General features: G+C 40.9%; 1 protein-coding gene across 3 annotated transcripts; it reads left to right on the top strand.

The window, feature by feature from the left end:
- The first annotated feature begins 184,010 nt into the window (after positions 1–184,010).
- Positions 184,011–468,333, top strand: Cntn6 (contactin 6). 3 transcript variants are annotated; one of them, XM_005330954.5, is made up of 23 exons: positions 184,012–184,671; positions 242,599–242,735; positions 311,468–311,594; positions 317,650–317,825; positions 358,740–358,835; positions 372,035–372,238; positions 374,175–374,277; positions 398,095–398,279; positions 402,050–402,186; positions 402,902–403,031; positions 404,513–404,663; positions 426,014–426,141; positions 443,393–443,568; positions 443,942–444,059; positions 444,661–444,819; positions 444,994–445,143; positions 448,618–448,688; positions 453,338–453,572; positions 453,696–453,811; positions 455,245–455,431; positions 465,452–465,564; positions 466,792–466,960; positions 468,047–468,333. In XM_005330954.5, exons 2-23 carry the CDS (start codon positions 242,681–242,683, stop codon positions 468,148–468,150), a joined length of 3,090 nt encoding a protein of 1,029 aa, XP_005331011.4. In that variant the 5' UTR covers positions 184,012–184,671; positions 242,599–242,680; the 3' UTR covers positions 468,151–468,333. The 3 variants fall into 3 exon arrangements, with proteins under 3 accessions (XP_077889695.1, XP_077889696.1, XP_005331011.4); XM_078033569.1 differs by lacking the exon at positions 374,175–374,277 and having other exon boundaries at positions 184,011–184,671; positions 398,100–398,279; XM_078033570.1 differs by lacking the exons at positions 444,661–444,819; positions 444,994–445,143 and having other exon boundaries at positions 184,011–184,671.
- Positions 468,334–576,716: the final 108,383 nt, after the last annotated feature.

The following is a 576,716-nucleotide window of genomic DNA, read 5'->3' as shown; positions in this document are numbered from 1 at the left end:
AGGAAATTGGAGGGACATATAGATAGATACTGGTTAAATATTCTGCAGTTTTATGCAGCCATACATGTAATTTTTTTTTCCTCAGGACATATGGTAATGTTGGTAATAATTATTGTAACTTTGGCAGAAAATGGTTAGTTGGAACTCACAGTTGCATTCTTTATTTATTTATTTATTTATTTTGGCCGGAGAGACATACCAGGGGTTGACCTCAGGGGCACTCAACCATTGAGCCCCATCCCCAGCCCTATTTTGTATTTTATTTAGAGACAGGGTCTCACTGAGTTGCTTAGGACCTTGCTTTTGCTGAGGCTGGCTTTGAACTCGTGATCCTCCTGCCTCAGCCTCCTGAGCTGCTGGGATAACAGGTATGTGCCACTGTACCTGGCTTAAAGTTGCATTGCTAAATAACAGTACACTCCCGTGAAGGATAACTCTGAAAGAGACATCAGAGCGATAGACGTGTTTTCTTTACCCCATCTGCCTTCCCCCTTTAAGCGTTTTTTTTTTTTTTTTTTTTTTTTTTTTTTGCTTTTTGGTACTAGGATCAACCTTCAATGAAGTGATGTGGTTTGTCCTCACAATGAGAGCAGCTGCACCAAGCAGACCTTCCCACTTACTGAAAGCCTCCCAAATATCTTGGATTCTCATTGCTCACTTTTTTTTTGAAATTCGTCATTAAATCTCTGGTCATAAGTGTATGCAATTTAGAAGGCAATTCAGCTTACATGGAGTTATACAGATGTCACAAAGAAAATCATCTTTGGTGAATAGATTCAGAAACAGTGGTGGCATGATTAGCTAGGGTTTCTTGGAGTAGCGCAACTGGGAGTCACTGTTATTTTGACAGTATTTGAGTTAAACGGGGGTTACCCAGAAAACCTGAGCATCACCTCATCCGTATCCAAATCGAGGCGTTCTTAGAGAGCTTCAGTGTTTGCTTTTGTTTTGCTGAGATGATTAACAAAAATCTGTCATCTGCCTGACTCCATGAACATAAAGCTCTGGCATTTCAAAAAAAAAAAAAAAGACACTTGGGTTAAAGGAAGACAAAATTCCTTTGTATGCTCACGTGTTTTCAACAGGATCTGGTGAATAGTCGATATGGCTCTTCCCGATACTTTCCTTTTTAGGTGAGATCCATAATTTTCATGAATAAGTGGAATGTTCAAAAGAACCCTCTCAAAGGCACCAGCACAAAAGTTTGTTGCAAAATGTAAAAATCTGAGTATGTAATAAAGCATGTATTTCATCCAGAGAGGGAGACAAACAGAATAGAGATAGCAATCAGCATTGATTCAATCCAGGTCTAAAGCAGGTCTTCCGTTAATTTAACGTAAAAGAAAACCATCGGTCAAAGATACAAAGGATTTTATTTCAAAATCCAAATGTTGTTAGAATTGACTCTAATAAAAAAATATTTTGTCAGGGGCCTCTTGGTGGTATGGTAAAAGTGAAGGAAAATATCGTCCTGCGTACTAAGGCAAGTTTCTTACTTTCAGTGATGATAGTTCTTTTTTTTTTTTTTCTGAAAAATGGAGAGAAGAAATAGAGAGGAAAATGCGCTATTATTACTGAGATAGTTTTTTTAGTAAAGTTTTGTGACAGTGGTTGTTTTCTTTTACACAGATCTAGTTCAGTGAAGTTTGCACCCGGTGAAATTTAGACCACTAGGGAAAAAAACAAAATTAGTAATGTGGAGTCTTGAATTTTTGTTAAGACAGGAGAATTAAAGGACACCCCCTCAAATACCGGGATTTAAACTCAGGGGTGCTTCACAAAGCTCTTTTTATTTTTAAGACAGGGTTTCACTAAGTTGCTTAGGGCCTTGCTAATATACTGAGGCTGACTTGGAACTTGGGATCCTCCTGCCTCAGCCTCCCAAGTTGCTGGGATCACAGGTGTGTACCGCCAGGCCTGGCAAACCCACTCACTTTTAAGAATTTTATCTGGCCATATAATTCGCATTTTAAAATGCCTAAAACCTAAGTATTCACCGTAGTGAGTTCTGATGCTTGTACACACTAAACCAACACCCTAAAAGAAATACAGAACATCTTCATCCCCTTTCGAGATGCCCTTCCTGCATTCTATTGAGTTTCCACCTAGAAGTGGTTTCCACCGAAATCAACCAGCGTCCTGCTCTCGGATTCGTACACATTGAATCCTGCAGTGGGAATTCTCCTGTGTCTGAATTCCTTCACTCAGCAACACGTTTTCAAAAATCGATGAATTCTGTTGCACGCATGGGTGATTTTGTTCCTTTTCATTGCCCAATAGTGGACTATGGTAGAAAGATGCTAAAATTGCGTTTATCCATTCTTTGGTTGACATATATGTTATGTTTTCCTCTACTATAAGGCTGCCCTGAGCATTCTCATGTAAGCCTGTTGCTGAGCATGTGCTTTGATTTTATTTGGGTACATATCCCAGACCAAAATTGATGGGCCATAAAGTTTAGCTGTATGTATATTGAGCTATGGTTCAACTGCATCAGAAATTCCAAAGATGGTCTTCAAGGAGGTTGTATTGTTTTATGCTCCTACCATCAATTTTTGACAGTTCAAGTCATTCTGTCACGAGATTACAGAACCCCCTCCAAAAAAAAAAAAAATAATGTCCTAATCCTTAAAAACCTTTGAATTTGTCAGCTTACAGGGCTACAAGGACTGAGCACACGTAGTTAAGCTGAGAGTCTCACGATGGAAAATTTATACTGGATTGAATGATAGACAAAAAAATGTCATCACAGGGTCCTTACAAGAGAGAAGCCAGAGAGATTAGGAAATTTTAATTTTTGGCTCAGAAGTTAACCCATAGTCAGCGGAGCTCATTGCTCTGGGACCTGGCTGAGGTGGCCCATCATGACGGAGGGAAACTGACATGGCGGCTGGGAATCAGTGAGGGCTGGATGGGGGGACATGCCCCGTGATTGAAGTCCTCCGATCATGCCCACCTTGGCTGCAGTCACCACCCAGCTAGTCCATTCACACTAGCATGGACTGATTAGGTCCTGGCTCTCACAGTCCAATTATTTTCACCTCCAAATGCTACTGCATTAACTCAAGCCTTTGGAGAAAACCTCGTACCCAAACCCTAAGATAGGACTTCTGATCCCCAGAGCCATAAGATTAAAAAGTTGAGGCGCTCAGTTTGTGATGATTTGTTAGAGCAGCAGTAAGAGACTGATTTGGCATGAATCCTTGCCGACTTTGTGTGGCTGATTTTTAATTTGTATTTCATCCTATGCATAAAAGGTGGAGCCTGTCATTTGAATTTGCATTTCACTGATGGCTAATCATGAAGGACACATTCTTATATACTTCTTGCACATGTGTATACTCTTTTCCTGTAAGGAATTTTTCCCCAAGTATTTTGTTGGTCATCCTAATAATTAACAAGAGCTTTCATATAATCTTATGGTAAATTATGTCAGAGAGATGTGCTATTTTTTTCCAGTCTGTCTTACATACCCATTTTCTCAATATTATCTTTTGATTGAGCTATGATTTTTAATTTTTATAAATTCCAACCATACTCATATTTTTTCTTGGTCACTGTTTTTTTGATCTATGTGACTGGTTTGCTTACTTCCTTGTTACTATGTTATTGTCTTGCATTTTGTTCTAGTGGGTTTATGATTGAGATTTGGACAGTTCAGTGATTCCTCCTAACTCCATTTTGTGTCTGGAGTGAGTTATCTACTGGTTATCACCCAACAGAGTTATCTACTGGTTTTAAATCCATTTCTTGAAGGCTTTCTAGAGTCAGTTTTGTAGTACTATAACAAAATACCTGAGATAATCAACTTAAAAAAGAAGAAGGAATTATTTTGGCTCACAATTTCACGGGTCTCAGTCCATAGTTGATTGGCTCCATTGATTTCGGATCCCTAGTGCAGTAGCACGTCATAGTGTGCCAGGGGCTCATGATGGAGCAAATTGTTCACCTCAAGGTTGGAACGTAAAAGAGAGAAGGAAGAGTAGGGGCCAGAGTCCCAATAATCTATTGAAGGGCATTTCCCTGGGGACCTAACTCCATTCCAGTAAGCCCCACTCCTAATAGAACCATTAGTGCATCTCCCAATAGAACCATTGGTGAAGATCAAGCCTTCAACACCTGAATCTTTGTGGGGGGACATTCAAGATTCAAACTATAGCACTTTCCTTCATTCACCGAAGTTATTTACACCAAAAAAATATCAGCTCTCAATGGAAATAACTAATTTATAAGTCGCACATTTTGTTTTATGAGGATATAAATAATGCAGCGCTCGACACAGACATTAGATGCTAACAACAATAGTCACATCTTCAAACAGTGGATTTATTATAACCATTTGTATTAGTCGGCTTTTGCACTTCTGCCACCAAAAGATCTGAAAAGAACAATTTTAGAGAAGGAAAAGTTTATTTGGGGGGGTTCATGTTTCAGAGGTCTCAGTTTGTAGACAGCTCCGTGGCTCTGGGTCCAAGGTGTGGGAAAACATCATGGCGGAAGTGTGTGGTGGAGGGAAGCAGCTCAGTACACGGACAGTCAAGAAGTAGAGAGAGAGAGACTTCTCACCAAGGACACATACATACCCCATTGGCACACCCCCAACGACCCACTTCCTCCAGCCACACCCTGCCTGCCTACAGTTCCAACCCACTTAACCCCTATCGGGGAAATGAATGCACTGTGACCCAATCACTTCACCTCCAAACTTTCTTAAAGAGTCTCACACAACAGTTTTGGGGGGATACTTGATTCTAAAACCATAACACCTGTTTTTAAAATAGAAAATTTTCAGAGCTTGCCATCCAGGTTAGGGCATAAAAATCCTATGGTAGGATGAACCATCTCCCTTTGACCAGGTGGAAATTTTTCCCAGTGATCTTGGTAAACGTGAGATGCAAACATGGAAGTTAATGAAAAAACTATTCATGATGATGAAAATCTTAGCTCTTGGGAAATATTTTAATAATGGAAGGAGACCCCTAAAATCATTCTTTACCAAAAGTCATAGCTTTACTAAAATTCCACTTAGCATGGGTGAAGTGTTTCTTTTAAGTTTGTGCTTCGGTGACTTAAGATGTGACTGTCCTTTTTTTCAATTTATTCCAATTAGTTATACATGAGAGCAGAATGCATTTCAACTCATTGTACACAAATGGAGCACAACTTTTCATTTCTCTGCTTGTACCCAGAGCAGAGTCACACCATTCATGCAATCATACATGTACATAGGGTAATAATTATTGCCTCATTCCACTATCCTTCCCATCCCCCAAATCTCTTCCTCCTCCCTCCCCTCTTCCCAATCCAAAGTTCCTCCATTCTTCCCTTGCCCCTCCCACCCCATTATAGATCAGCATCCAGATATCAGAGAGAACATTTGGTCTTTTTTTTTTTTTGGATTGGCTTATTTTGCTTATGATATTCTCCAGCTCCATCCATTTACTTGCCAACACCATAATTTTATTCTTCTTTAAGGCTGAGTGATATTCTATAGTGTTTATATACCATCATTTCTTTATCCATTCATCTGTTGAAGAGCAGGTAAACTGTTGGATCTACAGTTTAGATCTACAGTTGGATCTACAGTTTAGTTATTATAACTTGAGTTACTATAAATATCGATGTGGTTGTATCCCTGTAGTATGCTGAATTTAAGTCCTTTGAGTATAGACCAAGGAGGGGGATAGCTGGGTCCAATGGTGGTTCCATTCCCAGTTTTCGGAGGAATCTCCATACTGCTTTCCAAAGTGGTCGCACCAATTTGCATTCCCACCAGCAGCGTATGAGCACACCATTCCCCTTACATTTATTGGGGGAAATAATCCCCTCAACCAACACTTATTGTTGGTTTTTTTTTTTTATATTCCTAATAGCTGCCACTCTGACTGGAGTGAGATAAAATCTTGGACTAGTTTTGATCTGCATCTCTCTAATCTCTAGAGAGGTTGAACAATTTCTCATGTATTTGTGGATCGATTGTATTTCTTCTTCTTGTCCAGTGTCTGTCCAGCTCCTTAGTCTCAATGCAGGTTTTGGGAGAACAAAACTTAATGGACATTTTCCCACCTGCAAAGCCCCCGATCCCCCTCTCTGGGCCCACATGTCACACCCTGCTCCCATTACGGTATGCACTATTGACCTCAGCAGAGGGAGTCTGAAAGGTGGAAGGGTAACCTACATTTTGTGTCATGGACAGGGAGGCCCTGAGCCTTCGTTCCTGGGGAGTCTCCAAATCGCCTGAGCCTCCAGCCCTTGACAGTGTCTATTTCTCATTGCAGAAAACTCTTGTGTTTTAGATTTCTCTAGTGATTTTTAATAACTTTATTGCTTTGGGCACCTTAGTCTTCTGCTCTTTTGTGTCCAAGGGTAGCTAGTCCCCTCTGTCAGGGTGGGAATCAAAAAAACTAAAAAATATGGCTCAGAAAACCCAGTGTTGGAGCATCCTATTAAAGAAATCCAGCTAATTCACACAGAAGCCCTAATGATTTTTGCCTGAGTTACCTGAATAGTGGCCTCAATTTCAATAACTCCCTTTAATTTTCTATGTGATGATAAGACCTCAAACAAAAACATCCAAGAAAAAAATAAAATAAAATGAGTATTGTCTCCATCACCGAGGGTATATATGAAGCTATGGCAAACTTGCCAAACCATATGCGATCTTGTATTTTTTAACTGAAAGGGACTAAGTTTTATTGACCTCCCCAAGAAGCCATTGGGTAGAATCCAAAAATCCAGCAAATACACTTATTGGGGGCTCAAAGTCTGAGAGACGGACGTGTTCCCCGTGAAAGGCAGACAGTGTCGGGCTTGTGGATTTTCCTGGGGCTAAAGTCAGAAGCCATCGCCTTGTATTTTCAAAGAACTCATTCATCACTCGGGTTGAAGCATCCTGGGCTTGGCCAAAATATTCACGATTCACATCTGTGCCATCCAAACCCAAAGGAAGACAAAAATCCAACCAAATGAATATATTTTTTTTCTGCAATTTGTAAAAGAATACTTACTATTATTCTTCAGCAATTATTATTATCTTCATTACAGGAAAAGTAATCAATGTTTGCATGCCCTCCCTGTTCTAAACAATTTTGCATGAATCATGTATGTTGAGTGAGATTAACTATGTGTGTGTGTGTGTGTGTGTATAATAGAGTTTATAAATAGTTTACATATATGAATTACATATTACATGTATAAATAGATATACGTGTTTTACACACACACACACACACACACACACACACACACACACACACACAGAGAGACACACACACCGGAACTAAATTCCTTTATATAGTATCTATGCAGACCAAAGTGAAATAATTACTGGGGTGAATCAGTGAAAAAAAAGTAAAAACTACCATGGTTAAAATGAGAATCAGAGAGAGGTATCCCAGGTGTCACAAATAAATTGAAGCTCCAATTTCTATTCTAGAATTTACCAGACAACCTTAGGAACAATGATGTAACTTTTAGTGCTTTGATTCCAATAACTCAATAAGTTATTGTATGAACGTGTTAAAAAAAATGTGGGTCATTGACACTACTGGATAACATTGCTGTCCATCTTATCAGTATTTATAACAAAATTGGTACTAGTGTAACCCCTCCTTCTGTTTGAATATATGATGTATTCCACTGAATCCACTCTGAAGCTCCGTTAGGTACTTTGGATAATCAGGTACGTTAGCGAAAATCTGAGGAAAATTAGCTAAAATCGGAGAAAACATAGACAGATGGTCCTCATAAATCCATCATAAATTGAAAATGCCTTCAAGTCAGAAAAATGCATTTAATACACCCATCCTCTGGAAGTTCCTAGCTCAGCCTTGCCTACCTTAAACACTCAAAAATTGTGCTAAACCTACGTTGGGTAAAATCAGTGAACCCAGAACAGATCCTACAGTGAGGTGTTGAACATCTGCTATTCCCACCCAGATGGGGGTTTTGCAGACACTATGGGATGTGAAAACCTATCAATGAGTATCAGCAATGCTGACAGCGCAGTGCACAGTAGGGTATCTGTGGTTTATCCCCATAATCCCACACTGACTGGGAACTCATTGCTACGATGCAGCCTTACAAAGAATACTGTTACCCTAGGTGTAACTAGTCTGAGAAAATATAAAAATTCAAACTTTTATGTTTCCACTGAAAGTGTATCACTTTCACTTTCACATCATTGTAAATTGGGGACACTGTAATTTGAATCAGTAAATTATTGATTGACTTTTTTTTTTTCCTGTATTTGTAGTGCCTGGGATTGAACCTAGGACCTCGAGTAGGCAAGTGATCTATATACTAGGCCACATTTCCAGTTTTTTTTTTTTCTCAATAGAATAAAATGTTTTATTTTTGAGACAGAGTCTCACTAAGTGCCCCACACTGGCCTGAAATTTGTGATCCTCCTGTCTTAGCCTCCCCCAAAACTTTGATTACTGGCTTTTACCACCGTGCCTGGCTGGATTTTTCTGTTTATGAGAAGTAAGTTAATAGTTCCAAGTTGTCTTGACAACAAACTCTTAATTCTTTTGATAGCACACTGTCTTACTGTGTCCTTGGTCCTACAATTGGGGTCAATTTTTTAAAACCGTACTGGGCATTGAACCAAGGGTGCTCTACCATTGTGCTAAATCCCCCGCTCTTTTTTTTTTTTTTAAAAAAAAAGGGGGATTGAACCCAGGGACACTTAACCACTGAGCCACATCCCCAGCCCTTTTTAATATATTGTTGAGAGACAGGGTCTTGCTGAGTTACTTACGGCCTTGCTAAAATGCCGAGGCTGGCTTTGAATTCGAGATCCTCCTGCCTCAGCCTCCTGAGCTGCTGGGATGACAGGCGTGTGCCACCACACCTGGCTATCCCCAGCTCTTTTTATTTTTTTTCTTTTCAGACAGGTTCTTGCTAAATTGCTCAATCTAGCGATCCTCCTGCCTCACCCTCCCGAGTCACTGGAATTACAGGCCTGCCCCTGGGATCATTCAGTTTTATCCCTAGTCAGGATCATGGCATTAAGAATTAAAAGATCCAACCATTCTAAAGTTCCCCTGCCAATTGTTATCGTTCCATATATATCTTTTTTTAATACTACAACCTTAAAAAAAAAAAAAAAGAAACTCACAAACGTTTTAGGGAAGAGCATATTATCACCATGTAGAGCTCATATTTTTTTTTTGCATGGAGTTGAGAACTCCTTCCGGAACTTTCCATCATTAGGTCCAATTATATTCTTGGGTGTTACACAATGCTGGCATAGACCGCCCGTGTCACCTGTATGCCAGGAGCCAACCCAGGTCCTGAGGCAGTCGGTGACGTCCTCATTTTTCATTCCCTCTCATCCTACTTCCTAGCACTCAAATATTTCCTATTTTGTCTTTTCCCCTTTCAAATTGTCAAGCTTAAAATTGATGTGAATCATCCAGGTACTTTGCGATTCTATTCTTTCCACGTGCATTATTCTGTTTTTTTTTTCCTTATAATTTTTTTTTTGTTTTAATTCGTTAGGCATGACAGTAGAATGCATTGATGCACTTGGATATATCCTACATAAATGGGGTATAATTTCTCCTTTCTCTGATTGTACATTATTCTGTTTTTTATTTTTTTTTTGAAGAGACTTGAATCCCAATAGATTAGTTCTCTTCAGTTACAATGCCAAAAAATAAATAAATAAATAGAAACAAAACAGGAAAAACCTTCAATGCGCTCACTCATCAGTGATTACTCCACTTAAACTGAATCCAAGGAGACACCACAGTATTGTTAAACAACTCAGGTCTCGTCACCAGCAAAACTGTGTATAAATACCTATTGTAATAGGTGTAATGCATCCCAGTGTAATTGTATCATCGAGTACAATCCGTGTTCACGTTTTCCTAGAGAGAGAAAATCTTCAGGGTTTTCTGAGATTCATAGATCTGTCAAAGTCCTTGAACTACATGATACGATTAATTTTAAAATCAATTTGGGAATGAATTCGGACCTCAGCGGCAAAACATAACCCGTGTATGAATGAATGGCAGCAATTAACGCTAATTCTTTTATGATCCGGGAGTTTTTTGAATGGGGAAAATGACAGATAATAAAGGAAAATTCGATGCATTTAAAATTATTTTCTACTTCTTTTCTGAAGGTGGATGGTTATCATTTGACTCATTTTCTGGGTCAGCTCTAGGCTATCTTAATTGCAAAATGAACATAGAAAATTTGCAGAAAATTTGGGGTGTTTGGGTACAAGTATGGATTAATTTGGAAGAAATAGTAATGTCGACCTCTTAGGCAGAACTGAAGGAGGGAGGTGGGGAGGGAAAGGGGAAATACTCAGAACTGAATTAGAATAAATTATATTCCATGCTTTTATAATTATGTCAAAAGGAATCCTAATGTTACATGTAACTAAAAAGAGCCAATTAAAAGGAAAAAAAAGAAAGCTGATATATTTGAGATCTTAGGGCTATGAGGCCTTCAGTACTGGTGTTGAATGAAACCCAGGTGCCCCCGTGGCTTCTTGAAAGAGCTGCTAAGGTGTTGTCAGTCAAGATTTTCAGGCTCCTCCTAGAAGCATTTTAGTGATCACGAGCAATGCTGATGAACTACAAGCTCTTTAGTAAAAGACATTTTCCTCCACGTAACTTTGCTTGTGATCAATCAGAGGTTCTTAAGATTCAGAGCACGTGCAAAACCCGCAGAACGTGAAGCACTTGGGGAGAAAGTTCTGCTGTGGCCAGAAAGTCGCCCAGACTGGAGGGAACCGTCTCCGTTTTGAAATCCAACTTCTGGAGTGGGCTTCTCTTGAACTGCGGTGCCTGGATCCAACTTCTCTTCTTGAGAGGATACCCAAGTTTTCTCTGTCTTTTATTGGAACAAGGCTCTAACATTTCACAAAATATTCCCCTTACTCCCACCTCACTGTGATCTCTCTCTCTCTCTCTCTTGGTTCCATCTTAAACTGTGATATTTCAAGCACACAAAACACTGCTACGAAATTCAGTCAGCATGAGCCCCGCACGGTGGCTCACACCTGTCGTTCCCAGCGAATGAGGAGCCGGAGGCAGGAGGATCTAGAGTTCAAAGGCAGCCTCAGTAATTTAATGAGGCCCTGAGCAACTTAGTGAGACCCTGTCTCTAAATAAGAAGGACTGGAGATGTGGCTCAGTGACAAAGCACTTCTGAATTCAATACCTGGTTAAAAAAAATTTTAAAAAAGATATATGTGTATGTACACACACACACACACACACACACACACACACACAAACACACACCCCATGATATGCATTAGATTCCCAAAGTTTACCTTCCATAAGTGAAGCTTGGTAGCCTTTGACCAACATTGCACCCTGTCCCCCACCCCAACCTCACCTTGCTAGTCTGAGCTGCTTTTAGATTATCTTAGATTCAATGTATAAGTGAGATCACTCAGTATTGGTCTATTTCTGTCTATATTATTTTTAATTGGTACAATAATTTTCAGGATCATCCATGTTTCCGTAAATGGCAGAATATAAAATTTCATATATATTTTCATACATATAGGAAAACATTATGTATATGACATTTATATGCATATATATATACATATATATATATATATATATATATATATATATATATATATATATTTGCAAACAGTGTGTATGTGTAATTTTCTTTAGCCATTCACTCATTGATAGACATTGAGTTGGTTTCCATATCTTGGCCGTTATTCAGCAATGGACGTGGAAGTACAAATATTACTTAGAGATAATTTTATTTCATATGGATATGTACCCAGAAGGACAATTGCTAGATTGTATGGCAGTTACATTTTTAAATTGTTGAGGAAGCTACCGAGTGTTCTCCATAATGGCTGTCTTGTATTTCATTGTCACCAACAATGTAGAAAGGTTTTTTTTTCCTCCAAATCTCTGCTAACACTTGTTATCTTTTGTCTTTTTAAGACAATACTCCTACTAACAGGTGTGAAGGGAAAATCTCCCCGTGGTTTTCATTTGCATTTCTCTGATGATTCTTGGCAGTGAGCACCTGATCATTTACTTGTTACCATTTGCATATCTCCTTTGAAAGTTATCATTCCACACTTCAGTAGGCTTATTTTTAATTTGTTTTGCTTTTTTCCTAAAGTCTATAGGTTCTTTACACATTCTAAGATGCGTCCCTCTTATTATATGTACAGTTTGTATTTCTCCCATTTTCTAGATTACTTTTTTAAAAATTCTTTTGATTTATTCTTTTGATTGGAGCAGGGTTTAGTTTGCATGAAGTTCCACATACCTGGTATGGCTTCTGTTGCCCTTGGTTTTGATGTCATATTGAAAAAAAAAATTATTGCTAAGACCAACATCATAGAAATTTCCCCCCGTGTTTCCATCTTGAAATGTATTGTTTTGGGGCCCTGGAGTGTTTTGGTTTGGATGTAACATGTCCCCCAAAAGTTCATGTGTGAGACAATGGAAGAAGACTTAGAGGTGAAACCATTGGGTTGTGAGAGACTGAACACAATCAGTGAATTAATCCATTGACAGGGATTAACTGAGCACTAACTCTAGTCTGGTAGGGTGTGGCTGGGAGACATGGGCACTGGAGTCCGGTCATGTCCCTGGGATATATATTTTGTATGTGGTCAGTGGAGTCTCTCTCTGCTTCCTGGTGTGATATTCCGACCTGACCCCCTCTACCACCCTCTTCCACCATGATGTTCAGCCTCACCTTGAGCCCCAAGGAATGAAGTCATCCGTCTGTGGACTTCGATCTCTGAAACTGTGTGAGCCTCAAATAAATGTTTCCTCCTTAAAATTGTTCTGGTCAGGTCTTTTAGTCACAGCAGTGAAAGAGTGACTAAATCATACTGTGATGGCTTTAATCAAGTTTTGTGGTAATTGTTGTGGATGCCCATAGACCAGGGTCCTATTTCATTTTTCGAATGTGTCAGGTTTCCCAACACCATTGATTGACGGATGTCCTTTCTCACTGTGTATTCTTGGCAACCTTGTCAAAGATTAGTGACGACACCAGTGTGGATTTACTTATGAACTCCTCCTATGTTCCATTGGCCGGAGTGTCTCCTTGTACTTGAGTACCATGCAATCTCCTTTACCACAGCTTTGCGATGTTGTCTCAAACCAGAAAATAGTGGCGCTGCCCAGTGTGATTTTCTTGATCAAGACAGACTTGCCTGTTCAAGGTCTCCTGTGGCTCTATACAAATATGAATATCTTTTTTTCTATTTTTTTTGTGAAAAATGTCTTGGGAATTTTGATAGAAATTACATTTGATCTGCAAATCATTTTGGGTAGTATGAATGTAACTCTAATATTAATTCTTCCAAAAATGTCTTTTCATATCTGCTTCGTGATTAATTTCTTTAATCAAGTTTAAAAAAATGATTTTCAAAGTATCAACTTTAACATCCTTGGTTAAATATACTCCTAAGTATTTTAGTCTTTAGTTGTTTTAAATAGGATTGCATTTTAATTTTTTTCAGTGCTCTGTTAGGGTTGAGGAAAGCCAATTTTATTTTTGTAAGTTGGTTTTGTAATTTTCTACTTTACTACATTGGCGTATTCTATCAGATTTTGGGGAGTGTATCTATATGGTTTTATACAGATTCATGTAAATTACAGAGATGACCGAGCTTCTTATTTCCCAATTTAGTTGCAATTTATTTATTTTCTTGAGTAATTGCTCCGGTCAGGAATTCCATACCATTTAAATAGACTCACTTTATTTAACTTTAAAGAAAAAATTTTCCCTCTATTTAAGGTGATGGTACCTGTGGGCCTATCATATGATCTTCATTGTTGGAGATATATTCCTTCTATGTCTAAGTATTTCAGAGTTTCATCACAAAAAATATTATATTTTGTCATGCTTTTTAGCACTTATTGATATTATATAATTTATATATAATATATAATTTATAATATTCATTCTTTTACTGGAGTATATTATATTTGATAATTTGCATATGTTGAACCATTCTGACATATTAGATTTAATATGATCCCTTGAACATGCTGTTGAACTCATTTTCTGTGTGTGTGTGTGTGTGTGTGTGTGTGTGTGTGTGTGTATTTGGATCAGGATCTCACTAAGTTGCTCAGAGCCTTGCTGAGGTCGACCTCCAACTTGTGATCCTCCTGTCTCAGACTCCTAAGTCCCTGGGCTTATGAGTATGCACCATCACATCTTGCCACTTTCCCGGTCTTTTATTAAATATGTTGCATCTTTGTTCAACAGAGATAATGGCTTGAAATTTTTTTTTCTTTCTGGAATAAATGTATCTGGCTTTGGTAACAGCAAAATGCTCACCACTTAAAGTAAGTTGGGAAGTCTTCCTTCTGATAATGCTTGGTAGATTCCAATGCTTGGTGGATTCACCTGGGAAGCCATCTAATGCTGGAAATTGGTTCTGGGGTGTTGTTGTTTTTTTTAAGTTTAATTTTTAATTTTTTTTTAGTTGTCAACGGACCTTTATTTTATTTATTTATATGTGGTGTAGAGAATCGAACCCAGTGCCTCACACATGCTAGACAAGTGCTCTGCCACAGAGCCCCAGCCCCAGCCCAGTTATCTTTATTTCTTCTAAGTTGTCCAACTGATTGGTATGTAATTGTTCCCATTAATCTCTATCAGTGGCAATATCCTTGGTTACAATGTTCTCTCTCTCTCTCCACCCCCCCCTTTCTCTTGATGTGGGGGTGATACCATTGCTCAAGTTTTATCAGTTTTGTTTACCTTTTCATAAAACCATCCCAGAGCTTCACTGATCTTTGCATTTGCTTTTGAATTTTATCTACTGCCTTTGAGAGATTCTGGCCTCATCTTCACCAGCTAGTACTCAACTAAGAATGAACTCACTTATAGGCCATTTCAATTTCTGGATAATCAATTTAGATATCATATAAACTTGCTTGTGGTTTATGAATTACAATTTTCTTCTAAATTGTGCAACAATTCTTTTTTTTTTTTAATTGTAGTCACACACAATATCTTTATTTTATTTATTTATTTCTATGTGGTGCTGAGGATCAGACCCAGGGCCTCGCACATGCAAGGTGAGTGCTCTCCTGCAGAGTAGGAGACTGCTTAGTACTCAGCAGTGCAAATTCCTGAACAGTTACTTACAATGTTCAGATTCTTCATTTAAAAACACATACTCCCGGTTTTCCACATATTTCATTGACTTTAGGAAATTCTCGTAAATAATTTTAGCCAGAATTTGCATTTTGAATATTGCTATATCTACGAGTCTGAAATAATTGGCTTAATTTTTTTGTGTTAGTACTTTATTAAAAACTTATTACCACTAGGACTTTAATTAGATAACAACTGAGGAATAAAATCTTAAATATCATTAGTAAATTTAAATAGTAAGACAGTTTAAAATTTACACTGGATACAAATTCTCTTAGAAAAGGTGTTGATGAATTCCCAAAAGCAAAACTTGTTTAATATGGTATTTTTTGTCCAGAAACTGTCCTATGCATATATATTCATGCATGGGTGGTACCACTCAGATACATTACTTAAATTTTAAATTTACTTTTTAAGAAAAGACAATGAGGGCTGGGGTTGTGGCTCAGCGGTAGAGTACTCACCTAGCATGTGTGAGGCACTGGGTTCCATCCTCAGCACCACATGAAAATAAAGATACTGTGTCCACGTATAACTAAAAAATATTTTATTTAATTTTTTTTAAAAGACAATGATGTCCACCAACCTCCATGTACTCCATAGGTTAGTAAAACTACCTTTGGAAAATAACAAGAAATGAGGAACAGTAAAAGAAAATAAAGGCAGTTGATAAACTAAAAGAGGAAACAAAGAAGAATTTTTTTCCATGGGGCGATTAGGTAAGAGAACTCTCTCTCAACTTGGATTTGTGTTCCTCGCCGATCACCTGCTCTGTGACATAATCTGTTAGCTATTCTCACATTCATTGTCATTCCAGCAACATGTCAATGTCTTTCATTGGGTTTATTGTTTCTATCTTGATTTTCTGCTCACTGAGCTTTTCAGTGGATGCCTGAATGGGATCTGGTTTGCCTTTCAAATGCCAGGAATGGATCCTTCCTGTTTCCTTCCTTTCCTACCATCATTAGCATCTGCAGGAAGGGTCCATTTTTTTTTCTCACTTCCTGTGCTAAGGGAAGGTGGTGGAGGTGAGCAGTTTTCTCTATGGGAAGTACTTTACACTCTTGGATCACAATACATTGCTCTTCCAGCATTTTTAATTCTGTATCCTGTAGTTTTTCCTCTGCATGCTCTTCCTATGGGGCCATTCCCTTAGGCTAACATCACCCTAACAACATAACCACCCATTTAATTTCTATATAGTCCAGAAAGAAGTTCAGCTCAGCTCCACCTAAACATGACTTGGGATGAAGATGTCTGGCTATCCGAGCATATTTCTGGTGTCCACTACATGTACCCTTTGTCCTGAGATATCTCTGAAGGAAACTATATATGGATTTCACCTTCAAAGCTTTCCTCTAAGCTCATCTAGATTTGTCTCCATAGATTTTGCCCAAATGTGTTGGCTTGTTCCATAATGAAAGACCATGTGTAGATTCTCACGTTCATACGTCTTTTTATCCTTCAAACCCAGTTAGTTTCTTTTGTTAAGTAGAACCTTTTCCTTGCATCAAACTTTAGTTAGGTGCTAATGTGACTGGAAGTGTCACAAGGTTAATATTCAATCTTTGCCAATATCTCCCTGTAGAACAGGAACTTTAAAAAAAAAAGTTGAATTTATTTTTACATAATATCTAGAAGAAAAATGTGATCATAGAGTAAAGTTTCAGTTATCTGTTTTATTACCTTGCATCGGGAAAGAATTTAGAAGATACCTTGGTTGGCATTTTTCTTGAGATCACGGTATAATCAAAAACATGGACAAGAAATAATATAGAAAGTTCCTCTACGCGCTTCAGGCAGTTTCCCCTAATGGTAATATATTTTAAAAAATACATATATATTTTAGTTGTAGATGGACACAATCCCTTTATTTTCTTTACATGTGGCGCTGAGGATCGAACCCAGCACCTCACCCATGCTAGGCAAGACCTCTACCACTGAGCTACAGCCCCAGCCCGCTAATGGTAATATTTTTGTAAGTGTAATATCACAAGCAGGATGTTGACATTGGTGCAGTCCATGCCTCTTACGAAGATCACCCTAGTTTGACTTGTTTGTGTGTATGGGTGGAGTGGGGTGTGTGTGTGTGTGTGTATGTGTGTGTGTGCATATGTGTGTGTGTGTGTGTGTAGGTTCTGTGGATTGCTGTTGCCCCATGTAGATCACGTATCCACCATAACAGTTAAGACTCTGAGAAGTTCCATCCCAAGGACCTGTCATGTCGCCCTTTGAGAGCCACGGGAAAGCATTTTTAATAAATCTATTTTTTTTACATTGGGAAAAGGGTCAAAAGCCTTTTTTTTTGTCAGCCCAGTTTCTGTCTAGATAATTTAAATTAATTGTTTCCCTGTTCGTCTGCGGATGGCATCGCTGCCTGAGTTATAGATCTCCAGGGTGCTCCTCCACGGGCTCCTTCAGAGCCGTGATCTATTGCACGTCGGTACATCACCAGAGCAAATTGCTTCTTCAATGATGTGTAAGTGTAATGCATCATGAAAATGCGACGTGGTGATAATGCATTAGCCAGGAGGAAAAAAAAAATGCTTTCCAATTTGACAGACAAGGTCAAGGGGCAAATTCATGGCAGCTCCTGTACATTTCATCAACGGCCTTCCAGGTCTGGAGGCAAGATTGTTTGCTTAGCGTGATCCCCTCAAAGTGTGGACAAGGCTAAAGGCATACACGTGTTCTGGTTGATTCCTCTGGTAAATTTAAAACAAGGTGGTTTGAGCTTTCATTAAAATGACACTTGGAGGATGCGTAGATGGGTTTTCTGTCCACGGGGTGTGGTTTGAGTCATATGCATTTCTTTCTCCTTTGGCAGCAGGTTGTTTGCCAGAGAAAGGGCATCGGTCAGCCAGATTGCAAGCTACTTCAGTGTGGTGACTGTCTCCTCTTCTTTTCCTCTTCCTAGGTGTCTACAACACTGCTGAGCACGTGCAAGGTGCTCTGTGAGGACCTGGTTAATGGAATTGAATTTGCAAGAGACTCTGTCTCTTCTTACAGCTTGACACTTGGCTGTACAGAAGTGTTGCATGCTATGGTTAGATTGCACTTGGAGAAATTGGTTGGCTTGCTGTCTCTCTCTCTCTCTCTCTTTTCTGTTTATCTTCCTTTTCACTTTAACGAAAATCTTTTGGCCATGAGCTATTTTTATAAAGCGTTTCATTCCCAGCTCATGTGGGATTTAAATTTTTCAGTTGGCTGCAGGATGTGAGAAAAGTACAACTGGTGGAGGTTCAGCAGAGAGGCCAGGGTCTGAGGAGGACACTGGCAGAGCAGTTATCTTCTGGCTCAGTCCCCCAAATGCTGCTAAATTAGCCTTGCTTTAAAAACATGGCGTATTTATTTCTCTCGTCCTGGGCTCACAGCGATTTTGTTTCCGTGTCACCAGTGAAGGAGAAAGGAGCAATATTTTGGCCAAGACAGGAATTTGAAAGTGAGTCCTCCGAGAGGCAGCTTTAGAAGGGATCTCAGTGCCTGTGTCCTGCGGAAATGGATAACTTCCCAGTGTCTTGGTGGCATAGAGCTCCATTGCAGAAATGCACCTACGACAGTCCAGTTAATATATCATGCATTTTAGCCAGCTCTGAAAATAATCCAACCACATTTCTTACAACTGCTCCGAACAGTGGGTATTCAGGATGAAACAAAGGGATTTATTTCATGGGCAGATTCTGGTGTCAACATTGTGTGGATGCAAATTGTTGGTCAGTGATCAATTAGCACGGTCTGCAAGGGTCCAAGTACACACCTGTGAGGTTCAAATCAGGTATGCCACAGCCCCTGTGGAAGGAGGAGAAGAAGAAACATGAGGCTTATGCCAACAAGGACATTGTACCTGATCAAGTTGGGGCTGTGTTAAAGCAACTTAAATGGATTGTTTTGAAATCATATTTGGAGTCACATGAATTATAAAAGGTTTTGATTATGCTAATTGTATATCTATCACCAGCAAAAAAAAAACATCACTAAATATTTTAAACAAAAGGAACAAAGAACTTAAGTAAAAATTATAATTCCATCTACCCAGAGACAGCAACTCATCCATATTTTATAGATACATATAAATGTCATTTTACTTAGATTTCACATTATAAATTATCTTATTTTTTTTCCTGGTAGTATAACAGGGCTATCTTAAAAGATAATTTCTGTAAAACTTTTAAAACATTTTCATGATAGTCAATGCCATGGGCATTGCATAATTTATTGAATCAAAATGTCTGTATTTATATACGGAAGTAGGGTCTAATTTGTGTGTATTTGAGTTGTACTCGTATTTACTGTTTTTGAGATAAAACATTTCTGACTTCCTTAAATAAGTCCCAAAGGTTGATATAGTGTTTCAAATGTTATACAGATTTTATGGAGTTTATTTGATATTGAAAGGAAATATATTAAAACTATGCCAACTTACGAAGCTGTAAACCAAGTTATCTGATTAGAAGTTGGTACAATCAACTCTACGGTGTGTTTTTAAAAAATGAAGTAGTTCCAAACCTATTCATAAATGACGGGGAGTTTGAGCTCCCTCGGTTTAGCACACGTCTTGTAAGTCCCTCCGTCCATCCCTCTCTGGTGTTTCTCAAAGGAAAATGTTCAATTTTTTAAAATTACAGGTCTCAAATATATTAGCTACCTCAGTTTAGCCCAAGAAAGGACTTCCATCCATCTGTCTCTGGTGTTTCTCAAAGGAAAATGTGTAATTTTAAAAAAAGAAATACAGCTCTCTAGAATCATTTTTTTTTTCATTTTGGCCCTACACTTACATTTATTAATGACATTTACGTTCTGTGGGTGTGTAGCCAATGTATATGCAGGGTCCCATATTAAGAAGGTTTTCATGCTAAGTTTGATGTTCTGAGATTCCTATCTTGAGAGTCTTAATATTATTTGATCAGGATGCCCTAAATTTTTATTTTCCAATGGGCTTCATGAATTACACAGCTTATCCTTCTAACAGACAATAGGAAATTTCACGGGTAGTCAATATTTTTTTTTTCTATTGAGTGTTCATTGTATTTCATTAGTAGATACACCTAGTTCAAAATAATATATGCATTTGTGTACAAAAACTTACATAAGCAAACAAATATACACACCCGTATTTGGATACACAAAATTGAAATGAGTTAACCATATTTAAAAAGCCAGAGAGAAATCAGAGGCAACTCTGAATCTATTTTTTTTTTAAGAAATTAACTCTTAACATATACCAATAAACCTACTTGATTTTTAAGTTAGGAGGCTATTCATTCACCAGATTTGCTGCATTTTATGTGATACATCGCAATAAATAGTGATTTATTTTTTAGAAATTCTTTCTCTCCTAGTTGACTTACATATATTCTAAGGAGTTAGGGGTGAGGAAGTTACTGTTCCATTGTGGGTTTTTGCAAAATACAACATGCTATATGTAGGGTTCCATGAAGACTCACCATAAATCATAAATTTGCAGTTGGTAGGCAAATGACCAAGAACTGCACTTTAAAAAAAAAAAAAAGTTTAAAAAAAGTAGACTATGTTTTCATAGCTTTAAAGGTCACCGGAATACAAAATGAACCTTGAACTTTAAAATTTTGGCCAAAGTGTGCAGGTACTGAACTTTATTAATTCAACAGTTTCTTTGTGCTTTCTTTATTCTTCTGTCTCCCCTTCTCTGGCTCCTGTGCCCCCCCTTCCCCCCTCTCTCTCTCTCTCTCTCTCTCTCTCTCTCTCTCTCTTTCTCTCTCTGTATGTTTTTCAATTTTGTTGAATAATCAGTATCAGAAATGTTTTTAAAAACCTGTAGGAGATTCATGGTTTTCCACACTCTGCTTAGAGGAGTAAAATATACATGCTACATTTCAGCTTGTATTCACATGCATTTTACTAAAACACACCTTCATTTCTTGTACAGTTGAATAATAATCACAGTCTTTTTAATCTTAGGAGATTTCTGAATGCACCTTTCCAGAAATTACTTACAAATCCTCCTCCCGCCCGGCCCCGGGAGAATCAGAGTTATTTGGGGTTGTTGGATGGATGTAGAAAGATGTAATCCTCTTGTGTTCCTTTCATGTTATTTGGTGATTTTTATTCCATTCATTCGGTGGTTTATGAGGCTGCTTTCCTCTTAAGGATCCTGTAGGTTCCAGATGATAGCCACACTCCTTCAGGGACCTCCGTGATCCTTAAATCTGATTGTATTTTTTTTAATGACAAAGGGGAGCTTTTGAAAAGTATGGATTTCCAAGTTACAACATTTAAAAAAGAAACCCTAGAAGAAGATCACCGCAGGTGATTCTGATGTACAAATAAATATTATTATGCTTAAGAAATTGAATTGGCTTTTTATAACTGAAATGTACACTGGAGATGTTTGGTTTCAGATCTAACTAGATTCCAGACTCTGATCACATTAGAAAATTCCATCCTTCATTACAAGTATTTCTTTCTGTAACTTGGCTCCTTTCTATCTCAGGTAATTCCCTCCATGTGGCTGGAGAAGGTGATGGTGTTGGACTCCGTATTTTTATTTATTTTCTTTTCGGTACCAGGGATTGAACTCAGGAGGCATTCAACCATTGAGCTACCTCTCCGGCCCTATTCTGTATTTTATTCAAGGACAGGTTCTCACTGAGTTGCTTAGTGCCTCACTGTTGCTGAGGCTGGCTTTGAACTCACAATCCTCCTGCCTTAGCCTCCCAAGCCACTGGGATGACAGGCATATACCACCATGCTCAGCACTGAACTCCATCTCATACTGACCCTTATCCTGACCACATCCATGGCTTGTGGGATGAGTTAGAATAACATGACTCTCCATGGGGTAGAGTCCCATCACATAAACTACAGGAAATGGGAAACAGGATTTTTCCAAAGATGAGAACACCGAGCAAACTCCTCATGTACTTGTATATTGTATTGGTTATTGAACATTCAAAATAAGTTCCCTTTAGAGAAAACGAATAACCCAGACTTGACTATGCAGAAAGTTAAGTTTCTTTTTTTTTAAAATTTTAATTATTATTTTGCATTCTGTCCTACATTGAATTTTGGACCCAAAGTTCTACTTCTCTTAAAAAGACCTTTTTACTACCCAAAGAATGTGATCTTTTCAAGGCTTCAGAAATCTCCCTGGTTAACTGTTTCACATGCAAACATGAAAACAGCTATTATTTAACAGCCTCGACACCTGAGAGTCCGTGTCAGGGTCTCCCCAGAACACTGACAGCAGGATGTCACCGTGTAGCTGTGTGCGCTGGTTTCCTGGGATGGCCGTAACAAAATGCCATAACCTGAATGGCTTGAAGCAGCAGAACTTGACTGTACCACAGTTCCAGAGGCTAGAAGTCCAAGTTCAGGGAGCGAACACAGCTTCTGCTCCCTTGTAACTGCAGGGTCCCATTCTCTTGGTGCTCCCCAGTGAGCATCTGTCTTCATTCCCCATCTTTTAATAAGGGCTCCAGCCACCACACTCTAGGAGAAACCTTCTCCTGACCTCCAACATCCTCAACAACTCTGGTTTCAAGTCATGTCCCATGGTGATGGATGGAGCCTGAGGATCTCCACCTGAGCTCCCTGGGAGGACGCAATTCAGCTTCCAACAGGGTGAGGTCCCGGTCACTCCCATTTTGTAGGTAAAGACATGCACTTAGGTGGACTCATTGGCTCACAGGGTGAATCACTCACTGCACTTCCTGAAGCAGATCACCATTTTCCATTTGTCTGCACAGGAAGTAACTGCCGAGACTGAGTGTAAGAAAGACCAAACAAATGCTGAAGGAGGTGGTCACTGTCTAGAACCCAGCACTCTAGGATTTACAAAGTCAAATGAATGCATCAGCCAACTTTCAAGTAAAATCTAGTGCAAATATCTCTACCTTATAGATCATCCAGTGGCACTCATAATAACTGTCTATACAGGCATTTGGCCATATAAACTATGTTGGAGATCTGGAATGATTATCCTAAAAGCCTAGAACAGCCTTGAGAAATCTTTATTCATCTTACTTTAATATATGTCAATTATTAAGATCAGTTTACTGCAGGTTCCTTATATATATATAGATATATATATATAAAATATATTAAATAATAAATATATATATAATACATATTAGTTCTCATTTGAAAGAGCATAGATCAGATAGCTCATTTATTGCTCTTCTGTGACTAATTGTCAAACTCAAACTGAGTAGGCCTAAATTTGTCTTGGTTCATTCATATAGTTGAAGACGAAAAACACGATGAGCTAAACAAATCCTAGCGACAAATTTTAGAATATTCCAGCACACCACCACCCCAAGCTCCATCTTAGGTCTATAAAGAGGATCTTACACGTGATAAAAACTAAAATCTCTAGTGCCTGTTTCAAAAAGCTGAAATTCATGGGGTAGCCTGTCTGAACATTTATATGGATTCAGATGGAGCCAAAGAAAAATAATCAAATATTTTTTAAAATAAATAAATAAATAAAAGTGAGGGGCTTAGCTGCTGTGGATATGTGAAGAGAAGGAAGCAATCAGGAGAAAGCATTTTTTTTTTTTTAGAATTAGTGGATTGGGCTGGGCACAGTGGTGCGCACCTGTGATCCCAGGGGCTTGGGAGGATTGCAAATTTAAGACCAGCAACAGTGATTTAGCGAGGCCATGAAAATAAAAATAAGTAAATAAAAAGAGCTGGGGATATTGCTTAGTGGTAAATTGCCCCTGGGTTAAATCCATGGTACCTTCCCCACCACGGACGCCACTGGTTATAGGTGACCAGTCCTGCTCCCCCACCTGTTGAAGTTTGAACGTTAGAGAAGCAGGCCCCCGAGGCACGCATATAAAGCAGGGTCTATTTAAAAAGGGGGTAACACAGACTTCTCCCAGGAGGGAGGAGGGGGCCACAGCTGGTATCCTGGTATCCACAGAAGTGAGGAGTCCTGCCTTTTGATAGGTCCTAGGCTTCCTTTGTTCTCCTGTCCTCTTCCCCTTATCTCTCTCCTTCCTGTGTATGTGACTAGGCCCAGGAGATGCTCTGGCCAAAAGGTAGGAACCAGGTGGGCTGAAGGGGGAAGGGCAAGATGGAGCAGCTCAGGACACATTAATTAACATCCTTAGAGCTCCCTGTGGGGAGGGGCAAGTCCTGGGACAGGTGACCTTAGCCACAGGTTGGAGCAGGGGCAGGTTATCTTGATAGGGTGGAGGAAGGGCTGTGAAGGTATTTTCCTTTCATTCCCTCTCCAACTTTCTGGACTCACTCAAATTGGCCTCCTTGATCTGACCTGCCTCAATTTACCTATCTATACTGACTGTCTAATTCTGGCTTTTCCACTACCACCACCTCCCCACCTCCCCGGGGGTGGGGGGGGAATAGTGGATTGGGTGAGGAAAGGGACCAGTTGATCCTCAGATGAGGTCCTCCGGAGACCTGGTGATTCACTCTGAAACTTTTGCATAGTGCAGTGGAATGAGTAAGCCACAGGTCTGACACTCAGAGTGATCCTGGTAAACCGGCTGCATCCGCAGCACCTAGGGAGCTGCTTAGAAATGCAGACTCTAACCCGGGACATTTCCATCACAGCCTGCGTTTTTCACTAGATCCCAGGGGATTCCTCTGCCCCTTCGACTTGGAGATGCAGGAGCTGCCCTGCCGAGAGCAAAGGAAGTTGCAGGCGTGCCCAGATTCCTCCTCCTTCTGCCCCTGGAGGTATGGAAGGAAGCCTGGGTGGGAACAGGTTTGCCTCCCCAGCACACTGAGCTTCTCGGCAGCTACAAAGGAGAAGGGAACTGGCAGCTCTCGACCTTTCACCTCTTCTCAAAATCCTTAAAAAGCCCCAAAGCTCTTCTTTGACAACACATTTTTTTTTTTTAAATTTCCTCCCCCGGCAGTGGAAGCTTTAGAGTCTGACTTGCCAGAGGATTTCAAAGGCTCCCTCCTGCAGGATTGAGCGGCACTGTGACCGGCTTGAGGGTGACTTCCCTGCCATTCCAGCCCACCTCCTTGTCCCGCCTTCTCCCCAACGTCCTTTGTCACCAAGGTCTCCAAACTGCAGAGTACCCTCAGTCACTTGGCACTGAAGACTCTTGACAGAATGTCCATTTATCGGCTGTTTTTTACAGTGAGGTTTGCTTTTCTTAGGAAATGGCTTAGGAAGTCCCTTCCCAGAAGCAAAACTCACTTCTAAAAGCCCCGAAAGTAAAGAGGGGGCTATTGGTTTCACAGAATCGTGATATTCAGATCCGAGCGGCCATGGGCACGGTGAAGGTCATTTCCAAATGCCCAGGCTTGCCTCTTTCTGCATACCCGGATTTGGCTCTCGAAAGCAACAGGTATCTTCCGACCCATTTCCTCTCCCCTTTGTAAGAGTTAATTTTATAGTCCAAGGGAGTGGCTTGGATGGGCCAGTATCTCTTTTAATCATTGGAGAATCAAGACGAGTCTCACCCACCGGCAATGCTAATCTTCTAAAAGCAGTTTTTCAGCTTGGAATTGTTTAGACAGTTAAGGGATTAAGCCCTTTGTGCTGATGCTCTGCATCTGGGGCAGTTAGAAGGCAGGGGATTTGAGTTACCGCTTTTGTAAGTAAATCTTTAAAGTGGATTTGTTATTTCTGTGGGGAGCCGCCCTCCAGAGGTTTCTGTTGGCAAGATTTGAGATTTTCTTCTTCTTCTTCTTCTTCTTCTTGGAAAGAGAGGAAGATGGGCCTCAGGTGTAAGTCCTCTTCCCCCCCAGATTATCAGCACCTTTCAAAACATGAACAGACTCTTTGGTTTTGGTGCAAGAGTTAAAACTCTTGGCTACTGACCAAGTAGGGAACCAAGTGAAAAATGAAATTCAGTAGATGGTGTTTAGCATATAAGGGTAGCCATCGGAGTGGATAGAGGATGGAGAGATGGTTGTATAGAAAGAAGGATGTGCCATTTTGAGGGTGGTTTGTTTGGATTTTTTGTTTGTTGTCATTCTTGTTTTCAGGACAGGGGATTGAACCCAGGGGTGAATTACTATTGAGGTACCCAGCCTTTCTTTTTTATTTTATTTTATTTTTTTTTTTAATTTTGAGATGGAGACTTGTCAGCCTTCTTGAATTGGCAATCCTCCTGCCTCAGCCTCCTAAGTAGCAGGAATTACAAACCTATACCACTATACCAGGATCATTTTCAGACATTATTTTTTTAAAAGTTGTTAACATCCTATATTAGTTTTGTAAATATTTGTCACTATTAATAAACTATATTGAGTCATCAGTATTAACTTACTTGCTTACATTTCCTTAGTTTCTCCTGCCTCAGCCTCCCTGGTTGCTTGGGGCCACTAAGTCTAACACTCAGTCTCTTTTTTCCTGTGACTTTTCCTCCTACTGGAATGACCTTCACAGATTTGAAAACTAATCAGATTGAGCTTCCTCTGGTGTTTTCCTAGTGATTCAACTGGGATAAGGGTTCAGGAGAGGAAATCCCCCAGCGTGAAGTGCCCTTCTGCTGGGGTCATCTCCAGGTACATGTTAGCAACCTGACTTTCACTGTGGATGCTGACCTTGGCCCATCAGGCTGAGAGTGTTTGATTTCTCAATGGGAAGTTATGTGTCATCCTTCACACACTACATGCTTAGGAAAGAAGTTTAGCACAGCCCGTCCTTAAGGAGTGGAAAATTATAACTTAATACCTAAAAGGGATGCAGCAGTATTGACATGAATCATTTCATATTCTTCCTTGAGGAATTATTTATTCCATTTATTTAACTATAGACTAATATAAATGAAGCAGTTAACATGTGGATTCACAAGTGCTTGTTACACTTTGGGTTCTTTTTTTTTTTTTTTTTCACATTGTTCTTACTTGGGTCATTTGAAGATTTCTCAGTTGGCTCCTGGGGTGCAACATTCTTAGAAGAAAAATGCAGCAGAAACCAGAGACCAGAAGGCTACTAGGCAATAATTTATAAGCAACACCGTGTAGGGAGAAAAAGCCTAGTATTTCCAAACAAAAGTCTAATTTGGAGTTCCTAGGCGGCTGGGTTTTGTCAACCACTCGCTGTGGATCAGGCCCCATTGGACTGCCTGTGTATTCTGAATAATATGAATGTCTGTCCTCACTGGAAGCAGATTAAAAATACCTCCTCCTTTTGTGAAAAATAGAAAATGAAGCATTGTGGGAAACACAGAGAAAAAAAAAATGGGAATTCACTATGCAAATGTGATATTTTATAATTGCATCCAAAGACGAGTAAGCATGATTTATGGGCGAGTGGCTGTCTCCACGTGGCCCTGCTCATAGAAAAAGCAACAAAAAGAATAAGAATCGAGTGAGTCAACACAAAGGGAATCTTCCAAATGCCTCAGAGTCCTGTTAATCGTGGAGGGAAACTGTTCAGATTGGCAGGATTCATCGGATCCCACTTTCAGATCAGTGTGATAAAACGGCACCCTCCACAGAACCAGAGTGGCTATGAGCCCTTTGAGGTAAGAAGACTACAAGTTAGTGGACCTGAAAAATGAAATTCAGGACACCTACAGAGACAGGGTCATGAGTTCACAGAATTCTTGGTAGATTTTTAGGTCCCGGTTTTATATTTAATATAACTTTGCAGAATGCAACCAGAGAGTTTCCTATTTTTGCTTGATAGGAGTAGTAATTTACTGGAGTGGGTGCTTCTTCGTGGTATGCAGTGTTTATCTGGAGCTAGGTCGTCAGGAATGGGGTCGTGTCACATTGTACAGCAGGGGTCTTCCATGCATCAAGTCCGGTGTTAATGTAACACAGAGCGTGGAAGGGTAGGTGGAAGGGTGGCTTCTTTGCCTCGTGAATTGGAAGGATGAACTCCCTGGACAGGAGGTGACAGCAAAGTAACAGGATTTGTGATCCAAAGAAAGCAGAGCTCTCGGCCAAATAGAGGTCCTAAGAGATGGTTGCCAATGGGTGGCTGTTGTCTAGGAGTTTTTAAAGGCGGATGGCTCAGCACAGGTGATTGGTGGGGTGAGGGATGCTAACATGGACCAATCAAGCTCTTCAAGCCCACAGCCTAATCAGCCAATCACAGGTGCATAAGTTGAATCCCTTATTTACATAATTAAAGGGACAGGTCTGACCTTGGGGTTTGGCCTGTCTGCTAGGGAGGGGAGCCTTGCAGGCAGGAGTCTGTTTTGTGGCCAGGTGTTGCTAGGGGTGAGGGTAAGAGTAGCTAAGGAAGGACTACTTGGGTTCAAGCTGTCAGAACAATTACAGGTGTTCTAGCTTAATAAAAAAAGTTTTGGGGGGACAAAAGCCAGCATCTCATTGAGGGGGTTCTTGTTCTGTCCAGGACCATCCTAGCTACGCTGAAACTTACAATCTCGGAGAATTAGCAACGTGGAGTTCACTTGACTTCCTGTGTTCTCTATTGTTGTTCTCCTTTGGTAATAACCAAAATGACTAGAATAGAAGCTCCATGAGGGAAGGTGTTTTATCTACTCGGTTCACTTCTTGGGCCAAACAAGTTCTTCACACACAGGCCAAGAAATAATTCAGCTTAGCTGTTTTTAGCTCCGTCCGCTTTATATGTTAAGCTTTTTTTTTGCAAAAGTCTAAATCTGGTTTTATAATCAATTGTTCAGACAAAGATTGCTTCTATGAACTGAATTAGCTAATCCCATTAGCATATCTGATATTAAATAATTTTTAAATATTGTGCCTGTGCCATACGATAGGTACTTCTGTGTAATAACAGAGTCTTGACCCATTTGTTTGGATTATGATTTATTCAGTTTCTGTAACTCAGCTGAATGTGGAGGCAAAACATGGTGTTTGATGGCTGTACAAGACCTTTATTGTTGCAAATACACTCTGGCACCAGCCACATCATTCAGATTTTATGACAAGATGCAATAACCAGCCATCTGTGATGATAAAATATATATATATATATATTTCAAATTAAATTTCTTTCTAGCAAGCTTTATTATACATGTTTCCTTTTCGGTCTCATGAAAGTAGCCAAGGATGTCACGTGCCAGCTCTGATTCAAACAGATTCTTGAAGGCAGGGTTGCAAGATTAGAGATTGTCTCTCCCAAAGAAAGGATGGATGCTTCTGGGTATGGTGGTACACGTGTGTAATCCCAGCAACTTGGAGGTTGGGGCAGGAGGATCCAAGTTGGAGGTCAGCCTCAGCAATTTAGCAAGACTGTAAGCAACGTAATGAGAACCTGTCTCAAAATAATAAAAAGGCTGGAGATGGGCTCAGCAGTAAAGGGTCCCTGGGTTCAATCCCAATTACCAGAGAAAGAAAGAATTGGTGCTGGTAAAGAGATAGGTGCCAGATTAATCTTAGTCATTTATATTATGGTTTGGGTTAGAGAAGATGAGGAGAGAATCCTACTGTTCAGTGACCACTCAGAACAGTCTAGTTGCATGTGCAGTAAACAAAATAAGTAGTTTCTATTTATACTGAAAATGCTCAGATAAAATCAATGTTTTATGAAATTAACTGAGTATTAAGACTAATTACATTAAATCTGTTTATGAGAAGACAAATACTATTTATCAATACAAACGTTGGTAGAGAGATTTCTCATAAAAAAACAGTCACATCAGTCTCTCCACAATTTCTTTTCTTCCTCAGAACCAGAACCTTCTTTTGGTGATTTGCAGTTTTTTACAAAGGTATGCAAATAGGGGATTACCTTAGCCCATCAGCTTCTGGGTCCTTGAGTTGGACACAGGCCAGTAGGAACTCCCAGAGAGGGAGAGTTTCCAGTCAAATGGGAAGAAATTAATACAGACTCATGCAAAACAGGAGCCTGAACTGTCACCTGACCCCAAGATCCCCAAGATCTCAGAGGACACAGGACTCTAGGCTGATGGTGTGTTATGCAACCAAGAGGAGGGGAGTCTTGAAGGAGACACTCAGGGGTAGACAGTGGGGTGGAGCTTACCATAGGTTCTCCATAGGTTCTCTGGATGGGTATTTTAGCATTATGATCAGAGTGGGCTGTGCACCTGAGCTCCGGATGGAGCTGGTTTTTGCCCTACTGCACCTATTTGCTATTCTGATTTCAGCTGGGGGCAGGATTGTGGTCAACTAGGTCCCTTTGAGTTTCCTGTTGAGCCTACGTTTCTTAAGTGAAGCAACCTAAAGACACCCCAAAAGGTTAGTGAGGAGCAAATTCTAAGTTTAGAATGCAGAGATATTAGGTAGGCCCTAATGTCTCAGCCCCTTGCGGTAGATCCGCCATGTTTCATTTCTCTTCTTTCCACTTTCCTGTCTGGAATATTTTTTTTCTTTCCTTCCTCCCTCCCTGGCTCATGTCTTCTCTTCCTCCCTTCATAGCCATCCCAAATTTTCAGGTGATCCATCCTTTTCCTTTTAACTTTCAATAGCAATAATAAACCCCATGCTCTTTCCATTAGTAATGGACCCGTTTATCTCTCTTTGGGAATTTCTTTTTATCTTTGGGTTTTTGAAGTTTACTGGTGTTTACTATTGCCTGTTATTTTCTGTTCACTTCTATTTTAATTCCATTCATTGAATACTTACGGTTCACATCTGAAGTTCTGTGTCTTTCTTCCTTCCTGCCCAATTATTTCCTATTATTCATTTTATTGTCTTTTTCATCTCCTCTATTCTTCCTGGGAATATTGAACATCATCAGTTTTTCCTGTTGTTTATGTTGCTTTGCATCCTCCATAGATTGTCATCATTTCTAAAGACTATTAGAAATTAACTATTAAGTTAATTAAGTTAATAGTCAATTTCTAATAAATTAACTATTATTATAAATTTTGGGCCATTGTATTTTGATCCTCTAAGGGACCTTCCTTGGTTTGGAAATTTTTATATCATATCACTCCTTTTGAGGGGTTGTAACAGGTTCTTGAATGATTCTGTACATTATAGCTTTTAAAATAATCTCCTTTCCATAAGTTGGTTCTTTTTTTCTTTTGAAACAAACTTTTCCATGTATTTCTTCTTGGACTCCCTCTTTCAAGTAGCTGTGATTCCTCTAGTGCTTCTAGGTTGTCAATTTGTGTTTGAGAATCAAGTTGACGGCTCCCCAATTGCTGAGTTAAGACGAGACCAGAACTATGTTTTCCTCACAGTCCGCCATTTTCCCTAAAGCAAGAATCCAAGACTTTGAGGGAAGAGGAGTTCACATTTGGGGATATTATTTTCCTGGTGGTAAGCCACAATGCCTTTTACTCTATTCTGCCTCAAGGAAGATATTATTGTGTTGTGGAATCAGTCCATGGAGATCTCCTTTAGATAACTTTTCTTTTCTGCCACACTTTCCTTCTGAAAACTTTTTAGTACCTCCTGGCTTTGGTCACAGTCAGGCAGGGACTACTTTGGGAAGACTTTCCTACTTTGATGATAGGATTTTTTTTTCTGCCTGTTTTATTTATTTTACAACTCCTAAAAATTGTTGAAAATCTTTCATACATCTTCTTTTCTTTGCACTAGTACACGAATACATTTTATGTTAATCCACTCTCGACAACAAAAGCAATGATGTATACCTACTCTACCTTTTTGAACTTTAAATTAGGGTTATGATTCTTGGAATAATTTCAGTAAGAGTACCCTCTATGAATCTAAAGATTCTCTTGTAATATCCTTCCCTATTTCCTTATAAATTTTGATTATCTTGTATTTCCTAAGCAGGGCATTTTTTTTTCTTTTTTTGCCACTATTATATTTGAAGTGTCAAGAATGGTCTTTAGAAAGGGTGACATACCTACAGTGGATTTATTGGGATTGATTCTATTTTTCGAGTTTGGACTAATCAATTGTATTTGACATCTGGTTGGGTTTTGGTCATGGTAGGCTGTTTCCTACAGAATAATGCTTACAACAAAAATCTCTTAAAAAATAATAAAGTTGTTATATTATTGTATCTGGGATCAGTAATTGGTTCTCTGGGCTGTCTGTTCCAGGACTTCAGTAGAATCTTAGTGGTCAGTGGGGCTGCCATCTTCTCTGAGGCCTGGGGTCCTTTCCTAAGCATGTTCAAGATGTTCTTCCTGTGGCCACACACCAGCCCAGTTGCTGTTTTCTTACAGGGTGTTGGCTGGGCTGTGTGCCCTGAGATCATTGAAAAAAAGGCTCATAGTTGCTTGTAATGTGTTCCTGGCCAAAAGAAAATTGGGACTGTCAAGAGAAAGTAGATTGAAAGTCAATGTCATGTGTCATTTGTCACCATTCAAGAGCCCTTTTACAACATCCGCACTTATTTTGTCTTAAAACTGTAATAAGGCATGCCTTTTTAGCACTTTAAATCTCTCAGACAGCTTTAATTCTTTTTTTTTAAATATTTATTTCTTAGTTTTTCAGTGGACACAACATCTTTATTTTATTTTTATGTGGTGCTGAGGATGGAACCCAGCGCTCTGCAGATGCAAGGCATTGCACGTTACCGCTTAAGCCACATCCCCAGCCCTTAACTGCACCTTTTTTTTTAAAAAAAAAAAAAGAGAGAGGGAGAGAGAGAATTTTTTAAATATTTATTTTTTTAGTTTTTGGCGGACACAACATCTTTATTTGTATGTGGTGCTAAGGATCGAACCCGGGCCGCATGCATGCCAGGCGAGCGCGCTACCGCTTGAGCCACATCCCCAGCCCCATTTTTAATTCTTTACCTCTAAACAGGCTTATGATAAGAGCAGGTAGTATTAGATCATACCTACCCTGATCTAATCGCATGATTAATAAGGACGCACAGGATAAGCTGCTTTTTCATTAAGGTTAACCCATTATGGACCTTAATCACATCTGTGCAATCCCTTTGCTCTATAAAGGAACTACCTTGAGAAAATAAAATTCTATCATATTTGTAGTCCACTCTTCAAGAGAGAAAATTATACAAGGCATATTCACAAGGAACCAGGAATCTTGGGAGTCAACTTAGAATTCAAGTCTGCATGACCCAAACCACAAGAAAGAACAATAAAACAGTCCCCAAAGAAATATGTATTGCAGTTATCTTAGACAGATTTTTAATGTCTTATGCATTAAAAATTAGACAACTATGGAAATTTTTAGTAGAGCACTAAAAATAGGACTACCAGATTTAGCAAATTAAAAATATACATTTCTAGGTTTGAGTTTCAAATAAGCACTTTAATGAAATATTTGGAATACATTTATACCAAAAATTATTTCTTATGGTTGAAACTCAGATTTAACATAGCACCTTTTATTTTATTTGGTGACACTAATTGCCAGCCATAAAATATAAATAAACTATTTGAACTGTAAAGTGTAGTAAATATAATCAAGGATTCAAGAGATTCAAAGAACAACAGATTATATACAATTGAGGATGGGATCTTTTGGAGCCCTGGAGGATATAAAAGATGAAAATTTCACATGAGAACATAATAATCATGGTACATAACAAATGTCTGAAATGTTCCCTATTGTGTTTTCAGATGGAGAACAGAGAGAAAATCAGGGAGATGATGGCTGAGGAATTTCTAAACCTAACAAAAACATTAAGTCACAGATTCATGCAACATGGGAATTTCCAAGCAACATAAATTTACATAAGTCTTACCTATCACATTATGGAAAAATACTAAAATACAAAGTGAGAACTCTTAAGCGAGATTAAGAACAGTTATACTACATTTAAGAAGTTATCATGATAGTATTATAATGTTTTTCATTGATTGCTTATAATGAAAGCCAACTTCAGAAAATGTCATCTCCAATTTGCTCTCTAGAGGCAGGGATAGAATTGCCAACCTAGAATTTTACTCCCAACAAAAATATCCTTCAAAATGAAGAGACAAACAAATAGAAAATAATCTTTAAATTCAAAAAGTCTGGTATCATAAATCTGTTTTTCCTATTTGCAGAATTTGGAGCACAAGAGTCAATTCTGTCTTCTCAATGTAAAACAAATCAGTTTATGTCCACTTCAAAAAGTAAAGGCAGAATTAAAGTGTTTTCATTTAAACAACAAAAAAAAAACTCATCACTAGGAAAAACTACACTAAGAAGCTCATTAGGAGTAGTAAAAATATTTTGAGATGTAAACAAAAAGGAATAAAAATCAACAAAAAGGACAATAGGTAGGGACATTGAAAACAAACTTTATCATGTAAAATAATAACAATATGTTATAAGGTTTAAAATACACTGAGAATAAAAATGCATAGCAAAGGAGCATCACAGATGAAGGGATTTGGAGTTAAAATAGTCTGAGTTCCTTGTGTGTCTGGGGAAGAACAAAAGTACTAATTGATATTAGAGTTAATAATGCATCTTTTAATTTTGGAGAAAAATCACCAAAAGTAAAAGAATGTATAATGAGAAGTTAGTAGATTAGGAGAAGGTAATTATGAGCTACTCCCAACTTGAAAGGAAGAAAATTAGCAATGTAACACAGATAGGAAAAATTTTAAAAAAGAAATACTAGGAGGAGAACCAATTTCCATCCAAATGTTTCAGGTATTGCATTAAATGAAAGTGGAAAACATTCTTATAGACAAAAGTTTTAAAACTGAATAGTAAAAGAAAATCTATACATTTTTTATGAGGTATACGTTTAATATAAGAATGAGAAAATTTGATTATAGAATTATGGAACATGATATAGTAAGAAAAAGAAAACTGGCAGTAGTAGATAAAGTAGACTAAAAGGCAAAGAATATTACTACAGATCAAGGTAGATAAGGCATAATTGTGAAAAGATGAAACAACAAAAAGAGATCACAAAAATAACTTTGTAAATATCTAATAGGACCTTAAAATACCTGAAGTCAAAAATTGAAGGAAAATCAATAAATTTAGAATTCCACTGGGAGGAATTAACATCATTGTTCTTAAAACTATAAGAATAAACAATGAAAGGGCATATAAAATGTTTCCTGTGCATGTAATAGAATCTTCTTTGGCAATAAATGGATTAGATACTAATACAAGCTGCAAGCAGAATGGATGCAACCAAAAAGAATTTATAGTGAATGGCAAAATCCAGTCCTTCTCCCTAAAATGTTAATGCATCCTTCCATTTGCATGCAATTTTCTGAATAGAGACAGAAATTAGATGAGGGTTGCCTATGGCCGGAAGGTGGAGAGGAAATAATGAGAATCACTGATAAGAGACACAAGGCTTTCTTTGGGGAGTACTGGGAATTGAACTCAGGGGCACTCGACCACTGAGCCACCTCCCAGCCCTATTTTGTATTTTATTTAGAGACAGGGTCTCACTGAGTTGCTCAGCACCTCACAGTTGCTGAGGCTGGCTTTGAACTCGTGATCCTCCTGCCTCAGCCCCGTGAGCCTCTGGGGTGATAGTCTTGCACCACCGTGCCCTGTGCTTTTTGTTTGTGTGTTTTAATGGCAATAAAATCATCTAGGGTTTTTTTGATGTTTGCACAGTGTGTTATACACTTTTGTGGATTAAACTGGCATGTTAACTATGTGTCTGTAAAGCTGTTTAAATGCACTATAAAAGGAGAATAAGAAAAATTCAAGTTTGGTTCATCCACTCGAATATAGGACAATAATAATAATAATAATTAATAATTCATCATCATCATCATTATCATTTATTATAATTTTGTTGCTGTTCAGTATATTCTAGAGCAGTTGTTTTCAACCAGGTATAACTTTGCTATAAAAAAAAAATGTGTAATGTCTGTGGCCATATCAGTTGTAGCAAACAGAGTGGGGTTGCCATTCACAGTGAGTAGGTCAGTCCCAGAGACATAGATAACAGTGCACAGAACAGCCCCCGCACCAGACCAAATTTAACAGGCCCAACTGCCTGTTATGACAAGGTTGAGATGCCTTGTTCGATGGACAGTGACCCTTGTTCCTTTTCAATTCTTAAGCTCCACGTTGATCGGACCTATCTTGGAACGCAAGCAAAGTATAACATGGATATTGGAAGCAGAAACATTATACATTGTTAGAAACCACATGGTTCCTAATATCATCTGACGTTAAAAGAACAATTTTGCACACTTTGCAAAACAACTAAGCTTAATTTGTTTGATTCTTTTCTGGTAGGCCAAAAAAAAAAAAAAGGTATAAAACTAAAGAAATAGCAGTTTTTTTTTTCCCCTGTTTATATTCTACTAAAAACTGTATGAACATATAGTAATTACTACTTGCTATGTATATAGTTTTTAACTCTGTTACTTGATTAAACAATTGTTTTAATTTGCTTAAATTAATGCCTAGCAATAAGCAACACCATTTTGTCTGCTAGCAAAATCAATGATTAGGTGTTTTTTTTTTCTTCTTTTCAAATCACAGGAAGTAGAAGTTTAACCAGTAATGATCTTTTTTTTTTTTCAGTAATTGTTTTTGATAAAAAGTGAAACCATTACATGATACAAAATTAATTAACATTCAGTTGGTCTAATAAGGATAGCACAAGATAATTAGCAACCACTACAGGAAAAAAAAATGTACAAAAGATTTTAAAAAATCATTTAATACATTCAAAAACTGATGAGTTCTTTGCTGAATCCATAAATGATATTTTTATTGATTTCGAAAATAGGATTAACATAGAAATAGAGAAACTTATAATTGAATAATCACTTGCTCTATATTCATTTTACATATTTTAAAGGGAACAAGAAAGAAGAAGGATACAGAAATATTATGCAAAGCTCTAAAGACCATTGATTTTAAAGTTAGGACCATAATCACAATTCAAACCCACATCTCCTAAGGTACAGCCTATTGTACATTACACATTTGTATGGGTGATATGTCCCCAGCTAATGATGACTGTGTGAAGCTACATTTCAAACTAGAGTTAGGGGGTGTGTTGCTCCATTTTGCATTGCTATAAGAAAATGCCTGAGGTTAAGTAGTTTATAAAGAAAAGGATTGTATTTAGCTCACTTCTAAAGATTCAGGAGCATCATGGTAACATTTGCTCAGCCCTGGAGAGGACCTCATGGCAGATATGGCATCCCATGGCAGGAGTGTCAGTGTGGGAGAGATGTCACATGGTAACCCGGATGCAGGGTGAGTACCAGGCTCACTTGCCCTGCCACTTCATGATGTGAGTTTGTAGCAGAAAACTGAAGTGAGTCCGAATATCAGAGAATTCCTCGAAACCTCATCATCCTACTCATAGGTCATCAGTAAAAGATCATAAGGCTTAATGAGAAGAAAGTAGCTGCCTATAGACATTTTATGGAAGAGACTCATGGGAGGCCAGAAAAGCTTATACTGTATGTACACATAGCTGTACCTAACAAGGATTTCATTCTCCCTTCCCTCTTTGATCCTTAAATACACACAAACTTTTTCGGGGTGACACTTTGATCGGCTGGTGAGGTCCATTGGGGTCACATCAAATGTTCACCTTCCTTGAAAAAAAGCCTGAAGAGATAGATGCTCTCATCCCTGGATGTCTAGTGACATCTTTTTTGTTCAGGAGGGTAGAGGCACTCTGCAGGAGGCTTGAGCCGCACTCAAAGGCACTATGATGACTCTGGGGCGTCTCCAAAAGCAGCCTTCCATGTCTCTGGAGGAAATGTCATCTGTCATCCCTACTTAAAAGAAAAAAAAAAAAACACAATTGCCACAAATTTAACTTCAACGTTTTCACTTTTCCTTGCAGTTCCTAATCTGGGGCCATGTCCCATTTCATAACTTGGAAAAAGTGGCTGTCTGTTCCTGAGCAGAACAAGTTGGAAGAGCGCTGAAGCAATCAGAAATAAGAACAGACAGCAAATGGGACTTTTCAAAGTTGTCTTCCTTTTAGGCTTAAAGGGGCGGAGTCTTCTTTCGGACCTCCCTTCTGACTGGTTGCTGTAAATCTCCTGTTTTTTTTTTTTTTTTTTTTTTTTTTATCAGGTGGTGCTTAGTACAGGTGGTTGCATTCGGGTTGGGTCTGGTTCAGTCTGTAGGAACTGAATCCAAATTATGGGTCTCCCATGAATTCCCCTAACACCCCCCCTACACACTCAATGCCAGTATGTGCTGGTTCAGGTCCATCCACACATTTGCACAGAACAAACGGAATGTTCCTGTCCTCATCTGACTCTAATGATTATGGATATAGATTACTATAATTGAGACTTCCTTTTCTCCTTGGGTTGTTAAGAGATTTCTTATTGGCAGAATTGTGAACATTCAGAGACTTAAGGTTTTTTTTTCCCCCCCCTTTTATCTTCTTCTCTTTCTTTCCACTTTAACATCTCCAAATTGCTGAACAGTAAGCTGCCCTTTGCTATATATAAGAAGAATTTGGATAAATTGTGCTGTGTGTGTGTGTGTGTGTGTGTGTGTGTGTGTGTGTGTGTTCAGGTGCACACTTACGTGTGTATTCACTTGATTGATGGAGAATAAATGACTGAATTGGTTTTAGTGAAACAAATTCATGGTAACAGAGACTTAATTCCAAACCAATATAATGGGGTTTCTTAAATCTGTCCCCGGTATTTGCATCTAGAACGGATTTCATTGGAGGCCTTGGGCTCTTCCAACATTTGCCTGCTAGAAATGGAAGGGTCTGTGGAACTCGGGACCTAGCAGCATTTATCACTCATGAATTAGAAACTCCGTTGGAGCCCTGTGAAGTATGAATGTTTAAATCGGACCTTTATTTAACATTCTGTATGTCAACATTTTTCCAACTTGACCTGCCAAGTGGATTTTTACAGCAGATGACTCTTGGAACCACCAGCAAATGTTTGCTCTCATGTTTCAACCATTAGTGTTGAATTAAAGACTACGGGGTTTGGATCACATGGAAGCCTGCTCTGGTGCCGTCTGCTGCTGATACTGGCCAAGAAGAGAAGCATCTGAGTATTTATCTGTTTATGCCTGTGGAATACCGAGAAATCCTTGGACACTGGACAAATATGTGCCTATACCACCAAGCCTCAGGGTGCATCCAAGTGGCTTGCAAATAACTTTCCCTAAATGCGAGAAAACTACATCGATGCTCAAAAAAATGTCATAGGAACTGTTTAAAAATAACACTCCGGGAAACTCACACACACACACACAAAAAAATTCTTTCTCAGTTCTCTCAGTAATTATGCAAAATAGAAGATTCTTCTGCGGAGTTACAAAGCCAGTATAAAGAATGAGTTGCGTATCTGAACCTAAGGCATTCATTAATTCATTGATTGGTGGTAATTTCTCCAAATGTTTACCGTGTGTTTTGAACCTCGCCACACAAAGAAGGCTCTAGAAGCAAAGCAGGAACTGAGAATTCCATATTTCGAGTCCTCATGAAGATGATATACTCCATGGAAGCAGACAGGTTATTAAGTAGGAAATACCAAATAGGCAGATAAATAATTCAGTTATAACTCAATGTCATGGCCATGAAGGATACAAATTGTGTGGAAAGTGAGGACAGTGTCATCTGGACACACTTTCCAGGCTGCTGTTGTTTTGCAATATGGAGAATAAATCCCCTGCACCCCTCACCCCCCATTAGAGTCAGTTAGTCTTTGCTACTTCACATGGCACAGAAGAGGGCAAATGACATAATCCCTGACATAAAAAGCAATTAAACTCTAAATCATGAGCATCTTAATAATGTCCCCTTTCAAGGGGTTTTTTTTTTACAACCATGTTTTAATTTGTTTCATGCAATACAAATTGATGGAACACTTACAACCTGCCAAGCGTTGTGGCTGACGTGTGGAGGATACAATGTCAAACAAAAGTGGGAAATGTCACATTTTAACTTTAGGGAAGAAAAGCTTTCTAAGCAATTTCCAGTCTTAGACATCTGATGCCGGAGCAGTAGGAACGAACGCGGTGCATTCCGTGGCTGAGCTGTCTGTATCTTCAGTGTATTTGCATAGCTTTAACTAATTAATCCTCATGACACCAAGCTGTGGGTAAAAGCTGATGCATTCAACATGTCATGTTCTTTTCAAAGAAAGGACGGTCCTCAGAAACAACGTGGCAACTGCCAAAAATCCTCACCAGCATTTTGGTTGTAAACTCTGTCTCTCTCTCTCTCTCTCAAGCCAGGAGCATTGCAATCAGGCTGAAAGCTGACCCGTGGTTGCTTGGCTCCTGTGCCCCTTGACAATATAGTTCTGCAGGTCTTGGAGAGCTCTTTTTGAATGCAGAGCAGCTCATTCAAAGTTAACTTTGGCTCCTTCTGCCACACTCTGCGGGAGTCAATCTACTTGATTGGCATGTTTAGGATGAATAAATGACTGTTGCTTGGGCCGGCTACCTAAAGCTCTGTGTGATGGGGCCTTAAATCCACCAGGTGTAGTAACTCTTTTCAGCCTTTTTAAGAGGATGACCTAAAATAATTACAGTGCATTGACTTCCCCCTGGAGCCTAAAACAGAATTCAGACTCCTTCCCAAAATGCAATCTCCTCAAACCCTTCCCTTGTCCTGCCATACTGAACCTTCTTGGAGCTCCAAGCGCCTTTCCTGCTTCTCAAATCATTCCCATCACTTCTCTGGACCATGCTCAGTTTTCAATCACAGCACACGACACTTTTCTTTTCTTTTTTTCTTTTTTTTTTAATTTTTAATTTTATTTTTATTTAGGTCTGACAGCAGAATGCATGACGATTCTTATGACCCATATAGAGCACACTTTCGGCACCCATGAATCAAAGGCATTTCTGTATATCAGTGACAAATCCACAGAAAGGGAAATGAGGAAAACCACCCCATTTTCAATAGCCTCAAAAAAATAAAATACTTGGGAATCAACTTAATAAAAGAGGTGAAAGTTCTATAGAGTGAAGATTACAGAACCCTAAAGAAAGAAATCAAAGAAGACCTTAGAAGATGGAAAGATCTACCTTGCTCTTGGATAGGCAGAATTAATATTATCAAAATGACCATATGACCAAAAGCACTATACAGATTTAATGCAATCCCAATCAAAATTCTGATGACATTCCTCATAGAAATAGAAAAAGCAATCATGAAATTCATCTGGAAAAAAAATAAGAGACCCAGAATAGCTAAAGCAACCCTTAGCAGGAAGAGTGAAGCAGGTGGCATCACTATACCAGACCTTAAACTATACTACAGAGTAATAGTAACAAAAACAGCACTGTTCACAATAGCTTATCTTAAACCTTGAGCTGCTTTTAACATGTGTGGCTGGACCCTCTGTCTGAAAACCTATTCTTCCTTAGGTTTCAGGGACACTAAACTACGTTGATTTTTCTCTCTGACCTCTCCTTCCTGATTCCAAAATCCCAAATGTTCAAAGTATTTCAGGACATTGTCCTCGAATTTCCTTTTCTTTGTGGTCTGAAAACACAGAATGGTGATTCTCTTTGCTACAGTTGAATTTCTGGTGAGTGTCAAATCTTAACCTCAGGTCTTCTCTTTAGAGCTCCAGAATTATCCAGTTGGGTGTCTGATACACATTTAAAACTTAACATGAACTAAAAATATTTTGGTTTTTAAATGCTATAGGTCAAGTTGTTACTGCATCGAGCGAGATCTGACCCTTGGCATGATTTTGTTGGATACAATTTTACTGGGACGCAATCATACCACTTGCTTACATTTGTTTATAGCTTATTTTACATTGAAACAGAGACTCATTCAGTCTGCAAATATTAAAATATTTACTATCTGGCCTTTTACAGAAAGTTTGTCAATAACTGCTGTCTGCACCTGAGCAAGTCCTTATCTGAGTGTAAAACACCAGCTTCTATCTCATTTCCCAAGCATAAATTCTCTTAATAATCTTAATTTTTTCCTTAGTTACTATATCCACATGCATTACTGTCTCCTAAGAATGTTATCTTTAAAATAAACCCTAAATTTGCTCATTTTTTAAAATCTGCACTTAAACCACCCTGGTTTATTGTGTGAAGCACTGATAATCATTACTCGTGGTTTCCTTGCTACGAGATTTTGCTTTATCAATGCATACAGTCCTTTTTAAATTGTAACTGGGGTTTTCCTAATTATAAGTTAGGTAGTACTTCTCCTGCTTCAAATCCTGCCAGTTTTTAGTTTTCTGAAAGGCACTTCTATCTGTAAAGTTATTCTTTGACTTGTTTCTACATTCACTTATTTGCCAGTTATTAGTCTGTCTCTCCAAAAGAGAATACAGATTTACCAAGAATAGGGAACTTCTTTGCCTTGTTCATTGACAACATTCCTCAGATTTACAATAGTGCTCAACAGTTACCTGTTGAATAGGTGAACAATCAGCTTTTGTACCCTAGGGAAGTTTCCCAGGGCCATTTTGAACAACATGGGCTGGGCCTGGTTGGCTTGCTGAGGCCGAATATAAAGACAGATAAATGCACTGTATTGATTTCAGTAGTGCAGCTCTGCTTATTTACGTTTGTTGTGATTTTTCTTAAATATGCATAAGCAAAACATTGGCTGTCGTCTCCTATATCTGCTGCTCACATGGATGAAAAACCAAAGCAAGGGAAGTAAATTAAGTAAATTAGGAGATTTGCTTGTGGGATTGTTTTGTTATTCTTGCGCCCCTCAAGGTCTCTGGGGAATGGATCCATGTATGAATTTGCTCACTAAATGCTTCTTCTGCATTGAACATCAGTGTCTGGGATACAGTGGGAACTCAACAAGGGTTTGTGGCGCGTTAGTGCTGAAGAGTAATAAAGGCCTGACCCTGGGATCCCTGGGCCCGTTTCTATGGCACAGGCTTAAAGACACAAACTGTTCTTCTCTCTGCTGGGAAACTTCTGAGACCCACACTGAGACTCAGTGTTGGCCTTTATTCCCTCTAACTCTGCCACACTTGTAAAAAAAAAAAAAATCACAATAACTCACCCTTAAAACCAACTGGGAAAGTCTATGCAATTATTAATCCATGATTACACCACAAAAGTTGGGAGGAGCTGGAGATTGGCCACGGGTCATAAGTAGCAGAGCCAGGAATTTAAAACCAGTGAGACTGTATCCGGAGCCCAAGAGTTCCACCACCACCCAGCCACACAAGGAGTGAGTGATTCTTTGTCACTGAGCAGTGGGCAGGGCCTCAGCATTACACCTTAGTTCTCACTGGTGTAGACTAGATCAGGATCTCAGAAGGAGGAGTTATATCCCACTAGAGAAGAACAGATTTGCATTTTCAATGAGAAGAACCCATTGCAGCCCTTGATGCAAATGTGTAGACAGTTACTTTTATCTAATCTATTCACCAAAATTTGCAGATGAAAGGAATGGTGGCAATACTCTGGTTTTTCCTCTCCATTTGTGGGAAATCAGTCACCCAGCTAAGGAAACCAGGAGGAGAAACGGAGAAACCTTTTTCCCTGTACCATCTGGCCTCCCAAGTTCTGCTTGTACTTATTGCCAGGAGGGAACAAAATATTTGCTTTCTCTTAGCAGAAAAGTAAAAACAGATAAACTAAGTGTATATATATATATGTGCATAGACATATATATGTATACATGTATATATATTTTTTTCTTTTCTTTAATTGTCCTAATTTTCTTTACCTTTAGCATCCTTGCCAGAGTGTGGCAATCTGCTGAAGTCAGGTGTTGAAAATTGAGTCCTTCTGCTTCTGTCATATGATTCAATGTGCTTTTTCTTAGGCACAGACTCAGTCACCTGGCCACCCCTTTCTTTATCCACCAAGCAACTACCTGTATTTCCATTATGTTGCAGATTAGTGCACTAGGTAACCAGGACAGGAGGGTGAAGAATAGTCAAGTGTCATTTCATTTATATTGATTCTGTCTTTTCTTTTGCTTTTACTTTCTCATTTATCCCAAGTTCCTTCAGAGGTAAACTGGTTGTCTTTTTTTCTAAATGAAATACATAAAAAAAAAAAAAAACAACACCAAAAGCAACTTACAGCATGGATGTGGCAGTCTGTTCTTTCCCACAACATCAAACTCTGAGGTTCAAGTTGCTTTGATTCTTTTCCCATCCACAGGACCAGCTAACATCATTGAGCAATTAATATGCATCCAGCACTGTATTAAACATTTCATGGACATTAACTCCTTTACTCCCCTCTGCGGCGCCGCCAAGAAATGTAGTTATTATCTGTATTTACAGTTTAAGGTCACAGGAGTAAGTAGTGGAAGGTCTAAAGTGACTTTCTCCAGAGAGTATATGCTCAATTACTTCATCAAATTGTTAGCTTAGATAGAAAACATCCTGGAACTTTGGTGGAAGAATGTTCGGGAATCTGTGCATTATTCTGCATGGACGCTGAGAGCGCACCTACCCTCTTCATTTCCTCCAATAAATATACCTCCCTTTCCATGTGCCTGATTCTCCACAGGACTCTTCCCTATTAATAATAGAGTCCTGATTTTATCTCACAAACCATGGTGGCAACTTGGGATATCTTTGCATTGCAACATATATGCTTTTTTCTTTAAATGCGGTTTTCTTTTTTTAGAAATAGTGCTGCAAATGTGAGCTCATTGGAGTTCAGGGTCATTTTTCATAGTCCTGCTTGGGAAAAGGCATTAACAGTTGGAAAAATGGTATGAGTGAAAATGGTTGTTCCTCTGAGCCTGGCAGAAGATTGGAGGAGGCATAAATAGCAATCTAGCCCCCTGATTTATATTGAGCACTCACACCACGGGAGGTCCACATAAATTATCCAGTGGTCGGGTCCAGTGGTGTTATTAAGTTCCTTGTAGGCTGCAAGCATTGATCACTGGCTACCCTTAGGTTTATGTTTCATTCAAAGGTGGAAGGATATATATATATATATATATATAAAATATAATATATCATTTCAACATCATGAGTGAGACTTGGAACAAGTAACTTTCATTACAGCTAATAGGCAAAGCCTGTGAAGTGAATCGGAACTGCTCTGTGTTGGTCGGTGAGTCTCCTCGGTTCTGTTCACCCAAATGTGAACTCCATTTTGTTTTAGGAGACCTGCCATATTACTTACTTACACATTCCTCAGCGGTAAGGAGTTGTGTTATAAAAGATGAATGACTATGTATTCATGAAAGAATTGCCGGCGATGTCAGGCACGGTGCTACATGACTGCAATCCCAGGGACTTGGGAGGCTGAGGAATGAGGATCACAAGCTTGAGGCCAGCCTCAGCAACATAATAAGACCCTCAGCAACTTAGCAAGGTCCTCTCTCAAAACAAAGAATAAAATGGGCTGGGAATGTAGCTTTAGTGGTAAAGCACCCCTGGGTTCGATCCCCAGCGCCACAAAAAGAATCACAGACAATGTAGGCTCCGGAATCCTCTGGAAGTCAAACATGCATTGGATTGAGTGGTAGAAATTGTGGATTTCTTTTTTAACATTTATTTTCTTTTAGTTGGCTGAAGACAAGGATGTCTTCCCATACCACCATTTTTTTTTTCAAATGCTTTCTGTACTTACGTGAAGTCTTCATATACTAGGTGAGAATGCGATAGCATCTTAGTTACTGTCTACATTTGGCATGAACTCCAAGATGAAACACAGCACCACTCCATAATTTCCCACTTAGTGGTTCAAGAGTCAGCCTTGAGGAGACCCATGTGGGATTCTTGACCTCATTGACCTTGTGTCTCCTGACTTCTGGCCCCCAGTTCCTTATTTGCATAGATGTGTGGTGTACAGAGATTCATCAGCATGTGCTATATTCTTTAATGACCATGTAATTAGCATCTCCTTTACATCATTCCTGATCCCCTGCAGAGCTCACAGATACATTGTTCACCGCGTGAACTTGAGACTCATGACTTTGAGAGCACCGTAGAACAGACTGAAAAATAACTTCATTCTGAGGCCTACCTTTATCGTTCCTGTTTCCGGAAGAGGATCTTGATTTCTCATCAGTTCTTGCGGGCATTCACTTATTTTTTTTTTCAAAGCCTTTTGAAATTAGAAAGCTAGTTAGCTGTTCGTTAAATCTTTCCTGATTTTGTTTTCTCCTGGAGGAGTAAATAGTATATGTTTGGAATTCATTGGACTAATACTTATCCTTTTATCTCTGCTTAGAATTAGATGTCACCATTAGCTTTATCCATATTGATTGTATTTTTAGAGCAATATTTTCTCAAATATTTCAGGTACTTCTGGATAAATAACTTTCTGAGGAATGCACATCAAAATCAGGGATAGCATCAGGCAATTGCCTTAAGGGCACCTTTGAAGCATCAGATGTTTGCCAAGATTGATTTAGGTGACGCACGAATACTCCTATCAACTACTAACATGGACTAATTATTCTTTGCTCAGGACTTGTATATCTGCATGCCGAACCTTTGCTCTCTTCATTGCTAGAGGTATTGCGATAGATAACAAAATAAGTGCAATCAGAATTCATTTCTACTTGCAAATTCTACCATCCATCATCTGAAGTGCACTTGCTTCCTGTCATATTTGGCTATGAAATTATTAATGCTGGTGTGACTGAATAAAATATGTCGTTTGTATCTGAAACAGCAATATGAAATCCCAGAGGAATGATGAGTTGCTGGAGAGATAATTGGAATGAGTAGAATATCTTAATTTATCATATTATGAAATTTATTTCTGGGCGTTCAATCTCTATCCACACACACTGGCTCCAAATATAATGACATGTCTACCTCTAGCATTGGAAATTATGATTTCTTTCAAGAGAATGCCTTTTTATGGGACTCTTGCTTCATGACTCAAGGAAGAAGAAAATATATTTCTATGTGCTGGTATACATATCTGCGTTCATGTGTGTTTATTTATACATTTATATACATATAAAATTTCTATGAAATGCATGCATTTATTTATTATGCATTCATAAGTGTTTACAGCAACTGAAGTTCAGTAAAATCTCAAGTTCCGGAGCACACAGCATGCTACATCATGAATTCTAAATGATGGGTGCATTGAACATGGAGACCATATAGGGCAGGCAGAATGCTAAAAATCTCCTCCAGAAGATTTCTGTCTGTGTTCCTTCAAACTAACACCCAGCCAGGTATTGCTGAGAAGAAACATTGTAGATGCAATGAGGATGACTCCACAGACCTTAATGTAGGGAGATTATTTTGCATGATCCAGGTAGGTCCAGTGAAATCCCATGGCCCCTTTCCAGGAGGAAGAGCGAGGCAGGAAACTCAGGTGGGAAGACTATCGGGAGGAGGTGAAGCAGAGGAACAGCACAGCGTGGCTGGGTTTGCAGGAGGTGGGTATCAGCCAGGAGCCAACAGGGAAATGGGATCTTTGGGAGCTGACCGGCAGGCACTCCTGGACCCTCTCACACACTGAAGAACTGCGTGATAATGAATCTGGGTTGTTTTTAACTCACTAACCTTAGGTTGCCTTGCTGTCACAATAAAAGAAAAATAATGCCACCATCCATATTTGCCAGCAAAAGAGTGGTGTAAGGCAACACTCACTTTTTCACTTTTCTCAACTTTCTTTTTCTTTTTTCTTTTTTTGTAAAAGTCATACCCGATTGCTTCAAGGACACATGTTACCAGGCAGGGATGGGTCTCACGAGAAACACAAGAACTTTTTAGGAGATTCCAAATGATCGTTTCCTGGTGGAGGTTGATCGAGTCCTCGTAATATATTTTAGCACACATGACTGTAGCCTGAGTGGCCTTTCCGGAATCTATATGTCATTAATTTTACAGCTCCATCATTTCCTCCTGCTTGAACCCTTTCCGTGGCTTCCTGCTACTAGGAGAAAAATAAGGCATATTTCAAGGTCCCTGCCTGGTGTGGCCTTTACCGGCTCTGCCTGTCTCATCCATCATTCTCCCAGGATTTCGGTGCTTCTGTTCCCCTGCTGGACGCCCGGAAGCCCCCTGGAGTGTTGGATAATAGGGTCGATCCTGGATTTGCTCTGTCTTCATTTCAAATCCTGGCCTGGCCACTTCCTCACTGCGGCCTCAGGCGAGGTACCCAACTTCTCTGGGCCTCAATTTCTTCCTCGGTATGATGGGCAGAGGGACAGTACCTACTTTACAGGGTTGTCACACACCCAGGATGGACGGACCTGTTTCCCTTCTGTTTTCTACACACTGTACGTTTTTTTTTTTTTCTTCTCTGACATGTTTTAACGAGCAATCATGTCTATAAATAAACATCTGTGCAGTGTTATGATCCCAGACATAATCAATAGGCGCAGACAGGATTTCTATATTTTTTCCTCATAAGGCGGAGTCGCTGCGTTAACTAGAGCTGCAGAACTAAACTAGTTACAGCTGCCTTTTTACCCATTCAGCAAACATTTATAAGGCACTTACTCAGTTTCAGAAGCCAAGGATACATACATAAATGGCGTTTCGTGTGTATTCTATCGATAATCTTCTATTTGGACATAGTGAAAAAACCTGATACATTTGACCATACAGCTGCTTATTGATTGATGAGTCACTGGGACTATGTCAATCAATAAAGGTCGGTGAATTCAAGTGGAATGTAAGCAAATCTATATTAAAAGAGTTTTATTTGAACAAAATCATTTTTTTTACAGGGAATATTTTTATAGGTGAAGTATTCTAAATAATTCTCATAGAAATGTACGTAAAGCAATTAGGACTTTTAAAAAATTATGGATAACAAACATAAACTATCCTGCCTCTGAGACCTCAGGCCAAAGACTTGTCCATGTGCTTTTAAAATTTCCTTTCTCTTCTGCACTTCATCCTAAGTCTTGCAGCTCAGTTGAAGCCCAGTCTGACAATTGTACTTCACAATTGGATTTGCTATTAAGGGTACCAAAGTCATCAGTTTCTACTAAAGTGCTTATGTTTCATTAACATGTCTATTACAAAGGACCATTGTAAAAGTTTCCCCTGGTTATGATAATATCTCCCCCCACTCTCTCTCACACACACACTGCCACCACCAAAACTATAGTATGTATTTTTCTTCTTCCTTTTTTTTGCATTAATTGCCTATTTACTGTAAAACTCCAGCTAATTTTCACAGTACAAAATTTTGCAAGTGTTGCTTTTATGTGTTTAATTACATCAATTAATAATTTGCATGGCTTAACAGCCCACAGGCTACCAGAGAAACAATCATTTTAAAAGCTTCAAGTTTCTCTAACTACTTCTGAGGCAAAACTGGAAAAGATTCAACGTAGAGGATGGTGTGTTTTTGAGCAAGGTCTTTCTGTCACAAAAGGGAGATGTTTGAGAAAGACATTATACAGTTTGTCCACAGTGTTGCCAAACACGGGCATTTTAAAAGCTACACAGGATATGAAAGTAGATCAGTGTTTTAACAGGAATTAGTGTTTTTAACATTCACCAATGTCCTATGCTTTGCATCTTAAATGCAAATAACTTTGAAATGTCCCCTGAGGTCAATGGGAATCCAAAGACTCTGTTTATGTGGAAAGGTTCTTGGGGAAGTTTTAACACAGTGAGCATTCTCAGGAAGACTGTGCAAATATTAAGCAGCCGCTACAATTATGTTTCTGTTGTCTTTTCGATATTGAATGTTTACATTCTTAAAGCATCCCCAATCGATAGCTTTTATTGACTCTGTTTTCTCCTTTCTCAGCGATCTCCTTCCTGGTTTTGCTTTTTTCCCCTTTCTTCACAGGGAGCTTTATTTATTTATTTCAGGGTGGATGTGGGGGAAGAGGTTGCCCTCTTTTTTATTAACAGCTTGAGGCACCAGCAGGCATGGAGGATGTGCGCCAAGCAAGGATCATACAGACGAGCTTGTATTTTTTTTTTTTCCCCAGTCCCAGATTTCAACCTTGAATACAGACCTCGGGGTAACGTCACACTAGATTCTTGCTTTTTATTTGCTCAGGATTCCTTTGATGCTTGTTCCAAAGAGGATCAGGACCCAGAAGAGCCCCAGATGCCTTGGCAAAGTTCTGTCTTCAGTCTGTCCTTTCCTCTCTAGGACTCTCCTGATAACTCTAACCCTAACCCTAACCCTACCCCTAACCCCTAACCCCTAACCCCTAACCCTAACCCTAACCTTAACCCCTAAACCCTAAACCCTAACCCTAACCCTAACCCTAACCCTAACCCTAACCCTAACCCTAACCCTAACCCTAACCCTAACCCTAACTTTCAGGAATACTGATCTGTCACTTACACCCTAGACCTTATGGGTATAAAGACAGGGTGATTCAACATTCATTTTTTAAGTTTTTAAAATGCAAAATTCAGCCATGACCCCATCCAAACCCATATTCTCTTATGCATAGATCTTTAGACCTGGTATCATCTTCTCATTGAAAGAAACCATCACTGTCCACACCCTTTGCAAAGCTAGAAACTCAGAGGTCAGCCTGGATATCTCCTTCTCTCTCTCTGACGTTCAACAAAAAATCCTTTTGCTATTCATTCCTAAGTATGCTACCCAATTGCCCACTTCTCCCTGCCTCTATGGTTCTCTGCATTGCCCAAGGCTGTGTTCTCTGTTGGAAAGGGGAGCTCCAAACTGGGTAATCCATGGCCAGTCGTTATGTCTCTGTAAATGGCTCTTGCACTGCACCTCTGTGAATCAATTTATAACAACACCTCTTGCTCCATCTTATACATGAAACACTTAATAGAGAGTTCAATCAATACAGCCAATAAAGTCCAAAATATTTTAGCTGCTCAGCGCATGCCACAGGCACCTTGAACCTTTGTGCCTCCGTGTTTTAGTCCGGCTTTTTCATGAGTAAAAGACTCAACAAGAACAAATTTAGAGGAGGAAAAGTTTATTTGGGGGCTTGGAGTTTCAGAGGTCTCAGTCCATGGACACCCAGCTCCATTCCTCGGGGCTCCAGGTGAGGCAGGACATCATGGTGGAAGAGGGTGGTGGAGGGAAGCAGCTCACATGGTGGTCAGACAGCAGAGAGTGAGACTCCACTCTCCAGATGCAAAACATATATACCCCAAAGCCATACCCCTTGTGATCCACCTCCTCCAGCCACACCCCACCTGCCTTCAGCTACCACTCAGTTAATCCCAAAAGAGGATTAATTGACTGTTTGGGTTAAAGCTCTCATAACCCTACCCTCTAACCCTTCTTGCACTGTCTCACACATGAGCTTTAGGGGGACACCTTTCTTGCAATATCTCACATATAAACTTTTGGGGGACACCTAATTTCTAAACTATAACACTCAGATACCTGTTTAGTTTCTCAATCAAAACATGTTTCTAGTGTTCCAGGACCTTAGCACACGCTATTCCTTTTGCCTAGAACACCTTTCCATTCATTTATTCACTCAGATTGCAAACACACACACACACACACACACACACACACACACACAATCACTTTTTTTTTTTTGCAAAATTAATTTCTTCTCTTGCTTTGATTTTTTTGTTTTTAGGTTCCAGTTCAGTGATTTCTTCCCTAAGAAATTCTTCCCCACCTCACTTACTAGACCAACTTCTCGTCTTCAAAGCACTTGATAGATTTATAATTTTACATTTTATTCCCAAGATTTATTAGATTCTGAGCTGAAATTTGCATCCCAGAAAATGCCATCTACATATTGACTTGCTTGCTGAGAATCTGATCCGTGGCATCTAGCTTATTGATAGACGCTTGGTGTGTGCTCCGCAAATTCCTAAGGATTGAATGACTCCTTTTCAACCTGACTTTTCTACCTGACTTTTCTTCTGACTTTTCTTCTGATATTTCTGGAGACATTTCGTGCTTTCTGCTCTGACCTGGACCTCTTCATTTCACTTCTTCAAACAATTCTTCGTCTTAAGTGTTGTAGGAACCCGTTGGGGCCCTGTCCAAACCTCTCTGGACAAAATTTTCATTTTCTAGGTAAAATAGATGACTCTAAAGATCATGTGCCCAGAAAGGAACCAAATATTCTAACTAACCAGTCCCTTTATTCCCATTCCTCTACAGAGGTCCCTTCATGTCCAAGTTCATTAAGTATGTAGAAGGTAGAAGGTTAGCTACTAAAATAGCCATTGCTGAAGCCCTGCCATCCATTATCAGGCTGGCCACAGGGAATTGGTTCCTTTTTTTTCTAACGTGCTACCCAACATGTTTTAGGGTACCAGTATGGTAGTTCTATGCTACCCACGTGGCTCAGTTATAACTACCATGAACTTGTAAACCCAACCATAGCTTATGGGAACATAGAGATATTTTACGCCAATTTCTTTGCTTTGGAAATGAGGAAAGGGAGACCTAAGAAATCAAAATGATTTGCCTTAAAGCTCTGAAAAAGGTCATGGTTAGAACCGAAACCTACCTTTCCTCCTTCGTAAGCTAGGAATTTTAAAACTATCAAAGAGGGCCAATAATCAACATAAAAATGCTAAAAAAAAAAAAAAAAAAAAAAAAACCCGGGGCTGGGGATGTGGCTCAAGAGGTAGCGCGCTCGCCTGGCATGTGTGGGGCCTGGGTTCGATCCTCAGCACCACATACCAACAAAGATGTTGTGTCTGCCGAAAACTAAAAAAAATAAATATTAAGAAATTCTCTCTCTCTCTCTCTCTCTCACTCTCGCTCTCTTTAAAAAAAAAAACCCTACCTAATACATTTTCCACGATAATTTCTCTCTATTTCATATCCATTATCCACAATTCTCCAATTTATGTGAAGTAGAACTTCAGTATATCTGGAAAGAATTAAAAAAAACAAAAAAATCCCCAGGGTAATAACTCTTTTAACCTGATAATGCATGGAAGTGGTATACTAAACAGTGTTCATTAAGCAATCAAAATAATAACAAAACACATTGAGATGAATGTCATTCGATAATGAGATAAAAGTGGAGATATTTACAAATTTAAGAAAAAAAAGAAAACCTCTGAATTATAGCCAACTCGATACATTTAAGAAAAGCTCTGCTTATGCATTAGGCTGGGATCTTTCTGTATTCATACCTGCTGCAAATTTTTTCTTTTTTCTTTTATTAAGTAAGAGTAGAAATCAAACCTCTCCTTTCTATTTCTGAGCCTCCCAGCCGCCGATCCTGCGAATGTGTGCCACGCCACCCATATGCTCCCCTCCAGATGGCTGGCCTGCTTCTCTCAGTGGTCTACCTGCCGGGCCAGAGGCATGCTGGGCTCCTAACCCGAGCAGAACACAGAATGGCTGTTGCCTCCTGTCATCCACAGACTCTCCCGTCTACAGTGTCACTGGAGGACGAGTGGAGGAAGCTGGAGAGGCAGGGGAAGGAGAGTTAAAGGAGAGAGGAGGAAGAGGTGATTCAAAAACGCAAGCAGAGATGTCTTCTGACGCTCAATCAGTATTGGGGTGATTTTAAGAAAATGAATAGGGTGCAAATTGAAAATAAAATAAATGTGCCTTATGTTTAGTCCCAGGAAAGCAGACAGACATTCTTCCTTGGTCTGACATTAGAACTGATGCTTGAATAGTCAGAGAGACCCACAATCTAAATAATTAGCAATTACGCTCCTAGGGAGGACACCCCATAGGTCTGGGTGAGTGTGTCATGTCTTATCTTTACTAAGCAGTGACATCTAGGGTACATGCTTCTGCTGCGGATGTGCATCAAAATCACGTGTCCGTGCTGCGACACACCCACAGGCCTTTACCAAGAAGAAAGATGTCCAAAGAATCTGCCTAGAGAGTTCTCGTCATTTTCACATTTTCTCCCTGTCCTAGGTCTAGTGGTGTCACAGTGTATCGTCCTCTGATGACTCACATGGCAATCAGCTTGGGTAGTCAGAGAGACCCACAGTCTAAACCTGTTGAGCAATCCGTCAATCTGAAGCAGTCAATTCATTCACTAAATATTTATTGAGAATCAATTATGGGGCATATACTAAGTTTGCTAGTTGGATAGATTATTGTGAAAAAACATAATTCTGTTGTCTCTTTATATATATATATTATATATATATATATATTATATATATATATATATATATATATATAAGCACACACACACACACACACACACACACACCAGATATTTGGTAATTTGCAGGCCATTAATTATATATATAATTAAGCTGGTATTTATTGAAAACCTAATGTCAACACAGCACTGTTTAAAGCTGTAAAAGTGAAACATTGAAAGTCTAAAATAATTTTTTTCCTTGTATAAGTTACATTTTAGTCACTGGAAACCATCAAAAAAACGAGTGAATAACTAAACTGTACATAACACGGACAGAATGTGCTAGAGAGAAAGAGTATCGGGAGCAGGAGGTATTCAGTCTCCGATTGAAGACTGGATGAAGGGAAGCCCTTGGGAGGGTGGGACCTGACAGGGTGGTGACCAGGATGGAAGTGATGGAACTGGGAAGGTGTGGGAACATTCTAGATATATTTCAAAGATAGGATTCACAGAATTTCCTCATCATTCAGAGCAGGAATGAGAGACCAAGAGATAAGTCAAGATTAACTTGAATATGTTTAGCCTGAAAAACTGGTAGGACAGGTTTTCTATTATTTGATATTGGAAACAGTGAGGGTTGAAAAGACTTTGTGTGTGTGTGTGTGTGTGTTGTTGTTGTTGTTGTTGTTGTTGTAGTAGTAGTATGTATCAGGTTGGAGGTGTTAATCAGCAGTTTTGTCTGAACGTATTGGTCTTGAGATCCTAATGGGGATTTCCATTAGTCTGGAGCTGATATTCTCGATTGGATCTCCACAGATTTATACCCAAAGAAATGAGACCGGGTGAGATTTGACAGGTACTGACATTCGTATCAAGAAATGAAGACATACGAAGACAGTGATGGGACAAGGAGTTGACATGGACTCATCAGAGGAGTCTGAGAAAGACAAATTTCATTCAGTGAGGAAAAAAAGCAAGATGGCGGGCGTCCTGGTGCCCAAGTGAAAAGCTATTTCAGGGAAGCGGAAGTCAAGAGTTAGGTCAGAGACCAGTGAAAGAAGAGCATGCTGTTAGATCTTTTAACAAAAGATTAATAAGGACCAGTTAAGTCAGAATCATTAACTGTTCATAATAGAACAAGTGAATGTAAAATGTAAAACTGAGGTAATGCTACTGAAGAAAGGGTACCATTTTAATAGCAATATATACTAAATAGGAAGAGGATGCGGGAAGACATGGGGTCAGGAGGTGCTTGCCCAAGGAAGTGGACATGAAATGAAAGATTGTTGTTACTTCACTTATCAGGCAGAATGAGGAGGGTTGGTCCTGTTAAAGTATATCTCATTTTCTTTGCCCCTCTTCTGAAAGCAGAATCATTCACTCCAACAAAAAGAAAGACAAACCTGACTTTAGCATTAGGATAGGAATGTAGCCATGTAGATAAAAGTGTGTGAATGTTTGGGAAAAGGAACCTTGAAAATCAGGGGCTACATGAACCAAGATGTGAATTTCATCTTATGTGGATTTCATCACAGTTACAAAACAGTAGCGGTAGTAATAATAAAAAGAAAGGGGTCCCTGAAAATAATTAAAAAGAAATTGGAGGAGAAAGAGGAAGACCAACAGAGCTCATTCCAGGGATGTTTTTTATGACTTACGATAATAGGATTCCAGATCCTTCTATATGTGTCTCTTCACATTAACCTCATAGTTCCAAAACAGCTGCTGCACCTCATGGCATGGCATAAGTCCATAAAAATGTCCAAGGATGCAAAGAAGAATCAGGGAATTTCTTCTCAAATAATTCTTCCTTTTTTTCAATTCATTAAAATATTTCTTGAGGCTCTACCAAAATCACTTACTGTGATTGACCAGAAGTATAATAAATTGCCATAATAAATGTGCAAGAGGAATTGTGAAAGCAAGTATCTCATGATTTTAAATTCAATTCTGAAGAAAAAAAATCAGTGATGTGCTGATAGATGTATAACAAGTTGTTATCCAGAGTGCGGGAGAAGATGTGTTACAGATGCTAGTGTTTCACACATTTATTCATGTAGGGCACCACTTATAAATAATAGTAACATATGCAAGGCTCTTCATTATAAATTCCATATTGCCAACAGATTTACATAGAATATTCCTACTGTTTTTTTTTTTAACAGACTCTTTTTACCCAGAACCAAACGATGGTTGCAATTCACAAGTGGCGTTCCAACATGAAAATGGGTTTGATGATTTCATTGGAATTCATGAGTGATACATGCAACTGAGACAAAGCAGATATAGAATCACCATTGAGTGACTTCTCGGCTGAATCTTCCGAATACTAGGAGGACATTGCCTCCGCTTTGAGGCCTTTTGATGATGGAATAGATAAGCACAGGACACCCATAAATTTGATCTCCATTATTCACGTTTTCTCCATCACCGTCTTCTGTCTAAACCGGCAACCAAACAGTACATGGAGCCTCCGTTTATAGAACTTGCATTTTTCCACCATCTCAGCCTAGACAGTTTCCAGGGTACTGTTCCAACTTGGCATCAGTGAATGTGGATTTGGGATGGGAAAGGCAGTACCAAGTCATTCGTCATGTAGGATTGCCTCTGCAAAGCAGCTCAGGAGCTGTAAGATCACAGTAAGAAATAGCGTTACCAGCAGGGGAGCTGGGTTCTTTGTCTTGGTTCAGCAAAGAATTGAAGAACAGGACACAGAGGTAGCAAGCAATCAAGCAGCAGTAATCTACTGCAAAAGTAACAGACAGGCTTCTCCAAAGATGCACCAGAGCTGGGAATCCAGAGGGGGAGTGTTGGCCCGTTCTTTTTTAGGGTCTCCCTCAATAATCCAGTGCTTGACAGTAGTGAGTTTTGCAGTTTTTGTTTTTATTTTTTTTTACCTTACCTTTCATGTAATTAATTTCATTGTGAGTTTATGTAATTTGATGCTGAAGAATGTCTGTGTCGCAAACCGGCTTTGAAAATTCCTAGAACTTGAGTGGGCCCCTTTGGATCTTTGGGTGACCAGCAAGACCTGACGGAGGAGGCCGGTATGTGCAAGTGGATGAGTGCTGCTTTGCAAGATTAAATATCATCTTTCACCCAAGGGCAGTCAGGAACATTGAAAATCCCAATTTCATTCCATAAAGAGAGATCTGTTCCTTAGATGCCCCTCCCCCACCCAATGATATTGACAGATTCATCTAAGGGACACAGGTATCTCTGAATCTTTTTCCTCACCAACTTCTGCTACGTACTACACTTTCTAGCTTTTAATATCCCTAGATGAAGAACAAAAATGACGTTGACTTCCACGGTAGACAGAAGGCCCACTGAAAGTAAAAAAAAAAAAATTGAAGTTGGTTTTGGATATTCTGTGTTTCATGCTAGCTGGATTTTAAGGTTCCAGATAAGGAAAAAACAGAATACAATTTAAAAAATTCTCCTGAGGGTGGATAACACACTCCAAGCCCCTTCCTTTTAGAAAAGATCCCTACAGAGATACCCTTCCGAGTGGCCTAAAATCACCAGACGTGTTCATGGCAGAGACGAGATGAAAATTCAAGGCTCCTGAATTGGGAAAATCCAGGCTTTTTCTATCATTTCCTCTGTCTTTCATGTTCATTCTTGGGCCATCTTTATCAGGAGCATCTCTGGCGTGTTCTTTTGAGTGGAGAAGGCAGGTTTCATGCCTGGTTTGTTCAATCTACCACTGGCCCACTCTTGGTGAAGCTGAGCTCTTTCTCTTTGTTCTAGAAATAAACTGGGGTCTCACAGCAGCCATTGTAGTCTAATTATATTTGACAGCCAACCTGACAGGTTTTGTTTATTTGTTTGTTTATGCTTTTGGTGCTCATGACTCGGAAGAAATGAATCACACTGTCAAAACGCTCTCGCCTTTTAGGAGTGCTTTCTGGCTTCAGTGAAGAGCTTAGGCAAGCAACTGTTTATAACACACCCGGTGAAGATGGTAAGGATTATAGATTTTATGGAAAAAAATGCATATAAATAGGTAAGCTTGTTTGGCACCTAGTGGAGCCATGGGCATCAAATGGATAAAAAAAAAAAAAAATCGGTAGAGTATCAGAAAAGGACCGGGGGCAAGGAGGAGAGAGAAAGGGGAAATACTAGGGACTGATATTGGCCAGGTTATATTTTTCTATTGCGTGCACATACAGATAGGTAGCAGCAAATCCCACCACTATGTGCAACTAAAATGCACCGATAAAAATATGAAAAAAAAGGGAATAAAATGGAGGTTTCTTTTATTTTTTTTGGATACCGTTTCAGAACTGTTAAAAAAAATACAAGAAAATCAAATCTGAAGTCTTTTAGGGGCAAATGCAAAGTAGGGGATTATTTCTATTGCTCTGAGGATGAAGCAATAGACATATCTAGAAAAGCTGAGCAAAATAAGACACATTTTTGTACAAAGTTAATAATGAAACCATCTTTAGTGGATGATGGGCACATTATATTTAGTCCTACCTTAAAGCATCCTCCCAGATCACATCCCTTTGGGTGCTGTTCATAGTACATCCTTACACAGTTGATATGATTTATTTATCAATAAATCTTGATTACTCTAGGGTTTATTTGCAAGCTAAGGATCGTTGTTTTGTTTTTCTTGTTAGACTGTGGTTTCATCAACAGTTTGGCTAAGGACATTGACATAGTCTAGAGTTGATGACAGCAAAGTAATAAAAGCTTTGAACGGAAGTATTGAGGTCAATTCCATATTAATATGTTGAAACAAATATTCGAAACCTGTAGAGGTCGTAAGGATCAACATATTTGAATTAAGGGGTGAAGAACATTGCAGAAGAAACGCAGCCGGGAGAGGGGCCTCAGACTCAAAGAGGAATCCCCGTGAGCAACGGTTTAGCTGGCTGCAACTCTTCCTGTATCCCCAAGACTGCAAAGACCAAGAACGTGAACATATTGAATCTTGCCTTCCCGTGAGAAGTGCAAATGAGAGCCTGTACCAGCCACACTCCATTCCAAGAGGAGAGAGCCTACCTGCCGTGCAATCAGATTGAGCAGTAAATGTTTTCGTTTTTCCACGGCTTTGCGTAGGCTGGGTTTCACCTGAGTCTCGCTGAAACTAGGCTTTCAGAGTGTGCATTTGCACAAATGCAGAGCTTTCTAAGTTATGCTTCTTGCTTTCTGTTCTAACTGGGTTACTGCTATTTTGTGAACATTGCTATGTTTGCCGATGGGGAAAGAAGAAAAATATGTTGTACATATGTTCCATTTTATACGGTCTTATATACATGGTGACTTCCAGGGCTACAATTCTCTAGCTTCATGAGAGTAGAGCATACTCTGTTTGGTTTTAGGCAGAACATAAGTGGAATATTTTAAAAATTGAGAAGGATCATATGAAAATACCCAGGAAGGTAAAGACGAGTTAAAAAACTGGAGCATATGATTTATGTATAAGAGAGAGAGAGAGAGAGAGAGAGAGAGAGAGAGAGAAATGGGTAGTCACTAACTAAAATAATGTCTTTAAAAAAACTCATCGTGGTTGAGTGGAATTCAATATGTTTTTGTTATTCTGTCAATGGAGAGAATTAGCAAGATCACAGATCACAGATCCAGGAGAGTTTGGAAATAACACTTCAAAGCAATTGAGGTATTCAAAGATTCTGCTTTAGATCCAATTTCCCACTCATCAAGGTGTTCAAAAGGGATTGACAAGCCTGCAAGACAAATATATTAGCAATGATGTAAATGGGACTCACTTGTTAGATAGATGCTTCTAATCAATAAGTTCTAAGTTTCCTTTAAGCTCAAAGAATCTGTGCTTCGATGTGCCTTTTTTTAAAAATCTAAGAACATTTGTAGGTAGTGCTCTTCCTGATGATGAAGAGGGAACTCTGGAACCTTGGTTTTGATTTCTATGCAGTTGTTACGTCTCATCTACAACACAGCACTGACTGAGAAGTATTTTCAAGTTCTGAGTTGCCCCTTCCACTTGCCAATAGAGATCCCTCCACTTGCAGGAACCAGTGGTATCTATGTCCAGACTTGTCATCTTAATTCTTCCTATCTGGATTACCACATATTAATGAGCTTGCAGACAACAGCTCATCTATTCAATCATAAAAGTTATGTATGGATTTTAATATAGCCTACCCTTTACCTAGGAAAGTTTAATAATGAGGAATGGTGTTTAATCAAGATATTGAATGGAAAGCCAGTTCAAAATCTGAAAGGCCAGCAAGAAAGGGGTATCATCAATCATGATGCAATCAGTCCCAATTTTATTAAGAGCTACTCTGAAACAGGTGAGAATTAGGATCCAGCAATTAGTCCCAAATATTTAAGCCAGCACTTTTAAGTATCTCAAACCACCGTTTTCATGATATTAATCATACATGATGATACTGTTTCCTAAGGGAGAAGGACAACTTAAAAATGAACAAAACTAAGGATACCCTTTAGAAATGTAAAACCAAATCCAAACATCTCTGGAATTCAAATCTCTTTATGAGGATGTCAGGATGCTAAGAGGAAAAACTGCTAAAAGATACTGTTATCCATTTCCAAGGGATGCTTCCCAGACCTTGAGATGATGCCACACTATGTTATCCTGGGATGGAAGCATTTAAATGTTCTTTTAGTTTTTGCAAATGCTGTCGATTGCCAAACGAAACTAACAAAGAAGACACCCTTTAAGCCAAACTTTCTTGTCATCCTACGTTCATTCATTCAAATACCATTTATCAAGCACCACGTTGGAGCAGTTACCCTCGACACTGCCATTATACCTGTTGCTGTCATTCACATGAGCTCACATGGGATGGGTCCCTTCAGAATGATGTCTGTGTGATACAAAGTTTCATTGATTCACATGTGATCATTTTTTTTCTAGCCAAAGAAGCCAGACAAATGCAAATATAAGTGCAGATACAAGATAAGCTACAATAGAGGAAGAGACCATGATCTCAGCCATGGTCCAGGCAGTGGGACCCTTCCAGAACCTTCTAATTGAGTGTGAACAGATCAGGCATCCCCATCAGCTCCTTCAGCGAGGGAAGGTGGTACTTTCTTCCAGATCCACATTCTCAGCATTCCCCCTGTCTGAGAACTGCTTTTCTATCTCTTTGGTCTTGGTATCTGTCAGCTCATCTCAACTCTCTCTCTCTCTCTCTCTCTCTATATATATATATATATATATATATATATATATATGTGTGTGTGTGTGTGTGTGTGTGTGTGTGTGTGTGTGTGTGTGTGATTATTACAGTATTCTGTGGTCACCTTTGGTTATACAAACTACGTGTTTGGGCAGCCAACTTAGTTCTGTGGATGTTTATTACTGGTTTGGTTTGTGCTTTCTTTCAATTATTTTTTTTTTTGGTTGAAATCTAGGTCACATTTTCCTTGTCATTGCTATTATTATGCAAAATAGGAGGTCACTAGATAAGCATGGCACTCTGTCGAAATGACTCCACATGATGGCAGAAGAATGTGTATCCCACACAGGAACGCCTTCCTCCTGCCCAGAGTTTAATGAGAAGGATTCACAAGCTCTACCATCTTCACACCCTGGGAGAGCATCCGTGCTGCCCTGATAAGCCCTCAGAGAGCTCAGAGGTTACGAAGGCCCAGGGAGCAAAAAGTCTTGGTTCCTTTCCTCCCGTTTCATTTTGTGGTAAAGGAAGTTCGGAGTGTCAGAAAGAAGCCCCTTCCATCCCACTAGGATTCTCATCCATTTATTCCATCAACAGGCCTTTGTTTAGCAGCTTCTATGAGTCAGGAATTTTTCTAGACAGATACCTGGACATAAAGTCTTGAACAAAATTGGGCCTGACCTAGGCTTATATGTCAGAGGCAAAGATAGGAAAATCAACAAGTGCCCAAAAAATCAGTGAACCAACAAGTAATTTTTTTTTTCAGATAACAAGGAGTTCTCTGAAATAAAGCAGGATATGGGACAGAGGGTGTCTGTCCAGGTTGGAGGTGTCAGTCCTTCGTAGGATAGTGAAGGAAATCTCCCTTGTGAAGGGGCATGGGGTTGAGCCATGGGACGGTAAGACAGAGATGTTTGCAAGCTGAAGACGTTAAATACGCGGGGATGGTATGTTTGAGGGACAGACATGGGGACAGGTTGGAAGATCAGCAGAGGCCAGGCAATGCATCAGTCCTTGGGAATCGGGCTTGCTTCTGCCCCTGTGAGGGAAAAACATTTTGTATCAAGCGCCATGCTTCTCATAATCTAGAGGGTCAAGTCTACAGCTTTCCCTCATAGCTGAAGACGTTCCTGCTCCAAGTTCACGTCCCCTCCCGCCTCCTCCCACATCTCGCCACGCTGGCACCCCGTGCACTCTTCAACCTTCCACCTCCCTCCCTCCAGCCAAACAAAATGACCAGGATGCCCTCCGATCCAAAAGTAATCGGCGATGAAACAAATATTGATTTATGTTAAATCACCAAATGCAAATGTGGCGTGAGCGGATAAGAATGTCTGGCAAGAGCCACAGTGTCATAAAATAAATGAGATGCTAGTCATGGAAGGCTCTTGTCCACCTAAGTGAGTAGAAATATATAGTATTTGCTTATTATCTCGAGCCCCAGCAGTAAATTATCGCTGAAATGGCAAAGACTGAAGTGGACATAAATTTGGGGTTTGCTGCGGCGGGGAGGTTGGAGCCTGGTGTGTATTTCTAAAGCCTTGGGAGGCTACTCATCATGCTGATATGCAGCCCAGGGTTGCAGATAAAGTATACGGTGATTTCCTCCCGGAGACTTCACCAGGCCTCTCCTGCCTTCCAGGTAGGAAATGCTTTTTCTCTGGTAGAAAGTTTACAGGTGAACTTTTGTTTCTTTGTAGCTTCAGATCTATTGCTAAAAGAGCCAGTTGTGTGGACTTTGCTCTCCTCTGTTGGACAATGAAACCTTCCCGGTGTATTTTGATCTTGTTTACAGAATGATTGACATATTCAGCAGCAATCCACATCTTCTCCCCCAGGGAAGACCCGGTTTTAGGTATGAGAGGTTGACTGACAAAAGGGTCATTGTTCTATCTATCTTTAGAGTTCGTCACCCAGTGAGGGTTGGAAAGACAAGAAAGCACGTAAGGGCATAGATAATACATAGAAAAAAAGTTGGAAGTGGTGATAGAGAAATAAAAACGTGGCCCGTTTTATATGAAAGTGAGTTTGCTTAGAGTAGCCACTTCCTGGTTTAATGAATTGGATGATTTTTTTAAGGAAGACACAGTGGTTATAAGTCATGGGATACCCCAGGTAGCATTTTTTGCTAACAAATAGCTCTTGTTGAGTACGAGGAAGAATGGGTCTCGGCTTGCCAGGGGTGATTCCCAAACCTTCACCAGTTCTGGTAAAGAACTCTCAAGCACCTGGCTTGCTCTCTCTGGCTGACTGGGGTGATCTTAGCCCTTTTTATTCTACCATAGATTCAGCTCAGTGTGTTTGCAGGCTCTTGATCAAGGTGCTGTATTTTTATTCCACGGGAAAGGAGTCTGTTTTCTTTTAATGGTGGTGAATGGCCTCTTCCATTGGGCAACACCGTAAAGTGCTTTCTGAGCCTCCTCCTGCCCCATGCCAAGTGACTGGAGAAGCAGTCTGACTTGATTGCTGCAGGAAGCCAGCCCATGTGTAATGTCACAGAGGCAAGATATTGTCGTCACCAAGGTACTGTGAGGCATGTGGGAGGGAGAGAGGATCCGAAACCCGCCGTATTCCCTGGCTGCTCCTAAGAACCTCACTTAGTTTTTAATGTCTTGCTGGGAACATTACAGAGTTCTTTTGATAAAATATATATATTTTTTCTCCTTTTATAGTACAATTCCTGATTAAGAGAGGGATGGCACATGTTGATTCTTTTGCAAACATTGAAATAAACACTCATTTGGCGGACATAGAGTATACTCTGTATATGCTGATGAGGGATTAAGCTTTTAGAGCTCTTGGACCGTTTTCCAATGTTCTTGGACCACTTTCCAATGTGTAGTGTTATTCACTTACGGGAGGGGAGGGGGGCTGCACCTTCTCTTTAGCATTCTGACTCCCATTCCAGGGAACAAATTGCAGATTCTTTGTGTTTTAATCATCAATTATCCTACTCAATTGTTTTCAGTACTCTGCAAACAAAACCTGGCGGACGTGCGCCTTGCCCAGTTTAATTATTGAAGAGTTTTTGAAAGCACCAGGATTTCATTAGTGATCCATATAGATCGGGCCAGTTGTCACCCACTTTGAGTTTATTACAAACCTCTGAGGTTCCGACGGATGGAGCCGGTTGAAGGAATGCCTAATGAGGCAAGCAAGGTAACTTCCTCTGATCTGAACCTGCCTCCCGGCTCCGAAGAAACTCAAATGGACCCCATCAAAGAGCATCACACTAGGAACCAGCCATTGCCCACCTAACTCACTACTTCCAGGAGAGCCCGGAGCCATAAAACAACACAGATGGTGAATTGCGTGAGACATAGAATTTCAGCATTAGAGGGAACTGGGGTCCTCCTATTTGGAAGCATCTCATAAAACAAAAGGTCAGAGGCAGAAGCAACCTTTCATACCTAGTGGAATTTGTGGGACTCCATTTATAATGGGTCGACGATTTCTGCAAAAGGGGTTGAGATTGTAAGAACACTAAGACAATTATAGTGGCTCAGGGGACACAGATTTCCCAGCAGAAGGTACCCATGAACCTTGTCATCAACACAGATAGAAGATGTAGGGGACATGGACCACCGGAGTAAGGCTGGGTCAGCTTGGTTTTGCAGCATACAGAGCTCTGAGGAGGCTGATGACCATTTTGAGTTAATATGGGTGAGTGATACAGAAGTCAACATGGAGGAGTAGATACTTGGTCAGGGAGAAAGGCAGATTAATCCCATCTTTGTTGAAGGAGACGACTTGATTTGGACCCTTAACTCAGGGCAGAATTTCTGTCTTTATAGATTCTCATCACCTTCATAAATTTGTATTTGTGCCAAATAGATCCATGAACATTGGTTATGTATGTAGACAGTCTTAGAATCTTTCCAAACACCAGTTTCATGACAGCAAAAACAAGCTGAGAGAGAAGATCTGATAAGAATTGTTGTGTTGGCAAGTCCAGGATTCCACGGCAAAATGGTGAGAGAAGAGTTTTTAATGGTATACTGAGATTCCTCTTCAGCACAGAGCTTACTTTAAAATCAGGTTCGGGCTTGTTACAAATACCATTTCCAGAGCCCGTTTGGACATTTCGGTGGGAGACTCCTTTAGCTAATTTGCATCAAGGTCTTTCTTGCCTAAACACTCCGATTAAGACTACAGACCCGGCTAAGAAAAAGACAAAACATTTTATCGATCCGAAGTCATGAGTTTGTATGAGGATCCTAAAATCAGATAATTTGTAAGAAGGGATTTGATTATTCAGGAACAAACTTAGTGAGTTAAACTCAATACGTCCTTTATTTAGAAAAAAAAAAATCAATAAAATTCAAGCTTATTCACTTATTGAATACCTGCCGGCACATCGATTATGCTAGATTCGGTGAGAACTGCTACTCTGGATATAAGCCTTTGCCCTCAAGGGTCTTTTAACTGGTAGAATGAACAGAAAAGTACTAGAAGATAATGTAGACTATGGGGGAAACCGTGTTATGTTGGAAGAAATTAATTGCAATGAGAGGGTTCGACAGACTTTAGAGGAATATTGAAATGAGTCTGGAAGGGTAGATAGAATTCCAATAGGTGGTTAATTAAAGAACCAAAGGGAACCCTATTTTTCATTGACATATATCTAGAACTCAAGTTACTCGCCTTTGGTAAGAATAAATTGAAGCTCAAACTCGCCCATGTCATTAAAAATCGAATGCAATTAAGACAGTTTTAGTTTTCCATGATGGTTTTGGTTTCTGTGCAAGTTTCAATAAAAAAAAATGATTTTTTTTTTTGGCCTTTGATAAGAAGTGTGGGATGGTTGGAAAACCTAGCCCAGGATTCTGATGGAAATTCAAGCGATGTCAAGTCTCAGCAGAAAGAGGGCTTTGATAGAGCCCTCCGGACCCCAGGAGCGTAGATAGGCCACCTGTTTAATAGACACAGGCCTGCTCCCATGATGTAGAGACATAACTGGATTTTCGAAACCCAGTTTTTAATCAGAAAATACATTGATCGGTGTTGGGGGGAACATAGATCCATGAGAGAAGAGTTTGGACTTTTCCATGTAAGAATTGATGAGCGGAGAGAGAGCTTCTTTCTCAATGAGCTTCTGGCACCACAGCGAGGCAGGTACATCGAGGACAGTAGGGTCAGGTACCATTTGTGCAAATGCAAAGAATTTGCTTAACGTCTCCAGGTATCCGTTACCTTTAGTTATAATTTTGGGTTTAAAAAAAAAATAAAAGCATAGATGTTACTAGAGAGCTTGCTTTTTTGTACACTGAACTTGTGAGTTTGGCCAATGCAAGTCCAGACTTTCCCCCGCCTCTTGCGGACGCAGAAGTAGCCAAGCCCTCAGGAGGTCCTCTGTCGGGACGGTGCCACCGTCAACCAAGTCCAGAGAGTGATGGCGTCTCGGTGCCAGGACCATGTGGGGAAGGCAGAAAGTTTCGGGCCAGAATATGGAAGCAGATGGTGTGTCGGAACTGGGTCGCTGGGACCCAGACACCTGCCATCAGCAATTTAAAGGAGGAAAAAAAATGTTTATTTTTTAGTTCAGGAGTTTCAGAGGTTTGAGACCCTGGTGGGCCAGCTCCATTGCCCTAGACCTGAGCTGGGCAGAACACGGTGGATGTTCGGAAGGTGGCAGAGGGAAGCTGTTCAGCTCATGGTGACAGGATAGCCGAGACGTGGGAGGAGGAAACAAGATGTCCCCTCCCGGGGCATGTCCCTAGTGACCCACTTCCTCCACCTCTTACGGTTTCCAGTGGTCCCAACAATCCATTCCACCGTGACTCCATCAATGGATTAGTCCACGGATGAGGTCAGAGTCCTCCTGATCCCATCACCTCCCAGAGTTCCCACTTCTGGATATTGTAGTCCTGGGGAATGAGCCTTCAGCACATGCATCTTGGGGGGGTGGGGGGGACCCTTCTGTTCAGTTAGCGGTTTAGTTAGCTCTCCTGTTGCTGGGACCAAGGGACCTGATGAGAACAACTTCAGAGGAGGAAAAGTTTATTTTGGCAAATGTTTTCAGAGATTCCGGAGTCCCTGGTGAGCCGACTCCATTGCTGTGTTTCCAAAGTGAGGCAGAACATCATGGCGGAAGGGGGAGGGGGAGGGAAGCAGCTCAGGACACGGCAGGTAGGAAATAGAGCTCTGCTTATCAGGGACAATATGCAAGCCCCCCAAAGACACACCTCCAATGACCCGGGTCCTCCAGCCACACCCTACCGTTTCTAGTCCTCTCCTAATCTAACCATTTGATCTCTGAACATTCCTGCATTGTCTCACACATGAGCTTCTGGGGGACACCTCATATGCAGACCATAACTACATATCTAACCCATAACAGATGGGAGACGGGTGGTGTTATGGAAGTGTTCAGGGTTTCCAGAATCAAAGGTGAAGGTGGAGAATCATACGTAAGACACTGAGCTGAGCAAGAGGCCAAGCTTCATTAGCATTATGAGTTGAACTTTGCTCCCCCCAAAATGCACATGTGGAAGTCGTACACCCCAGCTCCGCAAAGTGAGACCGTTTAATTGAAGAGAGGTTCCTCACAGAGGTCACTGACTTAAAGTAAAGTCACTAGAGTGAGCCCTCATACAGCATGACTGAAGTCCTGGTGAAAAGGGGAGACCCTTCTGATACCCCGGATTTGGGGCTTCTGACCTCCGTGAGTGTTCGTTAATAAATCATCGCATAGTTTGGATGCGGTGGCACAAGCCTGTCATCCCAGAGGCTTGGGAAGCTGAGGCAGCAGGATGGTGAGTTCAAAGCCAGCTTCAGCAACTTAGTGAGGCCCCAAGCAAGGAAGAGAGAGGCTGTATCTAAACAGTTAAATTTTAAAAAGAGCTGGGTTTGCATGCAGCTCAGTGTATAAGCACCTCTGGGTTCAATCCTCAATACCTAAATAAATTAATATATATCTGTTCCATGCATTCTATGGTGCTTTGTTATCACGCTTCAGTTGAGTAGAATAACCAGTGTTTAAACACCACCAGCATGTGTATGCTACGAATGATAAGAGACATTAAGTCTTTGTAAAGGTGGGATGTGAGAAAAGTTGATGATTGTGGGGTATGTGTGTGTGTGTGTGTGTGTGTGTGTGTGTTTGCAGATCAGTCTAATAACTTCAGTGATCATGGATTGGTGAAAACAGAATATTCGAGTCAAGGATACCTGTTAAAAAAGTTTTTAATGTCAGTCCAAGTGGTTGATGGCTATTTGCACTGCCTGAGATATTTTTAATAACAGAAGGACTCCAGAGTTAATTGCTTATTAGGGGAGTGAAATAAAGTGCAAACGGGTGTAGATTCTACCTCCGTTAGAATTCTACCTCTGGCCGGCTGTGTGACCTTGGGCAAGGTAGTGGACCACCCTGAGAACAGTCTCATTTCTCTGAAACAAGTCTGTACGCTCAGTCCAACGAAGTTTCTGAAATGGAAGCCTGATTGCTATTCCCTTTTCTCTGCGGCCAAACCTCGGGCCACTGATATCTGGCCCCAAGGAGCTCTGGGGTTGGAAAGGTCTTGCCTTTCTCCTCCCCTCCTCTCTCCCTCCCCGCTATCGTCCTCCTTTCCTTCAGAAACTCAGCCCCATTTCACTCCCGCCCCTGATAGGAGGTTTCCAATCATTATAGATTCCGCTTTAAGAGCCGCTCACCTGCCTCCGACCTTGACATTGACATGGAGCTGATCTCTCTGTCCTTCGACGCTCCCTGGAGTCGGCTGATTGATTTCCTCTCTACAAAAAACGGGGCGGTGACTTCCCTGTGTCTATTGCATGAAATTCAGAATCTCTTTTATGGGCTTCTTATGGCCATGATGGTTCTCAAATACCTTTTAGGCTCATTTCAAACTCTCCTCCTTTGTATTCCATCGGCCCCAACAAATGGGATTCACCCACCGTGGCCAGCCCCCCTGCCTGCTCCCTCCTAAGTCAGGCCCATTCCTTCCTGTTGAGACCCTCCCCATTCCACAGGGTCCTTTCCTAAGCGTCATTTCTAAAGTAAAAATCTTCCCCTCCGTGGACGTATGCCTTCAGTGGTGGTTTAGAATCCCGCAGGGCTCAGTCAGGGGTGGAAGCAGACCACGGATTTACTCCGACTTCAATGGGGAAAAGGAATTCATTGGCTCACCTAATTGGGAAGTCTGGGGATAACTTGGTTTCCTTTCTTCTGTTCTTCACGCAGAAACTCCAGACTCCATAAGAGGAGGGGATCTTTATCATCATTGTCAAAAAATAAAAGAAGGAAAAAGAGAGAGAAAGGGAGGAAGAAAGGGAGGAAGAGGTCCAGAGAGGAAAGAGACATTCAGTGGATCTCCTGGTGTCAGCTGATCCCACGGGTCAGTCACTTTGGGCAGGGGTTGGGGAAATCGGATTGGCTAGTTTGGCTGCTGGGAGTTGTATGACTTTTTTTTTTTTTCCTTGGATGGACCTCTCCACTAAGAACACAAAATGAAGGGGGCATTCATAAATCAATAACTAGAAAAGACAGAAGAGTAACAGATACCCCCCAAACGACTTCATCTCTGTTGTAACTGGACTCTGATCCTGGTGCTTAAGTTGCCCTACCTCTTGTTAAGAGTGTTTTCAAGCACCTGTCCAACACATTGTCCATTCGCTGAGTTCTCTACTCATCTTTGTGTGTGTGTGTGTGTGTGTAGTGTGTGTGTGTGTGTGTGTGTGTGTGTGGTGTCACGTGTGGATCCCAGGGCCTTGTGCCTGCTGGGCAATCACCCTACCACCGAGCTGCACCCTAAGCCTCATTTTCATATCTTAGTAACTAGCGCAGCAGTAACTGTGATGAGTACTTGAGGTACTACATTTTCTGGGCTCAGTTATATTAATAAAGGACCAGACAATCATCTGAGAGTATTAAAAAGATGAGGGTTGGCCTGATGCTGTAGCCATCGGCGACCTCATCCATGGCTACCTGTTAGTACATCTCCAAACCCAGGGGTGGTTTGGAATCTGGTATGGCTTAGTGGGTGGTAGAAACAGACCCAGGGGTCTGAACACTGTCACAGCAGTGGGTACAAGATTGTTTCTGGCCAAATATGTCTGATGTCTTTGTATATGCACATTTGCCCTTGCTTTTTCCGGTGCATTCTGATGGTGACCTCTTGGCAGTGGGTGGGTGGCCCACAGCAGGCATCCTGTGTGATAGGGTAGGGTGAAAATACTTGACTTTCTCTAGTTGATCCTAGACTGGAAGGAGGAACACAAATTAGGAAAGCTGTCTGTTGCTAAGCTGTGGCCCTGTTGAGATATTGTTCTGGTCTGAGTCTCTGGATATTGTTCTGGTCTGAGTTCTTGGAGGTAGTCATGTGATTTCCTGGGCTGGGTACAGAAAAGATTGGTTGGATTTGGGGGCCATTTCGCTGCAAACTGGGGGGCCATAGTCTTATTTTTTTATAAGACTCTAATTAGTAACAATTTGCATATTTGATTTCTTCAATGATTTGCTCTTTTCAAAGAATGCATCTCCTGAATTGTTCGAACTATGCTGTCCAGGGTGGGTTGAAACAAGATAAAGTAAAAATAGTGAGAAAAAAAGACCTTTGTAAGTGGTTCATAAAGAAGAAAAGATATTGGTCAGCAGAGCTGGGGATTGAGTCCTCCTGGGCACAGGGGTCATGTCATTTTGTGGGCAAAGCCGTGAAGACAAATACTTTAAACTGAGAGGCAGCAAGCAAGCGAGAAAAAAAAAATATATATATATATATATATAAATATATAAAATGCTGCCCATGTAATAACAACTGTCAAAACTCCAAGGCAGAGTCACTAAGAAAGTTGTTTCTAAACGCAGATGCCTGGAGTGAGGATCCAACATTAACTCATTAACCTCCATTATCATAAACCAGGTTATTAATTTCTTAATAGAGAAGGGAGTTCAGGGAGAGACTGGGACTTATGACAAATAAATTTTGATGAGTTGGAGAGAATTGAAAACAATGAAACTCTTCTCTAAAATCCCTTAGCAAGGGCTCCTGCAAGCTAGAAATCACTGCCTGTCAAGGTGAGCGATGCAAAATGGAAGAGATTTGGATTTTTGTTTTCTTTCAGGCTCAGGAGCACGAAAGTATGCTTATTAATCCCGGGGTTATGATGTAAGAAGGGGTAAGTTTGGTAACAGGTGGTAAACCATGGGCATGCAGGAGACCTGAAGATTCTCCTCTCTCCTTTGCAATCATGTCATGGGTTACCTGGTATCGAGAGGAGGCTCAAAACAGGATTGTGTTGAGAACAAGTTCAAAAGCAAAAAAAAAAAAAAAAAAAAAGAGAGGGTCCTCAGAATCTGGAAATCTATTTAGTAAAGTTACAGGATGGGGAGTACTTGGCTAGAGTCTGATAAAATAGCCAAAAAGGAAAAGTAAGGAAGGAGACAGGAAGAAAAGAAGTCAGTGCCATCCAAATTGTAGACTGGGGATCTTGAATGTCTAGATAAGAATTTGGACAATTATTTGAGACAAAATTGTTAAGTTGACAAGCAGTACGTTAGGTTGCCATATTCAGAGCGTGGCTTCAGAACGGACCATCAAACAGTGGTTTCCACAAAGGAGAGGTCTGACTTTGGGTACGAGAGCACACATGTAAATGCACTAGCCAAAAATCTAACTGTGGAATCTGAGAAGGTGCTGGGTGGCCTTGGCCAGACTTCTAAGCTTCTGACCTGATAGGGGCTGGGAGCTGGAAATATAAAATCAGAATATTAAAACATTGTCTGCTGCTTCCTCCACAAAAAGGGCCCAAGGAAACCACCCCCATGCAATTTCAAAATCCTGCTGTACCCTGGGAAATCATAAGAGGGCCTATGGAAATAAATTTTGAAATGACAGGTTGCTCCATGATTCATTGTTATACCTGGAAATTGGCACCAGGATTCTTTTTTTGTTTGTTTGTTTGTTTTCTCCACGTGTTGCTATTTCTTTGAAGAGATTTCTCTCCCTCAAATGTTGTGTCACTTTCTCAATGTATTGATGAAAGGGTGATGATGATTTGGGCTACCCTCAGGTGGATTTAGAGAAGGAGGTTAAAAAAAAAAAAAAGAGAAATCAAATTTATTTCTACCCCCCACATGGAGACTTTCAGAGATTTTTTTTTTTTTTTTTTTTGACTCCAAGAAAAATACAAGCTTCAGAAACACTCCTTAAGAGCTGAGGTTGGGCCACCGAAATTGCCTCCTGCTCTTTGGAGACTGCAGAGTAGGAGCTGCAGGGAAAATAAATGATGCTGAGCATGAAGTTTCATATCAACCACCACCGGGGGCTTGGAAAAAAAAAATCTAGAACATAAATCGTCGTTTTTTTTTCTCGCAGAATATTTATAACAGCTCACTTGTAGTCCTCCTGTCTCTGGCTGTACAGGGCCCGTGGAAAACACTTTTCCATTCAGCCTCTCGTTTGATTCTTTTCCCTCCACGGTGATTGATCATAGCAATTTCTTTCACATAAACAGAATCCTCCAGATAAGCTTGTTGGAGACACCCGGGGCTATGAATACACCGCGGACCCCCCAAACGAATGTTTTTGCTTGCAGTGTTTAAACCCGATGCCAATAGGGCTCCTCCTACTCCTTGTATCATAAAAAAAGCACGGAGTCTCTTAAGCATCCTGATTTAATCAGGTCGCAAGGAAAGGGCATGGAGGGAACAGGTTTCTCCCGGACAGAGGTATCTGTCTTTTCATTAGAGCCCCAACGTTTCCAGCAGCCAAACATATGGCGGAACACCCCGAGCATCTTTAATCATTAGGAAACTATCTCGCCACCACTCAGCTATCTCATTTTGGAGAGCCAGGGCGCTGGGCTGGAAAGTGAGAGAAATGGAGGACATCCCTTGTGGTGATCCTGAACGCTTCCTCATACTGATGACGGCCATTGGCCGCGGCTGGAGGAGCTGGCATCCCTAATTGGAGAAGGGTGTCATTTTCTGCAGGGACAAGCCTGGTGTCATTCTCCCATTTAAATGACATGATCCTGCCGGCGAAGGGCTTCATGTCCTGCCATCAGTCACCTCTCCATGGCTGGGACTCCAAAGGTAGCTAAATGACAATCGATAGCTGGATTTTGTTATGGCCTTGTCCCAACTAATTTTGAGCCGTTAATTATGCTTTAATATACTCTCAAAAGGGGACAAGAGATCATGAGTTTTCGGGAAAAGGAAAGGGATCGTCATAGGACGGAGAGGGTAGTTTAATTAGAAAGCATTACAGGAAATCCATAAAATCTCACCGCCCTCCCCACACCACCACAGCATAGCATCTGTAGGGTAAATATAACCTATTCACATTTTTAAAGTGAGCTAAACTAATAGATTTCTTTACTTAGTATAGTTAAGGGTTGTTTTTCCACCTGAACTGAAATGATTATAATCCCACGTGTTCTAAAGAAGAGATTTTTTTTAAATATTTGACATAGGTGGAAGTTTCTTTTCCCCACCCCACCCCCAGAGACCTTGGGTAAATGCACACCCGTTGTTGATTGAGGCATCCAGTGTTTTTCCTGGTAAGATACCTCTTTTATTTTAGAATTGATAAATAGGTTTAGGAAAACAACATCATCAACCAGGACAACAACAACAAGATTTAGAGTTTAGGGGTTTTAGGGTGCAGACAGATCTTTTAAATATAAAAGACTTTGCCGAGGCTTTGGGACTAAACCTGAGCTAAAGGTCGTTTTCAAGATCCTGAAATTATTGCAAATTATTGTGGGTGACTGGAGGCCCAGTGGTGGAAGACCTGTTCAGAATCCTCCATGGCGCACAGTAAGTAGAGAGCTACCTTGGAGGATGGACCTGCTGTGAAATATCTCTTTGGAACTTTCTTTCTTCTTCTTTTGGTATCTGAAGAAGTTCAATATCTTGAAGGTAAACAAAATATTCTTCATCCAAACTCAGATGGCTTTTGGACTGAAGGAGAGTGCTCTTAATTTACATTGCTAGAAATATTGCCAAACACTGGGGCTCTCCCTGGAACACTGGGATGTATCATCTCTTTATTTATTATTTTTGGTACCGGGGATTGAGCTCAGGGGCACTTAACTGTTGAGCCTCATCCCCAGTCCCCCCCCCCCTTTTTTTGTATTTTATTTAGAGACAGGGTCTCACTGACTCATTGAACACCTTGCTATTGTTGCTGAGGCTGGCTTTGAACTTGCAATCCTCCTACAACAGCCTCCTAAACCGCTAGGATTACAGGATGTGCCAAATACCTGGTGTATGATGTCTTTAACTACCTGTGCTCTGAAGCCTCAGGTGGTTTGATAAGAAAATTCCCAGACAGCCCAGCATAAAAAGAATTGTGAAGGTGATTGGCTAGAATGATTGGGCATGTGGCATCTGGTGGCCAAGGTGTACAGGGAAAACACAGAAAGATGCGTGAAACTTCCTTTGTGTGATAAAGCTGTCTTGGCTTTGATCGCTCAGGAAGGTCACGGGTTCATAACTTCCTGGAAGTGCATAAAATCAATGACCTCCATGGGAGAATGTCCCTGTCCCATTGAACGCCAATTCCGTGCACCATTTTCTCCAGGGACTTATGATGTTCTCTCTAAATTGCCAATGAGGACAGGAGGCACATTTGTGTCCGGCGTGGCGACTTAGTTATGTAGAGCATCGGTGTCGTTTTTGACACGAGGGTGCTTCATGTTCTACCCCTCCAGGGTTCTACCTCATGGGAAATGCCACTTAAATAATTTAGCTGTCTTCCTCTGGTCCTGCAAGAGGGTCAGCCCACCTGTGGAAGGGCTGATGAAGGAGAGGTTGTACTCAGACTGTGCAAACAGAGACCGTCTCCTTTCCAGGCTCCTACTTCTGAGGGCTAAAGGAGGTGATGGCTAGAAATCGTGGACCTCGGTTTACAGGAAATCACATCTGCAAAGTGAAGGACCGCAAAAGCAAAATGAGTCCGAGGAGGAAGTACCCTGGGTCTTATTTGTGCCATCAATTCCAGACTTAATTTCTACATATAATTAAAGCTATTTTTCCTTCTGTTGAAGAAACGTTTACGATTAAAAGCTCTAAATTTGTCGGTACATTTTAAGCTATAAAAGGTTAATGAACCACTAATAGAGAAAGCACATTTTTGCAATGTTACTATTGCCTTTAAAATATTTGTAGCCTGACATAGATGATCTTCCCATCTTGGCTGCTTATATATTCTTGCTTTTCTTTTTCTTCCTGCTTTTATCGCTGGTTTTTAAGGGGTGACAGGGACAGAAGTAGCTTCTTCCATTGTCTCTTCTTTCCTTTCTTTCTTCACTCAATGTTGATATATTGATAGTGCTGCCTACACACACAGGGACTATGGTGAGTTTTTGTATTTATAAGTCATGTATACATACATACGGAGAGACTATTTGGGGCATTTTGAGGTATTATATCGGGGAAGAGTGCTAATATAATTATCTGCTCTTGAGACACTATTATTCTAGGGTGAAGAGACAGTAAATACTGCAGGTTAAGAAATCAGTTTTGTAAATGGAAAACAGAACAGCCTGAGGAATTTGGGAGTATGGGGTCAACGTGAAGAACAGACTTCAATTTTAAATAAAACAATTCTCATCGACAGAGTGACCTTTGAGCAACGTGGTAATATATGAATGAGACCAGGAATTATTCTTGTATTCCAATCAGCCCTCGTCTTTCATGTAGAGAAAACTGGAGACTAAAAAGCCTTCATATTTTGGCGAGGTTGACACGGTAATACGATAAAACAGGAACACACCCTATGGGGTGTCCTGATAATGACCCCATGTGTCATTTCTTTGAAAGTTCATGACAACTCTATGCAATTTGCCCTCGTTACATAGCTCACAAGGGGTGAATCTGCAGCCAGGTTCTTTGATTTGAGCCTCCAGAACCTTTAACCACCAGCTGTGTTCTCTTGAATTCTTTCATCTCAAGGAAATGCTTGAGGTAGCCTCCGTAATGATTTTGCACTATTTGAGGATACGGAGAGGCCCATAGGATACGGGTTGATTTTTCAAGAAAAAATATAGGGGCTCAAATTGGTCCAACAAGAGAGTTTGGTTTCAGGAATAAAGAGGAAATGAGGCTTCCTCTGTTCACCCCAAATGTGCATGGCTAGGTGCTGATTGCTCCCCAATTAAGAGGTGGAATACGCATGGTTAGTATGAAAGGGAGATTTAAATGTGTAGGTGAAAGGGGAGAAATCATCCCCTTGCATGTTAAAGATTGCAAATAAATAGAATTTAATCTTTTATACATAATTTATGTGAGCACCACGGACTTCAAAATTAGCAGTAGGCTAATGTCAAGATTAGGGACGCCATCTCCTAAGCATTGCTTCAGGCTCTTCTCACCGATGTCTGATAATGCCTTCATGCCTCATGTCCTGAGGCTTATTTTTTTGGTCTTCTCTAATGATATATTAAGCTCTTTTTAGAAAGAGATTTATAGGATAAGCAGGAAAAGTAAACCCTTGCGAAACCTGTTATATAGACTTTTTTTTTTTAATAGACCAAAGCATTGCATAAAAATGGGAAAGATTATGGAGGATTGGGGACACCCTGAAGATGGATGGGATTCTTTTTTTCTTCTTCTTCTCCTTCTCTCTCTCTCTTTTTTTTTTTTGGTGGGGTGCTAGGGATTGAACTCAGGGGCACTCTACCACTGAGCCCCATCCCCAGCCCTGTATTATATTTTATTTAGAGACAGGGTCTCACTGAGTTGCTTAACTAGACGCTTTTGCTGAGGCTGGCTTTGAACTCCTGATCCTCCTGCCTCAGCCTCCTGAACCACTGAGATTACAGGTGTGCATCACCATGCCAGGCAGATGGTTTTCTTCTTCTTGGACTTGACTTCTTATTGTCTGACACGCTCCAAGTAAGGGCTGTTATTTCTGTCATCCTCCAAGTGTACTTTTTTTGCTTCCAGTGTTGAGAAGATCCACAGAAGGCAGGGAGATAATTGGAGAAGTGAACATTCGACAACATTCAACTCTTAATTTTGTGACGGACTCCTTCCTGGCATTAGGGATTATTTCAAAATCAAAGAGGAGAAGTTCAAAAAAGGGAGAGAGAAGAGTCTCAAATTCTTTTATCATAAGGAAAATGGTGTCTTCCATTTCCTTTTTCAGTGGGGAGGGTGGTGTTTAATACCAGAACCAAGAGGCGCTCGGCCACTGAGCCCCATCCCCAACCCTATTTTATATTTTATTTAGAGACAGGGTCTCGCTGAGTTGCTTAGGGCCTCGCTAAATTGCTGAGGCTGGCTTGGAACTTGCGACTCTCCTGCCTCAGCCTCCTGAGCTGCTGGGATTATAGGCATGGGCCCCTGTGCCCGGCCATGGTGTCTTCCGTTCTGAACCTGCACTGGTTGCCCCATGAAGAGACATAGTGGAGAGTGGAGGATTTGGTCCAGGATATTTTGAAGTAGATGTTTGCACAGCGTTAGATGATACACCCGACTATGAGTCTGCTTCTGTAAGTCACCTTGACTCCTGATCCAATCTAAGCTGTACAATGAGGCATTCGAACAAGTTCATTGCAAAGACCACCCCCCATTACCCTTCTAATGCTGATGGTCTACAATATTTGCCTACGCAAATATTCTAACTGATAACTCTAACTGGGCTCAAGAAGTCTTAGGCCACCTCTATTACTTCCTCTGAGACTTTGGTTTCCCGTGTAAAATACGATTCAGGAACACGGGAAATACACCATCCATAGTGCCCTTATTACTGGAAGACATAGGAGAGCCCACAGGTGACCTCAGGGTTACCCACTCTTGTCCGCAGCAGCCCAGGAGATGAAACTGCCCTTTGTGAGTTCTAAGGATGAATTCCGTGGATCGTTTTCTGAACATGGTAAAAATCTCTGTGTTTCCCACCTTAAAAACCTGATAATTAGCAGTCTTCACACTTCTTTGGAAAATGTAATAGAAAGTAATGTTCTGAAGCTTCACATCTCTCATCCTTCTTCAATTATCCTTTGCAGGAAAATAAGGGCAGAGTATCATAAGTAATTAAAATTAAACTCTGCCTGAAAACATGTTAATAAAAAGTATGATAGGAGATGATACATATTGCTAAAGACGCTTCTTAGAACCATACAGAAATAAAAAAGGACAGATGAAAGTTAAAAAAAAAAAAGAAGAAAGAAAGAAAGAAAATCACATCCAGTAATACAACTGAACTTAAAGCCTGAGGACATTGGGTTCAGTCGACTGTCAAAGGTTTGCAAAAATGCATCTCATCTTCTAGATGCAACTTATACTATTAGGTGAATCCTCACCAGTGATTCTTTATATTCAAAGTTACTGAATTCAAGATAATGTAAATTCTAAAGAAAGAAAATAGATAATGTTCCCGTCTTCATGATGACTTTTCCTAATACCGCAAGCCCATCTCATCTCCTGGGCACACTGTAGCTACAGAAAGTCAAACACAGAATTAGAGAAATCCCATATAGGCCCAAACTTTAAGGATAAAAGGCAGAAATCCAATTAAAACATCATTAGGATTTTTAGATGTCACGCTATCTGGAAAACTGTCTCAATTAATAAAAGGATGCACACGTGGAAAAGCTAGATATTATGGACTGCAGACATCAACAAATAAAATCAACTACTGTCTACTCATTCATTCATCAGAGAGTTGTATTTCCAAAGACCACATCCAGGCATTCTTTGAAGAACTCTGGTGAAAAAGAGGGGAAAACGTGATCTCAGCTTTAAACCTGAGAAGTCAATGGTTTTCTTTTTAAAAATTTATTTTAATTATACATGGCAGTAGAATGCATTTATATACTTCATATGTCATACATAAATGGAATATGATTTCATTTTTCTGAAGGTACATGTTGCGGAATCCCATTGGTCATGCAGTCACATATATACATACAGTAATCATGTCTGTTTCCTTTTACTATCTTTCCTATTCCCACATTCCCTCCCCTCCCTTCCCATCACTTCCCTCTACCTAATCTAAGGTAATGCTGTTCTTCCCTCTCTCCCCTCCCCCACCTTATTGGGAATCAGCATCTGCATAGTAGAGAAAACATTCAGCCTTTGGTTTTGTGGGATTGGCTTATTTCACTTAGCATGATATTTTCCAACTCCATCCATTTACGGGCAAATGCTATAATTTCATTCTTCTTTAAAGCTGAGTAATGTCCCATTGAGTCTACACACTATATTTTCTTTATCCATTCATCTATTGATGGACACCTAGGTTAGTGCCATAGTCTAGCTATTGTGAATTGAAGCTGCTATAAACATTGATGTGACTTTTCACTGTACTATGCTGATGTTAAGTCCTTTGGGTATAAACCAAGGAGTGGGATAGCTCAAGGATTTTTTAAAAGGAAGCTAAAACACGTTCTATGATCTATATGATAGTAGGTAGAATGTTTGGAATTCTGGGAGACAGAATAAAGTGAGATCCTTGTTTAAGGGAGGGGAGATACTCCAGGTGTAGGGGTGGTGAGGACCCTAAGTGCTTGTGTAAGACCTGGAAGTTGCCTCAGGTTCTGACCCTGCACAGCCTCCTTGATGTACAGTTAGGCATTTAGGCCAGTCACTCAGGAAATATCATGCCCATTTACTCTTCTGACGTTGCTGAGATGGTCACTGTCTTCAAAAGGCATCCTATCCAGATGGGGATAAAAGAAGTTGTATTGAAAATAAAATTAAAGTGTAAAGCTGACTTTGCAAACTATAAAAACACAAATGTCATACAAACAGGATAGCCAGGTACTGGGGAGTTAGAAACCAAATTCCATATGGGTTAATCGTGGGGACTGGGAGTCAAGATTCCTGCCTTGGAATCCTGAATCCATCAGTTCCTGGAGCGGCTGAATGTTCTCATCTGAGAAATAGTGACAATGAAATTAGTAGTTCTTTTTAAAATTTATTCTAATTTGTGATATATGACAGCAGAATGCATTACAATTCATAGTACAGACATAGAGCACAACTTTTTTTATGTCTCTGGTTGTTCACAAAGTAGAGTCACACCATTCCTATCTTCATACATGTACTTAGGGTCACGATTCCGTCCCATTCCACTGTCTTTCCTACCCCCATCCCCCCCATTCCTCTTCCTTTCCTTTGCTCTATCTAGAGTCTGTCTAATCCTCCCATGTCCCCACCAACCCCATTATGAATCACCCTCCTTATATCGGAAAAGACATTTCGGCATTTGGATTTTTGGGATTGGCTAACTTCACTTAGCATGATATTCTCCAACTCCACCCATAAAATTAGTAGTTCTCACCTTACAATTGCTATGAAAATTACATAAGAGATTACCTGATATTCTTTAGTGCCATTATTTTTTCTTTATGGTAGTGAGAATTGAACCCAGGAGCGCTACTACTATGTCGTGTTGGTACATAGTGACCACTCAACTCTTCTTCTTTATCTTCTTACTTTTTTTTTTGTGTGTGTGTGTGTGTGTTAAAAATTCCTTTATTTACTTTTAATTCATCTTTTGTCAGAAAAGTTACAATAAAACAAGCATACCATGAGGATTAAGATCACCCTCCTTTGCCCAACCTAAGCCAACGATTCTTGGCTAACGTGATTCAAATCAGCTAACGCTTTTCACATCTATCCGAGGCTGGAAGAGCTTGCTAGAGCTTCTGAAGAAAGACTGGGGCTAAGCTTAGGGCAATCTGTAGAACCTGACACTGCACGTCAGTGAAGAGTTCTGTTACAAACAAGGACCCACGGAGCTGGTGATCATTGACGTTTAGAAATCACCTACTTAGAACTATTAGGTTCTCGCTGCTCTTCAAATGTAAGTTTCCGCACACCAGCATTATCTCCATCTCCCCCTTGATGGAAAGAAGGCTCAGAGAGTTTCAGAAGCTCACGAAAGTCAGAAAGCAATCCAAACTTTTAGTCTTAGCATTTGATGCCCCATAACCCAGCTAGGGAGATGCATTCTCAGTTTTAGTTTAGAAAGCAGACTCCCGTCTCCATGATCTCATCCATGGACCTCCCTTAACTAGTTCTGTCACTAAGAGATAAAAATAAGTTAAAAAAAAAAAAGGAAAATAAAATCGACGGTGGCATGCGTACCTTAATTTTGCCATAACCTCCGTATGTATTTCTAAGGAACGTTTGATTTAACGTTTAACCATGGCATCTGAAATACAAATCTGAGAGAATAAACGATTTAATGAGTTCTTCGAAGGAAAGAGGTGTGATATAAATTTGATGTATTCCCATTAATCGCCATAAACTGTGAGTCCCCGAGAGGGGGAGGCCTCCCAGCAAGTCTGTCCACCTCCTCTGGATTTTTGAAGGTGTAACTGGCCAATCACGTTTTCCACCATGCAAATAAAACCCTCACCTGCTTTAAAAGTTAAATTAACGATAATGAGAAAAGGTGAGAGCCGAGCTTCATTCAGTGAATCAGTCCTGAGAATACCCTTCTCTTTCTGTTCAGTCCCTTTTCTTACATGTTCTACTTTCTAATGCCTTGTGGTAAATTCATCATGCCACCTTCTCCCCGAAGACATCTACATCCCTATAGATCACATTCAATTAAGTCTGATTAAGTCTGGATTTAATGTTGAATGCATTTTTTAAAACTTTCTTTCTTTTTTTTTTTTTGGTACCAGGGATTGAACCCAGAGAAGTTGAACCACTGAGCCACATACATCCCCAGCCCTTTTTATTTTTTTATTTAGAGACAGGGTCTCCCGAAGTTGCTTAGGGCCTCACTAAGTTGTGGAGGCTGGCCTTGATCTTGGGATCCTCCTGCCTCAGCCTCATGATTCACTGGGATGACAGCACTCCCAGCTCCTCATTTTTTTTTTTAACTTGCTAAGTTAATTTTTTAACCCATGATTTGAACACGTGTGACAGTCACACTCTGAGGAGCAATACATCAATTTATCTACAGCGATCTCCCTCCTTACATCTCTATATATGTGTAATCTGTAAATGGTGCAGAAGAGAAAGTGAGGGAGTTTCCAGGTGTTCAGTCAACTATCTGATTAGCCTCAAATAATACACCTGGAAGGAGCCCAGCTGACGGTGTACTGCAGGGTGGGCTATTTTTTTTTTCTAGAAAAGACAAACAGTAAATATTTTTGGCTTTGGGGAACATATGGTCTCTGTCACCAGGATTCAGCCCTGTCATTTCCCACAAAAGTCGTCCGTGACAATAGAAAATGAATAAGCATGACATATCGCAATAAAACTTCATTTGCAAAAGCGGTTCTCCCGCCACATTTGGCCCTTGGGCTGTAGATTGCCAACCTACTCGGTCTAGCCTGAGTCACCTGTTTAATCTGTAGGACTTTAGGGGGAATGGATTTAAATACTGTGACCGACTATCATTACTTGGATTTTCATGGGAAGAGACAGAACTATCTGCTTACCGTGTTTTATTCTGTTCCGTCCCTGAGCCGACCCTCCACTGGGGTTTCGCCAATGATCTGTTTGAAATGCAGACCCAAGAAATTTTTGTTCTGTTTCAATTCCTTCAGCAGGATCCCCACTGACTTCCATGGGGAATTCCATTTCTCCTCTGCCTTGTGGGGTCTGCATGCCTCAGGGGTCTGCTCACCTGCGTCTACTCCACGTTCACCGGCATTTTTCGGTGGGTACTCTCCTCGTCTCCCATCTGTGATGAGCTACAGGGCAGCGGGAGGTGGACCTGTCTCTCCCATGCCCCAGCACGGTGCTGGATACACAGGGGCCCCTGAAGACACAGCTTTTGAATGTGTGCCGCAAAATGAAGAACCGAGATTCAAAATGAGACTTTGTGCAAACCTGACAGAATGCCACCCTGCTCCGTCCCCTCTGAAATGCCCGAGGTTTCACCAAGTGTACGACGTGGCAAACGAAAAGCCCAGGATCAGAAAACTCTCCCGATGAGATCCTCCTCTGAGCTCCACTTCGTCCTCCTGTGTGCCTGGGAAACCATCTCTTTATAACACATGGCGGCTCACGGGCCCCTGTCTGTACTGCTCACTGTGCAAAACTCGTCTACAAACTCAACTTTCTGCGAGGACGTCACTATTTGATTATGTGGCACGTCTTTCATTGGCTGGCCCCTCTCCCTTCTGCTTCTTGGATTTCTGGTAGGAACGGGATACCTCAGATGGGTAGCTTGTAGGAGTCTGCATAAGTTAGGTTTGCAGTTTGTGTTCCTGAGGGCGTTGTGCTGACTCCCAGTGTGTGTGTGTGTGAGTGCGTATGTGTGTGCACGTGTGTGCATGTTGGGGGGCACTGTGACAGCTAGATCATCGAACCCATGGGAATGCTAAAACAAATTGCAGGATAATGTGTGAAATGACCATCACCGAAAGAGGAGCTCCCCCAAAATACTGCTTTGTTATCATGGTAACTCCACCCCAGGGGCATGGCTTCAGGAAATAGGTCAGCCTCTCACCTTGGAACCCATGCTGTTTTTATTAAGGCAGGCAATGCTTCTACAATGGATCCCCGTATGAAGGATATGCTTCCTTCTGCTTGTAAAAGAAACACGACTTTTGAACTATCTCCACCCTAAGTATCAGATTAACTCGAGCTATTAAGCTAACTAGTGACGGGTATAGAGTGATCAAGTATTTCCTAAATAATGAATTGGATGCAGAGAATGGCAGGGAGATCAAAAACTTTTTTCCTCTTAGGCTTTTAGGTTCAGGGCTGTTCTCATTCAGACCTATGAATTAACAGACAGATGAGCAAGAGAAAAAGTTGAATCCTTGCTCCTACGTAAGAACTCACAGAAAAAAAAATGGAGCTCAAAGCAATGATTGGACTTCAGGACTAATCATGATCTCAAGAAGGGGAGAGAGCTAAGATTTCCAAGAACCACAAATGAGGGGAAATACGTGTTTGTGCAAATGTCTCCTCTCAGCAATGTCTTCTCCTCTCAGATGACAGGGGGTCACCCATTCTTTCCAGGATAGGAAGCCTCTCTTAAAGGGAGTTATATGATAGTCCTGTCCATTTGGAAGCCTCTGCTCTTAGACAAGAGCTGAGTAGAGAAGACGTCTCCCTAAGACTTTGGATCCTCCATCATCAGATATCTTTAACTCAAAATAGCCCTCATGCCACAGTGACATCAACTGGATCCCTTCAGGAACAGCTAGCTATACGTCTAAAAGAGGAAAATCTAGGAATGTGGAGAGGGGAAACTTTGGATTGCAGTTTCCAAAGAATAAGCCAGTGACTGGGGAGGTGGAGGAAGGCGGATAGCAAGTTTGAAACCAGCCTCAGCAACTTAGCAAGACCCTGAGCAAATTAATGAGACCCTGGAGGGCTGGGGATGTGGCTGGGGATGGGTGCATTTGCCTGACCCTGCAAGATGAGATCCAGTGGCTGTAATTAGCCACCACTGTCCTGTTACACCTGTGAATTTGGAATGTCCCCCAAGTCATAGCAGCCTAAAGAAAAGGCTGAGGAAAAGCAAAGAGACTGCAAAGTAAAGTTGAGTCACCAGTAGAACTCTTTTGAACCCGGGATGTGAGTTCCACTCCCAGGCTATCTCTTTTGAGATTTTTAAGACTCTTAAGATTCAGCAATTATGGGCTGGGGATGTGGCTCAAGCGGTAGCGTGCTCGCCTGGCATGCGTGCAGCCCGGGTTCGATCCTCAGCACCACATACCAACAAAGATGTTGTGTCCGCCAAAAACTGAAAAATTAAAAATTAAAAAAAAAATGAGACTCTGGATATGTGACTCAGGGGTACAGTGCCCCTGGATTAAATCCCCAGTACCCAAAACAAAAAACCGAAAAACTGAAAACCCCAAAAATATGGTAGATGTATTTGAAGGACCTCAGTGAGTGTAACCAAGTACCCACTTGATTTTTTCCCTTTCGCAATATTCACCCTGAATACGAAAACCAGGAACTATCATTGATTATCTCCTTCCCGAAGAATAGAGGAATAAGTGCTTTCTATTAGCTTTTTAAAAAGATCTCTAAATGAATCAATTAGCTTCTCAGCACAATCTGACTTTTTTGTTGTTGTTGTTTTTATAAAATTACATAATTGGGTGAAAATATGACCCATTTTAGCAGAGTGGAACTCTTTGAAAAGAAAGGGTCCTGGGTTGGTGTGAGGCAGTATTTTTAATACAATAAGAACCTCAGAATCTTGGGGTTAAAGCATAGCTTGGCCCGCTCCACCCCTGCTGTCTTTCTTTGTAGGTAGAAGAGGCTCAGAGCACTTAAATGGTTTGGCCCAAGGTCACCTTGTGAGCTAATGCCTTTAACAGGGACTGGAGTTCCTGGGCTCAGTCCCGCAGAAATGCTTGAAAAGAAGGGTATCTAATGAGTTGTAGGTTAATGAATAGGAGTACATTCGTCGGGTTAATGCAGCAAAGCCCTGGGTATTGAGAAAACATAAAATGACTGGGAGCTAATTAAAACCGGGAGAAATTAGAAAATGAGGCTTAAGACATGATATTAATAATTTCGGGCAGACCTCTCCCCTCTTGTCTCTGTTCTCAAAGCATTCTCGGGGCTGTTTTTCCACGGCAGCACGTTAGCATCCTCTTTATTCATTATATTCTGGGTTAAAGCCCACCCCACCCACCCACCATTGAAATGTGGAAATCAGGACCCCCCAGGACCTGAGATTGTAACCCTGTTTGGAGTTAGGGTCTTAACAGAGGTTGTCAGGTCACAGTGAGGTCATTGGGCTGGGAACCTCGTCCTGTGTGATTGGAGGAACTTGGTCGCAGAGATATGCATGGAGGGGGATGATAGGTGAGACAGAGAGGAAATGGCCATCTGCAAGAGAGAGACCCAGAACAGATTCCTGTCTCCGAGCCTCAGGGAAACCCAAGCTCTCTGATACCTTGAATCTGGGCTTCTGGCCTCCAGGACCCTGAGACAGTGGATCTCTCTGGTGGAAACCATTGTTGGGGGGGGGGGTGTTGCTATGACACAGATGAGAACATGCCGACTCCCTTCAGTGTACCAGTCTCCTGACCCCAGCCATCTCTACACTGAGCAGCATCCACTGTCTCTACCTCTCGGGGTTCTCAGTTAATGCTTGTAACTGGGTTGTCCTAACATTGACAGGACTCAGATGTCATTCGCTGCCAACTGAGTGCCTTGCGTGAACAGACACGGCTCCTCTCATTTCACCGACGATCCGCAGGGAAGATAACGGCCTTCTCATTTACGGTCACACAATGTCGTCCAGGAGGATCGCATCCCCTGCTCTCCAGGTCTGATAATCCAGGTTTTAACACCCTTCCTGTTGGCTCTTACAGGGTCTGCACTCTGCCACACGAAAAGTCCAAGGGTCTTTTCCACTAAAAACTGTTCCCATCAGAGTTAAAACAAAACAAAACAAAGCAACAACAGAATAAGGTCGTTAAAACTGATCACTTAATCAGCTCAGCTTATCAAAACAACATGAAATCCCTAATTAAAACAGACTCCCAAACAATGAATTCCATTTTAAAAAATAAAACAAACCCCCCCCCCCCCGACACGTTTGATTTTATCTGATGATTGTGTTCACCCACAAGCTCCTTGAAACACGGGGTGGTTTTGAGTTTTCACGGAGAGATCTTAGTTTGTGGAAATCCTAAAAAAAAAAAAAAAAAAATCTTATTTACCAAGTTAGAGTGATTTCTCAAGAGGGGGGATCTGTGGACACTGATTCATCATATCAACAAGTGGATCACCATGTGGTGATTTTAGGTAGTATTTAGTTACACGTGGAGAGCGGATTTTTTTTTCAAATGTTGGCTCCATGGCAGGTATTTGGCTTCCACATCAGTTAGCTCTCTAAATCAAATAACTGGAGATGTGACTCTGTGGTTAAGTGTCCCTGGGTTCAATTTCAGGTATCCCCCCCCCCAAAAAAAAAGAAAGAAAAAAGAAAAAGAAGAAATAGTAACTTAAATGGAGAAGTAAAAATTGTGTACCTTCAAAAATGCACTCCCCCCCACCCCCAAAGGCTTTCCTACCACGAGAGAACAAAGAGAGGTGGAGACAACTCAAGCTGCATTTCTTTAAATAAGCCAGTAGGAGGCAGTAAAACACAGGTGACCTCTGGGAAGATTGTGCACCCCATGGTAATCAGCCACACGGGAACCAGGGTAGGCACCCTTTTCACCAGGGGATAGAATGCCATTTGTAACCACTCGGGGTGTCTGACCACCAGACACCTGTTTTTGCAAGACCATCTGTAATGTCCTGCCTCGGCTGCACCCTCGTCTCCCAGCCCATTCTTTGGGTTTGGCAGGTGAGCGTGTCTCTCTCATGAGGTACCCAAGGCCGAGGGAGAGGGGGAAGCTTTACCGCCCAGACTTGAGGATGCAGGTTGTATCACGGGGACCCCGAGGAGGGTTTCATGAGAGATGGCACCTGACAGGGACTTCAGCCGTCCAGGGTTGTGGCCACTGCCAGGATCTTGCTAAGGCGAGGGCTGCTCTCTGCTCAGATTTCCTGACTTTCTTTTGCCAAACCCACCTGGAGCACAAGGGCCCGGGAGCCCAGCGGATTCCCTCTGTCCTCTCTAATCTGCCAAGAACAGTGAGACAAAACATGGGAACCCGAGGAGGTGACAAATAGAGAAAAACGGCCACATGGTTGGCCTTCCGTAGCCAGGGGATCCTGGCTTAGGGAAGTAAAATACTCAGAGAGAAATTGACCATGTACCAAACAAGCACAGACTCTCATCTCTTGTCCCGATTCCCTGAACCATACGCAAAACAAGTATTCTCACTAATTTCACATTTGCATTTTACTGAATGCTCCAAGTCACCTAAAGATGGTTTAAAGTACACAGGAGGATTCTGTGTGTCAAGTGCAAATACGATAGCCTTTTCCATAAGCGACTGGGGGGGATTGGGGCATCCCCAGAGAGTCCTGGAACTAATTCTCCATGGGACCCCCGAGGGATGACTGCATTGTGTATGCACCATCTAACTGAATCATCCCCAGACCCCACAGCACATTAACCAACTTGGAAGTAGAAGCACAGAGGATTGGAAATATGTCCATTTTTTTTTTTTCATGAGCAGGTCAAGTAGGGAGCAAGAAAAAATTCAAGCCTTCCTTCTTGACCAAATGGATATGGGGAAAGGAAAAAATACAGTTTTGTTCTCAAATACAATATTTCTCTCAAATAAGGAAAAGAAAAGGCATTATACGGAGATCCCAAGTAAGTTGTAGATAAGGGATATATCTGTTTTTTTAAATATTTATTTTTTTAGTTATAGGTGGACACAATATCTTTGCTTTATTTTTATGTGGTGCTGAGGATCGAATCCAGTGCCTCACAAGTGCAAGGCAAGCACTCTCCTTCTGAGCCACAATCCCTGCCCCATAAGTGATATTTTTAAAAGTATCCGTGTTTGGTTGAGAGCCTGGGGCGACTTGATTTTGGATTTCAGAGAGGAGCTGAGCTGGAAGAACATAAGAATGGAGAACATTCTGGACCAGACATGGAAAAGTGGTCTTAGGTTTATGGTAATGTTCAAAGAAGCCCAGCCTGTAATCCCAGTGGTACAGGAGGCTGAGGCAGGAGGATTAGAAGTTCAAAGCCAGCCTCAGCAAAAGGGAGGCACTAGGCAACTCAGTGAGACCCTGTTTCTAAATAAAATACAAAATAAGGCTGAGGATGTGGCTCAGTGGTCGAGTGACCCATGTTTGATACCCGGTACTTGGGAAAAAAAAAAATTAACCAATAAAGGAAGCAAGAGGTGAACATGACAACTTAATTTTGCAGGGCCTTGTAAATTTAGTGAACATTTTAGTAGATATGGATGATGTCCAAAGTATTCTTGATATAATACACAAGCTATTATAGTTTCTTTTCTCTTCCTCATCTTGCAGATGAAGGAAGAATCTCAAAGTAGTTAGATGTCTTATCTAAAACGACACAGAAAGTAGCAGAGATGGAATTTAAATGCTATGTTGAGGTCTCTGTCTGGTGGACCAAGAATGTCACTTATTTGAGAGGTCCATGATGTGACATGGAACCAACTGAATGCATCTCCATTGAGGACCGAAGTATAGTCTTCTGTGCTCAGTGTACTCTCTTGAGTACATTCGGGTATAGTTTTCCACCGTTGTTTCTCAAATCATATCTCTGTTGCTAATTATGGGATGGTGCATAGGCGTGTGTTCATCTTTTATTAGACTCCTTGTATCTACATGCCAAATAAGAACACTTCCAAACTTGAATGTAGCTCAGGGGTCTGATAACTCTCGTCAGTACTTTGGTTTAGCCAAGGCGTTATCTGCTAAGTAAGTCTGTCCTAACACTTTCCTACATAAACATTTTCCAACACAAGCAACTGTTGCCTCTAGAGATTAATTGCCCAACTTTTATATTCAACTAACAGTGGGTTGGCATTTAACATCTTGGATTTATAGATTTCCCAGTATGCTGTTGGACTGTGTGCTTTGGATGGATTCCCCAAGCATTGGAAATCGGATTTCTCCAAGGACTGGTCTGTGTAAGCAGAGGAGTTAATCACATCATTTCACTTCAGCCTCTGCTCAGAGAGCTCTGGGTATTGCAGCCTTGGAAACTCCTGGGATGTTTCTGTGGCTCTGGACGTGTCTGAATATACCAGGTAAAAATCCTGATTCCATTTGCCGAGTCTTATTTTTTATTCCATGTTGTGCATAACAGAATTCAACAAATAGAGCTACAAGAACCTTGGCCACCCATCTACAAGGTCAAAGGCATGGTATTAAACTTCCTATTCCTATCAAATCGTCAATGCCTTGTGGGGACTAGGTTCCTAAATGAAGTTTGATGACATGTTTTTTTTCGACTTTGAACAACAATCAACGCGTCGTTTAATTAATATTTCTGATATCAGGTAAAGTTAAAGACCGGCTTTTAAAAAGAGCAGATTGGTTTTCTGGCCTGCATCGAGTTGGGTTTTCGTTTAAACTGTTTTGGATTCAAAAGATAAAAATCATTCCCACTTAGTTAATCAAGGAAATTGGGTGGAATCAACAGCAAGATGTACAGAGTGGTCTTTGCTTCTTGCAGTGTGAACTCTTACTGTTTTTCTCCATATACGTCTGTGCCTCCATGTCAAAGGACATCACACCACATCAGATTCTACTTGTATCTCATTACAGTCAAGAGCATAGACCAAGGCTCACTTGTTCTGAGTCCCAATTCCAAGGAAAAAGGATCCTCATTGTCCAAACTGGGATACGAATGGATCCTTGCTTCAGTCAAGTGCTACCAAGGGAACTGGGTTTCCACAGTACATCCATGACACTGGCTCTCCAAGAAAGATGGACATACCTGGGCCAACCCCTCAGCATTTCTGCAGTCTATACAAACTTGAATGTCCACTGCCACTAGGGTTCCTCTGGCCTGTCCTCTTTATGTGTTACTGTAAACAACCAAATATCTAATTCTCGTCTTAGGCTGAGACACTCTGAAGCCAGTCAAAATGGCAGCACGTTCCTATGAATGTCTTGGATTCTCTGCCACCGTCCCAAAGATTTTTCTCAGGTCCCCTGGTGGAGAAAAAGGGCGAATCATAACCCATGGATTCCTATGTGCAAGAAGCCTAGAATGTGTTATTATTTAGATGCCAGCATTTCTGAGCTGATCCCACTCACCAGCCTCAATTATATTGCTTCAGTGGGATTCTATTTATTTGTTTATTTTATTTGTTAATTATTGGTACTGGGGATTGAACTCAGAGGCACTCCACCACTAAGCTATATCCCCAGCCCTTTGTATTTCGTTTTTATTCTCATCTGTTTATACATGACAGCAGAATGCATTACAATCCATAGTATACATATGGAGCACAATTTTTCATATCTCTGGTCACAAACAAAGTAGAGTCACACCACTGGTGTCTTCATATATGTACTTAGGGTAATGATGTCCATCTCATTCCACCATCTTTTCTACGCCCCATAACACAGTGGTGGATTTTAGAGTCCAAAGTTTGGGGAGATGGCTTTTTCTCTACAATAAGAGGATGGAGAATGATGTGAGAAATTTCTGTTTACCTTACAAGATATCTTGAGTGAATCTCTCCTCTATTCTTCAACTATAGACACCTGAACTTTTTCGCTCCTGCATGGTCTTCCCCGTGTGACTGTATGGCTCAGTCTATGAACTTTTCCTGGCATATGCGGGAGGGAATACAGTTGCTAGTGTTGGATAAGCCCCAGATTCCATTTAGGGAACAGAAAAATGGATGTCCTCATGAGCAATCCCTGCCGTCCCCACCCGGCCCTTTGTTTCTCAAAATGGAATGAAGCCCTCATACCCAGTGAATACGCATGCCGTTAGGGGAATAACTGCATAAAGTTATGGAGAGGGAATGTCCTATGACAAACTCCCCTTGGTTCACAAGGACTTTGGGTTAAGTAATTTCGCCTTCCATTGTGGTTCTAAAATACTGACTTCACAACTTGTCAAATCAACCCGGCATGATCCTTGTTACAAGTAAATAGGTTTCTTCTGTGAAGGCTCTAGCAAATCAGCTCTCCCGGGGACGAGGCACCGATATCAGAGGGCTGCCTCTCTCCCGACGGCATCTATTTGTCTATCTGTACGCTTAGGCAGACGATGCAACACATCTGTTTATCGCCACCACCCGTGTATCCGTCTAAAGCGATATCCAAAGGCGTGTGTTCTAATAAAGGCACCAAGGCACATTTGTCTGCTCGGATGCTGCAGACACAGGCTTTATCGTGTGAGTTATCTAGAGATAAGGGGCTTGATTGTTGTCAGACACCAGAGAGAGAGAGAGAGAGAGAGAGAGAGAGAGAGAGAGAGAGAGAGAGAGAGAGAGAGAGAGAGAGTCATGACTGTAACTGCAAGGAGGCTGATGTCTCTACTGGGTGAAATTCCCAGCAAGTTACACATCTGAGCACAGAACAAGAAAAGTGACAGAGGTGGTGTGTAGGGTGTTGGGGGGGGGAATGAGGGGGTCTTGGCTCTTTATTAAGTTTAAAATAAAATGTTTGCCACCAGACCAATCTCCTTGAGGTCAATAACTAGAATCCTATTTAATGTTATATCCGTTGTTTTAAAGAGAAGACACTAGGATATATGTATATATATATATAAGTGTTTCTGAGCAACTATAGATAGAAATATGGATGTGTACGTAAATGAATGAGTGCATGGAGAGGTGGCTGGCTGGCTAAGCTAGACTACTTTCTTACAGAGATTTCCTGAATAATACAGCATGTAACATTTTTACAAATGCATGTTTTTTGGGGGGGAGGGCAGGTACTAGGGATTGAACTCAGGGGCACTCAACCTCTGAGCCCCATCCCCAGCCCTATTTTGTATTTTATTTAGAGACAGGGTCTCACTGAGTTGCTTAGCACCTCACTTTTGCTGAGGCTGGCTTTGAACTCACGATCCTCCTGCCTCAGCCTCCAGAGCCGCTGGGATGACAGGCGTGTGCCACCACTCCAGGCTCAAATGCATGCTTTTAGTATAACCTGCATTCCAGTTCCTGCCTCTCGGTCTGCTTTTTATGACCTTGCCTCCTTACCAGAGGTCTCTGCTCCTCTCTGTCCTTCATGTCACCTTAATGTTTTCCGGCCCGGCAGGTTTTATTTCAACATCTCCAGATTTATTTCTTTACTTACGTTCACATATGATCTTACGTGTTATACCATTGGAAATTATTCTTCTCACCATCCAGTGCAACCAACTGTCCTCCATCGTGGTTCAATTCCTTTCTCTCCTTAGTGTTTTTTCTCCTTTATATATTTACTTGATGGGTTGCCTTTATTTATCTATTTAATACATCAATATGCATATCAGCTTATCCAACCCGGCCTCCCATTTCCAGCTTATTTTACCAAATTGCTTTGACCATTCCTCAACCAGGAACTAAAAAAAAGCTCTGATTTTTTTTTTTTTATTGAAAAGAAATGATAAAATGGTGCAAAGTTCTATTAGCTTCTAAATCCCATAGATGGTTCACCCTCGAATCCTAAAGTGATCAATATTTTTTTTTCCTTAAAGAAATCCAATTCTGAGACCTTTTGTACTTTCCAGTTGCACCAACAGATGACACTAGTGAGATAGATATATATATATACATATATATATTTATTTTTTATATATATATACATATATATAATCTCAAGAATATTCTTTAAATTCTTAAATTCTTTAAGCCTTCAGTTTTGAGGATGAAAGCACAAGACAGAAAAATGACTGACACTGCATTTTTTAACATATTACAATTGCTTTTATAGGGTACTGTTGCTTTTGGTTATTATTTTCCATATGATTCAAAAGAGCATCATCCAAGATAGTATTTTCGGGGCAGATGACTGAACCGTTCAATTCTTTCCACCAACCTGCGATTCTAACACTAGTTCTGAAATAAGAAAGGATCTCGGGGGGGGGGGGGTTCATGAGGGGTGTGTATGGATGTATGCTTTGTTTTGTGGAAACGGTGCTGGGTCCTGCCTTTGTAGAGCATCCTCATTAGGATCAGTTGACGTCAACATCTTTCCCCTTCTTATTGAAGGCTGGGATAGAAGAGCCCAGCACAGCAGGGCAGGGCATTTAATAAGTCATTGAAGAAAACTAGTTATGTCATTGCTGAGTTCATAGTGAGTCCGCAGGGGTGTGGGTTTTAGGGTTGCCTCCTTTTGCAGGTGCGAGGGATGTCAGTCACCTCTAAAATAATGCTCACGTGCGCGGTCCTTCTCTTTAATATCTCCAGAAGCGAGTCACACTCTGGAGCTCATTCCGTAACTGGAGGAATTTAATTTTGGACACTTGGACCCTGAGCGTCCCTGTGCAGGTTTTCTATGTGCTGTTTCTCTTGTCCCTGTTTCCTCCCACGCTGGTTATTTTTTAGCTTGACTTAACATGGACAACTAAGCCGATGCTTTATGCTCCTTGCCACCTGAGTCTGACTCCATCGCTCCGTGTCAGACACAGGTGTTCATCGATTCGTGGCAGCGAAATGTACAGAAAGGAGATACCAATAAGCAACAGGTGTGTGGTGCTACTCGCTGTGATGTGCATTAAAAGGAAAAGGCGCTGTGGATCAAAAGAGAGTTGTCAGCACCAGCAGGACACGGTTTTTCAAAGGGCACCCTCAGAAGAATCCCATGTAAAAAGGTTGCTTGTCAAGGAAGTAATTCCATTTTAGCTAGATATTTGAGAATTTTGTCATGGGAGGGCTTTCTGATGGTTCACCCGTAAATAATGTAATTTTTAAGTAAAAGGAAAAAATAAAAGTATAATGCGTGATTATCAGTACCCCGATGTGAAACAAACCAACCCACCACAATTGCACAAACCGTTATCATTCTTGATGAAACAAAAGAATATTGTGCACTGCTCATTATTCCTTCATTCTTCCACAAATAAATGAAAGTAAGTGGTGATGAGATGCTTCTTTGCAATGAAAGACAAAAGAAACGCTCCATTTTTATTGTTCTATATTAAAAACAATTTCTTTTTTGGGGGGATAAGGGTACCTGGGATTGAACTCAGGAGCACTCAATCACTGAGCCACCTCCCCAGCTCTATTTTATATTTTATTTAGAGACAGGGTCTCACTGAGTTGCTTAGCACCTTGCTTTTGCTGAGGCTGGCTTTGAACTCGGGATCCTCCTGCCTCAGCCTCCTGAGCTGCTGGGATGAAAGGCAGGTGCCACTGCACCCAGTTTAAATAAAGATTTCTGTACCTATTTTTTTTTCAGCAGCAGGGTAAGCTCCTTACTAACCTGTGCATCCATACCAAATAATAGTGAATTCACAATCTAGGTGTTGGTTAGCGACTTTCCGTATTGGCAGCCACTGATCTATCTTAGAATATAAAAAGGAGTTGACATCTGAAGACCTGATTGAAAAGTGTCTATGTTTATATATGTGCTTGGGTAGGCATGTGTGTATACATGGAGAGAGCACAAAGTGGATGTTTTAAATAGTTCTATGCTTTTAGGCAAAATTGCCTTTAATAATTAACCTTGTGAGTACATGTTGCATAGCCTTCTTACACATTAGTAGAAGACGACTTTTTTTTTTCTTGAGAGAGTTTGTCACGGTGATGTACATGCTCAAAATATGTGGATTAGAACAACAGGGATGCAAGGTGCTCTGTAATATTGTTGCAGGGAAAAAGATGCTTTAATCATGTGGATCCCAGCTTTGCTCCTGTTTTAAAGGTTTGATTAGATTCGCTACGTATTACTGGTTATGTAGAAAATAACACATGAGAATATAGATGAGGCATATTAGTATACGGAAGTTGTAACACATTAATAAAATATACCCCGACCTGACAATTTTTTAAAAATAAAATTTAACAGAATTAAAGTGTTTAGTAGTAACATTAACAACAGTTTTTTTTTTTTTACAAATAATCAGGAAAAATATATAATCATTTTTTAAGTTTTAGGTGGAAAAAAATTCCCTTTTATAATTCCCCATTAGAAAACTAAATAAATTCAAGTAGCAGTCAATGAGTAATCTACATTCAGTTTAAAGTTCATAAGTACAAAAAGCTGTCCTTAACACCTGTGAAATTTATAGAGTTTGGAGAAATGATTTTAGGCCATATTAAAATGCTCTGAAAAGAAACCGTGTGGCAAATAGGCTATCATTCCCACTTTATAAGTAAAACAATAAACACAATATCAAGGCGACCTCTCTGCATCCATATGGAATCGTGTACTGAGGAGATGATACAATTTAGAATCGCTTAGTAATTGAAGGTTATAACCAAATTACACTGCTAAGTTTTGAAAATTGCTTTCAAGACTTTGTGTACTAGCCATACAGCCTGGAAGCCTCAGTTTCTTTTTGTCATATGGGAATAATAGTAATAACCATCAAATTAGCTTGAAGTCTTAGTGGAAGTCTAGCACAGGGGGCGTTAATAAGCTTTTGCTCACACTATCATCCCCAGAGATTAGCCCTGTTGTAATTGCTTCCTGAACAAAAACTCAAATATCCTTTCTTGGAGTGATATACTTATTGAGGTATAATTTACATAGAAAAGTCACAAATGGCCATAATTTGTGGTAGACTTACATACCTTTGTACCCTACATGAAGATAAGGCACATTTCCATCAAAGCAAAAAGTTTCCTTGGGCTCAGTTGAATTCAATAGTTAGTGCCACCAATATATCCAAATGATATTGACCGATTTCTATCGATATAGCTTAATTCGGTATAAATAGAATCATACACATAGAGTCCTGTGATATTGGGATATAAGAAGAATTACATATTTGGTCTCTGCTCCTGGTTCCTCGCACCTCACAGCTAAAACTCTTGGGATGTCTCAAGTGTCCTTTGCATTGGTAGTGAGATGATTGGCAGCTGTCAGCTACCACGAATATCTGGGTGTAAAAATTTGGACATGTGTCTTAATTTCTTTTGCATAAATATTTAGCCATGCATCAGTGAACTATATGGATGATACATGGTTTAGAGACTAGCACACTGTTAAAATTTTTGTACATTTCACAATTCCAACAGCCATGTGTAAGAGTTCCAGGTCGGTTTCATTTTTCCACCAACAAGCTCCAATTGAGTCCCACTTTTCCATTCCATGGGACGTGAGGACAGATCTCAGTGCAGTTCTACTTTGAATTTCCTTGGAGACTTCTAATACTGAGCCTCTTGGCATTTGTTTGTTTTTGTGTTTATATGAATTGTAAGAATCATTAAATATTCTAGGTAAGAGTATTCTGCCAGACAGATTACAAATATTTTCTTCTAGTTGTATGAGTTGACTCGAATTTTTTATCGGTGTCCTTCAAGGATGAGAAGATTTTTGTTCTCTCAAAGCTCAATTTATCTTTTCTTTTCTTTTATACTTCACACTTTAATGTGTGCCATCTGTGAACACTTTTGCTTATCCAAGGTCATGGAGAATTTTTTTCTACATTATTCACCCCAGAATTTTTATGACGTGAGCCTTGACATTTGCATCTGCAATTAATTTCAAATTATTATGTATTTTTTGTACCTGGTATTGAGTAAGGTTGTAGGGTGTTGAATTATGCAGCAAAAAAGTAGGTCAGAGTCCTAATACCCCATGCCTGTGAAGGTGACCTTATTGGTAATAGAGTCTTTGTGGGATACAATGAAAGATCTAGAGGTGAGATCATCCTGGATTTAGGGTGCAGTCTAAGTCCAATAACTGGGTCCTTAGGGAGAGAAATAAAAGGGAGATTCAAGACACAGACACACAGAGGGGAAGGCCCTGTGAAGGCAGAGAAGAAGGCTTGTCAGCCCATCCCAAGGAATGGGATGAGTGTCCAGGCGATTCTGGTTCCAGGGAGAGAAACAGGGAATGGGCTCTTTCTCTGAGCTGCAGGAGGAATTGCTAAGGCCTTGATATGAGACTTCACGTCCTCACCATTGTGAGAGAGTAAGTTCTGCTTTTGAAACCACCCGTCTATGGAGATTCCTGGCAACTAATTTGGCTAACATGGGGTCCAAGTTTATTTTTGCATGAATATGCAGTTGTTCTAGAACCGTGGGTTGGAAAGATATCGTTTCATTATTAACTTAATCTGGTGCATTTGTCAAAAATTACTTGACCTAGGGGCAGGAGTGGTGGTGCATGCCTCTAATCCCAGTTATTCAGGCTGAGGCAGGAGGATTACAAATGTGAGGCCAGCCTCTGCAATTTAGCACGGCCCTAAGCAATTAAGCAAGACCCTGTCTCAAAAACTAAAGACGCTGAGGATGTGGATTAATGGTAAAGTACCTACCTCTAGGATCAATCCCCAGTACCAAACAAACAAACAAAAAATTAGTTGACCTTAGACTCACATACTATTCCATGGATCTCTTTATTATGTCAATCCTCTACTGTATTGATATCAGCCACTTGATAGGATTTTTTGACATCAGATAAGATAGGCAGAGGCCCTCCAATTTTTTTTTTTCAAATATGATTTTGTTGTTCTAGGTGCTTTTTATTTCTACATAAATTTGGGAATCATCTCACTAAGTTTTCTCAAGATAAACAGCCTGGAGTCTTGATTGGGGTCAGTTTGAGTTTATAAGTCGATTTGTACAGAATGCAATTTTTAAAACATAAATCTTTTTTGAACCATGACTATAGTACAGTTGCCTTCAACTCTAGCTATTTTTTTCCTTGCAAATTCTCAGCTCTATTTTCTAGTTTTTAAAGTTATTACACATCTTTTATTAAACCATTCTCTAATTGTTTTTATATATTATGCCATGGTAAACTGTATTTTAAATATTCATTTTTCAGTTGTTTTGGTTCTGGTATATAGAAATTGAGTTGATATATTTTTTTTTAAAGAGAGAGAGAGAGAGCGAGAGAGAGAGAGAGAAAGAGAGAGAATTTTTTAATATTTATTTTTTAGTTTTTGGCGTACACAACATCTTTATTTGTGTGTTGTGCTGAGGATCGAATCCGGGCCGCACGCATGCCAGGCGAGCTCGCTACCGCTTGAGCCACATCCCCAGCTTGAGATGATATATATTCACCTTATATCTTATGACTTGCAAAATTTTCTTCTGGTAAAGAATTTTTGCATGTTATAAGGATTATGCTGTATATCGTAAAATGTCATAATAAAGGAAGTGGTGTCACTTTGTTATCTAGGTGACTTTTATTCTATATTGTTACCTCATTTTACTGAATATGATAGGCAGTAAGATAGCAGAATTGGTTCTATTTTTATGTAGTTTCCTGGTCTTCAGAGGAAAGAATCCTGTGTTTCATCCGTATGTAACGTCAGCTGTCATCTTTTCAAAGATGTACTTTATCAGCTTTAAAAACTTTGCTGTTTCCATAATTTTAATCATAGATAGGCATCAAGTTTTTATCTACTTTCTCTCCATTTGTTAAGATAGTCAAGACGTTTTTAATCATTAATGCTTAAGATGTAATGAATTCTATGGATTGCTTTTTTTAAAAAAAAAATATCAAGTCAATCAAGCATTCCTGAAATAAATCACCCTTTGGTCAAGATGTATATTCCCTGTGTATTTCAGTGAACTTTATATGGCCTATATAGAATTAGTTGTTAATTGGTTCCTCTTCTATTTTCTAAAATATTTTATTTAATATTGGTACAAATTCTTTATTAAGCATTTGATGAGAATTCATCAGTGGAAGCATTTTCCTCATAAGAAACTTTTTTTTTTCTTTTTAGTAAATTCTCAATTCAGTGTCCAATAAGCATATGCCAATTTGCATTTTCCAATCCTTGGTTAGTCACCTTTGGTAATACTGTGCTTTTATTAAATTTTCCATTTCATCGAATGTTTCCATGTTTGGGCTGGAATGTCTTTATGCTTTCTCTTTATTTTCCTATCAATATTTGTAGGTTCTGTAAAGGTAAATGGAACCACTCCATTTATCGCTACGGATACCCACGTTCATTTCCCATATCAGCAACTTATGTTTTCTCATCTGCCTTGATTGTTCCTGGTTGGATTTTATCAATAGTATTGATGATTTCAAAGAAGTAGCATTTGCCTTGTGGATTTTCTCCACTGTTTGTTTTCTGTTTCATTGATTTTTTTTTCTATTATTATTTTTGTTTATTTCTGCCTATTTTGTTAATTTTGCTCTACTTTTCTGGTTTTTTTTTAGGTAAAACGTTTGACTGTTAGTTTTAAGTCTTCCTTTGTTTTTGTTATTGCCATTTAAAATTCCAAGTTTCACTCTGACCATCTTTTAATCATAAAAGTTCACTTTTTGTCGTTAGTTTCAGGCTACAAATTTTGATACATAGTTTTCATTTTCTTGGCTCAAGATATTTTTCAGTTTCCTTTTTAATCTCTTTATTGACTTATGCATTATTTAGAAAAGAATAATCCAGCTTCCAAATGTGCAGATGATTTTTCCTCTCACTTTTGTTTTTGCTGATCTAGAAGTTAATTATTTTATTCGAAGAATATGCTCTGTGAGATTTCAAACTTTGGTTATTTATCGAGATGCATTTTATGATCTTGCATCTGATTGACCTTGGCAGGGGTTACCTATGTTCTTGAACCTGAGGTGTTCTGTACAGGTTTGGACATGGAGTTCCCTACGTGTCAATTTGATCAATGGATTGGATTTTCTTGTTGCCATCTGTACAGGTACTGATTATTTTGCCTCCTTGTCTAATAACTTACGGAGAGAGAGAGATATTAATAATGTCAACTGTACTTGTGTTTAGATTTCCTCTTTCAGCAATTTGGGATCATACATTTTAATGATCTGTCATTAGATGCATACATATTGGGCTAGAGGAATTGCTCTATCTTCTAGTAGGTTGTTTTGCAGGCAACGCAGGGTCCCTCATGATTTCCTGGAGTACTTTGGCCATGAAATACATGTCCACTATTTAGATACCCATGCCTCTTTTTTTTTTTAATGCCAAGATGCTCTTGGCATGCTGTATTTTTTCTCTTTATTTTGGATCTGCCTGTATTATAAATTTAAAATTCATCTCATGGAGAGCATATATCGGACCTACTTTATTTTTATGGAATCTATCAATTTCTCCTTGTTAACGAGGGCTGCTTAGATTTTACACTGATACTCCGGATTCAACTCCCTCTTTTTTTTTTTTTTATCTTTCTTTTGTATAATCGTTGATTCCTGTTGTCGTTCTCTTTTATTTCCTCTGTGGACTTGTGGCTGTCCCTCCTTTGATGTTCCGTGGGCCCTCTGTGGTGAGCAGTAACCTTTCATCTTTGAGAATCTGTGTCTTTTTTTTTGGTGCCAGAGTCTATTAAGATTGTCCCTTCCTTTTCCCGTACCTGAGAAGCCCAGGGAGACCTCACCCGGTGCCTGTAATCATGCTCAGGGCTCAGCTAGACTCTCTTCATGAGAAACACAGGGAGCTCACAGCCTGCCCGCCTCTCTCCTCTGTGTGGCCTGGCCTGCACACTCCAGCTACTTCACCTGCCTGAACCTTCTTGATGGCCTGCTCAGGGGCATTGCTCACGGTCCAGCTCTCCAAGGTGCATGCTTAAAACTGTCCCCAGGCAGCCACTTGGGTTGTCACGGGGCTTTTCTCACTAGCCTCCTCCTCTCAGTCACCCCCATCTTCTGCTCCCCGATGTCGTCCACTTCCAGAGAGCACCTGCCTTGTATATTTTTTTCCAAATTATAAAGTTTTATGTGTTTAAAGAAACCAATCAGGTATTACTTTTTAAATGACGGCCAGACGTGGTAACCTCACCACAATATATGTTTGAAGAAGAAAGAAGTGAACTGGCAAGATTAGAAAGTGCCACTAAGGGGATTGGAGAAAAGCCACCATACTTTGTCCGCCAGGGAATGGAGCTGAGGGACGTGTGTGAGGGGCCACCACCGACAGTGACATGGTTTTCAAGTAAGCATGTCCTGGGGTTCTTTTTTTCCCCTCTTTTTTTCTTCAACTTAAAACAGGCGTAAAACCAATCTCTTGAGTTAGACAAAGCTTTTTTTGAAGCACAAATTCCCGTCGCCAGGCACCTTGGCGCACACCTGTAATCCCAGTGGCTCTGGAGGCTGAGGCAGGAGGATCACATGTTCCAAGCCAGCCTCAGCGATTTAGTGAGGCGCTAAGGAACTCAGTGAGACCCTGTCTCTAAATAAAATACAAAAGATAGGATTGGGGATATGGCTCAGTGGTCCAGTGCCCCTAAGTCCAATCCCAGGTACCCGCCTCCTCAAATAAAAAAATAAAAATAAGGAAAAAAACCCAGCCTCATACCAGTTACATAAATCTCTCTCTCTTTAAATATTAATTTTATCCATCCATAAGTTTGAAAATAGTAATGAATAATCATGCATATCTCACACCTTGTCTTGAGCGCTAAGTGGGGTACTTTTTACTAAGTCAGTGGCCTAGAATATATCCAGAACTTCATCACTGTGAGCGATCATCGTGACCATTAGCAGGAGCGTTAACATTACAGCTGCTTCATTCTAAGAATGTTCATTGGTCCTTTGCCTGAGTAGATGATTAGTGATTTAAAAATAAATACAGTCCATTGAGCCAACATGTAAATTCACATACAACATAAGTGAGTTTGTATACCTTGACATCCAACTCTTTATTCCCATAACTGGACATTTATAGGTGGAGGATGGTTTGGACCCATAAACCAGTATCCTTTCGGTGTATTTTATGGCAAGAGTCTACAAAGGAATCATTGTTTGTTTCATTTTGTTTTCTTGTTTAGTGAAGGTGTGTTTCAGGAACACATTGAAGGCTGAGTTTGGCTTACACATCAGTGACATGAAGATTATGTTACAGCAAGGTTTTCTGGCCTTTCCCCAGCTGATGGGTCTTTAAAATAGTTCTCTGTGAAAAGCGAGAGCCATCTCAGCTGGATTCATCCATTAAAAGAAAAAGTCCAACATTAGCAGCCCATAATGAAATTCCATTTCAAATTTCAAGGCGAATGATTCACTGTGGTACCCAGCAACTTGCAAAGTGAAAAGTGACATTGTTCCTCAGAGATGACAACAGAGGGGACGGCGCCATCCTTATCTGTCACACTGGTCGAGTGGGGAATGGAAAGAGCTGACATCAGAGGTCTTCGCGGACTCAGAGAGTTATTCCACAGAAGTCCGATCGCTTGCATAGGAGATTAAAACCGAAGGAGTTAGAATGCGGCAGCTTTATCTTGTCAGATTCTTTCAGTGGACTCCAGGTTCACGCTAGAACAACCTAAGCAATATTTGCCAGGAACGGCTAAGTAATGAAAATTTACCCTGCCGTGCCAACCAGAAATGAAAGTATCATCTCAGCACAATTCCCATCAGATGGTCTTTAGATTAAGAATTGGGGCTTTTAACTTCATTTAATAGGAAAGGAAAAAAAAAAAAGAAGAAGAAGACTGGATAATCAGTCTTGTAGTGCAAGAGAACTTTTATCTGCCCGTGTTAAGTAAATTATGGATGGAGTTATTCACTCAGGGGGTGACCTACATAGTACATTCAAGAGGCGAAATTAAAAGTGGTATTCAACCCAGAGCTAAACTTTTCACCTTTGCTAAGAATTCAGGAGGTGGGCCTGGTATCTATATATATATATATTAAAAAATACGTTTAAAGGTATATGTGTCTACGTATATTTACTAACATAATAGTGATATATAACGTACATACATTTATTTTTTATATGTACACATATTTATATATTATGTGTATTTGTAGTCATATCTTAAAATATTCCAGGTATATAAATACATATAAAATATACCATATATATGAATGAGATGAATTCTAAAACTGTTTGAAATGTTCTGATCTTGAAATATCTCAACCTTTGGTTGTGACAGTGATGTTTAGAGTTAGTGAAATAATTTTTCTTTCTTTCTTTTTTTTTTTTTTGTGAGCTGTACTGGGGATTGAACTCAGGGGCACTGGACAACTGAGCCCCATCCCCAGCCCTATTTTGTGTCTTATTTAGAGACAGGGTCTCACTGATTTGCTTAGCACCTCACTAAATTGCTGAGGCTGGCTTTGAACTCACCATCCTCCTGTCTCGGCCTAGCCACTGGAATTACAGACACGCACCAATGTACCTGGCTAGTAAGATATTTTTTTTCAAACATCAGTTTAGATATGTAATTTCTTTGTGATATTGAGTTACACTTTTTTGAGCCTTAATTCTTCTATGTAAGATAAGACTTGAACTTGCCTGACAAGAGTTAATTTGATGAATTAGTAAAATAATGTTTAAAAAACGGTGTCCTTATGCTTACCACATCTTAAGTACTCTAAGGTAGCTATTATTGTCGTTGAGTTTAGATATGGACTTTTAAACAAGTTATTTAATCTCCCTTCTGTTTTTCCCATATTTCACATGAGTATGGTACTGGGGATTGAACCCAGGGACGCTTAACCACTGAGCCACGTGCCCAGCCTTTGTTTTTGTTTTTGAGACAGGCTCTCACTGAGTTGCTTAGGTTCTCACTAAATTGCTGAGGTTGCCCTTGATCTTTCGATCCTCCTGCCTTAGCCTCCATAGTCACTGGGATTGCAGGCATGTGCCACCATGCCCATTGTTACGGTTTGGATGAGGTGTCCCCCAAAAGCTCACATGTGAGACAACGCAAGATGGTATGGAAGAGAAATGACTGGGTTATGACCTTAAACTAATCAGTGAATTGATTCCTGATGGGATTAGCTGGGTAGTAACTGGAAGCAGGCAGGGTGTGGCTGGAGGAGGTGAGCATTGGGGGCACAGCTTTGGGGAATATATTTGTATCTGGAGAGTGGAGTCTGTCCCTGCTTGCTGACCACCATGTGAGCTGCTTCCCTCCACCGTACTCTTCCACCATGATGTTCAGCCTCACCGTGAGCGCCAAGGAATGCAAGCTGGTGTCTATGGACTGAGACCTCTGAAACTGTGAGCCGTTAAACTTTTCCTCCCCTAGAATCGTTCTGGTCAGGTCTTTTAGTCACAGCAGCCAAAAAGCTGCCCAAACCACCCAGCGAGGACGTGGGAATATTTTAACTCTCTCTGTAAAGTCGGGAACATTATCGCATGTGGGTGACTGCATGCAGCCCATGAGGGAAAGATCACTTCTTATCTTGTAATTGTTCCTTAAGTGCTAGTCTTTGTCATCTGAAGTGAGAAAATCAGTACTGAAGAACACCATCTCTGCGACCTGGCTGTCGGGATTTGAGTACTAATGCTACAAGGGGCTCATTCTTCCTGCGCTTCAGTTTGCTTATGTCTGGGATTTGTGTTTTAGTAATAGCATCTGCCCAATAACGGGTTCATGAGGATTAAATGAGGTAATCAATACCATTTGCCCAGAACAACACCTGGGACATGGTAAGATTCACAGTAACTGGCTTGGTGTGTGTGTGTGTGTTTTCAAGATTTTTTTCAACAATTTATGTAACAAACATCCACATATTCACTACTAAAATATAATATGTGCTAAAGTGATGCATCTGATGATATGAAAAAATCCTAATACCATTTTTTATATTGAGTGAAATATTTAGGATATTTTTTCTTTTCCTTCTCTCACTTCATCATACTGAAATTTTAGAACGTGACAATAATGGATATTGGTTAAGAGCATATGCGCTTGGAGTCAGATTTCGTAAACCTGAGTCCTCGGTGCTAGCCAAGTTCCTTTCCCTTCCTTTATTCTGGTTTTCCCCTTAGTGATGATTCTAAAACTCTCCTCGCAGGTTTCTTACAAAGGGGGAGAATCTTGGAAAAGTGCTTAGCCTGGGGCTCCGTTCTATGTGAAATGATCATTTCATTGGAAAGCAAACTCCTGAAATAATATTTTCTTAAAATCACACAGGTAGGACGGGATTTGAAAAGCCAGTGAGTGGGTTCTTTTTCTGAGCCCTTTGAGCATCTCTAAGCACACAGAGATGCTGCCCATGGGTGTAGGTTATTCACTTGAACAATGCCTTTTGCACTATGGATTTTTTATGAGGTGTATAGCATTAGTACTAAATAGCATTAGTACTACAGTACATAGGGTTAGGTGTATGGATTTTTTATGAGGTGTATAGTTACAATAATTGGTCATGAATTAAAAGTCACTCTGTGTGAATTTAATCCCTAGGAGGGTGGGATTCTGCCCACTTTAAGGTTTATATGTATTTGTAAATATGTATTTTCCAGTTCCACTTAGAAAGTGCTCAACAGATATTCATAGAATATGAAATGACTAGGTTCAGGATTGGTTCCATCAGATGGTTAGTTATGCATATATTTTTGGTTCTGGAAATTGAATCCAGGGAAACTTTTTATTTCTATTTTATTTATTTATTTGAGATAGGTCTCACTAAGTTGCTTAGGGCTTTGTTACATTGTTGAGGCTGACGTTGAACTTGCAATCCTCTTGCCTTAGCCGCCTAAGTCACTGGTATTACATGTGTGTGCTACCACCCCTGACAGCAAATAGTTTTGTGAGTTTTTTTAACTATATATATTTGAAATGTTTTACTGTTTGGATGACATTTCATTCTGACCCCGACCCATTCACACTGATTTATATGTATAGATTACAATAGTCCACATTTAGTGTTTACTATGTGTTAAGCATTATCATAGCTCATTGACTACTTCAACACAATCCTATGGGAAAGGCGTTATTCCCATATTTTAAAGATGGAAGCTGAGGCACAAAGAACTAAGTGCATCTGGCCTTCTGTATCCAGGGGTTCAGCCACCCATTGCAGATTAAAGATGTAGTAAAAACTATGGCATCCTTATTGGATGGGCCCATTTTTCTGCCACTGTTCCCAGAAGAGCACAGTGTACCAACTCTCTGCATTGTATTTACATTCTATTAGGCTCTGTTAGTGATCTAGAGGTGATGTAAGTATGGAGAGGAGGAGGACTAGGTATGTTGTATGTGTAGACTATACCATGTTACATCAGGGGCTCGAGCAGCTGTGGATTTGGTATTCATGAGGATGGCTGGAGCTAATGTCCTGTGGATACTGAGGGTGAACTGTAAATTCTCTCAGGATTGTGTACCAAGTGGACTAAGTACTCAAACGTAGTCTTAAACCCAGTGTTCTGGTTTAGATTAAAAAAAAAAGAAAGAAAAAAAAAAAAGGTCATAGGTGAGATAATACAAGAACACGCAGAGGTAAAATGATTAGATTATGAGAGCATTAACCCAATTGGTGGATTAATCCATTAATGTGGATTAAGTGGGTGGTAACTGTAGGCAAGTAGGGTATGGCTGGAGGAGGTACTAGGGACATGACTTTGGGGTTATATTTTCTTTTAGGTGAGTATAGTTCTCTCTGCTTTCAGGTTGCCATATTCTGAGCTGACTTCTTCCTCTGTGCCCTTCCGCCATGATATTCTGCCCCACCTTGGGCCTAGAGCAGTGGAGTTGGCCATCTATGGAGTGAGACCTCTGAAACGGAGCACATCCCCCCAATGCTTTTCTCCTCTGGTTCTCTTCTCCAGGTCTTTTGGTCACAGCAACATAAAGCTGACTAAAATGCCTAGATTCTAAAACTTCTGCTTCTACCTAGAATCTACAGGCATGTATCACCACACTTGGTCTCAAATGGTCATTTTGTAACTTCAGAGATTTGAATGCTTCATTTTTTGAATGACATTTCCTTCTGACCTTAACCCCACCCTGATTTTTTATGTATAGATTGCCTAGTCAACATTTATTTAGTGTAAAAAACCAAGCCCTGCTATTTTCCATTTTATTGGCAAAAAGAAGATACTTTCAAAACGGATCATTCTTATAAGAACGGTGTGTGTGGGGGGGTACCTTTCTGGTGGTAGATTCACTTTTCCTGAAATCTCGCCTTACTGACTCAGTGTTCCCCATCTCAGAATCCTACAGACCCCCAGGAGGAGAAGAGAATGGATGTGCCCTTCCTCAGGCAGGATAAACGGGTGGGAGAGGCACTCTTTATTTGGAACACAATCTAAAAAAGCAACCTGTGTGGTGTAGTGTGATTTTTAACTAATATTGGAGCTGAATCCCACAGGAGAGGCAGAAATAGAATGGAATAAGGGGACTGCTTTTTCCTCAAAGTCTTTTGTTTTATTTTTCCTCTTGCTGAGGATCATCTTCAACCCCTTAAAGTCTTTCCTTAAAGTATAGACCTGTCTCTGCTAAGCCTGTGTGCATTTAACCTCATCCGATGCTGTTTTGTACCCATATGTGCTATGGTGGCTCCCCTTTACCCACAGATTCAGTTTTTGTGACTTCAGTTACTCATGGTCTGCCACCATCTACAAATCTTAACAGAAAATCCCAGAAATAAGCAGTTTACAAATGTAAGCTTACATTCTGAAGAGCAATGATGATGAAACCAGACACTGCCCCACTCTGTCCTGCCTGGGGCTGTCAATCATTCCTTCATCCAACCTGTCCACCCTGTCCACGCCACCTGCTTCTTGGCAGCTGAGAGAGAACATGGTCACGTGGTTTATTTCAGTGTGTCGTTACAGTTTTTCTATTATATCATGGTTAAATTTTACCGTGTCCCACATCTATTAATTAAATTTTGCGTGGTGGGCACTGGGGAGTGAATCCGGGGGTGCTTGATAATCACTGAGAGCCACATCCCCAGTCCTATTTTGTATTTTTTTTTTTTATTGGTTGTTCAAAACCTTACAAAGCTCTTGACATATCATACTTCGAACAATAGTTTCAAGTGAGTTATGAACTCCCGTTTTTACCCCAAATACAGATTGCAGAATCACATAGGTTACACATTCACATTTTTACATAATGCCATACTAGTGACTGATGTATTCTGCTACCTTTCCCTATTTTGTATTTTTTTAAATTAGAGACAGGGTCTCACTGAGTTGCTTAGCGCCTCACCATTGCTGAGGCTGGCTTTGAACTCACGATCCATCTGCCTCAGTCTCTGGAGCCTCTGAGATTACAGGCATGCACCACGGCGCCTGGCTATTCATTTTTGGAATAGGTATGCATATGTAGGAAACAAAGACAGTGTGAGTAGGGTTTGCTACCAGCCTTGTTACGGGCATTCACGACAGGTACGGAACCCATCTCCCTGGCAAAGGGGAGACTAGCGTCGTGGTCTTGTTATTCTATAGATGCATTTCCATCTCCCCGCACTGGGTTCAAGGAATCCTTGAGACTGGGTTGTTTTCTCCATCCCTAGTTCCATTGTCGATGTCTTGGTCTTTCCATAAACATTGGTTTAGCCAGTGAGTGAAGGATGAGGAGGGTGTTGAGGAGCCCAGCCCCTTTCCCCCCACACCACCACCACCCCCAGGAGGCGTGCTGCACCGTTCAACATTGACAGAGGCAGGCCGACCAGCAGAAAAGTGCGTTCACTGCTCACCACGGGTTGAAGCCTTCAAGTGAGTTACAAACGACCTCCACCCGCGCATTCAGGGAAGAGCCCGTTTCATTATTATTATTAAGATGCATGAACACCCCGGTAGAACTTGATCGAGGTATTCTTTCCTGGAGACGCCACTGACAAAGCCTTTAAGCTGGAGAACTGCTAAACGGGAGGAAGAGACACAAAAGATTAAGGGCTGCGTTTCCTTTGATCTGCTCGGGGTGTCTGATTGCCTTTCTCTCTCTCTTCACAACTTGTATCAGATTGAGCCTTAACTCAGGAGAGGGCAATGGGAGGGAGAAACTGCTCATTCTGAGATTTTTCACGTTATTTTATGGAAGGAACGGAATGATAGGACTGTGTATACGAAGTTTATTCCATTTTGGATTTAAGCTACTTGGGCATAAAAATTTCTGTAGCCCCCCCACCCCCACCCCCATCTGTATTACCTCTCTCTCTGACCCTCTCTCTTCCTTCCCATTTTATGTCCCATGTAATTCTTATTGTTTTTTGGTTCTTTTTAGTTATACATGACAATAGAACCCTTTCTGATGTAATTACACAAACATAGACTATATCTTATTCTACTCACATTTTCCTAGTGCGGTGTTGCTTTACCAGAAAAGAACGGGTGATAAGTACAGCCTCTCACGAGAAAGAGTTTATTTTGTGTGGTTCTCTACCGTGCCTGCTCTGGGTACTTCCATTCACTCGGCTTTCTGATAAGCTTCCTGTAGATGAAGAAATGGAAACTCAGTTGGTCATGATGACCCAGGCCTGTCATCCCAGAGACTCAGGAGGCTGAAGCAGGAGGATTGCAAGTTCAAGGCCAGCCTCAGCAACTTAGCAAAGTCCTAAGCAAGTAAGGGAGACCCTGTCTCTAAATTAAAAAAAAAAAAAAAATGGAAAAGGGCTGGGAATGTGGTTCAGTGGTAGACTCCCTTTGGGTTCCATCCCCAGTACAAAAACAAAGCAAGCAAAAGTCTCCAAGACGCATCTATCACTGGCTACCACCTAGAAATGGGCATGTGTTTTTTCTCTCTGCGTGAAATGGAAAGAGTTGACTTTGAGCTTGCTAGCATGCATAGAATGAGTCACTCTCTCTCTCTCTATATATATATATATATTAAACCCATTTCATGGCAAGTTTTAGTTGACTATTGAGAAATCTACACAGTATTGAAATCTGAAGTAGAAGACACATGTAGTATTTGGGGATGGAACGTTTAAAATTTATTTTCCCATCTAGATTGGAAAAAATATGAACAAGGTAATAGGAATGGTGAAAAAAAATTAGCTTGGGGCTACCTTCGAACGAAAAATTACTACAATAATTTTGTTTCTTTATACCTCTAAGACTAAATTACTTCTTCTTAGCCCTCATTTTTTATAACAAAGGGATTTTTTAAGTAGCAAAGTTGTGTATTTTCCCTATCTACTTTCTACACCCCCCTCCCCCGCCAAAAAAAAAAAAAAGTTTCTCCTAAACAACTTGGGCATTAGAATAAAAAATTCCCACTGTTTAAGTCATTGAGGAGGTAGGGAATAAATGGCTTCATTTTTGTACACACAGTAATTAGGGAACTATTATGTGGAAGAACACCATCGATAGATCTACAGAAGCAATCTACTTCCATTCAGACTTATTGACCAGCCCAATAAATCCCACAGAAGGCAATGGTAGACTGCGTCTATTCCAGAAAAGACACTTAGATACAATACTAGCCAGAGTCATTGGTAGGTGGAAGGCAAGGAGCACATTTTCCTTAGTCTTGAGTTAGTCCCAGTTGGGAATCTAACTCACTCCAGGGAGAGGATGCCTGGATACCTCAGTAGCATAGAAGGGAGAGCTTGGCTTCCTTCTCTACAGCTCGTACACATTTTCCACTGACAATTCTGCAAATCCACCTCCGTGAGAAAAAAAAAAAAAAAGATTTGCTCACTTAGTGAATCTTTATGAATTGGCCAAGTGTAAGTACCTCTTAGTGTTCAAACTTTCTTCTGGTGATATAGCAACATTTCCATGAGCCAAAATATAGAAAGACTGCTTTCTGTACTGCTTGTAGGATATTATGCTGGACAATAAGTGATTCTCGGCAATTTGGCTTTGTTGGGAATCATGCACTATTGGGAAATAAGAGCAGAGTTTACATTTTAAGTGCCTTGTGGCCTCTGGACTAATCAGTTAGGAAATTCAATTTATCAGTGGCACCCTTGTTTTACATATTGTAAGGAAAATGTGAATACATAAATATTTCACATAGACCAATTATCTATTACTGAAAAGTTGAAAATTTTGTGATTTTTTTTTTCCCATAGAGTCTTTGAAAAAAAAAATGTGCTTGGTATTGTAGTTCTCGTGATAGCAGTCTATAGAACATATTTAGTAAAATGTGAGAAAAGAACAAGGCTAGAGTCAGAAGTTTAGGAATTCTAACTCAACGCTGCTATATCACAAAAGTTTTGGAAATGAACACCCCTGAGCCTCTGTCTCTTCATCCGTAAGACTGCAGGTACAACAGCCTCGCTTGTTTAAGAGTTAAACATCAAATATGATATCAAACACTTTGCAAAAGTTAAAGTCAGCTTCTGCTTTAGCTTTGTAATTATAGCCACAAGAATTGACTTCGATAGAGACACAAGCTTCAATTCACAATTCAGAATGAAAACAATAATATTTCTAGACAGTTAAGTCTCAGATAATAAACCACAATCTTTTTCTCCAAAGGACTGGCAATCATGAATGGCATACTTAAATTATTCCTAGTGACAGAAAATTTGGACAATTAACTTTAGTGTCTATTTATCCTATGGAGAAACTAATTGAAAAAATGATTGGTATGTTGGTAAATATCACAGATATTATGTTGGTAAACATAACAGATACATTAAGCAAATACATTAAATTCACTTGAACCATTTGGAAGTTTTTTTTGTGTTTTTTTTTAATCTATGAGAGTTTACTAAAATAAAACAATCAAGCTTACATTTTAACAAAAGAATATATCCACTTAGTGGCTGGGAATATAACTCAGTGGTAGAATCCTTGCCTAACTTGTACAAGGCCCTGCTTTCTGCCTGCAATACTATGATAAGTGGATAAATTGATTAATTTAGAATCCAATATTAAACGTGAAAGGATAAATCTAAACTATTTGCTCATTTTTAAGAAATGATTAGTTGCAATACTTTCTTCAGGAAATAAAGCTCTTTTTGATGTAACTCATATTTTTATTCACTGTATTCCAATTATAAGAGGGCTACAAAGGAAGGGTCGACTCATCATTAGGAAAAGAAAAAAAATGGATAGAAGTAGCCACTTAAAAGAAATCAAAGACATTTTTATACCAAAAGAGTATGAAGTTGATATAAGCAGCAAAAAAAAAAAAAAAGTGGAACAAGGCTTACATCTGTGTTAGTATTGATAAATGCAAATTGGACAATAACTCTCACAAGGGCAAGCACTGTTTACTTTAGTACTATAGCCAAGAGCTCAGAAGAACTGTTGGCATAGATGAGTTGCTCTATGGAACATTTATACTGTGTTAGCTACTCTGATCAACTCTAGGTCTGAAAAGCAACCTATTTACTATCAGGAAATGAGTCACATTTCATCCAGGCTCTGCAAGTGGAATCTGATGGTACCAAGAAAGTTTTAACAATTGTCAAAGAGGGACATTGTTCATTGGTTTCCAGGACACCCGTGAGCTCATTTGTGTCTCCGTAGATTCAGATTCCTGAAGAATAAACACGAGAGAGAGGCAGCCCAATGGCGGACCCCCGTGCATTCCAAATGATCACAAACACGTACTCGGTCCATGGAGACTGTGCCAAGCTTGGCTAATGACGCTGATTTTAAACCAAGTTCAGTGTTCCAAATAAGGGCTCCAGAATTGTGAGAGCCAGGCATTTGCTTTTAAAAAAAAAAATTAGCCATGGAAGTATTTTTCTTGCTGAGAGATTTGTAATAGAGTTCCACGGATGGTTCACTGTTCATGAAATGTATCACTTGTATTGACAATCTGCTATTTAAGTCCATCTCTATGTATATGATTATTTGCAATCTCCAGAGAGTTATAATTAAATGTAGCCAAGCGAAAGCATGGTGAGCTTTGTGACACCTGCCTATTTTTCTACACACTGTATAATTGCTACTGATTAGGTAGTTATCGGGTGATTTCTTTTTCTACTTGCTTTATATCGGTAATTTTAATATCATCATATTGCATATTTCGAACATCCACCAACGAGTATATTTCTTTCAGTTAGAGTCCGCTGTAGTTTTTAGCCTTTGGATGCAATCACCAGGTGAAATGTTCCAGGTATGTTAGCACATGTTGAACCTGCCAAGAGGGGCAACATTACGTATGCTGTTATGACCAGGTTTGCAATTCGTGTATTATGATTATTATTATTTATACTCCTGTCCAAAAAATATGAAGTGTAATTTAAATTTCTACCCGGTTCAGCTTACTGGCAAAGACAAGAGCTGTTGGAGAGAATGATGATTTGAAATGCTAATGTGGTGCGAAGGGATAGAGATGTCCAAGAACATTTGGAAAGGAGTAAGGCTTTCAAATATGGGCTGGTGATGGAAACGGAAAATAAAAGTGCGTGTTCTCTGGCTTTGTTACTGAAGTAGGAGGATACTGTCCAGATGCTACTCTCTTCAGTAGCATGGTACGGTGGCAGACACCCTGTGCTTGACATTTAGAAGGTCACCCAGGGTAAGAGAATCCCAAAGTCACCAAAGAAAAAGAGGCAAGACCTGCAATTAGCCTGGTGGATGTTTATTTCAATGTCCTTTCCTTTACCCTGTGCAGTCTGCCAGTAAATAGGTGCTTTGTGGATACTGTAAATATATTTTTAAAGTACTTGGTAAAAAGCCCACACCTAATTCTTCTTGCGTGGTCGTGAATTTACTGGAGGCGTCACAATATGCATGACTGAGAAGATAAGCAGTGTTCTTTGTGATGGAAAAAGAAAAAGCCCTTGACATTGACAAAGGAAGGTCTGCCATCTTTAATTGCATAAAAATCCACCCCCCCCCCCAAACTCCATGGTTTCAACTAGCAGGCATTTATCATTGTGCTTACATCTCTGGGTCAGCTGGGTGCTGTTGATCGGGGCCAGGTCTTGGCTGGGCTCCTGCATGCATCTGTGCTCAGCTGACAGGTGAGCCCCGGAGGTGGGTGTGGGAGGATGGTCCTCGCTAACATCTGGCGCTTGGCCTTCATCAACCTGGAAGGGCTGCCCAGGCCTTGTGTTTTCATTGTCTGGTAGTGTGCCTCCTGAGCTTGATTTCAAGGTGACAGGGAATCAGGAAATCAAGGGCAGCATGCACGGTCTCAGACCTGGCAGGTGCAGATTCATTGCATTCTGTTTCCCAAAGCGGTTCAGGCAACCCACCTAGGTTCAGGGTGGTAAAGAAACCTACTCTAATTACAAGAGGAATTACTGTAAAGTCATGTTGCAAAATACTTGAATAGAGAAACTTCAAGGGACATATATTAAACCACACGATCAGAGCATGAATTAGAGTGTTTGGAAGGTATCCGAGAAAAAAATCTCTTGAAAGACGTCACAGTTGAGCTTAGACTGAAGTAGGTGAATATCACAGTATACAAAACAACAACAACAAATGAGTGATTTAGCCTACATGGGGAGGAAGGGGTTAAGTAGTAATCGCATCAATAATTGAATTTTTGTGATGTTAATTTTGTGAAGAAACTTTCTGATTCTCATGAAGTACTAATTGTTGGAAAATGAGGTAAAGAAGAAATCAATCGTACTTCTTAAATGAAATGATACCTAAAAATGTAATTTTAATGTAGTTTATTTTCTCTTTATGAAAATGTTATATTTGCTATGAGTGAGCCCGAGTCTTTAAACGTGGATTCCACCTGAAAAATTTCAGACAGACACAATTAGGAAAGTCACAGGGATGTATCCTCATGCTATAATTGATTACAATCTAAGAAAAAACAATTGTTGATGTAACCACTGTTGAAGTTTTATTGTCTTGCTAAAAATTTTTAGAAGAAAAAAAGTTTAACCTCCAAGTGCATAAGAAACAATAACAAGAAGACTGATTACACAGATACAAAAATAAAAATAAATGACCATGAACTTTTACTTAGAATTATTCAATAACCTTAGGAAATTTTAAAGATCATTTGGCTGGCTTGAAAGTATATGAAAGGTCATCTGGTTTATCTTTCTGACTTGGGATGGAATATTCTTCTCTTTAAGGGTTCTATATTTAGCATCCATATTTCTTGGACTGTGTACAAAACAGCAAGACATTCCCTTTGGGGGGGTGAAAAAAAGGAATTTAAAAGTCAAAGCTCTGAGTGGATACAATGGATGCCCTTCCTGCTGTTGAATTCATTTGGTACCTGTACACAACCATCTCCATTTTTTTTTTGTGTGTGTGTATCATAGCGTGTGGTTATCATTCCAGGAACAATTCATTTGACTTCACTGGACTCATTTGCTACTTGTATGAGCAGGAAACATACAGTGTGAAAGTTGGGCCGCCATATGCAATGACCGTCAAAACCAGTGTATTGTAAATATCAAGTGAGGAGCTTATCAGCAGACATATTGGCTTTCAAACTCTGTTCTGCACTTCTAGGTTACGAGTTCATTGGCCAATTCTTCCATTTTCTCAACCTCAGTTTTTTTCATATGCAAAAGTAGATAATATCATTACCTACTTTAATTCCTGTGAAGATTAAGTTAGGAAATATGCAGGAAGTGCTTCCTTATTAACCATGCAATGAATGAGCAAATGGTGAGATGTGTCAGTTCTCTCTAAATTATTTGAAACAATTGATAGTCCAAGTATCATGAATAAAGGAGATGAAGAAGAGCGGTACTGAGCTGTGAACTGAATCCAATGTGTCACCTGAGTGCTGTACCTAACTGCAGGTATTACAAGCTTGGGGTCAAAATGGTGCTTGATATTATTGAGTCATTATAAAGGAAAACACACAAAATCCTCTCTGGATGTATTTGCTGGTTAATTAAGTTAGCATTTTGCTAAATCTTACAGTGAATTAATTATTAATGATTTGCCCGACTGACCCAAAAAGCTTCAATTAAAATCTTTCATTCTTTTCTACTAACAGTCTGGAGTTCACTGTTTTGTTTTATTTTTTATGTCTGTACTGGTACATTATAACTAAACATGATTTCATGGTGACCTATTCATACAGGGACACAACATAATTTGCTCATTTTCATACCCCAGTATTTCCCTTTTCTTTCTTCTCCTCTTTCTTCCTAATGTATTTCCTCTATTCTACTGGTCTCCTTTACATTTATTTTTTAATTGGTGCATTATTATTAGACATACAAGTGAGATTCATTGTGATATATACATACACATGTATTTTTATGTCTCCCTTTTTTCCATTTTCTACTTGTATGAGCAGGAGACATACAGTGTGAAAGTTGGGTGCCATATGCAAAGAATTGAATTGTTCAAATGAATTGTTCAATCTCTTAATTTTAGCTTCTCATTAAGCTAGTTTTTTTTTTTTTTTGCTATTTTCACTCTAAACATCTAGACCAAAGTGTGGCATAGTTTATATTTACTTGAAAATAATTAAAAATATGGAAAATTGGTGTTTCCTGTAAGATTGTTTCAACTTTACATGGAGTCAATAACTTGCATTCAATTTTTCCATACTTTTTTTTTTAATGTATAGACTAGAACAGTTAAACTGAATTCTTAAGGCAGAGTTTGTGGTGTTTAGTTTATATCAGAACTAAAGTAAACCATGGAGCATTGAATTGCATAAAAGAAAATGGCAGGTTCTGTGGATTCAATCCCACATGCTTACCTGTGGGAGTGATGACATCATTATTTTCTCTATTCACTTCCCAGGAAGCTGCTAGTAAAAGGCTAGCCAAGGCACAGCTCATTTTTCAGACTTGCAAATAACCTGATAACTTCTCTGGTTTACTCTCTTTATTTGTGATTGAAAAAAAAAAAATCAAGCCATAGAGTGATGGTCCAAGGTCACACTATTATGGAAATCACAGAACATCAGAGTACGGATACTTGGCACCTGTGAGCACTTTCACAGTAGTTCAGAGATTGGAATCAACTAAGGCAGTCAGCAGAAACGAATGGCGTCTTCTTCATCTATACCTTCTGTATTCCATGGAAGTTCTCTTTGGGCCAAACCAAACCCTGTACTATGTAGGGAAGGGGATTCTGAATAATATAGTTTCAAGTTGAATCATGCTTCATAGAAAAATCACTCCAAGTGGCATCATTCCTCATTTCTATTCATTCTTCTCATTATTCTAAATTGTTTTTAGAACAGCAAAGTTCACGGGAGAATAGAGTGAAATATGCTTACCAAATATCTTCAATTGCCACGTTAGGGTATCATTGGGAAGCTCAGTCAATCTCGGTTCCTTTCTTCAACATCTTCCATCAACTAAACCTTTGAAAAGTGTGCCTTAGACCTTACTGTGAAGGTTTTCGTAAAAGAGCCATCCGGAACTTGCTCCCTTTTGCTGACTTTTACGTTCTCTCTGTCTTTTTCAATTTCTCTCTAAATAGTTTGCCAAGGAGCTAGAGAGGGTAGAGAGATGATGAGAGAGAGAGGGGGAGAGAGAGAGAGAATTCTAGGTGTATAGGAGCTGGGATATAGCTCAGTTGGTAGAGTGCTTGCTTTGCATGCACAAGGCCCTGGGTTCAATCCCCAGCACCCCCCTCAAAAAAAAAATAAATCTAGGTGTTTCACTTCATAATAAAAATTTGGGCTTCTGAAAGTAGATGTTCTTTGTAAATGTTAAAAATATTCAGGCACTTATTTGCCTAAACCCCAATCTTTGGTGCATTCTTGGCAACTGCTCCAGCTTCTAGGCAGACAGGATGGTCACAGGTGCCATATTGTTTTTTCCACTTCCATTTTCTCGTGAGTGTTGGATCTTCCCAGGAAGGAAATGATTTTTTTTTTTTTTAAGGCTAGACACTGTGTGTTCCACCACCCAGAGAGAAGTTTCCTTCATGAAACATAATGTCTCTGAAACCAACTCAGTACCTACCTACCTACACACACACACACACAAATGGATGAGGGCATGGAAACAATTCTGCTGGTCATCCATGGAAAGATCCACCGGGTGCTTCCAGGAAAAGTGAGCTTTGGCCTCGATGACACAATCATTCACAATAATTGCCTCCTAGCTCCACAGTGGACCCAGTTGGAATGTCCACTTACGTTAAGGTCTCTCTTGGCTTTTCCCTCTGTCCAGATACAATATGGAGATCATCCCAGCTGATGCTTCATTATACTCTGCTTTGGGTCTTCTAGGGAGTCCACTCCTGGTGGAACCGAGGGGCACCTGTCAGGGCAAAAGAAGCCTCGGCTTCCAATGCTTCCAATTATTTCTGCCCTGCAGGCACTTCTTGTAAAGAGGCTTCCTTTGCCAAGTTCTAGTTATTATGTCTTGAGGCTTTTTTTCTTTCCTCCCCCTTTCCAAGATACCTCTGGAGACCGAAACTTCTGACAGCACTGCAACTTTGTGACACTGGAGTATTACAAGAATCTCTCATTATTTTGGTCTTTTCACTTCCTGACTTTTTTTTTTTTTACACACTCATAATTGCATGTGCTGCAGTCTTTCCATTTCAGATTAAAGCAGTCTCCTTTAAGACGTTTCCCTCCTTAACCTTTATTTCCGTCCGCAGTTACCATTGGAAAGAAAGGCTCCCAGGAACCTTGTTGAAAGAAAGGTATCGAGGTTATTTGGTTCGTTTCCCATGTTGTCTTCAAGTCTGTCTTTCAACTTGTTATGTTCGGAATGGCATCAAGGTCTTTAAAGATAATAGGGCCACACTCGGCTCTTGGCACGATCATAGATGATTGTGTTTTAATGGGTCACTTTTCAGGCACAATAGAGGGGGTGAGGAATCACGCTTGGTCTGATCTTCCTCGTAAGTCTAAACAAAGGAAGAAATAATGCTTAGAAAGAGAATCTTCAAAGGGAGCAAAGTTCCAGAGGTGGTGACATTTTTTTTTGCATGATTATGAAAATACTTTCCAGTTGTGTGTCTCCGACAAATCAGTCCAAAAGTTCATCAGGCTGCTAGACATGCAGTGAATCCCATGCTCCCCTGTAGGTCACAGAGGAATAGATATGGAATCGGTATGCAGGTACTCATCTAGTTAGTTCTGAGACTTTCATTATTGAGAATCTACTCCATCTTAAAACTTAAAAATCTAGCCTGAGAAAATTCAGACCAGTAATACCTTTGTACAACATAAAAAAAAAAAATCACCCCGCTGAAGCTACAGAACTGGGTAATTTGTATTCCCTAATACTACGCAAGTGCATTTGTCTGCATGCATACGTTTGTGCAATTAAAAAACGAAAACCACCCGATTACAAAATAAGCTAAAAATGGACTAAATTAATTATGCATAAATAAATTCTGGGAAATTATACTGATTCAAGTCAATTGAAAAGACCACCAGGACATTAAAAGTAAGAGCATAAATTTAGAAGTTGTATTCACAACTTACGCTACTTGAATATCATTTCCTTTTAACATTAAATAAAGGAGAATTTCTTGACAATTAAAGAACAAAATGAAACTCTTTTTGGGCGGAGGTACTGGAGATTCAACTCAGGGGCACTCAACCATGGAGCCACATCCCCAGCACTAATCTGTATTTTATGTAGAGACAGGGTCTCACGGAGTTGCTTAGCACCTGGCTTTTGCTGAGGCTGGCTTTGAACTCGAGATCCTCCTGCCTCAGCCTCCTGAGCTGCTGGGATTACAGGCGTGCGCCACCACGCCCAGCCAAAATGGAACTCTTGATATGAACTAACACCATCTATTCTGAACCAGATTTTTCTTAACGTATTCTCTTTTGGAAGAGAATTCAAGATGGACATCATAGGGAAAGATAGAAGAAGGTTGTCCCAGTCAGAGAGTTTGAAACCAGAAATCAGAAAAAGATGTTGTTTGCTGGAAGGATTTGCCCATAGAAGCCCTCAGATCCCTAAACATATATGTACTCCTTCTCAATTCAGAGGCAACTCCAATACTAAGTAACATGTATACCCGTCACGCTTACATTAGATTTTAACCTTGCAAAGTCTACGTGCATTTGAATTTCATCCTCCATTTTCACGTGAGGCAGAGTCACCGAGTCAGCTGGCCGATTTTGCCACAGATACCCACAAATTCTACAATATAACCCAAAAGTTTAGTAAATACAAGGCCCTGTTAGTGAGCAGGATGTCAGGGGGTTATACGGTGGTGGTCTCTGGAACACCAAACCATCAGCATGCTTAGGCCCAGCCCTGTCATCACTTAGGTGACAAAGCTACTTGTGTCTTAGTTTGCATGTTTATAAAAATAAAGAGAAGTATATGTAAAGTCTGATAAAACTTAGGTGAGGTCTCCTAGGTTTAAGACTTCAGGAAACATGGCATGTAGAAGTTAATGTTCTGGCCGGTACTATTACATTTCAAACCTCTATGACCCCGGGGTTGATATGTAACTTATGATTGATATGTAACTTACAATCATACTTATTACAGCATAACAGAGTCTAAAAGTGCATTTTCTCAAATCTTTCTTACTGATGATATTGGAGAAAAGAAACCAATTCTGAGAATTATCTTTGTCGCCAATTTACAACCTAAAAGATGTCTAGATTCATGGAGAAGAGAATTCTAGCCAAATAAAACTGTCCCCATCCTTTGGGGGAGGGGAGTGAGTGATTCTGGCTTGGGAATCCCTTAGTCTCATGCATGAATTGTCACGCAAGGTTTCCAGTAGCAACATGGACTTCATTTCAAATCCCTCCAAAGACACCTTCCCCTGACCATAAGATTCAGTGTTTATCTCAAAGAACCAATTTCCAGTTTGGAGCCTCAAAGTAGAAGAGTTCTGTCACACTGACACATCATACCTTGATGGATCCAATTCAATGGCTGCACCAATTTTTGCCATTTGGACCAGAGTTGAATCTCTTAGATACAGACCAGGACTAAGGGCTGGTCTGCGAACCAGTGACTCAGGAATGCTATACCGAGAGATTTTTTCTCTCTAGTAAAATCAATATCCACTAAGCTGCCTGATGAATGATATTGCTGGATGCATTAGAAAAAACCATGATCAAGAAATCCAGGTGGAAAGTCTTCTATCAGGATCACTCACAACCCTTTTCGTAGCTTGAAGCTGAACTGAACAGGGGAATGTGTAAGACAGTGATGTTGAGACATTGCTGCCTAAAGAGTCGGAGTTCACGCTCTTTATAATTTTTTTTTTTTTGTACTGAGAATTGAACTCAGGGGCACTCGACCCCTGAGGCACCTCCTCAGCCCTATTTTTGTATTTTATTTAGAGACAGGGTCTCACTAGGTTGCTTAGCACCTTGCTGTTGCTGAGGCTGGCTTTGAACTCGCCGTCCTCCTGCCTCAGCCTCCCTAGCCGCTGGGCAGGGTTCCCCTTCTTATTCTGTAAACAGAGCAGTCCTGCTTGGCTGTGGGTGAGGAATGAAGTGTAATTATCTTCATCACACCCGGAAGCCATTGGTTACAGTGGGAGAGATAACTCCTGTTCAGCCAGCTGCTTGATCTTTGGTGTATCACACCAGAAATTGGGAACTGCAAATCGAGGGGAGTCAGATGAAATTAGTTTTAAATGTCCTTTCCTCTAGGTGACTGAGATTTTCATTTTCCACCCTCAGGGCAAAGAACTCAGGTATCTCAAATTTCCATGTACAATACAATTATAAAGTTACTCAGTGTTTTATTTTATTTTTTTTTAATGTTTATCTGTTTGTCAAGAAGCTTGTTTTGCGTACCCAATATCTGCCAGGCACAGAGAAAAATTCTGGGGCTAAAACAATAGTCTGTGGTATTGAGAACCTTATATAATAGCTATGACTCAAGCTCTAAATGTCTGATTTCTTTTTTTTAATTTAATTTTTAGTGTGTATCTCATTGAGGTTGCTGCTCTCGGTTTTCTAAGGGAGCCGTGAATTACCCAGGTGACCAATCCATGACAATGCTGGCTGCTTATTCCGGCCCTCGGTTCCTTGTAAAATGATATTCTTGGCAGTCCTCCTGGGTATGGACCGGCTTTCCTGATTTCCAAACCATTTACCTTTAATAAAGAAGTACAAACCGAACCAAATACAAACAAACAAGTTTCTATGCTTTAGGGGAGAATGACATGAATTCTTTAACGTTCCGATACTTATTAAATATGGATCAGAATTTCAGAATGTTAGGTTAAAAAAATGACTTTAGTGTAAAAAAAAATGCAGGAAATACCTTAATATTTAGTTTGAAATGTGTAGTTTATACGGTAGAGAAGATAGAGCAAGGTATGAGATCAAATTCGAGTCATACAGTTAACCAAGGAGCTATTTACGTTTCCTTTGACTTTCAAAAGGACGTGGATGACACTTTTCAATTTCTGATTAACTTGCTAATTCTGGGCCCATATCTGACTTCATTTCATAGAGGATCCCAAGGGCCTATTTTTAGAATTTTCTTTATAATTAAGAAATAATATGCGAAAGAGCCTTTAACTTAAATAATAAAGAAACATCTCAACACCATATAAGGCCATATAAGGTTGAAGTCATTAGTATCACACATTATAAACTGCCATAGCAAAATAATTAATCACTTCCTTTAAAACCACAAGACACTTAAAGACTCCAATTTCAAATGGAGCTCCTTACAAAAAACAGCCAAAAATGCTACCGTAAAACTCCTTAATGTTCAAATTAAACTTGAACCATTTTATAACAGACTGAAAGAACTGTAATTACAAAAAAATAACAAAATAAAAAATTAAAAAAAAAAAAACTTGGGTAAAGAATTACTAATAAGATTCAAATACTGACTTATATTGAATCAGTAATCGGCCAGGTCTTAATTTTAGCTACAAAGAAAATTACGTAAGAAGTGCACTGCTTCCCAGAAGCACATAAACAAAAAGTGTTTTCTGTTCTTTATTATTTTTAAGGAAGTACCACAAATTAATTGGTAGGTTGCAACACCATCTTACAAGTTTACTTAGCCAAACTGAATGACTAAGGCCCTGAGAAAGCTGTTTAAAATATTACTAAACTGCAGCGAAATTGAGTTGTTTATTATATGTGCCTATTTATAATCCAATTATCTAGAGGCTACAAGAGGAATTAATATACCAGTAAAATACCTCCTGAAAGGTGTTATATTTTCTATTTAAATTCTAATTTATAGTTCACTACACCATGGTACTTTTAGCTGTATTGAACAGTGGTCTTTAAATAAATAAACTAGAAAATTGTATGCTGGGAGCTTGCAGCATGGAAATAATTGGGAAATAGAGACCATCAGACTCCTGTCAGCTAGAGGGGAAAAAAAGAGTCAGCTAAAAATGAACAATTTTGTACCTTTCTGAGAAATTCCCACTAGAAGTGAGATTTGTTGGTAAAAATTGAGAGTTTGAATCTTAGCTTACCAAATAAGTAAACGTTCAGTTAATTTATTTTCAAAATGTATTGTCTGTTGCCTAAATCGGTAACGTCCTAAGAGATACTCCAATACGTTGTGTGGTCAGGAAGTATGAAAATCTTGTACCTATCAGATGATTTTTTTTCCTGGAGTGAAAATGCGAAAAGAGAAAAATATGTTATTGTTTAGATTTGAGGTGTCCCCCACCGGAGCTCATGGGTGAGATAATGCGATAACATTCAGAGGCAAGATGATTGGGTTTATGAGAGGCTTAACCCAGTCAGTGGGTTAATCCACTGATATAAAATAACTGGGTGGTAACTGTAGGCTGGTAGGGAGTGGCTGGAGCACATGGGTCACTGGGAGAGGTGCCTCTGGGGTTTATATTTTGTTCCTGGTGAAAGGAACTTTGTGTTTCCTGGATGTCACGTCCTGAGCTGTTTTCCTTCCCTACAATATCTGCCACGCCTTCTTCCCAGGGCTAGGAGTCAGCCATCTCTGGTCTGAGACCTCTGAAACCATGATCTAAAATAAACTTTCCCTCTCCTACACTATCCTTGTGAGGTTCTTTTGATTACACCCAAACAAAACAAAACCAAAACCTCGATGAAACAATCTGAAACCAAGATCCACAGCTATTGTTTTGTTCTGTTTCAGGATTGAGTTGGAAAGTGGAAAGTCCTAAAAATATACTAAATCTCCTTCTGCAATAAGGGAAAGAAAATAATAAGAGAGAGAGAGAGAGAGAGCTGTGTATCCCAAGAAACTCACGTCAAAAAAAAAAAAAAAAAAAAACTCACAGTTTGGATTTTTCTTTTAATTGTAAACTATGACCAAGGGGCATGAATACCAAAGCACCAGCCTCATTTTTATATAAGAGGAAATGGATACCCAAGTAGGGAGGAATAATGAAAAGATGAGATGACATATGTTTGGCGTGGTGAACTCCCATCCTTTCCAACCTTGGAGACAGTCAAAGCTAGATCAGAAATGCCACCCAAGAGCAGTTCCTGTCTCTACACTTAGTCACGTTCATGGGCTCCAAAAAAAAATGCACCTGACAATACCTGACTGTGATGGGTATTTTGATTTCATTAGATGATGTCGTTTTAGTAAAACTGGTAACACAATGTGTCTTGGAATTGTGTGCCCTGATAGTGCCGAACAAGCATTTTTTTTTTTTTTTTTTTGCAGTCATTCATAACTGCATTCGACTTTGAAGTCTTGAACACTTTCCGGTCTAGCAAACCTAAGAGCTGGAGATCCTGAGGGAACCTGGGTAACACCGTTGTCCTCAGAGACTGGAGAAGCCAGTGGACAGATGGATGTTAAACATGCCACCCCTATGAATTATGAAATGCGCTACGCTCATGTATTATGTAAGCAGAGAGCCCAACCCAATTTACATGGTCACAGTTTTCCTGTAAAAGGTGGCGTGGAGGCTAAGTTCTGAAAGACAGTCAGAAAGCAATGATTGAGCCTCGTGGGTGACTCTGAACTCAATGAAATGGGAATGCGGGCTAGTGCCACCCACATTTTGCTGCAGTGTGAAAATACAGTTAGCACTTGACCTGCTCGATGTACGGAATGGTTGAACTCAAGAGTCAATCAGAATCGGCCCCTCTCACATAATTGTTTTCAAAGCTTTAGGGGAATTGCTGCCATTTCCACGTGTCAGTAATTTGGGGGAAAGTGCTCCAAGTTGAAATGAAATTCTACCCAATTACACAGTAAATCACCTTTGACAGGAAAACACGTTGCATAAATAAATGAAGAGAATTACGAACGCTTAATTGAGGCTGTGAATTTCTTACTTGGTAGGCTCTTAAATGTTTAGATTTAAAAAAAAAAAAAAATTACATGCTGACATCTAAGTAAAAGTAGTTAGAGTACCATGATAAATACTTCTATGTATTTTAAAAATCTTGTAGATGAATAGACCCAGATATGATTTTATAGAGAGATCTGGTAATTGAAATCAATGAAAACCGGATTTAGTGGTGACCAAATATGTCCATTTCCTGGTGGACGTGCAACCCCAGTCTCACGTTGTGTTGTATTAATTTGAAAAATCTTAGTGATGTGGATGAGTCGTGTGGAATGACTCCACTCCCCTGCCCCCCCCCAAAGCCCCAACTATCCAATAATGTTAATAAATTATAACAAAAGCAAATCACCATGGACAACATAGGTATAAGGGAGGAAGAGAGAAAGAAAAGATAAACAAGAAAATCAGAAGGTACCAGCAGTAAAGAATTTTTTTTTTACCTCTGATAACAAGTAATACTAATACTCTGGCTGCTTCATGGGGAAGGGGAGTGGGGTGGAACCCAATCAAGATGAGTTTAAATTATAAAGATGAGTGACAATTATAAGGCAAAACGTGGGCTAGCGAGAGACATGGCAGAGTCAAGAAGTGGGAGGTTTAGCACACCAAAATCTACAGGTAGAAAAACTAAAAATGACATTTGAGATCTGATGAAGTTCACAAAAAAGAGACTTGTTTCCTGACTGGCGATGACAGAATCATAAGATATGAGGATGGGAAGGGGCGATAATTTTTAAGAGGGTACGGTAGCTCAGAATGATGAAGTGAAATGGGTACGTTCACAATGGGAATGAATGATCATCCCCAGCTAACCACGCCTTCCGGTTTTAAGACAGTGTCCGGTCCACTGTGTTTCATCTCCTTTTTTTTCTATTTCCATATGTGACCATATGTTGAATAAGTGTTTATTTGTAATCCGACTCCGTCGGTATTTTAAAATCCATTTAAAAAAAAAAAAAGAAACTGTGGATCAGTCCAACAAGAGGAAATCCTAATTGTTTGCTGTAAATAATATGAACATATGCAAGGATAACTAAATAATAGTATTTTAATAATAATTTGGTAAATAAATAAATATCATCAAGTAAACTCCCCAATGGGAAAGGATATAACCACGTGGGGTCCATACCTTTGATATGCTGCCCTCAGTTTAAGAAAATGATGAAACCATAAATCAATGGACGAGGTGATTCCATTTTCTAATTTTGATCTTCACCAAAGCCTCCACATCAATCTCTCTATCTATCTGTCTACCTATCCACATATTATTTTGTGGTGACTGACACTTAGGAATGAATTTCTAACCCAAATAATTTGATTTTATTCCACAGTACTTTCTTACAAAAGCTATCTGAAACAACGAAGAAGCTAAGTTGTCTCTGAAGATGTCAAGTTTTGGAAGAATATTTTGAGAACGATAGGAGAATAGTGGATACATTTGCTGCTGTCGTATTGATTTGTAAAAAGAAGTTCCATGGAGTTCCATAGGACCTTACAAGGCGCACACTCTCAGGAGGTTAATTGAATGAATTAATAATAAAAATCTCAGATGATCCAATGAACCCAGCTCTCCATGATCTAAGCACGAAAAGTGTGGTTCCAGTTTTTTTTTTTTTCCCATTTGCTTTGCCCTCTATGTAGCATTCTGATGGAACCTTGCCTTGCACAGATGATTTTTTTTTTACATGAGCAAATAAATAAGCAGTAGGTAAAAAGGTGAAAATGTAATGCCACAAGTGAATATCAGATTTCTAAAATAAAAACAAGAATTAATGAGACACTTTATATGAGGAAGCCAGTTACCTCCATTATGAAATAGTCATGCTCCATGGTCACACTGGTCCCAAAGCTGAATCCAGTGGTTTGGTCTTATAATATTAATACCTTCTAACTTCACTTAGTACTTGTTTGGTCAGTTTGTTTGTTGGTTGTTTGTTTGTTTGCCAGTCATATCCTACCTGCCTACAGTTACCGCCCAGTTAATCCAGATCAGTGGATTAATGCACTGATAAGGTTGGCTCTCCTAAGCCAATCATTTTACCATTAACTTTCTTGGGGGACATCTGACATCTAAACCATAACAGTACCCTTAAAATTCCATTATTTTTGTGAGTCATTCCCCTGATGCAGAGTGGGGACCTGCTGGAAATATTTATTCCAGGAGTAATTGTGCATAGGTCTGTATGTCTTGAGAAGGAGGATTTTGCATCCATGGGCTCTACTTTGAGCATCCTTGGAAGCAGACCTCGAGATGATAACAGGAGAGCTGATAGTTTATTTGACAGGTACGGAGGAGAACGTTGGTAGAGTTATAGGAAATGGAGGCAGGAAAGAAAAGAAATACAGAGCATGGAATCAAACCAGCAACCACATGAGGCTCTGAGCTCCATTCTCCAGGAAATCTCTTTAACATGGCGCAAGACACCGACCTCAATTATGGCACCAGGTGGCCACGGAGCCAGGAATTTATGCAAGAACCTTTCATGCCTGTTGGTTGAGAATTGGTCTCCGACACTTCCATCCTATAACATAAGCATGGTTGAGCAGCTATTTTTGTGATTTTTACAAAATGCCTCAGGTTCAAGATACATTTACCCGCAGTTGGAAATTGCTGGAAGCCCACCAAAAAGTAAGGCCTGAGGCGTATGGATGGAGTTCCGATAGCATGTGCTGCAACTTACAAGCCATTTAGGTAACAAAGCAATGCAGTTTTTGTAACTGATGTGTGTTTGATTCCAAAGGGGGGAAAATAGCATATAGGTGACATCAATTCAGATCTTTCATGTTACGTATCATTCTGCTGGTGACCGGTTTTGTGATATACAGAGTGGAAAAAACCGTTATGATGTACACAGCCATCCTGCCCGTTAGGATTGATAATGGTAAGCCCTACTGTGTGGCTGAGATGTCCTTCATACAGACAAGATGCTTTTGGACTGCAACCCCAACTAACAGGGTTTAAAACAAGAAGCAGATTCACGACAGCCCCTTGAAAGAATTCCTGGCACAAGGTTGACCCATGGGGGTGTTTGGTTCCTCAGCTAGTATTAGCAAGGTTGGTGAGATTGGTTGCTTCAGCAATAGGTGGACTCTGACCTCGGGACAGGCACACCATGACTGTAATCTGGCTGCAGAAGTTCCAACGCTTGGAACTGAATCATCAGTGCCCAATAAAAGAAGTACTGTGTCCCTTTTTAAGAAAAAAAAAAAAACAGGTTGTCCATAATTGCCCATCAAAACAACCATCTCTACCCTTTGTATTTTTAACTGAAATATAATTCTTATTCCATTATTAAAATATATAACTCTTTTTTTTAATTTTGTTACCAGGGATTGAACTCGGGGCACTCGACCACTAAGCCCCATCCCCAGCCCTATTTTATATTTTATTCAGGGACAGGATCTCAATGAGTTGCTCAGCCCCTCAACATTGCTGAGGCTGGCTTTGGACTTGCAATCCTCCTGTCTCAGCCTCCCGAGTCGCTGGGATTACAGGTGTGCACCACCGCTAATATAACTCTTGTGTTTAGCTTTGTATTCCCCTTGAAGACATTTTGTCATGTTTATAAGGTTGTACATTCATTCCAGAATATTCCATCCTAGAGTAAAACTTCCTATTCATTAGAATTCACTTCCAAACTCTCCACCCTCATCTTCTTATAACTGCAACTGACTTCTGCCTCCACAGGTTTTTTTTTATTTTTATTTTTTATTCTGGACATCTCCTACAGATGGAAGCATATAAGATGTGGCCTTCTGATTCTGCTTTCTTTCACCCAGCAGAATGTTTTCAAGATTGATTTATGTGGCAGCAGGATCAGACACTTCATTCCCGTTCTGGGCTCAAGATGATATATCTTGATCTTAGCAGCAGCAGCAGCGGCAGGAAAAGGAAGAGGAGAAATGTAACAAGAGTAGCCGTCTCAGTATTGGATAGCACGTTTTGCGTGTCCGTTTCTTTGCTGATGAACATCTGGGTCGTTTCCATGTTCTGTCTAGCATGAAAAAAATGCTGCTGTGAACGTTTTTGCAAAAGTTTCTTCGTGGACATATGTCCCCAGTTCTCTGGAAACCTCTTGGTCATAGGTGACTTCGTGTTTGACATCTGTGGAATTGACTAGGTGTCATTCCCTGGCAGAGTCACACCTGCAGTGCATGGCAATTCCACTGGATCCACATCTGTCCAGCCGTGGCTCTGGCTGCTTTCTCTATAGTCATTCTAGAGCAATTATTCAAGAGGTGTGGCATATGGCTTTGATTAGATGTTCCCTCGTGACTGGCACATTGAAGATCTTAGATTTACTGGCCGTCTTCATATAATCTGCTGTTTAACCATCACTTCATTCGCTATGTCTTAACTGCCTTATCTTTTCCTTATTGAGTGGACCGTGGTCTTTCACTTTTTAAAATTGTTTGAATCGTTCTTTTCAGTTAGACACGACTGTAGAGTATATTTTGACATATTTTACGTGCATGGGGGTGCATCTTTTTCCTAACTGGGAACCCATTCTTGTGGTGTAGAGATCCACTTGCTGTATTCAAATGTATACTTAGGAAAGTTACACCCTTTCCCTTCTCTTTGTTTAATACTCTGAACTTCTATCCCCCCTCCTTATTGTGTGTTAACATGACAGAGAGAACATTTGACCTTGTTTTTTTTTTTTTTTTTTTTTTAGAGATTGGCTCATTTCGCTTAGCAAAATAGTCATCAGATCCAGCCATTTGCTTGCAAATGTCATAAAGTCATTCTTCTTCGTGGCTGAGCAATATTCCGTTGTTTATAGATACCACCTTTTCTTTATCCTTTTATCTGTTGAAGATCAGCCAGGTTGGCTGCATAGCTTAGCTGTTGTGAACTGAGTTGCTGTAAACATTGTTGTGGCTGCGTCCCTGTAGTAGGCTGATTTTAAGTCCTTTGGGTAAACACTGAGGAGTGGGATAGCTGGGTAACATGGTGGTTCCATTCCAAGGATTTGGAGGAATCTCCCTACTGCATTCCAGAGTGACTGCAACAATTTTCAATCCCACAAGCAGCGTATGAGAGTACCCTCTTCCCCCACATCCTTGCCAACGTTTATTGCTACTAGTATTCTTGATTCTTGCCATGTTGTTCATGGTGATATTTCCTTTTTCATCACGAATTTTAGAAATTTGAGTTTGTTCAGTCTCTCTCTTGGTGAGCATGGTTAGCAGTTTCCAATTTTTTTTTTTGATGAACCAACATTTTGCTGAGTTTTTAAATTTTTTTTGTTTTAATTTAATTGTTTTCAGGTCTGATTTTAATTATTTCCTGTGTTTTACTGCTTTTAGTGTCAATTTGGGCTCATTTTTCTAGGTCCTTGAAATGTAATATTAGGTTATTATTTTTGGTATCTTTCATTCTTTTAATGAATAAGCTTGGTGCTTTGGACTTTTCTCTTAAAACTGCCTTCATAGTATCACAGAGATTTTGATATGTTGTGTTGCTATTCTAATTTACCCCTAAGTATTTTTCTTATTTCATCCCCGATTTGTCTTAAGTATTTTTTAAAACATTTTCCCCTGATTTCTTCTGTTATTCTTTCATCATTCAGTAGTGTATTATTTAGTACCCAAGTACCCAGGTGTTAAAGTAGCTTTCATTTTTGATTATATCACTGATTTTTAATTTCATTCCATTATAATCTGATATAATGCAAGGCATTATCTCTGTTTTTTTGTTGTTGTTGTTGTTGTTGTGGTTTTTTTTTTTTTTTTGTATTTTCCAAGCATTGCTTTATGGTATAAGATGTGGTGTATTTTAGAATGTCCTGGTAAGAAGAAAGTGTATTGAGTCATTGATGGATGAAATATTCTATATATGTCTGTTGAATCTAAATTATTAATTGTATTTTTTTAGTTCTTTAGTTTCTTTGTTTTGGCATTTACAATGTTAATTGGCCCTATAAAGAAAAATGGCAGGTTAAGCAATCACCAACAGTAGAAATCATTATTTCCAGAAGGGTTTACTGTTTCATAAAGGTAAAGAGAGTGCATACAGAGCAGATGTGTGGTATCATAAATAAGAGTGGGGGGGAGTGAAAGAGTGCAGTAGTAATGTGTTCATGGAAGAGTGAAAGACCAATAAAATTTGGCTCTTCATGAAAGAAAAGGGAGGAAGAAAATCAAGGGAAAATCAAGAGAAAACAACATAAATATATTCTATACCAAAGAATACTATATCAAAAACACTAGTTCTCAAAAGGCAGAGACAAGAAAATAACTACCTTGAAGAAATGCTGGAAATGAGAACACAAAGAAATCTCTGTATGTACAAATGTCCATCGTCCATTCAGTGCAGAAATATTTTTTTTAAAAAAAGGAAAAAGATTATTTTTAAAAAATATATGTTTTGTTGGTGTAGATGGACAACATGCTAAGGATCAAACTGGGTGCCTCACACGTGCTAGGCAAGTGCTGTGCCTCTGAGCTACAACCCCAACCCCAGGGACAAGATTCTTGATGGAAGATTCAGAAAATCGTTTCCATTGTTTCTGTTGCAATGGTCAAAAAATTGTCTATGATATTATGCGTTGGTTGTCAGTTCTGAATTGTCTATTTTTTTCTTGACATATGCCTTGCATGCAAGAGTGGTAGTTGGGGGCTGTGGATTCTTTCTTTTTGTGGAGGTAGTTAAGTTGCTTCCTTTCTCATCAGTAGGAGGTGGGGTGGGTTGGAGGGTGTTGTCTCCTCCACTCACCAGTAGGGGCTGCTGTAGAGTCCTGGGAAAGGGATTCCCAGAGACACAGCTCCTAGAGGTGGGGTCTGGGTCTAGCTAGACACCCCCACCCCTCCCACCCCCCCACCCCTCCCACACCCCCCACCCCTCCACCCCGGTGCTTTGGGGAAGGATGTTTGGTCTGAAGCTTTTATAGCAGCACATCTCCAAAGCCCAGCTGCTTCTGATTGGCACTGGGAGTCTGTGTCACTGGAATCTGCCCTGGGTTCTACTTGAGCTGTAGGGGAGGCAGTCTGCTACCCATGGCTCCCGTCTCATGGCATCCTGGGCTCAGCCCCAAGGCACCCATTCACTGCCCATCATCCTTCTCACTGCAGGTCATGTTCCCAGTCATCTCCATCAAGTCCTGCAAACCATGAGACTCAAAGAGTGAGAGGCACCCACCCATACAGAGGTCTCAGGTCACACTCTAGGTCACATGGTGGGACTCTGCCAGGTCAGGTTTTTTCATACCCAGCCAGAATTCAACAGGTGTGGGCAGTGGACTCACACCTGCTGGCTACCAGAGCCCAGTAGGAAAAGATGGCGGCTGTCTGGCTCGCCACGGGCTTCCAGGAGACGTGCAGTGTCTTTCTCTCAGGAAGGTAAAGTGTAGCCCACCCACTAGATCAGCTCAACAATGACCTTGATCACTGATTTTTTTCCATTTCAAAACACACCACGGTGCCTCCTATAATGTGGGTTTTCTGAGTCCCCTTATACAGTTTGACTGTAATGAATCCAAGTCTCTGGCCGCTAGTGATGGAGGTATTTTTTTTTTCTTTCTTTCTTTTTCAAAAAATTGTATTCTATCCAAACTTCTGAGTCCCTAAGAGGTTCTGAGAGTCCAGTGTTCCATCCCAGCAGGGTTTGTTTTTCAACTACCTCAAAGAGAAGCAGTTTACCCACTTCCCTGGTCTCTTGCTGCAGAACAGCTTGGAATGTAACCTCCTCTTCTCCACCCCCTTGACCCATCACACATCACACACTTTCCTGATAGACGGCTTGCAACCATTTTCTTCCTCCGAGGATGCTGTTTTAACTTCCTTCATGGTTTCCTTGGAATCACAAAAGCTTTTGATTAGAATGAAGTCCTGGTTATTTATTTCTGTTGTTGTTCATGCCTCAGGTGTCCGGTCTCAGTACTCATTACCAAATCCATGGTCAGAAGCTCTAAGTTGACATTTTTGTCCCCCTAACACATCTCATGCTTATATGACAGTGCGATTTTTGTTACTTTTTTTTTTGCATATGGCATACGAGTCAAGTTTAACATCACTCTGACAAATGGATATCCAGATGTCTGGCATGATTTCTGATAAAGTCTGTTCTCCATACAACAAATGATCTTGGCATCCTTATGCAAAGTGAGTTGGTCAAAGAGGTATAACTTGATTTATGGACTCTGAATTGTATGATTGGAATCCACATGGATGTCTAACCTTTTGCTTGGCAAATACTGTGTGGTCTCCATTATACCATTTTTTTGGGGGGTGGGGGAGTAACAAGGAATTGAACTTAGGGACACTCGGCCAGTGAGCCACCTCCCCAGCCCTATTTTGTATTTTATTTAGAGACAGGGTCTCACTGAGTTGCTTAGTGCCTCACTTTTACTGAGGCTGGCTTTGAACTCACAATCCTCCTGCCTCAGCCTCCTGAGCTGCTGGGATTACAGTTGTGCACCTCTGTGCCTGGCTTCATCACACCTTTCTAGTAGGTTTTGAAATCAGAAAGTGTTCACCCACTAAACCTATTGTTTTTTCAAGGTTATTCTGACTATTCTGGGATCATGGATTTTCATGTGAAATTTATAATCTTCTTGCTAATTTTTTCAAAAATCGACAGGGAGTTTTAATGAGAATTGCTTTGAATCTATAGGTCAATTCAGAGTTTATTGCCATCTAATAAGAGTGAATTTTCCAGTTCATGAACAGAGGGTGAGTCTCCACTTATTTAAGGTTTCTTCACTTTCAACCTACAAGACTTTGTAGCTTTCACTGTAAGAGTTGTGGATTATTTATTTTGATAAATTGATTTTTTATTTATCTTTATGCTATTATAAATGGAATTCTTTGCAATTTCTTGTTCAGATGGTTCACTGTTGATTTAGGTTTAGCAGTCCTTTATCTAGCACCTTGCTGAACTTTTCTGGGCTTGGTTCAGGTTATCTATGTTCATGGTTTTATCAACTGCAAATGAAGGTAATTTTAATCATTTTGTGTGTGTGTGTGTGTGTGTGTGTGTGTGTGCTGGAGGATTTTTAAAATTTATTTTCCTGCTAAGTAGTTGTGGATACAATCACTAGTACAATGATACAAAGAAGTCACAGAATAGACTATTTTGTCTCATTCCTTCTTTTAGAGAAAAAAATAATTTATCTTTTACAATTAAGAAAAATGTTAGATGAGGGTTTCAGTAGATAGTATTATCAGGTTGAAAAAGGTCCCTTCAAGTCCAAGTTTAGTGAGTGTTTTCATCTTGAAGTGGCATTGGATTTTTGTGTGTATGTTTGTGTGTGTGTATGTGTTTGTGGTATTTTCTTCAACTGTATAGTGTTCTGTTTTAAAGATATGTTTTCTGCTCTTGTTATTGATGTATTTTGTTAATACAATATTCAAAATTGTTTTTTAAAATCATTTTATTTATTAATTTGTTTGTTTATTTATTTATTTATTATGATGTTGGGGATTGAACCCAGGCTTTGAGCAGGCAAGGCAAGTGCTCTACCACTGAGTTACAGTCAGGCCACATTGTCTTTTTTTTTTTTTTTTTAAATATGGTTGAACCCTTCTTGCATTCCAGAATGAATTTTGCTTTATTATCGTGATAAACTCTTTTCCTATGCTCCTCTCGGATCCGGTGGTTTCTATTCCTTTGCTTGAGTCTATGATTAGTGGGATATTGATCTATATGGGTTTTTAATCTTGTGATATTTTTGTCTGGTTTTAGTATCAGAGTAATTTTAGCTTCTGAGAATTATTTAAAATATGATCTTGTCTCTTAAAAATTTTGGAAAAGTGTGAGAAGGATTGGTTTTAATTATACAAAACTTGGTAAAAATTTCCCCTTAAAGCCCTTTGGCATTCAGCTGTTGTTTGAGAAGAACTTTTGGATCTCTAAGGCTGTCTCTGTATTGTAGGATTCTTCAGAACTACAATTTCTTCGGCAGTCAGTTTTGTGTTTTGGTCTCTCTGGGATTTCTTCTGTGGAGTCTAGCTTCTCTCTTTGGTTGGCATACAGGTTTCCACAGCATCTCCTTGTTCTCACTTTGGTTTATATAACTTAGACCGTAGTCATAGTCCTTCTTTTATTCTTGATTTTGGTAGTGTGAGTTTTCTCCCCATTCTTCAACTTTTAAAAAAATAGTCAGCCTGGGTGGAATTTTATCAATTATATGGATCTTTTAGGATTACCAGCTTTTATGTGGCTTATTATTATCTTTCTACTATTTATCTTATGCCTCTCTGATCTGATCTTTATTGTTGCCTGCCTTCTACTACCTATGAATTTAGTTTCCTCTACTATTTCCAGTTTCTCAGGTTTTTTTTTTTCTTTTTATATTTTTCAAAGGATAAAGTTACGATGTCCTTTTGAAATACTTTCTATTGTTCAATGCAGGTGTTCACAGGTATATATTGTTCCCTTGAGCATAGCTGGTATTGCTACCCCTAAGGGATGGTTCACCTGTATAAGAATAAGAATGTTCTAGTTTCTCCTATAATTTGTTATTTCTTTGTTTCTTTTCTTTTCTTCCTTCTTTCTTTCTTTCTTTCTTTCTTTCTTTCTTTCTTTCTTTCTTTCTTTCTTTCTTTCTTTCTTTCTTTCTTTCTTTTTGTTACTAGGGATTGAAGCCAGGGACACTTAACCACCTCCCATCCCTTTATTTTTATTATTTATTTATTTGTAATTTTGAGACAGGATCTTGTTACGTTGCTGAGGCTGGCTTCAAACTTGCCATCTGCCTTCTTTGGTCTCTAGAGTCAATTTTTTTTCTTCTTAGACTGTTTCGAAGTGTGTTTTTCTAATTTCCACATCTTTGAGAATGTTCTACTTTTCTTCTGTTGCTTGTTCCCTTTTCCAATCTCTTAATGGCTTTGGAGATACTTGGTGAGACTTCAGTCTTTTAAAATCGGGCCTATCATACCGTCTGTTCTGGAGAAGGCTGTGCATGCCTTTGAATAGTTTTTGGGTTCTGCAGGCTTACTGTGTTCCCCGTGTTTCTGAGGTCTTGTTGATTTTGCCTTCTTGGAGTAGAGTTCTACATTCTTGTTGATCTTCTCTACACATATTCTCTACGTTGTGGAACATGGGGTATTTCAGTCTCCAATTATCATTGTCCGACTATATATTTCTTCCTTAGTCCTGGTAGAATTTTAAAGAGAAAGGTAGCTAAGACTATCTGAGTCACATTGCTTTTATGTTTTAGCAAACTTTGTCCAGGAAGAAAAAGAATGTAATATAACTTAGGTTAAAATATCTTAGTTTTGTTTTACAACACACACACACACTCATGCAAAAGAAAAAATGAAGAAGAAGGTGAAAAACACAATTCTCAAGACAGATAAAACTACATACAAGCACTCTTTTCTCCAGGGAATTTTTAAAAATAATTTTGTCTCAGATAAGTGTTTACAATTGATTTATCAAGGATAAAAGACTCTTGTCTCACTAAGTTCTTTCAGCCTAAATTTTTATCTTAAATTAGGTCCTGTCCTGATCATTTTTCTTCCCTCAAAAACCTACTTTAAAATATTTGAAATCAGAGCTCCGTGAACTTTATTTTTGTTTTTTATTTTTTTTCACAAAACTCTTTACTGATAAAGAAGCTATACAGTAATGTAACATGCTACAGTTGAAAAACCAAATTCAGTAGTGAGCTTGCCTGAGAAATATCACATGGCTGTAGTCAATTTGTTTGTCCATTCTGTGTTCCGTTACTATTATGTGAAATCTGGGGGCATCAATCCTTTTTTTATACTCTATAATGTTGTTTTTTTAAAACAATCCTTAATTTTTTTTTCACATCTTTATACATGTATTTTGTACAACGATGAGAGTCTCCTTCCACCATCCATGCAATTCCCCTTCTCTCTCCCCCACCATGAACTTTAAATTTACAACTTCTGACTTTTATCGTCCCCCCCCCAAAAAAAATTGGTCCAACTCATATCAGGTTGTGTGTGTGTGTGTGTGTGTGTGTGTGTGTGTGCTCAAATGTTAATTTTGACTTAAAGATCATCTCACAATGTTTTGGTAAAATTGTTCTCTATCTTTCCCAATTTTTGAAAACTTGATGCCAGATTCTGTTATTAGCAATTGTGTCCAGTTAGTGAAGGTCCTTGTCTGATTTGCCAAAATTGTCAAGAAAAATTCCTGGAGAGTGGGATATAGATTTGAAAAGAGGGAGATCTACCCTGGCCAGTGGAGTCATTTATTCACTGGTGGGAGTCTTGTAAGTGGTGCCACCCCTAGGCTTTGTGAGTTACCAGTTAGATAGAGGTGGCTGAAATGCCTGGGGTACTTAACATTAATAGCTGAGCTCTTGGGTACACTTAAAGTTAAGCACTATCTTTACTTAGTCACCAATTTCCTTTATTTGAAATTTCCCATTGAAGTGTATCACATGTGCTGGTTCCTTTTAGCATCTCGTATAAAATTAGAAAGGAGGAAAGCTTTGTTGCAAAGGAAGACAAGTTTTTTGTTGTACTGTGGTTTTATATCCTGTTCCTAGCACAGGGTTGCAATCGTTACAGCGACCACCCAATCAACAATTCCACTGATCCCTGTAACCATCTCTCCATTGATTGATTGGCTGATAGAAGCTCTTTTATATTTATCAGAGTTTCCGTTTCAAGGTGGTAGAGAACACATATTGTGCTCAGCCACTCTCGATATCGCAAGAAGAACGTTAGACACCACGCAGACCCTGGCCTTAGTGAATCCAAGAGAAATTGATATCTCCAATTCACAGTATGAAAAACTGGAGTTTTGAAGACATGGTAACACCGTAAGCAGAGAGGGAAGAAAAGGGTTGGATCTTCATGGCATATAAGGGAGATCATATCAAGGTCAAAACCGACTTGCTCCACAGGACTCCTGGGAGGCTAGTAGGCTGATTGGAATCATACGTGGCTGATAAGAGTGTTGTTGAGTGTAGTGGTAGATGTGCTCGAAAAGGTTATTGTTTAAAAGTGTGTCTGTGCAGTCAGAACTCAAGATTGTCACAGCCAGATAGTTAGACCTCCTACTTTTGAAGAGATGAGAAAGTTGAAGCAATTGGATTAGCTACTCCAAACACCAAGAATCTAGGAAGGCAGAATCATACTGACTGAATTGTGTAACGGAGACTTTCTCCTTCCTTTCTTTGTGGAAAACTGACAGACAATCTGGTTATCTCCAGGGTAGGACATTGGAGCAATGTTCTCCTGCTAAACCGAACCACCCCAGTGAAGACCCACAAGTACATTTTGGCATGAAGGAGAATCAAATGAAGTACAACCAAGTAGCCCAAGTGGACTGCAGATTTGAGGAAACTCTTCCCTTGGGCGAGATGACCACAGGAACAAACTTAAAAACAATGTAAAAGGAAGGAACATGAAACAGAGCGGCCGAGAACACGGTTTTGCAGAAATTAGAACATTTCCAAACATGTACAATTAGTGCCCTTAGGAAAATGCCAAAATAAGATCAGGGAAAGTTAGAAAAATTACAGCTGAAGAGCAAGCTAAGGATTTTTAAAAACAAAATAAAAGGGTTAGATAAAATTAAAAATTTCTGTACATTTTTTTTAAAAAAAATTTAAGTCAGGAATGCTCTTGACAATTAAGGGGATATAAAAGGAAATTCTATTATGGAACATGTAAGAAAATTGAGTTCATGAGTTACACAGTCATTATGCCCATAAGAGATGTTCCAGAAAGAGGCAAGAGAGAAAAATAATAGAAAAATTAGCTGAGAAACAATATGGGGAAAAAAAAACAACAATCCCTAATTGTAAATAATAAGTCTTTACTGTAGAAGAGTCCACTAAGTATCTGACAAAATAGATGCAAGTAAGTAAATAAACAAAATGCAAAGGCCCACACGGTGGTACGTAGTCACGATTATTTTTCCGTATAAAGTCTGTAAAGAGAAGGCTCCGAAATCTTCCAGGTATTGGCAATAGGAAAGTTTCACAAAAATAATCAGACGTTAGTTTTATCAGCTACATTGAAAGACATCTAGAAAGTCATGGATCCAACACCTTCGATATTCAAAGAAATGTTGTTTTCTTATGCATTTGTTCACTTACTTTTTCTACTAAATGAGTGGGTATAGGTATCATTATAAAGGCGGAAAAGTAAAGTCTATTCAGGAAGACATCAGATCTGCAAATCTGAGCACAGGGCACGGTATAGAGTAACTAGTGACAAAACAGATCTAAAGTTGGTGACAAACACTGGGGTCAAGTTGTTATAGGCACGTATACATATGGAATACTGAAACCCCACTATTACCTAGGATTATCATGCACCAATACAAATTATAAAATGGAAAAAAAAATAGTTGTTCTGATGGTAAGCATGACAGTTTACCCAGAAGAGCATTTATGATACTTTAAGCATCCTTAAAAATTTTTTAAAGTTCCCCACCTATCCAATAGCCTCTTTTATCCCTTTCACCAAATTGCATAATGTGATATCATTTGCTGGTCATCAAAATGGCTGATAAGTTGAGAAAGAAGCAATCTTACAAAGACATGCAATTTGGAAATGGAAGCTGTTTGAGTCTGTTATGTTTTCATCAGTTTTTCTTAACTTTGGCTGCATTTTATGCTGAATTCAGTGTGCGTCTCAGTTTGACATGCAGGGGACTCTGTGCACGGATGAGGTGCAGGAGTGTAAGCAGGGACATAGGAAATGTGGCTCCAGAGGGTGGATTGTTGGGTGAAGAGTGGCTTAGGATCACGCAGGATAATTGTCTATTACTCTCATGTTTTCCTGCAAAACATAAAAGTAAAGAGGAAACACTTTGAACGTAAATAATGGTGCTTCATCGAGTGAGGTCCTACCTTGTCGTTTTGAATGGTTTTCTTTTAAAGACAGTTTCCTTTGAAATCTGTGGATTTACAGGAAAATCGCGGTGGATACGCTAAGTCTTGTTTCTAGTTACTAATTACCTGGAGAGGTATGGGAAACCTTGAGTGTTCTCTTAAATGATCTTTCTAGATTACATTTAAAGGTAAGTATTCATGATTTTTGGAAGTCAAGGTGGTCCATGAGTGCGGGAAGCCAACAGAATAGAAGAGAATATCACGTTCCAGTTATTTTAGTAATTTATTGAGTTTTTCACTGCTGTGACTAAGAGATCTGAGAAGAGCAATTTGAGGGGAGGAAAAGTTTATTTGGGGGTTCGTAGTTTCAGAGGTCTGAGTTTATAGGCAGGGCTCCAAGTCAGGTAGAACATTACCAAGCCACATCCCCAGTGCCCACCTCCTCCTGCCACACCCCACCAGCCTCCGTTTCTACTCAGTTAATTCCATCACACGATTAATTCAGTGATTGGGTTCAGACTCTCATAACCCAACCCCCCTTTTTTTTTTTTTGTCTCTAAACCATCTTGCATACACCTGAGCTCTGGGGGATACCTCACCTCCAAACCATAACACTAGTCCGTGGCTTAAAGCAATTTCGTGTTCTTGAAGTCACTAGCTGTGTCTGCAAGGGAAGGGACACCATGAGTTCCCTACGTGGGAACTTCTTTTCCTGCACATTGCTTATGCAGCACCTGAGAAAATCAAAACCTCTGACTACCCTAAGCCTAATGTCTCATCGGTCTCTACCGTGGGTCCCTCCTGCCTTGACCTCCAGAATGTCTCTCCCTTGTTGACAAGTGTTACCGGCGGCTGGATGAGCCCACTGAATACACGGCAAGCGTCCATGCGGGTACTCCCGCCACACTCCGAGTGACTTTCAATTCACGAGGTCAGTGGTCCCTTCTGCAGCGTCACTCCTAGCTGGTGTCTCCTAGCTCCTGAACATTCTTCTTTTCCTTACATCTCTCTAAAAATGAATAAGGATATAAATTCTCCAAAGGCATCTGATTCTTTGACAGTGTGACTATAATTCACCCTAAATTTTAACCATATAATATTGAAACTGGGGTTTGAGAAGAAACCTAGTAATTCTCTGCTTCTGTTGGCCGGTGGGGTCTGCTGCAGCTGTGGGCCTCTGCAGCCAAGAAAGCCATGCTATAGTGTTAGCAGCTGTCACCACTGCAGAGGGGGCCTGCCGGTAAGGGTTGCAGCCAACGTCTGTGCTACCAAGGAGTGGCATCTTGCACCTTGCAGCTCTCCGTGTGCCATTCTGAATGCCCTAGAGCATCGCTGCAGCCTCAGAAGCCTACCATCTACCTCTTTCCATGTTCTTGACCTTCACGTCCAAAGAATGAAATTCATGGGACCACGGAAGGCAGGAAGGAAAGGAGTAGAATTTATTCAAGTGTGAGGAATAGAGACAGAACTCTTACAGGGGCAAGAGGGGTCCCTTTGGGTGTTTCCCCCTGAGTGTACTAGCCTGGAGATTTATACAGCACTTGGGTCAACACTATTGGTCCAAACTCATGCTGACTGGTGTCTGAAAAATTACCAGCGACATTGGTTGACCCTTGAGTGTGAACTTCCATTCAGGTCTGACCAACTTTCTTTCCTTGGGCCTGCAGTTCCGGCTTCCCAGGAGGCTGAGGTTGGTGGATGGTGGATGATCAGGGGTTCAGGGCTGTGCTACTATGTAGAGTAGGCATCTGCACCATGGCCTGGCCGGGCTGCCCTGGAGAGGCATGTGGGTGCAGGTGCAGCCTGGCCTGCCACAGCCCTGGTTCTACAAGTGCCCTAGGCCACCTGGGCTGCTGCTTCTTGGCAGGGATTCATGGGTTGGCTGTGCGGCTCAGTGGCCAGGGAACCATGTCCATATGATCATATATGCATTGCATTATTATACACCAATGGCTTTTATTGCCCCAAGTGACACTTTTTACACTACTTTATTTTCTGTTAGGTTAAAGTATTGTAGAAATAGCAACATGCAATAAAAGAGAAGCAAATCATGGCATTTGCAGGTAAGTGGATGGAGTTAGAGAAGATAATGCTAAGTGAAGTTAGCCAATCCCAAAAAACCAAATGCCGAATGTTTTCCCTGATATAAGGAGGCTGATTCATAGTGGGGTAGGGAGGGGGAGCATGGGAGGAATAGACCAACTCTGCATAGGACAGAGAGGTGGGAGGGGAAGGGAGGGGGCAGGGAGTAATTAATGAGGGTGAAATGTGATGATCATTATTATCCAAAGTACAGGTATGAAGACAGGAATCGGCATGAAAATACTGTGTATACAAACAGAGATGTGAAAAATTGTGCTCTTTATGTGTAATAAGAGTCATAATGCATTCTGCTGTCATATATAAATAAAAAAATACAAATTAAAAAAAAAGAAATAGCAACATGTGTTAGGAAATTTGAGTTCAATTAAATTTTAATTATTTTATACTCAAGGAGCATATCACAGTCATATTTTAAGGTATGTTGTCACTGTAAGCTCTGATTTTGGTTGCTGGTTGTTTCCTGATGAATCGCCGACCATCAGCCTGGCCGCAAATTGTACTTCAAAGCAGTTCAATATTCTGAACAGGGAATCTTGTGATGATGTGGAAAGGCTTATCGTTCTTGGCTCTGTTGACCGTTGACTTTAGAATTTTAAAGGTGTGTTTCCAGGAAGCAGCAAGAGAATTACGACTGAACTTCAGACAGGATATATAACCATGTCAGCTCCCATGCCTATAAGTATAATAAATAAATGTTTGGGAGGATATCACCTGGTTCACAAGGTCACAAAGAGTTTTCTCTGTTGAAAAATGAAGACTTTAAAAAATAAATAAATAAAATGCTTCATTCAAATACGTCTTTGTAGTGATGCTCAGATTCCTGGCTACGGGACATACAGAGATTATTGACTCAGAATGACTAAGAATGGGAAGATACCGTAGGGAAAAAGGATAGCCATTCCATCTTTTGAAACTGATCCTCTATCAGTTTCCAGAAACTTCAATCCAATTCCAACTGTGCAAAGGAAAAAACCTAAATTAGTCGACTTGCATCATGAAGGATGGCTATGGGGGCAGTTCACAGAATTGAATCAGCAACCAAACAAGGGATAGAGCCAAGGATTCAAAGGCATCAGGATTTTCTTTGCCTTTCTCTTGTTTTTTTTTTCTTTTCTTGTGCACGGGGTCATTTTCCTTCTGCTGAAAATAAGTTAGGAACAGTCATATTTTAGTAAGTTAACAACGACTCTAGGATAGTAACTCCAGTGGGAAAGCATACGTGGTCTCTGAACATCTGTGGATTAATAGCTACAGATCCTCTGATGTGACCATCGTTTGGGCCAATTGTTATGTAATTGTTCTTTGACATTGGCCACGTTCTGTTACTCACTCTTGGGACTAGGTAGCCTCCGTTACTTGGAGAAGGACAGAGAAACTAGCAGAATAGGCGTGGACAGTGGGTAACATGCTCCCTCACCCTCCTTGCTCACAGACCCCCTCCAATGTCTTTCTAGGTACTTCTCTGGCATCAGGGAGGAAAGTCGGGCCATGGTGAAGCGCCCACTGTGTTGGCATCAGGAGACCCGGCATCCGTCTCTTCTCTGCCCCTGACCAGCTTCGTGATGACAGCAAAGCCATCGTGTGTGGCTGCGCGTGCCCTTCCTCGTTTGTGAGGTGACTCTGCGCTTGTTCCTGTATCAAATTCAATCTCCATGAATGGTATGGTGACTGGCAAGTTGATTACACTGTTGGAAATCTCAGAAAAAAAAAAAAAAACCCTGCATTCAGCTGTGCTGGGAATAGACTCAGGTACCCAGAAGCCCTGAGTTTGGATCCTGCTATACAATATTGAGCGATTACTCTTTCTGTTTCTCAGTTTCTTTAGAAAGAAAGGGTAATAATTGTACCTATGTGTTAAGGTTGTTTAGGGAATTTAATTAGAAAAAATATATAAAGCATTTGGCAACGTGCCTCGTACCACGATGCTGAGTAAATATTAGTTATTTCTTTTATTACTGTTACTGTTTTTTTAATTTTTATTTATTTTTCCTCTTTTTAAATTTGTTCTAATTAGTTATACATGACAGTAGGATGCATTTTGACACATCATACTTAAATGGAACATAACGTCTCATTCTTCTGGTTGTAGATGATGTAGAATCACACCAGTCATGTAATCATATATGTGCATAAAGTCATAATGTCCGATTCATTCTACCTCCATATACCTCTCTGCTCTTCTAATCCAAAGTACCTCTATTTTCTCTACCTGCTCCCCACTTATTGTGCATTAGTATCCAGGTATCAGAGAAAGCATTCGACCTTTGGTTTTTGGGGGGGATTGGCTTAGTGTGATATTCTCCAGCTCAATCTATTTACCTGCAAATGCCATAATTCCATTCTTCTTTGAGGCCCAGCAACATTCCATTGTGATTCTATACCACATTTTCTGTATCCATTCGTCTGGATTGAAGGGCATCTGGTTGGTTTCATAGTAAGGCTATTGTAAATCGAGCTACTATAAACATTCACGTGACTGTTTCACTATAATATGCTGATTTTAAGTCCTTTGGGTCTGGACGGAGGAGTGGGATAGCTGGGTCAAATGGTGGTTCCATTCTAAGTTTTCTAATAAATCTGCACACTGCTTTCCACAACGGTTGCACCAATTTGCCACCCCACCAGCAACATCATATGTGGCTTGTGTCTTTGATAATTTCCATTCTGACTGGAAGGAGATGAAATCTTACAGTACTCTTGATTGGCATTTCTCTAATTATTAGAGATGTTTGGCATTTTTTTTCATGTGTTTGTTGTTGAAGGATTGTATCTTCTGTGAAGGTTCTGTTCAGTGCCTTCGCCCATTTATTGATTGGGTTATTTGTTTTTCCAAAAACGAGTGCTAGGCCTGCCTTCAAGACCTGTGCGGAATCGAAAACCTCTTTTTTCATGGAGAAGTTTCACTCTTATTCCTTTCTACTTCACCCTAGGACTTACTCGAAGACCCTTTCACAATTTCTTACAGGGTACAGAAGACCCCTTCTTCTTTTCTGATTGTCCAGGATGACAGACGAGGCTCACATGAGCGGTCCTGTCATTTTGATTGCATTTTGAATAATTTCCAGTCCAGAGATGGAGTAGCAATATAGGGAAATTTTAAGAGTGATGTGAAAAAAAAAAAAAAACCAACCCAACAACTTGGAATGTGATTTAAGGATTATAAGAGCAGGTAACTGAATAGAGATGATTCACTTAAATACTTAGATCATGCAAAAGTATGTCTTAGGAAACTGATCCTGAGTCATTTGATCTCCTTCACTTACATGATGAAAACGCCTTTAGATAATTAGTTTTCTGGCCTGTACTCGTGCCTGGAGAAGGTGAGAAAAGGTGAGAAGATAATTGCTGTTTGAAAAGATGTCTTCGGGATGCTGGACCATCCGATCATTTGATTAAAAAAAAAAATCAGCCAAACCACTTCAAAACCACGGAGATAAAGGGTGTTTATGGGCTGGGAATGTTTTAATGAAGGTATAAAAATAAGTCAGCTTCGTCTCTAATTTTTTTTTTCTTATTTCCTGGGTTGAAATTATATACTTTGATAAACAGCGGCATCTTGAACAAATGTTAGTGTGGGAAATTCAGAGCCTTCTTATTGCACCATCCTCGTAAGACAGGTAGGGTGGGAATTAAGGTATTGCTTTCCTTTTACCCAAAGAATCTGCCAAGGTCACCCAGCCGCTATGGAGCCAACAGAGACTTGCACAAGAATTTTACAACTTCAAGGAGGTGTTCTTACTAGGGCAACGCATTTATGCATTGTCTGAGATTGTCTGAGAACCTTCAGAGGAATTGTCTGAGTTAATGTTGCTAATAAATGCATTGGAAGATCAATGGAATTAAGGAGGGAGGGAACAATTCTAAAAGGAAAAATCAAGTGACAACATCCCCCAGAGTTCAATTAACTGAATTCGTAAGAGTAGATATTGGTGCACAGCTGGTACAATTCTCGGTTGTGTTTTTTCCACTCTCTGTCACCTTTCACTTTCTGCGACAACCCCCTGAGGGGGTATTACTAGTAAATTAATTACTGTAAAGCATATATAGCCTCAAGGTTCATGTACCACTAGGCATTAACTGCAATATGTCTAGAACGGAAGGCCCATCTCCCTGTCCATATGTCAATCAAGTAGAACAGAATGGCCAATGTTCGGAAAAAGAGGGACGGATTCCTGCTTAGTGGAGTCTGTTTATTCCTTAAAGCATTCTTACTTTAAAAAAAAAAAAAAAGAATGGATTTTGCAAAAATGGCACACAGCCAAGTCATCAAAGCCACAACGCGAAGAAATTGGGAATTGGTTTCTACCTGTACATTCCAGGTTAGGAGGCAGCCTCTCTGTGTTACAGCCTCCTCGTGATGACGACGTCTTAGGCACTTGATCCACAGAGGGAAGTAATTAAATTTAATAGACGCAATCCTCATTTGGAGGACGCCCTCAATTTAAAGTAGCAGGGGAGCATAATTAAGTCTAATGGAAACTGTGGCTTCAGAACGAGGAGGACGAGACACTATCGAGAAACAAAGACAGACCCTGTCTACACAGCACCCATTTCCTGGCTAATCAGGGCTACAAGCTGTGTTTATTTCATATTATTCAACCAAAGCAAAGCTCGAGGGCTGAGACTTGTTTATTTACGTAGTTTGAATTACATTTATAATTGGATTGGAGTGACTGTACACCGCAATTTTGGATGTGCCCAAGTTTCCCATCTATGAAGTAAAACGAAGAACTGAAATAATAACTGGGTGCTTCTCACCATAAAAATTTATTATGAAACACATAGATTTTTTTTTTAAAAAGAAACTTTCTTTTTTAAATATTATTCTCAAGTTTTAGGTGGACACAATATCTTTATTTTACATTTATGTGGTGCTGAGGATCGAATCCAGTGCCTCCTGCATGCTAGGCAAGCGCTCTACCACCAAGCCACAACCCCAGCCCCCAACATAGATATTTGAATGAGAAAATATATAGCCTAAACTGTTAAAAAAAAAAAACTGCCAGTGATTCTTGGGATCCATCTCTAGGCTCCTTCTCCTATGCTCAAGATATGAGTGTGTATGTGTGTGTGTGTGTGTGTGTGTGTGTGTGTGTGTGTGTGTGTTTTGATAAGCAAGTGCTGGACAATCTATAAGGAAAATAGTGGGCACTGTTACCTGCCAGTCTTAAACGGTTTATCGTAAATTGATTTCAATTGGAGGAAGTAATGTTGGCTTATGGTGAAACCTTCGAATATCTGTGTCCTGTCTGTCATGGGTAAAGTCAGTGGGTGCGATGCAAAGGCCCTGGTGTAGGAAGGGAGTGAAGAGTTCTTGCTTTTTATCCATTCAATTCACTTATGCTTTTATTGATTGAATACATGAAGAGCTTACGAGGTGCCCGTTAGCTAGGAAGAGGTGGGTCAGAGAAATGGTCGAGTTTTTGTTCTTAACATTGGTGAACGTGTCGAAGGTGGTGAAAGGTTACATAAGTGAAAATAACTGTGGCCAATAAATATATTAAATAGTAGAGATAGTGAAATGGATGTTGGTAGAAAGAGAGACAAAGGAGGGAGATATAACTATGTCTGTGACAACTGAAAAAGGGGGCATGAAAGAGTTAATATTTTTTTCCTGATCCTTTTTATAATACCCTCAGTTTTTATTGGTACATTATTGTACATATTGATAGGATTTGTTGTTTCATATCTGTACCTGGAGGCAGTATAACAATATGCTTTAACCAATATGGCGCCCCAGCCCTTACCCTCTCCCTCCTGGCCTCTCACCCCTTGATCTCTTTCCTCTCCTGATCTCTCTTTGAGTTTTAGGAGATCCACCCCCACCTTTGATTTCCTTCTTCCTTTCTAAGTTCCATATGTAAAAAAAAAAAAAAAAATTAAGACCCTTTCCCTTCTGAGTCTAACTTATTTACCTAACATGATGGTCTCCAGTTCCATCCATTTTCTTGCAAATGACATCATTTCATTCTTCTTTATGCATCAGTAAAACTCCATTGTGTTTGTAGACCACGTTCTCTTTTTCCCATTCATCTGTGGATGGACACCTCGGCTGGTTCCACACCTAGGCTGGTGAATTGTGCTGCTGTCCACATGGCTGTGCATGTATCTCTGTGGTACCATGACTTTAATTCTTTAGAATAAATACCGAGGCGTGATCTAGCTGGGTCATGGGGTGGTTCTATGCCTAGTCTTTTGAGGAACCTCCATACTGATTTCCATAGTAGTTAAACTAATGAAGAGTCCCATCAACAGTGTAAAAGTGTTTCTTTTTCCCTACATCCTCTCCAGCATTTTTTTTTCTGATTCTTTAAGGATGGTACTGAAAAGGCCCAGGGAAAGGTATGACAGGTGAAGCAAGCAGTTTATGCAAGGCTTTGAGTGATGCCCGGTTTCCTTTGAGATTCTGGGTTGTAGAAGGATCTGTTGGAAATGGGTAGGGGTCTGGGGATCCTAGCTGTGCAGGGCCAAAAGGACCTGGGTTTGAAAAGAGAAAAGTGAGGCGGATGGTGGGCTGTCTTGGAGGATATGCTTAAGAGTTTAACTTTATCCTTTGGAAGATCATTTTCCTGCCAAGAAATTATCTCTGTTCTATCAATAGGCCTGCTGATTTCTTTTTTCCCTCAAGGTGCCTAGTACGCTACACGTTGAACAACTATGAATGGGAAAATAATGGGTCACAATCAGTGTTCCATTTTACATCATAAATTTTGATGTATTATTTTATGGATGATGCCCGAGGTCATAAGCGGATAATTCATACATGAGGTACACGGATGGCTCTCCTGGAACACTTTCATGCTGAGACAAGGCAGTTAGGAGTAGAGGGACAGTGAACACGGAGCATATTACAGAAATGGCACATGTGTCAAGAAAGAGCAATGTAAGCCACTGTGCCTTGAGCAAAGCCAGGGCAGGGCACGTATAATTTAAGAAAAAGCTGTGGGTTGCGAAGAAATAATGGGAGGAAGAAACCAAGCAAAGATTAACCTCTAACTCCATCACTCCAGCGGTCTGACCTCGACACTCACATGCACTTCATTTCTCTAAGGTCCCTTCATTAATTATACAAATGTGTTTGGAGCCTTCGCATTGGCTTCAAACAGGAGAGCATGAAGCACTCATGGACACGGTCCCTGTCCCCATTGGGCATGCCTTTCATGGGCTAATGTCAGCAAGGATTCCTAGGGAGCACATAGGAATCTTAACTCAAGTTATCACCAGTCAAGAGGAACTTATTAGAAGGACCCCGGGTGACTTAGAGACTTAAAAAGAAATATAGAAAACCTGGCTAGGGACCGGTGCTTTCCAGAACATTCTGTAGCAAGAACAAATGCAAAATGGATTATGTAAAATAGACGGCGGGACAGAGGATCAATTTGGCAAAGAAGACTGGAATTTTCATGAACAGAAAATAAAGTGGATTCTGGACAGGGCAAAGAAAATATTTGCCCCAAAAGGCTTCTGCTTTTCCTTGGGTGATTATAAGACCTTTTCTAGTTGTAAAAGTTCTCTCTCGAAGTTGGCATAAAATCGCGAGTTGGTATTTCAAATTTTCCGAGGCATATTTTCTTTTTTTCTCTAAAATACAACCTTGCCTTTTGCGAACAGAATTTCATAAATAAAGGAAGACAGCTTTCATCTCAGAGTGGAAAGAAAAAAAAAAGTTTTAGTAAAAACACTTTTTTTTTTTCCCCAAAAAGAAATGCCCATGATTGTACCGAAAGTAGTTCTATAAATAAGCGTTTGCAGTCTGCAACACACTTTAGGCAAAGAGCAAAGTTCAGTTCTATAGCTCACTTAAAAATATCCTTCTTGAGTTGAGATGGCCCCAGAGAGATTTATTTTCATGGATTTATAAGCTCTTCAAAACTGCAGTGAAAACACACGCTGGCTCAAAGAGGTTTAATTACTGACTTTGGTCATTGCAACATTGACTCGAGCCTTCCAGTTAACGAAAATGGCAGTATTATCAAAACTAACCTGCAATGCTTTATGAAAACTATCTTTGAAGATAATCTCCTTTAAAGTGCATTGTTTTTAATTAAGCCTTAGGTTTGAAAGCAAGAAGGGTCAGTGCCAAAAAAAAAAAATAATCATCATCATATCAACACGACAGTGCTGCGTCTTTACAAAATTCAATTATTTCTATCCAGTGTGGCACAAGGAACGTTCAGCAACTGATTAAAACAATTCTTAAAGCAAATTATAGTACTGTCAGGAAACAAGAAATCACAATGTCAAAACACAAGGACATTTCTATGCAAAATGTCTTGCAAGTGTCTTTGACAGACGATTTCTGTCTGCTTGTTATATTACTGGCATTAATTTGGTCCACATCAAGCAAAAGAAAAAAAAAACAGTGCTTTAGTATATTTGCTGTTTGAAATAAAAATATTCAAATGAATAACATTCCCAGAAATAACCAAGGTAAGCCATGTGGGAAAATTTTATGCGTTAGTTTTATCCAAGATTACTCAGCACTTTAACGATCTGTGTACTGTTTTATGACTGTAGAGATTCAAATATAACCTCATTTTTTAAAAAAAAAACAAACAAACTGACACCTATAAAATTTACTACTAATATGTAAGTGCCATGAGACAGAGATTTTATTTATTGCTTTCTAGATACAGCAGAGCATAACAATATATAATTTATAACATACCTGACATATACTTTTTAAAAATGAATATATGAGCTATGCAGGTCTAAGCCATGTATCCTAAAATATATAGAGTTCTTTCAACTTCAGTATGAATACTATATATGCTTTGTTCATAGAAGAGTACAGGTATTTCTTCTCTTTTTAAAGCCTAAAAGAAATTCAAAGATATGCATTACAGAAAGATGGTACTCTTGGTTACTAGTAAAATAGGATTATCCAAAATAAAGATGGCTTCTTAGTAATATATATATATATCCTGTCCTATGTCAGCTCTGGAGCTTTAGCACCTTGTATTCAGGCTTATGAAGTGAGCTGATTCGGTGCTTTGTGTACATGGGATTGCCTGTTTTAGTGAAGCCAAGCCTGGACTCCAATAGTTATGTAGAAAATATGTTGAAGCCTATTGAAACAAAGAGGTATTAAGAGTCCTCCATCAGTATTAGTGGAGTCAATTTGAATTGTTTGGCAAAGAATTCTAGATTCATCACTTTATGGTCTTAAGGGAAGTAGAGAAAGAATTTGAATCACGAGATTTGTAATTATACGTACTAGGTGGACAGGCAGAGCACAATCTATGTCAGGTTCTCTTTCTGGTAACAAAATTCCAGTTGAAACTGATTCAAGAGGTCCATGATAAATACGTAGACAGATATGTAGGTTTTCTTTTTTTTGGCTCAGGAAATAAAGTTTCAGAAGGACTTTATTCAGGAACTCAGATGTTGCAATCTGGATTCATTCTCTTTCGATGTATTTGAAACACGACACTCACACACACACTTCATTCTTGGTGGCTGATTCACTGTATGGAGTAGGCCCCCCCCCAATTTCTAGGCCTGCACACTTCTTTGTCCCCGAGGAAGAGAGATTAGGTTTGTCTCTAGTTACAAAAAGGTCCCGGAACTGAGGCTCCTTCTTTTAACTCCTCTGCTGTAACCGTGGCCTTGGGGAAGAACTGAGATGACCTGTCACAGTGGGTCTATGTCTTCTTCAGGACATATAATAAATCTCTCCTGAAAGGAAAAGAAAATTGAGAGAGAGAGAGAGAGAGAGAGAGAGAGAGAGAGAGAGAGAGAGAGAGCGCTTACCAAAGAACCATCAGGGAGCTGGTTCCAGAAGAATAGGCAAAAGTGTTAAGAATAATCAAGGACAGACACCGTCCAGAACCATTAAGAAATACAGTAGTGAAAAAATTCGTAATTCATATATGGGAAAAATTATGCATGATAACTTCCCGCTTAGCTCGTGGTCTCTCTTCCTAGCTCTTATCTTCGACGGTCACATCTGTGGACCTCAAACAATTCCCGACTTCACTGACATCCATTCATTCCCATCTCCGGTAGCAGGAAAAAATCAGGGCATCGGAGCTAGACGGGCAGGCATCCTCAAAACAGGGCTTGGCCTATGTGCAGGATGGAGGCAGCCTGGCGTCTGGAGCATTGTAAAGCTAAACACTCTCGCAGCGCAGAGCTAAAACAGATACAGCTGCTCTGCCCCAGCACGACAAACTCAATTACTCTGAACCTGAGCCCATCCAGTATTTCCCAGGCTGGACTGCTGATTCTTCATTTTGATGTTATCAGTTATTTCCTAGCTCCCTATTAAAGTCTTTTAGGATTCCTCTCTGGAAGCCTCTTCATAATGATGTCCACAAAAAAAATATTCCTTTTTTTTTAAAAAAATTTAAATTTTGAGTAGGTAATTTATTGGCTTCTGTAACCGTGAAAAGTTTCCATTTCATTTTCATCTGTAGTTCTCTAGATTCTAGTGTAGGTAAACACTACGGGGTGAATGTCTTCTAAGTTATCCTCCTAAAAATACATATGTACTACCAGGGCATGCTAGTGATCGCAGTGACTAGGGAGACTGAGGCAGGAGGATCACAAGTTGGAGGCCAGCCTCAGCAACTTGGCAAGACCCTGTCTCAAAATTTTAAGAAATAATAAAAAAATAGAATTGGGAATGTACCTCAGGAGTAGTGTACCCCTGAGTTCAATCCTCAGTCACACACACACACACACACACACACACACACACACACACACATACACATATGTACTGTACCCAAAATGTGGACTTAGGGGTTAGTGTAAGAAAAATTCTTTCCTAGGTTCTATCTTTTATAACTTTATCTCTTAGAAAATGTTTCTATGATAGTCCAAAAGGAACAATATCATTTTTAATAGTGCACAATATAGTAGAGTATCCATGTTTTAAAATGATACTGTTCTATTTGCCAAAGAAAATGAAATGTAAATGGAGGTGGGCCATAAGGTCGGTGGACTTGGCTCTTGAAGTCATTCTGTCCTTGCTCATGTGTTTTGATCAGTTTGCTTTTATTGGTGCATTATAATTATATGTAATGATTGGATTCATTTTGACACAATCCTGCATGCATGGAATTTAATTTACAGTCTTTGGGGTTTTTTTCATGGGCATAAATTTCCAAATTTTTTTTTTTTGCTATTGTAAATAGTGTCACAATGAGTGACAGTGTACACATATCATATATGTCTTTCCATATTGAGTTTTAAAAACTCTTTATATATAATTGAAAGTAGAGTCTGGTGTATAAGTTCCAAATAAGTTTATTCAAACAAGTAGCTTGCTTTTAACCTTCTCTTGGTCATGCAGAACTTATTTTTAGGTAGCTGAATATATCAATTTTTCTTTGATGGTTCTTGGATTGGATATTAGAAAGTTCATTCCTTCTATATTGTACTTTTATGAAAACCCTCTAGTAATACTTCCAGATTTTTATTAGAGCTCACTTTTCTTCCTTTATCTCTGCTCCCCTGGAGACTGGCGGACCCACCGTCTACGGTGTCTTTCCAAGCAGTTCGCTCACTATATATTTACCGGACAGAAATAAGTTGTAAAAACTGGCCCTTTTCAAAAACTTCTGAAAGTGTGCCTCTTGGAGATATTTAATTAACTGGCTTCCTTTGTAGAATCACTTCTAGGTAGAAATTAATACTTAAGGATAAGGCTCTTTTCTATTAAGGATTATGAAAGAATTTTTTTTTTAAATTATCATATAGGCACATTGACCTACTTCCAAAGGGAAGAAAAGTGTGACATTTTGAAGAGAGAAAGGGGATTCTTAAATAGGGTTCTACATTCAGTCAGTCCTAGTTCTGAGTCTTTCAGATGGAACATATGGAAATGAAGGCCAGCTTCTATGTCACGTGCAGCTTATGAATGTGTCTCTAAGACTCAATTTCTCATCTGCGATGGGGTCCAGAGGACTTATTCAGATGCTGTGAGGATAACATGATGTGTTCAAACTGCTGGGTTTTTTTTTTTTTGCATTGAAATTATTCTAATTTTCATTATCAACAGACTGAACATCCTTGACAACATTGGATACACAGCCTGCTTTACAAGACAACCTTACTGTCCCAGATAATTGCATGCATGATTTTTTTTAAAAAAAATTTTATTTTTTTACTTTTATTTTAATTTATTTTTATGTGGTGCTGAGGATCGAACCCAGGGCCTCTCACATGCTAGGTGAGCGCTCTACTGCTGAGCCACAACCCTAGACCCTGATTTTTAAAAAAAATTTTAATGTATTTTCATTATATATAGCAAATGTCATATTTAAGGAATCAATATATCCCACACTTGTGACCTGAGGATAGAGCCTTTGCAGGATTTGAACTGCTGTGTGAAGCAATACGTTCCAGAAGACAAATGCATTGGGGGGAAATTCCAAGTGAATATTAATAATTTGGGTAGTTCTCAAGAAAAGAAATTGATAGTATGTACCTTCAAAGTATCAGAGATTTAAGGAGATGGCTGGAATACCTCCAAAAGGTTTTCTTGACAATGATTAACCTTTGGAAGAGTTGCAGCAGAATTTTCCCTGCATTCTCTCTCTTCCTGAACATACACATCTCCCAGGTGACTGCAAAGGAACTACGTGCATGTTTTACAGTATCTAATCAAGGCAACCACCAAGCTTGGACAATCAAATTAAAAAAACCCCACCATATGGGGTAACTATCTTTGACTTTTATCAAATTAGTTAAAAAGTACCAGGGATTTATTTCTCGTGGTTTCTGGTTAACGCTTATTGTCTTTTTTTTTTTTTTTTAATGGTTGCTGTTCTTTTTTATATATACATGACAATAGAGTGCATTTTGACATATCATACATACATGGAGTGTAACTCCAAATCTAATTAGGATCCCATTCTTGTGATCGTACATAATGTGGTGTTTCACTGGTCATATAGCCAAAGGTGGTTTTGGGGGAGTGGCTTTATTTCACTTAACATGATATTCTCCAGTTCCATCCCGTTACCTGTAAATGCCATCATTTCATTCGTCCTTATGACTGAGTAATATTCCATTGTGTGTGTGTGTGTGTGTGTGTATGTATCACATTTACTTTATCTATTCATCTGTTGAAGGGTACCTAGGCTGGTTCCATAGCTTGGCTCTTACGAATTGAGCTGGTATACTCGTTGATGTGGCTGCGTCCTTACGCCGCTGTGCTGATTTTAAATCCTTTGGGTATAAACTGAGGATTTGGCATAGCTGGGTCCAAAGGTGGTTTCATTCCACGTTTTTCTGAGGAGTCTCCATTCTGCTTTCCATCATGGTTACGCATGCTTTCTATCTTGTGGATGGTGGCCATATTCAGGGAATGAGATCTGACAACCTACTTGTGAAATCCCTTAGGGGAAAATATGGCCTGTCTGCTTCCAAATAACTTTACAAACAAAACACAGCCCAGCAGCTTTGGAGGTAGGTGGCTGATCCTTTCAAAAATCTTCCCTTTGGGTGGGTAGGGTTGGACACTTCCTTAAAAAAATAAATAGATAGATAGATAAATAAATAAATAAATAAGCAGTTCTTCAAGGAGCGGACAGATGAGCTGAGAATGTCTAATGTGTTTGTCAGCCTTTCTGGAAGAGCATTAAATGGAGGCAATGGTTTTACCAGGAGAAAGTCATTTCTTCCTCTCCCAGTACACCGGGACCAAAGAAAGCAAGTCTATTTAAAACAATCATAGGGAGGGGGGGGGGATTTGAAACATGGGGCAGGGAGACAGGTTGTTTCTTTCCTCTGCTTCTGAATACTATTTCCAGCAGGGTCCACTCAGTAGCCTTTGAAATTAGTTGGAAAAAAAATTTTAAAAAAGCCAGGAACAATGCTGTAGGGGTCAGAATGGCTGAATTCACTTCCTGCTTTCCCGTGGGTACCTAAGCTTGCCGTCATAGACAAGGATTCGGGTGTGCAGGGGAGGTTCTGAGGCTCAAGAAATAAACCTCAGCCTTAGGAAAAAAAAAATCAGATGGGTTTAGCGTGGCTCGCAGGGCATGCCCGTTGATGCCCTCTGCCCCCTTTTCCAGAGTATAATGCATCCCTTGAGTTTTCAACGCCAGGCACAAGCTCCTCAGTTCGGAACGTGCCCCGTGACCCTGAGGTTACTGAATGAAGAAATTTCGTTCTGTGCTGCCCAGCGATATTGGGGAGGACGGCCCTGGGTTTGACGGGGCACAGACTCTATTTGGTTGTCCCGGGTGGCTACACTTGTGGTTCTCAGTCAAGGCCTGAATGTGGCCCCCTCGTCACCAGGGGACATCTGGTGGTGTCTGTAGACCTTGTTCATGACCACATCTAGAGGGGGCAGGCTCCACGAGGGACCCCGGGCCACCATCCTCATGTCAATAGTCATTGACCAGATTGAGACAACCTGGTCTCGGTTTTCAGGTGAGCACAGATTCAGGTAAACGTTTAACCTAGGACCTCAGATAAAAAACGTGACCAAGGAAAAGTCATACCGAAATTGCATTGTAAGGACACTGGGTTTCTGTCACGTCAACACCTGTGTGCCTCGTTTCAGTTGGACCGAATTTTAGGTCTGTTCTGATAAGTGGGTTTTGCGAGTGGAACAAATGAATTGTAATGAGCTTCTCCAGGGAGTCAAAAAATATATATATATATATGGAAAAAGAAAGAAAAATTAGTTGTTTTCATTGTGGTAGCTCAATTATGAATCATCTGTGATTTTCCAGCCCCTGAGAAAGGCCTGTTAGAGATCTTTGTCTCTTCACTTAGAAAATATAAAATTAAAATGGTTTTTTTGTTGTTGTTGTTGTTCCTGAAAGCGTACCTTACCTTAAAAGCAAGTTGTCTGTAGAAACACATGAATTTATTAAAAAAAATTAATTTGGGTCACACGTCTGCTTCAGAAGATTTTTGTGGCTTTGTGAAAGATAGCAAGATTCCTGAGAAAAATCAAGATCGGGGTGCCCTTTATTATGGTTTGATTGTGAGGTGCCCCCCAAAATCTCACAATGCAAGACAGGTTTAGAAGAGAAATGATTGGGTTGTGAGAGCCTTAACTCAATCAGCAAATTAGGGCCCCTGATGGGATTAACTGGGTGATGGCTGAAGGCGGGTGGGGTGTGGCTGGAGGAGGTGGGTCATTGGGGCGTGTCTTTGGGTTTTAATTTTGTATCTGCAAGTGGAGTCTCTCTCTGCTTCCTGATCATCATGTGAGCTGCTTCCCTCCTCCACACTCTTCCACCATGACCATCTGCCTCACCTCGAGCCCCGAGAAATAGAGTGGGTTCTCGGTGGTCTGAGACCTCTGAAGCTGTGAGCCCCCAAATAAACTCTTCCTCCTCTACAATTGCTCTTCGCCGGGTCTTTTAGTCACAGTAGGAAAAAAAGCTGACTGAAACACTTTTACAGGTAGTTTGAACAACTTTCTACTTTGGGAATCACATAAATATTCCTTTGAAATGAAAATAAATAAAATTGATGGGTCGATTCAATGCTTAAGATCTAAAATGAATCTCAGGCATTAGATTTTATAATTGAGGGAGGCTCACCCGCAAAATCAGAAATACAGACTAATACTTAATTAAATAATTAATTTTCTAACACAAATGACTGAGTAGAAGTCACCATTGAATTTCCCACTTTGCATGTACATTGTATCTGTTTTATAGGTCCCAATGATGTCCTTTTTTCCTCTACACTGCCATCATTTTTATGAGTGATGTAAGAATATGTAACCTATGTGAAGGTCATTATTGTCATATGAAATACTGCCCAAATGAAACACTCTGTTGTTCTTATCCATCTAAGTATTTAAGGTTAGTAATCCAACTGAACAGGTTTACATAAAGTGCAATACTGTTTAAGGGGTATGTGGGAAAAACATAATGAAAATCACAAAAAAATAAATAAAAAGATGGTTAAATGTAATGCAACATCAACCCCTAGCAATTACTGTCAAGATTTCTGCAAAACTTACATTTCTTCATTTATTCCTTTTGTTTTTTTCGTCCCATGAGATATTGTGTGAATCGAAGGTCTGGGATTTTAGTCCTTATGCAATCCCTTCTCCCACCCGAGTATCTTGGGCTATGATTGTGCAATTTTTAAGCCAGGTAGACAGGACTGCCCTTGGCTGAGCTTGTATCACAGAGGTGAAGAGCAAGAGGTAATTCAGGCTGCTCATTGGACAGATGATGCAGCGCAGGGCTGAGAAACAGCATAGGAGCCAAGTCATCTAACAGTGCTCAAGTCAGGGACCCACCTCTTCGATAATAGTGTATGGAGACAACTTTGGGAGAGAGAAAGCAAAGGACAGGTGATCCCAGGGACCCGGGGGTGCGTCTCTCAACACTATGCTTCTTTCCACTTGTTATGACCTTACTTTAATAAGCTCATTTGGACACTTAGGGAAAAAAGTGTTCATTTGTGATGGAACCCAGAAGCCGGTATAGAGGACATGCAAGAGTAATTTTTTTTTTAAAATAACTGTTCCCTAAAATTACATCAATAGTAAAAGCTGCAGAAAAAAAAATCCATTATTGTTTCTAATTGACTGAGTTCATCTTTTGATGGATTAGTCTACATTCAAATAGTGAATCCATCCTGCAGTTGTAGAACATTGAAGGGTTCACTGTGAGCCTCCGTTTTTGTCTTAAAATGGGCCAGGTGCAGTGGAGCACCCTATAATCCTAGCAGCTGAGGCCGGAGGATCATGAGTTCAAAGCCAGCCTCAGCAATGGTGAGGCCCTAAGCAACCCAGTGAGACCCTGTCTCTAAATAAAATACAAAATAGGGCTGGGGAGGTGGCTCAGTGGTTGGGTCCCCCTGAGTGCAATCCCTGGTACCAAAAATAAAACAAAACAAAAAATGGAAATACTAGTATCTGCCTTTAGAATTTAGTTCTGAGAATACATGGTCTCTATCCATTAATTGCTAGCCTAGCAGACAGTAGGGACACGTAAAATGCTAGTTTAATTTTATTTTTCTTTTTAAGTGAAAGAAATTGGTCATCCTATATGGAAAACAGTTCCCAGAAAAAAAAATTTACTTTTTGAAAATAAATCATAAAGGATATACATGATATATATGACATTTCCACAGGGAACATATATAATATACATATTATAAATGATATGTACATTAATTATATACACACTCATTATATTATATACATTAATTTACATGCATACATCATGTATAACGTAATAAATATATGTAATCTGTATATTATGCTATGTATTATATATAATTATAAATCATATAATTATAAATTATATAATATATAATCAAAATAATATAAATTATTTTACATATCCTATATATTCCCTCTGAAAGTATCTTATACTAATTCATAAACTTTTATAAGAGTTTTTAAATGACCACTGGATGAGATAGATGGACTTACAAACCTGGGGTTTTTATTATTACACCACAGGAAAAAAAGTGCTTCATTGTGAAATGTCGAAGCGTTCCAAAACACGTATACCATGAGCCATGAGCCAAGACTACAGTAATATTTACATAAAACCGTGGGTTATGGATGGAAATCCCATGATGTGGAAGAGAGTCCATTTATCCTTAAATTGTTAGTAGCTGAGTAATGGGGCCCCCGAGGATATCCTTGTCCTCGTCGCTAGAACCTGTGAATGTGTGAGCTTATGCAGGAAAAGGGGCTTTGTGGAAATGGCTAAGCAAATGACCTAGAGGTAAGGAGACGATCCTGGATTATCTGGATAAGTCTAAAGCAATCAAATACAGAGTTCTTAAGAGAGGGAGGTGGGAAGATCCTCAGGACTGGTGGCAGAAGGGGTGGCTATCCAAATGAGCTCAGAGAAATGCAGGGAAGGAGCAGACTCCGAACCCAGGAATGCAGGCCACTGGGAAAGGCCAGGGCACGGCTTCTCCCTCCCAGCCTGCAGAGGCATGCATAAGTTGTGGACTTCTGATCTCCAAGAACCAAAAGCAATCAGCACGTGTTATTCTGAACCCTGGACTTTACAATAACGTACTAGAGCAGCAATAAGAAACTCAGACAGGTCTAACTACATCCATATTTCGATAAAGAAGATGGAAAATGACTGATGCCGTTAAGTGAATGGTCAGAATGTGAAGAGCAAAACCACCTTATACATTTGTATTTTGCATTGCAAAAGCAGTGCAACTGCATGGTTATATATGCAGAGCTATTACATAATTTTGGATCGCTAATAGCTTCACATTTTAGCAGTCTGACCGGAGGCTACCAAGGTCTGCATCCAAATCCTCCTCCGAGACATTTGTAGAATTACATGGAAACATCGTGGAGTCCCCCCACCCCCCACACACCCCACGACTCATCCAAGGGATACTTGTCATTTTTGTTGACTTGTGATTCTTTCTTCTTGGTCAACAATTCAGCTTATTACGAAGTGAGCTCTTTATTGCGCCTGTTTACTCATTGGGAATCCGTGATGTTTATGAGTGTTGGCGTCTCGGTGGTTAGCGTGGCAACCCAGCGGTTCTAGCAGATTTTACCAGAGAGCGGTTCCGTCCTGAATGTTGACGTTGCTGACGTTTCCTGACAACTGTAATTGAAAGCTGCTGATGAGGGGTCTGCATCTCTGTGATCATTCACAAAAAGCCAAAGACGGTCTGTGCAAATTTCCCTTCACTTCTATTCCTTTCTTCCTGAGGTCGAAGTCACAGTCTTGTTTGACCCTCATACATGGAGATGGGCCTTGTGGTTGAAGAACAGAAGAACAATGGTGGGGGAAAATATCCCTGTTATTCAATGTCCAGAATGCTAATTGTTCTGGGGAAGAAATCCCTTTGTGTTGGCTTAGGGGAAATCAGTCTGCAGACCTCGCTGCTATTATAGGGGAATTTTGTTGCATTTTTAATTCCCTGACCCGAGTTGCTCCAATCAAACCAAATTCTATTCTTTTTTTTCACTTGGCGGTTCCAGATGGAATAAAATATAAACAGCTGTCCAAGCGGTGATGGAGTCTTTTCTCCCGCGTTCCCTGCATGCCATTATGTTGGAGATTTACTTTTTCAGCAAATTGAAACCTTTAAAACCTAGTCATCAAATGTCCCCCTCCCTCCGTCTCTTTTGTATTCCAACTGTCATCCATTGCTTACTTTTCAGAAATAGTTCTCCAAACACGAAGCCAGGAGGACTGTGAGTGGTCATTATCATATTTCCTCTCATCAGTACCATATAGCATGATGGTGTTTACGATGATGAGCTGCTAGAGGCCGTTCCATGCACACAGACGTGTGACAGTGTGGTGCGTGCAGAGTAGCAAGTAGGAGAGGAAGCGGATAGGTACCCACTGGTTTGATGGCTGGGCATTGGTTGGCATGGTGTCTGCAATGTAAGGGTCCGGGGATGATTCTTGTTGGATGGTTGTTTTTTTTTTTTTTCTTTTTAATGTTATGGGGCTAATAGTATTTCCTTAGGAAGTAATATAGCAATATTTCAGAATAGTATATTTAATTTACATGAATGTAGTTTTATTATTCCGTCAAAAACAATCCGGGTGTTCTGGTGCGTTTTTTCATCCTTGTGACCAAAATTCCTTACAAGAACAATGTAGAAGAGGAAAAATTTATTTTGGCTTATTGTTCCAGGGGTTCAGTCCACGGCATAGCTCTGGGCCTCAGGGAAGGCAGAACATCATGGTGGAAGGGATGGTAGAGGGAAGGAGAGAGAGAGGAGAGAGAAGGAGAGAGGAGAGAGAAGAAGAAAGGAAGAGCATGTGTGTACTCTCCAGGGACTAAATATAAACTCCAGGGTCAGCCACTTAGTGACCTAATGCCTCTAGTCACACCCTATCTGCCTACCTTACTGCCCAGTTAACCCCTATCCACTAATTCAGTCATACGTCCCATAATCAAATCATTTCTCCTCCGAAAATTCTTGCACCGTCTCACACGTGAGGTTTTGGGGGACACCTCACATCTCAACCATAACACAATGCAACTCTATCCAAATCTATAGCAGTTTGCATAAGGATACTTTTAGAGTTTCCTGACCCCTGGAAAGAAGTCGAATGCATTCCGTGGTCCACAAGTAGGGGGTGATGACTAGTGTCCACTATTAGTTTCTTCTATTCTCAAGAAACTCATGGTAGAAAATTAAGGACAACAGACAACTGTGACTGTCCTGTAATTAGATGAGCAGACACAGGAATGTATACATACACAAGGCCCTACGTGTGACTTAGTGGGGATTTTTATATGCTTTCCAAGAAGAATTTTAATTTCACGGGGTTGTCGTTTTCTTTGTGGACTTGAGAAAACCTGATTGCCTTTGAAAGCGTGACTTCACTACTCAGCAACTGACCACGCATCACCTCCTATATTTAAGGCACTCGGAAAAAAATATATGAAGAATCAGATGCTAATGAAGTTTTTAAATTTTTTTTTTTTTAAGGAGCGTCCACTCTCAGTGGTAAAGATCCATCAAAGCAAAAAGTGACGTCATTTAATAACGGCCTCAGTGGCATGCCAGCAGAGCATGGGGAATTATGGAAAGGAGTGTGAGAGGAAAAGTGATTGAGGATTTCTCCTTCAAAATATATTCAAGTTTTCGAGTTTCACTGCGTTTGCTAAATTATTAAGAGGAGTCAGGTTATTCAAATTAAATAGAGAACCTATCATTAAAAGTCAAGCCCACCAGGCTACTTTAGACACAGAAGATATATATTTGTCTCCGTGCCTGTTTCTTTGGCTTTTTGTTTTGATACTATAGAAAGGAAATGTGTTTTCGGTGTTATTTTAGGACCAGATAAGACCCTATACACTTCAGAGAGTGAGAGAAGCCGATTCTAAGTGGCAAAAAAAAATTTGATTTCCTTGATGACAGATCCAAGAAGTTTGAAGGGTCTCTGAATCACATAGTCAGGGTAGCTTTATTTTAATGTTTATGCGTCTGCTTCCTGAGTAAGCGATTCTCATTAATGGTTTCTCCCTCCTCTAAGGATACCCGGTGGTGAACATCTGCTGTCTTGAAGCACCCACCTCAGCTCCTGCAGCAGGTGCTCTGGTTGATCAGCCCTGACCTCCTGCTCCAGGCTCTGCCCTGGTCCCTCAGCTGCTGACAGCCCTGGCTGATGGCTGCCTTTGGTCAAAGAAGTACTCACAGCCAAAGGGGAGCTGTGGCACCTGGGTAAGAGAACTCCTACGCACCCTCTTTCTCCTAAAATTCAGAGCCAGCACCGAAATTGACTGTGGATCTGAATCAGCTCTGTTGCAATCCACCCCCCAGAGCTTCCCACTGGGACAGACAGAAGTTTTTTTTAATTATTATTTATTTATTTTTTTTATAGCTACTTAGCTTTTGTCTCTGGCCCATCTTGCTTTTTTCACTGTCTGTTGTACAGAGAGGGCTTGCCCAATACAGTACAATGGTGCATTGCTCCACATTAGCAAAAACACGTCATCAGGCAATTTCCTCCTCCTTCCTCCACGGCACAGCTCAGTCATTCCACAAGGGCTCTGGGTGCAATCAAGAGGCGTGGTCAAAGGGAGATGTATGAAGCTGCCGTTGATACTGCTTATAGTTCATACTGCTCAAGTAGAAAGAGTACAGCCTTCTAACTACGTAAACCAATAACAGTCGTTGCAATATTATCAGCAAGTAATATGTACTGGGTACCATCGTGTACGGTATTTTATTTTTTTATTTTTTTGACACTTGAAATGCAGATAGTGTGTTCACATCAGCATCACCACCGATGTGAGTGAGCGATAGGTTGTGCCACCGTGTTATTATGGCTACCAGAATTTTCCACCTCGATTATAACCCCGTGGGACCACTGCCGTCAGGGCAGCCCCTCGCTGATGGAGACATCATTCTGTGGCAGATGACTGTATGTGAAACGAGGAATCTCCATCTCAGCCTCCAGGGAACCTGAACTAAGTCTGTGCCCCTGCATTCCAATAGTGCCCAACACATCCAACTCGGTGCATGACCGCCGAGTGAGTGCTGCTTGATATTTGCATTCCAGGAATTCCACAGAGGAGCACTCAGGACATTAGGTTTATTGCAAGATGTATGTCTTAATAGGCCTCTCCACTCAGGGACACAGCACGGCAAACCCATTGTCATTTTTGTTTTTGCTACTCCTGTTGGCAGTTTTTTCTCCGTCTGAGGAAGTCACTTGGAGAAGGGATCCACTTCTCTGATAGTAAATTCAGCCAAGTTGCAGAAGCAACAAATGTAAAAACAGAAAAAAAAAAATCTGCTTTGTAAACAACAAAACAACAACAACCACAAAAACCTCCTATAAAGGTACCAAAGAGAGCATCAAGTGGTATAATGAAATGATGGTTTATAATTTATTTGTGATTTATTAATTTGAAACTATCCAGGAAAATACAGCCTGTATCGATAGATGACTTCAGGGTTTTAACATTTGTTTTTTCCAAATGTGTCCAATTATCTCCCATCACTCCTGACAGTGAGTTGTCTTGTTAAAGAAGCTTGCAATTCCATTACAGATAAGCTCCAAATATTGATTCGTGCTTTTTTTTTTTTCCCTTGCTCTGAGATATCATGGTACAGCTAAAAATGCCCCACGAGGTTCCTGCGTGACGGAGGGAAAGGAAAGGTCCCCAGAGAAAATAAGATCACAAATGCAAAAAAAAGGCAGATGATTAATTTTCTACCCGATAACCGGGCATTGCTGTGTAGACTCGGTCTACGCAGCAATAAACAGGGCCTTGGAACACAGTAAAGGTTGAACTGTCCTGTCCATAAACATTGCACCAAATAAGCAAATTCTGGGGAAAGTTGTGCTCTTCCTGAATCGTCAGGTAGACACGAGAGGTGACAGGGGATCTTCGGAAGGAAAGAGTGTGCCGCGCACAATTCACAGTGCACACTCGGTAGCATGCGCGTTAGTGGGAGTTTGCTGTATGAAATATTTAAAGTGAGCTTCTCGGGGTAAAAGAAACAAATATAAACAAATCGCGTCTTTGTCCCTTTACCCTGGGCGATCTGCATCCTAGTGAATAGCTTGTAGGATGCTCGTTGAATGAGCAAACGAGTTAGTGAAGGGGTGGATGACACATTCAGAATAATCTCCAGGCGTTCATCTGAGTCTGTGTGAAGGTGTCAAACGTGGGGGGCATCACCCCAGCCTTTCCTGGGACCCTGTCCCCCCACCGGCAGAACCTGAGTTACTCTTTTCTTCTCTGATAATTTAACACTCATTGATCTTCTTTGCTTCAAGACCTATCCATAGGTTTCCAGAGGTGGCTACATTGTTCTTTGCTCTTAGCCTAGTCAATTTAACGTTTTCTTACCTTTTGTGTGTGTGTTAGTGCATCTTTTTATTCAGAGAGAGGTACCGGGGATGAAACTCAGGGGCATACGACCACCAAGCCACCTCCCCAGCCCTATTTTGTATTTTATTTAGAGACAGGGTGTCCCCGAGTTGCTTAGCACCTCGCTGTTACTGAGGCTGGCTTTGAAGTCGACATCCTCCTGCCTCAGCCTCCCAAGCAGCTGGTATTACAGCCATGCACCACCCACCCAGCCTCATTAGTGCACCTTAATTATACAAAATAATGGGCTTCTCTGAGATGTCTGTGTGCATGCAAACAACACCCTTGATCATATCCATCTTCCTGTTCCTCTTCCTTCCTCTTGACTCCCTCTGATCCTTCTCTGATAGTCTCTCTAATACTTTCATATCTTTTTTTCCCCCACTAGCTACTGCTTTTTTGGGAAAAACATGTGATACTTGTCTTTCTGTGTCTGGCTGATTTTGCCTAACATCCAATTTCCTGCAGAATGCATGAGTTGATTCTTCTTTATGGCCGGATAGTATTCCACTCTGTAGACACACCAGGTTTTCTTTATGTTTGTGGATTGGCAGGCACCCAAGGCTGATTCTACAACTCTTCTATTGTGAGTTGTGCTGTCATAAACCTGGGCATATGGGTTCACCTCTACTAGGCAGTTCTATTGTTTAGGTTTTCAAAGAACATCTATACTCATTTTCTTTGTAGCTGTACTAATTCATATTCCTACCACCTGTGTATAAGGGTCCCCTTTTCCCTACATCCTTGGTATCATTTATTGTTTTCTTTTTTCCCGGTGTTCCTGACGATAGTCATTCTGACTGGTGTGAAGCGGAATCTCCATATAAGTTTACTTTGCATTTCCCTAAGGAGACCAGTCAGTTCTTCCTCATTCTCGGACCTTGGCTCCCCCTTTTTATTCTCAGGAGTATAAAATATTTTCCCCACATTCCACTTTTCATTACCAGTCTGTTCTCTTTGTATCAATGGACTTGATCTTTTATAATTTTTTAAAATATGATAAGAGATTGATTTGAAAAATTCAGGACTTATCCTTAATTGAAAAATACTTTGAAAAAGTTAAAAATCAAATAATTGCCTTATGAATTCTGACAACATGAAGTAGTAATGGAAATAGTCACAGGGTATTAATTTGTATTTTTCTTTTAGAGTAAATTCTTCACACCTAGGCTTGTTTTTCCCACTGACTACCCCAAACTCACTTAACCTATATATGATGATAAAAATAATATTGGCTGAACAAATATCAAAGAAATTTTCTGAGAATAGTGTTTCTCTCAAACAAAGAAGAATTTTTTTTTTCTTCCTGATACGAGGGGGACTGAACCGCCCAAAGGTACTTACCACTGGGCCATATCCTTAGCCCCTTTTTATATTTTACTTACAGAAGGGTCTTGCTTCCCTCTCCTGGTGGAAGAAAAGGGAAACCCATGTGTCCCCCCCATAGTCTAGACTTGCAGAAAAAGGCTACATGGCTCCTGAGCATCCTGTCTCTTCAGCACAGCCCTTAGCAAAGGACTGTGAGATGGTACTTGGAGAGTCAGACCCAGCCTGGTCTCTAAATTACTTCTTGGAAGTCAGCTGTGGGCTGCCCAATCTGCTAGCAGGCTGTCCAGTCTCCCTTGGGCATGGTTCTTCGTACTCCAGTAAAGCTTAATTCACCACCATCGCATAGTCTTCCCAGGTAATGATAGCAAGTCTTGAGATTAACCCCACAAACGTCACACGGCACGCCTGGTCAACACAATAAATCTAACGAATTTTTATTTATTTAGCAACCACCAAGTAGAAGAGGATGTGCTTGAAGTATAGAAAGGAATGATGATGTCCTTTCTGGGGCCAAGTGAATTCAAGAGGAGAACTCTAGACTTACACATTGATAAACACACGTGATTGGCTCAATATAATTTCAGAAAATGAGAAGTGGGGAGGGGGGTTGTCATGACAAAGCACTGTGGCCCTGTGGCTGCAACAGAAATATGATTTCTCACACTTTTGTACCCCAGGAAGTCCAAGACTGGCATGCAGGCATGGTCAGCCTCCAGTGAGGGCCCACTTTTTGGCATATTGCCAGTGAGTGATATCAGGGACTCCACTGGTCCAGGAGAGAGTGACCAAGGGCCCAGGGAGGAGAGCATGCCTACGAGGGTCGACCAGAAGCCCAGGACATCGCCTCTAGCTCTGAAAGTCGGGGAAATTGAACAGGCTCTCCCTCAGACTGGAGAGGTCGGATGAAAGCTGCGTCCAGCAGATGTGTCCAGGGACACATATAGGCATCACAGTCACACCCCCAGGGACCCACCTCCTCCTGCCACATCCCTCCTGCCTACAGTTACCACCAAGTTAATCCCTATCAGGGGGTAATTCACTGAGGAGGGTAAGACTCTCAGACCTCAATCATTTCACCTCTAACCTTTATTGCATTGTCTCACAACATCAGCTTTGGGGAGATACCTCACATCTGAACCACAACAGGTAATGAAGCATCCACACCAGAGGTCAACCTGTCTGCTTCCTCATTGCAGATGATTGCACTGATTATTCACCAGAGACGAAGAACAGTGACCCTGGAACTCCTAGACACAGCTTTGGTGAGTGTTTCTGTGTCTGTTGCATTCTTTTTAGCATGGTTATATGTTTGGGGTTGTTTTGTTTTGTTGTTTGATTTTTGATATCACCTTTTAATGTTACTGAGCTCATGATAATGTTCTGTTAACTTTTTTCTTGTGAATTCACCTTTGATTCCGCAGACCTAATTTAATATTCCTTTGGATCAGCATGCCCGATTCCAAATTTTCTTGTCCACCCCTTTTAAGATAGTCCTTACGCTGCTTAGAGAGTTAACGGGGAACTGCTGGTCACAGCTGTAGGATCTCTATGTCTCTATTTTACGTCTGTTAACTCTTTGCTTATAGTAAGAGAGTTTTGTTATTCAAGGTAACTTAGAGGTTTGCTGTTTCAGTCAGTCCTAAATGGAATACAGATTAATTAACTTTTAGATATTGGCTCCTTTGGTAAAGTCTGTTGGCTCTTCCTATCTAAGATGTTGTGCTAAGTGGTTTGCCTACGTTTGGTCTTCAGAAGACTGCAAAAGGAAATTTGAAATTTAGACTTGTGAATGGGTTCCATTTTGTCAGATAAATGATCTGGATTAGTATATCACCTAGTCTTATGATTAATATTATGTAATGTCCATTGCTGTCTGTGTTTCAGGTGTAGCAAGTTTTAGTAGTCTTCTTCGGTAGAAATATAACATGGAATGAGAACTATGCTTGTCTCTTACCTTGGTTTTCATAGGTGATGTAGGAATAACTGGTTAACATAGATAAGATAGATAAATATATTTTAGTCAGTTTTTGTGTCTTGGAGACCAAAAGACTTAGCAAAAGCAACATAAAGCCAGGAGCAGTGGTGCACACCTGTAATTCCAGTGGCTCAGGAGGCTGAGGCAAGAGGATTGTAGTTCAGAGCCAGCCTCAACAACTTAGTGAGGCACTAAGCAACTCAGTGAGACTCTGTCTCTAAATTAAATACAAAAAAAGGCCTGGGAGGTAGCTTAGTGGTTTAGGGCCCCTGAGTTCAATCCCCAATACCAAAACAAAAAAAAAAAGCAACATGGAGGGGGAGAAAGAGTTCATTTTGGCTCAATGTTTCATAGGCTCATTCCACCGTCAGCTGACTCCACAGCTCTGGTCCCAACGTGAAGCAGAACAATATGGTAGAGGATGTGGAGAGGGAAGCTGCTCAGGACATGGCACCTGGGAAACAGAAAGGGAGAGAGAGAACACTGCTCACCAAGGACCAAATGTCAGACCCAAAGGTTTATCCCCAGTGACCCTAGCCACGCCTCCTGGCCTGCAGTTACCTCCCAGTTAACCCATTCAAGTGGATTAATCCACTGATGAGGTTAGACCTCTCATCATCTGATCTTTTCACCTCTGAATATTCTTGCATCGTCTCACCTGGGAGCTTTGGAGGGACACCTCACGTCCAACCCGTCACAAGACACAAAAGGAAATAAATGCGTTCGAGCGAACCCTCCAGCGCGATTTCAAGTTTTGCCAGTTACATTTTGTGATAGGGATAAGACTTCTGAGTCATTTCTAAGAGAGTTGAAACACTGAAACATCAGCTGCTAAATATAATCTTAAGTACTCGTGGCTTCTTAAATTCTATAAAAAGACAATATATTTATGTCTATTTATAAGTGTGTTTTCATAAATTGTTGGCATATGGGGTGGGGAAAAAAAAAAAAAAGACCCCGTCTCCAGATCCAGTCAAATGGAGAATTCAGGAATCAGCAGCGGGATGTGGAAGAGACACCATTCTTTCCACAGCTGTATTATGCCAGGATTAGGAGTTGAGGGCCAGGTTTAGAACCACGGAGAAAAGGGATGTGGGCAGAGAGGATGTGCAGCCTCGGGGGCTGTGGTCTAATAAGAAGTAAAGATATTTAGTCTTTGTCTCTGGCTTCTAGCACCCAGCACCCTAACACTCTTGGTACCTCTGCAGTGGTAACAGGATCACTTTTATGCTATTGATGACGAATGTCTGGGGACCCCAGATGCCTTCAGGGTGGAGAATGGTCTCTGGAAAGAGGAAATCTTTAAAAGCTTAGAGCATTCAGTTGAGCTTTAGGGAAGGGAAAGGGCTTCATATTGAGTAATCACCACTGCCAACGTGATACCTAAAAAAAAAAAAGAAATCCTGAATGACTGGATTGGGGAGCTTCCAGGTTGACAACACTAAGGCTTCATGAGGTGTTAGGGTCTGTAAACAAGGCGTCGGGATGGCGCCTGCCTGGCATCTTGCCAGAGGGAGTGGTTTGTGCAGTAATGCCAGCGAGCCATTAAGTGTGGAGATTCCTTATTGGTTGACTGCTGTATCTAGTTTATGCTAATTAAGATAAGCTGTGTGGAATGTATACATACCCCTCCTGTCCTACAATAAACGGCTCCCACTCCTGCTGTATCAATGTACACAAGTTGCTCGTCACCCCCGGGTTATTTTGCTGCAGCCGGACTGCGGCAACGAGGGTAAGATGTTCCTACAGCACAGGGCTCCACACCCCTTCCCCTTTGTCCTGTGCATATATATCTTCTTTTTTCCCCTCTCCCTGAGTCAAAATCCTTTACATGATAAAGCTGGTAACCACGGCCAAGTGTCTTCCTGAGCTCTGTGAATCCTTTCGGGAAGATCAATCCAACCTGAGAAGATGTCACGGGATCTCCCAGAATCACAGAACTATTCTTCAGACGCAACGAGACTTGCTACTGGCATCCAATGGTGGGAGAAGTCTTAAGGAACTGAGCCCTCAGGGATCTGGGTTGTCTACAGAGAGGGTCAGGATTTCCGTTGGATTATTGGATACCCAGTAGTGCAAGAATTGGAGAGGCCACCGTACAGTTAGTGTTTGGATGGAAAAAAAAATTACCATTCATCAATGTTTTAATCTGATTTTTTTTTTTCTGCTATGACAGAGAGACCTGACGCAAACAATTAGAGGAGGAAAAGTTTACTTGGGGACGAATGGTTTCAGAAGTCTCCATCCGTAGATGGCTGAATCCATTGTTCTGGGCCCAAGGCAATCATGTTGAGCATGGCGGAGGAAATTGACTCAGGACATTACACCAAGAAGTAGAGAGAGGTCCTAAGCTCACATTTCAAAATATATACCCCAAAGACACATCCCCAGGGACCCACCTCCAACAGCCATACTCTGTCAGCCTACAGATATTGCTCAGGTAATCCAGTCAGGTGGATTAACTCACTGATTGCGTTAAGATTTTCATAACCTAATCATTTCACCTCTAAACTTTCTTGCGTTATCTCCTACATGAGCTTTTGGGGGGGCTATCTCATATTTAAAACATAACAATGAACAGATTCAGCGTTGAGCTCCACTGTAATAATATCATTCCATAAGACTGAAAATCTGAAGAATACAAATAGGCACAGAACACACAAAAAATATTCAACAGAGTGACTCAGAGATGGACTTGAAAAAGCAGCCCCGTGATCCATATTTTAAAAATCAAAGAAATGGACCATAAGACGGAGAAGGTATCGTAAATATAAAGATCAATCCGGGAAATTCAACCGGAATCAATTACGATTTAGTTGATTTTGAAATCAAAACTCAGAATGAAGGGACAAGGTGGAGTTATCAAGGAATAACAACGATACAATTCTCCAGTGCCCGAGGCACACACAAACATCCCTAAGAACACAAAGAGTCTAAAGGGACAACAGGTTCTAGCATGGTGGTGGTAGGGTACACCTGCAATCCCAGCTACTCAGGATGCTGAGACAGGAGGGTTCAAGGCCGACCTGTGCAACTCCATGAAATCCCATCTCAAACCAACAACAGCAACCATAGCAACCAACCTGACAAAGTGAGAGAGATTCTTAAAAATAATAAACATACCATCCTAACGTCTCCAAACAGCAAGAAAAAGTGCTAAAGCTTCCAGAAAAAAAAAAAGAAAAGAAAGAAAATCTGCCAAAGATTGAGAATCAGGCTGTCATGATATATATTGTGTGTCAGTAAAACCCGTCTCTAGAAGATGTGGTTTTCAACATCTTCCAGGGCCCTTATTTTGACTGTGAATCCTTTACCAGTCAAGCAGTCGGTGCCAAAATAAACATTTCTCAGACACAAAGACTCACAGGATGTTTGGCTTGCATGCCAGAAGAGGAAAATGGGGGTGAAAGCCAAGAAAGAGGGATTTGAGATGCAAGAAACAAAGGGAAAGAAGAACAAAAACAATGAGAATCATCTCAGGGGGGAAGCCCAGGAAGAGTCCAATTTGGAAAAGACACATCTCAGGGTCTCCAAGATGAAGGCTTTCAGAACACGCAATGGAGTCCGTCAAAGGAATCGATAAGTAGGAACCTGGAAAATAATAACTTATTTGGTGGGGGGGGAATATTTTCCTTCTCTACACAAGAAAAGAAATCACTGAGAAAAATCACAAAAACACCAGGAGCCCAAAATAAATAAATTTAAAAAAAAAACATGATCCCACAAAACTGAGAAGTAAGAATGTACCCGAACCTGATTCTAGAAATGGTTTTTAGTTCTATGTTTTACCCGGGGTGGACATTGGAACTGCAGAGAAGAACTGTGAATTCCCAAACACAGTGCTACTGATGGTTTCTGTGTTTCAGATCCATTGATAGGAGACTTACAGAAGACTTAATTGTATTTACTGGACAAAAAAAAGAAAAAAAACCCCAGTGTTATCACAATTGATAACTGATAAAGAAAAACCAAAGAAGAAACTTCTAAGTATTGGAAATTTGAGACAACTGTAGATAAGTCTGAACTGATACCTGGGTACATAGAAAGCACTCGATAGAGCTTCAGTTTTCGAATCCACATTAAACAAATACCGGCCCAATAGGTGTGACTGTTGTCTAAACGAATGGGTCACGCAGTGACTTCCTCAGTCCCTGTATATAAAATTGCATCTGCACCCCTAAGGGCCTGCAAGCTCAACCTTTAAATCAGCTTCCAGTCAAGTGGAGTAAGAGTTGTTATGACATAGAGAGCCAGCGGTTAAATCCATCCTGTCTTTCCCCTCTCTTACACCCAGAAAGAAGTGAGAAGCCTGTGGGAATACCTCACACCCAGCTGGGCACAGTGGCACACACCTGTAATCCTAGCTGCTCGGGAGGCTGAGGTAGGAGGATCGTGAGTTCAAAGCCAGCCTCAGCAAAAGTGAGGCACTAAACAACTCAGTGAGACCCTGTCTCTAAATAAAATACAGTTAGGGGTGGGGATGTGGGTCTGTGGTTGAATGTCCCTGAGTTCAATTCCTGGGAACACCCCCCCCAAAAAAAAAAATAATAATAATAAAACTGTATCCCAAGATGGGTTGTGGCAATTAGTACCACTGTCAAAGGTTAGAGGTTGGTCTCATACTGCTGTTTCACTGGCGTATCTAACCTGTGTAACAACAAAATAGTAAATGAATGGGGCAGGTGATGGCTACTGCATGTAATTAACAGTTGTACCTTCAAGAATGACTGCTGCATTATAAGTATTCTCCTCGTTGGAGAACATCAGCACAGCCTCTGGCACTTAGAACATAAGCATTGGTCTGGTGATTATGTTTTGTTCTATCTTTATCAGAGAGAGAGAAAGCAAAAATCACAAGAAAAGTCCTTTCCTATGAATGATAGCAGTACACATTGGCTGTGCTTATGGGGTCACGTGACTCTCCTATGTTATTCTCATTTTGTAACCCAGAAAACCTTGGTTAGACATAACATCACACTGGTGCACCATATTGAAGAGAATCCTAATTGATCTGGTCAGCAAGAAAGGCAGATGAATGGGAGATAAATCCACCAAGGCTATGGGACTGCTACACTCAACATGTCTGTGACCTGGTTTGGTGGCACACACCTGTCATCCCCGTGACTCGGGAGGCTGAGGTAGGACGATTGCAAGTCCAATGCCAGTCTCAGCAACTTCATGAGGCCCCTAAGCAACTCAGTGAGACCCTGTCTGGAAAAAAAAAAAAGTCCTAGAAATGAAGCTCAGTGATTAAGCACCTCAGGACTCAATCCCCACTACCCACCCCCCCAAACAAAAACAAAAGCAAAAACCTGTAGGTATCCTGAGACATCCCTTCTGCAGCAAAAGACATCTATTTCATCACCCACTCCCCGTCGTTGAGAGAGAGGTACCTTACTTGGTGCACTTTGGGATATTTGAGCCAGCATAGATTTTATCTAGAAATACTGGACCACCCTGGACCTGGAAAGAAAGAAGTTGATGTCAAAAAGGACCTCAAGCCTATCCAGAGTTCATTTGGTGTGGGTCCCCAATTCTCTGAAGTCTCCTCATCTTTCGTTTCCAAGGATGACTCTGAACAAAGCAGCAAATGGAAAATTCTTTCTGCAAAGCAAAGTTGTGAAATGTTTAATCATATTTTTTTTTGGGGGGGTGGGAATTCACATGAGTTTTGAATGTGCGTGAACTCCTGATCATTGTGAATGGTCGGTCTGGTTCGAAAGAGTCCAGAAGGACCGGAATGGAAATCATCGGACTCAAGAAACAGACATTCTTGGTGATGAGCTCATGCACAGCAGCCGAATTCCATTTCTTTTTGTCTCACGTGAATGTCCACCAGGGGGCATTCACGGCAAGGAGGCACTCAATCCTTACGCGGGGGACAGGGCTGACTCTAAACATGAGTCATCCTCTCTCTTTGGCCACAGGAAAGCTGGAGTGAGTGGGTCGGGGTCTCAGGGATGCAGGTCGCCCACGGATTCCGCTGCATGGGCTCCCTCCAAGCATGGATGACTGGCTGGCTACCGCCACTTGCAATTGCCTGAACTCCTGGCAGCAGAGACACTCATCATGACTTCTCAATATGGCACTATTCTTCAATGAGTCCAGCCACCTGCTTGATGACAGGATCATTGTCATGGACATCATCCACCCTGCAGGGAAGAGTGATTTATGCTCATTGCAATTGAAAGCTACTCAGGATACAGTTTTTTTTTTTTTTTTCCCCTTCCTGCCTACAGTTTCTTTGCTAGCACCACCATCTCGGGACTTACAAGATGCCTTATCTATCACTCTGGTATCCCATAGATCATTGCCTAAGACCAAGGGATCCGTTTTATGACAGAGGATGAATGCGGCAATAGGATTTTTTCAACAATTTCACCATGTACCCCATCACTCAGAGGCAGCCAGTCAGATATAATGACGGAATAAACTCTTCAAGACTTAACATAAGTTGGCGGTTCCAGGAATATGCCCTGCAGAGTTAGAGCACAGTTCTCTAGAAGGTAGTGTGCCGCGTTAACCCTGTACCTGACATATGGCTGTGGCCACAGGGCCTGGGATACATGGGTTCAGGAAATAGGAGGCAGTGATGCAGTTAGTCTGTCCATTTGCAGGATTTGTGCCTCTATAACTGTCATGTCTACTTCTGATCTTCTGATGCTAAGGAAAGAAGACTTTGTTAAAGCTTCTCTAACTCCTTCCTGGTCTCTAATCACCTTATTCCTGTGGACCCCAGAATAGAGGTGCGGCTGGTCCTCAATGTCATAAAGAGCCATCATCCGGGAAGAATATATTGTAAGGCTGATGAATCCCTTGAAAAATTTTCTGAATTTTACTGCACAGTGATAATTATGAACAGGCAACCACAGCCTTGTAATCTCACATGGGCAACCCATCTGCAGGTATCATCTCTTCAGGGGTGAAAAAAAAAGTCTGGATTGCCCCAAAAGAAAAGCAAATGAGGGAAGTCAAATTGACAGCAGAAGGTAAGAAAAAAACATCTAGATTTGGTAGTAAAGGATTGAGATGATGGATGTCAATTATAGCCCAACACCAGCTTCTCTGCAGCTGTAACTATTTTTTTTCTCTCTCCCACTAAGCCTCTTGCCCTTAAGACATTGCAAGGAATTTGGCTGGCTGAGTCCAGCAGCTAAGTGCTACTGACTGAATTTAATGAAGGTTATGAGAAGATCTGAGCGTTGCAAAGGAAGAACTGTATTCTCGGCATTTTTCTGCACCATTTCTTATTTTCCTCAGCCTGGCCGATATGCAAGCTAATGCTTCATCCAGCCTAATGCAGATGGCACTTAAGGGGGCTTGATTTCTCATGCCTCTTGTCTCCCACCCGGCCGTCACTCTGATCCCATGATGCCCAGTGGTCACCCAGACTCCACTGGCATTTGTGTCTATGTGTGTAGGAGACATAACACCCACCAGGACCATCTTTGACCAACATGCAGGTTGGCCGTACGTCCTTGCCCGTCCAGGATTCATTTGAGCTACACGTGTTCCAATTTTGAATATCTGTAAAATGAATGCAATGGATACTTTCTCTTTTCACCCTTCAAACTGTTCTGCTTTGTACGATGAAGTGTATATTCCCGTTAGCGCGAAGGGGTGGGATCCCATAGCTACCTCCTTCTTCCATGCTCACTGTAGATGGACGGCTCTGAGAGGCGTTTGCTGTATTCCTGGGATGCCCTCACACTACTTAACAATCACTCGTACTCAGTGTTGGAAAACTCAGTGATACATCTTTGATTGGCTTCCCTGGTTTCTTTTTCTGTTCCTTACTCCTACTCTCTGAGATCATGTTTTCAAATGACACATGTTACCGAAGACAAAAAAAAAAAAATTAAATTAAAAAAGTCTTTGACTCAGCTCTGCTCCTGGGAGAACACACACCAGTTCCACTTGGCTTCCGGGGGTAACCAGTTTTGATGAGTTATTATTGCAGGACAAATCACCTTGAAATCTAGCAGCTTTAGACAAAACTTGATTTCCTCTCCGTGGCTGCAAGAGATAAGGGTCAGCTCATCTGGGCTGGGTTGAGCCGGGCAGCTCTGCTTATTATTGAGGTCTGTGGATCAGTTGGGATGGCTCTGCCCCAGATATCTTCCAAGGTCCTTGCAGAGTGGCCAAAGTGTGATTTTCCTATGGCAATGGCGGAAGTCCAAGTAAGAAACACATAGGGGGTTCAAGTCTAGGACTATGGCCAGTGAGCTGTGCCTTCTGCCCAGACACTATTTATCAAAGCAAATCAAGTGTCTGGACCCCAAATCAAGAGTCAGGGAAAGGTCCTCCGTCTATGATAAAGGCAATAGTAAAGGTGTATCTGCAAGAACAGAGGCTAACCATGCTTCCACATGATGACAAAAGACATGCCAATGTATGCAGAGACAGATCTGGGCAATTTTTCAGGTGAACGATGCTAGCAGGCCAGTTCTATTTAATGCAAATGGATGAAGCTCGTGTTTTCTGTGTCTAACCCACATCGAAAGTCGAAGCGACAGTTTATGCATTTCATGAATTGCAGACGAGAACGGGGAAGGCAGGACAGTTGTTTAAGCAGCTAAAAACACGACGAATGACCCAGATTTTAGAGTTTATGTGTTCTGACCTCCCCATTGTGCCTCGGAAATAGGATCCAACCGTAATTATCATGCTTGGAAAAAAAAAATCTCTCTCTCTCCAGGGTTAAAAAAAAATTAGAGGAGAAAGAGGAATGACATTAGTGAAATACGTTTATTTTCGCTGGGCCCAAGCCATTTACCCTATAATTTAGAAAGATCACAACGGGCTTCGTGTTTAAATAATACTTGTAAAATAGCGAGAGTCTTGCGGAGCCATTGGCACTGATTAAAATTCAGTGTTGGAAGCGGCAGGTGGCAGGCCGGTCCACGAACAGTTTTGCAGTGTCCCTCTACGGTGGAGGCAAAGCAATTCATGTCAAGAGAGGCTGGGTCTTCCTCCCTATTGTAAGTGATCATGGGTAACAGTTCTATTTTTATATGAATAGATATTCAAGGGACTTGAACTGAATTATTGCAAGAGCTTTCTAAAATACACATTTTTTCCTACCATGTGGTTGAAGGAGAATATATAGATGCATTTCAGTGGGTATTTTCCCCATTGAAAAGCAATCTATTTCATGGCAAAATGCTGTTACTTTATTTTTTTTTTCCCAGAGGGAAGTGAAATTTTGAATATCTGTAAAATCATACATATGTCACCTAAAGCGAAAGAAATCGTTTGAGGGCAAAAGACCAAAAATGTTGATATTACCCATCCTTTAATGTGAAGCTGTCTAAGGGAAGGTCAATGTGAGAGGTGTAGTGGATTCCACGTCATGGTGCTGTGATCCCTCTCTGTCTCCCTCACCAAAAAAAAAAAAAAAAAAAAAAAGATAAGCAGAAAAGCTATTTAGATTTCCTGGGACCATTTAGAACCTATTCTTTAAAAAGCACAGTGGAGGAATGAGACAAAAATTTAGATTTATATCATTCTCATGAACATGTTTTTATTTTTAAAGGATGTGGGGCTTAACTGTGGACTTCATGATTAAAGTCATGGCAGTTCTAGTTTAAGAACCACCTTGCCAGTGACTTGGGAGACTGAGGCAGGAGTTCAAGGCCAGCCTCAGCACAATCGAGGTGCTCAGCAACTCAGTGAGACCCTGTCTCCAAATAAAATACAAAATAGGGCTGGCGATGTGGCTCAGTGGTCGAGTGTCCCTGAGTTCAATTCCCCATATCCCCTCAAATAAAGAAAGCTTTTATTGTGTCTTAGAATAAAATCGAAACTATAGCTCTTATTTCAGCCTCCCATTTGATGTATGAGAACTATAGATCTCCCTTGCAAGAAGCTAAAAATGCAGATGTTGGGGCCAAGTGGACCTGGATTCAGATCCCTGTTGGGTCTTTTGAAGTTTATGTGATGTCCCCATGTCCTTTATTCCTTTGCCTATCCAGCAAAGGTAATACTAAAATCTTTCTCAAAACGTGTCTGTAAGGACTAAGTAAGATTTTACAATTCATGCCCTGGTCCATCCATCCGCAAACACAGACAATTATAGAAGTTTTTATTTTTATTTTTTTTAAATTTGGTCATATTAGTAGAATTGCCTCAGCTGAACCAGGAGAATACCTCATAATACTAGGTTTTTTTTGTTTTTTTTTTTTAAAAAAAAAACATGACTTATTTCTAACACTTTTGCATCAGGATCAAAGTGGCCGGACAAAACCGCAGCTGTCAAATAACAGCTATGAATGACGCCAACAACAAAATGGCACTCAGGTTGATATACCATCTGTCTTTGAGATCACTGGACAGGCAGGGGATTTAGCTCAGTGGTCAGAACACTTCCAACCTGGGCAAGGCCTCGAGATCCATCCCAGCACTGACAGCAAATAATTAACTGCGAGTTAGATGAAGGATTAAATGATGATGATAATCCACAAAAGAATAGGCGGACATTTGATAAGTCTGTTGGCATTCGTTTCAAAATTGTGTAGAGGATAGCGTCACTCGACACGCATGGCCATTATATAGGAATAATTAGTCGATGGCCATAATTTCCTGTGGGAGACAGGAAAAAAAAAAACATCCATGGAGGATATGTTAATCAACTTCTTGTCACTGTGACCAAAATACCTGATAAGGACAACTTAGAGTAAGCAAGGTGGTTTTTTTGGCACACATTTTTAGAGATTTAGTCCATGGGGGTCTAACTCCATTGCTCTGGGCCAAAGAGGAAGCAAGAACATCATGGTGGATGGGTATGGTGGAAGGCAGCTACTTCCCTCCTGGTGGCCAGGAAGTACAGAAGGGAAAGGAGAAGGTGTGGAAGAGAAGATCAACTACTGCAGGACAGGCTGCCCTCCAGTCCTGACCCACCTTCCTAAACCTACCACCTAGCTGGTCCATTCAAACTAGGATGGGCTGACTGGGTTCCGGCTCTCATAACCCAGTCATTTGACCTCTAAACACTCCTACATTACCACAGAGGTTTTAGGGGGACACTTCATATCTAAAGCATAACAGGAAATGTCTCTCCTTGAGACCTTTTGAGAGAGAGAAAATAGGGTTTCAGCTTCCCCAAAGTTTATTTTAACCACAAAGGAGACACTCTACCTGTTAGCCCGTGCCTAATGTCAGCTAATAGTTCTGCCAAATTATGCAGTCCCACTGGACTGACTGGAAACTGAAATTCGGGGTTTGATATCTCCCAAAGTCTGTGCCCGTGTGGGAGTGGTGTGCATGCAGGGAAACTCCCCAGTTCATGCCTCAGCAAAACAAAGAGGGAGGAAATAAAGTCAGTCCGAATGTGTCCGCTACCACAATGAATGCAAATGGAATAAGATACCTCATAAAAAGAGTTGAATTGGGTTTAAGAAAAAAAAAAGTCAAGCTGTAAAATTATTATAAGGAGGATCCCTAAAATGAAGTCAAAAAAAGAATGGTAATGTTCAAGAATATACCTAAATGTGCAAACCAGAAAGTAGGAATGTCAGAAAACAATGCAAATACCAAAGATGGGGACAAATGTCGAAGGGCCTCTAAAGACATAATGGTAACAATGAAATCCACTAAATAGGTATTGATAGACGCACACGTATGTGATATGCTTTAAGACATATGTATATGTATGTCGCATCATCGATTGAGAAAACATAGCAGTTTATTATGTGTGTAAATATTTCTTAAAGGGTCATTGCTTTGTTCAAAAAAAAATCTGTGAGGAGTATTTAATATTCCTCTTAAAGAATTTGGTGTATCAGAGACAATTTTTTTTTAAAAAAAAAGTGTGAAGGTTTCAATAGTAAATCAATATTCGTATATATTCCTGAGCTGAACTGACTTTTTCTTTCACTGGCTGGATACTATAGACCAATTTAGTTCACCTTTTGTTTTTATTTATTCAGTAGATGTAGAAAATAACAACATCAGATTCTTCAGGGTACTACGAGGAGTGGGTGAGTTAGTACTGCAAATGCAGTGCTTAGAACACAATCTGGTACTTGTTTTATGCCAGAGGACTTACCTGTCAGAAGGATTATGCTCACCAATCTCATCATCATTCTCTAGAAAATCATGAATAAATCAAACTGGTTCATGCAGGTCTAAACAAACACTAAAATATCTTACAATCCTAGAACAGAACAGAGAAGTACTTTTCATCGTTCTAACAAAATCAATGATAACAATAACACAACAAAAATAATATTTTAAGAGAATTGGAGGCTCATCAATTTTTATTTTCCTAAAGCTTTGTTAGATAATATCTACTGTCATCCCTTAATTTATAAAAAAAATCAACTTTAATAAGGCATATTTTACATGAGGTAAAGTATACCCAGTTGTAAAATTTAGTAAGATTTGTCAAAAGCACACACCCCTGACACTACTGCCACAGTCTAAATCAGAATATTTTCATTACTCTAAATACACCCTGATGATCAATTTCAATTAATCTCCCACCTCAGCCCAAGCAACCATCCTGTTCTAGGTCAGCTTAGAATTAACTTACTTTCCCTTCAAATATCATTCCCTGAGTGTGATATTTTTGAAATTATTCTAAATTGTACATGACATTAATTCGTGTCTTCTGATCACTAATATTACATTTATTAAATGTACCACACCATTTTTTTCCCTCTACGAATCTGTTGGTATGCATGAGTGCTATTTCAACATTTGGCAATCATGAAAAAACTTTGCAATGAAACTTCTCTGCATTCCTCATGTGACCATATGCTTTCCTTTCTTTTCGGTGTGTATATGAGAGAGATTTATTTGTAAAAGTTTTAACAAACTTCCCAGTGATTTTTAAAATAGTTTTTACACTTTACTCAACTACCAGAAGGTATAAGAGTTCCAGTAGCCTCACACCATCAAAAAAAAAAAAAAAAAAAAAAAGAAAGAAAAAAGAAAAAAAAAGCCAACTGTGACATTCAGTATTCTTGTCTTTAGCAATAGTTTGGTAGGCATGTCATGTGAGCTGAACTGACTTTTTCTTCCACTGGCTGGATACTATAGACCAATTTAGTTCACCTTTGTGGGCTTATGTTTTTTTTATTTTTTTGATTAATAATGATGTTGAGTACCATTTTATATGTTTAAATATCTTTCATGTACTTTGGTGAAATATCTGTTCAAATTTTTTATTCCTTTTTAACTGATTTTCTTGTTCTTAACCTGGCAAAGTGTCTTAGTGCTATGTATCTCAGAACTGTGACTTTTGCTTTTTTTGTAAAATCCAGTATTTCTCTTTTATTTTTATGTTTTGTGGTTTTGTATGTGTGTGTGCATATGGGACCTTAGAAATCTTTGCTTACCACAAGGAATCATGAATTTTTTCTAGAGGGTTTAAAGCTTTGCATTTAATTTTGTGATCCATTTCAAGTTAATTCTGAGCATACACTGTGAGATAAATGTGAAAGTTGACTATTTTTCAAGCAAATATCCCTTTGTTCAAGTACCATTTCTTGAATTATTATGCTCTTATAGTCAAATCACTCTATACCTTTGTCTAAAATCAACTGAGCATTTGTATGAGGATCTGTATTCAGAAACTCAGTTAAGTTTTATTGACCTGTCCTTCTAATAAAACACTGGTTTTGTTGTTTTATTTTGGTCATAAATTGTAATATCAGAGGATAAGTTCAACTATGCTCTTTATCGTTTTTACTATATATTTCTTATTTTCACTTGAATATACATTTTTGCACCACCTGGCAATTGCCAAAGGAAAATCTGCTGAGATTTTGATTGAAAATATTTAATATCTAAAAACATATTGGGTGATAACCGACCTCTTAAAAATATTGAGTTTTCTGATCCATGAACATGGTATATTTCTTTATTTTTATGGCTTTATTTTTTTTTTATTTTTCTGCAATTCTTTGTAGCTTTCCGTGTATAGACCTTATTTTGCAGGTTCCCCAGTGCTTAACAACTAACAAAAATGAGAAGATACCCCCAAAAGATCTGAGCAGGAGCAGCCAGAGAGATAGAAAGGAAACCCATAAGCTGAATAAACGCGGCACTTCACGGAGAAGTAATTGAGTCGCTTCTGTGACATCAAACAGAGGACTGAGAGTTGACCCCTGTGAACTTTTCAATGTATTCTGGTGCCGTCTATGACAGAGGATCCTTACCAGGGACAGCAGGGACAGAAGACCCATCAGATTGGATTCGAGAAAGGATTAATTGAAGTCAATGAGCATAGACAGCTCCCCTCCCCCGCCCCATGGCATTTCATTTTTAAGAAGAAGCAGGACATTGGGGCAGTGGCTGGAAGGAAATGTGAGATCAGAAGGATTGTGTATCTTTACTATGGGCAAAATAGCCCCAGAGCTCTGTGGTGTTGCACTACAGCAGAGGGAGAGCTGAGGGTTGGAAAGTCAGAAGGTTGAGTGGCTGGAACAGTGTGGGTAGGAGAGGGCGATAGGGGAAGTGCAAATGCGGGTGTCACCTGGAGGAGAAAGTGTGTTCACCTGAGCAGCAAGAGGCTGGCACGTGGCTAGATAGAGCCGCAGGAGCTGGATGAAGGTCTTTTTTTTTTTTTTTTTTTTTATTCCAGTCGCTTTCTTAGTAAAATAAGGAGCGAAGCACCCAGTTGTCCTTGCATTGGGGACAGAGTGTTGCAGTTTTGAATAAAGGACTCTCCCTTAAGTCGAGTAAATTCTTCTTCATGGAGAAGACCCACGACACGGTGATTATTTTCCCCACCCTTCCACAGAATGATGATTCGCATTAGCGTTTTTTACAAATCAAGATTTTTTTTTTTTATGTAAAGAGTGAGAGCTTCCTTCAAGTAAGAATTTAGAGATTCAGTGAAGACAAACAGCGTCTCTATGTAGTTGTCCCACCCAGCTTGGCGCTCCATCAATTGTGGGGAAAAAGGATTGAGCCCACTTTTGAGTTCACATCCTACAAAGAAGCACCATCTTTGCCCTGAAGCCTCTCGTGGTGCTGGTGAGTCATCGTGGAAAAGTGATGGGCGAGACGGACAGATATACAGAAGGGTGTGATAACCCACAGAAACCTTTAGGCTACGGTCATGAAATGTAGTCACAGACACCTTCTTTCTCATCCAATAGAAACGGACTGTGCCCCCAAAGATACCTTTTGACTTACCTGCATCCAGTTATGGATTTTATTCTCCCCATGTCCATTCCCTATAAGATGCTGAGTGTTGCTTTCCCTCACAAATGTGAAATTAAATCCAAGCTATTCTCTTCTCAGGCCATAGCCGTGTTTGCATGTATTAGTATCTTGCTTGTGTGTGCCTTTTATGTTGTTTAGTTCTACTTATCCAAGCATTTAGTGCTCTTAAAAACCAACAAGACCCACACATATTATAAACTTTACTTGGAGGGTTCCACCTAGAAACCACAAAGAGCATTCATTTTTTTTATTTTTATTTTTTAATACAGAGTTTTCATACAAACCCATACACCCTTGTCCTCCACCTTGGAGATTATAAATACGTTGCTTGTGACACCAGCTTTGTTCTTTGGCTTTGTTTGACTCCACTTTGTGTACTTTCTTGTCCTTAAGGAGCCTTCTATTTTAAAAATGTGATTTATAAAAGGTTTTAGGGAGTGCCTAGGATCCTTTGATTCTATTTCCCTTTTCTCTTGACTCTAACTAGCCCTGGGAGTTCCTGGCATGCTTCAGAGAGCTTGCGTTTGAATCCAGTCTAAATCAGGGCAGACCCTTGACCAGCTTAATCTCTGCTTGCAGATGACAATGCAGTGAAACCCGAGGAAGAGAAAAAATGAATGACTTCCTCTCCTGTCGGAAACCTAATAAGTAGTGAGTCTGACCCAGTTTTCAATAAGAGAGATTTTTTTTTTTTCCTGATGACCCAACAGGAGTGACTGTCTCTACTCAAAAGAAAGAGGAGGGTGAATTTAATCTTTTATGCCTCTGGAATGGCAGCAGATCTCAGCCACCCTCTGATTTTGTGAAGGATGAGGAAGACAGGGCTGGCTCTCCACGTCGGGAGGATTTTCCTTTTGAATATTCCAAACGGGAGCGTTGCACATGTGCCTCCAGAACTAATTGTCTGGGTTCCGTCAGGAATGCAGCAAGAGAGGAGCGTATTTCATGCCTAAGACCAGACAGGAGCCACGCAATACTCTGTGGATAAAAGGCTTGCAGTCCCAGCTGAGAAAAAGAGGTCCCATTATCTCCCAGCTGCAGAGACATTCCATACGGCTTGGTTCTGCCTGGGTGCACAGCATGCTTGGCTGAGGGCTTGCAACAGAGTTCTGCAGAAAAATTGTAAAGATCCCGAGACATTTCCCTGGGAAGATCTGTAAGTACTAAATTGTGCTGTCTGCTGCAATGAGAATATTGCCGGGCAAGCTGCAGTTTTTTTTTTTTTTTTCCCTTCCTTTCGATGTCTTTGTATTAGCATAACAGGTAAAAGAAAAAAGAAATCTGGGGTTGGGGAGAAATGACTGCTTTATTGATGTTGTGTTTCTGTGATGCTGATGCTTAAAATGCATTTATTCCTTGGGAGAGAGAGAGGAAAAAAAACGTATTGAATCTGTATTCGGGGGAGGTTAGGATCCAACCCGGGGAGAGAGACTACAGGTATAATGTTGTGTTTCAATAGTCTTTGCTGCAGTAAAACTAATGGGCAAGACCGGATGACAGTGCTAATTCTGGTACTTTCAGATGGCTACACACCCTTTCTGTAACGGCAGATGGGAAAATGGGATTGCTAATTTTTTTTTCCTCCCCCCCCCCATGGAAGGGTTGAAAGGGGTGGGGTTTGTAGTATCCATGAAGGATTTACAGGAAGGGTTATAAAAGTTTCCTGGGGGAGGATTTTGGTAAAGGTAGAGAAACAAGACAGGAAGTCAGACAGGCTCACCAAATTTTGTCTGGCTTTTTTTTTTTTTTTTTTTAAATCCAGCATCGATGTAATACTTTCTAGAATCCCCTTTAACATTTGCATTAGTCAAGCTTATCAGCATGAGGTCCTCATAATACTTTATGAAAAGTTTGTGAAGTTGACGAGTTGGGAACAAAACTTTGAAGAGTTCTGCAATGAGCCACATGTATGTAACCCATTATGTTCATGTGACGCCTGTACATGGAGGGTTTGGAGGGGTCGGGGGGGAATTGGAATGTATAGTTCTCGCAGCTCCACATGAAAATAACTTATGTGACAATAATCAGCACCCTGACTATGTCCTCTGAGAAATATTCATCGCCTATTTCAACAGAACTTATTTTGAGGCAGGGAGGTGTTGGGGTTGGTGGGGGGGGGGGGGAACAGAACAGTAGAATCACACAGAACCAATTTGGAAAATGAGGTCTTCGTAATCTAATTCTACAGGGACAATGTATTTCAAGGATATCTGTAAAAGGAAGAGCCATATGTTGAATACTGAATTATTGCTTGATTGGAACAATTTTCTTTTATCTGCTGGGTTTGTTTATCATCTTTTAAAAATACGTTGTTGTTGTGGTGGTGGAAGGTTTCGCCAATTTATGTGCACTGTAGTAATCCAAGAAAATATTTCAGCCTTCTCTCTTCTGCCCCTCCAACTTGCCTATCACACACATACACACACACACCCACGCACACATGCACACACATGTAAATATATGTGTTTTCACAAAACAAACATAGACCCACAAAAATGTGGGCTGGCACAATCTGTGCATCAAACAGAAATACAGAGACCTTGTATTTTTGATACAATGGGATGTTTCAGTGGGTTTTTTTTCCTTTTTACTTTATTTATTTATCAATCATCATGGGTGTGCAGCCCAAAGACTTCAAATCTAGAAACTTTTACATAAGGCTTTATATGTTACAATGAGAGACAACTTCACCCATGCTAGCAGAAAACAAAAATGCAAAAATCTATTATTTAGGAACATTTGTGTGGCTTTTGCTTACTTTGTACATTTCTAGCAAAGTCCCAGAACATATTTTTAAAATTTCTGTGTAACTTTCCTTAATGAAGACAAATTCACTTGCTCATTGAGAAAAATGATCGTGTAGTGAGTCTGAACTTGGATAATGATGTTATGAAAAGAATGTAAGATATAAAGCTGATTGTATATTTATGGTCTTCAATAAGCGAAAACACTCAGTGGGATAAAAGTAAACTTGAAACTCTTCCAATTTTTATAGGAGGATGGTAATAAATTTTTGCTTATTTATTTATAGTAATGGAGTATCAATTAGAACGCAGTAGCATAACATACTCTTTAAAAGTAACTCAAGCTCAAATAAAAGTTCAAAAAGAAAATTCCATCACCCAAAATATTGTAGATTATCATCATGCCTAAATTCAGATAATAAGATAGAGAGAAAGAGTAAAAACGGGGGTACTTTTGCAAAAATTATTTCCTATAATAATATATCTTTTTTTAAGAATAAGAAGTACTTAGATAACATGGTGGCATAATCAATGTTAGACAAACATTCTTTCATAAGAATGTTATCTTCATTTTATATTTTAAAACCTACAGTATTTAATTTTAGATAGCTTCCTAAAAACTATCTGAAATAAAACTCAAAAATTGCCAAATTTCAGCTATTTTTCTTCCCAAAGGAGATAACTCTACGGTTATGACCAAAAACTACAAAATCATTAACAGTTTAGTCATTTTTTTTAAAGATCCGAATGGCGGTATTGAACAATCTCTAATAAGTCCTTTCTATAATACTAAAATAAATCAGCACATGTACTTGATAACTATCAAGCCTACCCATACCTCCTGAATTCAAATTCCATTAGCAGTTTTCCGTTACTGAGCTTTATAGTAACCACGATACTATGCTGAGCTTTATAGGATTTATCTTAATTCCCACAAACTTAGTTTAGACTGTGACTTAAACTTTGAAAGAAATCATCTTTACCAACAAGCATTCCCCTGTCAATTGACCATGACCTTCTTGGGTTGCAGAATTTCCGTTAGGTAAGTAGTACCCTGCCACTGAACAGACAGTCAGAGGTGCCTGAATATTTCTTCCTTCCTTTCTTTCTTTCTTTTTTAACCTTATGCACAGTCTATTCTGTGTGACAACTGCATATTCTTCCATGGGTTATCTTTGGGGAACCAACATTTCCTTCCACAAATATTTCAGTATTTGTATGCATTGCCGGGGACCCTTCTTACATTGAAAGGTGCGCAGAAATTTTAGGTGCATCTGAAATTTCCATCCTTGAATGTGACTTATTTTTTTGATGTTCCCATGATTCTTTGCTTTCTTTTCTTGTCACAATGTATTGTCACAAGTTGTGGTCTTCATCAATATTCTCTGGATGTTTATCCCTTTGAATTAAGATTCTTTTATTTTTGGACCTTTTTTTTTTCTTAACCTTGTACTAGTTCTTTGGGCCTCACGTTCCAGGTTATGGGCTAACAGTTAATACTGCCTGTTTCTTTTCTGTAGGGTCACCAATTATGGACACGTTGGTCCTCCTTTGTTTATCTTACACATCTGTCATATTATCCAAACTCATGTTCACTACTATACTTTTCCTGCTCATTGTGTTTTATATCCTGAACCCAGTCTACCACAACCCTAGCAATGATTTTTGTTTAGTAGTTAATAACGTATTATTGTTTCGAATGTAACTGTCATCTCTGAAACGTTCATTCTCCTCTATAATTGTTATTGTGTTTATTCTCTTAGCTCCCTATATTTTATTTTGGTTCCTAAAATTTCTGTTTTAAAATATGTGCAGAAAGATTTATGCTTTCCAGATATTAAATCTATGTAAGCAGGGCATGGGTGGGTACAAAACTGCAATCCCCAAAGGCTCAGGAGGCTGAGGCAGGAAGATCCCAAGTTCAGGAACAGGCTTAGCAATTTAGCGAGATACCCAGTAACTTGGAGTGACCCTGTCCTAAAATAAGAACAAAAAGGGACTAGGGATGTAGTTCAGTGGTACTGTGCCTCAGGGTTCAATCTTCAATACCAAAAAAATAAGATAAAAAATAAAGATGTCTATGGTTTTGTAAGTGTAAGTCTCTAAGCACTTTCTCAAAATCATAACTGTTCTTTTGAGATTTATGTTTTTCAGTTACATTTTTCTTCAAAATATATGCATCAGAGATGGACAGGTGATATCTAGAAGATATTTTTAGGTCCCTGAAAATATTCTGTATGATTCTGTAGTGGTAGATACATGTCCAAATACATACAATTGCCCAAATGCACAAAATGTACAAAACCTAGGGTGACCCTAATAGAACCTATGAACTTTGGGTGATCGTAACATCAACGTAGGATTATCAAGGGAAACGAGTTTACCATTTTGGATTTGTATATCAATGGTGGGAGAGGTCACATGGTCACACATGATTTAAAGTAGAAGACATAAGGTCATTCTAATTTTTTTTTTTTTGCTCAATTTTGATGTGAACCTTAAGGTGCACCAAAAGAAATAAAATCTATGAAATAGTGGGGATGAAAAGGATTCAAGTGTTTTTCAGTATTTTATTTAAATATTACTTTGGAATGAAGTGAAGTATTTGTGGGAGGACAGTGGAGTTAGGAGCCTGTGGTAGAAATGTTAAGACAGAGTATCTAGAGTCTTAACCAAGTTTTCTCTCCAAAATGTTGGAGCTGTCAAATGGCCATCTCCTCTATTTGAGGGAACCTGTCTCAGTTGTCCTAGAGTGACTGGCATAATTTATAGAGAGGCCATTAAAGCAGGAGCCTATGTGTTCTAGACAGATGGTGTTAGATTTTTGTCACTGTGACCAAAATACCTGACCAGCACCACTTGGAGGAAGAGAAGACTATTTTGGGCACAGCATTTCAGAGGTTCCATTCATGGTCGACCAACTTCCTCATGTCGGGCTGGAGATGAGGCAGAACATCATGGTGGAAGAGCGTGGCAGAGGAAAGTTGTTCACCTCCTGGTAGCCAAGGAACAGAGGGAGAGAGAGAAAGAGACAGAGACAGAGAGAGAAGGTCCCTTGTCCTGTGACCCACCTCCTTCAGCCATGACCCCTTACAGTTGCCACCCAGTTCGTCATTTTGAATCATCAATTCAGCAAATGGATTGATCCACTGTTGAGCTACAGCTCTCATAACCTAGTCTTCTCGCCTCTGTGTCTGTGAGAGCAATCACTGAAGACAGATGGCCTTTTGCTTTGTTTTACCTCTGTGTCCTGACCACTCCCACCATGAACTTTTTCTTTCCCTTCATTGTTCCTGTAGAATGGGAGATGAATAAGGATCTCGTTATTTAGTGAGCTCTAGGTAGGAATCTTTCAGCTTGGAGCAATTCACCAAATGAAGGTTTCGTGAGAAAATTATTATTTTCATTATTCTCGTCGACAAAAGCCATTCTAGTTATAGTTGAGTGTGCATGCATGATGTATGTATTCTAGAGTATGAGAGATTTGTCATGGTACAGGCACGACACCGACTGTATCAGAGGACAGACCAGCTCCTGGACCTGCTTTCTGCTAGCATCTCCTACTCGTCTCTATTAGGATGCCTTTGGCTCACTTCACTGTCTTATAATAAATCCTCAAGTAATGTGCAAGTGCATTTGTATTATCGTAATACAAATCAAAATTTTGCTGACTTGGGTCCTTTTTTTAAAAAATGTAGACTTAAGTATGAAACCGATACAGAAGAGGTTTCCAATTATATGAGTAAACGAATTAATGAAATTACATGGGTTATCGTGATCCTTAAAAGAAGCACTAAAATAATTAAGGTTTTGTTTTTTGTTTTTTGTTTTTTTTAATCTTATGAGGTAGAAAACTGAATATTCTACTGGTGAAACAAATTTTGTCCTCTGAGTTGGAGGAGAATGAGGGAAAGATTCCGGAGCCAGTGCTTGAACTCAGATGCCACCACGGTATCCGTATCTCCCCATATCTATACAGAATAGCTTAGTCCTCTCTGCCTGTTTCCAATCTATAAAAGAATGACAACAATATTTACTTCATTGTACTAAACAGGCTAATCTAGGTGGAAAAGCTGGGGCAATTCATACGCACCCTATGTGTTCATTGTTTATATTAGTGTTATCACATTTGGCTCTGAGCTTTGGGATCCATTGGGTAAAAAAATAATAATATAAAACAAATTGAAAAGAATAAAATTATCATCATCATCTAATCAATTGTATGGGGGTATTTAGTAGAGAATTAAATTTGGAGTATAAATCATAATTGGAAATGAAAATATAGTTCAGGGAACATGGTGAAAAGATTTAGAGATGCTGGTCTTTGGATGCATGTAGTTTTAAAAAAAATATAGAAATGGTATTTCTGTATACAGGAAGTAATTGGACCTGCTCAAGAAAGAAGGTTTATTCAATTTTCGGATTATAAAAGCAATGCACACAAAAGCTTAAGAAAAAATAAGCCATAGATTTCTTTTGCCAGAGAAAACTATTACAGCATGCTTCTGAGTTTCTTTTCTGATTTTATTGTTTTTTTTTCTGTTTTTTTTTTTCCCTAAATTAAAATATCCCTTGTCTCCAAGTAATATATGCATCTGGAAACCACAATAATAAAATCTGAAGTTACAGGAACATACAGCATAAACATCTTCCCATCAAATGCCAAGTCCCACTTCCCTTATTTTACTACAATATTTTCCTTGTAGTCACAGTTATAAATTTAAATAATCTATTTTGACTTCTGTGACGGGATGTCGACATTTAGCATCATTTCTGTTGGCTTCAACTTTCAAAGCTAGGCTGTTTTTCCTATCTTTCATTATTTTTTACCCTTTTTCCAACACAGTTTCAACGGTTCCTTCAGTTTTTAAACTCTGTAGCAGTAATGCAAATCGCATGTGTCACTTTTGTTGAAGTAGGCTGTTTTTAAATATTCAGGTCAGTAGCAACTTTATCATGACCAATTTCCCCCACTCAGAGTTACCAAAAGCTTGGAGCTGAGGTTGTGGCTCAGTGGTTGAGCACTTGCCTCTCACATGTAAGTCCCTGGGTTTGATCCTCAGCACTGCATAAAAATAAATAAGCAAAATAAAGATATGATGCCCATGTGTAACTAAAAAAAAGTTTTTAAGTATCTTTTTAAAAATAGTTACCAAAAACTAAATATTATCAGATGTTAACCTTTTTTTTTTCCTTATTCGTAAAAATGAATAACCATACTGATGTAACAGGGACTTGCTTTGTACTTTTCTCTAGTTTGTTCTTCTTCATTATCATGAATTGTTTGCATTTATTTGATTTCTTTTTATTGTGTGTGTGTCTGCATAAAATATTGTTTTTAAATTATAAAAGGTATTATACTGAAAATAATCTGCTGCATTCCTTGCATACTGTACTATGTACACTGTTATGTGTTTATGAAAATACATATAGATCTTGGTTATGTTGTTTTGCGATCTGAATATTAAACTTTAATCTCTTTTTTGACACATACTTTTTATATCAGTATTGCAACATTCCATTTATACCTTATATTGAGAACATGGATGCAAGCTTAATTTCTATAGACAGTATCAAGACTGTGCTGTGTCCACAATTTCAAGTTCATCATATCTTGTCTCAGAATCCGCCTTTAAAAAGATGCTTAATTCATCCACATCTGTTATGATTGTTGATAGAGTTTGACTCACTTCTTGTCCCTTATATTCTATTTTTTTATTTTTAATCTCTTTTATTAAATCAATTCAACATTTTTATTCACTTTTTTCCCAGTTTTACTACTTTAAAAATTACATACCCTCTTGATAATAATTTTTTGAGCATAGAGATGTTAACATGTGTCACACATTTTGTTTTCTAATAAAGACCATAGATAATAGAACTATCTTCCCCCACAAAAAGGATGATAATTTATCAAAAATTCTTTCCAGCTCTTTCTCCCAATGTTCATGCTTCCAACATATATTTTTAAACTGCCCCAAACATTATTGCCAAAGTTGAATAATTTTATGATGTATTTTCCCGAGTTCTTGATTCACCCTTTCTTCTTGCCTCTTTGGGACATCTTCTGAATCCCTTTCCTGTGTATTGAATTGCATTTCTAAGTCATCCTAGAAATAGTACTAAAGTTCCCTTACAACTTACGCATTGAAATTTACTTTGTTTATAGGCTAAAATAATACCGTGGTTGGTTAGGGAACTCATGGTTGATCAAAGGTTTTTTTTTTTTTTTTTTTTTTTAACCCTAAATGTTTGCATATTCTGTTCTTTGATCTTTGGGATATAATGTAGCACTTGGGAAGACTGCTCATAGTCTTACTTTCACAGCTTCATAGATCTGTCTATTTACCCTGGTAATTTTTAAGAAATTCTCTTGATTCCTTTATATCTATCAATTTATATATATATTTGAGTGGTCTTACGTTCATCCCCTTCAGCCTTGACAAGGTCCTATTCTGTTTTTCTTTAATTGTGAAAACTTTTCAGGTATCGTATATTTCAAACTTGCATCTTTTACACCCTTTTGCTTTCCCCATCACGAATATGTAATTCAGTCATACCATCTTCTGCCTTTAATTACTGTTCCATGTTTAATTATTTTCCTTTCTTTCCCATCATATTTTGTGTGATTTCCAGGTTTTTTTTTTTTTTTTTACTTTATACTTTCTTTTTTAGAACATTTTTAAATTTCCACGGCCGCTTTTTGATCTTCTCCGGCTATTCTCTTCATGCCTAAAATTCCTGTTCCATTCTTCACCTCTTCCAAACACAGGATAAGGTTTATTTTGGAGTTAGATTTTTGGTTGTTCTACTCTTTTTCTGCCTCGGGGGACACACCCCTCCGTAATTCATTTCTGCTGGATTTCCCTCCTGGTGGCTCGTTCTTCCTGGATGTCCGTGGACGGGTTCTCTGTTAGTGTGCATTTTTTCTGTGTCTGAGTTGGGTGTTCTCTGTAGCCGTCTCTCTCTTTTTGACTTCTTGAAGGGCTCCACACTGCTCCCCTCCTTTGGATTACTTTCTGGGTGAGTTTCTTGGCCTCCAATTATCTTGTGAGACCCATGGAATGGATTCGGTCCTTACCAGCAATGCCCAAATCCTGTGACCTGAGGGTCTCTTTCTCCCAGTTAACCAGATTCCTGGATGACTCCATATTTCACCCAAGGTCCTTTTATTCTTGGGTTATCCTCGCTTTCCCCTCTCCTCGACGGTCCAAGTTTTCTGTGCATTTTGGGGCTGCTAAGCATTTCTTTTTGTCACTTCCAACCCGGGATCTTTATACAGTCTAAAGGGTTTGTTACACTTGTGTAGCATTTCTAAGTGTTTGCAAGTGCAGATGTGTTTCCTTTGTCTTGTAGAGACCTCCTGCCCTTCCTTGCAATTTTATATTCACTCGAGTTTTGTTTTTTTTTTTCCCATCTACTTTTTCTCCCCTTCCTGGAAGTAACCAAACCTTCTATCTTGCAGGTATTTTTGTTTTGTTTTGTTTTGTTTTTCTTATAGCTTCATAGATTTCTTTTAATTCGCTTTCTATCAGTACATGGGTGCTCTAGAGGTGAAAGCATATGATCATTCAAAAACTTTGTGTCTGAAGTTTCTTAAAAGTTTTTAAACAAAGATTTCTCCCAGAAATTAGTCTTCATATTTAAAATAATTCTCCAGGTCATCATACTCATTCATTTAAAAATATATATATATATTGTTAAGCCTCTTGAATAGGATCTCATAAGAAATGGCTAAAGTTGGTCAGAGTGGGTGGTATAAGTCTGTAATTGCAGCTACTTGGGAGGCTGAGGCAGGAGGATCTCAAGTTTGAGGCCAATGTGGGCAACTTAGTAAGGCTCTGTATCAAAAGTAAAACAAATAATATAGCTGATTTAGCTCAGTGTTAGAATGTCCAAGGTTCAGTCGCCAATACTGGCGTGTGGGATGGGAGTTAAAGCCAGTTGTTTCTATCTTTCTATTAGTTCTGTAAGCATTATGACAACTTACGATAATTCTCGATTTAGTCCAAAAGAACAGTTTATCTATTGAGAGAATAAGCTAGAAAACAAAAAATTTAGTTAGGAAAGCTGAATAAAGGATTTTATTAGTTTAGATATTCTTTAGGAGTTACAGCTGTATTAATTCTTTATGTCTAGCCATGTGCAAGTTTTAAATGCAATTGTTCAAAAACTTTCTTAGCACATTAGTTTCAAGGACACTCCACAAGCTGAGCTCACATAGACCCTTCTTCCATTCGAAGGTTTCTCCTGCATAGGGTTGAGAATATTGCAGGGTTGTTTCAAAATCTCTTCGTTTGTTAAAAAAAAAAAAAAAGTATCTACTTTGACAACAAGAAAGTAAGATGCAAATCAGTTACTTGGTGAAACGTTCCCAGTCATGTGTCACTCGTGTGTAAAAGGCCAATAAGGTTGAGCTCTTGGAAGAATTTGTGGTGTTTTATTTTGAAAGCCCTTGTCTGCCATGATCTAACATTTCATTTTATTTGGCTGATCTTGGTTGTGTACATCGAAAGGGGATGTGTGAGGAGGTATGTTTGAAGCTTCCTGCAGAATCTGTGTGACTAGCAAGAGTATCCTATATTTGTTTTAATAGAGCTCTTAGCAAAAGATCATTTCCTTCTCTGGCTTCTCTCAGTCTTCCCATTCGGACACAACAACCAAGGAAAGAGGAGATCAGAACTCAGATTCGCTGCTCATTTTCAGTTGCCTGAGAAATGGGAAACTTTTTAAAGTTTCGTCGGAATGAAAGTTCCACCATTCCTCATAGATTGATAGAAGGATTTTTTTGTTTTTGTTTTTTTTTACAAAAATATTTTTAAGGCCTTTAATTTTGTTGCCAAACTTGTAGACATTCTCAGCTACGAATCTGTAATGCTAACTGTTATGCTAAATATGACATTTATGCAGACGTAGACTTTTTTGTTTTTTCAAAAGACGTCTCTTAGAATTAGCACAGGGGGCCGGGGCCGATATGTGCATATTTTGGAGAGATGGTTTTATTGTTTGTTTTATTGTTAGTTTGTACCTACTGTGCCTATGTGGTATGTGAGCAGTACTGCAAGGGCCCCCTGTCCTCTTCCTGTCAAGATATAGGTCACTTAGGTGGCAGAAGCTTTCTCAGTGCTGAGTTCTCCAGCTTCCTCTTGCATCTTGTAGATACAGAGAGTGATCATGCAGTGAGAGAGACACCTTTCTTAGAGACAAAGAGAAAGGAAAGATCAGAAGATAAATGTCTTCCTTGCCATGTGCAGTTTAAGATAGAACATCAAACAGAAGTTTCCTTACATTGATGCACACAATGCCAGAGATTTTTTTTTTTTAACCTTTAGTGGCTATGGAACAACAGTCAAATCAATTTGTGTCAGTACATTTTTCAAGATTCGTAAATATGTTGGTTATGTCCTAAAGAATATTTTTATGCATGGAGTCTGGGTTCCTGAATGTTATTTTTTCTTTCTTGACTTTCTTTCCATAGAGGAAATTGTCTTCAACTCATTTAAATGTTTTGGTTAATTCAGGTTAATAATATAGCATGCTGACTACGGTCATGTGTAATCAGAACAAATTAAAAAAAATATATAGCATTCTGAATGACAAACATTGAAAATAGTTTAAGAAAATATATCAATAACAAAGCTATAGCAAAAGTCATTTTAAATTCGACTACATGATATTTAAAAACTCTGAAATCTGTCAATATCATTTTGAGGGACAGCTGAAAATGATACTTATCCTTATTGTCTTATATTGACATTTTTGAAGCTTTTTTTTCTGTGCCTTGTGTTTGTGGAAGTTTGTGTCATTCTTTATTTTATTAGAGATTTCTGTGTCTGTGTTATTCCCCAGATTCTGAGTGTTTCCTGGGTTAGAACCCTGGATTGCTCCTTTTTGTATATTTAGTACCTGTTTCATAATAGACATGTTTTTCAGTAGTTTGTTAATCTCACAAATATCCACAGGATTCTTGTCATCTTATGGGTGTTATTCTAGGTACTGAAGATGCAGTTGGGAATAAAACAGGGAGAAACCCTCTTCTTGTACTTCAAAAATCTTATATGTGTTCTATTTCGCTTGTCAGTGAATTTTAATTATGTAGAATAATCATGGCTAACCTTCTTCATTTTTTATCTTACCTAAGAAATGAGCATTATAAGCTATTAATTATTTAATTGTGTGAGTTTTTCAAACAGAGTAATCCTTCATAGTGAGAAATACCACAAGGATTACCTAAAACAGAATCACATGTTTGCAGATAATAATTATCCCTCTATTTTAAGAGTGTTATACTGCATTATAGCTTATCCAAAAGATAAAGAATTGGCCTCAAAAATAGCAGATTAACCAAAAATAGGAACTCATATTGTATGCACAGAATTTTCTAATCACATGGCCTAGATCCCTTGCCTGAATGATACTCAACTTCAACAAGTAAATGTGGACTCACTAAGATGGAGGAAACTGCTCAAAGTTTGCAAACTAAGCTGGGCACAGTGGTGCATGCCTATAATTCCAGCAGCTTTGGAGGGTGAGACAGGAGGATTGCAAGTTCAAAGCCAGCCTCAGCAACCTCCAGGCGCTAAGCAACTCAGTGAGACCCTGTCTCTAAATAAAATACAAAGTAGGGCTGGGGAGGTGGCTCAGTGGTTGAGTGCCCCTGGGTTCAATCTCTAGTACCAAAAAAACCCCCAAAAAACCAAGTTTGGAAACTACATTTCTTAAATACCTTTGGTTTGTTAAATAGCAGATGGAAAAAAATCGATGACAAACAGAATATATTTTATTTTAATAACTGTTTTCAAGTGAAAAATGTCACATATATTTATCATACAGAATTTGGAAGTTAAAGAAAAACATACATTGCTTTTTTATTGTACCACTCTGTGTGTGTTTAAAATATAACATGAGCGTGCACATAGGGTCTGTCTTATAATTTTTACTAAAGCAATGTATCGTGAGTATATTTAACATCATCAAATATCATCCCAAAGCTTAAGGATCTTGTTCTAGGTTCATGTCCCATAATTTATTCAGATCAATAACCTATCAGCAGCTATTTAGCCTCTCACTATTTATGAATAATACTGTCATGTATATCCTTGTGCTAAATGTTTTGTATGTGTCTGATTTTTTCTTAAATTCCTCTAAGTACATTTTCCATGTCCAATGAGATGTGTTTTTAAAGGTATCAGTGTGTATTACTAAATTGTACTATTATTAATTAATCACTCATAGGTATTCCATCAGTATTTGTGGAGTTATCAAATTAGTGAAAAATTTCTGTGTACTATGAAACAGGTACTAATATACAAAAAGGAATAGGTCAAGTTTCGAGACCTAGAGGAACTTACGTTTCTGGAATACAAAATAACCACAAATATATATTTTTTTAAAATCAGAAATCTACAACGCCCTCTTGAACATTAAGACAGCTATGGAATATCCATTGGCCGCATCCTTGTAAATACCGTTATTGATTTTAAATGCCCTCCAGTTGGATTGGCAAAATAAATGCACACATAGACCAGATTTCCATATTACTCTAAATCAACATCCCCCCCCCATAAATACAGCACTGAATGTTCCACAGTGTGTGTTTGCCTTTCCATCTGCTCCTCTTCTTAAGGTCAGCCCATTATTATTATCTAACATTTGTTTGAGATTTCACAATATTTCTTATCCTCAAGAAATTGATCTTATGTCAAAGAGATGGCTCGTAATTTCCACGTCTCAAACTTTTTTTTTTTTCCAAGTTTATGTATTTATCTTGTTGAATTTTTTTAACTGTGAAACCTCCTGAAATGTATTGTCAGCTTTGGGACTCTTGAGTTTCCCAGCGTATACAGTGGAGTCAGGCATCCCTCACCCGGTTTCTACAAACTCAGAGGGACTATCTGAAGCCAAATGAGTTCTTTCTGAACATACTTTCATAACGATCAGTGATGCACCATGATTGCTCTTGGTCTTTTGAAAAGTAAATCCATTTTTTGACCTACCATGTTCATCAGGTCATAAAATGTCTGAATGAGTAACTCTTTGAGTTTCCTAAAGATAGGGACGATGGTTCTCTCCAGTCTCAGCACATAGCGCAGTATCTGGCATGGAATTGGGGGCTCAATAAATGCTTGCTTAATGAATTAGGTTTTAAATATACTCCGAAACATAACTTAAAATACATCTGTGTTCATTCCAAGTCTGCTCTTACAGTGTCATCTAAATCTCATGGGTAAGAAAGAGCACCATGTTAAAATGATAATTAATGTTAAATGTGAATTTATGTCTTCTGCCCTTGGCAGCCATGCTTCTCCACTCCATAATGAAACAATCAGGAAACTTAACAAGTTATTTATTATGCCACCACAAATTGCATTTCTCATCTGTCTTGGGTGGGTGATGTATATTGTGAGCTTTTCGGAGATTTAGTATAGTAGCGAACTTCAGGAGTTCGCAAGATAGATTATATGGATTAGGTGTGCAAAACATATCTGGATTAAGAAACCAGTGATAAATCACAAGAGCTGAAGTACCCGTGAGGTGTATCAGATTTTTTTTCCTCTTCATGTACACCAAAGAATGTGAAATTACAGAGTTTGTTTCTTCAGCCCAAGGAAGAACGACTTATTCTGTTTTAACTTGAACTTGAGTCCTCATAACGGCACCGTACGAGGCTATTTTAATTTGTAAGAAAATAACAAAAATGAGATGTTTGAGTTTGTCAGTGAGAGTTTGAGAAACCGGTTTTTGTTTGATGGAGAGCTTAATATATATTCACATTTTCTTTGGCGTATTTAATAAAAAAAAAATACGGAGGCTATTAAACCAATATGTTTCATTTCTGGTTTAGAATATAATGGCATTTACTAACCAGGCATTACTGCTGTGTTTGTCAGATTTTCATGACTATGAGAAAAAATATACAAAAAAAAACCCCACAAAACACTTGGCATAATCAACCTATAAGAAGGGAAGGCTTATTTTTGACTCATGGTTTTAGATATTCAGACCGTGGATGGTTGGCTCTGTGCTATTGGGCCTTTGGCTCAACAAACACATCATGGTGGTATTCCATCCTGGTGCAAGCTGTTCACCTCAGGAGGATGGGCAGAGAAAGGGGAAGAGGAAGGATCTAGGACTCCAGTGTCCACTTCAGAGGCCTGGCCCCACAAACCTGCTTCCTTCCACTAGCCCCATTTCTTAAAAGATCCACCAGCTCCCAACAGCTCAAAGTGCTGGGAACCAAACTTGTCTCACACACAGGCCTTTGGGGGACACCATTCAAACTACAGCAATTACATTATCCTGAAGCAACAAACTGCCTATATATTTTAGAAGTTTGAATTGACCAAGATTTCTCTGTGTGCATCTCTGATGTGAGAAATCCATTCGAGAAACCTCCATGTTACCATTTCACATGCCCATAGGCTTCCACGATTTTATGAGTGTTCCAGAGACCCGCCATGTTGGTTAATCATTTCTGCTCAGAGGTGATTCCTACATATCTCTGCCATTCAGATTTCATCGGCTAACACAGAACACTCAGCAGGGTGGTGAAGTCGAATGTCTTATTCCTCTGGAAGAGGAGAATAAGGAATAGTGGTGAGTGGCAACAATATAGTATTTGTAGTTTGGAGTTTGCTAATAACAGACGGTCTACCTGGTCCTCTGGCTCACTCATAAATCCACTTCAATTATGTTAAGCAGACTGATTCAGTAACTCAGGTAGTTTTTTTGTGTGTGTTTCATTGGAGAACATGCTCACTATTGGTGCTTCCTAAGGAATATATCAATATGTTCCCTCCTATGTACTCAAGTAACTCCTCCCTGTTTGTTTTATTGGCTGACTCATTCATTCAGTAAGTATGCACCTGGATCATCTATGCACCATGTCCTACATTCTCTTCGGGGCATCAAGGCTTGGAGGCACAATGTCCTGTCTCCATGAATCTTGGAACATTTAGAGGAGACTAAGTTAAATTACCAGATAAAATATCACTTTTCTTAGAGCCCCAAAGAAGAGCCCCGTGGTGCTCTCAGAATATAAAATGACCATGTAAGGAAAGTCAGCGAAGGCATCCATGGATAATGAGTAGGCAAAGTCTAGTTCAAGTGAAGACCTCCTATTCACAGAGAAGGGGAGTGGTCCTGAGAAGAGGTACGGTGGGGACTAGGGACTGAAAACCCTCGTATGAAGTCCAGGTGGCTCAAAGCTTCAGATGTCACAGGAGGCTGAAGAAGTACCGGAGCCTGACCAGGAGCTTTCTGGAGCTACCTGAAGCTTCTGGTTCTGTTCCTAAAAGAGACAGAGAAGCTGCAGAAATTTGTTTCTTTGAGCGTGAAGCCATACAACCAGATGCCTTCATTGAAATACTCATCCTGTCAATCACGTAGAGAAGTTCCTTTTTCCTCACCCAAACGTTTGGCATCAGGCCAACGTGGTGGAAGCCACAGAGGAACTGGGTGAGCAGAAAGAAGGCATCTCAAGAAGGTCTCTTCTCTTTGGCTAACCAGTCCAACTTGTTTTTGGATTTCACAAACACTGATTTTTTTTTTCCTTCGTTCCCCATGTTAGACATTTTTCACAGTTGTCAACAGAAACAATGAAAGAGGGGAAAAGAATTTTTACCAATTAAAATTTTAAAAATCTCACTGATTTTTAGAGTACAAGCACAAACTGGCTAGTTTTGGAAAAATGTCTGAAGCAATAGTTTTGAAAAACATAAAGGATAACAAAAATAAGGATACATCCTTCTGAAAACTGCTCAAAATAGTGCTAGCAAAACTCTGTCAATTCTTAGCATTTAAGAGGCAGCAAGAGCCCACTTCCTTCTTCTGAGAACACAGAAAGCCTGCAGAGGAGAAGCCTCCAAAGTCCCTGGAGGGAGAGACACCAAAGAGAGAGGGCACGTGGAAGGAAAGGGTCTCTCTAGCTAAGAGGGTGCCCCCAAGATCTGTAAGGAGGTTTCCATGGTACCACTTGGGAAATCAGGAACCCTAAGTGAATCCAGGGAACTGTCAAGTGAGCCTGCAGACTTTGAGAAATAATGAGTTGTTGGAATGACTTGTTATGTAGCATTAAGTAAATGAAAGTCCTATGCTTAATTTTTATGAGGAAAATAAAATGCAATGGGGTGTCTTTCAATTTCCTGTTTTGAATATTTATGGATACATAAAATAAATAAAATAAATATTTTATTTATCCCTATTCAAAAAATATAACAAGACCAGGGCTGGAGGTAGAGCTCAGTGGTAGAGCATAAACCTAGCATGGGCAAGACCCTGAGTTCAATCCCAGAACTGAGAAAAGAAGAAGATGTTTATGCATGTGCATATATATAATGTACACACACACACACACACACACACACACACGCACACACACACGTATGCACCAAGACTCACACGGCACAGGACTGTCTCTGCGAGTTGTATGTGGTTATTATTTTTTTTTTGGATTTCCAATTTGTTTAAATCACAAAGACTTAAATAAGGCCAGGCAGCTCAAGAGACAGGACATTTCTGTTAGGATTCGTTTTCATTTAGGTGTATTATGATTTGTGAAGAGTTCGTTTGGCCGTGAACAAAGATCAACAGGGAAGACTAATGTGCTGATTTTGACCTTTGAGAGGAAAAAAACCAAAGAGGAAAGCAGGTGCAGCAACATGCATACAGAAAGTCAAGGATATATAAATGACTTCCTTCGGTGCTCGGAAGCCTTTATAAATTTCTTAAGTGGTTTCTTTTCGTATACTGTGGACCCGAGTGTTATTTTTATATCAGGTTATACATATTGTGTTAGTAGTCTATCCAATGAACTTCCTCTTTTGCTTCATTTATTTCTCTGAGCTCCTGGTTAGCCAGAACAATTTGGAGGTTGAAAATGTAACCGAAGATACATAACGTGTGTGTGTGTGTGTGTGTGTGTGTGTGTGTGTGTGTGTGTGTGTGTGGCATATCATTGTCTCCATGAAAGGTATCATGTGGATTTTCATTTCCATAGTGTAATTAGTTTGTTTGTTTGTTTTATGGATATACATCTTCCTGGTCTGTAAACTACACAAACCATAAAAAAAAAAAATCCATTGAATTCCTTGGCAACCACAGGGCTCTCAACAGAAGCAGAACAAATAATGGCAGGTAAATGAAGATTTGTCGTGATAGACGGACTCACATGATTACAGAGACTGAGAAGTCCCACAGTCTGCTTTTCGAAAAGCAGAGACCCAAGAATAAGTGTAGATCCAGTGAAATTCAGAAGGTCGTAGATCTTTTGAGAGTACAAGGCACAGCTCTCAGGGTAAGGGCACGAGAGAGCTGTCATACCAGCCTACAGAGAAAGACAGGAAGGGAAGACATGCTCCCTTCCTGTACCTTTTTGTTCTCTGGAGACCTTCAGTGAATGGACTGGTGCCCAACCCCACTGGAGAGAGAGCAGTCTGCATCACTGAGGGCACAGTTCAATGCTAATCTCATTGTGAAACATCCTTGCAGAAACAGTGTTTAATAGGGACACTATACTCTGTAGCCCAGTGCAGTTGACACATCAAATTAACTCTCATAATAATATTAGCAGGAAGAGTAGCTCAGTTGAGCATGGCGATAAACAGGGACTCTTCACAGGAAAGTCAGAGAAATGATCATAAAGTAGATTATATGATCCAAGCATTGCAAGCAATAGAAAATCATTTAAAATTATAACTTTTGACAGCCCTTTTTTTTTTTCCAAAAGTTCCATTGTTCCTTGGAGGACGATGTTTTCAATTAATTCAACTCTATATTAATTACAGTGTGACTGAATATTATTGACCCATAGCAAGTTCAAGAACAACCATTTGCCATTGCCATTCATGTGGATGTCAAAGATGCCACTTTTTATTGTGTATATAGTGAGAGGGCAAAAAAAAAAACAACACAACTTTTCTGCTTGAAATTAAATTGCTCTTTAAATGTATCATTAGTCATATTTTGGCCTCTCAAAGATCAAAATCAAATGGCGCAGAATTTTAAGTTTTCCGTGGTGATCAAAGCTGAGTGGGTTATTAATGTTTAACCACGCTGCAGGTGTGTTGGGTGATTTCGGAAGAGGATGCTCCTCTTTGTTCTGTGGCCTTTCAGCTTTAATGCGAGGTGTTAATTTGTGCAATTAGCATGATTTTTGAGCCGTGACCCCCAAAGTCAGACAAATATCTATCCAAGTTGTAGTCCAACTCGATAGGAATAATATGAAATGGATATGCAATTAATGGAGCAGCAGCAGAGGGGACAGAATAATTTGGGTTGTAACTTGGATCAAAGGGTTTCCAAATCAAGTAATTTAAGATAATTTAACAGAGTAACTAGAACATTCTTTCCCCCTCACCCAAATCCATCCTTGATCTGAAAGGCTGAGGTGCAGAAGCAAACAGTTGTCATCATAAATTTAATTAATGCACAGTCCATCTATGCATTGTGCAGAAAGTTACCCTAGATGCAAATAGCTCTTAGCATCAATACTCCGTTCTCAAATTTCTGTCTAATAAAAAAAAATGCCTAACTCCTTTGAGGCCGGTAATTATAGCATAACTGTAGAGATAAGGCTATGACTCAAACCCATGGCATTAATATCTTTGAGTTCAGTTTAGGATTAAGTTTGTATTCATTAGGACCACTTACGTGCATTAGGCGTCAAAAGAACTTGTTTTATTTCAGCCTCGGAGAAGCCTCTGCCGGATTAGCCTTGTGTTTGCATTTTTTTAATTTTGTCATTAAGTAACTGATTTTAGACATAAGGGTCCAATTTCAAAAGTGTATGGAAATTTAAGAACTTTTAAAGTTTTGAAATGTTTAATAGAAGTTTGCATTTCTCTATTTAATAGGAATAATACACAGTATTTAAATACTTGGCAAGTTTTTTCTTGGTTTGTTTCTAATGTTGATGAGACAGACTGTTAAAACGTTTAGGAGAACAGAATATTTCAGTTTTAAAAATTTCCATTGACGATATTTAAATAAACCGTAATAAAGTCAGTCATCGGTGGGCCTGATGGTTTAAGTTCATTTAGTCTGTTCAACCTGAAATAACTGGACATTAAGGATGGCAAGAGTGAAGGATTTTGTTTCTTCTTTTTTTTAATCAAATTATAAAAGGAATAAGGCATATGAATTAAACTTATCATTTTAAGGGGGAAGACACCAGTTACATTGGAAGCTATAAAAAAAATTGAATATCAATTTTTGATCCCAAATGAGTGAGACCCTGAGTTACAGAGAAAAGAAGACTTTTCCAAGACCACAGAACAGGAACTCAGACTACTATTTTCATAGTCAAAGCCTGCATCTGTGGTTTCCATACTCATTCCCAAAGAAACAGGATCCTTTGAGTGTACGCATGAGAGAGGAAAATGAGTTAATACTCTGAAAATAGTCTCTGGTCCATTATTGTTAATTTTCTTGTTTAAGATCTGCCAAGGTGAAAAGGAAAACAGATCCTATAGTACACATTTTTTTTTTATATAATGTCAAAATAATTTGAGCAAGGTATTACCTACTGCAGTTCTCAATTGCCAATTTAAGAAAGAAATCCCTCTTTGGGGCGATAATTTTCGACTCCAAATGCAAAGTTTAGAGCTAGCTCTTCTGCTGCTATTGACTTTTGAAAAGGCTACGGTTATTTGGGGCCTATGCTCACACATGTATCTATTTAGAACTCATAATAATTTCTTAGATATTATTTATTTCCTCTGAACAGATTTGGAAAAAAAAAGAAATAGAAAAACTATTGTATGTACAAAAAGGAGACCTGTTTTTATCTTAGGCTTACCCATTGGAGTGCTGAGGCTCTGAGATCCAACTGAATGGTCCCGCAAAGAGGGTCCTGTTTCTCTTCCTATGCATGCATGCTTTGCTTTTGAAGACAGCCATGTCGGCTTGGTGATGAAAACACTCTTAAAAAATTTATGTTGAATGTCTCCCCTTTACTATCCTCTATTATTTATTATACTTTTAAATGCATAAACGTTTTAGTGTATTTTTTTTCACGTAAGGGTGTTTATAGCTGGGTTGGTGCTGCGGAGCCAGTTTTAAACTACCAGTAGCTGATGTTTAGAGTTGTTCCCTGGTCAGGGAGCCTTTACTGATCGATGTTTGTGCGGTGCTTGACCAAGGCAGGTGGTCAAGTGTGTACGTGTGAGATCCGTGTTCCTCTTCAGCGGGGGAGCGTGGGGTGTGCTCTTTCCAAATCCGGTATGTGAAAACAGCAGTGAACCTCAACTCATGAAGAAAATAGAGAAGAATCATCTTTTTAGGTGATGATGTCAGAAAAAACAGAATTGTTTTTTTTGATTTAGGACAGGTAAATGCTTGCCCTTATTAAAAGATCGACTTTAAAACATATTCAGCAGTAGAAGAATCTGTTTATCCCTCTCTGTTTTTTTTTTATTTTGTTGTTTGTTTGTTGATAAAAAAAAAAAACATAAAGGAGATACCATTATGGAAAGAGTGGGTACTTTCTCGATCATTGTCAGAAAGCAAAAATTGCTTCTTGATTTAGGATCTCTTAAGTTCATGGGGGAGGTGTGAGTGGCTGCAGGAGATCAATACAATCTATTTTTCCTTGGATGGTGGGCTAGGCAACATGTTCTAACCTCCAAACATTCTTAAAATCGTCTTAAGGCAAGCAAATTTGGGGAAAAAAAAAAAAACATGAATTCCTTTTATAGATGAATCCTAACAGAAAGGTGATGTGTCTCGCAGTGGGTCCTTTAAGAGGTTCACTGAATATTCAGCAGCCCCGGAGAACGTCTCCAGTTGCTGTAAGTCTGTGCGTCAGAAGGTGATGAGCAGGTCTGACGGCGTTGTCAGCACCGTGATTGAGATGAAGCTAGAGCAGAGCAATCTAGGTTCTCCCAGGTCCTGACCCAAGCCTGATTCCATGACCCGTGCAGCATCCTTTGGACCTGAGAAGACCTGGGGTTACGGTTCAGATAGGAGGTGCCCCCAGAGTTCACGTGGGAGACAAGGCGAGAAAGTTTAGAGGAGAAATGACTAGCTGATGAGAGCCTGAAACCAGCCCGTGAATTAATCACCCGATGAGATGAGTCGTGTGGCAATGGAAGGAAGGTGGAGTGAAGGTGGAGGAGGTGGGAACTGGAGGGTGTGGCTTTGGGGTATGTGTATCTGTTGTCTGGCCAGTAGAATCCCTCTGTGCTTCCTGATCACCAGGTGAGCTGCTTCCCTCTGCCACACTCTTCCGCCATGATGTTCTGTCTCACCTCCAGCCCCCAAGTAATGGAGCCTGCTCCCCATGGACTGAGACCTCTGGAACCCTGAGACCCCAAATAAACTTTTCCTCCCCTATCATTGTTCTTGTCGGGTATTTTAGTGACAGCAATGAAAAACACCAGACTAAAACACCTGGGGATCTTAGGGTGGAGATAGTACTGGCCTTCTGGTTTTGTTCCATGAAAAGGGACGGCCGGGAGGAACTTAGGTCTGTATTTGGTCCCATCCGGATGGGCAAGTCTTACTGCAGCGCCTGACTATCAGGAATCACACAGTGCATCTTAGCAGAGTGTCCTTAAATCTTTACGAATGAAGAACTGTGGGACATGGTACCCAGGAAACGACAGTTCCCTGGAAACATGGAGTCATCCTTTGTGGTATCTGATTAGTCTCTATTACAAATGCACGACACGGGGTTCATGTTACCACTCGGAATAGCAACCACTTTGTATACTTCCAGGCGTGGTCCTACAGATTTTACATAGATCGACTAAATTATGATCACCTATTATTAAATCATTAAATAAACCATTACTTATTTAATCATTAAATGAATTATGATTCAATTATCAAGTTATTATTTATTCCTTATTCAATAATTATGATTACTTATCATTTAAGTCTCCTAAAAAAAAAAACAGACCTGAAATACTGTACAGATAAGTAAACTAAGACCCCCGAGAAGCAAAATGATCAAATATCATCATTAGGTTATAAACCCAGAAGTCAAAGTCAGTCATTCTCCATTCCCAGCCTGTCCACCATGGACCTGCAGGACGCCCCGTGGACAGAAGTGGGGCAGGATAGAATCCCGTGTTGCAGAGGAAGACAGCAGTGCTCAGCCTTGGTCATCTGCTGTGCTCACTGCCGGTACGACATGGTCTCATGTCAGCAACATCTCTCCCTACATGCCTTCGGGTGTCATAACTTTGTAGAAGCTGGGTTTCCAGCAGATGCTGTGACTGAAAAAGAAAAAGAAATCAGTGTAGTGAGCGTGAATGCATGGAAATCATTGAAGAGCATGAAAGGAGACTGGGCAGCCTGATTCCCAGATTGGAGAAGTCCCGTCATGCCCCAAGTAGATAGAAGGGATTGTTTAAGAATCAACTAAAATGCTATGATCGATGCCTCTCTTTATGCATATATTTAACGCATCCCATAAGATGTCAGAGCACAGTTCATTTAAACTAAACTACTTAATACACAGAAGGCTTAGCTATTTATGTTGGCTTAGGGATGCCATTTAAAAAAAAAAATGACCGCAGCACTAGGGACACAACTGGACAGACATCTCTCACCTTCGTTGTCTGCCCTCTCCCCAAAAAAATTCCCCTTGAAATTTAAGGATCTGTCCATCAAACCTCGTAAACACTTGTAACTTCTCAGGTACTCGGAGAATCCTCTGTCAAAGAGCTCACAGTGTACCAGGAAAGGAGGTCACCGAGGTCTACACCAGGGCCCAGGATGAACGGGGACTTCATTTTCACAGAAGTCTTGGAAAGGCCAGAGAACTGAAAAGTGAGAGCAGGGACATAAGACATTTCCAGGAGGTGATGAATGAGACAGGTCAAACTGCATGATAGTTACACGGAAATGAGCAGCCACGGATTGCAGCAGCACTTACTGAAACTTGTTAGGTCCCAGGTAATGCATGAGGCACTGGGTCATTGAAGATGAACGTGGTTTTCTTCCTCAGACTCTGGTATCTCCTGGGTTTCCTGGTAGGAAAACGGTGTTCAGGTGAGAGGTAAGAGAGGCGATTGGAAAAGAAGGCCACGCGTAGCGTACTCCAGGGACTTTAACTTCTACAGAGGCCAGGGACTTTTAGAAGAATAAACACAGGATCCAATTATTTTGGATTAACTACTAGCCAGATTCATTCACAAATATTGATATTATTCAAATGAGCTTCATCTTACTGAAAAAAAAAAGATGCTGAATGTGTGTACCCTCCTGCTGAATAATGGAGAGACATATGTATATTTTTTTTCCCAGAATCATGACTTATTCAGTTTATGGTCTAATTATTGGTTTAGAGGATAAGCAAATAACAAATTATCATCTGAAAAATGTGAGCCGGGGAGTAATTAATGCAATAAAATAGATTGCTCAATATGTAACGACATCATTGTAGATTCTAGGAGAAGGGGCTTGATTTCTAAGGGGAAGATAACAACATCAGAAAGTATGAAGGATACAATTAAGAGATGATTTTAAACATTTATTGAGGCAGTATTCAAATTCAGTGAGTCCTCCCAAAAGGAGACTGCTGAATCTATGCAGTACTACCTGTTTAAGGAGATTGATGTGCGTGGCCAGGACGCAGTGAGAACTAGCCTGTGTAGCCTGGGCAGTGTTCTAGTGTCACCTGGAGACCTCTATTTAATCTCAGACTCTACCATGTTTCTACCAGCCGTTCATGTCTACCTGTATATAATGCAGTCATACCACTAAAAGGTTTTAAGTCAAATGCTCTCATTTAATCGATGGCTAGAAGAATCGTCTTACTAAGATGCCTCTCCATAACCATGATATGCGTGCCTATCTGGAAAAGTCCTGTCCTGCCTATGATCACCATTATTTTATTGGTTTCTTGATCAGAGATTTTTTTTTTCTTTTGGTACTGGGGATTGAACTCAGGGGCACGTGACCACTGAGCCACCTCCCCAGTCCTATTTTGTATTTTATTTACAGACAGGGTCTCACTGAGTTTGCTTAGTGCCTCACCATTGCTGAGGCTGACTTTGAATTCATGATCCTCATGCCTCAGCCTTCCACGCTGCTGGGATTGCAGGCATGTGCCACCACCCCCGACTTCTTGATGAGAGAGTTGCATGCACATACTGAGATACTGTGCTAGCAAAACTGTCACAGAATTCAAAACATAACAAGATGATTGCCCTCTGAGTTATCCGAGATATCTTCAAGAAGCAGGTAGCTGCCAGAAATGGTAAAAAAAAAAAAAAAAAAAAAAACCACAAGTCCCCCAACTGCTGAATGGATAAAGAGAATGTGGTGCACATATGTGCATATACAATGGAATGCTACCTTTCCATGATAAGAAGAGGTCCTGTCCTTTGCAACACCAGGGATGGGACTAGAGGTCACTATGTCTAGTGAAATAAGCCAGGCACTAGAAAACAAATAATGGCATGATCTGGCTCACATACGGAAACCAAAATTTGAGCTGTTGGCATTTGAGAGAAGAACGGTGATCACCAGCCTTGGAGGATACTAGCAGGGAGGGAGGGATGGGAAAGTTGATTTATTAGGTAGTAAGTTGTAGGTAGATAGGTGTTAGGGTTTGGATGCCAGGTGTCCCCCAAAAGCTCACGTGTGAGACAATGCAAGAAGGTTCAGAGGAGAAATGATGGGGTCATGAGAGCCTTTACACAATCAGTGAATCAATCCCCCTGATGGGATTAACTCGGTGGGAACCGAAGGTGGGTGGGGTGTGGCTAGAGGACATGGGTCCCTGGGGAGGGGATGCATATTTGTATCTGGAGAGTGGAATCTGTCCCAGCTCCATGATCACCATGTGAGCTGCTTCCCTCCTCCACACTCTTCCGCCATGTTGTTCTGCCTCACCTCCAGCCCTGAGGAATGGAGCCAGCTGTCTGTGGACTGAGACCTCTGACACCGTGAGCCCCCACATAAACTTTTTCCTCCTCTACAATTGTTCTTGGCAGGTCTTCTAGTCACAGCAGTGAAAAAAAAATCTGACTAAAACCATAGGAGAAAGAAGTCCTCTTGCACAGCAGGGTGACGGTGGATAATGATAGTGTATTTTTGCCACAAAGAAGTAAAAATAAGCCTGCCCCGTGTTTATGCATCACGTACCTGTTCTTTTTTTTAATTAAACAGAATGTTTAAAAAGAAGCAGGTGGCACACACTCTACGTACTACAGAATAGCCTTCTGTGCCGTGTGGCGTGGTGAGCATCCACCGTGATGTCACGGACAGTGGTGGAAATGGAGGGCCCCAGTTGGACAGGAGGTGGTTGAAGAGAGGTGGCCGGAGCAGGATCATTGGTGGCTTTAACTGAAGAGCTTCACTTTATTCGCCAGTGTGAGTCCTTTCCGATTCAGCCAGGCTGGGGCTGGGGTTCAACTTGGCATTGACTTGTGTTGTTAACCCTGTGAATCAAGCTCTGGGTAGACGAAGACCTGAGTAGCTGCATGTGGCCAGATGTAGAGAGAGATCACTAGAAGTGGGGACAGAGGACATCCTCCTCAGACCTCCTCCACGGTCAGTCCTCCAGCACTTACTGAGCACCTCCTCTGTGTTAGGTCCTGTGTGAAATTATAGATGGACACAGATTGAAGAAAAGACTACTTTTCTGTCTTGGGGTATCACAAACTGATAGGAGCCCAAGGATCAATAAATAAAAGAATATAATAAATAGGGACATAGTCAATGGCCGTAACTAGTGATGATGATCAAGAAAGGAGACATGACAATAGGAGCATTTGTAGTCTCCAGATATGTATTTGGACGTCTTTTATTTAAGTCCCCCACCTCACATCTCATAGGGCAGAGGAAAATTGTCAAGAGAAATTGAATTAGAGGAGATTCATACTTGCAGGCTCCAGACAGAAAAGAATAAATCGCCACAAATCTGGAGACGATGTAAAACAGTTCATATGGTCTTTCTAAAGAGAAATCAAAAGGGGCCGTAAAGATAAATAAATGTGATATAAATATAACCACGGGCTCATAAATATCCATGTTTAGGAATTTTCCAACATAAACCAGAGTCGGCCTTGATAACCTAAGGAAGAGGCCCACTCGCTAACCAACCACAGCCGGAATGATCACATTGGAGGAAGCCCTGGGGGTGGGAGCCAGGGCCTCTGAGCAAATGAGACTCATCCCCAGATGCTCACAAACAAAGGGAAGAGCGAAAGTCATGGAGAAATTATTGACCTGAAAAAAAAAAAAAGAAAAGTCACTTAGGAAAGAGAATGTGATTGCACCATTTGGATCTTGGATGGACTTACTTGGATAGTCATCATCATTGTGAAAACGCTAGAATATGGAATTCAAGAAAAAAAATTGAAACAGAAGGACAATGGGAGGCTTGGGGCAGGGACGAGGGATCAGAGTCCAGTGGTCACTTTCACAATTGGATCCTGAGGGAGGGGGCTCGATTTTGTGTCGGGTTGCTGTCGTGACGTGGATGGTATTCAGAGATATGGAATTAAAAGCCCCCCGTGGGAACGTTGGAAAGGGGGAAGGCCTTTATCAGGTGGGCGGGGGAAGAGATTTTCATCGTCTCTGTTCAGATTTCTAAAACGACTTGGCTTCTTAAATCCATATGCCCATGTTGCCTTGATGGGACGGCAAGTAAGTTTTTAACCTGAAAATAAAGGACCTCAGAGAAAGATTGGGAGTGATATCGAATGGGGAGCAGGTGATCAAAACACATATACACACACAGATACACACACACACACACACACACACACACACACACCTGCACACAATAGAGGGTCAATGATGGTCGACAGCCAGGAATGGAAATAAGACCTCTTGCTCAAGAAACTCCAAATATTTCCATGGGTATAAAAACAGGGAAGCTTCCCGGCATGGTGGTGCACGCTGGTAAAATCCCAGCAGCTGGGGAGGCTGAGGCAGGAGGATGGCAAGTTCAAAGCCAGGCTCAGCAATGCTGAGGTGCTAAGCAACTCAGTGAGACCCTGTCTCTAAATAAAATACAAAATAGGGCTGGGGATGGGGCTCAGGGGTCGGATGCCCCGGGGTTCAATCCCTGGTACCAAAAAAAAAAAAAGAATAGAATAGAATAGAGAAGCAGTGTGGTACAACAGTTAAGGGTTCAGGAGCAGAATCCCTTCTTATGGTGGTTACACACTTGCTGAATGACCCAGGTTAGGCTATTCAACTCTGTGAATTTCTATATCAACTTCCATATCAAAAAATTGGGAACATTAATTAGAACTGCAGGAGGCTGAGAGCTCCTGCTGCTGTCCTCTGTGCTCACCCACAGAAGGGACTGGAGAGTCCACGCCTCTTTTTTTTTTTTTTTTTTTTTTTACATTCTGTGCTATTCTCTGCGTGTGGGTCTGAGGATCCCCAGGAATTGGCTCAGATTGCATGCAGAAGATTGGAAACACAGTTGAATAGGGCAAGGGCATTTAATGTCTTTGGAGGTATCTCTCAACTGATGAATTAAAGGAATAGGTGGATCAGCCTACCAACTTCTCCATCCCCTTGTGGGACAATACCCAAGTGCATGCTGTGTGGCTCCCCACAGGGTCTGCAAGGCAGCCCAGTCCTGGTGCTATGTGGGGTGACTCCATCTTGCACAGGGTACTGACTTTCCTCTCTCCCATCTCATTTTTTTTCCCACACTCTCACTTCCGTTTGCTATGATCACTTGTCAACTAAACAAATCAATGTCTCAGAGTTTGCGATTGAGGAAATCCCATACAAACACATACATAGCTCACGTTTTCAGGAGGATTAAAAGATGCAATCCACATTTAGCACAACAAAGTACTTAACACTGCTTCAGGCACGTAGTAATGTTTGCCAAGTATCTGTCCCATGGTAAGGGGCAGAGCAGAGAGTTGGACTTTGACTCCCGGGGACCTGACTTGTAGGATATGGGATGGAAGTGTTTACAAATAAGAAAAATAACAGAGCTGGACAAAGTGGTGTATACCTGCAATCCCAGCTACTCAGGAGGCTGAGACGGGAAGATCAGCAACTTAGTGAGCCCTGTCTTAAAAAAATAAAAAAAGGGCTGGGGAACTAGTTCCGTGATGGTGCACCCCCAAGGTTCAATCTCCAGTACCAAAAAAAAAAAAAAAAAAGAAAGAAAGAAAGAAAAAATATGGAGGAACAGTTTTGTTTATTGATTTTCAAAGGGAAATCAAAATGTGCAGGGACAGAAATCCTAGAGACATTTTAGTATTTATTTGATAGTGAAAAACGTTTGGTCATGAAATTGAGTGGAAAACCACCGTGAGTAACAATTCCAAAACTGAGACAGCTGGGACTCCATGTTCAAGTCTGAAGTCTTACAAAGAGAGTAAGACCTTCTAGGTAAACTTCTAGACTTGCTGAAGTTTTAGAATTCATCTCTCCAAAGGTCTCAAGATCCCCAATAACGTCATTAGTTTCTTCAGCCATCTTTATCAGTCTTCTCTCTTGAAGTGATGGTTGGTACCCCAGGTGGTTCATGTGAGGTACGTAATTTCTGAGAGAATGAGTAGGGATTTAGTTCCCAGCCCATTCCAATTCACGCTGTTTTCTTCAGTTGAAGTCCTGACTTAGAACTACCAGGGAAACATTGTTAGAGCTAAAAATCACAACCCAACATAAAAGAAAGTAAGAAAGACAGGCAGGCCTCTCTCATTCACAATCTAATGGAAGTGATTTTGGAGACCCCAACAGAAAACTAAGAGTTAAATTTAGCATTTATGTGGTTCGTGGTTTCTGCCAGATCGATGACCCTGGTAGGAATAAGATGGATACCTTCCAATTCCTCTCTAGAAAGCGTCATTGCCCCCTCTCTCCTTTTTCTTTTCTTTGCAAATGTCATCTCCAATCTATAAATCCCTAAGGTGAGGATGGCGACTAACTTGCTTTCTACGGAACTGTGCATACAGGACCCAATTCAGTGATCCATCGCACATCTTTCTACCCACTTAGCGAAGACGTGTAAAAGGAAGTGAGTGTGGCAGAAATAAAGGAGCAAGGGACTAGAAAGTGTTATGGGCTCTTTCAGATGCTCCCTTCCAGATAATTTGAATATAAATTTTTAAGTGGAGCTGACACACAGGATTTGTCTCTCTTTTTTTTCTGGGTAGTATTCCATACACCACAATTTATTGATCCATCCCCCTACTGTTAGATATTTGAGTTGTTCCCGTTTTCAGGCTCTTGTGAATGAAGCTCCTAATAACAATGTGAGCAATTCTTTGGATATACGTATTTTCTTTTTTGGGGGGGATTAGATACTTAATATCTAACTTTAATATATATATATCAATTATATATAATCTATATCTTAATATTATATAACATTAAAAATATAATACTAAAATTATCAGCTTTATGAGAATGAATACTATATTCAATATTACCTTAATATCATATGTGATATATAACATGTATATTAATAATATGTATAATCTTAAAATAAGAGCTATCCGAACAGAATTCTTTTTTTAAAATTTATTTTTTTACACAAATGGTGCACAACTTTTCATTTCTCTGGTTGTACATGATGTAGAGTCACATGGTTTGTGCATTCATACCCATACATAGGGGTAATAATGTCCATCTCATTCTACCAACTTCCCCTCCACACACTTCCCCTCCTCTCCCCTCCCCCATTTTCTTCCTCTCTGTTCAATCCAAAGTTCCTCTATTCTTCTCTTGCCCCCCCCCCCCCGCCACCTGCCCATTATGGATCAGCATCCACTTATCAGAGAAAACATTTGGCCTCTGATTTTTGGGGGATTGGCTTACATTGCTTAGCATGATATATATACATATATATATAGTGACTTTAATATTATATACTATATATATTAATAATATATGTAATCCTAAAATAAGATACGCATTAACAGAACTCTTACGAACTTAATAGTAGAGTTCAGAATCATGTGTCCTGTTCAATTTAATTGACATTTCTCAAATGATGGCGCCATCTTACATTTCCCATGGGAGTGTACAGGAGAAGTTCTTGTGTTGCACCTCCTCACCGGCATCTGAATGGTCTTAGATTCAGTCAGTGCGGTGGCGGTCTCCAGTTGCAGGTTTAATTTTCATAATGATAATTTTCATAATGCACTTCTTGATCATTTGCAAATCGTACTTTGTAACAAGTCTATTGGATCATTTTTTCTATTTATAGTGGATTAATTTTTTTTTAAGATGACATTAAAAGATATTTTGTACATTCTAGATGCATGTCGTCTGTTGGATATATGGACTGTGAGTATTTTCTCTCAGTGTTTGTGGAGGAGCATGTTTTAATTTTTATGAAGCTCCATTTATCTATGTATTTCTTTTATGGTGAGCGATTTTTTGTGTGTCCTGCCTAAGAAATCTTTGCCTGTTTCAAGGTCGCAAATATTTTTTTTTCCTGTTTTCTTCTAGAATTTTATAGTTTTAGCTTTTATGTTTGGTTTATGATCCATTTAAAATTGATTTTTGTGTATAGTGTGGGGTTCCATACAGATAATCTGTTTCTCTGATGCTGTGGGGTTTTTTTTAAGATTATATTTCTGCTTGAATTACTTATTTATTATACATTTGGAGAAGTCTCTCTTTATCCCCTACCTTTTATTTTATGGTAGGGGATAAAGAGAGACTTTTATGGTAGAAAGCATCAAGTCTGATAGCATTGGTTTGGAACCTAGCATTATTCTTTGAATAATTTTTACATCTGTTTTTATTTACAAGTCTAAGCCCAGCAGCCTCCAGCACAGAGTATTCAGTGATATCCGTGTAATAACACGGTGAGTAAATTGAGATAGTCAACGCACTGAGTTGAAGAAGGTGTGTGGGATCAGTGGCCTTCCTTCTATGCTGTGACTGCCTGTCTTTATTTCTCTATCTCCATTTGTAGATACAGACTTCTCAGGTAGTCTAGGACACCAGGCTACGCTCTGGGAACACAGTTTAACAGGTTGACAGGTTGCTTCTTAGAACTATCAGGAAAACATTGTTAGAACTAAAAATTACAAGCTTTATGAGAATAAATGAATCAATCTCTCTCTCTCTCTCTCTCTCTCTCTCTCTCTCTCTCTCTCTCTCTCTCTCTCTCTGCAGTATTAGGGATTGAACCCAGCTGTGCTTTACCACCACTGCACTCCCTACACAGCCCTATTTGTATTTTATTTTGGGCGACTGAGTCTTGCTAAGTTGCCAAGAATGGCCTTGAGCCTGTGATTTTTCTGTCCTTAGCTTCCTTTCTAGCTGGGATCACAGGTGTGCATCCCCACGCTGGATCACAAATGAATCTCTTATAAAAAGTACTGCACATCCAGTTGTTCAAAGCTTCCAGGCAAAGTCTTTGTGTCGTGAAGCTCTTGCGCAAAGATAGTTGGTAAGAGTTCAGCCATATTAAGTTTGATTTATATTTATTTAAAAAAATATTGTCTTGTCCCATTAAAATAAGATCCACATGAACAGACCTTGAAGAGTGAACAATGCTCACACCCAATCCATCCCTTCAACCTTGGTGATTTCACTGGCCTGCTCTCTTTTGCTGGTCTTCACATAGAGCCAGAATATTTACACAGCTGTAAGCTCGTCACAGAAGCAAGTTTTTCATTAATTTCATTTTTTTTTCATTGCGGGTGAAATTGCAAGTATTTTCCAATGGCTTTCATTTCTATCCATTTTCATGTCTACTAAGAAGTGTCGTAAGTGGATATACCAACAGGTCCCTTTTTATTTAACTCTGTAGCATTTAGGGGAACCTTAGCATTTCTCTTAGCAATCATTACAAACATTTCAATATGTAGACTTTTCTTTATTTTGTAAGATTTATATATAGAATGTCAACATTATCCAATGATTGAGTAGGGAGAAGCCAGAACTCTTGAATTCAAACCTTACTTTTGCTGTTTTTTTACTTATCGCTCTCAACAGTGTTCTGACCTCTTGGGACCTTAGTCTCTTTATCTATAAAAAGGCAGAGGACAACAGTCTCTGTCTCCTTCTTTTATACGGACCTATCAAGTGATTCATTGTGTCGTAAATCAATTAGGGCAGTATAAATGAACGTACAAATTGTATATATTATCTTTTTTTTATTTTCAAGGGAAGTCAAAATGTGCTGGGGAAGAAATCCTAGAGACATTTTAACATTTATTTGATAGTGAAAACATTTGCTCATGGAATTGGATGGAAAACCACAGTGAGTAACAATGGCAGCATTATCAAGTGGTTGGGTATAGAGAAGCCAGAATTTTTGAATTCAAACCTATATATCTTCTTAAGTTGAATAAGTAAGTAAAGCAGTTCTAGTTAATAGTATTACTAAATTAATTTAATGTCTACTTTCATTGGAGGTGAGTCCTCCAGTACCCCACAATCTGAAGGGAGAGAGGAGGAAAAGATGGAGGAGGAGGGGGAGGGGGAGGGGGGAGAGGGAAGAGGAGGAGGGGGAGGGGAGGGGGGAGAGGGAAGAGGGAGAGGGGGAGGGGAGAGGGGAGAGGGAAGAGGGGGAGGGGGAGGAGAAAATAGTGATTGGTCTTCAACCTGGAACAAATTTTTAAAATAATTTATTGAGGTGAAAAATTACGGTCATAAAATTAACCCCTTGAAAGTAACCAATTCATGGCACAGAGCATATTTTAAAAATTGTGCAATTCCTACCACTATGTAGTTTAGAAAACAAAAATCTTGTTCATCACTCTAGAGTGCCTTTCCAAGTCTGTCCTAGTTTCCTCCCTCCTCCTATAACCCCCAACACCCACCGGCGTAAACTTACATGTTTATTATCTATTTTGAATATAAATGAAATGATACAATTTGTGTCCTTCCGTGTCTGCCTCTTCCACTTAACATCTTGTATGTTTTCCCTTGTTTTTAGCCTGTATCAGTACTTCCTTCATTTCCGTGGGTAAATGATCCATGATGCACAGCCCATGATTCATTTTACCCACCAGGAATTTGGAATTTTTCCACCTTTGGACTGTATTGAATCTGCTGCTATGGACATGCATGGACATGTCCTTGCTTGAGTGCCCATTTTCAGTTCTTTGGAGGTATATATATAGGAGTAGAATTGTGGACTCGTGTGGTAATGCCACATATTGCTTTTTTTAGGAACCAACGGACCATTTTTCAGTATCATGCATTTTTAATTACCATAACTTCATAGTGAGTTTTAAATCACTAAGTGGGAGTTCTCCAAGTTCATTCTTTGTCATGCTTGACTTGGCTATTTTTGTCCTTTGCTACTGCTTATGAATTTGAAGGTCAACTTGTATGTTACTGCACATCAAATAAGCAGAAATTTGTAACTCACATGGAGTAGTCGTCATTAATACCTTAGCAGTGTTAAGTCCTCCAGTCCATGAACATAGGTTACCTTTTCATTTATTTAGGTCATCATTCATTCCTTTTAGCATTTATTTGTAGTTCTCAGTGAACAAGTTGTTCACCTTTTTGGTTGAATTTATTTAGAGGTATTTTAGCTTTGGAATGCCAGGGTTAATGGATATTTTTTCCCCTTAATTTTCTCCTCTGATCTCCATGGCCGGCATAGAGGAACATAACCGATCTTTGTGTTTTGATCTGCCACTTTGGGGGAATTTGTTTATTATTTCTCATAGCTCTGCTGAGAGTTCTCTGGGATTTTCTGTATGTAGGATTATGTCATCTGCAGATGAAGGTGGCTTTATTTTTTTCCTTCCCAATTTGGTTGGCTTTTATTTAGTTTCCCTGCCTACTTGCTCTAGTTAGAACTTCCAGTAAAATGTTGAACAGAAATGGTGAAAAATGTCATCCTTCTGATCTTAGGGGGATAGCGTTCAATCTCACTCCTGTGTAGCATTTTTGTCACGGGTTTCCCTTGAAGGACCTTGAGAGAGCACTTTTCCATCCTGAGTTTCCTGAATTTCTTTCTGAATCAAACAAGGAATTGGATTTTGTCGGATGCTTTTTTGTGCATCTATTGGATAATCCTGAGTTTTGTTTTTTCTCATCCCATTTAGGAAAGGTTAATCCATTGGTTGATTTTTTTTTTCTCCTTTTGAGTCACCTTTATATTTCCTGGGACAAAACCTACTTAGCCATGATCGATGCTCTTTTCATTGTTGTTGAACCAGAGGTGATTTTGTCTCCTGCATGACATAGGCAGAGTCAAGATATGTGGTGGTCCCAATTGGAGGAGAGGGGTAGAAGCATCTGTTGCATAGAGTCTAGGATGCTAGAACACACACCACAGTGGACATGCACCCTCCACTGTATACCACCTCTGCCTACAGCAAACAGTTAGCCAGTCTGAGGTGTCAGTAAAGCCCTGGTTGAGAAATCCAGAATGACACCAGCCCTACTAACATTCCTGTAGCATAGACCACAATTACCTCTCTAATTTACCTCTGTCTTCCACATGTGTGCCCCTCTCTGATCAGAACATCTCTTCCTAACCACCTGACTCTACTACCGCCTCTTAATCCTGTTGCTGCTCAGTTCTTAAATCACTTCTTTTATGAAGATACTTTGATTCTTTGACTATTTTTTTTTTCAATCAGGTTTGCATCATTGTGACCCCAAAAATCCCAACAAGAGAACAAGTTAGAGGAGAGGAAAGTCTGGTTTTGGCTTATGGTTCCAGAGGTGTAGTCCAAGGTCAGCTGACTCCTGTGCTCTGGACCCCAGATGAGGCGGAACAATATGGCGGAAGGGCGTGAGAGACAAGGCTGCTCCATTTATGGCAACCAGGCCAGACACAATGGTGCAAGGCTGTAATCCCAGCAGCTCGGGAGGCTGAGGCAGGAGGACCTCAAGTTCAAAGCCAGCCTCAGCAACTTAGTGAGGCCCTAAGCAACTCATTGAGATCCTGTCTCTGAATAAAATTCAAAAATGGCTGGGGATATGACTCAGTGGTTGAGTGCTTCTGAGTTAAAAAAAAAAAAAAAAAAACATTGTAACCAGGAAACCAAGAAAGGAAATTGCCACTGAGCAGATGAACCCTTCCAGAGCATGGCCCCCTCAGAGACCCTCTTCCTCTATCCATGCCCCACCTCCACCTGCCTACAGTTACCACCCAGTTAGTCCATTCAAACTAGATATGAATACCAGGTGTGCCATTGATTTCATAATAGCTCTCACAATCCAGTTATTTTACCTCCAAACATTTCTGCATTTTCACACAAGAACTTTTGGGGAACAGCACATATCCAAACCATAATAACTCCCATAAATTGAAAAGAGGTACTTTTGGTCTATTTTTTCCCATATATCAGCACGACCTATGTCGTACCATTTATTAGAGTTTTTATTTTTTAAAAAATCATGTGTTAATTTCTGTATGCTCTGGAAAGTCATATGCAACTGTATTTGCTTGCTCAAGTCATAGGAAAGTGCCAGTTCATAACAGTCGTAGTTTAGAAAACACAGAATAAATACAAGAATGAATAAAAAAAAACCCCAGACTTAATTTCTTTTCCTTTAATCATCTATAAACTTCAGAGAATATGGTAGTTAAGAAATAGATAAGTGCATCTTTTATATGTGTACACCTCAGATACACTTGTGAAACGGAAATAAGCAATCGCACTCTTTTAATCTTAGTTATCTAAATCTTTGCATCGCTATCTTAGACATAATTGAATGTAACCGTGTTTCATTTTTGTAAAAAAAAATTCAGTGGTTAATTCAGCATTTGCGCAAGGACTGAGACATGTAACCAGAGTTTTGCAGCATGAATTTTTAGACTTTGAGTGTTGAATAAATTATCAGTCACATAAGCAAGGTTTGCAAGTGGAATTGGGGCAAAGGAGAAGCAGGAGTTCATTTCAGGCTTTTCAATCAATGAGCTCAAAGCCTGGTTTCCTAAGAGCGTCCAATTTCTGGGGAAAGAAACAAAATGTAACCTGCACGCAGTCAAATGCCAAAGGCAGTGTGTGTGTGTGTACTGTGCTGGGGTTCAAACCGGGTCACAAAGAAAATGACCGGGAACTCGCCACCCATCTTGTAAAATGCTAGAGGAACTCGTTATTACTTATTGCCCTTCACAAATATTGAAAAAAAAAATAAATGAGTCACAGTGTCAGTTTCCATAAGCTCCGGGTTGCAGAGATGTTTTCTAGATGAGAAGGGTTTCATTAGAATCGACTGTGAAGGGAATGTCTATAAATGACAGCTCCCTGTCCTCTTCATCTAATCAAAGTCCAGGTCACCTCCCGGTGAGTTGACAGACCCCAATCCTCTGAGGTTGTGTCATCTTTGGAGAAAAGTCAGGACAAAAGGCAATGCCACGCGATCCAGGGGCACTAGACGTGCTCTGCCTTATCCTCACCGTCGTTGAAAACGAGCTTCTCATCTCGGCTGATTTTTACTTTCCTTCCCGATTCCTTAGCATTTGAAAACTTTCATTCTCTCTCTTCAACCGTTCGCTGTCCCCCAGAACACCTAGAATCATCAAAACTCTTCAGGGCCTAAGACCCTTCTAAATGGGTACCATGTTCCCCGGAGTGGATGATGTTCCTCACGTGATGGCCTCAATATTTAAATGGATAACTAAAATTTGTGGTGGGGGGAGGTTGCAGCTTTCTGGAGCTTCTGTGGTTTGTGGTCTCTTGTGAGATTTCATCTCCTCCTCTGCACAATGGACAGTTGTGGGGAGGAAGCTGTCAGCCCTGGATCTTGAAGGAAGTGTGGACTTGAACCCTGTATATCCAAGTCATCGTTGTGGATGTGCCTCTGAGTCCACAGGTTAAGCTGCCTGTGATTCTCTAATGCCCCACGTTGGTCTGATCATGGAGGAAGGACAGTGTCCCTTGGCCTGGGAGAATTCTCAGAGATGTGACATCTCCCCTGATGGGATTATCTAAAGCCTCAGCAATGACTCTCGAACCCATTAGGTAGCACGTCACTGTCTTATGATCCCATTTGTTTCCTTCTGTCTTTATTGTGACTCTGCCTCTTGTCCTAGTATTTGTCACCACCATCATTAGAACAAGAGCTTCCAGGCAGCAGGGGCCATGTGGGCCTGGTGCATTTTGGTCTCAACACAAAGAGCTCTTAGGAGCACATCCCTGTTTGCTAAATGCACCCTTTGTCCTGGGGACACCACACATCATGATTGACGGCGATGTGTTTGGCCAAACTGGAGGAAAGGACAGGACCTCTCACAAGGAGGAGCTACTCTTTGCATTTGGAGCTTTGCGTATGGCTCCTCAGTCTTCCTTTTTTCTCTGTCACCAAACAGGGACTTCCCAGATGACCACCGAAAGATCAGAAGGCAACCAAGGTAGACAGCTGACACCCTTCCCCTTGATCCTGAAAGGTCCCATCCCCCAGTCATTGTTACATCATTACTATGTCAAAGGAACCTCTGACATTCTGAACTTGATTCTGGCACGCATACATATCAAAATGTGCATGCAAAATGTGCATACGTAACTTCTATTATGCACACACGTAATGCAGGTGAGATAAAGCTTCATATACTCTTGGACAAGTATGTTCTTGGAAAGCAAAATAGAGAAGTTAAAAATTCCTGTCTCTCCTAAGGGATATGGAAGTGGATTTATTAAAAAGATAAACAAATGAGCTGGGCACCGTGGCACACACCTGTAATTCCAACTGCTCAGGAGGCTGAGACAGGAGGATTCTGAGTTCAAAGTTAGCCTCAGCAAACTCAAGGTACTAAGTAACTCAGTGAGATCCTGTCTCTAAATAAAATATGAAATAGGGCTGGGGAGGTAGCTCAGTGGTCAAGCACCCCTGAGTTCAATCCCTGGTAGCAAAAAAATATATAAATAAATAACCAAACATAGTTAATAATGACTACTCAACAACCACAACAAGGAAAATAATCTATTTTGATATTATATAATTTATTTGGATGAATGACTCACTATTATATACCAACAACATTATTATATATACAAGTTGAAACATTTTCAAGTACTAATATTTGAGGTATTATCAGTCAAATCTATTTTCAGTCACATAAGTTATTTCAATTCTAAAGTGTTTAAGTTACATTTATAAAACCGTTATCTGCTCTCAGAAACCTATAAACATATAGACCTATCTAAGTGATTTCCCCATAATCATGAGTTTCAATTACTAATTCATGACTCAATACAATTAACTGTAATTATTTGGCTCCACCAACATAACCAGAGGGAATCTTTGATGTCAATACACCCGTTTAGTGTCTTGTATACAAAACCAATAGTTGATTGAATTTTTTATGTTTTAATCTCTGACTCTGATATAAAGTTTTTTTGGTATTAAATATATATTTTGTTGATTGAATTCTTATGAGCTGGGAAAAGATAACCTAACATAGCTAGAGGGCCTTTTCTCAATTATTTAGAGACTTCATCAGGCTGATGCAGTAAAGTGATAATTCCCAATATCTGATACAGCCGTTCCATTTTACGTGGGTGAATATACACGAGACACACGGATTTTTCAAGGAAAAAGCAAAAAATAAAAATCATGAAAGAGAGAGGAAGAAAGGGGTATGCCCTCACGGCAGGGGTGAGAGGGTCAAATTTTGCATCAGGGAATGACAGTCTGGAAGAAATTTTCTAAATTAAGTGTGCGCCAACCTGATTTACATTCTTGGTTTCTTTTTAGCTGCTTCAAGTTCATAACTTGAGCGGGTTTCATCTTCTCCTTGTCTGAATCTCAGAGAAACAACCTTACGTGAACCTGGCTCTTCTTCTCATTCTTTTGACATTGCCATCTTTCTTTCATCACAGAATATAATTGCACACGCCAAAACCTTCCACGATGCTTGCTTCTGCACCATGAACGTGGGTTTTGACCTCTGGTTGGATCACGCCTACTTTGTTTTCTTCTTTCCCATACGGAAGGACTCCCTGTGAGGCCAAGATAGCCGGGAGACCTGTCCCTGTCCAAAATTTTGTTCCTCCATTAGTCTGGGACAGGTATCATGTTCCTTGACAATGAGATCTATGTCACTGATTCATCCTCTGGACAGTTTGGAAACCAGCTAGTTCAACTCCTTCTCCATTCTTCGATGGATCTGATGAAAATTAAAAAATAGAAAAAAAAAGCTGATTTGAAAAAGTCAGTTACATTTTTAACCTTACACAAAGGTGTAAGGGCAGGACCTGCCCCACAACTCAGCTATGTAGGTGGACACTGATCCTGGGGAACTCCTGAGTGACAGAACTATGGAGTTTAGAAGCTAGGTGCTACACTGTGTCAGTTTCAGGGAGAACAAGTCACCAGCAGCTATTCAGGTAACTTTGTAGCCTGTTGAATGTCAACAGCTCCCAGTAGATGCATATATTTGCTTCAGAGCTACTTGCTTCTGTTGGTGGGTTGTTTTTAAAGTTTTTGATCCAATAACACTAGATGTCCTGAAGTTTTTTTCCCTTTAGCAGCCCAAATATATTCAAATTACAAATTGAAAGTTATTGGACTTTTAATAATTCAAGCTATTGGAATATTATTAAGTTTCATAAAGCCATTTCTGGATAAGGTAGCGTTTTCATTTCTTATCGTCTAATTTTTTATTTCAATATTGGAGCAGCCAGGTATATGCATTCTTTGGTTTATATGTACTTTTTGGTATTTATGTAAATATATTAAAGTGTAAAATATATTCCAAGAAGGCTCTATGGGTATATACTAATTTAGTTAATGCTGTTCTTGGGAAAAGAAAACTGGATTCATTTTTTAAAAAATTTTTTTAGCTATAGAATGCAATCAACCTTAAGAGAGAACAACAGAGAACTGTGTGAAAAAAATGTAACTTTAAAGAATACTTGTGTAGCACTAGGATTGCCAAGGATTTCAGCATATGCCACTCAAATTAAGTGCGTTTTGCAGGGGACACTGGGATTCCAGGGATGGAACTTACAGGCACTCGAACACTGAGCCCCATCCCCAGCCCTATTTTGTATTTTATTTAGAGACAAGGTCTCACTGAGTTGTTTAGCACCTCACCATTGCTGAGGCTGGCCTTGAACTCGGAATCCTCCTGCCTCAGCCTCCCATGTGGCTGGGATTACAGGTGTGCACCACCAGGCTCAGCAATTAGGGACATATTTTCAGTACCATTTAGAGGACTAAGTTTTCTGTTTGCCTGAGATTGTCTTAAGTACAGCAAAGTACTGCATCAGGTAAAAGTTCATCCAGGGCAAGTGAAGAATATTTGGGCCTCTTGGTCCAAAAGAAGCTCCAAGTGAAATGGTCACTGGAGTCCTCTCCACGCATGCAGACCTGGACTGGGAAAAGGATGCACGCTCTGTGGCATGGACTCTTCCTCCTTTTGTGATTTAAAGCAAATCGCCTCTTGGCAGTCACTTCATCTTTCGGGGAGGGGATAATATATGAACAATAATACTCTTCTTGTGAATATTTTAAAGATTAAGTAAACTACGGAGCCTAGTGGCCCACACCCATAATCCCAGCCATTCAGGAGGCTGAGGCAGGAGGATGGTGAGTTCAAAGCCAGCCTCAGCAAAAGTGAGGCGCTAAGCAACTCAGTGAGACCCTGTCTCTAAATAAATCACAGAATATGGCTGGGGAGGTGGCTCTGTGGTCGAGTGCCCCTGAGCTCAATCCCCAGTACCCCCTCCCCCAGAAAAGAGATTAATTAAACATACAAATGTGAAATGCATTCTAATAAGCAAAAGAACTTATCAATATGAGATGTCTTCCTTGACTCCAATAAGTTTGCAGCATTCACGTTGATGTAAACAACACTGTGTGTGTGTGTGTGTGATAATTTTTTAAACACATTATTGTTAAGTGTATGCGAATCGATTTTCGGTGTGAATTTCTACATGTTCATCAGTAGTTATTGCTTTGAAGTTCCGGCTCCTGTTTTGGAAAGCTCTTTCTCTCCAGCCACTGTTCATTTGCATAACCAATTTTTTTTTTAATCAAAACGTTCATAAGGTAACATCCTTGAGAAATGTATACCCTCATAAACAGAGAATAATTTCTTTAATGCGGAGCTTCAAAAATTAGATGAAAAGGAAAATCTTTTTAACTTTTAGCTGGATTTATCTATTCACACTCTTGTCTTCTTCATTTTCTCATTGTTTAATGAAAAAGCCAATCGCAAAACAGGAAGATGGATTGGTAGTAATAAGCTTGGTATTCCGGCAATAAAATCCTGGCTGAAGTGCAGGGCTTACAAGAAGGCCCAGGCTGTATTTCCAGGCCTGTGCCTAACCCTGTGTTCATATGTGTCGGGGAGTTAATAATGGCAGCGTGCACCGTCGGTGCCCCGAGTGAATCTCCCCTCTGTATCCTCCACCCCTTGCCTGGTATTCACCACCACAACCCCAGAAGTGAATGCTATGAGAACCCAGCTGTCTCTGACGCAGGACTGCATCTCACCTAGGAAGCATGCTTCTGTTCATGCAGGAGAACACTAAAGCACCCAAGGAGAATTACCTCCAAAGCTGCACAGGGAACTGACAGACAGCACACATCTTCTGAGCCCCACACTGAGATGGCAGAGCATTGTATTGTACCACCTCCCTGGGATCCCAGAGGGGCCACACTCCTACGGACTGCACTGGTAACTGGCTTGGCAACAAACCTTTATGGGCCCCACTCTGTATGAGTACCCCACTAACCCTCCCCACTTAACTTCTTACTTAACTTGAAATCTATTTGTTTATTTGTTTTGTGGTGCTGGGGATTGAACCCAGGGCCTTGTGCATGCTAGGCAAGCACTCTACCAACTGAGCTCTATTGTCAGCCCCTATATGGTGTTATTATTTTTTTGGGGGGGGGGGAGAGATGCAAATCAAGACAATAAAGTTTAATAAATAAACTAGTTTATATAGACAGGTGTGATGGCTTCTCTGCATCCCCCAGAGGAATCGTTTATTTCTCTCTGAGCTAGCTGGAAGCAACTATTACAAAGGGAGCTCCGCTGAGCTGGGAGAGCAAGTCAGGTTTTAAATAAGATGAAACTTACTGCTTTACTTTGTAAGGTAATCCGGCGATGCTCTCAATGTAAATAATTGCCGCAGTCCGGCTGCAGCAAAATAACCTGGGGGGTGACCAGCAACTTGCGTACATTGATACAGCAGGAGTGGGAGCCGTTTATTGTAGGACAGGAGGGGTATATATACATTCCACACAGCTTATCTTCATTAGCATAAACTAGATACAGCAGTCAACCAATAAGGAATCTCCACACTTAATGGCTCGATGGCGTTACTGCACAAACCACTCCCTCTGGCAAAATGCCAGGCGCCATCCTGACTTGTTTACAGACCCTAACATATAATGACAACAAGGGCTAGGAGTGTACACAGTGGTAGAGTGCTTGCCTACCTTGTGCAAAGCTCTGAGGTCAATCCTTGGCAAGGATGATGATGATGATGATGATGAAAATAACATCAACATCTCAGAACATAAAGAATAGCCAAGAAACTGAGAACTCTTTTTTTTTTTTTTTTGCAACTGGGAGGATTGGCTCTTGACATTAAACAGCAAACTCCAGAGAAGTCTCTTAAGAATTCAGTCCCCCTAAGAAGTGCTCTGATGTCTCTCCTCTGTGCAAAAAGTTCCTGACACTTAGCAGGAGTCAGTGCCCTGGTATCCCACCGGCAAATGGTAGGTCTGCAGGGTACACTGAGCGCACGGATGTGCTTCCCCAAAAAAATGCAGCGTGTAAGCTCAGAAGTAGATGGGGGTGTTCATTATCAGCGACCAGCCACGTGACGTCGTGTCTGGTAGGTAGTTGTGCCCTGGGATGTAGGACGATGCACAAAGGGAGGTTCTCAGCGAGTGCATCCAGCAGGCGCCGGCAACGTGCAGACTTCCAAAGAGCAATTAGTCCTTCTGTGTGTGATTCAAAGGCTGTGTAGTGTGTGTGGGGGGGTGCTCTCCTTGAGTTAATGGGAGTCTGAGCGTTCAGGGAAGGTAGATTAGCCCCCAGAAGACTGGGAAGCAAATTAAACCCTTATTTTGATTCGAATTGGGAGCAAATAAAGTGTTCACTGCTCACTAAATGCAAGGGAAGTTAACGTGCAAGAATGAATGGGGACCAACTTCTCTGTGTGGCAGGGAGGGACCCGGGGCAGGCAGCACCCGAGGACCTGCGGGGGAGAGACCTGAAATCAAGGGGGGACATTTGTCATCCTCTGGGGTTTATGGGGTTTTTCAGTCAATGCTGTATCCATGTAGTCAAATCTTCCCGGAACCAATAAAAATGCCCTTTGCCTTTTTGAGCCTCTATTACAGGTCATTGCTGTTCATCTAGTTATGGATATATCTTGAAAGGAGGCACAGAGTCCTGGGAGAGCCCGGGGGGATGGAAAGTTGGAAGGAAAAAAAAAATGGAACCGTGCATCATTGGCATTCATGAGAAAACTCACATGAGATATTTGAAAGACAGGTCCCCAGGAGGCAATAGAGAAATCAGGAACAATATTGTGCCAGAAATACCACTCTGGCCAGGACATCGGGGAGTTGATGTCAGGTGACGCGAAGGAAAGCGGTTTGGGAAAGAAAAGATGTATGTGCTTTTCGATACGCGTTGAGTTTATTTATATGCATCTATTCTCTGAAAAAAAAAAAAACCAGTATGTTCTGGGAATTGACAAGCAGATCGGGCCTGAAATTTCTGAAATAGGCAGCCGTGCTGGTATTTTCTTCACTCTGAAACCTCTGAAGAACATCTTGCAACATGATCGATACGTTTGCACGTTTCTATCTTCTGATGCTTGCCACCCATAAGCGGAAGACGGGTGTGACCAAGTACCACTTCACGTTTGGGGGTCCAAGTGGATGCACTGGTGTCTCAAGGAGGTTCCAAAAAAATTGTCCTTTTGTAGAGCATAAACTCTTCTGGGGAGTTGGGGGGCAAAAGATCCATTATCTCGCTGAACCTGCACCAGACCTGCAGATTAAAAATGCACAGACAGTCCTGCATCCTTGGACAAGGGGAACGTGATCCAAGAGAGGCGTCTTGAGGTGATTCCGTCACTGTGCCAACATGGTCAGGTATACCTCCACGGCAGACCTCAGTCCCTCCACCTGGCCTCCTGATGCGATCGAGAGATGCAATATTCCAGCAGTCTGAGGCTGTAGATCAGAGCAGTGCCCTGTAAAGTAATGGTAATAATAGAGCACACACGGGGACATTCGGGGACACGCAGTAGCCACTGGCTATTGGCAGCCGACCCTGCAATACTGTACCTGATGTGTGCTCTGTGCTTTCACACTTCTGTACTTTGACACCAGGGCGTGTGTACCGGAGCATCAACCTGTCTAGAGGAGTGACGCCGCATCATGCTGCGACAGTGTCACAGACAGTGTCACTAAGTGACAAAACTCGTTCAGCTCCGTTATAACTCTCTGGGACCTCTGTTGCATACGCAGCCCACCCTTGGACCCCAAGATGGGCACCTGACTGCATAATATCTGTGAAGAGAGGTGTGAATGATATCCTTGCACAAGGTCCTTTCTGTGAAAAGAGTGTTTCTCTCACTTACCTTTCAGTTCCCTGCTGTTGAGGGGAGTCGCTGGGTGTCAGGGAGCCAAGGTGAGGTCGACTTTCTTTTTCTCCATTCCCTTATTTAAAGCAAAAGGTCCAGAATGTAACCCATTCAGGAAGACTGTGTTAAATTTTATCAGGATGACAAAAAGAACGACAGTTCAAGTGTTTTCAGCCTCCAGAAGGAGTTTTTCTCTAAGATCTGTGAAATACATTGAAGACCCTCAAAAGTAGCGGCCAGTCATCCATCTGTTTTCTGAATTCTGATAACCTAATGCCTCCCAGGTACAAGGGTGTGCCTATGCCGGGGATCCCGAGAAACAGACCAGAAACACAGACGGTGTGTGTTTTCTTAAAGATTAATGGGAAAAAAAATAGTCCATAAACGTTTCATTTATTCTTTTATTAAAAGTAAATTGAGCTGAGCGTGGTGGCGCACACCTGTATTCCCAGCGGCTCCGGAGGCTGGAAGCAGGAGGATGGCGAGTTCAAAGCCAGCCTCAGCAAAAGTGAGGCCCTAAGTAACTCAGTGAGACCCTGTCTCTAAATAAAATACAAAATAGGGCAGGGTATGGGGCTCAGGGGTTGAGTGCCCCCGATTTCAATCTTAGTACCATAAATAAATAAATAAATAAATAAATAAATAAATGAATGAATGAATGAATGAATGAATAAATAAATAAATAAAGGAATTTGATTAAATGAAGGTATGATGACAGTCTTCACAGAAGCAGACCACAGAAGCTTGGCAGGGTGCTGAAATGGAAGAATTCCAGGAATAATTCATTCTTTTAAATGTGGTTGTTTTGTGCTTGATCGCAAGTATCATACTACTACTATTTATTGAGCCCTGAATTCACATTAGAGAGTATTGTAAGCAGTTTCTATGAGTTCATCTACCCTTTCCCTGAAACTTGGGAAGAAGTTATTATGAATTTTGTCCATTTTACTGAAAAGGAAACTAAGACACGGAGTAAATGAAGGGGCCCCTACAGAGACCCTCACCTAGTTGGAGGCAGAGGCTGGATTTAAATGGAGGGAGCAGAGCTGGGGTGTGTTGGCACACACCTGTAATCCCAGTGACTCGGGCAGCTGAGGCAGGAGGATCACAAGTTCAAAGCCAGCCTCAGCAACTGTCAATAACCCATAATACTCGTGCCTGGATCTGGATACACATAAGGATCAGTGTTTTATCCCAAGCAAATGCAGAGATGTCTCATCAGGTCAGTTTGTGAAGATTCTTTTGTATACAACTTGTATCTCCTTTGGAAACAATCTGCACCACGTGCCTGTGCATTTAGCAAGCACAACCCTTCCTCCACAAAGCAAGGCCCTTTCCAAGTTTCTACAACTTCTAAAAGCCGAGGAAGGACATTTAAGATGTACTGAGGTGAAATGGCTCTCCCTGTCCCCAAATGAGATATATATATATATATATATTTTCTTTCTCTTTCTTCTATTTATTTTTATTATTTTTCAAAATTGCGGCCTCTCCAAAACAGAGGAATTTCCAAGAGTTTTGCAACATCATTGCTGATAGGCAGCCGCGCTTTCCTGCCGAGGCGACTCCTATTTCCGTGAGGTCAACTCTGCCAGTGGCAGCACATATCAGGGGACAGGTTGATGGAAGAGAAGGTAAAAAGGTCCAATTGTCCAGGACTGGGGACCATGAACCCTCGCCAACGGGAATGGAATGGAATCAGGCACAGTCTCTGGAGCACTCACCGATTCTTTCCTCTTATGTATCGCTTTGCAAAAAAAAAAAAAAAGAAAAAAATAATAAGTATGTTCTTTCTCAAAAGAAATCATACAGTTGCATGATTTTAGTGTGTTCATGACCATATATAAATACATGTTTTCGGTCATTATTTTACAATGTAGGTCAGGAAAAAATCCACATCCGTACTCATTCAATAAGTAGATACAACACAAGACGAGAACAGAGAGTGATTGGCAGGGAGGCTATGAAATTCCACCCCAAGTTGCCAGTTTTGCAGGGGAGAGAACATTTTAATAAAGTATAGCATGGATAACTGGGGCTCTCAGTGATATAGAACCTGCTGTAAAAAATAGCAGCTAACCACATGGTAGATGTTGCTCCCCCAGCATTTATAGTGAGCAAGCTAATAGACCAGTCTATTCAAGTGACATCATTATGTACTGGCAGGACTGGGACTCTGTGACCTTTCAATTTATTTTTCAAGGCTCACTGGACCTGGATGAGACTTTCTCAAAGTGCATTCTGTTAGACATTCACCCTTGGAACATCACTGTGCCAAACAGAATCCTGGCATCTTGGAAATCGGTGACATGGGACGTGCGACACCCATCTCCAAGTCTGATCATTGTATCTCAGCCTGGTGGAGAAATTGCAGAAGTGTGCAGGCAGCGGAGGAGGATTTCACTGCATTTACAATTGCATCTTGCATGTTAGGTTTCAAACCCCCCAAAACACACCGGTGGGAGCTCCTGCCCAGTGCTGGGTGGCTTTTAGAAGAGTTCAGCTAATTTACAGTGAAGAGAGCATCTTCCATTTGCAATTCTAAGAGGAAGAGAAGTTACTCTAGAGCACAATCACCTAGAGGAAGCTTCAGGCAAAACTGTCAGACTTCTGTGAGATTGGCCTTTGCGGTGGTGAAAGCAAAGGTTCAGGATTTGGGTGATGTTGGTCCGATGGGGGGGCTTGGCTGGAACTTGTTAGTTGTGTGCACTTGGAATGGTGACTTAGCTCCTCCCAGGTCTGGTCTTCCCTTCTATAAGGTGGTGCAATAGCCTCACCAGGCCCTAGAGGATGGTGATGATTAAGTGCGGCTGTGCATGATTCGGACTCCTGAGCAGTGTTTGCAAACCGTGTTGTTGCTATTCTCCTTGTCTTCCCTTCCTGTCTTCTGTTCTCTTTTCTATCCTGTGATAAAATCCTAAAGGACTCCATTTCCAGCTATCTTGCCTCCCTGCTGTTACACAGAGAGGATAAAAGATGCCCTCAGAGACAGCCTAGGAAATGGGGATAAGTGAAGTATATTGGATTTGACAATAGGGGTATCCCCAAAACAGGACAAATGGTGGCATTAAAGAGACAGTCTCTCTCTCTCTCTTTTTTTTTGGGGGGGGGGTACTGGCAATTGAACCCAGGAGTGCTTAACCACAGAGCCACATCCTTAGCCCATTTTATTTTATTTATTTTTTTATTTAGAGACAGGGTCTTGCTAAATTGCTTAAGCCCTGGCTAACTTGCTGAGGCTGGCTTTCAACTTGAGATCCTCCTACCTCAGCCTCCAGAGTTGCTGGGATTATAGGCATGTGCTACCGCACCCAGCGCCAATCACTCTCAAAGTCTGTGATTCTTTGTATCTTTTGTTTGCATCTTAACTGTGCGGAAAATATGGACAGAGTGATGTCACATCTTCAGATGTCTAAGGAGAAGCCACTCTGTTCATTTTTCGTCGGATTTCCCAATTTCAAGATACTGCACTGCGCCAATCTAAATGTTGGACCAGCAGTTAATGACCACCCCTGGTTCAGGGGATTTCCAGCTTTCCTCCTTTTAGATAGAAATAAAAAGCCGCTGCTATAGAAGGGCGGGAGAGGTCATCTAGTTTAACTCCCTGCTTGATCAGAAATACCTTGTATCGTGTTCCAGAAGAGGTCTCACCTAGCCACTGCTCATGCATTCCTGTCTTGGAGAACTCAGGGTTCACTGCATCCTCTTACAAACCCCACAGGGAAGACACCTAAGATGCTACTGTATCAGTTTAATTATGACAAATCCCAGGCTCCAGGAGCCTGCTTCCCTGGCTCTAAAGTCACAATGCAAAGAAGCATCTGTAGGTTTTGAGAATAGCATCTGGGAAGGTCTAGGTTTCTAAGGCAGCGCACTTCACCACCACCAGCTAAACAATTCCACTTTGCTAAAACGCTCGGGGCTTGGAAGAAGCTGAAATTTGCTGCCCTAAAATGTTCACCCTTTGGTCCCTGTTCTGCTCTCCTGAGACACAAATAATAAGTTTAATCCTTCTTCCACAAGACAGCCCTTCACCTATTTGAAGATGGCTCTCTTCTGCCTGCAAAATCCTCTCCTCCCCGGGCTAAACATCCTCATTGCTTTCCACTGCCCCCTCATAAGTCATGGCTCCGGGCCACTTTGTCATCCTTGCCCTCTTCCCTGGGAGAGAGTTTCAATTTGTCAAAGTTCCTCTTAAGCCATGGTGCTCAGAAGAGAATCCACAGTCCCTCTGCCTGATTGCAAAAGTACAGGTGACACGGCGATCGCCTTCGTTAACGCAACCTAAGTGACATTGGATTTTTAACAACTCTATCAAAAGGTGAGCGTGGCCTGTATCATTTTTAGGTGTTTTCTTCTTCTTTATTTTTTTTTTTAACTTGAATTGAGGCAAAAAAAACACTTTTCCAAACCCAATTCTACTCTGAATAGATTTAAGTGGGCCAGGTTTTTTTCAATCTAAGTGTAAAAGACTTATAATCAATCCTATTAAATATCATCTTATTAGATTTATTGGAAGTTTTAGCCTCTACTGATCTGTTTTGTTTTTCTTTGATAACTATAGCAAAGTAGGATAAAAGAGACAATTTATATAGCCTGACTACTTTGTCTTAAATGTATGAAGCATGAATTATTTCCTCTCTATCTCGGTAATTCTGCTCCTCACTTAAGCCTATTTGTACTTTTCCCAAAACAAATTTAAAAACGCTTGAGATACAAATAACAAGTTTACTTATAGCATCTCCTGCTATAAATATTCTTGTTTTATTTTTTAATTGAAATGTTTGAAGAAATTTAAAAATAAAAACTGAAAAAAAAATCTACTTGTTCTTTTAGGTAAGTGGACATGTTATATGTGATACATATTGTACATATTATATAGTGATTATACATATATGTATCGACATATAGAAGCATTTGTATCCACTCTATTCTTCTCATTCCAGATATTTCCGAGTTTTATGTTCTGACTGACTTCCAATCTTTCCCAGGTTTGTTAATTCAGAAGTTAATCAAATATTTATATGCGTGAGATGAGAAATTGCCAGAGGAAACTTCTTTCCACTCCAACCTTTAGGGATTGGCCAACTGTGGCCAGAGATTCATTGTTCTTTACCTTGTTTTATAAATAAAGTTTTATTAGAACACAGCCACTATGCCATAGCTGCTGTTAGCTTCCCATCTGCAATGGCTTTTGTGCTTCAGCAGTAGAGTTTAGTAATGGCTGCAGAGGCCAAGTTTTCCCAAACCTGAAATATTTCCCTTTACAAAAAAAAAAAAATTCTCTGCCCTCTGTTTTAACATCACTCTCTTTAGTCCATACGTTCTATTAATCAGGTGTTTACTGCAAACTGAGAGTAGCACAGTGTGGTTTCTCTCTGCTAATCAACACTGAATCTTAAAGTAATTGAGTTACTTGCTTGAGGAAATACTCATTTTTAGAGTCTAAAACTCACTTTTTGAGATCAACAGCAACACTTAGATCAATTAGATCCTTAGCTGCCTTACAGCTATTATGCTGCAATCTCCGCCTAGCCCTAATCAGTGCCTCATCTTGCAAAGACAACCTTACCATCACCCAGCCCGGACTCACAACTGTATGAACACCATCCAGTGACTTCTAATGAGATAGTGCAAAAAGGGTGCCAAGTTTTTCTCTCCCCGTCTGGGGTCCACTTAGACCTGCCTGATCCACCTGTATTTCCTATCTTTGTTCTGGGAGTGAACAGTTAGCATGACAGTCCCCCGGACCATACCAGAATTACTCACGTCCATTCTCCTACTCTGACCAATATGAACACCAAGATCATTTATATACCATGTCGTTACCTGCACCTACAGAGGCTGAGCTAGGGCTGTGTCCATTGTCATGACCAAGATGGGCACACAGTAGGAAACCTTCCATGAGTCATGTGCCTGCAAGTCCTAGGTCTATTTCTTTTATTGGGGGGTAGGGTGGGGGAAGTTTCTGGGGATTGAACCCAGGGACACTCAACCACTGAGCCACCTCCCCAGCCCAATTTTGTATTTTATTTAGAGACAGGGTCTCACTGAGTTGCTGAGCACCTCACTGTTCCAGAGGCTGGCTTTGAACTCTCGATCCTGATCCTCCTGCCTCAGCTTCCTGAGCTGCTGGGATCACACGTGTATGCCACCACACCCAGCATGTCCTAGGTCTATTTCCCCATCATAAACTGAACTGTAACAACCATTGCTCTCCTCTGGGCTTACAGAATCCTGAGTGTGTTTGTGTGTGGTGTGTGTGTGTGTGTGTGTGTGTGTGTGTGTGTGTGTGTAGTCTTCACTGTCTATAGACTGTAGTATCTTTCCATTCTGTAATTTACTGAAAGCATGATTTTTCACCAGTCTTAAAAAACCTATTTCTTCGTACTGGTGTCTTCCAGCCCATCTGCATGACTCCAGCCAAAGGCAGAGGCTGGAAAGTCTATGGAAGACAGGGTTAAGTTCGACAGATTGATTTCTCTGACAGTCAAATCAAATCAAATGTAGATGTGAATCCTATTTCCATAGCAAAACATATTTGCATTTATTTCATGCTGAGAACCACTTAACGTGTAATCATGCCTTCTCCAGGAGGAGAAGTAATGCCTTTTGTATGATCATATTGAACACAACTGTGTGCTGCGTCTTTCTGCTAATCTTTCATTTATTGTGACTGCCTATTTTTGAGAGGTTGGCACAACAATTATCATAAGTGATAGCATCGTATTCTCAAAACAAAGGCTGCGATGGCACGATTTATCTTTCCCCTTCGCCTCACTCCACAGCAGTTGGGATTTCCTAGTAGAAACCAGATTTTTTTTTTCTCCACACCATAAATAGTTCACTTTTTAATTTATTATTGATTCAGGTTGATAGTACATAACTCCATGAATGCTGAGGTTGGAAATCTGCAGACAGAATCAGTAAGCGTCTGCTCTCCTTTCTGGGTGAGGATTTTGATCCCACGGAAATAAAACAGCGGCATTACCTGAAGAAAGTAAATTTGGGATTTCTCATTTATCTGATGCAGTTCATTAACTGGTCAATTAAAAACAAAAGGGCCATTAGAGCCGAGCCCATTTGTTCTGATGACGAACGTGGCATCTGAAAATGGATCTTGATCCCTGCTACGAAAAATTCTTTAGTGCCAAAGCAATGGTGCTATAAATAGGAAGAGAATAAAGCTCATTAGGACTCAAGTGCTTGCAACGTTGGTTTCATGATGTACAAAGCAATACAAGCAAGACACAGTTACAAGAAAACTTGGTGCACGTGCGTGTGTGTGTGTGTGTGTGTGTGTGTGTGTGTGTATTTTGTTTGGGTTTTGTGCTGGGGATTGAACCCAGGGGTGCTTAACCACGGAGCCACATCCCCAACCCTTTTTATTTTTTTTTATTTTGAATCTGAGTCTTGCTAAGTTGCTTAGGCACTCACTAAGTTGCTGAGACTGGCCTCAAACTTGTGTTCCTCCTGCCTTGGCCTCCCGAGTCACTGGGAATACAGGCATGTGCCACCAGGACTGGCAGTAGGCTGTCCTTGGAAGTCATATTCCTCCACTGGCCATTCTGTTTTCCTGAACCTAGAGCCATAATCCAAGCCATTTAATTTGTTCTCTTTTTCCTACTGACAACAGTAAGGAAAATATTTCAGAGGGTGCAAAGGCGGTCAGAAAAAGACGTTAATACTTTAAATGACCCGAAGGTCTCTGTAGTGTGTGTCGAGGGCTCTCGATTCTCTGTCACCCAGTTTGGAGTCACCTATGTGTATTTACAGAAATAAAAGAGCATTGTGTTGACAGAGTTGGGCCAGAAAAATTCCACATTTTCCCACCGTCGCGGAGTGGAGGATTGTAGGCCTTCTTTCCCGTTCTCTGAAGTTCTCTAAATGCAGTTGCTAAATCCCAACAAGACTGCTGCATGAGCTGCATTCAGAGGTTCATCGGAGAGCTCCACAGACGCTCACCCTGCCTTGTTCTTCAAGCCAGTGTCCCTGGATCTCAGTGCAAAAGAAAGGAGAAAAAATTCCTTCGTGAAAAAATAGAGAAGAGAGGCATTTCGCTAATCGTGGGTCCTCTCATCGTCGACCATGGTTTCTGGACATGCCAAGGTTGGACATGACCGTGACCTCCTCGAATTGCCCTGCACCTTGTGTCTAGCCGATAGTTGGTATCTATAGGAGTTTCCCAGTGTATTGGCGACTGAGCACATTTGTGCACAGATACCTGGTTTGGGGGCTGTAGCATAGATCCGGTGACAACTTTTTATTTACAAAGCAAGTGACTGCTCCAAACAGAGAGACGATGAACATCGACCGAGTAAAGTACCATTAGATTTGGAGATGAATTCTGTCACAGCAATGACATCTTAATTCTCCCATCTCCCTTAAGGACCAGAAGCAGGTCTGTGATAAGTGGTCATAAAAAAGCACAATGCATAGTCTGAAGGTACTTTAATATTCAGGACCCCCCTTTTTTTCCTATTTAACAGAGTATATTGGTGAGTATGTGGAGGTGGGATTAGAGAAATAAAGTTTTATAAACGTTGTATTGAAATCCTCACAGCCACCTGTATTTTGAGCTTAGGATACACAGACCAGGGGTCATATATAAATGGAGAGGTTCTAAATACGTCCAGGTTTCTAGGCCATCTGGGCTCTGGAACAGCTATTCAACTCTGCCTGTGTAGCACAAAAGAAGTCAAAGACCATACATAAGAGATAGGCACGTTGGGTTGCAACTCAGTCTTTTTAAATTAAATTATTTATTTGTTCTCATGTGTTGTACATGATGGCAGAAGGCAATTCATTTCATATTACACATACAGAGAAAAAAATTTCAAGTCACGGATGGTACACCATTCGTGTCTTCATACATGTACCTAGGGTAGTGATGTCTAAGTCATTCCACCATCATTCCTACCCCCTGGCCCCCTCCCTTCCCCTCCCTCCCCTTTGCCCTATCTGAAGTCCCTCCATTTCTCCCATGCTCACCCCCGCCATCCCCATTATGAGTCAGCCTCCTCTTATCAAAGAAAACATTCAGTCTTTGATTTTGGGGAGTGACTAACTTCACTTAGCATTAGATTCTCCAACTCCATCCATCCAAATGCCATGGTTTTATTCTCTTAATGCCGACTAAGGTTCCATTGTGTGTGTATATATATACCACCGTTTCCCTATCCATTCATCTACTGAAGGGCATCTAGGTTGGCTCCACAGTTTAGCTGTTGTGAATTGTGCTGCTATGAACATCGATGTGGCTGTGTCCCTGTAGTGTGCTGTTTTTAAGTCCTTTGGGTAAAAACCGAGGAGTGGGGATAGCTGGGTCCAATGGTGGCTCCATTCCCAGTTTTCTGAGGAATCTCCACACTGCCTTCCAGAGTGGCTGCACCCATTTACAGTCCCACCAGCAACGTCAGAGTGTGCGTTTTTCCTCACAACCTCACCAACACTTTTTTGTTGTTTGTATTCTTGATAGCTGTCATTCATTTTTATCAAGAGAAACAGGCAGAGGGTCTAATTGGGTCAGGAGTCTATTGGTTGTTGATTCTATTTGGGCCTTTAGTCTTCAGAGAGGTGATATGATACAAATGTGTGTGAATGTGTGTTTGTGCACATATTATGTATCTATATATGGTCCTGGGAAATATCCCTCCATCCACCAATATTTCACTTTCAGCAGAAAAACGTAAATATTTATACTAAGTTGAAGAAAAAGGTCTCATCTACTACCTATTGGCTTGGGGCAGGGTTTTCTCCCCCAAACTATTGTGTACATTTCAATTTTCAGGGCTTTTTTTTTTTTTTTTTGCAAGAAAGGGATTGTGGGCCTGACATATTCTTTGCCTGAAGTGTTTGAAATTGTTACTTTCGCACTGAGAAATTCCTTGAGAGGAGAAGTGGACGCACAGGGTCTCGCAGTGTCAGAGTTCAATCCGGTAATAACAGAACAATAACTTTAGCTGTTAGGTGATGCATCAAGATACCCACTTCTCTGCACCCAAATAGCATTTGAAAGATTGCATGGCCTATAGACCTCACCTACAGCCAAATGCGGCTGATAACACTTATAAAATATTTTTAGCGTTTCTAGAGATCTGTTTCGGTTAGGTGGATGGACTGACCTTCCTTTATGAATCCATTTGGCTTCCAGTGATCTGCAAGATTCTAGGAACCCGTGGCTATTTTGTATGTCACTGACCAGAATCAACTTTACCCGCTGAATTTTTTCCATCCTCCTTTGCCGCAAGTAAATAACTAAGGTCTTCTTATCTGGACTGTTCTCATTGAGACAGGGTCTTCTCCCCCCCCCCCCTCAGGCAATTTAAACTTTTACAAATGGAACTTTTTACAAATGTTAATGGATGCATAAATATGAGCGATTTAAGCTGGCCTTATAGAGCAATGCCAAATAAAATATCTTTGGGACTTTGCCCTCATGGCCACAGGCTGAGAAGCAATCAGTTGGTAAAGGGCATATTTGCTGTAAGATGACACACTGGCTGGAATCGAACAACCTGAGACTATTAGGGATAGAGGGAATTTATAGGTGATTTCTAGGTCACACTCTTTGATTTTTTTCAGAGGCAGTCAAAGTGATGGTCAGCAAATCACCCAACGGTACTGGGTTATTTAGGAGAAAGACATCAGCAAGATCACAACTTCTAGATTCTAAGGGCAATCTCTCCCCCATCCTAGGTGGTTAGCTGCCAAAGATAAACCCAGTTCATATGTACTGAACAGCCCCAAGGTCTGCATTAGACACCACACTGAATATTATGGGCAAGGAAGACACACAGAGCTATCTTCCAGTTAAAGAATGGAAAAAATGGTCATGCAGGAGGACCTTTGATAACTCCACATCCTGGGAGACATCATGGCGGCTGGCTCTAGAGTTGTTAAGAAGACTCTTGCTGCACCTAAACATGTGCCTGTGTGTGCATAAGGATATTTTAAAAATATATTTTTTTCCCTTTGCTGCTTTCTCAGATGCTCTCACGAGACAGCCAGACCTCAAGGCGAGAGAGGAAGGATTTTAAGTTCACTGCTAATACCTAAGTACCAGTACCTGAAGTCTTGCAAAGAATATAAATAGAGAGCTGCTGAAGATATTAAATGAACAAATGACTGTAGTATATGGTGTAATTTAAACACAGAGATTTAAAGGCTTAGAATCCGTGGTGTGAAAAGCAATGGAAGATAACTTACAGTACAAGAGAATTTATGAAAGGAGCTTATTGACTCAATCCAGGGTATTAAACTGAAGATGTTTTTTTTTTCCCTGTATGTTTTTCCTGACTTAAATTTTGCAAGTATTTAACTTAAGTTCTCTGCAAAATGTAAATACGGTGAATGTTTTTTTTTGTTTGTTTGTTTGTTTAAGCTGAGTTTAAGAGTGGCAGAAAAAAATGAAAGATTTTTTTTTTAATTTAAAAATGTGGTATATATATATATTCAATAGAATGTCACTCAGCTTTAAATAAGAATGAACTTATGGTATTTGCCAGTAAATAGATGGAGTTGGAGCGTATCGTGCTAAGCATAACAAGCCAATCCCAAAAGACCAAAGGCCAAATATTTTCTCAGATATGTGGGATACTAATTCACAAGAAGTGGCGGGGGGCACTAGGGAAGAATAGAGTTACCTTAGATTAGGTAGAGGGGAGTGAAGGGTGGGTAGGGGAGAGGATATGGGGTAGGAAATAGAATCATAGAATGAAACAGACATTATTACCTTATGTACATATATGACTGCATGACTGGTGCGATTCTACAACACAACACGCACAATCAGAAAAATGAAAAATTATACCCCGTTGATGTATGCTATGTCAATGTGCATAAATGCATTCTACTGTCGTGTATAACTAATTAAAACAAATAAAAAAAACTTAAAAATCTATTTGGAAACTATCCAAAGTTTACTATTTATTACCTTTACACTTAAAAGCCCACATACTTTTGAAAGGTGCTTGGGGTGGTAAGAAAACACAATTCCGCTATGCTAAAAGTTTCTAAAAGGTCTTATCATAAATACAACCTGGGTGAGTTTATTCTGAGATTATTCTAAATGTTTATGTGTTTATGAGTTTTTAACCAACCTCTTTTTACATTTTCCTGTTGAAGTAAAGGCCAAAATAACACTTTATCTTGATTTCATTTATCATTGAATAGCTTGAATGTCAAAATAAATTAGGGAAAATTATGATGTAACCCATGAGGAAAATCAGGTCGCCTACCTGAAAAATAACACTGTCAGAAATTGATTTCCTGCAGAAATTGTGAAGCACAACAATAGTTTTAGTTCTAATAACAATTAAGAAGAAAGAAAATGTTTCCTAATGAGTATGTTTTCAATTATACTGATAAGCAAATTTTTTAAACAATCTATAAAATTTCTAAAATCACTGATAATATATGTAAGTTAATATGTAATAGAGGTAATATGACAGTATATAGAAGATCTTGTAAGATGGATGGCATAGTACTCCTAATAATTAATAATCAAGAATACAATCTAAGATTTGAAGAAGTTGCTTTATTACTGTTAACGTTTCAAAAACAACTGAACTAGAATTTAAATTAATGAGTATTTTACCCACAGTGAATAGATTCAGATGAGTACCATTCTAACTCATTAGAAACTATAGCGCAAAAATCATAGCAGATGATGCACGTATTTGAGATGTGAACAAAAATTATGAAAATATGAACTGGTTACTGAAAGTTTGCAAAACATGTGTATGTGTGAAAAAGTAGGCATGTAGATTGCTTCACATTGGATAATCGTATTTTAATACTAAATTAAATCAATTAAATTAAATCAAGACCTAACCATCAGTATACATATTGAAATACCCATGTTTGCATGTTTATAATTGCATGACATTTTCTTGTTTCTTTCAGACTCCTAAGAGACTGACTGGAAGATAGACTTTTTTTTTCCTGCTGATTGTATGGGAGAAAATTTTGACCTTACAAAGTGGAGATGAGGTTGCTATGGAAACTGGTAATTCTGCTGCCACTCATAAAATCTTGTGCAGGTAAAGTATTCTATTATTATGGGTTTAGATTGATAAATATATTGGCGTTGTATTTCCTTCTAGAGATGAAATAATGTTCCAAATTCACAATGCGTATTTTCTTTGAATGACTAAATGCTGAAGTTTTGAAGGTAACCTCTGTGGCTAATATAGTAAGATCTTCATCTTTAAAAATATGTCAAATACTATTTTTAAAATAACGTTATATATGCATATATAAAACTTTATATATATATATAAAATCTCAAAAATGAGCCTTAAGTTAGCATTATTCCATTTATAAGTCGTATAATATACTTTACAGTAAAACTGATTAAATGGTCTTACTATCAATCCATGATGAAAAATTATTTTTAAACTTAGAGTGATGTCTTTAAAAAAGCTAAAATTGAAATACAGTTTGCCTCAAATTTAGAAGTTATTGTGGGAAAAAAAATGCATGTTGAGTTACGGGAAATGAAGATACAGAACATTATAACAAAAAAGCAGAACTCAGAAGTTTTCTTTTTCTTCCCTTTTTCATAACTAACAACAAAAAAATCAGTGCTTGTTTTTCATTCATGCAAAATACAGTAGTGACCGTGTTCACTTTGGGTTTGTAACAAACCAGCCTCAATCAGAGTAGGTTAGAGTACCAAGTAACCATGGTTTTAGGTGACAGTTCTGTGGGTTGGCAATTTAGGATGGGCTCCCCTTGACTGTGATTCCAGTTCTGCTTAGGTGCACTGCCCTTGTGGTCACCTAGAGGCATCTGCGACCTGCCTGGTGTAGAACTTTCTCCACTGAGGCTACTGGGCTACCTTGACGTTGATCTACATTGTCTCTTATCCTGTGCATCTGAGCTGTTTCCCATGGTGGCTACGGAGGGTGCCAAGCAGACTCTGCAGGAATCGAATTCTCTTGAGGACCAGGCTGGAAGTCCTCATATTGTCATTCCTGTGATGTTCTGTTGGCCATTGCAAGTCATGCAACCAGCCCAGGTTCAAGGGGTTTGGAAATAGGCTGCTTCTTCTCCTTATAGAACAGTTGCAGCGTTGCATTGTCAAGCAGTCTGGGAATCGTCAAGATAACAGTGACTGTTCTGTAAATAATCCAACCCAGACATTTAGGGTCCTGCAGACTATGTTCATAATTGCTAAGCCTACCTGCCTAAAGGTATGCAGAGTGTGGACACTGGTTAGGATATCTCTTTGTCTGAGGAGCCCTTCCGGGATCATTATCACTCTGTTTCCCCTGACCTGTGACAACAGATACTGTTGACATCTCATATATTCATAACAAAGCCGTAATATATTGGAGGGAAACACAGGAACAAATATAATAATTTATGAACCAGAAACGCAGTAATTGTATGGGACATATATTTAATAGCAATCCCAAGAGATGGAAAGCTACAGGATGCTAAAATTGGCAGAAATTAACCAGGCTGCAAAAAAGGGTATTTTTTTACTACTAGCGAATTCAACAGCTTGACGTACTATTTGTTCGAAATGATCATATTATTTTGATTGATGTCACTCCTGACTCTGCAACAGAGATCCCGAGTCAAATAATAATGCCTTGTCTTTCGTAAAAATTAAGAAAAGAAGGCAGAGTCACCAAGGTGCCCCCAGATCATACATGTGTGAATAAGAATTCTGTCTGCCCTTAGCGTCCAACTTCCTGTCAAAATTCGACATTAACATTTTGCCCTTTCAGTGCGTCTGCTGAATTAGCATAGGATCTCCGAAAGACCTTTTGTGTTAAATTAAAATAAATTATTATTCTCAGAACAGTTATCAAATCTGAGAAATAATTCTGTTCTTCTGTTAACTTCTATTGACCCAAATTGGATGTGATTCAACATGTCTTTTTGCTTTGTTTTTTTTTTTTTTTTTTTTTGATAAAATAACAGGAACAATCATATATCCTCCTCGGTGCACAATTTCACTGTGAAAGAACAGATTGGATTCATTTTTTATTTTTTGAGTCATCGCTATTTAGATTAGATAATCTAAGCTAAACATTTCCCCTAAGGTAAACATGCCAATTATGCTTTACACAAGAGAGCTTTGCTTTAAATTTGTTTGTTCTGTTAGAGATTTCATGGTGTCTTCTCTTCTTGTGGATATTATGTTGGTTTAGAAAATGAGATTGTCTTATGATCCCAAAACTTGCTTTTTATTCTTTCTGAAAGACCACCAAGTCCTTCCTAATTGCATGCTTTTTCTTTCTTACGTTTAATGTTGTAACCCTTGTAAAGTGTGGAGATATCTTCCGTCTTCCTAAACTCCAAATTTTACAACTTAAAAATTTCACCACCAAAATGTCTCTTCTTCTGTTACATTGCTTTAATTAACCTTGCGGCTTCTTCTAGGGCCTTCCGAGCAGACACTGGCTTCTTGAACCTTTATAATGAAACTTAACTCATCGAACCTTACATCATTTCTTCTGAAATATTCTTGGAGTTTGGATGTTTTAACCATTCAATTCTTCTGTTTCTTCTTCAGATTCTGTAGATATTAGGAGAAACCCAAGGCCCATTTAATTAAGAAACAATCGTTAAGTATCCATCTTTAAATGATTGCATTCATAGATGTGGTGGGTTAGATAATGGCACCCCCAAAGATCTAGGTTCTCATGCCTAGCAACTGTGCATGTTATATAATAAGGCAAAATGGATTTTTCAGGCATGAGGGTCTTGAGATGGGAAGATTACCCTGGACGTCTAGATGGGTCATTCCAAGTGTCTTCATAAGATAGAGGCAGAGCTAGATCTGACACAGGGAATGTAGAGAAGAGATTAGAAGATGCTTTATTTCTAGACATAATGATGGAGCAAGGCATCATGAGCCAAGGACTTTGGGAAGGAAATGGTGGAAACTGGAGAAAGCAAGGTACAGAGGGAACATGATCCTTGCCAATACCATATTTTGGTCCCTGGGAGACTCATGTTGGATTTCCATCCCCCAGGACTGCAAGAGGGTAAACCGGAAATGCAGTCATTGTTTAGGACATGTATATATAATAGCAGTTCCAAGAGATGGCACACTATGGGGATGCTAACATAGGCACAAATCAACCGGAAGAATCAGAACACAAAGTTTGTGGTAGTTTTTAGACAAGTCCTAGGAAACTAACGTTATATCCTCCTCCCTCAGTCTACTATCAGCTTCAAGGTGGCAGGAGGTGTATCTTGCTGGCCCTGGGGAGTGGGCTTCAGTCCCTGCTTCTAAAATGAGCTGATTAATTCCTCACTCAAATCACACATTTGGGGTCCTATTTATATTATCACAAAGTGGAGTGTGTACAGCATCCACCGGGGAACCGTTCGTCCCATCCAACTCTTCCCTCTTACCCTTGTGCGATGACATCTACATCCTAGGATTTTAGAGGTGGAGTTCTCAGAGCATTTAAAAAGTTTTAAACTGTGTCCCCAATTGAATGTGAACTTCATAACACCTGGGATTTTCATTGGGTTTATTCTGCATGTTTTTTTTTTTTCCGTCATTTGGGAGATTAACTCTTAGTATGTCTAATGAAGAAAGCAGAACGTTCCATTGAGCAGGTGCAGGCATACACTAGTGCCTATGATGTGCCAAGAGTTGAGGTACACATTGACCGCCTGTCTCTGCCCTCCGCAACCTAACGGTTTAAAAAGAAAGCAGCAGACCTGCAAGTAGGCTAATTATTGCAAGGGAGGAAGGACCTGTTGCTCTTTGGTGGCTGGGTAGGGTTATGTAACAGGAGATGGAGAGCACACCTTGTGTGTTTTTGTCCAGAATTTCATCCTTTTTACTTCTTTGGCGAGGCAAACTCAAGTATATGAGAGACCACTCTTACTGTCAGCCTTTGAGTTGGAATGAGTGTGGCACGGTCTCCTGGATCAGCTAGCCAGCAGATACCATCCACCTTTGCCATATTGGTTCAGGATCTGTTTAATCTGGGCATATCCCTGGACTTTTGCTCAAACACAATGACAGAGATGTCCTCCCTTTGTGAAGTTCTAGTGTGAGGCAGCAGAGTGTAAAGTTTCTAAATATATAGCATTGTGACATTGATGATGGCAGTGACACTCCTAATAGACAATTTTTAAAAAAAATGTATAAATATTATTGTTAATAGAGATGTCTAAATAATATTGTTAATAGAGTAAATTTTTCAAAGAGATTAATAGAGTAAAAGTGATCATTGGCTAAATCATGTGCTCTGCCTGCTTTAAGTTACCCAGGCCGGAAGATGGCACAATTTTAAACCCAGGGTCTGATAGAAGCTCTGCAGTCCTTAGGAATAGTGTGACTCAGGGTCAATAGCTTGTATTATAGACCCCAATATAATAAGCAAACAACACTGCTTCCAAGGAGTGTGATTTCACCGGCATCCAGAATTCCTGCTGCCTTTACAATTTCTGCTTAACATATTCTAACATTGTTATTTTAACAAAATGAGATCGCTTAAAAAATGGTCTTTTTTTTTTTTTTCCAATCCACTTGTCTCCCAAGTGTAAGTGGTACATCTGTGCACCATGTGTACTTATTTATTCTGCTGTGGGAAGAGTGCGTTTGTCTAGATCTTATAAAGTTATGGACTGAGCTCCTCCTCAGCCGTCCTGCAGAATGTCCCGGGTGTTCAGCAGGAGTGCTGGTTCTGCCCCACAGAGTGAATAATTCAAGGAATAAACACGGAGTTGCTCACAGTTATCGGCAGAACAGAACGAAAGGCCTGCTTGAGGCTTCCTAACTGTGGCATCCCCACATCAGGACCTAATGAGCTGCTTTCTCCTGCCGTAGTAATCCCTCGGCAGGAAGAGACGGAGGAGGCTTGAAATGGTTAGAAGCCTTCCCTGCCCTGGTTTTGTGTCATGTCGCCCAACAAATGTGTTTCTATTTCCTTCAAAACATTTCTCCCCCCCAAAAAAATTCTATTTGTCAATATCTTTACGTTGCTTACAGTTTACGGACAGCGTAGGCCAGAAGAATCTGGGAGAAAATCTACTTGCTTCTAAATGCTCACGAACAGGAGCCCGTGGTAAGGATTCATGGGGAAGAATTTATGGTGGCTTGGATTTTACTCGGTTTCAAGCAGAGCGTTTTATTGAATTGAGAGCCACGGTAAATGAACTACCTGAGAGAGAGAGAGAGAGAGAGAGAGAGAGAGAGAGAGAGAGAGAGAGAGAGAGAGGCAGAAGAAGGGAAATATTCACTGTGACCAAGATTTCTTTAAAGGAAACAATGTATCATGCAGCAAATCCATGAAAATTGGCAGATGTAATAAACCCACTTTGCTCAAGGATCCCAGAAGCACATAATGGATATTCCTTTGGGTCAGAATGCGATGAATATTGAGTATATCACCACCCACACTCTGCCTACGGTCTCCTTCAGATTTATTGTTAGCATAATAGCACCTTTAGGAACGGAACACCAGCCTATATTTTCAAGACAAGTGACATCTTTGCAATTTCTAATAGAGATGGCCCAATTTAGAAATGCTGAAAAGGCCGCTTTTATGCCGGTACCAACTGATGAAGGTGGTTATGCGATTATCCAACCTTCTTCCCATGTAATGGATTCTTAAACCCTCAATGAAATTGTTTCTCAGGACTGATCACCCTGTAGAAATAGAAGCTTCTGTTTTGTCAGCATCGGGAGGAAATGATGGGTATGCAGACCATTGTAGTTTTAAGAAATGCAGGCCCTCAAATCGAAGGGAGTAGAAGACACAACATTTTCTACGTGAAGTCTCTTTAAAGGGAGGTACAGCTTTGGAGGCAGTGATAACATCGGGCCATCTTTTTATTTTAATGGTACTCATAAATAGGGGTGCCACAACTTGAAAACAGCGAGCAGGATTGGCAAGACTTTTTTCTTTTCCTTTCTTAAACTTTCCTGAGGCTGAAAAAAATCAAAGTCCTGGCTACGGCCAGCAAGTCACTCAATAACCTCTCATGCCTCCCTCTTCCATCTCTGCATAACCCGAGCTCTTCTTAGCTCACCATGCTAGGGCCACAGTGTGGCTTAGGCTTCCAGAAACATCTTAAGATCATTTCCCTAGGAAATTCAAGCTATCTAATCAAGCATTCAAATTCAATTTCCTTCTGCTCAGGGTATCCATGCTTGCCGCGTGGTAGTCTAGAACACTCTTCAGATCTTTCCACGACTGGCTCTTTCCACTACACCCTGCTCAATTCTGTCATCTCTACAGAATGGCCTTTTCTTGGGACTTTATGTAGGTGCCATCTGTCCCTCCCTGGGTCCCTGGTAGTTGTATTCATCAAACTTTTGAACATATTCGATGAATTTCTCTTTATTGGAAATGAACTTATTTCTACCTCCATTCACTTGTTCACGTTCTGTCTCTATCTAAAAGTCAAAGTATTGTCATTTTCTAGGTTATGCGGTGAATGTTGCCGCAGCACCTCATACACTGAAGACTCTGCCTATCACGAGAAAGCACTTGATAAATATATTTTTCAAATGGTCAAATGATTGACCAACCTAATTAAGCCCCCCGAGACTGCTAAGGGGTAATCTAGCATTCCCAAACAGGTTTAGAAATTTTGCTATATGTTATTGGGATTCATTTTTAGACATAACTATGCTACAATGTATCACTTTTTAAGTTTTTTTTTTTTTAACATAAAACAAAATCATCATGTATACTAAATTTACCAAGCCAGTCCTAAATTTTGAAGCTAACTAACACTGTTTAATCAGACATACTTGACCTAGACAGGTATAATGTTAGTGTTGATGGTTGAGGGAGGAGCACGTGTAACCCAGGGTCCATGTTATTTCAATATTTTTTTGGTAGTAGATGCCTGTTGATATTGGGTCACCGATGGTCAAGACATTTCAAAACGTTGAGCGCTACTTTATTTCTAGAGAGATCTGTTTATTTGTTTCCATTTCCAGGACACCAGTTAAGCTCATCCCCCATTACCACTCTTCAAGTCCTTTGGCAGTAGTCTCTGATGTTAGTTAGCTTTTTGTCCCCTGTGGTTGAAAAACACCTGAGAAGAACAACTTAAAATAGGAAACGTTGGTTTGGTTTCAATATTTCTCCAGAGGTTCTGTCCACAGTGGGTGGGCTCCGTGGCTCTGAGCCCACGGTGAGGCAGAACATCATGGTGGAAGAGCGTGGTGGGGGACCATGGTGCTCCATTTAGGATGCCCAGAAGACACAGAGAGAGAGGTAGGGACCAGAGGAAAGATGCATCTGTGCAGGGTGCATTCCCAGTGTCCCACCTCCTCCCCACCAGCCCACAGTTACCACCCACTCAGTCCATTCATCAAGCTAGAATGGACTGATTAGGAACCAGCTCTCACAATCCAAACTTTTCACCTCTGAATATTTCTGCATTCACAGGAGCTCTGGGTGACACTTCACCTCCAAACCATAACACCTCCGAAGGGTTCTGTGTATCTTAACCACCCTCCCCATCCTTCTTCCCGGGACATGGTTAATTGACAGAAGCTCCTGTACACACACACACACACACACACACACACACACGTCTTCATGACGCACAGTTGATTCTATCAGTGCTCCGGGTCAAGACCTCCAGAGGTTCCGTTTCCTAGGAAATTCAAGCTATCTAATCAAGCATTCAAATTCAATTTCCTTCCACAAACATTGGAAGTTCTCCAATGAATTCAATTCAACCTGTGTCGTGAGCCATGCCTTCCCTGCGTGTCTCCTTCACGCATCCTTCATTCAAGGCAGGCGGTACTGCAGGGAGGAACTGGGCACTTTTTATTTCCAGGTCTCACCTCCTGCCACCTGCAGACTTGGGCTCTTTCAGATGCATTTCCTGTGATTCACATCAAATCCAACCATGCAGACCAATTCACTGTGGGCGCTCCGAGTAATCCTCCCAGCCACCAGCGACCCCTCACCTTAGGCTCTGGATCCAGGAAGAAGCATTTGGGCATTCCCACCTTCTTTGCTTGGACTCAATGTTGTTGTTTTTTTTCTCAAATTAATACTGATCCTGGGAATGTATTGTAGGGACTGTGGCAGAAAACCAGCTTGCTGTCCTCGCATGCTCACTCCTTAAGGGAAAAATAACTCCATATCACAAGGAAGCACTCAATCAATATATTTTTCAAATGTTCAAATGATTGACCAAGCTAATAAAGACCCCGAGAGACTGTTCAGGAGTGATCTAGCATTCCCAAACAGGGTTAGCAATTTAATATTTAGTTAGTGTATGTGCCCTGGACTTGATAGTTTGTAAAGCCTTTTACCTGGAGTGTTTGATCGGAGCTCGACAGTGTGTGGAGGAAGGATTATCATCTCCCTTCTATAGATAAGGAAACAGGAATTCCAGAGACAGTGCTTGACACAGTAAAGACCAGAGAATTTCAAAAATGGCAGAATTCATCATGGAAAATCTAGTACCTGGAAGAAAACGTTGTCAAGTTGATGTCAGACTCAAAATTATGTGACGCATAACTATTCACCGTGGAGGTCAGTTATTATTTTTAGAAGCCTGCTTCTGTCAAGAGCATAACAGGATTTAATAGGAGTACTATCCAAAATGTTTTTGTCAACCCATAAGGGAAAAATAATTATGATTACATAAACCCAATATATCAATATTTATGTTTATATTATAAAGCATACAAGGTATAAAGTTAAAAAAAATATGAAGAGTAAAATGTCTACCGTTTCCTATCATCACCATCAACAAATTATCTCTCCTATAAATATCACCCCAAATCTGCAGACCATATATTTTAAAAATAAGACAGGATATGTCCTATGTAGAGTTGACGGGAAATTGGGTGAATATGTGCCTTTTTAAGCCAATCTCAACTAATCAAAAACTCTGAAAATGATTATAATATACAGTTGTTGACACTAAGCACCACTGTAAATGGACCTTGAAATCATGATCTAAATGAAGATCCTATTAGGCCCCCTTTGGAATATTTGGCAGTATCCTTAGAAGTTCCTACTGCCTTTTTTCCCATGCCCAGCTGAAAACCTGGAATATTCAGCCAGCGGTGTGCTGGGGCTAAAGGATAACCAATTATTAAGAGCTCACTGTTATTTTCAGAAAGTTTGTAAGGAAGGTGTTAAACATGGCCACTATTAAATATGAACATACATGAAACTACAATTAAAATTGTCTTTACAAATTAACAAGTACTCAAAACTCATGACTTCTGAATTATTTTAGTATTTTTAATTATTGCTGGTGGTGTTGAGGCTGTTTAGATCTACGATTATCTGTATGAGGAGAATACTCAATCATGGCAAGCAATTGCGTATCTCTTTCTAATTGCTCACATCATTTTGTTAGCTCGAAAACAGTCCTGGGGAATATTTACACCACAGTAATTGGGAAAAGCTACAGATCAGGGCTTCCTTTATGCTGATGCTAAAACAGTTTTCATGATATAAATATAATTTTTAGGAGCCTAAGAAATAGTTTAAAGCTATAACCTATGTCAGATACAAGGACAGTAAATTTTCACTGGGAGGGATGAGCGGAGGGTGGCATAGTTCCAATTGTCAAGTCCTGGTTGAATTGCAACCAGTGACTGGTTATAAGTGCAATAGAGGGACGTAAATGTTTGGTAAAAATTAGCAAAAGCCTTCTGCAGGGATGACTTGACCTATGGAATGCATAATATAAGAGTCATATATTTGTTGATGTGCTACACATTCATCTTATTAGTAAAATTGATAATAAACATACACATGTATATATATATATACATATATATACATGCACACACATATGTGTACATGCATGTTGATACATATTTTATTTGTGTATATATATATATATATATACACACACACACACACATATATATATATATAAATATGTATATACACACACTTTTTTTTTTTTTGGACTGGGGATTGAACTCAGGGGCACTAGGCCACTGAGCCATATCTTTTGTATTTTATTTAGAGACAGGGTCTCACTGAGTTGCTTAGTACCTCCCGTTTGCTGAGGCTGGTTTTGACCTTGCAATCCTCCAGCCTCAGCCTCCCAAGCCACTGGGATTATAGGCGTGCACCACTGCACCCAGCTGTGCCCATATATTTATATACTTTGTTGTTGTAGTTGTTCACAGAGGCGGTTTTTACTAGGAACATCTTTTTGACCACTTTTCATTGTTAGCCACTTTTTATTAGGAGAAGTATGCTGTGTTTTACAGATTTATTGGGTACAGGAAACAAGATAAATAATTAAGTACCCAGACTGTGATGACTTCCAGAATGTGTACACACATACACACACACACGCACACAAATGGTATGACATTATATGAGGTGATATTTTCTTCTCTTTTAATTCTTTTAGCATTTACATTTTTCTATTTTATTTACTAAAAAAAAAAAAGACTGCTCAATTTAGGGATAAAGATAACAAATTTGGATTGTGTGAAAAAAAAAATCTCACTCTGAGCGTATTCCTAATAGGTTACAAGAAAGAAACAGATGAAGAGACTCTTCTCTCCCACATAATTAAAAACTCAACCTGCTTTTCTCATAGCTTGCAGGAACAACAGGTGTTGTCTCTGCTCACTTTGCCCGGAGCTCACAATAGAGCAGACTCTCGGTACCTACAGCTCAGAAAACAACATTTCCGTCAAAACAAAACCCTCCTCCCGTGTGCGGCTTTGCTCTAGATCAGTTGTCATTTTTTTAACCTCTGTTTGCATACACAGGGACCTGGGAAGGCACTCACAATCACAGACCACAGCAGTGTGGTTGGATCTCTGCAGGGCCCCAGCTGGACACTTTGAAAGACAGGAACGTGCAATCACCCTGCTCTTTCTTGGTAGAAACCTTAGTCCCAGTCCCCTTTGAAATTGCAGGGAGATTGCAGGGATCAAATGGCTGGAAATATGTGCCTGGGCTTCTCTGGCCTCTCTTAATCATCACCAATTGTCCTCCCCACTTGGTTCTCTGCATACAGCATTGCTCAACGGACCCCTCGTTAGGGCTGTGATTTGATATATTTGAGTTCATGGCCATTCATCTGTTTTACTTACCCAAACTCTCGGGTCTCTCTTAAATGCAAGTTGACAGTTGGTCCAATGATTTGTTGCTTGTGATAAAATATCCGGAGGAAGATGTTTTATCATGCGATGTGTTTGAGAAGATCTTTCCAGAGCCCACTGGCGTCAGGATGGATGATGCAGATGGGCTTCGGGGACCGCTTGCAGAAAAGCCACCTTCTGCTTCACTGTGGGGTTTTTCTATTTACTGTCTGGCTGGACTTGGTGACCCTTTGCTTACATGTCCACAATGTCAAAAATCACTTCCAATGAGCACATAGGAGAGGAGAATTCAAAAAAAGAGCTGAAAAGCAGGAAGATTTTTTTTTTTTTAAATCCTTACCTGGGGACCAACCTCTCTACCTCTCATCTCTTGCTTGTGTCTTGAAGACAAATACGTCTGAAATTCTTGTACCAGGGGATCGCCATCATCCTTCCCTGTTCTGATGCTCCCTGACTGGAAGATGAGAAGTGTTCATGCAATTTTACAATTTCATAATAGTCCTGAAAAAAAAAAAAACCACAGATGAAACAATAGCAGTTTCTTTTAGCAGAGGGTCCCTGTGGCACTCATCTGTGAATTGTTTCTCTCTGTCTTCTCCTGGACCCTTGAGTGGTGATAAAGGATGACCGCATGCTTTTCTCTCATCAAATGTTTTCCGATTATCCTTGTGAAACTATAGCCGAGAGCAACACTGACGGTGTCCAGTCACACGTGGGTAGTACCCTTGTGACTCCGATGTGGCTGCTGTGGATGCCGCTGCTCTGTGGCTAAGACCGTGCTACACCCTCTTGTCCCAGTCTTCAAAGCCCATTGATTGGTCAGCCTGCCCGTCAATAGGCTCCATCAGTTAATTCGGGGAGTCGCTCAGCCGTGACAAACAAACTATTAATGTGGAGTGACAACCTGCAACATGCTGCGCAGCTGGGTGTGGTAAACACTTAGCCGATCTATAATCGATTGATCCTTCTCACTTGGCACGAGCGCTTTTTTCCCAGTGGAAAACGGATGGAAAATCAGGGTGAATCTGAAGTCGGAAAGAGCAGGAACATTGAACCAAGATGGTGGGTTGGGTCGAGTGGCATTTCCTAAATTCCTTCCCTCCCCTTCGCCGTTCTAAACTTTTAGGGACCGAAAACTGCCTGCTCCTGTGACCAGGAAGGCTTGTTGGTGACATCAGTGTGATCCTCCCCTTTTATTTCTTTTTTTTTTTTTTATACTGGGGATTGAACTCAGGAGCACTTAACCACTGACTCCCATCCCTAGCCCATTTTTGTATTTTATTTAGAGACCGCGTCTCGCTGAGTTGCGTAGCACCTTGCTCAGTTGCAGAGGCTGGCTTCGAACTCACAGTCCTCCTGCCTCAGCCTCCCAAGCTGCTGCGATGACGGGCGTGTGCCACCGCGTCCGGCTTTCCCCTCTTAACTTCTGTACCCCCTTCTTCTCTTATGGTTACATGAGGTCTTCCCATAAAACAGATTCCCTCTTCCAAGTTACCTATGGTGACTCTGATTCCTGCTTCTCAGCCTTCACTAAAACAGCCCCATTTTTCTTACCAAATGGGGAGCAATTATCCACATCTCTATGCTCTGACTTCCCTGTTACGTGTTGAACGTGGCACGGTGCTCAGGGACCTCGGGTTTTCATGTTAAGTGTGATCAGCACACCGACTCAATCCTGGGCAAATGTCAGTGGAAGCTGAACTCTCGAGTCCTGGGCAGCATGGCACGGATTTGTTTGTTTGTTTGTTTGTTTCCTTGTTTCTTCCTGTGTTGTGATGTTACTCTCTCTGTGTGCCCTTTGGTGACCAGGCAGCCTCCTACTCACCGCCTCAACCTCCTACAGACCTTCTACCATTCTACAAAGCTACCTCTGACTTTCCATTCCCCAGTGTGATACTTTCATCAGGCTTCATCCTAATCTACGCACAAAAGCAAAGAGTCCAGCGCACTTTGGAGCAGGGCATGTCTGGGTTGACTTCCTCCAGATGAGCCATGATTTTTTTTTTTTTTTTTTTTTTGGAGAGGATGTAATCCCAAGAGAGAAAAATGCAAGCAAGAGTGAGAGGTTATCAGGCTGTGATGAAGCAATGGGCGTACCATTTTTTTAGTGCAGCCTATATCGACAGGATAGAGGGTCTTTTCTTTCTTCATCTCACCTACTGGTCATGATATCTTGGGACATCTTTAGAAGGGCAGAAGTGTCTCAGGCTTATGCATGGTGATTTGGTGATGCAGGAGAACCCGCTGTCTACACTGCATGCTGACATTGTAATGAACTGAGGCCACTGGCTCTTCCCGACGCACCCTCATTTTTCTGTTTCCCAGGGTCTGCGCTCTTGCCTCAGCAATTGTAGGGGACTGCCATCATCCAGCCATCACGGCCAACTCCACCTCTCAACATGCCAATGGGAAATCTCAATAGTTCCGCATTCTTTATTTAGAAATTTCATTGCGATAGTACATCTACTTGAGTCACGTGCTCCAAATGGGATTCTTCTCAACCACTTCCTGAAGCCCTCTCAGACCTCAGTGAGCCTTTCCAAATTCTTTTCCCCACTTTTTCTTCTATAAAGACCCTTTAAACAGGTCAAAATAAGTGCACATCTCTCACAGACTGAGTCCTCGCGGTTCTCACAGCTTTGACCTCTATGGAGCATTTAGTGGGTACCAGCCATCCTGCCAGACCTTACTCCTATTCCCCCCTGCGGCCACCCTCTGAGGTGTGTGCTGTTATCATTTCCATTTTTGTAGCTTAGGAAATGAGAGGTTATGCAATCCCTCAGGATAACATGATGGGTAAGAATGTGCACAAACTAGATTTTTAACAGACCCGACTCTCTGTGTCCTGTTTTTTTTTTCTCTCTCTCTCTGACAATCTACTTTCCCTTTTTTTAGAATGCTCTTCCCCTCTGAGCACACATTTGGAGTCTTCCTTTCCTTCCAAGGCTCACTCAGAACCCGTAAGTCTTCCATAATCTCTCTCTCTCTGCACCACCACCATCCACCCACCTCCAGGAAATCTCTGCAGATGCCCGGGAGGAAGAGGGTGGGGTGACATTCGGTCCTCCTCCCTCACCGTGTAGCTTGGAACCTGGCACAAAGGGGTAGCGCCGGCTCATGAACATGGCAACTGCCTTTGAAGAAGCAAGTACAACCCTTGTGTATCCTTAAGTCCACAGACCTGCTTAGGTGATGTTGAGCGGCGACCCTGAAATTCGAAACGTGACTCACACCTGCTTCCTGACTTCTTATTGGACTGGGAAAGATACCAAATACCATCAGCCTTCCACACTCCCTAAGACAGACTGAGCACCCAACTCTCGATAGTTACCACTAGTAAGTCTACTTTTTATTCCATTTCTTTGTTGGAGATGTCCATGGAAAAGTTTCATTTCTTATTCCCTAAGCAGACCTTAAACCTTGACCACACACAGATCCATACTTGAGATTAATCATTTTAATCTGTGAAGATTGCCTAACACAGATTGGGTAAATAGCCTTTGTTGTCTGGGTAAACTGGCTAACTTTTGAAGCGCTACGTGAGTCATGAATGATCACTCATCATTGCAAATAGCCTTGTACCGTTTCCTAATATCTTGTACTCTCAGTATTCACATGTATGAATTTATATAATCCTCACCACAAATCCCCAAGGTAGGCAAGTTATCTTGGCCCCACTTTACATAAAGGGGAAAACAAAGCACCGGTGAAGAATCTTGCCTAAGGTACACGGTGGTGGGGCTAAGAGTTCCATGCAGGTAGTCGGCTCCAGGAAAGCAACATTCTTGGCTCCATGTTGGAAGTTGGGCAATCGCCAGAGCAGATCCTGAGACAAGGGTCTGAGTGAAAGTCATGCATTGAAAGATAAGCAAAGCCCCCGTAGGAGTTAGATGAGATGGAATAAGAAAGGGCAAAGTGTGTTTGGTCCAGGTCACCTCTGGACATGGCCGAGACTCTATGGAAGTAGAATCGAATACAATCTGAGTGTGACCAGAGTAACAGTGTTAACAGAGATAACCACCCTTCACGGTCCTGTGATCCCTGCCATCAACTTGCAGAATTTTCGATGAGCCCCAAGCACTAAGCACAAGAAAAGTCCAGAGACAGACAGCCACAAAAAGATGCAACAGGAAGTTCCCTTGGGAATGGTAAATATTGAGAGGTTATGGGAGAGAAATGTTTCACGCCTCATTGTATTGATCCAAAACGCGGGTACAAACCAGCTGAACCACCTGTCACATACCACACAGGTAACGGGAATGTGTGTAGAGCCCTGGGGTCTGAACTCAGGTACCCATGCATCCTTCCTTCACTTTGTCTACTAATTACACATTTTTTTCAGGCTTGGTGGAGTCAATGGGGAACAGACAGACCTGTCTGGCTTAATGGGAGAGACACTAAGACATAGGCTAATTTTTTTTTTTAAATGCAAGTTTTCAAGGAATCACAATAGATTGCTGATAAATAAAAAATAACTCAGGTGGCGAGGAGTGGGCAGGGAATATTTGTGCAAGGAAAAACCAAATCCATACATCTCTGAAGATGGAAAAAGCCCCAGGTCCTGGGATGGTAGAGGAAGAAGACCTTTCAGGAGGATGAAGGCAGGGGAAAGATGTTCCACCCCAGAGCTCCTAAGGAGGAGCTAGAACTTAATTCTAATAGCAGTGACAGTCTATCAAATCTATCCATCAGTACATGCTTGTTTTTATTTAGCCTAGCAGCCTTCTAGATTTAATGTTTTTTTTTTAAATTCTGATATTTCTAAATACTTAGAAGGTTGACATCAAACCAGGTAAGGGCGTTGGTCAAGTGTGGGGTGCAATGCCCAGCAATCACCTCGTGTGCGGGAGCCAGTCTCCCCTAGCTCTCCTGGGCTCCTTGCGGATTCTACCCACATCTGACTTTAATCCTCAATGCCTGTGAGATGATCTAAATTTTGACTGCATATTTAGCTCTTCATGGATCCTGCAGTGAATGATGAGAATTATTCATCTTTCTTTAGCATAAACCAGATTTAACAGGAGGCTAAAAAAAAAATAAAATAAAATAACACGAAGAGGCTTTCTGGTCAAGTTTCAGGGCTGAAATGGAAAAGAAATCCTGCCTGATGGAACTTCCATGAATTCGACTTCCTCTCTTTAATTTTCTAAATGGGATTTGTACTATTTTTAAAATGAAAATTGACCACGTTTTAAAAAAAAAATATGTCCTGCTTCCGTAGATGACCTAAGAGTTTGAATCATTTTATTTTTATTTTTTTTTTTACACTGAAATAATCAGGAAATTGACCTCCACTTTCCACATGATTTGATGAACCTTGGTCATATTGAACTTCCAAATATCACCAAGAATTCTACCTTGGATTTAAAAAAAAAAAGTCGATTACTTAGCAATAACAAGTTATATCAGTGGCCCAGGTTGTATCCATCTTGTTTCCTCCGAAAAATAAAAAACTTTTATTACTGATATTCGCCTAAGCTGTTTGAAAGTTATTTAGTTATAATATTACCATTAATGATTAAAAATGATGACTAGAAAGATATACATGTCATTCTTTCCATTATATAGTCCAAAAATAAATAAATAAATAAGGATCAGGGAAAGAGTTAAAGACCCTCAGTTAATAGCAGAATTGGGTCTGAACCCCAGAGGGTCTATTTAAATCGCAAACCTCCTTCGGCGGGTAAAATGCTGAATCTCTGGGGTCCTTCGATTTCAAAAATTTGATATTCCAAGAAAATAGAGATGGAAACGCTCGCATAGATAAGAAAAGCCAAACTTAGAACATTTGTAAAAAAAAAAAAAAAAATTCAAAAACCAGTTTTTCTCGTGTTCCTTGTATTCCCCATGCTCTTAGCACAGGTGACATGTGACGGAGACAAATTCAGAGCATCAAAAGGCAGAAGAAAAGGGACTTACCCCGCATCCTCCCCAGCTCTTGTTGGCTTCTCTTGTTTGTTCCTGAGGGACACTGGCATCGATGTGAGGCTTAGCGGAGCCACCGAGAAGGGTGCCCCTGGGTTGTCGGGTTATTACAGATTCCTTATTGAGCTGAGCTTCGGCCGCGTTACCTTCCTGCCAGGGATGATCCCCACTTCCCTGAGTGGGTTTTGCACACTTCTGTTCGTTTGCGGAGACAGGAATGCAGCCTGTTTAGCACCTGGCTCATTCAGTTGCAGCTCACGGTGACCACTGTGACCCTGGCCGCTGGTTGGAGTTTTTATGGGTTCCGTTCAGTTGGACATGACCTTAGAAGGTATTTTAACATACTGCCCATCCATGGAGTGTCACTTTCCACTTTGGGGGCGTTATACGTGATGTGCAGTTGCACTGGTGGTATGTTCACGTGGGAAAGCAACGTCCAGTTCATTCTGCCGTCCTTCCTGTTCCCATTGCTGACCACTACATTGGACTCATCCAAACCAAATCGCGCTTGTGAGTTGTCTGTGTTTTCCTTGGATGCCTGGGTTTTGTAAGCTTACTTGCTGCCGCAGTCTGGCTGGGCACAAAATAACCGAGGCGCCACACAGCCTTGTAGGTTCAAAAACAGGAACTCCTTTATTCTGCTGCACTCCCGCCAACGCCCCACACGTGGCCTTCTCTCGGGATACGCCACACACCAACCACACCAACCGGAAATCCCTGCTCTGGCACTTCCCCAGCCAATAGGAACTCTCCGGGAATCCCTGCGAGAACTCCAAAGTAGCAGGCCGAGTTGGACAGCAGGGGTCTAATATACACAGCTTAACATAACCATTATCATCTCCATGGCTTGCTGGCGTCACCTCTCAACCACTCCCCAAAATGCCATGCATCATTCGGACTTCATTGGTCAAATGAAGGGCTGATCATGGGTGCCCGACAGAGACGGCAGAAATCGGGAACATGCAGGTAAACATAACCCTGGCTTTGACTTCAGAATTGTGACTCCAGAACTGATTAATCTCCTACTTGTCAACCAGGCTTTTGCAATCTCAGCCTTCTCTACTGATCATTAATCATGGTGGGGACCAGATGATGCCTTGCAGTGTGGCCCTGATAAGTGTGCTGTGGCATGCTGAGCAGAATCTGTGCCTCTGCCTCCTAGATCCCAGGAGCACCTCCTACCCCAGGTCATGACAAGCAAAGAATGAGTCACACTCCGAAAGCCCTCTGCGGAGCAAAAGCGCCCCAGCTGAGAGCCTGCGATGCATACTCTGAAGAATGCTTCTGGTTCTCAACAAGCTCACCTAATGCTGTGCCTTTCAGTGCAACCCCAGCCTCTGATTTCACACCCTCTAAACCTACTGCAGCTTCCTCATCTTTGATCTGGTAACTCCCAGACCTCCCCCCATTGGACCCTCACAATCACCCTCTCCAGGCTTCTGGGAGTAGGCACTACATTAACTCCAGTCTTTCTGTCTTCTCCAACTTTGTGCCTCCCTCCTTCAAGGTCTTTCCTGCCTCTGAACCCTTGTTCACCCTTTGGTCTGTTGGTGGAGTTCTACAAAAGTGGCTGGACTCTCTTGCCCTTTGAAGATGCTACTATGGCAAAAGTTAAAATGGAAACATTAACATTAAAAAAAAAACACATTACATTAGGAAGGAGGAATGATGAAGAACTTACTGTGGACAAGACTCAGGACTAAATATCTGATAGGTATTACCCCTCTTTTCCTTTTTTTTTTTTTTAAGTTGTCGATGGACCCTTATTTCAATTTATTTATATGCGGTGCTGAGAATCGAACCCAGCGCCTCACACGTGCTAGGCAAGCGCTCTACCACTGAGCCACAACCCCAGCCTCTCTTTTCTGTCTTGTTGCCAAACTTTCAGCTTAAAGAACCCGAGATGGAGAGAGACCTAAGTTCCCACGTGGTATTCTAAGTAAGTGGCCATTCCAGAATAACTCCAAACCCTGAGCCCACATCCTGACAGTGCTCAGGAATTCTCGTCCTGATTGGGGGTGGCCTGTGACCACCTCATTTGCAGGTACATCTCATATAACTTCATCGTTGGTTCATCTCACTCAGATACTGAGTTAAGCCCTGTCCGTGCTCTCAAGACGACGGTCAGACCTCAGATAAGCCCCTCTCCTATACGTAGGAGCCAAGGCACATTTCTTGCTGCCGAGCTGAGCTGTCGTGGGACAAGCTGTCTCTTTTTTTCCCCCAAATGATTTAGAGGCATCTGGCCTCGAGTCGGCTCCTCGGTTCGGGTCTCCCTCGGCCATTCATCATCGGAGGCAGGAGTCTCTGCCCGTTTTCACCCAAGGCACGCGCCTCCATCCTGGAAGGTCATTCTCCAGGAGTGGATGGGTTCAGGCCAAGGTCTGTGCTTGCCAAATAGAGACAGAGCTCAGCACTATTTATATCGCACCAGAAGTGACTGGGGCCTCTGCCCATTTAACCTGCCTGTCTTCCTATTTGGAGAGGCCCTTGGCCTTCTGGCTCTTCTGCCTGCTGTGACATCTCTCCAAGGCCAATCTTCCAGGGAGGACGTCGGTAAGGATCACTCTATTTGTTTTATCCCCAGTGGAGTTGAGGATCCTCACTGTCGTCTTAGGCTGAGGTTCTACGGACTGCTCTCCGTTCTTCTGTGCAGTGGTTTTATATCCGTCCCTGTCCCTCTGTGCTGGTCCCCCGGTCTCTGGGTTCTTCATTTGGAAGGCTCACCCTTACGCTCCATGCCTCCCCAGGACCTGGCAGTTTGCAGAGACTTTCTGCGAATGCTTTCGTAAACATGGTTGTCTTTGTTAAATTGACAACCTGTTCACCGTGATGCTAAGTTTCGAATGATTTTATTTGAATTATTTCATTAACCCTCAGAAAACTCTAAAAGCAGAAAGCACTACAAAAATCCCCACCTTAGATATATGAAATTATTATTTTTTTTCATGGGGGGTGCTGGGGATGGAACTCAGAGGCACTCGACCATGGGGCTACCTCCTCAGCCCTATTTTATATTTTATGTAGAGACAGGGTCTCACGGAGTTGCTTAGCAGCCTCGCATTTGCTGAGGCTGGCTTTGAACTTGAGATCCTCCTGCCTCAGCGTCCCGAGTCCTGGGATGACAGGTGTGCACCATTGCACCCGGCTCTAGGAAATGACTTTAAAAACATTCAACAGCTCTCTGGTTTCACACAGCTAGTGTGTGTCAAAGTTGGGGTTCGAACCCATAGCAGCTCAATCCCAAGGCCCAGAGTTGTTTTAATTTATCACAATGTCTTCCCGTGAGTGAGCATCCCTTGGGATTATTATTTTTGGTTGGCCATCAATCACGTTCTTATTCATTTTGGTTTGCCGTGGACAAGATGAATGCACCGTCTAGAATCTTCAGTGACACGTGAGTCATATTACAAACCCAACAGTCTGTGAAAGAGCGTGCTTCTTGGTACTTCTCTGTGGAAGGAAGTTAGGAATCATGGACCAGTCTCGAATTCTGATCTCAGCTAGCTCGATACTTGCTCTTTGACACCAGAAACATTAGGGACCCGTCTAGACTTGCGTTTCTTTATTTGTGAACTGATGGGTTTGGAATCAGGAATTGTTCATTGCTTTCCTCTTCCGACATCCTGTGATTTTTCTGGTGCAGGGGACATTTCTAACTCACCGAGGACTCACAGAATACACAAGAGGAAACACCACTAATAGAACATTCTACATACACGTCTACTTAACTTTGCACTCCTTCAAGTATCTCTACCGTGCCTCTCTCCAGAGATACCAAGCACTTGCTTAATTTAATAGAGCCCTTTATAAAAATGAGTCTTCTTTGCAGATCTCAGCTTGAGACGTTTCCCTAGTACCCACCACAATCCATCTACCTTTACAGACGCTTTATCTCTGCCCTCCCCCTAAGAATTTCCTGTTCATTTAGCTACAGCCAGAGGTAAAGCTCACAATTTCTAAGTCTCTTCAGAGGTACCTGATTTACTGAATGTCTTTTAATTATCATGGGATCTTACAGAATGCCCTCTGAGAGGCAGTGGGAAGAGTTATTTCTTTAATTACAAAGATACAGAGGAGAGGATTCGTCAGATGCATCTTTTCACAGGCGGTGGACCGGACTCAACTCCAGGTGAGATTATTTAGCAGCATCGCGTGAAACCTACCAGGTTTTCTGTCACACGTGTTCTCGTATCAGGTCTTCTGTCCTGTTTGTGACCCTGAAGATTGGCTCACGGGAATGGCAAACTCTGACTCCTTCTCATTTTTTTTCCTTTTTTATATCAAAATTATAATTGTGGTAGGAAGTAAGAGTCCACGGTAACCTCCTCGCCTCTCAGTTATCCCATTCAACACAGGGTCCCAGGTCTTCTAAGCACCTAAATCAGTGACTGACACATGGGAAGAATTCAGTAGGGAAACCTCACAAATGTCCAGCTCCAGGCTACAGGTCAAGTCCTGAGAGACACTGACCTCGAATCATCCTTCTAGAGTTTATTTTCCAGTGATTATTTTTTTCTTACACACTTACACACATCTGTAATGAGTGCATTGAAAGACACATCTCTTCAAGCCATTGTGACAAGAAAGTCTCACTTGTCCAGGAGAGTTCTGAGAAGACACAGCTCGGAGGAATTGACTCTCTACCCAAAATAGGACGACTAAGTGACCATTGATTCCATGCAAGGGAGAAAAGCCCTTGAGATACGGGAAAAGGAAGAAGCACACAACTACAACCAAACCAAGAAATTTAGGAGGGGAAGACATACCTGCAGGTGGTTCAAGGTTAACAGCAAGGTCGTGCAGAGAAGAACAGGGGGAACTGCAGAGGAGGTGGTGGAGAGTGGCCACGTCCTGGAGGACTCTCGAGATCCTTTTAGAATTGATGGAGGGTATTTCACTGTGTCCTGAAACAGAGTCAAGGAAGGAAAGGTTTTTCTGGCTGGAAGAGGAAGATAAAGTAGGGGAGAGCAATGGGACATGATCAGACTTGTGTACGGAAGGGGATGCCGTGGTCACTCTTGGGTGAATAGGGGTGAGAATGGAAAGAATGATTGACAGGACCATCACAGTGACCGTGGCACAGAATCCACACTTGGAGATGGCAAGCTGCATAAAGCTCTGATGTGGGATCTGGCTGTCGCCGTCCAGCACTTGGAACACAGATGGAGGACGTAATTGCAAGGTTGCTAGTTGGAACTCGGCATTATGTTTTATGTAGAGGGGAAAGGAAGGGGGATGTCAGAGAGGGCTCTTCGAGGTCTGATTTCAGCAATGGATTCGGTGGTTATGACACTTTCTGAAATAAGCAAGAAGAGAACCCCATGTGGGGTTAGATCATAAGTTTCTCCTCTGGATGCATTTTACACGTCTTCAAGTGTATTACCTCTGCAGAAGTATTCAACAGGAGGGTGAATCTCTGCAGAACAGGAAGAATAAGGATGAGTTGGAGCCCTGATTATCAAATGAGCCAATGCTAGTTTACCCTCTGTCCCCACAGACAGGAGATTTCAAGTTCCTTGATAATCCTGGAATCTCAGCTCTCTGATCCAGCAAAAGCCGTAAATTTTCCCTGTGTCTAGTGCTTTTATGATATTCTAGTACTTTTTTTTTTTTTGCAGTTTCATGCATCCAAGCAGAAACTGGAGAACCTTGAATCTCATTTTAAAGTTAAGTTCAGCCAAAGAATGAAGAGAAAGAACACAGAGGGGTAGAGGGGAGATTAGAGAGAGCACATAAATGAGGCAAAACATTAGGAACTGGTGAATCTAGGTAAGGCAGGTATGAGTATTCCTAATACTTTTATTTCCATTCAGTGATCTTAAGTGTATCTAATATTAAAATCTGGGACTGGGGAATTGGCTCAGTGGTAGAGTGCTTGCCTAGGAAGCATGAGGCCCTGGGTTTGATCCCCAGCACGAGAGAGAGAGAGAGAGAGAGAGAGAGAGAGAGAGAGAGAGAGAGAGAGAGAGAGACAGAGGTGGCTGGGAGGCGGGGAAGAAGAAATCTGTTAAGTGACAATATTATTCTTATTACTCCCAAATAAAATGAATGAATCCGTTTTTTTTTTTTTTAAAGATACCACTCCTACTAAATTTGTTTCAAAGATCCAGGTTTGCTAAGTGTTTTATCTGCTTATCTTCCAACAGTGCTTTTTAAAATAGAATAGAAATGCCTTTCATAAATGTGTCATCCATGGAGAGAATCCACCAATTGGAAAGAGCATTAGACTTAGAATTAAAAGAAACGGGGCTTCTGTGTAAGTGTATTCATTTCAGAAATATTTACAGAGATGCAACAATGTTTCCTTGATTGTGTTAGAAGCTGGGGACGACCCAGTAGCTGTGCTATGACCAGGGCTTTGAACTTCCCCACGTTTATATTTATCGTAGCCTTGGTCTCCATCTCTGATAACAATCCCTGGCTCATCTGTGACGCTCCAACGCATATGTTAAAGTACTCTGAGGACCCTAAGCAAGTTACCCACAAGCCTCTTTTTACAATGCTGTTCCGGTTGCCTATTCTTCTTCACTTGTGACAATTCGTTCTGTAACTTTTTTCTTTCTCCTTCTGCATTTTTATAATGTCCTTGGCTTTTGTTTCTTCCTTTATTTTATTACAACTGCTTACAGTGTTATAGCCATTTACAACTTCATGTTCATCAAAACCTTTGCATTTCAGCAAAGGCAACTCTGTCTGCCTCCTGCGCGACCTTTTCTCCCTTTGATCTGGGCGTCTGAAAGCTTTTTATACATTCTAATTCTCTCCCATTTTAATAGCTCTGGGAAGCAGCACCATTTTCTTTGACTGATAAGATCATTGAAGGTGATCTGATTTTCCTCTGGAGATGTACAATGAATAAAATACATTCCCACGCGCACTCGCCGATGTCCCTCCAAAGGGGAGATCTGTTGGGTTTGCTCTCTCTGTAAACATAGGGGTCACACGAGGAGGAATGGTCTCCTCAGATATTCTGATTATAAAAGCCTCATCAAATTATGCCAGTTGCTTTTAATATTCCAGATCTTTGCTTTTTTTTTCCCCGACATTTTATCTTGTTTTACATACAATGGAATAGCAAAAACTATTTTGCAACAGGAAATATAGTGTGTGTTTGTATGTATTCATGAACTTTGATAACACAATCCCCTTCATTTGGGGGAGGCATCTTGTGAGTGTATAGAATCATATTTATGTCGGTAGAGTTGTATGCACATGTGTCCCCAGCTGTCACACGGATGCAGTTTTGACTTTGCAAGGTTGACCCACTTCTCTGGAGACACACTCTACACATAGGCGACATCAGCCTCATGACTTCTGTGTCACATTCGCGACTCACGGGCTTAAACAGCTAGGCTATTCATGGTGTGGAAAATTGATGTGTGAGAGCATTTTATTCTGCTCAGTCAGTCTTATTCTTTATTAAAAAATCCAAACACTGATAACATTTGCAAAAGACAATGGAGTTGAATATTGATTGGGCATCTATCTCATCCACATGATTTCTTCTGTTCCTACAGACCCTGGTGAAACATCTTTGGTCGCTAATACTCCAAATACCCCACTACTCTAAATGCTTCCCATCTCTGGCTTTGGTTCAGTGACTGCGCTTTCTTTGAATAATCCTTCAAATTTCAAAGCTTTAGACTTTCTATTTGTTCAATACAGACTGCACCATTTCCATACAGCTTTTTTTTCTTTTTTCTTTTTCTTTTTCTTTTTTTTTTTTTTTGGTACCAGGGATTGAACTCAGGGGCACTCAACCACTGAGCCCCATCCCCAGCCCTATTTTGTATTTTATTTAGAGACAGGGTCTCACTGAGTTGCTTAGGGCCTCATTTGTGCTGAGGCTGGCTTTGAACTCACGTTCCTTCTGCCTCAGTCTCCAGAGCCACTGAGATGACAGGTGAGGTGGTTGTTGGTTTTTTTTTTTTTCTCCCTGTGTTACAAAGAGACAAACAAAACTATTTTGTCATCCCTATTCATGAGCTTTGTGTAGTAGTTCTGCTTTTCGCATCAGAGATGGAGCCTGGCAGTCAGCAAATTCCTTCTCAGGTTGGAGGGTGTATCCCACTTCTGCTGATGTTCCATGGTTTTGTTTCCACACAGTGCTAAGGAAGGTGGGTCCTGGTGTCCTGTGTCCCAAAGTTATTATGGAAACCTCATTCCTCTGTGGATTATGGGGCCAATCTTCTTGATTCTAGTCTAATTTAAAACAGCATCCTCATCCTGAGCCAGGCTGGCAAATAGGCAGTTCTGATGGGTATTCTCTAAGTTAATCAGGAATCTGTATTAAAATATAGCCACTTATTCACCCAGACTTCTGACATTTTCCCTACCTTTTTTTTTGTTTTGTTTTGCTTTTTAACATCAGAAGTGTAAGTCACACAGAGCAGGCACATATTTAGACCGTATATCACACAAATTTCATATGGATAAAAGGACAGAAAATTGATAAAACATGGCTGAATGCTTGTGGTATAAAATCATATTTCAGTTTCAGCTCTAAAAGTGTAATTCAATTGAAATGTTTATCATGCACCTGTGAATATCTTTTCTTGCATGCATAATGATGTTGCATTGACAATTTCATTTCTTTCTTTGAAAAAGTAATCCTGGGAAGATTCTTTCTATACCTCTTCAATAGATGTAGCTAAAGACTAGCTCTTTTTCCTTCGGCAGACCAGATCTTTAGGAATCCAGGTGGAATGCGTCAAAGTGTTGTCTCAGATAATTATTATTTTAATGGTATTGTTGACTGAATTCACAAAAGGTGTAATTCTCATTGGGTTTGAAGTTTTCACAGGGATAGACCCTCCCCCTCCCTTTAGGGTTGTGAATCTTGAAAAAGTGAGGTTGAACTATGTGGGATACAATTGGCCCAGAATTTTAAAAGCAATATATACTGTTGCTAGTATTATGTTGAAACTTTTCACTTCGAAGAGAAACAGAATTCACTCTAACCTCAAAATCATCATCAGATAGATATTAATATGGTGAAATTAAAATAAGACTGAAAAACCAAAGTCAAAGAAAGATGGGGTGGTGCACACCTGAAATCCCAATAGCTTGGGAGGCAGGTGGATTCCCATTTTAGCCAACCTCAATAACTAAGGCCCTAAGCAACTCAGCAAGACCCTGTCTCAAAATAAAAAAAAATACAAAGGGCTGGGGATATGGCTTTGTGATTGACTATCCCTAGGTTCAATCCCCGGTACCAAAAAATAAATAAATAAATAAAACAAAATTCAAAAAGGGAAGGCTATTTATTCAAAATGAAGTTTCTCACTATTTAATTTATATCTGCATATATATTTGATCAATTAGCAACAATCAGCAATTTATTGTATGAAAAATGTCACAGTAGAAATTTTAATTTATAGAAATGTGTTGCTCAGACACTGGGATAACAAGACAGAACATTTTGTTTGGTTGTTTTGTTTTTCTTTGCTTTTAATTTTCCTCCAAGTGAGTTGAGTACGAAACTGTTTCACTAAGACCGTACTCTGTTGATTGTGTTGTGCGTAACTGGATTTCACTTTTTTTTTTTTTTTGTCATCCTAAGTATCATTTATTTTCTTTGCATTTTGGATACGTTCCCACATTTGCCTACAAATGTTCCTTCCTTTATATAAAGAGAGTCCACTTTCTTGGACTCCAAGTCCTAATTCTGGTTTCTGGTACCTTTCCAAAGAGAACTGTTGTCTGAATCACCATCTTGATAATTCTGTGGCTGCATATCAATATTGTCCCAAACGTAGTGGCCTAGAGAAAACATGTGGATGGTATCACGCTGTCTGTGGGTCCGTTGGGCCAGTGCTCCTCTGGGTCCTTTGCTTCAAGATCTCAAGGGAGAGCGCCCCAGTCGGGATGTCTCAGCCAGGAGTGGGTCCCCGTGAGGAAGGGCCTGGTGCTTTTTTGGCAGAACTCAGTTCCATGAGCATCATTGGGCTGAGGGCCTCAATTCTTAGCTGGTGGCTGGTTGGAGGTGGCTCTCGGTCCCTTGTCACCTGGGATTTTCCTACACAGCTGCTCGATCCGTTGAAATAGGCAAGTTGAAAAGTACGGACAATCTCCTTGCAACACGGAAAGCACCGTCCTGTGTACCTACTCATGGGAGTGACATCCTGCTGTGGTTTCAGAGTGTCTCCCAGGGTTCATGGGTAGACAGCTCAATCTGGGAGCATGAGGTGGTTACGTCATGAAGTCGGTCCTATGGTGCATGGCTGTGATCCCGGAGTGGGTCTGTTTCTGCAGAAGGAGTTTCTAATATGGAAATGGCACCCCCACCTCCTTCTCATGCTCTGACCCTTCTACTTCCGCCACGGGCTGTCATGAGAAGAAGATCCTCATCCATCTTTGGATGCCTTGATATTAAGTGTCTCATCCTTCCAAATTCTGAGCATCAAGATCCTGTTCATTATCACCCATTTGGTTGGTGGCATTCTGTTCCAGTCACACAGAATGGACTCGGAAGCATGCCAAAGCCTTCCCTGGATTCTGTCAGTGAGTAGCAAGTCCCAGGCCTGCCCACACTCAAGAGCAAGGGACGGAACAAGGTTGTGACAGTGAAGAGGCAAGGTCACCAGGGAGTCACTGTAAAATCTTCCCTGTCAAATTCTTCTATTCCATAACCGGTAGTTTATCCTTTTATTTTTTTCCCCAAAGGAAAACTATAAAGTACAACAGATGAGATAGAATCTGTCATTGGATCTCACTCTGACCCAGAAATTACAGTGAAGGTGGAGCCCTTTCAGATAGATGGAGAAGTTTTCTTACTATCCGCCTTGCCTGAAACCAGAAATTAGCAGGTAGCCGGGTGCGGTGGTGCATGCCTCTGCTCCCAGGCAGGAGGATCAAGAGTTCAAAGCCAGCTTCAGCAAAATCAAGGCGTTAAGCAACTCAGTGAGACCCTGTCTCTAAATAAAATACAAAATAGGGCTGGGGATGGGGCTCAGTGGTCAAGTGCCCCTGAGTTTAATCCCGGTATCCCTCAAAAGAAGAAAGATATTAACTGAATTATGAATAATTTGTATATGCAGCCAGATATGTGTTTTTATAGAAATGCCATGTCTGAACACAAATTTGAGTTAAAATTTTGGGGGTGGGTATAAAGGCCAAAATATGGAACTAGTCATAGTATAAATACCATCATCTTTTGATTATGCAGGATTACATTAATGGCTCTCCATGCAGATATCTGGAAATGATTAAAAGTTACTTCATGGTCTTAGAAAATGATTCACATCGATCATTGTAGACTGAATGGAACTTACATCCTGAGGCATTAATTCTATTTATATGTGGACAAATCTTCTGAAGTAATGCATTGTTTGCTAGAGCTGTCTCACTATTGATATTTCTACCAGATGTTCAAATGAGGTCATCACATGGGGATATTAAGTGTTCTATATGCTAATCTATATCAATGTGTTTCTCATGGTCCTCGTACTAGGAACAACTAGTGCTTGTTTTAGCATGACATTAATATTCCTTTGATGGGAATATTGGAAAGAGGAAAAACATAGAGTCAAAATGGTTGTGTATACACCTAAGTAATATCATTCCATGAGGAGAAATTTGTAAAAAAAAAAAAAAAAAGTCTCCAAAGTATGAGGTATAATCACTCCTTGTGAAAAGAATTGCTATAGTTTAGATGTGAGGTGTCCCTTAAAATCTCACGTGTGAGACAATGCAAGAAGGTTCAGAGGAGAAATGACTGGGTTATGAGAGTCTTAAACTAATCAGTAAATCGAACTCCTGATGGGATTAACTGGGTGGTGACTGGAGGCAGGTGGGGTGTGGCTGGAGGAGGTGGGTCAGTGGGGTATGACTTTGGGGTACAGTTGGTATCTGGAGGTGGAGTCTCTCTCTGCTTCCTGATCACCATGGGAGCTGCTTCCCTCTGCCACACTGGTTCCGCCATCTTTTTCTGCCTCACCTTGAGCCCCGAGGAATGGAATCGGCTATATATGGATTGAGACCGCTGAAACTGTGAGCCCCCCCAATACACTTTTCTTCCTCTACAAGTGCTTCTGTCAGGTCTTTTAGACACAGCGATGCAAAAGCTGGCTAAAACAGGAATGGCGGATGAATCAGGTACCGCAGTGTTTGGAAATCATTGGATCTAAGAAGGTGAAGCCGATTTATTTTTGAATTTTATAGTCATTGGCACTTGTTTTTTACACTTAGGGATTCTTATTTCTTCCACAGTGGAAATCATTAAAAAATATTAATAATACGTACAAAGAGAAAAAGGACAAAAAAGTACACAACTGACTTTGGTATCATGAAAAGTTGTTTGATTTTAATTTTTGTTTTGGCCTCAAAGATTGAACCCAGGGGTGCTTTACCACTGAGCAACGTCCCCAGCCCTTTTTATTTTGAATTATTTTATTTTGTTTTGAGTCAGACATTTTCACTAAGTTTCGTAGGGCCTTGCTAAGTGGCTGAGGCTGGCTTTGAACTTGTGATCCTCTGGATTTAGCCTCACCCATGGCTATGATTATGGGCGTGTGCCACAGCCCCAAGCATGAAAGGTTTGGATTGCACAGTTTCAAAAGGTGGTAGGGACCAGCAGGACTGGTGCACAAGGGGAATCCCAGTGACTTGGGAGGCTGAGGTGGGAGGATTGCAAGTTTGAGGCCAGTTTTATTAACTTAGCAAGACCATGTCTCAAAAAAAAAAAAAAAGAAAAATAGAAAGAGCTAGAGTCCAGTGGTAAAGTACCCCTGAATTGAAATCCCAGCATTAAAAAAAATTCAAAATGTGTTAGGAACCCCCAGAGCTTCCCCTTCTACACTTTAATGATGTCTGCCTTAGCACAAGACCTTGGGAATAGGGTGCATTCATCCTCGTTTAGTTATGAAGGCCAATAAAAGCATTCATCTGTGCTCTCCTGGTCTATAGCCAGCTTCTGCAAATAGAATTCATGATACAAATGAGGTAGGGCATGAAAAGCACTTCCAAGGGACACAATAAATGCTACCTGTTAGCAGAGGTGTGCAGAACACCGTCAGAGAGAGCACATTGCAGGGACCTGCTCGGTCTCTCTGTGAACTGGCATGACTCCATTTCCGGACCTCACTTTCCCAGTGGGAACATGGAGTGATTCATAGCAACTCATGACGTCAGGGTGAGCGTTCTATAAATGAGCATGAACAGTGTCTTGCATACATTAACAACTACACAATTAAAAAAAAAAAAAGAAACATTGTTCTTGCCCAGTTTCTAGGGACAGAAACACTCTTACCCATACATGTGAGGCCTTTGTCGGTTGCGTTCATTTGACAAAGACGAGTTAATTCACCTGCTAAGTTCAAGTCGCTGCACCCGAGAGTCTGAAGAACCCCAAGCAGAGTTAGAATGTGACTTTGTGATAGAAGGGCTTGCTGTTTGACATGGGAGATGTCACATCTGCCCGTACCTCAGGGACACAGGAAGAAATCCAAGGGACACACAAGAGACTCACCATTCAGAGGAAGAACAAGTGAATTCTGAGCGTTCATGGAAGAAGTCCCTTTGAGTCTTTCCTGGGAGGAGTTAGAATGAGACACCGAGACTCCCCGATGCTACCCTGAGGGTCACCCGTCACCCGAAATGAGATTCACAGACGTATCTTTAAATATGACACCGTCACCCCGCTTCAGGCATTGGTGGCGACACTGATGCCATTTTTCACAGTTGCCTTCGCCCATTCCAACTACTCTCCCAGAATTATTTAAGAAAAAAATGACCCGGTTCACTTTGTCCACTTTGAGAAATTTCCGTGCACCCACAAATTTAATTTAGAACAACCCAAATATGGGGTCTCAGCTGGCAAAGTCAAACCCAACGGCGAGTCTTTTTGCTCCTCTGCTTCCTACTTAAATGTTGCTTTATTCCCCACCCTTCCATCAAACATTTTGCCTTTTACCTGTGAAAAGCGAGATCAGTGCCTCCCAAGTGGGTCAGGCAATGGCCACGGCTGCAGGCCATTCACAGAGAGCAGACTCTTCTCCAGGGTCTCCTATTTGCTACATTCAGTTGCCTCTCCAAAGTCTCTTGCTGCTATTCTCAGTTTTTTTTTTTTTTTAAAAAAAAGGTTTATTTTTTTCTGCTATCAGAGAACAGAATTATGACAGTGTAATTGAACAATCCTAATTGGCTTCATTTTTAATTTTAAAATCAGGGAACACTCCATTCCATAAAACAGAATCAGTTTTCCTAGGAGCCCAGCACTCGTCAAAAATGATTTGATGAGTTAACATCGGATGATTTATTTTTCTTACACAGAATAGCGACAAGGGGACCTCACTATTCCGCCAGTTGGGAATGGCTCTTCTCCCCCCAGTCCAGATTTCTCTTGGAGGACCAGATGTGTCAGCTGGTTTGATCCACTCCATGTTATTGTCCCCCCCTCCCCTTGGAATATTGTCCCTGTTGAAGAACTGGCTTCACAAAGAAGGTGGCAGCAGGAAAATTTCAGAATCCAAAGCTTAAAAATAAGTCTTGGGCAGTGTGGGGTTATTTTCTGTCTCTGGGGGATCGTCCAGTGTCTGAGGCCTGGGGACAGAGGCACAGTCCCCAGCCACTCATCCAGGAGATGTCACCCTCAGTAGCGTCTGGTGTCCTGACCTGTGCTCACCCAGGATGATGGTGGGTAAGGATCAGCAGGTCACAGGGGCCCCCTGACCCTCTGGGAAACAGAGCTCTCCCTGGGCAGAACCAGGGGCTGAGGGTCAACGGCCAGGGGAGAATCATGTCAACGACTGTACCTGCCTGTGGTCCCTGAGGTCCTGGGGCAGGGATGCAGGAGGCAGCCAGTGTCACAAGACGTCCCTGTCCCCAGCCAGGCCAGGCGCCTTACTAAGCGAGGAGAAAGACAGTGTCCCTCCTCAGGGCCTGGCCCTTGCACCTGGTCTCACTTCCTCCCTGGCACCTCCAGGAAGGGGAGGAAGTGACACCCAGGGGAAGGCTGGGAAGTGAGGCCACCGTCATCAAGTTCAGGGTGTGACAGCTCAGTCTGCCCCCAACAGGCCCCATGCTCCGCTCCTCTTCATGGGCCACGTCCCTTCTGAGAGTCACGCCCTGCCCTTTATAGGGACAAAGACCCAGAAGTTCCAGGGACACGTCCGTGTTTAGGTCCCCGGAACCGGAAGTGCCTCAGGCGCACGTCCATGTTTAGGGCCCCGGATCCGGAAGTTCCTCATACATCCATGTTTAGGGCCCCTGGATCCGGAAGTACCTCAGACATCCATGTTTAGGCCCCCGGATCCGGAAGTTCCTCAGGTGCACGTCCATGTTTAGGGCCCTAGATCCGGAAGTGCCTCAGACATCCATGTTCAGGCCCCCAGATCCGGAAGTTCGTCAGATGCACATCCATGTTTAGGCCCCCGGATCCGGAAGTGCCTCAGACATCCATGTTTAGGCCCCCGGAAACCAGAAGTGCCTCAGACATCCATGTTTAGGCCCCCAGAACCGGAAGTGCCTCAAACATTCATGTTTAGGCCCCCGGATCCGGAAGTGCCTCAGACATCCATGTTTAGGCCCCCGGAACCGGAAGTGCCTCATACATCCATGTTTAGGCCCCGGAAACCGGAAGTGCCTTAGGTGCACGTCCATGTTTAGGCCCCAGAACCGGAAGTGCGTCAGACATTCATGTTTAGGCCCCAAAACCGGAAGTGCCTCAGGTGCACATCCATGTATAGGCCCCCGGAACCGGAAGTGCCTCAGGTGCACGTCCATGTTTAGGCGGAACCGGAAGTGCCTCATACATCCATGTTTAGGCCCCGGAACCGGAAATGCCTCATACATTCATGTTTAGGCCCTGGAACCGGAAGTGCCTCAGACATCCATGTTTAGGCCCCCAAACCGGAAGTCCCTCAGGTGCACGTCCATGTTTAGGGCCCCGGAACCGGAAGTGCCTCAGACATCCATGTTTAGGCCCCCAAACCGGAAGTCCCTCAGGTGCACGTCCATGTTTAGGCCCCGGAACCGGAAGTGCCTCAGGTGCACATCCATGTTTAGGCCTCGGAACCAGAAGTGCCTCAGGTGCACGTCTATGTTTAGGCCCCAGAACCGGAAGTGCCTCAGACTTCCATGTTTAGGCCCCGGAACCGGCAGTGCCTCAGGTGCACATCCATGTTTAGGCCTCGGAACCAGAAGTGCCTCAGGTGCACGTCTATGTTTAGGCCCCAGAACCGGAAGTGCCTCAGACTTCCATGTTTAGGCCCCGGAACCGGAAGTGCCTCATACATCCATGTTTAGGCCCCGGAACCGGAAGTGCCTCATACATTCATGTTTAGGCCCTGGAACCGGAAGTGCCTCAGGTGCACGTCCATGTTTAGGGCCCCGGAACCGGAAGTGCCTCATACATCCATGTTTAGGCCCCCAAACCGGAAGTCCCTCAGGTGCACGTCCATGTTTAGGCCCCGGAACCGGAAGTGCCTCAGGTGCACATCCATGTTTAGGCCCCGGAACCGGCAGTGCCTCAGGTGCACGTCTATGTTTAGACCCCAGAACCGGAAGTGCCTCAGACTTCCATGTTTAGGCCCCGGAACCGGAAGTGCCTCATACATCCATGTTTAGGCCCCGGAACCGGAAGTGCCTCATACATTCATGTTTAGGCCCTGGAACCGGAAGTGCCTCAGACATCCATGTTTAGGCCCCCAAACCGGAAGTGCCTCAGGTGCACGTCCATGTTTAGGCCCCGGAACCGGAAGTGCCTCATACATCCATGTTTAGGCCCCGGAACCGGAAGTGCCTCATACATTCATGTTTAGGCCCTGGAACCGGAAGTGCCTCAGACATCCATGTTTAGGCCCCCAAACCGGAAGTGCCTCAGGTGCACGTCCATGTTTAGGCCCCGGAACCGGAAGTGCCTCAGGTGCACGTCCATGTTTAGGCCCCGGAACCGGAAGTGTCTCAGACATCCATGTTTAGGCCCCGGAACCGGAAGTGCCTCAGACATCCATGTTTAGGCCCCGGAACCGGAAGTGCCTCAGACTTCCATGTTTAGGCCCCCCGGAACCGGAAGTGCCTCAGGTGCACGTCCATGTTTAGGCCCCCAGAACCGGAAGTGCCTCAGACTTCCATGTTTAGGCCCCCGAAACCGGAAGTGCCTCAGGTGCACATCCATGTTTAGGCCCCCAGAACCGGAAGTGCCTCATACATCCATGTTTAGGCCCCCGGATCCGGAAGTGCCTCAGACATCCATGTTTAGGCTCCCAGAACCGGAAGTTCCTCAGACATCCATGTTTAGGCCCCCGAAACCGGAAGTTCCTTAGGTGCACGTCCATGTTTAGACCCCCAGAACCGGAAGTGCATCAGACTTCCATGTTTAGGCCCCCGGATCCGGAAGTGCCTCAGGCGCACGTTTATGTTTAGGCTCTAGGACCGGAAGTGCCTCAGGTGTCCACGTTTAGGCCTCGGGTCCAGAAGTTCCTCAGGTGCATTCCATCTTTGGGCTCTCAGATCCGGAAGTTCCTCAGTCCTCCATGTTTAGACCTTAGCATCCAGAAGTTCCCTAGGTGCATGTCCATGTTTAGGCCCCCGTATCCGGAAGTGCCTCAGCTGAATGTCTATGTTTGGGCTCTAGGATGCGGAAGTTCCTCAGTCGTCCAGGTTTAGGCCCCCGGAACCAGAAGTTCCTCTGGTGCACGTCCATGTTTAAGCCCCTGGGTCCAGATGTGCCCCAGGTGTCCATGTTTAGGCCCCTGGATCTGGAAGTTCCTCAGGCGCACCTCCATGTTTAGGACCTGGAATTTCCTTTGGTGCACGTCCATGTTGAGACTCTAGGATCTGGAAGTTCCTCTAGCATCCACGTTTAGGCTTCAGAATCCAGAAACGCCTCACGCGTCCGTGTTTAGGCCCCAGGATCCGGAATGCCTTAGGCATCCATGTTTAGGCCCCTCATCCTGCAATTTATTTTTTCCTCTTTAAAAAAAAATATATTAGGAGATTAAGGAAAAAGTAAAAAGGCAAGATAAACTGCTGTGGACCATTGGTTTTCTTGGCTGTCCCCTCTCACACAGCTATTGAAGAAATCTTGCCATCTGTAAAGGTCCGGATCAGGATGCCCAGGGAAGAGAGAGGTGGGGGAGGTGACCCCAATTAGTGAGAGGATCAGAGCCGGCCCAGGTCTTATCCTCTTCCATGCCCCAAGGTGAGGGTTTTTACCTATTTGATCCACCCGCTTTGAATGACTTGCAAAAAACCCATTTTTTTGTTGTTGCTTTGACAAGTTGCCGTTTCCCACTGATCAATTCCAATGGTCCATTTCCCCCTTAAAGTGAAAACCTTCCTTTGGGAGCTAAGCAAGCTCCAAAAACCGCCTGGTGTGCGGTAAAGGATTTTCGTGGTTGCCCACACCCGTTCTATCCGTATGTAGGCTTTATTTTCCTCTTTGCTACCCCGGCACCCACTGCCTGCCCCCGCTTGGAGCCATGGACGGTAATGGGGACGAGATAATTATCGGTTGAGCCTGCCCCGCACAAATCATTCTCCATAGGCACTGCTTTTATTTGATCTTTTATGGGAAACACAGAGTGTTTATATACACAGTTACAGGACCAGGGTGTCAGGCTACAAAGGCTGCGTGGCCCACCATCCCGAGCCTTTGTGTTATTTCCCAAGTAGGAACTCAGTAGTTTCCCCTCCTGCAACCCAACAGGTGACTGGGCTTTAATTTTGGCTCTGAAATGTTCAAAGGGGTGACAGTCGGGAACCGGAGGTGATCTGAAGATTTGCAGCAAGGACCAGCTTTGTCCCTCCCCAGTGGGCTACCTGATTCATGGAGCCTACCTAGAGAGAGGTGCAAATAGGCAGAAATCATTGTCCTTCAAAGCACAGCTTGAACAACAGCTGCTCAGGTTGGAGACTGCACAAGCTTCCCTGCTACCCCCGGTGTCTGGGGACATTAGACAGCAGGGATCCTATGCATGTGTCTTGTTTGGAACAAGGAGTCTAGCGGGGTTGATCAGCCAGTCTGTCTCTAACCCCCTGCCATTTGTGGGACCTGGGTTCTCTTGGTCCTTTGCAAATCAAAAGCTCTACCTTGTACCAATCTCCTGGAGGACAAGTCTGTCTTCATTGGACACCTCCCCATCCTTCTTTACTTCCTGCACAAATGCTTACCTCTCCCCCATTCCCCATCACCCTACCCCAACTCACCCAGACGCAAAATCTTTAATAATAATCAATTACCAGGATGAACCATCAAGCCATGTCCAGTAGCAAAATGAAAGACAATGTCACCTGCCCCAGCTGTGGGAAGAGGTCAGCCATCCTGCGCTTCACAGCTAATCTCTTCTCTCAAACCCAAAGGGATGTGATTGTATTTCGTCATCTAAGATGTATCTCTTCCTCCTCCCCAGCACGGACTAGAAGACTTATTTTATAAGGCGTTGCATTATATAACCCAAGCCCCCAAACTGAGATGTTTTTCATCAAACAGAAGACTCATATCTTTCAGCTTGTGAATCAGCCAAAAATTTGAACAGTTTGGAATTTGCAGACATGCACAATGCATTAATTTTTTTCAAAGTTTTACATCTGACTGCCTATTAGAAAAATATTAAAAGATCCCTACATATAGGGAATCCCCCCTCCCCGTTGTACACTTGCTATATACAAGTGGTCTCTGTGGACTGGATTTGGGTTTCGAAAGTAAACTGATCAACGGAAGGGGGCTTTTGAAATCCTAATTCAACAAACCCAATGCTGAAAAGTGAGAAATGACCGATAGTGTAAAATCAAAACGGAATGGAATGCTGTCAAGGGCCTAGATAATAATGGTCTGAGAAATAGTGAAAAACGCCCAATTTAAATACAAATAAAGGGGCCATTGGGTTGGCTCCCAGAGAGCAGCGGGCTCCCTCCCAAGCCTTCGAGGAGGAACATGGTGTGAAATGGTTAAATCTCTGCTCTTCCATCAGGAATCTTCCAGTTCTCTTTCCTTCGTTGGTTACAATTCCCTGGTGTTTAGAGCGAGCCTGCGTTTCCTGCACACATTTGGGATTGCTTATCCATCTTGAGTCACTTGGTTAGGTTCGGGGTCACAGACTCACCCGGCAGGCACCTCCCCTCGGGCATGCAAGCAGATGTCCGTCACTGGTGACCTGAGAAACAGCTCACAGAGAGTTTTTGTGAACAAAAATCAAGACTTGGTATCATTTGACATTCCCTCTGGCTGGGTTTAGGCAACATATTTTTAATGGAAATTATTATATTGGCCCAATGATTGCAGAACGGCTATGTGACCCAAGTGTATATATTTTGGTGCCATAAAAAAATACAACCTGCCCCCTGCCCCCTGCCCCCTGGTCCCATGTCCTCTCTCTCTCTCATGGCAGCTGTCAATTAATTTGTATAAATCTATGTTTAGACATCATGGCATCATCCAAATAATGATTTTGGAGATTTGGAAACCTGGTCTGGTAATGCACTGTCCCCTTCCTGTTAACCCCACCTCATTAGCTGCGGATATTTGCACGCAGCACTCACAACAGTCAGTGAGAAGCGTTTGTGATGACGTCTGAACTCAACGGGGGAGGAATTGTGTGATTAGCGGAAATGTGTGCAAAGTTCCATCAAGAGGGAGAAGGCTCTCATCCATCTATTGGAAAGTGATGCTCCTCCCAGGATGAGTCCTGTCCCCTCGTTTTATGGACAAACTGGGCTTCGGGATAGTATTTTTGTCACCGTGTCACAAAGTGAGTGTCAAAATTGTGACATGAATCCAGGTCCCCAGATCCCAGTTAGGATTCACGTAATAGAATACAGGACAGAGACAAAGTGACGGAAATTTCAGATCCGTGTGCCAGGACAATTGAGTTGTAAAAAGGACTCTCTTCCTACCTTCAGATGGCAGTATGTCCTCTGCATTATCCCACCTGCAGGGCGGGGGGGTGGGGGCAGGTAGGTCTCTCCTTATAAGGGCACTAATCCTATCTTGAGGTCCCCACCCTCATGACATCATCTAACCATAATTACTTCCCCAAGATTCCAATCTGTGCACACAGTGGGCGTGAGGGCTTCAGCCCCACGCAGGGCACACTGAGTCCATAACATTAGTCACAGAGATGCTCCATGGGGTCTCTTTCCCCTCTCTGCGGATCCTTCTCCTCTTCCCCCATGGAGACTGCCTTGCTTTCTGTATCATAGGTACTTTTAGGCTTGAAGGATCATCCCTACAGCCTTTGAGTAGTACACATGGCTGAACGACTTCAGCTGCCTGTAAACTGAATCACAGCGTGATCCAACGCAGAGCGGCTGTTTTACAAAGTGGGTGTCTTTGAGAGGACAGTCCAAGCCGGCTTCAGTTACCAAAGAAACTCTGAGTCATCTCTCGGGCAGAGAAAATAGCTTAGCGGTAAGAGAAAGGAGAACGGAGAGTATTTCTCAGAGAGCACTGCTGCAGGAGGAATCATGTAGACTACTGATCAAAGATGCCCTGCACCGGCTGTCAATCAACCTGCCATCGTTTCTCTCGGATGCCTGACCCACTACCTAGGCACTCCCTTCTCTTGCCTTACCCCTCAGGTGCTAGGTACTTGTTACACAAGTGGAAACGCCATTGCTCATCTCCTTCCCTCGCCTCCTTTCATTATTGTGCTCTTAATGTATGTGACTTCCACTTCATTATCCTCAATCATCTCGGAATATGGTGATTGACAGGTGCTTTCGCAAGGAGGAAAGGAAGTTTCCATTTGTGACACCGTAAGAAACACACATATTGAATCTCTGTTTCTGTTTCCATCACAGAGCTCCTTGTAAGGGTTCCTGAGGGATAGGTCTGTTAGGAGTAGCTTCTGTTCTAATATTGGGTTTTGTCTCTGGTTTCTGATGTAGGGTTCCTTAAAACCTTTGGCATTTTTCTGAGTCTTAGGAATATCTTTTGTTTTAATGAGGTAGCTCCTGGTGGGCTCCTGAAGTTACAGGATGGAGGACAGTCACCAAATCATGGCTGGAAACTTGGACATCTCAGCACCACTGCCATACTTGGGAGGTGAAGGACTGAAGGTTGGGTTGTAAGTCAGTCATGCCTGAGTGATGAAGCCTCCCCAGATTCTTCAACTCCAGGGCTCAGAAAGCTTCCATGAACAGGGAGCAGGGTACGTCCCCAACTCCATTAGGTCAGGAGCTGGATCTCACCCTGTGAGTGTCTTCTTCTGGCTCTTCAGTTTGCATCCTTTAGAATAAACCAGTTCATCTCGCTGTGGACCTGACTCCTGTGAACTATCCCAGCCAATTTTCCACCCCGAGGAGGGCCTGAGGGAAGCTCTGGACTGGAGTCATGTTGGATGGAACTGTGGTCTTCCTGCAGTCTCCACACTTAACATGACATCTGAAGTGGAGGGCATCTCTTCTGGAACTGAGTCCAAAATCCAGCAGAGTCTACACTCGCTCCAGGTAGTACCAGAATTGAATTAAATTGTAGGTGGAGCTCAGCAGAGAATTGGAGAATAGCTGGCTACGAAATGCCCACATTATGGGTCTCGAAAATTGGTGACTAGAAACACTGATTTACACTTAATTATGTTTTTTTTTTTAAATAATGTTGAGGATTAATATTCTGACCACACAGCAGGTAGTCTGAGTATCGCTTTCTCTTTTAATCTAGCTTATTGGGGTTCTTCACAGAAGTGTTGAGTCTGCATCTCAAACACTCTCCTAGATGTACCTCCTTTGGAGCCTTTTGGTTCAGTTTCTCGGTATCTCTTGTTTGAAGTCCCTTCCTCTTCTGATGCACAAATGCATCTACAAGACCCTCGTGGGATAATATTCCAAACCTTCGCATGGCCAGAAGATCTTCCTTGATTCTTTCCCTAGGGGTGCCACCAACTTGACTGAACCGTTGATATTCACAACACGCCGTCTGATTTCTCTGCATCTGGAACTGGTGCCCCACCATCAGACTTACAGCCATTCGCATCACTTCCTGGGGAAGTACCTTGCTTGCTGCATAAGTATCACGTCTAAGGCGGTCAGTGGGCTGCCTTGCCGACCTGCAGAGCTCTCTTCAGAAGCAGTTCCTTCCTTCTGGAGATATTTGACCTATGTCCAAAGTTATTCCCATCTTGTCACAAGTTCATGTGCACTGCTGGCTGCTCTCATGTGCATTGCAACAGTGATAGCAGTGACAGGTGTCACACACACAGAGTCATGGCCCACTTAATGATGGGGACATGCTCTGAGAAATGACTCATTGGATGATTTTTATCATTGCACAAACAGCAAAGAGTGTATTTAAACGAACCCAGGTGGTCCTTTTGACAGCAACAAGAGATGCAGGAAACTTGAGAGGTCTCAGGTGCTTCTGGTGCGACTTGGTGCACTGTTTTACAGTAACCTATCATCTAAAATAATGATGAGAAGCATGTTATGGTAAACACAGACACCACTCACGTGGTTGTCTCTTAGCATTATCGAGGACTGTGCATAGCACACACCTGTATGTGCTACGCCTTCCTAGGACTGGTAGGACGATGGGTGTGTTCACATTGGCATCACACAAACATAGAATGCATTGCACCAAGACGTTAGGACAGTTGCGATGTCAGTGGGTCATGGGGAATTTTTAGCACTATTTTAATCTTTTGGGAGGTGGGTGGTACCAGGGATTGAACTCAGGGGCACTCGGCCACTGAGCCATCTCCCCAGCCCTATTTTGTATTTTATTTAGAGACAGGGTCTGAGTTGCTTAGCACCTCACTTTTGCTGAGGCTGGCTTTGAACTCAGGATCCTCCTGCCTCAGCCTCCCAAGTCACTGGGATTACAGGTGTGCACCACCATGCCTGGCTCTATTTTAATCTTATAGAAACTCTGCCATGTACCTATATAATTTTTGACTGACAAATGTAGATGCCAAATTGTGTGTGTGCATATGTGTATATATACACATACACATATAAACAAACATACATAATATATACACACAAATAAATATATTTACATGTATATATATATATATATATATACAGAGATACATGTATGTATACACATATGCTCATAAACTTTGTATGTATTTGTATAACTATATAATATATATACACTCATTGTACAGAAAGCTTTAAAACTTCTTTCAAATATGAAGAGATGTTTTTAAACTTTTATTCACTGTTATGCAAGTTAGAATCACCCTGTCTTCAATGTATCAATCATTGCTTCTTTAACTCAGCACAGGACACAGCTATTAAACCCCTGGTATGGGAACAAATCACAAATAAAGCATATCCAAGCAGCCTAGGGCGTACCAATCTAGTACTAAGGTCACAAATTTGCTTGGTGAACACATCCAGCTCCTCCCCACCTCTTTGTGGCTTTGTCTATTATATGTACATTAATTTGCCTGAAGTTGCTGAATTGGCTTAATGGAACACTATCGCCACCTACTGGCCACATTGTTATGGAAGTCCTGCAGTTCACCCAATCACCTTAACACGGTAGGGTTGTGCTCTGCTGTTGTTCTCAACCAGCTTTTGCATATTTAAGTTCAGAAGAGACAATGTGACAGCGCTTGCGATTTAATAACTCAGCCTGCGTAAAATATTCTGTGCTAACCAGTGCTGACTTAATGCAAGTCATGTATCTTAGTAGTAAAGAATATAGACTGCTATCAAAAATGAGAATTCCAAAGCTCAGCTAATAGCCATTTGTCAGCTACATGACCTGCAGAAGGTCACTTAATTTGTTTGACTTATATTGTTCCAAAAGGTAATCAGGTGGAAAAGCAGAGTTTTCTTATAAGGCTGATGTAACCCTTCAATGAAATAAGAAAATGGAAATGCTAGCACAGAACTTAGGGTACGTAAGCACTCAGTGCACCACCCTTGCATATTCTCTCTGGTGGTCTCTTTATTCATCTTGCAGTGACCAGGCTCATGAAGTTACCCTCCTCTCTGGGCTTTCATCCTCTTGTGAACTTTATGATTCCATTTAAAACATAAGCCCAGTGAAGTTTTATTTGTTGTGTACAGTGCAAAATACGACGGTTAGTGATCTATCTGTTCAACCGCGTTGATGTACGAAGCAACTCCCTCTGCAAACATCAGATGTGAATCCTCATTGTCTTCCCACTACATTTATTTTTTTTTTTTGAAAGTTTAGAGGATAGTTTACATTCCATAAAATTCCATCATCATGATGGTTGCGTTCAATAAATTTGAATAACTATATACACCCTAAAACCACCACCCACTGCAAGATCTAAAACACGTTTCTTGTCCCAGGAGGTTCCTCATGCCTTTTATCTATTAAAATAAAAGTCAAAGCTGGGCATGACGACACACATCTGTAATCCCAGCAACTCGGGAGGCTGAGGCAGGAGGATTCCAAGTTTGAGGCCATCCTCAGTAACTGAGGGAGGCCCTAAGAAACTTGGAGAGACCTAACTGTCTCTAAATTAAAAAAAAAAATTAAAAATGTTTGAGGATGTGGCTCAGTGGTTAAACACGCCTGTGTTCAATCCCTGGTACCAAAAAAAGTCAAATGCTTCAAAAACGTGTGTCAAGGGTGGGAGGTGAGTTTAAAAAAAAAATGAAAATGAAATGTATGTGTCATCCCTACGTAGGCTGTGCGCTAATCTTTTTGGGTGGTGCCAATTTTAGTTCAAGCATGCTGAAGTGGGTGCTGTCCAGTCCAATTCTGACCACCTCCCGTGTTCTCTCAAATCCAGTAGAAATTATAAAGAATAGGATAGAATAATTAACACAGAAATAATAATATCAAGCTGATTTCAGATCAGTAAGCTCTCCATGAGCCTGGGTCCCAGTCTGTTAAAAGGGAGAATTTCTTTTTTCAATCAGATGTCAAAGTAATGGTGTGGGTTATTTTAAAGGGAGAAAAGAGGAAATCTCTTGGAAAATGATAGCATCCTACAGAGCATCATGGGGCCGAAATCTCATGTTTCAGAAGCGGATCTCCTACGTTGGGAGTGGAATACCAAGTTTTCTTCAAGCTCAGATCTGACCAGGTCTTTATGGATCAACTCTTGCGAAGCAAGTTTAGAAGACATTCTTGTTTAGATCAGAAAAGCAATATGCCTGTGTTTATCAATTAATACAATATATTAATAATATGTCATTTTAGCATATCACTCTAGGATACTCTGGGATCCCCATTTTAGTCTTTTTCAACCTTTATTTCATTATTATCCTCTTCTTCTCCCAGAAGGGTCTTTTTTTTTTAGCTCTTTGCCAATGAAAGTGTTTAGTGTTAAGACCCTAAGTATAGACTGTATATCTGTATATATTTTATGAATTTTTGTGCCTAACACCCCAAATTTAACTTTTTTTAAGTTAAGTACCAGGGATTGAACTCAGGGGCACTCAACCACTGAGCCCCATCCCCAGCCCTATTTTGTGTTTTATTTAGAGACAGGGTCTCACTGAGTGGTTTAGCACCTCGCTTTTGTTGAAGCTGGCTTTGAACTTGCGGATCCTCCTGCCTGGCTTCCCAAGCTGCTGGGATGACAGACAGGTGTGTGCCACCCACCGTACCAGGCAACATGTAACATTTTTATCACTGTCTTCCTAACCTCCAGAAATGAGTCCTTGGGGGCAATATTGAACCCTTTTGTAAATGAATATCTTATTCTTTTTTTTCTGTCTGTCAGTATGGATAATTGCACTGCTCACATCTTTTTTGGTTTTCCGTATGATTGATGATGTTCTACAAGAAGGGCCTTTCTAGCCTTGGAGAGACTGACTCTCTTGTAGGAATAGGCCAATTAGAGTCAAAGACTCTCCTTCCGTATGCAAATCCACCCATCCAGAGCACAGACCCCAAACATCTCCTTTTTTAGGGTTGTGACAATCCAGACCACCATCAGCCTCTCCTCCTCACACCTATGTCAGGCTCCAGACAACTAGAGCCACCTCTTTCATTCTAGAAATTTCAGAAATACTCCAGCTCCCCCCGTGCTAAACCTCCTTACTCTGCCCTCCCTGTTGCTCCCCATGGAAACCTCATTAAAGGCTCCTGCCTATTTGTTTTCTCCACTCCCTGGGCCTCCAGAATGACCCAGGACCCTGCAGGTAGGATCCTGTCCCTTCCTCTTGGAAATGTGAGTAGCCAACTCTCTTTTAGATGCAGTCATCCTCTGATCTGTTGGTTCCGGAATGTTCAAAGCGGCCTTTGAAAACATCTCACATCGTGGAGTCTTTTGGCCTTCATGGGGTACGGAGAGTCCCCGCAGATATTTGCTAGCGACACGGCCACCCCTTGTTTTTTGTGTAACCGAAAAGCCCCGAGAAGAGCAACTTGGGGGATGAGAAGTTTATTTTGTCCCGTGGTTTCAGAGGTTCCGTTCATGGTCGGCCAACTCCCATGGCTCTGGCCCGAGGTGAGGCAGAGCGTCATGGCGGGAGGGCATGACAGGACATGGGCACCCGGAAGCAGAGAGCTCTGCTCACCAGAGACAAAATGTAAACCCCACAGTCACATCCCAGTGACCTTGTTCCTTCCGCCACTCCATTCCCACCCACAGGTACCAGCCAATTAATCAATATCAGTGAATCAATCCACTGATTGGGTCACAGCTCTCATCATCTCAGTCATTCCACCTCTGAATGTTCTTGGGTCGTCTCCCACATGAGCTTTTGGGGGATACCTCCCGTCTACACCGTAAGATCTTATAAGTCCCCCCCCCCCACATTTCTTACAAAGTGATCGATTAGAAGTGAGGATACTGGGGTTCCCACCTCCTTCTGGTCAGGTCTTTGGTCTGTGATATGGGACAAGTCACAAGGACCTCCTCTCACCATCTGTACAGTGGGATTGAAGTATCCAACAAGGTATGCAAGGCACTGCCAAGTTAGGAAGTCCCCGGGGCCACCCTCACTGGTGACACTGACAGCAAGTTTGAGAGGTCACCAAGAGCGACCTCCCATTGCCCAGAGGGCTCAGAAGACCCAGCATGGAACTTACTGGTGGAGTTCATCACAGAGAAAGGGGACATTTGGAGATCAGCCAAGGGAAGCGGTTCATGGGGCAGAGACCAGGAGAGTCCATCACGCGGCGCTTCCCGTGGTCCTCGATTTGTGGCCTTGTGTGTGTGTGTGTGTGTGTGTGTGTGTGTGTGTGAGGCTTACTTCTCACCACATCCACGTGACAGTAGGCAGGGAAGCCCACACCGCATCCTCCACGTCCAGAGTTTTAACTGAGCTTGGTTGTGTAGATGGGACTGCCGGCCCGTGTGGCTGACCCTCAGTCACGGTCTTCTCCAGAGATAGAACCCATCGTGTCACGGTCTGGATTCGAGATGTTCCCCCCCCCCAAAAGCTCGCAGGTGAGACAACTGTAGGAAGGTTCAGAAGAAAAAAAATGATTGGGTTGTGAGAGTCTTATCCCAATCCGTGACTTAATCCCCTGATAGGGATTCACTGAGTGTGGTAACTGAAATTGTGGGCTGTGGCTGGAGGAGGTGGAAATTGGGGTGTGGCCTTGGGTGTATGTTTGTATCTAGCAAGCGGAGTCTCTGCTTCCTGATCACCGGGAGCGGCCTCCCTCTGCCACACAGTCCAGTCCGCCATGATGTTCAGCCTCACCACAGGAGCCCAGAACAATGGAGCTGGACTTCTCTGGACTAAGACTTCTAAAACTGTGAACCCTTAAGTAAACTCTTCTGCCTCTACCGTGGTTCTGGTTAGGTCTTTAAGTCACAGCAGCGAAATAGCTGACTAAAACCGATGCCATGGGGCTTGGACCTCCGCAGAGCTTTCCACACCGTGACTCACATTGCTAACACAGACTGTCCAGTGTTCTCCAAACTCTGTACCTTCGATCACACCATTGGCATGGCATTGATTCCGTGGCCCCATAGAAGGAGCACGTAGAATAGTTGCCACCTCACTAAACACACAGGAAGCATTAATGTCATTATTGCTGCATGACACTGATTCGTTGAAGAACGAATGAATATTTATAGGAGAATCTCTCTCGCCTGAAGGAGGTTTTAAAAGCACCGTCCGACTCTTCTGGGTCAATTCAGACACCTCTGTGTTATTAAGGGGTCCTTAGTCACTCATGATAATCAAGTGTACCTGATTAAAACCCACAGCCTTTGACTCGCCTCCACCGTGGTGTCTGCCTCCTCAGTGTATCCCTTGAATGAACTTGGGTGTCCACAGGACTTTTTCAGGGACATATTTATAGTCAACCCCTGGGGCTCTTTTGACAGATGGTTGATCTCATTCATTATGCATTGGATCTTACTGTTCTCACCTTTGGTACAATCTTACCTCCACCCTTTGTGGGATGCACCACTGTTACACTCTGTAGTCAACACAAGTCCTAGAATAGATATTTCAGCAACCCAAGAGATTTTTTTTTTTTAATTTTTGCATGCTTGCATCCACACAGAAGTTTGCAAAAACTCTGCAGCATGTAATGCCTTTATTCCTCAAGTCTGGAAAGGGGCTGTCATAAAGCAAAATGACACAAGGAAAGCTCCGTCTCATTATTGTCAGTAAACTCCAGACTAATTTGCTCGTGGTTGTGGAAATGGGTCCTTTAACCCTGGCCACTCAATCAGAAAAGAATTTGTTTCAGAGATGGGCATTGCTTAACAGCCTTTGGCATTGGCTCAGACGGAACATTCATCCAGAGACCATGAGTCTGGTTTTTTTAATGTGATGATTTCTGCGGAAAGGCCCTGGGCATAGTGACTTCTTCCAGTCACTGTGGCCGTGTTTGGATTAGCATGAAGGGCTTCTTCCCAGTTGGATGGCTGAGCTACACTGGAGCCGGGCTACTTAGGCTTTGTGCAAACTACTTCACAGCCCTGCTAAGAAAACAAGGCAGCTATAATACCTCCAGACTCACCAAAGGGAAGAGATTTTGTTGGTTTGGAGGTCTGTTGGGTTCTCCGTCGCATGCTCTGAAAGAGAGAAAGTAAAGGTCACTACCACAGAGGAGGAATCCAGCCAGCATTTGTTGGTGAATGGATGAAGGCTCCTGATGTGGCTTAAATGACATGGAAGATGCAAAGCCCTCTGACCAAGAACCTGTCTCATCATAAGCATTCAGGAAAATATTAATTCCAAAAAAAAAATTTAACTGAAGCAAACACGAAATAAGTGCTTTATATGCAAAAAAAAAAGGGTTTGAAGGTGGGGTTATAGGAAATTCAATGATTAGAATATTAAAAACTATGATTTGTACCATCCTTTGGTTTATTGTTGCTTCAAAATAGGCATCAAGTAATTATCATATACAAGGTGTTATTGCAGGTCCTGGGAATTCAGAAGTAAACAAAAATAGCTAGAAACAAAGGCTGTCCGTCCATAAAACTTTCTGCCCCAGCCTAGGACAGGTGTGAAATCCCCTCTTTCTGTCAATGACTAATCGCTGAAGGGGAAGAAACCTGTCAGACAGTGGAGAAAACAGGTGTTCAGATCATTAACGCTGCTATTAATCTTTTGCCATTTGTGGATCTATCAGCTTCTCTAAAACTCTTGAGATAAAGTGCATTTTTCCCTAACGTCAGAGATCATTCGGGGCCCTTCTCTTCACGGCCCATGATGGCCCCGGGAGAATTTCTTAACCGGTTGTTTCAAGTTGTAGACATAATTAGCTATGATTCTTTTCCGTGTGACCGTTCATCGACATCCGTCTCTGTATCCTCTCTCAGCCATCTGAAAAGCAAGGTCCTGGTTTCTGATTAATCTTTGACTGGACATTGAGGATCCCGAAGCAGCTCCTGGTTAATTAGACCATTTTGTCTGTAACCTCATCCATTTTCTGGATGTAATAGGGATAGAGGTGCCAGCAATTCCAAGCACAGCCCGGAAACCTTACTAATCAGCTTTTGTGATTTGCCAGGGGTATCGTTGTTCAAATGGTTGAAGTCAAATTGTTGTGAGAGGTTATAAGTAAGTGGGCTTTTTTTTTTAAATCTCCAAGTCAATTACACACATTTAATGAAACCTAAAGACCTCATAAAGTAAATAAATAAATAGCAGCATCGAGAAGCCCACCTGCTTATGCAGAGCGGGAGCTGCTCATTTTTACCAGCCATGTGAGCATGGGCAAGACCCAGCGCCGATTCTTGGGTTTCCTATTAATAAAATGGAAATGACAGTAATTATTTTATTTAATAATCTTATTTAATAATCTGTTCAACAGATTGCATTACATGAAGTAATATTTTAAATGATGTTGCAGGCCAGGCATGATGACACATGCCTATAATCCCAGTGGCTCAGGAGGCTGAGCCCGGAGGCTCATGAGTTCAAAGCCAGCCTCAGCAAAAGTGAGGCACTAAGCAACTCAGTGAGACCCTGTCTCCAAATAAAACACAAAGTAGGGCTGGAGATGTGGCTCAGTGGTCGAGTGCCTCTGAGTTCAATCCCCAGTAACCACCCCCCAAAAAGAGGTATTTCAGTGTTTGCTCTATAATATGTGCTAATTATAGGTAGTTATTATTATCCTAGGAAACCACCCAATTTCTCCAATAAATGATGAACATTTTCTTATGATTCTCATTTAAAAAAAAATTTCCTCCATTTTACAAGGACTGCAGAAAATCTGCATAAAAGCAAAGACAGACAAATTTTGCTATTTCCATGGGACTTCCTGAGATGTATATTCTAATTGTACCTGAGTTTACAGAACTCCAAGAAAGTTTGAGGCCAGAATTCTAGGAGAGAGCGGAAGGCAGAAAAAGAAGTGAACTTCATTCTGTGAAGAATTTGAGAATGTATTCCTCAACATTTCCCACGCATTAAAAAAAAAAATGCATGTCTACAAAAAGATATTTCTTAAGGTACTCCAAGAAACCTTCATGCAAATATTTTTGGAATACAGTGAATATTGAATTTCTCCCTTGATGAATCTCAACTCGTATTTTGCTATGGAAGGGCCTGAGAAATCAAGAAAATCTCTAATAAAGGAAATGAAAGTAGAACTTTAAAGCCTTTCTCATAATTCTCCCCAAATATCACACATAATATGGGTTACCATACTTTAAAAATATAGTGAGCTACACAGCCCTGCAGCAGACTGGAATCCTTTGCAAAATTCACATCGACCGAAACTGAAAGTGCATGGATTTCTCCAAGGGTTTTGGAGTGAAATGATCATGGATGATCCTTGGCACTAAATCCAATGGTCGGTGTCTGTACCAAATAAAGATACATGCAGGTACAGAGAAGGTGCCTCCAAAGATGGCGGGAGAGATTGGAGTGATTGATCCACAAGCTGAGGAATACAGAGATGGTTTCTTCCCCAGAGGCTCCAGAGGGGACCAATCCTGCCCAAGCCTTGAGTCAAGACTTCTAGCCACTTGCTCCATAAGAGACCAATTGGCTGTTTTAAGCCGCCCAATTAGTGATACTTTGTTATAGCAGCCCTAGGAAACTAACAGATTTCTAATAAATATACGCCATGGAGTACTTACATATATGGAATACTGTATCGATGTTATCTGTAGCATTCCATAGTATTATTCATACAATTTGTGTATATGTACAAAATATCTGTATATGTGTGTGGGTGAATATATATATGCTTTATATATTTATATATATATTTATACACATAAACTTTATATATATTTTATATTTATTCATATACATAAATAAAAATATGTATATAAATACATAAAATGCATAAATATAGCTTACATATATTTATATGTAAATATTTTTACATTATATATATTTATACACATGAATATAAATATATATTTATACACATACACCACTCATGTATACTATTCAACATGGTTATTTGAATTGTGCAAAACACCATTAACGACATTCCAGTAAAAGCTTCATTCTAGCATCTACCCCTGTGCTCTGCTTCCATTTCTTGGTAATCTGAGATGGGTTGGGAAATTGGACCATGGGGTGAAGATAAAAAATGGAGCTTTTGGCTAAGTGCTCTGATTAAGAGCTCACTTATCACTGCAATTGAAGTCTCCATTATTATTTTTTTTTCTATTATCACTTGCATTCTTGTCGATAGGAGCCTTTGCCACTTGTGAATCATTGGTGTTTGGGGAAAGTCTGCAAAACATACAGCTTCTTCCATGTTTCCCCCCTCAGCCAAACAAATCAGCAGTGGCCGGTGTGCGGTAGTACGCGTTTGCTAAAATGAGGTGGTTCTCTCTGCCTCGCTTTGGAATCATCGTGGAAAATTCAGATGAGGGCCTGCGTTTTCATAGATGAGGAGCTGAGTGCAATTTGGCTTTTGTTTCTTTGTGTGGGAAAACAGAAAGTCAGCATGTGTATCTTAATTCCTCTCTCTCTGGACAGCTGCTCTCAGCCAGGAGTATGTAACGATACAGTCTCACTGTAACCAGGGTTTAGGGTCCCCCTCTGATATGTCCAGGACAGCAAAAGAAAAGACTCACTTATGGCTGCTAAAGAAGCCATGGCTTTTAGACCTATGTGATCTGTCAGAAAACTAGAGAGAATACAGTAGCTTTACCTGAAGGCGGAGTTCTTTCTTATCTGGACATTTCTTCAAATCTCGGCTCTCTCTTTCAGACTTTCGGGAGTTTTTGCAAATGCCAAGTGAGACCACAGATTCAAGTCATGTCTATGGCTCCCCCAAACCCTCAGACCTAGTCCTTCTTGTTTAAGAGGATTCAAAGTAACTTCATGGTGTCACCTTGGTTTTTCTCTCCGGCCCCATCCCTTTCCTTAACTAGGATTGCTCCAAATACCCCATGATACTCTCTGCTCAGAGTACTTTCATGGATTCCTCCTTACTCCTTTTAGAAGAATTTCTTCATTCCACATTTTTTTTTCTATCCTTGCATTGCTAAAAATCATGGCTTCAAATGGTAGGTAGGTGGACTGGTTTTAAATCCTACTCTCTGTCAAATGGGGCAATTAGTATTTTCCTCATGGAGCTGTGGTAAGGTTTGGATCGGATAAGAAAGGCCAGGTTACTACATGTTATATGTAACAGGCTGTCAAAAAATGCCGTGATCACCGTCTGTCACTTATTGTCAGAAACACTCTGACCCCACAAGATTTCTTTAGATGAAGGTCAGTAATAATTATCCAAACATCCCTTGCATCTTGTAATTCCACTTCTAGAAAATTAGGTTAAAGAAAGATTTCTAAATGGATGGAAAGCATTTATCACTGCATTGTTTATACAAGAAAAGAAAAAATCCTGGGCAGCGTAAACATTTCTATCTCGTATCATAGACACCTGATGGATTATAGTGAACCTTTTGAAATATCTCTTTCAACTGAAATAAAATTCCATAAGGGTCAATTAGTGAGAAAGGAGGTAATGATATTACATGGCTAGCTGAACAACAATTAAAAATTGACAAAGATTTTGGAATTAACATAGAGGTAGAAGAAGTCCTTCATGTGCATGAGGCATTGGGTAAAATCCTCAGCACAAATAATAATAACAATAATAATAAAGAAATCCAGGAATTAAAAGGTACCAATAGCCTAACAGTAGTTAATGGCAAATATGGATTTTTTTTGCTGCTTTTATTCTTTTCAGTCTTAAAATAAGTCTATTATCAACATCAACTACTTTCATCTTGATCTTGAAAAATGCTTGTTGAGTCAATATGTTTTCCTACATGTCTGTAATAGCTCATGCCAATGAGGAATGTCACGTACTTCTCTTGTCTAATTTTTCCTCTGTGGTGAAGAATATTAAAGCAAAGAAAAATCTGGAAGCAGAAAGAGGAAAGAGGAGAGGTCTGAGGCTGGTGAACAGGATGTTTTCAAAGCTGGTGTCAAAATCAGGGAAGCCACCGACGTCTAAATGCTGGTGTGAGTAACATCAGAACAAGAACCACAGAAGCAAATCTCAACGGGATAAACAGAAAATGCCAAGCCTTTTCCCCAAACAGGGAGTCAACTAGTTTTCCTACTCATTAAAAAAAAATAATAATAATTGTTGATTTCGAGTCCAAAAAAAAAAAAAAAAAACCCCATGAACTGCCTCATGTTTGTCATCTCCATAAACTATCCCTGTCATTTAGTCTTTATATGGGGAGGAAAACAATATAGCATAATGAATCAGAGGATGCTATTTCATTTTCTTATTTCATATTCGAATTCAGTCTAGTGTAATTATGGTGTTTACGAAGTTCTGAGTGATGTACCCAGAGAGAAGTGGAGAGAGTAGGTCCTTCACATCCACGGTATCGGTCGGTCTCAGAAACATCTCTTGATTAGAAAGATCAACTTGGCCAACTCTCCAAAAGCCATGAGAAGTTTGGATCAGCCCATGGTTTTAATGGACAAGAAACTTGCATTGGTGGTGGACTAGGAAAAAAAAAAGAAAGAAATGTATTACTGAATAAATATTTTAAAACCCAAGGAGGACAGATGTAGCAAAACCATTTCCCACTTCCAGGAGCTAGCTCTCAGTGAGACAAGAGCTCGGAAAGAACCAGGAAATTATAAATGAGCCCCGATCTGCGCTTGGCTGTAGGCAAAGATCCCCGAGACGGTAATCAGCGATGAGGTTACCAAACTTCCAGAGAGAGATGAGCTGATAAAACTTAATCAGGCTGGTTTCACAAAGGGCAGATCTTTTCTGACAAATTTGGTGGCCTTTTTGCAATGCACACAGGACAGAAGAGGAACGTGACCGGAATGAGAGAGAGCATTCAGCTGGAGAGTCCGAAAGGCAAAAATGACATGGAGGAGTGAGGGACGACGGGTCTTAGGATTCCAAGGGAAGCCACCTGGGTGACATTTAACCCCAAACCCGCTGATTGCATTAAGCTGTTCATGTCGACAGCATGCAAGAAGAAGCAGGATTGATACGCTAGTGCGTCTCTTGTGACAACATGCGACCGAAATTACATGTCCCTTATCATCAAAGCACATTTGTACATTTGGGGTGGAGACGCATGTTTGCTCAATTTGGAGATTTTTTTTTTACAGGATTTTTCTGTGATTTCTTCATTTTTTTTCCCCCGCTCCTCTTTCGAAAAGGTTGTTATTGGTGTGTACATAAACTCAGTACCATGTCAGGGAGACACAATCTCAGAGAGCCACCCGTGGGCCATTGTAATATTCCAATGATAATCACAGGTTTAGTGGGGTTTCCTAACATCTTTCCTCGGGGACATTATAGGAAAGTGCTTTTAGGTGCTTTGTCTACTTGACCGCCTGCTGTTATTTTTCAAAAGGTTAATGTTGAAATGCTCTAAAATTGGGCAAGTAATAGGGTCCGAGACCTAGCAGTTCAGAAGATAGGATCTGAGTTTCCTGCTCGGTTGACCTCTGGGTGTCAGCCCTACCGGAGAGCTTGTCTCTTTCATTCTAAAAATAAAAATCATCCAAATTGAAACACAGACAAACAAGTTCCCCAGGTCCGCTCTCCTCTTTGCTCGCCTCCATCTCTGTTGTCTGACTTTGCTACACAGCGGTTTATACACGGAGCTGCTATTTTCTTTGGATCCTCAGTTTACTCTCAGATTGGCTTTTATGATGCATCGATTGATCTTGACTTTGATCATGAAATTTCTCCAAAGAAGGAATAAGAGAATCCCCAATTAACAACCCTCTTGCTTTGTTTTTATTATTGTTCTTTTTTTATCATTGCTTTCTATTATGTGTATGTATGACAGATATAATTATTAACTACATCCTCCTTAATATAAAGTCCGCCCTAATTTTGTGGATAGCAGGGATTGAAGTCAGGGGCACTCGACCACTGAGCCACCTCCCCAGCCCTATTTTGTATTTTATTTAGATTCAGGGTCTCACTGAGTTACTTAACATCTGGCTAGTGCTGAGGCTGGCTTTGAACTCACCATCCTCCTGTCTCAGCCTCCATGGCCACTAGGATTACAGGCGTGGACCACCACGTCCGGCTCCTATTTTTGTTTTGTTTTTTCTTTTGATGCCTCCTCTATGATGGACACTGTAGGTGAAATCATAGTCCCACAAATGTCTACATCCTGATCCCTGAAACGTTACTCTATGAAAAGGTAAAGAAAAGTTGAGACCGCAGAGGAAATTAAGGTGACCCATCATGTTGACTCTAAAATAGGGAGATTGCCTTGGCCCGTGGTAATCACCAGTGTCCTTCAAGGTAGAAGAGGAAGGTAGAGAAAGAGTTGGGGGCATGTGAGCCTGGGTGGGGAGTCACGGCGGTGAGGACTCTACCCGCTGTTGTTCACTTTGGAGGAGAAAGGTGTCCACAAGCCCAGGAAGGAAGGCCGACTCCAGATGCTAGGGAGCTGAGCTCAGAGACACTGATCCTCGAATTCTGACCTACGTAACCATCACCCAGCACCCCACTCTTGATGTTTTACACCATTACGTTGGAGGTTGTTAGAGCAGCCAGGGAAAAAATAAATACAATGGTTCCTAGCAAAATATCCTCAAATTCTTATAGAAATCTGCTTCAGAATTTTTATCTCTTTTCTTTACTTTGTCATTTCAATGGATATGGGTGATCCCTGTTTCCTAAGCTTAGTTGTATTATTATGATGATGATGATGATGATGATGATGATGATGATGTTTATCATTACACTCAATTGCATGTTCTGATTACTTTTACAAAGTAACGCCTGTAGCCCCAGCCAGAGGGCTGCTTGCACTTCACCTACTACTGTCTGCAAGCTCCTCATACAATTCCAATTTAGCATGTTTGAAGGATACTCTTTTAAAATAGCAAAATTGTAAATCTCAAACAAAGAGTCACACGTGGAAAGGTTTTTGTCTAACTGTTATGGTTTGGATGTGAGGTATCCCCCAAAAGCTCATGTGTGAGACCATGCAAGAAAGTAAAAGGGAGAAACGATTGGGTTGTCCGAGTCTTAACCCAATCGGTGAATTAATCCACTGGTAGGATTCACTGGGTGGGAGCTGAAGGTAGGTCGGTGTGGCTGGGGGAGGTGGGCATTGAGGGCATGGCTTTGGGGTATAGATTTATATCTGGAGAGTGGAGTCTCTCTCTCTCTACTTCCTGATCGTCATGTGATCTGCTTCCCTCTGCCACACTCTCCGGCCACCATGATGGTCGACACCCCACCTTGAGCCCCAAGGAATGGAATTGGCTGTGGATGGACTGGGACCTCTAGAGGTGTGAACCCCCAAGCAGAGTTTTCCTCCTCTACAATTGTTCTTGTTAAGTCTTTTAGTCACAGCAGCAACAACAACAACAACAACAACAAAAAAAAGCTGACTAATACACGAACTCATTAATTATGGAGGAACCAGTAAAATGCTGTAACTCACACAAAGGAGAATTCAAAGAACCACACCGACACGGACAAAAAGTAATACAAAAAGGAATTTACAAATCAGTCCCAAACAGGTTTATTACGGGAGAACCGCAGGCCAGTGTGAGATATATTTTAAGAAAGCTGCTACAAAAAATAAACCAAAAGCCACATTTATTCACAAGGGAACGTTGGGGAGGGGGAACCTCTTGCCTTTCCCTGGACACGGTTCATTTCCATTTCAATGGCTAAGAGTCATTTGTATTCTTCATAGATTCTCCTCCTGAAGTTGTTGTGAAATAGGAGACATCGAAAAGCTGAGTTAATTTTAACAAAATAACACTAGCACGGACCCTGTCTAATTTTTTTTTTTGTCTGCAGTGAAATCTTTCTCAAACCTTCCTGATATTTGCTACCACAAATCCTTCATCGAACACCTGTTCATTTTTCCTAATGATCATTTCAGACAGTGTCAACATTCTCAAATCTCCTGTGTTTTTCTCTCCCATCATCTGTGTTAGCTGATGAGATTCCTTCCAATTTCCTATGGGAGTAAGAAAAAAAAAAAAAAGGAGAGCCTATGGGTGTCAGCATGTTCTCATGTGTCTCCATTTTTTTCTGCCTTCCCTCCTATGAATGTGGATGAACCATTTCTTCCTAAGGCCAACCACTACACTGTGAGCCAGATGTCTCCCCATCCTCTCCAAGGCATTGGTCCAGGTATTATTATTATTATTACCCTCTCTCTCTCTCTTCTGTACCACCATGTTCTCTAGTGACTCATGCTAAGGAACATGCAAATCCGTAAGAATGTCCCATCTCCACCAAAATACACCCTTGCTCCATATATTCCTCCAGGGCCACCCTACTTCTTTGGATCAATTTATAGAAAAACGTTTTAGAACTTTTTTTTTTTTAATTCTAGACTTACTCTTTCCAAATGTTCTCTTCTCATTCTCCCGCAACCATACTCCATTCTGGATCCATATGCCACTTAGGTGTTCAGTGGTTTTCTACTTTACTAAATCCAATAGTTTATTTTGTCTTCATCTTAAATGGCCTGCCATGTCAGTTGGAGCCAACCATGCCTTCCTGTTGGAAACACTTCCGACCTTTAGATGCTAGCTCCTCACTCTCTCTGGATACCTCCAACACTGGCCACTCTTCCTCACTCACTTGACTTTTCCTCCTCACCAATCTGATATTCCTCTTTTGCTATGTCTTAAGGCTTAGCTTTTGGATTCTTCTTGTTTCTTTGATTGTATGATCCACAAATACACGTATCTCCAGCCCATGAATCTTGCTAGAACTGCAGGTCCACAGTGAATGGCAGTCTTTGGTGAGATTCTAATGGAAATTCCCAACTTAACATTACATAATCAAACTCTTGGTTCCCCCTGGCATAATTAGCTATCTTCCTATAGTCTTTCCTCTCCCCAGATAATGGAAAACATGCTGCTGCTTCTTCTTCTTCTTCTTCTTCTTCTTCTTCTTCTTCTTCTTCTTCTTCTTCTTCTTCTTCTTCTCCTCCTCCTCCTCCTCCTCCTTCTGTTTCAGTTAGCATGTTTATACTAACTGAAACGGAGGAAGAGGTATGTTATACTAGGTTATGTTTTGGTCACAGGTTTTATACTGTGACCAAAAGGCCTTACAAGAACAATTAGAGGTGGAAAAGTACTTGTCTTCCTATTTTCAGAGGTCCCAGTCCATAGATACCTGAATCCTCACCTCTGGGCTCAAAGTGAGGCAGAGCAATATGGCGGCAGGGTTTGGAGAAGAAAAGCAGTTCAGGACATGTCAATCAGGATGCAGAGACATCGAGTCACCATTGACCAAATATTAACCCCCAAGGCGGGCTCTCTGTGACCCTGTCCTCCAGCCACACCCTACCTGCCTACAGTGAGTGCCCAATTAATCCATATCAGTGGATCAATGCACTGATTAGGTTAAAGCTCTCATAACCCAATCATTTCACCTCTGAATTTTCTTTCATTGTCATACATTCGATCTGTCTTACCCATGACTCTTCATTGAACTTATCCATGACTTCCATTTTTGCCTCATATATCATAATCTTTGCCTTAATCTGAAAAAAATCATGTAAAATCCAATGATTATTTATCTCCACCACAAACACACTGATCTAAGCAACCATTGTCTCTCACTTAGGGCTGAAGGTATTTAGTTTCCGGGGCTTGGCACCTACTCCCCTGTCCAGAAATAATTTCTTGATGCATGTCCTGCTACCTCCTTTCTTTAGATCTCTGTTCAGAAACCACCAAATCAGAGATGGAACCCTTCCCACTTTTTATAAAACAGCACCCCACCTCCGCCCAGATCCCCTACCTTCTTTTTATTTTATTTTTCTCCATAGCACTGACAATAATCTCTCTCTCGTGCACGGTATGTTTGTTTGGGGATTTATCTTACGCCTCCTCCAGTGAGATTGCAAGATCAACCATTTTAAGAATCGTATTGTTCCCTGTGTTTTCAGACCCTGAGATCGTTTTTTTTTTTGCACAGAGCCAGCCCACCAATAAATGTTTATCCAATAAATGCATGAAAAACATATTAAACCGCTATATCTACTTTGTCATCTGACTTCATCCTCCCGGTGCCTCATCTTTTCTTCCTCTTTTACTCCTTAAAGACGTCCACATCAATGCATGCTCCCCATTCATCTGTAATGGCTGGCTCTTTCCTCCGTCCCTCACATCCCATCAGTTATAATGCTTCGTTGATATTACTTCGAAATGCTTCAGAGCCGCTCTTACATCACCCTCGTTTTCTTCCTTCCTACCGACGATGCCCAATTATCTCAGCGTTTTGCCATGTTTGATAAATAATCCCTCTGAGGTGTGGTTTCTCTTCCCCATCCTCTTCCTCCGGTGAGTCATAGATCTACCCATGCCCTCATCCTGCTTGAAACAGAAATGCTCCATTTACAGATCAAATTCAGACCTCTGTCATGCCATTGAGGATTGGTCCTTCAAAACGCTTCTAAATCTAGCCCTCCAACCCCGAATTGCATTGCTCTGTTTCCGTCCTTATGATTTTTTGAATGACAGGCATTTGCATATCTTGGTTGAAGCTCTTCTTCCTCTTAGAATCTCACTTCCCTTTCAATGGTGTTCTCATTTTCCTTCTTTTCCACGTAGCTTAGACATTGCTTCTTGGCATTCTTCCATAACCTCTAGGATGAATTAATTGCTTCCTCCTCTGAGCTCCCATAAAATTATATTTATGCTTTTGGTATAATACTTATCCTGTAATATTGTAGTTAGTTAATTGTTTTCCGGACGACTTCCCTTTCTGGGGTGTAGATCATAGTGATTTAAAGTGTATGTTTTGGAGTCAGATTGCTGAGATTCAAAATTGGGCTCCAGCTGGGTGTGGGGGATACATCGTTGTCATCCCAGCTACCCCAGCTGCTGGGGCAGGAGGATTGGGGTTCAAGGTAAGCCTGGGAAATACAGAAAAATCCAGTTTCAAAAACAAACAAACAACAAACAAAAAACACCTCAATTTGCTAGCAGTTTGATATTAAACAAGTTACCTAAGATCTTAGTTTCTTCAAACCTCAGTTTCTTCATTTCTTAAAATAGGAATTTTAGAGTCTAATCCATAGAGTTCTTCTAGGGTCAAATATGATCATTTATGAACAAGTTTAGTTTTATCTCTGGTGATTACTGTGTGCTAAAATGATGCCTATTTTCCTGCCAGTTTCCTGAGTCAATAATCTATGTATTTATTTTTATGTTGTCAGGGCATAAGGAAGGTTTAGCACATCGTCTGAGCTGATGAAAGTTGGTTTAATTTACTTAGGCTGGATTGTGTCCCAGTGGGCGGGTACGATCCAAGTAAACAACGGTGTCGCTTTTTATCTTGGTCTGACTGAAACCTCAAGAGGTCAACAGAATGTGGAATGCATGGTTATGAACCTCACCTTCTAGCATGCCATGTCGTTTTCAAGAAGGTTCTAGCTTAACTCTGAAATTCTGAGGTCCCCCTAGATCTCTGCCCTGCGGTTTTGAATGGACACACGCAAGTTCATTTCAAATACGTCTGGGAACGTATTACCAACAGATCATGTTGGAATAAAATTTTCTTTTCATTCACATTTAAAGGGCAATGATTCTAGAATCTTCCTTCCCCCAAGCCCTCAATGCATTTGTTGAACAACTAAACCTGTGAGCCCCAGAGAAGCCACCAAAATCAACACTCTCATATCCAAATGAGTGCTTTTTTATTTTTTCCACCTAGTTATCGATCTCTTTTTCTTTTTTTCTTCTATTTGGGAGAAACATCAAATCTTGGAGAAGTCGTTAATATTTCTTTTCCCTTGAATCCTCCTCCCAAATTAGTTGGCAAAAATGCCTTCATATTTTTCCTTTCACCGCTTAATTCCACCTTCATTTACAATGTTATCTCTTTATTTGGACAAGTCCCAGAATCTCATGACTATTCTTTAAAACTCCAGGTATTTCTTTTTGCTTGTACTGAGGACTGAATTCAAGAGCACTTTACCACTGAGCCACACCCCCAGCCCTTTTTCTTTTCTTTGTTTGGAGACAGGGTCTCACTAAGTTGCTGGGGACCTCCCTAAGTTGCTGAGGATGTCCTTGCAATACTCCTGCCTCAGCCTCCCAAGTCACTGGAATCACAGGAATGTGCCACTGTGCCTAACCAAACTAATAATAATAATAATAATAACTTTTTAAAATCCAGCTCTATCACCTTTATTCTTTAACAAAGAGAAAGAAGACTCTTTTTTCTTTTCTCTTATTTCCTCCTACAAATAAGCCTGAGGAATCTTCTTGACGTGAAATTCTTTTTTTTTTTTTTGGATTCAAGTCGGTGTCTTTCAGCCTGTGAACCCTTGGACTTGTGGTCAGTCCTGGGCTGAAGCGCCAACTCTAGAGTGTTACTAGCAGTGTGTTCTTCAGCAAACCTTTTTAACTTCTCTGAACTTTGGTTGGAATCAGCTACATAGTTTGCAGAGCCTAATGCAAAATAAAATAGGGGGGGCCTCTTATTGAGAAAGCAGAAGAAAAATTCCATGAAAAATACTAAAGTATGACTTCCCCGTATTTTCATGCCACAGTGCCATAGTTTATTTCTAAAACACCTACCACAGGTCCCGTGTGAAAGGTTTGGTCCTCCACCTGTGTGACCTTTGCTGCTATTAGGAGGCCATGGAAACATTTGGGAGTTGGGGAAGGAGTTAGGTCATGCAGGTGTGTCCTAGAAGTGGATGCTGATACCCCTAACCCCTTCCTCTGTCTCTCTTTGCTTCCTGGCCACCATGAGGTGAACAGACATCCTCTGCCTTGTTCTCCTCCCGTGAGGTACCGTACTGCCACAGGCCCCCAAGCCACAGGGTGAAGCATTCATGTCTTGAAACCTCTGAGACCATGAGACACAAGAAACCTTTCTCCTTCATCTCAGGTGTCATGCTGAGTGACAGAAAGCTAACACACCTGGTATGGCATTTTTAAAATTTGATCTGTAGTAATGTCACTCTTCCCGGGACTTGAGAATGCTTGCTGAACGAATGAGGCTGAATCAACAGTTGACATCGTCTCACCACTTGGTGCAAATACAGTGCCCCCGATTCCCTACAGGCTGTTAGATCCCCTCTTGCACCAGCTCCCTGAACAACATGCCATGTCCCAGCCCTCTGCTCCCCCAGTGACAGACGGGTCACCCTCAAGGGCATTGCAACAGGCATGAATTTAGACTTCCATGGTAGAAGATATCCTTGGGGTGCCAGGAGCCTGGGTTGGGAGATATATCAGGAGACTCATGACTGTAACCCAGAGAGATCCTAGGAGGTGACCTGACGAAATCTCTCATTTCATCTCTCCATGAAAACTGAACTTTGCCCAGGCCTGATCCTTGGGAATCAGGTAGAGCCTTGGAGAGGAAGACTTCTCATTCTGCTGGCCTTTAAACAGGGGTCTTCTAAAGTATTTGAGATTGCCCCCAGTGACTTCTTATAGAAGAACACGGTTGCTGGGTTGTCTGTATTTTTGTAACTCTGAAAAAAAAAAAGAGCAACGGAGCCCTGATTTTCTTACTATGATTTATTTAGAGCTGCCTTTTTTTCTCCTCCTCAAAGTGGTTTTATTTGCAGAAAACCAGAAACTCTACAGGAAATGCCTCAAGTATTCCAGAGGCAGGTCTTAACTGGAAAATGAAAACCAAGAATGGCAGAAACTCTCGGGACATAAAGCTTGGCTCCTCTCGGTTATGGGCCGTCTCCTTCATTTTGCTGCCTGTGTCTCTATCATCCATGTGCCTGGCCCTCTGTCTCTGTATAGACCAGCATCCTCCACCTTTCCATGAGCTTCAGAAAGCCAGATGTTCTAATATGTAGTAGCAGCCTCGTCTCTATCCATGCAACAAGCAGAGACTAGCATCTCTTAGCATTTTCTCCAAGCTGGTGCCATGGTGCACACCTGTCATCCCAGCAGCTTGGGAGGCTGAGGCAGGAGGATGGCGAGTTCCAAGCCAGCCTCAGAAAAAGCCGAGGTGCTCAGCAACTCAGGGAGACGCTGTCTCTAAATAAAATACAAAATAGGGCTGGGGCTGGGGCTCAGTGGTCGAGTGCCCCTGAGTTCAATCCCCAGTACCTGAAAAAAAATATAAATATTTTGTCTCCAAATTCCTGGGAGAGAGAAACACCTCTGGGCCTGTCAGCCATCGCCAGAGGAAGGGGTGAAGGGAATCAAACATGCTTTTCCATTTCCAATCCTGCAGGTTAAGATTTGCTTCTACATGAAGTGTTTCATGGGCTTCTCAGAAATGCCAAAAACGGCTGCCTCAGAAATATTGAAAAGTCACTCGTGCATGGAATGACAATGAACTTTAGACACCCATAGTTTTGATCCAATATTGTAGCTATGCCTTAGGACTAAAAAATTTTTAAAAAAAACAATTTTAATTCTACAGAAGATAATGGGGAGAAAAATCGAGGACAGAATCGTGCATTCATTTGCAATAACATTGTATGGTTTTCTTTTAATCATCCCTTAAGAGCGTTTATTTTTCAGTCTGTTGCAAAATTCTTGCTTTACTGCCAAAGAAAACACATTGTAATCATAGATGACTTAGCAGTAGGTCGGGCCTTCAATGCAATTATTTAATCACTTATTATTACAATAGCTTAAAATACCACTCTTCTTCTCCTCTGATACTTTTCTTAAAGCAAAAGTACTTGAAAAGCGTTTTGATTTCTTGTTTTCAACATCAGATTATCACAGGCCTTGTACAGAGAAACCAACCTTATCTTTCCTTTCTGCTAGAATGGCATAGCCACAAAAACCTGCCATTATTTAATTATTTCATTACAGTGTGAAAAACATCTAACAATTTACTAGCAGATAAAAGAAAAAAACACTTGAAAAGCTAGCTGTTTGACTTACCAAATGGTATAATTCAAACTCTTAAAAAGTTAATGACAAACATAAATGATATTTCTTGGCTTATGATAGTTCTCCAAAACCCACCTTCTCTGTCTTTCAGTATAAGCAGAAATTCTGTTTTTGGTATTGGGGATTGAACTCAGGGACACTCAACCTACCTGAGCCCCATCCCCAGCCCTATTTTGTATTTTATTTAGAGACAGGGTCTCACTAAGTTGCTTAGTGTCTTGCTTTTGCTGAGGCTGGCTTTGAACTCAGGATCCTCCTGCCTCAGCCTCTTGATCCACTGGGATTACAGGCGTGCACCACCGTGCCTGGCTGAAAAGAAGTTACCATCTCAACATATATTCTTCCCATCTCCTTTGTTCTCTGTGTAAAGAAAAAAAAATCAATTTGTTTCTTCAGCATAATTCACATTAATTTTAATTATTCAATATATGAAAATTATGCAAAGAAAATGAAAACTTCATTCCTAATAAAACCCTCCCCAGAAATAATTGTTAACATTTGGCACAATTACAATCGTCATCCCATGCATATAAATTCAAGAAGATATTTTAACGTGTAGATAGATAGATGCATAGGAGAAAAAGTCATTTTATAGAAATGAGATCATGCCATACAAATGACCTCCAACATGAAGATTAAAATGGAGTTCAATTCGACCAAAGGAAGAGTAAAACAAAGTAAAAAAAAAAAAAAAGAAAGAAAAAGAAGAAAATTTTCAGCTTGTCATTTATTATTTGAGACAAAGATTTTTCTAAAAACAATTCTTCTGAGGTGAAAAGATTCAGTGCATAATACTAAGAAGATGCAAAGTGTTCATGCATTTAAAACTTAAATATTACCCGTGTGTGTCTCTATCTTTATTTGTAGACTTTCCGGTGTGAAAGAGAATATTAGCACACATTTCTAACTACATTCCCTGAGTTACCCCATATTTTCTTATGCATTTTGTTATGCTTATCCTACTCAGTTTTATAGACTTCACATTTTGCACCTTCTGTTCTATAATTAAAACTACTGAGATTCTCAAGTATAAGTTTCCTATTTGGATAGACAGTGTGTGCTCTTGATCTTCTTTTATTCTTATGATTTATATACTGGTTCATTTTTAACTGAATGGATTTCATGGATAACTGATCTCTTTAAGAATAGTTGCTCATTCTATCTATCTGTCTGTCTATCTATCTATCTATCTATCTATTACCAGGTATTGAACCTGATGGGCACTTTATTACTGAGCCTCATCCCCAACCCTTTTTTTATATTTTACTTAGTAGAGTCTCACTGAATTGCTTAGAGCCTCATGAAGTTGTTGAGGCTGGCTTTGAACTCAAAATCCTCTTGCCTCAGTCTCCTGAACCACTAGGTTTACAGGCGTGGGCCACCATGCCTGGCCCATGTTATCTTTTATAAATTATTGTTTTTTTAACATTCAAGAGTGTCTTTTCAATGCTGTTATCTTTGAGATGCATCCTGGTGGGTGGTAATACTCATGTTGCCTTATCATTAAAAACACCTGAGGCTTTTCTCCACTGGTTTCTGGGATGGGATGCTAATGGTTAAAATCTGAGATGCATCTGATGCATCTTCTTTTGCTCTTGTGGATGATTTTCACTTTCACCAAGTTCAAGGTTAAATCTCTTTTTGACCTTGAAGACCAGTCCTTCACCAGCACCTACGTGGTGCTGAGTGATCTCTTCTTCAAGTGTTCCTGGAACATGGAGTATACTCCTTTAGTTTACAGGAAGTTTGATCTTCTGGACACATTTGTTTGATTCTCTAACCCTCTGATAGCAAGGTCTTTATTTGGGGCCGACTTTATCTTTCTTACTCATTCCATTTCACTCAATTGCTTTATTATCTGTGCTTTTTTTGTGCTGCATTAATTGTAATTACCTTAAATCTTTACATCACTAATTTCACTTTCAGGATATGTGTCTTTTGTTGCCTGCCTGTTGTGATTGATTTACTAGTTCTCTAATGATGCTTTCATTGCAAATTTTATTCTTATATTTTCAGCCACCTAATTTATATAATTATGTTGTTCATGGTGATGCTAGGATTGCTTGCCTAGCATATGAGAGGCACTGGGTTCCATCCTCAGCACCCACATAAAAATAAATAAAATAAAATTGTGTCAATCTACAACTGAAAAAAAAATTTTTTAAAAAAATACAAATACACGTTCTTGCCAGATACTGTGGTGCATGCTTGTGATCCCAGTGGCTCAGGAGGCTGAGGCAGGAGGATCTCGAGTTCAAAGCCAGCCTCAGCAAAAGCAAGGTGATAAGCAACTCAGTGAGACCCTGTCTCTATATAAAATACAAAATAGGGCTGGGGAGGTGGCTCAGTAGTCTAGTACCCTTGAGTTTAATGTCTGATTACCCCCGACCCCAAAAGAAAAACCACATGTTCTTATTCTACAGCATGGAAAAACTTTACATTTCCTAGCTTTCCTTGAGTAATGTTTTATTCTAGATCAGGTAATTTGTCTATCCTTGACTTTCCATGTTTTCTTTTTTTATTGTTGCTGTGGATTTGCTTAGTTACAATTCCCTCTCTCTTCCTATTGTTTATCCTTGAAGAGCTGTGTACAGAAATTTTACTGATACCTTCACGGCAGGGCTATAACTTCCATTCTATAACACCTAGGACTGTTTTCTCCTTCTTATTTCTAGCTTAGAGAACAGCTACTGGCTCATCAGAACCATGTTTTGTAATCTGAGCAAAGGAGGCAATGAATCCCCACTGCTTCTCTGTATTTTGAGAATCTTTCAATGGTTTATAGAAAGATTATTGGTGAATGGGGCCTCAGGTGTATGTCCCTGGGAGATACCTCTGCAGTGGTGTCAACATTACTATTCACAATTTTTCACTATACCCTTTTCTCTCCAGAATCCCTTTTTGTCTACCATTCTGCAAGAAGAAGGGAAAAAATAAGAATTTACATCCCCTATGCCTTCCAATCTCTGATCCTTCAACCTAGAGGTTGCAGCAAGACTTCCACCAGAATATTGCTATTTCGCCAGTAATGCTTACAGGGGTGGGGGCAAGATCTGGCGTAGAGAATTTTCCACTTTTTTGAGTGTGGTCACCCCTGTTCTTCTTACCCAATTTTTTTTGCTGTGTTTTTCTTTGTTATTATTATTATTATTATTATTTGTAAATCGATAACATTGGGGTATGTCCCTTTTCTTGTTCAAAGGTTGGTTGTCTGTATTTATCATGCTTTGTGTTAGGTCTAGGAGTAAAGAATCCTGCAATCCATCTTCACTCTGCTCTTTCTCCTTCAGCCTTTGCAGCAACACTGATAGGTAAGACCTAGTATTGCCACTTAACAGAGGAGAAACCAGGGGATCAGAGTGGTTAAGCCCCTTGCCCAGCACTGTGGAGCTAATAACTAAACTAGCTTGGAATTAAAACTTTTATCTCCATAGACTTCTGGGCCAATAATGGAATCTACTGAAATTACAATTTCAAATGAGTCTAATAAAATAATTCATTTTACCTGGGTACAAATATTTTGGAAGATTAATGGAAATGGATCCAACGTAAGAGTAGTAAGTGTGTGGGAAAGACAGTGGAGAGAGAATATGGAGACCTAAATTTAATTTCTGATGATAAATTGGGAAGAGATCATTCCAATTCCTGGATTTCAATTTCCCTGTCTGTAATAATAATAAGGATAATGATGATGATGATGACTGCCATCATTGGATGACTCTCCATTTATTGGTACTATGCATAGTGCGGCCGACTTTATAACAATGAATCTCAAAACAGCTATCTGATATAAAGAATACATCTATTTTACCCATGAAGACAACTTGCTCCAATCCTCCGAGGCCTCTAGGAGTTCAGGATACAGGCTTTTAACCGCCGGTTCTGCTGTCTTTCCAAACTAAAATGTGTGTCTTGAAGGGTCTACAAAACTCCTTCCGGCTTTGACATTCTCTGGCCCTCTGGTTGATATCAGGGAAAATGACCGTGTCTCGACCTGCCGTTCTGTGTCCTGAAAATACTAATGCTAAGGTCACGTTATAGTTTATGTTATACGATTGCACATAGAAACACAAAATTTTATGTTTAAAAAAAAAGTATTGAGCTCTTTCTTTTTCGCTTTCCCTTTCCTTCCCACCATGTCAGTCCAAGTCTAGCCAAGAAGCCACCCATCTATGTGAGAGCCACAGCAGGAGCGGTGGAGGCCTGCAAGATGTGACAGTGACATTCATGTAGGGCATGGGGTAGGGCATTGTGGCCCAGACTGAGGTGTCCGGGCAAAGAATATCAGAGGCTGAGTAGTGGGTGCAGAGCCAAGCAGAAGGAAGGCAGTCTCCATGGTGAAGGGGGCATCCCGTCCGAGGCGCTAGGTCCCGGATGGTGCGATCATGTCACCCACTTTGGAATGGGGGCTATGCCCGCGTCAGAGCCCAGGCGGGGGGTCAGAAGGGCTTCTCCACAGGAGGGAGGAAACAGCTCAGCAAGTGTGGGTGCAGGTGAGGGGGTGAAAGTGAGTGAGTATCAGATCCTGCCCAGGGAGAAGAGGGAGGTGACAGAGACTTGGTTGGCCAGAGGGGGATTGAAGAAATGCAGAAGTTTATTGGCGATAATGGGATCCAGTGTCCTCATCGACTGAACAGGGAGTGACGATGTGGACAGAGAAGAATCTAGAATAAACTCGCTGTCGATCACTACACACACACACACACACACACACACACACACACACACACACACCTCGCTGTCAATCACTACACACACACACACACACACACACAGCTACTGAGGGGGCCTCAGAGCAAACAGACAGCAGTCACAATGAGTAAACTCCGTGTCCCGATTAAGGCTTCTAAATACCATTCGCTAATACATGGAGCCAGGTGTGCTTAGGGAGAAAAAAAAAAAATAGCTACTTCCATGGCTGGGGAGAGAGGAAATACAAGATGATCCTAAAACCGTTTTATATATCATAAAGTAAATAACAGTCCAAGGAATAAATCAGGACAAGGACAAAGAAGCTGGCTTGAACAGGCTCCTGCCGGCCAAATCAGCAATGATTGGGCATCCACATCAATGACAATGGATTACGACTCATTTCATAAAACGAGAGACTGTGGAGTCACATGGACCGAGCAGGTCATATGACAGAAATAGGTACATAAAAATTTCAGTGTTGAGGGGGAGGCTGGTGGCGGCTCAGTGGTAAAACACTTGCCTAGTACATGTGAGGCTCTGGGTTCAGACCTCAGCAACGCATACAAATAAAATAAAGATGTTGTGTCCACCTATAACTAAAACATAGATATTAAAAAAAAAATCAGTGTTTGGCTAGCTGTGGTGGTGCATGCCTGTCAATCAGCTGCTAAGGTGGCTGAGGCAGGAGGATCTCCAGTTCAAAGCCAGTCTCAGCAAGGGCGGGGCTTGCCAAGCAACTCAGTGAGACCCTGACTCTAAATAAAGTACAAAATAGGGCTGGGGATGGGGCTCAGTGGTTTAGTGCCCCTGAGTTCAATCCCTAGTAGCCTCCTCCCCATCAAAAAAAAAAAAAATCTATTAAGGCCAGGAATCCCAGCAACCCAGAAGGCAAAACAGGGTGTTTAAGGATGGCTTCAGCAACTTACTGAGATTCTGGCTCAAAATAAAAAATAAAAAGGGCTGAGGATGGGGCTCTGTGGTTAAAGCATCCTTGTATTCAATTCCCAGTATAAATTAAAAAATATATATATATATACACACATATATGTATATACACACACACACATATATATATATTCTATATAACATCTTTATATCATATAATATAAATACATATAATTATATGATATAAATTTTAATTAATTCCATTTTAGGAGAATAATTATATATAAAAGTAAATTTTAAATATACATAAAATTTTGATAAGAAAATAGATACATGGGTCCCAAGTATTGGCAGTTAGTCCTGAATCAACATTGACTTCTTGCTGCTGTAGGTTTTATTGTGGTTATGTAGATGGACGCCTTTTGGTTGTGAGAAATACAGATAATTCGGGGTGAAAGCACAATCACTATACATGGTTCAGAAATAAAGGTTTGTACACATCATCCTTCCAACACTTTCTGTAAGCCTGAGGCTCTTACCAAGTGAGACATTGTAACACGGTGTGGAGACTGGATACTTGATAGAGGCTCAAGCCTGCTCCTGAGGTCACGCTCTTCTTTTTATTCTCAGGTGATGGTCCTTGGATCCCACCGACATTTATCGAGGAGCCACAAGATGTCATTTTTCCTTTGGATTTATCAAGATCTGAGATCATCCTGAATTGTGCTGCTAACGGTTACCCTTCACCCCATTATAGGTAAAAATCCTACCACCTAGTACCCCTCCTTTCTCTTCTTTCTCATGGATATAAAATGTGCAGTAAAGTGGTACACTTGAACCCCATCAAGCACACCCCTCAATACTTTTTCTAGAGCTGTACAGCTCTAACCATCCCTTGGTTAGAGATGCAGACACTTTGCGTTCCCCAGAGTGTTTCCTTATGCCACTTACCAGGCACTAATTATCCCCACCCCATCCCCCCACCTCCAGGGGACCGCTGTCCTGTGTCTGTCTTATCGAATAGGTTTACTTGCAGCACTTATTCTGTGCAGAGCCAGTGGTTAGAATTCAGAGAGACAGGCAAAGGTAGGAATAGGTAGGGAGGGAGAACAGAGTATGGAAATACTGCAAGAAAAAAATACAGAAAAAAACAAGAAAGAAATAAAAAAAAGAGAAAATACAGGTGGAAAGATATACCTCAATGTGAAACACTAAAATGCAAGCATTCCCAGTCTCACACCAACCTGTGACTATTGTCCCAGTTCCCCATACACAAGGACTATAAAAATGACCCCCTAAAAGGAATGAACTAAAATGAAAATTTAGGGGATACCAGGATACCAGCTATGTCCCCCTTCTCTCTTCCGGGAGAAGTCTATGTTACCCCTTTCTAATAAACCCTGCTTTATATGCTTGAAAAAATATAATAAATAAAATGGAAATTTAAACTTCTCTTAGCAAATAAATTTCTCTAACTTCAGTACTGGATCACATCACCCAATTATTGATTGTAGAAAGATAGATGTTGAAGACAGCTAAATACCTCCGAAGGCAGAAAGAGGATTTGTGTTGTGGACAAATAGGAAAAAAAAAATGTATTTGTCTCTGACATCTTTCCTGAGAAATAATAGGGAAGGAGGATCAGCAATGTTTACAGTTTTATTCATCCAGGTAGAATTTGATTCATACTGTGGATAGGATGCACGAATTTAATGATGTATACATGTATCAATTATACTTGTGCAGATCATAAGGATATTTTGCTGATAAGAACTGAGTACAGTGTGAACACAGGAAACAACACAAAAAAAATATTAAAAATGACTTGCAATCTGGGTTGTAAAAGCATTTTCCGAAAGCTTTCAGTTTTAGATGTGGAGTTGACATTGACAGAAAGTAAACATCTTAGTACATTTTGAGAAAATAAGCTTATTTTTGGAATGTTTAGGTTGCAGTAAAAATAGAGTCTATATAAGCATTATTATTTTGCTCTGAAATTAGTCTAAATTAATTAACTAAATGACTCACATGCCCAAAGTTAAAGGAATTTTTATCTTATATTTTGTGGAGCTAATTTTAGTATCTTATTATAACCGAAGACTGAAAACTTCATTCTACTTATTAAGATTCCCCTCTCTGAGATTCTCAAACCAATGAAATCCAAAGGTTAGGGAGAGAACAATTACTTTACTGTTTCACTCAATTCAGTGTTTTTTTGTTTGTTTGTTTGTTTCAGTAATCAACTGTCTTATCCAACATAACTTCAAATAATCGAAAAATCTTCTGCATGCATTTTTATGATCTCCTAACATTTAAAGTTGTCATCTTAATTTTGGGGAAGCGAATTTAACTGATTCTAGGAGTTGGTAAGGTTTTCTAGAGAAAGAAAAAAATATGAATCCCTATAAATTCTTTTAAAAGTTTGCTAAATATATGATAAATAAATCATGTACTTGTAAAATATTTATTGACTTATAATAGGTAGAAGGATACAAAACAGTGGTTCTGGAGACAGTTTGCAAATTAGTACATCGATAAAGAAATAAAAAGATAAAAAGACTAGAAATTCTATTGTTAATTGGCCTGTGTTCCTAAGGTGTGTGTAAATTACAAAGCTAAAAGACAGGCAATGGTAGCATCTTATTTCTAATCTCCTTAAAATGGCTAAGCTGATCTCTGATATTATTAGAAAATACTCATAGGCAAGGGACTTAGAAACTGAGAATGAGAAAAAAATTAAATTTTTAGGATATTTTTATGGATAACCAAGCAAAGGGCAGAAGTATTTCAGATAATGTGCATTTGCAATGGAAATTTTAGTTTTAAGATCACCCTTTTAAATTCAGATTTTAAGAAAACTCACTTGTATTCATCTTAGATTATGTGTGGAGAGGTGCGTGTGTGCATTGGAAGAAGTTGACCATCACAGATTTTGACAGGTTGAAGCTCTACAAAGAGGCAGTGACTTAGAACTAAGCTAGTCACCATTGTCATTCCATGCGTGAGCTTGGAATAATCACTCCTGTCCTGTGTAGTCAGCTTTCTGATCAGATTTCGTAATGCTTTCCCAAATTGCTTGCTTGCTTGTTTGCTTGCTTGACTGATGATTGGTGTTGCTGGGGACAGAACCTGGGTCTAGGGTCTCATGCTTGCTAGGCAAGGATTCTGACTCTGAACTCTCCACTCTATTTTATTATTTTGACACAGAGTCTTGCTCAGTTGCTTAGACTGGCCTCCAGCTTGGATCCTCCTGCCTCAGCCTCCTGGGTGGTTAGGATGACAGGTGTGGACCACCATCCCCAGTTGAGCATAGCAGTTTTGAAAAGGAAAAAAAAAGAAAACAGTGAAATCTATTGCTTCAAAAGATTTTTGTTTTTCCTTAAACAGTAGCATGGTGCCAAATGTAAATTCTTTCACTAGTTTCTAGTTCTTGTAAAAGGATTTAAGATTTTTTTTAAAAAAAGTAGATTCAGTATAAAAATGAAAGCTCATGGGGGAATAATAACAGTATTTAAAAGCAGAACTTTGGAAACAATTGAAAAGCAATTTTGTCTAAAGTCACTTTCAGTGAGGTAAACATCTCCACCAACAGGAGGTGGTTGAAAACAAAGAGATATAGAAACTTTAGGCGAGGCTGGTGGAGATGTTTACCTCCTGGGAAAAGGTTACCTGTATTCTTTCCAAGACCAGCTAATGTCGGAGAAGATGAAGTCTAGCAATGAAGCTTAGCAACGGGAAGAAAAGTGGGTTATCCAAAGATGATACTTGGGTAGGCATTTTTATGCCTAGAAAGTCTAAGAATATGCGCTAGCCACGAATTTAGTTCCTAGTATTTGATCTGGGAAAATGAAACATTTCTGTACAGGATACGATTTCTAAATAGTATAGACTCTTTTCAGGAAAAGGACTTTGAATATTATCAGATTTCGGACACCTCACCATTGGCCTGATCACCAAAGGTACTCCTCTCTGCGATTCTCTGTTGCTTCTCTTTAAGTCATCATTCATTCCCTATAAGCCCTGGACGTTGGAGTCAAACCCATTAGAGTCGTCGCTCAGACTTTCTATTTCGATCATCTCCACACACAGACTCAGGGGGCATGCATTATGCAAGACACATCAAACATAGCTGCCACTCATTTCATTCTTAACATGAGGCTTAACAACTTCACAGTGAAGGATGTGTCAGGGCAAAAGGTTAAGATTTTACTTCAAATCCATGACGTTGCCTGCGATTAATCCAATGCTAACTCGTGGGCTTCAAATCATTCATTAGAACATATTTCCTCATTTTCATCCTAGGAAAATACTCCTGGGGAAGCCGTGACGTCAGTAACATTGAGGGACCATCACTTGAATCCACAAATGCTATTTCTCCATTGGTTAGAACATATTAATGAGGACAGAGCCCACACCGGGAGTTGAACCCCTGATCTACATGCACAGTTTAATAATCATTGCACCACTGTGATTAGAAGGATCACGGGATACTTGTGAAAAAATTCATTTTCTGCCGCTAAGCCAACAACTTTGAATTTGTGTTGAAAAAACAATTACTGAGCTTAATTAGGAGCATGTAATGATGACAGCAGTTATTTCGGTGATTGATTCCAAAATTAAAGAGAGCTGGCAAACTAAGTATGGTATATCCTTTGCTTTGGAAATGATAAGGGGAACCTGGCGGCACAAAGATCATGCCCTGTAAGCAAATTATGAAAGATGGTATTATAGCTCCGAAGGAGAATATGGGTCTCTTGAGACAGGTCTACAGAAAGAAAAGCTTCATTTTTTTTTTCCTCTTTCCTAATATGGAGAACAAGAAGCATTCCGTACGATCTCTGTAGGAGAAAGAAAGAAGGAATGGAGGAAGGAGGGAAGGAAAAGAAAAGAAAAGAAAGAAAAGAAGGAAGGGAGGAGAAAGAGAGAGAAAACAATCAAATTGGCAGAAAATCCATCCATTTCAGCCTCCTTTCATTAAAGAGAAGTTGAAGTACACAGGAAGTGGCCAAGTAATTTGAGAATGACAGCGTTGGTTCAAAACCTCTCATCGATTTGATATTTGATCCTGTCTTTAATAGGATAGAGGACTCCCCAAGTTCATATTTCCTTTCTAATTCTGGAGACATGTGTCATATTCTCTCCATGGGGTGTTTCAGAATGCACCAAAAAAAAAAAAAAAAAAGCCGATGACATTTTGAAATCATCCTGTAAAATGTCATTCCTTTCTTAGAATTAGCCATCCCCACCAAAACATTTTAATGTGATTTCATGATGAAGGCAAGAATCATAGCAAAGCTGGCGTGGACCCTAAAAAGAAAGAAACCAATGAGAATCTAACAGACAGGCCCAGGATGCCCCCTATTTAGAACTCCCTTTGTCCATCTGTCCTTCCTAATAAGTGTCCACTCCTGATCAAGACCAGCACACAGGACTCTAATCCCAGCAACTCGGGAGGCTGAGGCAGGAGGATTGCAAGTTCTAAGGCCAGACTCAGCAGATTAGCGAAGCACTTAGCAACTCAGGGAAACTCTGTCTCTAAATAAAATATTAAAAAGGGCTGGGAGTGTGGCTCTGTGGGTAAGTGCTCCTGGGCTCAATCTCCCATACCAAAAAATAAATAAAAAAAAAAAGACCAGCACACACATATATAGATTTATCTGTGGTTTGGGATCTTTGCTCCTGAAGGATCCTGTATTGGGGAAGAGGAGTTAGCTTCAACAAATCTGCAAGTTTTTTTTTTTTTCTCTTTTTAAACTGTCTTTTGTAATAAAGGTCTCAGTCACGAAGATCCCAAACAATAGGAAACGAGTTTTCTCCCCGCCTGGCCACTAGTTGTCACGATTCACTATTTTCAAATGATTTTCTTAAATGGGGTAAATTATTGCACACAACTTGTGCCCTGAGAATGTACCACGTGAAGTATGCAATACTCATTTTTTCAACACACTTGAAGGTTTTGAGGGAATTAGGAGGTGCAAGGTCAGGGGAATGAATCTGGCTGGAGATGGGTATTCATTTGTCTGAAAAATGACCAAATGGAACTTTTAAACTATTTATGCTTCTTGGAAAAGAAATAATACGTTTACACCCTTCATCTAGTTAATTCATGTACTAAGGAATTCTTGTCTAATAGCTACACCAAGAGACTTTTTGCTTCCTAAAATAAAAACGACTCACGCTGCATTTGCGTTGCTAACATATAATTTTAGGTTGGCATTCCTAAGTACTGCTGAAACATTTTCAACGTGATTAATTTTCCAAGTAACAGGCTAACGGACAATGATATTCTGGGATCGTCAGGTTATAATTGTTTTGTTATCAGCCTCCAATTGGCATTGCAAAATCTTTGCTGGTATTCTGTGCGTCATTTGTAATATAATCTTTATGGATTTCCATCTCTAAATCATTTCTGACATCCAATTTTGCAGTAGCAATTTGGGGGAGTTCAGGTATGGATAGATGTTTTTGGAAAAGTCTCTAAAGGATTAGGATGGCCAGCATTATTGACTGAATGTCTAATTTTTATTTCTTATGTCAGTGGTTCTCTTGACTCTCTATGTACATGGGGATGAATGTATCTAACTCTTTCCAAGAGTCTAAGAGCTTTCAAATAACCTCCCTGTTGGTATCACTGGGCTCAGGACAGACAACTTAAGGGGAGTTGGTCAGATGATCTCCACTGGTAAACATACAATATATATTTTTTTATATAATTACAGGAATTAAAACTGCATCTCATTTAAGAAAAATTAGCAGTGAACCCTGCAAATTATAAATGCCATTTGATCTTTTTTTTTTCATTTTCCTTAAAGGTGGAATCAAAATGGCAGAGAGATTGATTTTGCCATGAGTTATCACTACAAGTTAGACGGAGGCAGCTTGGCCATCAGCAGCCCCCGCACAGATCAAGATGCTGGCACGTACCAGTGCCTGGCCACCAATCTTCTGGGGACCATTCTGAGTCGGAAGGCAAAGCTTCAGTTTGCATGTGAGTTTGGGGGAAAAATGTTGACTCCTGTGTTTCTGAAAATATTTTTTTTTGATATGCATATATTGGGTGAACAATCCAACTTTGCTAAGAATTTTCTCTTGGAGAAGAAATTTGGTTTTTTTTGACATAAAAAAATGTATGTTTTGTAAATTTAGGCTTCTGAGGATGATATAAACCTGTTTAAAAGAAAGAAAATATCAGTATAATAATATTTGATAAACGATTTTTAGAAACATCTCTAAAAGTTCTAAATATAAATATCAAGAAAAGATATATCATATTGTCCTTTTAAAAAATCTTTTATGTTGGATATTGGTGTGCAGAGCATGAGAGGAAAACACAGAGGGCAGAGGTATCATTTGGGGGAGGCGAGTGTTCCAGGAAAAGCCATCATACGCCCACAGGGTGATGTAGGTGGAAATAAAGTGGTTGCCAAAGGCAGGCTTTATATTAACTGTAACAATGTCCAGCTGCATCACATAAATGTCATCCAAGTAATTACCTAGGTGACATTTGGGGACATTAGCAGATGAACAATAGACAGACTGCTTCTTATATTCTTTTTATATAATGTTTCCAGGGACTAAAATGTTTCATATTGGATACAGTGCAAGCCTTGTTGGAGAGTAATTATATCTGTGGATGAGGACCAAGTAGGAGGCTCCCATTTCTTTCTTTTTTATCTTTCCTAGCTCCCCTCTGCTCTGAGGACATATCTGGGAGCCAAAGTGTTAGCTGCTACTCTTTGAGGGCTCACAGTGATGAGCGGAACTACTGTAGTCATCTGTAGACGTAGAAATTAGTAGTTGATTCTGTTTCTGGTTGCAAATCTCATGTTGCAAATCTCATGTTGCCCAGGGGTCTTTGTATGCTTCTCCTTTGGGATTAACCTCATTTCTGCTTTTAAATATATATGCAAGTGAACATCTGTAAACATGTAAAGCACAAATAAAACATGTACATGTAAATCACTTGCTCGAACAAATAACTCACAGGAACACACATTTTGCTAATATATCTGAATATGTTTGCCTCTGTGGAAAAAAGAGAAAGTACAGAAGCGTGGACATAAACGTAGTATGGGCAGACAAAAGCTGGTGGCTGGTTTGAACTTGGGGGTGAAGACAATTATAATAACTGACTTCTGCATTTTAGCTAAGATCATCATTTGGAAAAATAATAGGGAGCATAATAATACACTTATGTTGCAGACATAAATGATAGCTCCAGAGACTTGAATGATTCTGCCACAGTAATTATTTGTTTCTCTCGCTTAGAAAAGAGATGTCTCTAAAAGGGCCACATGATTTCAGTCAGTGTTCGTAATGATCAATTTGACTTTCTGGCGAGGAAAATTCAGACAGCCTTATAGAATTTAGTCTCTCTCCTCCCAGTTTATCTAGAGTGATGGATTCCATTCATTCTGGAAAACAACTAAATAGCTACACTGAAAGTTAAGGCACGGTACTTTATATGGCAATACATTTCTTCCCTCTTAATTGTTCCCCACTTTTAAAAGATACCTTATAAATTCTCTAGTTTTATATGCAAATAGAAGTTTTGCTAGTTAAAAACATACTATGTCTTCTTTTAAAAAAGGAAAAGGTTAAATTAGGAAGAAATTGATTTATTTCATTTGGATGAATGAGGGAGATCAATTTTTCTGTCACTGCTGACTTTCCTAACAGTTCATGAACTTTTTTTTTTTTCCCATTTGGGGACTAAAGGCATATGACTGTTGATCCTTAGAGTGTTTCCATTGCTGTTATATTAATGCAGAGAGCCAAGGGGCCCAGTGGGCCCGATGCACCCAGCGATCTTTCCGCACAGTTAAAGGATCTTGGGCTAAAACTGACATTTGAAAAACCCAAAGAAGAACCACCACATTCAGGTCTAAAATGTTTCCTGGTATGTCCAGCAAGAGATCTGCTGGACTGCCAAGAGAAAAAGTAGAATCTGAATGGTCCCTTCTAAGGAAATGGAAAATTCCTAGAGCACAGGACCTGTTAGGTCCTCTGGGTTTTAATTCCTCAGTATCTTCTCTCACTTCTCAGCAGTGATTGTTTTGCTCTTCAGGTCTTGGTGGAATCACCATGTTGGGCAAATTCTGGGTTTTTTTTTTTTTTTTTAAGCAGAGAGCTCTCCATTCAAATTCCCTTTCTATCACCAGATCTAATAGAAAAAAGTAAGACCAGTTCTTTACCGTATTAAACCTCTGCTCAGAAACTACAGAATGAGAACCGCAGCCTGACCACGGGGCAGAACAGGGACGCTGGTTAACAGAGAGGGTGGAGGCGAGATTCCTGATTCGTGTGGATGCCAGGGAGGGGACTTCTCTGATTCTCCTTCTTATTATTTCTCTCCACTGGGTCAAAGACCGCCATATTTCAAACGGCTACACTTTCTCAGAAAACTCTTCCAGTTTGCATTCTGAGTCTTTCTCCTGCCCACTTTTGTGTGGTCTTGATTTCAAGATTTCTAGATGCTTCTAAAAATCCTTCTCTTGAACTGAAGTGGCCAGCCACCAGTCACAGGAGGCAGATATTATCCTTGTTCCTATTCTTTTTTTTTTTTTTTTTTTTCATTTTAGAAAGCCCAAGACGCCCTGAGATTGGGGCTTTCTTAAAGGTGTTAAAGACCAAGTTGAATCTTGAGTATTTAAAAAAAAATGAGTTCAGGAGACTGGGGACTGGGGTTGTGGCTCCGTGTAAAGTGCTGGCCTAGCATAGGTGAGGCACTGAGTTCGATTATGAGCATCACATAAAAATAAATCAATCAATAAAGATCTATCAACAACTAAAAAAATATTAAAAATAAAGAGTTTAGATTCTCACTCATACCCTTCGTGTTTTAGTAGTGAATCCCTCTCAAATCCTGCCCAAATCCTGGGGGGGATTTTTTTTCCCATTATTTCAATGGTTAAAGGGACCCTAATTTTCTAAATAATAAACCAGATTTATAAGACACCAAGGTTCCCAGTGAGCCACAGGGTGGGTGCTGTTAGTGCCTTACCCAGATTTCCTGGTGAGTGGTGTGTGCCCATCCCCATCTCTGTATTTCATGCCTCAGAGTTCCCCCAAACAGGCACAGAAATCCTTGCTTCGTGTTTCTCTTCTAAGCAACCCAAAGTAAGACCAACAGGAGACATTTGATGTGAGCTACTTGATCTACATATTGATAGGAAAAATCGGGTCCAGAAACCCCGCCCCCTTATCCAAACTTCCCCAGATAAGAACAAGGTATGCCTCAAAATGAAAATGTTTGGATTCCTCCGCTTTGCACCTGGGGACTTTATTGTACAATGTCACTTTGACCTTCAGAACTTGTGAACAGTCTTCTAGACTCTGCCTTGTCCATGGGAGAGATTGCAGACACATTCCTGTTTGTAACATCTAGCCCGGTGTTTGGCCATCCAAAAGCACGCTCGGAGTTTCTTTTAGAAACAGCCTCTCTAACACTCTGCCTGGCCATGAATCATCCCATCATAAAACCATCCTGAAAGGTGGCCCATGCATTAAAAAAAGAAAAAAAAAATCCCTATTATGAAATATCATCTTAAATCTCTCTTCCACAAACTAGGTCACCTAGACGGGCCATTCACATCTCTGGGATTTGTAAACGTATGTTTTGGACTGTCTGACTACAAAAGCCCCTTTTAGCTCTTCAGCCGAGAAATCTTCCTTCCAAAGGGTCAGGTGGGTCCTCATTGAAGCTCTCCTTCTTCCCCTGTGCAGACTCAACCCTGCTGCAAGTACAGCAGGTATTTTGTGGCCAAAGGGCCCTGCTATCACCCTGGCCTCCTTGAGTGATAAAACCAATGTGGCTTTGAAAATCACCTGTAGCTGCTTAGAATTTCTTTTTCTTCTCAAGGACTCTGGTGGTAAAGGTTGAACGTGGACCTCTCCTTTTTGTGTGCATGTTAATGAATTACCCTGTTCTTGTGTGAGACTCCATCGCATCTGTCCATGCTGCTTCAAATGTCATCCTGGAGAAAAGGAGCCGGGCGTGTTGGAAGAAACCTATGATTCCACTAAGCTGTATTTTCGTGGAGGGCTCTTATCCTATAGAACTTCACCAAGGAAAAGACAAACATGGAGGGTCCAAGTGAGTCCACAATAAGACTTTTTGATCCTGCCCTCTGCAATATTTCATCACAGATACCGTTTCAGATCAGTTTGCTTCATTACAAGGGAAGGCAGGGCCACCGCCCCGAGCCTCCTCATCGACTATTTATTTATTCATCCACCAAACATCAAAAAAAAAAATACCCCATTTATATGCCTCAAGGCCTGGACTGGGTCTTAATTTTAAAATGGTTGATGAGAATGGCTACTTCCCGTCTTCACAGAGCACACAGATAAAACCTTGAAGTGCACTTAAACATATACACACAGAGAAGAAACAATAAGACAAAAAAAAAAAAAGAAAAGAAAAATATACTATGTATATCTTGTTGAGTAAGTATTGTCCCCAGATTGCTTTTTCTTGTTTTGTTTTTTGAGCACTAGCGATGGAACCCAGGGATACTCAACCACTGAGCCCCTTCCCCAGCCCTATTTTTTTTTTTTATTTTATTTAGAGACAGGGTCTCCCTGAGTTGCTTAGGGCCTCGCCTTTGCTGAGACTGGCTTTGAACTCACCATCCTCCTGCCTCGGCTTTGCAAGCCGCTGGGATGACAGGCGTGAGCCACCACACTTGCTGTCCCCAAATCTTTTTGTAAATTAATTCTGCTGATGAACCCTCTGAGATGATAAATTTCCCATTTTTCAGACGAACAGGTGGAGGCACAGGGAAATAGATCAAGCTGCCTGAAATCACGCAGACACCAAGTCCGAGGGCAACTGGGTATTCCAGCTCAGGGAGGGGAGTACAGAGTCCTTGTCCTACCACATTTTTTCACTGCCTCAGGGGGAAAGAAAAAATCAAATGATATTGACAGAGAGATGACTTAACCCTATGGTAGGGGGAACCCAGAGTGGAAAGTTGTCCTTAAGCTGGTCTAGATTAGAGAAAGAGCAAAGACCAGCTTCCAGGAGAAATGGGGTTGAACTGAGCCCTCTAGTACTGGTACTGGTACCCACTCCCTCCTCCTGCTCTGGTTCAGCAGGACCTCATCTTTTTGGTCCATTAGAGTAAAAAAATGCACATTCAAGCTGCAGGCACAGTGGCTCCGTCGAGAAGGACATTCAGGCTGGACAGACAGCAAGAGGGAATGCTTCAGATGTGGGAACAAGGCCAAGGATCCAGGGGGAGGGGAGGAGATGAGCACAGGGCTCAGCAGGACAGAACAGAAGGCTGGCTTTCAGGGGCTTGAGGCTGAAATAGCCTCTGGAGCCAGTGATAAAAGTCTCCTTTCTGCAAAGCTAAGCTAAGCTGAGTACGTAGCAAGGGGCTAAGTGGAGTGCTATTATGGGATTCCAAGGAAACACCCCCAAATCCGTCCACTACGATATTTTACCCAGGAGCATCAGAAGATGCCGAAGAAGATCCCACACTTGGTGGGACATCGCACACGAGTGTTGTTGCTTCGTGTGTAAAATGAGGGTGTTGCTATCGCCCACTTCATAAGGGTTGATACAAGAAGGACTTTGCTACTCATAGAGCAAAGGACCAGGGTGACTGACAGAATGGATATGGAGAGGGACCTGGCCACGCAACTATGAATAGGCCAAGTCGTGTGTTTCACTGTTGATCCTAGTAGCAGAAGAACCATTTGGACCATGTTAAGGATGTTGAAGCTGTCTGTAAAAGGGAGTTTCTTCAATGCCACATACTTTTCCTTTGGAAATGTAACTCGGATACATTCGTCATATCATTCAAATATCATTCAAAATCACAGCACACATAGGTAGAGGCATTTCAAACCTCAGTTGTTGTAAGAACTTTTGTGATGGGGGATAAACAGTCGTTCTACCACATCCCAAGATGGATTTTTCAATGGTTCAAGGTTAAAATGCAATAATAATGTATTTTAGAGGGCTATAAACATGCAGGTATTTATAATCGTTGTAATTTTTTTTCCCCAGTGGCATGCAAAAGGTTGTATACCTGCCATGCTATTCATCTTTATTTTAGACCTGTAAGCTATTCCAGAGTGCGTTTAACAGTTGGAGAAATTCAAGGTGAGACGACTCTGTTATGTAGTTGCCCAAGGTCACCCAAACTACAGCTGGTCCTGAATTTCTCATATCTATATCTCAAAATAATTTTTAAAACCTAGAATTATTTAATGGGTAGAGGAAGTAAAGCAGAATCTTTATGAATGGAAAAAAATCATAGTTATAGCACAACAAAAAAAGATTTAAAAAAAAGTTCTGCCAGGAGAGATGGAGCATGCCTGTAATCCCAGCAGCTCTGGAGGCTGAGGCAGGAGGATCATGGGTTCAAAGCCAGCCTCAGCAAAGGTGCGGTGCTAAGCAACTCAGTGAGACCCTGTCTCCAAATGAAATACAAAATAGGGCTGGGGATGCGGCTCTGTGGTGGAGTGTCCTTGAGTTCAATCCCTAATGCAAAAAAGAAAAAAAGAAAATCCTAACATAAAGGTCTTTAACTCCTTACAGAAGGATTATTAAAATATTCTAGAACTTGAAAATTAGGTGTATTTTTATTTCTATTTCTTGGTCAGGATATTTACAGGCAGGGTGGGGCAAGAGGATTCCTCACATTTAGAAACAAACTTGAAAAGCTTTGTGGACACTGATTAATTTCAAATGTCATTCAATTATTTTCCATGTATGAAATGCAAAAATTATTATATATTGCCCTGATGATATGGTGACAAAGGGCATTTGTATCTGGGAAGGAAATTATGACCCAGGAGAAGAAGTTTTCAAAAATAACACTCAAGAAAGCATTTGGAAATGGTAAAGCCTGTGATAATTGTGAAGAGTGTATTAAGTGGGTAATGCAGATCTAATTATAAATGAAAATGCTAAATGCCTTTTAACCTTTTTTAAAAAAGAACTAGAAAAACAACAGGCACGAAGAAATATTTTTCCCTAATTTCTTAAGTAAAAGAAAGTGAATAAATTAGTACTGTTTTTGACCGTCACGTTGAAATCGTACCAGACAGTGTTGCAATGAATTTAAAGTTCAGAATATGTCTTAATGAAGTAATAGCATGACCACCAATTGATATCATATTATGGAGAAAACTTTGTCTTTGCTTTTAAACATAATTCGCATCTTAAACAAATGGACGGTTGCATGGTTAAGTTATATGAAGTCACTATGGCATTTATCTTAAAAATCAACAGGGAAGTTGATTATCCAATGCTTTTGCCTCATTTTGCTCACATCATCGCTGTTGGGCATCTATTTATGTATCTTATCAAAAATGATACTTTTTTGAAAATCAGCCCTTCTCCCTGTGCCCTTTTCTGCCTATAATTCAGCAGGACCTCATCTTTTTTGGTCCATTTGAGTAAAATTGCACATTCAAGCTGCAGAGGCTTGGTATCCATGTGGAAAAGCAAAATATTACAAAGTAAGGGATTCTTCCCATCAAAACGGAGAGGTTCTGATATCTAAAAATGAAAAAGAAGCACAAAACCGAAATGGTCTCAGTACTGCTCTTACGGTGTTTGAAGAATGGTTTTGATGAAGTTAAGTGCATAACTCATGTAGATTTTTCTTTGGGGATTCATAAACTTGGTTCAAATTACAGCAAAATTCTCATTTACACGAAAGGATCAAATAAAACCCTTTCAGGCATTGATATTGAATATATATCCAATATTATCTAAAAAGTAACTTAGTATGCAAAGAATAAAGTGTTTTGGTAGAAAACCTCTGGAAATAGTCATTCTGTTTTAAGGAGTTAATTTATATCCTAGTTTTCCCAAGAAAATTAATACATAGAGAAATGTACAAAATAAATGGAAGGAGCTTTCTGAAGCATTACTAAGCCAAGCTCAAAAACAATATTGCAGACAACTCAGAAGGCTCTCTCTCCTCAAAGATGAGCTATATCTCCACTTGTAAATTTACAATCATGGTTTTGTGAATCTCATATGTAAAAAAAAAAAAAAAAAAAAAAAAAAAAAAAACCCTATACAATATATATTCCTTAAGTCTGCAACCACGCTCTTACCAGTAGTGTATTCTTGACAGCACAGTTGATATCATCTGCCCTTGCGGATGTGTTACGGTTTAGATGGGAGATGTCCCCCGAAAGCTCATGTATGTCTGAGACCATGCAAGACCATCCAGAGGCGTGATGATTAGGTCAGGAGTGCTGTAACCTGAGCAGTGGATTAATCCCCTCATAAGGATTAACTTAGTGTTAACTGTAGACAGGTCAAGTGTGGCTAGAAGGGTTGGGTAATTGGGGGCATGCCTTTGGGATATATCTTTGTCCCTCTCTCTCTCTCTCTGCTTCTTGATGACCGTGTGTCCAGAGCTGCTTTACTGGGCCCAGAGCAATGGAGCTGGCCATTGATGGGCTGAGATGATGGAGCCCCAAATAAACGTTCCCTTCTCCATTTTTATTCTTATTTCTTATTATTATTATTTCTTTATTCCTTGGAGTTGTATACAACACCAGGATACATCCGACATCCTCACAACAGCCTGAAACACACCCTGCTCCAATTCTCTCGCCCTCCACTTTCTCCACTCCACCGATCCCTCTTCAATCCATGTACAGTTTATTTTATTTTTTATTAGCGTCCTGTGGGTCTACGCCAGGCCAGGAGCCAAGAGGCCACGTCCCTACAGGCATACACAAAAGCACAGATTCCTTCCACTGTCTGGCTGATCCTTTGGTCAAAGTAGAGGCTAACTCAATCAGGACATTAAAGAGGGTCTCATCTGAGGTTCATTGATATTTCCTGGTGACCAATGGCATGGAGCACCTTTATATATGTGTATTGGCTATTTGGAAACACTGCCTCCCCCACACATACACAGGCACACACCATTTTTCGGCAGTGTTTAATTCATTTTCTTCTTTTTCTTTTCCCTCTTTGCTTTCTATCGACGGTCCTTTTCTCAGTGAGCAATTCAGCATAGGCTCACTTTGTTGCTTTTCTGTGTAGGAAACTACTTGTACCATGTGGCTTGTCTTCCTTTCACTCTCTTAACTACATCTAGTGACAAACAGAAATTCTTAAAATCCATATAGTCCAATTTATTTATCTTTTCCTCTGTGGGATGATACAGTTTTAAGAAAGGTTTGTTTTGGTTTTTTTTTTTTTCTATTCTGAGACCATGAAGATATTCTCTTCTATCACCTTCCATGATGCATGGCTTTGTAGTTCATATTTAAAATGACAGTGCTCCTAAAGTTAACGAGCACGCTTTAAGATTGGTTTAATGCCCACTCATTCTTTGGTATCATGAGGGGACTGATTCCAGGTCACCTACAGATACCAAAATCCCTGCCTACCAAGGTCTCTTAGATAACATGACACAATTTTGTACATAACCTATGCACTTCCTTTTGAATAGGTGAACCATCTCTAGATGACACATAATACCTCGTGCATTGTAAGTGCGATGGGAACAGTTATAATGTATTGTTCAGGGAAGAATTCAAGAAAAGGGGGCTGTGCCTATTTAGTACAATGCATTTTATTTTGTTTTATTTTTTGACTTGTGAATTCAGGTACATAGAATCTGTGGATCCAGAGGAATAACTGGACTACATTTTTATTTTTTTTCCCTATCTGGAAGGGTCCTATTGACACAGCACCCATATCAATAATGTGGTCCTTTCTCTGCGTCCGACATTGCCATCGCTGAAGGAAATCGAGTGTGCCTACCTGCTCGCAGCGCTTTTGATCTCTCTCTTCTCTCTTCCCTCTTTATATTTGACTGTACTTGTATAAATGACATACTCTATTAATTATTACAGTCTTACAATGAGTCTTGATATCTGGTAGCACTTCTCACAGATGATATGGATCCCAAAAAGAGATGAGTCAAATGGTAAACTAAACCCATGGAGAATAAAACCAAGAAAGATTGAAATGAGAATGAAAATTCATGCCAGGCATGAATCCAGTACCCAGGCACTGAAGCTGACCTTGCCTATTTTACATGGGATCTAATTTTGTCAATTGCTCCTGCGGGCCTAATCCCCCTAACACTAAAACCTGACACAAGTTTCTCCTGCGAATCGTCATTCAGAACATTTTTAAGGGTTGCTGGCCTTTCTAAGGTGCTTATTAAGCCATCTGCATGCTTGTCGGGCGACTCTCCAAGTTATGTGCCTGATTGCCACTGTAGTTAGTGCCCATGGTGCTTGGAAATCTCACAAGATGTTGCAACATCAAAAGCTCCTGTAAAAATAAACAGTGGAACGGGGTTTGAACTCAATTTGCCAAAGTTCAAGTCAGTCTCATGCTTACCTTGTTTACATGTCATGTGGCTTTTCTTGGTTTAAAAAAAAAAAAAAACCTGGGTGTGGTGTCACACACCTGTCATCCCAGTGGCTCAGGAGGCTGAGGCAGGAGGATCACGAGTTCAAAGCCAGCCTCAGCAAAAGTGAGGTGCTAAGCAACTCAGTGAGACCCTGTCTCTAAATAAAATACAGAATAGGGCTGGGGAGTGTGGCTCAATGGCTGAGTGTCCCTGAATTCAATCCCCAGTACTCCAAAAAAGCACAAAACACACAAAAAACTCACAAAACAAAAACTGACTCGAGAGCTTCCTCTTACCTATTTCAGAAAATAAGTTTGAATGATTTGCCTAGTTCCTTCCTCTCTCTCTCTCCATTTTCCAGGATGGATGCTTTTGAACGGTAGATGCTCTAGATCCCAAATGGATATCAGTACATTGATGGGACTCCTCCATTTTTGTAGCAGTGGAGAAATGATGGGAATTTACAAATGGCACAGTAGCATTTCAAGTTTTGCAATGGTGAACGCATCTTCTGTGATGGATGTTTTTTTTTTTTGTGGTGAAATATATGGGGTCCCCCAAAAGCTCGTGTGGGACATAATACAAGAATGTTCAGCAGCGGTGAAATGATTAAATTGTGAGAGCTGTAACTTAATCAGTGGGTTAATCCACTGATATGGATTAATTGGGTGGTAACTGTAGGCAGGTGGGGTGTGGCTGGGGGAAGTAGATCAGTCACTGGGGACTGCTTTGGCAAGGTTGGTGTCTCTCTCTCTCTCTCTCTCTCTCTCTCTCTCTCTCTCTCTCTCTCTCTCTCTCTCTCTCTCTCTTTCTCTCTCTTTCTCTCCTTCTTTGTTTCCATGAGCTGGGCTACTTTCCTGTGCCATTATCTTCTGCCATGATGATTTGCCTCACAGTGGACCCAGCGTTATGGACTCAGCCAACCCTGGACCATGCTCCTGAAACCATGAGCTAAAATACACTTTTCCTCCTCCACTTTTTTTTTTTTTTATTGTCAGATCCCCGTTTTGAAAATCTAACCAAAACAGTGCTTTGGCTATCTCTTCCTCAAATGACCAAACCTCACAACAGTTCTTTCTAATTAAAAAGGATAATTACGTCTAATCCTCAAAAATACTACATAAAATAAAAGCTACTCCCCTCATCCCGATTTGATTTTATGCATAAGGAAAATTAAGGTCAGATAAGTGAAGTCATGTGCCTGAGGACATTAGAAAACAGTGGAAGCTGGCATTGGACGCCAGGCGTGCTTTATGTTTTTAGCTACTTCACTAATTATTCTCCAAGTGCTTGTCAGGTTTCAGTGTGTGTACAGATCCCTTGTGGATCATATTAAAAGCAAATTTTAATTCAGTCGGTCTGAAGGAGGGCCCAGTATGTGACATTTTTAGCAAGTTCCCTGGTGACACGAATGTGACTCATTCCAGACTTTGAGTAGCACACAGCCTTAAAAGGTACCTTAGGCCTGTGCCTGAAGACCACCCATCAGCAGCAATACCACAGGGGTTCACACAGGTGCTGCAAGCCCACTCACATCCAGGGGAAAAGCAAATGCAATATTGATTTCCAAACTCTAGGTTGACCTTTCAGCCTATCCGTGCATACACTCCAATAACACACTCTTACTGAGCACCTACTGTGTGCCAAGTCCAATCCTAAGCAGCAAGCAGAACAAATTTGATTTTATATATATATATATATATATATATATATATATATATATATATTTGTGCATCTGTCCAAATATAACTGCAGGCTCACTTTAAAAAAAAAAGAAAGAAAATATATTAATGCTGTTGGAATAAAGAACAAGGGAAAAAATGTGCTTGAGCATTAAAGAAAAGCAATAGGTTTTCCAACTGTAATCCCCTCCCTGAATTAAGATCCTCCCAGGCAGTTTTTATTCATGACAGAAAAATGCAAATGAGAAGGAGCCTAGATCTGCAGACGTGATTTAACAAGTCAATTGCTGGGTGTTTTCCCCCTTTTTTTTTTGAGAATTGAGCCATTGAGAGATCCATTTCCACATACATATTAATGAGCTGTTTTGCATAAATCAATTTCTGGGGTTTTTATGAATGGAGATTATACAGCCCTCCTTTAATTCTTCCAGAAATCCCATCCAAACAGACTACTCAAGTTCCTCTTACCCGGTCTCTCCCTTGGGCACAGAGGATTTATTTTAATTATTTCGTCAGGTTTAAGCAAAAGTAATCGAATATAAACAAGTGTGCTGGTGGGATGCACGCTCTGCCAGCAGCCTCTCGGCCTCTGTGCTGTTCTCAGTACCCATGTAGAAGGTAATCCTTTTTCATTTAAAAAAGGTATGAAACACGTCTAGATCACATTTAAAAATTTATGGTGTTTCTTTTTGTTAAGTCTGGCTGACCAGACTTAATGAATATCGTTATTAATATAAATATTAGTATTCGTAAAAGCTAAGATAGATGCAGTGAGGCACACACAGGACAAGGCGATTCCTGGGTTTGCTTAAATTCTCTCAGCGGGACTGGCAGAGCCAGGGCTTGGAACCTGGGAAGACTAGGGACGGGAGTCAGACCTGGAATCCAATACTGGCTTTCAAAGTGTCCCTCCATGGTGGCAGAGGTCCTAATGAGACATCTCATAGTGGCCTGAGGTTCCAGCCATTTCGCCTCCATCCTCCACCTCTTTCCATAGTGAACAGGAGCAAATGTCAGAGTCTTTGACGCTCTTCATAAAATGACCCCTGCCCTCAGCTCCATATTTCATTGTAGGAGTGACGAGGGTGTTTTGGTGAGACTGTCCATAAGCACATGCCTCGACATCTTTAAGGCTCCCTCTTAAATAAAGTTCTTAGAGATGGGTTCTTCTCTCAGGTCTGTCATGGCAACTGTAGTATCTCATTGTTCTTTGGCAACCAGGTCTTGAGTGAGGAATAGAGTCGTTCTTTCTCTTCCACGTTGCTTTTAGATGATGTCCCCTCCCTCATATGCAATGCCCCAGTCAATGCAATCATGCCATTAAGCTATAGTGGCCATTGCTTCTCTTGGTGACAATCATGTTCTCACCCTGCCACCCCCCCAGCATGCCTTAAAGGCCGCCTACCTCCTAGCTCAGCATCCTCTTCAAAATATTCACGTATTATTTTTTGGCAACTCTGGCCTTTGGTTAATTCAGTATTCAGTATCCCAATTTCTCAGCCTTTGATTTCTTCCCTTTCACTAATTCTATTTATCACCCCACCTTAGGTAATAGCTACCCTGCAATTTCTTCAAGACCTTGTTGAGATCTAAAATGGCAAGACTCAACCATAGGCTGATTTCCAAACTTTCCAACTCGGGGTGCCACGTCTATAGCTCACTCTCTGTGGTTCAGAGATTACAACAATCCTTTGTACCCAATGGGTTCCACTCTACACAAGCCCTAACAGCTGCACCCACCCATCTCCTACCTCATTTTGTCATTCTCTTCCTGTGATGGTTCCCATCTAAGAATATCCCCCTCTGAAAGTTCATGTGTTAGGCAATGCAGTCATCTTCAGAGATGCCAAGATTGAATGCATGAGAGCTATATCCTCATCAATGGATTTATCCATATGATGGGTTAACTAGCTCTTCATTGCAATGAATAAAGTTACTATTAAGAATGATTTAGCGGGGCTGAGATTGTGGCTCGGTGGTAAAACATTTGCTTCGCATGAGTGAAGCACTGGATTCAATTTTCAGCACTGATTATAAATAAATAATATAAATATCCATCCACAACTAAAAATATATATTTAAAAAAAACTTAGAAGAGAAACAGTCTATTTGGGCTCATGGTTTCAGAGGTTCAGTCCATAGTTGGCCAATGCCATTGCCCGAGGCCTTGGTATGAGGTAGAACATCGTGGCAAAAGAAAAGTATGGTGGGAGAAAGCTACTCAACTTTCTTTTAATGGATCATTAAATGATCCATCATTTGCTGGATTAGTAATTTGATTAGGCTACTGGGTGTCATCTGGAGGCATGTGGGGCATGACTGGTGGAATTAGGTCACTGGGGATTGTGCCCTGGAGGATTATGGTTTGTCCTTGGTTCTGTGGGCACGCTCCCCTCTCTCTCTCTCTTTGTCTCTCTCTCTCCTTCTTCCACCCTGCTCTTCAGCCATGATGTTCTTCCTCACTATATACCCAGAGCAATGGAGTTGGCCGACGGTGGACTGAACCTCTGAAACCATATGAGCCAAAATAAACTTTTCCTCCTCTAAGATGTTCCTACCCACAATCTTAGTCCTGGCAATTAAAGAGCTGATGAAAATTCTTCCCACACAGACAAAATTTTAAAAAAAGCATTTCCTGTGGTCATCCTTGACTGACTCACTCATTTCTCTCATCCTTGAGTCGGTACGCGGTATTTTATTACCTTCGCTCCATTCAGCTAGTGAGATGCAAGCCATGCTAAAATGCCAACAAGATCTCCATCTGGAGCAAAAACCAACCATGACACCTGCTTTCCTTTTTCATTTATGACCACTGACTCACGGTGGCCCTTTAGTGCCTCTTGAATTTAAGAGGAGGGATTCAAAGGTGTCCTATCTCCAAAGTCTTTAGTACAGGCAGGACCTCTGGGTGTGGAGAGGAGGGCTAGCTAGGAGTTCTTTGCTCTGACACTCAGCTGTTTGCTCTCAAGCAACATTGTCTGGACCCTTGGTTCTGGTTCAGGTGTGATGGGGCCTCTGGATTCCAGAGTCTCGTCCTAGGCCAGGGTGGACTTCACCTGCCTCTGTAATGGTAGGTCCCTTGCAAGGTCATCTGACATTCCTACCTGGTGGAAGAGTTTTCTCCAACCCAACAGGACCATTTCCCCCAAAATAGTATCTCAAGGCATTAAAAGATACACGGGAAGGCAGCCTTTTTCTTGCATAACTTCAGCCCTTGTAGACAATTGGATATCTGTTCTGTCACAAGGTCCTGACTCTTCTTGTCCTTGATTTGTAGACCAACTCTTTAGACAATGCTTAATTTGTCATTCCTTTTCTTTCCTTCTTTCTTAATGACCTCAGGTTCCATTCATATTGCTGCAAATGAGAAAGTTTCATTTTTCCCTCAATAATATTCCATTGAGTGTATATACCACAATTTTCCTTATCCATCCATCTTTTGATGGACATGGCAGTGGATTCCGTATCTTGGCTTTTGTGAATAGTGCTGTAGTAAACAGGGGAGGTCTGCTGTCTCTATAGTTTAGTGATGGATTTCCTTTCCTTTGGAATACGTACCCACTAGTGGTATTTCTGGTCATATTTTGATATCTTTCTCTCCTCAATCTTAAGTAGTCATCGGGTTTGACTGCAATCATAATACTGGACAACATACAAAGATCAGAAAAGGAACAATAATAATATCACCTATCCAAACGCCAATCACCGCTAACATTAGTAGATTCTTCTAAAATTTCTCTTAGACAAACTGTACACACGCATACCTACACACTTGAGCATATTTTTGTTAATGGTTTTTCACTTTGGAAAAGGACTAGACTAAATCCTTTAAAGCACGTTCCTAACTCATCCTTTTAGAGAGAAGAAATATTCCACAAAAATAAAGGTTTAAGAACTGTTGAAGTTCGGGTGGCTCAGGTGTTCATTTTGTTCCAGAGAAAATAACCTTTTGCAAATGCCAGTCTAAGGATGGAAGATGGACTAACTGTTCATGCCAACAGAGAGCCCTGCCTGTCAGTATGAATCGAAATGAAAAGACAGTTGGAAGGCTCTTCTCTGAGTACCTCTGATTTGGGCCACTTTAAATCCTGGAGGTGATTGGCTCAGACCGAGGCTGAAAGTTCTCAGGACCATTGCATTAATCAGGATGGCATGCTGCAAGAAGGAGCGGCATGAACAGAGTTGGAATTAGGGACACTCAATTCCTGCCTTTTCTTTCTGTGGAACTGGAAGATTTTACTTAGAGACAGGTATAGAAATGGCCCTGAGCAGAGTGGTCGGTTATTCTAATTAATCATTTCCATCATCCTCTTTTATTTTGTCAGCAGGCAAAGCCCTGCAGAGTACCTAATGACACTTCCAGACTGCCCTATCTTGGTTTTCACCAGAGGACTCCTTCACTTAATTCGCTTCAGTCCTCCTACCACAGTGATTGATGGATCGATCGATGGATTTTGAAGACCAGAATGTTAAAGCCACACCTCTTGTCCTTATGTCTGTGAGAATAAGAAAAGGTCCATCCATATTTTTATTAGGGATTCCATGAACTCAATAGTATGTATCAATAGTATTTATCAAACTATTTAAAGTTAAATAAATTCAATTTTTAAAAGAAGATTTTAAAAATTTTTCATATAAATGATATGAGTACAATTCATTTTGCAACTTGTTTTTTTTTCTGCAAAAAGAAAAAAAGAAAACACTGGTATCTTAACAGATATTACAGGAGACTTTTCACTCTTTTTTCTTGACATGAGCGTTACTGGTGTGTATGCACTCTCTGTTATTATTATGTGTTGATAAATGGTGAGACAGAGCTGCAATTTGGGAGCCAAAACCCTCTCTGTTAATTCCGGCTGCTAATTCCAGATGAGTTGGTGGATCACTCAGGCACATCAGCAACATCATTTTCCGCTAATTTGACTTTTTCAAAAATATTGAACTTCTATATGATCATCTAAGGAGCTATTTTTCTCTCTCTCTCTCTCCCTTGCTCCGGCCGTTCTCTCTCTCTTTCTCTCTCACTCAAGCAAGCTATTATATTAAAAATTACCTATGTATGAATGCTCACCAAACATAGGACTGGGCATGCACATGGGCACACACGCACATAAATGGGATCGTTCTGGGTAACCTATTTTTACCTATTACAATTCTAAATCAGAAAACAATACAAGTATACACAGATGTTCAGGAAAAAAAATGTTACAGCAGATTTAAAAGTAAATGTGTGCTAATATTCTACTATTTTTGCTTCAGATTTTTTTTTATGAGACATAAAATGTTACAGTCATAGTCAACTTTCACCCTATTTTTCTTCTATACCCCCCCAGAGATAACAATTTTCCTGAAGTTGGTAGTGTTTCAAGATACAGTTTTTAATTTTTAAAAATTTTTACTTTTAAAATTTAAAAAGACAATTTAAATTTTTTTTTCATATAAATGATAATGAGTACAATTCATTTTGCAACCTGTTTTTTTATTTTTGTGGTGGTGAGGGTTCATGCTACATTAGGTCTTTTAGATTAGTAGTATTTTGATGTGTAATTTCATTTTTTTTCTTTATTGTGTACTATTTCATTTGATGATAAAAGGAAATTTATTTCATTTCAGTATAGGGTTGAACTTAAGCAAAACATAATCTTTTTTCAGGGGCATTATGTATTATAAACATATTTCCACTTATGTATTCGTCCATTCTTTTTGCTCATTTTTATCAGGCTGTTATATGTCACATATTGTATAATATATTGAAGGAATACTGCTTGATAAAACAAACCTATCCTTGACCAATGTGAGTCCAGGTGAGCCGAGGAATCACATAAATATATACAACATAAAAAAATTTTAATGTATACTCAAAGAGACTCTGAGAGACTAAAGTGGAGAGGTTGCTTATTCGACTCCAAAAACTAGAATTCAACATGATGAAATGTGCAGTAAATGGATTTCAAGATTCATCTTCTATCAGTTATCTGTTACATTATTTTTCTTTTTTAAATTAAATTATTTATTTATTTTAATTTCTTATACACCATGTCAGAATGCAATTCACTTCATATTACACACATAGAGCACAATTTTTCAAGTCACTGGTTGTACACAAAGTATCTTCACACCACTCCTGTCTTCATACATGTACCTAGGGTAGTGATGTCTAACTCATTCCACAGTCTTTCCTACCCTCTTGCCTGCTCCCTTCCCCTCCCTCCACTTTACACTATCTAAAGTTCCTCCATTTCTCCCATGCTCGCCCCATATCACCGTTAAGAGTCAGCCTCCTCGTATCAAAGAAAACATTTGGGTTTTGGGGATTGGCTAACTTCACTTAGCATGATATTCTCCAACTCCATCCATTGACCCGAAAATGCCATGATTTTATTCTCTTTTAATGCTGAGTAATGTTCCATTGTGTATCTATACCACAGTTTCCCTATCCATTCATCTACTGAAGGGCATCTGGGTTGGTTCCACAGTTGAGCTATTGTGAATTGTGCTGCTTGACGCATTTGATTTAATGCCACAATAATGTGATAAGATAAGCAAACAAGAAGTTCCCATCATTTACAATAGTAAATCTTTTGGTCAGAAGCCTTTGGGTTACTGGGTGGTTCTTCTGGTATTCTCTGAACTCATTTATACATTGGGGGCCAAGGCAGCAACTCTGCTTTTCTCCTCCATGCCTTTCCACCATGATGGTCTGCATCACCCTGGGCCTACAGCAGTGGTATCTAGTGACCATGAACTGAACCTCTGAAACCCATGAGCCAACTTTTGTCATATGTCTTGGTCGAGGCTGGGACAACTGACCTGACTCCATTCTCCTGCAAGTGGACTTTCTTGCTCCAGCAGGCTAATCCAATCCCAGCTCTGCCATGGTCCTGGGGAGGGGATCCAAGAGTAAGAGACAGAAGGCTACAAGGCTACTGTTGATGGTCTATGCTCAGAACTGGATCTTTGTCATGTCTGCTGCATTTTTGTTTGCAAGACCGGACCATATTTAGGAATGGTGAGACAGGCACACCTTTGATGAAAAAAATGTTGCAAAGCCCCCTTACGAAGGACAATATTGGAGAGGTGAGGAATTGAGGCTAAACTGCAGTCCATCTCCCACAAGTGATGTGAGAAATGGGGTTGTAGAGCTTTCCATAGTGGAAGGAACAACATATTTCAGGGCTTTTAGGTTGGAAAGAGTCCAGTTTTTCAAAATCCTAGACGCATTGTGGAATTTATTGAGAAAAAAAGAATAAGCAATGGCACTAGAGAAAGATGGAGACGTTGGCAGGGGACAGATCACACTGGTCTCCTTCCCACGCTCAGGATTTTGAATTGGATTCTAACAACAATGCGACTTCATCCCGTTTGAATGAATAAATTATGTCATCTCATTTTTAATTGATTCTCACCTAATTACTCTATTACATGATTTAGAAGGAATATATGACCTATTTTTTTTAATTGAGTTTCTTTGGCTAATCTCTGAGATGATGTAGTCAAGATTGTAACTGTGTAAGTGAGGAAATCATTTGGGAGGTTCCCTGGTCACACCAATGTTACATGACACTAACAGGTGTAGAGGTTGAGACCTAGGAAACTGGAGGTACTGTTGAAAAATACCAAATGTTAAATCCATGACAGTCACTATCATTACCAAGATGATCAGATGAATGGTGGATATCTACACTTTAAAGAACCCCTTGGAGGAAAGAAGTAAGAGTTCAGTTTCATAAACTTCACCAGGCTGAATGTAGGGTCTGAAATCACAGAGGGAAGATCCGAGGTAACCACAGGGTTGAGAATAACCAACTTTCATGGTGTGGGTATGATGCTCAAGTATGAGACAATGTGACAATGTTCAGAGGTGAAATGTTGGGTTATGAGAGCTGAAACCGATTCAGTGGATTAATCCACTCATATGGATTAATTGGGTGGTGATGATAGGTAGGTAGGAATAGACCATTGAGGGAGAGGGGTGCCTTTTGGGAGTATCTGATCCCTGCCACCTTGCATTCAAGCTCTCTCTGTCCCTGTTAGCATGTCCTGAGCGGTTTTCCTCCTTCAATGCCCTTCTACCATGATGTTCTGCGTCATCCTGAGTCTAGAGCAATGAAGTCAGCTGACCACGAACTAAACCTCCAAAATTATGAGCCAAAATAAACTATTCCTCCTCTACATTATTCCTGTCAGGTCTTTTGGCCACAGCAATGAAAAAGTTGAGTAAATCACCTACATGCAAATGTTATCAGAAGTCTTGGAAGTATTCGAAGTCACCAAGAGAGTAAAAATTTCAATCACAAAGAAAGGCCCCAAAGTAAATCCAAAATAATTCCAGTTACTAGGTGCCAAGGAATATTGATAGATATCTTCATGCTTTTAAGTGACCACTGATACTGATTATATACCATAATTATTCTGAAAAAATAATGACTGTTTGAGGGTTTTTGTTAGATGTCATTAAACATTGATGTAATGACTATTCTATATTCTTTTACTCACTTGGCCAATTTAGAGTAGGTACACGGAGGTTGAATTTCAGGGGAAAATAGGTTATGCATTTTTAAATGTAAATATATCTTGATTAACAACCCTTGAAAATTAGTTGTGCCAAATTATACTTGCTGCATCCCTGCCTGAGTATTTTTTGACTTCATTCTCTCTCAATATCATACATTGTTTAATATTTACTCTTAGTGCTGTGATAAGTGCCAAATTATTGTTGTTCTCCTTTAGATTTCTCAGGTACTAATAAAATAGAACTGTTTTTCCTATGCTTCTTGGCATTTTGGAGTGCTTGTACAGATTTCCTAACCATGAGCATTGCCTACTTTTCTATTAAAGACTTCAGATTAATTTCTGGAAATTAATTAGGTATATTAATATTTTTTTCTACTATAAATTAAATGAAATACATTAAATGAACTATATCCACATTTAATTGGTTAGTGATATTTTTATCATAGAGAAATTTTAACATGCAAAAATCGATTGTTTTTTAATTCAGTTTATCTCCCCTTTCCTTTATAATGTTTGTTTTGCAACCCACCTAGAAACATTTTCTCAAGCCCTGGATTAAAGAACAATTTGTGTTCGGCACTCTCTGTAATTTTCCTTATTACTTGTGAGCCTTCGATTTACCTGGAATTTATTTTTATAATGAGCCTGAAATAAGCACCTAACTTACTTCTCCGCTCCCAGAGTGTGAAGCTTTCTCACTTCCATTTAATAAGTGGTGCAGTGTTGGCAGAGCCCATTTTCTACTTAAAAATCCCAGTAGTTCACTGCTGCGGAGGCAGTACAGTGTCATGGTTAGAAGTGAAGTGTCCACTTACCCTGAATAATTCCCCCCATCCTGCGCTTCCTGGAAGGAAGTGCGCTAATTAGTTACACGAAACTGTTCTGGAGAGCCCAGAGTTATACAACAGGATGCTGTTTCTCCTCTGGAGAAAACCCATTTATCAACTGAAGACAAATTTTCAAAATGGCAGCACTTCCTGGATAATAACACTTCCTGGTTCTTTATTCTTCCTGTGAACTAACAAGATACTCAGCATTCAAAGGCAGCATTTAGACCAAAAGCCTCATCTGAAGTAGAGAAAGTGAGTGAGGAGTTGTCTTTGAGTTCATTCTATCAATTTCATTTTAATCTGATTTATTTGGCTCTACGTTGGTCCCTTCTGTACTTACTTCCCATATCACCTTCATCACGAATCAGTTCCCCTACAAGTTGTATTGGAAAAGCAATACGTGTGATTGAGGTATCGTTAACAACAAAGCCAGTTCTGCTCCCAGAGCTGTTAGATTCTGATTGATAAAATTTAATATTTGGAAGGGAGGGAAGAGAAAAAAAATATTATTCCAACTCCTTTATTTGTCGTATGGATGAAGTTCCTTTTATCTCCTCTGCTTTCTTTGTAGCAGTATGACTGAGATCCCAATAAATTATTGAATGCAATATCCAGATGTCCGGATGATTTTTTGGTGTTGCTGCTACTTCTTTAGTAGGCGAGGGAAAAAAAAAGATAGTTGAAGTTCTGCAGAAAGTGTCAAAGCTTAGCAATAAAATAGGGATTCCATTGAACAGAAACTAATGAAATCACCCAATTTATTTCCCCTTCCCTGCTGTAATGCAGGTAAATCTTGCTTCATGTGAGTCACCAAGCTTGAATGTACAGTGGCCTAGCTCGGATGGTGCATGGTTTATGTGTGAGAGATGGAAAGAGGACTCATAAATACTTTTAATAATAATAAAAAAAAAGTGTGGAGTGAAGCAGCTTAGTTTTTCAAATAAAAGAAATTTCATTTGTGTCTGGGGGGATCAGGGCTGTTAAAAGTCAACTTGCTCCATTTTTTTACCACCTTTCCAGTATCCCGAGACTCTCTGAGTAGTTAGATCTCCCGTTCATCTCCATGTGGCTCCAGCCAGGTTTTAGGTGCTTCGTCGCTCAACCACCTTGGTCTAAGGGAGCTGTCTAGACGCTCTTCTTGGCTGTCTCCTGTCAATCATGCAGGCTTCGTGAGAGGTCAGTCCAAAGGGGTGCCAGCTATAGGGTAGACCAGAGGTTAGCAACCCTTTTCTACAAAGAGAGACACCTAGAAAGAAGTAGGTTTGATTCTTCAGGCCAAGGTGTCTGCCATGACGGAGGAAATTCACCCATATATAAACATGTGGATGGGGCTATGTTCCAATTAAAACTTTATTTTATTTGTAAAAACAGTCCAGTCCATAGGCTACATCTGGCTGCTTGGGCTGTAGTTTACTTAGCTCTTGAACAGACACAGGATATTTTTTTTTTAGATGTGCTCTTCTGACGATGACAGCTAACATTGATTGAACATTTGCTAGAAACTACTTGGATGGTTTTCTCCACCCATTTACCAAAATCAAAAGGAAGCCCATGTTATATGTAAGTATTTTGAAGCAGACACTGATTAAGTCATTTGATAGTAGACGTAGGGAACATTTGAGTTCAGGCTCACGTGGGACCCAGGTTTTGGTCCACACTTCTGTAAAACTTTCAAATGAATCAGGATGCAAATTAATTAGGATCCAAAACTTTGCTTTGGATGGAGAGTTCCATGTATGAATATGGTTGTTTTTTTTTTTAATACTGAAAAAATGAAGTACCACATATGTCCCTGTTAACCCTTCTTAGGATACTAGATTGTTGTTGTTATTATTTAAATTGAACTGTTTCCATTTCTATTTGGAGGGGATTACAGATGCATTTGCTGATAGGGGAAAGAAATGTAAATGCAAGGTATGTGAAGTCATCCTGAAATAATGTCAAGAGATGGAAATCTGGAGTTAAATGAATAGACTCTTTAAATCTTGCTTCTGTCATTAAAAGATGTGTAACTTGGGGCAAGTTACCTTCTGAGCCCCCTCGTTGAATCCATCTTTCAGGAAATTAGGGAAAATTTAATTCTATGTCTACATTAAAAATTATTTGGAGGGATCTATCGAATTGCTAAGTATGGATGTGCTTATGTCACTCCATCAATATATGTTAATCGTGCAGTGTGATCTATAATTCTATGCACATGCGCATATGGTTACAAACACTCATCCCTTTGCAAGTACACACAGGTATGAATGTAAGTGTTGAAAAATCCACCTTTCGAGGAGGCTATTCTGTGTTTAAACGATCTGAGCTAAAAATACATCGAAGCAAAACTGTCGATGTTCTCCCAGATTCTGGGGCACAGAGAGCTCTTTGGGGGTCATCTCACTGTCTTGAGTCAGAGATATCCTTAAGCCAATGCAGATCCAATCCTGTCTATTTCTTTTAGAGAAGCAATTTAGTGAAAGTGCCTGTAAACCATTTGATGATAGAAAGAGAATCCTCTTGAATACAAATCGTCTCCCTGATTTCAAGTGACTTTAAGAAGACAAGCAAGAGAACTTTTCAAAAATACAGAACGTCAAAAAAACATGGCTTTCTGTTGGGGGGTGACTCCGTTGCCTTTCCTGCCTGTGGTTCCAAAGACAATATCCTCCTCGGGCTCTGTGGGTACTCACTATGCAATGTGGCACCTCCTAGGGGCCCAAGATGCATCTTCGCATTTTATACCATGAGCTGTGTGTGGTCCCCAAGATGGATTCAGGCCAGATGTTTGACGTGGCCCTGTGTTCAGGTTGCTGAATGTCACACTGAATCTCTGCCTATAAGCAGCATTCCCAGTGGTCATCACAACAGCACATTTCCCTCATTGTTGGAGCTGTGGAAAACGATTCCCTGAAACAGAAACAGAAGTTGATATGTTTCCATAACTCACCATATTCTCTGCTTTGTGAAGAAATAATCAAGCAAATCGACTGCTCAAACTTAATGTGCATCTTCACAACAGTCCACGTATGCTATGATGAGCAGGGCTGGGGGTGGGGGGGTTGTTAGAGAAACGTGATTGCCGCCCACAGAAGAATAGTAGATTTTCTCTATTGTGTTTCTGTGTTTTCAGCTCCTAGAAATGTGCTTGGCCAATAGTAGCTGCTTAGTGAATTTGGCAGATGAGTCTTGCTGAAAACATGGACAGCACACTCTTTTCTTTGTCTTCAGAAGCAGATCTCGTGGCAAGGATGTGGGGGTTACGTGGTGTATTGGGGTGGTAACCTCAGAGGCGGTAGACAGGGAGTGAGGGGAAAATGGGAAGACAGAAAATGGAAAATGAATGAATTCACGAGTCGACGATCACGATGGGCAGCTGTGGTTCAGTATCGCTGAAACCTCTCCAAGCAAAACACATTGGATCATCGGCCGAGGACACTGGAATGTTTTCTCATTTTCTCCCGTAGGTTATGGGAGTCCCAAGGACACCAAAATCTTTGCAAGCTATCTGTGACTTTTTCCATGGGGACAAATGTCCGCCATGAAATGTACGAGTTCTAAGCACAACCTCAAGGAGAAAGACCGAGAACATGATGGTAGCAAGCCCTCACCTTGACAGTCCCCTCTAGGAAAGGTCACTTCCTATGTGTCCTGAGCAGATACAGGACATGGGGTCCCTACAAGGGGCTGCTACGATCACACCTTAAAAGATCAATACTCTTGTCGTGCTGAGTAATCGTCAAAATTTGGGAAAATTGAAGACGATGACATGCTCTTTACATTTAGTGTATACTTTTAATTTAAAATGATCATAAACTTACATAATAAGACAAAAACATATAACATAAAAAAAAAGTTGACGTAAAGTTTGAAGATAGCACTTTAGGAATTTTCCATTTCACTCCGTACTGATCCCTGGTGCTTATAGGAGTACATCGGTTATTTGTAAATAGTTGCTGATGGATAACTGACTGCAACCCTTACTCTATCCTTAAAATAAACATCTAATTAAGAAAATTGGATGGTGATCTCCTGGATTAATCGTCACACTGAAGCCGACCGTTATGGTTTCTCTGTGTCTTGCTGAAGAGTCGGCCTCCCGTGCCAAGTGGGTAACACCTTCTCTGTGTCCTGTACATGTGGCATTGAGCATCTCAGACATCTGAAGCAAGAAACACCAGTGAACCACGTGGTGGTCTCAGGGGTGGAGAGTTTTGGAGTCTTGTGATGGGGATAAACCAAAGCAGCACCACGTAGACTGGGATTTTATAGGTTCCAGAGTTACAACTACAGGCAGGAAGTCTGATTTGTGAAGAGAGAGACCCATGGAAAGAGGTAAAGAGGGATGGAGGGAGAAGATAAGGGTCCTGGCCTTCCTGGGTCTGCTCCTGTGCGACACACGGCTTCCGTTTCTCTCCATCCTTTGAAAAATGCCTCGCACCCTTTAGTTTAGACTAAGTGGATTTCTGTTCTTGGGATGCAAAGAGACAAGGATCAAATAATGAACACACAATAATGATTGTAGCAGAAGTTGGAGTGAACTAGAAAATCAGCCATTTGGTCTTTTTTTTTTTTTTCCTGGTGTTATGACCTTGTGGTTAAGAGGATAGGTCATACGATTTGGGATTTCAATTGTAGTTCCATCAAGGATTACCAGTCAAATGATCTTTCGGTAGGTTTTTTAAAAAAGAGTTCCTGAGTTTTACCATTTTGTGTGTAAAAAATATATAATAATAGTACACACTTATATAATAAATAGCCATTGCCTTATATCTGCAGTGGATTGATTCCAGACCCACCTCAGATGCCCAAGCACATCCATATCCCTTTGTGTAAAATGGTATATTATATCCATATAATGACCCCCCCCTCAACTTCCCTACATGCCTTAAATCATTTCCAAGTTAATCGTAGCACCTAATGCAATGGAAATGCTATGTTAATAATTAATATACCGCATCGTTTAGAAAACAATGACAAGAACTCAGAAATCTATACATGTTTAATGCAGACAAAATGTATTGTTTCGAATGTTTTTTTACTACACATTTTGGTTGTCGATGGACACAATACGTTTATTTTTATGTGGTGCTGAGGATCCAACCCAGTGCCTCACAGGTGCTGGGCAAGTGCTCTACCACTGAGCTACAACCCTGGCTCCTGTTTTGAATATTTTTGATCCTTGGTGGAATGTGAGGGTGCAGAACTCAGAGATATGCAGGGCATTGCGGTGTGGATGGGAGGTGTTCCCCAAAGCTCCTGTGAATGCAGGGACATTGAGAGGTGACATGCTTGGATTGTGAGCTGTGTCCTAAGGAGTTCATCTGAATGGACTGACTGGGTAGGAACCATGGGCAGGTGGGCTTGGCTGGAGGAGGCCAGTCCATCACTGGGGATGCACCCAGGAGGGGTGAGTTTTCCCTGTGGCGCCTTCCTGCCTGCCCCTTTTACTTCCGGGTTGCCACAGACATCAGCTTTCCTCCACCATACACTTCCACCATGATGTGCTGCCTCATCTTGAGGCCAGAGCCAAGGAGTCAGCCATTAATGGGATGAGACCTCTGATACCATGAGCCCCAAATAAACTCTTCCTTTATGTTGTTCTTTTGGGGTATTTGAGTCATAGTGACATAAAAGTTGACTAACACAGAGGGTCAACTGTACAGGAATCTCATGAAAGTTTAAGTGTAAAATATAAATAAAAATTTAATAAAATTCATAAAACTCAACACGACAGTATGTATAATAAATGGGAAAAAATAACAAAATAAAAATCAATGTAAAAAAATCTTATTGTAAGTTAAATTAACTCTAAATCTCTGTAGCGTTTAGAACTTACTGAAGGCCATTTGACATGGAATATGCTACTCAAGCTACTTATCTCATCTCATTTAGTCCTCACATTAATCAAATAATATAGTTTGATTGCCTTATAATCAAATAATCAAATCATTTGATGATAATTAATGTATATTTTTAAAAGTGCTAGATTTATCCATCCATTCCTCCTTTCAAAGATAATTCTTGAATGCCCTTTATATTTCAGATGCTAAGCATATGAGGAAACATTGAAAGAACGAAAAAGCAAATATTTTTTCTTTTCCTTTTTGGTACCAGGGATTGAACTCAGGGGCACTCGACCCCTGAGCCCCATCCCCAGCCCTGTTTTGTATTTTATTTAGAGACAGGGTCTCACTGAGTTGCTTAGGGCCTCACTTTTGCAGAGGCTGGCTTAGGACTCCCAGTCCTCTTGCCTCAGCCTCCCTAGCTGCTGGCATGACAGGCGTGCACCACTGTGCCTGGATAAAAAGCAAAGATTTTGATGTCTCACCGCTTATGATATAGGTCCTAAAGCCCAAACACTTTTTTCCCCCCGCTCTGTAATTAGTCTTGTTTTTGTTTCTCCTCTGTTTGTGAGTTCCTCTCTCTTTTCTGGGCCCTGGTCAACCAGGAAGCCTATTCTGGAGTTGGTATGCCGTCGCATCCTGTGTCACTCACACTGAATCGGAGGATTCCTCTGCTCTTGTGGCTTAGTGCCCTTTGGTCAGTGTCTCCCCTTTTCCCGGCCACCCCCTCTGCAGCCTGCGGAAGCCACCTTTCTCTTGTATTTCCAGGAGTTGTGCTTGTTCAGGTGCCACATATCCGTGAGGTGATAAAGTATTGATCTTTCTGTGCCTGGCTGGTTTCATTTAGATCCATGTCCTCTGGGTACGTCCTCGGTTGCCACAATTAACAGAATATTCCTGTTTGTAAGGCTGAAGAACATTCCATTGTATTTATGTCCCACATTTTGTTTATTCAGTCACCTGTGAACAGACAACTGCAGACACCTGGATTTTTATGTATTTTGGCTACTGTTAATCGTGGTACAAAAAAAAAAAAAAAACAAAACAAAAAACAAAGACTGCAATTGTCTCTTCTGCATACCAGTTTTGGTGCTTTGGATGTGTATCCAGCTGTGGGGTAGGAACTGAAGGTAGTTTTCTCTGCCTCTGAAAGATCTAGGTGAAATCTCATTGTTTCCCAGGAAAACCGTTATCCAGATTTCTGCATTCCCTCTTCCCAGGACATATTTATTAAAACCAGTCTCATCCTCCATCACAAATACAAGAAAGCTTAAAAAAAATCAAAACACACTTCCAGGTATGGTGGAGGATGCCTATAATCCCATCCCAGCAGCTCTGGAGGAGACTGAGGAAGGAGGATGGATCCCAAGTTGGAGGCTAGCCTCAGCAATTTAGCAAGACCCTGACTCAAAACAACAACAGCAAAAAATGTTCAGGGGAGGAGGGGCTTGGGGATGTAGCTCAGTGGTATAATGCCCCTGGGTTCAATCCCCAGTACCACTAATTAAAAGCAAAGCAAATAAGAGCAATGCCTAGTTGTAAAACCTTAAAGATATTTGTCTGACACTTAGGTATCTCACCTGTGAAATGACTATACCTGTCCTACTGGTTGGTGATGTCTCCCCTGCTAACCTCTCAGGGTTAGTGTCTGTCTCTTAAAAGAATTAATGTCAAGAATCAATAAATGGGATGGATTTAAACTAAAAAGCTTCCTCTCAGCAAAAGAAACAATCTGGGACGTAAATAGAGAGTCTACTAATTGGGAACAAATGTTTACCATATGCACGTCAGATACAGCACTAATCTCTAGAATATATAAAGAACTTAAAAATCTTAACACCAAAAAATATCAAATAATCCAATCAATAAAAGGGCCAAGGAACTGAACAGACACTTCTCAGAAGATGATATATAATCAATCAAGAAATATATGAAAAAATGTTCACCATCTCTAGCAATTAGAGAAATGCAAATTGAAACTACTCTTAAGATTTCATCTCACTCCAGTCAGAATGGCAGCTATTAAGAATACAAACAACAATAAGTGTTGGTGAGGATGTGGGGGAAAGGCACACTCACACATTACTGGTGGGACTGAAAATTGGTGCAGCCAACATGGAAAGCAGTATGGAGAATTCCTTGGAAAACTGGGAACGGAACCACCATTTGACCCAGCTATCCCACTACTCAGTTTATACCCAAAGGACTTTAAATCAGCACACTACAGGGACACAGCCACATCAAATTTTATAGCAGCACAAGTCACAACAGCTAAACTGTGGAGCCAACCTAGATGCCCTTCAGTAGGTGAATGGATAAAAAACTATGGTATATATACACAATGCAACATTAAAAGAGAATAAAATCATGGCATTTGCAGGTAAATGGATGGAGCTAGAGAATATCATGCTAAGTGATATTAGCCAATCCCCCAAAACCAAATGCTTTCTCTGATTTAAGGATGCTGATTCTTAAAGTGGTGGGGGAGGATGGGAGGATTAAATGAACTCTAGAGGGCAAAGGGGTTAAGGGAAAGAATTGGAAGGGAGGGGGCATAGGGTAGGAAAGACTGTGGAATAAGATGGTCATCATTACCCTAAGTGCATGTATGAAGACACCAATGGTGTGAAAATACTGTGTGTACAACCAGAGTCATGAAAAATTGTGCTCCAAATGTGTAATATGAATTGTAATGCATTCTGTTGTCATACATAACAAATTAGAATGAAAATTTTCTTTTAAAAAGGCGGGGGAGGGGGGAGAAAGAAAATCATCCTGTTATATGTGGACTTTATAATAGATCACTTAGGCATCTCATATTTGCTTACTCGTTTCATTTATAAAATGTGTGCCCGTGGGAAAATCTGGATGCTGGGCTGACAAAAAAAAAATGTATCACAAATGACCAAAAAAAAATATATATATATGAAAAAATATTGAATGTTGTTAGCGGTTAGGGAAATGCAAATCAAAATTACCTCGAGATTTCATCTCACTCCAGTCAGAATGGCAGTCATCAAGAATACAAATAATGATACATGCTGGAGAGGATGCTGAGAAGCACTTTACACTGCTGGCGGGACTGTAAATTGGTACAACCACTATGGAAATCAATATGGAGGTTCCTCAAAAGACTAGGCATGGAACCACCATATGAACCAGCTTCACCACTCCTCAGTATGTATTTATCTATATATATTTTTAAATTTTTCTCAGTTATAGATGGACACAGTACCTTTATTTATTGTTATGTGGTACCAAGGATTGAACCCAGTGCCTCACAGCGCTAGTCTTGCGCTCTACCACTGAGCCACAACCCCAGCCCCACCCCTCAGTATTTATACTAAAGCATTAAAGCCATCTTACTACCTTGATACCTGGGTATCCACGTTTATAGCAGCGTAATTCACAATAGCCAAATGATGGAACCAGCCTAGATGCCCATCAACAGGTGAGTGCATTAGGAAAATGTGGGCTGTAGACACAATGAAGTTTCCTTCAGTCAGAAAGAAGAAGGAAATGATGTCACTTGCAGCAAAGTGGATGGAACTAGAGACCACCATGTTAAGTGAAATAAGCCAAACGCAGAAAGTCAAGGGTCCTGTGTTTTCTCTCGTAGGCAAAAGCTAGAAAGGAGGAGGGAAAAGACATGTGGTGGGGCGGATCTCATGGAAATAGAAAGGAGATCCATAGAGAAAAGAGACCAAGGGGTGAGAGATGAGGAGGGAGGGGGAAATAGTGGGGAATGATATTGGCCAAATAAGAGTCTTCCATGCAGGTACAGATATGGAACCAGGAATCCCCCGCATTGGGTCTTATTTAGTGCACCGATGAAATATATCAGAAAAAAAACAGATGAAGAGGAAGAGATGGAGAGATGCAGAGATGGAGACAAGGGAAAAAAATGAAACAAGAAAATAGGAATGAAGGATAAAGCAGAGGTGGGGGAGGAGAGAAAAGGAAAAGGAAATAAAGGGTGGGACAAGAAAACAGTGTAATAACGTTGACAGAAAGAGAGTGAGAGGAGGTGACCTGCGGCTGGTGTCGGCGAGCAGGACCGTCCCTGCCCATCACACCTGCCTGGCCCTGGTGGCACTAAGAGTGACTTATGTGGTATGCATGGCAGGTAGGATCATGGAAGTTTACATTGGTCTTTAAAAAAAAAATGATTTTGAAGCCAGACGTGGTGTCATTGCAGCCTGTAATTATCCCAGAGGCTAGGGAGGCAGAGGCAGAAGGATTGGGAGTTCAAAGCCAGCCTCAGCAACTCAGCAAGACCCTGTCTCTAAATAAAATATCCAAAAGGGCTGGGGACATGGCTCAGTGGTCAAGCATCCCTGGATTCAATCCCTGATACTAAAAATAACCAAACACACACACACACACACACACACACACACACACACACACACACACACATATATATTGTCCTCCCCTCTGACTTTTTTCATGTTTTTCTTCTGAAACACTATAAAGAATCAGTTCTCAGTAAATTCATTATTCCCAGGAAACTTTGAAAACACCCACTCGCTCTCCCCTTTATTTATGAATTTTTATAAAAATCCTTTGACATCCCCCTAAAAGAAGGGATTTTTAACTGGGTTCGTAAACGGACGTGACAACAGAAACTATTTTAAAATACTTTCTCGGTTCCTGGCTCGGGTATTAGCATTCCAAATTTATGTCCAATCTCAAGATTTTAGCGATGGCCTCTTTTACAGGATCTGACAATAGCATTGTGCTTTATTAGGTTATGTCATGTTAAGTTACTGAGTTATGCGGGGAAACACAATAACATCACGGGCACTGTAACTGAGGACATGGCTCCCGGAAAGGGATGGCAGAAAATGAAACTGGTCCAAGTAGAGATATTTTTCTTTTTTTTGTATGCCACTTAATAAAAGCCTGGTAAATGTAATAATAGAGCTAAATCACTCTCCTTAATCAAAACCACCTTGAAGTAGGAAATCCCAGCAGGGACAACTGTGGAATGTTCCCTGAGTGATCCTCTTTAAAGGAGAGCCAAGTGGGAGAGAGAGAAATTCCGAATAACCCCACACTCTACTCCAGGAAATTCTCTTTTCCCCCCCTACTATATATATATTTATATTATTGGTGCATGTTATGTTTTGGATCAGATGCCCCCTAAAAGGTCCTATGTGACATGACGTAAGAAGGTGCACAGGTGGAATGACACAACACAGTTTGGTCAATATCGGTCCTGTCGGAAGATTCCCAGAGTCTTTTAACTCAAAAAGTTACATAGATTGACTTCGGGGAGTTCTACAGTTCTGATGCAAAACTAGGGGATTTTTCTCGGCGTCTTTCTCCATCTCATTTTTGCTGGCAAGCAAGCTGTCCATGTTTCCTTGCCTGATAAAATGTTTTTGCCATTGGCCAAAAAAGAATGCATGCACCTCCCACATGGGAACCGGCCGTGAGACGGTCAAGGGCGCTCTGGAGTCCTGTTTAGGCCCGTGCAAGCTCCCAACACGGACGCTTCTTCAGAAGGAGTCTCAAAGGGGCAAAGCGGCGCTTGGTGGCAGGAAATCAGGGAGCAGGGGAAATAAAACCAGATCTCATGTCTTCAGAGTGACCCCAAGATAGAAATGGCTTCCGAGGGGGCTGGAAGGAGGCAACTGAGCACAGTCTCTGATTCGTGGCAGACGACAGGGTGTGCCTGGGTCTGGGTGAAGCTCGGGCCAGAGGAGCAGGATAGTTTAGGGTTGAAGCACAGACATTCGGATGCATCAGTATTTGGAACTCGATTTCATATCCTCGACGGGTCAGCTGAGTGGCCTTGTGCGGATCTGTTCATTTCTGAGGAGTAGCAGGAGCCACAGGTCACTGAGCTGCTTTGCAGAGGAAAGAGGTAGGAGGATTTGGGGTTCCTCCCGGCTCATGAATGAGGAGAGGATGGTGGTGGGGAGAGGGGGAAAGAGCCGAGTGGGTATGAGCAACAGAGAGGGGGGGCTAAGTGGAACTTTTAGGAATCTGATGTCTAATATTTCATTTTGAGGTATATGATGGTTTATAGATGTGAGAGGTTCCCCCTAAATCTCAGGTGTGAGGCAATGTGAGAAGTTGAGAGGTGAAATGACTATGTTATGAGAGCTTTAACCTAACACCTAACGGGTAGAAAAATCCAGTAATGTGGATTAATGCAGTTGCAGGCAGGTAGGGTGTGGCTGGAAGAAGTAGGTCACCGGGCGTGTGCCTCTGGGGTCTCTATTTGGCCTCTCTGGTGAGAAGAGGTTCCTGGCTCTCAGGTCCTGAGCTGCTTTCCTCCTCTATGCCCTTCCGCCATATTGTTCTGCCTCCTCTTGGGCCCAGAGTTATGGAATGGGCCATCCACCGATGGAGACCTCTGACACTATGAGCCAAGACTAACCTTTTCTCCTCGAATCCTTCATCTCAGGTCTTTTATCCACGGCACTGACAAAGCTGTCTCAAACAAGGTGCCTGGGATCATCTGATTACCTCCCTTAGGGGCACGCGGGAAGAGAATAGGGCAAAGGTGTGCTCCATCGTGTTACGGATGCGCCTGTCGAGCTGTTTGTCAGCTCCTGTTGACACGAGGACGGTGATGATTCAAGGCAAAACACAAGAGAGGAACCCATACGAACTCGGAGGAGTCGAGGCATCAGAAACGGAGCTGTCACCAGACTCTGAAAACAGTACCCTCTTCCCCTCCAGGAATCGGCACAACTCTGGAAACGCTATTAGGTCTCTGTTTGTCTTTGGCTTGAATCTGGAGTGGCCTTGTAGGTGCATTCCGTGTATTTAAGTGACAGGGAGACCCCAGAGGGCTCCAGGAAAGCAGGCCAACAGGATGCTTGAGAGTATGAGCTTTGCACAGATTTGTTTTTTCAGTTCTATCTTGATACCTAGAGGCTGTGAGGGTTTTGACAGTCAGCCGTCTAGGAGCCTCAGTTTCCCCCTTCTGCTGAGCAAATGCAACCGTGGTGCCCGATACGGGTGGCCCAGAGGTTTCAACGAAAACCCTTCTCAGAGCACCTGGCACACGACAGTTCTTGATATATAAAATGAAGGAGAAACTAAAGACAGAAAATAATAAAAGAATTTCATACCCAGTACTTGGTCAAGACAGTTATTATTATTATTATTATTCAGACTTTGACTAAGCTGCTGTCCTCTATGCTGCGGCTAGCCTATCACATTTTTCTGGTGAATAAATAGGAGTTCCATCCCCAGATTTTCAGGTGCTTGTCCCCTTGGACCCAGCCAATGGACCAACCCCGGGGAACCTATTCCCTTCCCCCAAGCTTATGAGACTTGGCAAACCGCTGGTGTCCTTCTGTGCCAGGGGTTGGTACTGCCAAACACATCCTCTGCATGGGGCTCTTTGGGCCTTGGCAGGAAGTCCACAGTTTTCTTGCTTTAATTAAGCGGAGATTCATTCCTGTATTAGGCGACAGCTGCAAAGATGGACTCTCCTTAACGCTCGGAGGCGGCAACGCTCAACGTTGCCTGCTTTTCATTTTAAGTACCTTTTAGTGACCCTTGTCTTTCCTCTGCACCTTGGTGGCTTTAGGGGAGAGCATATGGCCCCAGTAATTCCTGAAAGCTCATTGTACAGGCCATTCTCAGTTATTTCCTGCTGGCCTTTGGAACCGTGCCTTGTTTGTGGCTGCATTTTTTTTTTTTTTTTTGCTGTGGCTGCTGCCAAATGCTTCTTCTAAAAACCAGCAATGAAACCACAGGACCTGATAAGCCCTGGTCATCCGAGTGGCTTAATGAGAGCGACTTCAACCATCGAGGTGTTTCATGGCAATCCGCACTGCAGGAGGTATGCATGGGCCCGAGGACAGCCCAGGCAGGTCACCTCTGTGGTTCGTGGGAAGATCTCCAAATATCCTGGAATTTGAGACCGTCTCAGCCTCAGCGAATGACCTCACGCAGAGCTGCACTCTCTTAAACAAAAAATGGATAGGGTAAAGTAGAAACTGGTGGCTCTGCCTGTCCTGTCCCCGAGGAAAAGTCAATCTAAAGTTGTGAAAGGTCTTGCACAGCAAAGAAAAAGATTCACGGGGTGTTCACAGGGCTCTCCCCAGTTCCCTGGATCTTGCCTCCAAGAGTTCCTGAAGTGAACCTCGTTTCTAGCCAGCAGAAAAAGGTATTTGAAACTCAGATGGGGATACATCAAATAGATCCCGTTCAAAGCATATGCACGAGCGAGAGGGTCGCTGGTTTGAATAAGGCAAAATTATAACTTGTCTGTGATCTCGGGGCAATTAAACAGTTTTTTAAAAATCGGAATCACTCATTGGAACCTATGAACCGGTAACATTTTGAAACGGCGGCGGTGTTTTGATAGCTAGCAGGACTCGGGTGACTTGGGAGCGGCGTCGATCTCTCTTCATGTCAGCTAACAGATAGAAACCCATTGCAATCACAAGAGGGACAGAGAAATCATGTCACAAACGGATGCCGTTTAAGAAGCAGTGAGTGCAGAACGTATGAAATCGCCGGTGGTCTTGTCAGCCCTGGGTTATCATGACTTCTGACTAACACGGCAAGTGTGATGGGTGCCTTTGGAGTGTGGACCTCTGACCGAGTGACCTTGACCGGGTTCCACTCAAAGTTAGTTAATCGCGTGGAAGCATTCAGCTTCTCGTCGTTCCTTTGTGACGTGTCTGTTTCTGTGACCGTTAATAATGTAATGACAGTTTCATGGCACCTTTCAAAAATAACAGTAAGGGGGAAAAAAAAACTTAAAATCATCCCTTGTTATAACTACTAGACATAGAAACAGTGAATTCAATATGTTGATTTTTGATATTAAAATAGAGTGTATTGGGCTGAGTTTTCTTAAGGAGTCCCATTTATATAAATGCTAACCCAAGTCATTAAGGGACTCACAAGTTAAGGTGATAGTTATTTTCTTTTTATTTCTCGGTACTGCTTTTTACTGAACCCCAGGGCCACTAACATACTAGGCAAGCCCTCTACCAGGGAGGGACCCCCACCCAGCCCAGACCCAACAATTCATATTGACGGGCATCTGCATAGGAGGCTGATTCCGATTTTTCAAAACTAAAGAACAAAAGGAGTGCATAGAAATTTAAATACTTTTATAAAGCCAGGTATGATGGTGCACGCCTGTCATCCCAGCGGCTTCGGAGGCTGAGGCAGGAGGATCGCGAGTTCAGAGCCGGCCTCAGCAACTTCGAAAGGCCCTAAGCAACTCAGCAAGATCCCTGTCTCTAAATGAAACCTAAAAAAAAAAAAAAAGAGCTGGGGATGTGGCTCAGTGGTTAAGCACCCCTGGGTTCAATCCATAGGACATACTAAATAAAGTACAAAAAAACCATGCCAGTTCCTGAATTATCATACAGCTAATACCTAAGACTCAAAAGGAGATGGAAAAGGGAAAGTAGTTGGAGAATAGAGTCCACCTTAGATTATTTTTTATTATTAAAACGAGCCACCCTGAGAGTTGACAGATTTACATGTCAGACCCAGTGCATCAAACTCATCAGGCTGTTTACATGCAGAAGACAGCTCTGTGACCCAAAGAACACTTATTTGGAAAATAATGCAGTGAAGAGAAATAAACTGTGGATGTTTCAAGTAGCATCCTCCAGCTCCAAGATATTTGACTGGGACCGGAATGTGCTGCTCAGGGTGTACTTGTGGATAGGGATAGCCGGACTTCATATCCATCAGAGGAAAATACGGTGGTTTGCCCTCTCCACTTGGAATGCTGTAGGGTGGTAATCACTGTGGAGTACCCACTGCACTCCAAGCTGCCATCTAGAGTCCTTGAATGCATTTTTTATTTAGTCCCAATGACAGCCCTATCAAATAGGTATGTTTATTGCATCCTGCATCTTCCAAAGTGACCCCTCCAATGCTGTCACATCAGTGTCGTTTCAGTTTCAGTTTTTTTGGTTGGGGGTGGGTGGTACTGGGGATTGAACTCAGGGTAACTCCACCACTGAGCCCCATCCCCAGCCCTATTCTGTATTTTATTTAGAGATGGGTTCTCCCTGAGTTGCATAGCACCTCACTTTTGCTAAGGCTGGCTTTGAACTCAGGATCCTCCTGCCTCAGCCTCCCCAGGTGCTGGGATGACAGGCGTATGCCATCCCATCACACCAGGCTCATTTTAGAATTTTTAAACTTTTTCCTCCAACTAGTAACACGCCGGCAGTCATCTCCCATCAGCACGGGTATCTGTGGTCCTGGTCCATCTTTCTTTAACAAGGGTTAGTCCTGCCCCCTGGGCTCTGATCACCAGCGACCTGGCTTTCCAAGCCCTCCAGACCTGTTTCCTGTTCTTCCTAAATCTCACCACTCACGGCATGGGCAGGAGTTGCAGATCTCATCCACTTCCTCATCCCCTGCTGCCAACTGCTTGGGATGAGTTTTTTTCCAAAATTCCACGGAGGTTATTTTTCCAGGATCACAGGAGACCAGCAACTTGGTTCATTCCTACATCGTATTCACCCCTTAGTGCTGCTTTCTATACACTGTCTTTGTACCACCTCCTTCCTCCTCCCTTCTCTCTCTCTCTCTCTCTCTCTCTCTCTCTCTCAGATCAGTGGTCCTCCTCTCTACCTCTCAATGACGGAGATTTTCACAGTTTGATCTTCGCCAGCGGTTCACCAATTTGTCCATGTCCAAAATGGGAGAATGATCACATGGGAATTCCATCCATCCCTGCAACCTTAACGACTGTTCATAGGCAGATGAATCCTGTTCTGATAAATTTGAAACCTGCCTGCCCTCTCTGGTCATGGCTCGGATCGTTCATAACCTTTATGACTTTACTGTGATGGTGTGGAGGTGAGGTGTCCCCACAAAGCTCACCTGTGAGGCAGTGCAAGAAGGTTCAGAGAAGAAATGACTGGGCTGCGAGAGCATTAACCCAATCAGTGATTTAATCCCTTGATAGGGATTCACTGACTTGTAACTGAAGTGGTGGGTGTGGCTGGAGGAGGTGGGCATTGCAGGTGGCATTGGATATATCTTTGTATCTGGAGAGTGGAGTCTCTCTCTCTGCCTCCTGGTCATCTTGGTGTGAGCTGCTTTCCTCCACCATCCTCTCCCGCCATGATGTTCAGCCTCACTTTGAGCCCCAAGGAATGGGACCAGCCTTCTGTGGACTAAGACCCCTGAAGCCCTGTTCCTCCTCCTCAGTTGTTCTGGTTGGGTCTTTCAGTCACAGCAGCGAAAAAGCTGATTAAAACATTTACTTAGCTGTCTAGCTCCCGGATTATGCAAATTTAAGATATCTAAATAGAGTTCTTGGATTCCTCCAAGTAATACCAATAATTTCTCCATAGTACACCATAGCCAGCCTATTCAAAATAAACACACCTAAAAAATGTTCGTAATATGCTACATACTCTTTACACGATTTTATAAGCTAATAATATGTGCGTACAGTTGTAGTCATTTCCACTCCTGTATCCCTCATTCACTCCTTTAAGATAAACCCTGTGAATGATTTTTAAAGATCCATTATATAACTGAACTCACACTGTGCCAATTTCATGAGATGCGCATATTTAGGCTCTTATCATTTTTTTTTCTGGAAATGGGATAATGTCAGAGCAATATCCACCAACTATTTTTTTTTGTAACACTATGACGTGTTAGCTCTATCCATTTGGATTTGTTAATTTGCAGGTATTCCCTTTGCATTTTTAACATAACGCTCATTTATGATAGTAGTCCCAAGTGTCTGATCATATGGCAATCTCTTTGAAGTCTTGCCCACTATGAACCACCAAAAGTGGATTCAGTTTAGCACCAGGACACTCCTCTGAATTTTCCACTTCTGGAATTGTAGCCTTGGTTTTGCTTCATGAAAGGAGTATTTAACCTGCCCCACATTACCATTGCCTGGATCTCTATCTCACACACCTGATGTTCTCCTCTACCTTTTTTTTTTTTAACCACACACCTTACTCAAGGTAAAAGATTAAACTGTTGCAACAAAGAAGCCCTAAATTAAGTGCCTCAACAAGATACAAGTTTCCTTATGTCCGACATGATGAATTGGAGTGGGTATTTCCAACCAACGGTGATTCCGCTGTGTATGGTCACTTAGGTACCAAGGCTATGGGTGGCTCTTTCATATCCAAGGACTGGTTTCTGGGAGCTCCAATGTCATTGTCATTCCAGGTAGTGGTAACTCTGAGAGGTTGGGGAATGTCAAAATTTGTAGTGGTCCCCTGTCAAATGATGGAAATTCCATTCATTGTTTCTCTTTGCCACACACATGTCTCTATAAAATCCGATGGCTGTATGCTCTGGGCAGCCTCTTGTTAAAAAGACTACTACTTTGGAAGAAGGGGGACTAGATGTTGGTAGACAATTAGTGATCTCCACCTCAGATTTGTAAATTGTGTATTTGTTTTAATAACTAGTCTCCTAACCATTCAATAAAAGTATAGTATGTGCATGCTTTGTTCTCAAATGTACCTCCTATCCTTAATAACATACTGGTATTTTAGTAGGTGCTTAATTAATTGAATGAATGAATAAATAAATAAATAAATAAATGGCAGATTTTACAGGTAAAGCAATTGAGGCTCAAAGAAGGTCAGTAATTTACCCATCCATTCCTGGAGGCTCAAGAGCATTTCTCCAAAAATGTTGAAATATGAATATTCAAATGGACAGCTCGTCAAAGTAGCTAGTAAGCTTTCTTCCAAATCTGAATTTCAGAATTCTTTGGTGTAGGAGGTCACAACATTCCCAATTAGCCTGTGAAGCATCTTTGTTAAGGAGGAAATAAATAGAAAATAGAGTTTCAGTCTCCCTGGTTCTCACTCTTGGGGATCTTTCCCTTACACGATGGCGTCCTAGATTCCCACAGACTCCACCTACCTGTCAAAATGGCACCCATTACTTACTTCAAGATGCCAGAAGACTCCAGCACGCTTACTGTAGAGTTTTAAAACCACATTTTCCCTGAACAGGAAGAGTAAGTATATGCTGGCCTTAAAAGATGTGCTATGGGGCCACGGGCTTCCTGGGTGCATGAAAGAAAACAGACAGGGGGTAATATGTTATCAGACACCTGTCACACACTTTATGTAGTTATAATAAAAATAAAGATTTTGAGAATGAATAGTCATTATACACTGATCATCAGCTAAATTTTTGGGTCAGCCAGAAGATTTAGTACAAGTATCCATTACTGGTTTTTTTTTGTTTGTTTGTTTGTTTTTGCTTCTATGACCAAAAGACCTGGCGAGAACAGTGTAGAGGAGGAAGAGTTTATTTGGGGATCATGGGGTTTCAGAGATCTCCGTCCATAGATGGCCAAATCCATTACTAGGGGCCCAAGTGAGGCAGAACATCATGGCGGAAGGGTGCAGAGGAGACAGGAGCTTAGGACATGGCCATATGGAAGCCCAGAGAGAGCTCTGCTCACTAGGGACAAAATACGAACCCCAAAGACACACCCCCCAGTGACCTCCCTCCTCCGGCCATATTCTGCCTGCCTAGAATTGCCACCTAGTTAATCCATATCAGTGGATTCATCCACTGAAAATTCTTGCGTTGTCTCACACATGATCTTTGGGGACACCTCATATCGAAACCATCCAAATTACCCTTCTTAATAAAAAAAAACAAGTTACAGATTCTCCTTCAGGATGTTTTTTTTTTTTTCCCTACAATTCTAAACTTAATCTTCTTTGTTTTCTAAGATATCGAAGACTTTGAAACCAAAACAAGAAGCACGGTGTCTGTCCGGGAGGGACAAGGTGTGGTTCTTCTCTGTGGCCCGCCACCACATTTTGGAGGTAAAGTGGGGATGATTTGGGACACACCATTCATTGGGTACCTCCAGGGCGGAGGAGGCACATTGGGTCTTGGCGTCCATGATGGGCCTTCATCCATTCAGAAGGACCATGAAAGTTCTTCCCATCTGTCTACTGCATGCAAACAGCCCAACATACAAACGGTATCTGTCAGAAAGGACTCAACAAGTTTGTCCTTAAGGAGACGAAGCATCTCACTGGACACAGAGTTAAAAATGGCGGCTTTGTATTGCAACTGGCCATTACCACACTGGTGGTGTGGCTCACGAGAAGGGGCAATGTACTTAAGCCTCTTTGAGGCTCAGTTTCCTCCTCTGTTGTCTGGAGACAATAACTGATATTTATATGTATTGCTATTGTGGATGTTAAATGAGCTAATGAATGTTAATTGATCGAGTGCGGTAGCCATATTTCTTTTTAAAAAGGGAGAGCTAATGCTATTATTTCGCTACTATTGCACTCTGTGAAGAAGGAAATTCCAACCCTTCTCTTGCCAACCTCATGTTGACTATTGGAAGAGAGACTTACCCCATTCATTGGAAGCAAATTACGGATAACGTTGAATCACAGTCGCTCTTTGCAACGGTGAAGATCCAAGAGAAATTGACCACGTGTCTTCTGTCAGCGGCTGAATTGGTCGGGGGAAAGAGTCTGCAGCCAGGGACCTAAACCACCCAAGGATACTCATCTCCTTGGGACTGCATTTTTCAAATCCCAAATGACATGGTAAATTGGGCGGTGATTCTCAGTTGGGACCTGAAGTGGGCAAAGGGAAAAAAACATCTAGAAAATATTTCCTTTGGGACAATCCAGTATCACACTGTATTACATAAAGCTTAACGATAACAGAAAAAAAGTTGCACAACCTGGGTCTAAGTAACCTTTATTAAATTCTCAAATAATCACACAACCTATGAGGCCTCTATTGTGCTGATTATTGTCTTCCAGGTGCATTACGTCGTAGTAGCAGAGACAGATTAAGTAACTGGTCCAAGGTCACAAAGCTGGTAGACAGTGGAGCCAGGGTTCAAGTGCAGGCCATCTGACTCCTCTTAGGGTTGACTGCCTTCCCCTGCGGAAGAGAGAGGTCTGAAGATAGATAAGACAGGTGTTCAAGGACACAATGCAAGCAGTCGTGTTAGAAGGTTAAAGCCAATCTTATTCCTGAGACTTTAGAAAGCTTACAACACCGGGCTGTCATAATTTGCTTTTTTATGCAACCTCAAGGCTACACTAGTACAAAAAGAAACTAAGTGGGAGTCGTCATTATATTTCTCATTATTATTAGACTATTACGGCAGTATACCGACCTGGATTGATGGAGGAGAATTACGATACTTTCAATGCTACCTTGAGATAAGATAATATGGCCACAGGATCTGCAGTGACTCAGGACTTTTTATGGTGCTTATTTTGTTAACTGTACGGAAAATCATTTTCCCGTGCTAAGATGATAAGGTATGCAGGAGCTTGGGGAAGTCCATGTCACTTGATGCTCTGATGTCATTCTGAGATTCTTGACACCATGGAAGATTATTTCCGACTGTTTAATCAGGGATAACGGAAATGAAAAATAGTTATGGAGGAATGGCTTCCAAAAAAATCAATAAAGCCGCTGAGGAAGAGTGACTTCCCCTTGTCACCTTGTCATTTACCAACAGTAAATGACACATCAGTCTTCTCAGGCATAAGTTGTTGGCACGGTGCCCCATGAAATCAAGTCACAGAGGCACAACCAGCACCTTAAATGAAGACCTTTGAAACAGCAGAGTCCCGTTGCACGGGACCAGTGGCCAATGTGCCTGATCCCAAAGTCTCACCGTATCCTAAGTAGCATGTGGGCAGGATTCCCAAGGGAGCTATCAATATTGACAACATCCAGGTATTAGAACTTTCATTCCCAACGGTTTTAGGGCCTACCCTGGGCATCCTCCGCTCTTTGAGGACAGGATGCAGGAACCGTGTTATTGGATTCTCTGTCGCTCACGTACAAGCAGAAGAAGGAGAAGTTATACTCCGTTTGTGTGGGGGATGTGTCAAACTGCCTTCCACTGTCATGTATGACCGATTCGAACAGCAGGTTAGACCAAATGTACCAAGGATCAAATTATTTTCAGGTCTCATGTGAAAACATGAGCAGTGCTTCTCAGAGAGGAGGGTTACAGAGTACATTTGGAGAGATGCTAAAGGGCCGAAATGTTTACGTCCGACTTTGGACAAGTGAGTCTTGTGGTCCTTCCGCAAGCCCCGTCAGCCCCAGAGAGAGTGATAGTCCTGCAGCAGGGGAGAAATCCTATGAAGTTGGATATCATCAGAACAGCCTGCGTCCATTATGCTTTTCTCCTCCTTGTATGCACAAAACTTGTGCAAAACGCTTCCTGGCAAGCCAAGCCCATCAGATAGATTTCTGTGCACTTTATGAAGAGGTTGCCTAGGAGAGCAAAGACAATGACCCACATGATGGAGTCCTGTTCAGGTATCTAGCAGCAACGGAGGGCTCCAGGTCCAGAAGCAACACACAGAAGGTCTGGACTCCACACACAGAGGATGGGTCACCGCCCCAGGGAGTAGAGTCATCCACGTAAACCAAGCATCAGGTCCCACCACAGAGCGGCTCTTCCTTTAGCGTAAACAAGAGAGACCTCTGTGGGGGCTCCCCAAATGGCAGAGGGACAGCCCCTCTTGGAGGGGAGACTTTCCCCGGCCAAGGTTATTCCAACAAAAAAGTCACCACCGTGAAATGGGCATGAGCTCGGGCAGTCACACCAGCACCGATCCCGGTGCGTCCTACTGTGTGACTTCAGAAAGCGACATCCATCGGAGGCCAGACAGGAACCGCTCCGTAGGTTCCCAGGGGTAGGAGTGAATGGGCTCCTTTAATTCCGTTTCTAACCAGAGACGGGCAGCTTTTCATCTCTAGGCAAATACCCGAGACAATCACCTTACAAAGGAAAGGTCCATTTGGGTTCCCAGTTTCAGAGGGTCCTGTCCATGACCAGGCTGGCTCCTTGGGTTTTCCACGTCTGGTGACAGCTCCAAATGGGCGATGCTCAGGAGACAGGAGAAAAACAAGTGTCAGGGTCCCACAGTCCCCTTCGAGGGCCCCGGTGACCTAGAGACCACCTGCTCGGCCTTATTGCTAAGGCACCCCCACCTCCAGGGCACCACCCTGAGATGACAGCTTGAACACTTGGGCCCTCTGGGGCCCATTTAAGGTCCAAATTGATCCGCATCTGAGACTCTGAGCCTCCTCCTTCAGGGGAGGATTTCGCTCTTGCTTCTGTCTTTGCAGAACTCCTGCGTCGAAAATATTTAAGAGAAACAGAGACCTGGCCGAACGTTCTGGGGGACAAACACAGAGCAGCTACATGGCTACGTGCAGTCATGACACCGCCCTGAGGTTCCCTGAGATGCCTCTTTCCTTTCTCCCTCACGGCTGACAGTGGCCTCTATTACCTGTTATTTTCTTCTCCTCCATTTGGATTTCCATCTCAGAAAAATACAGTCCTCTGGCTTGTCAGTGTCGGGAACAGCCAAAACGTTTGGCGGTTGGCCAAATATTTTTTAAATTTTTTTTTTTGGTGGGGGGCTGCCTCTGTCATCCCTGGATGTTTCTAAGGTCACCTCCATCCACACAAGGACAGAGAGGGGCAATACGATATTTATTCTATCTATTCATTTGGTGTCCGGGAAGCGGATGCAGCGCTGATTCTTCCCTGAGCCCTGGACCAGGCACAGTGGGGGGGTCTTTCCACCGTGGGTCCTTGCTGCCTCACCTCCAAGATGAGCTTCTATTGAAGCCCTGGGACAGAGAGTCTGCGCAAACCACTTGCACACCACGTTGGGGACAAAAGAAGAATCTTCTCTTAGTTTTAGAATAAGCCAGAAAACCCTTGAGGTCAAAGCTGGAGGATGACCAGGAACATAGGCATTCAGGAGATCTCTCTGGGTTCCGTGCATTTGCATGGCTCCTGGGAGACCTAATTTCAAAGATGCCACTGGAGCCACAATCTGTATGAGTTAGTCCAAGGTCATTGAAGTCAGCTTCGCCATGAAATAACAGTCCCCATATCCAAAGTAAAGTACTACGCTCTTTCCCTTCCGTCTCTGCATAGAAAACTCTCAAGCCTGGGCCCATCAACATCCCAAGTTCAAGATGGGTTTTAAAGGGAATGTGCTTTTCCTGCCTCCCGTCTAATCTTAGGCGGGTAGAACGCCTGAATTTACGCCAGTAGTTTGGATTATCTGTCTGGGACGGGAAGATAGCATCCGCGTGTGAGCCCAGTGTTTGTATTTGCATCGCTAAAGATGCTGACAATTCAACTTAAACTGGAAATCATTCCAAACGACGGCTCAGAGCCGTGTTCTAGAATAAGGAAGGAAAATTATATGTAGAAAACCTGCAAAAATGTCATAGCCAGTCCTTCCCCGTTGGTGTGTTTGTTGTTTCTGGACAAAATGGCAGATGACGTTGACCTATTGGGTAGGTCCAATTGGCAAATGAATATATTATGCTTGGATTCCTTGAATATGCAAAAGGTAGGCAGGCCTGAGAGTAACTTGTTGGTATAATAATATTATTTATAAGATTATCTATAATTTATTATTACTTATAATAATAATATGACTTATTATTGGACTGGTGTATTATATATTCACTCTCTAATATTTCTAACTTCACTCTCTAAATATTTCTTATGTACCTTATAAATGTGCCACCCCTTTTTCTGCATTTTAGGGATACGATGAAGAACATACACAAAGTCCTCAGCTCCATAAATCTTATCGTAAATAAATACAAATCATGACGGCAGGTGGTAAGAGCTAGGTAGAAAAAACAATGGGGGATATCAAAGAGCAAATGTTGCTGTTATATATTCAAAGGTGAAACAAGGCTTTATTGCCATTTGAGAAGAGAATTCTAGAAGGGAGAGTGGAGCATAAAGAGTAAGGACAGTTGGGGCAGAGGGAGCAGCATCTGCCAGAACCACGTTTATCTGGCATTTAGGAAAAAAAAAAAAAAAAACAGCAATAAGTCCCGTGTAGGTGGAGTAACATGAGCAAGCGGGATGTAAAAGAGAATATATGGTCCTACCTCTGGACAATTTAGGGGCTTTAGATTTTCCGTGAGTGACATGGAGAATACCCTGGATGGTACTGATCAGAACAGGGACACCATTTCTCGGACTTTCTCTAAAATTGGACCAAAGGAGGGAAAGAATAGGAGCAAATAAACCAGGATCAGAGTCACTCAGGTAAGAGCCGATGGTGCTGTGGACCAGGATGACAGCAGTACATAGGTAGATCAGTCGCCATCGTCATTATAAGTTCAGTGGGTAAAACTGACGTAAACCCCTGAGAAAGTGAGTGTGAATTGCTAGAGAAAGAGAAGGGTTGTACTAGCCAGGGTCCTCTAGAGGGACAGAATCAACAGGAGGTATGATTATAGAAAGGGGACTTGTTAGGTTGGCTTAGGCGACCAGAAGCTAGAGAGTCCCCAGTGGGAATCAATGGTCCTAGTGGGAGACCTAAGGCTTCTGGAAACTCCCTGGTGATTCACTGGCAGAATCTGCCTTGGAAGAGTGAAGGAGCAAGTGTCTGCTCCTTCCTTGTTCTTCCAATTTTTATTCCACCCAAACCTCCCATCTATTGGACGGGGCTGCCCATGCTTAGGGAGGGTCTCCATTCCAGTTGGCTATCCCACATGCCAATCATTCCTAGATACCCCCCTCATTAACATACTCAGAAGCCTCTTCATCACCAGCATCTCTTTATCCAGTCAAGTGGAGTGTTATTTATTGGGATAACATTATTCCTGCTTCCATGGCCTTATAAGAGATGGGGTTGCCCTGGGCATGTCCTCAAACCATTCAGAATGAAAAGTTCTTCTAATACCTGGGATGGAGGCTTGAAGGAAAAGCAGGTTTTGAGATGGGAGAAACGAGAAATTCAAGACCTGTTAACTATCTCGAATGCCAAAGAGATGAAAGAGTGAGAATTTTGAGTGGGACGTTGCATTCCATCCATCCCCAGGGAGAAAGATTTAGTTCAGAGAGCAAAACTTGGATCTCTCTAAACATAACTAGTATCTAACCTCCCACATCAGGGAAGATGAGGAGTACCTGCCATCCGCTCTCAGCATCATGTACACCTCGGCTCATTTAACATTTCAGGGACGATATCTCCATTTTACGAATTGAGTGATTATGTTAAAGACGTTGTGCTGACTTGGCCAAGATCCTCTGTCTGGAATTCATGGGGGTCCGGTTGAAACACCACGGTATTTGTTCATCCGCTTCGTTTTGTCTGACGTGATCTAGCTCACAGCAGACAGTCAGTGTTAGATCAAGTCTAGAGGAGAGGGAAGGGATTCTCACCTCTGGGAGGGAGCATTTAAACACTGTGTAAAGGAGCAGATTGACATGCCTGGAGGGACGCACAGCATCAGAACCAGGAAGCTGTGGTTCTTCCCATTCCTGGTAGCTGACCTGATTCCCAGGGTTCAGTCCGCAGGTCTCATGGCCACTTGCTTCTCTCCTCTTTTTGACTCTATTAACTCCATTCAGTTAAACCTAAACTAAACTGTGAAATGGTCTCCCTGTCTTTCCAGCCCAATCAAACCTAACACCTGGGTTACAATCGGCTATCATTAGACAATCCAGGGTTTCTCGACGTGGACACAATTCACAAGGCAGGGAGAATTTTTTTTTCCCCCTTTGGGTATCAGGGATTGAACCCAGGGGTGCTTAAGCACTGAGTGACATCCCCAGCCGTTTTTATTTTATTTTTTTTTTTATTTTGAGACAGGGTCTTGCTAAGTTGCTGAGGGCCTCGCTAAGTTACTGAGACTAGCTTTGAACTCGCCACCCTCCTGCCTCAGCCTCCTCCGGAGCCAATGGGATTACAGGCGTGCACCACCATGCCCGGTCAGGTGGAATTTTTGTTATGGAAGACTGTGTTGTTCTTAAGGAATTGAACTGTACCCTTAGCTTCTGTCCTCTTGATGCCACTAGGGCCCTCTCTCCAGTTATGACAATGAAAAAATTCTTCCAGATATTACCAGGTACTCTCAAGAGACAAAAATCACCCTTGTTTAAAAACCAGTGTAGTCCATTTTTTTTTTTGAGATTAGCTATATTAAGCTCACCTAGAGAGGATGGGGATTGAAAAGACAGAAAGAAGTGTGGTCCTCGCAGTCCTTGTGTATCTGCATCCGGTTGCTTTCCTAGTCATTGTTAGGTGTAGAGATTGCCCAGCAGTTACCCCAAAGCTGGCTGAGTTTCCGTTCTCTCTCCAGGTAGGGTTTGCCAGGGTATCATCCGTCTCAGAGTTGTATGGAGTTTCCCAGTAATAGGAACCTGGGCGGGGGCGGGGGGGGGGGTCTTTATGTATTGGTGATTTGTCGACCCCAAAGATCACCATCTCCGTGATTCAAAACAAAAGGGATGTGAATCAGAAGAGATCTCATAAAATCCAGGGGGTCAAGCAGCAATTGTGGGAATAACGGAAATTCCAGGCAAAGCAGATTTTATAAAGGCATGGGGCCGTGTTCTGAATTGCCTCATAAACCCACCGAGGACAATATCAATGACTTCAGCCCAGGCAAGGAATCGAGGTTCTTGCATGAGGTCTTTGCCACCGTGTTCGTGTAACTATGATTTACCCACCCAGAGCCCATCACATCCTACCCTGGAGCACTGCACACCCGGTTTGCTGTAAAGCTGACTCATTCTGGAATATTCCAAAGGGGGGGGGGATTTATTCACTCACCGTGAGCGGTACACTTTGGATTCTTTATTCCCATCATTTATTTTCTACCTGAGACAACAGGCTGCTGGTGTTGAGATCCATTCTAGTGCCCCGACAGTACTTGGGGGTGTTCCTGGTTGTCATGATTAGTCTCTTTTACAAGACATACTGCCCCTCTTATTAAAAAAAAAAAAAAAAAAAAAAAAGAATCGCATCCCATAGAACGGGTAGAATGGCATAGATCTTCCGTTGTTTGTATTTTAAATATCCCAGTACAAGATATGGGGCTGTAAAAGATGTCAACACATAATCGTACCCTGGGGAAAACAGAAGTTGCTGCATGCTTGAGAGAGCAGCAGATAGAGTTTTTCGGCTGCTTACCGTGGCTCTGCCATTTCTCATAATAATAAAATTGCAGAGGATGGTGCATGGGAGATCCTGCAGTAAAGGCTCTGGGAAGGACCGACGATCATTCAATCCTCCCATTGCTGCTGCTGAATCAACACCGGGGAAAGGCATCCCGACCATGAATAACACGTGCATGTCATTAGAGGTGCAGGGAAATGACCTCAAGACCAGGGATGTCAGCCTCGATGGCTCGGGAATCACACAGTTCATGACACAATGCCAAGCGAGGAGTGTTTTTTAAACTTCCGATTTGGAAGGTATTTTTTTTTTAAATTTCCCTATTAAGAAATATACCCATGAAGCATGGCCAGTGGCTAATGAGAGAACAGAAAGAGATAAATGCTCCCGCTGTAGACTGGCTACCTGGGAGAATGAGAAGAACCAGCTCAAGGGTTGGAGAAGGGACCGTGGCAGAGGGAGGCACACGGTGACAGGAGGGACTCAAAGCCAGCCTCCGCCACTTAATGAGGCCCTAAGCAACTCAGGGAGACCCTGTCTCTAAATAAAATACAAAATAGGGCTGGGGATGTGGCTCCGTGGTCGAGTGCCTCTGAGTTTCATCCCCAGTATCCCCCTCCCCTCCAAAAAAAAAAAATGAAGAGGAAGAATTAGCAAAATTGCCTAAAATCCCTGCCAGCCCCGACACACTAGGAATCCACGCAGTGAGAAACATCCTCCTTCAGGCTCCAGTGTCGCACCCAAGGAATATACAGTCACCATGCACGATCCAGGGGCTTTCTCTTCCAGTGTGGTTACAGGGAGGAGACCGAGGTTGGCTAACTGTCCTTTCACACCACCTCAATCAGTGTCCATACATGGAAACTGGTCATGTATGGACACGCCCTGGCTCTTCCCCAGACCATGCCCTCTGAGGATACAGCCCAGAAGTGTGTGTGTGTTTTTTTGGTGTTCACTGTAAATGTAGAACCTCTGCTCTTTCAAGAGGTGCATTTTAAGACAGGGCCATTATTCCTTCAGGATTTTATTTTGTGTCTGATTCTCTGGTAATGTTGGCAAGATTTTGGAGCCATGTCAAAGATCCGCCTTTCCTCCCTAGGAAATTGGGTTCAAGGTAGACGGGCGGCCAGGCAGTGCGGCCAGAGGAAGCTATGGGTACTGAGAATTGGGGTCTAAATATGAGCCGGGGTTGTGCTTCCAGAGAGCTTGGGAGTTTGGAAGGAAGTTTGAGGGTAACAAAGAAGAATCAAGGAAAGAAAACTGATATTTAAAAAAAAAAAAAAGAGCATCAGTCTCAGAAATGAAGTGCTAAGGAAGCCGTCTAGAAGCTGACCTCTGAAGGATCTGGTTTTAAAATCCTCTCTTCGCACATTTTAACCATGCGACCGGAGGGGGATTACTTTCACACTCTCCTTGTTGTAGAATCCTCTTCTGTTTAGCGGGCAACTTAGTAACGCGCAAATCACTTCATCAAACAACCGTTGGGAGGAGGAAAGCAACGCGCTTTAAAAAACAAAACAAAAAAAAACTTTACTACCTTTCTGTACACTTCTCTGTTTCTACACTAGAATCTTCCAGGGGCTTCTAAATATTCCACTATTGAAGAAGGCTACAGCACATGCAGGAACCGATTGGAAAGTTTTAGCAGCTAAGATAGAAACGAATTCACCCAAGGAGAGAAGAAAATGACAGTCTCAGGCCCCAAGATTATAGGTTGAAGAATACAAAGATGTCCCCCGGCATCAGCAGCAACCTGTAATTTCCGTGAAGTGGAATGGGTTACGTTGGATTTCAGAGAACTAACGCTTATTCCCCTGCTCCAAAAAAAGGGCCTCGTCGGATAAGGAGCCCCCAGCCCAGAACATGTCCCTGGGAATTTTCTCACGATTGCCTTTATTTCACAAAAAGTTCAAAAGATGAAGAGTCAACCGCGACGGGGGCGTCGGGACCACTTTTATCCCTCCTCCTTTTTATACTGAGGAAGAATTTACTATCTCGCCGACGCTCGGGTTTCAAACAAAAACCTCTGAGCATCTCTTTGGTGGAGACAGAGCAACAGGCTTAGAAGTCAGGCAGCAAAGGACATCAGTGAGGAAACTCAGAAGCAGGAGACGACACGGAATGATGAAAGCCGCCGATGGGGACTTGCAGAAAGAAAGATGAAATCCGGTATACCTGCAAAACAGGACCAGAATGTCAAAGCATATTTTTTTCTGAAAATAATTAAAAAAAAATGGAATTGCATTTTATGCATATGTGGCTGAAAGTATAGACTCTCGTGGAGATCAAAGGAGGGTCGAAGGTGAAGCAGATCATTCATAGATAGGCCGGGGTCTAAGCCTCCCTCTATGGCAAGAACAACTCTTTTTTTCTTTTTTTTCCCTTTTGGCAATATCCTAAGCAATGGTGATCTCAGTTCCATTTCATAATTTCTAATGCTAGAAAGAGCCCTTTGTTTAATGAATCGTACATTAACATAGCTCCGAAGTTGAGATGACTTGAGTCAGCCAGTTTTCTGTAACTATAATAAACAACGGAGACAAATCCACTTATAGAGAGTAAAGGTTTATTCTGGCTCGCAGTTTGGAGGTTTCAGTTGACCCTATTGCTTTGGGCCTGCAGTAAAACAGTGTATCCTGAGGAGTGTGGGCAGAGTATAACCGTTCACCTGATGGCCCGGGATTGAAAGAGAAGAGGAAGAAGGGCTGGGATCCTACTGTCTCCCATGAGGACACATCCATATGGCACATGAAGTTGGCTCTAGTCCTCTTCCAAGATCTTTGACCTGCATCAGAAATCTAATTTTTTTTTCCACTTTCTTTTGTGACATCGACTCTCGCCTGTGTTGCATTTTGTTATCTTAATGCACTCGGTTCTTAATTCACCTCTCAATAAAGAGTTCTGTGAACCTAGTATTTCCCTTCAACTGTTTGAGTCGTTTGGTGTTTGTCAAAAATACAGGGTCTGCGATCCTTCGCTCGGATTTAATGAAACTAAATTGCTAGGAGTAGAATTATTAACTGCCCTGTGTTTTAGCCTTTATTTTGGCAATTCTGAAGTGCTTGAGGTTTGGGAGTCAATGCCTGCATGAATAAAACAAAATACTCCATTATGAACATGGTCCAGTAAGAATAAAAATGATAACTATTTTTTTTTTTTTCTCTTTCCTTCTTTGGCCCTAGAGATTGAATTCAGGGGCTTTTAACCGCTGAGCCACAGCCCTACCCCTTTTTATTTTTATTTTTTTTATTTTTGAGACAGGGTCTAGCTGAATTGCTTAAGGCCCCCACTAAGTTGCTGAGGCTGGCTTTGAACTTGTGATTCTTCTGCTTCAGCCTTCCAAGCCGCTAGGATTACAGGTGTGTGCCACCGAGCCCAGACCTCCATCTTATTTTTATAAACTGTAGTTCATTCTACTGTGTGCCCTTTCTGAGACTCTTCTCATCCTGTAGATCCATTTTTTTTTTAAATTTTCCAATTTATAAAAATAATGCCTACTAATTTAAAATTCTAATAGGACAGAGGCATACTGCATAGAGAGTCTCAAGGCTTTTATTTCCCACCCTTAATTCATTTTTTTTAAAAATCATTGTATGTATCCGCAGGTTTAAAATAAAATAATCTGTATGTCCATGTACACATACAAATTCCCATACTCAGATAGACAGTCTTTCATTAGCCAAGGCTGAATATATATCGATTTGCAACATGTTTTCAGAAAACAGTACAGCTTAATTTTTGCTCTGCCTGATGTTACTATGATGGGCCTAACACTTAAATGGATTCATCTAAATAATGTTAAAAAGTAATCTAATAATACAAAGCAGGTGATGATTTTTATTGTAAAAGATTGACCAGAAAGGAACATAAGTGTATTTTTGAAAAGGCGGAGATGCTTTATGTTTAATTTGGGATGGTGGTTATCAAAGGCATATCATTTTTACAATTAATGAAACTCAACTTAAGATCTGTGTCTTTGCCGGGCACAGTGGCACACGCCTACAATCCCAGTGGCTCAGGAGGCTGAGGCAGGAGGATCACGAGTTCAAAGCCAGCCTCAGCAAAAGCAAGGCCCTAAGCAACTCAGTGAGACCCTGTCTCTCAATAAAATACAAAACAGGGCTGGGGAGGTGGCTCAGTGGTTGAGTGGTACCAAAGATAACAAATAAAAAGAGATCTGTGTCTTTTATTTTGTTCAATAGATCGTATATAATTTATAGTTACCCATAACATTTTCAGACAGAGCGTGATGGATGTTCAGGGAGGTAACCGCTGTTCTCTCTCATCTTCAAGATCCTGCTGTGTGTATTTTCAGCCTTGCCCACTCATCTCTGGTGCGGACAGCTGCATCGCTTTCGTCACCTTGACGGTTTCTGTGTGGAATCCATTCTTCTGAGAAGTTTTTCTCTGAACACGAGTTATTGCAGGCTTCGTTTCTGAATGCGTTGGTCAATCCGTGTGTTTTCCCACATGGAAATTACCCACCGGAGTGGCAACATAAGTGAGCGGTGTGACTTCTACAGGCTACAAGTTTTGCTTGGCTGGACTCTCAGTCCTAAAACTATCACAGAGTGTTAGCGCTCAGAAATTCTATAACACTCATGGAGTGAACTCCACGATCCGGGATAGAGTACTTTCACTTTACATTTTTTTTAAGTTGAATTTAATAAGCGCTCCTCAGTTAAGTTCAACCTGCTGACAATATCATGGAGAAGCACCGCTTCGAAAGCAGGATTGCTAAAGAAATTCAGTGTGCACTAAACCTGTGATGGTTTCTACATCTTCTAGCTCTTCTTAATACCTGCATCCACTGATTCCCTTGACACCCTATCATCTGCCCTGAGTCCCACACCACCCTGTGATGGGCAAGGCAAGAGCATCACGGACCTCCCCACTGGGCTACATGTGGAAATAAGGGAACCATAAAAGACACACCAGATCTGCAGCTCTCACTGGGACAAATACGGTCACAATTTTATTCTAATGATGGTGACATTGAGCACATGATTCTCAGATAAGAATGGATACCGTAAGGTTAATGTAATTTTTTTTTTCTGGTTTTTCAGATTTATCCTATGCCTGGACCTTCAATGACAACTCTTTGTATGTCCAAGAGGACAAGAGGCGGTTTGTATCTCAAGAGACAGGAAACCTGTACATTGCTAAGGTGGAGCCCTCGGACGTGGGCAACTACACCTGCTTCATAACCAACAAGGAGGCCCGGAGGAGCGTCCAAGGACCCCCCACGCCTTTAGTGCAACGCACCGATGGTAAGAGGAAGAGTTCTCTTGGGACTCTACTTTGTGGCTCTTCCAGAACGGGGGTGGGGGTGGGGTGGTGGGGTGCTGTTTGCTTCCCTCCTGTTCAATGGAGCCAAATCCTCCCGAAGCTATGAGTCGAAAGTTCAGTTCACCAGAGTAATGCAAGTCAGTTACCATAGAAAACTTCTGCAATTCACCCACGTGGTGCAGTAGACCTGGTTTTGAGGTACACTGTGCCATCTCATTCCGACATTGGGACAGCTTGATTTCACTTTGCTTAAGAATTCATCTGAAAAAAAAAAAAAAAAGATGATATTTGTCCGGGAGGGGGTGTTGGCATGTGTGTATGTGTGCATGTGTGGGTGCAGCTACATTTCTATCCTTAAATTAAGATCATTTTAATGAACATATATGGGAACCTGTTTAATGCCCCCTATCCCTTTCCTAGCCAAATAGCAACATAAATTAAAAAAAAAAAAGATAATACGTATGGAAAGCAAAGAAAACCAACTATTAATTATGAGCACTCCAAAGAAATGAAACGCAAGATCCAGGCTAATTTTACTTCTCCAAGGAACGTAACTCAGATTGGCCTCTGATGTGTTCTGTAGCTTAGCCGGTTGGTTCAGAGAATGAGAAATGACTGAAGTTATCCGAGTGGAAAAACCCTCTAGTTGATTCTTTAATTAAATGTGCACGGTGGGATATGTAAAGACAGGAAAAAAAAAATCTGTGAGTGCATTATAAGATCAGGTTTTGGACTTGAAATGCAATACTTCCTAGAATTTTTTTTATTCCCCCCGAAAAGACAAGGGAGAATATAATGAAGGCTAGCAGAACTGTGAAACCCACTCCACAGGGAAAGTCCTTATGGAAGAACTTCATAGTCACTAACTACCCAAACATGTTCTCAAGGTCTTAATTCCAATTGGGGCGACCCTTCGATGTATTCATAAGTCTCTTCAGTGAATACACAGGACCACAGGAGGAGATTCTACCATAGTTTACCCATTTTTCTTCTGTTCTTAATTTCTGCCGAACCCCTTCCCAACACCCCCCCCTTCTCCATGCCTTCTATTACCTTCATTATATTTAAGGTAAAAGTAGACCAGTACCATTGTACGTAATATAAACGAATCAAACCTTTTTTAAGTGGGCATACGAGAAAACTCAGATGGCAAGAAAGACAGTTGAAAGCTTGTCAGTTTAGCAGAGTGAAGTAGTACTCTTTCAATGTTTGCAAAGATCAACGTCTAAAAAAATGAGTTATTTTTGTCTTGTAGTTATCACATTTTCTGCAGTTGCACCGAAAATCCCACCTATTTTTGGAATATGTCACTCGTATGTTTGATATCTAAAAATAAAACATGATCAAAGTTTTTAAAGAATCTCAAGGGGCCATTGATTAACTTAATTGAAATAATGAGATCTGTTTCTGTTTATCACAACATGTCTGGCAGACAATGTATTTATAACACATTAGAACACTACCTTATTTTAATCTCAGCCTATGGCCACAGTTCCTTATTGGAAGTATTAAAACTGTAAAGACATTTATATATATATATATATACATGTTCAAAAAACTAAAGCTTTGTACCTACAGATATTATTCTTTTTATCTCAGTTCATGGGATTGCTTCATATATTTTGCTTCAGAAATACTGATAGCTTGGAATAGGCTGCTGTATCACACTTCTTACCATTTTTTTTTATTTGCAAAATTCCTATTCCTGAACCGGCCCAGCCCCTGGCTCCCGGAAGGGGAGGTGGTTCTAGCTATCTCTAAGAAGGATCTTTTATAAAACCATAGCTGTATCCCAGTTCTTTTGAAAACACGAATTCTTATTAAGACCAAATAATCAAGTTTGGGTTAATGAAGCGTTTACTTGCTAGGAAAATTCCATTCTCTGGAAATGCTGCTAGCTCTTTTGATATTTAACAGGTGTGATGGGGGAATATGAACCAAAGATTGAAGTCCGTTTTCCTGAAACTATACAAGCCGCAAAGGATTCATCTGTAAAACTGGAATGCTTTGCCCTTGGAAAGTAAGGTGGTTTGTTGTTTTTTTTTTTTTTTCCCTAGTTGCTTTAAAAAAATTTTTTTTTAAATAAACCTTTTCATTATTCAAACATTGCTCTAAGGTAAATTACCAAATAGATTTCAAATGCTGAGCCATAGGGAATCTTTCTGGTTGGAATTTAAATTAAAAATATCTAAGTAAAAATATCTAATACACGGAAAGCGATGCTGCATTTCTCCCCTAAATATGGTAGGTATTTCCTCGAGTTTAGTATAATGGGATCCTTTGATGCAGCACTTTGCAAGAGAGTATGTTAGCTCGCATGACCCCGTGGGCCAGTGGCTAAACTTTTGATGTATCCTTCATGACCTCTTGTCCTACATCCAGAAATACATTGCCTGGAGTGAGTCCTTGCTTAATTAATCAGCAGTTCTTATAAACGGAAAAACCCATTCATTTCCCAAACTAGACTAATTAAGCCCATTGTTATAGTAGATAATTAGAATTGAATCCAATCGGCTCTGGGAATGTTCTGGGTGCTTACTTTGACTCCCCGATAAGTGTTTAGCAGGGTCAGGCTTGGAATATTTGGAAGCCAGAAAAAATATTTGCATGGGGTATCTATCTAGAACATCTCTCTGCTTTCTCATGACCATCAAATTTCAGACAAATATATAATTTTGTGGTTTTTTTGGCCTATAAACACCAGAAAGAAAAAAAATAAAAAAGGAAGACAGACAAGATCTGTCATTTTCAAGAGTGAGGGAGGGTGCATAAGAATAAACGTGGCACATGGCTGAATTCAGATTCTGAGTCTGTAGGTCTGGGGCAAGGTCTGACTTCTCCATGTCCTACAAGTTCCCAAATTGTCCTCAAGTTCTTGCCTGCAGAATGGACTTAGAGTGGCAGGAGGGTGGGACTCTTCCTAAAAGCTCGGGGGACATTTCCTTAAATCCAAAGTCTGTAATGTGACCATCACAGGTAGAAACGGATTTATTTTCCAAACTCCAGAAAATGTCTTCAGTGGTTTTATCCTTTCTATTAACTAAATGGACTCAGCCATCCCCAAAAAACACTGGCCACTAAATCTTCTAGTTTCTCCTCTATAAATGAAATTGTGTTATACTCTGAATTAAATTTCTCATGTTAGTCGTTTCTCATGGATTGAAGAGATCATATTTCACTTTCATACAAGCTGGCCTCATAGTATTTGTCCAATAAATAATTAATGATTGATTAAATGGGATTCAGAGAGGCACTTTAAATCAGTTTTTTTTTTTCTTGGTCTCCCTTTTAGGACTTGATGAATTTTCACGATTTTTTTTAACCTTTCAAGGAAATTAAGGTTTATAAAAATACGGAAAACACGTGTCAGCAAAATACTGGGAGAGTTAGACGACCGTTTTTAACAAGAAAACCAATGAAAAATAGTCACTGAAAAGAACATTAATAACTTATCGTGTTGTATTTGGCATGAGGAAATATGGATTACTTAAATAAGAAAGGCTCTTCCATAATAAAAACAAAACTTCAGAAGGTATTGAGGCTAGTTATCTATACACTAAGGGAAATGATTTTGTTTTTAAGTACCTGTAACTAAGCATTTTCGATACAATAATACACATATATATTTATATATGTATATGAAATATATATGTATATGTGTATATATATATACATATATATACACACACTAAGAAATTGGGGGGTGGAAGAAAGCAAAAAGAGTCAGGAAATATTGACACAACTACTTTGCAACTTGAACTTCAACATTTGTCTTCAATATATATATATTTTTAGTTGTTGGTGAACCTTTATTTATTTTTTTAAATTTATGTATATGTGCTGCTGAGAATTGGACCCAGTGCCTCACGCCTGGTATGCAAGTGCTCTACCACTGAGCTACAACCCCAGCCCTGCCTTTCTGCCTTTACTATTTTAATCATTGATTTCATATATATCTATATCTCTCTATATATATATATAGATATAGATATATATGAAATCAAATTTATATATATGATTATATGTATATACATTTATATGTGTATATATATATGCCCATATATTTTTTTTTTCCTTATAGTTCTGGGAATTGAATCTGGGGATACCTTCCCACTGAGCTACATCTCAGCCCTTTTTATTTTTCTTTGGGAACAGGGTCTCTCCACGTTGCTGAGAGTCTTACTGAGTTGCCCAGGGTGACCTGGCATTTTTGTTTTTCTACTTCAGCCTCCCGAGTCACTGAGATTACACACGGATGTCACCAAACTCGGTTGAGATCCTGTGTATGTCTTAAAACCTTACACGCTGCATCACATTTTCATTATATATGAGAAACCGAGACTTGGGTTAAATGAGCTTCCTGCTGAGTGGTTTATCTGAATGGAGTTGCTTCTTTGGGTTTCAGGCTCTTTGGAGCAAATGGCTATAGAAACTGCTTTTGACATCATGGGGGCCAAGATTCAGTTGCTAGTTTTCTCAAGAATGTCGCGATCCTTGGCAAAAAATGCTTGTAACCTCTGTGAATTTCCATATTCACCTCCAAAAGGAGTTACAAGGATACCTGCTTTGTGTCTTTATTGTGAAAACTAGAATATAGGATACATGGAAAGTCATTAGTCACTGGGAATGGTATTTAGTCCCTAAACATGCACTGAGTTATTCTGAATCTTGGAGAAAGTGGGTGGGTCGTGATCAGAATATGTATCTCAGGCAGTTTATAAATCCTCCTCTGTCGTTCACACATTAACCTCTCTGGCAATCAGGGAAGGTCAGAATGGAAAAGAGACGGGAGGGAAGAAATCTCAGTCAATCAAGATAGTCTTCGAATGGCTCACTTATCAGTTCTCTTCATTTTGTATATGTTCACAGTATTTGAACCTACAGAAAAGTTGCAAGAGCAGTACATGGGAAATCACATACCCCTTACCTGAGCTGTCCAAGGTACACATATAAACCATGGCCACATTCTCCTGAAGGTCTCTCCACTCCCGCCACCCCGCCACGCCCGCCACACACACATACATAGACACACACCCACTAAATAGATTGGCGATAAGTGATAACTGAGCATATATTTTAAGGGAGCATGTTCCCCACACTCAAAATCCTGCCAAACAGCCACATCCCTCTTTCATCCCAGCTTGCTAAGAAATTGGGAGATGGAAGAAAGGAAATGATAATACAGAGTCAGAAGATTTTGACACTGTGACTTGAGGTTCACCATTTAGCTTCACTGTTTGGATCCCATGGTGAGTACATGCTACAAGAATCCAGGGGGATTGAGTGAAAGAAGTGAATCCACAGTCCAATCAGGATGCTGAAACCCCGGGAATCTGTGAGGTATGGGGAGCAATTGAGACAAATAAAATTTTCATCCCAAGGGGACGAGAGCAATCAGCATATTAAAAACCGACAGCCAATTAAACCACGCACAGTAAACTTTATAATCCTAAAAATGTATCAGAGCGTGTAAACTTCTCCATAAAAAACTCCGCTAGCAATATATGACCTAGGAAAATTTGAGCGGGGGGGAAAAAAAAAATAAGCGTTTAAAAAGTTCTCGAAATAGAAAACGTGATTGGTATACACACACACAAAAAAAATCACGATTTAATAAATCACATGTTTATTGTTAAGTTTTTGTAGAAAAGAACTCTTAGACATAAAATAATATCAAACAAAGAATAAAAATTATGACAGTTATTTAACTGTACTCTATAGAAAACTGTCAAGAAAATAGTAGACTTTTATAGAGTATACCTCAAAAGATTTTTATAAGCTAAAATTAATCAAGGCTCAGATTCTTTTTTATGAAATGATGTCATTAATATTGAAATGAAGAACCCCCGATTTAAAACAGCAAAACCAAATCATCTTCTTGGTCTGAGGGGGTCATGTTTCAATGCCGTGTATAATAAGCAGCTTATATTTCTATGATTTAGATGTTGGTACATTTCTCATTTCTTCAAATAATAAAAGGTATGGGTAAATGGTAGGTTTACTTTGGAGAACATGAAATTGTGGGCTACCACCAAAAAGATTTTTAGATATTTTTCTGTATACTTGCCAATAGTTTTCCGAAAACAAATGACATTGTGTTTGAAACATTGCAAAATATTGAAAATGCATCTTGGTCCATTACAAATTTTGACATTTATCAAATACCATACCAACTCTCTTTTAAATTTACAGACAGGAAATTAGCAAACAAAAATTTAAAAAAAAACATGTTTGCTAGGAAATTGCTGTTGTGCATGTAATTAATCTGAAACAAAATCCAACTTCTCGCTTTTTAATTTATAAATCTGTAACTGCAGGTCTATTGCCAAGTGGTTCTTGTAAACTCTTGTGAATGTTAATAGTCAATCATATTTGCTGACACCTTTTTATAAAAACATTGTGTGTTATTTGGTTTTACATACTTTCCCCCAAATATGGGAACTTACCATAGCAATCCATCTGAATCTCTATGCCTGTTTTCTGGTCCGACTCTCCAAAATTGACATCGTTTTTCTCTGTGGTTCTCATGATTGCTTTGTCTCCTCTGAGTGTTTTTGGCATGCCTTGTAAGCTTTGTTAGAAACCTGGACATGCCCTATGTAACAGGCGCAAGGAGCTGGGGCAGCCGGGTTTTGTTGTGAGGTCTTATGCTCCTGTGGTCAGAAACTAAGCTGTATTTACTGCTTGATGTAGCTCTGGTGTTAGGGCTAAACTGTCTTCTAGCATCTGCTTTTGTCTTTTCGAGGTTGTTTTGGGTTTCCCTAGAGACTCCTTCTTAAATAGAGTCTAAGGCTTAGAGATATTTCAGGTGCAGTTCCATGCTGTTCCACAGAAGCTCCACGGATGGTAGGAAAGTCAGTCATTTTTTGCTAATGCTATGATCTTAGTCCTTTACGTGTCTGTTCCTATCGAGTCCTTTTTCTTCCAATCAGCCTTCTCCCTTTTCTGCTTGTTTGCCTATGTGGTAATTGCATAATAAACACTGTAAGCATTGCATTATCGGACGCTGGAATGTTGTGTAACAATACAAAGACTGGACTTGGAATTTTATGACAGCTCAGTTACTGTGTATCTGCTTTATTTCTCTGCAGCTTATTATTAATCTTTCTGAGAGGAGTTGCAGAGTAAACATGCAGGTTAATTTACTGCTGAATGTCCTTATGGAATGCTTCAAATGTTCATGCAGTCATTCTGTTCTGGTTTTGGCGGAGGGACCTCTAATATCTCCAGCCATGTTTGAGCTCTGAAAATTGTTCTGTCCTCAATCTCATGCAACTCTTCCATGCAGATCTCTTGGGGCAGATTCACTTCACAATGACCTCTTTTCATGTATTCTACTCTGCAATTCCTGCAGTCTCCCTGAATTCTGATCTGTGTCTTCTTCCCTCCACAAAACCGTACTGTGCTACTGGGTCTCCCCACCCTCCTGATCTGCAAAGTACCTCCACATAGAAAAACAGCTATCAAAGGCTTCATTAATTTATTTTCCCTCTCTCAGGGATTGCAACTTTGCTTTGTCAATTGCTAAATGACTGGAAAAAGGGTTTCCCCCTCCACCAACATATTTGTGCCACTTTCTATGGTTTCCAGAAGAAAGTTAGTACTGTCCTAACTGCGCCTACAAGGCCAGGGGCCAAGTGAAGTTTTGAAGGTCAATACAGTGAGCTTTAGAGAGATTAGGCCACTTGACCAATATTAGTTGCAGATCTGAGTTCAAATCTATATCTCACTGATTCAACTGTCATTCACCCAACCCTTTGATGTTCATATCAAACTACCTTCTAAATATAAAAAAATGAATCTTCCATATGCAGTAGCAGTTGGATCCCAACTAAATAGACCTTTTATTAGAAAAAATTTTTGAAAATTCAGCAAACTGTTAACAAATGCTTTTGGAAATGGAACCATGGAAATCAGTCCCATTTATATTGTCCACTAATGACTAATATTTTGGTGGTGAGTATTTAATTTTATATGTTGAATATTTTTTTAAATGACTCAAAATATAAGCTTTTAAAAAAAATCCAAGGTATGTTTTAGTGAGAAGTGTTTCAAAAATCACTCAGAAAGAGGTGAATGATCATTTGTGTGATGGTGCCCATGTGAGCCATCCTTAAAAAAGCTGGAAGAGATGGCATGGAAGAGCTCTGAAAATGAACTTTCTCTAACTAAAGCAAACAAAGGAAGACACTGTAATCATGTTGGAAGGAAATGTAGCTGGAGAGGTCCAGGGAAGTTTGGCTGCAGGGCTCAGGGTGAGAACATAACCACGGTAAACCACTCTGGGCTCAGGAGAATACAGAACACTGAAGTACCTGCCTACACGGTAACTGCTGTGACTTGGGGACATGTAGCTCATTTTCTGTGTTGGGGTTTGAGAGATGACACCATCACAGCTTTCATCTCTCAGCTTCGTCTCATTTGTTTAACATGGCAGACTCTTAATTATCTAAGCTGCAAATTAATTGCATTGTGAAATAACTTGCAAAACTCCACGCCTAGGTTGCACGGTTACATAGGGGCCAGGTAAATGTGGTGTGATTGACAGATGTGCGTGTCTCCTTTGGAAAAAAAAAAACATAGGGGGCCTTTGATCTTGGTGAAGAAATTAAACCAATGTCCCCCAGAACTCTACTCTCTTACTTTGATAAACAACCCAACGTATTTTCCCCTTTTCAGAAAAGATAACAGTGATTCTGTCACTTTGCTCTTGTTGCTCTGAGATGTAAATAAAATTAGTAGGTAGCACTGAGTGTTCCCATGTATTTTGGAGCCTTCACACAGAGGCTGTATTTATGCATTCATGTCCACCTTATTTATTTTTTTCTAATTTAGGAAGCAGAGGATACCCAGCTTGGCTATTAATGTCATACAATAAATTCCGAGTCTCCCAACAGTGTTTTTTAGGTGTTCTGGAACTTTCTGCTGATGGGGAGCTGTTCCTTAGGATGCACTCTTGCTCCTCATACCCGTCGCATCACCGTAGATTGTACTGCAGTGAGAATTCTTAGGTCACTCCAGATGACAACAGAATTTTTAGATCTAACTAGGTGCTCTGAGCTTCCTGCAGACCTTGACTTTTGCTTTTGTTTCTTAATCCACCAGATATTGTAGTTAACTCCCAGTCTCAGTGTCTAATAAGTAGTTTGTCTATTTTTTCTCATCACTGAATTGAATGGGTAGAGAACAGAATATTTCCCTGAGTATGTATGATTTGTCCCATATGGATGCCAGATTCTACTCTGAAACCTGATCTTTAGGTTCTTGATAATGGCTTTGCTTTTTGACCTGAGATTCTGTCCTTTGGCATAAAATAGCACCGTAAACTGTACAGAACACTCACCTCTGTTAACCAGGCATGCACATCACAAGTCTGACCCATCTTCAAATGGGTCATTCAGAAATTGGAAGACAGCAGTGAATCTCTCACACACACACACACACACACACACACATACAGGCATGCATGCACACGCACTCCTACATACACACACACAAACACACCTGCACACACACACACACACACACACTGGTGCTCCAACAATGAATGATCCATCAGTGGATTCACTAGCATTTGAAGGCAGTATCATTTTCTGTGAAGAGTATGGACTTTTCATTGAAAGAGATCAGGGGTTAGGTCCAAAGTCCCCCATCCATGGCTGGGTGATGTTGGTCCATTTTCTTATATACATCATGATGCCAAAAAATATAGATTGATCATTGAGTTTATAGACGGAGCTGGATTGTTAAGGGACCATTAAATTCACCTATCAGAATGGCCACAAAGGGCAATCAATAACTAATAATCATCTTGTTAATCACAGCAGTCATCAAAGCTGCTTTGGCTGAGGTGGTAAAAAGAATCCCACGCAGAAAAAAAGAAGTGGTTTCTGGATTATCCTCACAGATGACATAATCTCGAGGGACTTTTCCAGAAGAATGGATTCATCTCTTTAAAATTTCCGTGTTTGATCTTTCCGAGGATAATTGATGGGGCCTCACTCATTTGGCAAATTAAGCAGCAATTATTTATTAACGCCGCAATTAGGCATCGAATATCTCACCCGATCCATCACAGCTTAGTTCTCAGAGTCAGTCCAGAGGGATTCTCTGGGAGACAGGCCCTGGGAACTAGGGACATGAGGAAGATCATATCCAAGCCGTGGGGGACTCACAGGCTGAGAAAGATGAGATTGATAGAAAAATGCAAGACCACCCTTTTTCTCTCGGGATCCGCTCTCTCGTTCTAGACCTTCACTGAAGGATGGTTGAAGCATCCTCACCTTAGCCTCTGACTATCTGTCTTTCTTCTGTTCGGCCCTTAGTTAAATTGAAATCAGAAAGGGTCACTTTCAAGTCCATTGGTAGACCAAGTTTTCGGCTATGACTTAAAAGTTTTTTTTTTTTCTTTTTTCAAATCTCCGAGAAATGAGAAATTCATCTTCCTTTTTTTGTTCTCCTTCTGCAAATTCTTCTTTTGACTCACAAGTCTTTTTCAGTAAGAATTTTAGAACATGAAAATTGAGCATTTACTATAGAGATTCTATGTAAATCCACACAGTTTCCTCTTCTTGACATCTTAAACTATCAGGGCGCATTTGTTCCAATAAATCAACCGACACTGATGAATTGTTATTAACTAAAGTCACGCTTCCTTGATGTTTTCTTATTTTTTGACTTAAAAGTCCCTTTGTCATGATTTCTACCATGTGACATTGATGTTTCCTGTCTGCTTAAGTTATTTTATTTTATTTTTTTTTAGCTTTCACAGTATCTCAGATTTTCCTGATTTACAAAGACCTTGAGAGTTTTGTTTGTTTGTTTGTTTTGCTTTGGTTTTTGCAGTGCTGGGAATGGAACCCAGGGCCTCTTGCATGCTAGACAAGTGCTCTCCCACTGAGTCATGTCCCCCCAGACGTTGAGACTTTTAAAGAATGGTGATCTGTTTGATGGGTAGGATTTCCTTCCACTGGAATTTGATGAATGTTTTTCCTCTTCATTTGACTGTGATTATAGGTTTTGAGAAGAAAGATCACAGATAAAGCATGCCATTTTTAATCACGTCATATCATGGGTACCGTTCTATCAAAGTGACTTGTGACTGTGAATACTGGCTTTGGCTGGCTGGCTGGCTGAAGTCATTTTTTGATAGGATTCTCCACTGCAGAATTCTTCTAATTGTCCCCTTTCCATTGCTGAGTCTTTGGAAAGAGGTGAAGATGTCGGAGTTGTGCCTCGTCTCCCATCGCCTCTTGAATCTGCATAGTGTATTTAGAAGTCTACCTGAAAGATTTGTCACTTCTCTCCCGTTCATTGACGTTCAATGATTTCCTGGCCCCAGTACTGATTCGTGTATTCTGAGTTCAGACTTTGGGTTGTAACCTGGTTCTCGTTGATTGATGTTAATGCTCAAAAGACTTCTGCTTTGCCCTTGGAGGGGGAGGCTCTCTCAGTTGACGCTTCTGCCCTGTTACACCCGCCATCAACATGAGAAGTATTGTGTGTGTTTCAGCCCTTCTTTATTTTTTTCCAGCATTAGAAGACTTCTGCATTCCCAGCTCTCGTCCTGAAACTAGCCATTGCCCCAAAGGATCTCTAGTTCCTTCCATTGGCCATGATAGTAGGAACCATAATTGGGTGCTAGGTGACCTCATTGCTTCCAGAAAGTCATTCATTTGGGCAATTTCAGAATGACACAGTGAAGAAATACGCGTGCATGTTCTATCTGTGATCTACACGCGTCTATCCATATTTCTCTGTGCAGCTTTACATATCAGATCAAGTTGAATGTGCTTTTGGACCCTCGTCTGTTACCACATGGATTGTTACCTAGTTTTTCAGTGCTGACTGATAAAATTTTATTCTAACAGTATTATGCCTTTTCTTTTTTTGCATTCTCACTGGTCATACATGAAATTTAACATAGTTCGAAACACAAGCTAGCATTTTACTTTAAAATGTGTCAACATTCCAATAGGTAAGTAGTAGTCTTTCTTTTTTTTTTTTAAAGAGAGAGTGACAGAGGGGAGAGAGAGAGAGAGAGAGAGAGAGAGAGAGAGAGAGAGAGAGAGAGAATTTTTTGTTTAAATATTTATTTTTTAGTTCTTGGTGGACACAACATCTTTGTTGGTATGTGGTGCTGAGGATCGAACCCGGGCCGCATGCACACCAGGCGAGCGTGCTACCGCTTGAGCCACATCCCCAGCCCCAGTAGTCTTTCTTGAATGTTTTAATTAGCAGTTCTCTGATAACAAAATTTGCTCAACATCTTTTTTAATATGCTTGTTTACCATCTGTTCACCTCCTTTTGTAAGACGTCTGCTTAGCTCTTTTCCCACTTTTTCAACTGAGATGCTTATTTTCTTATCATTGAATTTAAACCTTTCTTTGTGCATCTTGCATAGGGATGAGTATCCGACATGGATTTTGCCAATACTCTCTCCCACTCTAAGGATTGTCTTTTCGTTTTCAAAAAGGTACCAGCGATCCATTACTTTTTTTCCTTTAATAAATCAAGATTTTCATGTGAAATGTAAAATCTCATTCCCGTAGGTTACCTAGGTTTTTCTCCTCTGTCATCGAACTTTTAAACTTTTATGTATTACATTTCGATCTGTGATCCATTTAGCATTAATTTGGGGGGAGTTTATGCCCAAATTCTTTTGATAGCATAGGAACATCCAGTGGTTCCAATATTAGTTCAAAAGACAAACTTCTCTCCATTGCATTATCTTTGTACCTTTATCAAAAGATATTGGCTGCATTTGGGTAGGTCTGATTCTGAAATTATTTCTGGTTACTGTTTTGTCTACTCTTTTTTCATTACTACTTTGTCTTTCCATATAATGTTTATAATCAATTTGTATCCACAAATAACTTGCAGGTCTTTTAATTGTGATTGCATTGAATCCATTCATCAAGTTAGAAAGAAAGAATGGGCATCCTAACAATATTGAGTCTACCAATCCATGAACTTGGAATATTTCTCCATTTAAGTAAATCTTCTGTCATTGCTTTCATAAAATTTGTTTTATTTTGTTTTCTGCAAACAGATTTCATACACACACACACACACACACATTTGGATTTTTGTTGTTAATATATATTATATTGTATTCATACATGTTTTAATTGTTTTATTCAAATTACAACTGTCTATTTTTAGTATAAAAATTAGGGAACTTTATGAGATTAATCTTGTATCTCATGATCTTGCTGTAAACACTTATAAGTTGTGGAATGATATTTTGTTGATTTTTTGAAATTTTTGCATTATCATCTATATGGAACAATAATGTTATTTCCTCCTTTCCGGTCTTTGCACATTTGATTTCATTTTCTTGTATTATTGCACTAGCGAGGGTTTCTAGTACAGAGTTGAATAAGTGTGGTGAGGAGAGGCACCCTGCTCTTTTACCTCTGCCTAGTGTGAGATCATCCATCTCCTCACCATTAGGTGCAGTGTCTGTTCTGCATCCTTCATAGACATTTCCAATAGAAGAAAAACCGAACCAACCTTGCACACCTGGAATCAATCCCACATGAATGTGGTACATAAATCTTTTTTTTTAATTGCTGAATTTGATTTGTTAATATTTTTGAGGATTTGTACACTTATATTCTTGAAAGGTACTGAGGTGTAATTGTCTTTCTTAAAAGCTGTTCATTTTGTGTTGGTATTATGATAATGATTATTTCATAAAAAAGAATTAGAAATGATTCCCTGTGTTCTCATTTTCTCTAACAGAGTATTACAGAATCATTATTATTACTTCCTCATGTGCCAAGAGATTCACCAGGGAAACCATTGGGGTGTGGCTTTTCCTACAGTAGGAGAATATTGGTTATCGGTTCAATTTCGTTTTGCAATTCTGTTTAGAGTATCCATTTCTCCTTGTGAGGATCTTAGTAATTTATGTCTTTCAAGGAACTAATACAACTTGTTTGTTCTTGTTCATGTCCCAGGATGGCAAGGACCTCTATTCTCAACACTTGTAGTCAACGTTGTGTTGGAAATTCTAGCAGGTGCAATAATAGAAGCAGGGGTGACATCTTTTTTGCTTTGGACATTTGTCACTCTGTCCTGTCCTCTAACTTCATTAGCCAGCTTGAGATCTATCAATTGCATTGATGATTTTTTTTTAAAGCAAGCTTCTGGCTCTATTGACTTTTCTCTGTTAAGCAACAGAGAAAAATTGTCAATTGCAAATACTTTTCGTTTGATTAATCACAGTTCCCCCCCCATTCACAGATTTACTTTATGCAGTTTCAATTTTTCACATTCAATTGTACTCTGAATATATTCAATGGAAATTTCCAGAAATAAACAAGATATTTTTGAGGAAGAGAAAGCACATCACCTTCATCTAGCTTTTATGGAATGGCATTACTGTAATCATTCTATTTTATGATGAGTTCTTGTTAATCTCTCACCATATGTAAGTTATAAATTAAACATTATCATAGGTATATATGTTATAGGAGCAGCGTAGGTAGATTTTGGTGTGATCTGTACTTTCCTGGGTCCACCAGATTTTTAGAAAATGTTCCTTGCACATCAGGTGGTGGGTGGGGGGAAACTTCAATCTCATAAGAAGGAGGAACACCTGTCCAAGGAACTTAGGAGGGAAAATGTCGAAAGTGAAAGTAGAAAATCCCCAATCCAGGGAGTGTGTGCAAATTCACATCCATTGCATGGAATGAAATCAACCTGGGAAAAGGAATATCTATAAATTATTACAAGACATTGTAGGGCTTTCCATAAAGCAAGACAGACAGAATTCTTGGAGTGCATCTGAAATGTCAGCTCCCGGGGAAGAACACAAGGCATGCAAAAAGACTGGAGCGTCCTGTTGTCCTATTTTTTAAATACAAAACAAATATTTTTTAATATTTTTAATTATTGAAAAAAATCAGACATGTTCATTTTGCAAAATTCCAAAATCATAAGCAAACAGAAAAGAAGAAAATAAAATTATCCTCACCCTTAATTTCTCTATCAGAAGAAAAACACTCTCAGTATCTGACTAGGCATAGGCTCTTCCGGTCTTTATTTTATTTGTAATGCAGTTGGTATGCTACTCTGTGTGTTCATTTGTATGATGATTTTTTAAGCCTTGAGAATATGCCATGAACGTATCTGTAGGTCACTGAATTCTCTTCTCTTCTCTCTTGTGTAATGATAGTGGGATAATTCACTATAGATATTCAGCCAGCCTCTGACTGGTGCACATTGAGGGTTTTATATTTTTCTATTTTTTTAATCATGGGTAATGACATCATGAATATAACTGTGGCTTCATTTTGCCCGCATCACTGTAAATTTCCTCAGTTTATTTTTAGAAAATTGCAATTCCTCACATGGAGAAGATAAAATGCTACGTTTTCTGAAATATCTAGTCCAGTTCTCAAGAACAGTCACATTGAGAGTCCAGGGACCAAGTGACCTCTTCTGATCCTAAAGATACACCCTGAGTCTAACATCAAACATTTGTTCACATTTTTTTTTCTCATAAACTATAGATTGGGCTTCTATAATACCATTTCTAAAATTAAAATAGTTTAAAGACTCTAAAAATCGTCTGAGACGAATATGTACATACTTCCAGAAGTGACTTCTCGTTCTTCTGTCTAGTTTATCACCACTTCTCAGGAGACCCTACTTCTTACTGTGAAGTAATTGGCGGTCACTGGAGAGCAAGATTTGAGATCTATGTTGGAAGAGATCTGGGACCAAAGAAGGAACAACTTTTTTTTTGTTCCTATTTTCCTGCTAACCTTGGAGCCAATCTCTAAGCCTTTACTAAAATTTGGAGTCAATATGTTTGAAACAAAACAAAGTAAAAAAACTCTTTGATTTTCCTCTACGGTCCTTATAGAAAAAAAAAAAAATAACTGTATCTATTGGGAGTTAAGCACATTATTTCATTAGGTAAAGAACATTTTGCCAAGCACATATTACACATCCTAGTAAGGTTGAGCCTCCTCTTGTACCCGGTTAAGGCTTGGTGATTTAGAGCTCAGCTTCTATGCAAAAAAAAAAGAGACTTGGGCTCACATTCTTTCTTTTTATTTGCTGTGTGATGTTGGCCATGTTAGCCAAACTCTCCTGGTCCTTCTCATCTGCAATTGTGAACAGCAGCCCTCATGTGTTTTATAGTGTTATTGCGTAGTTTCAGGGAAATGCTCAGCTAAGAGCCTGGTATATAGGATGTGCTCAATAAATACTAGATGTAGGAGTTGGCGTTATAGCTCAGTAGTAGAGCGCTTGCCTCACACGTGTGAGGCGCTGGGTTTGATCCTGAGCACCACATAAAAAATAAATAAAATAAATAGTAAAGATATTGTGTCCATCTTAAAAAATAAAATAAAAACTAGATGTGAGCTGGGATGTAGGTCAGTGGCAAAGTGCGTACATGGCATATGCAAAGCCCTGGGTTCAATCCCCAGTTCCAAAAAAGGAAACAAAGAAAGGAAAAAGACCCTAACCAAAAGAAGAAGAAGAAATAATAAATAAAGACATAAAGACATAATAATAACAGGATAATGAAATGTTAGAGTATCATTTTCAAATCTCCTTTACATCTTTATAAGAAAATTTACACTTTATGAGTTGAGACAAGGTCAAGACAAATAAATGTGAGAAAGCCCAACCCTTCAAACCTTGTAAAGTTTCATTTTCTTTAAGAATACCAGAGGTGGGTGTCTAGGGTTAGTATTCATTATGAATAGAAAACTACGAGCAAACTATAATTGACTGCTGAACACGGTCTCATTTTTTAGCTCTCTGTGCTGCGGAGATGGGAAAGTTTATGGTTCCTGTGTGAATCAGTGGTTACTTTACTTGTATCAAAAGGAGTAGAAATTAAACCTAAAATGCTTACCTTTGGACAGTGGTTCTTTGCTGTCCCTATCGATGACCGGTTGCCATACGGAGGAGATTTGCTTTCTTACTTGGGGGTTGCAATTTTATATTTCAGAACGCATCTCTGGCTGACCTTTCCTCACTCCATCTTCTTATGTGTCCTTTGTCACCTCCAGTTAATGTAAAGGGAAAGTGAGACCCCGAGAGACAATTCTCATTCAGGCATTGTAAAATTCCCTTGTGTTCTTTTACGCCGCCAAGAGAAGGTACCATTCTGTTACCATTGCTCTTACGGATGGATGGAAGGAAGGAAGGAAGGAAGGAAGGACATACACACAAATCAATTTCCCCTCTCTCTAGGAGCCAGGAGGTCTAAAATCAAGGCAATGGCAGATTCTGTGTCTGGCCAAGGGTCTGATGAGGGCACTCTTCGTTGCCTGGGTAGCTCAGTCTGGCTGTGTCTTGCATGGTGGAAGAGACACCATAGCTCCCTCAGACCCCTTTACTGGGGGACACTCATGTTATTCATGACGGCTCCACCCCCCAAGGCCTGGTCACTTCCCAAGGGCCCCACGTCCAGCCTGGGGTGAAGAGTTGAGCTTATAAATTCTGGAAGGAGAACAGCATTGAGTGCAGCCTAGGCCCTGACCAGGAAAACAGAATGAAAACTACATTTCCCTTCCTCAGAAGGCAAGGTTTTTCCCATTTCTCCCCTAACCGTGAGATTGCTTTTCTACAGAACTCATGGATTTATCCCCAGTCTATCCCCATAGGACATTCTTAACATTCTAAGCTCTTTGTCTGAATATTTCAAGTTGGGGAACGGAAAGCAGCCAGCTGAACGGTCTGCAAATTTAACAAAGCCTTCTTGGCGGGTTTTGTTATCCTGCTCTGTGCGATTGAAAACGGCCACGGACAGGATTTTCTGAAATGAGGTTTAAGTTAAGAATAATCCCAAATACGAGCATCTTAGGAAACTGGTTCTCTGTACCAATCTCTAGTTCAGAACTAAGGAGGGTCTGGACTTAAGCTATGGGTAATGAGTTTTAAGCAATCCAGGGGAGAACTATAAGCTTTCTCAAATAGCACGAGTGATGGAAATTCTATTTATGGGCTGAAAGTGTAGAATCCCAGCGCGGGTTCCGACGGGCGTGTGAAGAGCTCTGATTTAACTTCCACTGCAGGTTGAACTAGGCCAGATGGTTAACAAACGTCTCCTTTCTCTTCAGATAAAATTAATAGGATGCTCATTCTATCAAAGCACAAAGACCTGAGAGAATGAACTTGAAGTCCTTACTTATGCCAATGCCGATTTAAGAAGCACAAAAAAAAATCAGAGTGTAAGGACAAGAAGAAAGAAAGAAAACCGTTGCTTTTATCATCTCGTTCTATGGCACAACTCTGATAACACATTTCAGGAAGATGATTTAGAAAATAGGAACACAGGAAGAAAAGACTTTTTTTTTTTTGCAATGTACGCTTTGAAATACAAGGTCCAAGAATCCCTCCTCTCTGATCTGACGACACTTTGGATGACAGAATAGATTCAGATTGGTTTTCTTTATTGCGGTTTACATCCATAAGTACATTAAGTTTGAATTCTTGCAGGGAAAAAGGGCAGAGGGCGGGTGTGGGAGGAGAAGGAGGATTAGAGATGAAAGGAAAATCATGTCAGAAATGGCTGAACCCTGTAGTTAGTTAGAATAAGGATGGCAGTGTTCATTTTGACTCTGGATTGTGGCACAGTTACAATCGACCATATCTCCATTACAAAGCTCACTTCAAGATTGCCCCTTGCTCCATGCCCTTTTGGGTGGGATTAGCATGCTAAGATTGCATCTTAAGTAAATCACTTTCTCTTGCACCCAAGGAACTGCCAGGGAAACTTGCACCATGAGCATCATCACAGTGGACCAAGTAGATAGAACCTCAAACCATCCCCGGAATCCAGAGGAGGAAAAGCATACCCCACTTGTTGTAATTGAAAGGGTGGGCGACTCAAAAGACTTCGAAGGCAGATCACAATAAATCAGACTGTTCTGGAACTCCAAGCAGAGGAGAATTGCAGGTTATAATTTCGTTGAAATGATCTGTCGGAACGTGAGCACCATTCTGAAAAGATAATTAGCAGGGCCAAACGCTGTCAACCGAGCCTTTCACGAAGAAGGTGATATATGGAAGCCATCGGTCACGATGCCTGGTACACAGTAAACACTCAATTAATGGTGGTGGATAGTATTTTACAAGGCCCAGCTTTCTTACACAGGATTCTCTTTTCTTTGGAAGACCATGTTTGATTCTTTTCCTAGCTACAGACATGGTCCACTGATGATGAAGCGTGGGGGAAATCAACATGAGCACTATAAGAGGTGGTGATCTGTGCAGTAGTGCTGGAGGAAGGAAATGGACTTTGAGGGACTTATATATCCATTCTTGTTTGTGTGGTTTGCATGTGAGGTGTTCCCCCAAATCTTCTATGTTGATGCAGAAATATTCCGAGGTGTAAAGATCCTATTGTGAGAGCTGTGACCGCATCAGTCCATCCTAGTTGGAATGGATGGACCAGGTGGTAACTTCAGGCAGGTGAGGTGTGGCTGGGGAGGTGGGTCACTGAGGGTATTCCCTGGAAGAGTGCATCTTCCCTTTGTACTGCCCCGCTCTCTGATTTCTAACCCTCCATGAGCTGAATATCTGCTGGGCCCTTCCGCCATGTTGGTCTGCCTCACCTTGGGCCCAGAGCCATGGAGTCCGCCCTCCACGGACTGAGATCTCTGCAGCTGTGAGCCCCCAATAAACTGTCCTTCCTTTAAGCTGTTCCTATTAGGTATTTTGGTCACAGCTATGCAAAAGGTAACTAAAACCCTTTGGTAGCCTTTTCGTTTTTGATGTGGAGGTCTGACCTTAGCTTATGAATGATTGGTAAATCTATTTGTATTGAAAGCCTAACCGTAGAAATTCCTTAACAGAGAAGACAAACACATACATCTATATCATATAGATAATTCATTCTCTGGGCGTGATAAATGATCAACAAATTCTTGCTTTTGACCTGATCAGTCACATTATTTATCATACTAGATTATTGCATTTTATTATGCATGTTTACGCATATTGTTTACTGGGTTAGTAACGGCATGGATTATCTCACTTAATCCTCATAATAAACCTATGAATGATATATTATTATTAATTCCAATTCTGTGAGTGAAAATAAAATTGTGCTCATAAACACGCCACAAAATACAGCTAAATATAGGAGTCTTCCTTCTCTTTATATTGCATAAATAATATTATACCACTATAACTTTATTATAATCATTTTTATTTACACAGAATAATATGCATTAGCACAATTAATTTACGTTAAACTTTAAATCTCACTGCTAACGTTGTTTCATTTTTTTTTCACGTCTTCCTGTTCTTTCCATCCGCTTGTCTGTTTAGGACTTCGAATAAGAGAGAAGGCATGAACTGTAAAGTAGTTCATCATTGTTTATCTTAGAAGTTTGAGGATAAAATGAAAACTATTGTTAAAATGCATTTTTTAGAAAAGTCAGCGGTTTTAGAGCTGTTGTCCTTGAGTCTGTGTCTCACGTTCTGTGTTAGTTTTTGTGTGGCTGTGACCAAAATACCTGATGAGCACAACTTCACCTCATGGTTTTCAACAGTTCAGTTCATGGTTAACTCACCCTAAGAATCTGGGCTCAATGTGAGGCAGAGAGATCATCATGGCAGGAGGGTGTCTGTTATGGTTTGGATATGAGGCATCCCCCAAAAGCTCATGTGTGAGACAATGTAAGAAAGTTTAGAGGTCTGATGATTGGCTCATGAGAGCCTTAATCCAAACCAATGAGTTAATCCCACCAGGGGATTAATGAATGGTAATTGAAGATGGGCAGCATTTGACCGGAGGAAGTGCTGGATTGGAGCATAACTTTCAGGTTTATATTTTGCATCTAGAGAGTGGAGTGTCTCTCTCTCTCTCTCTCTCTCTCTCTCTCTCTCTCTCTCTCTCTCTCTCTCCCCCCTTTCTGATCTTCCTAAGAGCCAGTTCCCTCTTCCACACTCTTCTGCCATGATGTTCACCCTCACCTCTAGCCCCAAGGAATGGAGCCAGCTGTCTACGAACTGAGACCTCTGAAACCAGCAGCCCCCAAATAAATTTTTCCTCCTGGAAATTCTTCTGGTCAAATCTTTTAGTCACAGCAACAACAACAACAACAACAACAACAAAGCAGACCAAAACAGTGTGGTAGAGGAGTACTACTCCATTCATGGCGACCAGGAATCAGAGAGAGACCACAGGGAAGACGCACCCTTGCAGAGCAGCCCCTAGTAACCCACCTCCTCCAGCCATGCCTGACCACCCAGTCAGCCCATTCAAACTAGGATGTCCCAATGGGTTACAGCTCTCAAAATCCAATCGTTTCACCTCTGAACATTCCTCTATTAACACAGGAGCTTTCGGAGGTCACGTCATATCTAAGCCATAGCACATGACTAGGGATAATCAATAGAATCATGATATTCATACACAGCAATGATATAACAGATTGGAGAAAATTCTGAGCATCTAATTATTAATTATGAAATCTTATAAAACTTCTTTTATCTTCCATTCGTTTTTTTTTTTGTGAATATGAAATTCTTGGAACTTTTGAGTCCTTATTTTTGTGGGTTGGTTGCTTCAAGAATTCTAAAATATCTTGAACAGAAGCTATCATATGCAGAAGGAATCCACCCTATCATACAATTCAATCACACTAGTAGAAGGTAAACCCAGCTACCCTTGTGTCCTGGATCTATTTGTGAGGTCACATTTGGTTGAAAGCAGCAGGAAAATGATTCAAACGGGCTGAAGACAAAAAGGGAATGTTTTGATAAACTGGAATGTTCTAAGAGTTGTTTTGTTTTGCTTTGTTGCTTTGTTTGCTCCAGGCATGACTTGACCTAGGTGTGTGTGTGTGCAAAGAATTCCAAGTGTGCTTCTTTTGTGTTTGCTGAATCCATTTCTGGTAAACTGTGGACTAGATGCTTGAAGTTAGTATCCCACTCAAAAACCCAGAGCAAAGACATCCTGACATCAATCACTCTTGGAAAGTAGCTTCGGAGTTGAGTCTTCATGCCTTTGACTGATCTGTCTGTCTTGGCTCAAGCTGGACCATCAAGGTGACCTTGGTGTGCAAACCTCCCATGGCCATATCTGATCCAGAGCTCTCTCCTATTGGCACCACTTCCAATTAGATGAAGTAAAAATAGCAAGAATTGGGCTTCCGGGAAATAGTAAAATGCAGGCAGCAAACAAATATCCTCTGTCAACTTAGAATCTTGTAGCCTTCTAACTTTAAAGGTAATATAAAAAAACCACAACACACATGATCTTATTTCCTTCTCAGTAATCAAATTATGTAGTAAATATTTATCACTCCAAGTGTAACCCGGGTGAGAAAAAAACATGGAGCTGAGCATAGGAAAGGTTCTGGTATTTTCTAGAATTTCCAGGATATTTCTTAGAAAAGAAACACTAGAAATTCTAGAAAATTCTAGAACTTTTCCTATGTTCAGCCCCAATTTATTTTATTTTCTCTTTTTCTTTCTTTCTTTCTTTTCTTTTTTTTTTTTTTTTTTTTTTTTTTTTTTTGCATTTTGCTTTTATTTTTGGCCCTACAGAATAGTAAGTTCTTAGACTATGTTTCACAATGCCTGGTTTTTCACAGTGGTCCACTGCTTGTTTCTGATCTTCTGGGCCATCCATGTTTAATTCTACAGACTTTACTGTGAGTCTACTACCTATACAGGAAGACCATATTGAAACACATTTAAGGATTCCGTGCACTTGACTATGGAACTCAAAGTCGCATAGAGTGTTAAAAAGCATCCTAATACATTAGTTTTCCAAGAGACAGACCCTGAAAAGATAATTGTTTGAAACTTGTATATAAGAATTCCGAGAAAGACCCCTTGACAGCATGGTCGTGTGGGGCAGGAAAGAGACAATAACCAGGCAGAGGCCACAGGAGGGTAGGCTCACCTTTCCCCTGCCTTCAGGAAAGACTGAAGGTGGCCCCAGAGTTGTCTCCCAGCAGGGCTGTGGGACGCCCAGCATCTGCACCAGTACCCTATGTCAGCTACTGGTTAGGGCTGCTGGGGGTGGGGGCCTGTAAATCCCTGGGTGCTTTCTGCTTTGTCTCTGTGAAGGTGAGGTCCGCTCTCGGGGTTGGAAGGTCTTTGCTACAAGGTGATGCAGGTACAGGCTGGTGACGGTGAAGGTTCTTGGGAATCCGGGGTGCATAACATTCAGAAGGGTTAGGAGCCTGGCGCTGATCTTTTCACACTCTTGGAACAGTACGTCAGTACAGGATAGGTCTTTTCTACTCTCCAGGGTAAAAGGGCTTTTCAAGTGGGACCCCTTCTTGTCACCGAGTCCTTTCTCCTTGAGAAAGTTGGAATACTTGGGACAAGTTGAACTCATCCTTCTTGATTCCTCTCGGTGGGGCCACTGGCAATGGAAACCCACTTTTGTGCAAGGGCAGAGACTTCGGCTGTTACAGGGTGATCTTTTCACCTGTCTCCTGATAGCTGAGTCGCTTTTGAGACCACAACCCACAGCCACAAATCCCTGCTCTGCCTCTTTTAGCTACAGAAAAGGTCTATAAAATCATAACGCACATACTATCCACCTACACCGCAGCTGGCACAGAGGCTGTGTTTAATTAAAGGGAAATATTTGTGGTAGTCTTATGCCAATTATTATTATAGTATTTGGTTATGCAAAAAAATGACTTCTATCTTCACAATCTATAGAAAGTGCTAAGACATATCTAGGAGAAAAAAATATATAATTTTTACTTTTTTTTTTTTTTGCCTGAATACTTCAGGTTAGAAGCTTTTTCAGTTGGGTATTTTGTACAAATCTATCCTAAGCTTCAGAGTTGCACTTCCATCAAAATATAACAAAGCATCTTGGATTCAGACAAGTCTAAGAGCTTCTATTTATTTTTCTCTTTATATATTAGTTTTTTTTTTTTTTTCTCCAGGGCTGAGGACCAAACTCAAGGCCTTGTGCATGCTAGGCAAGCGCTCTGCCACTGAGCTAAATCCCCAACCATTAGTTTCTTTCGAAGATTTTTATTGCACAGGTAGTGCATGATCATTGTGGGAAATTCATAGAAAATAGAAATAAGCCAAAAAAGAAAAGTATAAAAGTGTAAAAAATCCATATCCCAGCAACCCATACACAAAAATATTAAAATTTTCACATATGCAATGCCTATACATGTTTAGAATGAATGATAAATGTATAATATGATATTTACCAGATTTCATCAATATCTTTCTTAGTAAATTTTCTTCTAGGACTTCATTTTTATTGGTTAGGCATTTCGTAAAGTAAGTATGAAAACCAGTCACTCAAGGTTAATTGAGTGGGAATTAATCCAATTAAATGGGAATCTGCCCATTTAATAAAATATCGACCTAAATTTGTGGCAGGTAAGAAATCTTCTTAAAAGGGCTGAAGGTAAATTTAGGATAGTAATTCTTTTCATTTTGTGTTTAACAAAATTCAAGTTATAATTGTAAATGTATGGTTACTCTGAGAACAATAGTTGACCCAAACATTGATTCGGACCGGATTTCTGACATGTACCTGTGAGCATGTGGTATGGTTTTCTTGGCTCTATCTTTGATGTCCACAAGAGGATCATAGTGTTTTTTCCAGTAAGATTTCCTAACGCTTCATTAGTTTTCGTGCTGTATTTGAATCTGCTCCCAGGTCATCACCCATTTCCGGGAGCTGTTTCCTGCTCCAACTCTACAAGTCTTGTGTCAATGCCTTTGTGTATGATTGGATGAATCTCTCACATGACTTTCAAGGAAGAAACCCACCTCTCCTGCAACACTTAACAATTGGACTTTGCAGAATGACTTCTTCTTATTAATTTGAAATATAAGGAGAGTGAAAATATTTAAATCATATGAACATCTATAAGAAATGAGAATGGCTAGAGAGTAAGAAAGGAGAGATGTTTGTCTCGATAGACCATAGCTTCATTTTGCAAACGTGCAGTTTATTAGTGAAAGTTTTCCCGATGTCATGTTGCTTCAAGCCTGCATTTCTTTATACCTATGATCGTGAGACCTTCTACATCAGGGATCCTAAGCTCATTCCTTAAGGTTGGATACTTTATTTCAGATATTATAAAGTTTATTTTTGCTTTATTTAAAGACATCCCCCATTGAACTAAAAATATCAGATTTGAGATATTAGTCTCAATTTCTATAGATGAAATAAATCCTTTCTAAGAGGAGACAGGGTATGGTATAAGTTGACCTTTATTTTTTTTAATAGTGTATAAATTAGTAGAATCTTTGAGGATTATAGAAACTCAATTTATATGGATCTGTTTTACCGTACTGAATCCCCTTTATAATCTAAGCACCCATCTAGAATGTTTACTAGTTACCCGTTGGTATCAATTCAGATATAGAGGCATCTACATGTTTGCTTTAGAATCTGTGAATAAATATAAAGCCTGATGAGTCTTAAATGCCACATTCTCACCAAGAATGTCCTTGACCATCACCTTTAAATTGATGCAATCTTATTACTACCTCTGGCTCCTATTCCTTTTGTTTCAATTACAAATTGCAAGTATGTTTGTTATTATTTGTTGATGTAATGTGTCTCTGCTGGTCTCTAAGCAATGTGAGGGCAGAGAGCCTATGTCTATTTTATTCATCAATGGATTCCCTGAGCTTAGTACAATGACTGGCACATGTCAGGTCCTTAATCAAGAGTTCGATAAATGAATGAGTGAATGGCGAATGATTGCACGATCGGAAAACGAGTCACGATACCATAGATTGATGGAATTTTTTTTTCTCCAGAGTTGTTTTTAAGGATGCTCTTGTTTTATCCTTCTGTCATAAAGATTAAACCATTGTCTGTTCTAATGAGGTCTAACTGTTTAGTCCAGTCCCTGATATTAGTTGGAGGAGGTTGGACGGAAGCCCGTTGCCAGGGAAAGTCAAATACAGCAAATCCAAAGCCGTCCTCGAAATCCCCAGCTTCCGACAAGAAGATGAAGGCTTCTACGAGTGCCTTGCAGGCAATCTTCGAGGAAGAAACCTGGCCAAGGGTCAGCTGATTTTTTATGGTGAGCAAATAAAATATTCCGTGATATCACTCAGTGAATGGCAAATGTCATTATCATGTTATAGGAGAAATGCACTTCCAGGTTGGGTGCTTAACACAATGATTGGCAGGTAGGAATGACCATCTCTAAAATACATCCTGTCACCAAGGTATTGTTTATTACAATTGCCTGGGAGATATCAGCCATGTCATATTGATGCTACAAAAAACTTATAAGGTAGCAGGGACTCCAATATATCTTCTATAAAACATTCAGCAGCAGCAGCCTATGATGATCTTAATTATAATTAAAGTGGAATTTAGTAAAATGATAGGAAAAATATCATATCGAATGGTGGTTTGCAGTATTTGTTTCCATTTATTGTAGACTTTGCCCGTGTGAAGGGCACAGAAAAATAAGGGTATTACCTCATTAAAATATATATGTACCAAAATCACTTATGAACTAAGTGAGATAATAAATTAATAAATTATCTAAAAAGTTGTCTACGCTCTCTTTCACCCAAGCCAAAATATGCACTTGCTTGGAACTATTATTTTTTTTACGTCAAATACACCATAAGATATACCTGGGAATTATTAAAATGTTGGATGCTTTTAAAACATCCTTAATATCTTTGAAAAATTTGAAGCCTGCATCACAGAAGTTTTTAAATTGTATTTACACATATCTAAAAATATTCTCCTATGTGACATGTTTAAAATCAATGACAAACATATTGGAAAAAAAAATAATTATCTTTCAGCTAACTAGAAAAGTCATGGGAATGCCAATTCAGTGTCCTGTGTGGATAACATATTGTGACTTGGTTATATTATTTTCCATTTCTTTTAGAATTTTCAATTTTAACTCAAAATGAAAACTACTATTTTAAATATAGAGTATGATTCCCTAGCAGTTTTATCAATGTTTCCCAAGGAAAAAAAAATTTAATACTAACTGCTTTTTAAATGAAAGTCTTTAGAATTTAGTATCCTGTGTCAAGGAAACAGTAAGAAAGAAATTCGTATTTTTTTTTTCAGTAGAATCATGGTATTAAAGTCTTTGGCTAGTTTTCAATAAATATTTCCCATTTTTTTTCTATTTAATAAACAAAGATATAACCAAGAGATGAGCCAGAATACCCAAGGTATCTATAAACTGGGAATGAATAATAAAGTACTTTCTTCTACAATGATCCAGTAACTATCAGCTTTCATAGAATTTTGCATATAATAGTTCTTGAAATTCTTACAATCATCTTGAGAGGTAGCAATCACTTTCAGTGATACTCTAGGTAAGAAACGTTGAGGTGAGTTGAAATAGATCTCACAGATACTGATTGTCAAGTCCAAGAATGAGATCTTGAAGGGGCTTCTGAAACTGTTTTTTTTTTTTTTTTTAACTCACAAAACTCTTCAACACGGTCACCCAAGTCCCCGGACACTCCATCTCACCACGATCTAAATCAGCCATGTACAGAATCCACACATTCCTTGTGGGGAGGGATAATGAATGATTGGTCAATAAGATAGTCATTATACTTCTCAGTCATCTATTAAGTGATTTGCCAAAGTGTTCCAAAAAAAAAAAAAAGAGAGAGAGAGAGAGAGAGACTGGGCTAAGTTATCTCAGGGATGAGCAGCTGAAACATTAGGGAGCTGTTTCATTACATTACTGCTTAAGTTGTAATTCACAGATAAGTCATACTATCAATCCCTCTCCAGGTTGTCTTTTAACATCCAAAAGGATTTTCTAAAGTTTTATTACCACTACAAAAGAAGAGAACATGGTCAGAGAAGTCCGGTGATTTTCTATTACTCGTTGTTAGAAGTAAAAAAAAAAAAAAAAAGAAAAAAAAATCTAAAACTCATGCTGGTATGGTAGACACTAAACTCTAAGCTTTTATCCATGTAATTGCTATGTGGTTGAAGATTGAACACTTTGCTCATCAGGAGGCTAAGCATCCAGACAATGTTGACATTCCGTTAATGCTAGAATTATGACAAGAGGCGAAGAATTGGATTAAAAAGCTCTGTGAGCTCTTGAGATTGTATATGGATATGATTTTTTTTTCCCCTCCGAGGTCAAATGTATACTAAGACAATTTTCCAACAAGTATCTACAGATTTTAAAATTTGATTTAATAACATGAAGGAACAAGATTCAGTGTTATCACCACACCCTGGTAGTTGCCTGGATCTGTCCCTCAAGGCTTTAGAAGACATGTCCTGTAACTGGTTGTTACACTGATGTTCACTGGTGAAATTCCTGCCCTTCGTTTTCCACACCAGTGATATCATGAGAAGTCCCCCCTGAAAGACCACTGTCTTCCTAGAGGCAGATGTTGCAGTAGAAAAACCTGAAAGTCAGACAGCCCTGGGTTTTATGGTGTGCACCATTTTAGGTTCTCACGGCTCCACTTCTTATTCCAACTATTGCTACAGGGACCAGCTCAGCACTGCATTCTATAGGTGCACCGTGACAGAGGGGACCACACTGAGTACCTCTTGTTTCCTGAGCTGAGTTTTTTGGTCTCTTTAGGAACCTGCTTAGCATTTTCGCATGTGCATCCTGTCCGTGCTGGTAGTCTATACCAACACTACCCTTAGGTGATGATGAACAAAAACTAGTGAATAAATGCTTCCCCCGAGTAGAAAATGTACAAAGACTCTTTAGAATTCTTTCCCTGGGATGGGGTGAAAATGGCCCGTGTTGGTGGTCAACTCCATAACTCCTCTTGCATTGACTCTCTCTCTGCTTCCCTATTGAATTACCCTTTCTCTGATAGTTTCCTTTGGGGATCACATTCCCAAACAAACATCCTAAACACCAGTTCTTCACTTAGGCTATCTTCGTAGAAATCAAATTGTGACTTCTCTCTTTTCTAAATTTGTCATCTTGAGCAGGTTATCTTAAATCTCTGCAAAAAAAAAAAATTGACTACAAATAAAATTAATGGCTATGACCCATTTAAAATACCTCACTCGTCATCACCAAAGATTCCAAGGGAAAGTCCTTCTGCTCCTACATAGACCAGGACAGAACTAAATAAAGGAGAGGGGTTGATTAGTATGTTTGGACAGTTTCCAATCATCTTCATGGAAGAAATACTCATTTAAAACAATTACAAACAATTAATGGGTACCCTACCTGTTTACACGAATAATCGTTAGCTAAAGCTAATGCCACCTTATTTTCATATCATGTGTACATTTTCTTTTTGCCTCAGTACTTTTTCATATTGGAAAATGATATTTTTGGAAGGCCTGTACTCAGGATCAAAGTTAGGTACTGCATCTGTGTCAAACTCCAGAGAATCCAAAAGTATTGGACTGTCATCCTGTAGGATGTGGAGGCTCACATTTGGTTGATGCTCCTAGCTATTGAGTTGTGATTGTTTCCTAAAAAGATATGTTTCATTTTTTGTTAGCTGAGACCAAATCTGGCCCACAGCGGGTTCAGATTTGGCCTGTATTTTCCAAATTGACCTTTGTTCTCACCTTGAGTTTCACATCATTCTCTGGCTCTGTTCTCCATTTGGATCTTACTTCTGGCTGGTCCTGCAGGTACAGCAAAAGGACAGATAGCAAATATTGAACCTCAGCCGAATACCTAATGATATTTGCAGCAGACTTCTGTTACACCCACTGAAGCTCCTGTATGTCCCCTCTCTCAAATCACATGTATGCCTTTCCTCTGGATCCAGTCAACCTGGTCCTGGGAACAGAGCCATGTCCTAGGTGATTGCCTTGCCGATTATTTTTGCCTTTTTTTTTTTTTTTAAACAGCTCCTCCAGAATGGGAACAAAAAATCCAAAATACATACCTCTCTATCTACGACAGCTTGTTTTGGGAGTGCAAAGCCAGTGGAAAGCCAGCTCCCTGGTATACGTGGTTGAAGAATGGCGAACGCATCCACCCAGAGGTAAGCAGCCCTGTTGCTGGGAAAACTTCACCTGATCTGCTATGTTTTGTTAATAATCGTCATTGATACCGGGACCTCCAGCCTGCATTGACTAGCCTTCGAGAATAGGAAAGTTACCTTGAAATTCGAAGTTTTACGTTAAAATTGTACCATGTGCCATTTCAATATAATATTCAAATTGTATTTCTATACCCCAAATGGAACTCAGTAATCAGATTTTGATTGTCAAGGTTCTCTTTACGGTAGGCTGTGTTAAGGAAAAGTTCCCATCCTCCAACTTAGAACTGAAGTGGCAAATTGTCAGATTGTCACATTTCAAGACTTTTCAATGCCTCACAATACGAAGTCCAGATAATATTCTAACCATAACATTTATGTGATATTGCTGTCAACCATGTTTTTTGGAATTTCTGGACTGGCAGATTTTTTCCAAGTACTTCATATATCATTTAACACAAAATTAACATGCATTTGGTGCAAACAGTGCCAATTTTTTTCCAAAATGAAATAGCATGAAATATTCTAGCCATTAAAATTATACTACGTATATTTCCATTTTTTTAAAAAAACTTCAGAAGTCTCAGGATCATGAAGTAATACACCAAAGCATCACATTTCAGAGATTTGCACACACATTTTTTAATAATGTCTTCTGGTAAAGCAAGTGCTTATATTCGTAATCTGGTAGCTTTACATATGTTTTTTTCTTTATTAGGAGAGAATTCAAATAGATAATGGCACGCTCATCATAACTATGCTGAATGTGTCGGATTCTGGTGTCTACCAATGCACTGCAGAAAACAAGTATCAGATCATTTACGCAAACGCAGAGTTGAGAGTTTTAGGTAAGTCATTCTTTTACAGCCAGAAAATGCAAAATGACACTATCATGGGCAACGATCATACTGATCTGAACACAACTTTCCTGTAAATTAAAAATGGCTCTCTCTCTTGAAATAATGAGAAATATCAGAGTAAGCTTTTCACACAACTTAAGGATACAATTATTATTCTGCATGGACAACACAGAATGTTTGAGAAAGTGCCTACTGTGGGGAGTGTTCAAATCAGAAGAGGTTCCTGATTCTGGCCGGAGGGTTTGCATACAACTCAAATGAATCCATTAAGGATATTTTCAGCTGCCAATCAAAGCGCAAGGGATACTTAGCTTCCGATGCATACGAAAAGAAAATCACAATGTGCAGAGACTTAACAAAAGGGGGACTTAATTTAACAAGAGGGCCAGCAGCTGTCAACTTGGCAGTATTGTTTTTTACACCTTTTCCCTGTGCAACACACAGGGGTTCAAGATGGCCCTAGAAATTAAGTCTCCAACCCTGTTGCAGAGAGGTGGGAGGTTAAGCACTGACCACGCCTGTCTTCTTGATGAGAAAGGCAACATTTCCCTGAACTTCTATAGCAAGCTTCTTTTCTGTCATTCACTAGAACTTAGTCACAACTTCCACACTCCAAAGAAAACTGGGGAAATGATTTTCTGTCACAGGAAATGTTGAGGCTGGGCAGTGCAAGAGTGATACTTTGTGAAATCCAAAGAGTGGTGTCTGAAACCATGAGTGACTTCCTGATCTTCAAATCCAAGGCTTTTTCTTAAGTGTTAGGAAGGAGAAAGAAAATAAAGGAACAAGAATAAAACAAGGAGACTCACTTTGAGTGAGCTTCCGAGCACTGGTCATTCATTGATTTCTTGTTTCCTTTACTTACTTTATTGACTATTTATTATGTACTAAGCCCTAAAATTAAAAAACTTATTAAAACGAAAGTGATTCTTACCATCACTGAACCTATGGTGTTACTGGGGGAAAAAAAAGCAATAAGTTTGAAATTTAAAATGTGGTGGGATTCTTATAGCCACAAATTGTTGCTTTCAGAACCAACGGCAAGTTCAACATAACCTAAGTGTGTGCATAATACTCATATTATAGGAATGTGTTAGGAACGCGGCTTTTTCTAACTTTCCTCCTCTCTACCAACTTGCTTCTGTTATTTCAATGAACACAACCAACGCAACAATAGATCACATTTAAGGAGCACAGAGTTGGTACCAGGTACTATGCTGTCTCACTGACAACTGTTATTTCTTTTAATCCTCACCTTGACCGGCTCAGGTAATATCTATTGTCATCTGCATTTTACAAATTGAAGCAGGGACTCCAAAATGTTGTCAGCAATTGGCCCTAGGACAGCTTGAGGGAGAAAAGAGTTCTGACCACAAATATTAGATTCTATCTATTATACTGAGCTACCTCCCGAGTCGCTCTGTGTTAATTAAGTCATTTAACACTTTAATTTTTAATTTTGTTCTTAGCCTCTGCTCCCGATTTCTCCAGAAACCCTATTAAAAAAAACTCGGTTGTTCAAGTTGGTGGGGAAATTGTTATCGAATGCAAACCAAATGCTTTCCCCAGAGCTGCTATCTCTTGGAAAAGAGGGACAGAGAACGTGAGACAGAGCAAAAGGTAAAACAATCTTCGTTTTCTTAAAAAAAAAAAAAAATACTTAAATATTCTGTTACAGAGCATCTTCTAAAATGTTCAGGGTTGACTAGGTCTCCCCAACTTTTTTTTGTCCATGAGAAACTTCTAGAGGCGTACACGGAGGTGCATGCATTTTATGCATGATTCTGGAAAAAAAAAAAAGTATCTTCAAGTGCTAGCATCTGTTTGTGTCACTTGACTGTGTTAGTTTTGGTCCATGCACTTGGAATAGGTCTATTTTTTTAATATCCTTGAAAGATCTTTTTTGGACACTGAGTTTGAAGGCATTTTTTCTGACTTGGCCTGCTGAGAAGGAAATCCGTGAGAAGAACATGGAAGAGAGACTCAGGCGCACACCAGGTGGTGTGGTTTTTAGATAGTCAGGTATTTTCCCCATGACAAAGTGAATTTGCCACATAAGAGAAAAGGAAAAGGAACCTGTAGAGAAAGAAAAGGATGTGTGTGCACTGCAGAAATCCTAGAGCAGCCCGGGCTGGCTCTCTAGAATAGCATGACAGGTGCTTCTCTCTGCTTACAGCACCTCCATTCCATTATGTCCTGGAACCTTGTATGCAAAAGAAGTGAGCAGACCGCAGCTACAGCTGGGTGGTAACGACAGGGATCAGGTGGGCAGGGACATCCTGCTATGAATGAGCCACGTTGTTGCTAAAGATATGAAAAAGTTCCCTTTAGTCCACTGAGCTCTTCTTCAGCATCATATAGGCCATTAGACCACTAACTCATAGCCATACCTGGTTAGGCAGGTGGAGGCCAGGTCAGAGAAAGACGAAGCTGTCATGAAAAAATGGCACCTATTCATCCCAGGAGAAAGGACTGTGAAGGACCAGTGTCTGAGTAGACACCTAAAAGGAACAGTCACCACTCGGAGTTCTATCCGTGGTTGTTTGTGAGAAGTTAGATCCAGCATTGTAGAATGTTCGGCCTTTGGGGTAAAGTTAAAAATCTGGATTTGGCATTGACTCTCTGAAGCTAGAACAATCAATCAATCGATCGATCGATCAATATGTGTGTGTGTGTGTGTGTGTGTGTGTGTGCTCATTGACACAGACTGGGTGTGAGACCCTATTTTGGTATTTCTAAGTGCCAAGATCGCAATCTATGGGCAAGGAAGAGGGATACAACAACCACAGACAGAGCTGCATTGGCCAGATCAAGTGACACATTGTCCCAGCAACTTTCTTTTCAGGCTTTCCATGTGTGCAATGAGATGTAGGAGAGAGAGAGAGAGAGAGAGAGAGAGAGAGAGAGAGAGAGAGAGAGAGAGAGAGAGAGAGAGAGAGAGAGAGAGATTCCTGAGGGCTTGCTTTCTTCCTCCTTCTCTCCTTCCTCCAGAGATTTTTATATCCCTGGACGAAAGCTTTCCTCCAGATAGGAATTCTGTTGAATTGATCCTGGAATGCCCCGAGCCTGGGCACATACCCAAAACTCAATGGTAACTATGTGTGAGATGCATCAAGGAGTCAGAAAGAGAGGATATGCAGAGCATCCCCAGCTTCCAAGAAAAATTACCCTGGGGGGAAATGCCTACAGCCATGAAGAGAGGTGCTTCAAACCGTGGAAGAACGGAGAAGCGAACACCTGGAGTCCTGTTCCCTGTTGGGCCCCTTTCTCCATATCCGCTGTCTGGGCAGTTGCTGTGAGGACTCCTGACGCTTTGGGATGTGGATGCTTTTTCCAATATTTCCTCTTGCATTTCTAAAATCTAATCAAGGTTTGAACACACTGCTGTGGAATAGGAAAGCTGCAGGGATCTGCTGATACCAAACACAAGCCTCTGTGTTGTGGGTCTGGTTAAATGGATGAGCTCTGCCTCATTTAATAAGATGACTCTAAAGTGCGATGCCAAAGAGCCAAAATGACTGCCACTTACCTCCCATGACCTCTGAGACCAAGTCACAGGATGCGTGGGGAGGAGAAGGAAAAAGGAATAGGGGTTAGGGAAAGGTAAGATAATGAGAAAAATAAACAAATAGCCAAGAAATTAAAAACAATTGAAGAGCACAAGGGGACCACTTTTTAAAACAAACTTTCAGGTTTTTATGTAATTTTTATTTGTTCCGTACAGCATGCATGTGGGGTCTGTTTTAGCCTCAGAACACTTACTCATACTTACAGCAGATTCAGCCCCGTCGTCTTCTGATGAAAGAGATGACCCCTGTGATTTCTGAGTGCTAGTTGTTTTTCCGCATGTCTACCCCCTTCTTGCTTTAGGATTTCATTACAGTATTTTTTTTTTCAAGGAAAGAAACACATGATCTCCTAAATGCGAGCTCTAAACGGTTGAAAAAAAAAAAACAATAACTGAGACCCAGCAAAATGCAGTAATTATGGACACGCATCTCTAGCTTGTGCAGATTACACGGAGCAGTAATTTGCTAAGGGTCACAGAGCCAGTGTCTCTGGGTGCTTCCCGTCCTGTCCTGGCCTCCTGACCTGACTCGTTTCGCTAAGTGCAGGGTTTATACCGCTTACTGGGGAATTCGGCACTGACACTTCTGTTTGTGTTGGCTTAATGGCTTTTAGCAGCCTTTTAACAGAGACTTACAAACAAGTAGAAGGGGAAAATTGGAGAAGGAAGGAACCACTTTTGTTTATTGTAGACATAGTAGAGTCCATTAAGAAGATTCTAGCTACTATCAAGACAGAGTTACCAGGACAGATCCCAAGTTCTAGCAAACTGATTGCATTTAGCTTGAAAATATCGACCTCAGTGGACCCATGACTCAGAGAGGACAATATTTATTTTAATGGTGGGTATTGCCACAAAATATTTCTCCTTACAGGTAGAACCTACGGATTCAGGTTATTTGATTTAATACGTCTCTCTCTGGTGCATGTGTGCATGTGTATGTGTGTCTTGGGGCAGGTATCCAATTTCCAAAGCAAATGAAATTAAATATCTTAAGAGCCAGAGACAGAGTGTTGGGCACAGAGGTTGGCTGGGAAATTACATTTTAGATTTGATTATTTGATTATAAAATGCAAGGTTTATCGCGGAAGGAGACACCGTCCATTTGGTGGGACATTTTAGAGGAGGATCTGAGATGATCTGGCCCATTTTGCAAATTCAATAAGGCCGCATCCCAAAACCCCAACACAGAACACTGAGTCCCAGCACATATTTTTTTTTAATTTCATATGGAGTTGAATATTTCATGTCGATCTCACAGCATAGGAAAACTTCAACCTTCTCAGACTTCTGGTTTTCTGCAAGACTCAGTTGTAAATATGGGAAGAATAAAAAAAGGGAGCTACAGAGAGAGGTTTAAATTTTTACAACGATTCCAAGTAGAAGTTGGTTTTTGGTTCTTGACCTTGGAAATACCTCCGTGGGCAAGGATCCATTTTTAGTTTCTATTGTAAAACTTGTATATGGTACTGCCTACTTTGAAATTACCCTGTCACTAAATCCTGACGACAATACAGTGTAACTACCTAGAGATGATGGAGAAGATTCTGAAGGAGCCTATTCAAAGAAATCATCCTGTATTGCCTACCTATCAAAAATGGTGGAGATAGATTATATATATATTTTTGACAGTGGCTTCCAGTCTTCTGTGAACTGAGACCTTCCCTCCCAGATCTCGTAGGTGATGAGGTTTACACATGAAGCAAGCTTCTCTCTCCATATTTACATCTTTTTCTCTCTGAGGATCCTAGAAAAAAAAAATGTTCCAGAATTCATTCTCCAAAGGACTGAGTTGGAGGGACATTTCTTAATATGGCCAGCATGCTTCTTATTAGCTCACGTACCATCTTCAAAGTCAAGATGAGGTTGAAGGTTCTGTGTTTGCAGTAGGTATCTGTATGCAGGGTTGACTGTCCGTGAAGACGGTCTTCCTGCAGTTGAACTCAGGATAATGGCATTCAAGGGTCCTAGGGCTTCTGGTTTCCTGCTAGGAGTGAAAGGTCATGCAGTGTCCGTCCCCTTCTTCCTGAAGATGTCCGGGGTTTGGAAATAGCACTTACACTGAAGAGAAGCAAATGGTCTGTGTGTGTGGGAAACCCCAGGGCGCATTACGAAGAGCCCCACGCTAGGAATTATAAAACAGGATTTCTGATCTCGGTTCTGTCATCGATGAGTAGCATGACCTTGATTAAAACTACTCTGCTCCTGTGTACTTCTCTTTTTATTAGGAATCACTGTTTGCTGGGTTTCTTTTCAGATGAAATAATATGAAAACACCCTTAGGAAAAATTAAAGGCTCTCTGTGCGGTGGCACCCTGCACAAGTTCCATATTTGAAATCTATAGAGAATGTTAAAGATGGCAAGTTCTGTTAGTTATAGCTTCACAGGTGACTTGATGATTTGCTAAGGTGAATTCCTAAACAGCTAACATGATCTGGGTAGATGGATGCAGAGGTTGCATGCAGCCCTTCCTGCAAGTCTGTAAGCTCCTTGACGGCAGTAAGCATCCTTCTCGAACTCACTGCTGCGGGCCCTGTGCTCTGCAGAAACCTGGAACATAACGCCCACGCGATAGATAAATATTTTCTGCGTTGTGGAAGTCCGTGAATATTAGAATTGACTTTGTTTTACCGGCTTCAGAGATTTTTTTTTTCAGTTAAACCAAACGCTTTAATAACTAATCGAACCATGATGTGTGCATTTGTTAATTCTTTCATTAAGGCCACAAGTATACACTGAACACCTATTATATCCCAATTACTCTCCTAGTCCTGGGGATAAAATGTGAAGCCAGAAAGTGTTCTCTTTGTTCTTTCTTAAGAAACTTTTTTTTTTTTAAAGTTACTTGGGATTCAGAGATGGGGGTTTAAGCCCCAATTTTACTTCTCAGTTGGTAACTTCTAGAATACTTTTTAAATTGCCTGGTTTTGGTGACAGTGTGAGAGGAGATCTTACTTATCCGTGCATGGGATGGTATGAGGCCGAAATGTAGGGTCTCTGTGGAAGGCCGGGTGGTCTGCACCCAATCTGTTACCAACAGAAGCCTTTGTTGCTGCATTCCCAACATTTATGCAGGTTCTAGTTGTGCATGCTAACCTCTACCCCACCAGAGGAACCCCAAAAATATCACTGTGGAAACTCAAGGTGAACCCTGGTTCAGCTCACCTCTGCAAGGCATTCTTTGGCAACCGAAGGAAATCATATTTGCTAAGGTTGATTGTGCACTTCTTTTTTTTCCCCCGGTGGATCTATCTACTCAGCGGGTGAAACGACAGGAACTGAAGGTCCTAGATTCATCTCCATTGACTGCTGGCTACCTGTTCAGGGATCATTTCCTGAATTAAATGGGAGATGCTAGGTGGCTGGACAGACAGTACAGATCACCTTTCCTGCATCATCTGGGCTTTGCCCAGGCTGAATTATAGCTCTGGACAATAAAAACAAAAGACATATCAGGAAGACATTGTGTCCTATTACTGATACAATAATAATGGAATCCATAAGTAATTCCCGGCATTTCTGCCTCATTTCCTGAAAACATAAAAATAAAATAAAATCCAGCTACAGATCAGGCAAATTGTCAGTAATAAAAACAGCCGTTTTAAAATGCCTCCTATTTCCTGGGTGGCATATCAGGCACTTTACATATATCAAAATTTTTAAATGCATTTTTCCCCCACGTATTCTGATATATTTCTGAGGAACAAAGTTGTCACCAAATATTTACAGTTATGTTGGTGTCCCTTTTTTTTTTTTTCCTTGGGTGATCTCTAAGAACTAAATGCAAAAGGAATTTCAGAATTCACGATCAAACTCACTGAACTGTAGAAATTCTACCCTGGGCAACTGGTCTCGGGAATGGGATCATTTCCCACAGGTTTGAAATAAGAGGTGGGTGATGCTGTGACCCATTCATTACCTTTACCTGTGAACACATTTTTGAACTGACCTTATCAAATCCTTGATTCCGTATGCTTGTTCCTATAGAAATGCTGCTATTAAACCCCACGTGGCCCGGATACTTGACAAATGCATGTGCCTTGCATTCTTTTCTGTTCTTCATGGGTAAAAAGATACCCATGAGAAGAACCTATTTGTGGCACAGGGTCTTACACAGAAATGAAACGGCTTTAAAAAGTAGTTTGTTACCAAGCGTGGTGGTGCACACCTATGATCCCAGAAGCGTGGGAGGCTGAGGCAGGAGGATCTCGAGTCCAAAGCCAGCCTCAGCAAAAGCAAGGTACTAAGCAACTCGGTGGGACCCTGTCTCTAAATAAAATGCAAAACAGGGCTGGGGATGGGGCTTAGTGGTTGAATGCCCCTGAGCTCAATCCCCCCCACCACCAAAAAAAAAAAGTACTGTGTTTTTATTCTTCTCTCAAAACTACCCAGAGAGTGTGGTTCTTTTAGTTACAGGGCTTAGTGATCCACATTTAGTCACCATTACATTTCCTTCCCGGACATCATTCTGGAATATTCTACCTTGTGGGGCATCCGCCAATTAGGATCTGGCTGCCTGAATGCTACAGATGCAAATATACGATTCTCTTTCCCCGTTGGATGCTGATTTGGATCTTTTACAATGGCTACCTTCTAATCCATTGCTGGTCCTTTGGGTTTTACCTTTGGTCCCAAGAGCTCAGTCTTTAGTCATGAAATAACCCTTCCACCTCCAGCGTGCTCTTGGCTGCCTGAGCCTCTCCCCAGCAACTGGAAAGTACATTTCTCTACCCCTTTCCTCCTCCTTGCTGAGCTTCCTAATGGAACAAGCAAATAAACCTAATTTTATTTTGTATCACCAACTACTTAATGTAATAGTGCTTAGTCCGTCCGGTAGCAGGACGAGCGAGTATAGGCAAATGAACCATATGTTCCCGTGTTTAAGGAAGAGTGACAGTCTGCATAATGCCAGCCTTATTACAACCTCCCTCTGTGCCTCCTCTTGGTAATAAAATTTTTAAATGGTTCGCGCTCAACTCCTGAGAGCCTTGTTAAGGTGACGATTTCCCAGGGAATCCATGTTCAAGATGTCAGGAGCCACCTGATAAACTCTCGCCTGTGTCACCGGGAGATGTAACAAGCTGGAAATCCTGTGTGTGCCTCTGTCAGTCTTCGTCTCATTTCTCCCCCTTGCCTTCAAATCCTCCTTCCTTTATCTCCGTTGGCCTTCCCCAGTCTGGGGAACTCACCGTTTCAGACGGCGCATGCAGAACCAGCTGCCTGCCTGCCGTGGTCTTCGGAGGCTCCTGTTCATTAAAGATGTGAAGAGGGCCTTTAAACCCTGCCCGCCTTTTGGCGTGGGTGCTGCTTCACCTGGCTCTCTTGGGCTGGAGTCTTCTTGCCACGTCCCTCTGTAAGGTGTTTTCCCGTGACTTTAAACCAGGGGCAGAGATGACAAAGAAAGAAGTTCTGCAAGCGAAATAGCATCTTGCCAGTTTTTACACTGCATTCTGGGACAGAAAGGGAGGGGTGTGGCTCATGGTCAAGTTGCTGTGAATCCAGAGGGTGCGATCCGTGGGTTTCACATTTGGCTGTGCACTAGGAGAGCCGTACGGGAAAATGCAAATCCAAGAGCTGTGCCCAAGATTTTGGATTCCATAGTTGGGGAAGAGAGTAGAAGAATCTGCATTTTTTTTTTTTTTATAAGTTCTCTTTCTCAGCCTCCAAAAGATGCTGAGAGTCTTGTGTAACCCCCAGGAAATCACGGGCTCGGTGTGTACACATGCCATCCGGCAAAATGCAAACTTTCTTTATCTTCTCTCCCCTCGGAAGGCTGCTTCCTGTACTAAAAGTTCAGCCCTTCATCTGATTTCTCTGTTAAAGAGGTGTAAATCTCTGTTTCCTTGCTGTTCCAAAATATGGAACATAATTGGCCCTGGAACGGTGTCTGCTTACGGTTCACACTTGGTTCTCATTTCTAAGTGACATTTAGATCTTCCAAAATTTACATACATATTCAACAGCAATGGTGTTAGAGACAGAAAAGGTCAATTATCCGTGTAATTTATACAAATGACCTTTTGTTCTTGGTTTGATACTTTAGAAGTGATCACTTGATATGTTGGAAATAGAATATTCCTTACTTAAAAAAAATAATAATATGGCTTTACAGTAGGTGTTTGTTACACCTATGCATTCTTGCTGATGCTGTGAGCATATAGAAATAAGGAATAATAAATGAGTCGAGAATTACTATCTACCACAATATACTTGAAGAAATGAAATATGGAGTAATAGGGTAGAAATCATTATTTTTAATATCTTCAAAATGAGGAGAATGGCCTCTTTTAATCACTGACTCTAATTTTCCATTCTCCTTTTATTGACTCATTTAATAATTTTTGCAATGGGATTTTTAATTTTTCCAAATGGAACTTATATAAGAACACATTTCATGAGACCAAGGAAATTAATCCCATCTGTCTCCAATGTCCTGAGGGGAGAAACACAGTCCCACCTCGTACCCTCCCACTTCTTCTCACCCTCCAGTAGTTCCTGGTTTTTCCCCCCAAGAATCCCCGGAATTACCCAAGACTTGTAACTTGAGAGCTACTGATCGGAAGCGACAAATGTGAGTCTCAAGTGTGACTTGTCAAACTCTTCACTTATTTAGAAGCACAGTGGCCAACCAACTTGACAGACCTCTCGTGGAAGATTCTGGGTTTATCAATTTGAATGAGCTCAGAGTCTTGGAGTGGGGGGGGGCAGGTCCATAGCTCCTAGGCACTGGGGCATGTGCAATGAGCCCCCCCCCTCCTGACTGGGCTCTGGAAGTTCAGAGAAGTCTCATTGGGTGGGAGCCGGCACTTAAAGAGTGGGTAGGAATTTTTTTCCACCCCAGGAAAGGAGGAACAGTAGAGGTTCCTTATATTAATGCAGTGCTGTATGCTCTGGGTCATAGTTGGTTCCCCTTTTAAAGTTTTGATATAGACTTTTCTCCAGACAAGATAAGTTCTGAAGGGTGCACTGGAACTCTCCTGTAATAATCCCAGCAACCCGGCAGGGTGAGGCAGGAGAAGAGCAGGTTCAAGGCTAGCCTTAGCACCTAGTGAGACCTTATCTCCAAATCAGGTCTGAGGATGTAACTCAGAGGTAAAGCACCCCTGGGTTCAATCCTCAGTACTGTCATGGCGAGATTGCAATAAATCAGTGAATCAAATTGTTTTTTCTTGGTACCAGGGATTGGACTCAGGGGCACTAAACTGCTGAGCCCCATCCCCAGCCCTATTTTGTATTTTATTTAGAGACAGTGCCTCACTGAGTTGCTCAGCACCTTGCCATTGCGAAGGCTGGCTTTGAACTCTCAATCTTCCAGTCTCAGCCTCCTGAGCTGCTGGGATTACCGCCATGCTCCATCCAAGTGGATCTCAGAGCAGGAGACAGAACCATCGTTATTTTCCAGCTGGGGGTCTGGATCACCAGCTGGCTGGCCAAGGGGCAGGCTGCACGTCTACACCCTTCAACCCCCTCCCCAAAACCACATTCATCATCAGTGGCTGTTGCTATGATTCAAAACCATCAACAAACATCACGAGATCTAAAATCATGAGCAGGAGGGGAAGTGGGTCAAAACGGCCTTAGTTGAGTACAAGTTAAAGAATGGTTACTCATGTCTAGACAGTCATGCTCTGGCAGCGTACATGGGCCAAGAAAAATGGGAGCCACAGAGAGAAACAACTTTCCATTGTATGAGAAGAACAGAAACATTTGCATTTCTAAGCAGAGTGTGCTAAGCAGGATCAGATGGCAGAGGCCTGGTGTTCCCAGGGAAGAAACATCTTTTATATATATGACACAGAATCTCAAGATAAAACAGAGTATGTTTGTTCATTGCCCACATAGCCTGACCCATAACAGTTCCACCAAAGAAAAAATACTTTCTGCTCAAGATTTCTCTACTAAAATTAAGGAGACGGGCATCATGTCTGAGTCATCTAATTTCCCATCTATTTTCGGCTCTTTGACTTCTCAGGGGATACTTGGATATGCTTAATAATGTATATTTTTAGCCGGGCACCGTGGCGCACACCTGTAAAAACTCTTTTGAGAGTAGCAGTATATACAGTCATTTTAATTTATTTTTTTTTTAAATAAATGACCGGTATAGCACAAATCTATGTGTTTTCCACATATTGATAGATGGAGTCTTACCGATTCATGGCAGTAAAATAAATACATCAGTCCTTTTAGCATCTTTGGTTCCTGGTTCCACAGTGATCCAATGAGTGATTGGGATTTCAGTAAAATGTGCAGTATAATTTTGGGTGGCACGTGGACAGAGAGAATGCAAATCCAGTAAACAGTGATGAACTCTGCCATCAAGGTATAGGATCAATTGCTAGAAGGAAAGAGGGTTGGCAGAAAGGGTACATCCCAGTGGTCCCTCTTCCAGCCCCGTTTACAAGCCTAATTTTATAGACACTCAGGAATATGATCATTCAGGAGCCCCAAGGATCCAGAATAAGAAATTCCACCAGCATTGGCGTCCCTTTCAAAGCCACATTCCAGAGTAGGGGGGAAATCATTTCCCAGATCCTCCCGCATCTGAAATCCTAGATTAACAGAGAGCTGGAGTGAACATGGAGGATAGACCAAGGGTGCACTTTCCATACCTATGGGAAATCAGGAACCCCCAGGAAAAAGTTACCTGTCTAAGTTACCTGGCCGTATTTGAATCTTGTCTGAAAGGTTGTGACAGATCCGACTTGATATTCGCAAAATTTCAGAACTCAGAAGACATCCCCCAGTAGGCTCATCATCATAAATCGAATAACAAAGCCAAAAGACCCTCCCAGGGTTCAGAATTCTGCATTCCCCGCACAAACGTCTCTCATTGTATCATCAGTCTGCTTTCTAGCCATTGGGGGAGTCGATTTATTTATTTATTTTTTCTTAAGTTCTATGTTCACAAACATTTTTTTTTCATCCTTTGCCAACATTACAATCTCCCATCTTTTGATGGACACGGGCTCTGGGCATGCTGACATCTGAATCTACATTCCTTTCCATTTGTGTTTTCTCAGGCATCCCAAAACTGCTGCAGCAAAAGAAGGTATTTTTTTTTTCTTTCTCTTTCTGTTCTCCTACGGAAGAGCAAGGTGTATTCCTCTTAGGCCTAATTTCACTGAATTCATTTAGTTGCCTTTCCACCCAATGCTGTTGGGTGGCTGCGGAGTCGCATGTCATTCACCTTCATGTGTCGGGGCACACTCTTGGGCACACCATTCCAAACAGAGACACATCCTGACACCGAATAATTATATTTTTTCATGTCTGCTGTTACCTACCATTCCCTCCTTTATGTCACCATTCAGTCACCCCGAGTTTGTGTTGGTATTCTGCGTCAGCAGCACGCAGCTGACCCTGACGTCATTTCTGTGTATTCATCACGGACACACATGTGGATCCACACTGAGGTATGAGGGTCCGCAGGCTTCGTTTCTGCTTTGGAGCTTTGGACAGTCGAACCAGAGACTTGGCTTGGGGTCTTTGGATGGTTCAAAGCAGTGATTACACATGAGGAACAAAATGCAACTGCAGAAAACCAGGAAATCCAACACAGGAGACCCTGGGACCAGTAATGTTTTCATGCCCATTTCAATTAAAATATTTTGGAGTCAATTTCTCACCCCTTCACTTCTAAAGAAACCTTTGTTCATTTTTTTAAGCCCCTTCAATTAGGTGCATCAGGACCCCAGATTGTCTTTGAATACTTAACTCATGGGAAATATAGCTCGCCATTTAATCTCTTTCATATATACACATTGCTCTTGTCCATTGAGAGTGGTAAAAAAAAAAAAAAAAAAGTAACTTAAAGTACCTAGGAATGTCAGTTTTCTTAGACATCTGCTTCCTGGGCACAGATGTGGTTTATGATGTTTCATTTTCAGACTTTTCATAGAATTTCATTTTAAGGTCTTTTTCTTCTCCTCGGACAGCCCCATGGTCCACATAGATTTAAATCACGCTGTGCCCAATGTCACTCAATAGTCAGACTTCAAGAATGATCCTGTGGGCGCCTGGAGCTAGGACAGAGGCTAAGAAATTTACTAAAGATATCACTACCACATTTTTATGAATCAATTAAATATTTAGGAACCACCCAACAGGGTCTATTTTATCATAATAATTAAACAGATTCTGATGTGGGTTGTATTATAATCTTCAGTTCTCTGATCTGAACTCTGTAAAATACTGACTAGGACCAGTCTTATATGTTGGCGTCCTATTCTGGAGAGTTGAGTGAATTCCCTTCCTGAAACTCTTATACTACTATATATGGTATCAAGCAACTAATAATTATTATTTATCTTTTTTTATGACCACAATTAGCATTTCTTCTTCTTTGGTACCAGGGATTGAACCCAGGGGTGCCTTACCACTAAGCAACATCCCCAACCCTTTTTCATATTTTTAGAGATAGAGACTCGCTGAGTTGCTTAGGGTCTTGCTACATTGCGGAGGCTGATTTTGAACTTGCGATCCTTCTACCTCAGCCTCCTGAGCCACTGGGATTACAGGCATGCACCACTGTGCCTGGCTAGTTAGCATTTATTCTTGAATAGAGGTTATTCCACTAAGCGAATTTCTGTTACTTTACTCAATTTATCAACCGTATTCATAAATATCCATTTAGGCCTAGGAAGAAAAGGCTGAATCTTTAGTAGTAAACCCAATCAGAAAATATGGATTTATGAAGTACCTGCTCATTGTGGTTCTCCCTGGAGAACACAAATAAATATGGAAAAATAACAGCCATGATTAGACCCTCATCATTCTCAAGTGTTATTTATGTATGCACATATCAATAAGTAGTATTTTCAGGGGAGAGTTTCCCAGAACTCCCCAGGATACCTAGATCTGAAGATACGCACATCTTTATTATAAAATGCTATAGTATTTACGGAAAACCTGAGGTATGAGGGTCTGCAGCTTCTGTGAGCACCTTCCGAGAAACTCTAAGTCATTTTAGATTACTTGCAACACCTAAGACAGTGTCACTATGATGTAAATAGTTGTACTATAGTTTTTAGGAAATTATGATGAAGAAAAGGTGTCATTACCAATGCAATTCTTTTTCTGGTGTTGGCGGGAGGTAGCTTTGTATTTTATTTAGAGACAGGGTCTCACTGAGTTGCTAAGCACCTTGCTTTTGCTGAGGCTGGCCTTGAACTTGCGATCCTCTCTCCTCCTCCCCGTGAGCCTCTAGTATTCCAGACACGTGCCACCTCGCCTGCCACCAACGCAATTCTTTTTCAAATATTTAAATCATCAGTTGGTTAAAGGGTGGGATGGGGAACCCATGGATATGGAGGGTGAACTGCGCATGTGTCTCTGTATATTTTTCTCTATTTAATTCTGAAAGCAAATGGATGATGGTACTCATACTGTCATCCCAGTATACTATATAGAGTTGACATAGAAATCAACCATGTGTTCCCCGAGGAGTAACATGGCCGGAATGGGAAAACCAGATTTCTATCCAAAACAATTAAAATTGAGAGTCTATAGTCTTCTGACCCCTATATGTCCCGCCTTAAAAAGAAACGAAAACTTTAGTTTTTAATGGATCACTTGGAGATCATTGACTTGTCTAAAATGAAAATTGAAAATACAAGACAGCGTATGTATTTTTACATACATACACTGATCCAGTAGAAGTAGCCCCGGCTAGAGATGAGAAGATCTGCATCAGGGCTGTAAGGTTAGGTTAGTTACTGAAACTCCCTGCATCTCGGCTTGTTAATGTGGAAAAATAATGATTTCTCCTATTTTGGAGGAGACAAAGAGAGTGGCTGTGCACTCCAGTGATTAAAGGGCAGACGTGTTAGAGAAAGCTATCTACATTATCATGGTTCCCCAAGTGAGAGAACCGTTACAGTCTGGATACAAGATGTCTCCAAAAGCTCCTGTTAATGCAGACATATTCAGAGGTTAAAATAATTAGATTAGATGAACTGCGACCTAATCAGTCCATCCTAGTTTGAATGAACTGACTGGGTGATACTTTGTAGGCAGGTGAGGTATGGCCGGAGGGGGTGTCACTTGGTAGAGAGACCCGTCAGGTAAAGCTGAAACTATAGGAGGCAAAGTAGCCTTAGCAAGGCAGACAGGCTCAGCTAAGCAGACTGGAATGCACAGCTCCTGTTAGACAAGTAAGGAAGAGATTCTAGGCTTCTGTCTTCCAGTTCTGTGAAAAAAGAAAAAAATGCATCCTATAATAAAGATTTGTAAATACGAACATTTGTTTCTCCTTTGGAACTTAAATAGCTCTTTCCTGAGAATATCTGCATTTTTTCCCCCCCTGAAGTCAGTAAAAGTCAAAGAGATGAATTAAATATTCATACATAAACTTTGCTGAACTTTCTGATGTATATGATTTCCTTGCAAATGTATCATGCTTTGCTGAAGATGGCCTATATCGTTTAGGAGAGGTGGGTTAGATATACTTCCTGTGCCTCTTTCACTTACCCCTCTTGAGATAGCACACTTGGGTTGAAGTCTCTACTGCTTTTTCTCATTTTTTACTCTATGGATGATTAGTATGGTTTAGATATAGATGAGGTATCCCCCCCAAAGCTCTCATGGGAAACAATGCCAGAAACGTTCAGAGGTGAAATGATGGGATTATCAGAGCGTTGACCTAAAAAGTGGATTAATCCATTGATGGATTAACTGGGTCCATAACACTAGGCAGGTAGGGTGTGGCTGGAGGAAGTAGGTCACTGGGGTTGTGCCTTTGGGGTTTATGCTTTGTCCCTGCAAAGCTCTCACTCTGCTTCCTGGGTGCCATGAGCTGAGTAGCTGTCCTCCACCATACTCTTCCACCATGATGTTCTCCCTCACGATGGGTCCAGAGCTATGGAGTCAGCTGACCCTGCACTGAACCTTGGAAACTGTGAGCCAAAATAATCCTCCATTGCCTCCTTTAAATTGTTCTTGTGAGGTCTTTTCATCACGATAAGGAAAAGCTGACTATAACAATGATCTTATAGGCATGATGCACTTGGTTTTCATCAATTCAGTGATTAAATCATGAACTTTGTTCTGGCCAAAGGTGTCAGACAGTCTCTCGGTATAACTGTCATTAGTGCCATTTCAAATTATTGACCTAAACAGTTGGAAAGCACAACCTTAATTTTTTTTTTGTTTCAAAGAGCAAGCTTTGGTATTTGCTTGTTTTGTAGATCCTGTCAGTCATTTTTTTGGTTGCTCATTAAATAAGGGATTTTTAAAAGGTGGTTTATTAATCGACACCAAGATTAGCATAGATATTACTTCTCAGCTGATAATCAGGTACAAAAAAAATCATTAAAATGCAATATCAATATTTGATCCGAAATGGATCCCACGGGGGACTTTTTACTTTAAACCGAGACGGTGAAAAGTAAAAATTTATCCACACTTTTCTACTTCTTATCTAACTCATTTTAATCCAATCTATTTTACATTTTTCTAGATATCAGTAAAATTAGACAGTCAATTAAAATTTCATGGTCCACAGTATTATCTTTAGACAGAACTGGAAGCAATACTCCAGTTAATAATCTCCCTATAAAAATAGCAATATTGCTCTAGTTTCAGCAGTAAGAAATTATAATTGCCCAATGTCCTAATTTCTTTGAGTTCAAGAAATTTAGCTCTTGTTAATCTTCTATGTCCTCAAATTGTGTGATCGGCTTTGATGGATACCAAAGGCAAATAAAAATGAGAGCCTTTATCAATTTCTCTTCAGACTTTGGAGTTCACGTAGGGAGATGTGTTTTCTGTGTGTGTAAGTAAATGGAAGGTTGCATGTATGTGAGATTCATTGGAGTTATAAAATAGGTGATGAATATTAACCTCTATATATTTAGTTGCTGGTGCACAGGAAGCCCAAGAAAGCAAGGTCTAAACCATTCCACATTAATGTTTATGTAGTTCCTAAAATGATACGTAATTTGATGCGCAGGTACCGGGTGAAGGCGCTCTGTAGGTGAATTTGATGCAAAGTTCTATCTTCTTGGAGTTCATAGTAGTAGCTCATCAGGAGAGAATGGACCAGTATAAAATCAAACCAATGGACAGGTCGTCTGTTACTTTGTTTTTCTTCTACCCTACCTACTTCCCTGACAGTCAGAAGATTGAAACCTTGCATGTTCAATCACCCCATAAAGTCTGCCTTCAACTTATCAAATTAACCTTGAAATGTTTACATGTGCTGCTGGCTCCGTTTCTACATGCCCTATTTTCTAATGACACCAAAAATAATCTCCCCGATGTCATGTGCCTGTCAGGCACAGCTTGTTGTTCAGAATTTCGACATTTTTTTACACCCATCACACAATTAGAGAAATAACTTGGTGCATTACATTGCTAAGTATTAATTTTTCTATCAGTGGAATAGTCATATTACATCTACACATGTAAATGTCTTTAAATTCACGAATTTTTTTTTTTTGCAGAACATTTTAAATGCAAATGTCACAATTTGTAATTTAATCATCCAAATAGAATACTAAGCGCTGGTAATTTGGGGGAGATTTTTTTTTTCTATTCAATTATGTGAACAGTTGAAATATCCTAATTAAGGGGATATTTGAGAACAGAGACTTGAAAGAAAGAATATTATTTTACTGAAATGTGAACTGATTATAGTGGAAGAAACAGACCCCACAAGTCAAGTGTCAGAACTCGATAACACCAGAACCAAGGCAGTCCGGGAAATGATCAAAACTGGTTAGTTAAAACCACGTGGCTCAGTTTTATGAGCGTTTAAGACAAGAGGCATCAGCAATGGCCAGCACAGGAATCCAAGATAGTGGCCTAAATCCTGAAGGAGAGCAAAATCCCAAATGTTAGTGTCAGCAAAGAAGGGGAATTGGACTGATGCCTGACATTTAATTAAATTTCATGACAACTATATTATCATTGCCAAAATAAAAATTGAAAAACCGAGGATTGGAAAGATTTGAATTAGGAGAGGAATGTAAGTAGTTAAACATAGTCCTGGGGACAGTTTTTCTACCATCAGACTCCTTTCTACAAGCCTGGCACAAAGTCCTTTGTATCCATCCATGTTGTCACCTAGGGCAGGCAGGATTCTCTGCTTGTTTGTGGCTTTATAGTGTTCTGCTGTGCATCTGGACCACATTTTCTTATATGAAATAAGACAGACACAGCAAGACAATATTGCATCCTCTCCCTTTATTAAATGGAATCTTAAAAGGCTGATTTCACAGAAATCGAACTGAATGATTGTTACCAGAGACTGGTAAGAATAGGAAGAGGTTGATCAGCAGGGTCAATGTTCTTGTGTGATAAGAGAATGAAAGGGCTGGTGTTCTATGATACAGCAGATGAGTATCATTAAAAACAAGGCACTCCGTGGGCTGGGGTTGTAGCTCAGTTGTAGAATACTTGCCTAGCACATGTGAGGCACTTGGTTTGATCCTCAGCACTACATCGATGTAAATAAAATAAAGGTATTGTGTCCATCGACAACTTTTAAAAAATGCATTTTTAAAATAACGCATTTCATGTCTCAAAATGGCAAAGGAAGAGGGATAGGAATGTATTCCCCATAACAGGATGGCCATAATGTAAGAAGATGGATCTTCTAATTCCCTGAGATGGTCACTACCCAAGTATACAAGAATCAGACCCCCACGCTGCATCTCAAAAACCTGTACACATGTTATGTGTCCATCTTTTTTTTTTTTTTAAGCCTGATATCTACCCTTTGGAACCCTTTGTGCAAACTGGACTCTCACAAAACATTTTCTCCTTCCCCCCATCGTTGTTATTCCCCCTGGACTTAAAGAAGTGCTTACCTTGTGAGGAAAATAAATTGGTTCATTAAAACCTTGCCTACTGACTTCTAACTGGGAGTAAAGGACATTCTTAAACATGTTAAACCATTAATATCACTTAACCCCCATGACTCCGTGACAAAGATAATATGGTATCGCTATGCCACACAGGAAAAAAAAAAAAAAAAAAAACTCAGAACTTGGAGTGTTCATTAGCTCGGGTCGGGTCACACAGGTATTAAACGTTGGGGGCTCAGATTCAGTCACAAGTCATTTAACTCCAAAGCCCACCTTGCCACCCACTCTGTAATGACACCATAATTGCAGGAGAGGAGATGAAAAAGTATTCTTAAGGTAGGCATCACCGTCACTGTACCACACATCAAGGCATCTGGGGTTAAAACTCTCCCAGAGCAGAAGGTACTATGATAGGTACCAAGTCTGCCTGGAAGATCTCAGAAAAGCCCAGAACCTGGAAAAATGCCTATGTGTGCACACACACTAGCATTTCATGATATTTCAGGGGGTTATTATCGTCTCTGAAGTTCAGATGAAGAACCTTCACTATTAAACATCATACTATGCAAATGAAATTATACACACACACACACACACACACACACACACACACACACACACACATATATATGTAGAAAATCAAGTTTATGCTAATCACAGTAACCATAAGCAAATTATGTTTTGGAAACCTACCGTGAAGGGATTCTTGCTATAGTAAAAGCTTTGTGAGCTAAAGTGATAGCGTGGTCAGGATTTGGGGTCTATACTGCCAGGATTTGGGGTCTATACTGCCAGGTAGGTACCTTGAAACACTTAGCCCTTCTCTCTCTGCCTGTTCCCTGGCTTATAACATGGATCCAGAGCAAGAGTGAACCCAGGAGTTGGTCTCCAGGTTTCCATGAGCTGACATTTATTTATTGCACACTGAGTAGGTGTCTGCACAGAGGCAGTTCCCAACAATAGCTCATACCCTCCTTAAATTGTAATGTCTGAGTTTCAAGATCATGGGAAAAAAACTACCCTGTATATTTAACACATTTTATTTCGCCCTGGCCTATTGTACCACCTAACATATAGCTACAAACATAGTGGGGAATTGATCAAAGATTTACTGAATAAATGAAGAAGAAAAACATTGTTCTACTTTGCAGTTATTCATTGAAATGAGTATGGAAGGACTGGGGATGTGGGTCGGGGATAGAGAGTCTGCTTAACTTTCCTAAGGTCTTGTGCCACAGATGACCTGTACCACGAACAAAAGAAAGCAAAACGATGATGTCATGATTTAATATGATTAAATTTAAACATAATTTGATTCTATTTAATATACTTCATTAATAAATTTAAATATAGTTAATATAATTTAAATATGATTTAAATTTCAATTAAAAGTAATTAAAATTCACTTCACTCTTGAATATTTGGAGTCCTATCCATGATTCCATGGGCCTCTCACATTCCCATATATACTTTTGTGATCTGTGGTCTTATTGATAGTATGACCTCAATATTAAATCCTGATGGAAACATTGTATCTGCGATGTGCAATTATCACCTTCTATTTTCTTTCCTGTAAGTCTATTTCTGTTGCTAATTGTTCATGCAATTCCTGGGTTTTATTACGAGAATGTCTTTCATATCTTTTACAGATAGCCCAGTTTTTCTGTATCTGGGTCTCCTATTGCTTTTAAATGCTTTTCAATGTTGCAGGAAAGATAGAATATTTTCTATCTTTCATTGATAGGTAATGACCGAAAAACCAGATAAAGCATCTTTTTTAATATATTGCAAAAGAAGAACAGAATGAAAAAAATCAATCCTTATCTTTCTTGATGAATGTTACCAAATCCATCAATTAAAATCTTTCACCCAATCTTCCGTGTGCATTCTGCCTTATCTGAAAATGTCAGTTGCTTTTATTCTGTTTGGTCTTGGTGGGATGTTCCTTCTTTCTCAGTTTTTTTTTTTTTTTTACCTGTAAAGCAAATCCATTTGATGGCATGTAGATATCAGTGATATATTTGTTTTATCATGTAAAGTGTTTTATTGACCGATATTTAATGTTGTCATGCTATTGGAAAAATTCTTCATCATTCTTAAAATACTGGGGGTAAAAGATGCATGTAACTATTTCTCACATTGACCTCTGCTAATTAAATCAAAGGGAGAATTGCATCTGGCCAGAAATCTGCTGTACACTAGAATACCTTTGTTATCTGTCAGTGATAATATAATTCAATTCTTAATGCAAACCAGGACCTACGAGACTAGACATTTCAGAAATGTACTAAGACATCAAATATCTTCTACTGGAAAATACTCTAGCACAATAACTGTTTTAAAAGCTGATTACATCCCTGGAACATTCTAAAACCCAGAGGTGGTCTTTTCAGTACACTGAGAAAATTTGAAATCCTTCAGTCATGATAAACCCAACATCAGAAGCTGGTTTCATAGCAATTGTGGTTGGCTCATATTCTCTGTGTTTCAAATTGGGTAATTAATTATATTAGCTACATTTCATGTTCTACACATATTGGAAACAATGATATGTTTGCGATGCAACAAATGCTGTTTTGTTATTGTTAATGGATATGACATGCATGCAGATCATCTGGCCTGGCTTTCCTTTGAAACCAGTCATTAAAAATTAGTTTGTCGTCACGTATTTTGGTAGAATCCTGGCTACCACCAGGGCTCCTACAACTGGGTTTACAAGGTTGCTCACTAAATTTGTAAGCCACAAAAAAATAGAAATCTAAAATTGGGTGAATGCTTTTATTTTTCCTTTTTTTTTTTTTCTCTCTCTCTCTCTCTTCTATTAAAACATGTGATGATTTTGCTGTTGTTGTTGTTGTTGCTAAATGAGTCTCAGTGCCTTCCCTGATTACAATATCGCTCTGATGTTTGTTTTAGAATATTTCTCAGTTTCAGAGAAAACTTAAGAGAGATCGATCATTCCGTGAAAGATTGTAACTTCTTTGACAGATCTTGCTCATTGGTGTACTCTGTATTAGGAATATTTAACTCCATCTGATACATGGATCCTTAACCTGTCTACTCTGCTGCTTTTGGAGATATACAACAATAAGCATTGCCTTTGGTACCTGGGACCATATACCATATAGACAGTTCCTTCAACTTTCCAACCCAAACAAATATTTCGTAAATTCACAGATTAAGCAAATGACTGTGAAAATCATTCTGTTTTTTTTCCAAAGCCGAGTTCAGCTGTCAAAAGTGAGCTGGCTTTTCAAAATGCATAGTAATTACATTTCTTGTTTGTCCATTAGCTGGGTATTATGATACCACACAGTCATTTGATTTTTAATGTGCACTAAAATAACAATGATAATTCACATTACAGTAAAATGATCATCGATAATCTGTCAAAATAAAAAACTTAAGCCATGTATTCTAATATTTAGATTTAGAAATGGACGACAAGAACAAGAATAAATAGGGAAAGGAATGAACTCATCATGTATATTCATAATTTTAGTGCTATTTGAAAGCGAAAGTAAGGAGTTATGATTTATTGCTATTTAATGGCCTTTCTTCCACTAATAACATGTGTTTTTTTTTTTAATAGAGTGTTTCTATTGGAGGATGGTAGCCTTAAGATATATAATGTTACCAGGTCGGATGCTGGATCATATACCTGTGTGGCCACAAATCAATTTGGCATTGCAAAGAGTACTGGCAGTCTCGTGGTCAAAGGTAATTTATTAATCTTACTTACATTCAAACTATGTTGGAGATACATGTGCATGTCGTGACCCGATGACCTGTGTCGAACTTGTGCCATGTGTAAAAATTCTACACCACAATTTATTTAAGGGTTCTGTTCCCATGCACTGTTTGCCAGTGGGATACCATGGTAGATTGAGTCCTTTGGCAACTGAAAATGTTGTCGGTGCTACACTTTGGCATAGTTAAAACCTATATTTGAATTCTTGCTGATACCTTAGTGTATGGGGCAGTGGATATTTTCATAGAAGTCACTGATGGATCACTTTTCTTGGTTAAATGGTCATTCAGAAGTTCTCATTGTGCGTGAAATTTTTGCATGTGTATAAGAGTTACCAAAGACACAACCAGATCATTTGAGGTATGTAACTAGTGGAATGCAGATTCTTCCATTGACCTGAATAAGCACTTCTTTCCAAAGGGAAAGCATGAAGTCATGGTGTTCTTAGGAGTCATTATTCGCTTCTCTTCCCAGCAAACAGATAAGGTCCGACCATTTGAGTGGGTGGAACTGCAGAGTGTATCTTTAAGACTTTTAAACGTATCGGTTCAAGTGTACCTACATATATCACCAAGGGACATCATTTGTCTGAGAGGTGTCTTTTCTTCATTTTTGCCGATTTATAAAGCCAGTGTGTTTGCTGGAAACCATGTCACTTCTATCATTTCTTGCCTCCCGGATGATGAAAACGACTGTCTTCATAAAACAGTTTGAGCAGCTAATTAAGCCCCCATGATTTACATTCGGCGATTGGTGCTTTCTCGTCTTCTCTATTAAAAATAAATATATTCCATAGAAAGAAACTAGCAGATCATCTTCAACCGTCATTTAAAATGGCTTATGAAAAAGAGATACCCATCTCTATCTCTGGAAGATCCTTCCGCCAACTTGTCCCAACTATATTCTATTATGTCAACAATTGTCTGGTTCACTCTGGGGAAATGTGACTGATGAGATCTGATGTGTCAAAACACAACCAGGGAGGCACATTTTGGGGAAAAAAAAAACAACAACACTTAAGACTGTGTGGTCGTTGATTTTTTTAAAGACAGAGATGGACTCAGTGTTTCAAGATACATGCTATGGCTGATTTGAATAACTGGATATCTCTTTAGCAATATTCTGACAGTGTTCATATACCAAAACATGTGACTTATTTGAAGAAATAACACACTCAATCAGGGGGGAAAGGGTAAGAATTATTCCATCATTACAAATTTTAAAAATGTAAGTAGCGTGCATTTATTTTATTATAGCAGAAGTTTAAAACATGGAGAATTAAAAAAAAAAGGACACTGTAGTTATATAATTAAATCTCCCAGGTATAAAGAAATCTGGAATCATTAAAATAGGAAATAAGAAAGAATAAAGATATCCATAATACAAATGTATTTCCTAAAAGAAATTTTGTAGACTACTGGTGATTTATGCTTGTGTATGGTCCAGAAAACCATAGCTGGACCAATGATTTTGCTACTAAAATAAAATAATAGGCATCATGTCACTCCAAAGGCTAAGAAGAAAACCAAAAACATTTTTTTTTTTGTCTATGGAGTTGAACTGAATGAATACCACTCCTTCCCCAAATGTTTCTTAAACCTTCAGCATCATGTTACTCATTGTCTGTGAATAATTGTCGAGAGAGAAATAAAAGGAAGAGACGTAAAAATTGAGTAACTTAGACGCAACTGGGCTGTGCTTTGTTCTGATGATGACAGTTGTGTTTTTCACATGTGTACAGTTTCCGTGTTTTCTGCAAGATGATGGTTCCCATGTTGTAAGTGAGGGTCATTGTTTGGACAGGATTGATGCAGGAATATTCATAGGTGAAATGATTGGATTGGGAGAGCTGCGACCTCATCCGCCCATCTTCCTTTGAATGGCGGGGTGATTGGTGTAAGTGGATGGGGTGCGGCTAGAGGAGGTGGGTCACTGGGGCAGGGTGAATCCTCCTATGGCCCCTGCTTTCCCCTACCTCTCTCTGTTGCTCTCTTGCAATGCAGTGAGTCCGTTCTCCTCCACCCTGATGCTCTGTCTCACCACAGGCTCAGAGGAAGGGAACTGGCCAACCAGAGACTGAACCATGAGCCAAAATAAACTCTTCTTCCTCTAAGTTGTTCTGGTCAGGTATTTGGATCACAGCAACGAAAACCTGGCTAACGATACGTTTGCCTGTTTTTGAGATATCCTATAAAGAACACCACAGTCCCCACATAGGGTCCTCTCTCTGCAGGAGGAAAATAGCTAAACAATATGACTTGGTTTAAAATAACCTGGCTTAACTTTCTGTTTTGTTCTGGAATCCTTCTTGGGGGGGGTTCTTGAATCCCAAGTTCCCACGCTGCATTTCTGGCCACTTTATTTGGTCTCTTCTTCTGTAGCATTTTTAATATTCTTAAGAATTCTTTTATTTATTAAGTTTTTTGTTTTTGTTTTTGTTTTTGTTCCCTTTCAGAACAGAAGCACAAAGAGGGTGGAGATATTTTTTTTTGCCGGCTTTTAATCAACAATAAACTACAATTCCTAGAACACCGTCAGGGGCCACATGTGCCCAGTAGATATCGATTTATTGATCCAAAGGTCACCATCTTACACTGCTGGGTTCAAGGGCATAATTTCAATGCTGACATCTTTGTCTAAAATTTGACAGTTTTCCAATTTTTTTTAGGACTTAAACTTCTTGAAACACTTTGCAAAAAGAGAAAGGGAGGGAAAAGAGGTCATCTCAGAAAAACTGCGAGTTTGAAATGCTTTTGACTTTCCAATTTTAAGGTTTGTAATCGTACCTTTCTAATACACCTTGAGTTCCCAGCTCTGCTGGAAATTTGAAGTCACCTTAAAACCCTAAAGACTCCGTGCAGAGAACACACTGATGTTCTACAGTAACACAGTGTCAGAGGGGGATGTGCATATACAAAGAAGAGGCCCATTTAATATAATGTCAATACGCATGATTATCAAGGTTATTTTCACTCGTTATATCTAATCGCAGATACGTGGTTAGAGTTTAACCTTCATGAGATATCCACATGTCATTTTAAGGAATTTGGGGGTCCTATTTCTTTGTCATTGACAAAGAACCACCCTACACAATATAAACATATATACTTAATCATACAGATAGATAAGTAGATACAATAACTTCATGAGCACAAAATGTATAGACAATATGAATAAAAACATGTTTAGAGCCAGACGTGATTGTGCACGCCTGTAATCCCAGTGGCTCGGGAGTCTGAGGCAGGAGGATGGTGAGTTCAAGACCAGCCTCAGCAACTTAGTGAGGTCTAAGCAACTCAGTAAGACCCTGTCTCTAAATATAATATAAAAAGAGCTGGGGATGTGGCTCAGTGGTTAAATGCCCCTGGGTTCAATCCCTGCTACTGAAAACAAAAACATGTTTACAAACTTTGCTTTAATGTTGGTCTGTGAATATAATCTGTGTGAGCATCATTATGCACAATCTCTTAATCAGACTGCTGTTTCTCATGCCCTTTCATGCAGGAACGTGGCACAAATCAGTGCCAAAGAATTATTGCTTTCTCACCTACAAATCTGAAGCTTTTGTCTTGGAAGGAGTTAAAATGTTGTGCATGGATTTAAACACTTTTTAAAACTATGAAGTGCATAACCATCATTTAAGGTGGCTTACTTTTGTGTGTGTGTGTGTGTGTGTGTGTGTGTATGTGTGTGTGTGTGTCGGTGTGTTTTCTCATCTAAGATGCTCATCAGATTATCATTCCAGAGTCAAATATAATTTGTTTTCTGGATCCCACCATCAGCATAGAGTGACCTTAAAGAGAACAGGGTGGTCAGGAGCAAATGAGAAATTTCAGTACAGCTGATAAAGGGATCCTCTCCTCTCTGGGATTTACTTATCAGCCTCAGTCATGCAAGAAATGTTGTTGTTAGATAACATGTAAAAAGATAATGGTTACAAGAGTAAGAGATGTTCCGGGCTTAGTTTTTAGCTGATATGGCTTATCTGTGTTAAGAGGATTCTGAAGCGGGTCCCCGCCCTGTATGTCGGAAAATTTCTATTTCACTAATGCAGCGGGAAGAGGCAATTTTCCTTTCAAACATCTTGAGCACAATTAGTCGCTGCCTTGCCGGCTCCTTGCAAGATGCCCAGTGTAATTTGAGGACGTGTCCCACAGGCACAGTCATGGACTCTTCCAATGGAAAGAGTTTCAGGGGCTTTTCTTTTGGAAGACTTAGATCCCCATGACATTGTGCCCGTGCACTCGGAGGTATATGAAAATCACATCAAAGGGGGAATTATTCGATCTGGCATTTGGAAAATTATTAAAAAGCAGAGTAGCAGCAGGCTATAAAAATGATCTTGTTTGCAGGCAACATTTGTTTTGGTTTCCCCACTGGAGAAGTTTTGGATGTTCAATTATAGGCCTCATTGCTTCAGTATTATTTTCAACTGAAATGTCGGAACTCGGAAAAGCATATCTAATGTGCAAATTAAGTTTATTGCCTCTCATTTAGTTGTTTATTCTTTGTGATAGAAGTCTTTATTATAGAAGCATACAGAAGGGCCTATCCATTTCCCCCCAGCGCTAAGAGACGGCTCCCTGATACGGGTCTCTGCATTTGCTAAGAAATCAACCGGAGACACAGGTAGATAATTTGGGACTCTGACTTCACATGCCTACAGTTGTCCAGCCCAGCTCGATTGGGAAAACCAAAAGTACAGTTGCAGACAAACAAGACCTACTGGAATACATTTGTGATATTGTCGTTCTGGAAAACACCAGAATGGTCTGTCATACCCGCTAGTATCTCCCGGAAAGTGTTTAACTCCAACTCCATGATTTCCTACAAAGAATCATTTTTAAAGCATTTCAATAAAAAAAAAAAAAAGAAAATTTTGATTTAAAAGTTACCGATGGTACAAATGTTTTTCAAGGTGACAAATTGCATACGGAGTTATTATTTCCGGGCAGAGTGAAATTTTCTTTCCCACTCCAATAATGAAAAGAGTGCTAAGTGAATGTTGGAGACAGGAATACCAAATTCTAAGTAGAAATGTGGGAACAAGCTACTGAAGAGGAGATCACTGAAGCAAGCCCGATAATATGAGTCTTATTTCCATCTGCTTACAATTGAGCTCACAGTGTCTTTGTAAAAAAAAAAAAAAGAAAAAAAAATGGAGACTGGGTCATTTGGATTAAATTTCCAAGTATCATCACCAACTTTTTAAAAATTGTTCTTTAATGTTTATTATATCGCATGTAATAAACAGGAGGGGTATGAATGGATTTTAGGTCTGTACTTCTTTGCTACTGTTCAAGATTTTATTTTTTAGGGCTAGGATATGGCTCAAGTAGTAGTTCAGCTCGTCTGGCATGCGTGAAGCACTGGGTTTAATCCTCAGCACCACATAAAAATGAAATAAAGATATTGTGTCCACCTAAAGCTAAAAAATAAATATTAAAAAAAGACTTTTTAAATATATAAATTAAGCCTATTATTGGTTAGAGTTTTACTGTGTTTTTTTTTTAATTTTTCATAAAAACAGAGAGCATCTAGGTCATGGTTGATGCCAAACGAAAGAGATTAGATGCCTGACAGATCACATTGTAAATGTGTAAATGCACAAGCTTTGGGATTATAACAACTGGCCCTTTAATAAACTAGGGTGGATTATGAAGGGTTTTACTTGTTTATTGGTACTGGGGAGTGAATCCAGGGGCGCTTAACCACTGAGCCACACTCCCCAGCCCTCTTTTGTATTTTATTTAGAGACAGGGTCTCACTGAGTTGCTGAAGTTGGTCTTGCATTTGCAATCCTCCTGCCCCAGCCTCCTGTGCCACTGGGATGACAGGTGTGTGCCACCGCACCTGGCTCGGTTCTCAAGATTTTGTTCCTGTGTAGGTGTTTGCTCAGTCTGAATAGCGTGTGTCATCAAGATACTAACGACCCTCGCAGGTCCACTGTATTTTCTGTCTGTGGTTCCTGAGCCGTTAGCAAATGTTTTCAAGTACAAAAGAGGCGTGGGGTCCAAGCAGGTAGAGTGAAGAAACAAATAATTAAATGAACTGAATCCGACTTCTCCCGTTAAATAGTTCATAAGAAAACATCCTCTTTGCACCACGTCTTACATTAGAAGATGTTCTAATTAGGAATTCCTGATTCCTAATTCCATTTCCTCTAAAACAAGTAGGATTTGTGACAGCCCAGCATAAAGTCATGGCTGGAAAGTAGTCAAGTGAACATTATCTCTTTATAAAAATACAAATAAGATGCCATAAATATGTACTCATGGCCTATTAAGGACTAACAGCTTTGAAACTGAGTAATTGGTGGGTCTAATTCAATCAGCGGAAGCTGCAGGGCAGGCTCTTTCTCAATAGATGGCAGGCCCTGTTTTGATTATTTGTTCATAAAGAGGATCTGTGTTTACATTTTGCATTATTACTTTGCAGGAAAATATTTAGTGTAACCTTCCTGCCTAGACAGCATCCTGGCGTGATATTTAGACTCAAATTTGGAACAGTGGCTTTCCTAGATGAGTTTTTCATTTGTTTTCTTTTTACTCTGGGGTTGATGGTCGTCTTTTAATATTTACTTTAATTTGAATATCAAAGTGGAAGATAAATGGGTAATGGTGGCTGCAGGTAAACTGGAATATATTGCCCATGATTACTTTGTGCATTGAAATTAAATTTCCTCTTGCCTCGGGTGGACTGGAATAACAATTGCCCGCAAGCAGATTTTAATCTGTATAAACACGTGTCTCAACAGATCATCCCACACGTGGCCAAGAGCATATTGAACATTCTAGTCGTATGCATTTGAGGTCCATTTCCGCTTTGCCATGAGCAGAGAAAGACAGACTCTGCCACATCAGTTTCCTTATTTGTTTGTTTATCTCTGTCCACATTTTATTGTGGACGTTAGCTTTGAATTTCATGGGTTGGCTTTTCTCCTGTTCGGTTGGTTTGCTTAGTATCCTGTGGACTTAAACATTCCCCAAGTCTGTCTCTGTTTTCTCCCTACAGTATCAAACTGCTCTTGGCTGTTAAAGCCCTGTTACTTAAAAACAAAAACAAACAACACACATAAACAACAACAACAAAAAAAAAACACATGCTTTTCTCTTTTAAAAAAAAAATATTCCCTTATTTTGATAGTTTAAATCATCCAATGGGTTTTGTAAAAGTCATTCAAGAGAAGAGCTTTCATGTTTGCAAAAGTCTTGATTCTGTGCTTAGGCTGGATGGATGGATTAGCAGGAAATAGAATTCCAGATTAGAAATCGTTACTCCTGGGCTGGGGCTGGGGTTCCGTGGTAGAGTGCTTGCCTAGCACGTGTGAGGCACTGGGTTCCATCTCAGCACCACATAGACAAAGATTTTGTGTCCATCTACAACATATATATGTGTATGTGTGTGTGTGTGTGTGTGTATATATATATATATATATATATATATATATGTATATATAGAGAGATATATATTTTTTTTTTAAGAAATTATTACTCCTTAAAAATTTAGAGATGTTGCTCTGCCCCAAAAGTGGAACCCTTTTGATATCTGATGTTCTTTTCATCACATCTTTTCTCTCTCTTTCTCTAGAAGCCAGTTTCCCCCCATATTCCACAAACGCAGGGTGGCGTGCCATGGTTTCAGTCTATTTCCGATAGTTACCTTGCGCACCTGACGGGTTCTGTCGCCCTAGAATTTCTGACACGCTGGTCCTAGATTATCTTCTTGCACAATTTAATATTTCACGTCATTCCATTTCCTGAAAGCCTGGTTATGTAAATGTTAGATTTTTCTGTAGTGTCCCTCTGGTTAGCATACATATATTTGAATGTGTATAATGTACATGGATGTGAATGTCCATCTATATATGTACACACACACACACACACACACACACACACACATATGTATATATATTGCTTTTTTCCTTCCTAGTATGCATTTCATAGCCCTGTGGGTTCCGAACTTCTAGGAGATTTCCTCAACTTTATCTTCCAGAACACTTATTGAATTTCTTGCTCTTCTAGGTTTTAAAGTTGTTTCCAAGTGTCCTTTTACTTTACGACCAGTCCTTCATGTAATATCTTGCTCTTTTTTTTTCTCTCTCTCTCTCTCTGAAAATATTGCTGATGGAAATTTTTTTTTTCTGGTTTATTTTCCCTGAATGATTTCTATTTCCCCAGACTGCCTTCCTGCCTTTGTTCCGTCCCCTGTTCTTTATTAAGACTCCTACAGAGGTACCTTGTGAATTTTACTTGTTGACTCATAGCTAAGCAGAGGGCACTAAAAAAAAAAAAAATCTTATGAAGGCTCTGATCAAGTTTGGGGTTTATTGATTTATTTCGTGTCATGCTAAAATGACTTGGCTGGGCTCTTTCCTCGGGAAACTCCTAAGGTAACTATGTTGAGATATTTTTCTCTTAGGCTCATTGGTTACTAAGATCACAGTCCGCCATTTTCTGCTTGGAGAACAGTTTCCAATACTCTTGAAGCTGAATGGAGTTGCAAGGCCAGGGCCCCCATGTTCCTGGGTAAATGTTTCCATTTCCCTACTTGCGGTATGATTTCCCCACCCTCCATTGTGTTTGGCGGCTAACCGTTCAGATACCCCTTTTCTTATCCTGTTTCGGTCAGCTTTCTGTGACTATAACAGAATACCTGAGATTGTTAACTTATAAAGAGAAAAATGCATGTTTTGGGTCACAGTTTTAGAGGTCCCAGTCCATGGATGGGTAGAGACCTCTCAGGACTGTGCTAGGGATGCCAGGTGGCAATGGTGTAGGAGAGGTGATGGAGGAAGCTTCTCACCTTGTAGCCAGAAAACAAAAGGGAGGAAGGGGAAGGGGCTGAGGTCCTGCCTCCCTTTCAAAGGAATGTTCCCAGTAAGCTGCAGACCTCTCACCAGACCTTACCTCCTAAAGCTTCCACCACCTCACAGGGGTGCCACCCTGGAGAACAAGCGTCCAACATAGGAAGATTTGGGGAACACGCACCCAGCTCTAGCAGATCCTTTCTGGAGTATAGCTTGACCATCTCCTGATGAGATAGAACCTTTTAGAGACCAAATAGCCCCCTGTTTCTAAATCCCATCAGAGCGATTGACACAATAAAATGTTCTCTTCTTACATGGGACCAAACCCACTGCAAACTCAATTTTAAGTCATTCACGTTCATTTAGTTCCTGAAATTTTGTCTTTTTTTTTCTCTCTCTCTCTCTGTCTGTTTTGGTGAATTGATGTGGAGGAAAGCCTTCATTGTGTCACCGTTTAGTGCATGTTTATGAGGAGCTGAAAGTAAACACTGCAATCGATCATGTTCTTCAGAATGTGGCACATGCTGCTTTTGATGGCGATATCGTTTTCTCTTCCTAATATTTAGAACGTCAAGCGTTAGCTCCTTCTTCAAATTTATGGAGAGGCCTAGAAAGAAAGAACCATGTGGGAGACGATAGACGTTGAGCTCCGTCTTCCACTTGTGTCCTGGATCGGAATCTCTCGCTCAGCAGTACCCCTCTGCCACTTCCTTCCCCAGGGCAGACATTCCCCCACATCACAAAACAAAAAGTCAAGATGCTTTCAAAAAGCAAAGTCTGATGAAGTCAGGCACACGGTGGTGCATTCCTCTCATCCCAGTGGCTCGGGAGGCGGAGGCAGGAGGACGGCAAGTTCAAAGCCGGCCTTGGCAAAAATCAAGGTGCTAAGCAAATCCTTGAGACCCTGTCTAAAATAGGGCTGAGGATGCAACTCAGTGCCCCTGGGTTCCATCCCTGCTACCAAAACCAGAAGGCCAAGTCTGAATCACAAAATAAAGATGTACGTGTTTAAGATGGACCACACAATGTTCATATGCATATATACATATAATATACACATAATTTATCCATTCATAAATGATGGGCACTTCGGGTTCTTCTATATCTTGACTACTATAAATAATGAGGCAGTGAATGTGGGAGTGTAGATAATCTTCCACACACTGATTTCACTTCTTTGGGGTCTATATCTACAATGAGGATTGCCACATCATATGGAAATTCTACTTCTTTTTTAATTTCTGAGCCGCCATCTTGTTTTCCATAATGGTAAAACCAGTTAGTATTCCCACCAGCAGCGTCAAAGGCTTCCCTTTTCTCCACAGCCTTGCCAACTCTTACCTCTTATCTTTTTGGTAATAGTCATCCTGATAGGTATGAGGTTTGATTTACAATCCCCTGGTGATTGGTGATGTTCAGTGTTGGGGTCATTGTTTTGTTTCCTTTTTGCAGTGTTGGGGATGAAACCCAAGGCTTCATGTCTGCCAGGCAAGTGCTGTCTGTACCACTCAATCACATTCCCAGCCCTTACCTGGTGACGTCGATCATCTTTACATACACCTGTTGGTCATCTTCTTTGGAAATGTAAACTCTTTTAAATCTGTCCTAAAATAAATGCTACCTCGGTTCTTAGAGTTGGAAGAAATACTGTCCTGATGGGAATCATATAGACAGGAGAAATAAATAGCAATTGGAAAAGGTTGGCCTATCATCGTGTTAACGTGTACCACAATTGGAGATTCTGGGGAATTAGGAAGAGGACCAAATCTCTAAAATGTTGATTTATAGCCTTCATAAGTTAAATAGTGAGAGAAAATATCAGAGAAATTTTGTCACCTGTTTGAAGTACTATTTATACCCTAGTTTACTTTTTATCAGTATCTTAGCAACATTTCCTATCAAGTCATAGAGTAACAAAGGCAGAAGCTCTTTGTAAAGAGGAAGAAGAGTTTGATTATTTGTCACATGCATTTCTCCATCCTCTGAGAGCAGTTGACAACTTCTGAATCATTTTAACAGTCGTTATCTTGGAAATTGACACTAAAATTTTATGATTCACAGATGAGGATTTCAGCCAAGTTGAAGGTACCAAAGAAAAGCCAAATAAAGATATGAGAAGAATCATGTTGTGTGTATGGTCAGATGAGACCAGATTCACGTTTGCTTGCCATTCCCTGGTTTCCAAAAATGTACTTGGGAATTAAGAAACGGAACGAGTCTCTTGGCCATCAGAAGGACCAATTCCGTTTGTGTTTAAAGAAACCGTGCTAAAGGATTCTGACCTACGTTTTGATATGATTGGTTTTTCATGTTGGGTGGAGTGATTGTAATTGAAGGTACATTCTGGAAAGATCATTAGTGACTGGGACAGTGTGAATTTGAATAAAGCTATTCATCAAAGACATCGGATATTCTATCAAAGCTTTCCCTAGACTCCTTAAAAATTGGAGGACTTTATCAAGCTATTTTAATAAAATGACTTCTCTCTCCAATATAGATTGAAAATGGCAAATATTAAAATTCGGTAACTTTATGATCTTGTTATCATTTGCGCTCTTTTGTTTTCTAGACGGGTCAGGTCTCACTGTGTGGCCCAGGCTGACCTCAAGATCCTGATCCTCCTGCCTCAGCCTCCTGAATAGCTAGAGTTACAGTCCCGCACCACAGAGTGCAGCTAATGACCTCTTTATGAATGTCATTTATGTTTACAGTAATGTTCAAACAGGGGTCAGTCCTCCTCACTGTAGGAGCTGAGCAGAAAATAGCCTTCTATGTTCTGTAGATAAATAATTACCCCAGACATCATCATTATTATTATTAATGAGTCTTAAAAACACACAAAATGAAGAATGTAGTACAAGGATCTCTCATGTCCTCACCAGCCCCTGCTGATAACAAAAACCTCATATCTAATATCTATTCTAGATAGAACAGGTAACTCCTCACTAATCTGACATCTAATCTGTAACCTTCCTTCTTTCCTCAATGCTTATCCCAGTTATTTGCAGGACAATCCTATATATCTGAAGATTTCATCCATCCATGTTTCAGAAAGTGTTTTTAAAATATTAGATGATGTGGCTGGGGTTATATATAGCTCAGTGGTAGAGCACTCACCTGGCACGTGTGAGGCTCTGGGTTTGATCTCAGCACCACATAAAAATAAATAAATATATTTGGTGATCTGACCATAAGAAAACCAGTGGCTCTGGAGGCTGAGGCAGGAGGATCTCAAGTTCAAAGCCAGCCTCAGCAAAAGCAAGGTGCTAAGCAACTTCGTGAGACCCTGTCTCTACATAAAATACAAAATAGGGCTGGGGAGATGGGGCTCAGTGGTCGAGTGCCCCTGAGTTCAATCTCCAGTACCAAAACAAAAGAGTCTTCTTGTGCAAGCATTGCTTTATTCATGGAGGATGCTCACGAAGGAAGGGAGGTCAAATAACCACACATTCCTTTTTCTGTGTATCACATCTGACTGCACAGAGGTATTTCTTTGTAGGCATATTCCATTTGTCACAGTGCAGATGCTGCAATGTCGTTATACCATTGCTTGCTTCTTATTTCTCATGCTCCTCATATATTTTCAGGAAATAGATTCCACTATCTTTTTGAAAAAAAAATTTAATTGACAAATAATTGTATATATTCATTAAAGCACAATGTGATATTTTGATAACACATTTTCATTGTGGAATGATTAAAGCTAATTAACATATCCATCACAGAGCAGGCTTATTATTCTTTTTGTAATGAAAACATGGAAAAAATCTACTCATTGAGCGATTTGGGAATATACAGCACGTTATTATTAACTATTGTCACCCTGCTGTGCCTTAGATGTCAGAAACTTGCTCCTCCTGTCTAACCGAAACTTTTTACTCTGTGAACAATGTCTGCCCCTTCCCCCCAACTCGTGCTCACCCACCTTTGCTTAAACGTATTCTACTCTGCTTTCTTCTTCTGTGTCAGAGAATATTTCTTTTTCATTCCAGGCATTGAACCCAGGGGCGCTCCAACACTGAGCCCCATCCCCAGCCCTTTTTATTTATTTTTATTTACAGACAGGGTCTCATTAAGTTGCTTAGGGCCTTGCTTAGTTGCTGAGGCTGGTTTTGAAGTTGTAATCCTCTTGCCTCAGCCTCCTGAGCTGCTGGGATTCCAGACGTGAGCCACTGTGCCTGGAAAGAGACTCTTTCTTATCATGGCATTCAGGTTGATGGACAGGTAACTCGCTCTTACAGGGACCCTTGCTCAGGAATGCCCTCATGCTTATTTTAAAGTTCTGCTGTTATGGCTTTGACATTCTTAGTTATTTTGTCTCTGAGCCTGCTTTTTATGTGGTTTAGTGGGATGGTGGAGCACACGCATGCACTGGTGGTGCTGTGAGTAAGTGGTTACAATTGGATAGCAGCAACCCATGCACACCCAAGCCCAGGCAGGCCTGAGGACCCACAGGCAGCATTCATGCAAGCCGTGAGTGCCCTGTGCAGGTGTGTGCCTGTGTGCATAGCTGCCGTCGGGTGCTGCAGCCTGCCGGGCGTGAGCACATCAGGTCCTGAGCCCATAGGGGTGGAGGTGATACGGGCATCAAGAACTGGAGTGGATATTAGCAAAGCCTGCAGGGTAAGGAGGGACTCAGTCAGTCAGCCCCGGGGTCCAGGGTGGGAGGAGGCCAGCTTGCCCATGCCAGAGCTAGCCCTGCTTGAATATGGACACTACCAGAAAGCATATCCCAGCGTGACTCAGATTCTTTAAAGAATTTAAAATCTAGGGTTTAGAACATTTCTGCAACATTGCAAAGCTAATATTCACGGGGTTAGGAATAAAAAAATTTAATTTGAAGATGATTCCATTTAAGGACAAAACCCTATTTTTATATGAAGCTCCAGGGGAGCTAGTTATTAATGAGTTTTTCGTTATAATTGAAGATACTGCCGTGGAATAAATCACTGGCCATGTGAGTTAGACCCAGATTATGAAGTTCACTTATGGCTTCTTAAACAAAGTCCTCCAAAGTTACAGCAAATGCCATACAAAAAAATAAAGTTTTTTTTTTTATATATATACGTGTCCATTAACAATTCAATTCAGTCTTACACAAAATAGATTTATAGTGAAAGAAATAGGGTTCAATCTTTTTTAGAAAATTGATTCCAAGCCAGGTTACGGTGGTGCACGTCTGCAATCCGAGTGACTCGAGAGGCCGAGGAAGAAGGATTGCAGATTTGAGGCCAGCCTCAGCAACTTGTGTCAAAATAGAAAATTTTGTGTCAAAATAGAAAAAATGAGATCCTGTGTCAAAATAGAAAATAAAGGGAGTTGAGGATGTGGCTTAGTGGTTAAGTGCCCCATGGGGTTCAATCTCTTGTACCCACCAAAAAATATTTGTTCCATGAGAACAATCAGCTCTAGATGTTCTAAAATTTATACTTTAAAGTGATTTTTTTTTTCAGAGACTTATATTAACAGCTGAATGTGGTGGCACATGCCTGTCATCCCAGCAGCTCGGGAGGCAGAGGTAGGAGGATGTGACGCTCCAGGACAGCCTCAGCAAGTTAGAGAGGCCCTCAGCAACTTAAAAATAATAATAAAAAAAAAAAGATCTGGAGATGTGGCTCAGTGCTTAAACACCACTGGGCTCCATCTCCAGTACCAAAAGGAAAAAATAAAAAAAAAGCAATTTAGACTAATACTGCAGTCTAAAGAAAACTCTCAATGGTTTCAAAAAGACAAATTGGCAGAAAGATCCTTTGCAAAATGAAAACTTAACAAAAAGTATTTATGACCTGGCCTTTGCCTAAGAATCACTAATGTCACTTCCCATTTTTATCCATGGAAAAGGAAGTTGCTAAGAATTTAAATTTTGATGTTCTAAACATGAGTTTTCAGGAAAACCAAGCAAGACCACCTTATCAAATTCGAATGCCACTGTATCTTATTCTTGAATTTTTAGTCATCATTTCATTACTATTGTACTACCAACAAGCTTTGTTTTTAAGACACAATTTGTCTAACGTTGTCACTGTGTGGGTTTGGGTGTCATAGATGGGAGGAGTGGCTTTCGTTTTTAATGTTTCAAAAATGACATTATTGTACCATCTCGAATGTTCAATCACATTCAATGAGGCCACTTATTCTCCTACACGCATAGATGAGATATTAGTTATTTTTTAAAGGCACTACAAAAGGAAAAAGTTTTCCCTGGTCCTATAAGATTTTCTTAAAATATTAGATGATATCATTTACTCTGATTTGGTGGGAGAGATGGGGAGGAGGCTTGGAATTGACAATGAACACGGTACATAAAACTGTTCTTGAAATCCCTCCCTAGAGAAGATTAGAAGGAAAAAAAAAGTGCATGAATCTAATAAAAGAAGAAAACTATTTCTTGAAAATTAAAACCTGAAGACAGATTGAACGCAAATGAGGAATTTTCTTCATTATGATCTGAAGTAGAATGCACGCTTCCCTTTCCCATGACTCTTTTATCAATACGTCCCTTAAAACCCTAGATTATGACATTCTACTTTCCAAAACTTCTAAGTCTGGATGAAGAACACTACGGAAATTTTTAAACATCTGAATACTAATGCGACCTTCTATTGTAAAATACGTCGCCACCCTGTCTTTGTTGGCTGTTGCTCTGACGAAAGAGTGTTTCATAGAGAAAGGAGGCCGATTTCTCACAGTCCTGGAGATTTGGTACGCTCTTGTAGCTTTGGGTCCAAGGTGAAGCAGAACATCATGGCGGAGGAGACTAGCTTAGGACATGTCAACCAGAAGGAGAGAGAGCTCTGTTCCTCAGGGACAAAACATAAACCCCAAAGGCACAACCTCAGTGACACACATCCTCTAGCCACACCCTACCAGCCGACAGGTACCACCTCCTTAATTCACATCAGTGGATTCAACCATCAATTATTATATCTCTCCTAATGTAACGATCTCACCCCTGAAATGTTCTTACATTGTTTCCCACATGAGCTTTGAAGGGACACCTCATATCCAAACTGTAATCATTATCATTGTGAGTTTCTTTTTAAAAAAAAAAATGTATTTGTTCTTTTTACATATACTTAACAGTATACTGTATTTTGACATATGACACACACATGTGGTGGTGCATGATGTGGCATCACGCTGGTCGTACATTCCTATCTGAACATAGGAAGGTGATGTCCACTTAATTCTGCTGTCTTTCCTATTCCCGTCCCTTTAATCCAATGGACTTCTATTCCCTCCCTCATTGTGAGTTTCTTTTAATCAAAAACAACAACAACAAAAAAAAAAAATACAGGACTCTTGTGTACAACCAGAACACTTTCGGAATTGTCCTTGGAAATATCAGTCAGCGAAATGCTGTTGCCTGTGACAAGGGGTTGACATTGAGACTGTCATCTCCAGTGGGAAGGTTTTTATGATGGAAGCAAAATTCTCTTACTGCAAATTCCGGATTAAAGAAGGAAAATGTGGGTGTTTTTTTTTTTCATGTTTAGCTTAAATAGAAAATTATGATCAGAAGTATGTCAGAAATAGAAAAAAATAATGTTGCTTTCATACTTTTAAATAAAAGCATATGATTATCACACTCTACGTGAACTATGGTGGTTATAACTTTAGGGACACAGTGGGTCTGATGGGGTCTGAAGTTAGCAGAGACTCTTGAGGGTTATAACCACTGTGTAAATTGCAAGACTGTGACTGAAATTTTAGACTAAAAATTAAAAAGAGCATGGTACACTCTCTACCTATGGAAACCTGGCTTTGGAGGTCTGTAGTTTTCTGTAAAGTGTTTTCATATGAGGTGTGAATAAAATGACACCTTTCATTATAAGTCATAAGCTGTATAAATATGGAATATTTGGGAAAAAAAAACACTGAATGTGGTTGAACTTCGGGTGACTTTAAATGATTGCATAACGATTCAAAACTATGTCTAGCCAGGCTCAATGGGACATGCCTGTAGTCCCAGCATCTCAGGAGGCTGAGGCAGAAGTATTGCAAGTTCAAAGCCAGCCTCAGCAACTTAGGAAGGCCCTGTCTCAAAACTAAAAATAAAATAAGGAGAGGTTAGGAATGTGGTTCAGGGGCTAAGCACCCCTGGGTTCAATACTTGGTACCAAAAAATATATATATAAAATAAACCTTTTTTAAAAAATCGTATATAGGGGCTGGGATTGTGGCTCAGTGGTAGAAGGCTGGTCTAGCACATGGGAGGCCCTGGGTTCGATCCTCAGCCCCACATAAAAATAAAACAAAGGTATTGTGTCCAACTGCTTCTAAAAACATAAATATTTAAAAATATGCTTTTTAAAAATCATATATGTACCTGCACACCTATCTATGTATATGACTTACCCAGAGGTTGGCATTTTATTGGCTTTTCTTAATTCTTCTTCTCTCAATAGAGAGGACTGTCATTACGGTCCCCCCTTCCACAATGGATGTCACCGTGGGCGAGAGTATCGTCCTGCCCTGCCAGGTGTCCCACGACCCCTCCATGGACGTGGTGTTCCTGTGGTCTTTCAACGGCGACGTCATCGACTTAAAGAAAGGAGTGACTCACTTTGAAAGGATCGGAGGAGTAAGTAGGTGCCATGGCTGAGAAGCTTAATGACAGGAATCAAGACCCTCCCGTGAATCACCGTCACTCACGATCATTCTCCCCGTATTATCTGTGTGGATGATTGCTGTTCATGAAGCCGCATCTGTTTTTTTGGTTTTGTTGTGTTTCGTTTTATGGGTTTCATAGAAATACTTGGTTCCTAGATGCAATTTATAATAAAGGGGATCGGGATCGTCAAAGGCATCAAAGAGAGAAACGACAATGAGCCTAGTGTCTTCCGATTTCAGAGCAGCCTTATATTTAATATGTATCCAGCTCTGTAAAATAACAAGACCTGCTGTGCATGATGATGCCTTTATTCATTTTTTTTTCTCTCTCTTTCTACCTACAGGAATCCGTCGGGGATCTGATGATACGGAATATTCAGCTGAGCCACTCAGGAAAATATCTCTGCACGGTGCAGACCACTCTGGAACGTCTGTCGGCTGTGGCTGATGTCATTGTTCGGGGTGAGCATGCATTTGATTGGCTTTTGTCTGTTTATGATAAATGATCAGGCTTGACCAGTGTTGCTAGTGCCATCATCTTAGACGTTGCATATTAAGAAACCATTCTTGTCGGGGAAAAGTCCACCTGCGTCTGTAGTTATCCTTCCTACCTGCTTTTCCTTGCATTCATCTTTGAGAGAAGAACTTAAAAGAGGCGCTTCTCCGTTTTGGCTTGCTCTACAATCTCTCCCCCGGTGTCGAGCAATTTTCTAATCTCTGGAGGGAGCATTTCCACACGGATGCTTTACTGTGTAAGCTGAGCTAATAGGACTTAATCTCCAATTATGCGCTGCACACACACGTGATTGTCAATATTTTATTTTCTAAGCGTAACAGGTAGGAATAGACCATCCTTGTCAATCAGTGCATTTAAAAATCTCCAATACAGGGATGGCGTGGTGGCTCCATGGTAGATCACTAGCCTGGCATGGGTGAGGCACTGAGTTCGATTCTCACTACCGCATACTTATAAATAAATGAATAAAATAAAGGTCCATCAACATCTAAACAAATATTTTAAAATGATTTTCTAATACAGTCATCATAAAATATCTTTCTCAAGGCCCTCCAGGTCCCCCGGAGGATGTGAGAGTAGAACACATTTCTAGTACCACCTCCCAGCTAAGGTGGACCCCAGGCCCGGATAACAACAGTCCCATTCAAATATTTACAATTCAGACTCGGACACCTTTTTCTGTGGGTTGGCAAGCTGTCGCTACAGGTAAGTGACACAGGTGCTTTTATGTTCTAACCACCACCAAAAGCAGAGACTTTTAAATTTGTTAACGTAAACCAATGTAGTTTTACAGTTTTTAAATTTAATAATCATTTCACATGATCGTTGGTTTTTGGCTAGTGCCCATCCGTGGTCGTTAAGTGTCCCTTTTCTTTTTAGTCCCTGAAATTCTCAACGGCCAGACACACAATGCCACGGTGGTTGGTTTGAGTCCCTGGGTGGAGTATGAATTCCGGGTGGTTGCCGGGAACAGCATCGGCATCGGAGAGCCGAGTAAACCATCGGAATTGTTGAGAACCAAGGCGTCGGGTAAGGAATCAATGTCTCTGAAAAGTGCAGAAATAGAAAAAAAAGAAATTAAGAAGTATTTTTGTGGGTCTCGTAGGACGTGGCGGTGAGCGAGGGATGCTCATTTTTACATTTTTATCTGTACCAGGCAAGGTGTACTTCGAATTAAAGATGGTGACCCCTTAGCAAGACTGTCAGAATAAGAGCATCTCAGAAGCCATCTGTGTGTCTTATCCATTTTCTAGCAAAAATCTAATAGAGAGTCTGCAAGTTGGTAAATGCCAACCGGTGACTGCTTGTTTCGTTGAGATATGGTAGCCAGGAGTTCCTCCAGTCTCTGGTGCAGGTAGCCATACATTTTCATCTGTTTCTCAACTCTCACCTACTTACAGCGACCTTGGACAAGAGCATGCATTCCTGCTCATGCAAATGAGGTAAACCCTCAATGGAAGCTCTAATTAAGCACCAACTGGTTCACTGAACAGCAGAACATAGGTTGAACTGGCCTTGGAATCAGTCTTCTTGAGTTTTTCTCAATAGATCCTCTTTGTTAGGCTCAAACTTCTGCATCCAGGGTGACGGCTTATCAACTTGTTCTGGTAACTCGTAAAGTCGATGTTCTTGTCCAGTCCTACAAAAAAAAAAAAAAAAAGGCTCACGTTGCTGTGGCTGGCTTGGTTGAACTAGCATGAGCTAATTTTAAAAGACATGCACAGTTATAATTCAATTTCTAAACTACAGGTAGTGTGTGTGTGTGTGTGTGTGTGTGTGTGTGTGTGTGTGTGTGAGAGAGAGAGAGAGAGAGAGAGAGAGAGAGAGAGACTAGGGATCAAACCAAGCACTTCATACATGCTAGGCAAGTACTCTACCAACTGAGCTGCCTCCCCGGGCATCATGTCATTTTTCCATCAGAGGATTGGCTCTAGAAAAAATATAATCTGCAGCAATAAAATGAAATCATGCAACAGGTGTAGGGCTGAGAAGAAGTTCCTTCCTTTCACAGGAGAGGAAGATGAGGATCGGGATGTTAGCTGGTTGTTTGGACAGAGTTTGGATTAGAAGGAACAGCTGTGAACACAGCATTCTCCAAATAACAGTGAGCCTCAACTTAGATGAGCAAGGGGTTAGCCCGAGAAAGGGTGTAAACCAAGAAATTTCCAAGCCTGACATCAGAGGTATGGACTGATGACTCTGGATATTAGCTTTGGTTTCTGGTTGGTTGTTTACAGCTGATTTATTATTATTATTATTATTATTATTATTATTATTATTATTATTATTATTATTATTATTTGGGTAGCTTTGACAAGGTTGACCCAAACTGTGGAGTTTCTAGAGTACAATTTGGGTACCACCTTGTGCTGACCATGAACGCTGTCCTTCACAGTAAGCTGTGCGATCATCCTGATTCCCCCAAGTTTACGAATCTTGCTGAAGTTCCCCTTCCTCTCTCCTACCCTCCCCTCTCTCCCATCCTCACACACCCAATTCCTTCTCAGTATGATCTTCAGCCTTATTATAGCGAATTTGAAAATTAAATAAAGAATGGAACTTTATGTTTCACAGGAAACTGGACACTTTAGAGAGAGCAAACCCCAAGTCTCTTTTCTAACAATTTGCTGTATACTCAGCTCAATGAGGCAAAGGCCCTCAAATAATGTCCCTGTAACCTGCCAAGCACTGTCAACCCAGTGACCGGGTAGAATCTATCCTGACTCATGGAAATTTTGACCAAAGATCCTAAAAGACTTAGAAAATAGGTCTAGGTTCAAATGATTTTGGGGGTTTTTTTTCCCCTAATATTTTTGTTAGTGCATTATAGTTGTACAGAATAGCAGGACTCATTTTGATCCATCCGTGAATGCCTATTAACATAGTTTGTTCCAATTCAATCCCCAGTACTTTCCTGTTCCCTCCTTTATGCCCTCCTCCTGGTCCCTTCTTCTACTCTACTGATCTTCCTTCTATCCATTGATTTATTTTTAACGGGCATATTATACTCATATATAAACTTGGAACATATCATGATCTATTTCTGCATGCACATAGCATCATGGGGCCAACTTCCTTCCCATTTCCTCCCCTCCCCCCTCCTCCATGTTCCCTCCTTTAATTATACTGATCTCCTTCTATTTTAAGGAAGATCCCTTATTTCATTCCTTTTTTTTTAAACCCTACTTTCTGCATATTAGAGAAAAACATCTGTAGGTTCTAGTGATCTTCTTCATAAAATTAGAAGGAAACAAAAAAATCAAGGGTAAATTTGAAGAGGAAAATGCGTGTTGGGCAGATGCTGTTTTGTAAAAGAACAGATTATCCTCTGGCTGTGTTGCGGACAAAGATAAGCGTGTGTATGAAATGCAAGGAAACGAAATACTAGATTTCCTGAAATGGTCTGTGCACGGTGGGGAAGAGTTGGAGTGAGCGGAGAAGCCTGGCCCGTTTTAACCCCAGCAGGCCGGTTGGTCCCCAGCCCTACCCAGATGGCTTCTAACCACACCGTGCCATATCGGTCACAACGGCCAGACGTAATTTCACATCGTTCACGCACCGCATAACTAGCAGACCTGAAAGCATACTCAGCAGCGTTATCACTATCCAAGGTACAGGATAAGGATACCTTTGTCCTTTTCACAAGAAAAATAGTGCTTTTCTTTTTTTTAACAGTTCCACACCTACACCAGCCTCACCTGACCATGCACTGCATTATACATGACACAATAGCAATGGTCAATTTTGCAACTTGCCTGGAAACTTTATTTATTACACTCGTCCTCAGCAGGGTGTAGCTGAAGGGCACTGTTTTGTGTGATTCATCAGAATTATTGGTTTCTGAATATTCCACGGGGGATACAAGGACACTCCTCACAGTCACCTTCTTTACATGAGAAAACTCTGAGAGGGACAGGCTCCTCTTATTCTTTCCTGGGAGTTGTGAGATTCAAACCCAAGGTGATAAAATAAAAAATCATTCATTTACCTATTTTTTTTTTAAGAATTTCACTTTTAAATGATAAGATACCCCGATGGCAAATAAGGAGAAAAAGAAATTTTTTTTTTTTAGTTTGTTTATTGACAAAAATAATTAATTAATATACCGCCACGGTAACTTGTTTACAGCCCAACTATATAATTAGGTACTAAATCAGCGGTATCTCTGATACCATCTGAATGGAACATCATTTCGCCAATTAGTAGATGATGCATAATAATGTCAAACGCACGACGTTACCCGGTTTTTAATTAATTTTGGAGCCAGGGTGCTCATGCATCAAACACAACTGTGTCCTCTCTCCTCTTTGAAATTTTGGATCTGTGTAAACATAATTTATGTTCATTAAAAATGCAAGACTCTCTCTCTCTCTCCCAGTGTGCCTGGGTGGGATTTTTTTGAAAGGTGAAACCCAGAAACGAAATTCTCTTCCTGATGAAGATGTGCTTTGATAATTGCCCCCTCCCACCCACCCCTCAACCATTTCTCTTGATTGCTTTCAGTGCCTGCAGTGGCCCCGGTAAGCGTCAGCGGAGGTGGAGGAAGCCGATCCGAACTCGTCATTACGTGGGAGGTAATTTTATGTCCAACTAAGTTATTTTGAAGGAAAAAGATTTAGCCAGCCAGGAAGAACACTGAAGGAAAAAAAAAAAAAACACAAAAAGATTTATTGGATCACTGTTGCAAATATATGAAAATACATGGGATAAAAATACACCGTTCTGATGATGAATGACTTAGGGGTGGTATTAGGAAATTCTAACTCGTCCTAAAGGATGAGAGGATGAGTAACTCAGCACAGTTTTCTCCCCAGTATAAGAAAAACAACTTCAATATCTAGGGAGCATTGGTTGGTAGCCTTTTCTTTAGGACCAGTTCTGGTTGAGCTGGATTATTATTAGAATTATTATTATTATTAATTATTATTATTAGATTATTATTATTAGAACTATTCTAATGTGAGGGAGGTGAACCCATTAGCCTACCCGCCGAGGATGGTTGTTGCTCTAATATTGCTTTTTATATCCTGCGGTCTTGTTCTTTCCAGTATCCAGATGAATATTTAGGCCCGTGGAATACCCTTTCTGCTCACTGTGTTTAACATCATATTGACTTGACTTGTACGGATGGCAAATTTGGTTCTGGCCTTTTATCTTTAGACTTTCTGCCAGTCTCTAATTTCCAGTGTCTCAGGACTGTCTTGGCCCCAAACAAGGAGAAAAGAAAAGGCTGATGTGAGTCTCATGGGTTTCAGAATTCTTGGTTTAGAGACAGTTGGCTCCATTGCCCGGGGCCCAGGTGAGGCAGGACAATATGGCGGAAGGTGGAGGCCAAGGAAAGCTGCTCAGGACATGGCAACCGAGAAGCAGGAAAAGCTCAGCTCACCCAGGACCAAATATAAACCCTGAAGGCATGCCCCCAGTGACCTACCTCCTCCAACCACACCCCAGCTGACTAGTTACCATTTCATATCATTGGATTAATCCAGCTCTCATTACCCAATCGTTTCACCACTAAGCTCTCTTGCATTGTCTCACACAAGAGCTTTCCCGGGACACTTCATACCTAAGCCATAGCACTCATTCACTGTGCTATCCCTGGATTCTCCATGGTTCTAGAGGGTCGGAGTGGGTTGCATTGTCTCACACGTGGGCTTTTGGAAGACGTCTCACATCCAACCCATAACACAGAGCCCTTGCAGGTGAGGAAACTGAAGCTACCATTGGACAGAGAAGCATTCGAACCCAGGGCTCCCCCTTCTTGCTTTTTTTAGTTTGCCATGAGTTAGAACATGAATTGTCCCCATGTACTTTGATGGCTCAGGGTGGGCAAGAGTCCTGTGTATCTGCCCTATTGCTCCTGACCCTCTCTCTGGGCATATTTTCCACAAATTGATTAGCCTTCCCATGAGTCTACCGAGAGAATCGCTTTCACAAAAGCCACGTAGTATTTTCATTAGAGTGGGCAAGTTTTGCTGGTTTCACACCTTATTTTTTCTCCCTGGTAGTCAGAAATTCCTTAAGGTCGATAGCTAATTACATTATAGTCTCTACGTGGGGTGGGGTGCTCACGGATTCTGTGCATGTCATTCCTTTCTGAGGAGTCAGCAATTGCTATATTCCACAAGTTGGATATCGTGTCTGGTTGCTGGACACAGATCAAAAGAAATAAAGGCAAAATGGACATTAGCGCGTGTTCATGTTGTATGCTCCCAAACACTTCTAAGTTGGAGCATAGATTAACTCTGTAGGATGAAATAGGAGGTGGACATTCATAACGAGAGTGGACACTTTTTCTTATATGAAGGGTCAGAGAGTGAAATTAGTCTGTGGGCCACAGGATCCTTCTTTAGCTTTTTTGCTGGGCTGTTGTAGCTCAGCAGCAGCCACCGGCCACATATAAATGAACATGGTTGGGCTGTGTTCCTGAAACCTGTATTTTCAGAACCAGGCTGAACGCCAGATTTGGCTAGAAGGCTGTGGAGTTTACTGAGCCTTGGCTTCTAACCGTAGATGGAGTTCTTAGGATGCTGGGCTTGCAAACTAAATTATTAGTCTTTATCTATCTGCAATGGATTTCACTCCCTCTAGAAAATTCTGCATTTCTTTCATTCTACTGACCACTTTCTCTGTTTAAAGGAGGAAACACTCATTTTTGCTCTCTTGAAACAGCTAGGCAGATTTCTTCACCCTCTGACTCTCTGTCCATATGAAAAAAAAAAAAAGAAAGAAAGAAAGAAAGAAAAGAAAAAAACTTAAAAGAAATCTCTTTGGTTCCCCTTCAACTAAACCTGCAGGTCTTAGACCTTTCTTAAGGGAACCCCAGGAGAAAGTCCTTGTACTCCATTGACACATGCAGATCTCCGTGAATTCTGACTCAGCATTCTGAAGACATCTGAGCTCAGAGAAGCACCCCCGACAAGTCTAATATTCCAGCAAGTTTCTAAAATTCTCACCAATCTCTTCCTGTCACCAACTATTTGAGGGTTTTTTTTAGGGGGGGGCGGGGATTGGTGGTAGTAGGGTGTACCGGGGATTGAACTCAAGAGCACTTGACCACTGAGCCACATCCCCAGCCCTATTCTGCATTTTATTTAGAGACAGGGTCTCACTGAGTTGCTTAGTGCCTCGCTTCTGCTGAGGCTGGCTTTGAACTCGAGATCCTCCAGCCTCAGCCTCCTGAACCGCTGGGATGACAGGCGTGTGCCTAGTTTCACCAACTGCTTTAATGCCGGTCTCCTTGTCAAAAAGAGACCTTGTTGGATTTCTGAAACTGTATCTTCCCTGCTCTATTCACTTTCTGTATCTCTAAGACTGTTGCACATGGCAGGAAACAAGAGAATTGCTCAGGTCATCTTGGTTAATGGGGATTTAGTGTAAAGCTGCATGGAAAGTAACAAGGACAGGGAAATGTTGGAGCAACTTAGCAGCCAGGTCAAAGGCAGAGCTGCAACTTTGTTCATCTCTGTTCTGGGCCCAGGAGTCTCGTCCAGAACCACCTGTTCTTGTGAACAATCCCTGGCTTTAGTAATCCTCACCTGTGCCTCAGTTCTTCCCAATTCCACTGCTTCCAATTTTATACCTAGCTACTAGTTCAGTCCTCTCTCCTCTGTGTCTAATTGAGAGCTTCTTTTGCTTAGCTTCTAGGTGCCCCAGTGCCCTTGCTACTGACCACCTTCTGCGTATTGCCTGCCCTGTGATTGCCCACCACCCAGTCCTCCTACTTCAGATGCAAACTCTCTAAGTGACAGAAGTTGTTTCTGTTGGTTACTATGATGCCCAAAGATTTCTTTTGTTTTTTCTTTTGGTGGGATGGAAACCAGAGCCCTTAACCATGGAACCACACACATCTCTAGACCTATTTTTTTTTAATTTTATTTAGATTTGGGGTGTTGCTAAGTTGCTTAGAACCTTGCTAAGTTGTGGAGGCTGGCCTCAAACTTGTAATCCTTCTGCCTCAGACTCCAGAGCGTCTGGGATTACAGGATACACCACCACCACTCCTGGTCTAGAGCACAGAGATTTTTGCACTAGAACAACACATAGATTCTGAGCAAGATGGTCCCTTTGTTCTGGTGTGGTAGCTGGGTCATCAGACGTGGTGTGACTCTAGAGGATACTGCAACTGTGTAGTAGTAAATTAACTCCAGTGGATAAGGAGAGTCTCAGAAATGTCATTGGGAACTTGAGGGACTCAGGTTATGATGCCCTGTTAGGTAGGTGTGCATTTTTAGTCTACCAAAATATTAAGGAAGCATCATAAAAGTTTTTCCTTTGGAAAAACACAACAAAGTCATTGATTTTTTTAAAACATTTTTTTACTTGTCAATGGACCTTTATTTTATTTACTTACATGCGGTGCTGAGAATCGAACCCAGTGCCTCACACATGCTACGGAAGCACAGCACCACCAAGCCACAACCCCAGCCCGAAGTCATCCATTTTTAAATACAAGTTTCTTATAACCAGGTGGATACCCGTCCAGAATCGAGCCCCAAATTTATTTTTCCTTTGCTTTGTTCTGTGTGATGACTTATCTTTTTTTTTTTTTCTTATTTACAGAGTTCTGGGGAAATGGGTACTTATTTATATTTTGCGATCTGAATGATTTCAGGTTTGGGGATGTATTTTATAGAATCTGATCTCTCTGTGGAGATTGTCACACATTTGCTTATGTCAGGAAAAACACACCAAGTGGTTCACTACAAATGAAGATATGGGTTTTGAAGATACTAGGAGATTCTTTAGGCTTTCTTGTGAGAAAACGTTCTGTCTTAAAGGGTATGTTATCGTCACATAATTTCATCACCCACATCTTACAAGATTTTCTCGTAAAGTGAAAACATACAGAGTTTTGAAACAGTTACTAGGTGACTTCTGTGCTGAGTTTCGAATCATGTGTTAGTTTTCATCTCGAAACCATGTATCTTTTAGACCACATAGGATCCTCATTCGTGAATGATGAAGGAACTAGATATACATGTACAGGATTTGTTTTTTTTTTTAATTTTTAAAGTTTCATCTATTGCTCTGAATACCTTTCTTTGGGATCATTTTCCTATTGGCATTCCAAGGAAGAGTATTTTTTTTCAGTATGTCACTAAACAGGGCCAATACCTATGTTCGTTTCTATAAAAGAAATGCCGAATAACCACTAAATATCCTAAGAGCTCATTACCACACTCTGGCCCGTGCTGAGTTGACTGACCACATTCTGACCAAGTCCATTCCAGAAGAACTGCAGAACGGAGAAGGGTTTGGCTACATCGTCATGTTCCGGCCCGTGGGCTCCACCACCTGGGCCAGGGAGAGAGTCGCCTTTGTGGAATCCTCCAGGTTCACCTACCGCAACGACAGCATCACGCCCCTGTCTCCCTTTGAAGTCAAAGTCGGGGTCTATAATAACGAAGGAGAGGGCTCCCTGAGCCCCGTGTCCATCGTCTACTCCGGGGAAGACGGTGAGTTGTCCTTCCTTCTGGGTTGGCTCCGCTTGAGAACTGATGTGCCTGTGGCCTTGGTTTTCTGGAAGCCCCCCCCCCTCTCTCGGCTAACGGATGGCTCTGTCTTTGTCTGGATGGTAGAACCTCAGCTGGCCCCAAAGGGAACTTCCGTCCAGAGTTTCTCTGCTTCTGAAGTGGAGGTGTCATGGCACGCTATTGCCTGGAACAGGAACACAGGACGAGTGCTAGGCTACGAGGTAATCCAGGTGCACTTTCCGCTTCCTCTAAAGGTACCGGTTCATGCACAGCATCCCCGAACCCCTGACCGAGGTTGTACTGTATGACAGTGTATGTCTGTATTGGTCAGCTTTTCATTGCTGTCACAAAAGACCTGAGATAATCGACTTAAAAAGAAGACTTATTGTGGCTCATGGTTTTGGTGGATTAAGGTTATGATTGTTTGGCCAGTTGCTTTGGGGTCTGTGGCAAGGGACCTCTGCACTGTGGGAGCATGTGGCCAAGGAACCGCTCACCTCCAGGAAGCCAGGAAGCAATGAGAGACACAGGAAGGCACCAGGGTCCCAATATCTTTTTGAAGGATTTGACAGCAATGATCTAACTTCCTCCCACTAGGCCCCACCTCTTAGAAGTTCCATGCCCCCAGGTAGTGCCATGGACCTTCAATCAGGGGCCTAGGGAGGGACTTCAGATCTCAACTATAGCAACGTCTAAAGATAAAGAAGGAATGAAGGGAAGAAAATCTTTCCAAGTGATCATAAGCAGGAAATTAACAAGTGGTAGGCATTTCAAGGGGCACACAGTTTCAGTTAAATAAGATGAGTAAGTTCTAGAAACCTGATATAGAGTATTGCACCTGTCATCAATATTGTTAAGATTTAAGAGGCGCATCCATGTTAAGGGTCGTTTTCCTATTAACATGAACCTTCTGATCCAAACAAGAGGTAAAGTTAAACCCACTTGGTAGTATCCTTGCCATTCCATGTCTAGAGTGCCAAGCCTCTTATCTGAACCCTATTTATTTCTCAAAGCTCATCTCTAGGACTGTTCTTTGATCCATGTTGTCTTCCTCCAAATTCTTATAGTTTGTTTTTTTTTTTCCTGTTTCACATCTTTGGAAAACATCCCATGGTTTCATTCCATATAGCTATTCTAATCTCCTAACTAGGCTGTAAGGACTTAGAAATAGATATTTACCCTTTATTCTCTTTGTTTTTCCTTTTTTATCGTGTCTAAAAGCATGAAAAGGGATCAGTATAAGTTCAATTATTAACTACCCTCTGATCCAAAGAACTCTGGAGTTAATGGCAGTAGCAGAACATCATTGCTAGTGTCTCTGATTGACGCGTGAAATTTGTTTTGCTCAGATGTGTTATGTGCTCTTTGTTCAAGCCGATAACCTTCACACAAGCTCATGAATCACTTTAGTTTGGAAATTTAGGAAAGCCCCGTGTTCTCTAGTTTTTATTAAGAATATGTATTCACCTATAGTATCTTTTATTTCGTCTTTTTTTTTTTATTTATGTATTAGACTTTAGTAATTTGGTGGTTTTGCCACATTCGTTGGTAATTGGGAAACATTTTTGTCTCTGACGCTGTCTCTCTCCAAATGCCTGCCGTGGATGGTTGTTGGAAAGCCGCGAATGGCTTATTCTTTTCTTTGAATAACCAGATCTTATACTGGACGGACGACTCCAAGGAATCCATGGTTGGTCGGACCCGGGTCAGTGGAAATGTCACCACCAAAAACATCACGGGACTGAAAGCCAACACCATCTACTTTGCTTCAGTGAGAGCTTATAACACAGCAGGGACAGGTCCCTCAAGCCCCCCGGTCAACGTCACCACCAAAAAGTCCCGTAAGTATCCACCTCCCCCTTGGGAAAATGAGACTGGTCTGTGAGTGGAGGCCCTTTCCTACCCTGAGTCCATTTCCTGAGTAGTAAGTGAATGGACCTTATGTCTGGGTTCCTGTGGTGACCGCATTTGTATCTTTAATGTCAATAACTGTTGAAACCTTCTGGGGACCACCCAGAGAAACTCTTGGGATCATTATGGAATTCCCGAGGATGGATGGAGAGCTGTCAGTATTTAAAGACAGAAGAGGGTTGTGTGGAGGAGTGGTGAGTTCAGTTTGCATTTCCCCAAATGAGTTCAAAACCTCCCATCCCAGAAATGCTGAGTGGTTACTCTCTCTCTCTCTCTGAGTCTCAGTAGCACCTGTTACATGGAGAAAAATCAGCATTATGGCCTCCTAGAGCGTTGTCCAAGGTTGAAAGGGAAACTTATTAACAAGTGCTTAGCACGTTGGTAAATGATGAGTAAATATTTTTTCCTTATTTCTTGCTTTGTTTTATTGATCATTTGAGTCTCACGGTGTACCCTGTCGGATACCTAAATCTTTCCTCCAAGGATGTCTCTCACTATACTTTACTTGGATGCCCCTGAAATCTAAAGATGAACTCTTCTGCTTCCTCTCACCCATCTCCCTTTTGTAAACGCCCTGGCCTCTGTCACATAGTTGGGGCTACTAAATCAGAGGTGATCACTGATTACGGTTGCCCATCCCCTCTGCCTGAGTTCAGTAAGGAACACATATTCTACAATGTGGAGCACAGTGAAAAATTGGGAATGGTCTGATCACAAAGGAGTAACTCATAGCTATCATGTGAATATTTTGTGATTTTTATATGTTTAAATATCCCTCGTACACAGTAGATGGACATACATCACCCGTATTTTGACTATTGATCTGATAACTGAGATGGCTACCAAATGACTAACGGGTGAGTAGTCTATACAGCTTGGATACGCTGGACAAAGGGATGACTCATGTCCTGGGTTGGATGGAGCGGGACAGCGGGAGATCTCGTCACGATACAACAGCTTGCAATTTAAATTTTATAGATTATTTAGTTTTTTTTTTAACATCCCATTTAATATTTTCAGTCTATCATTGAGCATGGATTAACTGAAACTATGAAAAGTAAAACTGTGGATGAGGGGAGGACTTCTGTAGTTGTTGAATTTTAAGAAAGACTAAGACGTAAATTCAATGCTACCAACAAAATGCCAAACTCTCACTGGCCTGTGAGTGCTGTGTCGTCACTACTCTTGCGTATTGGGGAAGACGGTTGAGAAGAGTTTGAAAATCAGGTGATATTAGGGGTTTTTTCCCCTTATGCTTACACTCACTATGGTCAAAAGGAACCTGAAAATCATCTTAGTTAACAGACCCTTGGTGAAATAGATGACCCAATGATGGCCCAGTCAGTACCAGAGCTGTACCAATTCAGGGTACAGCACTCACGCTCATCACATGACAGGAAGTGACAAGGCATTCCATTTTTTTCTGCTTTAATTTTCTTGTCTGTTCATGGGAAATTCTTCTGTCCTCACCACCTTCCTAAATTATCAGTGAAGTGCAAACAAGGCGCTAACAACGAGAGGACCATCGGAAATACCAAGTGCTTAGGAACCGTCAAGAGGGAGACAAACAAAACTCTCAGGGGGCAGTCATTTTTAGGGAGTAGAAAGTGTGGACTATAAGTTCCTGGTCCAGTGATGCTCTAATCTACTCAGCTTGAGAGTGGCTGACCTCTGACGGATGCCCACAAGTGGATCAGCTAGAGATGGATCTCTGTTCTGCCCCCTGTCTTGCTCTACCTGCACTAAAGCGATGTAGTCATTGACAGACACCTGTATTAGGATAAGATTCCGTGTTTGTTCTGAAGTCCTCCGGAATTCAGCTATTCTGCAGCTAGGAATGGAAATCTCCAGTCAATCCGTGGTTTTCAGATTGCCCAGACATTCAGTTCTAGCTGATGCAGTGGCGCCAATGTCACAAAAATTCTGGGTGGAATTCAGTTTCTATCTCAAGCAAAATCAAAGGTGATTAGGAACATGTAGGAATAGTATTTGTTTGGTTTTTTTTCTTGTTTTTTGTTTTTTGGTTTTTTGTTTTGTTTTGTTTTGTTTTGTTGTTTTAAAAAGCACAGATTTGTATCGTGAAAAGCTCACACAGACAATTCAGTGCAGTCATGGAGCCCAGACTGAGGTCGATTTATTATAGGCATCATCCCGTTGATCAGCTTAAGGTGGTTGAGACCTGAAGAGTGAACGAAGCATGTATTTCAGAATGAGATTGCTGTGTATGTCCAGATACATAAATACGTATGCATTTCTGAGATATGTCATGATATATGACATACAAAAGACAGATACAAAACCTCAGTCAGAACTTTTCTTCTGTGACCTGCATTTGCTATTTGATTGCCCATGCAGCCCAACATAAATGTGCATTAGTTTGGGCTAATCTATGTCTTCCAAAGAAGAAAATTTTCTTTTTAACATCAAGTTTATTCGGCAGAGAAACTTGGACGGATTTGATGGAAATTTGAATCAAATGCCAAGAAAACAACTGGTGGTTTGATCTAATAGCATATCATCACTTCATAAAAAATGTTGGAGATATAGATCTTTTGGAATTGGTTTCATGAGCCAGGAATGACATCACCCCAAAATGGAGTGGTCGTGTGTATCGGCTATGGGAAAAATCGAAATGAGAATCAGAAAGATTTAAGTGAAGGCCTCTGTGTGTTCTTTCTGAATTGAATCAAATACAAAATCCTTGGCAGGTCCCAATTTATTTCGTGAAAAAAAAAATCTACTTTCAGTATTTCTTAAAAATTTGGCTTTCACCACCAGCCTGTATGCTTCAGCGCCATTAACATAATAGCCAACAAGCCCTTGAGAGCAAGGGGGGTGACACAAATCTCTACCCTGCTGTATCTGAACACCAGCCCCACCTTCCAGCGCGGTCTTTTGACATCCTGCGTGATGGCAGATGTCATGAGGACAGAATGGTAACACTTCCTAGTGATACTGTCACAGGTGGCCACAGACAGTATTTTAAAACAAATAGAAATGGATCGTCCTATGCTTTTAGAGTTCAGAGGTGAAGAATAGTTTCCCTGGGTAGAAATCTCCGTGTTGGTAAGGATGGCCCTGCCTTTGGAGAATCCGGAGAATTGTTCCTTGGGATTTCCTGGCTTCTGGAGAATTCTTCTTGCTTCCCATTTTACACTTTGAGTGCTAGCAGTTCTGGGGAGCTTCCTCTCTCTCTCTCTCTCTCCCCTCTGACCCTCTGCTACTGTGAGCACAGCTCCTTGAACTCCGACTCTCTTCCTTCAGAACCTTAGGATCCCATCAACTCCACCAGAACAATCCAGGATGCTTTGCCCACACCAAGATCCTTAACCCAATCCCACAGGCAAGCTCTTCTTTTCCATGTAGAGTTACATAGCCCCTGGGATCTGAGGATCAGGAGGTGGATCTTTCTAGGAGACTATTTTCCTGCCGGCCACAGTTATGGAATATGAAACTCCGAGCCTGTGACTCCGAGCCTGCGTTAATTTCTTCAAACTGCATCTCATCTAATTCTGCAGCAAATCAAGGAGTTTCATATTGTCATTCTTAGATACGAGGACAGGAAGGCTCAGAAAGGTGTTTCCACGTCATCCGTTAGACTGATACGCTGTAAGCATGAAATCTCGTCATCCTGTTTCCACTGCTCTGGTTATAATATCCCCCTCTGTTATGGTTTGGATATAAGGTATTCCCCCAAAACCTTCCATGTGAGAACATACAGCAAATTTCAGGAGCAAAATGGTGATGAGAGCTGTAACCTAATCAGTGGATGAATCCACGGATGGATGAATAGTGGTAACTTTGAGCAGGTGGGGTATCTTCACTGCAGGAGGCAGGTCACTGGGGGTGTTCCTTTGGGGTTTATATTGTGTTCCTGGTGAGTGAAGTTCTCTCTCTCTCTCTCTGCTTCCTGGTGCCATGTCCTGAGCTGATCTCCTCTTCCACCGTTAAACCACGACACAAAGAAAAGACCACCGACTCCAATCTTAAACCAAATTAAAGCAAGCTTGTAATTCCGGCCGGCTGGGGGACTGTCTCTCCCCAAAATCCGTGGGTTAGAGATCAGCACCCCAACTCTCCGGGAACAAGGTTTTATAGCACAAAAAGTCGCAAAAGGGAGGAGGGTGTCTCGAGAACTTACAGATAACAGGATTTTGAAAAGCAGAATCCAAAGGCAGAGAGTAGGTTCATGATCTAAACGGTTCGACATTTCAAGTTAGGGAGTCAATTTAGATCCCGACACCAGAATTTATGAGGTGCCACCAAGGTTTCAGAGAGGGTTGTCACGTGGTCAGGGAAAGCCGGGCATGGGTGAGTTCAAGGCACGGGCAGGCATTCCAAGCAAGTTTGGAAATCGCAGGAATTTACAGTAAAATAGAAATTAACTTTTTATAACTCTGTGATGAGATGGCTCCCAGTCTTCAGGTGGAATTAGGCTGGGTTCACCCGTCTACCAGGACGGTCTGTGACTTGGGCCCTCAGCTATGGAATCAGCCAAATACAGACTGAACCTCCGAAATCAAGGACTCAGACAAACCTGTCCTCCTCTAAGTTGTTCTTCTCAGATCTTTTGGTTACAGCAACGAACAGCTGACTAATGCACTCTCTAACTGTCTGAGTAGTCTCTCCTCCTCCAGATGCAGTCTCTGAATTTTTTTTTTTTTTTTTGGCCCAAAATGCAAACCTAGCCTTCCCGTGTTCCCACATTGTCATTCTTTTCTTTTTTCCCATAGAATGAAAAATAACCAAAAAAAGACACACTTGATCTTGGCCAGTCTGTCTCAAAGTCCCTTCCTCTCCTACCCCTCAACTAGCTCTGACAGTCATCTGGATGTGACATCCATGTTATTTGACAACTCTGGCTACACCTTCTCATCTGAGAGAGGAGCAAGGATGCTGTGTACCTCTCGCGCCCTAGCACTGAGATCCCAAAGATGTGGCTAGCGGACACCCTGGCGACCCAGTGGCTGCCACGTATGAGCGCTCCCTGCCTCCTGTTGTGTGTGATTCTTCTTTGGAGGGGATTGCACATGGTTGCATTGTTAGAGAGCAGGAGGGAACCACTCTTTACTGCCCCTGTTTCTCTTTATAGATTCGTGGCAGAAATTTTCTTCTAGAAGGACACCCACTGCCTACATGAGAAATCCCTTTAACGAAATGTTGGGGAGATAGCCCTGATTCTCAATACCAGCCTTGGATTTCACTTGGATTTCTCCACGGAGCTTGAGATATCATCAGGATCACCTCTGAGCCCGTGGTGACATCAAAAAATTCTGTATCCATCGCCCATTCACACTGTCACCGTGGGTAGATTCTCTGTCTGATGTCTGATCTTCCTCTGGGAATTGAGAGAGCAGAGCTCATATTTACCAAAATCTCTGCCTAGTCTGATTGGGTGAGCTAAAAAGGAGGTAGACGGTAGAACCTTTTTTTTTTTTTTTTCCCCCTGGAAATAAGATGATTTGTTTATCCACTAAAGAGAGAGTGGCTTTTGGGATTCTTGCCTTCAGGCACTTTTTCTTGTAGTAGAAAAATAACTGAAAGTAAGCAAAGATGGAGTTGAAATAATAATGAATTATGAAAATACTGTGAATAAAATAAGAGTCTCAGATATATCTAAGAAGAAATACCTGTCCTAGAAGAATGCATATTTGGATAGGTCCTCAAAGATCCAAAGAATTAGAAGACCGAAGGACTTCTACATTGAAACAAAAAACTGCATAATACAAAGTTGCTTCAGTGTGCTACTATTGTTGCTGTGGATGACCACGATGAGAGTGGTGTGTTGTCTTTAATAAACCTCAGCCATTCAGCGGGAAGGACTGTGGCTTAGTGATAGGATACATTTGCAAAAGGCAGCTCAGAGCATCTCCAAATATACTGTGATCCCTCCAGACATCACTTACAAGGCATTTAGATTTTCAACCAAAGGAAGGAAAATATTTACATAAATTCTAAGAGGAAAAGAGAAATAAAAAAAACAACAACAACAACAAAACAAACAAAGCCCTGCTCGCGTGGAAAGACGCACTGAGAAACGGGAGCAGAAAGTGTTTACAAATCTTGTCTCCGTTTGGACCCTGACGTTGACTGACTAGAGCTCGGTGCTGGATTCTTTCTTGCTGTAAATATGCAATCAATCCATATTTAGACATAAAGGAAGCATTAAGCTTTTTATTCTCTCTTGCACTTATGTTCTTTCTCTCTTGCCCAAATGTCAGCCCCGTGCTGTTCCTCAGAAGTGTAACATAAGAAGTTGTTTTTGAATTGAGTTCACAGTGTGAACTACAGTTGAATATAAATGCCATCTACAGAGAAATTGATTACAGGGAGACCATTAGAACTGTGGAGGCTAGTTTAATGTCGCTTTGTCATTTGATTAACAGGAAATGATTTCGTTCTTGGAAATTGCCTGCAAAACTTTTTTTTTTTTTTTCTTAACTAGAAGAAGTACTTGTTTGTTTAGTTTACCAGTATAAACCTGGTACAGGCTTTCTGACATGTGTTTCATAAAATCCACAGGAAGGGCTTTGGCTTTTTGCGGGGTGGGGGGTATGAGGAATTGAACTCAGGGCACACGACCACTGAGCCACATTCCAGCCCTATTTTGTATTTTATTTCGAAGAAGGGTCTCAAGGAGTTGCTTAGCAGCCTCGCTTTTGTTGAGGCTGGCTTTGAACTCATTATCCTCCTACCTCAGCCTCCTGAGCCACTGGGATTATAGGCATGTGCCCCCACACCTGGCCTTTGGCTTTTTAAGGTAGTAGATATTACAATTCCATTTTTAGATATTTGCAATCCACTTTAATCAGCTTCATGGAGACAGAACTGGTAACAGTGCTCTTTTTAAGGTGATGTCCTTGTAAAGAGCTTTCAGAGATTTTTTTATTATTATTATTTTGTTTTTTAATGGCAGATGTGTGGCACGGTCATTTTAGAAACCCTTGTGGATAAAGACAAAGGCTAGAGAGTAGTAGAGCTTCCCAGATAATTAGCCGAGAGAGTCTTCCATTTTTATCCTCCTTTCAAAAATCCTATAAAGAAGCAAGTAAGAGTTGTATTATTAAGTGACAGTCTTGAAGATATGCTAATTATACTTAAGAAGTGAATCGATTGCCCACTTCTGAATTTTATTATCGGTAACAAACCACGGTGGAACACCATTGAAAAACTGATTATGTCATAACACCACAGTGGTGAACGTCTGGTCTTAGGAGAGAGAATTAACAGTGATTGAGGTTTTTTTTTTTTTAATATGTACCACTAAGGAAGAGAAGTGTGTTTCATATTTTGTTTCATATAGGCTGAGAATCTTATCAACCAGGAGTGATTAGTCTCATTTCAAAGATAAGACAACCCAGGGCTCTTGGCAGAGAATAGATGCAAATTCAAGTTCTCTCTGACTTCAAAGGCTGCCTCTTTCTACCTCTGTGATAGCAAGAAAAATAAAGCATTCTAATTAATCCATGTAACTGGCCACTCTTTCCAAAGTACTCCCTCCTGGTGGAAGTTCCCTCATATATTATTGGGGTATTTTGCTTCTGCTTTGGTGGATGAGGAAGCAAAAGCAAATATGTCAGTCACAAGGTTATTGTCAAGGTCACAACTCACTCATCCACACTGCTGGTGTAAGTCCTTTCTCTGTCTCCTTCTTGCACATTTGCTTCATCCGTGAACTCTGCATGTTCAAAACAGTGCTTTTTCTCTAACGTGAGCAAACAAATCCAACCCAGCACCCAAAGAAACGTTCCGACTCCATCAGGCCCAAAGATGCTGAAGGATGAATTTATATTGGCTGCGTATTGATTGCATGATGAAGTTCATGTTGCTGCTCCATCTTAAAGAACAAGAAATCAAAGAAAGACAACCAAAAAGTATACTAGAATTTTAAAGCCGGAATATCTTGTGAGACTTTTCGTATTACTTATTTTTTTTTTCTAATAGCTGAGAAAAAGGAAAAGAAAAAAAAAAACAGATGAGAAAAGACACTTTGGAGTAAAATACAGGAAGATAGTGACAACATCATTGATATTGCCATCTGGTCCTTCAGAGGTGAATGTATTGGCAGGGATGCATTCAGCCTGTGCTGAACATAGACTTCTCGAGCCTTTAATTAGGGCTGGGTTCGTTCTAGGAGACTGTCAGTCCGATGGGTCTGTCCATCTTAGGAACACACATGGATGGCCGTGGGTCCAACTTCGGCATTTGTCTTTGAAGGTAGGACAACATAATGAATGGCTGGGCCCCCAGTGAGTCACCTACGAATCTGCCCATGGCCCACGGCACAATCAATGAGACCTCAGAAGATGGCAAAGGACCTTGAGCAGTTTTCTTTCACCATCTAATTGCAAATCACTTATGAAACATATCTGAATTGTGTGCCTCTTCTGTGCCACGCACGACGGTGCCGGGGTCGGTAATAACAGAGTTGAGAAGGCTCAGATCCTGCGCAGAGTTAGAGAAACACGTGGCCAAGAGGAACTGTCATTCATGATGATAAATTCACAATAAACATAAACGGAGCCCCCTTGGGAGCATCGGAGGGAGCATTGCTCTGTCTACGTATCCCCAGGGTGGCATTAGTGGCTGGGTGGACAGTAGTGGTGTTCTGGTGGATTTGGAGACCAGGGAAGGCAGGGTCATACCCCATGGGGCACCGTGCATCTTGCACAATGGGAAAGAGTGTCCAGTAGCATGAAGCAGTAGTTAAGTGAAAATTCCAACAGACGTCATTTCTGCCAGGGTCATTCGGCTTCTCAAACTCCAAAGACTTGCCAAGAAAGATCTTCCTGGGAAGTTTTATCTTTGCCTCTGCTTTGCAGCTGGATGATGTGAAATCTCTCCTGGTTTTTCACATCCCAAAAATAATCACCTGGGGCTCAGATCCTTGGCTCAAATCTCTGTCCCCCTGGTCATAGGGACGCAACTGATTGGAAACCAAGAGACCCGCCTTCTGACCCGGTCTGCCTCCAGGTAGCTGTGTTTGTCGGGATGAGTGACTTCCCGGCCTGGAATCTGGATTTCTTGTTTGTCAATGGGTCTTGGTGAACTGGGATCCTGTACTTTTAGGACGCTGCCTCTAGTTCCTGACTTTCCCTCTCTCCCAAACAACATTGCTTTCAAGGAACTCAAAGCCACAGTTTGGAGTTGGAGGAAACACCCCCTGGAATAATCAGCCTCTTCCTGATGATTTTTTTTATCCCATGTTTGGGTTCCCACCAGCTCTATTTACATTAAATGACCCGCTTCAGGCTCACTGTCCAGCACGGGTGATAGAGTTGAGATAGACACAGTTTTCTCATTGGAATTCCAGCTTGAGCTACCTTTGAATACAGGCATTTTTCCATCTTCAGATAGTCTGGGCAGTTACGACTTCTGTCACATACACTCAGAATGACAAAGACGTGGTCTATACTAATATGAGCACACAGCGGATTGTGCTAAGACCTTGACATTTTTCTCTTCTCCAGACTCTGCTAACAGGTTCAATTATTTCCTTTAAAATCAACCACTCATATTTTGCTTAGGATATCTTGAGTTGGTTACAGTGTTACAGCTAAAGAGTCCTAAACAGTTTCAACACCATCAGAATTTGCTTAACGTACCCATTGATTGACTGCTCCATGCCACCCTAATCATAGCGACTTCTGATTCACTTAAGCACAACCAACGCACTCCACAGCCAATGATTAATAAATGAACACTGGACATTCGGGAAGCCATTATGAATTCATACGCTTGTCACAAAGACATTCTCCAATGACTCGGAATTGGAATAAATTCTGCTTACTCTGATTACAATTAACACGAGATTTCAAATGACACCGAAAACATTTCAGCTCCTTCTATGCTAATCATCGGAGACTCGTTCTTCCCATTTCGTGTTATATAGCACAGTGTGCAGGGGCCATGAGCTGATTAATATTCACTGGACTCTTTGTCTTTTAAAGCCCCCAGCCAACCACCCGCCAACATTGCCTGGAAGCTCTCCAACTCCAAGTTGTGCTTGAACTGGGAGCACGTGAAGACCATGGAGAACGAGTCTGAAGTGCTGGGCTACAAGGTGAGTCCTACTTTTTCCCTTAGTTCTATGAATTATGACACCAAGGAATCAGGAATGTCATTTAAAAAAAAAAAAAAGTAGAAGACAAATTTGCTGCCTACGGAGACAGGATAATTTTAGTTTATTTATTTATTTATTTATTTGGGTACCAGAGATTGGACTCAGGGGGCACGCGACCCCTGAGCCACCTCCCCCCCCCCTATTTTGTATTTATTTTATTGAGAGACAGGGTCTCACTGAGTTGCTTAGTGCCTCACCATGGCTGAGGCTGGCTTTAAACTCGAGATCCTCCTGCCTCAGCCTCCTGAGCCGCTGGGATGATAGATGTGCACCCCCAGGGCACCCAGCAGGATGATTTTACAAAGTTGTTTGAAAACTGGTGCCTTCGGGTGCTTGACTGCAAAGGTCTCAGAGTCTGAGTCCAGTGGCGTTTCCTGGACCATCATAATACAGAATTCTGCAGGGTTCCATATTGTCTACTCTTTGAAGGTGACTCCTCTTGCCATCAAAAGGTGATGTGTGTTTGGGTTGTGGATGTGAAATGTCGATGAGGTCAAAGGATACGTTCAAGGAGCATTTCTAGAACTCAGGGTCCCGTAGGCGCTGACCTTTCAAAATCATTCAGATGATTTAACAAGGGGGTTGTCAAGTACCCAGAGCACAGCGTGTCCTCCGTCAGTGGGAATAGACGCTCAGACACTTGACGTGGGTCCAAACCTAACACTGACTTTAAACAGCCAGCACCAATGAGGATAGCCTCAAGCCACTTAATTAGCAGAGATCAATCTAGTCATTCCAGAGGACGGTGGCCAAAGTAGAGACCTTTTTCTTTCTTTCTTTTTTTGTTTTTTTTAAACGAAGATGGAACCCAAGTGTGCTCTACCACGGAGTCACATCCCTGGCCCTTTTAATTTTTTATAATTATTATTATCATTTTTGAGATAGATGCTTGCTAAGTTGCATAGGTCCTGGCTAAATGGCTGAGGCTGGCTGGCCTCACCCTTTGGATTCTCCTGCCTTGGCCTCCTGAGTCTCTGGGATTCCAGTCCCTGACAGAGACATCTTATTCTTAGCAACAAACACGTTTAAAGAACAGACATCACTGTGACTCTTCCCTATGAGGATCACAGTATGGGATAATGACTTTTTTTTTGCCTCATGGTGTTTCATAAACAGGGTGTGACAAGTCTCCGGGTCCGTATTAACCCCATTCGCCATTTTACGCAGATTCTGTACCGGCAGAACAGACAGAGCAAGACTCACATTTTGGAAACCAACAACACCTCCGCGGAGCTCCTGGTTCCCTTTGAAGAAGACTACTTGATAGAGATAAGGACGGTCAGCGACGGCGGGGACGGCAGCAGCAGTGAGGAGATCAGAATTCCAAAAATGTCCAGTGAGTGGGGTCCCCGGGGGGGGGGGGGGGGGGGGAGGGGGGCTCTTGTAGATTCTTCCAGTTGAAACAGCTGCACAAGGAAACCTGGGTTTCAGGAAACTTCCGAATTCTTGTTTGATTATTGGGGAGAAACTAAAAGGCCCGTGGTTCCATTTTTTATGGGTGAACCAGAAGGGAGGAAGGAGTTTTTCTTTAATCTTTCCAACTTGCATGGTGCATTATTTATTGCAGTCTTAGGTTTATTCATTTGGGAAAAAAAAACAAAAACACAAACCTTCTGTGTTCTTGGTGGGCAATTTCTTCATTCATTCTGTTGGCACCAAAGATGCAGATTTTTTTTTTTTTTATGGATTCTTAAAGGCCTCGTAGAATAGGGGTAGCAAATGAGAAGTGTGCTTCCCATACAGCGCTTTCCAGATTCAGGGCGGACATCACCAATCAACCACCGCATTCATACTGAACCCCGCCACAACTTGGCAGTAAGATCCTTTATTCAGTGCCAGTGCCAATCAGTCAGACTTAGGATATAAGAATATTTTAGCGTCTTTGCTTAAAAGGAATGAGAAGGGCCTGTGGCTGTGATCAATGTCCAATCATCAACCATCCAAGTGTATTTTATTATTTTATTTTGTTTATTTTGCTACCAAGGATTGAATGCAGGGGCACTTAACCACTGAGCCACATCCCCAGTCCTTTTTTGTATTTTATTTGGAGACAGGGTCTTGTTGAGTCACTTAGAGCCTCACTAAGTTGCTGAGGCTGGCTTTGAACTCAAGATCCTCCTGCCTCAGCCTCCCAGGTCACTGGGATTACAGATGTGAGCCACCACACCCAGCCATGACCAATTTTAACCCGCACTTTAGGAAGGCATCACCAGTTTAAACCCTCCTTGACTGCCATTTTGCATTTAAAACAGCCTAAAACAAAGAATAAAGGCACCTCCTAAAATTAAACATATTATAATTAAAGTGAATATAATAAAATATGTGACTGGAAGAGAAATGAGTGTTTTCTGTCTTGAAGAGTTAATCTAATGAGCCATTATATGTTTCCAAGTGGTTTTGTGTTCTCCTTTTTATTTTGCAGGTCTGAGTTCCAGAGGAAGTCAAGTCTTAGAACCTCGCACCCATTTCCTGTCCGTCATCCTACAGATTTTTTACTGTTTTGCTGTTCAGCCGCTTATACGATGAATATAACCATAAATGGTTGGGAGTTTTCTGAAAGCTAAATCATTCTGTAAATAGGCTCTCCAGCCTCCAACACGCGAATTCTTAATACAGACTTGTTTGGAAAGAAGAAAAAAAAATGTATATTATTAAGATCTTGTAAATATCTGTGGTACATTAATAAAAACAATTTTAAACACTTTTGAATTGGAAAGTTCACACATGATTGCATACATTCAGAGGTGCCAAGTTAATCCCGGGAATTGCAACTGCTGCGTCTTTCAAGGGACTTTTATATGGAGAGTGAAAATAACTCCCCTTTGAAGAGGATGATAGATACAAAATGGTTTTGCATCTCTGTGCATTTGAATGTGCTCCAGGCCATTCACTTCAGTATTTAGAAAATGCTCCCTACATCCAAATAAAATGTAATTATTTGTTTATAGCTGGGCTTCTTTCAAAGTATCAGCCATTAGAAGGCATGGTGTGCTTTAATGCCTGAATCAAGTTGAGATGAGAAATATTTGCACCCCCAAAACATGGATATATTTGGTGTCTTTTCCAGACTCACTTTTTATAGGGGATTGAACTCAGGGACACTCAACCACGGAGCCCCATCCCCATCCCTATTTTGTATTTTGTTGAGAGACAGGGTCTCACTGAGTTGCTTAGGGCCTCACTATTGCTGAGGCTGACTTTGAACTTGAGATCCTCCTGCCTCAGCCTCCCGAGCCCCTGGGGTTACAGGTGTGCACCACCACCGATCGCACCTGACCAGACTCACTTTTTAGGCATTTCGGTCATGATAACGGCCAAAAGAAGTGCTTCGCGGCAAAGGAAAAGAAATGAAGGGAAATGGGCCCCCACATAAAATAACCCAGCCCTCCTGACTTCCCCTGAACAGTGTCTCAGAGCCGAGTTTACCCTTTTAGCCGATTCCACATTCTAAGTCCGTTGCATGGACAAGAGTCAGGTCGTGATTACCACCCGACAGCACTCTCCGTGGGGCCTCCTGGTTACATCATCAACCATCTGAGAACAGAGGTATTCGGCCAGGTTTTCTATATTGTGGCCAACGTGTGTTTGGCATGGTACCTGGGCACTGGTGGTCAGATGTTTCTGCAAATCATAAACATAATCCCACGTTAGCCGAGGATCTAGGAAGGTTCCTGTGGGTCGAGTGTCCTCTAGGAGGGACTGGGAGAGTTCCCGGAAGCTCAGAGCCCGGAGAACATGGGAGGTGACTGCTCTTCAGGATGTCCCTCCATTTCCTTCCCAGAAAGCGGGGAGGGGGTTTACCCTGCTCTCAACCCCCTACCACCACCACCTCCAAGCCACTGTCATTAGTTGTCCTGGGGAAGCTCAGAGTGCACAAGGACACACTGCTTTTGCTTTCTTCACCTGGTGCAAAGTTTCCAGTTGGGTACGACTTATTTGAACTGTCCTCACCATTAGAAGGGTAAACCCTCCGTGCACATGATTCTTAAAATCAGATGTCATTTTTCATACCTTCCGTGTTTCAGGACTCTTTAAAAGGCCCCCACGGAGTCCGTCACAGATGGGCATTGGCTTTCCATTGGTCTAGAATTTTCTCCTTGCCTGAGGAATACGTCGCGCAATACAGTTCAAATTAATGAGCCTGGTGCTGGAAGGGGGCTGGCTGTGGTTTTTACGGAGCTCATCAAACCACAGCAGCAGATACTTCACGCGTGTCCACAGCAGCCATTTCCAGCGCACATCTGTGTGTGTCTGGTGTAGGAGCCTAATGGCTTCCCCAACCTGCTGAGACAAGATTTTTGTCCTCCTCCCTGGAAAGGAGATTCCAAGTTAAATCTCCTGAAACTGGCATTTCCACCAATCCGGTGTATATAAGATGCATGGTCATTGTACGTGAATCCAAAGGCAAATCATGTCTTGTCAGTCTTATATATTTGCAGAGTACTCTTTCAGTTTATGATTTCTGGGGTGCTTAAGAGACTATGTGATCCCATATCTGATCTAGGATTTACTTCTTTATCCCTTCCCGCTAAGTGTTTTGGAATGTCATTTGGCATTAATATGAAGCAGTCTAACCTGTGGCTCCCTTTGAATCTTTACCCTTGGTGAGATCTGAGACTCTTCTTAAGCATCTCCATTTCACTAATATGGAGACATGAAAAATATAGAATATTGGTCAGGGAACAAGGGACACTCTAAGTGGTTTAGAAAACGGAGCTGCTGCAATCTTCTGCTTTGGATGAAACCACTAACGAAATCAGTTACTGCCATTCTTTCAGGGCCCCATGGACCATTATAAGCCAATTTCGTCTCTGTGTCCAAAGTCAAAATAGCTTCCAGAGAAATGGGTTGTCCACCTACTCTTGACGCTGAACCTCACTGAAAAATAAAACCAGGGGTGGTCACTCCATAGCAAGGAAGTTTTCTGCAGGATGTACCTACCTCCCTGGAACACGTGGCCATTTCCAGTAGATGGCTTTATTGGCTGAGTGGGTGACTGTCATAAAGTCTTACCCATATGATAATTAATTTATTTCCATATTTCCTACAGGAGAGGGAAAAGATGTGGCTGGACTCAGACACAGCCAGAGAAGGAGCAGGAAGTAAGGAGCGAGAGACAGGATACTGGGGACAAGTGACTCTCAGGCTAAGCGCTGCCCAGATAATATGGACTACCCTCGCTCAGCTCCATGGACTCTAATTTATTGTTCCATTGTCCCCTTTTAACTCTACACCAGAGAGTGGCTTATAGGGGGGCACGCCTGCTCTCTTTAAAAGCAGAAAGAGAAACGGAGGGCACCTAAGGATTCCTCCCATGAGTAATCCTAATATCTTGTGGCCTCTAGATTTTAACAACCCATATTTCATTTTGAGGCAACCGGAAGGAATATATACTCTTTATGAGCCATAATTCATTACTTTGTTTGCTGTATTTATTTGCTGTATTTATTTCAACAGTATTTGTTATTGTTGTTGTTATTGTTGTTGTTGTTGTTGCTCTAGAATTCTGGAATTTGTTCATTTTATCCCTGTTGAACTCAGCATTTACATCAGGGTTCTGCAGAGGAACAGAACTCACAGGACATGTGTGTGTGTGTGTGTGCGGAGACAGGGAAAGAGGTCTGACGTGGAAATGGGTAACGAGATTATGGAAGCCAAGAAGTCTCAATGCAAAGTGGCTTCTGATCTAGTTCCAGACAGAACTCAGGACTGGGAACCAGGAGGGTTGATGGTCTAAGTTCCAGTCAGAGTTCAAATGTAAAGGTAGGAGATGACTGAAAGACTATCCGAGAAGAAGAATTGTTTCTTCCTCAGGTTTTGGATTCTATGAAAGCCCTCGACATGTTGGACTGTTGGACGATGGCCCTCCACATTGGGAAGGGAAATCTGCTGTACTGAATCTACTGATCCAACAGTAGATTCTTATCCAGGCAAGTCATCCAACACACCCCGAATAATATTTAACCCAACACCCAGGAACCAAGCGTCCGGGCAAGATGCCATATGCAATTAACTGAAATGATGCTCTTTGGGTGATTCTAATTCTATTCTAATCCCACCCACTTTTCAAATGGAATGACTTAAATCCTACTCTCACTTTATTCGTTTGTAAAAATGAGATGTGGCAATGACAGGGTCTCTGAGTTCTTACAAAGCTCTGCAGTTGGATATTAGTGTCACTGTGGGGCTGCTCTGGGCACACGGCAAGGTTTCATGAACCTTCACCACCTCACTCTGAAATGGTTTCTCAACCCTTTTCCATACTTTCTCTGGTTGCAAGGAGCTTTCTCACCTGGGATTTCTTACCTGGAATTTTAACTACCATGGCCAAGAGCACTCAGAGACGGAGGCCCATGTTCACGGACCCCATGGAGAACCACAGGTATATATTGGAGTCGTTGCCAAGAGCAAGGCTGGCGTAAATTTTGTTCAGTTAAAAAAAAAATGAACAAACATTTAGGTAGCGTGGTAAGATTTTCATAGTGAATAAAGTCATTGGATACTTGGGAGGATTTTGACTTTTCCACTTTCTGTGGTACAATGTCCTCTCTTTAATAAAACAAAGTTGGGCATGAAAGAGAGTTTCATATACTCTGTTTAAACATGGTCTTACTTTGCCACAGACTAGATTACTTAATAACAAGTCCTATTATTGTTTGAATTTTTTATTGTCCGAGAAAATTCAAGAATTCAAAACCATTGGGTGTTTCTTTTTTTAAGCAATGTGATTGCTAATAAAATTCACTTTTTTTCTTTATTATTGTTACTATTATTATTTGTTTGTTCTTTTTAGTCATACATGACAGTAGCGTGTATTTTGACATATCATCATACAGGGAGTATAACTTCCCCTTCTGGTGGTTGTACATGATGTGGAGTTTCACAGGTCAGGTATTCACGTATGTACAAAGGAAAGTTATATCCAATTTATTCTACTGTCTTTCCTAGTCCCATCTCCCCTCCCTGCCCTTCATTTCCCTTTGTCTAATCAAAGAATGTTTTTCAGGAAATTACATAGAGTCGATTTTAGGTTTTCTTGTAGACCCCACCAGCTCCTATCCCTGTTCTTAGTAGCACTTGGTACAGTCCTGTCCTGAAAGAATGATGCTAACTACAGGTGTTTTCTTTTCTGTCTTGGTACAAGTGAGTCTTAGGACAATTTGTTTTTTTTCTCAGATTCCTTAAGAAAACAAGTGCTTTCATTTTACAAGCCTAACAGAAATAATAGCAAGCTAACAAACTTCAGATTGAGGTGGGCACATGCTATAACCTTGAACAAAATCAAATAAAATTCTCGGAATAGAGACTTTTTTTAAGAAAACTTCAGAAATGCTAAGTGTTCGTGCCTTTTTCATAATGCGTACCTTAAAATTTGGTTAGGCATGCTTTGGAGGATGATTAGTTTGCTCAGAGCAAAGCTCTGCAGACAAGAAAACTCAGCAACTCTTTGAATAAGGGCAGCAAGCTGCTTCTGAATGAGAGAGGAAAGGAATCCTGATGTAAACGGCTTTCACTCCAGGCTCCATCAGAGACGAGGAAGCAGGCTGGCCTGAAATATTTACGGGTTGCCACGTTATTCCAGGAACTGAAAGCGCTATTGGGTAGGGTCCTATTCTTGGGCACTGTGGATTAATATTTATAAGTCACTGTGGAGATGAAAAGCACGCCATAAAAGTTCTAATAATTTTTATTATGGTGATTTTTTTTCCCCCCAGAAGTATATTGACGTTTGCGGTGCCAGTTTTAAAAAGAGTATACACTAATGACCGAGGCCAGGTGTTGTACCTGGAAGGGCGGGGGGCAATAGTAATTGGGAAGTTTGAAAGGCGATAATTATGAGATACTGAAATTTTAGATGAATTATTAGTAGCTTGCGTAGACGAAGCAACTTTAATTCCAACACGGAGCAGGCTACATCGATTCGGGATTGAGTTCTCAACTTGTGAATAGTTCTCCTTGTCACAGTCACAGAAAATCTCTTCCTTAGATGGTGGCTATTTATGCTCCCAGCCAACCGCAGGTCACCGCAGGCTTCTCGGAGAGTAACCGTAATGACTTTCAGTAATGACTTTTGTTACCTTTAAGTGCAGGAGCTACAGAATCTCCCACATCAAATTTCAGTCCATTCATTTCAGCCTATTTTTGTTGTTGACAGTCATGTGTCACCAAATAGGTCGCCAACCATCTGATGATCAGATCGTTTTCCTTATGGGTTTAAAAGTGAACTTTGTCGTCGACATGATGGTTGAATCTAGGCTTGCAAACTCGTACAGAGCTATTCTCTCCAGCTCTAAATTCTCAGGAGCGTGTAGCCTTGAAGGATTTCTGAATCACACTCCCAAACACAAGGACCTAGCTCCAGTGATTTTGAACCGTGTTTGGAACTCATATTTCCGTCTGGATGAGAGCCCAAGAAAGAGTTGTTAACTAGTCGTAGGCTCTCTTGGAAGACAACGTATCACTGTTGATAGAAGAGAGATTAACAGTCACTTCATACCTACAGATAACAGTGAAGAGGCTAGATGTTTCTGACTGAAATTGATATCCGTCATCAGAAAACGTCTTGTCCTTTATTATAGTATGTTGGTATTTTATTACACAGTAATGTATCTCATTATATTTTTTAAACTTCCTATCTTACTTTTCTAGTAAATGAGAGGCCAAAAGGTGTGCTTTATCATTTTTTAATATATATATATATTTTTTTCAGTTGTTGATGGACCTTTGTTTTATTCATTTATTTGTATGCAGTGCTGAGCATCGAACCCAGTGCCTCACATATGCTAGGCAAGTGCTCTACCACTGAGCCACAACCCCAGCTCCTGAACTTTACCTTTTGATCCCCCTTCAGCATCCAGGTCTGACCTCCAGTAGCTTCTCAAAACATATATTTTAAATGAATAATTGTCCGAAAGGGAGGTTTGGGTGTGTATTAATTGATAGAATCTCATGGTCCCTCCTACGCAAGTGGAAATGCTTACCCCTAACATCGTGTCTTTTAGTAAGCCTTCCATATGGAAATATTATAATTTAATATGCATAGCTGGTGTAGCTCTGTCTGCATACAAAGTACTTTAATTTGTTAAAATCTTCTAAAATTAAAATGGGCTTTAAGGGTGAACTTTTAAAATAGAAAAGGTCATGTAATTATATGAGATTTTCTTCTCTTTCCTTCAAAAGACTTTTTAATTTTTTTATTTGTTTTAATTAGTTACACATAACTGTAAGAATACATTTATGCACACTGATATATCATGCAGAGATGAGACATGGTTTCTCATGTTTCTGATTGTCATGTTGGAGAATTACACTGGTCATGTAATCATATATGTACATAAGATAATAACCTCTGTTTCATTCTACTATCCTTCCTATCCCCATATCCCCTCTCATCCCCTCCCTTAATTTCCCTCTACCTAACCTAAAGAGTTGGAAAATATATTAAGCAAAATAAACCAATTCCCCAAAAACAAAGTCTGAATGTTTTCTCTGTTATGTGGATGCTAATTCACAATAAGCGGGGGTGGGCATTCGGGAAGAAAAGACTTTTAACATACTAAAAAGTTTGTCTTTAGAAACATGACCCTCTGAATTGTACAATCCAGACAGGGTATAGCACACCCACAATATCCAGTAGCTGTGTGTTATCATTCCAAGGTCTAAGCTATAATTATTTCCCTTGCAGTCAAATTAACTAAAGCCTGTGCACCTGATCATGCCTGACAATAAACTGCAATTGATCTTGTCACGCTGTAATATTAAACCTATACATTCAGCCAGGAGGGTCTTTTTAGTTGGCATACACAACACAAAGCTCTAATTTCCTCTTTCTAGATGCAAGTTTCTTAGGTTATCCTGTAAGATCTCGGTCCACTTGATTTCTAAAGACTCAAGATACCGGAAGGATTTCATTTAAAATCTTGGAGGAAAAAAAAAAATAGCTATTTTGCACTACAGATCTGGGTTGTTGGAAACTTTCAGCCCAGATGTGAACACCAGCCACAGACGGAGTTAGCCATCCTCAGTGTGTGTTTATTTGAATACTGAAAGAATTGTTGGTGTTGGTATGGCAGGTGTTGTTGATATGGCTAGGTTTCACATAGACCTAGTTTTCCTAGGCCTGCTTTCCTGCCTGGCCCTCAGCTAGTGAGCTAACACATGAGCCTTCTCTTTGAGAACAAGGTTCACTTCCCTTTAATAAACCTCCTCCCAGCTCCCACCACCCATTTATGAAATATGTGAGGCATTTGAATTTCAACCCTTGTTATACAGGATGCAATGTACTTACTTGACAGCAGGGGAGGCTGGAAAGACTTTGGGCTAGCAAATCCCAGTGCATGACCTTAAGCAAGACCCTGATGGGCTCTGAACATCAGTCTCTTATCAATAAAATGAAAACAATGCCTTCAACCATATACCTCATGGAGCATGCTCTAATGAATGCATGGGATAAACTGTGAAAAAGGTCATAGATTTTGAAGTGATAGAAAAGAGATGGTTAAAGAGCCATTGATTGGCTCAGACTCTGTTTGCATCCACTCTTTTGATGAAGCCTATGATTGACTTTCAAATTAGCCTGTCGGCCGTCGTTCCTTTCTGGGATCATTTTAATCATGTCAATTGCTAATTTTACCGCAGGTTGTTGATAGCTTCCAATGAATATTGGCATTGTTTTCCAGAGCATATTACCTGACACTCATTTACGTCAGCACTTCAGCTGAGCTCTTGTGAACTTGCCCCCATAGGAGAAATTGGAGCATTTATAGAAAGCGAAAACACCAAGCTATAATCATAAGAAATTTGTCTTTTTAAGAAAATGTAGTTTCGTTTACATTTGGGGCTCAGATGGAGAAGGTCCACGTTTACAACTCAGCCCTTGGCTCAAGGAAACGCGACCTGTTTTCATGTTCTGAACGTGGCACGACGCGACGTCGTAAGAAACTCGCAAAGAGAAAAAACATGCCATACAAGTAAGGAACAGGCGGTAAATAATTAAGTCTCTCCCCTTAAAGAAAATAACCACAAGTCTCGTGATAAGGGCCGAGAGGAGATGAGAAAGATGCTGTGAAAGGAAATGGGAGACCAACCCTGGATGGCAGAAGGTTCTTCTCAGAGAAGAAAAGGATTGGGGCCTGTTCAAGAAAGGAAAGACAGAAAAGACACTCCCCCCACCAAAAAAAAAAAAAATCTGCAAATTGTCTCAAGGAGGGAGAACTCAGTGTGTTCTAGGTAATCATAAAATGGGATGAGCATGGAGGATGGAGCCCACTTGGGAGTGTGGTCTAGACCGTGTGCTCAGGGTAATTGGAACCCAGTTACCCCCGACTTTGTAGGATCTAAAAAGGAACTTCTATCTCCATTTTAAACATATTTATGTTTTCAGAAGCCACACTGGCTGCCGTGTGCTAAATGCACTGTCTGGAGTCTAAGAATAGAAACCAAGATAAAGGTTCTGACAGTCATCCTTGCCTTAGGTGATGTTGGCCAGACTTGGTTGGTATTAGGGATGGAGACCTGCAGGATGGTCAGGAACTGCCAATCAACGGGATATGAGGAAGGTAAAGTTCTAGATGGTTTATGCAAGGGGAGTAGTGACCCTTGACCTCTGTGGTGACTTTTGAAGTGACTTACTTTATTTTAGAAGTCTCAGATTTACTGTTATATGATCCACTGGTTGTTAGAGAAGTGCTAATTACTTAGTAATGTTCAAGTGGTATAATTGATGGATATTGTTTTTTTGGTAATAAAAACCTCCCCCCAAACACTGCTAGATCAGTAAGCCATCAAAACAGTTAAATTGAGAAGATATTCATCCTGATTTTGTCTAACTTAAAATTGTTTAGGAGAAAAGTTTGCTAGAATACACACAATGAAATACTACACAGGCATAAAGAGGAAAGGGATTCTGTCATTTGCAATAGAATGGGTGAACCTGAAGAGGATGACATTAGGTGAAATAAGTCAGGCCTAGAGACACAAATGCCATGTGATCTCATTCCTAGAATCTAAAACTCTACAGAAAGGTCTCTTAAGGGGGGGAAGTAGAATGTGATTCCCAGGAAACACGGGTTGTATTGGAAGGATGGGGGAGACCAAGGGAGAGGCTGGTCAAAGGAAAGAGGATTTCAGGTAGATAGGAGGGATAAGTTCAGGACATCTGTTTACAACGGGCTTCACAATATGTTGAATTCTTGAAGAATGATAAAGGAATGGAAATAAAGTATTCTCACCACAAAATATACCCATGCAAATAACGTGTGTCCCAATTGGCAAAGTTTAGTTATTTCACAATGTAGACATTCTTTAAATATCATGTTGCGCACAGTAAATACATGCAACTTTATATGTCAATTTAAAAACATGAAGAAGAGGTAAATGCAACAAAATCAACCACAAAACTCCATTGCCAGATTGACATCGGGCAATGAAGATTGAATACTGATCAATTGAGAATAGAAAGATTGTTCAGGTTTATCCATACTCCAAAGTGAGAAATCAACACTACTCTGGTTCCTTTTTTTTTTTTTTTTTTAATCTTTGACTTCTTTCCAAAAAAGGTTTTCACACTCTGATTAGTAAGCCTGGAGGGATGTAATGATGTGCTATTCCCTGGCCGTTTTCTTTCATGCGTTCAGAGCTTTGCTAATGCCTCTGGAATATTCTCCCTCCTTTGGCTCCTGGAGAGCAGCACCTTCAATGATAGCACCAGAGCCAGCCACTGCACAATGCAGACGTCCACTGGCCCCACCCTCTCTCAGACTAAACATCTCTGTCTCTCAGTCCTCTGAGCTCTCTGCAGACATCTCTATCACAGCATTTGGCATTTTTTTTTTATAATGTTGATTTCTTGTCCTGTTTCCCTCATCTGACTGTGAGCTAATTGGGGATTATGAATTCTTCAACGCTGTTTAATATGCTGGGAACAGAGGAGGCTTTTGAGAAATAGATGGGGAAGGCAGGAAGGCAGGGAGGAAAAGAAATTTAATGTTGGTTGTTTGTTTGTTTCCCACAACATCTGAATGTATTTTGTCAGACACGTATTTTTAAAACAGAAAGAGCCCAAATAAAAGAATACAGAATTACAAAATGCAATAATCTAGCTGGCCTGTAATTTTTAAAAAATGTTTATAAAAAAATGGATCTTAAAATAGGAAGAGAAAAATGAGCATGTCATCCACATGAATCTTTTATTAGTTCATCTCAGACAAGCTGATGAACAAACAAATTAGGACATCACGACAAGTGACTTCACATGAATTATTTTCTGAGACGTGCATTTAAGACAACTCTGTTGACTTGTGTGCTAAAGGCCTCATCCCTACGATGGAGATAGTGGCACCTTTAAGAGGTGGAGTTTACTGGGAGGTAGATAGGTCATTGGGAGAGTGCCTATTGGGTGGTGGTGGGACCTTTAAAAGGCGGGGTCTAGTGGGAGGCAGTTAGGTCATGGGAAGAGTGCCTATTGGGTGATGGTGGGACCTTTATGAGGCGGGGCTTACTGGGAGGCAGTTAGGTCATTGGAGGCATGACCTTAAAGTGGGTATTTGGACCCCCTTTCTCTCTCTCATTTTCTGGTCACCATGAAGTGACAAGTTTCCTGTGCCACACACTACCAACCATCATGTAGCACCTCACCACAGGCCCACAAAATGCAGAGCCAACCGACCATGGGCTAAATAAAGCCTCCTCAACTGTGAGTATAAAACTTTTCCTCCTTTAAATTGATTAATCTTGGGTATTTGCCACAGTGACAAAAAACTAACATACCTCGTTATTTTGTTTCCAACCACACATTTTTTAAATCGCTCTGTAACTTTGTTGTGAAATGATTTCACAAAAAAAAATATGCTTTATTTTATCTTTTTCTGCTCATAATGCATATCACACATTTTCTTGGTTATCTCCCTTCTCTTAAACATGAATCCTAGTAAAGTGGCTCCATTATTTAGGTAGTAGAATATCCTAGAACAGTTAGGCAGGCATAATAATACTAGTCCCTTATAGATGCCCATGAACTAACTCCCACAACCTGTGACTACATTATGTTACATGGCAAATAGGGTTTCTACGCTGTGATTAAAGGAAGGATCTTCCACTGGGGAAGAATCTTAGATTATCCAGGTGAGCCCAATGAAATTAATTGAAACTAATCAGCAGAATCAGAATTTGATCCTCAGAATCCCGAGTGTTGGAGACAGAATAGGAGCCAGAGTCACAGGGAGGCAATGTGTGTAAGACTCCTTAGGCTGTGGCTGGTTTTGACCAAGGGGAACAGGCTGCAAGCCAAGGCATGCAGGCCAACTTGAGCAGCTAAACAGGCAGCAAAATAGTTCTTCTTTAAAAGCTCCAGGAGAAATGCAGACACATGCAAACCTTAGCCCACTGGAAACCCATGCAGCCAGGCATGGTGGCTCATGCCGGTGATCCCAGTGTCTAAGGAGCCTGAGGCAGGAGGATTGTGAGTTCAAACCTAGCCTCAGCAACTTAGTAAGGCCCTAAGCAACTCAGTGAGACCCTCTCTCTGAATAAATTACAAAAAAAAAAAAACAAAAAAAAAAAGGCTGGGAATGTGGCTCGGTGGTTAAATGCCCCTGGGTTCAACCTCCAGTAGCAAAATAAATAAATAGATAAATCCATTTTGCAGTATGACAAATGTGCACCATAGTATAAGAGCAGGCATATATATATAGTGAGTTCAAGAAATGACCCAGGTTCACACTAGTGAATGGAAAGACAGAAAGTAAACCCATTTTACCTACCTATCAATAAAAAAAAAAACTAAAAAATGTCCACGTGCACAAACAGATGCATAAATAAAAAATGAAAGTGTTTGTATAGCCCTGTATGTCCACTCATGTGAAATGTAAATCTATATGTACATATACACAGGTCATTACCCATGCTGTGCTGATTAATTTCAATTATTTGAAAATGGTACCTCTTTGTGGTAATGAAAGAGTAGACACACACAACATCCAAATGCTACTAAATGCTACTCACGTACCCTGTTTCATAAGACTCTAAATAAGGACTGTGCACAGCAATGCACCACATTATTTCATGTGTTATATCTTCATGCCTCGTGAATTTCTTTTGCTCTGTGCCTGCAAGCAGGTCCATGTGTGCGTTTGTTCCTGTCTTCTTTGCAACTAATTCTTGTCAATTGTTGCAGCTGAATTCTTTATGCTTTAGGTATGGAGGGTCCTGAGATCAAACTAATGGTAGAGATGAAGGGATAACCAGGTGAAGAAGTAAGAGAAGGATGTCCAGGACAGGAAAGAGCTTAGGAGCAGGTATAATTGAAGGGATAAGGAAGCATGGAGGATAACCAAGATCTGGAGTCACATGGAGGAAAAGTTTGCTGACAACCAACGTGAATGGCTCCTTCCTAGAGGTAGGAAGAAAACATATCAACCTGTAATTCTATTATTGTCCACAAAGATGATACTGAAAAGCATCTTCCCTTCTCTGAGCCTGGTTGTTATCTCTTGCAAAAGCACATCAGCACCTTACCACTGAGACCATTGTGATAACTTAAATAGGCCAATGTCTATAGATTTCTTAGGATGAGTAAGTGTTCCCTTACTATTACAGTCTTTCTTCCTCTCTGCTGTCTGCCCACTGACATTTTGCTGCAGGCTGTAGAGTAACACATCCCCAAATTCGCTACTCTCGAGTGATACATGTTAGAGTTTTTTTTGTTGTTATTTTTTTTAATTACTGACTTTATTTATTCTACTGAGGTCTATATGACAGAAGAATGCAATTTGATTCATTATGTATATAACTTTTCATTTCTCTGGTTGTACACAATGTAGAGTCCCGTATGTGCAGTCATACATGTACCCAGGGTGATGATGTCCATCTCATTCCACCATCTTTCCTGCCCCCATTCCCCCTTCCCACCCTTCCCTCTCCTTGGCCCCATCAAAGCTCCTCCATTTTTCCCATGCCCCACCCCCATTATGGATCAGCATCCACTCATAACAGAGAACATTCAGCATTCAGTTTGGGGGGGGGGTTGTCTAACTTCACTTAGCATGATATTCTCCAACTCCATCCATTTACCTGCAAATGCCATGATTTTCTTCTCTTTTAATGCTGAGTAATATTCCATTGTGTATATGTGCCACAGTTTCTCTATCCACTCGTCTATTTGAAATAAGCTGGGTTGAATTAATTTTATATCCCTTGTCTATAAGCCCCTCTTGGCATAATCACACATGATGCTTCTTTTAGAAACACATATTCTATAATTTGAAGTATTCCACATCTTCAGTCATCAATGGATTTTTTAAAATAGAAAATTACATGATAGAGATTACCGGGGGTGGACTTAGACTGTAAGATGTGTACATTTAGAGCAAAGTCTGGAAATTAAGCCTCAAGCTATCTGAGCATCTAAATGCATCCTCATTTTCTTGATTGCATTGACTTTAAAACTAATATTTAATAGTTTGGTAATTACTGTACGGATACAATGTCATGTGGTATGAAAAGGGACCGTACAGAGTTCAAAGCATTGTGCAAAAGCATGAGATTGTCATTACATCATCATCGTACCATCTGAGCTGCCGTTTCTTCCACCAGGTGAACAAAATGTAGATGGTGGCCTCCAAAAGCCCAGGTAGGTCAAAGACAAGAGAATAATTAGATGTCATTGGGCCCAGAGAGCCCAATGTTGAGAGATTCGGGGTGAATGAAGAAAACCCAGTTATTCCTGTGGAGAAACAATTCAATTCAAAACCCATGGCCTACCCTGAAAGAGCTGATAGAGTGGGGTGCCCAGAGACTCAAGGGCTCTTGACGTTTTTATGAAAGTTTAACCCATTAGGATGGCTTGGCGTAAATTTAGTCATGAGAATATCTACGTTACAACTCCTCTTTTTGAGAAAGCACATAGGAGCCCTTTTTTTCCCCTCTGAGATCCAATGAAAATGAAGAAGAGGAAGGATCCGACAAAAAAAAAAAAAAAGAAAAAAAACAGGTTTAGATATTAATTCATTTTTATTTACTAGAAAATTCACAAAAAAAAATATTTTCTGTAGAATATTAAGCCCATGACAGACTCCTCTCCAGAAGAAAGATTTAAAAAAAAAAAAAAAAATCGTGGTCAATTCTCTGTCGGTCAAACTGCCTTATTCTCCTGTGGAGGAGTTTTACAAAATACATGACGGAGCTCAAGATTCCTAGAAATCTTACGATCAAAAAAAGCAATAACTTCAGCGTCATCCAGGACATCCAGAATCATTTTGCTCACATGAAGCACCCTATGTACGGAATTTGCAGAAATTGCACTAAATAATATACCACCGAACCCACGGGGAAAGGCAAAGGAGATGACATCCCAAGTCCTTAAGTCTAGAGGAGCTGACGTCCCAAGACTTGGAGATGGCCCATCATGGGGGTGTTTGGTTCTCCGGGACAAAGGAGGCATGGCTGGCTTCCTCCAGCACTACAGCATGGAAAACTCTCTTGCTGGTCAGCTTCTGCATAGGCAAGGGTTTGCACCATGACTGCGTGGACCAGAGAGCAGGCTGGGTACCCTGGTGTGAGGAGGATGCTTCTCAGGGACTCATTTGTACAAGGAAGCGACTCCCCTCTCTCCTATAGCCCACACCAATTCTTCCCAGCTGTAACATCTGCATTTGCCCAACCCAAGGGGACTCCAAACACTCCAAGTGGAAGAGTCTGAGACGAGGAATTGTCGGTGGATGAGATGCCTCAGAAAAGGGCTCTGTAGACTTTTAAAACCACGCAAAATGCAGAAGAGAAGTGGAGCCATTCACCAGAAAATTGAGAACCCCACCAAGTCACAGGAAGTGGATTCTAGCAAAAATAGTAAACATCCGCTAACCATTTCTAACAACTGTTGACCCATATAAATCTTTAATGGCTAAACACACGTGGCTGGTTTTCTCGGCTAACAGATACCCACACATGCAGGATATATGATCTCCTTTATTTCTCTCCATCATCCTCCAAGGAAGTTATTTCTTACACTGGTTTTTTACAAATTAAAACAAAACAAAACAAAACAAAAGCTGACTGGTTGGCCCTAGTCATGACTATGCAAGAAAATGGCAGACAAGGGATTCAGGTGGAGCCAACTGTTGTAACCACTAGGTGGGCTGACTCCCTTCCTGAGCTGGGTGGATGCTAGTAGTTCCTCCAAATCTATTCCACCCAGTCTTCTCCTTCCTGTGTCCTACCAGGATTATCTGTAAGGATTTTGTTAATGAGTGTCTCTTTCTGTGACTTCCATGTAAGTTTGGCCCGTAGGTTACAGTGGCCTGTGGCTGGTGGATGTTCCTTCTGCTGGTTCTCTGGCTCTTTCCTCCAACAGCTAACTGTGATCTTCTCTCTCTTGGTTCTGATAACCCCTTTCTCCCTCTGGTCTTTGAGCTGAGCATTGTGTGGTGGTGGATTCCTTGTAGAGATGGCAACAGTTTTTCTGCCAGTTCCTGCAGGAGTGTGCTTTTGGAGAGTGACTTTGTCTCTAACACAGGTGCACCATCTATTTCCTTACCCCTCTAACCTGAGCAGGATTGAAGATCTCTTGCTTTGTGCAAAGGACCACGGTTCATGGGACGGTGGTTTATGGACTTCAAGAGGTCTTTCAACTTCTGCCCTCCCCTCCTTGGAACCCAGAGACTCTCATGTGACACAACCTGGCTATAATCCTCAAGGATACCTGGCCCAAGGAGAGAGTGGCCCAGGGGACAAGAATTGTCACCTAGAAATGTAAATGAGTTCACCTGGGACCACCCAACTTCCTTTAATCTCCAAGATGACTGCCCCAAAGACAAGACCAAGAGAGGGACTGCCCAGCTGAACCCAGCCACAATGGCTCACCCAGAGGGATCAAACAAATCATTGTTTTTCTACACTAAGTTTGGGGCTATTTTTGTTATGCAACCACAATAGGTAACTGAGGTGGTTGTTAACTGACCTGTGCTTGTATAGATGGTCTTTTTGTATGTAAGCTCTTCTCAAATTGTCGTTTTGGGATACGCCAAACCCGTACCATCCCAGCCTGATAAAATATCAGTGAGTTCTTTGGAAGGAGACTAATTTAGGCTCTGTCTTTCCATGTTCCTGCACTAATGCAAGGATTTCTACAGAAAACCCTATTGATAATAATTATACATAACAGTTACTTGGTGTCCAGCTGATATTATTTTTGCATTATTTCCAATATTAGCCATTGCCAACCTGAAATTAGATAATACTCTTATCCCCATGTAACCAATGAGAAAGAAGTTTAAAAAAGTAAAATATGTGGGCTGCCAGGTGCACTACCACTAGTACACCTGGGGAGTCCACAGGTGTGGACGGAGTCGGAATGCACACCTAGACTTCCAGTTGATTCCAACCCTCTGATTCTCTCCACATCCTCAAACTGTGTCAGAAACGGAAACTTTAGTTCTAACAACTGCTCCACAACAGGCCATCAGCAAAACCCCATCAGGTTGGGAATTCCAGCATTCCTATTCCTTGAAAGGTTTCCTGAAGCTATAAGTTCCTGTCTGAACGGATAAGGGATGAGGCTCACCATAGGAAAAGCATATTCTGACACTAAGAAGTGGATATAACTTAGTTGGCCTTCAAGAACAGCGTGCTCCAGTGACCAGTACAACTGGATAACACCTGGGGTTTACATTTCCCAGTAAATCCACTTTGGAAACCCTTGTAGATCCTCAGGAGTAAAGCTAGATGTGCACGACAGGAGAAGGAGTAGCTTTGGTCCTTGTTTGCTTTGGTTTATGTGTTTAATATTTAGCTTCCTTGCAAGAGTCACCAGGGCTAGAGAACTTACGTTCACATATGTCCCTAAGGGGCTGCACCATCCAAAGGGACACAGCAGATTCCTGAGATATGACAGGAGGAGGATTTGTGCTGAAGAAGCCGGCGCATGGAGGAAATTCAAGTGCATTTTTATCAGCATGGATCACATTAAGAGCCAATAGAGCCAGGTGCGGTGGCACTCGCCTGTAATTCCAGTGGCTCAGGAGGCTGAGACAGGAGGATCTTGAGTTCAAAGCCAGCCTCAGCAAAAGCAAGGCACTAAGCAACTCAGTGAGACCCCGTCTCTAAATAAAATACAAAATAGGGCTGGGGATGGGGCTCAGTGGTCCAGTGCGCCTAAGTTCAATCCCCTGTACCAAAAAAAAAAAAAAAAAAAGTCAAAGTCTTTTACAGAGGTAGCATATTTTAACAGAGGTGGAAAAAAATGAAACATCATATAGGACCAAGTGGGCTAAAAAGTGAGACAGGCTTAGGTTTGAACAGTAGTTACAAAGTATTCTCACTGTGCAGCATGCAGCAAGTTTTCTAAACCCTAGGTTCTGCTGTTATTTGCTACAAATAAATAATAGGACCTGCCTCTCATGGTGGTGTAGGATTGAATAGGAAAGTATGTGTGTAGAACTTATCAGGATACATGGTGCATCCTAACAGTAAAATAAGTTATCTATCTATTTATCTACCATCTATTTACCTTTGTATCTATCAATCAATCATCTATTTTTGACACCAGGGATTGAACCCATGGTTGCTTAGCCCACTGAGCTACATCTCCAGCCTTTTTTTTTTTTTTTTTAATTTTATTTTGAGACACAGAGTCTTGCTAAGTGGCTTAGGTCCTTGATAAGGTGCTGAAGCTGGCCTTGAACATTCATCCTCCTGCCTCAGCCTCTCACGCTGATAGGATTACAGGCATGCACCATGGTTATAAAATGAGTTATTTTTTAAATAATAATATTTTTTAAATCATTGGTATGCCTAATACATTGGACTTTGGGGATCTTATCCCATGTCCTGTTGCTCCGTCCCTCATTGGTAAATGTATCATCCACTTTTGCAATTCTGCTGCCAGAATATGTTCAAACGAGGACTTGATTTGCACTGCCTGTGGGGGTCATGAAATCTAAGAATTTTTTTCCTTCTTCAAGTATTGTTACCCCACATCTTCCTGCCACTCCCAGGATGGAGCGTGTATGTGTATGCATGGATGAGTGTGTGTGTGTGTGTGTGTGTGTGTGTGTGTGTGTGTGTGTGTGTGTGTCCATGTCCTTCCACGGGAAAAGCGTAGCCATTCTGTCTCCTCCTGAATGGTGCCTGTTTGCCCGTGGGGGATGCATTTATCAGGATCTTACCTTCAGCCACCTCCTGCACATCCCAGGAAATCAGCTGTTGCAGGAACCGGGCTCCATTCACAGCCGCAGAACAGAGGAGAGATAACTGGTGGCCTTGGGGATGGAGCCCGTGACCTTGGCCTCATTAGCAACATGCTTTAATCACCAGAGCCCAGCAACCACAGGTGGCTGTGCCCTATGCAAATGTTCCTCATCTCATTTCCTGGAAAATGTCGCTGATGGAGAATACCAACGATACTGATGGTCCTGGAAGGATCATCCAGGTCCTCATGGAATGGTTTTACGGTATTGATTTTCCAGTAGTTCATTTGCTATCATCAGCTTAAACTTCATCTGCTCGGATGCAAACTTTTCTGATTCCAGTCCGGAGGACAGTACTGGAAAACGATTTTCTCCCCGTCTGCCAGACACTCTGAATCCTTTATGAAAGTAGACTGGGTATAAATCTTAAATAAATAAATCAACTTTGAGGCTCTCCCAGATTTTCATGAACTTGCAAGATTGATTTTCTTTCCTTTTAATCTGTTTCTAATAAAAGGGATATTTTCCTTGAGACACGGCCCGTAATTTTGTTCCACGTGCATTATTCTCCGGGACACCTTCTCCTCCATTTGAAGAGACCTTTTTGGGTGGCTTGAGAAAAAAACCCGAAGGAACTGAAAAGCCATTTGTCTCGGAGATGGAAAAAAAAAAAAATACGAGCAAGAAGTGCGGAAGGTGAAACCACTCTAAAGCAATATATAAAAATAATCATGAGAGGCATTATTCAGATTGCAAGGGGCACTTCACTTCAAGTTGCAAACTTATGATTATATGGCACTGAGTCATCCGAGTCCCAGTGATTAGGCTGTTCTCCTGTTGTTGTCTTACAGATGTTGACAGAATTAGGGAAACTTTGCCCACCGCAAGCAGCTGGTGTGAAGGTATTAGGGTTTCAGCACTCCATCCACCAAGGCAGCCAGGCTCAGGACCCTCGCCCCAACCACTGGGCATCACAGCCTCTGAGGTTGCCTAAGGGAGCAGAGGTCTTGGGGTTGACTCTTGCTTCAACTCTTGGCTCTGGGCTGTTAGGCAGAACATTTCACTACCATGAGCCTGAGTTCTGAGAGACAGAATCTGTCTCACTACGAACGAGGCGAGCAAAACAGTGATACTACGGCTCAGTTCTTGGTAAACCCTCAAGGTAGGGTAGCCACAGAGACCACCATCATTTTGTTTCTAACTCTATGACCCCAGGCCATTTATCAGTGGGCTTGCGCTCTCAGGACTGGAGTGTGTAAATGAATACTTCTCCTTGCTGGTAGTTATAAGACTCAAAAGATAAAAATAAAAGAAAAGAAGTCAGTGTCTTTTAAGATATACAGAATGATGAGCTTATTAAAAGCTAAAATTAATGTGCATCTCCACTTCCAATAAGTGGAAAAATTAATTGCCACTAATCAAACATCTGTATTTAGCAGGGCCTAGATTCCAAAGGCTGACAGATTGCATGGAGTGAAAGACAGATATTAGAGTGAGGTTACTGATGGTGACCTCTCTCCTCTCTCTCTCTCTCTCTCTCTCTCTCTCTCTATATATATATATATATATATATATATATATATACTGGGGATTGAACCAGGGGTGCTTAAACACAGAGCCACATCCCTAGCCCTTTTTATATTTTATTTAGAGACAGAGTCTCTCTAAGTCACTTAGGACCTTGTGAAGTTGCTGAGGCTGACTTTGAACTCATGATCCTCTGGCCTCAGCCTCCTGGGCTGCTGGGATTACTTGCTACCTTAATAATTCATAGTTATGAAATAATTAATATGTGATGAGCCCTCTGAAAGAAATCAATACATTTTCATATATATATATATATATATATATATATATATCTCCGTAAGAATATGTTAGTATGTAATAATGTACTAACCAATTAGTATACGCCCCTCAACCCGCTAATGTTCATATCCTTATTTTACAGAGGCGAAAACAGGGCATCAGACCTGGTTAATGATTTCAACGTTTTACAAAAGGAAGTGGCCAAGTTAAGTTTGAAATCTGAACCTGCCTGACTGCGGCGGGGTATGGATTAGTCTGTTTCGTGACTATAACAAAATACCTGAGCCCCTGGGCTTGCTTGGTGTTGCTCACACTTCTCAAGGTTCAAGGGCTGGTCACCAGGGTCGGCTCAGACTCAATGAAGGTCTCAGGCTTGACCTGTACTAGTTTGAAAACTATAAAGAATCGTATAAATTGAAGGCCCACTGAGGAAGTGCCTTTTATCCATAAGACTATATTTAGGGGTTTGGGATAACCTCAATTTTCAAAGCATTTTTTTTACTTACATAAGGTCATCTGATCCATACAACCCTGTGAAGAGGAGAAAGTGGCGTTTGACAGGGTAATTGAGAAACTATTTAAAAGACTGGTTCATCAAATCAGTAGCAAGGCTCAGAATCCATAGCCCTTAAATCTTGATTCACTGCTTCGAGTCGATTCAGTGAGAATGGTCTATTTAGACTTTTAATACCAGGCAGGAGGGCAGTGTCGTACTTTTGGAAATAATAAGAGAGTAATAATGCATTTGAAGTTCTTTAATGCTACGAAAAATGAGTTCTGAGGCTTTGGGTTGAGTGCATTTAAAAGCAAAGGGGTTAAAAGTGAGGAGTCTATTTCAGAAGCATGAATAAATTATTCATTCTTCTTCCCTCTCAGAGAAAATCAAAAGGCTGATTTTGAAATATTAGACATTTCACAGCAGTAGACATTTGTATCTACCTGTCCACTATAATCATTTATCTAATTTATTTGCAGCCACTACACTCAGAAATAGAGACTCCTGATTATTACCAAATTTTAAGCCACTTTCATGTCCTAAAAGTTTTCTTTTTTTTTTTTTGTTGGCTTCTCGATTTTAAAATGAATCTTGAGTTTTTCCTAGGAAATATGACTTTCATTGTATTTGTGTTTACAAAAAAAATTTTAGCAAAGTCATTGCTGAGAGTTACATCAGCTGAAGTTTATCCCTTGTTTTTTCTTTTTTTCTTTTTCTTTTCATTATTTGAACCTAGTTGCTTGATTGCTATATGGTCCATTTAACTATAATGATAGTAATCGCTAATATTGATTGGGCACTCCTGTAATGTACTTTGTGTTAAGCATTAACTCAAACATCACCTAATAATTATTAACATAATCATCATAGTATTTTGTTTCTTTGCAGAATTTTTGTATATCTATTCCAAGTAAAGAATATCAAGAAAAAAAGGCAGATATTTAAAAGCAGGAAAATCTATGCACTTAATTGTGGAGATGTGTTAAAATCCCAGCTCTGCTGCTTAACAGTACATAAAAAAAATCTTATACTATAAATGCAATAAAATTCATTTTCCTAACTGTAAAATTAGGTCACTGTCTCCGTGAAGTATATTAGGAAATTAAAAACAACGTTGCAAAATTAAAAAAAAAAATAAGAATAATTTGGCAAAACACAGATTTTTAGGGGCCCAGTATTTTCTGCTGGGTTTATTTACAAGTATTTTTTTTCAATCCAATGAATACACTTAGTTTAAATAATCCTGAAATCATAACTGAGATTTTTCTCTCTGCATATAATTAATAGGGCCGACGTTGCAGAGATAATGACATAATGCATATGAAATCACATTCCTATTGCAAAGTACTCTGCAAGTGTAGCTATTATTATTTTCTTTGGAACTTAAGATGGGTAGAAATGATTTCCTATTTCAGATTTCCTGTTCAGGGGGGAAATAAGACAGAAGGACACAGGGATGTGTCCTCTGTGTTGAAAGTGAGATCACGATTATAATTTAGGCTGCAAGCTGGGTATGTGAGCCGTCTTCCCAAGAAGCAGACAGAGCACCTTGGGCAGTTTGTTCTGTGTAGGGGAAAAAGTGGGATCCAAGAGAGAGTTCTGTGGGAGATAAAGAATCATCAACCATCAGGCTGGTAAAACCGTGGCCAGCATTATCAAATGAAGTTCTCAAGACTCCTCCCTGGAGAACTTAAAAAGGAGAACAGGTGTCTATCTGTCCTGCAGGACTTGGGACATTTAATGGGTAAATGGTGGCTTCCTGGTGTCCAGGTGCAATTTCAAAGTCCCTTCCAGCTCAATTCTTTGCTTACTGAGCTTATTATATTCCATCTGACAACTTTTTCAGTTTTTAGAAGGGACTCACTATTTTTCTTCAAGTATAGTTGATGTTTGAACCTTACAATCAATCTTTGCTATTGATGCCTTTCATGTTATTTAGATAACAACATTGATAAAGGGCTCTGTAGCTGGATGAACCTAGAGCTTACATTACCAGCTATTCAGCGTGAGGTAGGAATCAGCGCTCAGTCCAAGGGCTCCTTACATCTAGGAATTCTATGATCCATCATCTGAAATGACAGTTACCATTACCATCTTACCATCATGAATTTCTTGGGATATATCTTGTGGTTCATTTCCAAGTCAATCATCAATAATTTTTTGGGGGGGTCCTGGGGATTGAACTTGGGAACTCTTACTGAGCCACCTCCTCAGCCCTATTCTGTATTTTATTTAGAGACAGGGTCTCACTGAGTTGCTTAGTGCCTTGCTTTTGCTGAGGCTGGCTTTGAACTCAGGATCTTCCTGCCTCAGCCTCCTGAGCTGCTGGGATTATAGGCATGCACTATCACATCCAGCCAATCATGAATAATTTTTAACATAAGTTTTTGTGTTCAGAAAACATTTTGTTCAGGGCGCACGCCTGTAATCCCAGCGGCTCAGGAGGCTGAAGCAGGAGGACCACAAGTTCAAAGGCAGCCTCAGCAACTTATCCAGGTGCTAAGCAACTCATTGAGATCCCGTCTCTACATAAAACACACACACAAAAAATAAGACTGGGGATGTGGCTCAGTGGTTGAGTGCCCCTGAGTTCAATCCCTGGTACCCCTCCTCTCAAAACAAAATAAAAATAAAATATTTTGTTTCTCATTTTTGTTTCTTCCCTCATGAAAAGGACGGGGCTTGGTTCTGACTTGTTCTGAATCCAACTCCATAAGGAGTCATACCACGGAGAATCTTGTAGGTCTGACAGTATTTCCCCTAAAAGACACTTCAACATGTGAGTCAATGAACCCAAATGCTGCAACTCTCAGAAGAAATGAGCTCCCAGTTGTTCAACTTTACAGTCCTCCTCTTCAGCGGTTTCCATGGTGACTCCCTGGCTCACAGCATCTCTCTCACCAGATTTCTCGCTGCTCAACTGAGGATCTGTTGCAGGAGTTTCAAGTTCAAAATTAACGTCCCAGCAGAATGCTTTCTCTAAATACCACGGAGAAAGAATTTTAAGGAGACAGAAACTTTCCTTTGAACGCAATGGGCATAAGATGGACACAAGATGGGAATGGGAGGATGCACATAGGTGGAAATAGAGGTGGAATAGAGATTTCCCTGTCAACATCCTCATCCCGCACCCAGCATGAAGAATGATGCACATATGAGTTGGGTCTGAAAGCAAAAAGATGCTACGATAACGAAGAAGGTCCAATCGTACCTGAGACAACAACTCCTACTCCCTTGGTGAATCTCACCTCCCTCATTGGCTCCATATCGCATTGGCTCAGATGATTCATCCATGACTTCTACCTAGTGCCAGTAATCGCCAAAAGATGATCTCAGAGTTGATGGATGGATGGAAGAAACTTCAGTTCCGAGGAGTTTCTTTTATTATTTTTATTATTATTTTTTAGAAATCGGAACATCAGAGTAGCATCAGAGTCGCAGCTGAAGACCTTCTAGATGAATAATGAGTTCAAAATCAAAGTAAGTAGCTGCTGAGGATATTCTAGATGAACACTGGGTTCCTTGTGGGACGTTCAGGATATGAATCCCTGTCCCTGTTCCATGGCAGCACAGTGCCCATCGCCGTTGGACTTGCTTCTGCTTCCTGTTCTAAAATGAAGGGAAAACCAATAGCAGTGATGATAGCCACTGTTATGGTTTGGAGGTGAAATGTCCCTCCAAGGTGAAATGTCCCACGTGTGAGACAATGCAAGAAGGTTCAGAGGAGAAGATTGGATTGTGAAAGCAAAAAAAAAAACAAATCTGACTACAATAGTCAGAAGGGAAATGATGCAGGACCAAGGGTGAAGTTTACCACAAAGCAAAGCTGTGATCCCGAGCCTCCTGTTCAGGGAGGTGCCCCGGTCAGTGTGGGGAGACAGCTGGGCGGGTGGGCGGGCCAAGCTAGGCTGGGCTCTCTTGTCCACGTTGCTCATCTACGAGCTGAGGCATCTCCAAGCCAGTGAGGTGAGTCAATTCTTCATGCTGACAAAAAATTGGGGGTAAGGTTGTAGCTAGAGTCGCTTGAGTGTTTTGTGTCCGTGCAGGTGGAAATCGATGATAGAGGTAAGTGATTCGTCATACACTCATACCCAACTCTCGAGAATCTGTTTTCTAAAATCATCCCCTTGAACTGTACTTCTTTTAACACGTAAGGAAAAGAAATTTATTAGGATCCTGATTCGCGTGGCGGGAAAGCCCACAGAGCATGGTGCTGACATGGGGTGAGGGTCTCCTGGCTGCATCACAGCACGAGAAGTGGAGGGGGATGTGGGGGGGGTGTGCAGAAGAGGTCAAACCCATGATCAGACTGTGCTTTATAAAATGATCACTGATCGGTCGATATTGATGAATAAGCTTCTCCCCAAGCCCACTCTACCCCACGTTGTCTGTTTCTTGGCTTTGAAGTGGACGCTGAGGAATAAGGGAAAGATTATCTTGAAGCTCCACCCTGTCCTGCTGAGCTACGTATCAGGCATGTGAGAGGCCTCCGTCCACCCTGTTTGAGAGAATCGTGTTTCAATGGCCTTGGTTTTCTGATCAATGCCACCTGTGAAGTCAATTGCAAAGAAGCCTTTGCCAATCATCTCTCATGTACAGGGAGGACACTGGTTAGAGAAGTCCTCCTAATGCTGAGACTCACTGTTCTCTCTGGAAGTTTACATGGGAGCTGGGGGTAAAAGCAACAATAAATGTTGGTGAGGATGTGGGGGAAAAGGTTCACTCACACATTGCTGGTAGGACTGCAAATTGGTGCAACTACTATGGAAAGCAGGGTGGAAATTCTTAAGAAAACTTGGGATGGACCCACCATTTGACCCAACTATCCCACTCCTTGGTTTATACCCAAAGGACTTAAAATCAGCCTACTACAGGGACACAGCCACATCAATGTTTATAGCAGCTCAACGCCCAATGGCCAAACTATGGAACCAACCTAGATGCCCTTCCACAGATGAATGGATAAAGAAAATGTGGTATAGATTCACAATGGAATGTTACTCAGCCTTAAAGAAGAATGAAATCATAGTTTTTGCAGATCAATGGATGGAGCTGGAGAATATCATGCTAAGCGAAACAAGCCGATCCCCCAAAAACAAAGACTGAATGTTTTCTTTGATATGTGGATGCTAATTCACAACAAGGAGAGGAGATAAAAACAGAAGTACTTTGGATAATGCAGAGGGGTGGGAAGGGAGGGGAGGTAGGAAGAATAGTAGAATGGATCAGACATTGTCACCCTCTGTGCATATATGACTCCACGACAGGTGTGATTCTACAATGTATACAACCAGAAGAATGAGTCCTTGTACTCCATTTATGTAGGATATGGAAAGTGCATTCTACAGTCATGCATAGCCAATTAAAGCAATTTTTTTAAAAGAATGCAACAGGAAGTCATTCACAAATGATATCTTAACATGAAAAAAGACATTTGTTAAGAGTCACTCATGAGAGATAAGAATTAAAAAAAAAAAAAAAAAAAAGCTAAATGTTAGCTAAGATGAAAGGAGGGATTCCGTGGGAGAGAATGAATGGGACTAAGCCTGGAAAGAGGAAATGCATTGGGGAGAAGAAGGAAGAGTGTGGAATATTCTCATTTCTATACTTAGGACCCCCTGCGTTCCACCACCCACCCCATAGCATTGCTATAAGAATTAGAAACCATTTAGCACCTTGTAGAATATTAATGATATGTGAACCATGTTTGATAAATGATACTTTTAATATTCATGATCCGTACAGAGATGGGAAGGAAGGATGTCATAGAAAGAATGTACAGGTTTTTGGTTCCTAATCCAGTAAAGAAGTAAAATGAGAAAATCCATTTCCTATTTTGGAGCTTCTTTTATCATTGATAAAATGAGAATCTGAGCCTACAACCATCTCTGGGATCCATTTTCATTCATACATTTTTATGATAATTGGACTCCAAACTGTGTTTGCTCAAAGTGTACATTTCATCTCATCTATAGGGAATTTTCTCTGAATCATGGACCAAAGACCAGGTTAGTCCAGGACGGATGTAGCTTGAACCTAAAACAATCCCATTCAAACACTGGAACACTCTTGCTTAACATGGCCACTTTCCAATCTTATCACCACTATGTTTTAATTTACTGTCTAAGGACCAATAATTTGCATTCCTTACAAAGCTATACAGTGCCAGTTGCTTCAGAAAATAGATGGCTCTGTTCCATTTCTCAGTGAAATTTTAATTTGCAGTACCAGAAAAGAAATATCTAAGAAAGAGAGTGGAAATCTCATTTAATATGTGAGTTTTAAAAATTTAACATCCATGCGTGTTGTGAAAATATTAAGAATCTTAGATAATGTGTGAGATTCTTCTTCTTCGATGTGAGGTTTTGAATCATCAGGACTTTTTATTTTCTCTTTGCTTTTTCCATTCACCTTCTCTAGGCTTCCCTTGTACCTTAGACTGGGAATTAAGAGATTAACGTTTGGTGTCTTTGCATTAATGAAGAATCTTATTTACCATCATGTCTAGAAAGGGATCGGAGGATTAACTTAAGGAACTTGAGCCATTGGAATGGAAGTAGATTCCTTTGAGGCTTAAAAACATACAGGTTAAGAGGAACATCTGCTCAGGATATACATCTATTGGTAATGCCCTCTCTTTAGGGAATCCAAAATGTCGTGCTAAAAACTGTCAAAGAAAGGCTGTGATTTCATTAACATGGTAGAATACATTTAAGGAAATGAATCCCTCTCCTAGCAACGGAATTATGACCCTCTTATCAGGTCCCCGTAATCATAAAAGCTAAACTTCTTAAACTAATTCTGGACTAATTAGCAATTACAATGGAAATTTCTCTAGCCATCTAATTGGTCTTTCTTCTGGTGATCCACTACCTTTCTCCCTGTGATAGTTCTAATCCCTTTGTTTGGGCCACCACAGTTCCATGAATCGAGAGGTTCCCCTTGGTAATGCCAATCATGCTTCCTTGATTCACCATCCTCACCCTTGGCCAGACAGGTGGCCCTTGACTGAAGATGCAGGATGACACTCAGTTTTCCTGCAAGTTGGGACCCGACCAAAATGACGTAGATTTAACAACGTGAGGGGAGGGTTATTGTGAGTTTTGAGGTGGCCCGTGACTTTCGCAAACAAGACTTGAGCTTGGTTCCCATCCTTCCTTGTGGCTTGAGGCTTCATGTTCTCTTACTTGTTTTCTTTGAGCCCAGTTGAGGACATTGGTAAATTCTATCACGTATTTAAGGATAACATAATGCCAGCTGTAACTTTAGTAAGCAATATAGGAAAAGGGAAAATTCCCTACCTCTTTCTATAATGTCAATGTTATATATATATATAACATTGACATTATATACTTATATACACATACACACATACATATATAAGCTTTATTATCTGGTATGCTGACATTATAAGATATATATATATATATATATATATATATATATATATATAAAACACACAACACGTATACATATAAGATATATGTTATAGCACACATAAATCTATATATACGTTTTATTTGCTGACATTATAAAATATATATATTATGTATGTATATAAGATATATATGTAATATGCACACATATATCTATACATACATTTTATATGTAACAATAAAATCATACAATATACTATACATTTATATCTAATATATGAAATATGTAAGATTTATAAACATATGCAAATATTATGTATACTATAATAATATTAAAAGGATAAAAACTATAATATCATGCAAGAAAATAGAGTGATTCTTTAAAAATGTAAGCATCTTTACAGGATATGTATGTTGCTTAATATCTTATAACCAAGTAAGGAATGCAAGGTTGGATTAATAGTCAAAGATCAGTTATGCTCTCCCTCTATCAACAGAAGGAGAAAAATTCCTATCATTTCAATAGATGTTGACAAAACCCAATAAAAACATCCAGCAAACCAATAAATAGAACATCTCTAAGATGCGGCACATACATAAGTATCCTAAAGCTACCATCGTTCTTAAGAAAAATCAAATGCTTTCCCCCAAGAGCATCAAGAATAACACAAAGATGTTTTGTCATACAGCCGGGCATGGTGGAATGTACCTGGAATCTCAGCAACTTGAGGCTGAGGCAGGAGGATTCCTGGTTCAAGGCCAGCCTCAGTAAGTTATGCCCTATCTCAGAATAAAAAATAAATAAATAAAAAGAGCTGGGGATGCAGCTCAGTGGTTAAGTTCTCCTGGGTTCAATCTGCAGTACCAAAAACAAACAAAAAATAACCAAAACTTTTATTCAATATTGTGCTTGATGTTCTTGTTAATATAAAGGGAAGGAAAAATAAACAAAAATACATAAAGGAGAAAAGATAAGATAATTATGTACACTTAGAAGTTTAAAAGATTTAACAGAGAAACTAATAGAACTAAGAACTAAATGTGACAAGGACATAGAATATGGTCCCTAAACACACACACACCCACACACACACACACACACACACACACTCACCACAAACAATTGGAAAATTTAAAAATTTATAATAATATCAAAAGACAAACAAAAATAGTAGGAACAAATAAACTGAAACATGTGGAAGAAGATATTTATACTAAAAGCTACAAAACGTTATTGATAGAAGAGCAAAACAAATACAGAATTGACCTGGACATGAGTTAGAAGATTCAATATTAAGGTATCGATTTTTCTCGGGTTAATTTACAGAATCAATATGACCCAATAAGAATCCCCAAAAGCTTTCTTAAAAGAGGACTGAACAAGTTTATTGTAGCAATTATATGAAGAGTCATGGACCTAGAATATCTAAGTCCATCTGGAATTCCTATAAATTTGAAGGACAGGTCATAGCAGAGTTCACAACTCACTTTGGAATTGGCAAGAATGAGGCAGTATGAAACTCATGTAAGGATCTACAACTAATGGAAGACACATAATCCAAAATATAGACATATACATATGATAGATTTATTTTTATATAAGTATCAATGCAATTCTATGAATAAATGAAGAGTTATTTCTGTGGTTGGTGCCATAAGAAGCTATTTTGGGTGGAAAAATTTAAATATTCCTATACATCATATAGAAAATTAATTTTAGGTCAATCATACACTCAAAAACTCCATCTATAAAGCTTCTCGAAGAGAGCATGGAAGAATATGTTCACAACTTTAACGTAGGCAGAGATTATATCTAAAGTGTTCCTTAAACAATAACTGTGCATTGTAAATCAGACTTCACCAAAACGAAGGCTTTACCCATAAAAGTCACAGTTAGGAAACATAAAAAGTAAACCCCAAAGTGGAACAAAACATTTTTCAGGATGTATCTGCTAAAGGACTTGTAATGGTTCATCTGGATCCTCAACTTGATTGGGTTAAGAGATGCCCAGGATTAAGCGGTTCATGGGTGTGTCCGTGAGGGCGTGTCTAGGAATGATTGGCATGTGCAGTAGCCAACTGAAATGGAGACTTCCCCTAAGCATGGGCAGCACCATCCAATAAGATGATGGCTTGAATGGAGTAAAAGTTGGAAGAACAAGGAAGCAGCAACAGATGCAAGCTCCATTATTCTGGAAGGGCTTCTTGATTGCTGGTGGGATCCTCCAGGTTATAGGACTCACTCTTCCAAGGTGGACTCTGCTAGTGATTCTCCAGAAGCCTTTGGTCTCAGACTAGCGTGTTACCATTGATCCTTCTTATTCGGGGACTTCAGCCTCTTGGACTGCGCAGCTGCTGGTTCCTCCAGCTCTGCAGCCTGCAGACGGCCACTGGGGACCCTCCAGCTTCTGGTCGCATGAGCCAGTCTAATAAATCCCCTTTTTATAATGATACTTCCTGTTGATTCTGTTCTCTGACTAATACCAGACTCTTCTCCCAGATACAGACAAATTATAGGACAATCACTCAATTCAAACAGTGGACAAGACCCTGGTGAATACGCAGTTCCCCCCAAAAAACCAGTGGGTACTTTATGTGATGCATCTCATCATTAGCTATGTTGTATATTAGTTAAAATACAAACTGAAACCAAAATAATACATTGATTCCTCTCTGTTGGAATGATTCATAGTAAAAAGAAAAAAAAAAAAAAAGTCCAGTCCAACAATTCTAAGTGTCAGTAAAAGATGTAGAAAACTGAACCTCTTTGATAAGAAATGTGGAGTGTGAAATGAATGATCCAATCCTGTCAGAAAGCTGTTTGGACAGTTTCTAATGCAAACACACCATGCCTCGCGACCCACAAATCCCACCTCTGGATAGGTGCCCAAGAAAATTGAAAACCGATGTCTACCCACCCAAGATTGGTGCGAGATGGTTGATGGGAAACTTATTCGTAACTACAAAGACCTCGAAACGTCTCAATTTCCATCCGTGAACCAGGTAAGAAAATTGTCGTGCTTGTATAAAATGGAATATGGAATACTACTCAGAAAGAAAAGAACACGCTTCTCAACCAAGTAATGATGTTTAAAGTAGCCAAATACAAACCACCACAAACACCACAATCGCATGTCTGTGAATTCCAAGACCAGACAAAATGAATCTACAGTGACAGAATGGAAGTTCCAAGTTGACTTTTGCAGGTGGCAGGATGGGACAATAAAGAGAAGAGAAAATTCTGTCAGACCACATCCATGTCCTGTGTCCAGGACTCAGGGATGCTAAGAGACACATTCCAACTTCATTGAAGTTAACACCTAATACCCATGTTTTTACTAGATGACAAATAACCACATAGGACAACAATGAAGAAAAAATGTAAATCAACAGTGACACGAAATATTTTTTCATTTGGGGATGATGACAATTTTAGTCAATAGAGCAATCAACATGGGGACACCAACTTAATGATATCTTAATATCTTTATTAATAATACCATTATTAAAGAAACAGAGCAAGATGAGAGTTACAAAGCTTGAGTTCAGAGGATTTAACAAGCTTCTGGTATTTATGTAGTATTCTAACAGGGATGACTTTTTTTTGACTATGGTATGTTTAACAATGTTCTCAGAATACACTTTCAAACAAATAGTGTCGTTTGTGTTTGTAGAAACTAAGATTGAGTCTTCTGAGTAATTACATGATAGATCAGGGTTAAAATGATTAGTTGATTCACAGAATTCAGTATCAGATGCTATTAAAATAATGATTATTATTAAAAGCATTGTTCATGCATATTAGTTATGCATATATTGCATAGAAAATACCTTTTAGTGGGCTGGGGTGGTGGCTCAGTGGTAGAGTGTTTGCCTAGCACTTGTGAAGAACTGGGTTCCATCCTCAGCAGCACATACAAAAAAAAAAATAAATAAACTACTGTGCCCGACTACAACTAAGAAAAATTTTTTAAAAAAGAAAATACATTTTAGTAAGTGGAGGATTTAAATACCTTGTCATGCAACATTGATTCTACTCTTCACATAACCAAGGCACAGCAGTAAGATTCTAAGAAAAATATTTTCTTTCAACCTTCTGAAATATTAATAAATATAAGTAAGATCCCGTTTAATTTTTTTTTTTTCGCTTAATATCCTAGTCACTCAAGCAAACCATTTTCTGGATAATTTGTTTTGAGTATCCAAATTTTTGCACTCGGAACGTAAAGACAGTGATTTCTGTTTTGTGTTAACATAAAATATATTTCCCCTCAACCTGTCATTTAATTTTTTCCACTGACTACATGGTTTAGAAGACGTAGCACTTCACAGTTTGTGAAGTAGCTGCATTAAATTCACATATAAGCTGGGTAGAGTGGCGCAACCCTGTCATTCCAGCAGCTCTGGAGGCTGAGGCAGGAGGATCGTGAGTTCAAAGCCAGCCTCAGCAAAAGCAAGGCAGTAAGCAACTCCCTGAGACCCTGTCTCTAAATAAAATACAAAATAGGACTGGGGATGTGGCTCAGTGGTTGAGTTCCCCTGAGTTCAATCCCTAGTACCAAAAAAAAAAAAAAAGATATAAGAGGCTGCACAGGTTGGGGAGTACATAAGCTTCCGCAGTAGGCAAAGTGCAAAGACTTTAGTGCAGTAATTGTGCCTCGTCCTCTGAACCCACTGTGAGGGTTCCGTTCCGTGCCTGGTGGGTCTGCGTATTTCCTCACAACCTGATTTCAGCCCTTCTTCGGTCATTGCCGTCCACAATCAGACTCACACAATAGGCAGTGTTTAGCTGTTCTTTGGCCTTGAAGATTTTTCTTCAGACTGAAAAAGGCCATAGAGAATAACATTTGTCCGCTACCGTCCTCCAAGATAGTTACTGAGGCCCCCTGGATCCCATTGATCCTTGCAACACAGAATAACAAGATTGACTTTGGACAGCCAGCTGGGGCCGTCAGCATCAGTTGAGAGGACCTCAATCTTTTGCCTCTTACCTTGCTTGGGGAGTGTTCTGCATTGCAACCGCAGTTGGGCAGGAAGGGCTGTCAGTGGCCATGTTTAGCATAGCCCCTGCAGCAGAGCAGGCATGTAATACAGTCTTACCAATGATTGGGCTAACAGGGTGCACCTCATTATTTTTACAGTCCTTAAAACCCAGCGTTCGGAAGTGAGGATGTGGGATTACGGTGAATCTCTGTCTTCCAATGAGATCTATTTTGCATCTTGCTAATTTTGTCTCAGATAAAACTCAGGCTCCTGTGATGGACATGCGAGACACCTCTCTGATTTGGTTTCTAACCTTCCAAACAACGTGGTTGAGGTAGGATGAACAATCAGGGTGAGGTCACATCTCTCCTGTCTCCTCAAACAGTTCCACCTCCTTCCACCAGGGGGGCTCCTACTTAGTTTTCACACCTCTGAGGAATACCTGCTGCTCTAGACAGGGGCTGGCTGTCTCTTGTAGGTGCTCCACAGAGCCCTGCGTGACCCTTGTCATACATCATGCAGGGTTTGATGACCGCCCATCTCTACCTCTGCACTCTGGGCCTAAGGACCAGATGCCTTTGTTACTGCCCCTGACTAGGTGCCGTCCATGCACAACTGTCCCAAGTAAGAATGAATGAGTGAGTGGACAGGACGTGGCCATGGTAAAGGAGGATTGGTGGCAACCACACACTAGCAAAAATAAAAGACATTTGGGGATGTGCAGCAAACCCTGACAGCGGAAAGCACACATTTTTTTTTGTTTCTCCCACTAAACAAACGCAATTGTTTGGAGTTGTTTTTAAAGGAGACAGGGTCAGGCTGGGAGGCTCAGGCCCATCTGAATCTCCTGGGCTCCAGCAATCCTCCTCTCTCTCCCAAATAGCTAGGACCACAGGTGCATGCCTCAGCACCTAAGTGGTGATAGTTTGGCTCTTGAACCCGTTGCAAAAGCCAAGTGTTGAAAGGTTGGTGCCCAACCTGTGGTGCTCGTGGGAGTGGGGTGATGAGACCTTTAAGAAGTAAGGAGGAAGCTATGGACACAGTGACCTTGGACCAAAGTTCCTGAAACCGTGAGTCCAAATAAATACGTCCTTCTTATAAGTTGGTTATCTTAAGTTGTCTTTTCCAAAACGACAGGAAGTTAACTCAGCAGAGAACCCTGATGCTCAAAGTCCGTATATTTGAACCAGTAGCATATTGGGGGTTTTAAGGTATTTGTTTATGTATTTTTTTTTTTTTTGCAGTACTGGGGATCATTCATCACTGAGCTGCATCACCAGCCCCCGCCCTTTTTTAAAAAAATTATTTTGAAATTTTTATTTTGAGACGGGATCTCTCTAAAGTTTCGGAGGCTGGCTTCGGGCTTGCAATCCCCCTGCCTCAGTCTCCCAAGTTGCTGGGATCACAGGGGTGCAGCAACACAATCCTAGTTTTTAAAGTGCTTCAAAAACAACCGTGATTCACGCAGGAACCGTCATTTCCCACAGCTGAGAGCTCTGGCCAGCGCTCAGTTGAGCCAAGTGCTGAGGAGTCGTTGGGCTTGGCATCCAAGTTGACAACGCAAGTAGCAGCCGCAGGAAAGAATGAGAGCAGAGAAAGACAAAAGGAGAAATTGACTGTGGCCACATTTCCGATCACCATTCCCTTCTCCCCTCCACGGAGAAATGCAGGTGGTAAATAAACAGGTGCATAAATTAAAGTAGGCAATTATCTGCCCTGCTGCTGCCTGCTGCTGCCCAGGAGCCGGGGAGGAAACACTAAAGCTAGTTAATTCAACAGCAGTAGCCACCATCACTAGCTAAATCTGTTTGCTTTTGGACTATTTTTCTAAGTGCTTAAATAGTTGGCTGGCAAAGACGGGCGGGCTGTGAGTTTTATACCAGAAGTCACTTAAAAACCTGAAAGATCAAATTGATTGGAAAAGGTACGTTTTGCAATGGGTTCGGTGCATTTGGAGGAGTAGGCTAGGTTGCTCAGCTAAAAGCTAAAACTATTCAGGGTTCTGGGAGGCCATTTATATTATAACCTTGTGGCAAAATAGTGTTTTTTTTTCCAACTTTTTTTTTTTATCACAGAAATTGCACAGAAACTAGATCTCGCAAGCTATTTTAAATATGCAACACTTCAGAATAAGAAATGGAATTCTTCTTGGCTACTTTTCATTCTCCATATGAGCAACCGGTATCTATGCAGATGTTTATAATCTGTAGAATTTCTCATTTCTTCACGAGGCTAAAGAAATTCCTTTTAATATTGCACACAGACAAAAAGGAGAAGGCAAAAAAAAAAAAAAAACAACCTTTATATTTTAATCTCTAAGGAAAGTCCAAAGGAAGTAAATACTCATTAAAGTAAGGTTGGGGAGAAGATGGAACGATCCTCAGGGATGTGGACTAACTTCGAGATCATCCAAACTCGCAATTATTGCAATAACACTTTGAGCAGATTTAACGTTTCATCCAGGATCTCTGGCTATTAATAGATTTCCCGGTGACATTAGAAGGCTTTTTGTAAGACACATTGCTTTTCAAGAGAAATCGAGATTTCATGGAATGGCGATGATCTCAGTGTGCGGTTATAACAGGAAGGCAGAGAAATCGCACTTAATTAGAGCAATACCAGGGGAAATAAATATGATTATTCTATGTCATCCTCCCAATTGCTAGAGATGAATAGCCCTGAGAATTATGGAGACAGGAGAGACTGGGATCAAGATAAGAAACAGGGTTGTTTTTTTTTTTTTTAAATTCACCAAATATGTAAACTTAGAAAAGTTGTGTTGTTCTCTCCGCCCACCTTCTCTTTTGTTTTCTGCGAAACGAAGATGATACTTATTCCAGAGGTGCCTTTTAATAAAATAGTTTAATAGGTAGTTCCTGCCAAGTGCTTCACAGTGCCGACAGTCTCTGTGTGTGGGCTCAGGGTACACCTGTATCTCCCTCTATCAGTGGTTCTCATTGGCTGCACACAAAATTGATGGGGAGTAGTGGGGGGCGGCGGGCTTTCACAAGCACTGTCATCCGAGGTCCTCACACAGATTCTGATTTAATAGTTCTTAGGTGTGGACTGAGCATCGAGAATTTTAAAAGATTACCCCCCCCCTCCAGGGTGAGGTGACAACTCAGAAGCCAAGGCTCAGAATCCTTGCTTAGGCCAGTCCAGTTTTTCTGAAATACCACAAATATCCAGATGGCTCAGGAACTCAGGCAGGGTCTGGCATGTTCTAAACAGGACGGCTTGATCATTTCTCCTAGGCTCATGTCCCTCTTTCTTGCCCTTTTCTAGTTAAAAAAAGAATAAAAGTCACTGAGATTCGGTGATTTCCGCTTAGAAACAAACAAACAAACAAAAAAATTCCATCCCTGCTGTTCTTTATGGTAAATAGTAAAAGAATTATTGGAAAAACATTTTCAATATAGTTGTTGAAACACTGAAATACAAAACATCCTTTAAGATGGCCAAATCTCTCTTTCTCTCTCTCTCTCTCTCTCTCTCTCTCTCTCTCTCTCTCTCTCACACACACACACACACACACACACACTCTTTTTTTTTTTAAATTTATTTATTTATTTATTTTATTGGTTGTTCTTGACCACACCTGAGGCTTTCTGAAAGAATTTGGTCTATTCTTTGTACCGTTTGGCCATCAGGGACAGTAAAAAAGCAATACACATTTCCCTAGAAAAAAATGTAAGCACTCTCCCATTCATTCTCTCTCTCTTTTTTTTTTTTTTTAAGCATTTTTTTCACCCCCCCCTTTTGTTGTAAGATCTGACTTCCCTTCCTGCTTGGGAGAAAAGAATTTCCAAGTGAGTCCAATTAGAGCTGTCCAAGTGAGGCAGAGTCCCCAGGGATCAATCAGCCGACCTACATACATGAGAAAATACAAACGTGCCCTTACTTTCTCCTTGTTAGAGTTTACTTTCTGCCCTGAGGAATGCTAGATATTTATTTTCCATCAGAGAAAAGAATGAGCCCTCCACAGAGCTTAACTCTTCCCCAGCTGAGAAAGAATGAAATGCCTTCTACCTTCCCCACTGTTAACCTTGGGCTGTATCTCATCGACCTGTCTTTGCATGACAGTATAGGACCTGTCATCCATTCAGATGCTGCTAACAGTAATCAAAATATGTTCATAAGAATGAGATCCGAACTTGCAAATGTTATGCAATACTGCAAAGGAGATGTCCTACATGCCTGATTTAAGAGTATAAATCATTAGATGGGTAAAAGTTTCCAACTAGTTTGTACCAGGGAACATGGGGGCTCACCCGTCTACTAAAGAGTTTAGTGGTCACATTTATTTGGTAAAGAAAGATGGGTGACCATTTCTGTCTACCCTTCTGAGCTTGGCATCCCTGCCTGCGTATAGCTCCCAGAATGGCTACATCAATGTCATCGAGCCACTTGTCACAAATCACAATCAGATTCTACCCCAGAATAGAGAATCAAATCCTCATATGAACAAAACTCTCAAATAACTTTGTACAAGAAGGAGTTCAATAAGCATGACCTGGGACATGCCCGTGACATCTTAGCATGCTGCCGAAATACAATTTAAGTTGGATTCATAATTTAAAAATCATTTACACCTTGGTTTATCCCATCCTTTAGGAAGATGAGTGCACCACAGAAATGTAGCAGTATTGTTTCTGAAATGCTACTAAATACATGGTAGCTCAAACTTGTGATAAGGCAATAGAAAGCTAAGTCAAATTATTTATAAGGTTCCTGGTAATTGTCATAATTTGTTATCTGAAAATGAAAGAAATATGCTTGTTTTTCTTTACAAGAAATATTTTAAAACATGGAACATCCTCTGTTGGTGATAATGTCAATCAACGAGGGGACTTGACCTTAGAGTGGAAAACAACCTTGCTGTGGTTTCATCTGTTTTCACCTAATATGGTGGCCTCTGCAGATAGGGATGCGTGAGTTTCCACTGGCAGTGTTCAGTCTCCCTCCTCCCTCCATTAAAAGGTTGTCAGGCCAAGCACGTTGGCACACACCTGTCATCCCAGCAGCTCCGGAGGCTGAGGCAGGAGGATCCTGAGTTCCAAGCCAGCCTCAGCAAAAGCGAGGTGCTGAGCAACTCAGGGAGACCCTGTCTCTCAATAAAATACAAACTAGGGCTGGGGATGGGGCTCAGTGGTCGAGTGCCCCTGGGGTCAATCCCTGGTTCTCCCCTTCTCACAAAAAGGGGGTGCAGCAGGGCCCCCTCCACCCTCAGTAGAGGTGCCTCTCCATGCTCTGTTGTGCTTGGTGGGACTCAGCCCATGTTCCTCCAGGATAAAGCTTGAATCTTGTCCCTCATCTATCTTTTATGGACAGATGGTCTTCTCATAGCTTAGTGGACTCAGTTTACTCCAGTGACACTTTTGCACTAGTTTTTTTTTTTTTTTTTTTTTTTTTGCACTAATCTCTAGATTAAAGCAGACAGCAATTCAGTTCCCATGCACCTGTCCCCAAAATTCAGGGACCCAACTCAAACCTTTCTAACAGCTCTTTCTAAATCATTTGCTCCAGCGAAAGCAAGACAGGGCCTGTGAGTCATCAAGTCTTCCAGTGGGGGAACAAGATGTCTTTGTCCTTTCTTGAAAGGTGAGGAACAAGATCTTCCCTCTTGAAAGAATAATTCCTTAGACCCGTGTAGCATCTCCTGAATCTAGTGTAGAGTATGTTTTTTCCACCCACCTGGTTCTGAGACATCAATAAATAATAACTGTACTTTTAAATAAATGAAATCAACCTGCTTTGAGTTTTGTTCTTTTGTCTTACACAAGAAGAAAAAGTTACATATTGCAAAAGGAGAAGGTAGAATTTAACATGTTTTCTTCCTTGCAAATAATCTATCTTGGGTTTCTTATAAAGACAGTAGACACTTGGCATTTACATTTATGTCTCTACAGCAATAAAACACAGTGCTGTATTCCTGAGTGAATAAATGCACTCTTCCTGGGATTCAAATGCCTTAGAAAGAATACGCATTGATCTTATTCTCTTAGATCCACGGTTCAAGATTAGACTCTCTCTCCATCAGGTTTTTAAATGAAGATTCCTTTTTGAGGAAACAATTTATAACGGTACTGATTACGAATTGTGCTTATCCGTTTTGAAAGAATTTAGATGAGGTCCGTCAGAAATGACAAAATAATGACTACCTACTGCTCCCTCTCAAAAGTTTTCAATATTCAAAGCAAAAAAAAAAAAAAAGTTTTTTTTTCTCAGATTGGCTAACATTTTTTTTTTCTTTTTTTAAAGAAAGAGCCTGACATATTTGTTTATGGTGTATTCATTCCAAAGAGCATTCTTAAGAATGCCCTTGCGGGAAGATGACGAGGTCTGAGAAATGAAGAGTTTGAAATCTCACAAGAAAGCATTTTTTTTTTTTCCAAGCTAGCAATGAAAGAGCTTTGTGTGTTTCAAGGTCATTTCGCCAGGGAGGAAATTGATAGAGTCTAATTAGGGTGGAAATGGTAGGCAGACTGCTTGGTGGAGATGCTCTTGGCGACACAGAGAGAGGGAGTCAGAGGAAGCATATACAGATTTCTCCCATTGATTTACCTTCCATATGGCCCCATGAATTACATGTCTGCTAATATCACCTGCCGTGTCTTATCCCGGCTAAGAGATTAAAGTGGCACTGGGAGAGCTCATTTTTGCTCTGTCATAATCTTATGAGTATCCCAGCCAACATTGAATTGGAGATTTAATGCCTTACAAAGTGCCTCCTTTTAGCCAGATTCTGAAAGGTCACTCTGAAGGGTCATGCAAGGCACCCCTGGCCCGAAGGATGCCAAAGGCATGGACCTTGGGAGGCCTTATAGCTGAAGTGACAGATAATGATGTGTCCTTCTTCCTCTGTTGTTGACATGGAAAGAAAAGTGCTCTTTAAAAATTGCCATTATTACTTTATGTACTTTATGTGTTTGTACCTGCCTTCTAAGTCGGATATTTTTCTCGCAGATCACATATACATATCTGTGTGTATAAATATATATCAAACACATATATACACATATATATATATATATTTGCAGTCTGTAAGTGTGTGTTTGTGTATATGTACAGAAGTACTCATTATTTTGTAAATATACACGTGTGTGTATAGATGCACATATATGCATACACATATACATGCACACATGCTCATATTCATATGCATGCATGCATGCACACACATAAAAACAAGGAAAAAAAAAAGATGGTAATACCTCTGCAGAATTTTTCTGCGGCTTAACTAATGAGAGTCTGAGAAGATGCCTATTGTGTAGCAAGGCATATTAATGCATTTTGGGACTCCAAAAGTATAACACAGATAATGGGATTTCCAAATGGATTCTTATTATATATCTCCAAGCTCCTATCCTGACGTTGGACCTTTTCTTAATAAAGCATCTGGAGTCGAATCCCTTGGCTCTGAATTGGCTGTGGGGTGCCTCACTGAGTACTGATCCATCCCCGAGCTCCCCTGCTGGCCCAACTCTCTTGGACTGAACAGAGAAGGGAATATTTGGGGTCTGGCCTGAAGATATAGCAAGTCATGATTACTCTTCTTTTTCCTCTTACTATTTGCTTTTCTCTTTGCCCTAATAAAAAATAAGAGGGAAAAAAAGCTACAAAAAAAAAAAATCTTGAAGAGCTAGAGAATGAACTTCCTTCAAGATCAGTGTAATCTATCAGAGGGACCCTGATTCTCTGTAGGCAAAGTCTAAATGACATTAGATCCACATTCCGCTCATTCGAGTCCCGTCCAATTTACTGCCCACCGTGAATCCCACTTGACTCCACGGTGCTGTTTTATCTTCTAATAATGTTTTTATGAGGTTGTCATTGCACACTGGCTTTTCCTCTGCTCATGTGTGCCTAGGAGACCGATTTATCGTCCTGTGCATGCTCTTGTTCATATGGGTACAGACTCGGACTCCGCGACCCTTTAAAGTTACAGAAGTGAGAAGTACCATTGCAGGAAGAGGAAACAGGTTACTCTGGAAAGCTATCCGAATTTTTGTCTTGTCTGCAGCCTCTCTAAGGCATTTGTTACTTGCCGTCGTCTTGAACTTTAGAAGCTTCTATTCATGCCATTTCCTGGGTTAAACCGACTTGAGCTAACGCGGGACTTCAAAGGTTGCAGACTCTTTATGGTGTTGTGGTTTGAACTGAAGGTTTCTGCAGAACAATCATCAGAGTTCGAAACCTGCACTTCCTGGTGGTCTGATCTTTGGCCAGTTAATTGCCCACTCTGTTTCCTATGTTTAAATTAGGGAAAATATGAACACTGGTCTCATAAGTCATTGCGAGAATCTTGCAAAATTATGTGTGTATTACACGTTAGGTGGTGTCTGGTGCATACTGAGCACTGCTGCTAACCTATACCATCTGATAGAGATCATGTTGCAAAACCTTGTCATTTTGTGAACACTCAGAATGAGGTTCAAACATCAAGTAGCTGACCTAACTGTTCTGGGCGTTAGAATTCATCTCGCCTTTCTCCTCTAAGGGCAGAGGCATTATTGGATAGACCTGATCTCACCATCCAGGACTGCCCTTCCTGTGTACATAACTTGCAGCAAGTTTCTTAATATTGCTGAATAGTTTACCTAGCACTGCAAAGCCAGTAAGCGGAGGGACTTGGATTCAACCCAAGCAGGTTGGATTGAAAAAATCAGTATGTTGTCCCCACTTAGAATGCCAAGAAGTTACTTTATGCAGTGGGTCTGTCCATATTTCTCCATATTTCTCGTGTGTGTGTGTGTGTGTGTGTGTGTTTGTATTTTATTTCACCCTCTTTTTTTTTATTATTAGCTTTTTCATCATTGTGACCAAAAGACCTGACAAGGACAGTTAGAGGAGGAAAAGTTTATATTTTGGCTCCCAGTTTCAAATGTCTCAGTCCATAGACAGCCAACCCCATGTCTCTAGGCCTGGGTGAGGGAGAATATGTTGGTGGAAGGGTGTGAAGGAGGAAAGCAACTCAGACATGGCAGGCAGGAAGCACACCCTCTGACCTCCGTCCTCCCGCCACACCCTCCCTGAGTTAATCCAGATCAGTGGATTAATCCACTATTTAGGTTCCCATAACCCAATCCTTTCACCGCTAAACCTTCTTGCATCCTCTCACACATGAGCTGTTGGGAGACACCTCAAATCTAAACCGTAACAAGGCATAATGTTTGTACACCATTATGTGGGCCTGATACAGTTCCTGACCTATGTACACAATGGGTGATAATCTCACCCAGGTAATACGTATTTCCGTCTCTTCAAACATTAATGGTTTGCATGTGCTGGGAATTTACAACTCTTTCTAGTCCTTTCGAGATATAGATTGTTTTAACCCATAGTTGCCCTACTGTGCTGTAGAAAAGCCAGAATTAATTCCTCCTGTGTTTCTGTCTCCCTCATGGAACTCCCCCTGCCCTTCCCATGCTTCGGTGATTACTCTCCCCCTCTGTTCTTCTGACATCGACTGGTTCCCACTAATGAACACGTGGTACTTGTCTTCCTGTGTCTGGCTCTTTGCAGTTAGCGTGAGGACTTCCCATCCCATCCAGTTTGGGGCAGCTGTTGGGATTTCATTCTCTTGAGGGTGGGGGGGGGGCTGACGAACATTCCGTGGTGCCAAGCCACCCCGTGTCACCACTGGCTCATCCTCTGGTGGGCATCTGGATGGATTCCATGTGCTCCACCTTCCGTAGTCTCTGCAAGGAGAGTGGGAGTGGGACGTGGGACATGGTTCCTCTTGGTCCTGAAGCTGCAGAACCTGAGGGGCTGTCTCCCACCCTGTGAGGCCTCCAGAGACCCCAGGTTCCCGGTGGCATCTGGAGAGCCAGCTGTGGGCTCCCAAGTTGCATGGTGGATAACAGTAGCTCTGTCACAACTTGGGTGCTGGGAGCTGAGGAAGCCCCAAGTGAACTTCTTTGGAGCAAAGCAGTCTCCCCAGGACCAGCCAAGCCAGCTCTTGACTCCAGAATATCTCCCTCAATCACCTTCCTCAGAACATGGTTTGTTGCCCTAGGTCTTCCTTGTGGCAGAGTCCTGCGCAGGGCACCTCTGTCCACCCACCTGGGCTGCCCTCTTGTGGCACGTGCTACTTTTGGTGAATGAGGAAGCTGAAGGTCAACGTCCTCTGCACGGTTCTAGCAAACCTGACACAGAACTTGGATTTGAGCGGATGTGCTGAGCTGCCACGGGGATCCGCAGAGCCCAGCTCCACGTGAGGCTCACCTGGATGACCCGCTTTAAAAACCACACTTACCTGGGGCCCCACCTCACCAGAAAGTGTTCAAAGGCCTGCTGAATTCATTCTGAGATGCCGATGCTGAGAGCCACATCGTGCAGGGTAGTTTATTTCCTAAAAACAGCCTCCCTCCCAGATTGCATGCTAATGGATTCCCCCCGCCCCAAGACTTACCCTAAGATGAACGCACATGGCCACAGTTCCAGCCCCTGTCCGGTGACCCTCTTTAACATTCTGTCAGACTTTGTCTCCACAACGGAGAGGGAGCTATAAAGAAATTAATACAGAAAATAATCCCCTCTGGCCCTCGGTGATTTTTTCCGTGGCTTCTTACTGGATGTGTCTCCTCCTCTAAGCTGTTATATTCTGCTTCTGGATGAGTCTTAAAACTCTGATGCTCTGCGTCCGTTTTTCAAGGGCTCCACTGACCCTCCTTTCCAGCCGACCGGACCCTCTGTGGTCACTCCAAAGTGTCCCTTGCAACTCTGCTTTGGCCAATGCACCTTGGTTTTCCGTGCTTCAGACATCCATGGGGTCTTCTGAAAGCTCACCTTCTGCTTTCGCTGATGGTCTTCTTTTCTGCACAATGTAGGTCCTGCACCTCTACCTCCTGCGGACCCCGTGATATGAGTCCACCCTGTTTTCTAACCTTCCCCATCTTGAGGACTCTTTCCTGAGTTCGCCAAGTACGCCACTCCCTTAAAAACGTCCTTGATCCCCGCTCCTCCCACCGATAATCTGTACGTACGTGTGTGTGTGTGTGTGTGTGTGGTTTTAATTTCCTTTGAACTCCTGTAGAATATTTTCTTAACATTTTCGGATGAAACGTATTTACTTTGCAAGTGACACTTCAGGGCATGGATCATTTAGGATTCCTCTTTATCTCAAAGAATAGTAAATACTATGGAGAACAGTGCCAGGTTGGTTTTCAAAAAATATATACCAAGAAAAAAAAAAATCCTCCGTGGCCCTCATTATTTCTTTCCTTGTTCCTTATTCATTACCTGATTTATCGTCTCCTCCTAATCTAGGGGAGTCTGCTCCTCGATGCATTTGGCTGGCAGCTCTGAGGTTCCTAGTCTGCTCTTGGAGAGCTTCATGATCCCTTCCTGCCCTCTGGTAAATGTTAGTTCCCTGGATCCAGAGCTACTAAGACCTCTACAGTCTATTTTTTATTTTTCAGAGGGGTGCCAGAGATTGAACTCGGGGGCACTCGACCACTGAGCCACCTCCCCAGCCCTATTTTGTATTTTATTTAGAGACAGGGTCTCAGTTGCTTAGAGCCTCCCTTTTGCCGAAGCTGGCTTTGAACTGGTGGTCCTCCTGCCTCAGCCTCCTGAGCCACCGGGATCCTAGGTGTGCACCACCACACATGACTGTTCAGTCTATTCTCAAATGCGCCTGGCAATTTTTTCAGTCATTGGTTTCTTTTCCCTCCACTCCCTTATATTTTATCAAATATTTTGTCTTACCCCGTCTTTTTGTTTTTAATTTTTTGCATTTGTTCTAATTAGTTATACGTCACAGCAGAACGCGTTTCCATTCATTGTACACAATTGCAGCACAACTTGTCATTTCTCTGGTTGTACATGACGTAGTTGCACCACACGTGCAGTCATACGTGGACCCAGGGGGATGATGTCCATCTCATTCCGCCATCTTTCTTGCCCCCATCTCCCCTCACATGGCCCCCTCCCCTTTGCCCAATCAAAGTTCCTCCATTCTCCCCATGCCCGCCCCCATTATAGATCAGTATCCACTTATCACGGAGAACATTTGGACTTTGTTTCTTGGGGATTGGCTAACTTCACTTAGCATGATCACCTCCAACTCCATCCATTTACCTGCAAATGCCATCATTTTATTCTCTTTTAATGCTGAGTAATATTCCATTGTGTGGATATACCACAGTTTCTTTATCCATTCATCTACTGAAGGGCATCTAGGTTGCTCCCACAGTTTAGCTGTTGTGAATTGAGCTGCTATGAACATTGATGTGGCTGCGTCCCTGTAGTAGGCTGATTTTAAGTCCTTTGGGTATAGACCGGGGAGTTGATCCACAAGGGCTTGGGGGACCCTTAATTTGGAGGATGACACGTGTGCATCTGACCTAATCCATGTGTGAGTCCCAGTCTCTAGGCCATGGTGATCGGTTCTAGGTTGTATGCCCGACTACAGAATAAAAATCTTAGGAACTTTCTTGGATTTTCAATTTGTAAATGTGTACGTGCAGCACAAACATCTGGTGACCATCCTCCAATCAATGAGGGTTTAAAAAAAAAAAACTGTTTAAAATAAGATTTTAAAAATGCAGAAAGAAATAATGATTTTGAGGAATATACATAGGACCTGTCTGTCGAACTGGCCTAAAGCTACATCTCCTACTGGATCATCCAGTCCCCAGGTCATCCAACGGACTTATTTAACATTTAAGCCAATTCAATCGGGTGTTCTGCATATTAAAACTCAAGGAAATAACTAGCGTGAGACACAGTCACAGTCACCTGAATGATCTGCATATTACATTACCCATGCAACCCCACTAAAATGGGGAAGGGAGAGACTATATCTTATACCCAATCAAATCCTCTGGGCTAATTGGCAAAATAATTTTTCTCTTTGCTTCTTATCTCAGCCAAAGAACTTTCACAAACTTAAGTTTATCTGACGAACGCACAAGGACAGAAGAGACGCTCTCCTCTGTTCCTCTGTCAGCCCCACACGGCAGCGGAAGGGCCTGGGCTCATGGCCTGTCTTCACTTTGCCATGCACAAGATAGCGACATTCTCCTCGGATCCGCTTTAATTGTAAACCAGGATATTCCGCGAAGGCTTAGGGGAAAGAAAGAAAGAAACAAACAAACAAAAAAAAAAGATCAAAGATAAAAGAAGGGAAAAGAGAAACCTGCATGTCCAGATCATCCTCCTTATCTTAAGACGACTTCAAGTCCTTTCAGGTATTTGTAAAAGCAAGAGGAAAAAAATCAATGAGAATTAAGGCCGCCGGAAGGAAGGACCCCTCAGATCATTCAAGGTTGATCATGTTCTGGGTGCAAAGTGGCTGCGGCTCACCTGCGCCTGTCATCTGTCGCAAGAAGGCAGCAAGGCATTGTCTCTGTGTTTTCAGAACTTAAGTGGAGATAATGCTGGGAGCACCGTGGGCCACTGAAACAAGGTCACGGGCACCAGCGTGGTAGACAGTGGTCAGGCAGTGCTGCAGGATGCTGTTGATTGGGAGGTGAGGTGTCTCCCCCCAAAAGGTCCTGCAAATGCAGAAATATTCTTAGGTGAAATGATTAGACGATGAGGGCTGTCACCTAATCAGTCCATTGTAGCCTGAATGGACCCACTGGGTGGTAACTGTGGGCAAGTAAGGCATGGCTGGAGGAGGTAGGTCATTGGAGGTGAGCTCTGGAAGGTGCATCTCCCTGTAGCCCCTTCCCCTCCTCTCCCCTCCCCTCCCCTCCCCTTCCCTCCCCTTCTCTCTCTCTCTCTCTCTCTCTCTCTCTCTCTCTCTCTCTCTCTCTCTCTCTCTCCCTCTGTTCCTCTCTCTTCCTGATCCTGCCAAGAGCTGAGTGGCTGGCTTTCCTCCACTGGGCCCTTCCACCCTGATGTTCTCCCTCACCTGGGACCCAGAGCAATGGACTAGGCTGTTGTTTGAGTCAGTTCTTTCTCTGCTGTGACTAAAAGACCCAACCAGCACATCCATATGGAGGAGGAAAGGTTTACGTGGGGGCTCACAAGTCCACGGACAGCCGGCTCCACTCCTTGGGGCTCCAGGTGAGGCAGGACATCATGGAGGAAGAGTGTGGCAGAGGGAAGCCGCTCACATGGTGATCCGGAAGCAGAAAGAGACAGACTCCACTGTCCAGACACAAATATATGCCCCAAAGCCACACCCCAGATTCCCACCTCCTCCAGCCACCCCCCGCCACTTCAGTTCCGACTCCATGAATCCATATCAGGGGGATTAATCCACGGATGGGGGTTAAGACTCTAGTAACCCAATTTCTTCTCTGAACCTTCTTGCACTGTCTCCCACATGAGCTTTGGGGGGACCCCACATCTAAACCCGAACAGCTGCCTATGAACGGAATCTCTGAAACTGTGAGCCCCAGGTAACCCTTCTGTCCTCTCAGTTGTCCTGGTTGGGTATTTTGGTGACAGTGACGTCAAAGTCGACGAAAACAGAGGTTAAGAAAAGCCCTTGGAAGTAGAGCAATTATATATAGGCTCCAGGGAGGGAGATGGAAGAGATCCGCAGAATTCACACCAAAGTATGCATCACAAGCCTAAAAGGAGGCAAGAAAAGGAGAGGGAGGGGGAGGTGGGAGTGGAGAGGTGAAGAATCCCGGGTTGCCTCAGCCGGGGTCTGTCCTGCTTGGCACACATCGCCTCTGTGACGGGAGCAGCCCCCAGCACACGGCATCTGGAACTCCCCCTTATGGGCTGACAGTGATCCTGCGGAAGCCACCTTTCACTCACAGTCACACATTTATCCCCTCCAAAAGCAGACAAGGAGGCCACACCGTCCTCACGTCAGTGGTGGACAGAGAGACCTGGATGCACAGAGAGAAAGCTGCAGTTTCCCAGGTAGAAGGACTCAGGTGGAGAAGTTCCCAGGCGTCACCGATGTCACATCATTGCTAATGGTGGCCAGATTGGCACAGGCGGCCAAAGGGTCCTGTGTGGGGGACCGAGCTAAAACAAGCCCTCCCACCCTAGTCGGTGCATAGATGGTCGCTGTGCATGCAGAAGGTCCCTGTGCCAGTCCCCAGCAGCTCCCAAGAGCAACATTCGGAGGCCCAGAAAAATGTCACCTAGTTATCAGAAGGAAAGGAAATCAGTGACCTCAGTGTGGGGCCTCTAACTCATCACTGTTCTTTGTCCATGTTAGAAATTTGCGCAAGTTCCATTTGGAAGGGAATTGGTGAGTGATCTCTCCTAAGACGATATTCTTTAACACGCTTAAAAAAAAAAAAGGTGTATCTCTTAAATAATTCTCTCCATCACCTCTAGGCGGGGAAAAGAAGTCCATATTTCTCAGGGATGGCATGGAGGAAATGGAGGAGGAATTATCCCAGGCTTTTGATTTGAGGGAGTCATCATTTTAGGAAATTTAGGCAGAATCAACTGTGGATAACCTGGTGGTTTCGGATGCCATGGTAGGAGCTCTGAGGCTCAAAGTCATTAACGCAACTACTTTGTTACATGAAAAACTCTTTGCCTCCTTTATTCTGTCTCTTCGTATTAAATTGAAACAAGAAACTCTGTGTGAGTGTGTGTGTGTGTGTTGATGGATCTATAGCTACATCAAGAGACATGATATAGAGACAATATATGAAAATATCAGACTGTCTCAGAAAATAGAAATGGCTAAGATTTGCTTGTAATTGGACCAGCATTGGAAAGATTTAACCAAGTGCACGTTTCTTTGAAGGAAACAGTGGCTTGATCCAGGTTGGGAACCACCAGGAAAAGATTCCCCTGCAAATTCAAGTCCCGCTTTCTTGTGGCACTCTTTAAAACGATGGCAAAGTGCCCTCTGTTGTTCATGCACCTGCCTCCCTCGGGGATAAATCCCCCATGCAGCATTCTGACCTGTGCAAGCCATTGTCACTCCTCTCCATACCCCTGCAGAATGCTGCAAGTTCCCATTCCAGGGGTGGGGGAGGGTCTCAGATCAAGCCATCCAGAAACCCAAGCTGGCCTCAGCAAGGGACGTCCTCTGCCTCTCCCACTGTTCAGGGGCTTCAATGGCTGGATTCTGCCGCCACGCTCTTGAACCTGCTCCGGGAATTCTGTCAATCATTTTTTTCCAAGCTGCCTGGCTTGGCTCTTCCTTGGAATGCAACTTCCAATTCTACCATGCGTTAAAGATACTTAGAATTAACAAGACGACGGGGGCTTGGCGATGATACGACGTTCGATGTCAAATTTCAAAAATTTGCTGAACTTTGAGATTTTTTTCACCAGAAGTCATGAGCCAAAACTAACAAGGTGTGCTTTCGGTGTTAACTGATTTGATGTCTTCCTTGCCCCATCTGGACCACGACGTGAAAAAATGGCAGGCTCTGGGTCCCGTGCCGTGAAGAAACAGATATCTCAAATGCCTTACCCAATTGAGATGCTTAATAATTATTGCACCAGAACCGAGTTTCATTTGATCTCCTGGTCCTTATCCGTATTGCCACCCATGTGTCAAGCCCTATGTGCCAGTCATTCTGTTGTGCATTATGTAATTTCATTCTACAGCGGCTCTAGGAAGCAGTCGTTGTAATTATTGTTGCCAAAAGCTCGGTCCTTGTCCCCATGCCAATCTAGTAACGAGGACACGGTTTTCACAAAAGGGAAAAAGGAGGTTTATGGCTTTGCTAGCAAAGGAGAAACACAGAGGACTCCTGTCCCAAGCTGTGATTCTGCCCATCAGCAGGAACAAGGGGCTTTTAAAGAGGTGACTCAAAGGCTACATTCCACGTGTTGTGTTCTCTGTTGGAGTTGACACTCACTTGTTAATTTAGGGGACAGTCATTTTTGAGATCTTCCCCTGCCAACCCCCAAAGGTCAGGATTATTTTGTTCCTATGGTGGGTGTCCACTCAGGGACAAATAACAAGCTGCCTAGGATGGGGAAGAAAGGTAATCCTGTTTCCCCTGAGATTAGGGAGGGGAGAGATTGGGGAGGAGCAGAGAGAGAGAGAGAGAGGAAGAGAAAGAAACTTGTCCATTTTAAAAACCACTCCCAGTAGCTGGGTGCAGTGGCTTAAGCCTATAATCCCAGCAGCTCAGGAGGCTGAGGCAGGAGGATCGCGAGTTCAAAGCCAGCCTCAGCCAAAGCGAGGCGCTCAGCAACTCAGTGAGACCCTGTCTCTAAATAAAATACAAAGTAGGGCTGGGGAGGTGGCTCAGTGGTTGAGTGCCCCTGAGTTCAATCCCTGGTGACCGCCCCCCCCCATGACAGTTCCAATGACAGAGCAGCAAGGGTTATATTCAAAGCATAAAGTGGACCACGGCTGCACGTTGTGATCATTCAGACTTAGATCTAGCTGCGACTCTCGGGGAGTAAATATCCTGCCCGTGATCCTTGGAAATTGCAGGGCCCAAGTATCAAGCCCAACTCCTGAGTCCCGTGGGATACAGCAAGTCTCCTTCAGGGGACCCAAGGAGTAGACCTTTCCTGTGAATAACATGTGAATAAGACACCCTGGGAATAAATACCTCTGGGTCCTGCCAAGTGGTGACAGACGGAGACTCTAACTAGCAAGCGTTCTCATCGCTGCTGACTCTATTTGAAATTGGCCAACTACAAGATCAACAGTAAAGGCAGCTTCGGCGGCGGCAGCGGGGTGTTATTCTCTGTGTCTTCACCTGTGAGCCTGCTCGGTGCCCAGGAAGGACGGAGCGGCTCAAAGTCTGCCCTGTGCACATGCCCAGGCTCCGGGTACACACCCTGCCTGCTGTCAATCAGGAAGGTCAAGGTGCAGCCAGGATTCTGCCATGGAAACTTCCATCAATTAAAAGCAGAAGTGAGCTAGCAATCACACTTCCTGGGGCGACCCACAAGGAAGCCCTAGGTAACCCAGAGCCCTCTGTGAGTTGATCACGTGGTGGCCTTGTTTGGTCCCCATTGTTCCCAACGGGTGCATTGGAACCTTCTCCTCATTTCCTTAGTCACAGGTTACCTCTGGCTCACGCAGTGACCATACGAAATTAATGACAGCGCCAGCAGGGCTGATTTCCTCCCTTTACCTTCTTTGAAGGCAAGAATAAAATTTTCCCTTTTATTTCCGACTCCATAAGTAATCTATGGGATCATTTCAACCCCGGCTTGACGTGCCCCCACACCTGATCTCTCCCTAAGCAGTCCAATCAAAAATATCCACATGCTCCTGATTGACAGGGTTCTGAAAACTTCAATGTGGTTGGCCCAGCTCTGTGATCTGCCTAATTCAAGGACTGGCATGTATTGAGCGCTGTCAAGCTCTATTTAAAACAGTGTATGTTTATTCATTCCAGTTCAACATCCGTCACAGAGTGGTTAAGTAATGGGTCAAGGTCACACAGCATGTAGGAGGGCTTGTTCCAGAGCTGGGGCCTTCTGGGAAACTGAGGCAGAACAAAGACCTGCCGTTCAAAACCTGATTCTTGTGACCAAGTGTGGAGGATTGCAGATAAGTCACTCTGAGTAATAGGAAATGAGTTTATTGAAGGGAGAGGCAAAGATGAAGGGGACACTCTCAAGGGAGAGAAGGGGTTCTCGGAGAGGGACAAGTGTGCTCCAGTTGTATTGGGGGATCCCAGAGAAGTTTCCAGGTTGTGCTGCCCAGTTCCACCTCTTGACTTTTGATTGGCAGACAGCAGGCTAACCGTCCCCAGTCCTCACTGCCAGGACAACCCTAGGGCACCTTAGCTCAATGCTAACGCGTTCTCATCGGATTCCTAACTGCTCCTTCTTGGAGGTTTCCTTGGTAGGAGGAACTTCCTTGAGACTTTCTTGTGAGCAGGAATTTCCTCATCTTCCAGAGTTTCAGGATCTGGCCACAAGTCTCCTGGTTTCCTCCCATGGACATTACCTTGGGCCTGCCTTCCTCCTGCAGTTAACAGGTAAGTTTGCTGAAGAAGGTGACGTAGCTTGTGTACCGAGGCCAGGCAGGGCTGCAGGTTAATTGCCTCTTGGCAAAGAAAGCACGTGGGTGTCGGCGCTGTGGGCCCATCCCATGGAACTGTTCTCTTGGCCTTGTTTCCCAGCATCCTTTGCAGCAGCGGTGGGTATCGGTACCCACCAACCCCGGAGCGCCTCTCCTTCCTGGCGCAGTTGCTGGTATATATTATCTTCCACCTTCACCATACATTCTCTCCTGCTGTTAATGCTACTATGGCAAGCTCAGTCCTTGTGCCCGATGCCCGTGGATAAGGAGAAGACAGTTTTGAGAAAAAGGGGAAAAAAGAACTTTTATTGCTTTGCTAGCCAAGGAGCGGCCCAGGGGACTCCAGTCCTAGAGACTGTCATTGTGCCATCAGGGAGAACAGAGGGCCCTTCAACAAGCTCTTTAAAGGCTCCCTTCCGTGTGCCCGGACAGGGATCCCAGGGGTGTGTGTGTGTGTGTGTGTGTGTGTGTGTGTGTTGGGATTCACGCGTCAATTTGGGAGATGGTCCCTTCCTAGATCCTCTGGTGACATCTCCTTCCTGCGGTGGGTGTGTGCCCCAGGACCCCAAACTAGGCTCAGGACAGGAGTGGGTCATCTCATTCTGGCCTCCAGGTGAGGGAGGGAGGGAGGGAGGGAGGGAGGGAGAGAGGGAAGAGGAAGAGAAGGACAATTTTAAAATGTGCCTTTAAAAATAAAAGCAGCCAGCCGAGTAGTAGTAAACAGGAAAGAAGACGAAATTCCAGTTTTAGGGAGAAGAAATTGATGATGAGGCAATTGATGTCCATGGAAACTGGGGGGCGGGAGGGGGGGGGAAGCAGCCAGGCCTGTATTCAAAAGTGAAGTGGATGGCTGTGCCTTGGCCACAGCAGACAGTCTAGTGACCCAACCCTGGATCCTGGGAGTGTTGTAGGGACAGAGGAGGCAAGGCACCAAAGAGAGCAGGAAACAGTTTTATTTGGCTGCAGCCGGGTTCAGAGGGCAGAGCAGCTTTTTCTTTCACTGTTTTGGGCGAGTTAACCCTTCAAGGACATCACCTGAGAAGGGGGGAGCTTCTTCTCCCCTCTGTCTCCTCCCCCTGCCAGCTGTCACCAGGGAGCCCAGTGGGTAACTTAACTTAAAAATGTAGACATCTCTGTGAAGCCCAGCTCAAGGCCAGAGGCCTGGTTTGCACATTTCTACAAAGTACTATACTGGACACATTTGTGAAAACTAGTAAGGGGGTGTCCAGCACCTGGAGTGCTGTATCTTCCAGGCCAGTGGCCAAGAAAAACAGGGCGACAAGAAAATAGGAAGTTCATCCACATGGGACTCTTTCGCAGAGACTCTTTTGCTGACAGTCCTAAAATCAGCCAAGGTGAAGAGGGCTTTTCTGTGGAGAAAAGGGGGGGGGTGCCAGGCACCCCTTTATTATTTTTTTTTAAAAATAATAATGCTCCTGCCACTTCTGGAGCATCCCATCTTGCACATGGAGTCCTTGACTCCTGAAGTCGTTTTTCCGGATCAATCCACTCTTTGCCTTTACTTTTGTCTCCCTTGGCCATTAGGGATGGTAGGATGATTAGTGTCTCTAATCCCCTGCCCCCATCCTTCCGCAGTGACGATTCTGCGGCGCCGGTTTCCTGGTTGAAAATCATCAAGGGCTTTCAAACAAACTGTTATAGGGCTGGGGCTTTCGGTGACACTGAGGCAGCAGGAAGGCCCCCTGCACCCTGGGTTCTCCCAGTCGGGTGGGAAAGCCTGCAGGGGACAGGCCCCAGTTCATCAGGCAGCAGAGGAAAGGGGACACTCTTAACGGGGACAGGGTAGACACTGACTTCCAGTTTTGTTGGAGACCCTGGGAAGTTTCAGAGTCCTGCCCCAGTCCTCCTTTTGACTTTTGACTGACAGTTTAGGAAAGGCAGGGACCCACCTCCAAGAGGGGACCGACCCTGTGGGCCTCCCAAAGCCGATTTTAAGAAATCCGAGTCCCTTGTTTTTGCTCCAATTTCCTGCCACCTGAATGGGTTCATTACCCTTTGAATAGCCCCGAGCAAGCCTCCCTCCTTGGTGAGGGTTTTGATGCTGTGGTTGCCAGGGTGATTGGGGGTGGTGACAGTTGGGCCACCTGGTGAGTGTGACTTGATCTTAAAGCTGTAATTTTCTCCAAGGAATTCCACTGTGTGTGTGTGTGGGGGGGGGTGTAGGGGACAGGGGGTGACCTGCCAGGCCCCCCTCTTCCCCGCTGGCCTGCCAGAGGAGGCTCTCTGTGGCTTTATCCACCTCTTCACGGGTCCTTCCCTGCTCTCCCATTCACGGCTGACCAGCGGCCTAATCCCAACAACTTGGAGCATGGAGAGAAAGCACTTCTATGATTTTGCTGTTCAAAAAAAAAAAAAAAAAAAAAAAACAATAGCCGCTCACTACCTGTGCTGCTGTAAACAGAAATTAATTAAAATGAAATGGAAGTTAAAAAAAATTCAAGAGTTCATTTTCGCCAGGCTGGAATTTCAACTGCCCCGTGGTGGTGACCCTAGGTGACCAGTGACTCTTAGGGCAAATGCAGATGTTCCCATTATTGGTGTAAATTGTTCTCCTCCTCCTCCTCTTCTTTCTTCCTCTTTTCTTGATTTTTTAAAACTTTTTCTAAAAAAATTATTTTATTTATTTTTATGGGGTGCTGAGGATCAAACCCAGTGCCTCACAGGTGCTAGGCAAGCGCTCTACCACTGAGCCACACGCCAGTCCTGGGTGTGAGTTCTAACAGAAGATAAAACACCTGTGCTCTTGGGCCTCACACCTGTTCTCTTCCCAAGTGTTTGTCCAAACTGATGCTGTGCCACTTCAAATATTTGAGTGACTCATGGACGTATTTGAGTCTCTGTAGCTTTGATCAACCTCATTCTGCTGGATATGCTTTTGATTTTTTTTTTTCCCCCTAGGTCATAGCCATTCCATATTCTGTAAGACTCTCTAGGAAACCACCTCTGGAATCTGGGGTTCAGCTGAGGTTATTCAAGGCATCTGAGCTGGCAGGTCCTTAGGCCAAGGTGACTCCATTTTGAAAACCAGCACCTGCCCACCCAGGCATGACCTTTCATTAGGCCCACCCCGAAAAGAGTCCCTACCTACCAAAACCACAGCAAAGACGCCCATTAACAATCATAGGAACAGACAGGGTTTTTTTGTTGATTTTTTTTTTAACTACTTGTAGTTAAAAAATTGTACTTGACTATATAGTTCAGAAGTTTCTTCCCAGCAGGCTGCTGCCCCTTGCAGAAGGGCAGCCTGGAAGATATTCTCTGTCCATAAACCTTTGCTTGAACTCAGAGATGTGTCTGTCATGGATAGTTGCTCTCCCATGAACCCTCTTCTCCCTCTTCATACAGTATGATGTCATGTGCTTTGTGCTTGACTTCCTCAGGGACAGCAAGCCTCCGTCTTGAGGGTCTTGTTCTGTCCTCACCCTCCATAATGAGTGGCAGATACCAAGCACCCCCGATACATTTTTTTTTTTTGCAAATGTAATAAATCATGTAGAGAGGAAACGTGTCCGCTTTGTGAAATACTAGGTTGGGTTTTTCCAATTAACAGAAGCAGTAGGTATTCCCAGGCTCATGCAGATTGTCCCCCAGACCGACGAACCTCAATTCAAGTCCAATGCCACATTTCAGCTCTTCCAAATATCCTCACCTAGGAGTCCATTCCCTGATCTCCCCCTCCACTCCGCACAGTCAGGTCTAAGGAACGGGCTGTGGTCCAGGGAGGATCTAAGTCTAACACTCTTTTCCGGAAAGAACAACAATGTTTCATACACTGCTGTAGCCTGCCTCGGAGTGCCACCAATTCTTCAGACACACATTCATGGTAACATTTCTCCATCTGATGGGCATAGTCTCCAAAAAAAATTTTAAAAAAAAAAAAAAAGGAACTCACTCCTCCAGACACCTAATCATCTTTGATTTAAAGATAGGAATGGGAGCCCAGAATTTGAACTTTGGATTGTCTTTTTCTGTTGTGTGTTTAAGTTTCTCACCTGCCTTTGCACAGAAGGGGGTCCTTCCATAAAATGATGATAGGTGGCCCTTTGTCCTCCCTCTTCTCCTCCAGGAGGGGCAGGGGGAGAAGCAGCCCCCCACCCCCAAGGGACTCTGAATGGTTGGATGTGTGATTTGAAAATGAATGTCCCTGCAATGCAGCTATTAAACATTTTTGCATGAGCCTCTTTAAATCACATCTCGGATCTTTTTGTTCCTTGACATTTAGCATTATTCTGTCCCTACTAAAGGTTGTTGCTTTTTTTTTTTTTTTTTTTTTTTGGCTTTGCCTTTCTGACCTGTCTTGAAAGTCAGCACTCCAATCAGTCTCCACTGACATCCAGAGAATAGTGACATATTGACTTTTACAAGAGATGAATCAAAAGGTGGCAGAACATGAATAGATGGAGCCTTTAGCCCTGGAATTTTCCATAGAAATGCAAGTGTCAGTTAAACAAAGAAAAAAGGCCCCTGTTTGCATTAGTCATTGCGGGTGCTTTCTCCAGGTAATTCATACTTGACTTAAGACTTTGCATAGCGCCCCCCTCCCTCCTGTGGCATTATTAGGAGTACTTTTTTTAATGCAAAGATGAGTTTTAACCATGGGCTTACCATAAATAGCCATGCTGTTAGAACTTTTTGATCCGTTAAATCAATCTCCCCCTTGTTTTTCATTTTAGCTGTGAATTTAGGAAATTAAGGAGAGCTCAGAAATAGCTAGTAGATTGCCAAGATTTAGATAGCGAACGAACGTTACTTCATTTTTAAGCTTCCCCGGAGTTTGCTTTCTTCCTACCCTTTGTCTGACATTTTGGCATTCCCTTGATACCTCCGCTCCTGCAGTCCACATAGCTCCGAAAAGCAATGAGCCTTCCTTCGGCTGTCAAATTCTTTCCTCTGTTTTATTCTGTGTGGTCTTTGTGACTGTGTTAAATTTTTCCAGTCTTCCTTTAGATCCACACTAATCAATGACTCATTGATGGAAATGATTGTCCTGTCAGCCAAAAGCTCATTGGACATTCAGTACGTGTCTGTTCCCATGGCTTAGATACACATTGCCTGCATTATCTCAGGCAATCCTTAGAATAGTTGTGTGAAGAAAGTGGTTCCTCTCTTGATTGCCATCTCAGAGACAGGGAAAACTGGGGCAAAGAATATCAGTGAAGGGTAAAGCTTTCCATCCATCTCTGATTGCCATGGTCCAAAATTCATGTTCCTAAGCAGATTTCTCCATTCCCCATTCGGATGTATTCGCCGTCAATTTATTTGTTACTGTCAAACTTTATTCCCACATCATAATGTCAGAACATACCAAAAAAAAGTACATGCTATTAATCTCCTTTGCAAAATAGGTACTACTGTAACCTGATATTAGCTAATATAAAACATATTTATACTCTCTTAAACTTCCTGACTCTCTAATCTGGGTAGCTCTACATTCTCATCTTTATGAATACATTGTCGTAACGAAGACATATCAGGTGTATTAGGAATCCAAGTGCTATATGGAAATAGACCACGTTTTAAAAGATTTTCTTTGGCCAACTGAAGAAAAAAAGGAGCCAGAATATCAGATGGCTGTGCAAGATAGAAGATTGCTTTAGGATAAGTTGTTTATCCATCAACGGAAATGATTATTGGCAATAGCACATCCTCAGATAACACACACAGGATAGAAATGTCTTCATTTAGGGTTACTTAAGAAAACGCTTTGAAGGACAGCCACTTACGTAGGCATTTTCCCCTGACCAACCAACACGCAAAAAGAATGGAGAAAGAAGCCAGCGATTGCTAACAATGGTAAAGAAATCTATGAAGGAAAAAACCCAATGATCAGAAGAGGGGGAAATAAATGAGGAAGATGAGACAAGGAGCAACCAAAATCCAACAGGATGTCGAGGTGGGACAGGGACCTAAAAACAGAGGCAGAAAAGTTGATTCAAGAAAGTTCCATGAGGTAGGGACCGTGTTGGCCTCATCTTTTCAAGCTGAGAAATATTTTCTCTGGAAGAACTTATCCCCGGGCAAAAGGCCTTTATGGACCATTGAGGCTGCAGCTAATTGTGCAGTATCTGAACAGTGAGGTTTCCAGAACAATAAATCCCACCTGTGCACACCAACCTCCGATGATAGGTTTTTATCAAAGTATGCATAGGCAGAGGGTGATCACCAGGCAGCCAGTGCAACATGGAAAAAAATGGAGATCAAAGCACACAACCCGGAAGAGAAACAGCCAAAACACACAAAATAATATGAGATTCAAAGGCTCCAAACTCACATTTACCTCATCACATAAATAGGGAAAGGTATTGGGTCAACAGGAGAGAGAAAGAACCAATCAGAATAAATGATAGCCCTGTAACTTAAAAGATTGCATAATCTAAGCCAGGTGTAGTTGTGCACACCTGTAATTCCAGAGACTTGGAAGGCTGAGACAGGAGGATCCCAAGTTCAAAGCCAGTCTCCTCGAAAAGCAAGGTGCTAAGCAACTCAGGGAAACCCTGTCTCTAAATAAAATACAAAATGTAGGGCTGGGGAATGTGGCACAGTGGTTGAGTGCACTCAAATTCCATCATGAGTACAAAAAAAAAGATTGCATAATCTAAAAAACAATTCAGGGAGAATAGTTCAGTAATAGAAAAAGAGTTGAGAATTATTCCAGAAAGTACAATTAAGTGCAAAGAGATGAAAGACAGTGGAAGAATATGAAAAGGTGAATTCAAGATACACAATATTTTGAATAACAACCACAACAAATTAGTGAAATAAATGAAAATAAGAAAAGTGCGTGTTTGGTTTGGTTTGGTACTGGAGATGGAACTCAGGAACACTGAGCCACATCCCCAGCCCTGTTTTGCATTTTATTTAGAGACAGGGTCTCAATGAGTTGCTTAGCACCTTGCTTTGAACTTGAGGTTGGCTTTGTACTCACGATCCTCCTGCCTCGGCCTCCGGAGCCATGAGGATTACAGGTGTGTGCCACTGCGCCCGATGTGTTGTGTTTTCATATAACTGTTTCAGAACTGAAGGGCAGACTGGATTCGCCAAAGGTGAGTCAGTGTCACAAAAATTACAGAGTTAGGGGGTCAAGAAAAGATTCTATATGCTTTCCTGCCAGGAAGTGAATAATGTCCCTCTGCCCGCCCCAAATCTACAAGGTACAGCTAAACCCCTCATGTGACTTTGGAATAAGGAAGTAATGGAGGTTGAAGGAGCTCATGAGGATGATGTCTCAAGCTGATAACCTCAACATTAGAGGAGACAACAGAGAGCTTGCTCTCTCCCTTTCAAGTGAAAGGGAGAAAATTAAAGGAAGGAGAGTTTGATTAATGTGAATATTTAGAATGCACTCCTTAATAGGCATGCAACATATCCTTTGGAGAGTTTGAGGCAAAATTTTGAGACAAATACCTCGTATACGAAGCCGGGGGAACAAGAATCAGTTTTCAAGTCCAGGTTAAGAAAAAAGTTGTCCAAAAGTAAACATAATCCTACAGCCCCAACAGAGAGCGGTAATTTTTTAGATGCAGAAGTGTACAGATAGAATAGGGTGGTAATGATTGTAGACATTTGTTATACAGCTAAGTTGGAAAGAGTGGGGAGAGGAAAGTGGGCAGAGTGAATATCCACGTCAAAAATGCTAGTATCTAGTGTTAATATTTGATGAATGAATGAGTAACAAAATGGCAATATTATTAGGAAGTTGGTGATTGTGTAGTAATGTGAGTACATGCAATATATCATCTATCTATCTATCTATCTATATCTGTGCAATACTGTACCTACACATTAGAATAATTGCATAGAAAGTGGAAGAATTTAAGAAACACCAAAGATAGTGAAGTCAAGGTATACAACTTATGAATGATAAAAAATTTAATAGAAGAAATGAAAGAAAGCAAATTGTATGTGGGGTTTTTTTTGTTTGTTTTAATTTTTGTTTTTGCTTATTTTTATTGATTTTTTTTGTTTGTTTTTTCTTTTAATGTAAATGCTTCAGAACTGAAGGGTAGATGGAGTTAGCCAAGGATGAGTCCATGTCATGGAATCTCAGAATCCCAGGGGTAAAGATTCTAAAATCTTCCTGCCGTGAGGCGAACCTCTCCTACTCTCTTGGGATGAGGAATCCTCCTCCTGTGCAGGTTTGACTGGGTGAATTGCTGCAGCCAGTGTATATTTCAGCTGCAGCAGGAGGGTGCCTTTCTCTGATCTGTAATGACATGGAGCTGTGTTCTGGGGTGACCTAGTTCCATCAGCCTGGGGACCAGAGTGAGCGAGCACACACATATACCAGTAACAGTTCTCTTCCAAAGAAGGCGGAGGGTTTGGTTGCCCGAGCCAAAGCTGACCTATGATCAGAGTTCATTGCATTAGACAGGGGAATAGGAAAAACTGTGGAATGAATCCGACATCACTTTCCTATGTCCGTCTAGGAATATGGGACCAGTGAAACTCTTCCTCATGTCCAACCCCACAAGAATGGGAAGTTATACTACAGGTATGAATGAGATGTCAAAATACACTCCCATGTGTATCTCAAAAGAACAAATTAAAAAAAAAAAGAAAAGAAAACAGAAAGGCATCTACCTACCCTGTTCTCACCCATAAGGATTCACCACGCACGTCCTGTGGTAACGAGTGGTCTATGCTGTAATGTAAAGTGAGTTACCAGCTTATATTTGAAGAGATATGTTTCTGTGGCATGAAGTAGATAGCATATGTGAAAACAGGGACATATGAAATGCATTAACCATGAAACAGGGACAGGCATCACGTTCATGCGTGTGATATATTACATGAAGAATGTTACACATATGAAAACATATGTGTAACATGATATGTTACACATATGTTTATATGTGGATACATGAAAACATAAATGAAACACAAAAACATGGTTTCCAATGTGCGACATACATTATGTAAAGCATGTTACACGTGAAAAACATAAAAACACCCAGAGATGGTTTTTGCATATGCAATACATACTAGGTAAAGCGTATTGCACATAGGAGAACATAAGGGTCCCTCTTTGTAAGATGTGCAGCATGCTTTTGGGGGGGGGAGTCATGTTAAAAAGCCAATTTACATTAAATTGCCACTCCATCCCACACCCTGAGGGATCTGATAGCTGCACCCCTCCTCAGCCAGCCATTGCTCAGGGTTCCTGGAATGTTTTAGTTAATTGCTTAATTTCTCATCTTAGCACAAGGTATTCCCTCTTGGGTGGTGTCAGAGTGATCCTGAGTCTCTCATCTGTACTTGATTTTATACTTTCATCAAGAGCTATGAGCGAACTTTCCAGGTGAGCGGCATAACCGGCTTCCTGAAATTGAGTCTGTTGTTTGAGTGACAGATGTTTTGGCACTTGAAGTTTTATTGGCCACAAAGAGAGCTTTCTCAAGGCTGGTTCTCAGTGTTCCCCTGTGGGACCTCTAGGTTTCAAACACAATTGGTGGAGACAAATGGACCCTTAGGAAATGTCACTCAATAGGTTATGCTTTGTTCTTCATGAAGCACCTGGGAGGTCAGGCTCACTTACCTGCAAGATGGCATGTTTCAGGTGGGGGTGAGCTCCCTACCCTCCCTCCCTGTCTCCCTCCCTCTCTCCTTTCCCACATAAAAGCCGAGAACAATGCCACTCACAAAAACACAGGATCTGATCTTCCCTGGGGATTTCCTTATACACACTTAATTTTAGGTAAGTTTCTCTGCAGTCAATCTGGCAACGTAGCCAGCTGTTTCTCTATGTACCAAGTGCAGAATACCGAGCAAATCAAAATCTGTCGTTTCAAAATCTTACGCTACAAAAATTTTCCTTTCCCATTTTTTTTTTTTTTTTTTTTGGAAGCGTAGAGAAAGAAAATGAAGTATCTGGATCAAAATCATCAGTTCACTAGGACGGGGGAACCTCTAGAATCATTCACGTTTGCACCTGGGAAGAGGTTCTTTGTGTTACTAAGTTAACTTCAAGTTTCAATAATTAATAGTCTGGAATCTTTGAATCTCAGGGTAACGTGCAAAGATGATAAAGGATTGTTAATTGCTAATTATGGGGACTTGGTATTTATAGAAAGCTGTGACTTATCAGGGAATTCACTTATTTATAACTTTGAATTCTCCATACTTCCCGTCACATTTTAATGAATCTCACATCTTATTGTCAGAAACCCCCCTCGGTAGAGGGAAGGGGTGCGAGCTATCTTTCATTTCTTTAATGAATCTCTTTCGCGAGGCTCATTAGCTGGCCATCCTTTCCCGTTAGATAAATGGCCGAATGATAATCTGTAGTGGTTTTTTTTTTTTTTGCCATGAGCAATAATCCCAACATTTTTCTTGGAAATGACTCCGTGTGCCCATGGGAAACTTGGAGAAGTCGTTTCTAATTGCACTTCCGTTCGAATTTGGTGTTGCTGTGCCCTGTTTTGATGCCTGAGACAGGAAAGGAACAGTTTGACACATGTGACATCTCAAGACTGAGGTGCTGTGGTAATGTCAATGACATATCAAGACCCAGGTTCCTCCCAAGCAGGTTTAATCATCAGGAAAAGGGGGATGACTCATGAATAATGGAACGTGGGGTTTAATATTTAAACAGACAGATCCTTGCAGTTGTTAAACTAATTTTAAAGTTGGGTGGAAGCACCTTCTACCTGGCTGCTGTTTCTCTCCCAAGGGTTCTCTGAAGTTCACTGCCGTGATGGCATATCGCGGTGCCATCTGGCCGACTGTGGCTTACTATAGTCACAGCCAAAGACCACGAAGAAGCTTCTTTTCTGCAATTCCAGCCATGGGTAAAACCAATCCACAGTCTGACTCCTGAATGTTTTAATCTCACCTTTCATATTTTTTTTTTCTTTCTTTCTTTCGGAGTGCAAAAATAATGTTCTTGATAGTAAAGAAGAATAAAAGATGCTTATATGACCTATGGAGAATGGTTCCCCTTATTACTGAACTTCAGGCTACAAAGGAGGTCATTGTTTCCGTGAATATTGATCAGCCTACAGTCTTCCTCTGTGACCCACAGTGAATCGAAGTCTATTTCGAGGGGTGTGTCAAAGGAATTTACCTGGTGAAGCTTGAGCAGGGCTCACAGCTTCGTGACAGTAGCCCCAGCGCACATTTGTATTCTTGCGGTACGAGGATTCCTCTGTTAACTGCACCACAGGTTATTCAGTGTTGATACAGCTCATGCCATCTGTTTCATGAAGTCATGTAACTTACGTGTGCATCTTTTACCCCAATGGAACCTAAATCAGAGGGTAAAGGCATCTTATATTTCTTCCTACGGTATCTGTTCTGGACATTTCTGAAGTTCATTTAAAAAAAAATCATAATGACTTTAAAATTCACTTGATATGACTTGAAACTTGTCTCTTTGAATGAGGGTTTTAGGAGACAACCTTGCAATTTAAAACTTCCAGATGGCCGGGTGCGGTGGCACATGCCTGTAATCCCAGACGCTTGGGAGGCTGAGACAGGAGGATTACAAGTCCAAAGCCAGCCTCAGCAACAGAGAGGCACTTAGCAACTCAGTGAGACCCTGTCTCTCAATATACAAAATAAGGGCTGCAGATGTGGCTCAGTGGTCGAATGCCCCTGAGTCCAATCCCTGGTACCCTCCCTTCCCTTCCCTCCCCCCCCCCCAAAAAAAAACAAGTTCTAGATGGTTTTGAGTTTTCTGACTATAGTTTCCCTTTCAATTTGCATAAATAAATTAAAACGACTTTGTTTTGTTCTGGATGGGTATTTCAAAAACAATATTTCAGAAAAAAAATATCTACTTTTAAGTTTGAAAAACAAAGATATTCCATATAGACCAGTGGTTCTTGAGTATGACAGTTTGTTAGAAATACTTAATGAGTCTAAAATTAAAGATTCCCTGGGCTCCATGCCTGAGGGAGCTGGTGCAGGGAGTCTGGGTTAAGGTCACAATCCACACACATATATCTACATATTTTTTTTTTTTTGTCTAAGTGATGGAACTGCCTGCCACTGTGCATGAGCTGCTGTTTAGAATAATGGTGGAGACGGACTTCATCTTTGACTTTTCTGCTTTCTTCATCGTGGGCACAGGGAAAAATAAAATCTGGACGAGAACATTTCCTGAGTTGCACGGGTGAGCAGACATCTTGGAAACCTTGATCAGACTCAGATCATCAGAAGACACTCCTTATTCTGTAGTCTGTTATCACCCAGGGTCACCTTCTGTCTCCTGGAATCTTCCTAGGACCTACTGCCCCAAAGGCTGTCATATTAGACTTTGTTTCTCTGAGCCCCTTTTTATTATATATATATATATATATATATATATATATATATATATATATATATATAATAAATATATATATATATAATAAATAAAAAATATATATATATATATATATATATATATATATATATATATATTTTTTTTTTTTTTCCTGTAAACCAGAAAAGACGTTAAGGATGTACTATTCCTTTTTGGGGAGGGTGGGGGAGGATTGAACTCAGGGACACTAGGGATTGAACTCAGGGACACTCAACCACTGAGCCCCATCCCCAGCCCTATTTTGTATTTTATTGAGAGACAGGGTCTCCCTGAGTTGCTTAGCACCTCACCATTGCTGAGGCTAGCTTTGAACTTGCAATCCTCCTGCCTCAGCCTCCAAAGCCACTGGGATGACAGAATAGTGCCACTATACCCAACGTGGTAGTTCTCTTAAGCCATTAAAATAAGGATTTCCTTAGGAAAAATCGTCATTTAAGGGCCGCAGGAAAAAAAAAATAGTTTACATCTGTGGAGATGTCGTGTTCTCATTTCCAAGGTTAACTCTTTTTTTTCCTTCCCCGCTTGTTACTTTGTTTCCAAGAACAAATCACTGGTCTTCTTTCACCTGTGGTTCCACTTATGCAGTGATCCTCCACCTGAGACTATTCTTACAATTTTCCGTGTGGCATGAATTGAAATCCTGCATGTTTCAGGGTGGTTACGTGCGGAAGAGATCCGCTTTGATGGTGACTACTGGACGTTAGCAGGACTTCCGTAAGCGTATTTTTTCGAAAGCACTTATTTTCTTCTCTCTTGCATTTTTCTTATTGACCCTTCTTGGGTTTGGCCTGGATGATCCATTCCCTGAGTAGAAAGAGAGGATGGTTAGTTGCACAAAAGAAAGTGAAATTCACTCTTGGCGTTCAGAATCAGGTCTCTGAAACTCATGTTGGGAGGGGGGCAATTTTGTGAAGTAGATCTTTTAATTTGCTGGACCCCCGTGGTCCATAAAGAAGAAACTGACCTACATCTCTATAGAAATGCTGTGGAGTTTCTACCACAATATAGGAAAAACCTCATATTCTACAAAATTGCCATGCACAATCAAAGGGTATTTTTGGAAAGAATGCAATAAGGCGGAACCGTAAAACCCATCCAACATTGTAACCAAAGCGCTCATAAAAATAATAATCCTAGTACCAATATCAATGTGGTTAAATCTTGACTGTGAAATCATTCACCAATTTGGGACTTAAGATGAAAATGGGTCCATTTTTTTTCCTCTTCTCAAGTTGCCTATTTCTTCAAACTTCCTTAGAGGGGATTTTGCTTCAATTGAGACCAGTTTTCTCAAAATCAAAAAACGTGAACTTCTGTATCAATTTTTTTTTTTTCCCCTCACAGAAGAGAAATGTCTTCACAGATTCATTTGCATAGTCAGCAGAGAGATTTCTGGCGAGCTTACTGGTTCTTGAAGCCACTCCTGGTACAAATGAAGGACACTCCTGTCGTATTTTCTCTTTCCTGGAGATTTTTCTCTCTTTACTTCTGGGAAATATTGTCCCAGAAGGCTTCAAAAAAATATTAACATGCTGGGAAAATCAAATAGAGGCTAATGCAATTTCCATGTTTTACGGGTATTTTTCCCACCAGTGCCAATTGTAGTTGATCTAGTTGACGCTACAGAAACGTCCAGGGTTCACCAGAAAAGAATTCACCTGTCCCCTGCCCATACACTGTAGGCATCTATTTCAATTCAGTTCCTTCTAGAAGCAGATGCTTCATTCAAGAAATTTTTTTTTTTTTGAGGAAATTCTATGAAAAACAAAAGGACATTGGTTAGCAGTACCTAGAATGAACCTTCAGGTTGAAAAGCAGGTGTGCCCCCTGGGTATGGGAAAAGGAAAGTGGAATTAAACAGGAAGAGTCTCAGACTGAGCTCAGGGGTGCAAACCTGTCTGTCCATCCAGTGGGGATTTCCTAAGCAATTTGCTGCTCAGGGATCTTTCACTGGGCACAAATGGGTTAGCCCTGGTATCCCTGCCCTCCTCCCTCAAAGCTGGCAGTCATTTGAGGCAAGTAAGATCTGCACGTGGTTTGCAGGAGCAGCTGAGAGTATCTGCTCCCCACTATGAGTGGTCTAGAGGGCCATCAGAGCTACTCCTGTCCCTGGTTCCCTCTACACGGGTACCATTGCTCACCCACACCTACTCCCTCTCCTTTGTCCAAGGGAGAAGACGCTGCTAGAGCAAGACACAAAGGTCATCCATAAATACTACACTGAAAAGTTCACAGAAGACACGTTGCTTGATATACAGAGTTAGGAATTGACAAGCATGAAGAGGGACTTCCAAGACTCATGGAAACGGAGGAGCCCAAGAGGATGTGCATGCACACCACCTCATTCCTGCTGGAGGGAGTGACAGAGTCCACATCTGGGGCCTGGGATAACAACAGGAGCTGATTCGACCCCCCCCCCCAAATCAGTCGATCACAATTGTGGTGAATTCCACACATTGCTACACCTAGGAGCTAGTCTGGCTCCCTGGGGAGATAATTCCTGAAACATCTGCTTGAATTTCTCTCAGCAGCAATATTGCCTCTTTGTGCTTACTTTTTGAAGATCTGCAGACACCACAATGTAAGATGATTCTTAGCCAGTGGCCCAGGATGCTTCGAATAGAGGAGAGAGAGTGGATTACCCTGGTGGCTTTGATTGGCAGGTGGTGGGGGGAGCACAGGGCGGAACACACATCACACCCCATTACGCCCCCCCCCACAGTTAGCTCTCCCCTGGTGGCATTGAACGGGACCAGCTTCCAATTTTCTGTCTGCGTCCGTCTGTCCCTTTGCAAAGGGTTGGTGAGTCCAACCCCCTATTTCCCAGTATGTTACCCGTGTTGACGTTAGTGACTACTTAACTGTTACGCAAAGAGATAAACGGCATTGTTATGAAGTCATAAAATCCCCTATTTTTATGGTAAATGTCCCCCTGAAAAACACAGTGTGTGTCATCGCAGTACTCATCAAACAATCATTTCCTAAAGACTCTGAGTACATTTGTCACTAACATCAGGCAGCTGCCATATGACAAGCCCAGATACTTTCTGCTAGGAGTCATCAGTGAGTGGCCTGTGGGCCACATCCCGTCTTTGGATAGCTGTGGCCTGGCCCTCAGGGTGTGTTTTGAAGGAACGAGTCACAATAAGGAGCATTAGCAGTACTGGCTCACCTTCCCACTGGTTGACCATGACCTGGGGACAGCCAGCTGCACTGAATCAGACAGTGCTCCTGAGCCGGCCCCTTATCATCCCTTTCTGTTACCTACCTGGTCCTCTTCGAGGTGTGTGTCTAAGAAGCCATCAAAAATGTGTCATCCAAGAGGGACTGAACTTTTTTTTTTTTCTCTTTTCCCCAGCAGTTTGTCCTTCTTAATTATATTTGGAATGAGTTAAATATTAACGATGACATTCCCAGGGTACACACCGCCTTGCAGAATCCGACCGCAGACGTTCTGCAGAGTGGAGCTAGATTAATATTTAAACTTTTCTGCACACGGAAGATAATTTACACATCTCTAATTGAGAATGTACAGCATTGGATATCCTAAAAAAAAAAAAAATAGAAAAAAATTCTTAATGTAACAGATGAATAAAAAAAGCAAGTCCTCTATAATCACATATTTATTAAAAGAATTTTTGATCTCAGGGTACAGTTAGGAAGAAAGAAGACTTGAATTCACCCCATTGGGGAAGGTTATTGTTTTTTTTGTGTGTGTGTGTCTCTGTTGTCCTTGTTATCGGTGACCAATGGAAAAATATACTGGATGTTTTGAAAGACGGAGATGCCCCAAATTGAGTGAATACCCAGCTGCTTTGCAATCCCTCGGTTGGATTTTACCTTCATCCCCATTTTAGCATCAAATCCGGGGGATCTTTAGTTCAGACACCTTTGCAGGTGCTCAACATAACTAACCTTTCAATAAGATTAACTGCCAGACTGTGACATTTGATGTGTGATAATGCGAGGCTTTGTGAATTTTAAATGGTTCTGCAGATGAAGTTGCGATACAGTGTAGACTTCTCAAGGTATAATTTAAGGACGAACAACTAAAAAAAGCATTAAATGCAGAAACTTCAAAGACACAAGCATCAACGTGTTCATTGGAGGAGGAGTGTCAAATATTTGGACACATGCCACCGGGTGTCCCCAAGGGAAGGATTCGTGTCAAATGCAGGAGCAATGCCATCGTTGCGGTGACACACTTTGTACAAGTACCTACTAAGAGAAAAAGGCACACTCATCTTCTTTTACTCGTGAGAAAAGTCATAACCCAGAGGAGTGGTACAGAAGGATTGGAAATAGTCTCTGTCAGGTCCTCTCAATTATCTAGGTATGTCCATTCCATCCTCCAAATTCCCTAATCATCTATTTTCTTTGAAAGAAACAGGCTGGAGAGTTTAAATAGCTGGATCAAAGAGGACCAGATCTCATCTTATCTGCTGGTTGGAATCCAGGGACAATCTTTTAAAATCAAGGAACACGGTATTCTCATATAAAAAAAAGAATCTTCTGTACAAATTTTGACACAGTGTCACGGGTTGGATCTGTGGTACCCTCCAACAGCTCACGGGTGAGACAATGCAAGAAGGTCCACAAGCAAAATGACTAGGTCAAGACGGCCTTGAGCTAATCAGTGGATTAACCACTGATGTGGATTAACCAGTCTAACCATGGGTAGGTAGGGTGTGGTCGCAGGAGGTAGGTCACTGGGGATGTGCCTTTGGGGTACGTATTTTGCCCCTGGTAAGTGGAACTCACTCTCTCTGCTCCCTGTAGCCATGTCCTTAGCTGGTGTCTTCCACCATGTCCTTCCTCCAAGATGTCCCGCCTCACCTCGTTAGGTCACAGCAACACAAAGCCGTCTAAAACACACGGTATCTGCAAAGTGGGCCTGTGGATCTGAATTCACACAGACAACCGGGGAAGCACTGGCCAAGTTTATAGAGACGCCCAATTAGCAAGTCCACTTCCAGGAGCATTATCCAAACACGCCCCCTGCCATGTCCAACCCACCCATATAAGTAGGGCAAAGGATAGTGATTTCAATATAGAAGTGTATCAGTCATTTATAATTGCATTGGAGAGATGTCTCCTTGCTTAGAGTTTGGCAAGTTTATAACAGAAACATATTTTGAGAATATCTTTTCACAGGTACAAATTTTTTTTTTTAGATCTCCATGGTGTGTGTTGATGTTACAAATGTGCATGACACATCTGTAACCACACACACACACACACACACAACAAACAGGCTAAAGTCTTCGCATGTTCACTGTTTATTATTTACCAAAACTAAATAAAGGGGAAGTCAAGCAGTATATAGTTGTATGTGATGATGTCGAAACGTGCACTCACCGTGTATGATGACCCATCCTTGGTGTTTTACACGCACACCCGCTTACACGCCAATCACTTCCAATCCCGTGTTTAGCCAGGCCTCAAACAGCCAGCACATTAAGAGCCCGCTAATCCAAATAGGCAGACACTGTCAGATTACTTTATTCAAAGCACGAGAAATCCATTAAAAATGAACACATCAACCAAAACCTCTCGTAATTGAGGACTCCTGATTTCAATGGTGGGAGCACCTCGGGTGAGAAGGATCAGCCATGACGTGAAGAATATACATCTTCAAGTTACATTTCTTATAAGAAAGAGAATGTGTAACAGGAAAAAATGGAAACCTAGATAGAAGCGGAAATTCGTAAATATAAAAAAATAGACTTTATCCCTGGACTCTCTTTTTCCTATTTTTGTGTGTTTCATTACTTTATGCATAGAATAGGATGTGTTCTGTGCACGAAAATAAAAGGAAACAGAAGACGATTTGTGTTGGAGGTGGCCGATCCCAGTTTATTAGAGGGGAGGAGAGTATGTTTTATTCCTTACAGTTAGGAAAAAAAGAGAATGATCTCAACCTATTGTCTATATCTTTTATGCGATAGAGAAATCATATATTTGTTTGTTTAGAAAAATTGATATTTTATAAGTGCATGTTAATGATACAGAACAGTGGGCTTCATTGTACCATACCTGTACATACATAAAAACATAATGTGTGGGGCTGGGGATATGGCTCAAGCGGTAGCGCGCTCGCCTAGCGTGCTTGCGGCCCGGGTTCGATCCTCAGCACCACATACAAACGAAGATGTGTCCGCCAAGAACTAAGAAAAAAATAAATAAATGTTAAAATTCTCTCTCAAAAAAAAAAAAAAAAAAACATAATGTGTGCTGGGCACAGTGGCACATACCTGTAATCCCCAGCGACTTGGGAGGCTAAGGCAGGAGGATCGTGAGTTGCAAGCCAGCCTTGGCACCTAAGTGAAGCCCTAAGCAACTCATCCTTAGCCCTATCCCTAAGTAAAATTTTTAAAAAAATGCCTGGGTTTTTGGCTCCGTGGTTAAGTGCTCCTGGGTTCAATCCCCAGTAACAAATAAAAAAAATACATAAATAATAATGTGATCCATTTCACCCTCCAATTCCTCCCCTCCCCTCCCCTCCTCCCTCCCTCTGATTTCCTGGCCTCCTCTTTTTTTTTTTCTTTGTATTTATTTTTTCCTGAGTTTTCCCTCTAGCCTCCACATGTGAGAGAAACCACGTGAAACTTTTCTTCCTGGAAGTGACTTACTTCACTCAAGATTACGATCTCCACTTCTGTGCATCCATCCTTTTTCAGCCTCCACACGGATCTCCGAGGATGCTGTACTAATTTACGTTTCCAACCACAGTGCGTGAGGGCTGTGTTTCCTCCCTCGCCACCGGCATGGAGTGCTATTGATATTCTGGATGATGGCCATTCTAGCTGGAGGGAGAGGGAATGTCAGAGTACTTTGATTTGCATCTCCCCATGGACCAAGAGAGTGAAAGCTAGTCGCACAGGTGACCAGTTGTCTTTCTTCTTGGGAGTGCTGTGTGTTCACTTCACCTGCCCCATTTCCTTGGGTCATTGGATTCTTTTAAGGTCAAGGTTTTTCTGGGTCTTTGGTTCTTTTCTATGAATTTTAGGATTTTTTTTTTCTCTTTCCGACAGTCATTGGCATTTTTAATGTGTGGTGCATTGAACCTGTAGATCACGTTTTTATATTTCAAATTAAAAAATACATTTTTTTTTGGACGTGCAATTGAGATGCCAAAACAAAACCACCCTTTAAGAAAGTACAAATTCATCCACCAAAGAACTAAACCAAGATGTATGATTAAATAAAAGGTCTTTTTTAAAACAAGGACAGTCGTTGATTATTTATCAACACTTTTTCATGCTGCTGTGTTTTTATTTCTAATAATTGTCTTAAAGTTGATTTTAATTTGTTATACATGACAGCAGAATGCATTTCAATGCATATTATACCTATATAGCACATTTTTTTTTTTTTTTTACATTGCTGGTCATGCTGCTATGTTTTCAAATATCCCTTTAAATGCTTCCATAGTTTTTCATTGACTACAATGCTTTAGTGAATTTAAGATGCTTAGGGTATATCATGGGTTTTGCTATTGCATACAGTTTTTCCAACCAAAGTCTGTATAATGTTATCTTTCTTATTTTTCTCTCTTAAATTCTACTTTCTTCCACATGGACCCTGTTTTATATTTTTAGCCTAAGGGGAAAATGTTAAATTCTTAGATTTTTATTTTCAAAATTGCCAGAGGCTACTGGGGAACGAGAAAAAAAAATACACTCACACAACACTTTAAGCTAAGTATTAGAAATGGAATAGGTGTTGATGATTTCAAATAGGCTGGGGGTAAGTGCCTTGTAATATCCAGCAGTTATTTAGAGACCAGCACATGATAGGGGAGGTTTGAGTCAGCAAGGTCTCAAGAAACCTCAATTTTGGCTCTGCTGCTAGTTGGTTAAGGTTTGACAATTTTTTTTTACTTGATGAGGTTCAAATTGGCTCATGAATAAGATGACTATCAGAAAAACTGACTATATGCTCTAAAATCAGCACTTCTTGCTATCCAATTGGATTTGTAATCCAATTTAATTTTTTTTAGAAATCTTTGTTCATAATAAAATTGATTTTCGATTTCAGTTTTGAAAGCCCTGTCCTTATCTAGTGACCTAAATTGTGACCTTATCGAATGAATTGATACGTATTCCATCAGCTTCTGTATGGATCAAGAACTCATTAATAAAGATCCTTGGAATTTTAGTCATGATCATTTGTGAGGTCCTCTGAGTTTGATAATTTCCCCCCCAAAAAATTTTAGGATAGCTGATTCTAAGATTGTACTGGCTTTTTAACTGGGTTTTCGAGGGGTGGTACCAGGGTTTGAACTCAGGAGCACTCGACCACTGAGCCACACATCCCCAGCCCTATTCTGTATTTTATTTAGAGACAAGGTCTCACCGAGTTGCTTTTGCTGAGGCTGGCTTTGAACTTGAGATCCTCCTGCCTCAGCCTCCCGAGCAGCTGGGATGACAGGCGTGAGCCACCGCACCCAGATATCTTTTTGTCTTTTATTTCTAATTTTATTGCAATCCACACACACACACAAAAAAAACACAATCATTGGTGAGCCTTTGTTTTGTTTGGGGGTGGGTGGTGGTGATGGTATTTTGTCAGTTTTTATTTTGTGACTTTGTAGTTTTCTGAGGCTTTCTTTTGTGGGCTAGCAAAGAAAGCCTTTTTTGTGAATTTGCCTTAGATGTTAAAAATGTTATTTGCTTTTGCTGTCGACCATGACCATGAGTCTATCTGCCATCTATCTACCAACCAATAGTGATATCCACATGTAGAGAATAATAACAGTCATGCTATTATGACCTTCTAGATATCTTTCTGCCTGGTTGACTCTGTAAGGCTCCAAGGGGTTTATACTAAATAAAATACTCAACTCTAGTTATCAATGTATTTTTCATCAATGGGGGATTTTTAATTTACACACATTTATTGAATTTGGCATGTGATATGGTTGAGACTAGACTGAAGGAGGCTCAGTAGTATTCTGGATACAGTTAATAATAGCTTATGCAAGCCAGTTGTTCATTCTTGAGGAGTTTTGTGAGCCAATGGTTAAACATAGCTATTATTGAAAGTTAAATCATATTGTCCTGTGAGTAAGCACATTACAGTTTAAACAAAGGTAGCATACGCTCAAAATCCACACTTCCAAAATATTCTTCTTCATTTACAAGAGAGAAAAGATATTTTACTCTGGCACCCAGCTACTTCATCCAACCATGACAGGTAGCCTGTCGATACTAGAACTGGACATCCCTAAGTACCTCCCCAAAGATGCAAAGGAACGCGATCCACAGCACCTTGGTGGAAACATCTTCCAGTTAAGGATGAATCTGACCTTTCAAAACCCAGATTCATTAGAACTGCTAGGCTCCAAGGCAAGTCTGTCCCAACAGGTCTGAGGAAGCGACTCCTTGCGGTTGACTTTGCATCCTGAGGATGAGCTGTCTTTCTGTGAACTGACTGATCATGAATCTTCTTTTTGGAACTGTCCATTCAGGTTCTTTCCTGAGTTTTGAAATGAGCTCTTTTGCTGGTTGGCTGAGTCAGATACGTGCACACTCGTTGGTAAGATAGATAAACCCATGTCAGCCTCTGATTAGATCCCAATGTTAGAAACAATCCCTCAGCGTTCGGCTCTCTTGCTCTCCATTTTTTTTTTTCCTTTGCAGAAGCTCTTTGATTCTGCATTGAACACCCCTGGGCTCATCAACAGAGTCCACACTACCTTACAACTTGAAATCTCCACTTGAGAAACAGGATATTAAAAAAAAAAGAAAAATCACCATTTCTTATGGAGACATGATTGAAAAATAAGTGGAAATCAACAGCATTCAATGCTTTTAATTTATATCTTATTAAGTTGCTTTTTTCCTGAGAAACCCTACTGCTTGAAGAAATTATAGAATTTGGATAATTTAACTCCTCAAACCCATACTTCCGTCAGAGGTTTGATCACATTCTTTCAGGATTTTCAGTGAGTAAACTCATATACATTTTTTTGGATGTTTTTGTAATGGGGGTCTTTTGTTGAGAAGATATAGAAAATGCTCTTTTTAGTGGGGCTGGGGATTGAACCCAGGGCCTTGTGCATGCAAGGCAAGCACTTTACCAACTGGCCTATATCCCCAGCCCTAAAGCTCTGTTTTAATCTCTCTTTTATCCTACTAAGAACACTGTTTCCAAAACCATGGTGTATATATATATATATATATATATATATATATATATTTTCTCATTTGCCCCTTTCAGTTCATTCATGCAAAATAATTGCAAAATCAATATGTTAATTTCCTCCACCAACAAGGAATCTGCTACATGAAGTTCAAAAGTTCTTTTCAAAGAAACTAAGGCCATCCTTTGATCAAATGGAATGTGAAATTTTTCTCTTTTTCTGGGCATTGATGTTATACATGTATATTCAGGGGTTTTTTTTCATTATATTCAATTTCAGGAGTTGCTTTTTGGCATTTGTCTTGAGTTTATTTTACTTTTGAGTATGTTAAATCATTGATGTGGTTCTCAAGTCGGTATAACATAAGAAAAGAAAACTCTTGAAAGTCTCATTTCTATTCCTGTCTTTCTTATGTTGTTTCCACTGACCTTCCTTCAAATAAACATTTAGTTTTGAATTATTTCAGTATTTCTTCCCAAAACAAGTAACATGTACCTATAGGTACGTGCACACAAGTTCATTTAAAATAAACATGGTGGCATGATGACTGATACCTTTATGTTCCTCTTCTTTATCCATGAGTGGTTGACTCTGTATATTCCTCTCTTTGTATTAAGTGCCTTATTTAAGATGAGATGGTATTTGTCTATATCATAAGCACATCCTCTTGGATCTTGGAAATTATCTCTGGATTCCTCGTGGTACCTAATACAATGGAAGCGCCGTGCTAATAGTTGTCACGCTGTGTCATTCAGGGAATCATGACTCAAAAAAACAAGTCTCTGCATGTTTATTCAAGGTGTCATTCTTTTCCAATAGTTTTGGTTTATGATGGATTGAATCTGGGCAGGCAGAACCAGCAAATGTCAGCTAATTGTAGACTTTTTGCACCTTGATATTTCTTTGTTATATGGTAGTATGTAATGAAAATCACTTCTTGTCATATTATAAAGATCATGCACACTATTTTTTTATTTTTTTTAATATTAGCTGCACCATCCTGTACTGTGTGAAGGTACCGTAAGTTTATTCAATCCATCTCTGGTAGTGTGGCATTTAAATTTTTTCAATATTCTACTGTCAAAAATGATGGTGCCCTGAATGATCTTATAAGATCATTCTTACTACAGTAATATTGCTTTGCCTTTGTTTGTTTGTTTTTTTTTAATGAAATGATAATTCTTTTTTTTTTTCTTTAATGTTCCTCTTGTGCTGTGGTTGTGGCTCAGTGGTAGAGTGCTTGCTTAGCATGTGTGAGGCCCTGGGTTCGATTTTCAACACCGCATTTTAAAAAAATAAACAAATAAAGGTATCGTGTCCATCTAGAACTAATAAAAATATTTTTTAAAAAACTTCTTATCATTGTTCTCATGATATTTCAAAAATGATCCTTTGGCTCTAAACACATGCAATGTCACACATTAGGAGAGACTGATCTGTATGCCTACTTTGAAACGTGTTTAAAATAAATAAAAATCAACTCTGTGGCGAGAAGTGGTCATAATGCTAGAAAATGATTTAACGTTCTCTGTTTCAGAGGTACGGATTCTGCTATCGCACACGTAAACACGGGGCCTTGTCCGTTTGACAAAGAGATTTTAAAATATGCCACTGACTCCCAAATCTGAGTTTCTGATAAAGATGGAACTTGACACACCATTTCTGTGTCTTCGGGTGACAGTTAAAAATTGCGTGAACTGTTCCAAGAGTCAAAGCTTATCCTGCTGTGGCCAGCGAGGCTACCCCCAATGGAGGAGAAAAGAGGAAATCACCAGTAATGGGATCCAGCTCAGGAAGAGGGAGCTCTAGTCGTTGCCCTTAAAATCGTCTTTGCTTTGGGAAATGAAATGACCTTTTGGCGGGGCTGTGATTCATTCGAAAATGTTGATTAGACAGGAAGCATATTTACTGCCCCTGGATGCCAATGGGTGTCATCCAGTCTGAGAATGAGGAAGAGAAAAACACTATGTAATTTAAACTAAAACTCATTAAATGAAGAGTGAATGCTTCCTGGAGCCAAAGAGTGTGGAAAAGAAGTAGGAAACCAATGGTGCATCTTAAAGCTTCTAGAACTATGCCCTTGAACATTTCCCCACATTATCTGGTTTAAAGCAGAAAAAAACAAAAACAAAACAACAACAACAAAAAAAACAATGGTTCTGACTTAGAGAACTACTGGAATGACTCACAAAGTCATCCAGGGCGTGGTAACCATGCGGAGTGGTGTGGGAGGAGTGAAATGAAAGCTATCGGTCATGATTTGTCTTCCAATCATTTGGGAAGGTCAGAATGTTATTCCTGACACCCCTAATTCTTATTTTTTATGATTTATCGGGGAAAATAGGGTCCAGATAACAAATACGATTCTTTGAAAAAGAACTTCTACGTGGACACGGTGGCACACGCCTGTCATCCCAGTGGCTCGGGAGGCTGAGGCAGGAGGATCTCGAGTTCAAAGCCAGCCTCAGCCAAAGGGAGGTACTCAGCAACTCCGTGAGAGCCTGTCTCTCCATACAATGCAAAATAGGGCTGGGGATGGGGCTCAGTGGTCAAGTGCCCCTGAGCTCAATCCCTGGTTAAAAAAAAAAGTAATCAGGTAACCCCCCCCAAAAAAAGTTGCTTTCCTTACGGGGTACGGGGGTACTCATACCCCCTTGGACTTTCTCATGACACATTTATTGATCCTTCTTTAATACAAGTTTTCCTCAGTCTTCATGCTGTAGATACTTTGAGCTCTATGATGCTTTGTCGTATGGGTTTTGTAATATTTACTTTTCACTAGAGGCCAATGACCCTCAGCTATGATGATCATCAAAGAGGGCGACGGAGAGATTCAATGTCCCTTGGGAGGGAAGATAGACTGTCATTGGAAAAACAGGACTTTTTTGTTTGTATGTTTGTTTGTTACTAGGGACTGAACTCAGGCGTGCTTAACCACCGAGCCACAACTCCAGTCTCTTTTTAATATTTTTATTTAGAGACAGGTTCTCACTGAGTTGCTGAGGGCCTCCCTAAGTTGCTGAGGCTGGCATTGAACCCAGGATCCTCCAGCCTCAGCCTCCTAAGTCCCCAGGATTACAGCTGTGCACCGCTGTGCCCAGCACTGAGAAGCACTCTTCAGGCATGGTACTTACGAAAAGGGTCAATGATATCAACAACTGGTCTCAACGGTTTTTTTAGATTTGAAGTTTTTAGTTTCAGAGGAAAGCATCAGTTGCATCAAATATTCATCGTTTTATCACGTCTGTACTTCCATCTGGAAACCTTCGTATTTCTAAGGTCAATGTGCAGAAGTGGTTATGTAACTATTTTGGCGACCTGTATTTGGAATTTTACTGAGATGTATCATTTGCCATGCAATGAAGTTTAAATCATTTTAAGAATTTTTTTTTTGTTACAAGTCCTATGAAACCATAAAGATGGAATCGCAGATATTTTAGCTCATGTTTCTCTAAATGAGATTATTTAAAGCATTTTCCTCATTGCCTGAAGTTTACTGCATTAAGCTTTTGAAGGAGGAGAGCTGGTTTGGGACCAAAGGGCCCTTTGCAAACAATAATGAGATCATTACTGACCCTATACCTTGTTAGAGATCAGAGAGGAGGAGGTTTAGGAAAATGGACCAGGAATACCTCCCGAGGTAAGCTGAATTGTAGCTTATTCAACTCAGAATTTGGACTAATGTGTCCCCCGCTGTATTTGCACAATGGATAGAGGTGTTTTTTTTTTTTTTTAACAATATGTTGACTTTTTGTAAAGCAGAGGCTGATAGTGGAATAATTGCTAGCAGATAAAAATCCACAACTGTGCCCCGATAACATTATTTGTCATGAGTATCCTACAAATGTATGTTGACGGTAAAACTGGTTTCAAATGAGTTTGAATGATCATTTTGTAAGAAAGACAGATTCATTTAATTTGAGCCCTGCTTAGGGAAAGTCAATACAGAGATTGCCAATATAAGCAATTACACGTTAAATGGAATTTGTACAGTACATTTGAGTGTAGATCTTGCTTTTCAATTTTTTGCATAATTGCAAATGATTACATTCCAATGAGGCAATCCATGCCGCACGTCATGGGAAATGTCAGGGTTTCTCATTGCTAACAGAGCATCTACTATCTCCAACTCTTACACTAGATTTTAACACAGAATTCAGAAATACAATTTAATGTATAGTAAAGGTTTTAAATACTAAGATCTGCAGTTAAATGTATTGACGACTAAAAATATGAATAAGAAACACTATGTCCAGCATACCTTATGAAGTAGAAGCAAAAAAAAAAAAAAAATAGAACAAAAACCTTGCGACCTTATGTGTGACATTTATCCTGAAAGAAATGATAGCGACTCTTGTTCTACTAGTGATATTGATAATTTTGATTCTTCTCAGATAAGAAGATAGAGTCTGAGGAAAATATAAAGGGGTATTCACTTTCTTCTCTTGCATTGAAAGTTTTATGCAAAAGTGGGTCGGTCAGCTTTCCATTACTAGAACAAATTACATGACACAGTCAACTTAGGAAGAGAAAAGGTTGATTTTTGTTTTATGGTATTTGGAGGTAGTGATCTATGATTGATTGGCTCCATTCTTTTGACCCATGGCAAGGCAGCTCATCATAATGAGACGGAATCTGCTAGAAGGACAAAAACCTCCCAAGGCAGAGAAGAGGAAGAGATGGTAGTCCTGCAGTCTATTTCAAAGCAACACCCACAATATCCTAAAGAACTCCAATTAGGTCCCACTGGCTGCCAATAAATAGTGAAACCCTGGGGACCAAGCTTTGGACCCATAAATCTTTCCAAAAGATCAATGAAATGTTTAAAAATTTATTTTTTGGGAAGGACTAATGAGTTCACAAGTAGCAAAATATCACCATAGTTTGTGCCTAAATGTAAATACAAATAGACTAAAAGCTTGCCAAGAGTCTACTGATACTAAATCACTAGAAAAGTTTTTGAAGGTTAAGAGACTTCAAGGAAACAACTGAATTATATCATCCTTTAAATTAAACAACAGATGTTGATGAATTTAAACTCCTTCTATCGCATGAGCTCTTTGTTGACTTCTCTCTGTCTCTCTCCAGCTGGGATTTGGAGGGTATGTAGCTAATTAGGTCAAAGGAACTTGAGAAGTTGACTTGCTCATAAGGAACATACGTTGCAAAATAGGTCTCAAAAGGCACCGATTTAATACTGTCACCATAGCAACCACCGTGGATACTTTTATATTTAGGTTTGTTTTTGCACTGTCTACAATAAACATATAACCAACATGCTACTTATTTATTTATTTAGTACTAGGAATGGAACCCAGGGTCACTTAACTCCTGAGCCACATCCCCAGCCCTTTATTATTATTATTATTTTTTAATTTTGAGATAGGGTCTTGGTACGTTGCTAGCTTTGAACTTGGCAATCCTCCTGCCTCCGTTTCCCAAATCACTGGGATTACAGGTAGGCAGCACCACCACACCCAGCCCAACGTTCTTTCTCATAAGAAAACAAGAGATGAAATATCGATGTACCAAATCACTAGTTAATGGCCCCGTCTAAAGTTTCTGGAATTGGGGGTAGACAGAGTAAGAAGGTTTTATATTATCTTTCTTCTGACTAGCAGGAAACTGGCCAGAAATATAAATTCTAAATCCATAGTTCCGGGGATGCCACAAATAGTCACTCCTTCCCAAAGAAGAACAATATCTGATGTGAAATCTAGATGAGCATCGTTCTGTTAAGTTTGGCCCTGGGTAGCTGCTGACGTCGTTGGTACCCAGAAGACAGGCCATTCTTATATCTCTGTTCACGGTCTGGCCAGCTGGAAACTCTAGTTTATTCTGTCCTTCGCAGCAAAAATAGAGTGCATTTGAAGCAATTATCCAATTCATCATATCAGCGGAGCTAGACAATCCAGACAGAATCCTGATAACTCAGGCCCTTCGTTAAAAAGTCGTGCAGTAGACTCGTGCATATTCTCTATCCAAGTACGTTGTTCCGTGTGATCCCATCTCCCTTCTAATTGGGGACATAAAGCCTTTGACCTGAAACAGTTAGAAATCGTCTGGTGGTGGATAGTATATAGCAACAGTGCTATATACCAGTTCTCAAAACTACACTCTATGAATCAGACGTGCAGAAATGATGTGTTTTTTTTTTTTTCCAAATTATTATTTACTCCAGCAAATTATTGTAACTACCTAAGTTTCCAGCAATGGAGGAAGGAGTAGCCTAAGTCACGACATATTTGGATAATGGAATACTTACACAGCCATCACACCGCCTATTTTTAAAAATAGTTCATGACTTGGGAATAGGTTCAGTGCATGATATTAAACGAAAGTGGGGAAGACAATTTGATCCAAACTTTTAAAAATAAAGCTGAATATGGAAATGCATAGGTGTACATTTAAATTTACTTCTCTGGTGGAGGGGGGGGGTAAACCAAAATGTGATCTTTAGTGGATGTGATTCCAGATGATTGTTATTTTATTTTGGTTAATTTTGAGTCCTGGTGATGCTTCTTAAAATGATTCCGTAGTATTTTAAAGGTGTTATGTAACCAACAGGGCAGAAATGCAGGGGGATATGTTGGTGATTCATTGTACAGAATCATCCCGGGGTCCTGCCTACTGCCAAAGGCAAAGCCTATCTGTACACTGTGGAATGCTACCAGAGCGTCTAATCTATTTTCCAAGAAGAGACACTTCTAAGAATGAAAGAGGATGTTGTTCCTTAATATTCTGGGAAAAAACAATGATAAATCACTATTATTATTATTATTCTTGAGCAACATTTTTTCAGGCTATCTTGGCCAGAACCACTAAGCACCAAGTGGTGCCATCTAACCTTCCTAAACACTAGGATTAGGGGAAAGTTGGAGGTCTGCGTCTCCATCTTTTGTCTTCATTCTTTTTCAAGAGTCATTTTCCAATTAGGCAGCATATTGGGCAGATATCCATAAAGAGCTGCAATTTCCTTTTTCATCCCATATTTTTAGTTGGTATATTATACATCACGGCCTGCAGCATGCTGCTATATTTCACGTCCATACGTGCACACAGTATGACAACACAATTTGGCCGGACTCGTTGCCAGTATTTTTTTGTTTTTTTAATTTCTTGAATTTTTTCACTCATCTTTTTCCTCTTACTCTCCTGATCTCTCTTTAATATTCGTGAGATCCCCCAATGCCACCCTCTTTCTCTTCCTTTCCCCTCTCTGGCTTCCCCACATCAAACACAGCACCTTCGATTTTTTTTCTGAGTTTGGCTATTTTGTTTAACATAATGCTCTTAAGTTCCGTCCCTTTTCCTCCAAATGGCATAACTTCTGTCTTGCTCATGGCCGGATGTCACTCCATGGCGTCCATACACCACGTTTCCTTTATCCATTTTTGCACTGATGGACACCTGGGCTAGCCGCTTAGTTTGGCTCCTGTGAATTGTGCTGCTACCAACCTGGGTAATGCACACATCACTACGTAAGGATGCCCTGAATGCTTTATAAACACTGAGGATAAATACTGAGGAGTGGCCGTTTCCAAACCAGATATGAAGCTAAGTCCGTTTAACAACCGTAAACCTGAAGTTCTGAATGTGTTTCGGATTAAGAACTTCAGCAAGATCTTCACCAGACCTTCTGATTTCTTTGCTAATTAAGGACTCTCTAACCAGTGTGTTCTCACAGGGGCTTCTTTCTCTGGCTCACCCTCTTACCCCACAGTAGAGAGAAAATTATTACTTCCGAGAGTAAAAGAAAGTATTTCGAGGCCAAGGGCGCTAACTTTATTAACAGTGAATAAGAGTGGGAAATAAATGTCCTTCTGAAGATGACTTTCTCAAGGTGTCTACGGAGAGAGGTCACCTGACACCCTGTGCATGTTGGGGCTTTCCATACCAACATTCTGTTACCTGGCAATGTCCTGGGAATGATTAAGTTAGTGGGAAGTGTATAATGAAGATAATAAAAATCAAAGCCAAACAAAGATAGAAGCCCTATTCCATTGAAGGGTCTCTGAAAGAAAAAAAATAACTTTTAAAATTTTATTTAAAAAAATTTTTTTCAATATGATTAAAGTAATTTTATTTAGTCTGAATTTTCCAAAGTTGGTGAAAATGTACACTAGTTTTAAGGACATTTTAGTGATAGAATCACGGAATAAAACTTCACCAAAACAAAAAATGAAGAAAGAAAAAATCAGGATGTGTGATAAAATTGTAAAAGTATAATGTATCATTATACGAATTTAATTATACATATATGAAAACAAAAATAAAAATCTTACGTTAAAAGGATTGGGGCAAAAATTATACTTTAAGGACATCGTTTGAAAATTTCTCCAGGCATAATAGAAAATGAAGAACAGCAAACAGGTTTTTACAAATTCATGTAATTGAGATTGACATACAGATGTCGTGAGCTATTTCTTTGTAATAAGTTAGATTCGCTTAGTATGAAATTCTCCAGCTCCAACTATTTACCTGGGGAACATCTTCTCCGATATATGGATGCTAATTCACAATAAGGGGCTGGGAGCTAGGGAAAAAGAGAGGTACTTTAGATTAGGCAGAGAAGTGAAAGGAGGAGAGGGTTGTGGGGTGGGAGGAATAGTAGAATGAATCTGACATTATAACCATATTTACATATATGACTATAGGACCCGTGTGATTCCACATCATGCACAACCAGAACAACGAGAAGTTATTCTCCCTTTATGCATGATAAAAATACCTTTTTTAAAAGAAGCATTCCGAGAAATGTTATTTGCATCGCTTTTTATTTGACGTCAACCCACAAGCGAAGCTGGAAGGGAAGAAAATGGGCAGTGGAGCTAATTGCGGGGCCCTCGCTGGAGTCTACACATTGGATTCTGCTTCATTTTTTACACCTTTAGTGTATTTTCTAGTCATTTTCCATATCCTGAGCCCAAATCTCCAAAATGAAAAGAGAAAGGTGTACAAATGCAGAGAAACTTAGGCCAATAACAGGCCCCCGTGGCCATGAACCCCTGAAGATTCTCTCTGTGCTCTGGTGTGGATGCAGAATCGATTCCTTGATGAAGTGCATGGCTTCCATAGCAAAACTGAGCAAAGGAGCCAGGCGCGGTGGTGCACGCCTGTAATTCCACTGGCTCTGGAGGCTGAGGCAGGAGGACGGCAAGTTCAAAGCCAGCCTCAGCAATGGCGAGGCACTAAGCAACTCCGTGAGACCCTGTTTCTAAATAAAATTCAAAATAGGGCTGGGGAGGTGGCTCAGGGGTCCAGTGCCCCTGAGTTCAATCCCAGGTACCAAAAAAAAAAAAAAAGAAAAGAAAAGTGAGCAAATGGAGTGTCGGTGTGTGAACTGTGAACTGAGAATGTGTAAGAAGAACCCCTGTTAGTGTCACATGCCTAGATCATGCTATGCACTCTTTATTCTCCATGTTCCATCTTGCTGATGTAGCTAATTATAGTGCAAGCACACGGGGTGGTGCAGGGGGATCTCGGCATGACAGTTTTGACAGTCCCTGAGCCAGCAAAGCAAGTTGGCAGTTGAACGTTCATGAAATTAATTGCTCCCTGTGATGAGCAGAAGTTCACCTGGGATAAAGACACGGTCTTTATTTCATAATTCAAGGTGGATCTTAATGAGAAATGCTATTTTTGTATGGTTTATGATAATTGCCATTCTAATTGTATAAGATAAAATATATATATATATATTTGTTGTTGTCGTGTGGTACACTAAACCAATCTAGTAAAGGACTTTCCAATCTCTATTCATCTGTTTTTAAAACAATATAGCTTTCCTCGGCATGATCATTTCTTTACATAAGAATTAAATTGTAAACCAGGCACGGTGGTGGTGCCCGCCTATAATCCCAGCAGCTCTGGAGGCTGAGGCAGTAGGATCTCAAGTTCAAGGCCAGCCTCAGCAGAATTCTTACTCCCCACGGAGTCTCCCTTGGAAGCCCACGGTTACTCCAGGGTCTAAACTCATGAGAGTAGGGCAGAAGTCTTCAGAACACCCCAAAGGATGGAAGGTGATCCTGCACCTTTGTTCTCTGGTACTCTTTAAAATCGCCCGACTTAATCCAAAAACCTGCTGGCTGCTTTTATTTTAACTTTGCATTGGCACAATTGAAAAAAAAAAAAAACCTTTTATTTTCATGGACGCTTGTCTTAGTAATGTAGTCCATTGAACGGTGGTTTCTTCCTTTCTCCTCAAATCCCTCAAGTCACAGGCTTAACTTGGTGCATTGGAGATGCTCCACTTCCCTTCTGACTTGCAAAGTGGCTACCCTGATTATGTTTGGTAAACAGAATGAATACATTGGCGGTTCAGTGGTGCCCTTGAACTTCTTCATTCATCCCGAATCCTCGCAAAACAAATCCCTGTTTGGGAATGTGTCGTCTCTACCCCCAGCTGCAGATGGGGTCTGGCTGGCATTGAGGTGTGACTGTGACAGCAACTGTCCAGAGGAAAGACTATCCTAAGGCAGCCTTGCTGGAGAGAGTTCAGTTCTCATTAAGGATTTAGATCACAGCGTGTTCTCTGTACCAAAGTCCCACGGAATCTCCCCTTTCCTCACTGAGCAAATTAGGAACAAAGTCCACTTTGCTGAAATCCTGTGTTTAGTGTGATCGGTTGCAATGACGCGTCACTTTAGTTTCCATAGACCACAGTGGGTTAACGTATTCGGTTCCAGAATGTTTGACGGAAGAACTCACCCCAGCCCATGGGGAGGAAGCCAGAGCCACAAGTTGTTCTGTAAAGAAAGCTGGGTACCAATTTCTGACTGCAGGCAGGTGGAGTCTGGTAGGTAGGAAACACACTGCTTCTGGAATTGACCTCCTGGTGTAGGTGTCCTAGCTCTACCACCTTCTGGAGGCATTTTGGACCAAATACCTCTGTTGTACTCTCTTCCTTCTACATCAGTTTGTTAATAGAATTTAAATGCAATAAATGAAAATTTCTTAGAAGGATACACGGTAATGAATACCTACTGCTGTCCTGGGTTTGAAACCCACTAATTCTTTCACAGATCCTGTGAAGCCCAAACCCTGGAAGATTCTGTTTCCTTAAATTACAAATTCTGGCACATAATTAGCGGCAGATACTGTTCTTACTATAAGGCCAAAGATTACTGCAGGATAAAGTGTCCCTTATCTGAAGTCGCTGGGAATAGCAGTGTTTCAGATTTCAAATATTTTTGGATTTGGGAATATTTGCAAATACAGAATAAGATTTTTTTGAGGAGGGGAACAGAAACGTGTTTAAATGTAAAAATCCACGGATGTTTCCAATCTTCTTTCTGCACACATCCTGAAGGTAACTTTTCCATGTTCTTGCTTTTTGACTGTGATTGGTCTTACTGGTGAGGTACCATCTTCCATTTGTGGTACGGTGTTTCTCACTCAGAAAGTCTCAGGTTTTGGAATAGTTTGGATCTCAGATTTTGAATGAGGGATGCTGAATGTAATGCACAGCAGATATCTACTGAGTACGTCACTCAGAGTGATCCCTGCTCACTGGCTGCTGTTGTAGACTGAGACTTTTGGGGAAAATAACGACATCCATTTATTGTTTATGTCTAGTGTTTCTCCACGGTAACGGTTGAGTAGTTTCAACAGAGTCTGGTTTGCAAAGTTTAAAATATTAATGATCTGGGGCTGAGAATGTGGCTCAGGCGGTAGCGCACTCGTCTGGCATGTGTGCGGCCCGGGTTCGATCCTCAGCACCACATACCAACAAAGATGTTGTGTCCGCCAAGAACTAAAAAATAAATATTAAACATTTAAAAAAAAATATTAATGATCTGACACTTCGCTGAAAAAGTTTGGCTAACTCTGATTAGGTGTAGTCATTAGGTGTAGATTTGGATGATAAGTGGATTCTAAGAACAGGGTTGTGAGATTCTTAGCCCCATCATTGAATGAATTCCCTGGTAGGGATTCACTGAGTGGTAACTGAAGAGGTGAGGTGTGGATGGAGAAGGTGGGCATTGGGTTGTGGCTTTGGTATACATATTTGTATCTGGTGAGTAGAGTCTCTCTCTGCTCCCTGACCCAAATGCAAATGGTCAAATGGGGGACGAAAAAAAAAAGAGTTCCATGTGAGTTTCATGCATGAGTTCTTCGTCCCTCTTCAGCATGAAATCACACTGCGGGCCAAGAGAATCACCATCGTCTACCTGCAGCAATTTTCAAATAAGATTCATGAGTCGGAAAGAAAGGTCAGATAGTAAATGAGAGTAAGGAACAAAGCAAAGCAAAATAAATTGGCAGGAACAGAAACGAGGAAGTGGCTGTAAGATGACTAGGGAGGTCTATAGGGAAAGGAGAATTCCACTTCCCTATAGCCAAAGCACAGCCTGGCTGAATATTAGCTTAATTTTTTTTTTTTTTGTTTGTTTTTTGGACTCAATGTAGGATCTCCTATCACTTGTTTCCTTGGATTAACTGAGCTGGATGATTTCTGGAGTTTCAACATGGGGTTTACAGACATCCCATTTTGATTTAAGTGTGTAGGCAATATATTAGAAATAGCATATTTGGTAGGAAGACCTTTCTTTGCATCCATAAAGGGTGGATGAGTTTACAAGGTAAAACCACAGAGGTCCATAACAGGAGATTTGCATGGGTGGAGGAAGTCGTGATAAATAGTTGCTTTGCTTCTCAGGACCTGCTTCAAAGACAGTCATCGTCCCTGGATCTCCTGATGGAAGTTAGTCACCTTTTGTCTTCACGGTTCCTTGGTTATGATAATCATGGGGTGTTCATTCTTTTATTCATGTACTATGTTTATGACATTTTTATATCCTTAAGGACAACTCTCTCTCTCTCTCTCTCTCTCTCTCTCTCTCACACACACACACACACATACACACACACACACACACACCCTCCTTTCATTTGATGGACAGGGCATAGCATAGCAGAGTTGCTAGTACCGCGTGGCTAAGCACCGAATAACCCCACGTTCCGAACGTGGCTTGCCATACAAATGTGGGCTTAGCCTCACCGTGTGAATCTTCAGCAGTTGACTCAGTTCTTTTAGATTCTGCTCCTCATTCTGTGCAGTGGAAGAATTCCTATTGACCCAGTTGCTGTAGGAGGAACTGAGATAAATTCATCCCACCTCTGTTGGTTGCAATGTAAATAAAAACTCGGGCAAGGGGGACTTTGGTAAAGGGATTGGACCTCATAAAGCCTCCCAATCAAAGAACTCACTCTAGGACCTGGGGATCTTCCTGAATCTTCTGGTATTTTTATCCCACCTCCAGCAGGACAATCTCTCAGGGCTCCGAATTTCTGCATGTTTTGAAATGTCAGCTTTTTTTTTTTTTCCTTTCCTTTAGAGTTTGTGTACATCAGAGCAAAGTCTCCTCAAAGCAGAAATAATTCATTTTTTCCTGCAAGCTTCACCAGAAAAAAAATCTCAAGACTGGACATGGGTGGTATCATTCGCGATCGTGGGCTCACTCCTGACTGTAATCAGGATATTTCCAGAAAGGAGGAAGGAAAGAAGATGAATAACTATTGCATCACCCCATCCCTGCTGCTTGGCATATGTTTATACTCAGCAATGCTTAGGAAGTGCAATTATTATTATTATTATTATTATTATTTTAGTTGCAAGAACAGCTAGTAAATTCTCGATAAAGTATTATTCTCCTCTCTGCAGTAGCTTGTGCAGAGGAACCTACATATGGAGTGTCTTCGGACACAGGGTGAAAAAAATAACCCTCTGAATTATTCTAACAGCCATCTTCCCTACATCACCAAGTTCTGCCATTTGCCCTAAACAGGAGTTTCTCGGCTGCTTTCTCTGCAGACTCGACAATGACTCTGACCACTTCTCTCCATTCCCACAGATGCTATCTTAGACAAAGCCACAGGTATCCCTCCATACATTCCTGAACTAGGTTTCCAGATACAGTCTCTGCTGCCCCTTTGGTTCTCTGAGTGGCTGTATTCTTCTCGGCAACCAGAGTAGTCTTTCCAAACAGGACACCTGTGGAGGAGGAGCTCAGGGGTAAGGCGCAGGCTTAGTATTTGTGAAGACTTGGGTCTACTAACTGGGAAAAGAGTACATCCATCCAAATCTTCTCTTAACATGCGTGTCATCTCATTGCAGTAGTAACACCACGATCCAAACCCTTAACGACGTGTGCGACACCCTCACCCTCTGGTCCTTTGCTCTTGCTGTCTCTTTCATCCTTTACCCCTAGGTCCCTGCATCTCTGTCCTCACTCAGTCTTCCAGGAACCCATCTTCTTCCCCGCTCAGCATTTCGACATTGCCTTCCACCTCTGCAATGCACTCCTTCCACAACTCTCTATAGCTGCCGCCTTCATTTCTGTAGATTTGCTGGTAAATGCATGGCCTTAACCAGAGCCCGATATCCTTGGTGTCAATATATCACATTTCCACCCTATGACTCATTTCCCCGCAACGACAGTAGACACTCCCTGCAAACAAGAATGATACCCTCCTTCATCCTGAGCTTAACATGGAGGACGAACTTGATCCATGACATGGTGCTAATAGACAACGTGTGATTAAACTAGGAAGCAAGAGAACTGACAGCTTCAAACTCCCGCAGTAATTAATGTTAAAAACATTGGGATTAAGGTGCAGTATCTGTAGAGCTGTTTGTTTATTTATTTTATTTGTTTTGTAAGCTGGGTGTTTCTGTGGAAAAGATACAGCATGTCATCATTAGTACCACCGTACTGAGACCGGAGTGTCACTGTGGACCAGGGGAGTGAGAGGTCACTTCATAATGTCCTGAGAGAATGGAAACCTACTTCGATATTTTTTTTTTTGAGCAGGAGCAGAGGAATAAATGTCAGACAGATATAGAAACCTGCATGGGCTTCTTATCTTGGGATTCGTACAACAAGGAACCAGCATAATAATAAAAGCTCACTAGATTCCTAAGAAAATCTGGAGAACTGTACTAGTCAGCTTATTATCACTATAAGCACAATACCTAACAAAAACAACTGAAAATTTTATTTTGGCTCATGATTTCAGAGGTCTCAGCCCATGGTTCATCAACTCCATCGCTCTTGGCCCAAGGTGAAGCAGAATATCATGGCGGACGGTCATGGCAGAGGAGAGCTGTTCCAATCATGGCTAGAAAGCAGAGAAAGAGAGAGTAAGCAACTGAGGAGTCAGGGAAAAGATTGAATCCCAAGGGCCTGCCCCCTCTGACCTCCCTGTTTAGCCATACTGTGACTGCCTATAGTTACCACCACGTGATTTATTCAAATTAGTAATCCATCAAATGGATTAATCCAGTTTCTAGCTCTCATAATCACTTCCCCTCTGAACATTGTCACGTTGCCGACCACATGAACTTTGGGGAAGACATTAAAGATTCCCAAAGATAACAGGGACGAATACTTCAGTCAATCTTGCTTCCCTGATTTTCCAGAAAGGTAGCCAAAGGAAGTACGGAATTATGGAATAATACTACGCTTTGAGTTGGAAGACCAGACACTGCTAGTTGTGAACGTGTTGAGTGCCCTTGGACAAATCCTTTTCTTTACTAAGCACCATTTTTCACCTGTATCAAACTGAGGATCGGTTTCATGAGATGGGGAAACTCCCCTTCTGTAACCCATGAGCCCATAGACTCTCCCAAGTCAGCATGCCCCAAATGTCGATGAGAGGTTTAGAGTCTTGGGGGGCCTTGTTCGAACTCTGCAGGGAAAAGATACCCAAAAAAAGTACATCCATCACCAGACTGCGTTTCTCAGGTACAAACTAGGATGTCACACTAACCACTCTGGGACTGTCCTACTTATTTTAGCAGCTCAGTAGGGGATAAATGAAGATATTACGGCGAAGTGGGACGAAGGGAATGGTGGAATTTGGGGGTGCGGGCATTTTCCATCTTTTGTTATCATGGTCTAACCCCTTATGAATATTAACACGAAAAAAGGCAATTTTATTTAGGGTTCTTTCTGTACTGATAACGGTTATCACGATCTTAGATCTGGAGAAGCTCCATTAGGACTGGTATTGCCGTCTTACTGTGGGTCACACTCTCTCTCCCGAGCCTGCCGAGAGCAACAGAGCTCGTGGAAGAACTCAGCGTGTTCAACCTTCATTTCTGCTCCCTGGTATACTTGGAGTGCTCCAAAGCAGTGATTCAATTCCTAGAGCAAACTCTGAGAGACCCCAACATTTGGGAGGACGAGATCTATCCATCAAAGACTTCGGATTAGACTCCAGTAGCCAGGGACAGAGTCTGCTGAGCAAAGACAGGGATGGTCTCTTGGAGGATTCTTGGGCTGCATCTGACGTAGGAGGAAATGAAGCTCACTTTTGGAAACGGAGATGACCACCAAAGTTCGGATGTCCTTGCAAAGGACGATGTAGCATTTCACCTTTATTGGAAATGTCTCTTCTTTGCTCTCTGTAGGATGGAATTGGAAAGAGCCAGAAGAAGGGTCTCATCCTAATACCATTGGCAAACCTCCTTGAGGTTTCACTTCTGTTTTGGCTTGAATCTGGAATGTTCCCCCCAGAAACTTATGTTGAAAATATGGCTGCTAGTGCAGGAAGGTTCAGAGGTGGGACATTTAGGACCATCTTGAAGGCTCTGACTTCATCCGTGTATTAACCCTGGATAGCTGAATGGACTCTTGGGAGGTGGAATCCAGTTAACAGAAGCAGGCCCCATGTGTGCACCCTGGGTGGGTTTATCTGTTCATAACACCTAATAGTTTTCCTCTGCCAGGCCCTTCCACTAGATTTCTTCCTTGCAATGAGCCAACCACAGACTGAACCTCTGAAACCTTGAACCCAAATCAGTCTTTCCTCCTTAGGAGGTCTGTGTCAGGTATTTTGGTCACAGCACTGAGAAGCTGATACAACTTCTCTTGGTCGGTTTCTTGAAACCAAAGAAAGTAGGTATGAAATTAGAAGGAAGTTTGCTTCTTTGGGTCAAATGTTAGAATTTTCGAAAAAAATTTGTTCTTTTAGTTATACACGACAGTAGAATAGATTTTGGCATATTTATACAAACATGGAGTCCATCTTATTCTAATTAGCATCCTGGTCCTGTGTCGGTACATGGTGTGGAGATTCAAAATGTTAGAACAATTTTTTTTTTAAAAAAATGTATTTGTTATTGAATATTAAAAAAGAGACACCCCCAGTCATTTTTTTCCCATTTAGACTATATGTTTTACAAAAGTCTGTGAAAATTTCAATCTTTCCATAAAAGAATAAATAGAAAAGTATACGCTCATGCCCCTTATCACCTCTTGGAGAAAACCAGTACTAAAGGAAATGTATTAGTCACTGAAATTCAAGGAGGGTTAAAAGATCGTTATTAGGTGTTATGAACTAAAGAAGAGAATTTCACTCAAATGATCTAGAAATATCTCATGAAAAGTTTGAATTTGAGCAGGGATTTCAACTACAAGCCAACCTTTAATGAGCGAACCTTGGGTTACGATGCAAAAGGGCCAGGAACCACAGGTACTCACCGAGAAGAGCTACTGGTTGCTGTGATACAGGACTGTGTAAGAGAAGATGCGGTTAAGGGTGAGAGTATGTAGGTTGTGAACAGACGTGGAGTTGTGCATGGGACTTCAAAAGAGTCGAAATAACAACTCAAGAATCAGTTCAAACCCTAGACCTTTGATCAAGTAGTTGCATTACAGCCCATAACGGGATCTCCACCATGACACCCTTGACAATGTAATTTAGATTTCCTTTCCTTAGTTACAACTCTCTAGTCCCAGTTTGTACCTGTTTCACTTAAGTCTTTTATGCATCTCATAAGAAACTCGGGACTCTTTGAGGAATTTTAATATTATATATATATGTGTACTATATATTATAGAATTTTAATGTATGTATACTCTATATTATAAAATTTTAATTTTATATACGTATATATATATATAAACAATGTAGAATTTCACCTTTATTGGAAATGTCTCTTCTTTGCTCTCTGTAGGATGGAAATGCCAAGGGCCAGAAGAAAAGTCTCATCCTAATACTATTGGCAAACCTCCTTGAGGTTTCACTTCTGTTTTGGCATGAATCTGGAATGTTCCCCCAGAAAGTTATGTTGTTGGAAATATGGCCGCTAGTGCACGAAGGTTCAGAGGTGGGACATTTGGACCATCTTGTAGGCTCTGACCTCATCCATGTATTAACCCCTGATAGCTGAATGGACTCTTGGGAGGTGGAATTTAGTTTTTTATATAGATACACACACACACACACACACACACACACATATAACATTTTATATATATATATGTAATATTGAAATATTTATTGTATTTATATTATATTTAAATATATTATATATAAATATATAAAAAATAGAGCCAGGCATGGTGGCAACTACTATAATCCCAGCAACTCAGGAGGCTGAGGCAGGAGGATCTCAAGTTCAAAGACAGCCTCAGCAAGTTAAGAAGGTCCTAAGCAACTTAGACCCTGTCTGAATCAATCAATCAACCCATCAATGAAATGGGCTGGGGATGCGGCTCCGAGGTTCACTGCCCCTAGGACCAAAAGAAAACAATAAAAAAAGATTGACACAGTTTTAAGTACCAAGGGGCTAAACAAATATGCCACTGATCACCATATTACTATATTTTCAAAGGAAAGACCATTCTCTCAAATCCAAGTAGTGGCATGCCCAACTTTGCGTGTTCTGCTTAGCTAATGGTATGGACATTGCTGCAGTCCAGCAGCGAGGTTGGAACTCGCATGGAAGTCCCCCTGGATGCGCTGAAACCGTATTCGCTCTGCGGTATGGTCAGAATCCCACATTAGCAGTCAAATGTGCCCTTCATTCCACTCGCAGCAGCGGAGGCTCAGTGCTTTGACGAGAGGACCACTTAAATTTAATGGGGAAGCCAGCTGCCCTGTGCCTGGCCTCAAATCGGAAAGCGATCCAAAAGCCAGGAGACAGATTTCTGTGACAGGCTCCGAATGGGATGTGTGCCTCTCAGTCCACGGAGCAGATTTTTAGCCAGAATCCTAGGAGTTGAAGCAGTGGCCATCGGCGGGCAGAACCTCCAGGGTGGTAGGCAGGAGCAGGCAGGCTGGTTTCTTTCATACATGGCCCAGGAAAAAAAATAAATAAATGAATCCACCGAATAGAGCAGCCCTGTGCTGACCACAGGCCATCAGCAGACCCGGAGGGAATCCACCGCCTGCCAACGTGATCGTCAGAAGCGGCTGCCAGAGAGTCAGATGTCTCAACAACGGGGGATGTTGTCTAGGGCCTGGCGTTTGGAACCTACCCAAGAAGTTCAAAGAAGAGCCGCGATGACTAAACCGATTCTCAGGGGTACACTAGGACCGCAGTCTCTGTAATTGATTTGACTCTAAAGACTATCTATGATTTCGGGGGCATATACAAGGAATGACGTGTCCCCTCTGAGAGAAATTGCCCTGGAGGGTGTGTTCTGCGGGTTTCTCTAAAGACGGGCGTGAAGATTCAAATGACAGAGCAAGCTAGTCAAAAACCCCTGTTTGGACGAGGCGAATTCTGATCCTATTAGAGTCACGCCAGGGCAGTGTCCCCTAAGACGACAAGCCGGATCCGTCCAGCAGGGTGAGGACAACTGCAGCAGCGGGATTCTCGGTCACCATATCTAACCAGTGGGATGATAGAGGTGCCCCCCAAATAGTAGGGAGGGTTAGGAAGTGTCCTGTCAAAGCCAGCGCAGCAGATGCTGAAATGTCTGTCCCAGCATTGCAACCAGACTGCAGACAGGTTAGAGAAAGGACTGGGGCTTTCCCTCGGATCAAAACCCAGAACTGCCCTCATCTACCCAGTTTCCAGTAGCCTTGTATTAAAATGTGTATCATTTATTTTTTTAAAAAAATGTTCTTATCAGCGCACGATTATGTCCCTTGTTAGGTATCAGAATTCAGCTGGTATGATCTGCACGTGTATGTGCGTGTCTTCCACGTGGACTTGTCCATTTGGTCACTTAGTCTACAATTATTGAGTGTGTGTCCTGTCCCTGGTCTTGACCCAGGTAGTGGGATCACAGAAGTCGATTGAGCAGACACAAGCTTCTATCCCTTCCTGAGCTCACCTTCAGGTGGATGGAGGCAGAAAATAAAGTATGAAAATTATATATATATATTACATATATATATATTACATATATATATATATATTTAAATAATATATGTTAGGAAAATCTTGGAGATTTTGTAGTTGCACACTGCAATGCGAACAAAAATGGTTTCTAGATCTTAAGCTGTTACTCAACAGTTATATGACTTAATTTCTTAATATCTTTATGGATTTGATTCTTTTTTATTATTATTATTGGTTGTTCAAAACATTACAAAGCTCTTGACATATCATATTTCATACATTTGATTCAAGTGCGTTATGAACTCCCTTTTTTACCCCGTATACAGATTGCAGAATCACATCGGTTCCACATCCACGTTTTTACATAATGCCATACTAGTGACTGTTGTATTCTGCTGCCTTTCCTGTCTTCTACTATCCCCCCTCCCCTCCCCTCCCATCTTCTCTCTCTACCCCATCTACTGTCATTCATTTCTCTCCCTTGTTTTTTTTCCCCCTTTCCCCTCACTTCCTTTTATATGTAATTTTGTATAACAATGAGGGTCTCCTTCCATTTCCATGCAATTTCCCTTTGATATATGGATTTGATTCTTTCTATAGGAATTACGATTGTTTGAAGGACGGTGAGATGATTCAGGTGAATGCCACTTAAAAGTGCTGGATTCTTTCTCATGAAGTGCATGTGGGTGGGTGTGTATGTGTGTACTTGAGGGAGTGCAATTTTTTACAAGAAGCCACAGAGCACCCAAACTATCCCAGTGTCTAGCAGATCCACTGAACTTTTCAGCCTTAGGTACACAGGGTTGGGATCCTCTTGTGCCTACCCAATAGGATCCCTAGACTCCAGGAGATTAATTGAAACTGATCACAGGCACAGACTGCGTTGGACCATGGTTTCAGTGGCTATGATTGGAACTATCCCTCAAACAATGAAATCATACAAAAGACCATCCTGGGAGCTGCCCCTCTGTGCTTCTGTGACCCAGACCTCTCAGGAGGTACAGGGACATTAGATCATGAATGCACTTCAGCAGTGACAGGTATCAGCAAGAAATGGGCACGGACTTAAGGTAACTCCCAGTTATCTTAACCTGTTATATGTATATATCAGTATATATATATATAGTGCTATATCAGTACTTACATCTAGCCTATTTGAACAACGATGTGGGTTTATTCTTATGCTCTCTCCTAATGCAGGTGAATGGTTTCCACATGTAAGTTTTAGAGTTTTCAATGAGAATCTTGCTTATATTTTATTGCACTGTGACCTGACAAATTGCTCCAGTTCACAGTTGTTAGATGTTGAAATTGCAGCGCTCAGAGGGGTTTTGTGACTTGCCTAAGGTGAAACAGCATGGCATGGCACACAGCCAGGTCATAAGCCATGATTTTCTGAGTCAAAAATCTAGATCTTTCTGTTCCACACGTTTTATAATCCTCAGAGTATCCAGGGGTCTTTCTAATGTTGGTCCTGGATGTATGGTATCAGCTCACTTCAAATGCTATGTGTAGCTTGTCTGAAAAGCGATATGTCCATACATGTCAATATTTCATCCATCATCCTTGTTATTTCTTGGCATAAGTGACATGGAGGTTATAGGCACTTGGATTCAAGAATGTTGATAACTTCTTTCAGAAGAGAATTTGATTATTTTCTTTGTCTTGTTATCATGAACAGTTATGTGCCTCCCAAGTGGTGTCTGAATTTCCTGTGTTCATTGGGATGTTCTTGCATCGGTAATCTTTGGTCTCTTCATATCGCACGGAGGAGAATACGGGGTTGCACGCAAGCATAGTGCTTTATAAAGTTCTAATGCATGAGATTATAGAACGTTTGAGTTCCAAACTGTGCCTGATAGAGCCTTTATCATTTGAGGCCCGATGATGGTCGTTTTTTTCTAAGACTAACCGTGCTCAATGAGAATTTGAATCCATTTGAAGCATACAGTAATTTATATATTTTTATTTTTTTTGCATAATGTGTTAGTGAAAATACTGCATTAGGTTGAATTCACTATGTGTGTCAGGGTTCTCTAGGGGGACAGAATCAACAGGAGGTATGATTATAAAAAAGGGGGCTTATTAGGCGTCCAGAAAGCTGGAGAGTCCACAGTGGCCATCTGCAGGCTGCAGAGCTGGAGGAACCAGGAGCTGCGCAGTCCAAGAGGCTGAAACCCCAGAACAAGAGGGGTCAGTGGTGCTACCCTGGTCCAAGACCAAAGACTTCTGAAAAGTCCCTGGAGGATCACTGGCAGAGTCTGCTTTGGAAGAGGGAAGAAGAGTCTGAAGCCTCGAGGGTCTCAGCAGCAATCAAGAAGCTGTTCAAGGAGAATGGAGCTTGCATCTGCTGCTGCTTCCTGTTCTTCCAACATTTATTCCATCCAAGCTATCATCCTGTTGGACAGTGCTGCCCAGGCATAGGGAGGGTCTCCACTTCAGTTGGCTCTCCCACATGCCAATCATTCCTAGCCACACCCTGAATCCCATCAAGTTGCAACTCCACTTAACCGTTACACAATGGATGTGGCTATTCCTCTCCAATAAGCAGTACTGTGAATAGATATTCTGGTGATTACTGTGTGGGTTCCCTAAAGGGTACACACTTAAAAGCAAAGTTTTAACCAATAAGCAACTGAGTGCACAGGCCATGAGCCCTGTTATTCCCAGATCCCTGTCCTTAACTTTATAACATGAAACTAGCCTGTGCCCTTCACAAGGCAGGTGTGGGTCCTCCCAGTCCAGGGTTTGGACTGGATCAGGCTTGTTCTGTTTTTCGAATGCTTAATCCTTTACCCCCTTGTGGTCTGCAGGCCAATTTTCCAACGAGTAATTGTGATTTAAGTGAAATATGGATATAGTCCCGAATGACCAATATATATATATATATAAATATGTTTTTCCTGCTAAGTCCTTTTTTTATAATATAGAGAAGTGACAAGCTGAATGATGCTTCAAAACATTCCAGAGGGAAATAGCCCCATTTTCTCCATCCCATCCTTGCTCTAAATAGCAAGATGGAGAGAGCTCTTGTGATCTGCATTCCAACTGTCTGGGACTGGGCAGATACTAGGCACCCAAAAGGGGGAAGAGATGCTTCTTCAGGTTACTCATTTTTCACTTGGAGCCGTGCCTATTTTTAGCCTTGCAAGATGCCTTTGGAAACCTACAGGTTATCCAAAAAGATAATGTCACTCTGCCTAATGCAAACATTATTGCTAAATAAAAATAACTCCAGATAATATCACTACGCATCATCCAAGCGCGATTGCTAAATTAAAATACTCCATTTATTTTCTCGTGTTTTAAACCTTCAAAAGTTTGAAAAAAAAAAAAAAAAGCACGAATTGAAAGGGAGCAAGAAGCACCACCGTCACCACGGAGCACCATCGTGGAGTTCCTTAATGACATGCAATCTGTTAGCTATCTGGAGACTGTAAACAGACTAATATTTCGAAAAGCATAGGATGAATCACCCATTTAGAAGCACTGAGGAGAAAATAAAGCGATGAATGACTTGTGCGGCAATGAGAAAGGATGTATGGCACCACGGGAAGCCATCAATATTTGTTTATGATGTCAGCAGAAGGAATAAATCTGTGAGCTCATTTGTATTCTCCACGGTTAATACCAGTGTTTCTGCTTGAGCATTTTTTTTTTTTTAAACTCCAGAATGAGTCCTGTGCAGATGTTGAATGGTGCCATCAAGAATTCCGAAAGTCATGGTCCCTTGGAGATAGAAAGACGTTGTAAAGCCTGAGATCAGTTCATCCATGATGAGATGTCATTGCTTTTGAACATCCTGGGCTGCTGCTTTGCACACTGCACACCCTCCCTAGCCTCCCCCCCCCCCACCCATTGGATTTATTAACATTCCCTTAATTACAAAAAAAAAAAAAGTATAAGTCTGCTCATACCCAAAGCAATGCAATTATGAGTTCAAATGGCGAAGGGATTATTTTCTTTGCAGTTGCAAGATTTCTTCAACAGTTTTTTTCAGCTTCATTTGCTTTAGCAATGACTTTGTCAATAGAGTTAAATATAGAAATTAAACTACTTCGTGTGTAGAAAGACCTTTGCTTACGGATCACTCGGATCACTCTAAAGTACACCGTTACATGTATATTATAACTTACAGGCGCACCTGAACCTATGTGGAAATGGAAGTTTAAAAAAGAATAGTTATGCCCCTTAGATTCTGGAAAATTCTATTATTCTTTTTGTTGTTGTTGTTGTTGTTGTTACTGGGGATGAATCTCAGGGGCACTTGACCACTGAGCCACATCTCCAGCCCTATTTTGTCTTTTATTTAGAGACAGGGTCTCACTGAGTTGCTTAGCACCTCCCTGCTGCTGAGGCTGGCTTTGAACTCACGATCCTCCTGCCTCAGCCTCCCCAGCTGATGGGATGATAGGCGTGTGCCGCTTCAATGGTCTTCGTTTTTGTTTGTTCTGTGAAGTTACATGCTTGAACTTCTATTCGGATTTTGCTACTGAGTAGACACGATCTAAGCTCACCACCTTCAAAGCAAAATGGAATTCTTAGCTCAGTTTGGAATTATGTCAAAAAAAGTCACAAACTGGATATGCAACCCTGAACGCTCCTTACTGGAGGTTCAAATATTCTGTGTCACCAAAGGTTCCAGATGAGAAGTCTCCTCCAGTGATTATAATCTCTTTTATGATTTAGTTGTAGATATAAACACTGGGATACCTACAGTCTTATTTTTGTAATTCCTTTCCTTTACTGAAAAAAAAAATAAACTATTGTCCATCTAATGATGGTTTCACTGTCTCAGAAAACTATCAAATTAATAATATAGGGAATGTTGAATATGAAACCGATTGTCCCCCCCTCCACTAAAAATACTTCCCTTAACCAAGTCAACGACACACAATTTTGATATTACGTGCCTTTTTCACTAAGACAATTAGCAACAACTTCTCTTTTATTTAAATATGAAGTTCTAGGATGGATAATCATTTTTTTTTCTCTTCCCAAATAGGATTGATGACACAATTTCTTTCTTCTATTCTGATAGTTTTTATTTCCTTAGTTGTTATATTCAATTCAATAAATGGCCTTCTCTTAAATGAGATTACTTGTTTTTTTTTTCCAAATTTCATTTAGCCAACATATAAGGATATACATCTTTTCACATGTATGCATAGGGTATATATAATATTGAAAGAATGACATATTGTTGCATTTATAAAATATCATGACTTTCATCACTAAAGAAAATGTAAACAATTATTTTGAAGTTGTCCTTCTAGATCTGAAACAGCCGCTCATTTAGCAAGATGCAGATGATGCGTAAGCTATATTTTAAAATTCTGAAGGATACATTTCTAATTAGACCTATTAGACAAATTTCTGATTTGCAGTACTGTGAAGTTAATTCCTGGTTAATAATATTAAGACATGAAAGCTTTAAGTTTACCTTCTAACCACTCATCCTTGAAGCAAGGTTTCGCCCTGCGCTTGGTGTTGCAAAAAGTGTCCTTCGTCAATAGACTGTACACACCAGGTAGCCTGTGGCTCAGTGATGTCATTTGTGCATGCAGTGACATTACCACACATAGCAGTTTGCCTTGTTCCCTTGCCCAGGTTTATTTAGACAAGGTTCCTCCGCTTTGAAGCTGTTACCCAGTAACAGAAAATGAGAAATATTGGGGAGAGTGCTGAGCTGGAAGACCCGTGTGTAACTGTTCTTAACCCAGTATTCACACTCACTGCAGTTGTAAGGATTATGAGTAGATGATCTTGCCTAGTGAGATTCGTTTCTGTGTTTCTCAATGAAAGAATAATGAAAAACGTTAAAGGAAATTCACTACAAATGCACTTCACTCTTAGGTCACTGCACAACTCTGGGTATTTCTAATGTTGTCATATTCTGCAAGTGTTTATTGAGTACCTACTTTGTGCTAGACATTATTCTAGGACCCAGAGGTAGTATAATCATGGAACTTGAGGTTCACCTGAAGATATGCAGTTCAATATGATTCAAAATTTTGTTTTAATGGAGAGGGAAACGCTGTGGTTCTATTTGAATTTTATCATAAACGTTTTCATATGAAATAGTACGTTAAACACCTAGGAACCCGTTATTCAGCTTTCACAGTTATCAAAATGTGGCAAATTCTTGTTTTGATTTCTATTTCCATTTTCCTCTTAGCCTCTGTGGGTTTATTTCAAAGAAAATGCGAGACACGGTGGTATTTTATTCATTAAAAAGTTCAGTGTTTTTTTTAAAATATGAGTTCCTCTTCGTCTTCTTCTTTTTGAAGAACAATGCCTATTCAACTGTCAAACTTGAAAAACCTGATCACATTATTTACTTTACATCAGGTAAAATCACGTCAAGGTTTATGTTTTCCTGGTTATCTAGAACAATGCATGTACCATTAGTTTGTTCACATCAGGTTGAAATAAGTTCCCCAGGTGACATTTATTTGTTTGGTAAGACTTTCCCTAGCATTTTGTATGTGATTTTTTTTTTTTTTTTTACATCTTCAAAGATGTTAGGAAAAACAAAAATCACAGCGAGCACATTTGCTTGGCTTGGTGAAATAATCTTTTTCATACTTCTTGTATCATAGGTCTATTGATTCCTACATTTAATCACTGATGCAGGCTCATTTATGAAGCTTTTCAAAAATATAGAACAGAGATGTAGCCTGTGAGAGAGGCGTAGAAGGAGTATACCAAAGTCAGGTTAAAGAGGGGTGTTTGGGGAGATAGCTCACTTGTAGAGTGTTTGCCTTGCATGCATAAGACCCTGGGTTCAATCCCCAGCACCACAAAATGAATAACTAATAAATAAATAAAACTTCAAAGAAAGGGTGTATGTTTTTTTTTTTTTTTTTTTTGAGAGAGTGGACTTTATATTTTTGCATGAAGGATAGAAAATCAAGTAGAACTGATCAATCAGGGGCTGTATAGTGGTTAAGTGTTATGCAGAGGTATAGAAAAGAGAATTGGAAGTAAAAGCAGTGAACAGCACCACGATTTGCAAACGTCCCTAGGATTCCCAAGGTAGGTGTCTTTAAGAAGGTGACATTTGAATAAAGAGGAGAAAGTCATGGGGTCTATCTGGAAAATAAGGTCTCCAAGACAGGGAAGAGCAAGTAAAATCCCTGAAGCGAGAAGGAGCTGGCATTTTTGTCTTATTATTTTAATAAAATATAATTATGCAAGCATTTATGAGCTCCAGTAATGGCAATGGCATAACCATAGAATAAAGGAGCATCCATAATTTCGCTACTGTTGGAAATCAAATCGCTTTTATGTTCTGTCTTTAGTCTTGAATGTTTGGTGGCTTCCCTGTTCACCTAAAGTGGTCGTGGAGAAAACTGCACACACAAACCCACGTCTCTAGAGTTAACTGGGACTGTTCGTTTATTATAAACGTTTCCTTGTTACTGCAACATCTGCACGAGGATTATTTTAAATAGCCGCCCATTACTCTGTGAAATGAAAAGCCGCCCAGTCGTTTACCTGACAATCCTTTGGTCATGAAATATTTAAGTTGTATAGCTCTTTCTTCTTAAAAATTCAGTAGTGTCTTTATGCTGTTAATTGCTTTTATGCAAAAAAAAAAAAAAAAAAAAAAAAAAGAAATCAGCTTGACCGTGTATATTTAAGGCCGGGATCATGATGTTATTGGATACATACAGTCAAATGGTTCCCGTAGGAAAGCACATAAACCCATCCATGAGCTTACATAATTAGCCTCTGGGTTTGTTAGTTTGTTTTTTATTTTTTATTTTTTGCAGCAAGAGCCGCTAACATTTACTCATTGGGCTGTAATCCTTCACAAATATTTATTTAAGAAAAAAAAAATTCCCAGATGGAATGATGGTATCAAAGGGGAAATCATTTGAATGGTTTTGCTTTCTCAAAGTGGTGTGATGTATTCAATTGGGTTCCCAACCGAAAGGATCTGTTTTTTACCAGCTCCCCACTCAGGGATGATTGAATTGAGATTTAGGGAATATATTTGGATCATTTAAAGTTAGGAAAAGGAACTTAATTATCTTCTGTTGCAGTTTTATCTTGCGTATTACAAGGGATCTTATGAATGCCCCCGTGTTGAATGGTTTTTATCTGTTAACCATTTTATCTGTTAATATTTTGCCTGGTGTTTAATGGTTGTTATTTGTTAATATAGGTTACCTCTCCTCTCTCCTGGTTCCTTCCCTGCCCGACTCTCCATTCTGATGGAGGAACTCAGGTGGATTGCACAGTGGTGTTAGAGGACATGAAATTTATTCATACATGGAGAACAGAGAGAACAGCATTCTGTTCATAGACAGGAGAGAGGAGAGCAGCCTTACCCAGCAGATTCAGGAATATACTCGAGTTAAAACAGGAACACAGGCTACGTGGGGAAACACCGGGAGTTCTCAAGGTCAATCAGCTCCTACTGGGTCAAGGGTGTTCTGGGAAAATACTCATGGGGTTACACCCAATGGTTCTTCCCAGCTCAGCTACGGCTGCTCACCTAGTTTTATCTTTCCATGAGACACCACCAGAACATCTTCTTTTCTTGCAATGTGTCACCTGGTACATCCAGGATGCAAGCTCTCTCAGAAGAGCATCTGACACACAGTAGGTTTTTAATATGTGCTGTGTGAATGAGCTAAATCCCCCGAATCTCTCCAACTTCCAATGGTCCACGTTTCTCTGCATGAGGATCCATATCTCAATGGTCTAACCATGGGATTTTCCGTGACCGTCCCATACGTCCTGGGTTCTCTCTGGGAGGGAACCTTGGTAGAGAGACCACCATATCTATATTTTCATGATTTTTTTTTCTTATGTGTTCCGTCTTTTCTAGAAAAGTTATTTTAGTGGGACACAGGAAGAGGGTTTATCTAGACTGCTGGCCAAGTGTGATTTTAATGTACACGTACTGAGTTTATTTAATAATTTGATATCCTTGGCATCTCTGACTGCACTCCAAGGTGGTTAGTTTAATTGGTTAGGTCTTTGGCTTTGGCTTCATGGAGGCTGGAGAACCCTATAAAATCCTCCATTTAGGAGGAAAAAAAAAAAATCAAACATTTTAATGGAATGTGCTTTTTTGGACTTGTGTAGGTGTTTTTCTTTCTTTCTTTCTTTCTGTTTTTCAACAACAACAAAGGAGCAGTTTTGCTTCTGGCCAACTCTAACCGTTCCTGAACACTGATCGAACTTCAAAAGCATGAAAAAAGTAGGCCGGTTTTTTTTTGAAGTTGGGCAGAGAATGCACATAAACATATCCTAAGAGAGTCCCCTTTCTAAAAAGCCATTTGCTACTAAGTAGTTTCAAATATTCTTTTTATTCCTGTTTTCCTTTTTTTTTTTTTTTTTTGTTGTTGTTGTTAGAAGCAAAAGTGAAAGAGAAGACTATCTCATTTGTCATCATGAAATCTTTGGGTCTTAAAGTTTTGTTTTTCTACATTCGTTCCAACATGCGTCGTTGCTGTTTTAGACCTTGTTTCCAAAATATTTCTGTGGCTCTTTTCGTAAGAGTGCTTGTAAATTTGAAGCTCCTGATAATATCCGGGTAACTGCTTAATCCTCATTCAGACTCTGGATAGCAGCCCCTTACCTGAAGCTTGGAGTGGTACAGAAAGGAATCATGCATCCGATTTGAGGTTTTTAATAATGATTAAAAAAAAAAAGTAAGTTGAAATCAACTGGCCAAGAAGAAAAAAAGAGCAAGAAAGGAGTAAGCCTACAAAATTCCCATCTTCTAATAAATTCAGAATCATGAGAAAGAAATGGAGTGAAGGCTATTGTAGCTAATCGATTGACAGGCCTTCAACACAAAGCTTAGAGAATCAAGACGTTGAGTCTCCACAGCAAGAGCAAAGACCGTGACATGAAAATCATTTCAGCACTTTAACTACGCATAGCCAAGCAGACAATCAAAGCTTAACACCATTTGAAAGTGCTTGCTGAGTTTGGACTTAGGTCAATGAATATTTGGAGATAGCAACCTTCATTGAGTTCATCAGTAGAATCACATCTTATAGGGAGGGAGGGTACAAGTAGAGGAGAACACAGGTCCTAGAGATAGAACATTTGCATTTAATGGTTCCATTGCTAACTCTGAAAAAAAAAACCCACTTATTTTCAAATCAAAGGTCTTTGGTTGGATTTCATCAATCATAAAATGGATATGTTAAGAGTTCCTACATCTTGGTCAATTTAGAAATTAAATGTGTTTATCTCGAATGTATGTCAAACAAATGAGCTATCTGGTAGATAAATGTCCTGACACCTTAGTTATTTAATTTTACTAATACAAATTATCGCTATTTATTAGTATCTTTTTCTCCATGTCCTGGTGATTTTCCTTGGATTTCTGCCATCTCATTTATTATCCTACCTTTAAGCAGGTACACGAATTCTGCTTCCTAGATTTAAAACATATAATCTACCATCTCCTGGGAATCATCACAAAGAGAGAGACTTTGACCTCATTAGCTCAATGAGCAGGGTCCACGTTGCTTGGTGGATGCTTCTAAAGGAGCCACCTTCTAGGTGATTCTGATCTTAGCTTTGGTCTAAGAAAATAAAAACAGTATGCACCCCTATAGCCCCACACCGTATCATGCTGCAAGGTGAATTTTAAAGATACCAACTAACTGCAGTTACCCTTTCAACGTGTAATATGTGTAATTGCACTCACACCACTCATGTGATGGATCCGGCGAAACTGGCCTCTTGTTGGGTGAGCCAGAGAAGTGTCCATGTCGTCATGATACAGAAAAGTCAAAGAGTTAAAACGAGCCGTCACTTCCTCCAGGACTCCAATAGGAGCAATCCTCAATCTCCTGTGTTGTTGTTTACTGGACCTTTTGGTTTGTGGTTTCAGTAATTGGAAGTTAAAGGATGCACTTATCCCGCCACACATTACGTTGGAACATCTCCTGCTAATCCAGCTGTGAGCCACTGATCATTCATGCCATGGGCTTTGAAGACCCAGGTGTGACTGCACATGTGGGGTTTAGACGTCTATCTCTGGGTCTTCTCCTGCCATCTCTACAGCACCAGGAAAGCAGGACTGCATGCTTCCCTTAATTTAATGACCATATTTAACTCCCACATGGTTCCCAGGATGCAATGAAAGCATATTAACGATTACAAGAAAAACATTCATAAAGAAGCTCAATCTGTGAGTTGAGCCCAAATGAACTTGCAGTTCTTTCCTGCCCAGGTGAATTTGGGTCCGACTCAGGTGAAGTTTCCATTACTTTATTTCTCCATTTGAAAGCCCAGGGACATCGTGAGGAGTAGACACTCCCAACCTAACACTCAGGTTTTCTGTAATTCCATGCAGTATTATAATAATCCAGTAAACAGGGTGGCCGGATATTAATCATACATATGCAAATGATTTGCTTTTGGAAAGAGCTGTTCTTCCAAGGTGAGGAGCATCTATTGAATTGCTTGTGCTGAGCTGAGCGGATGTGTGGAGAAATGCGGATGTCAGTGCTTACGTGCTCCTGGGGAACCAGGCAGGTTGGTTCCAGAGAAAACAAAACCATCCAACAGCACAGCTATGTGGGTGGTTGGAGTTTTCTTTTGTTTGCTTGGGAGATGATTTGCAGGCCTGAGCAAAATGGGAAAAAAAGGGGAGGGTTCCCACCTCTTAGGAACAGAGCCTGGTTTTGCAAATAGAACATGATGATGATATACGGCCATGCGATGTCCGGTATAGATTCTCTGAAATGAGATTAAGTCTCTTTGGGCTCATTCTCACGGACCGAATTTTATGGAAGGAAGTGAATTCTCCAGTGTGACCTGGAAGATCTTCGCTGTAAGGAAATGAATGAATATTTAATGAGACCCCAACCACATGCGAGCACTCATATCAGGCACTCCAGGAAACAGAGCGAAAGACTTGGTATGGATGCTCAAGAAATTGGAATGATCCTCTTGTGCCATCCCTAATGTCAAAACATTAGGGAGGATGGAGTCCTTGAAGTTGAATTTGCATTTGAGTCCTGGATCTGGTATTATCTGTGAGTAGGCAACTGACTAAAACGTTTTGGGTTTCCCATTCCTGTCTGTGGGAAACAGGTGGGCGGAAGGAGTAGGGAAGGCGTGTTCTGGGCAAGAAGGGGCAGGTGATCTTGAGAAGGGTGGAGGAAGGACTCTGAAGGAGTTAACGCTTCAATTCCTCCCTCCTCTTTGCCTATCTGCCTGTCTAATTCTGGCTTCGCCAGGAGGCAAAAAAAAAGAAGAAAAAAAATGCACCGTGCCTTCTTGCACATAAGCTATAAACTTTTCTAAATTCATCGGCTCATTATTCCATAACTGAGTTTTTGAAAATTTAAGTAAAACCTTAAATGGCTGGGAGCAAAACATCCTAAAAAAAAATTGCAATGGCACCAACACAATCAAAAGATTTTATTTTATTATTATTTTTTCCTCTAAAGTGATTATCTGGGACAGGTAGGCATATTCTCTGCTCCAAAAAGTTTTCTAGGAATCAGGAAGTGGGTCAGTTTCTCGGTGCTCTTTGTGACTCATTTCAGTCATTTAAAACGGGAGAGGAATAAGTCCAGGGCAAACATTCCCCATGAAAACCAATTAGAGGTTGGCCACACCATGCAATAGTGAGGACTGACACACCGGGCCACCCCTAGGTGTAGGAGATTCTGCAAGGTACCAGCACTAGCTGCCTGGCCCTGTTTCTGGGAATCAGGGGGAAGACAAGGAGCAGGGAGAATGCATTATTTTACCACACCTTCCTCAGAGACACGGCAACCCTGTAGTTGAATTTTTTACATTCATTTCAGTTTGCACTTGACATCTACAAACTTTTATCTCCATGCACCATCTGCCCTCTTAGCTCTATCCTAATAAATCCCTCTGCCTCTCTTAAATCTTCTTCTCGAAGGTTATACTTAACAAGCATACACCTTATCTCTTGATCTTCTTTGCCAGTCTGGTCTTGTGCGAGAGGGGTGTGTGTGTGTGTGTGTGTGTGTGTGCGTCTTTTCCTATTGCTTCTTACACCCGTGGAACATTCAGGTAGGCAAACCGCTCACAAAAGCGATGACATTACCAATGTCTGGCGTCTGGTCTCCCGAAGCCAGCTGAATGCCAAGAATATAGATTTGAAGGTAGGCAGTGAGATAGAAAAAAAAAATCACAAAAGAAAGGAATGAGTAGATACCTTAATAACAGAAAGGGCGATGGCCAGTGTGCACAGGTAGCAGGTTCTCAGCGACGAGGGGTAAATGAGATTGATAGGACAGGAGGCTTCTCCTAAGAAGATGATGAATGGGAAGATTTGGGTCAGAATGTAGAAAAAGGTCATTTAAGTACAGCGGATGAATGTGAAACCTTAATTGATTTAGGAAGGCAATAAAGAATGTACCTGGAATTGTCAGGAGAACACGGGGTGGAAAGATATGTGGGTTATTGAATGTGACCCTCTGTGCCCATTCAGGTAATAAGGGTGGATACTGAGAGTTAGAAACGGTGGGAAAGAAATCACACACACACACACAAAAAAAAAACTTGATTTCAGTTTTCAAAGCAGCATTGATTTGGAGGTGTCTATACCTCCAACTATAGTTACCATCTTGTTAATCCATACCAGTGGATTGATTCACTCATTGGGCTAACCCAACCATTTCTCCTCTAAGCCTTCTCCTACTAAAATGTAGCCATGGAGACTACCTCCAGGAGATCCAGCCAAAGAAACAGCCATCAGAAGAGACCACAAGGACCAGAGGAGCAGAGAACTTAAATCAAACCCTTGTGGAGCGTTCCATCAAGGATATCAGAGAAACCATGAGGTC

The sequence above is a fragment of the Ictidomys tridecemlineatus genome, chromosome 16, assembly GCF_052094955.1.
Source record: "Ictidomys tridecemlineatus isolate mIctTri1 chromosome 16, mIctTri1.hap1, whole genome shotgun sequence".
In the NCBI taxonomy this organism is placed as follows: domain Eukaryota; kingdom Metazoa; phylum Chordata; class Mammalia; order Rodentia; family Sciuridae; genus Ictidomys; species Ictidomys tridecemlineatus.
The sequence above is the reverse complement of the archived record's forward strand: the minus strand, read 5'-3'. Positions and strand labels throughout refer to the sequence as shown.

Coding starts and splice junctions, on each gene's coding strand:
- Cntn6 (XM_005330954.5), top strand. CDS start 242,681: ATGAGGTTGCTATGGAAACTGGTAATTCTGCTGCCACTCATAAAATCT. Junction 374,278..398,094: donor GAATGCTTTGCCCTTGGAAA/GTAAGGTGGTTT, acceptor CTAACTGTTTAG/TCCAGTCCCTGATATTAGTT. Junction 453,812..455,244: donor GACGAGTGCTAGGCTACGAG/GTAATCCAGGTG, acceptor TTGAATAACCAG/ATCTTATACTGGACGGACGA.